This window comes from Pinus tabuliformis, chromosome 7 (assembly GCF_031772625.1).
Source record: "Pinus tabuliformis cultivar Carrire ecotype Pingquan chromosome 7, CPIR1, whole genome shotgun sequence".
Lineage (NCBI taxonomy): Eukaryota > Viridiplantae > Streptophyta > Pinopsida > Pinales > Pinaceae > Pinus > Pinus tabuliformis.
In genome coordinates, this window is record NC_142293.1 from 209363213 (window position 1) to 209939928 (window position 576716).

At 39.2% G+C, this 576716-nt stretch overlaps 1 long non-coding RNA gene across 1 annotated transcript; it reads right to left on the bottom strand.

Moving 5' to 3' along the window:
* Positions 1-54513: 54513 nt before the first annotated feature.
* Positions 54514-352307, bottom strand: LOC149246596 (uncharacterized). The gene is made up of 3 exons (XR_016265575.1): positions 352253-352307; positions 352059-352106; positions 54514-54722 (listed from the first exon to the last, which is right to left on the bottom strand). It is a non-coding gene; the product is annotated as an uncharacterized LOC149246596 (long non-coding RNA).
* Between the last annotated feature and the right edge of the window lie 224409 nt (positions 352308-576716).

Here is a 576716-nt window from a genome sequence, read left to right on the forward strand (position 1 = left end):
AGGTAGAGGAAATTGGACCCTCAAACTGGTCGAAATCACCACACACAATGGAAAAGGGCCTAATTGGGGCCCTCACCAGGTGATTTCCTTAATGTTGGAGATGGTCAATTTTGTCCATCAATGGTTTTGGCACTAGAAGAAGGGAAAATTGATGAGTTAACCCTTCGGAGTTTTTTTTTTAATTCTTTCATTTCTTTTTAAATGGATCCTTCCAAACTCCCTATTTCAAGTTGCATTTCCATACGAGTATCTTGCACGAATCCAATGAAAATAGTAAAACTCGTCGACGAGGAAATTTGATGTGATGGTAAAATTACTACATAGGAACATATTGGTCAATTTGTTCCAAATTTTCTCTCATAATGTGTTTCACAAATATGTTATGTGCGGGATTTTTATGCTTACTTTCAAGGGTTGCATGACGAAATGGTGTGAAACATTGTTGGCCACATCTATTCATTCTTGGGATTAATTTATAGGTGAGTTTTAATTGGATTTTGAACATTATGATTTTGATAGTTATGTGTTGAAATTAATAATATAGGATAAAACATGATGAATCATTAGAAAAGTTTTCAATCAGATTTATTCATCTTGGCTATAGATTTCCTTTAGTGGATTTTCTTTCTATTACTAAATACTTTGAATATCTTATTTCTCTTCTTGATAATCAATAGAAAATAATTTATAATAAATTTAAATGATATATTAATTCTCATCCACCTAATGATTTAAATTTATGTAATAATTCTAAAATGATGGAAATTATAAATGAACAACATTGTATAAACAACGTGGTTTCATGTAATCAAGAAATTCTGAAAAGTAATGAAGAAAGTTGTCAAATTCCAGAAATTTAACATTCAACTGAGTCATGGAAAATTTTGATTCGGAAATTCATATTCATAACATAGAACAACTTTCTCATAATTATACTAAATAAATTCAATATCAAATTCTAGAAAATGTTATCGTTAATTATACTCCACTAGAAACAACTCTCGAATCTCTTCCTTTTGATTGATATAATGATGTGAGTTTTGCTTCCATATTTCGATTATGAACATGATAATGTTTTAAATAATGTTTCATGTTCAAATTTAATAGTAGAGTATATGGCAGAAGTTGATTAATTAACTATTAGAGAGGAGGAATTGAAATCAAATTTGAAGGTTAATGATTCACGAGATATATTTCATTTTGCACCCATTATTCATTATATCTTGATTTATTTAACATCTATAATTCTCAGGAAAACATCACAAATCCAAAATTTGGTGAAGTACAAGATGACATTAGTGACATATTCTCTTCCCACAAATTTAAGGCTTCTCAACCTTCTATATTGGAAGAAGGGATTTCTATAACAAATACATTTTTCAAAGAACTTTCTAATTATTCATCTTCTTTTACAATTTATGAAGAGTCTTGTGATTTAAATAATCATCTTGGTGAAATAGAATTTTTTAGCTAATCAAATAATGTTAATGGTTGCCATTCTACTAGTACTAATTTACCTTATATGTTAAAGGATGAAAATCCATATGTAATATTTGATTCTACTAATTCATCACAATTTGATTGTTTAGAATTTGAGTTTTTGGAGATGTGACAAGATGATGAGGCACTTCAAGCTCAACCAATGTCTATGTCAATATCTCATGATTTTTCTAAAATCTCTAAAAGTAATTATACCGTGATTTTTCAAGAAAATTTTCCACATGATCTTCACTAATGTGTGAATTGTTTCCAACCTTATCACACCAATCTCTATACATTATTTGTGAATACTAACTCACTTTTCTTACGTTTTTTTAATTCAATTTTAGATGTCTTAGATATATTTTTTATTGAGTATCTTTTTCTTTTTATAATGTACATATGACTATATTTTTCCATTCTTCTAATAATCTACACTAATATTTCCTACTAACAATTTAGTGGGGGGAAATGCATCTATTGATTTAACCAATTTACTCAAATTGATGAAAAAGTTTTACAATTTCAACATACAGTGGTGCTTCATCATCTTGTTTTTTCTCTAAGAATCAATTTTCATGATCTCATAGAAACTTCAGTGCTTGATTCCTACCAATCAAGCTATTCAACTATAAGTTCTTTCCAATCACTAGTATTTTTCCAACCTAATTTTAACCATTCAACTAAATTTCGAACTAAGGAACTACTAATGAAGGAGAGCTTGCGACATGATGGTTTTCATGATAGAATAGAAGCTTTGTTGGAGGAATCCTTTCAAGTAAAGTTCCCTATAAACAACAACGCTATTATATTACATAGTGTGCGTGGAATTGTAAATTGTTCACTTCTTTTATTTTGTCTTATTAGGTTAACTCCTCTTCCGACTAATTTCAAATGTACATATCTGTGTAGGGTTAAAACAACTTGAATGGCTTCATTGGAAGTTTCAATTTCAATAGTTCTGATTGTTCTTATAGAGTAGAGTAGAATAGGTTTGGGAGTTATTTTATTTTTTCTTCTTTTACTTCCTGAATAATGTAGTGATGGTAATAAGAAAGTGACCAGACCTTTAGAAATTCCACCTTAATTTTTTTTGGTTATTCACTCCACTTCTTATAGGAAGATTGAAATGGTTCAAAACATTATTAGGAAAATCAATTTATGCATGGATCCTTACAAGGGAGTATTCCTCTACTTCTCAAAATTTTAGTTTTAACAAGTTGTACTTTGATTAATATTGAACAATGAATCTATACACTCTCTTCACTCTGGATTTGTCTTGCTTGAAAATTTAATCCTAAGAATTTGCCCTTTGTATAGAATTTGATAAGATCACTTTATGCTAAAGTGTGTCTTGTTCGTCATTCAATATTCTTATCCAAATATTAATCACATAATCATGAACATAGTTAATATTGGTATCATAATTTTATATCAAACTCTATTGAATCTATTTTACAACCACATACATTAGGGGCATGTTTTGCATATTTTTAAAATTTAGAAAATAGTTGTATAAACTCAAATCTTTTATTTGAAATGTCATTTAAACTTCTTCTAATGCTTCTAGAAAAGATAAAAGGTCCATGATATTCAAGATTTAGTACACATGGTGGAATCCTTCCTTTTTAGAGGTTAATTTAGAACTAGTTTCAACTATTTCGACTCAAGATTTATTTCAATATTATACATGAAAGATGCTTCAATTCTTGGTAATAAAAGTCATATGGAAGAACCTAATTTTTATATTTTGGAAATCACTACAATATTGATGTTAAATTTATATTTGAAATAGTTTACATTTTGGTTAAAAAAAATAAAAATTGTAAAATTAGATAGTCATATGGTTCCTTTTCACCTAGTTCAGGATGATAATATCAACATAATATGCTCATTTATATCAAATCTTAATCTCTTGATTAGTCGATCATATTGAAAATGCATACCTTATTTATGATTTGAAAAAGAGAAAGGAGTTTATGGTATTGATGACATTGGTTTTCACTCATAGCAAAGTAAGACACATCCACATCTAGTCACAACAGATTCTATTACAAACACAAATATGAAATTTTGTATGCTTTGATGATGTTTTATTCTCTAGAATTAATTTCAAGTATCCACAAATGTTCTTATTAATATTATTTTGGTTGTTTTCTATGATTAAATCTTTGTAAAACCATTTCCTTTCAATTTCAGGTGGTACATTCCATTGACTCAATAGTTGCCTTAGCACTTAGTGTAGATTTAATAACTTAGATGACCATGAGCATATGTAAATTTTTTAGGAGAATGCAACTTCTTTCCTATTTTATACTTTTCAATATCCTCCATGAGAATAAGTTACTTATTTAAAACACTAGCTTTGGAGACTGTCAATTCCTCTAAGTTAAACTACAAATAAATTCAAGGTATGCATACATATGTTTATTTTCATAGACTGATAATTTTCATTATAATTCCAATTTTCTTAGTTTAGTTACATTTTTGTTTCTAATCTTTATTGTTTATATTCTTGCAAGTCTTCAATGGAGATTCAAATTTGCTAATAAATTGAATTAGATTTAGGAATAATTAGATTTTATGTGCTTGAATAAAGAAGTTATGATGACATTCGAGCTAGAAGTATCATCAGGGAAATAACCTTATCTCTTTTCTAGTTTTAGTTTTTCATCTTGCTCATCTTTACTTAATTAAATTCTTATCATAAGTCCTATCTTTAATAACTCATCCTTAAGGATTATTTGGTTAACAATTATTGTTACTATTAATGCAAGATATCTTAAAGGGAATATACTTCCTGATAAGATTATTATACATGAATTTTTACTCATAATAATGCCTTAGGTTCAAGGTTTCACTTTTGAAAAAACCCTAATTAATAACCTGTCATACCAGACAAAGTTATTATGCTCCTATCATAAAACAAATAATATATTGACCAAGAAGATATTTAATAATCTACTTTCTACTTCTTATGTTAAGATATTTCTTCTTATCTTGTCTAGTTAGAGTCTTATTTACTTCATGTCTTCTTCTTTTTTTATCTTTTCTTTCTTTTGAGCTTGCAAGATTTCTTATAGCTTAAGTTTTTGGTATCATACAATTATTTGGTTTTTCTTCTGATCTTGGTTTTGATCTAAATTTTGTGATGTTTTCAAAATCTGTATGGGGAACCATTCTCAAAGAAACACCAACTAATGGAATTAAGGAAATCCATACTTTGTCATTAAAATAGGTTTTCATTTATCCAAAAGATAATTCTTATAAAAAAAATTCCTCCTACATTGGCCCAAAGAATATGGAAGAGCGCTTAGATGTGTTCTAGGTCATATCGCTCATCTTTATAAAGTAAAGAGTTTACTCTAGTATTTTTCTTTGAATCCCTCTATTTTCCCACCACATTTAAATAAACCCTCTACATTGGTAGATGCAAGGAAGGCTAAAGGGGTCAAATTTAACAAGTATTACATCATTTTTCTTTAAATAAAAATGTAAGTCTTGTACCACCCTGCTCTCTTCACCCAATTTCCAAAATGTAATTCTCGAAATAAGAAAATAAAAAAGGTGGAAACACAAGAGAGTTGAAAGCACTTATGTATGGGAAGTACAAGTAAACTCGTTGGGGCTATGGACACTCACCAGTAGTGGGGCCATGCTTGTATGATATCGCGACATCTTCTTTGGGGCTATGGATGTTCACAGGAAACAAAGCAATGTCAAGAACAAAATTACTCTACATTCAATAGATGTATACTAATCTAAAAACTTTTTGGCCCTACCATTTCTATCTGATAGTATAAAGAAAGTATAAAATTGAAATTCCGTTCAAATTAGATTCATTACTTGAAGTTTGGGTAGATATCTAGTACTTTCATCTTTAGAACTTGGATTATTTTGATCCATCTTATGTGGGACCCATAGAAAGTGGTGCAATGAGTGGCAATATTAGGGAACTTATCATTTGATTTTTGATCAATTTAACCCTATTATTTATACACCATAGATAATTGTTTCGTCCTAATGTGTCGCCAATTGTTAAGGCCTCAACACCTTCTCTTAATTTTCGAGAAAACTAAGTGGGCCCCATTTAAATTTTGATAATATCGCTTTGTGATTGCTTTAGCTTGTTTTGCTTTTAGTGATTTTGGTTTTCCTTGGTATTTATTTTTTATTGTGCCAATGCATCCACCTCTCTGAGAGCTTTCCAACGATTTAATTTTTTTTATTATGACACATGTTTTGAAAGTTATGATCATTTGAAGTTTGGGATATTTTCATTGCCTTATTAACTTGGTTCATCTTAAAAACTCCACCTCCATCTTCGATTGAAATCATGTATATACATATATATTAAAGTAAAATAAACTTTATATTGATAAATAGAATTACTAAATACACACAAATATTAATAAACTTTATTATTAATAAATTATATATATATATATATATATATATATATATATATATATATATATATATATATATATATATATATATATATATATATCACATAATTTGCTATTATAAACTATGTATTACATATGAAACTTTACGTGAATTATTACCATGTATTTAAAAGCTTGAAAATTGTTTTAAACCTCATTGTGCTATAATATATGAATTCACTTTCCATGTAATTCTAGGAACCAACGTTGAAGTCATAAGTATTTAAATAGCACAACATCACATCCATAATTGTTTGAATCGACGTTTCAAACCATCCACCGTGGTTCATCATTAAGATAGATCACTAAGTGTATAAGACAGATCTCGATGGAATGTATAAATGAAGGTATGAGACAATGATGGAACGGGAATGATGGTAGCCGACCATTTCTTAGGGAAGGAGAGAGAAAGTTAGGTTCAAGAAATATGATATTTTTTTATTATTATTAAATAATAATTGTACAAACTTTCTTATAATGCTTGTTATAATTAAAAATATACTATAGATAATATAACATTATGGTTGTTTAATTAATACCAATTAAAATTTTATTTGTTTAAAGATTTAAATACTTATTAAAATGTAAGGTTATTAGTTTAAAGATTTAATAATGCTTTATTAATTAGTTTTAATAATACTTATAAGTAATTAATAATAATTAATAATAATACTTAATAATTATCACAATTAATAATTTTATTTTTATTAGAATTAATTTAATTTTAGATTAAGATTAAAATAAAGATAATTTTAATTTAGAATTTTATTAAGAATATTATTGAAATTTTATTAAAATTTTTAATAATATATAAAAATCTTAAATTTTTTAAGTTAAAGTCATAATTAATTATTATTATTATTATTATTATTATTATTATTATTATTATTATTATTATTAATTAAAATCACGGTTGGTGATTAATTCAAAAAAGTGAGGTATGGAGAGAGAAGAAAGCTTAGAAATGGGGTGAAAGATCAAGTGAAAAGAGGGAAGGGAGATATCAGGAGAGGGCAGTTTAAAAGGTTAAAGTAGGAATCCAATTGTCACTTATTTTCCATCCTTCATCTCGATTGAGGTTGTTAGGGTGTTTACCTATTTCTATGGCTTCTCTAAATTTTCTATGGTGATAATTGTTATATACCTAGGGGGGATAATATGGATAATATGGGGTGCCAAGGGAGGTACCCAAGGTAATAATGTAATAATGGGATGGGCCATAGTAATAAATAAGGTGGTTAACCCATGTCATGTAAGGGACCACAAGTAGTTAATAATAATGTAAGGGGCCCATGGTATTAGTTGATGGTATGAGGAAACCATGGTAATGATACATGGTATTGTATCAATGAGGCCTATATAGAGGCTAGAGACTCCACATGGAGAGATAGGAAGATGAAGAGAAGTATTCTTGTATGAACAGGCATATGGCTTGTGGAGTATTCTCCTTCCTTAAGGAGTGAATATATGGTGTTGCCCTACCTTAAGGGTTTGATCTATAAAGAATCATTTCATATCATTTCTAGGTTTCTTTTCATTATCTTATACTTTTATATCTGATCTATAATATTCTGGGTTAGATCTACAACAAGTGGTATCAGAGCTACAACAATTGGTATAGGAGCCTAGATCCACCTACTACACATCAACACAGAAGAGCTACCATGGTCAACTTCCATCTCAAGTGAGCGAGGCACCAACGAGATCGAGGGTTCACCTTTCTCTTGGATGGCTAGATGCGCGTGCATGGTATCAGTGGACTACTATTTTGAGTAGATCTTATTATTTGTGTTCTTCCCATGTTTCGGGGACGAAACATGCTTAGGGGGGTGGAATGTTATATACCTAGGGGGGATAATATGGATAATATGGGGTACCAAGGGAGGTACCCAAGGTAATAATGTAATAATGGGATGGGCCATAGTAATAAATAAGGTGGTTAACCCATGTCATGTAAGGGACCACAAGTAGTTAATAATAATGTAAGGGGCCCATGGTATTAGTTGATGGTATGAGGAAACCATGGTAATGATACATGGTATTGTATCTATGAGGCCTATATAGAGGCTAGAGACTCCACATGGAGAGATAGGAAGATGAAGAGAAGTATTCTTGTATGAACAAGCATATGGCTTGTGGAGTATTCTCCTTCCTTAAGGAGTGAATATATGGTGTTGCCCTACCTTAAGGGTTTGATCTATAAAGAATCATTTCATATCATTTCTAGGTTTCTTTGCATTATCTTATACTTTTATATCTAATCTATAATATTCTGGGTTAGATCTACAACAAGTGGTATAATGTTATATACCTAGGGGATAATATGGATAATATGGGGTACCAAGGGAGGTACCCAAGGTAATAATGTAATAATGGGATGGGCCATAGTAATAAATAAGGTGGTTAACCCATGTCATGTAAGGGACCACAAGTAGTTAATAATAATGTAAGGGGCCCATGGTATTAGTTGATGGTATGAGGAAACCATGGTAATGATACATGGTATTGTATCTATGAGGCCTATATAGAGGTTAGAGACTCCACATGGAGAGATAGGAAGATGAAGAGAAGTATTCTTGTATGAACAGGCATATGGCTTGTGGAGTATTCTCCTTCCTTAAGGAGTGAATATATGGTGTTGCCCTACCTTAAGGGTTTGATCTATAAAGAATCATTTCATATCATTTCTAGGTTTCTTTGCATTATCTTATACTTTTATATCTGATCTACAATATTCTGGGTTAGATCTACAACAATTGGTATCAGAGCTACAACAATAATAATCGATTTTGGCCACCACACTAGAGTTTTCAATACAGTGTGGTGGTCAAAATCGATCATTATTGCCATAGAAGATTTAGAGAAGCCATAGAAATAGGTAAACACCCCAACAACCTCAATCGAGATGAAGGATGGAAAATAAGTGACAATTAGATTCGTACTTTAACCTTCTAAACTGCCCCCTCTTGATATCTCCCTTCCCTCTTTTCACTTGATCTTTCACCCCATTTCTAACCTTTCTTCTCTATACCTCACTTTTTTTAATTAATCACCAACCCTAATTTTAATTAAAAAAAATATGACTTTAACTTACAAATTTTAAGATTTTTATATATTTGTAAAATTTTTAATAAAATTTTTAATGATATTCTTAATAAAATTCTAAATTAAATTAATTAAAATTATCTTTATTTTAATCTTAATATGAAATTAAATTAATTCTAATCAAAATAAAATTATTAATTGTGATAATTATTAAGTATTATTATTAATTATTATTAATTACTTATAAGTATTATTAAAACTAATTAATAAATGATTATTAAATCTGTAAACTAATAACCTTACATTTTAATAAGTATTTAAATCTTTAAACAAATAAAATTTTAATTAGTATTAATTAAACAACCATAATGTTATATTATCTATAGTATATTTTTAACTATAAAAAACATTATAAGAAATTCCATACAGTTATTATTTAATAAAAATAATATACAAATAATTTATCGTATTTCTTGAACCTAACTTTCTCTCTCCTTCCCTAAGACATGGTCATCTACCATCATTCCCATTCCATCATTGTCGCATACCTTAATTTACACATTCCATCGAGATCTGTCTTATACACTTAGTGATCTATCCTTATGATGAGCCATGGTGGCTGGTTCGAAACGTTGATTCAAACAATTATGGATGTGATGATTCCAGAAGAAAACTCTACACAAAACAAAAATAGCAGAAGCCTCAAAACAATAATAACACAACATGTTGACTATTCAACTTGGTCTCTCACCAGCTTAACCACTGCGAAGATGTTTTTCAAGTCCCAAGGCACGATGTCTATCATTTGACGGGCCCGGGAGACAAATTTTTTTACAACTAAGGGATGGGAACTTTCATAGCCCCATGATCTCACCTCAACTCATTCTTATTTCATGTTTTAGGGCGGCGTGGTTCGAGGGTCCCCGTTGACCTTGGTCGATGAAATTAAGGGGTGCTAAGGTTTTAAGTTAAGGTTTTATTCACATTCGCGAAAAGAGGCTCATGAAGTGGCTATTTTAATAAATTTAATTCCACTTAAGTATTCTTATTTCATGTTTTGGGAGGGCGCGATCCGAGGGTCTAAGGTGACCATGGTCAAAGGAGTTAAGGGGCATGAAGGTTTTAATTTAAGTTTGTATTTTCATTCATGAAAAGTAGGTCATGAAGTGGTTATTTTAATCAATTCAATTCCACCTAGGCATTCTTATTTCATGTTTTGAGACGGCACGGTCTGAGGGTCTAGGCTGACTTTGGTCAACGGAGTTAAGAGGCAAGAAGGTTTTAAGTTAAGGTTTTATTTGAAGTGGTTATTTTAATCAATTCAATTCCACCTAGGCATTCTTATTTCATGTTTCGGGAGGGCGCGATCTGAGGGTCTAGGCTAACTTTGGTCAATGGAGTTAAGGGGCGAGAAGGTTTTAAGTTAAGGTTTTATTTACATTCGTTAAAAGCGGGTCATGAAGTGCTTATTTTAATTAATTTAATTCCACCTAAGCATGGGGTGGGGTCGACCTCACATGAACCTCCATTCATCTCATGAGCTTTTGGTTTTAATTTATTCATATTTTATTTTATGATTTTCAGGGAACAAAGTTTTACCACAAGCTTCTTCCTCCATCCTTTCTCCATCGTCTCCTCACAACACTCACATACCATGATGCATACAAAAAATATCATAAACACTTGCTATTACAATCCATCCCATGCATATGGGACTAAAATTTTGGATTCTTAACTACTAAACAAAATGCAAAAACCATTCTACAAAATGCACTTGGACAGTTACAAGACCCCATCTTCCGGAGGTCGTATCTCAAGATTCAAGGCACAAAATTGGGCTCATAAGGGCTCATTGGAAAGTTTAAACAGAGAATAACAACCTGGAACAATTTATTTTGGGAAATCTATAACATAAACACCTCACAATTTCAGCAGAAAATGAGGATGTGAAATTACAATTAACTGAGTTCCCTGAGTGAGTTTTTAGAAAAATATTAACTACCAAGACATTTTGTTGGGATCTCATCTCCAAATTATCTATTTGTGAATAATACAATAGCAGAAAAAGGACTGGGGGTTTAGATTTAGATTTTATTAATTAATTAAATTGTCCTTTTATTAGAATGTTTGTTTTGAATGTTTTTAGATATGGGTTTCGCTCTCAATTTTAATATGCTTTTAATGATAATTTTTTGATATTTTGTAGAGATTTTTGTAAGGTTGTTACGACATGAGAGACCTAGAATTCATGAATGGAATTTGAAAGGAAAAGAGAGATTCTTCAGCTCCCAAAGATATTAGAGAAGAAATCCTCATGAACTATTTTGAAATAACCCTCTATTTTGAAATGATATTGTATGATTATAAATAATAGGTCTGTAAATGAGATAGGGGTTTCAATTTATGAAAAGGAGAGACTATTTGCACTATTGTAAGGGATATTTTCCTATGTAATTAGTTTTAGGATTAGATCTAAGTTTGGGTATGTTTTCTAAACTCTTAATTTTTGTAACAAAGAGGGGAGATTGTATACTACTATAGATCAATCCTTTGGAGGTAGAGTTTCGAATTTCAGAAAGGTTGTTTAGAGGATTTTGCAGTGAGAGGATTCATTCAAGGGCTTGAGGTTTTGTTTGTATTTTAATTTAAATATTGTTACTTTATTTTAATACAATAAACTTTTAGTGTTGATTTCATATTTGCTTGTCGATTTGTGTAAATGTGTGTTGTTTTCATTTCATGCAAACATTAGACTTGGTCTGAATGTTTTTATCAATCTCAAAATTTGATGTTTATAAAGGAATGCCTAGTAGCTATTTGCTCAAAGTTTTTTTAGTATACATTGGCTTAACAGTCACATAAGCTTGAGAACTATTTCCATTCTATAGAGACTTATTCTTGATCATTTTTTAATCTCTAATAATTCTCCAAATAGAGCATGAACGAGATTTATTAATATTAGTTATCAAAATACTTATGTACCATGATATTAATCACATATTTCATGTTAAATCCCCATTTATGAAACTATTTCACCTGGTATGTAGAAACTACCTTTTATTTCCTAGGTTAAGGCAATTTTATTTGTATCTACATTAATAGTTAAGACTGCATTTAGACTTAATTTTAATTTATTTTAGACAAAAGTATCCCTATGTAGGAGCAAGTTTCCCTGTGGCTTGGTTGAGCCCACATTTTAGCCAATCCAAAGACTACCCTTTTCAAGCAGCTACAAGAGGGTGGGTCTTTTCTTCCTACATGTTGTTAACTGCACACACAATCACACATCAATAATAGGAGGTTAGATTTGGCGATAATTTAGTTTAGATGGTTTATTCATTTAGATTAACTTCAGGGAAAATTTTAAGAAGCGCCCCTAAATTTACATGTATAATAAATGGGCGAATCTCCATGGTATATAGGAAAAATGGAAGGCGATTTTATCAATAATATGATATGTATATATAATTTTTTGGCGAATCTCTCACCAGGCATGGCGAATATTTTACTCAATTATAAAATCTTGTGTTTATTGAATACACAAATGAAATCATTGCATTTCTTTAAAATATCTTTTGAAATCAAAATTACCGATATTTGATACATTCGGGGGTTAGTAGATCTAGAGTAAAGATGGATCTATGCTGGTTTAATTCCCCCATTTAAATAGGCTACATTCCAGGTGAATACCATGGGATACCATGGGTCAATACCATGTGCCATTTTGGTGAATACCATGGGTCAATACCATGTGCCATTTTTATTTTTATTCATACTAATATTAGGGTTAATAATGTTTTTTTGCATGGTATTAATAACAATCTAGTCCATGGCATTTGTCCCATAGTATTTTGCCCATAGGTTTCACCTAAATATAACACATTTTTTGAGTGTTCGTAAATATAAGGTGACTTATGGAGTAAATATAAAAAAATGTTTTATTTGTTTACCATACCTCTCCTTTATTTATATTTTTATTAATTTACCATACCTCTTTTACAAATATGGTATTTGGCCCATAGGATTCACTTAAATAAAACCTCTTTCTTGAGCCTTCATAAATAGAACGAGGGTTATGGACTAAATATATAAAGAGGTTTTATTTATTTACCATGCATCTAGTTTATTTATATTTTTATTTATTTACCATACCTTTTGAGTAAGTATAAAAATGTTAATAAATTTACTGCATAACATAAATAATTACTAAGAGAAATAAATATAAAAATAACCAGCAACAACCATAAACACATAAACACAAATATTTATCCAGGAAAACCCCAAATCCAGTGAAAAAGTCAACCTAATAAGATCTCATTAGCATTGGCCAAAACCCTGGCCAATCCGACCAAGTGAGCCTTCGCCGCTCACCTCCAGGTCTTGCATTACAATGAAGTCCTTCCAGTCTTTTATAAGCTCCATTACATATAATACCACGAGCATAATACTATGGGTGCACAATACCATGTGCCCCAAAACCATCACTGTTTAACCTCGTCAACTTTGACTCTATCTCGAGTCAAGTTTACCTAACAAAAAAACCGTTTTATTTATTTACCATACCTCCACTTTACTTATATTTTTATTTGTTTACACCCTTGCATGTATATAAGGTGATTTATGGAGTAAATATAATTTATTTATTTACCATACTTCTCATTTATTTATATTTTTATTAATTTACCATACCTCTTTTATAAATATGGTATTTGGGCCTTTGGCCCATAGGATTCACTTAAATAAAACCTATTCTTGAAAATGGGCGAATGGGTTCACTTAAATAAAACCTATTCTTGAAAATGGGCGAATGGAAGGTTGTAACTCCTAATTTCAAGGGCTAAATTTACCTTTTTTACCCTCTCCCTTAAAAGAAGGTGGGCTACTTGAGGTGATTTGTAAAAGCTTACTATGATACAAAATAATCGCCCACTAAAAATTTAAAACCCCTTAATTTCGCCAAAGGACGAACATTCGCCCCTAAAATCACCCCTAATTAACTTAGATTAGATTGGAAATTTAGTTTATGATAGTTTTAGGTAGAGGAAATTGGGCACTCAAACCAGTTGAAATCACCACATCGAACGGAAAAGGGTCTAATTGGGGCCCTGAGTAAGTGATTTCCTTAATGTTGGACATGGCCAATTTGGGCCATCAACATGACCGTACCCGTATGTAACAGTATCAAGGGATGAGATATTGAAGTGAAATGTATTTTCTATGATAAAATGATATTCATATCTCTATGGATGAAATTTATTGTAAATATACTATAGAAATTTATCATATTATGGTGTTATGAAGCAAAGGGGATGAGCAAGCACTCTTCATCCAATGTCAAGAAAGTTCTCCATTTTAGAGACTTCTTACCCTTAAGTTGTAAAGGAATTAATGGTTAAGTGAAAAGAGATAGAGTTCAATAAGAATATAGCATTGCACCATATGAATTGTATATTCCATTTATTATAAATTGTTAACTCATGTTGCTCAACAATTTTTCGATATGTAAATTGAGTAACACTCACTTAGCATTAACAGGTGGAAGGAGCAGTGCCAAATTCAAAATGCCTTTCAACCAAGCGATTTCATCTCAAAGGCATCTATGCCATCAAAAGCAACCCAAGACTAGTGCTTGGCCTCATTCCACTTCAATATGGAGCATGCCTAACAATGTTCAACTCAAGTCATCATCATGGTTTGCTACACTATGTTGCACAATTTTAACTCTAAAGGATTTTCAAATTTTATGTATTTAACTAGCCTCTCATAAGGGGAATTTTGAGGTCAAAAATGACCCTAAAATCAAAAAATGTACTAACAAAATTAACTTTAAAAGAACCAATACAGTTCAAGATGATGATTCCATCCCCAGGGGAAAATATTTTGGAGGGAAAATAAGAAAAATACTTCTTTTAATTGTATTTTGGCTTATCTCCTTCTAGGTTTACTCAAATGGTAAGTATAGGCACCAGTTGGATGCAAAAATAATTCCACATCCAATAAGTACCCACATTCATACTTCTGAGTAAACCCACATAAAAAAAATTGAAAATACATGAAAAAAATGTGTTGAACATGTTTTTTATTTTCATGTATTTTTTTTTCGATGTGGGTTTACTTGGAAGTATGAAGTGTGGGTACTCGTTGGATGTGGAATAAAATTTTGTATCCAATGGATGTCTACACTTTCCATTTGAGTAAATGTACAAGGAGATGAGGTGAAAATACAATAAAAAAGTAAATTCCTTTATTTTTCTTTAAAAAATTATAACTCATATTTTTTATTTCAACTATTATTATATTATTTTACTTAGGAAGCCCATTTTAGACCTCAAAATTCCCTGAATGGTGAAGAGATCAAGTCTATAGGAGCCACTCCTTTCAATAATGAGCACGCCCTTCATATAAAAAACATGGATGCAAATATGGTTTAGAAGCATGATAGTGCTTCCATTTTCAACAATGTTTATGCAACGACTATAAAGCAATGCCAACAAAGACGAATGAGAATTTGACAAACTACTTGTTATGGATGTGTGAGAGCAAAGTTGTTCACACTATACTATGGTTTCCATGTTAGAAATATTCAAAAGATTATGTCAACTTTAACAAGAAATTACAAAATGCACTTGGGTTAGGCATATTTGTCTCCTAGTGATTGAGTAGAGTTTCGTTGATTAGTTAGAAAAACATCAAAGAAATATGGTGCAAAATGGATGACTTTGGATGTGTTATCTAAGAAGAGGCTCTCAATGTTGTATTTGTTCTTTATGTGGAGACACGACTGAGTTTTGTCCTCATAAATTCTAAACTGGAGTATCACTCACAACAATGCATCAAACCTTTATAAGACATAAGCATATGCTTATAGGGATAATTAGGTTTGAATTTCTTCATATGGCCTCCTTGGCCCTTTTTTTTAAGTACATATTAAATAAATAATAAATTGAACATTCGTAATATTTTTTTAAGTTAATAAAATACTTCATTCATAAAGTTTCGAATGGGACCAATATCGTGATTTATCTCTATCAATATATAGCTACTCTAGAAGGCTAAAGTAGACTTTTAATCACTCTGGGTGACCATTTGATTCTATAGTGATCAAATTTATGAAGGAATGAAATGAAATACATATTTAAACAAAAACATAAAGATACAACAAAACAAAACTCCAATTACTAAATAGAAAATGTTGAAAAATGTTTACATGCAAGAAGCAAAACAAACTAGCTCGAGCGATGGTAGTTTACCTCTGACAAGAGATGTGATGGTTATGTGTCTTCTAAAATGCGTTACAATGAGGCTATTAGGCCTTTTTATCATCAAGAAACAATAGAAAACTCTAAACATCCAAAAACCCAACCCTAGGAGATGAAGACCCAAAAGCTTGTGGGCCCCACTAGGGTTAGTTGGAATTTCAACTTCTTGAGGTTGTAGCTTTAGCATATGATGTTTGTTTGGTGTGCACGATAGCCCAATAGAAAGGTATATCCGAGGAAAAAAACTTTCAAATGCAACTGTAGGCTCTCGTTTCCCCAAAAAAACATCGTTTAAGGTGTCAAAACAGCTCTGAAAGATCAAGACCTAAAAAACTACCAAAAAATGAAAATTACTGAAATAAGAAACTGTGGTGGAAATTAGAAAACTAAAATGAGAGAATGATGGGGTTCTAAGTGGAATAGGTGGGTGGCCACCAATATCTAGTTGGACTAGTCCTCCCCCTTAGGAAGCAATGATCCCCATTGTGCTGAGTGGCTCAATGAGATGGGGAAACTTCTGTTGAATTTGGTCCTTGGTCAGCTGCTTTCCTTGGTGCAGGAGATGGTCATATTTGACAGCCCAATACAATTGGATCCTCTCCTAGTGAGTGCTTCTAACCTGTGTGTCCAACATCTGATCAGTTGTGTCATGTTTGATGTAATTTGGATTGAGCTTTGTTGGTGCCAATTGCTCAACAATGTCTAGTGCGTCCAACAATGGTGGAAAGTGTTGAAATTTGATGACTAAAATGTATCCTGCAATCCCAACCCAGTTTTAATTTCACCTTATCACTCCCATTTAGTTAAATTCCCTTGCCCATAAACATACATTCAACATTTAGAATTTTGGAAATAAAATTTTCAGATTAGAACACATGTGACTGTCAACACATGCTGAAAATAAATATGGACATAAATTGGTCAACTTAGACCCAGGTAAAACCCCTTCAATCTTCTCCAGGGAAAATCTGTTAGAGAGCTCTTCAAATTTATTTATCTTTCAAGTTTAGGAAAAACACATTTGTATATTAAACGAAACAGCAAAATGCAACTTATCTCTTCAGCGCAAAACTCCTTGAAAATTGTGCCCACTTTACCTAGATTTCCATGCCCACTTGAAGCTGAAAATATGTATTATATGGATATGACTATATAGGCTATATTGTACGAATTCCGTACATACTGTACATATTTATATCCTAATTTACAGACTGTACTGATTTGTTTCTCAAAAACTTCTCTCAAACGACATGCAGCTCAGAACATTAAATGTTGTTCATATTGTACCTTCTGTTGTCATCAATTCCTCAATTTCCATGCCCAACTTTTCCCAGAAATCACTCCTTCAGCTTGCTGCAACAAATTTCTCCTTCAAAACTTTTCTCCATCTCTCAGCCTCCTTTCTCCAATCTGCTCATAACGAATGAATGTAGTCTCTCTTTTCTTTCCCCCTTTTGTTTCCATAAATGACTTTTGGGCAACCCTAAGATCAAATGGCTCAAATTCATTTAGATCAAGGGATGAGAATAAATGTGCATTTAATTCTCACTTTCTATTTTTTAACTCACTCATTAAATAAAGTACCCACATTTTACTTTATGTATAAAGTCACTTTTCACTTTATAATTTAACATCGACTTCACCACTTATAAATTCACTTTCACATTATAAAGTCACACTTAGGAAAATAATTATTTTGGACACTTTTCCCTAGGTAGAGATTAACCCATGGGAAACCACTTGTCCAAGGTACTTTAAAAAACAACACTCCTTGTTACCGACGAAATTTTTTCTCACCGCACCCATCTTGTCCGTAAAATGGACATGTTTTCCTCTTGGCAAGGACATCATGAGAACATCGGCCACCTACTCATCTGTTGATATATACTTCAGGTTCATTTCCCCCTTCTAAACATAGTCCCTGATGAAATGATATGTGATGTCAATGTGTTTTGACCTGCCATGAAACACTGGATTCTCCATGAGTTTATTGCTACTCTGATTATCACAGTGAGTAATCATCAGTCTCAACTCTTGATCAAATAGGTCATACAACAACTTGCGAAGCCAAATGGCCTCACAACTATCTTGGCTAGCAACCATATACTCAGCCTCAGAAGAGCTCAAAGAAACTAACTTTTTATTTTGACTGAACCACGACACAACTGCCAAAGCCAATCTGAAGCAACACCCTGAAGTGTTTTTCCAGTCAGAAGCATAGCCTGCCTAATTTGCATCTGTGTAACTTGCCAACCTCACTCCATCTCCCCGCCTATAGTCCAGACCATAATCAACAGTCCTTTTCATGTAGCAAAGAATGTGCTTTCTAGCTACGCAGTGCACCATCTTGGGCTCAACCATCAATTGGCTAAGTGTGTTCACTCTAAAGCATATATCTGGCCTAGTGCTGAACAGATACATCAAGGACCCAATAAGCTACCTATACAATGTGGGATCCACCAAATTAGAATCTGAAGCATGAAGCTTCTTCCAATTGGTGATTATAGGTGTAGACATGGGTCTATAGTCTGCCATATGAAATATTCTCAACACATTCACAACATACTGCCCCTGCCCCAAAGAGATATGCCCCTCCTCCTGCCACACCTCAAGCCCCAAAATGTAACACATTAGCCCAATGTCCTTCATCTCGGACTCCATAGCAAGATCCTCCTTGAAACCACTAATAAGTCTCTTTGCCCCAGTAATGAACAATTCATCAACATATAACACAAGAATGAGCGGATCATCCCCTACAACAATGTAGTATAGGTTCAGATCTGCATCACTCTTCGTGAAACCCATCTGCTGCAAGTAAGTATCAATCCTCGAATACCAAGCTCTCAGAGCTTGATTAAGTCTATAGAGTGCTCGCCTCAATTGGCATACATGGATCTCTTGCCCAAGTACCTCAAAGCCTTGTGGCTGCTCAACATACACGTCCTCATCTATAACTTCATTCAGAAATGTGGTCTTCACATCCATTTGATGGATCTGCAAACCCATTTTTGTAGCAATATAAATAAGGGATCAGACAGAATTGTACCAAGCTATGGGAGCGAAGATCTCATCATATTCAACTCCCTCTATCTATGAGAACCCTCTAGCCGCAAACCTCGCCTTGAACTTCTCAATGCTTCCATCTGCAGCATGCTTGATCTAGTAGAGCCACCTGGAAGGCACAACTGACTTGCCCTTAGGCCTAGGCAGCACTTCCTAGACATTGTTCTTAATGATAGAGGCATACTCCTCCACCATAGCCTCTCTCCATACCTCCTGGATGGCAGCCTCCTCATAGCTAGTAGGCTCAGAGTCAACAATGTTGGTAGCCTTGGCTACATAACTACAAAACCACTTAGGTGGCACAGTCTCCTTGTTCACCCTCTTTGGAGGACCAAAAAACTCCACTTCTTTCAAGGTGTCTTGAAGCCACTTCGGCCTCCTCCTCCCTGAAGAAGCTTCCCCATAGGGAACCTCATCCTCTACCCCCAGTCTGGTGAACCTGAAGGTCTGCCAATTGACCCCGGTGTGCCTGTACTAGCACCTGTACTCAAAGAACATGTACTGACACCTGTGTCTATGTCAATTGAAGTGCCATACGAACTATGTACTAGTGGACTCCCTAAATAAGTGCTCGGTGAACTTGCCACTGGTGCCCCAGATGTCACTGACACTAAAGTACCTCTTGTACCAGTCAATCTACAACCCTAAGGTCCTGCTCCTTGTACTTGACCTCCCTACTGAGGAGAAGTTTGTGACTCTCTCTCATCATACTACAATGATCTCCGATAGGCCCTCTCCTCCTCAGACTTCACATCCCTCCTATTCTCCACTCTTCATTTAGAAGGAATAAAGATCTGATAGGCCTTCGAAGTCTCGTTGTAACCCATAAAGATACCCTTCTCTGTCATGGGTTCCAGCTTCATCCTATGCTCCTTGGGGATATAAGAATATGTGAGACATCCAAAGTTACGAAGATGTCCCACATGGGGCTTCTCTCCAATGAAAGCCTCCTCTGGAGTCATATTCCCCAATACTCTATGAGGACTCTTGTTCTAAAGTAACAACAATATTGCATGCCTCAACCCACAAAAACAAAGGCAACCCTTGATCATGAATCATTTCTCTAGCAGCCCCAACAATAGATCTATTCTTCCTTTCAGACACCCCATTTTGCTAAGGGTTGTAAGGAACCAAGAAATATCTCTAAATGCCCTCTTGTACATAGAAGTCAGAAAACCCACCATCGGTGTACTCACCACCATTGTTTGACCTCAAGACCTGAATCTTCCTACCTGTTTACTTTTCCACAAGAGCTTTGAACTCTTTAAAGCGACTAGAGACCTCACTCTTGGTCTTCAGGAAATATATCCAAGTCCTCCTAGAGTAGTCATCAATGAATATAACATAATACTCATAACCACCCAAAGACACATGAGACATACGGCCACTAACATTATTATGAATCAAGTCTAGTATACCTGTAGATCTGTTTTCACTTGCTAGGAATGGTAACTCGGTGTACTTTCCCAAAGCACATCCTCTACAGATCTCATAATGCTCGACAGTAAAATCAAGAACTCCAATGGTGATCTCCCTCAGTACTTTCTAAGCTCCATGATGCATATGCACCATCCTCCGGTACCATAACTCGCACAAATCTCTATTGCTGGTGGTACTAGTGTGAGTGCTACCAGATGTGCTACTCACCAATGCTCCTGTCAATTGAAAGCTAAACCTGTATAGTTTCCCAGAGAGGACTCCAATCACTTTGGCCAAAGTGATGGAAGCTCCCCTGGGAGACATCAATACCTTCCCTCCTAAGAAAGTGATGTTAAACCCCTTCTCCTCCATAGCAGACACTGAAATCAAGTTCTTCCTCATCCCCAGAACATACAAAACATCCATGACCTTTAGAGGAGGCCAAGACTCCCTCTTAAAGGTTACAGTCCCCACACCAACAGCTCTCACAGTGTGGTTGTCTCCTAATACAATCTCAATATCAAGCGCCCTCTCTGCAAGCTCTGGAAAGAACTCTCATGCACCTATCATATGGCGGGAAGCCCCGCTGTCTATGTACCACACATTAGATGATGTACTCCTACTAGATGTAGAAGTAATAAATGCAAAGCCCTGGTCAAACTGTGAAGCAAACTTCTCCATCTCTGTTGAACCTGCAATACCATTCTTCCCCTTGTTCTTCCTCCTAGGACACGTAGTAGCATAGTGTCCCATCTTCTGACATGCCCAACATTTGACTTTGGACATGTTGACCACTACATGTCAACGACCCATAACAGTACACCCTTTTTTTTGCAAAAGGGATAGTGCCTGATCGATGTGTTCATGTCGTCAAGCTATCATCATCAGCTTGATCATCATCTTATAATGTAAACCCAGTCTACATGTGCATAATGTAAATAATCTCAGTAGATCTGTGTTGTGTATGTAATTACCTAGGTAAACCTACTTTTCTGGTGACGATCTACATTCCGGGATGTTTTTTGTCTCACAGATCCATTCTGGGATGGTCAGCAGAGTTTTCCTTCAACCTTACCCCAAAGTCGGAATGGATTTTGTCACTAGGATCTTAGGGTAGTCCTAGTGTTCTAGATCGAGCCTATGTAAAAGTGATTTGGAAATAATCCTAACTATTTGGTTAGGTTATTTTATTACAAATTGCTTGATCTGCTAGATTATATTTTGTGTCGCAGAACTGGGTAGTCTGTGAGGGTCTTTTGCAAATGGGTCTTCCCCCTTGAGATGTAAAAATGTAAAAATCGTGATGTAAAATGTCTTGGGGGTTAGAAAAATAATTTATCCCCTCATAGGTTAATTAATTAGATTTTCTGGCCAAAATTAATTAAAATCCAAAGCCAGAAATTTAATTAATTCTAGGTCCTAGGTAAATTTAAATTATCCGAAGGTAAAATTTGTTGGTCCTTAAAAATTAAATTTTAAGAGGTCTAGGGACTAAGATAAATTGATTATTTTGCTAAATTTTAAGCCTTTGGTCCCTGGGGTTATGTCAAAGTCAAAATTTTGAGGAAATTAATTCAAAAATTTATTTTTTGAATTATTAAAGTGCATTTAATTGAAAAATTCAAATTTCCTCAATAATTTAAATTTTCGATGGTTGAGATTAAAAGAAATTTTGATCCTCATCAACAGTCAATATTGCTTTGACAAGGATCACTCGAACTAGCCATTAGAGGATTTATCTTTAAATAGGAGGTCATTTGTCAGTCAAATCATCCAATCTCTAGATCGTGTACTAAGCTCTCAAGCTCTCTTGTATACTATTTTGAATTAATGCAAAATTCTTTGGGGTTTCAACGTGTTGTAGTGTTCCTCTTCGTTAATTTATGGTAACATTGTTTTAATTTCTGCTTAATATTATGTGAAAACTATCAATCAATAGATCTCTTAGAATAATCTGAATACATGTATCTTATTAAGTTTGTTGGATCTAGGGTGACATTTTTAATTTTGATTAAAGTAGCAGATATCTCTATTTTTTCAGAATTTTATTGTTGTTTTATTTCTCTACTTCATTTGATGGTTGATCTAGTGTTTGCAGAAGATCTCTCAGGTTCTCATTGAGTGTTTGGGGATAGTCTTTGGTTGGACCAACCAACTCTCAACACATATTTTCTGAAGAGCCTACTTCATATAAGCCTCAAGATTTATCTAATGATAATGTTTTTTCTGCAAGGTGTTTTTGGACTAGTACCTCTCTAAAATTTCAAAATATTTTAAATATTTTGTAGAAATTTTGGTAGATCTGGCTATTAAGAGCCTTAGATTATCAGATCTAGGAGTAGAGTTAGACTCATACTCCTCAGATCTAATAGATCTGTAAATTATTTGCATAGATTTATTGTTTACTTGTGTAGATTTGAAATTTTGTAACATCATTTTGAATTTTAACACTTGGGTTTTTGGGATTTTCTCTATTTTTGTACATATTGGGTATTGGATTTTTCTCTCTTCACTTCTCCAGAAATAAATCTAAGAAATTAGCTAAGAAAATCTTCAAATCTAAGCTAGATCTAAACCCTGGAGGGCAAGATCTGGGCTCAAAGATTGTTTGCAGGATTAGATCTGAGAAATCAACCAAGTAAATCTTCAGATCTGAGCTAGATATAGACCCTAAAGGATAAGATCTGGGCTCAAAGATTGTTTGCAGGAATAGATATGAGAAATCAGCCATGTAAATCTTCAGATCTGAGCTACATCTAGACCTTGGAGGGAAAACTCTAGGCACAAATATTGTTTGCAGCAATAGATCTGAGAAATTAGCCAAGTAAATCTTGAGACCTGAGATTTTTCAAGTAGATTTGGGGGTTTTGAGACAGATCTAAGCCTTGGAGGGTAATATCTTATCCAAAATCTTTTTACAACGCTAGACATTAAATATTTTGCGATAAATCTGAAGATTTGAAGCAAAATAAATTTTTTCAAAACAAGGGTTTCAAGTTTTTGGGCTCCTAAGCCCAGATCTACCTTCTCTCAGCCCAACACTAGTTCTATTGGGCCTAGTGCTAGATCTCATTGGCCCTATATTCCCTTTCCATTTCTAATTTGAATATTTAATTTTCTGAAGCTAATCATTGGTGGATTTTTGCAGAAAATTTGGTAAAAATTTGTGTTTCAGGTATTGATTTTTTTTTGGCAACTTGGACAAGTGATCTTTAAGGCCTAGGGCCTAATTGTTTGATCTCTAAACCATCTTTTTCCTCACTGTTTGCTACAACAGTCATATACCTTTCTAATAGTGGTGAAAAACATATTTCAGTAGTTTGAAATTAACTAAAAAATTGTTAAATACATTAATAAGTCATTTATGTTTGATGTGTATCAAGAATTTGGCCTAGATATACATTTTGGGTCATTGTTATCTCTAAATAATTCTGTTTCTGAAATCTGAAATATAATAGTGGAAAATTTTCATGTGGGTTAGCCTAAAATTAGTTCCTAAGTTGTCTAATACATTAAGGAATTAATTTCTTGAGTTGGGCATTCATCATTAGGCTTATTTCATGTTTTAATTGTTGGTTGTAATAAGTATATCAGATATGATATAATTCCAGAAATCACATCACAACAGCCTGAAATTTTTTAATAATTCACGTGGGTAAGTTTGGAAAATTTTCGGTAAATTTTTTGCATAAATTTATCATTGATAGCTTACTGTTTTCATTGTCATATTGTCACTATCATAAAGTTTTTCTTACTGTTGTCCTAAAAATTAATTTCTGAAAATTAAGTACTCTTTCATGGAATTTTGATAAAATGCATATCCTTTGTTTCATAAACTGAGTATTTATTTTTAGCATCTGTTGACATTGATATTGAATTGCAAAGTTGTTTATTCTCTTTGAGCTAAATTGTATCAAGAATATTTGAAATACGTTGGTTTTTTAACTATAGTACCTTCAAGAGTTTATTTTCTAAGTCTTCATCTAAAAAAGGCGAGCATTTCATTTGGGTAATTGAGGGCTTTTGCGGCATAAATGTTTTCCCATTCTCGAGTCTAACTTCATCTCATCTTCCAGTGCATTTGCATATAAGTTAACTTTGCATAAATAAAATTTACTTCCAAGCATAAGCTTGGTCGATAGAAAGATATATATATCCATTCGTCTTTTCTTGAGAAGCCTATTTTAATAGTACTTAAAACGATGACCTTGTAGTCGTCAGAGCCATAGTTCTCTATGTTGGAAATAATACTGAGAGGGGGGGGGGTGAATCAGTATTATATAATTCTTTTAATAAATCTTCTTCATTTGTTCTTTGAATTATTTTTGCATGTCAGTACCATAAAATAATGAGCATGAACAAAAGAAAACAGATAGTCACACCAAAGAACACAAGATGTAAGGTGGAAAGCCAATGTGGGGAAAAAACCACCTGCTGCAATATGTCTCTATCTTCTTTCAAATTAGAAAACTTCTTTTACAATGGATTTGTACTGGTGCAGTCCTTTACCAGTACGCGGGCTGCAACCTGCAGAGAGCTACAACTCTCTCTCGTTTTCCAGTTTCTCTTGGAAGGGAGCTACAATCCCCTACTTCTTTTAATACAAGGACCACTTTTCATAAATTTTCAAACTGGATCCATAAGCATCAATTGATCATCAAGTGTAAGAGAATTACCCAATCAACTGTAGTAACCAGATCAACAATAATAGGACCAAACCTAGAACACAACAGTGATAAACAAAGATTTTAAGAGAAGGAAGCACCCTGCTCAACTGCTAGCATGAGTCCGGACTCACCCTGCTCAACTGCTAGCCTGAGTCCCGGACTCACCCTGCTCAACTGCTAGCCTGAGTCCCTAGACGCACCCTGCTCAACTGCTAGCCTGCGTCCCGGACGCACCCTGCTCAACTGCTAGCCTGCGTCCCTCGCACTGAGTCTATTGAACTGCCTGCGTCCCGGCACACCTGAACCCTTCTGCGCCTGCGTCCCGGCGCACCTGAAACGCTTCGCTCCTGCGTCCCGGACGCACCTGAACTCTTACTGCACCTGCGTCCCTCCGGGCATAGATGATTTCAAGACTTCAGAAGTAACCCAGACAATCAGATCCACAGATCTGAACATGCGCCAAGAGATCTCGGTCCATAAATAGATTCGCCTTGATTAGATCTAGACCAGATCTCACCCAATAAGATATTCAACCAAAGACATGCTCAAACCAAATGATCTCCTTTGCTTTATATAGGCAAGCTCCTCCTCAAATCAAGGAACAATACCACGAGCCGACACCTTAAAAACACAATACCGTCGGCTAGATATCAGGAGTAAATCACAAGAAACCCCCACGTGTGCTTTTCTCTGCCTTAAAAAGTGTGCACTGGGTGGACGCACCTTCTGAACGGCTGGATTGCGTCCCTGGACGCGGTCTATGCATGGATTACCTGCGGGTACGCACTTTCTGAAAGGTGTACCTGCGTCCTTCTTAAATTTTTCAATAAATTAAGAGCTGATCATCAATCTTTGCTGCTGACATGAAGAACAGTGATCTACCACCTGAATGGGTTGCCATCAAGGACAACACCTGAACCATAATGCCAACAATCTCCCCCTTTGGACTTGATGGCAACCTCATAATCTTCAGCTTCATTCTCCCCCTTTGACATCAAGGGCAAAGGGTATGCTCCCCCTAAGATCATGCTCCTCTTGAATATGAACCAGATCTGCAGCGACGAACCATAATCCACCATGAAAGAGATAGAGACATATTGCAGCAATTTCCAAGATCTCCTTCTGACCATCCTCCATAATGCCAACAATGCATTATGTGCTCCCCCTGAGCCTGTATCACCAATAAGAAGAGGTTCAACAATAAGATGATGCATCAACAACCCCCAGCTTTTTCCTGAGGTATTCAAAAGTGTCCCTGGGCAATGGTTTGGTGAAGATATCAACAACTTGTTCCTTAGAAGGAACATACTCCAACTTGATCTTTTGTTCAAGTACTTGTTCCCGGAGAAAATGGTACTTGATTGGTATGTGCTTGGTTTTTGAATGCATAACAGGATTCTTTGAGATGTTGATTGCACTTGTGTTGTCACATAAGATAGGGATTGGTGGTGTACAAGTGATTTGAAAATCCTGCAAAGTCTGCATCATCCAAAGGAGTTGAGTGCAACAAGATGCAGCAGCAACATATTCCGCTTCAGCTGTAGACAAGGCAATTGAACTTTGTTTCTTGCTGAACCAAGATACCAGTCTGGAACCCATAAAGAATGCACCACCACTTGTGCTTTTCCTGTCATCCACGCTTCCGGCCCAATCTGCATCTGTATAAGCATGAAGTGTAAGATCTGTATCTCTAGGATACCATAAGCCATAATTTTGAGTCCCTTGAAGATATTTGAAAATTCTCTTCACTGCCTGAAGATGAGTCTCTTTCGGATTTGCTTGAAATCTTCCAACTATTCCAACTGCATGCGTGATATCTGGTCAGGTACCTGTCAAATAAAGTAAACATCCAATCATAGATCTGTAGGTTGGTTGATGTACTGCTGCAGATTCATCATTTGCACTGAGGCTACATCCTGTGACCATGGGTGTACATACTGGTTTTGCATCTTCCATACCATATTTCTTCAAAATCTGTTTGAGATACTTGGTTTGAGATAAAAAGATTCCTCCTTCTTTTTGTTGGATTTGCAAACCAAGGAAATATGTCAGTTCTCCTAGCAGGGACATTTCAAATTCTTTCTGCATGACAGAGGCAAAGTTTTGACTCATAGCTTCTTCATTGCTCCCAAAAATAATGTCATCTACATATACAACAAGTATTAGCAATTTGTCATTTTCAACTTTTATATAAAGATTGCTATCTGCTGATCCTTTTGAAAAACCTTGTTGATGAAGATATTTGTCCAAACGGTAGTACCAAGCCCTTGGAGCTTGTTTCAGACCATAGAGAGCCTTTTTCAATCTACATACAAGATTTGGATCATTTCCAAGAATGAACCCATCTGGTTGTTCAATGTACACTTCTTCTTCCAAGTCTCCATTCAGAAAGGCTAATTTCACGTCCATTTGAAATACTTTGAAGTTTTGAAAACTTGAGAGAGCAAGGAACATTCGGATGGCTTCAAGTCTTGCAACAGGAACAAAGGTTTCTTCAAAGTCTATTCCTTCTTGCTGTGCATACCCTTTACAAACAAGTCTGGCTTTGTTTCTAATTACTTCTCCATTTTCATTTAATTTGTTTTTGAAGACCCATTTTGTCCCGATAACATTCTTATCTTTTGGTCTAGGAACCAGCTCCCAAGTGTTGTTCTTTTCGATCTGCTCAAGTTCTTCATCCATTGCTTTCACCCAACATTCATCTTTGCATGCCTCTTTCACATTTTGTGGTTCAGTAGACGAGAGTAATGCCAAATAGCTTGAAGCTTCTGCAACTGTTCTTCTTGTTTGTACACCTGCTTCTTTCTGCCCCATAATCTGAGATTCTGGATGATTCTTCTGAACATATCTGGATGGAGTCTTTTCTTCTGTTCTTGTTTGCTCCTCTGGTTCTTCTTGAGGTTCTTCTTCTTCATCATTCTGTCATTGGGGGTAGCCTGCATCTTCTTCAATGTCTTCATGATGTACTTTCCTAGGAATGTATCCCTTCTCATCAACCACTACATCAATGCTGTCAACAATTCTGCCAAGTCTTTTATTGTAGCATTTGTATGCTTTGCTATGTGGAGAGTAACCAAGAAGAATGCCTTCATCTGCTCTAGGTTCAAGTTTTCCAAGCTGCTCATCAGTATTTTTGATATAGCATTTGCTCCCAAAGATTTTGAGGTGTTTTACCGAAGGAGTCTTACCACTCCAGAGCTCATGAGGAGTTTGAGTATTGTTCACCCGGACATTTGTTTTGTTGAGAATAATAACCGCAGCATGTGCAGCTTCACCCCAGAAAGTTGCGGGAGTTCCTGATTCATCAAGCATAGCACGAGCCATCTGTTGGATTGTTCTGTTCATTCCTTCCACAACTCCATTTTGCTGAGGAGTTCTTGCTGTAGAGAATTCTCTTCTTATCCCATGTTCTTCACAGAAATCGAAAAATTCATTTGAAGTAAATTCCCCACCTCTTTCGGATCTGAGGCACTTAATTTTGTGACCTGATTCATTTTCAACCAAGGCTTTGAAGGATTTGAATTTTTCGAATGCTTCATCTTTGTGCTTCATAAGTCCTAACCAAACAAACCTGGAGAAATCGTCAATGAATAATATCAAGTATTCTTCTCCTCGAGGTGTCCTTTTTCTGAAGGGACCACATGTATCTGTGTGTACTAGCTCAAGAGGCATGCTAGCTGATCCTTCTTTCTCTGGGAAGTTAGTTCTAGTTTGTTTTCCAAACTGACATGATTTGCATATGGTGTTGTCAGGAATTTTGATATCTGGAAGATCGCGAACTGCCTGATATTTGCATGCTTTCCTTATTTGTGAGAAGCTTAGATGTCCCAACCTTCGATGCCATAACCAGTGCTCTTCATCCTTGCTTAGATAGCATTGTTGTTGTCCTTCTTCAAATATGTACAGATTATTTGGAGTTCTTTTCCCTTTGAGAACTGTTTTACCAGTATCAAGATCACGAACAAGACATCCATTTGATCTGAATATAACCTCGGTTCTTTGATCACACATCTGGCTGACACTTAGTAGATTATGCTTCAATCCATCAACATACAAAACATTTCCAGCCTTGACCGTTTCTTTTAAAGGAGCAATACCTTTTCCTTTTATAGTTGCAGGAGTATCATTTCCAAAAGAGACTTTCTTTCCCTTTTCTAAAGTAGAATAAGACTCAAGTTTTTCTTTATCACCTGTCATATGCTTCGAACATCCACTGTCAATGTACCATAGATTTTCCTGTCCCTCTGCATAGAATGCTATCCCACATCTTTCTGTTTGAGGTTCCTTTATTCTCCATGTTTTGGTGCTTGAGGCTTGTTCCTTTTTCCGCTCTTGTTCCTTTCTCTCCTGAAACCTGCTCCTGCATTCAGAGTCTTCATGACCAAAATTATTGCAAATGGAACATTCAACTTCATTTTCAAGAGCCGAAAAGTTGTTATAGGTCCTTTTTGTAATCCCTGTCATGCTTCTTTGTTTTTGAGCTTCCCTAGTCATGATTGTTTTATATGCAACACATTGAGCTGCTTTGTGACCAAAATTATGGCAAGAAAAGCATTGTCCATTGAAGAAGCTTCTGCGGTTATTGAATCTACCTGCCAACTGATTGTAATTTCTATTTTCATCTATTCTTGAACCAAACTGAGAAGATTTTACCTGTGGCTGGTTGTAGCTTTTGTTCACCCTTAAGATGGATTGCCCTTGATAGTTTCTGTTTGTATTTCGTCCATGCTTCACTTGATTATCTTCATTGTTCTTCTGCTCATTTCTTCTTGCCGCATCAAGATAACTTTTTGAGGTGGATGCTTGAGAGGTTTCTCCATTATAACCCAAACCTGTCTTGTTTAGAGGAGACCGCTGCACATTGATAATCTCATCCAAAGTTTCAGATCCTTTGACAAACTTAAGATTAATAGCTTTTTTTTTCTCAATTTCTTTTCTGAGACCAACAATTTCACCTTCTAGTTTTTCAAGATGTTTTTCCTTTTCATCAATTTGAAATTGTAGAGTATCAATGATCACATTCTTTTCTTCTATACATCTCTTGAGTCTAGTAATTTCATCATAGAGGTTATTCAAATCTACAGCATCCTCATAATCATCATCTTCAAATGCCATTAACAACTTATATTTATTACCTTGTTCATCTTCATCACTGTTTGATAAACCATCACTGTCTTCATGGGTGTAGTAGCTTTTCTTATTTGTACTTTGTTTCTTGTTCCATCTAGCAGGTTCCTTACCTTTATCCTTATAGGGACATTTTGCAGCATAATGACCTACTCTTCCACAAGCAAAGCATTTGAAAGGTAGCTTACCTCTGAACCTTCTAGAACCCCTTTGAAGATTTCTGGCGAAATTTGATTCTTCTTCCTCTTCTTCTGGAACATGGCTTGCTTCATAGTAATCTTCTTTGCCTGATGCCTTGAAAGCAGCTTCCCTTCTGTCAGATGGACCTCCCTTTCTCATTTCATAAGCAGTTAGAATTCCATGTAGCTGAGACATAGTGAGAATTCGGAGATTTTCCTTTTCTTCTATTGCAGATACTTTAGATTCAAACTTGGGGGATAATTATCTTAGAATCTTTTCAACTACTATAGCCTCTTTTATTTCTTCACCCAAATTGTTCATACAATTAACAATCTCATCTACCCGAAGAAAATAATTAGCCACACTTTCATCATTATACATCTTGAGAGTCTCATACTGAATCCTGAGAGTTTGAAGTTTAGCTCGCTTTACCTGTTCATCTCCTTCATAGCTCGTGACCATTTTGTCCCGTATCTCTTTTGCTGATTTGAAGTGCATTACCTTCATGAATTCTGTTTGGGATATACTTCCTAATAGAGTACTGACTGCTTTTGCATTTGTTTCATATTTCTTCTTCTCAGCTGGATCTGTAGGAGTAGCTGAAGGAAAAGCGTAGCCTGTTTCTACAATGTCCCAAACTTCTGTACCAAGAGATTGAAGATATGCAGTAACTCTTACCTTCCAATAGTTGAAGTTTGTCCCATCAAAAACCGGTGGCCTGATTGATGCTTCTCTCTCGTAGTTGCTCATGATGAATGATCTACCTTCAAGCGATCAAGCTTCTCTGAAGGACCTGCTCTGATACCAATTGTTGGAAATAATACTGAGAGGGGGGGGGTGAATCAGTATTATATAATTCTTTTAATAAATCTTCTTCATTTGTTCTTTGAATTATTTTTGCATGTCAGTACCATAAAATAATGAGCATGAACAAAAGAAAACAGATAGTCACACCAAAGAACACAAGATGTAAGGTGGAAACCCAATGTGGGGAAAAAACCACCTGCTGCAATATGTCTCTATCTTCTTTCAAATTAGAAAACTTCTTTTACAATGGATTTGTACTGGTGCAGTCCTTTACCAGTACGCAGGTTGCAACCTGCAAAGAGCTACAACTCTCTCTCGTTTTCCAGTTTCTCTTGGAAGGGAGCTACAACCCCCTACTTCTTTTCATACAAGGACCACTTTTCATAAATTTTCAAACTGGATCCATAAGCATCAATTGATCATCAAGTGTAAGAGAATTACCCAATCAACTCTAGTAACCAGATCAACAATAATAGGACCAAACCTAGAACACAACAGTGATAAACAAAGATTTTAAGAGAAGGAAGCACCCTGCTCAACTGCTAGCCTGAGTCCGGACTCACCCTGCTCAACTGCTAGCCTGAGTCCCGGACTCACCCTGCTCAACTGCTGGCCTGAGTCCCTGGACGCACCCTGCTCAACTGCTAGCCTGCGTCCCTCGCACTGAGTCTATTGAACTGCCTGCGTCCCGGCGCACCTGAACCCTTCTGCGCCTGCGTCCCGGCGCACCTGAAACGCTTCGCTCCTGCGTCCCAGACGCACCTGAACTCTTACTACACCTACGTCCCTCCGGGCATAGATGATTTCAAGACTTCAGAAGTAACCCAGACAATCAGATCCACAGATCTGAACATGCGCCAAGAGATCTCGGTCCATAAATAGATTCGCCTTGATTAGATCTAGACCAGATCTCACCCAATAAGATATTCAACCAAAGACATGCTCAAACCAAATGATCTCCTTTGCTTTATATAGGCAAGCTCCTCCTCAAATCAAGGAACAATACCACGAGCCGACACCTTAAAAACACAATACCGTCGGCTAGATACCAGGAGTAAATCACAAGAAACCCCCACGTGTGCTTTTCTCTGCCTTAAAAAGTGTGCACTGGGTGGACGCACCTTCTGAACGGCTGGACTGCGTCCCTGGACGCGGTCTATGCATGGATTACCTGCGGGTACGCACTTTCTGAAAGGTGTACCTGCGTCCTTCTTAAATTTTTCAATAAATTAAGAGTTGATCATCAATCTTTGCTGCTGACATGAAGAACAGTGATCTACCACCTGAATGGGTTGCCATCAAGGACAACACCTGAACCATAATGCCAACACTCTACAGTGCCGAAGGCACCAGGTATGTTAGAATTTCAGGAGAGGTATCGTTAATCACACCTTAGTGTGCTTCTCCTGATCTTCTCTCTGCCAATTACTACGAAATCATGCTCAAAATAGAAAGGATTGAAGAGTTCACATTTAAATAGGCATTTAACTAAAATTAACCAAGATTCTTGCATCTCACATTAGCTTTAGGGTCTACATTTCATATAAGATAGTCATTCATCTAAGAAGTAATTTCTAATTGATTGCGTGGTCTTCATTTCCCTATCAAGATCGTTGACTCCATAAGGCATGTTAGCGCTTGAAATTTCACCTCAGGCTGAGAAAGGTAAACCTCAAGGCTATATCAAACCATTCATCCTCGTAGCTAGCCCTACGGGGCAGGAGAAGGCTCTCTCCAGTCAATCTCGGCAGATCTTCAATGGAATGAGATGAATAACAAGGTAACACTGATATTCGGCTAGTAAACTAATTAAAAAGGTTGATTTGGGGTTTTTTGGGTTTTTGGTGGCAAATTGAGGAATTGCAATTTTGGGTGCGGGGATTAGACACAGTTTCTGCAGGGGGTTCCTTGGGGAAAGGTAGGAAACAGCGTTGATGCCTTTAACTGAAATGAATGGTCAGGAATGAAAGATGAGGAGCTAAAGAGAGCAAACAATCACTTTGAATTCTCTTTAGACAGAAGAAAACATTGAAATTAAACAAATTTAAAAGCAGAGCATGGCTAGCATGAATTCATACTTTAACACTTCATTTGTTTAATGTGCAGCAGTAAAGAAAGGAAATGAATCACATAACAAAGCTTACAAGAACATTGAGAAACACACCATCAACACATGAGTCCACAAGAATCCCAAAGAGGACTGCAAAACCCCGGTCTTCGTTAGCCAAAAATTGCAGAGATACAGTGAAAATATACAATGATAGCTTCTCCCTCAAGAGTCCAACCTTCCAACCCTTGAAAATGATTAAGAAAATACATAATATAGGCAAGCCAACCTCTTCCCTTGCCTCTAGGGGTCGAGCTCATCCTTCTAGGAGCTGTTTCAACTAATTCTAAACTGAGCACTAAAATCTAGGCAGTCAAAACAACTTGCCTCTATAAGCTAGGAAACCAATCCATTCATTAAATATTTACCCTTGACATGAATGAATCTTCTAGAAGTGTTAAACAAGAGTAAAAGTGTCTTAGAGTTACAATAATTACATCAAAGATAATCATCTTCAACCCCAAAAAGTCAAACCAAGTCAAACTTTGCTTTTCCGAGCTGTACAGTGAAATCTGGCAAAGTCTGCTCAACGGGTCGCGCCCTCCTGCTCAACGGGTCGCGCCCCTTTGGAGCTCTATTTGAGGCACTTCCAGGTGTCAGAATTGGGTGAAGGATATCTCGTTGGAAAGGTCTTTGAGTCTACTTTCCAACCCAACTAGAATTTTTCAATTTGGAGTTCATTTTCCCTGTCAAAAATCAACTCTCACAAGACAGCTTTCTGCAGTTCAAAAAAGTGGCAGAAAGTCAAATTGTGCATGTATGTTGACCTTTTGGAGGCCCAAAACTCCATAAAAACTCAATTCCATCCATAGGCATATGTAACTTTGCATGAAAAATCTAGAAATGCTGAGTTTTTGCAAAAAGGAGCTGCCATGACAAAGGGTCTCATCGGGGGTGAGACCCGTTGAGGAGCCAAAACCTGTAAATTTCCAAAAACTGCCAAAATTACCCAAAATTCTCAAATTTTTTTGGGATTTGAGCTGTGGCTAGGCTATTGAGTGCCACGATCCTTGAGTGAAGCCTCAGCCAAGATACAGAGGGGATTTGGCTTCTTTCTCCGTTTTAGAGCCTCGGTCAACCGCCTTTGAAACATTTTTATTTTGGCCTTGCACACATGCATTCTTGCCCAGTAATGGTTTTTCATGTTCCTCAGCAACTTTTTATCTTGGTTGGCCTTAGCCAATAGCCTCTCCAAGTGTGCATTCTCCTGAATGAGCATGGACTCTCGGTCAACGGGCAATGGATCACCAGGTCTTCTTCAGTTCAAGACTCGGTCACTACAAATCCTCCATAACTCATCAAGTGCCTGCTCATCTTCCAACTGTTTGTTGCGCTGCTCAAGGTAGGTGATGTTCCATTGTGCACCCTCTAGTCTCCTCTGTACCTCAACCTCTGACACTGATGCTTGGTCATCACTCTTCTCGTATGTTTCGGTTTCTGACATGTTTGAGGAGCAGAGTGGACAAAATGTATTGTTGTTTCTGCTTGTAAAAGTGTTGAACTCTATGCTGTTTCAAGGGGACAATGACATGAGGGAAATGTTAGGGGAGGGACCTCTTGCACAAGGAATTGGGAATATATGAATAACAGGGAATTTAGGGAAAATGTTGCAAACCATTATGCATATAGAAGTACATATTTAAAATCAGGGATATTAGGAAATCATTTGCAAAGATCACTGCATATGGAAAAATATGTATGAAAGTGAACACATGGGGATATGAAAACATGTACCATTAATAGGGGAAAATAGGGAAACATATGCACAAAACTGCTGACATATTCACCAACATTTTCCATTATTTATACATGCATATGGTAGAGGGAGATTAGGGTTTTGAATGCTTTGGGAGAGGGGTAGGGTTTGCACTTTTAGTTATTAGGGAGAAGGGAGGGTTTGCATTTAATTTATAAAATAGCATGGGAGAAAAATAGGCATACATACAAGTGTGAATAGAATGGGGAAGGAGGGAAACAATTACAAAGGGAAAAACACCTTGAAACAACACAAACCCTAGCAAATTTTACCCATTAACCTTGCCATCATATGAAGAGGTTTCACTTGTACATTTCAATCATTAAACATGTTTTATGATATCCACCAATCATAACCACACCCATTTCAAGTTTAGAACACCTACCTCACACAAATTTGTGGCTTGGAGAGCGTTTGAGCAAATTTAAAATCATTTTGCAGGGAGACAGCTCGATGGGTCGTGCACCACTCCCAACGGGTCGCGCACCTCTGACGGGTCGTGCCCGTTGTATTTTTACACTGTGGAAGACCCTCTGACAGGTTGCGCGCACCTCACGGGTCGCGCACCAGGCTCAACGGGTCGCGTTTTGTAGGAGGATTTTGGAAGTCTTCCTGGTGTTCGAATAGGGTGTAGGATAGCTCGTTGGAAAGGGCTTTGAGTCTACGTTCTAACCCAGCTAGAATTTTTCAATTTGGAATTCATTTGACCTATCAAAAGTCAAATCTTCGAAGACTGGTCAAAAAGTGCCAAATGAGGCTGCCTCAAAGAAGAGTGTTGTTGCAGTCAACTTTTGAATGCCTTCCTCAACCCCAAATTGAGCTCATGATAGCTCATTGGAAAGATCTTTGTGTTTAGTTATCATTTTACCCATCAAGAAAATCATTTGGCCAACCAAGCTAGGATAAAACTTGATGTTCCTGAGGTCACTTCAGAGGTGTCTTTGATTCTCCTGAGGCAACAATATTCTTGACATTTCTCTCAAACCATGACACCTGTGAAAAAAGTGAAGGAGGTTTTTTTTCCTTGGCATGTTTTGGACAAAAAAGTTTCTCAGTTTCCAAAAATTCATATTTGATGGCTCTGAAACATCATTTTAGTGAAACTTGTCCCGATGTGTGAAACAAGGAATTTTGTCGAAATGAAGCGAAATGAAGGGGATAAGGGGCTTCTAAATTCTTGGGGAAATTTTGGGGTGTAGGGAGGGATGTTAGGAAGTAGGGGAAAGTGGAATCTCAGAGATTGAGTGAGGGGAAGGGGTCCAAAGGGCAAAACACAGGCCCAACCTAGAAAATTGCCAGTTGTAGCTAGAAACTAGGGTTTGTGAAAAAATGAGGAATTTGTGGGATCTGAGTGATGGGAAGTATTTTATAAGGTACTTTAAGGATAGGGGAAGGTGTATGAACATCAGGATACAAGTTTTGCCGATGATTTGACCGTCCAAGAGAAATTAGCTTTCAAAACCCTAGGAGAGGGAAATGACCTTACCTAGGCACAACTGAAGCATGAATAAGGTGTAAAATGACTCATTCGACACTGACATGATAATGAAAACCCTCTGGATGATGATAGGCTCAGCTGAATGATGACATGGACTGACATTTGGGCAAACCCTAGACCTAATGCCTAGTGACCAAATTTTGCTTGAAGACTTACTGAAATGACCAAATTTTACCTTGACACTTCAAAATCACTTTGTAAGAGCACATTTGATCACTGGAGGAAGGCTGGAAAGACTGACACTAACAAGGCACTGGTATCAATTGTTTAAAATCTAATCAAATCCTATACGTGTTGCTAAATCTAAATCAAGTACTTGATTTCTTCACTGTGTCTCTCGAACTGGTTGGTTCCCAACTAGTTCTTTTTCATTCCATTTTCCCATAGGGTCTATCCCCCTTAACCTGTTGTAGGGAGACAACTTAAACGGAGAGATTAGGGATCAGGGTGACAGCCCTCGACCTGAGTTGTTGTTGCGGTGCCTAGACATTATGTGTGACAACAGGACATATCTGTGTCTTTCATCTTCTTCTTCTCCTTTCCCTTAGCCCCATTTGATGAGGCCCATTTCTTGGCCCTCCCTTTATTCTTCCCCCTGGTTTTCAAGGCTAAATCCTCCTCATCTACTATCTTCACCCCACCACTACCAATCTTTTGTATCTCATGTCGCACACAATCATCTCAAAATATATCCCAATTGGGAAGATTCTCCCTAGAGATAACAACATCTCCAAAGACCTCCCAAGACTTAGGAAGTCCTGCTAAAGCTATCCTGACTAACTCTGCGGGTGCAACTGCCTCACCAATAGCAGTCAAATCATCACTTACATGTTTTACCCTGCCAAGATAATGAACTACACTATCAGCCTTTGTCACCCTAATGTTCTTCAATTGTTCTTTGACTACCATCCTCCTGCTCTCATTGGTACTTTGATAGAGAGTAGTTAGAGTTGTCCACATATGATATGCATGTGTTTCCTCTCACCTGAGGAACCACATGATCCTTTAGACTATCCATAAAAATATTTTTTTCCTTTGCATTATTTTTTTTGAATTCAGCAAGTTCACTTGCAGCAATAGGAGGTACAACCACTTGCTACAATATGTCCCAAATTGTTGCCTCCTCAAACATTGTCTAAATTTTGTCCTTCCAAACAGCATAGTTGGATATCCCATCCAATATATCCTCTATTATTAAGAACATGTCCATGACTGCTGTCCAAAATTTACAAAACTAAGAAAATGGAGAAATGAACTTCCCAGCACACCTTTCTATCCCAAAATTTCAGTCTATGTGAAATTTCACCTTGCTATCCCAAAATATCAGTATGTTGTTCAAACTGAATTTGTTGTCCAAAAATTCAGTTTATTGTCCAAACCACTATTTTTTGTTCCAAACTACTGTCTGTTGTTCAAACTATAATTTTCAGCCTGTACCTCTAATACCATGTTGACATTTGATGACTAAAATGTTTCTTGCAATCCCAACCCGGTTTTAATTTCACCTTATCACTCCCATTTAGTTAAATTTCCTTTCCCATAAACATACATTCAAAATATAGAATTCTGGAAATGAAATTTTCATATTAAAACACATGGGACTATCAACACATGCTGAAAATAAATATGGACATAAATAGACTAGCAACACACATAAAAATACACAAATTTTCTGTCAACTTAGACCCAAGAAAAACCCCTTCAATCTTCTCTAGGGAAACCCTGTTAGAGAGCTCTTCAAATTTATTTATCTTTCAAGTTCAGGAAAAATACATTTCTAGACAAAACAAAACAACAATATACAACTTATCTCTTCAGCCCAAAACTCGAAAGCCGTGCCCACTTTTCCTTGATTTTCATGCCCACTTGAAGCTGAAAATATGTATTGTATGGATATTTTTTTCTCAAAAACTTCTCTCGAACGACATACAACTCACAAAATTAAATGTTATTCATATTGTACCTTCTGTTGTCTCCTATGCCTCAATTTTCATGCCCATCTTTGCTCAGAAATCACTCCTTCAACTTGCTGCAACAAATTTATCCTTCATAACTTTTCTCCAGCTCTCAGCCTCCTTTCTCTAATATGCTCATAAAGAATGAATGGAATCTCTCTTTTCTTTTCCCCCTTTTGTTTCCCTAAATGACTTTTGCGCAACCCTAATCTAATGGCTCAAATTCATTTAGATGAAGGGATGAGAATAAATGTGCATTTAATTCTCACTTTCTATTTTTTAACTCACCCATTAAATAAAGTACCCACATTGTACTTTATGGATAAAGTCACTTTTCACTTTATAATTTAACATTGACTTCACCACTTATAAAGTCACACTTCGGAAAATAATTATTTTGGACACTTTCCCTAGGTAGAAACTAACCCATGAAAAACCAATTGGCCAAGGTACTTTAAAAATCAACAGAAAGTATGGCCAAAGGTGGTCCACATTGAATGCGGGGTGTAGGCCAAGGAATGAAGGGATACTTAGCTCGAAATCATTATCACCCATGGCCTTCGTTATGGTGTAAGGCCCATATCAAAGTGTCGAAGCTTTTGATGGGTTCTGGTAAGGTCTTCCTTCTATAGGTGAAACCACACCTTGTTTCCCACTTGAAATTTATATGCCACACACTGCTAATCATGACATTGTTTATACTTGACATTAACTTTACCTGAGATATCATGAACCTGTCGACGGATGTGCTGATGCTTTCAATAAACCTGGTGGCTTTATCAACTTCGAACTGTACATGTGCAGATTATGCCTATGCAATCACAAGAGGCATGACAACATCAATAAGACACAATGGTTAAAATCTCAGGCACACTTAAAAGGGGTTGTGTCCAGTAGAGCTATGGAGAGATCTATTATAGTTGTGTTGTACATAGCGAAGACTCTCAACTCATGTTTGTGTTAATTTTTACACCGCTTTATGTTGTTTCAATTACTTTAGCCCAATTCAATTTTTCAATTAGCAATCTTTTCAATAAAAATTAATTCTTTCATCAATCAATAGTAACTAAAGATAGAACAATAATGTAATGATAATAGGAGACAATCAACACATCAACAAGAGACACTGATTTGGTCAATGACTAGGGAAAAAAGCCCACAAGGGGGAAAGCCCTTTGAAATTCTTCTTCTATTAGTTTGTCATAAAATGTTTAATAGAGAGTACAATGAGCCAATACAAAACTATCCATCAAGAATTCCACCAAAAAATATCCAAAAATATGATCCCAACAACAATATTGATCATAATTAACTTTACCAATCCGTAGTCAACTGTGGTCGACTATAGTCACTTGTAAAAATGAAACCCTAAGTCCCAGCCGCACAAAGGGAGGGTCATGTGTGCGGTTGAAGATTTACAGCCTCACAAATACGCATGGATGTGTGTGGTTGTAGCTGAAAAATTATTGTGTCAACCCTGCGACTGGAACACAAAAAACCCTAATCACACGTGTGAGCTTCAGACCCTCCAATTTCGGTCTTATACAAACCAAATTCCACAAACGCACTTCAGACTTGTGAAAACCAATATAAAGAAAAGAGAAGAAGAAGATGTTTGATGATAATGTCCAAATGAGGGTCACTTGACTTGTATTTATAGGCTTCCAAAGGTGTCAAATTTCCTTTTAGGGTCGACCTGTCCTTTTATGCACATGTGGGCTTCACTTCAAAAATACAATTTCCTTGTCCAAATCAAGTGCTTCAAAGGTCAATTTTGGTCCTCTTGAAAGGAGGAGCCTAGTTCCATCATTGGAATTGTCACTAAGCTGCCAAATTAACACTCCCTCTCATCTAGGGAGAAATTCCAATTGCCTCATGTAGTCATCACAAGTATCTTGTCCTCATATCATGTCCCATCTCTGCTCGTCTCTATTTGTTGATAAATTCTTGAATCTAAAGGGGAAGAATCATACGGGAGCTTCAGCTAGCACATTCTATCCATCGGGGAGACACTACTACTAACTAGAATAACTACCAACAAGGAGTTAATGTTGCTACTTGGGAATCTCTTTCAGCGGGGAGCCAGTGCTACGACCTAGGAATCTCTGCTAGCAGGGAGCCAATGCTACAACCCGAGAAACCTCTGCTAGCAGGGAGCTAATGCTACGACTCGAGAAGCCTCTACCAGCAAGGAGCCAATGCTACGACCTGAGAAACCTACAAAGAATAGGAGTGATGCAACTTCCTTATAAGGTAAGGATTGCGCCTATCCCACTGCTAGGAAAATTATAATAGGAAGGATGCCACTTACCATAAATGGTAAGGATTGTGCTGAGATGCCAACTAGGGTATACTTTGTCAAATCATGAGGTCCCTCAATCCCAGGAGCTCTAAGGCTCAATTCTTCATTATGGGAGCTCAAAAAAGGGGGAAGAGCATAGCTCTGTGACCTTGATCAGCCCAAACCCTTACTCGAGATGGTCACATCCATCAAATCATGTTTCTCTATGTTTTAAATCTGTATCACTCGAAGTATGGTGAATTTTGTCAGTCAAATCATCATCAATGTATCCATATAGTCTCATATCTCTCAAAGTATATCTCAGAACACAATCCTTCTTACACTTGATCATTGGAGGCTCACTACCTGTCAAGATAGATCATCAATATATAGAATCAAAATCAAAGTCAAAGTCATACCTTGGACCAATTTGAAGTGGATGTTCAGATTAGTACTTCTACTTGTGAATCCAAGCTTCACTAGGTAACTGTCAATTCAGGCATACCAGGATCGAGGAGCTTGATTCAAACCACATAACTCTTTCAATATGAAAATGTAAGTCTTCTTGTCTTGTACATCAAACCCTTGAGGCTGCGCAACACATACCACTTCCTTGAACCTTTCAATGCTTTCATCTGCTTCATACTTCATCTTGTATAGCCATTTTGAAGTTGCACCATCCCATATATCATTCTTCGTACTTGATTCATCGACCTTATTATCCTTTCATACTTGTTTTCTCACAACAACTTCATTTTGTTCGAAATTATCATCGGTCTTAATACTGTTAGAGGGGAATGGTCCCCTATAATTTTCTTTATTTTGGTGCCATAACTCATTTTGATGATTGGTGTCATGGATTGTTGCTAGAAGTGGTCTTCTAGTGACTCTATATAGTCCTCCCACTCTAGACACCAAGATAAAGGCATCTTTCATCCTGGATCCATTCGGCTAGGTTAGCACTTTTCCATTAATAAAGACTATTCTCATTTTTTTGTCTTCCAAGGAATAAATATATATTAGTTTCTTCTTTAACTCCCCAAGAATAATCTTCAAACTTCTCTCCCTCTCAACTAGATTTGAGAGGACTTCCTTATACCTGGTGAGGTGTCTAGAATCCCTACTATCTACCATCTAGATATTGTACGAATCTAGAAGTAATGAGCTAGAGAAGGATGAAATAAGAATGTATTCAGATTGACCAGTAGCTATGTTACTTTCATACTTGGAGTTTCTTGACTTCATTTAAAGACGAGAACTTTCTTCACAATCATCTAGAGTAACTCTTCTTCTTCAATCATCTCTCTCTCTTCTATCATCTTGCCTTCTTGTATCATCACTTCTTCTTCTATCATGGTACATGTTGTTGTTGTAGCTTCAATCAAATCTTGGAGCATCTCTCTTTCTCAGACAATCTTGGGCATAGTGACCGTGCTTGTGACAATTGAAACATTCAATATCTCTTGATCTTCTATGAGAGTCCTTTGACTCGAGAGAGGAACTGTTCAAACCAAATGTTCTTCCTATTACCTTTTTCTTCTTATCTTGAGTAACAAATGCAGTCGACTCTTCTTCTCCATGCTTATGAATTCTACCTCTTAAAGTCATCCTGGATTCTTCTTGAGTGATCTTTCCAACAAGTTCATCAAATGACGAAAAATTATTGTTATTTCTTATGGCGTTAATGATTCAAGGCTTCCTAAATAGGAGAGAGATCTCTAAGAGTTACCAGTACCAGGTCCATGTTAGGCACAATTTTCCCAACTCTCTGCAATTGATCTTTAAGGCAAGATATCCTCATGATATATGATTGCATAGTCTCTACTTCATTCATCTTCATGTCTTTCAGTTGATCTTTCAAGGTGATGATTTCTTTCAAATTGTTGACTTCATACATGCCAACTAGCTTATCATACATATCCTTATACTTTTTGAAATTTCCAACATATGCAAGTAAATGATCTTGTAAACCATCAACTATAATTTTCCTTTCTTTGAACTCACCTTTCTTGTACTTGTTCTTGGCAGCAATGGAATCATTTTCTAGAGGCTCGGGTACTTTTCCTTGAATGTATTCAAAGACATCATTGTCATCAACTATGATTTCCAACCTGATCTTCCAAGCAACAAAGTTAGATGAGTCACCCAACCTCTCATTTTCCTTGAAGTAAGAGGTTGACATCTTGACTTGATTATATAAGCTCCTTCAACTCTTCCAAAGATGATTACTTCAACTCTTGTTTACTTTGGGCTTTCCCTTCACCTTAGCTCTGATTCCATGTTAATTTTTATACTACTCTATGTTGTTTCAATTACTTTAGCCCAATTCAATTCTTCAATTAGCAATATTTTCAATAGAAATTAATTTTGTCATCAATCAATAGTAACTGAAGATAGAACAATAATGCAATGACAATAGGAGGCAATCAACACTTCAACAAGAGACATTGATTTGGTCAATGACCAGGGGAAAAACCCCATAAGGGGAAAAAGATTTTGAAATTCTTCTTCTATTAGATTGTCATTAAATGTTCAACAGAGAGTACAATGAGCCAATACAAAACTATCCATCAAGAAGTCCACCAAAAAATATCCATAAATATGATCCCATCAACAATACTAGTCAAAATTAACTTTCCCAATATGTGGTCAATTATCGTCAACTGCGGTCACCTGCAAAAATGAAACTCTAAGTCCCAGTTGCATGGAGGGAGAGTCATGCATGTGGCTGAAGCTTTCTAGCTATACAGATAGGCTTGGATGTGTGGGTTGTAGAGGAAAAATTTATGTGTCAACCCTGCGATTGGAACCCAAAAACCCTAATCACACGAGCGAGCATCAACCTACAATTTTGAACCTATACAAACCAAATTACACAAACTGACTTTAGACCTGTGCGAACCAATCCAAACAAAAGATAAGAAGATGATGATTGATAATAATATCCAAATGGGGATCACTTGACTTGTATTTATAGGCTTTCAAGGGTGTCCAATTTCCTTTTAGGGTCGACCTGTCCTTTTGTGCACATGTGGGCTTCACTTAAAAAATACACTTTCCCTTGTTCAAATCAAGTGCTTCAAAGGTCAATTTTGGTCCTCTCAAAAAGAGGAGTCTAGTTCCATGATTGGAATTTGTCACTAAGCTACCAAATTAATAGTCTGTGGATGCTTGGAGTTGTACATGCGTAGTATGTGCACTATCATCCTCCTGACAACCTCTGTTTGGCCATCAGTTTGGGAATGGAATGCAGTCAACTTGGTGAGCTTGGTGTCCAACAACAACCAAAGGCTTGACCAAAATGCACTCAGGAACCTATTGTTTTGATATGAGATAATGATCTATGGGATCCCAAAATGCACCCACACTCGTTCGAAGAAGAGTTTGGAAATCTCTTCTACTATGATACTCTTTTTGCAAGAATGAAACATAGCCATCTTAGAAAATCTATCAACAATCACAAATAAAAAATCATTACCATGTTTGGTAGAAGGTGTTGGAAAATCCATATAGATGGCAGTTAAATTATTTTCCTCTTAATGAAATTAACTTGTGATATTTTCATTATTAGTATTCGTTCTCTTAATTATCTTTACTTATCATCAAGATTAATGCTAAGAAACAAATAGAAGAGAAAACAAGATATAGGCACACTGTCAAGGAAAAACCCCCCTCGAGGGGAAAACCCAGTCACAAATTATTCCCTCAGTAGATTCAAGATGAGATGACCAAGACCCTTAGAACTTAGTCTCAAGACTCCTCCATCAAGTCATCCTCATTTCACTAAGTTTGCATACCATGATCTATGTAACTATGTTAACTTCACTTTCTTGTCACTGTGTTGCACCAAGATTTCAACACTGTCATATAGACCTCATTGTGGTAATGTCGAATTGAAGTTGCATCAATAAGTGAGAGCATATTACCGAACTAAGAGAGAATGATAAAAAGTTGTGAGAGCACCAGTGTGGGAGTATCACTTGAATTGTGGTTATACCAAAATCATATAAACACATCCTTGTAATGCCACTGAAAATTTTGAAAAGTCTTGTCTGAACGTTTGTCTTGAGATAACCAAAAAATTCCACAGAGACCACAAAAAATTTCTCTGAAATGTTGGTTGTTCAAGATGCTGAAATGCGAAAATCTCACCTGGGTATATATAGTAGTTTGTCCATTTAAATATGCTGACATGATACTTTTGAAGAGAAATGTCATGGAATTGAGCTGACATGCTAATATATAATGTTGGGGCTGACTAGAAGAGAATTCTTTCAACAGTAAGGAGACTTGACTTGATGGAGGAGTCTTCAACTTGACTTTGACAATAACCTAAAGCCTACAAAGGAGGCTTGGCCTATGAATTTGACCCAAGCATGAAACCCATGCTTTAATAAGTCAATTCAAAAATAATAAAAATTCTTTTGCTTTTCTTTTGACAAATATATTAAAAGATGACTCAAATACATTAAATGAAGACCAAACATAGTTACATTTTCCAACACTCCCTGTTAACTAGGGAGGTATTGATATTTTCATATAACCAAAGAGGTACATGTAAGATCTCAAACCACATTATCTATGAAGAATTTTAGGCACCGCAATGCCATGGACTAAATTCCTGACCAGGGCAATCTATCCATTGGTCTCTCATCAATTTAGGCACCGCAATGCCACAGACTAGATTCCTGACTAGGGCAATCTATCTAGGTGGGACTAAGATGGACTCAAGATTTCAGCTTCTCTAGGTACCATCACACTTACTTGCTAACCATTAAACCAGAAATCTAGGTGTGTGTTAGAGCTCAATGACCAATGCCACCCTTCTAACTTTGGGACCTAAACATCAACACAAAGTGTTGGCCAGATGCTCTCCCAGGCAATGCTTCACTCACAAAGCCTCAACACTCCTTGATCCAATAGATCAAGGATAACCAATCTCTCCTAATCAAACTGATTGGTAAAAAACATGCTATCAAAACCTTTGAGAGATTCACCTATACAAACTCAACCCCAATCAATAATATACCTTCACATCTACATAATCAAATACAAACCTTCGGGGTCTTCCAGACAACTTGATGTTGCTTCTCAACTTTTCATAGTAGGACTATCAACCAAATATTTGACAGAAGATTCCTCAATCATTCACTTTCATTTCCTACTTCATATGCAACAACATATTCTTCAATCGGATCATGCTTTCCTTCTATTAGCAACACCTCAAAATGCATTCTCCAATTTCTTTTTCTTTCTCATGGCCTTCACTAAAACTTACTGGTTTTAGCCCTGGTCTAGTGCATGACACGTGAAGTAGAGAATCATATATGTCACTCCCTCTTAAACATAGAGGATCTAATTATTCTTGTACAAGGAATATTTTCAACCATCCTCTTATCATAGAGAGATTTCATCCAGGCTCCCTCTTATCCTAGGGAGTTCTATTTCTTCTTTACGATATCAGAGAATCTTTCATGACTTCCATCCTTCTTATCAGATTCATTCATATATCATGCTTATCAAATCAACTTTACTACGATCATGTTCACCAACTTCAAGATGATGCACCTGCACAACTTAGATATCAAGTACAACCAAAATTATAGAAGCACGAAGTTAGCCATATCAAAACTTACAATAGCAAAGCATTAGGAAAATTAGCAAGAGACTACATTTCAACTTATTGCTCAATTTTAGTTACAAACCTTAATTCATATTCATAGCTCATCAATCAAAATCATTATATCTAGGGTTTCAACGACAAATTCCTTCATATAGCAAACCCTAGAGTCAAATCAATGAATCTAACAACTTTCAAAATTCATATGTTAGACTCCTCACTAGGATTTTTATACATATCCTAGATTTCATATATGAGCTTCAACAATCAATCACAACTTAATCAGCATCATGACTAGTATCTACTAAGGTTTGATGTAAACCCTAGATTTCTTAATTTCACAGTCTCAACAACAGATTGCAAATTTTCATATCACACATACTAGAGAATTTAAATATTACTAGGGTTTAACTGCAAAACCCTATATTTTCAAAACATCATCCTAGACCATCAAACTTTGACTAGGGCTTGTTTCCAAACCCTAAGACTCATGACCATTAACGCTTAGGTCAACACATATATCTAAATATGTAGGGTTTCATAGCAAAGAAAACCCTACTATTCCAAAATTTGAAAGGTTCAGGATCTCAGACAAACATCGTTCAAACCTAACAAGTTAAGATTTTATGATCATATCGAAATCCCAAACATGACATCATCAACAAAAGCTTCAAATAGCATTTCCTAAGTAGACTAGGGTTTCACACATTTTCAACATACCCTTAGGTTAAGGTTTTCCAAAGAACCAATCCAAGGTTCTTGAAAGTCAATTAAGAATATAAGGGGGTAGATTTATCAAGTGATGAATTACCCAAAGTAAGAATCATTGTGATTCAATATAGCTAGACATAATGATGTCAGTAACATATTATCAAATGAATAAATATTTATTATAAGGAAATCAATGTTTTGTAGTTTAAGGCATACCTTTGTTCCTTGACAAACCTTGTAGGGACTCCTTGAAGTGTCATGATATTTTGTACATGTAACAAATACTTCTAGACAAAATATATGATACCTAGAATATGATGTTAGCTCTCAATCTATATTTTTCTAAGAATGGAGGATGGAATCCTTTATATAAAAATCAAACTTTTCTTTCATTCTAATTTTACTTGACATCCTAGATTTCTTTGTAAATCCTAGAAGATAAGGATTGAGATCCTAATATGAGATTTTAGTATGTTATCTAGGGAGTACAATCTTTGCCCTAGACTGGTTATAAATAAGAATAATAAGAAACTTATGAATATATGTACCTTGTGTTTTACGTACCTTTGATTTGATAGCGTATTAGACTTATTGAAAGTGTATCTTGTGGAGTACTTACCATTGTGGTAGCACCAAACTCTTTTTCTGTTGGAAGCACCAAAACTGTGTTATTGTAATAACACCAACACCTTCTTATCAAAGCCTACTCGATGTTGGGAGCACCGAACATAGCACCGAAGTCATCTCTTCACTAAAAATATTGAGACTTGTGCCATCATTGAAAATGTTAGGACTGTATCATCAAAAAATACCAGGACTGTATCATCACTGGAAATGCTAGGACTTTATTATGGAAAAGATTCAAACTGTGGAAGCATAGAGATTATCTTTACACCCTATCCAAGCTCAATGAAACATTTGTTTTATTAGAAGTTGATATCTTTTTTATTCTTCATGAGATCATATTATTATGGAAGCATCGAGACTGTGTTCATATCACCGAATATGTGGAAGCATCAAATTGTATAACACTAAACTTATAACAACACCAAGATCTTCTCTATTGTAATGTTGAGGCTTGTCACTGCAGTTATACCCTTAACTTAGACCAAACCATCATCACTGTAAATATACCCTTAACATTGACTCTCCTCACTGTTGTGGTACTGAAACAATGTTATAGTAGTAGCACTGAACATGAGATAATCTTCGCTTCATTTTATGAGATATTTGAACTTCATTTTAGAGATATACTGAACCTTCTTTCAGAGATGTCCAAACTTATTCTTCTGAGATAGATGTGAGCTTCTGTGTTGATACATATTGGAACCCTGCATTGTCATTGTAATTGTCTTCAAACTGCCTTTGACTTTGACCATAGCTCTGAAACCATGTTGGAAAATCCATATAGATGGAAGTTAAATGATTTTCCTCTTAATGACAGTAACTTGTGATATTTTCATTATTAGAATTCGTTTTCTTAATTATCTTTTCTTATCATCAAGATTTATGCCAAGCAACAAATAGAAGAGAACACAAGATATAGGCACGCTGCCAGGGAAAAACCCCCCTCGAGGGGAGAACCCAGTCACAAATTCTTCCTTCAGAAGATTCAAGATGAGACAACCAAGACCCTTACAACTTAGTCTCAAGACTCCTCCATCAAGTCATCCTCCTTTCACTAAGTTTGCATACCATGATCTATGTCACTATGTTAACTTCGCTTTCTTGTCACTTTATTACACTGAGACTTCATCACCGATATTTCAACACTGTCATAGAGACCTCACTGTGGTAATGTCGAGCTGAAGTGGCACCAATCTATGAGAGCATATTACTGAACTATGAGAGCATGATAACAAGTTGTGAGAGCACCGAACTATGGGAGTATCACTTGAACTATGGTTATACCAAAAACATCTAAACCCATCCCTGTAATGCCACCAAAAATTCTGAAAAGTCTTCTCTGAACTTCTATCTTGAGATCACCAAAAAGTTCCATAGAGACCACCGAAACTTTCTCTGAATTATGAGTTGTTCAGATGTTGAAATGTGAAAATCTCAACTAAGTATATATAGTAGTTTTTCCATTTAAATGAGCCGACATGATACTTTTGAAGAGAAACGTCACTGAATTGAGCCGACATGTTGATATATGATTATGAGGCTGACTAGAAGAGAATTCTTTCAACAGTAAGGAGTCTTGACTTGATGGAGGAGTCTTCAACTTGACTTTGACAATAACCTAAAGCCTACAATGGAGGCTTGACCTATACATTTGACCCAAGCATGAAACCCATGCTTTAATAAGCCAATTCAAAAATAATAATATTTTGTTTTCTCTTCTTTTGACAAATATATTACAAGATGACTCAAATACATTAAATGAAGACCGAACCTAGTTACATTTTCCAATAGAAGGAAGGCCAGACATATAATCCATGGAGATGGATTCCCAAGGCTAGCTAGGAATACACAAAGGAGTGTACAAACCTTACTTATTAATGGTTGGCTTGGTGATGGCACATGCAATATAGGATCTAATATATCTTCCAACATCATGTCGGAGTTTTGGCCAGTAAAAATACTTCTACAATACTCCCACTATTTTCTCTAGACCAAAATGCCCTATGACCCAATTGTAGTTGCCTCCCAAATAAACTTGGTGCACTCACTTGAAGGAACACAAAGGTGCCCCAGGTAGCATAACAATGCATCCTAGAGTTTGAAGTTTTTACTTTCTTTCCATCCATCAGGATCTGGTATGTGGTGGTGAATTCTAGAACATTTTTGCACAACTACAACCATCCAAAAGTCTTGTTCCCACAAGAGTTTAGAACAATGGTTAGTGCCAAAATTGGGGCTCAACTAAGGTAATCAACAACATTATGGTGTTTCCCTTCTTGTATTTAATGTTCAAATGAAATTTTTGTAGGTATGTGGACCATTTCTGATGGTGATCATTTTACAACTTCTCTTGTGTCTATATAAACTGAAGAGGTCCTTGATCTGTGTGGATGATCGTATCCTTCCCTAGAATGTAATGTTTCCACTGTTGGCAAGTCTGCACGATGGAATACATCTCCTTATCGTAGGTGGGGTATTTCCAAATTGTATCGGAGATTGTTTCACTATGATAGGCCATAGGATGCCCTTACTGGGTGAGAAATGCACCAATAGCATAGTTAGAGCCATCTGTCTCAATTTCAAATGGATGTTGTAGGTCTGGCAATGTGAGTATTGGCATAGAGAAAAGGTGGTGTTTCAGCTCAATGAATGCCTTTTGTTGGGACTTAGACCAAAAAAGCTTTGCTTTCACTCTACCTTTGGTAACTTGACTCAAAGGTCAAGTGATAAGAGAGAATCCCAACATGAAACTTCGATAGAAATTGGCAATGCCCAAAAAGTTGTGAAACTCTGTTAGAGTTGTCAAGGTTGGCCAATCCAGAATGACTTGGATCTTAGTTGGATCCACATGCATGCCTTTTTCATCAATGATGTAACCCAGATGTTGGACTCGATTCATGCCAAAGGATCATTTCTCCAAGTTGGCACATAGTTTGTGTTACTGCAGGGTTTGAATGACCTGTTGAATATGTTACAAGTGCTTTTCCCAACTCTTGTTGAAGATGAGGATGTCATTCATATATACAACCACAGACGAGTTGGTGAAAGGCCACAATATGTCATTCATCAACCTCATAAAAGTTGCAGGGGCATTTGTCAACCCAAAGGGCATGATCAACCACTCAAAAGGGCCCTCGATGGATTCAAAGGTGATCTTCCATACATTTCTGTGTTATATCAGAACTTGGTGATAGCCAGACTTCAAATCAACCTTGCTTAAGTAATTGGCCCCCTTGATTCAGTCAAGAAGTTCATCAATATGTGGTATCGGGTACTAGTTCCCGAAAATGATTTTATTTAGTGCCTAATAATCAACACAAAGTCCCCAGGTTCCATCCTTGTTCTGTACAAGTACAATTGGGCTCCCACAAGGTGAGGAACTTGTTCAAATGTGCCCTTTTTGTAGAAACTCTTAGATTTGTTGCTTGATTTCCTCATTTTCCAAAAGAGAATCACAGTATATTGGCCCATTAGGTAGAGGTGCTTCGAGAGTTAGATCCATCGAATGTTTGACCTAACAGTGCAAAGGTACCACTATGGGTGAGGAGAAGATGACCCTGTACTCCTCCACGACCTTATCAACTTGGTTCTGTTGCACAGAGGAACCCTTTCTAGGGGCCATGGACATGGCCATGATCTTCCCCTTACTTTGAGAGTGAATCAGAAAGGAAGAAAAAAATATTCATCTAGGAGATGATCTTACTACATTGATTAGTAGAGATCAAAGAAATTGCAGTAGGTGAGGCTACCTCCAGTATCCTGTAGAGTTTTCTGCCCAAAGTAATACTAACATTGTGAGGTTTAGACTTATACACAACATGGTGCCTCCACAAGCATGGTTGACCTAATAACACATCACAAAATTCAAGATGAGCAACATCACACAGTACATTGATTTTGTAGGGAAGGTGACACTACTAGCTAACATAGAGATCTCGTCCTTGATGGAGCCACCTAATGTTGTATCGCAACGAGTGTGGTCTGGTCGGAAAACCTAATCGCTTAACGACATTTGCTGAGATGAGGTTCTTTTCGCTCCCACAGTCAACAATGAAATGCAATTGAGAACCCTTCACTCACATCTGTGAGTGGAAGAGATGCTCCCCCTCCTCTGGATCTTTGGGCTCAATCTTCTAGACCTTGATGGTGGCAACAATGGCACAGGCTTCCGCATCAATAATTTTCTTCCCCTTGTCATTCCCCTTGTTTGGTTCTAGGTTAGAGTTGGAACATGCATCTAACTCTGAAGCTTTTAGCTAGACCACCAGTGACTGCTTGACACGACACTCATTTGTGTTGTGCATGGGGCTCCTGTGGAACTCACACCACTTTCTTGCTTCCTTTGTCTTCGTGGCATTATTCTTTGCTTGTGGCTTCGATGGGTTGTCTTGGGTCACTCCACCTTGGCTCTGTCTTTTTTTATGCGGTTTGGAGGTGCCTTTTCCCTACTTCGAATTCGCAGATCTAAAGTCTCGCTTCTTCTGTTTAAGTTTTTGCTCAATCTTGACAGCACATCGATATGCTACGTCAAGTGAGGAGATGTTCAGGAACTCCATTTCTACCTAGATGATTTTGTGCAGACAATCATGGTACTTGAATGCCATATGCCACTCTGAATCCTTGACACCCAACTTCATGTGTATGGTATGAAAAATATTTGTGAACTCCGACACGTCTTGGTCCCTTTCCTTTTGTATTGTGGTCCATTTTATATACTTATCTTCATATCTCCCAACAAGGTAATATTTATCCTTGATGACATCTCGAAAAGAATTCCAAGATGGTGCAACTAAAAGTAGTGAGGGTTTCTCCTTGTCCCTTTGCTCACAGTAAATTTCCCACCAATCCTTGACATGGAGGGCGACTTTGAGGAGTGCAAAAGTAATCTTTTCCATATTGGAAAAATTATGGACCAAAAAATATCCTTCCAAAAAATTTAACTATCTATCTAGAGAATTTTCCTCTATCGTACCTTCAAATATAGGAATGTCAAAGTTAACTTGTACCATAAAGGGCACGGTACCTCTGAAGTGATTGTTGGATGAAGATGCTTCGCCCGCTGATACTCGTTGAAGGATCTAGGAAAAATTATCCATCATCTAGTTCCTTTGTCGCTTTAGGGCCTCTTCAAGCAAAAATTTGAAAGGATCTCTTGTTCCCTCATCTTTCTTTTCTTCTGCCATTGGAGGTCATCAGGGTTAGTGAGGCCAGTCTTGCAAGGGTTCAACCAACTCAAGTCCTAACTCCTTATACCCAAACCTTGTTGGGGACATGCACAAAAAGACAAAGAAAGATCAGATTGCTTTTATACAACTGATCCAAATTTATGAAGGAACGAAATGAAATATAGATTTAAACAAAAACATAGAGAGACAACAAAACATAATTTCAATTAATAAATAGAAATTGCTGAAAATTATTTACATGCAAGAAGGAAATAAACAAGCTTGAGTGATGGTAGCTTATCTTTGAGAAGATATGTGAAGGCTATATGCCTTCAAAATTGAGTTACAAAGATGCTCTCGGGCATTTTTATCATCAAGAAATAATGGAAAACCCTAAACATCCAAAAACCTAACCCTAGCACCAAAAGCTTATGGGCCTCATTGGGGTTGCTTGGAACGTCAACTTCTCAGGGTCATAACTTTAGCATACAATCTCCATTTGGTGCGCACGATAGCTCGTTAGAAAGGTTTATTTCATGACAACAACTTTTGACTGCAAACGCCAGGTCATTGCCCTTGTGTTTGCCCTTTTACCTCAAAAAAATTCGTTTAGGACCTCAAAATGGCTCTGGAAGTCCAGAACCCGAAAAAATGCCAAATATAGAAAACTACTGAAAGAAAATAATGTTGGGGGTCCAAGTGGAACAGGTAGGTGGCCACCAATATCCACCTAGATCATCTATACCTTTTAGGGAATCATATCTTATTCCAATCATAGGATTTTTACCGTCCAAAAAACTAAACATCAACCATTTCTAACAATCAATAGAGAAAAAAATACATGTACCTATGTTTTGATGCTCACAAACCAAGGCACTAGAATTGTGTTATTAAAGTAATTAATAAAATTGAACTATTGCATACCAAAAAAATGTTGAAGGTAAGGTGCACATATTTGGATAGTGTAAGCAATAAGTAAAATTGTACTGAAATGAATTCTTTGCATGGAAATGAGTATTTTCTAATTTAAGTTTGAACCCATTTGTACATCTTTTCAATAATTAATCGAGAATTTAACAAAACGTAAAGATTATGCTCCATTGGTTTGTAGTCTTAAAAGTTTATTTTTTTAGGCTGTGTTAGGAATATAATAATTTAGGTTCTAGTTGATTGATTTTCATTAGTGTTTTCATTGCAAAATTATGATGCAAGCAAATTATGATTTCTTAAGCCTCTGGTCTAACATTTTTAATATGAAAACAATCAATCCCAAGTATTGTTTGATATTAGATAGCTTATGATACAATTACAAAATGAAGACAACAATTTTCAAGTAGAAAATCATTCAAATACATGCATCATTAGCATAAATCAATATTTTGAACAATATTACTTATTGAACATTAAAGCACTTATTTAGCCGAAGACTTCAATTGATAATCTTTTGCGAATAATGCAAAGCGCTCCAAATCATTTCGAAGAACACTTTCAACCACAGGAGAGAGTCCCTAGAAAAAAAATGTACATAGTGAGTTACAAACATTCCAAACGACAACAAATGTACACATTACTACAAGAAATTAAGTTTGAAAACCAATTTGGCTACATTCAAATTCCAGTTACTCAAGGATTTCATTTTGTTAATTACATCATTGGCAGAAGTCTAAGAAAATCAAATTGGTTTGCAAATATAAACACCAACTCAAACTTAAACAAACTCAAAATCCTAACATACAACACATTTTTAGATCATTAGATAAGAAATTGGAATAAGCTTTTAAAAGTTGTCAATAAAAACTTTTGTGTTAACATATATATATATATATATATATATATATATATATATATATATATATATATATATATATATATATATATATATATATATATATATATATATATATATATATATATATATATATATATATATATATATATAACAATTAACACCTTCCACCCATAAAATCTAGGAGCATAGAACACCCATTCATTGGTTGTTAGCTTAAAATATCGAAAAAGGTGCATGCACAACTAAGGTTGTCAGTTGTAGAGGAAAATGCGTATTTTAGTATGAAGTAGTGCCCATTCTTTGCCACAAGAACTTTAAAGCAGTTACAAACAATAAAAAAGACAAGATTGTTTAGTTTTTATAAGAAATGTTCACAAGCCTAGTGAGGACTCAATGGTAATTTCATACTTGTTAATAACTTACATGATTTACCCAAAGGTATATGACATTTATACTTTGACCTTATATGGTCTAAATATCAGTATCATTGAGTAAAAATACAAAGACTATTAAGATATCAAGTCAAAGATAACACCCACTTGATTTCTACATTTCATACTAGCTTTAAATGGCTCTCATGGCACCCTTAGAGAAATGTCCAAGTCTAAAGTTTATTATAGGCCTAGATTGGGTTTTGTCAATCATCTCTTTTCTAGGGTTAAACTCAATCATATATTTTTTTGGGTGTGCTAGTGTTTTTCCTAAGGTTTAAACCCTCCTTCAAGCAAGCACATGGTTTCTACTATTTCCTAGGGTTTCAACCCTCCTCCAAGGTTGATGCATTTTTTCTAGGGGTTTTAGGGGTTTTTTTTAGGGTTTAGATCCTTATTTAAGGCTAGCATTCTCTTCTTTCCTATGTTTTGAAACAAAAGGTGGCACAATGTAGATTTATTTTTTAAGACATTAGTGCCCTTCTTTCTCTTTGGCCTATAAGGGTGAACTTCAAAGGAATTTACGAAGACTTCCTTTTGTTGTTGTTGAACCTAATATACTCATCTTAAAATGTACATCTGGTTGTGCACTCCACATATGGTACCTTTCTCTCCATTTATTGGCAATCACATAGTGAAGAAAAAGTGATTATTTGGTCAAATCAATGGATTATAAAGGACATAGATGATGGTTTTAAGTGGTTGCCTCAAATATTATGATATGAGGTGTCATTTGCGGCGTTTTGAATTGGTTCATTCCATAGAGTGATTGGGCACTATTCACCCACTAACTTTATTTTAACACCTTTATGGATAAGCTTTATGAACCTAACATTAACCAATTCCCCCATACCCCCTTTTTTTCTAGCTTCTTGGCACATTTTCAAGTAAGGAGGGCCCACCACATGCCACCATTGCTTGTAAAGACTACTAGAATTATGTTAGGTGCTAGGATTTTCTCATTCTTGAGTTACTTCATGGTTACCTCCAATCCATCCCTCTCAAGGTCTTTGAAGAGATAGTTCTTCTCAAGAGCATCAAATCTATAGGAAAAAATCTAATGGGAAAGCTCCATGGAAAGATTTGTTGGATTCACAATTATACTTGGGGGGGGGGGGCGTGGGGGGTGAATTAGTATAATACAATTTTCTACTTATTTAAACAATTAAAACACTATGAAGGATCAATCTTATAAATTGAACATGTAACACAAGATATGCATGGAAACCCTTATGGGAAAAAACCAAAAAGCATATTTATATGAAAGATATTATAGGCCCAACCTATTGTTACATCAATTTGTAGGCACCAACCTACAAGCGATACCAATCTATTAGAAAATCAGAAAGGCAAAAGATTTTTATTATATTGATAATTACTTGTGATATTCTTGTAGTTTTATTATCTTCTTTTATATTATTCTTTTATGTTAGTTTCATCAAGAAATCATCAAAACAAAACACGAATATCAGTGACACCATATGTAGGCACTCAGCCAGGACTAAAACCCTTCTATAGGGGAAAACCCAGTCCAACTCTTCCACTAGTAAATCAAATTGAGATAGACCAAGACCCTAGACCCAAAATACCTTCCTCTCCACCCATTCAGCCTTTCAAGATGATTCAACAAACTCCAGAAGTCTCTTCTTGTCTAGCAGCTTTAGCCCAACAACAATCCAGAATTTTGACCCCCAACAACTTCAGAATTTTGGTCGAGCTACAATCCAAAATTTCCACCCTCAACAACCTCAAAATTTTGGTCCTTCTAGCAACCCATTGCACCTATTTTGTCACAAGTCCAAGCATGCAGTTGTACAAAATTTTTCAAAGTTCAGAATCATCAGCCAACCAGTTTGTATATCATTGTAAACCAAATTTATGCAAATTGTAAATGTAAATGATGTTAGTACGACAATTTAATTTTGTAACAACCTAGGTAAGCCTATGGTTTTGGCAACGAATTTCATCCTAGGAGATTTTTTGTCTCACTGCATTATGTGTGTTTCTAAACACAGATAATCGGCAAAGTTTTTCCCTCCATCTTAAACCCCAAAGCTAGGGTGGAATTCATTGGCAAGGTCTTAGGTGAGTCCTAGTGTTATATCTAGTCTTTGTAAAAGTGGTTTGGGAATAATTTAAGTTATTTGTCTACATTATTTTATTACAGATCACTTGGTCTACTAGATCATATTGTATTGTAGAATTTGGTAAATATTACGAGGTTCTATAACGAATCGGTATTCCCCTTTTGAGGTTTGAATTTGTAATATCTAATGTAAATAATATTTTAGTGCATGGTCCCTCACAATCAGCACCATGGCTAAAGGGTGGAAAAAATAATTAATCCCCTCTTGTGTCAATTAATTAATTTTTCTAGCAAAAATAAAATTAAATCCTAAGCCAGAAAATTAATTAATTTAGAGTCAAAAAAAAAATTTTAGAAAAAATAATTTCTCTAAGTGGAAAATGACCAAACAATTTGTGGGTCAAAAAATGTTAATTTTTCGAGGTCCCCCACCAAGGAAAAAATGGATTTTTTTAAGAAATATTGAGCCCTTGGACCTTGGTGGTTAAGTCAAAGTCAAATTTTTGAGGAAATTAATCCAAAATATTAATTTTTGGATTAATAAAAAATGGTTTTTAAGAGAAAAAAAAAAATTCCTCAAAAATAAATATTTTCAAAGGAGGAGATTAAAAGATGATCAAACATTTATCAACGGTTGAGATTATTTTGATGGGGAACAAGCCAACTAGCTGTCATTTTGCTTCTATTTGGATATCTTTGGTCAGTGTAAATTTTGTAATGCTGGTATTGATCAATTGATCTGTTGGAAACGTCTGAATATCATAATAAAAGACTTAGGGGTTCATTTCATGGTGTCCTTGTCTCATTGATTTGTGGTACATGCTAGTTATCTCTTAATCCTATGTTGTGCTTAATTTGTATATAAGCTTGTTATTCATTTGTCAATGATAAGAAAATTCTACTGGTAGATTTTGGGTCTATGTTAGGTGATGTGATTCACTATGTCTAACAAATTTGTTTGAAGAAATATTATAGAGATCTACAGGTACACTAGCCCTTGGGTTCCAAGTTTACAGACTATGGGCATGGGCTAACCATGTTTGGGCTCCGGGAAATTTATGTGATTTTCTTACTTCACTAAGACTTTGGTTGATAACCTAACTTTTGAAAATACATTGATCCATTGTCATTATTTGAAAAAATAATTTTCTCAAAAGATTTTATTTACAAACATTGTATACTTGTATATATCTTGTAAATAATTTTTTGCATATAATTTTGTAGAATTGATTTTTTTCTAACCGTTGTTTTGCAATAACTAGAGTTTGGGATTTTATTTTAGATTTTGTATATATTGCTTTTTTTGGGAAATTTTATTTTCATTTGTGAAGGTGAGATTCAAACTATTCAAGAAGAGATGATGGAGCTTTTAGCTAGATTTAGGCCCTTGAGGGTAAGATCTAGTCTCCTTTTAATTTGCAAGGCCAACATTTAGCAAATTCATAGTTATTTGGGCGATTATTGAAGATCTAAAGCAATCGTTCATTTTTTACAAGGTTTTGATATTTTTCTAGGCCTCCTAAGCCCATCGTGATCCCTTCCAGCCCTAGTTGATGCCTCTTCTTCCTCCTTTAGTGAGCCACTGGCCTATTTCTACCTCTAACTCCTTGTTGTCAAGCCCTAAGGGCATTTGAGCCTTGATCGCAGACATAATTTGGCTTCCTAGGCCTCGTCGTGAGCCGTTTATCCCCTGTCGTAGGCATTTCCAGGCCTCTTAGGCCTGGCCACGGGCCTTAGCGACCTCCTCCCCTCCTCAATCAGCCCTACTCCTCCCATGTTTCCCTCCTCTGTTGTAGCCTCCTATCCCCTTTTACTCCTTCAATTTCCCTTATCCCTCCTCCCTCACCTTGTCACAGTCCCCAAGGGACTTTCTTCCCTTGGCTGCGACCCTTTAGGGATTGTGCAGGCCTCTAAGGCCTCCTTACCCTTGACGACAAGCCCTAGTGGCCTCTGTTCTGTTAGCTGTAGGACTAATAGGCTTTTCTGCCCTAGTCCTTTCCTTCTCCTTGTCTCATTTTCCCTCCTTTCATTTTTGATTTGGATGTCATTGAAATTTCTGAGCTAAAACTTGTTGTTTCCAAAGATATTGATCATATTTTTGTGGTTGTAGGTAGCCTCTCAATTGGATAAATTTTGGACAAGGCTTCTAGTCATCAAGCTAGCCAAAACATCAATTGGTTTTCCTCTCAAAACCCTTATTCTCCTCACTGTTTAACTTACAACTATTTGAACATTGCATTAACAATGGTATAAGATTCATTTAAGTTCCCTAAAATCATTTATAAGTTGTCTAGCACATTGATAAGTCATTGTCAATAATTGGATAATAACCTATTTGGCTTATTTCATGATTTATTGATGATTCTCATACTCGTTTCAGACAGCATGCTAAGGTATGATCCTAACAGTGACATAAGAATTTGTTGTAAATACTTGGGGGGAGGTGAATCAGTATTTCTTTTCAATTGTTATTTTTACTAGTTAGATCACTTATGATTAGAACACCAAATGAACAATAAAAATAAATACTTTTATCAATCTCAATAAATCAAGTACAATTTCTGTGTAGGGCTCCAACCCTAGATGAAGAGAACTATCTTCAATCTCCTAGGCTCCAACCTATATTTTGTGAAGCACCAACTTGGACTTCCCAAGGCTCCAACCTTCTCAATTTGAGGCACCAACCTCTAGGTCTCCAACCCTATCTCTGGTACAGACACCAACCTTGTCTCATTGAGGCTCCAACCCTTAGCTTTACTTCATCAAGATATGTTTGGCTATACTTCATGGCTCTCAATCGTCTTCTTCACCGAGCCCTATCAATCTTCAGCTTCACTATAGTCTTCACTTTATGTCATTAATGGAAACCTTGCTCTCTTCACATGAAGGTGTCTTCGTTGTCCTTCATGGTACCCAACCAATGATCTCCAAGATACCTCATGATGGCTAACGCATCATGGTCTTCAACATTATCTTCAAGATCTTCAAGGTGTCTGCAAAAGGCAGTCCAAGTTCTATACCTTCTCTAAGCCTCTTTAAGGGAATCTTAGAGAACTTTTCGAGGGAGTCTTCACAGTGTTTTTCCCAACAAGAGATTTCTCCACAAGCTCTTCAATGGGTGCTTCAATATTTCTTCAAGATCTCTTCACTATGCTACATTAAGCTTGCTCCACTACACCATTCTTCATCACCCAATCTAGACCATCAACTTTGCACCATACTCCACCATCTATTTTGCAACAATATTCTTGCACCATGCTGCACCAGTACTTCACCAACACTTATTCACCACAACTCACCAATTCTATACCATCTATTCAGCAACAATATTCTTACACCACACTGCACTAGTACTTCACCAACACTTCTTCAACACATCTCCCCAATTATGCACCATATATTAAACAACAATATTCTTGCACCATGTTACATCAGTGCTTCACCAACACTTCTTCACCATAGTTTCACCAATATTTCAATACCCACAATTTTGGGCTACACCGAGACTATAATGCCTACTGATCTAGGCTCCACCAAGATCACAACACCCAATTTTATGTTTTCTATGCATAGTATCATTAGGTTACTTCATTAGATCATCATCTCCACTCAAGCACTAAATTGTACAATGTCTTCACCATACTATCTTCACAGTAAGAGAGGCACAGTACTTATGTCTACATGTAGGGAGAGGCACCGTTGCTCAGACCACCATACGAACTCTGTCCCAAGATAATAACTCTGTCTGTAGTCAAGTATGTAGCAGACTTATAGATACACCATAGCAAAAAAAGGTTAAGACTTCAGTTCACAACAGATGTACCAGTCCGAGGGTTAATTACTTAGCCTGCAGTCAAGTTTGGGGACCCTTTCCATAGCTTGGAGATGAGGACTGGAACAGTCTACAAAACAGTCTTCAACCACCCTAAAACAATCTATAATCCACCATAAAAACAGTCTGCAATTCACCATAAAACAGTCTGCAATATGTGCTTTAAGGTGGCTGGTTATGTTCTTTAGTTCACGAGATGTGAACTAATCTTTGTCTCTAAGATCTGTATTCTTCACCACAATTCTGAACTGAATTTATACTTATCCAAATGCACATAGGTTCATATATATAGTTGTTTTCCATAATTGAAGGGACACATCTATTGAATGGGTATGTTATGTCTTAGTGAGCCTACATGAGTCGGCTAGCAGACTTTGGTCAATTTTGACATATGTTATTTTCAAAAATTAATATCTCCATAATGGAAGGGAGTTAGGGGCTGAGTGAGGGCTCGTTGGAAAGAGGAAATAGTCCTCTTCAAGATGGTGAAGGAGCCAATGTGATAGGATGCATCCAAGGTGACAAAAAATAATTTTTTTTGTGACTGTTCTTGAAATTTTTTTAGTGCAGACCATGGGATGACTGTTTTGGAATTTTTAATGTGCATGTTACACAAAAATATCGTCACTGTGATTATTTGTAGTCAGTATGGGTCTATCATCACTTGTACTGTCCTCCTAAGAAAGTCTAGGACCTCAACTCTTCAAATCAAGCTTTGGAAGTGGGAGAAAGACATTAAAAATCAATGTAACTTTGGTTCTGCACTTTCTCTCATGGTCACCTGCGGTCCCGCACCTTCTGTGTACAAAAGTTGCGTACCTACCCACTCTGTTCCTAACGGTGCAGGTGCAGACCCCTGTGAAAGTCAAAAGGCACAATTTTTATCTTAAAAAACTCACTTTGGGTTAATTCTAGAGTTTTCTAGAAGGAATTTTGATGTGGATTGTTTGCTCTGAGGTGGTTCATGCATCCCAAAAGAGAAGGAGCTAATCCCTTGACTAAAGGAGATATCCCTTTGAAGGAGGGCTTTATCCCTTTGAAGGAGGACCTAGTAACTTCCCTCCATTGCACTATAAATACAGGCATTGGGGTGAGGACTAGAGAGGTTAGAAGCTGAACACTTTGAGGGTAAATGCTGGTGAAATTGAGACTCTTTGGTTGAGCTTGAGAGGAGAGATCACATACCTCTTGGTTCCATTGGAGAGTGAGTGAAACTTGTCAAAGGAGAGGAAACATCTTGTTGGACCCTGGGAGGAGCTTGTACAACATCAAGGCAAAGGTTGTAAGGTTCTTCTTCTTTCGAATTAATACAATCAAACTCATTTTTCTCAACAAGTATCTTATGTTATATGTTTCATGGACTCCTCGACTTTCATGTTAAATATGTTTTATGCAATTGGTTTTTCATGTGCTATTTAATGTGTTTACAGATTCGCGAAAAGGAGCTCATTTGGATCAAAGGAGCGAGGGCATCCACAAGCTTGTGTTGGACGAAAGGTAGACCCTAAAAAATTTGTTTGCTATTGTTAATTAAAGCATATTTAGAGAAAGATAGTGTCTGGTTGGTCTGCTTGTCGTTAGTTCTTCTTTGGATTCTAGGAAGGTCTATCTTGTCCGCAAGATCGACTCATTCCATGCGACAAAATGGCGACTCCACTGGGGATTTGATTGTTTTCTTTGTCTATACTTTGACCTGAGAAACTGTTTTTCCTATTTCTTTTTTTGACTTGATGATTGTGGGATTGGATGAATTTAGTTAATTTTGAGTTAGTTTTCATTTTTCATAGTTTTGGGAGAGGTACGCACCCTCTGAGTTAGGCACAGTGCGTACCTGTACGCACTTTTCCTTTGTGCACAGAGCATAGACGCACCTGTGTAAACAGGTTGCCTGCATACCCTGTCAAAAACTTGAAAAATTTTAAATTTTCCTCTTTTTATCAGTTTAGAATTTGTTTATAGGTTTTAGCCATTGCCCAGACCTGCTTGTTCCCTATCAAAAACTTTGCTTGGTTTGATTTCATTAGCATTAGGGTTTTAGGTGGAATTCCTAGGAATTTTGCTTGTTGGGTTTGTTTTTCGTTTTTGGTTGTGTAGTGGATCTGAGGTTAGAAGCCCTAGGGACCTCAGATTACCTTGGTGTCTATTGGTCTTCTTGTGAGTCTGACCATTTATGAAATCTCCCTTTGTTGAGGAATTCGCTTTGAGTTTTCTCATTTCAAAATTTCGAGAAGCTTGTAGTTGAAAGTTTGGAATTTTCATTTTTACAAAAAGAAAATGAAAGATTGGTTGTTTTTTGACTAATTGTGATTCTGCATAAATTAGTCCTTAGCTCACATTTAGCTAAGTAAAACATCCTCAAAAAGAGTTTTAGTAGGCTTTGACTTCACGTAGCTTTTTATAGTTTGTAGCTCTCAAAGTTAGTCATTTTCATTAGTTTTGAGTGTTTTATTTACAAAAAAAAAAAAAAAAAATCTCTTTTTGAAAAGTTTGTTTTGTAGTGATTGAGTGCTCTGAAAAGAAAAGGGAAATTTGTGTGAAATAGCCAGTTGTCTCGTTTTTGAGTGCTTTGGAAAAGGATAAGCTCTTCTTTTAATTTGTTTAATTGAGAAAGATTTGTGTTAACAAAGTATTTTCATTCTCAAACTCTTTCTTAGTTTAGAAGTTCATCGAAGAGAAAAGATTGTTTAAATCATCTTAGGTGCATCTTTTTAGTGATTTCGAGTCGAGTCTTTACACCACGAGTTTCATCTCCACCACCTCTTGACTTAAACAACAACCACTAAAATTAACTCTTAAAGTAAAATTCACTTAGTAACATTTTATTTCTAGGGCTCTGATACACCAACTTAGCTTAGGCTAGTGTCTTGGAGTAGGAGAGTAATTAACTCTCCAAGACAGTAAAAACAAACAAGTAGCTGTATCTTGTGGTAGGAACAAATCCAATTTTTGCATTTATGCTCTAGGAAAGCTCCTCTTAAAGTAGAAGCACGAGATCGTGTCCGAACCAGTGTGGGAATCAATCCTTCCTCATTGGGAACGACGCCAGATATTCACGTATTAAAAATGGTAAACCTCGGATTAACCATTGTCGAGGAGCCTGGGGTCACTTGTTGGTAAACCTTGGATTATGTCAAGGAGCCTTCATGGGGATTGAGCTTGCTACTCTGCCCTTGCGTGCGTATTGGATCGTAGACTGTTCCCCCAGGTGTATTTGTCTCAGTTGGTAGCCTTAGTGACCATATTCTTTAGGATTCTTCCTAAGGTGACAGTGGTGGGAAGAACCCACTGTACCTTGAGCAGACGTCGGCTAGACTCACTTGGATTTTCTGGGGGGTTCACTTCACTCGAGACGGTTAAGTGGAGGAACTTGGTCCAGTCTATTCATTAAGTAGGTTGCCGGGGTAACTGTTCCAACCGCCATTTCTGTACTGAATTCTGTGATGTTGGATTTCATCACCAACTAGTGTTTTCGGTCCGGAAAGTTACTGTTTGTGTATGTTTGATCTCTAGATTCTTTAGGCGTGTGGTTCAAATTTGTTTGTTTCTTTAGAGGCTTTAGGTGTTTTTCATTGAGATTTTACTTTGTTTGCGTTTGAAGTAGTTAAAAAATTTTAACTGTGGCTGAATTACCAAGACAGTCCTGTAGACTTCGGGGCCAGTCTCCTGAGTTTGTAACCGTGGCTGATTTACTGAGGAAGTCCCGTAGACTTCGAGGCCAACCTCCTGAAGAAGTCCCGAGCCATCTTGAAGGCTTGAAAGTCCTTGTAACTCCTAGTGGCAGTAAAGTTGGGTCACCTGAAGAAGGAGAGTCTTCGTTGGTTGTTCATCCTGATTACCAAACTATAGAAACAGGTTATAATCCTGAAGCTATTTCGGTTTCCGAACTTGCTGGTAGCTTTTCATCTACTAGTGATATAGGCGAAGAACCGGAAATATTTGAACCTGTTACTCCAACATCAGGGTTTGTCTCTCCAACTTCTAGTGCTCCTAATTCACCTAGGGTAGAAAGAGTAATCACCGAAAATCTTCCTTCTGGTTTGATAGCTATTGAAGAACTTGCTCCAGAAGAAGAAGTAGGCATCCCTATCCCTGAAAATAAAGCTGTTATTGATCTAAGGGAGCGTGAATCATTTTTTTACAGTCCACCTAGAAGTACTACTTGGTATCTTTCTTTAACTAATTATTTGGAAAACCCAGTGTTAAGCTTTTCACCACCTCGTGCTCCTTATCAACCTAGGGGATTTTATACTCCCGTAAATATGTCAGGTCAGTCGTCCATGTTTACTCAATTTCCTGAATCTTTTTTGTACGACGGTCCTTCTGTTCCCTCTAGGTATCAGTCACTTTCTGGTACTTTCTCGGGATCATCTCCTCAACCCATTGAACAAGGGTTATTCAGTGGAAGCAATGGTGCAAAGCCATTGAGTGTAGAAGACATTATTATGATGTCAGGTTCTATTCCCAATTCTCAACCTCAAGGTGGCCAATTACCACCTAGGGGGCAGCCTCAATTAACGCCTGGGGGGCAACCTCAAGGTACACAATTTGCATCTGGGGGGCAACCTCAAGGAGAGTACGTGCCTACGGTACAATACGTTCCTCAAGGTCAACCCCAGACTCAATATGTACCCCAAGGTCAACCCCAATATCAATTTATACCTCAAGGTCAACCTCAGTATCAGTACGTGCCTCAGGGGTATCTACCCCAAGGTCAGTACTCGAACCAAGGTTTCCAACCACCCCAAGGTCAATATTATGTTCAAGGGACGGGAAATGTACCTTTCAATTATCAAACCTACCCTCAACCCGGTTATGGTCCTCAATATTCTCAACCGGTTATGGGTCAGTACCCCGGAATGAACATAGTGTGAGATCCATCGCAAACTCAACAGGTGTTGCAGCCAAATGTACAATTTTCATCTCAAACTGGACAACCCTTAGTTTCTGGTTCACCCCAGCAACCAGTCCAGTCTAGTATTCAAACTTATGTACCTTCGGTAGTTTCTCAGTCTGGGCCTACTACGCCTCGTAATCCATCTCAAATGACTGCTGCAACGGCCGCAACATCTGTTCAATCTACCCCACCTACTTCTGGAGTATCGACAGCTCCGGTTTCTACTGTTCTTGTATCTACTCCTCAGACATCTTTACCACCGTCTGGATCCACGATTCAAACTATGGTTCAGATGCTTGTAGGACAACCTGGTTTAAGTACGGTTGTCACAAGTCAACCACAATTCACTTATCAACCGTACCAGGGACAGTACCAATTCGGTCCTATTGTCCAGCAGCCAGTTTATCAGTATCAACCGTATCCTGGGTACACTTATCAACAACCACAACAACCCCAGTACGGTCCAGTTAATCCTGGTTTTCCAGGAGGATACAATATCCCGAACGCGATTCCTATTCCTAGTTATCCTGGATATCCTCCTCCTGGGGTTGGTCTCATGACCTAGAGTTTTAGGGATCCTAATCGGCAGCTACCGTTTATCGCAACTTTGGACTTACTAGACTTATCGCGCCTAATGAACGATCCAATTAATTTAGAGAAAGATTTCGGCGAAAATCATTTTTTATGTTATCGTCATTATTTCGCCTCTTCTAATTTTATCTATGGACCTCAGTGTAGCTTTTTCTACTTATATTGCTTTTCTATTTTACTATTTAACTCGCTATTTTTATTGTATTTAACTGTATACATTACTCTATACACCTATTTTTTCCCTTTTATTTTCTTACTTTATTTGTTATTATTATTATTATTATTATTATTAATTTTTATTAATTTAGTTATTTTAATTTATTTTTATTATTATTTTTATTTTATTTATTTATTTATTTATACTATTATTTTTATTTTTTCTTTCAGTTTTGTTTTATCCTCATTTGGTTATTCAATTTAATTTTATTCTTTTTATTTTTTATTTTTCGTATTATTTGGTTATTATTTTAACTCACTTATTAATTTTTAGTTTTAATTAATTAATTTATTATTATTATTACTATTATTAATATTATTATTACTTTTTATTAATTAATTTATTTTTATTTCTATTCTTATTATTTATTTTCATTTAGGTATTTATTCTTTACCTTTGGTCATTCAGTTAGGTTTTATTCCCCCTTTATTTATTACTTGATTACTTGATTTGTTTTTATTATTATTATTAGTAATTATTATTAATTTAGTTATTTTAATTTATTTTTTATTTTTTATTTTTATTTATTTATTCATTTATACTATTATTTTTATTTTGTCTTTCAGTTTTGTCTTATCTTCATTTGGTTATTCAATTTAATTTAATTTTTATTATTTTTCGTATTATTATGGTTATTATTTTAATTCACTTATTATTTTATTATTAATTTTTAGTTTTAATTAATTAATTTATTATTATTATTATTAATATTATTATTACTTTTTATTAATTATTTTATTTTATTTCTATTCTTATTATTTATTTTCATTTAGGTATTTATTCTTTACCTTTGGTCATTCAGTTAGGTTTTATTCCCCCTTTATTTATTATTTGATTTCATTATTCTTAGAGCTTTATTATTATTTTTCATTACTAAGTTTTAATTTTTATAAATTAATTAATTAATTTATTTGTTTTATTTTTATTTTTACTATTGGTATGCGTTTTATTCCATTGATCCATGCGCGTTTTAACTCTTATTTATCTGTTCTCATTTGTTTTATTTTATTTGATTGTGGATTTATTTTATTTTTATTTCGTGAGTTTTTTATATATATTTATTTGTTTAATTTGTTATTTTTATTATTTCATTCTCCCTTAATTTAGTCTTAGAAGTAGTCTGTTGCAACTAATTTTCTTACTGTATTTTGATCCTGGTCCCTTGGTCAATATTAGCGGCTGGTCAAACTAGCCGTTGGAGGCTTCGCTCGGTCTATATAACATGCTACGCTAGATCTGTTCTTCAACTTGTCCTGACGATGAACCACACTGGTTGGTTCGAAACGCGTCGACAAATGACTTTCCATGTGATTTTCGCCGAAATCTTTCTCTAACTTAATATGGATCACAGAAGCCTAAACTCTATTATTGATCCAATTAATTATCTTCCGTTTTGGCTGCCAATGCCGAATAAGTTGCCCAGTGACATTCCCAAGTTCGAAGGTAAATTTGGAGAGGACCCGTCGAACCATGTGATGACTTACCACCTCTGGTGTGCATCTAACTCCATCACAGATGATTCGATCCGTCTTAGACTTTTCCAGCGCACTCTAATTGGTCTCGCGGCCAAGTGGTACATTGAGTTACCGCGAGACACTTTTTATAATTTTAGTCAGTTAGCTACCTCGTTTTTAACTCATTTCCAGTTGCCAGTCCGATATGACAACGGCACAGAATTTTTAACTTTGCTAAAACAATCGACATCCACGTACATTTCAGATCATATTCATGAGTGGAGACGTCGACGACGTTTAGTGAAGGTATTTATTCCGGATCAAATCTTGGCTGAGTAGTTTGTAAAATATTTGTTGCCAAGGATCACTGAAGATGTTGCTAAAGCCGGAGTTGTTACTGAGGAGCAAGTGATTGCTCAAGCACAGTACCTTGACTTGGTCTATACTCAGTTAGGTACGTTACACGAAAAGATCCCCGATCTTCCCAAGTCAAATCAAATCACCGCAGCTCCTTCGGGATCTCATGCCGCTGACGGTATGATTGGTACGGTTAACACTAAAAGTAAGAAGAATTCTTCCAAGAATTATTCTCCTATCATAACCTTGCCTGATTCCCCGATAGGAGATTCTTCTGCAGATGTTTCCGCCGATATTCACGTTGTAGAATCATCTACGACTAAATCAAAATCCGGTGGAAAGAAGAAAGGAAAGAAGAACAATAATACAGACAAAAGTTCAAAAGAGAAATCTGAAAAGGCGGAATCCAATGATGAAAAGCGCAAACCTTGTTATCCATGTCTCATTTGTGACGAAGAAGATTTTACAAGAGACTGCCCTCATCGAGCAGAGGTTGTGAAGATCGTCAAAGGTTCCCAAACTCCTGCTGTTTTGAAGGATCCATTTCCAAATCAAGATAGCAAGATGATAGGTTCTTCCTCGAGTGCCAATGAAGAACCCATATTGATGATGTCCCATGTAAGGATTGCGACTCGATCTCAAGATTATGGTAGTAAAAGTCCTGTTGATGGCAAAGAAGCATAATCTTCTCATATTAATCCATCAACCTCAGCTCCCGGTTCTGATCCACTACAGATCGAGAAACCTAATCCAGACTTAGTAATCAAACCGCCCGCCAAGGGTATACTTCGAAAGTCAGCTTTCAATCTGAATGCGAGAGCGGCTCAGAATTATAGCATTGTTGAGGATTTAGCTGTTTCACCCTCAACGATGTCGGCTTTGGAAGTGCTGCAATCATGCCCAGCACAGCGTAAATTACTTTTGTCAGCTATAGGAGTTGTTGACGTTCAGGACCCGAACCTAATAATCTTTGATCTAGAAAATAGTACACCACGTTTGCCTCATCAAATGGCTTTCCAGATCCCAGTGATAGTCAAAAACATGCCTATTCATCGGACTATAATTGATGAGGGAGCCTCAACGTGTATTATGTCGGTACAATGTTGGAGATCGCTTGGTTCTCCTTCACTAAATCAATCCCCGACAATTCTTAAGGCCTTTGATGGCCGTGGGTTTCATCCTTCTGGCATTCTACAGGATTTGCCTATAGGGGTTGAAGGAAAAACCGTTAGTCTAGATGTGGAGGTGGTTGATGCCCCTCTAGACTACAACCTTCTCTTGGGTAGAAGTTGGTCTTGCGCTATGACAGCGGTCGTTTCATCGGTCTTTAGAGTCATAAAGTTTCCACATAATGGAAAGATCATAACAATAGACCAACTGCTTACTTTTCATCCGACCCAGCCTCTTCGGAGAGTATTCAGCATGTCGGTAAAACGACTATCCCATATAAGGATGTTGGAGTAGGATTAGTTAAAGATGCCGGTTTACTGGGAACTTTTCATTTTCCTCCAATCAACGCATCATCTTCATTTGCAACCATTCATATGATTACATCAGACACTATTTTTTATGACGATCCTTGGATCGTTCCTTTTGAATCTAAAATAGACTCATTTGGTAATTCTATGCCTTTGAGTCCATATGAAATTGCCTATGAAGCTGTGTAGTCTTTTGCCGACCTGTGTTCAACCGAAAATGACTTAATGAATGTGGTCGATGAGGAATCACTTTTCACATCAACCTCGGATTTAACTACGTTTTCTGAACTTGTTCACTCTGATGAGCAAATTCGTGAAATCCTATGTGTAGATGATTTACCATGGGAAGATCTCCATCACAGATCTTCGTTTTTACCTGAGGATGATCGTTTTGAAAATGATTTCTCATCAATATTTACAACTGAATATGTCAAGGAACCTCAGAATCCAATGAAACATCCCGATTCAGAGTTAAATTTGGGAAACATCTCTTGAACTATTCCCATTGACATTTCGGTTAAGCCCGGAATTGTTGAGAACATTCATATAGGTGCCTCGTGTACAGATGACGAAATCCAGTTATATAAGGCCCCATTTCAAGAATTCTGCGACGTGTTTGCCTGGTCCTATGAGGAAATTCCAGGAATTGATCCCGCGATTGTTGTTCATGAGATAAAGACTTACTCGGACGCTAAACCCGTCCGGCAACGTTTGCGTCAGATTCACCCACGAAAAGCTGCTGCAATTAAAGCAGAAGTTGAGAAACTGTTGAAAGCAGGTTTCATTTATCCGATCCCGTTAACGGATTGGGTATTGAATATTGTTCCGGTTAACAAAAAATAGGGAACAATAAGAATATGCATCGACTATAGGGACATTAATCGAGCTTGTCCAAAGGACAACTACCCAACTCCCTATATCGATCAAATCATTGATGATTGTGCCGACAGCGAAATATTTTGCTTTATGGATGATTTTTCCGGATACAATCAAATCAATATTCTACCTGCCGATCAACCAAAAACGGCTTTCATTTGTCCATGGGGGAGATTTTCTTATTGCAAATTACCTTTTTGGCTCAAGAATGTCGGAGCAACTTTTCAAAGGGCGATGTCTTATGCGTTTCATGACATCAAACACATTGTGCAAACGTATCTCGATGATTTGCCTGCTCATTCATTACATCGAGCTGATCACCTCATCCACTTACGTGCAATATTTATGAGGTGTAGGCATTATCGTATTCGGTTGAACCCACACAAATGTGTCTTCTATATAGAAACGGGTCGATTGCTGCGATTTGTAGTTTCGAAAGCCGGCATTCATGTTGGTCCCTCGAAGGTCGAAGCTATTATCAATTTTCCTCCTCCTTCGAGTCTTCGCCAACTCCAAAGTTTGCAGGGGAAAGAAAACTTTTTACGACAATTCATTCCTAACTACGCTGAGGTTACAAAGGGTTTTACACGGTTCTTGAAACAAAATACTCAATTTTCTTGGGAGGAGATAGCCCAGAAATCTTTTGATGCACTCAAACACGCATTGACCCATGCACCATTGTTGCATCCTCCCAACTACAACCAAGATTACTTTTTGTATCTTGCCGCCTCCCATTCCACCATTGGAATGGTCTTAGTTCAGGAAGATGAATTCGGAATGGAACATGTGATATATTACCTTAGTCGAACGTTAAATCCAACTGAGCTAAAATACTCACATGTGGAGAAATTGGCATTGGCAGCTGTTCAAGCTGTCCAACGTTTTCGTCACTACATTTTACTATGCAAAACTACAGTCATTTCGGATTGCAACCCTATGATCTACATTTTGACTAAACAATTGCTAGGGGGCTAGTACTCTAAATGGATCGTTATCTTGTAGGAGTTCGACTTGGAGTTTGAGAAATCTAAATCTAAGAAATCTTTAGTTTTTGCAGAGTTAATGTGTGACTTCCCGCGTGCTGACACACAAACTGTGGCAGAGGAGCCCATTGCAGACGAATCTTTGTTTCTAATCAGCACTTTAGATCCGTGGTATGGGGATATCATCATCTATCTCCAGACCCAATCCTTTCGGTCAGAAATTTCAAAGTCGGAACGTCGGAAAATTCGCTTCCAGTCCCAACAATTCAAAATTATTGGAGATACTCTTTATCGCCGTGGGGCGGATTCTATTTTTCGACGTTGCCTAACTCACAAAGAAGCTGAAAGGGTTCTAAATGACTGTCACTCTGGAGCATGTGGCGGTCATATGTCTGGGTATGCCACAGCCCAAAAGATATTGCGGGTTGGCTACTTCTAGCCATCTTTATTTAAAGATTGTATTACGGCGGTCCGAAAATGCCACAACTGCCAGATTTTTGATCGTAAGATGCGTGCTCCACCCGCTCCTCTCCACCCTATAATTTCCGTTGGTCCTTTTGCCAAATGGGGTATCGATTTTATTACATGTAACCCTCACTCAGCCGGGGGGCATGCGTATATCATCCTTGCGGTAGATTATTTTACTAAGTGGGCCGAGGCGATGCCTACATTCGAGGCAGATGACAAGACAGCTGCAATTTTCGTGTTCAATCATATAATTGCTAGGTTTGGTGTCCCACAAGCAATAATCACTGATCATGGGCATCATTTTCGAAACGTTATGATGACCGAACTTACAGGCCAGCTTGGTTTACGTCACGATAGTTCAACTCCTTATTATCCACAAGCGAATGGTCTGGTTGAGTCCATCAACAAAGTTTTAGTTATCATGATCCGACGAATCATTGGGATTCATCGGTCGAATTGGCACAACATGCTATTTTCAGCGCTTTGGGTGTATCGAACTTTAGTAAAAACATCAACAGGGTTCACTCCTTTCCAACTAGTTTATGGTTTGGAAGCCGTGGTACCCATTGAGTGCGAAATCCCGTCACTGCAAATGGCCATCGAGTTACTTCCAGCTACTTCCGAAGAGGAAAATCGTTTGTTATACTTAGCTCAATTAGATGAGAATCGACGTGATGTTGCATTGGCGATCGAGACTCACACAAAACGTATGAAAGCTCAGTATGATTGGAATGTGACCCCTCGAAATTTTTCAGAAGGAGACCTAGTGTTATTGTATGATCAAGCTAATGATAAATTAGGTGCTGGAAAATTCATTCCTATGTGGCATGGGCCCTATATTGTCAAGCGAAAGCTCGCAAAAGGGGCCTATGAGTTGGTAGAATTTGACGGGGACTCTTTAGGTAAACCCAGAAATGGTCTTTACTTGAAGAGGTATTATGATTAAAAGAATGGGTATGGAGATTTTTAGTTAGGTTAGTTTTTCTTTCTAGCAAGTGTGTTTTAGTTGAAAAGTGTGCTTAGCTTAGAGAGTGTTTTTCGTCATTATTCCTGCTTATCTTGGTTTTACTCTTGATATTGCAGATGTCGATGCCTCTCCAAACATACATTGGATTTGCAGATGGTGCTTGTCATAGTACATGGAACATATCTTCCGCAACTTGGGTTATCTATTCACCCTCTGAAGAGTTAGTTTCTATGCATGGGGTAAGCCTCGGTCAAACAAAAAACAACATTGCAGAGTACAGTGCAGTGATTGAATTATTGTCTGAATCTATTTCATTTGGGATTCGGAGTCTGATAGTGAGGTTAGATTATGAACTCGTTGTATTACAACTTAATAGAGTGTATGCCATTAGAAATCCAGTGTTATTAAGATTATTTTTGAGAGTGCATCTCTTGGAACGTGAGTTTGATTACATTGAATATCAGCATATTCCAAGGTCTTTAAATACATTAGCAGATGCAATTGCTTCTCGAATGTTAAATAGACATTTGCAATAATCATACATGTGAATTTAAAATCATTCCATAACATGATTTACAAGATAAGATGGTAAGAGTGATATATATATATATATATATAGGAGTGTGTCAAAAAATACATCGTCTTTGATCATAGGTTGAAAAACACCTTATGATTGGCAAAAATGATAAGTACAAAAAACAAAAATGTCACATGTGCCCACAATAGGCGATCATCCTATCACTGGTGATGGTATCTATAAGAAACCACTGCCCGGGCCACCTTGCAAAGGAACCTCCTAAAAGGTCCCGGGACTCTAATCACATAGCGCTGAAGTCGACGAGGAATGTCGTCTATAGTGGTCTCAGGAATATCCCCTGTCAAGCGCTCAAGATGGCCCTTCAACTCGGCCAAAACCTCTGCTGATTCGTCCTGTGGGGCTGGCAAGGGTGAAACTGGTTGTTTCCTCTCGAAAGGCTAGAGAGCGGCTGGTCGTTGTGGACCCACATCTGCATTTTAAATTTTTACTATCAGTTTTGAGACGATGCAAGGAAAAAATAAAATAAAATTTAAATAGAAAAGTTGAAAAGGATTTTACCTGACTCGTCCCACTGCTCTCCTGCTGGAAGAGCCATGTCTGGGTCACCACGGAAATCTACCCCAGCGTAAGGGAAGTCCTGAATGGCAAAAACCTAGTTTTCCAACCATTGGAAATACTCAGGTTTGAACCGAGCAACCTCTGTCCTCTCGTCCAGGTGACGGGCCATGACTGCAACCCATCGCATCAGTTCGGGCTCTCGAGGAAGTCCAACTCCAACAGTAAGATGTTGTGGGATCAGCATAGGAACCCTCTCCAGGCCAAAACTCACGACCAAAGCCCCATAACCAAAGGTCTTTAGTCGTCCGCTCTTGGTCCTGGTCAGTTTGCCTTTCACATTGGCCAGCACAGCATTGCACCAGTTGAAGATGGTGCCTTGAAAACAATCAACTGCCATACGCATCTGGGATCCGGTGGAAACATGTAATGTAGCAGCTCCGCAAAGTCTGGTGACATTAAACGCAATCACCATGAGCTCAGGACGGGATATGGTTTTTATGTCTATCCCTTTGTCTTTAGCCTGGCTGTTGCAGTACTCTAGCCGGAGGCTATCGACAGACTGGCCACCTGGCCTAGTCCCGTACAGAGTCAAGTCCTCGCCTCTCTTAGGCAAACCAGTCAAGAAATAAATGTCCTCCAGCTCGATTTCGAGCCGGTGCCCGCCAATGAAGAAACACTAGTCCTGTATGCTCCACCTGTCAACCAGCCAATGTAAGAAATCTACCTGAGCCCTCATGCCAGGAATGGTCTAGAACTTGTACAGTCCACATGCCCTCAAAGCATCAAGTGAAGGCTGGTGATTCCATGCGGCGGTATCCACGTCCTCATGCTCCCGTTCGCGCCAATCTAGCATGATATATTCTCTGCATCAAGAATAAAGATTAATTAGATTGCTAGAAAAACTTTTGGTTGGTCCATTTTTGAGAAATTTTGGGTTCAAAACCCTTGCAGCGGGGTACGCACCCTCCACGTTAGACACAGTGCGTGGGTACGCACTTTGTCTACACGGAAGGTGCGGACCCCGAGCGTTTTCCCAATGGAGAAAAAGTCGGGGTCCGCGGGTCCGCAATGGTAAACCTGCGGACCCCCGTGCGCGGGTTTTGCGCCTAAAAACTCTCCCAAAAAACAAAATGAGGGGCTAAATCAAAAAACTAAACGGTTGAAAATGAAGAGTAATATGATGTGGATTACCTAGAGAAGACGACGCTCGATTCTGACGGTTGGATTTTCCACAATCTTCACGGGAAGTTTTCTAAGCAAAAGCACTATTTTCTCACCCAAACTCGAATGGTAAAAATGAATTGTCAAAACCCCTTTTTATAAGTTTTTTGAGTAAATGAATTGCAAATTTGCTTATGTTTCACTTTGAAAAGGTATTTTACGACATTTTTATCCATTTCAAACAGGTATGAGTAATGTTTGTGTCTTTGTGCAAAATACAGGATTCTTCAGGCGAAATCTATTATTTTCAAAGAAAAAACAAGTAGAGTCATCTTTAAGCCCTTTTCTGACTCCTAAAACATGAAAAGATTGCCGAGCGTTTCTTTTACACTCGTTAAAACAGAATTAAAAGACGGTCTACTTACAGCTCTTTTCCGATCGTAAAAATCATGAAAAGATTGCAGGATTTTTGTCGTTTCAAATTCGATATTGGTTATAAAACGACGTGTCGTTGATCACTTTTTTACTTTTTTGTATCAGTGACACTAATAACGAAAAGTACTCCTTGGTCGTAAAAGATCAAGCGATTCCCTCAAGTATTATTTTATACTTTTTCGGGCTTCGGAGACACAAATTTACGAAAAAGGTCAACCCTGGAGTCTTCTTAAGTTTTTTCAAACTCTCTAAAATTGAAAAACACCGAGTTTCTCCTATACTGGACTCGTTAAAATTTCACAGTAAAGGACCTATTCAATTAAAAACAAGAACGAACCACTCCTTCTTAGGGTTCGAATCTAAACTAAGTTGGACTCATCCGAAGGATGAGCTTATAATCAAGCAAATGTTATCTTCCTCCAGCTTGTAAAAAATAAAGAGGTACTTGCCAGAAAAGGTGGGGGAAAAGAGAGGAAAATGAGTCTGTTTGTCATACTTTGTAACCACTCTTGAACACGACACTTTTATTCACCTGGGTTGGGAAATCCTTTGCCTAACAGTTGATCAAACCACATTGAAAGTCTTCAACCGGTTTCTGGGTATTAACTTTGGGTCAATTGTCACCAAGCCATCTGTTGTGTCGTTATGTGTTCAAGAGGTCATTGCCAATAAGCCATTCATCTGTAAAATATCTGTCATCCATCTTCACCATCCTTGAGTCAGTCCTTGCAACTAAATTTCTTCAACTTGATCTATGATTTCGTGTTGTGGGCTTGCCTACGACGGATCACTTTCTATCGACATCAGCACATTATCTAGAAAGATGATCTAGGAATCATCAGTACCTTGAAATATGCATGCCTTAATGGCAGGTTTCTCGCCTTTGATGACAGTTTACATCATTGACTTTTGATCGAAGGATTCCCTGACATGTTTGACATCAACAAATCTACTCACATCTCATGGATTGTCTGACAATAGATAGGTTTTCTAGTTAGTTTTGATCTGAGTATGGGAATGCCTACCTCAGCGATGATATGATCTCATATATATATCTTGCATTGAATGTTTTTACAGGTTCCGACCAGGCTCTCCACAAGATAATCCTCGAAATGATAAAGTACTTCACTCTTCCTATATGATAAATGAAATCCTCATCTACTACAGACTCCGCACTTTAGGGGGCAATCTGTTACACAAAAATATCGTCACCATGATTATCTGCAGTCAGTATGGGTCTATCATCACTTGTACTGTCCTCCTAAGAAAGTCTAGGACCTCAGCTCTTCAAATCCAGCTTTGGAAGTGGGAGAAAGACATCAAAAATTAATGTAACTCTGGTTCCGCACTTTCTCTCATGGTCACCTGCGGTCCCGCACCTTCTGTGTACAAAAGTTGCGTACCTACCCACTCTGTTCCTAACGGTGCAGGTGCAGACCCCTGTGAAAGTCAAAAGGCACAATTTTTATCTTAAAAAACTCACTTTGGGTTAATTCTAGAGTTTTCTAGAAGGAATTTTGATGTGGATTGTTTGCTCTGAAGTGGTTCATGCATCCCAAAAGAGAAGGAGCTAATCCCTTGACTAAAGGAGATATCCCTTTGAAGGAGGGCTTTATCCCTTTGAAGGAGGACCTAGTAACTTCCCTCCATTGCACTATAAATACAGGCATTGGGGTGAGGACTAGAGAGGTTAGAAGCTGAACATTTTGAGGGTAAATGCTGGTAAAATTGAGACTCTTTGGTTGAGCTTGAGAGGAGAGATCACATACCTCTTGGTTCCATTGGAGAGTGAGTGAAACTTGTCAAAGTAGAGGAAACATCTTGTTGGACCCTTGGAGGAGCTTGTACAGCATCAAGGCGAAGGTTGTAAGGTTCTTCTTTTGAATTAATACAATCAAACTCATTTTTATCAACAAGTATCTTATGTTATTTGTTTCATGGAGTCCTCGACTTTCATGTTAAATATGTTTTATGCAATTGGTTTTTTAGGTGCTATTTAATGTGTTTGCCTTGTTTGTGTTTGCAGATTCGCGAAAAGGAGCTCATTTGGATCAAAGGAGCGAGGGCATCCACAAGCTTGCGTTGGACCAAAGGTAGGCCTTAAAAACCTTTGTTTGCTATTGTTAATTAAAGCATATTTAGAGAAACATAGTGTCTGGTTGGTCTGCTTGTCGTTAGGTCTTCTTTAGATTCTAGGAAGGTCTATCTTGTCCGCAAGATCGACTCATTTCGCGCGACAGGACCTGGTCATTTATTAGTGCAGAATTTGAGGTAGGGTAGTTAGGCTTCTTCATGTTTTTGCTTCTTCATCATAAGCTTATAATGTCATCAAAATAGACTTCATCCATGTCATCTTGATATGTCATAGTGTCATCATGTACTAGTGTAGTGATATGACATAGGAAACTTCATCATTAGGAATGTTTCAAGATAGTAAGATAGTCTTCCAACCATCATACGGGAACTTCCATGTCATCATCTAGTCAAGATTATGACATCATCAAAAGTATGGCTTCGTCAAGTATAATCCTTCACATCACGAAGTTGTATATTGGCACTTAGGATCTATATCATCAATCGAGGCACATGATTTGCACTTGGAAACATCATAGTTAATTCAAGTACTTCTTAGGGCTTCCTTCATTAGTGGTTTGATTTCTTCGTGACTTGACATATTAATTGATGTTATCCTAGTCAACCAACTACCAAGAGTCATGGCATCATCGTCTTGGAACCAAGCATCTCAAGAATATTGACATCTCAGTCAACACCATATTGACATGAATGAAAACCTTTCAACATTCTGTCCCCATTTGACGTCAATGGAAAACGGGGTTCCCAAAGTACTCTCCTTGTCATGTTACTTCTTTTCTAGTAGTTCTTCATAGGTATCTTACTCCCCCTGTCAAGGTTCTCTTCTTTCTGGCAATGTGGTTCATGATAGATGTGCTTACATTCCTTTATGTGATGAACCAAATCCCCTTGTTTGCAAAACCTCATCTAGCTCAGGAAAGATTACCTGCTTAGTGATCAAGTGGAAGACATCTTCAACAACAGTCCATTGGATAGATAAGAGATCATGTTCTTCAATGGAGTGTTCCTGAGAAATGATCTATCAAAGAATGATTGTCAATATAGCTCATCAAGGATTTCATAAGGCCCATTCATAGATAGCTTCTGCAAGAATGCTTAATCATCATAAGCTCCCCCTAACTGTATGCATGGTCTTCCTTTTGGCATAGTCTCCCCATCACATACTTGGAATATCAAGGGTAACTTCATCAAGTACAATATTTCTGTAGGGCTCCAACCTTAGATGAAGACACCTATATCCAATCTCCTAGGCTCCAACCTATATTTTGCCAAGCACCGACATGGACTTCCCAAGGCACCAACCTCTAGGGCTCCAACCCTATCTCAGGTACAGGCACCAACCTGTTCTCTTGAGGACTCCTATCCTCTAGGGCTCCAATTCTATCTTCCAAGGCACCAACCTTGTATCTTTGAGGCTCCAACCCTATCTTCCAAGGAACCAACCTTGTCTCGTTGAGGCTCCAACCTCTTGGGCTCCAACCCTTAGCTTTACTTCATCAAGATATGTTTGCTTATACTTCACAACTCTCAATGGTCTTCTTCACCGAGCCCTGTCAATCTTCAACTTCACTATATTCTTCACGTTATGTCACTAATGATAACCTTGCTCTCTTCACATGAAGTTGTCTCCGATGTCCTTCATGGGACCCAACCAATGATCTCCAAGCTACCTCATGATGGATAATGCATCATGGTCTTCAACATTATCTTCAAGATCTTCAAGGTGTCTACAAAAGGTAGTCGAAGTTTTGCACCTACTCTAAGCCTCTTCAATGGCTTCTTAAAGAACATTTCAAGGGAGTCTTCACAGTTTTTTTCCCAACAATATATTTCTCCACAAGCTCTTCAATGGGTGTTTCAAGATGTCTCCAAGGTCTCTTCACTATGTTGCACTAAGCCTGCTCCACTGTACCATTCTTCGTCACCCAATCTGTACCATACTGCACCATCTATTTTGAAACAATATTCTTGCACCATGTTGCACCAGTACTTCACCAACACTTCTTCACCACAGCTCACCAATTCTGCACCATCTATTCAGAAACAATATTCTTGCACCATGCTGCACCAGTACTTCACCAACACTTCTTCACCACAGCTCACCAATTTTGCACCATCTATTTAGCAACAATATTCTTGCACCATGCTGCACCAGTACTTCACCAACACTTCTTCACCACAACTTCACCAATATTGCAATACCCATAATTCTGGGCTACACTGAGACTGTAATGCCTATTGATCTAGGCTCCACCGAGATCACAACACCCACTATTATGTTTTCCAAGCATAGTATCATCAGGTTACTTCATTAGATCATCATCTCCACTCAAGCACTGAACTGTACAATGTCTTCATCGCACTATCTGCACTGTAAGAGGGGCACAATACTTCTATCTACATGTAGGGAGAGGCACCACTTCTCAGACTAGCATACAAAATTTGTCCCAAGATAATAACTTTGTCTATAGTCAAGTACATAGTAGACTTATAGATACACCGCAACAAAAAAAAGTTAAGACTTCAATTCACAACAGATGTACCAGTCTGAGGGTTAATTACTTAGCCCACAATCAAGTTTGGGGACCCTTTCTACAACTTGGAGATGAGGACTGGAAAAGTATGCAACACAGTGTTCAACCACCCTAAAACATTCTGTAATCCACCATAAAAATAGTTTGTAATTCACCATAAAACAGTCTGCAATCTGTGATTTAAGGTGGCTGGTTTTGTTCTTTAGTTCACGAGATGTGAACTAATCTTCATCTCTAAGATTTGTATTCTTCACCACAATTTTGAACTGAATTTTATACTTATCCGAATGCACATAGGTTCATATATATAGTTGTTTTCCATAATTGAAGGTACATGTCTATTGAATGCATATGTTATGTTTTAGTGAGCCTACATAAGTCGGCTAGCAGACTTTGGTTAATTTTGAGATATGTTATTTTCAAAAATTAGTATCTCCATAATGGGAGGGAGTTAAGGGCTGAGTGAGGGCTCGTTGGAAAGAGGAAATAGTCCTCTTCAAGATGGTGAAGGAGCCAATCTGACAGGATGCGTCTAGGTGAAAAAATAATTTTTTTCACCTCTTCTTGAATTTTTTTTAGTGCGGACCATGGGATGACTGTTTTGGAATTTTTAATGTGCCTGGTCATTTATTAGTGCAGAATTTGAGGTAGGGTAGTTAGGCTTCTTCATGTTTTGGCTTCTTCATCATAGGCTTATAATGTCATCAAGATAGACTTCATCCATGTCATCTTGATATGTCATAGTGTCATCATGTACTAGTGTAGTGATATGACATAGGCAACTTCATCATTAGGAAAGTTTCAAGATAGTAAGATAGTCTTCCAACCATCAAATGAGATATTCCATCTCATCATCTAATCAAGATTATGACATCATCAAAAGTATGGCTTCATCAAGTATAGCCCTTCACATCACAAGGTTGTATATTGGCACTTAGAATCTAGATCATCAATCAAGGCACATTATTGTCACTTGGCAACATCATAGTTAATTCAAGTACTTCGTAGGGCTTCCTTCATTAGTGGTTTGACTTCTTCGTGACTTGAAATACTAATTGAAGTTATCCTAGTCAACCAACTACCAAGAGTCATGGCATCATCGTCTTGGAACCAGGGATCTCAAGAATATTGATATCTGAGTCAATACCATATTGACATCAATGAAAACCTAGATTAACGACATTTACTAGCTGTTTGCATTTGAATAAAGAGAAAGAGAGAATTAATTAGAACTATTTACCACATTTGGCATAAGAATTTCTCATTGTTAGCATGCTACTATTATAAATGTTTTCTATTACTCATTCTAACGACCTTTGAAGCCTATGTTGCTAAAGAGATTTGTGACTATTCGAGGTTTTTTTTTTTAATAAGAACACTAACACATTGTTGTCTCTTGTGAGTTGCATAAGCTTCATAAGTTAAAATTTGCACCAATAAGCCCACTCACTTGACACATTAATTTCAAATATCTAATATCATCTTGAATGGTTAGCATTGTCACTTTGAAGATCTAATTGTTTTGGCATTTAATTGACATTGTGATAATTGGTTAATTACTGATTGTGCTCAAGAGAATATCTAAATTGTGAGAAAATTCATGTTGACATATTTCTTAGCCCGTGCTGAAATATATGGCAACTCATGCAGTTTGCTGTGAAGCATTTTGGCTTTGGAAATTGCTTGCTGGAATGTTTGAGCAGGTGTTGGAATCAACCATGATATTTTATGATAGTCAAAGTTGCAAGCCAGGTTGAAGGAAATTGGTATCAAGTACCACCACATTCGTGGCATGGTGTGGAAAGGAGCAGGGAAGCTTCAACACATCTGCACTGATGAAAAATAGTTGATGTTTTGACTACGGCTCTTTCTAGAGGGAGATTTTTGTTTTTTAGAGATAAGTTGGGACTTTAAAAAGGATTTTTCGGCGAAGATCACATGAGACATCATTTTTCGACGCGTTTCGAACCATCCAGTGTGGTTCATCGTCAGGACAAGTTGAAGAAACAGATCCAGCTTAGCAGGTTAAATAGACAGAGCAAAGCCTCCAATGGCTAAAAAGACAATAGCTACTTTTGACTAGGTCTAGGGATCAAAAACCCTATTATTAACCTGGGGGGGCTAGACCATTAAATAAAATAATAATATGATAAAAAATATTAATAAACAATAAAAATAATAAAAATAATAAACAGTTATGTACGATTAGTACCTAAAAATAATTCCTAATAATAGTTAGTTAAAGATAAAAATTATATCTAGGAAAAATAAATAAATAAATAATAATAAAATATAAATTAATTAATTAAATGCCTACCTCTGGTTCAGAGGGAGCAGTGAGTTTTCCTGCATCATGATATTCTTCATGTGTCACTTGATCAGAATTGGGGATATCATCCTTGTGTCAAGTTGACTAGAATTACAAAGAATGGTTGGACAGATGATGTTCTTCATGTGTCACATGACCATAATTAGGGATATTATCCCTATGTCAAGTAGACTAGAATTAAGAAGAACAGTTTGATAGATTAGACAACATTTATATTCTTCCTTTGTCACTTGACCAAAATTAGGGAGATTATCCCCATGTTAATTTGACCATAATTAGGAAGAATAGTTTCATGGAAAGAGACTCATTTTGTGTCTTATGTTGTGACCAAAATTAGGGATGTTATCCTTGTGTCAGGCACATTGACCAAAATCAGGAAGAATGGTCCAATGGACAGACATTGTTGAATGTCATAAACTATGACAAAAATTAGGGATGTTGTCATTGTGTGAAGTACATTGACCAGAATTAGGAAAATGGTTCTAGAGGCTAAGTTGTATCCTCCTAGCAACATGCTTAGATCTCTTTCTAGAGAGAGCTTATTTGATTTATGTCTCCTTGGTAAACTATGTATATGAGTACCATGATTGTGAGGTATTGGTTGTTTGATGGTGTTGGTAATGTTGATATTGATTTGATAATGATGTTAATCTAGTCTTGATCTTTCCTTAGAAATACTGATATAAATTTTGAATTGAAGAGTTTTCTAAGGAAAGATCAAGACTAGATTAACATCATTATCAAATCAATATCAAAATTACAAACACCATCAAACAACCAATACCCCACAATCATGGTATTCATATACATAGTTTACCAAGGAGACATAAATCAAATAAGCTCTCTCTAGAAAGAAATGTGAGCATTTTGTTAGGAGGCTAGAACTTAGCCTCTAGAACCATTTTCATAATTCTGGTCACAGATTCAAAATATATTTAAATATATTTTTGATTAAAGAGAAATATATTTAAATATTATTTTGAGCAAAATATGAATTGATGATTTCCTCCAAATTAAGAAGTTTGCTTGACTCCTTTGGCACCCATTTGATCTTGAGAAAGGCTATAAATAAGAACATTAATCCTCATTCCAAAATGTAATTCTAATCTCTCATATGTATATTATGATTTTGGTGTGGATGGGTTATGGGATGAATATTTGAGGCTTGACTCGAATTCTTTGTTGTCGAATTATTTATCTGTGGATACTCGTATTAAATTCTAGTGGTTCACATTTGTGGCCTGCACTGCAATTCTCTTCACAGTGGCTTGAATTTCGATTCTATTGTGGTTCACATATAATCTATGGCTCACGTATATTTTGTATACTCTCTATGATGGTTTTCATACATTCACAGTGGCTCGTATATCATTGTGGCTCACGTATATTCTGTATACTCTCTATGATGGTTCGCATACATTCACATTGGCTCGTATGTCACTATGTGTTATAGACATTTTTGTGCCTTACAGCTATAAGCATGAAATGTCCATAATCCAAGGGATCCAAAGTCCCTAAAGATGTTGTTACAGCTCCTAAAGGAACAAGGTCAACCAATGACAGCTTCTCCCAGAAGTTCTCCACCAAAAACCACTCAGAACTAGTCAAATCAGGATCAATCCAGAAGCTCCACTAGCTGCCTGCTTTGCAAAGCACCCAAATACACTGGCTAGGTGCGTTGCAACGCACTTGAATGAACTACCCAAGTGCGTTGAGCAGGAAATGACAAGTGGCAGAATCATCCAACGAGGTGGAAAGACCATGGAAGCTTCCAGAATCTTCTCCAATGACACTTGCCTCACTGAATTCGACCAAGTGATGGGTAAGAGGCTCTCAGTCTCCAAGTGGAAGCAAGAACTGACAGAGAGAAGCCACAAGTCAAAACATAAGCTGACTCATCCTCTCTACTTACATCTATATTTGGATCCCTCATCCCAGAGATCCGGAGGCTGGAATTTTGTACTTTGCAGAGAATTGCTATTGGTTTGAGATTGAGATTAGTACATTGGGTGATTTATGCTTTGTTGGAGGAGAGGAAGGGATTCCTTTGCTGGGAGGTAGATGCTGGATCGAGACTCACTTGGTTGTATCTCCTCTTGGACTTTCTTATCATATCAACAAAATTATTTGAGTTTCTCCTACATGCTTGTATATCAGTGATGTTTTGTTATATTTGCATGTTTAGCTTAATCTGATCCTGAGCTTTTTATGAATGTATATCTATATCTTCATGTAGTTTCTCTCTCTTGTGATCTTGCAGGAATTCGGTGAAGCTAGGCTGGTAAGGGAGCAGGGAGCTGGGAGCTATCGAAGAGACGAGCGATTGGATCAACAAACTAGCGAAAGACACAGGTTAGTTACATCCTTTCTCCTCATTTACATTTCATAAAGAAGAATACTCAAGTAGTTTTCCTTGTTTGTTGCTAAGGCACTATCACACCTTAGAGTGGGATAGGGGCGTTCTGAATAGATACTTTTCCCAACAACACTATGGCTCACTATTCTTTGTGTCTCATTGTTATAATGACTCACATATCTTCATGGCTCATACTCTGACGCTCGCTTTATACTCTGACATGGATCTCACTTAATACTTTGACATGGATCTCACACTACACTCTGTAACATCACTCTTACTCTGACATCACTCCTATGCTATGTGGCATCTCTCTTATACTTTGTACAGTGGCATTTCTCGTATACTATACTTCTGTGACATCAAATTATATTACATTGTAGTGGCCTCGTTTGACTCTTGTGATAACACACCATAATCTCCTGTACTCTGTACGTGAATTGTACTGCAGTACCTTGAGAGTCATTATCATTATCAGTGATTCCTCTCACGCTTGTTAATAGTTTACATCATTGACTGGTAATCAAGCGATGTCTTTCCATTTTCAACTTCAAAACATTTCTCACATGGATCGACTTGTACTTAGAGTGAAGATCGGATGAGATTGAAGACCCCGGATCTAGTTTCATCCATCCGAGCTGCGATATATATTCAAGAAAAATAAAGACATTGACATGTACAACACTGCAGAACAGATAATCATCCTACCAAAAGGATGATGATTTCATCAGAATAATCAGTCTACCATCAGACGATTGTCTATCCTATGTACATAAAAATGAATTTATAAAGCTGAGCATGGGAATGCCCGCCTCAGCTAGATCATGAAAACAGTATGAAAAATAATGTATTGTACTGTATATTATTACAGGTCTCCTCCCAGCATTGAAAGAACTTCAGATCCTCCTAATAAAGTGTTTCACCCAATAAACGACCTCATACTTTAGGGGGCAACTGTTATAGACATTTTTGTGCCTTACAGCTATAAGCATGAAATGTCCATAATCAGAGGGATCCAAAGTCCCTAAAGATGTTGTTACAGCTCGCAAAGGAACAAGGTCAACCAATGACAGCTTCTCCCAGAAGTTCTCCACCAAAAACCACTCAGAACTAGTCAAATCAGGATCAATTCAGAAGCTCCACTAGCTGCCTGCTTTGCAAAGCACCCAAATACACTGGCTAGGTGCATTGCAACACACTTGAATGCACTACCCAGGTGCGTTGAGCGGGAAATGACAAGTGGCAGAGTCATCCAACGAGGTGGAAAGACCATGGAAGCTTTCAGAATCTTCTCCAATGACACTTGCCTCACTGAATTCGACCAAGTGATGGGTAAGAGGCTCTCAGTCTCCAAGTGGAAGCAAGAACTGACAGAGAGAAGCCACAAGTCAAAACATAAGCTGACTCATCCTCTCTGCTTACATCTATATATGGATCCCTCATCCCAGAGATTCGGAGGCTGGAATTTTGTACTTTGCAGAGAATTGTTGTTGGTTTGAGATTGAGATTAGTACATTGGGTGATTTATGCTTTGTTGGAGGAGAGGAAGGGATTCCTTTGCTGGGAGGTAGATGCTGGATCGGGATTCACTTGGTTGTATCTCCTCTTGGACTTTCTTATCATATCAATAAAATTATTTGAGTTTCTCCGACATGCTTGTATATCAGTGATGTTTTGTTATATTTGCATGTTTAGCTTAATTTTATCCTGAGCTTTTTATGAATGTATATCTATATCTTCGTGTAGTTTCTCTCTCTTGTGATCTTGCGGGAATTTGGTGAAGCTGGGCCGGTAAGGGAGCAGGGAGCTGGGAGCTATCGAAGAGAGGAGCGAGTGGATCAACAAACTAGCGAAAGACGCAGGTTAGTTACATCCTTTCTCCTCATTTACATTTCATAAAGAAGAATATTCAAGTAGTTTTCCTTGTTTGTTGCTAAGGCACTATCACACCTTAGAGTGGGATAGGGGTGTTCTGAATAGATACTTTTCCCAACAAAAAATTGGCGACTCCACTGGGGAGCGTATCTAGTTAGTTTATTTGTGTTTCTATTGTTGTTCTTCTCATAAACTTAGGAGTGGCGAATCGAACTGCATTTTCCATTAACAAATGCAAAGTAGAGATCTGCCACTCTAGTCCACTCAATGGGTCTGTTTATGATCTAAACAAGCTGATCCACAAATGCTCTAACTGCCCTTTGTGATAGCTCTTAGTCCTCCTTTAAAGCATCCTTCTAATTGTACCTTATTGATAGCTTTTATCCAGCCAAAAACCTTAGATCAAACTGCAAACCGTGACCCAGAACCCGGAGACAATTCTCGTTTCTGCTTCAGCGCAGGCTTTGTGAAGAGACTCTGCATTTCAACGCAGGTCCCGAGAGGGCTACCTGCGTTGCAATTCAGTTTCTCTGTGCAACAGGTGCGCTGATCAGCCTTTGCCCTGTGCAACTGTGGTTCTTTGCATCCTTGTGTTCAATTTTATCTCTGTTTTTTGCAGCCTGTTATCAGTGTGTGTACCTATCTGAAAACCCCTTTTCTTTGCCTTAATTCCACCTCAGTTGCATAAAAGAAATTGTATTTGTTTTTGTGTATTTGTTACATCATTTGCAGTTTCCCATTACAAAAGTAAACTAGTCATACTGTCGCTCTTAGATCTTGACCTGTCGTAAGTGTCGTTTTGATCTTAGGAGAAAGTTTGTTGTTGTTGGTAGTTGGTTGCGCTTTTACTTTTGTCTTTTGGTTTGAATTTATGAATTTCTAGTGTCGAAACAAGTGTTTACCTCAAAATCATAAAGTGTCGTAATCGTCTTTTTGATTTCAAAAAGAAACTTGTTTGTGTTTTCACTTGAAATCGAATTCAAATTTGTACAACAGCTTTCTTTTTAGGCATCAATATTAAGAAAGTGAAAACAAATACATGCATTTGTGCATTTGCATATTAATAGTTTGTATGGTTTGATTTAGGAAAAGTGCATTTACAGTGTGCTCTATGCTCTTTGAGAAAAGATTTTGTCTTTCTTTTCCCCTTGTAGCGAGGATTTTCATTGTTGAAAAGAGATAAAAGCTTGCTTATCATCTTTAGACTGCATTTAGGAATTGTATCTACATCTCGTGGTGATCCAAAAAGGCAAACTTCTAAGAAAGATCAACCTAAAATAAATTGAATGAACTTAACAACGCATTGGAACTTAACGCACAACATAGAGGTCTAGGCTAGAGACGTGTTCCGGCGTCGTAAAACTTGGTGACTGTCGGCCTCACTGATGGTTGGGTGATTCCTCTTGAGAGACGATAAGCGCCAGTACGGATTGTGCTCCCACGTACCGTCGAGTATATATTGGGAGACCCCTATAGGCATAAAACCTTTATCCATAGGAAGCCGTGTCGGCTGCCCTACTGATCGCAATGCACTGAACACATCATTCGGGAAGATTGACCGCCCGTACCTCAAAAAGTATTCTGCGGTTTTGCGATTGGTGTGGCACACCCTCTACCTAGAACTCCAGAGCAGTCCCTTTCGTTCCTTTTCAGACTCCTTAACGTAAAAGGTCCATCTGAGCACTTGTCACTTCAGGCTCATTAAAAATCGAAGGATACTAGAGTCATCTTTTGCTTTTTCTCGACTCTTTAAAATTGAAAAAGCAAGTTGTGTCCAAGCGTCGTTAAAATTTATTTTAAACGGAATATTCATACCATTTTTCCTGCGTTGATCTTTAGGTTGAGAAAATGGAACCTACCAACCAAGGAATTCCCCTTGGTGGAGATCCTAGTCCCTTCTCCTCTTGGGGAGATGTTGGTACTGTTGTAGATCTAACCCAAAGATATTATAGATCTGATATGAAATAGCTCTGATACCAATTGTTGTAGCTCTGATTCCACTTGTTGTAGATCTGACCTAGCTCTGATACCACTTGTTGTATATCTGATCCAAAAGATATATGATAATAGAAATAAACCCAGAAACAATAAGATAGAAATAGAGATCCAAAAGATATATGATAATAGAAATAAACCCAGAAACAATAAGATAGAAATAGAGAGAAATGCTTCTTTATTATCAAGACCCTTAAGGTAGGGCAACACCATACATTCACTCCTTAAGGAAGGAGAGCACTCCACAAGCCATATGCCTGTTCATACAATAATACTTCTCTTCATCTTCATCCATGTGGAGTCTCTAGCCTTTATATATGCCTCATACATACAATACCATGCATCATTACCATGGTTCCCTCATACCATCAACTAATACCATGGGCCCATTACATTATTATTAACTACGTGTGGTCCCTTACATGACATGGGTTAACCACCTTATTTATTACTATGGCCCATCCCATTATTACATTATTACCTTGGGTACCTCCCTTGGTACCCCATATTATCCCCCCTAGGTATATAACAGGTGCGCCCCATATGGCCACATTGTCTCTTCCAGGACTGACAATTGGCGTGCCGGTCTGGCTCTTCTCAACCAATGTCGTTCAGAACACCACTATTCCTGAACAGTCGAATCAGTAGTTAGACCAGTCTAGAGTTACCCACCAACCCTCTACTTCCTCTAATTCTTCCTCTCCTCCTTCCTCTTCGCTTGATGGGGCTGGCAAAGCCAAAAGTCAAGTTCCTAAGGAGAAGAAGGAAAAGAAGAAGAAAGAGAAGAAGAATAAGGAGCCAAAAGCGATTAGGGGCAAACGAGTGTCGTCTAACGAAAATCCACACGCTGCACTGACCAGGCCTAAATCGCCATGTGTCATTTGCAAGGGAGACCACTTTCACAGAGATTGTCCCTACATCCCTCGGATACTAAAGGACTGGTCTCCCCATTTGCACAATCCGGTGGCGTCAACCTCTGATAGCCATGTTGAAAGCACACCGTCAACTAGCGAAAATGAAGTCCTAGGACAAAAAGGGAGAGCTAGATCTCCTTGTAAATTGTGCGAAGGCAACCACGCCATCCACCGTTGTCCCTTCTTAGACGAAGCTAAAATAATTTTGGATGACCGTCCGGTTTCACCGTTACGACTCCCTCCTGGATATAAAAAACTCTTGCCGAGTCCTTCGTTAGTTGAGAATCCAGCTGGCCCGCTCAAGTGGTCAGCTGAAGCGCCGGTCATTGAAGATGAACTAGCTGAATCCATACCCGACGAAAGTCAAAAGGTCGAGGTGGCAGTTGACCCGGTCTTGCCTTCAGAGGTTTTATCTTCGAATGATACAGTCACTGAGGAGAATAAGGATGACACCGTCCAAATTCTCTTCATCAACACAGGCTCCGACAAACACGGGGGCAATCCACCCATTCCTTTATCGCAGGAAGGATGTTCGTCAGAGCGATACCCGACCATTTACTCGGTCCCACAACCAAGCAACCTAGTTGTATCCTTCGACTGGAACCAACTAGGCAGACCCCATTTGCCAGCAAGCATACCATTCCGAATTATCGTCCAAATATACAGAATGGTCATGGCCAGCACCATCATTGATGAGGGGGCATCTGTGAGTATCCTTTCCTCTACTGCTTGGAAAGCGCTTGGTTCGCCATCACTTTTACCTGAAATGAGAAATCTGACAGGCTTTGATAAAGGAACTAGTCGACCTTCAGGGATCCTCCCCAATGTGCCCATAACATTGAAAGGGAAGACCGTTCAAATGAACGTGATGGTCGTTCAAGGACCCTTGGATTATAACCTACTCCTTGGACGAGACTATATATATTGCATGGGAGCCATCGTCTCCTCACTCTTTAGAGTAATGTGTTTTCCGCACGAAGGAAGAGTGGTCAAGCTCGTGGACCAGCTTTCATTTCCCAGATCACACATCGCAAATAGTCATATACCATACCTAAATGGTCTCTTCACGCAAGAAATGTCTCAACCCACGGTCCGTCCTCCCGATGAGCGCGAGTAATTCGAAGGGATATGACTGGAACCCAGGGGGCATGCGTCCTGGTCTGCTTCGGCAGGAAAACTTTGGGTATAGGGTAGGTTTCCGCGGGAGAATATGACTAGTCCGTACCCCGTCCGTGATTGGAAGAGGGATTGTTCTAGAATAAGATTATTTTGTCAAAGTTATGTGTTTGGCGCTCGTTGTCACTCACCTTTGTCTATCTCGGTAGACATCGCCGAAGAAGTGTTTTGTTTGCTGCACAAATGAGACATCTTTGGTAACCTGAAAGAGGTAGGCCTTTCCTGGTAGAACAAATGTTTTATCTACAAATTTAGGGGTAACCTTGAAATCGTACTTTATACCTGGGGGCATGAAAACCTTTTGGAGTGCAAGCAAGGGGCGGCTATTTATTTTTTAAATTTTTAGGACCTCTAACCCTTTAAACTCGTAGGATTAGTCGTTTCCGAACTTGCATAAAGAAAGGATTCCGGGGCAAAGCTTTGTAAGGCACAAGCTCCATAAAAAAGGCATCTTATATGAGACATTCTTATCATATGACTGGATAATCGAGCAGTTTTAGCACATAGTTCATGCTCGTTAAAAAATAAACATAAGATCGAGCAAGTGTTTCAAACCGCGTTTAAGCTCATTAAAAAATGAACTATCCTCCGATAAATAACCACCGTGAATGTAACATTATCAGCCATTAAAACCTTGGTCGTGTTTGCACCGTCACCTCCACTTTTCCATTGGCTGATCATTCACCTCCATTTGATTGTTTACCCATTTTGAGGAACAACTCCGAAGAGTGATTTCACTAGCCATCCTTGTGACACTGCCGTGCTTGGAAAATTCCAACCCTTACCTAGAATTAGCTGCTACCCATTTTATCACTCGTTCCTCAAAAGACGAGTCTTATTTAAGCTCTTTTCATCTAACTCATAAAATATGAAAAGATTGCCGAGTTTTGGCCTTCCAGCTCGTTAAAGCGACCGGAAGAGCTATCCCTCCTCTAGATTTTAATCTTTTTGGACCTGAGGGATTATTGCACAAAAATATCGAGCGCTTGTTTTGTTCGACTCGTTAAAACTATCAAAAATTCATCCCTTCTGTATTGTTTTATACATTTTCAGACTTAAGGGATTAGATGACGAAAAAGGAACTCCGGAGTTAAATTTACGTACCTTTTCAGAATCTCTAAAAATGAAAAGGACCGAGTTATCTTTGTCGTTAGACTCGTTAAAAACATTAATAGCGACAAACTTGTCTTTAGACGAGAACGAGTTTCACTATCACTAGGCTCGTTAAAACATAGCGATGGGTTTGCCCGAAGGGAAAATTATAGAACAAGCATATGTTATCCTCCTCAAGCTTGACAAAAATAAAGAGGTACTAGTCAGCAATGACTGGGGAAAAATTGGGAAGAAACTCAAAGAACCTTTATTGGTAGCAAGTCGCTCTTGAACATGACACTTCCACTCCATGCCTAAGTCGGGTTGGGTTGTTTCATTCACCGGTCACATCACCATGGTCTCACCATACCATCCACCTTTGGGGTAAATGCTACCAATCCATCACATAAGTGTCGCCGATATGTTTGAGAGAAGTCATCCAGAGAAGTCAACCGTGTCCCATCCACTACCATACATTATACTTCATTCTTTCATGACCGCCACCCTGAACCATATATCATCAGATCGTTTTCACCTCCATCAAAATCATTTGCTTCGTTCCGTGTCACTGATGTGGGATACATCAAGGCCCTCCTTTGACGGATCGCTTCTTGTCGACATCAGCTCATTATCCAAGAAGTTGATCTAGGAACACCCCCTTCAGTACTTTGAAGCTTGCATGCCTCAATGGCAAGTTTCTCACTTCCGGCGACAGGTATACATCAATGACCTTCGACCGAAAGATTTTTCGTGGTGTTCGACGCCAAGTCCTTTATTCACACCACGTGAATTGTAATGCAGTACCTTGAGGGTCATTATCATTATCGGTGATTCCTCTCGCGCTTGTTAACAGTTTACATCATTGACTGGTAATCAAGCGATGTCTTTCCATGTTCAACTTCAAAACATTTCTCACATGGATCGACTTGTACTTAGAGCGAATATCGGACGAGATTGAAGACCTCGGATCAAGTTTCATCCATCCGAGCTGCGATATATATTCAAGAAAAGTAAAGACATTGACATGTACAGCACTGCAGAACAGATAATCATCCTACCAAAAGGATGATGATTTCATCAGAATAATCAGTCTACCATCAGACGATTGTCTATCCTATGTACATAAAAATGAATTTATAAAGCTGAGCATGGGAATGCCCGCCTCAGCTAGATCATGAAAACAGTATGAAAAATAATGTATTGTACTGTATCTTATTACAGGTCTCCTCCTAGCATTGAAAGAACTTCAGATCCTCCTAATAAATCGTTTCACCCAATAAACGGCCTCATACTTTAGGGGGCAACTGTTATAGACATTTTTGTGCCTTATAGATATAAGCATGAAATGTCCATAATCCAAGGGATCCAAAGTCCCTAAAGATGTTGTTACAGCTCGTAAAGGAACAAGGTCAACCAATGATAGCTTCTCCCAGAAGTTCTCCACCAAAAACCACTCATAACTAGTCAAATCAGGATCAATTCAGAAGCTCCACTAGTTGCCTGCGTTGCAAAGCACCCAAATACACTGGCTAGGTGCATTGCAACACACTTGAATGCACTACCCAGGTGCGTTGAGCGGGAAATGACAAGTGGCAGAGTCATCCAACGAGGTGGAAAGACCATGGAAGCTTTCAGAATCTTCTCCAATGACACTTGCCTCACTGAATTCGACCAAGTGATGGGTAAGAGGCTCTCAGTCTCCAAGTGGAGTCAAGAACTGACAGAGAGAAGCCACAAGTCAAAACATAAGCTGACTCATCCTCTCTGCTTACATCTATATATGGATCCCTCATCCTAGAGATTCGGAGGCTGGAATTTTGTACTTTGCAGAGAATTGTTGTTGGTTTGAGATTGAGATTAGTACATTGGGTGATTTATGCTTTGTTGGAGGAGAGGAAGGGATTCCTTTGCTGGGAGGTAGATGCTGGATCGGGATTCACTTGGTTGTATCTCCTCTTGGAATTTCTTATCATAACAATAAAATTATTTGAGTTTCTCCGACATGTTTGTATATCAGTGATGTTTTGTTATATTTGCATGTTTAGCTTAATTTTATCCTAATCTTTTTATGAATGTATATCTATATCTTCGTGTAGTTTCTCTATCTTGTGATCTTGTAGGAATTTGGTGAAGCTGGGCCAGTAAGGGAGTAGGGAGCTGGGAGCTATCGAAGAGAGGAGCGATTGGATCAACAAACTAGTGAAAGACACAGGTTAGTTACATCCTTTCTCCTCATTTACATTTCATAAAGAAGAATACTCAAGTAGTTTTCCTTGTTTGTTGCTAAGGCACTATCACACCTTAGAGTGGGATAGGGGCGTTCTGAATAGATACTTTTCCCAACAACACTATGGCTCACTATTCTTTGAGTCTCATTGTTATAATGACTCACATATCTTCATGGCTCATACTCTGACGCTCGCTTTATACTCTGCCATGGATCTCACTTAATACTTTGACATGGATCTCACACTACACTCTGTAACATCACTCTTACTCTGGCATCACTCCTATGCTATGTGGCATCTCTCTTATACTTTGTACAGTGGCATTTCTCGTATACTATACTTCTGTGACATCAAATTATATTACATTGTAGTGGCCTCGTTTGACTCTTGTGACAACACACCATAATCTCCTGTACCTCACAATGGTTAATTTTTGTGGCTCACATGTATTATCTTTTAGGCTCACTAACCTCGCATTTACTATGGTTCACAGTGTCTCGCTATATTTGTCGGTCGCTACATTGTAGTAGCTTGCTCTGAATTCATTACAGTGTCTCGATACATCACTTTGGCTCACTAGGTTCAATTTATCACAATGACTTTATACATTGTAGTAATCTCGCTACATTCAGTATCTATATTCTTGTAGCAGTGAGATTGTGATCTATGTGATAGTGGCTTGGTATAACTTAGTGGCCTGCATCTTACACTTTGTGTGATTTGTGACAATGAGACCATAATCTATGTGACGACAGTATTTATATAAAAGTGAACTCAATATATATATGACAGCGGTGACCTTCATGATAGTGATGACATTCCTTTGATGATAGCAGTGACCTTGATCATAGTGATGACATTCTTTTGATGGTAGTAACCTTTGATGTATGGTAATGATATGGCAATGACCTTGACATGATAGTGACTTTGATATAGATGACAGTGATATAAATATGTCTACAATACTCTTGTGACAGTGACATGGAGACCTCTGTATACTTGTCTGCTACCAAGTTTAGCCTAGGAGGCCTAATGTGTTTGGTGATACAAGACTCATGTTTCATTCTTATTGTACATTGTATCAGCTGAAGATTTGATGAATATCTAAGAAGAAGAATATGGTTCGGTTTTCCCCCTTGTGGGGTTTTTCCCTGGTCTCTGACCTAAACGTCGGTGTGTCTATTGTGTATGTTTTTCTTATGTTGTTTCCTTATTGTTTCGTTGCGTTATTGATGTTATTGTTCTCTCTACATAATTTCTAATAATGAAATGATGTTATGGGGTGAATGTTATATGAAAATTTTGAAAATTTTGAAATTGAAATTACCTATAGCAGAGAACAAGGTAGCCTGAAAAATTAACATGGAATTATAGTTAGGCTGAAGAAAATTCATTGAAGATCACCTAGTGAAGACACCTATGATGAAGTTCATGATCAAAGGAAAGTGAAAGGGATGAAGATGGTGGAGACCTAAAAGAATGCTAGGGTTTGAAGGAAACCCTAAGGAAGTCCTTTGTTCTTGCAAATAGAAGCTATGGTTTGGGAGAAACCCTAAGAGTGGCCTTGTTATGGAAAGGGCCTGGTATAATTCATATTTTTTCATGATATGATGTGATCAGTAAGAATTCATTCAATTATTCAAGTACTTATGATAGATTCAGAGAAGCCCTAGATGGACTTGTCTCCTACTCAATAGGAGATGATATGATACAGATCTAATGATCATCTTGTATATTGATAGTTGGGCTTGGTTGCCGATGAAAGATATCAAGGATATAGAGGAAGAATTTCTTCTTTTGTAGAAGACAAATTTGGCATATGGTTGATGGACAATGGTGACTCATGTAGGCAGGATCAAGAGGGAGCTGATAACTTCCTACCATCCTCATTAAAGTTAAGTATTTTCATGTCTTATGTTATCTCTTTTTTACATTTCTCTTGTTTAGACTTATCATTTTAGACTATTTTTTATTCTTCCTGCATGAATATTTGAATGCTTCTTTCACTAACCTCTTGGACGAGATCAAGGAAAGTAGATCTTGAGGATCATAATGACGCAGAATAGTGCAAGAAGAGTAAGCTCCAAGAGGGAGTTGGTGCAAGAAGAGTAAACTCCAAGAGGAAGTTGGTGTAGGAAAAATGAAGGAGCCACTCTCATATCTAGAGAAGAAAGACAAACCTTCCTCATCATCAGGTATGCCTTCATTATGTTTATTTAATTTGTTATTATTGCTCTTGCTCTAGTTTTGGGGTCTACAGGTACATGAGATGAATGTAAGGACCTAATCCTCAATATCGAGATTGAGGAAGATGCAGAGTCATCCCATGATCAAATTGACACTTGATAAATGGACAAGAGCTCACACTTTGAAGAAGGATCCCAATCTCCCAATTTGACATATATGACTAAAAGAGACTTCCTATTTAGAGGGAGCAGTTTGTCATGTAACGATGAGATATTTTGAGATAAGGAGAAGATGAGAAGCAACATGTCCCTCATGCAAGGACCATTTAAAATGACAAAATGTAATAGTGTTAAATGTTTCCACGATATCAAGCTCAAGGAAGATACTCTCATAGGATTGTGATAAGATCCTAGCACCTATTGTCAGATGCACTATTATAAGATGTATGTGAAGATGGCTTCCTCTGTGACATTTAATGAACTAGCATACTTGAGGTTATCTCAGGACTTGAGGTACATAAGATGAGACTCATGATTACAGATTGAAGAAAGTCCCATATCGACTCAAGCAAGTTCCCTATGGCTTGGCATGCTTGAATTAATGACCATCTAATGCAGACTCCAACCTCTCCCCAAGGTTGAAGGTATGCCTTTGATATTTGATTTTACATGCTAACAATTTATTTATGATAGGATCATATCATCTTCCTACTCAATATCAGAGGGAGTTGACCTTTGAGCCCTAATTATAAGTGTAACAAGATAGATGATGGGGGCTTCCTTAATTCGTGAAGTATGTTGTCAGAGACTTGGCATGATGGATTACACTAAAGTAGTTGAGAGAGACTCCTCTTCATATTCAGATTTGATGGATCATATGATGAGCTAGAAAATAGATGGATATTTTATTTACATTGCATACTTTGAGCTAGATAGAGCTTGGATATGTATATTAGGTTGCTACTAAACATGTGGTAAGATACCTACATGAAACTATTAATCATGGACTAAGATACATTGTCAGACTTCTTGATGCACTAATATTGTCTGGAATGAAAATGTTGTTGAGAGGAATAGCACGTCTAGGTGTTGCTTTAGCTTGGGGTCTGCCATGGTTTCCTGGATGAGATAGAAGCAAAAGTCTATTTCTTTGAGTACAACAGTGGTAAAGTACATTGTTGCCATCATGGCTAGATGTGAGGCAGTGTGGTTGAGAAATCTCTTTGATGAGTTGTTTGAGCATGTGTAGGACACGACTGTGATATATTGCGATATTAAGAGTAGGATTTGACTTTCAAAAAATCCCATGTTCCATGACAGGTCCAAGCATATTGAGATTATATATCACTATATGTGGGATATGGTGCAGAGAGGAGTTGTAAGACTCCATCACATTTCAACTGATAAACAAATAGTTGACATACTTACCAAGCCTTTGTTGAAAGCGAAGTTCTTAGTCTTCAGAGAGTAGCTTGGACTGTGTAATGCTCCTAATTAGGAAAAAAAGTGATATGCAAAGAAAAATAACACATGCAACACAAACATTTAAACATTCAGTGAAAACCCATGTAAACTCAAAAAATGACAACTAGTGGAGCCATTTTATTAAGTAATTGGATAAATAGTACAATAGTGTGGAAGGAGTGCACCTGGGCTTGCCTTAATGGAAAACTTGACAAAACCTAGGTGATAAAATAGCAAGCCTAGATGATAGAATAAGTTGCTCCAATGATGCTTTGCATTGCCCCAGAAAACTACATTGTTTGCTAGAAAAAAAATTGTTGAAAACCCCACTTCTGGTGCTTAGAAAATTCTATAAAATTAACCTCGAGCTCCTCACATATAACCCACCAAAACCCCGAAAGGGTTTGTTCTATTTGTGACCCCAAAAATTTGACCCCAAAATACCACGTCCTCCTCCAATGGTTGGGAAATACGACCTTCCTAAAAACTCATAGAGAATTCCCTCCAATCATTCCCAAAATGATGAGTTATTCTGCCCCATGGTTCTCCTTATTTTTCCTGGCAAAACCTAGCTCCAAAAATCATCCCACAAACTCCCACATGTGCCTAGTGTGTAGCTTCTGCGTTGCTCGAAATCGTGTTTCCTTCGAGCTGAAATCTCCTGCATCTAAACTCCTACAAAAGGTTGGTGTCCCACTGAAGCTCCTATTCCAAAAATCTCCTGCCAATTGCTACCCAGAAGACCACCAAAATGACCCAAGCATATCCTCTCTAGTGTCCTCCTGGAATACGCGCTAGCTAAGTGAGCGGCTAAGTATTTTTCTCTGGATCCCTCCAACTCCTCTCCAAATTTGTACGATTTGACCTCCCTAGGGTGGTACTTGGTGTTGAACAACAAAGTGACCCGACTAAGCAGCTCGAGCAACAAGAGTAAGTTCAATTGGCAAAAGACCCAAAATGAGGTTGAGCTTCTCCTATTTATGATTTGTGTGCTTCTCTTTCCCATGTGGGCCCCTCAATCAAGCTCTTTGACCTCCCTTCCTTGGTTATTCAAATTCCTCCCTTGGGAAGTGTGTTTTTCCTTGTGTGTGGCCCCCACACTCCACCAACAAAATATTTCAGCCTCCCTTTTTCTCCTAAGTTTTTCTCCCAAATTTTTTTGGTTCCCATAGTCACCAAAATGTCAAAATTGTGGAAAAATAAACTTAAGAGAAATTAATTTAGGAAGGGACATTACAGTCCCCAAGCAACTTCAATGATGGATGCTCAAGTATGTGTTCACCCTCCCAAGTGGCATCCTCATCCAATAAGCTCCTCTAGCGTACTAAGTACTCCCTGATAGTTCTGCTCCTCAACTTCCTCTCCCTAGTCTCCAAAATGGCCTCTGGTTCTAGAACCAGATGTCCCTCATCATCAAGTGGAGGTAACTTCGTAGTTGTTGTCACCTGCTACCCCAACACCTTCTTGAGGCATGAGACATTAAAGACGTTGTGAATATTTCTCCCTGGGGAACGCTCCAGCTCATAGGCCACCTCCCCAACTCTCTTAGTCACCTTATATAGCCAATAGAAACGTAGTTGTAGCTTCTCAGCCCCCTTTTGCTTCAATGTAGACTAGGGATGTGATTGTAGCCACAGAAAGACCAAATCCCCCTCCTCAAACTACCTCTTGATTTTGTGCATATCCTGTTGATTTGGTGTAGCATCAGATGTGCTCTAGCATTGAAAATTGGTGGAGAGGCTAAAGCACATGAGATCTCCAAGACCCAGAAATGGTTTGGGCAGAATCTAGCCAATTTGGGAGATATTAAAATAATTAATATTTTTAATTGAGTTCCAATTCTAAACTTAGGGAAAATAAAATATTGATGTGGATTAATATAAAATTGAGTCAGAATGGTCCAAAAGCCATGGATCAAGCCATATCTAATCATTTCCATTGATTAGGGACTTAATCTCAGCCATTGAATTGTCAATGAGAAATGTATAAGAAGAGGCTTGAGGGTCAGTTGGAGAACACAATAAGTTGATCAAGAATTCGATTTTTTGGCGCAGGGCTTGCTGAGGAAATCGAAGGAGTGATCAGAGTTGTAGCTGAGGGGCAGTGAATATAGTAGCAGATAGGTAGAGATAGTACTAGGAGCATCAACACAAAATTCGGGAGAGGGCTAACGTAGAGCCAGTAATAGGCCACACAAAGGTAGCCAAGAGCTGCGCAGTGCCTAAGGAGGGCTAGCGTAGGAGACACAGAGGCTCCAGAGGCTGACGCAACACCCCAAGAGGCTGACGCAAATCCTCAAGAGGCTGAAGCTGGGCCAAATAGGCTGAAACTGGGCCAGAGAGTCTGACACAGACCCTAGAGGCTGGCACTGGGAGATTTCGTGGGGCAGATTGGAGCTGGAGAGCTAGATAGGGTGACATAGTCTCTATCAGGGCGACAGAGAGTAGCAAAAGTGCTATAGTGTTGTTGCAGGATCATTCTTCTGGTGATTTATCCACAATATCTATCTCTGACTGAGAAGTACTACTACTGAGGGCATTCTCTGTTGGGTGAGCCATTTCTGGCTCCCAGATTGTATTCTAAAACTGCTTAATAACCCTATGATAGTTGCATCAGTTTTCCCACATTAGGTTTTTCCGGGACATTAGTCCAAAAAAAACGGTGTCACTTGTGCTTGTTTTCTTTCAGTTGGTGATATGTATGTGTTGATACTGTACTTGTATTTATTTTCAGTATTTACATGGTAAATAACTTGTTAAGTAATTGAAGAAGTAGGAAGAATTAAATCAGATAGTACAGGAAGAATTTCTAACGGATAGACTTAGAAATTCCAACATGGTATCAGAGCATGGTTGCAGGTCACAGGATAATTGAAGGCATCAGCCGAGCAAAGCAGCAGCAACGGAAACAACTGTCCTAAGTGACAGAAGTTTTTCCTATCAGAAACCAGCAAGAAAGGGGCGACATAAAGAGCCAGCGTCATGAGTTTGAGCCGGGAGGAGGAACAACACTAAGGCAAAGAGGAGCAGACTTGACCTACGCAGTGCCTGGTCATCTTTCTCAGCTAGGAAGGATCGATGTTGTGGCTAGGAGGTGCAGATTATGTAGGTGTCGAGATTGCATGGAGCCTATAGGCTTTAACCTTCAGACTGCTAGGACATTTGAGGTTGTGGGTAAGGTGCGGAGCGAAGCTGGTGCGGTATTGTGGTCAGAACAATGCCTAATAGGGCAGGACCAAGGAGGAGGGAGTTGCTGCCAAGGAATGGTAGAGGGATTTCTGGAAGGGAATTCGAGGCTCAGACGGAGTGAAACCGAGAGCTTCCAGATAGGAAGTAGAGAGACTTGAAAGAGTCGAAAGAGGAGCAGGGAAATGGCAAAGAATTGGCTAAGAGATCAAGACAAACTAGAAGGAGCTTCAAATTTCGTAGTCTGGAAGGTCAGGATCTTGTCCATTCTAGACAGGTATCGCATCAAACACTTCCCCTTGAAAATGATAGTGATCCTGATTGACCAAGCTAGAAATGACAGGTACGAGGAGGTAATGGCTAGGGCAAAGTGCATCATCCTTGACGGTATCAAGGATCATGTGGTGCCACACATTACCTAGAAGGAGATGACAAATGAGATGCGGGAGGCCCTGGGAAAATTGTACCAGCATATTTTTGTGCAGAGGAGGATATTACTTGAAAACCAGTTGCGGTCATACCAAATGTAGAAGGGAGAGTAGATATATGTCTTCCTTGATGGATTGAAGGAGATCCATGATCAGCTAACTTCCATAGGGGCCACAACGGATCAAGAACTGATGGTGAGGACCACATTGAACATAGTCTTGGAGGATTGGGAGGTATTTGTTCAGAGCATATTGGGCAGGATGAGCCTTCTAGATTGGGAGGAACTGTGGGGGCCTCTTCACCAAGAAGAGATTAGACGGGTGTCCAAGATGGGGAGTAGTAGAAAAGGGGTCAGAATCAAGAAGGAGGAAGAAGAAGATGCGGCTCCCACATCTGCGAGAAAGTAGGAGAAAAGAAAAAATAAGGACCTCTCTAAGGTCAAGTGCTTCCATTGTGGGGAACTAAGTCACTATGTGAACCAATGTCCTAGGAAGAAGAGCAAGGGAGAGGCTTCTGAGACCAAGGCTGTGCCAGCTAAGGTGGAGAAGGAAGTGGAGACTGATGACGATTGTGCCATGAGTGCTCATGCACCTCGAGAGAAGAGGTGGGGAGACATCGAGCTGTAGTCAGATAGACTAGATGAGGGGCAGAATCCTCAAGGTACCCAACCTCTTGGATTATACCTTACTACGGGTGCACCAAAGAGGGGTAGCCGGACTGGCAGATGTCAGTAGAGATGGATGCAGATGGAGCGATAAAGAGGGCTATAGTGCAGGAGTCCCAGAATAGTGTGAGGTAGTAGTGCAAGAGACATAGAGTTGTTGCAGCAATACAGAGGTCAGAGAGGGAGCACTTGTTAGCGACAGAGGGAGATTCAACATCAGGAGTGTTTCTAGCTTGACAGAGATGTCCATGTTGGGAGATCAGTTACTTACTTCTCAGTAACTGAGTTGTAGTGAAATAGTTAATAGTGGTAGTGCTATGAGCAGCACAATGTATCATGATGAGAGGGGATGCAGTGCAGATGTAGCAGTGGTAGTGGCAGGGCCATGGGCAGCAGCAGCATAGATGTAGAGGGAGTTGACATATGGATGCAGCAGTGGCAGTGGTAGGGCCATGGGTAGTAGTACATGATGCAACAGTGCAGAGGATGTTGGGCAATAGGCCTAACATCAGCACAGGGACCGATGCCGGATGATCAGGGTGATGCTCAATGAGGAGTATTACTAGAGCACAATCCTCACTAAGAGGGAGTGTTGATTTTGGTTAGCGTCGGATGTTCTCTAGCCTTGAAAATTGGTGGAGAGGCTAAAACACATGAGATCTCCAAGACGCAGAAATGGTTTGGGCAGATCTAACCAGTTTGGGAGATATTAAAATAATTAATATTTTTAATGGAGTCCATAAGTCTAAATTTAGGGAAAATAAGATATTAATGTGAATTAATATAAAACTGAGTTAGAATGGTCCAAAAGTCATGGATCAAGTCAGATCTAAACTTAGTCATTGATTAGGGACTTAATCTCAGTCGTTGAATTGTCAACGAGAAAAGTATAAGAAGAGGCTTGAGAGTTAGTTTTAAAACAACACTTAGTCGATCAAGAATTAAATTTTCTGGGGCAGGGATTGCTAAGGAAATCGAAGGAGTGATCAGAGTCGTAGCTAAGGGGCAATGAATACAGTAGCAGAGAGGCAGAGATAGTACCGGGAGCATCAACACAGAAGCTAGGAGAGGGTTGATGCAGAGCCAACCAGAGGCCACGCAGAGGTAGCCAAGGGCTACGAAGAGCCTGAGTAGGGCCAGCGTAGGAGACCAAGAGGCTCCAGAGGCTGATCCAGAGCCCCGAGAGGCTGATGCTAGGCCAAATAGGCTGAAGCTAGGCTAGAGAGGCTGATGTAGACCCTAGAGGCTGACACTGGGAGATGTCGTGGGGAAGATTAGAGTTGGAGAGTTGGATAAGGTGATGCAATCCCTATTAGGGTGACAGAGAGCAGAAAAAGTACTGCAATGTCGCTGTGGGATAGTTCCTCCGTGATTTAGCCAAAATATCTATCTTTGACTAAGAGGTACTAATACCAAGGGCATTCTTTGTTGGGTGAGACATTTTTGGCACCCATATTGTATTATGAAACTACTTAATAATAAAACCCTCTCATAGCTGCACTGGTTTTCCCACATTGGGTTTTTCCGGGGACATTAGTCCAAAAACAATAATGTCACTTGTGCTTGTTTTATTTCAGTTGATGATCTATATGTGTTGATATTGTACTTGTATTCATTTACACTATTTACATGGAAAATAACTTGTTAGGTAACTGAACAAGTAGGAAGAATTAAATGAGATAGTACATGAATAATTTCTAACGGATAGACTTAGAAATTCCAACATATCCACACACATCTTACGTTGATTCTAGGTTGTCAATGAGTTATCCTTGAGAGCCTTGAGGATATCTTGGCTCCCTTGGATCTAATCTTTGGCCTTTGGGGCCCGATTTTCTTTAAAAGCAATGTCAGTAAAAGACAAAGCATCATAACCATACAAGGCATGGAAAGGTGACATAACAATTGACATGTGATGGGTGGTGTTGTAGCACTACTTGCCCAAATGTAACCACCGTATCCATGGTCTTTGTTGCCTGGTCACATAGTTTCAGAGATAACCCTCTAACCATTTGATGACCCTCTTAGTTTCATTGTCGATCTGTGAATGGTAACTAGTGTTGAGGGTGAGTTCAGTACCCACTAATCTGGAAAGCTCCTGCCAAAATGCCCCCATGAACCAACTATCTTTGTCACTGACTATGGTCTTAGGAAGTCCATGCAAGTGAAATACTTCCCTGAATAACAACTCAACCACCTATGATGTTGAATATCGTTTCGGAATGGCGAAGTAGTGGGCATATTTGGTCATCCGATCCACCACCACATATATACAATCTCTGCCCTGCCCTGTGATAAAATCCACGGAGATACTCTCTCATTTCCCCTCAGGGATGGGAAGTGGCTGCAACAACCTAGCTGAAAGGGTTAACTCCCCCTTGTTCCTCTATCAAGCCTCACACTCCTACACATATCTCAATACGTCCCCCTTAAGGCCTTTCCATGTGAAACACTCTCTAACCATCATATATGTCTTCCGGAACCCCTGGTGCCCTGATAGTGGGGAGTCATGAGCTGCATGGAGAATCATCTCCTTCAACTGTGAACTCGACACCAAGAATGCGTGCCCCTTTTAGTAAATGACCTCAGCCATAACCCTATAATTCTCATCAGTGTGAATACCCTCCAAAAAATCACATGCCCACCGGTCCTTGGAGTACTCCACCAACAACTTTGTCTTCCAATCATGGAAAATGCTCATGAGTGAAAGTGTTGCGGGCCTCATGGATAATGCATCTACTACCACATTGTACTTGCCCTCGACATACTCAATATCGAAGTTGTAGGCTTGCACCTTGCTGACCCACCTCTGTTGCATGTCACTGAGGCTCTATTGCCCCATAAAGTGACAAAGAATATTGTGATCAGTCTTCTCTCGAAATATGTTGCCCACCAGATATTGCCGAAATTTGGTCAATGCATGCTTGATGGCTGGCATCTCCTTATCGTAAATAGAGTACAACCTCTCATGCAAAAGGAATTTTTGGCTCTCAAAAGTGATGGGGTGTCCATCCTGAGACCATATTGCACCAACCCCCTCTCTTGATGCATCGCACTCTAATGTGAACAGTTGTGTGAAATCCAGGAGTGCCAAAAATGGGCAACTACTCATCACCTCCTTGAGGTGATCAAAGGTCGACTATGCTATGTCCGTTCATGCCAGTGTTACTTGGGAGCAGGAGCTAAAGCGGGGAGCGGGAGCAAAAACGGGTGTGGGAGTGACATTTTCATGATCTCCCGGTTTGGGAGCGAATCCCGGAGTGTTTTTTATATAATATATATATTATATATTTTTATATTTTGATACATATATGTCAACAAAAACATGTAGAATCATGAATTAGATATGAAAAAACATAAAAAAAACATAGATTGAACCATATAACAACAATCATCTAGAAGTTATAATCTTCATCAACCATGTCCACAAATTAGTAACATAGTAACATACAACATATTGAGTCTCATGATTCATCAATCTTAAAGTTTCAAGCTTTCAAAATTCAATATATAAGATTTATCATCATTCATCACTGAAGTTGTACTTTTAAGCTAAGTGTAACCATTACAACATATAATATCTAGCATGAAATGAAATGTTATAAAATGAAATGAAACAACTTTCAACTTTCATGAAGCATCATATTCATAATTAATTGTTAATGAGTTATAATTGCCAACTTGAAACTTAAATTGTCATATATTGTTTAAAAGAATATCATAATAAATATGAAAGAGTCAATAGTTATAAAAACTACTAGAAACTAGAAAAGACAAGTAAATCTATTATCTATTGCTTATGCTTGGGCCTCTTGCCACCACGAGAAATGTCTAATTTTTTAGTCTTGTTGGAAAATCAGGATCTTTGTCATTAATATCACCCTCTAATCATTAATATCTAGAGGTATCTTTGTCATTAACTTTGTATCTATATAGGGATATTTGTCATTAATATCACCCTCTAAGCATTAAAATAAGATAGAAAAAGCATAGCATGTCAAGTCAAGATTTTGTTTGAGTGATGCGTACATTTTTAGGAGGGTCATGATAGAGGAGGTCAACAACCAATGTCAATAACATCAAGGTTCATAGAGGGATTGGTGCTCTTGATTAAATACGAGTTCCATACCATAATACATGACAAAATTCAATGGAAACATTGCAATCCTGAAATTCTGAAAAACTGATAAGTCTCTTGGATTTTGAATGAAATCTAAAATTCTTCTTTCTACTTTAAGAATTTAACATTACCATGAATCGCATATCAATACTAGGGCCATAGACTTGATCATTAATTTTCCCCACTCAAAACTTATTTGTTTCTTTGAAAACAAATTGCATTTGGAACATCATTGCAAAAAACAAATTGCAAAAAAGGCAAAACGCTCTCGAGTCGCTCCCGCCTGGAGCGCGAATTGGGAGTGGGATCGAGGGGGGGGGAGGCACTTCCCCACAACACTGGTACATGAAAAGGTGCCCTTCTTTGCCAGGTTTGTGAGGGGAGCCTCTAGCCGTGAGAAGCCCTTTACAAACTTCCTATAATAGGTGCATATGCCTACAAATCCCCTCAACTTGGTCACATTTCAGGGCTTAAGCGAATCGCGGATGGCCCTGATCTTCTCCTCATGCACCCTCACTCCGTTTGTGCCAATGATATGCCCCAAGTAGAGCATCTATCTCAACCCAAAGTCACACTTGGATAACTTGGCATAAAATTGTTGCTCCTCTAAGATGTGCAACACCATCTCCAAGTGTTGAAAATGCTCCTCCCATGTTCAGTTGTAAATCAATATATCATCGAAGAACACCAATACAAAATTCTGAAACTTCCCATGGAATACATGATTCATGCATGAATAAAAGGTGACAAGTGTGTTGGTCAACCCAAAGGGCATGACCAAAAACTCAAAATTCCCATAGTGGCACCTGAAAGTCATCTTGGGGATGTCCTAATCCCTCACCTTGATCTGGTGCTACCCCGAGTGCAAATATATCTTAGAGAAGTACTTGGCTCCTCTAAGCTCATCCATCAACTCATCAATGCACAAGATGGGGTAGCAGTTCTTCAAGGTCTTCTTGTTGAGTGCCCTGTAATCAATGCAAATGCGCAAAGTCCCATCCTTCTTCTTCACCAGAACAACTGATGAAGCGAAGGGACTAGAACTCGACCTAATGTGCCCCAACGCCAAAAAATCCTTAATGGCATGCTCAATCTTGTCCTTGTAGGCCCTAGGATGCCTATAAGGAGCGGTGATAAATGCCTGCATCCCAGGCTCCATCTCGATGGTGTGCTCAAATCCCCTGCCAAGTGGTTTCCTTAGTGGTATGTCCCCAAAAACTATTGAGTATCTGTCCAAGATGACCTGTATGTATTGATGAGGTGGCTTGGGTTGTCCCCCAACCTATGAAATCCTCAGCTCCATTGCCCATGGCATGTCCCCATGCCTCAATTCAGCCTCCATCCTATGCGCTGAAACTGTCTGTGGAGGATATGAATGCATGCCCCGAAGAACTATCAACTTTCCATCCAACTTTATGAACTCCATCTCCAGTTTCCTCCAATTAGTGGTGACCTGACCAGGGGAGTAGAGTCATTGGACAACCATCACCACATTGGTGTTTAGCACATCCACAACAAAGAAATGATCTGTCACCGAGTAGTTTCCCATGGTCACCGTCAAAGTAGGGACATATCAGGTGCGTTGCATAGTCCTCTCCCCCAGCACTAGAACTGAGAACCCCTCGAATTCCTCTATAGTGATTCCCTGCCTCTAAACCATCTAGGTATCAATGAAATTGTGGGTGGCCCCAATGTCTAGCAAAACTGAGACACAATGTCCTTGCACTGTGCCCCAAATCCTCAAAATAAAAAATTTGGGAATTCCACGCAAAGAAGCGAGGACTCTCCCAGATGATGTGAAAGGTCCTCCCCTAGGTGTTGGTGGTGGTGTTGATGCCCTCTCTTCCTGACCCTCATTTTCTTACCCGCCAAAATCCAACTCCACATCATCCTCCTTATCACTATCCGAGAAGACATCGATGTAGTGGACCTTGTCCGCTATTCATCGGTGGCCTAGTGCCCATGGATCCCGACAAGTAAAACATAGTTTCCTCCTCTAGAGGTCTCTCCTGGTCTCATCATCTAACTTACCTTGACCTTGGGTTTCTCGTTGTTGGGGGTAGGGAGTCCATGACGGAATGGGTGCTCTAGTCTTGGGGATTGCCCGATGTAAATCTCTGGCACAAGTCACAGCCTCCTGCAAGGTAGAGGGTCTTCGAGACTTCACCAATCAACGCAATGGCTCAAGTAATCCCTCTATGAATGTGTACACTCTCCTGGCATCTGACAAGTTTGGTACCATAATTGAAACCCTCAAAAACTCTGATATGTAATGCTCAAGGTGGCCAGTCTGTCTAAGTTGGGTCAACTCCCTAAAGTGAACCTTCAGGTCCCTCCTATCAAAATGCTCAACCACTCTTCATGTGAAGTCATCATAAGAGGTCATGTTGGCATGCCCTAACGTGGACAAGCCATGAAACTACCACTTGTCTGCTTCTCCCTCCAAGTGCAAAGTAGCCATTTTGATGGCTTCCACCTCCGTCATCTGATTAAGCTAGGAATAATTATCCAACTTCTCTACCCAAGCTCGAGTTGTGCACTTGGCAGAGCCATCATATATGGCGAAGTACATCCTCCCAATAGTATGTTGCAACTTTAAGTTATGTGTGCTCTGTCCTCCACTATACCTACCCTTGTCATTATATTTGAGCTGGAAACAATCTCTAAATGACAAGGCTACTTTGAAATCTTTCCCCATGGATTGCCACTCGATAAAGAAATCTCCCATGGGCATCTGGTCATTCGTCCCTCCTTGTTCACTGGGTGTTGATGGTAAAAAGGTAGGTAGCATGGTTTTGGTTGGCCCACTAAAAGATGATGGGTAAGTGGTTGGTGAAGGGTTGTCATACTGTTGTGAGGCCACTTAAGTCTCTCCAAATAGGAAATCACGATGAATGCTCTTGTCCCTATTCTATTGTTTGATCTTCTCCAACATCTCCTTCAACCCCTTAGCTAAATCATTTAGGGCCTTCAAGAGGCTATCAAATACTGCTTCCTTCTTACTCTTTGGCTCCCCCATATTTGCTACTACTATTGCCTTCCCACATGCCTTTGTATCAGGTGTAATCTCCAACTCCCTTTCCCTGCTCATGTACCTCTGTCTCTAGTAAGTCACATTCTACCCATCCTCCTCATTCATAGGAAAGTTCCCCCACAGCTAAGCCAAGATCAGAACTCTGATACCACTATAATGTTCCTAATTAGGAAAAATTGTGATATGCAAAGCAAAACAACACATGCAACACAATTTTAAACATTTAGTGAACACCCATGTATACTCCAAAAATGACAACCAATTGAGCCATTTTATTAAGTAATTGAAGCAATAGTACAATAGTGTGGAAGGAGTACACTTGGGCTTGCCTCAATGGCAAGCTTCCCAAAGCCTAGGTGATAAAACAGCAAGCCTAGATGATAGAATAAGATGCTCCACTGATGCTCTACACTTCCCCAGAAAATTGTGTTGTCTATTGGAAAGAAACTACTAAAAACACCTCTTCAAGTGCTCAAAAAATTCTATAAAATTAACCCTGAGTTCCTCACAAATAACCCACCAAGACCCATAAAGGGTTTGGTCTAGTTTTGACCCCCAAAATTCGACCCCAAATACCATGTCCTCCTCCAATAGCGGGGAAATATAGCCTACCTGCAAACTCCCAAAGAAATCCCTCCAATCACTCCCAAAATGCTGAGTTATACTGCCACAAGGTTCTCCTTATTTCTCCCAACAAAACCCAGCTCCAAAACTCATCCCACAAACACCCACGTGTGTCTAGTGAGTAGCTTCTGCGTTGGCCCTGGATATTGCAAATCATGTTGCCTTCGAGCAATAATATCCTGCTCCCAAACTCCTCCAAAAGGCTGATGTCTCATTGAATCTCCTATGCCAAAATTCTCCTGGCAATTGCTACCCGGAAGACCACCGAAATGACCCAAGTGTATCCTCTCCTGCGCCCTCCTGGAATACACACTAGCTGAGTGAGTGGTTGAGTGTTTTTCTCTTAATCCATCCAACTCCTCTCCAAATTCATACGATTTGACCTCCCCAGGGTGGCACTCGAAGTCCCTCGAAGAAAGGGTGAGTTCTCTGCTTGGAAAACTCAGTGTTGAACAACAAAGTGACCCAGCTAAGCAGCTCGAGCAACAAGAGTAAGTTCAATTGGAAAAAGACCCAAAACGATGTTGAGCTTCTCCTATTTATAATTTATCTACTTCTCTTTCCCACGTGGGCCCCTCCATCAAGCTCTTCGACCTCCCTTCCATGGCTATTCGAATTTCTCCCTTGGAAAGTGTGTTTTTCCTTGTGCATGTGGCCCCCACACTCCACTAACAAAATATTTTGGCCTCCCTTTTTCTCCTAAGTCTTTCTCCCAAACGTTTTTGGCTCCCATGGTCACCAAAAATGTCAAAATTGTGGAAAAATAAACTTGAGACAAATTAATTTAGGAAGGGACATTATAGACTGGTGGACGTGACCCTTCTGAAAAGTGGCCACGGTTAATCAAGAACATTGAGCTATGCTCTTCCCCCATGTTTGAGCTCCTAGGGAGAGGAATAGAGCCAAAGAGCTCCTAAGGTTGAGGGAACTCTGGATATTAGGTGTGTGTGATCCCTACCCTTTGTGGTAGGTTGGGTATCTCCCATATTGTAAAATTAGGGTGAGTGCGATCCTTTTCACTTGTGGGCCTGTGGCAAGTTGGGTATCTCCCCCTACTATCAAGTCTAGGACTTGACAGAGTATACCCGAAGCGTGCATCCTACCCACAAACTAAGCTTGTAGGGATTTCCACCCATTTGTCCAATGGATGAGGAGACTTGGGTGTGTGTGATCCTTACCAATAGTAAGTTAAGTATCCCCCCCAAGGTAGAGGATGTACGCATTCTACCACTTGATGCTTGAGGATCAAGGTGGGAAGATTAGTAGACAATAGGATGGTTGTGATCCTTACCTCTCATGGTAAGTGGCATCTCACCTATTGTCATCAGACAATAAGATGGTTGTGTTCCTTACCTCTTATGGTAAGTGGCATCTCACCTATTGTCAAAGGATATAGGGTGGAAGATTTATCTCCCCTATGATGATTCTTCTTCTTTAGATAGAGACATCATTGTTCAATTAAGATGAAGGTCATGGAACTCGACCTCGAGACTTGTAGGGTTTGGAGGATCTCTACCCTTGTGGTAAATTGATGTCCCCTACAGTCGATTGTGGATAATTCTTCTTTTATGAGATGAGATGAGATAAGATGACATAAGATGAGATGAGACATCATGTAGTGATGATGAGACATCTGAGATGAGATCTATGATGCAGATGAAAATTCGTCCCTAGCTAAGAGGGAGTTTTGAAATTTGGGGTAGATATGGAATGAATTTCCCATGAGAAACCCTCCGACCCCAATGAAATCCCACCGTGCCCCAAAGTGAATTTATATTGGTATTAATGTGTTTGGGGTACTCCTCTTATTATTTAATATGACACAAAATTTGTGCAAGCAACCATTATAGAGGAATATATTTAAATATTGTTTTGATTAAAGATAAATATATTTAAATATTATTTCGATTAAAGATATTTAAATATTATTTCGAGAAAAATTTCAATTGATGATTCCCTCCAAATTAAGAAGTCGGCTTGACTCCTTTCGCAACCATTTGATCTTGAGAAATGTTATAAAGAAGACGATTAATCCTCATCCCAAAGTGTAATTCGAATCTCTCATATGTATATTTTGATTTTGGTGTGAAGAGGTTACAAGACGAATATCTAAGGCTCGACTTGAATTCCTTGTTGCAATCCAAATTATTTATCTGTGGAGGCTTGTATTAAATTCCAGTGGCTCGCATATGTTGATGGAGGGAAATGTTCCCCTAGGGCTTTTTGGGTTGAAACCTTAACAGACTGAAAGTTGTCTATTCAAAGAAGCACGCATTCACACAGCCATTATGCTATTATAAGCAAATTCTATTGTAAAGGGTATGTACCTTAGGTCCTACGTTCAAGAAGGCCCTTAGGGTCCAAACCCTTCTTGGAGTTCCCTTCTTCTGTTTTTTCCTGCAAAACGACCAATTCCAAAGAACACAACAGTATATGGAAAAAACCTTATAAAGAAACCATCGTCATGTTATAAATAAAGGTAGTTAGTTATGAAATCCAAACAACCATTCACATATGAATTCTAAACATGAATATCATTAACATAAAGAGGATTCATTTCGGGAACCATGCCACGTGTTTCTTTTATTATAGACAAATAAAGTACATAAAAAGGAATGATTTCACCTGAGTCACCTTCAGCAAGCTCCAAGCAAAGCTTCCTTCCGGATATGTTCCAGCCTCAAGCCTTTAACAAACTCCTTCCATGACTCTCTCCATGATGTCACAAGTAATGGATGAACATCAACACACAAGGAAACAAGAGTTTCCTGTGTAAATGCGGGAAGTGCAGAAGGCACAAGGGACTTCAGACCTAGTCAGGGGAGAAACCTCAGCATAATAACCTTTCTCTCTCTTCTCTCCTCCTTTAGGCCTTCCCTTTGAGGTATTTTTATACCTCTCCCAAAGTAGTTTTTTAGTTGGGAGTTGGTTGGGAACAGTTGGGCCATGGGCACTAACAGGTGATCAGTAGGTAAAACCCGCGATCTCCACCCGAAAATAAGGAATTTTATATATTTTTAAGTGTTTTAATACATATACGCGGGTTGGATATACACAGACCCATGTATACACGCGTTTAACTCAGGGCAATGTCGCGTATAAGGGATAAAACACTGTTTTTTAAATTTTAGGAGCAGGTCTGGAAGGAGGGGTTGCCCTAGGCCATGAGTGCAGCATCACAAACCATAAGAGTGAGTTTTGGAGCTATAATAGATGCCCCCTAATATATGAGGTCAGAAGGGGTACATGATGGCCGAAATATATTATGCGAGTACATGGAAAGGAAGTCTGTTAAAAACCGAGGAGGACTTCACCAGAATTCAGCCTGCCAAGCCACTAAAGGAGATAAGAAAGAAACACTGTCTGAGGCAGGCATACCCATGCTTAGAAAAAGTAAAGCATGTCCGCATAGCAAGTACAAGCGGATCCACTAAGTATACAAGTATAAATGACTGAAAGATACATAATGGATCATCTGATCATAATGAACAAGTACATGTCCGAATATCACATATAAGATTGTCAATGATGCTGAAAGATGCATCGGATCACTGATATCAAAGACTGATCCAAAAAGGTACCAACTGAACATGATGGAATAGGATGGTACTACACTGCAAACTCAGGTGCCAGCATATAGAATGTCGCCATGACTGACTGCAACATATAAGGTGGAGTGGTATCAACTAGCAGCAACAGGAGCAACTATCAAGTGAACCATTGAATGCTGATACAACCTAAGGTCTTCACCGACCGCCGTGGTACATTTCTACACCATGGGAATAAATGATTTGAAGTTGACCATGTGAGAAATCGTTTTATTACCGGTCATTGATGTATACCGTTAACAAACGCGAGACTACTCACCGATAATGATAATGAGCGTCAAGGTACCCAGTACAATCTAACAAGTGTGAATAGATGGGCTGGAGTCAAACACCTGTGAGAATCTATCAATCAGGAGACAATGATGGTTTCCCACTGTCGATAGCGAAGGATTTGCCACTAATGACTGCAAACCCCAAGGTACTGCCAAATGGACTCTAGATCCTTGCCCCAGAGTAATGAGTCAAAGTCGATAGGGAAAGGTCTGCTAGAAGGAAGGCATTAAGGCATCCTTCATCAATCTAGAGCGAGTGTAACCTGTAGGCCAATAATGTGGAAGGAATCAGACAAAAAAGATGTAGTAACCCAACTGAAGTACGTTTCCAGTGTACACAAGATGTGGCTAGTGCACGACAGAAACCCTCTGAACCAACCAATAATGAAAGCTGACACAGAGGAGAGGTATCCGCCAATAGGGTCAAATGGAAACCAAGTTACTGCATGAATCCCAATGTGTGATAATGTAAGCTGATGTCGAACACAAGGGAAACCACTCAGTCGAAGACCCATGATACTGATCGATGTTGAGCACAAGGTGACCTATCAATAATGAAAATAGGACCAGGGTGTGGCTCTAGGCCTGTCCTCAGAGCAAGATGTCATCGTCGGTAAGGACAAGACCCGCCAGCAAGAAGTCAATGGGGACCTTCTCAAACTGGCAGGAGTAAAGGACCAATATAGCTGCTGTGATGATAGACATGACACTGACAACCAGGGATGGCCGACTGAAAAATGAGTCAAGAGACACCGCAGAGAGGTTCACTCAAGCTAACTTCCCTTGAACAAAAGCACGACTCAATGTGACTATGTGGCAGCATATGATGACTCTGTATAAGTTCACCATGCAGGAGGCACGAACGAACCCTCCATATGATTGGAAGAGATAACCAATCGGGGGAGAACTAACTCAATAACAAGGTTATGGTGTACCTAACTCAAACTAAATCCCACCCATCTGGAGGAGACATTGTTTCGAGTGCTTTTTTCAAGGGCGAAACGACTGACTCTAGCTGCCAACAATAAATAGAAATATTGTCCCGTTCCCGCTCTTTTTTGGAATATTTTTTTTTTTTTTTTTGTCTTTTTCTGTTAAGCTGGAAAAAGAATAAAAGAATGCTATGGTACAGTTGAAAGAACGAGTGTGGGTGAAACAGATGATCTAGTTCTTGGGAATGGAACGTTCCTATGCTCAATGCAGGGAGGTGAAAACTGGTCAGTGACACTCAAAGGTGTGTTCCTTCCACGGGTCAAGGTGTGTCAAGCTACAGAAGTCAAAGGTATGCAAGGTTGATTTGCAGTCGTCATGGTCAGAAGTTGGCTTAAACACGAGTCCAAGTGAAGCCGGCTCTAGGCCAAAAGGTGCAAGTGGTCAACATCCAATGTAGTAGTACAACTCAACACAAAGGAGCCTCTAGGGTATAAGGCTAGAACAAAACGGAGAAGCTAAGAGGAATGAGTCTTCAATGCATAAGACATGGCGGGACTATAGAGGACTCCCGAGCCTACTCAATGGAGTAGCATGGGCAAAAAATGTCAGTGAGGTGCTAACTACAATGCCCATGTAAAGGATGGCTCTACCATCGTGTGATGATTTAAAGAATCGGCGAGTGAAGATGTCTTACGAACCATAACACAATGGCATCGACCCTATGGCATATGTATCGGAAAATGGAGGCTAGTATCCATAATGCAATGGAAAAATGGTGTCCCTAACCTATATGCCAGTGAGAAAACGGTACCTGCCATGACGGGTCTGCAGTCATGGAACCGTTTCGAAACTGAAAAATGTCGAAAATGTCATGAAAAACAAACCATTCTCGACATTCCAAGCTCCCAAGTTAAAAGTCACATGAGGCCAAACAAAATAAAATTTTGAAAACTTTTTGCATTTTCAAAACTTACGAAAATCATTTTGGACTCGCCATTTTTACCATTTGAGTTTGAGAGCAAACGATTTGGAGCAAAAGGAGCAAACTTCCCACAGCCAGATTCAACCGTTCAAATTCGTCAAAGACCTCCAGGTAACTCTTATACTTAGTTTGCAATTGATTGTGACAGGTTTTAAGATTTTTGATTGATGTTTCACCGTTGAACTTTTGTCAAAAATTTCCCCGCGGCATATACGCGGGTTGGTAATATTGAACCCGCATACACGTGGGCCCTATATGCAACTGTGTGCACAGGACCCGCATATATGCCGCGAACCATTTTTACACAAAAAATAACGGTTATAAATCAATTTTTTCTCAAGATGCCTATCACGTGGCATGAAAGAGAGCACGCAGCGGTAGATAATGAAGTTATGAACAGTCCAGAAGCATTAGATGCCCTACGAGGATGTGGTTTGCTTTAATTTTTCAAACTACCAAATATTAAAGCGAGCACGCGTTTGCTTGAGATGCTTATTGGTTATTGGGACGTCGAGGAGGAAGCCTTTATGAGAGATCAGATGCCGCTCGGGGTAGAAGTGGAGGATATCTATTTTATCACGGGCCTTTCCCGAAGGGGAGAGGTAGTACATTCCCGAGGCAGGACACGGAGTAGCCTCACGATAGAGGACTATGTATAGATATACTGCCCAAGACATCCTAAGAAGGTTGGGAGCCAAATTTCCATCACACATGTGGCGAGTTTGTCACTTAGGATAATCTTGTTCACCATAGCTCGAGTGAACGAATCATCTTGTCTGCATCAGGTGTCACGGGTCACCATGAATGTGGCAGTTGACTGTCTCACTATTGTGTTCAATTGGTGTACTCCTCTCCTGGCCAACATGAAGAGCCAGCTCACTTCTATCAGGAGGGGACAGACCAAGAACTTTGGATATGGGACTATCCTGTGTACTTTCTTTTTCGAGAAGGTTCCCGCACTTTGCCTGGGGGTAGCAGTTTCCATCAGCACCCCATGCGATCCACACATGGGCCGGTGGGCCGATCTGATGAAACGTCTAGGGGGGGGGAGGTCCCAAGGACTGCCTTCGACGATGATTTCTTCACCTGGTGGGATCAACAGATCATGGCCGTGGATGACTACCCCTATGCTGGGCTGGATTTCTGAGGAGATCCTGATCTAGTGTTACCACCGAACGCAGCATGGGGCGAGATTGGTAAGGATTTTTTGATTTGATGACTTTTGGATTTTTCAAATATAATGATGCATTTTGAAAAATATTTTTGATGAGATTCAAATGACTGATATGATGATCATGTTCTAGACATTGGGTCGGTACGACCAGATGGGTTCCCACGGCATGGACAGTGCGACCGAGGAGCCGAAGAGGTGGCTGCTAACACAGAACGGACTCTAAACAATGTCCAGCGACACTTGGCGAGACTGAGCTGCCGAGTACCGATGGCCGCCATAGAGGACCTTCCTGAGGATATGCAACGTCATGTGGTTGGCATGCCACGTGACTGGGTTCGCACTTTTCGGCGTGTGGCCAATGCGATAGTTACATACTTAGTCGCTCATCCTGAGTCTGGGCATTAGATATGTCGGACATGATTATGGGTGTTTGAGTCCCAATTTTGTATATTTTTGGACACACATATGTACACTCGAGACACTTTATGATATATATATATATATATATATATATACAGTTTGACTTTTTGATGCTTGATTTTATTGTGATGAATGATTGATGTGCTAGTCTAATGCCTGATTAGTGATAGAATCAGCTAACCAATTATGAGATCTTGGAATATGCAAATAATTAATATAAGTAAATGATCTTTGCAACAACCTCACGCTTAAATATTGGCGATATAAAGATGGATCCCGTACCCAATAAATGTTATTTAATTGAGACACTATCAATTGAGAATCAAGATACACTACCAACGAGTCGATCCCATGAGAGATTGCCTCGGATAATAAATTAATAACGACAGTATACTCGGCCATATTGTTTGAAGCAGGACAGATACACACGCCTCTTGATGCCATCAATTGACCAGTTGGATAATAGAGTACCCAAGCTGCGGAAGCGAGATTCCGAGTGTGCCGACTAGCACCATCGGCGAACCCAAAATAGACCAAATAATCCATCAACAACTGCCATAGCAGACCAAAAAGTGCTGATATCAAAAAACTCTCGATGATATATGTACAAATATACATAAAGTACAAAGAAGCCATTGCCTGGCCAAAACTAAGCAAAGTACTTCTTTAAGTAGAGCCCGTTTTGGGGCTCCGCCAGCTTGTTTCCCTCAAAATCGATTAACTCATATGACCCTTGTTCTAAAACTCGTTTAATAATGAAAGTACCGTACCACATAGGCTTAAATTTTCCTTCCCCCAAGGTGTCTTTATCTTGGTCATAGACTAGGACAAGGTCACCTTCAGAAAAGACTCGAGGACGGACAGATTTATCATACTGCGTTTTAACCCTTTTCTTATGAGCCTCATTCATTGTGGCGGCATCTCGACATTGCTCATCGAGATGTTCCAAGTGAAGTAGGTGCTCTTTGAGACTCGGAGTCTATGGAAGGAGCTCAATAGCCAATTTAAGAGATGGAATTTCACATTCAACCAGAAAGATAGATTCCATCCCATAAACCAACTGAAAAGTTGTAAAACTAGTAGCCGCCTTGACGGAGGTTCGGTATGCCCAAAGAGCCGAATACAACATAACGTGCCAATTGGACCGATTTTTATTGATTGTCCGTTGGAGTATCGTCTTAGGAGTTTTATTAACTACCTCGACCTGTCCATTGGCCTGAGGATAGTAAGGAGACGAATGCTCTTGGCGGAAACCCAATTTGAGAGCTAATTCAGACATCAGTTGATTCTGAAAATGACTGCCATGGTCAGTGACAATCTCTCTCGAGATATCGAATCTTGAGATAACCTGATTGAAAAGAAACAAAGCTGTCGTGTCACTATCATTCTGATCCAGGTGGATGTTGGTGGCCACCCACCAACCCATTTGGACCCCCACAACTATCTCTTTCAGTCTTTTCAGTTTCCTAAATTGTAGCACAGTTTACTATTTTTAGCAGTTTTTCGGGTCCTGAACTTCCGGAGCCGTTTTGAGGCCCTAAACGACGTTTTTTGGGAAATCTGGGGGCAACATGGGTCCATGGACCGATGTTGCCCTTCCCAAAGTGGTAGTGCTCGGATAGATCTTTCTAATGAGCTATTGTACGCGTCAAACGGAGATCGTATGCCAAAGTTACGACCCCGGGAAATTGATGTACCAATTTACCCAAACGGGGCCCACAATTTGGCGTTTCATCTTCTAGGGTTAGGTTTCGGGATATGAAGGGTTTTCCATTGTTTCTCAACAATAAATAGGCCTTCGAGCCTCATTGTAATACAGTTCGGAACAGTTCAGAGGCATGTAGCCGCACATCTCTTCTCAGAGATAGCTACCATCGCCCTAGCTGGTTTATTTCCATTTCTGGTGGTATTCAGTATTTTCCATTAATGAAATGAATCATTATTTCCGCTGCATCTATGTGTTTATGGTTATTGCACCTCTGTATTTATGGTTATCTCTGTAATCTATTGCGTTCCTGTTTAAATCCGGATCAGTGGTATCAGAGCGGTCTGCTTTTTCTCTGTTTTTCTTTGCATGTCCCCAACGAGGTCGGGATATAAGGAGTTAGGGCTTGAACTGGTCGAACCTTTGCAAGACCAGCCTCGCAAATCCCGACGGCCTCCGATGGCGGATGAAAAGAAAGACGAGGGGGCAGGAGATCCTATCAAAATCTTGCTCGAAGAAGCGCTCGAGCGGCAAAGGAACGCGATGATGGATAGCTTTGCGCAGATCCTTCAGCGGCTACCCAGAGGCGACGCATTGGCTTCCAACAGTGACTCTGGAAATGCCACACCGTTTAAGGTACAAGTTAATTTTGAAATCCCCATCTTCGAGGGTCAAATAGACGCAGATGCCGTAGATAAATGGTTAAATCTACTAGATGGGTATTTTTCTGTTCATGAATTTTCAAGTCGGGAAAAGATTGTTTTCGCTCTTCTCAAAGCAGCCCCCCACGTCAAGGACTGGTGGGAAACCTACTGCGAGTAGAAGGATGAAAGTACAGGCTCACTATTTTCGGCCGCACCCACTTGGAATGACTTTCGGGATGCCATCAAGGAGCAGTATTACCCTGTCGGAAGCTATGAGGACAAATACATCAAATGGACCACACTGCGGCAGGGACGAGACCAAGATGTGCCGGAGTTCACAAACATTTTTCATACCCTTCGCACACAGTTGGGTATCAAAGATTCTGAGCTGCATCTGGTACTCAAATACCGTGGCTGCCTGCACAAGTACATCCAAGAAGAGATGGGGTTCTTGAACATCCCCTCACTCGGCACAGCATACCGATACGCTGTCAAAATCGAGCAAAAGTTCAAACAGAAGAAGCGAGACTTTGGATTTGCAAATCCGAAGCCCAAAGGACAAACCCAAGGCGGGGTGACCCAAGACAACCCGTCGAAGCCGCAAGAAAAGAACAACACCACAAAGCTGAAGAAGGACACAGGAAAGTGGTGTGAGTTCCACAAGAGTCCCACTCATAACACAAGTGAGTGTCGGACCAAGCAGTCGCTGGTGGCCGAGTTGAAGGCTTCTGAATCAGATGCATGTTCCGACCCTGAGCTAGAACTCGACAAGGGGAATGACAAAGGGAAGCAGATCATTGATGCAGATCCCAGTGCCACAGTTGCCACCGCCAAGATCAAGAAAAATGAGCCCGAAGATCCAGAGGAGGGGGAGCGTCTTTTCCACTCACAGATGTGGGTGAAGGGTTCGCCGCTACAATTCATTGTTGACAGTGGCAGCAAAAAGAACCTCGTTTCAGCAGAGGTCGTGAAGCGGTTGGGCCTATCGACTACACCACACCCACAACCGTACAGTATCGGGTGGCTTCATGAAGGACGAGATCTCAAAGCTCGCCAGCAGTGCCGCCTTCCCTACAGCATCAAGCCCTTCATAGACGAGGTATTGTGTGATGTTACACCTCTGGATGTTTGTGATGTACTATTAGGCCAGCCATACTTATGGAGGCGACATGCTGTGTATGAGTCAAGGCCTCGTGCTGTCATTATTTCTTTGAATAATTCATTATACAGGATACCAGAGGTAGCTCCACCTACTGCCACATCCTTGATCACTACCAAGAAAGGCAGCAAGCTCATATCACAGACCAGGAAATTCATTTGTCTGGTTCACTCCCAAAATAAGGGGAAGATCGTTGCTACATCCATGACCCCTGCAAAGGGTTCCTACACGCAGCAGCAGCAACAAAGGGATACGGTCATGACAGAACACAGGAACAACTTCTCCTCACCCACATGGGTACCACACAAGTTTCAGGTGGGCAACAAAGTCTGGTTGCATCGACAGAAAGAACGTCTTACCAGAACCCATCAGAAGCTCAGACCACTCCGACATGGTCCTTACAGCAGTACCAAGGCTATGGGGAATAATGCTTTGGAGCACAGCATTCCTCCATTCTTTCGCCTGCACCAAATGTTCAACGTGGACCATTGGCAACCATGCTTCCCACCATCACTGGACACATCAGAGATTGCAGGACAAGTTCAGCAGATGGAGGAACTCAACGCAATGGGGACCATTGCTTCCTAAGGGGGGAGGAATGATCCAGGTGGATGTTGGTGGCCACCCACCAACCCATTTGGACCCCCACAACTGTCTCTTTCAGTCTTTTCAGTTTCCTAAATTGTAGCACAGTTTACTATTTTTAGCAGTTTTTCGGGTCCTGAACTTCCGGAGCCGTTTTGAGGCCCTAAACGACGTTTTTTGGGAAATCTGGGGGCAACATGGGTCCATGGACCGATGTTTCCCTTCCCAAAGTGGTAGTGCTCGGATAGATCTTTCTAACGAGCTATTGTACGCGTCAAACGGAGATCGTATGCCAAAGTTACGACCCCGGGAAATTGATGTACCAATTTACCCAAACGGGGCCCACAATTTGGCGTTTCATCTTCTAGGGTTAGGTTTCGGGATATGAAGGGTTTTCCATTGTTTCTCAACAATAAATAGGCCTTTGAGCCTCATTGTAATACAGTTCGGAACAGTTCAGAGGCATGTAGCCGCACATCTCTTCTCAGAGATAGCTACCATCGCCCTAGCTGGTTTATTTCCATTTCTGGTGGTATTCAGTATTTTCCATTAATGAAATGAATCATTATTTCCGCTGCATCTATGTGTTTATGGTTATTGCACCTCTGTATTTATGGTTATCTCTGTAATCTATTGCGTTCCTGTTTAAATCCGGATCACATTCTTATAAGTAGGCATGGCCTCAGCCCACTTCGTAAACTAGTCTACAACCACGATAATGTACTTGTGATTCGCCACTGAAGGCGGATTACAAGTCGTAAAATCAATACCCCACTTAGTAAAGGGATCAACGGTGACAACGGGAAAAAGAGGAGCTAGATGGGCATGCATTTTCCGAGTAAAAATTTGACACGGGTGACAGCTTTTGACTGCTTCCACACAGTATTTAAAGAGTGAAGGCCAAAAATAGCCGGCACGTAAGATGCACTGGGCTGTAGCAAGCCCTGATAGATGACCACCATAAGCTCCACTGTGGCAATCATTGAGCACTGACTCTGCTTCCTCTAAGGTTAAATAGCGCTGAAGGATTGAATCAACCCCTCGACGGTATAATGTGTCACCGATGATAACATATTTTTTAGCCACGTGACGTAATTTTCGACGTTCATCCTTGGAGAAAGTAGAGGGAAACTTCGAAGTCTAGAGATAGACAATGATATCTCCATACCAAGGGTCGAGTGAAGAGATGAGGAATAAATGTTCGTCGGAAAAACTTTCCTCAATAACAATATCCTCTCCACAAGGTAGCTCAGAAATTAGCTCTGCGAAAACCATGGATTTCTTAGACTTGGCAGACAAGAACTCGAGATCAAATTCTTGTAAAATGACTATCCATCGATTATATTTGCCCCCAATCACTTGCCTACTGAGGACAAATTGAAATGGATTGACTGCCGCTAAGACAAAATTTTTGCGTAGCAGGATATAATGACGGAGCCGCTGGACAGCATGGACAACTGCCAAGGCCAACTTCTCAGGGCCTATTAAGCCTCGGCTCAAATAATAAATCACATGCTCGGCGAGAGCATCATCTTCCTGAACGAGAACCATACCAATGGTTGATTCTATTGCAGCGAGATATAAAAGTAAGTCTCTACCATAATCCGGTGGACTCAAAAGTGGGGCAGAGACTAATGCCTTTTTCAAAGCATCAAACAACCACTATGAAAAGTCATCCCACACAAATGGAAATCCTTTTCATAGCAAACGCATGAACCCTTTAGTGATCTTGGCATAGTTTGCTATAAACCGTCTTAAGAAATTAGCCTTCCCTTGAAGACTTTGAAATTGTCGAATTGAGGACGAGGGAGGCAACTGAACTATCGCCTCAACCTTGAAGGGATCAACCTGAATCCCTTCATTAGACACGATGAACCCTAACAACCGACCGAACGTAACCGCGAAAACGCACTTGTTGTGATTCAACCGGATTTTATAAAAATGACATCGCTCGAAAACCAATCGAAGATGACTAGGGTGATCAGTTCTCTTTCGAGAACGAGCAGTGAGATCACCCAAGTATGCCTCGATGACATGTTTGATGTCGTGGAAAGCATATGACATGGCCCGCTTTAAAGTGGCTCCAACATTTTTAAGACCGAAAGGCATCTTTCTATATGCAAAGGTACCCCAGGGACATATAAAGGCTGTCTTATGTTGATCTTTAGGATGGATAAAGATTTCATTATAACCCGAAAAACCATCCATGAAGGAAAAAATCTCATTACCCGCACACTCATCGATAATCTGATCAATGAATGGCGTGGGGTAATCATCTTTCAGACAGGCCTTGTTTAAATCCCTAAAATCGATGCATACTCGGATTGTTCCTTGCTTTTTATCCACAGGGATTGGATTAGAAACCCAATCAGTAAGAGGAACAAGGTATATGAAACCCGCCTTTAGCAGCCTCTCAACTTCAGCTTTGATAGCTGCTGCTTTCCTAGGGTTAACCGGCTGAAGCCTTTGACGAACTGGTTTGGCGTTCTCATACGTCTTGATCTCATGTTGAACTATAAAAGGATCAATGTCAGGTATTTCCTCATAAGACCAAGCAAATACATCTCGAAATTACTTAAATAGGTCAGTGTAAATTTGAATTTCTTCAGGGGAAAAATTAATTCCGATGAAGAGATTCTTGATGATGTTAGGGTCCCTAGAGATGTTTATAGGTATCGTTTTTGAAATTACCGACATATTACCTTCGGCACAAATGTGTGCTCGAGCCAAAGGATTTGACATCGTAAGAACATCACTAGTAAAGAGCTCGGAGAATCTAGATTCTACTTCCTGCAATGGAGGAAGAAAGTACGAACGATGGTGTAAGTCTTCCCAAGGTCGATCTATGCCCATCATTGCTTTGAGGATTGCTTCTTCAGAAGGTAAAACTGTATCTAAGCAGTACAAGGCAGAGGTAGAATCAAGGCTCCAAGTCAGGGCCACATCACCATCTAACTCCTCTTCGGAAAAAGGAGCAGGGTGGTTGTCTGCAGAGTCTACGATAGACTTATATCTAAGCTCAGCTGCAGATATAGGGAATGCCATTCCATTTACTTTTCCTTCAACTAATGTGGTCGTAGGTGAAGGCAAGGTCCAAGGGTTTGAAAAATAATGAGTTCGAAAGAACTCTTCTCGAGGGGACTCCTTAGATGATGAAATGGCATTGATTTTAGCGAAAGGGGAGGGAAGATCAAAGGTACCCATTAATGAGGAATACATTCCCACTCCTAAATTCTTAGTAGGCAGGCGAGGGTTATCCACTAAAGGAACAATAGAGTCAGAGCTTGCTTGAGGATCAACTGGACAATAATCCATTTGATCAACCTTAACGATTTTCCCCTCATGAGGAAAGAAAATGACACGAAACAGGGTTGAAACAACGGTGTCCATTTCGTGTACCCATTTCCTTCCTAATAGGAGATTATAGTCTAGGTTAGCATCTATGACTTCTACTTCAATATTGACGACCTTCTCCCCAACACATATAGGAAAGGCTAGGATAATCCCATGCGGCTTATGAGAATGACCATCAAATGCAGTCAAGATGGTGGGTGAAGGAACAGCCGAAGGTGATCCAACAACCTTCCAGCATGACATCGACATGACGCATGTGGAAGCTCCTTCATCGATAATGGTACGAAAAATGTTGATTTTCCGATATGTAGACTTTATTTGAAAAGACATACGATGAGGGAGTCACTTTTTGACATTTAACATGTCAAAAGTGAGCACTAAATAATTAGCTGGATCGACTGCTCCAATCGTGGAAAGTAAAGCACTTCACTGAGCCGGACACGATTGGAGAACCTCTAAAGCGGACATGGCGCACAGACTCTGAGCTAGATCCTCCAAAATGGAGTAATTCTGGACAGCCCTGGCATTAGGATTAATAGTCGCGCATTTAGCAGAACCTTTCGGCATCCGTGGTATAGTCTCAACAGGGGGTCGCTCAATATGAAGGTTGGTATTTCCGAGAACAGTCTTGTCCTTGGAAGTTTCGGCTTCACCATAATCACATGACAGAGTAGTCACATGGACGTTAGAACCCATCATGAAAACATTCGATGATTTTTCCCCTTCCTGGTTGCCCCCTGCGGAGGTATTAGGATTTGAACTCACGCCAGCAAGAAGTTGTTGCCCATGGGGAAAAGGGTTAGTTAACACAACTTGAGAACTAGAAGTCCCTTGTTGTCCTAACAAGCGCGGAGCATCTTCAATCTTAGGGAAGAGATGAGTTAAATGGTCTCCACTGCACAACTTGCATGGAAACTTAACTTTCTTTCTAGACTCATTTCTACCACCACCAGTGTTGTTGCCGGACTTATTTGCATTAGGCTTCCCATCCTGGTTCTTTTTCTTACCTCGTCCTTTCTTTTTCCCATTGGAATTTTGATTTCCTTTGGGGTTATCGGATTGGACGACATTAATTGAAGAAGTTTTGGAAGCCGGGGGATTAGACGATGTCACTTGGTTTCTAGAAGCAGTTTGTAAGGACAACTGCTGCAATTGGTTCAACAAGTTCACAGTAGTTGTGTCTACCGACCCAATGATACCATCTACATGGGGACCTGGCTTCGACTTAGCTATGTCAACCTTAGACCCAAGAGCATCTGGCAAGTATTTTTGTAGGATCCCAAACTGAGAGTAGATCAATTCTAATTGCAGGGCCCTAAAAATAGCTTGCTCCTTAGAATAGACCCCAAACATGGAGACATCCTTGGAGATCTCGGGTTGTAAAGATTTCAAAAGCCACTCGAGACGGTACTCCGAAGGGATTTTGGCTTTAATGAGCCTCTTTCTCCATCTGCATTCCTGAATATGGTCAGAAATGTGAGTTGCCTTATCCTGACGAAAAGTGGCTAGAAGTTTAGTTTCGGCATCATAATGGACAGGCAACTGGAAATGATTTAGGAAAATATTGGCTAAGTCAGCGAAAGATGTAAAACTGCCCCCTGGATACTCTATATACCATTTGGCCGCATTACCAGTCAAGGTGCGATGAAAGAGTCTCAACCTAATCGAGTCATCGATAAGGGAGTTAGATGAGCACCACAAATGGAATGTGGTTACATGGTTGCCTGGGTCCTCACCACTCTTTCCTTCGAATTTTGGAATGTCCGAAGGGAGTTTGGTTGGGACCGGAGGCCAGGCCGGATTTTATTTGATTGGGTCATTTTTTAACTTAGTGAGATCTAGAAAGTTCAATGTTGCCAGAAACGGAAGCCTAGGAGGACCTTGGGGATTCCACCCAGACTGGGCAGAACTCCCAAATTTCTGAAAAGATTGTCCTGGATTTTGGGAGGCACCAGGCTGCCCGAAGTAACCAGTAGAACCGACTGAACCAAAAGGCAAGCCTTGTGATCCAGCAAAATTCAGAGTTTGACCAACTCCAGCCGCAAAACCTCCATAACCAGCAAAATTTCCTCCTAAAGGATTATAAGGAGTTGATAACCCCTGATAAGGATTCCAAGCCGAAGCAAGTGGAGGAATACTTTGAAATGAACTAACCATGGAGTACGGCCTATTCCCTTGTTGGCCGAAAAATGGATTCCCGGTTCCCGTGCTACTGACCCCAAGGATAGTTCAACCTTGGAAAGGATTGCTGCTTTGTCCTATAGAAGAAAAAGGCATGGATCCTACCATCGAGTTGGAATGTGGTATATGACCACTTCCGAAAGGAAAACCCTGGAATGAAGCCGATCCGCCCATCATGGACGTAGCGACACTAAATGGAACTGATGGAATACCCTGTGAGTGGGTGCCAAATGGGAAGAATCCAGTACCAAAAGCATTGGTTTGGGTATTTCCACTTGTGGACGAAATGGAGGTAGACCCAACTAAAGATGTGCTGGCAAAATATCCAAGCAAGGAAGTAGAGGAGATGGAAATCGTTCCTCCCCCTTGCACCGATGTTGGAGTTTGCATAGTCGTAGCACTTGTAGAAGCCATGCTTCCAGTAGTGGTCATCGATGGTAAGTGCATAACGTAACCTGGACTTGACGGTCTATGCGTTGGAGTCCCAACGTATTGTAATACGTTTGGATGACTAGATGGTAGTGGAGAATTTGGATCCGCTAACGACTCTCAGAGTTCTTCTACCTCTATGTTATTCTCCTCTTGAAATCGAACTTGAGAAAGGACTGGAGTGTCCCTCTCTTGTTCAGAAGTGTCAGGCCTTGCTTGAACAGTAATGCCCCCAAGAGGAGGATCAATCCCCGATGCGTCAACCGGCGTGGGACGGAACCCACTGGTAGTATTACCTCTGCGCCTTCTAGGAGAAGGCTCTAAACTTGGTGGTGAAAGACCAAATAGTCTTCGAGACCGTCTAGGAGATTGGTCAGCCACTTTGAATTTTGTGTTATGATCTAACTAAAGACTCAAAAAATTGAAAGCTAGGCCAACTAAGAGCACAGAGCACACACTATAAAGTCCCTAGAGATAACAACCAGTCAAACAACTTCCAAGTATTTCCACTCCGGGTGATTAGGACCGGACACCAAAATACAAGAAAGTGAAATAAGGGGCCTTCAGAAGATAGTCTGGGATGATGAGGGCCCAGTCATATCAGCGAAGGTATCAGAGGAAGTTACGTTGACCTCTTAACAACAGCCTACGCCGGTGCAAGCCCCCAAGCTTCGCAAGGGTGCCCTCCAGTAGTACTGTCGAGAGTGATGCAATGTTGACCTTAGGTGCCACAGGAATCCCCTCCGTAGCCACCTGTGTAGATCCCTAGGAGTAGCAACTATGGATACCAACTCGTTGCAGAAGCCAGGCGGAACAGTCGTGAGGTATGTTCAGACAAGTAGGAGAGGGGGTATCTCTCTTCCCTGTCTTCACAGACCCTCGTGATTAACTCCAAGATCTGGAGCTTTCCTGGTCTTCCTAACGCTATTGGATTTTCTCTCATTATTCAGACTCCTATGTTTGACGTTTATATGGCCTTGGAGAGTTAACTCTCCACTCGCCTAATCCAAGGGCCTAAAATACTAAACTTGTTGGTGTAACTGTCTTAAACAAAAAGTTCTAGTGAATTTTAGTTAGCGCTTGATTTTAAAATAGGTTGTTCTTTAAGTCACAAGGTAACAGAAGTGAAACTAGTGGTGTTTTTTGACGCAAAAGAAATTAATAAAAACTTAACTACATGCACATGCACTTTTTCATTTTTCGATGAAGAGCAATTTCTATAGGGTTCAGAGGAACTTCTAATATAACAAATTTTTCTTTTCTTTTCGTTAATTCACGCTTCACACTCACAAAAGTCAACAACTCTATGTATGCCTAAAAAGGTATGCAAATCTATCCTAATGCAACAAATATATGCGGATGCAAGACTTAAAACTACTCTAAAAACAAAAAAATGAAAGTTGCTTGCTTATCAATCTTTATCTTGCCACTTAAAATGTCTAGATGGAATATGAGATGCTACTATTCATTTCGTCTAAACACTAAAAACAAGTTCTAAGACAAACATAAAGCACTTTCACTCGCTAAAAGGAAACCAAATGAAAACCAAGTTCAAGAAAGCAAAACTAAGTTTTTCAAAAATATTTTCTTCAAAAGTAACAACAAAAGAGTCTTTTCAAAAATGCTCTCAACAACACTGAAACTTGTGATTGAAGAATAGGAAATCAAACACTTTTGTAAGTTGACACCACACAACAGATGAAAACTCAACAAAAATAAATGTGCTTAAAAGTGATCTTAACAATCAAAAGCAGCAATGAAAGCTTTGGCAATGAAAACCAAAAAGATCAAAAAGACAAATTCCAAGAAAGTGTCGATCAACAACTTTAATGAAACAAAGTGGATGGTCAAAAAAGGCGGTTTTTTCCAAGCAAGCAAAAAGTCACCAAAAGCAAGGTTAACACAAAGATTGAGATCAATCTTCCTACCCTGATAAATCAGAGCAGCCAAGATTCCTAGCAAGAAATCTTGCGTGCTTTAGCAAAAAATGATGACTCTTGCAATCAACAAAAAACAAGACCAATACTTCTTATACTCAGAGAGAATTCAGAACAAGATGCTCGCTGTAAAACAAATAACTGATACTGGAAAATGACTATTTCAGACTAACTCAAACTACCAGACAGACCTTCAGAGACAAAAAGATTTCCAAATCCTGAAAATTGCAAGATATACACGACTGTACTTATGTACAGAATGCGTGTATACGCTACTGTAACTAAGGAAACCTGCATATACGCGGGTTCACTTGAAGTAACATGTGTACATACGCCTCTGTAACTGAGAAAAACAACGTATATAAAAGGTTTCAAGAAAAATAATAAACAAACTGAAGAAACTAGCAAAACTTAAAGTTCAAGAACAGACCAGACATCAACAACAAACAAACAGGCAGCTGAGCCTTGAATGGCTTGAAAAACACCCAAACTAGGAACAACAAGAGTGTTGTCCCCAGTGGAGTCTCCAATTCTGATGGAGGGAAATGTTCCCCTAGGGCTTTTTGGGTTGAAACCCTAGCAGACTGAAAGTTGTTTATTCAAAGAAGCACACATTCACACAGTCATTATGCTATTATAAGCAAATTCTATTGTAAAGGGTACGTACCTTAGGTCCTATGTTCGAAAAGGCCCTTAGGGTCCAAACCCTTATTGGAGTTCCCTTCTTCTCTTTTGTCCTACAAAACGACCAATTCCAAAGAACACAGCAGTATATGGACAAAACCTTATAAAGAAACCATCTTCATGTTATAAATAAAGGTAGTTAGTTATGAAATCCGAACAACCATTTACATATGAATTCTAAACATGAATATCATTAACATAAAGAGGATTCATTTCAGGAACCAAGACATGTGTTTCTTTTATTATATACAAATAAAGTACATAAAAAGGAATGGTTTCACCTGAGTCACCTTCAGCAGGCTCCAAGCAAAGCTTCCTTCCGGATCTGTTCCAGCCTCAAGCCTTTAACAAACTCCTTCCATGACTCTCTCCATGATGTCACAAGTAATGGATGCACATCAACACACAAGGAAACAAGAGTTTCCTATGCAAATGGGGGTAGTGCAGAAGGCACAAGGGACTCCAGACCTGGTCAGGGGAAAAATCTCAGCATAATAACCTTTCTCTCTCTTCTCTCCTCCTTTAGGACTTCCCTTTGAGGTCTTTTTATACCTCTCCCAAAGTAGTTTTTTAGTTGGGAGTTGGTTGGGAACAGTTGGGCCACGGGCACTAACAGGTGATCAGCAGGTAAAACCCGCGATCTCTGCCCGAAAATAAGGAATTTTATATTTTTTTAAAGTGTTTTAATACATATACATGGGTTGGATATACATAGACCTGCGTATACACGCGTTTAACTCAGGGCAATGTCACGTATAAGGGATAAAACACTGTTTTTTAAATTTCAGGACTAGGTCTGGAAGGAGGGGTTGCCCTAGGCCATGAGTGTAGCATCACAAACCATAAGAGTGAGATTTGGAGCTATAACATATGTGGCCCACACTATAATTCTCTTCAAAATGGCTTAGATTTCAATTATATTATGGCTCATATATCTTCGTGGCTCACATATAATCTGTGGATCACATATATTCTATATAATCTCTATGATGGTTTGCATACATTCACATTGGCTCATATGAAACTATGGCTCGCTATTCTTTGTGTCTCGTTGTTGTAATGACTCACTTATCTCCATGGCTCATACTCTAAGGCTTGGTCTTACTATGTGATGGATCTCACTCTATACTCTTACATGGATCTCACACTACACTTTGTGACATCACTCCTATACTTTGTATCGCTCCTATGCTCTGTAGCATTGCTCCTATACTATACTTATATTGTTGAGAAATTAAGGTCAATCTTAATTATTCAATTTCTCTTAAATATGATTGCTGCTTGAGATATTACTTCTTTAGATTCTGCTTCTTATCTATTATTATCTTCAAAAGTTACCAAAATCAAGAAGATCAAAATACATAAGTACACAAGATATTAGCACCAAGCCACGGCAAAAACCTCTCCTAAATTCTGAGAGGAAAAACCCTTTGAACTCTTTCTTATAGATTCTTTATTGAGAAGTTACATGACCTAAATATTGACTCATAAATTCCTTCAACCTCAAATGGAAATACCTCCAAACGTGTACCCAAACATATTGTACATTTCTGCAGTGAATGAGCATGACATTCTGCATCAACAATCTCGAATAGGCTCTTCCAGCCTCTTTCTACCCTTGCATTTCATGAAGATCCTCCATACTTTGTGAGGACGGTGATTAGGGCTTGATTATAGGGCTTCGTGATGCAACAATAGTGACTGTCCAAAATAGCGAGAGCAGAACCCTTTGATTTCAGAGTGAAGTCATATATGAGAATAGAGTTAGGGCTCTTCTAGCCCTACAATACCTTAAATCCTTTCAACAGTAATCTTCTCCTCGCATCTACGACTAGAACAACGCTTCAACCTAACCATATAGTTATGAAAATGTGAATCCCTAGTCCAGATCAAAATGTCGTGAGGGAGAGCAAACTTAATGGTATCTTCGCATGAGGGAACAAGCTTCCTCACTTGTTCTGGCTACCCTTCCTTCCTTCGACCTTGTTACTATTTCTCCTCTTCGTGGGTGAGTGTGAGTGAACGCATTTTGAGGAGGATGCAAACATAGCCTATATATAGGCTTACCCTTTCATCTATTGAGCCAACATGAGCCTAGATTAGGCTGACATGTTCTCTTAATCAAATAATTAGGCTGACGTGAGTCTAGAAGGCTTCCATAATTTTCTTTGAGTGGTATCCTTGCAATAATTTTGTGGGTACATGTTGGAGTATTTCATTGATGATCTAGAAGGACTTACATTCATTACATTTACATGAATAATAATACATGATTGTCTTCATTTTACATGACTTGTCTAAGGCTCACAATTGGAGCAAAAATAATTCTTTGATACGAAAATACATCATTACAATATTTGACATAATGAAGACCGAATCTAGTTAGACTATTTTCAACACTCCCTCTTAACTAGGGAGGTATTCATACATACATGGTACATGGATATTCTCAATACAAGAGTTATCATAACCAAAGAGTCGGATTAGTTATCCATTTGTTCCAGCATCATTTTAACCAACATTGTTTCCATATAGCAAGGCCTTGACTAGTCACTCTATCTCTCAAATAGATCAGGGCACAATGTTGGCAAGACCAATAACTTATAGACACACTCGTCATTGTCTCTCTTAGGGTCATACCCACCCGGGTGTTCTTTGAGTATGCCGTACTAGGACTATTCTCATCTTGGATTCCCAACCCTCAAGAATATCAGTCCTCTTGCCCATTCTTCTCTTAGATGCCCTACAACATCCTCAAAGAGTGTCGGATGCCAGATGATAACTCAATCCTCCATTTCTTCTTCATTCTTTGAAGACAGAAATGTAGTGTCTGTCTTTCCCGCTCAAATAGGGATGACATATCAACTAGGCCAAGCTTGTCTTGAAAGTACACAAGATTCTTGTTCGGATGTGATTTCGTTAATATGTCGCAGTCTGCTCATCTGTGGGAATATGCTCCAGCTTCATCACTCCATCCTGCACTAGCTTCCACATATAATGATACTTGTTATTTATGTGCCTTGTCTTCCCATGAAACACTGGGTCCTTAGACAATCTTATACGGCTGGAATTATCACAATGAATAGTTGTGAGGCCAATGATCGTGCAAATAAGTCGGATAATAATTTCCTTAACCAGACTGCTTCCCAGTTGACATCACATGCTTGGCTGCCACCCAATGGTCATGATGAGGCTCCGTCTAGAACTGACTGAGAACATTCACTGTAAAACATATTTTTGGTCGAGTATTTACTAAATACATCAGGGATCCAATTAATTGCATGTACCTTGTGGAATCCACCAAAATGGATTCAGAGTTTCTCAACAGTCTCAAGTTCGTGATCATCGGAGTCATCATAGGCTTGCACTCCATCATATTAAACCTTTTGAGAATTTAAATTACATACTTCCCTTGACCCAAATAAATCACATTGGGTTCTTTCCATTCTTCCAATCCCAGTTAATAATGCATGGATCCTGGATCTTTCATATCAAACTTTGTAGTCAGTTGTTTCTTACATTCCTGAACATGTTCTTCTACATCAGTCAGTAAAATATCATCTACATATAGTAAGATGATAACAAGTTCATCTTTTACCACTTTGATGTAGAGGTTGGGATCAGTCAAAATTTTGGTAAAGCCCAGTCTTTGCAGATAAGCGTCCATCCTGGCGTACCATGCTCTAGGTGCTTGCTTGAGGCCATATAGAGCCTTTTTCAACTTGCAAACATATCCTTCTTTACCTTTGACTTCGAATCCCAAAGGTTGCTCAATATAGACTTCTTCATCTATGGTGCCATTTAGGAATGCAGTCTTTATGTCCATTTGATGAACTTTCCACTTCATGGATCCAGCCAGAGAGATCAGTGACCGAATGGTTGTATATCTTGTTGTAGGAGCAAAGGTTTCTTCATAGTCAATTCCTTCTTCTTGTGAGAAATCCCTAGCCACAAATATGGCTTTGTATTTGTCTATGCTAACATTTGCAGCATGCTTAATCTTGTAAATCCATTTCAAAGTTACCATAGATTTGTTTTCTAGTCTAGGAACAATTTCCCAAACCCCATTCTTCATTATAGATTGGTATTCCTCATTCATGGCAGACTTCCACTAAGGGTGCTTGTAAGCTTCTTCAAACATGGATGGCTCATCTTCTATCAATTTTGACATGTAGGCTTCATACCCAGAGTACCTTTTGGGTTTCTTACTTTCTCTAAATTTTCCACTTGCCTGATGTCCTTCAGCTTCTTGAAGTGTGGAGGTCAACTAATTAGGTCTCTTCCTCTTTTAAGGGATAGTGATAGGTTCGCTTGGACCTTCATCTTCTTGATGAGCATTTTCTTCTTCTTTGTTGACTTCTTCCTCAAATATAGGAATATCTTCTTCATCGGAATCGAATGAAATGTCTTTTGACCTTTTGAATGCAATATTTTCATCAAAGATTACATCTCAGCTTACCTCTATATGATGTCCTTCCTTGATGTAGATTCTATAAGCTTTGGATGAATTACTATATCCCACAAATATTCCCTTCTTGCTTGTTGGATCCAGCTTCTTCCTTTTATCCTTGCAAATGTGGATATATACCGGACATCCAAATATTCAGAGATGATCCATAGTAGGCTTCTTCCCAGTGAAGACTTCTTCGAGTGTTCGATTATTCAGAGACTTATGGGGACTTCTATTTTGAACATAGACAACAGTCATTGTTGCTTCCCCCCATAGGAATTTCGGTAGATCTTGGTCATGAATCATTGCTTTGACACTTTCTTCTATGGCTCTGTTCTTTCGTTCTGCTACTCCATTCTGCTTAGGATTATATGGAACTATGAGCTCCCTCTTAATCCAAACCTCGTTGCATAAGGCTATAATTTCCTTAGAAGTGTATTCTCCACCATTATCAGATCTCAAAATTTTGACCTTCCTTTCTGTGAGATTTTCTGCTTCATCTTTAAATTCTTGAATTTTTGAAAATACTTCATCTTTGGATTTATGAAGGTAAATACAAGTTTTCCTGGAGTGGTCATCTATAATGGTGACATAGTATAGATGACCTCCAAGAGATTAGGTCATGGGACCACAGACATCAGAGTGTATGAGATCAAGTATTTCTTGAGCATGTGATGTGCTATGTCCAAATGGTTTCTTTGCAATCTTGCCCAATGCACAACCCTTGCATACACCTTCATGTTCTTCCTTAAGATTTGGGATTCCATTCACTATGGAGTTTAGGGTTGGAAGAATTTTGAAGTGTAAGTGACCCAACCTTCTATGCCATAATTCACATGGGATGATTTCAATATGAACGAGTGCTTGATTTATAGGAGAGGCTAATCTGTATAATTTGCCTTCTTAGACACCAATGGTTCTAGCTTTTTCCAGACTTGAATATTTAGCCCAAACAACTACTTTTCCATTTATAAAAGCTACTCTATCACCCTTTTCTTCTAAAGATTGAATAGAAATTAGATTTTTGCATAGACCTGGAACATAGAGGATGTTGTTGAGATGAATGCTACTTCCATCATCAAGCTTAATGAAGGTAGATCTGATGCCTTTCATTGGATAGTTTTTGTTGTCACCAAGCTCCACAGAATAGGAGGACTTTCCCTTGGAGAGTGTCTTGAGTTGATGATGGTGATTGATCATATGCCTTGAAGCTCCACTTTCTATTACCCAAATGTTCTCATCTTGGAATGTGCCCGAGAGTGTGAAGAATAAGCCATCAGCTTTTGTAGATCTATCAGTTTTGGAGATTAGATAAACCAATACTTGCTTGATCTTTTGATTGATGAGGCTTCACAACCATAGCCCAATACTTGCCAATTGCTGCATCAAGGTGTTGATCTTCTTTACACCCTTTGTTGAGCCACCCTCTAATATCATGTTGAGAAATTAAGGACATTCTTAATTATTCAATGTCTCTTAACTATGATAGCTGCTTGAGATATTACTTCTTTAGATTCTGCTTCTTATCTATTACTATCTTCAAATAGTTACCAAAACCAAGAATATCAAAATACACAAGTACACAAGCTATTGGCACCAAGATAGGGAAAAAACCGCTCCTAAATTCTTAGAGGAAAATCCCTTTGAACTCTTTCTTATAGAATATTTATTGAGAAGTTACATGACCCAAACATTGACTCAGAAATGCCTTCAACATCAAATGACAATACCTCCAAATGTGTACCCAAACATACTATACATTTCTACAATGAATGAGCATGACATTCTGCACCAACAATCTCGGATAGGCTCTTCTAGCCTCTTTCTACCCTTTCATTTCATGAAGATCCTCCATACTTTGTTAGGATGGTGATTAGGGCTTGATTATAGGGCTTTGTGATGCAACAACAGTGACTTTCCAAAACAGCGAGAGCAGAACCCTTTGATTTCAGAGCGAAGTCATATATGAGAATAGAGTTAGGGCTCTTCTAGCCCTACGATACCTTTGATCCTTTCAACAATAATCTTCTCCTTGCATCTACGGCTAGAAAAACCCTTCAACCCAACCATATAGTTATGAAAACGTGAAGCTCTAGTCCAGATCAAAATGTTGTGAGGGAGAGCACACTTGATGGTATCTTCGCATGAGGGAACAAACCTCCTCACTTGCTGCGGCTACCCTTCCTTCCTTCGACCTTGTTACTGTTGCTCCTCTTCATGAGTGAGTGTGAGTGAATGCATTTTGAGGAGGAGCCAAACGTAGCCTATATATAGGCTTACCCTTTCATTTATTGAGCTAACATGAGCCTAGATTAGGCTGACATGTTCCTTTAATCAAATAATTAGGTCGACGTGAGTTTAGAAGGCTTCCATAATTTTTCTTTAAGAGGTTTCCTTGCAATAATTCTATGGGTACACATTGGAGTATTTTATTGATGATCTAGAAGGACTTACATTCATTACATTTACATGAATAATATGTTGGCATTATGATTCAAGTGTTGTCCTTGATGGCAACTCACTTAGAGGTTGGTACAGGTGCTCAGAGGTTGGTACAAGTAATTAGAGGACAGATCTTAGTACAACATGCCAAGAAAGTTCATATACGCAGGTTCTCTATATATCAAGTCGCGTGTACACGCTGGTTGGCTTCAGTAAAAGCGCGTGTATGTGGAAAACTTCTCTTTGGTCCATAGCGGTTATTCCTTGGAAGTTGTGCCTATGATTTTGGACCTTGATGTTTCGACGAACGTGTTGATCCCTAGTTTTGAAGATGATGGTATTGGATTTCTATGGTTTTGGCTCTTGGTATTGAACAAGGCCTAAGGCTATATAAGGAGAAGGAAATCATTAGGCAAGGGCATCTGAAAAAGTCTTGAATATCTGATGAAGTATTAGATCTAGTATGCAGGTTATTGGTTGATGAGGTATTGCTTGATCTGAGCTAAGGAGAGATCTCACTGGTTAATGGAGAACTAGATCTAAGGAGAGATCGGGATCAAATGGTTTGAAATGAAATATCTTTATATGGTTGGTTATGCGTATTTCTAGATCTGCATACTGACGCAATGTTATGTTCTGGGTATAACTGAAATCTGGAACAACTGCAAGTTATGAAAAATTATTTTTAGATCTGTACGCAGGTTGTCTTTGGTAAAACCGCGTGTATATGCGGGTTGCCTTCATTATAGTAGAGTATATCTTTTGGAGCTTGATTTTTGGGTTGCAGCTGGATCTGACTGTTAGTGCAGAGTTCTGTAGTCTGCTCCGTGTTCTGGTGACTGGGTTTGATAGGGTTTCAGTGGTTCAGTAATTCAAAGATTGATGATGCTAGTATTGGTTGTTTCATGATTTGTGAATGAATCATGGTCTTCAGATTGTAATGTTGTGCTTCAGGAGTATCCAATCTGAAAATTGACGAAAAGTGGTACCTGAAGGAAAGAAGATTGTAGGCCAGCACCTACGTACTAGTATCTTAGCTAGTACAAGAGCAAAGGGGGTTGGAGCTCCCTTCCAAGGAAGTTTGGAGAACGAGAGAAGGTTGAAGCTTTCTGCAGGTTGTAGCCTGCGTACTGGTATAAGGCTGCACCAGTACAAAATATTGTAAACTGAAGTTCTTATTAAAGAAAGATAGAGACGACTTGCAGCAGGTGGTTTTCACCCACATTGGGTTTCCACCTTATATCATGGTGTTCATGTGTGTGCCTTTTGTGTGATGATCTGTTCTGCTATACTGCATCTGTTTACTCTTAATATGATGAATAATGTCCTGATGCATTTAACTGGAGATAAACTAACTGAATTATAAGATTTATGGTTATACGCTGGTTTCTTTAGACACAGTAGCGTGTACACGCTGGTTCACTTAACTGAAGTAGCGTATATGTTTCTGAGCATTGAAAAAGTTTTATTGATCTGATAATATTGATTCACCCCCCCCCCTCTCAGTATTATTTCCAACAATTGGTATCAGAGCAGGTCCTTCAGAGAAGCTTGATCGCTTGAAGGTAGATCGTTCATCATGAGCAAGTACGAGAGAGAAGCATCAATCAGGCCATCGGTTTTTGATGGGACAAACTTCAATTATTGGAAGGTAAGAGTTACTGCCTATCTTCAATCTCTTGGTACAGAAGTCTGGGACATCGTAGAGACCGGCTACACTTTTCCTTCAGCTACTCCTACAGATGCAGCCAAGAAAAAGAAATATGAAACAAATGCGAAAGCAGTCAATACTCTATTAGGATGTATATCTCAATCAGAATTCATGAAGGTAATGCACTATAAATCTGCAAAAGAAATATGGGACAAAATTGTCACGAGCTATGAAGGAGACGAACAGGTAAAGCGTGCTAAACTTCTAACTCTCAGGATTAAGTATGAGACTCTCAGAATGTATAATGATGAAAGTGTGGATAACTATTTCCTTAGGGTTGATGAGATTGTTAATTGCATGAAAAACTTGGGTGAAGAAATAAAAGAGGCTATTGTGGTTGAAAAGGTTCTAAGATCTTTGTCCCCCAAGTTTGAATCTAAAGTGTCTGCCATAGAAGAAAAGGAAAATCTGCAAATTCTTACTATGTCTCAGCTTCACGGGATTCTAACCGCTTATGAAACGAGAAAGGGAGGTCCATCAGACAGAAGAGAAGCTGCCTCCAAGGCTTTAGGCAAAGGAGAGTATTATGAAGCAAGTCACGTGCCAGAAGATGAAGAAGAGGAATCAAATTTTGTCAGAAATCTTCAAAGGGGTTCTGGAAGGTTCAGAGGTAAGTTACCTTTTAAATGCTTTACTTGTGGAAGAGTAGGTCATTATGCTGCCAGATGTCCTCACAAAAACAAGAATGACAAGGGAAAGGAACCTATTAAATGGAACAAGAAACAAAATGAAAAGAAGAAAAGCTATTACACTCATGAAGATAGTGCTGGTCTTTCAAATAGTGATGAAGATGAACAAGGTAATAGATATAAATTGTTAATGGCTTTTGAAGATGATGACTATATGGATGCTATAGATGTAGAAGGATTTTATGAAGAGATGAAAGATCTCAAAGTTTGCTTAGAAGAGAAGAGTGTTATTATTGATTCTCTACAATGTCAACTAGCTGAAAAGGAAAAACATCTTGAAAAATTGGAATGTGAGATTGTCTGTCTTAGAAAGGAGATTGAGAAAACAAAAGCGATTAATCTTAAATTTGTTAAAGGATCTGAAACCTTGGATGAGATTATCAATGTGCAGCGATATCCTCTGATCAAGACAGGTCTTGGATATAATGGAGAAACATCTCAAGCCTCTACCTCTAAAAGCTATCTCGATGCAGCAAGGAGAAGCGAGCAAAGGCCAAATAAAAGTCATCAGGTGAATCAGGGACAGTTTACCTCAAGAACAAATAAAGACCATCAAGAAATTCGGGGACAAACTGCCTTAAGGACAAACAAAAGCTACAATCAGCCCTAGGTAAAATCTTCCCAATTTGCTCCAAGAATGAATGTGAATAGAAGCTACAATCGGTTGGATGATAGATCTGATTATCGCAAAATTTTCTTTAATGGCCAATGCTTTTCTTGCCATAACTTCGGTCACAAAGCAGCTCAATGTGTTGCCTACAAGACAATCATGACCAGAGAAGCTCAAAAGCAAGGCAGAATGACTGGAACCATGAAAAGGTCTTATAACAACTTTTCGGTTCTTGAAAATGAAGTTGAATGCTCTATTTGTAATAACTTTGGTCATGAAGACTCTGAATGCAGGAGTAGGTTCCGGAAGACAACTCAGAAGGAACAAACCTCAAATGTCAGAACATGGAGAATAAAGGAACCACAACCAGAAAGATGTGGGATAGCCTTTTATGCAGAAGGTCAAGAAAGTCTATGGTACATTGACAGCGGATGTTCGAAGCATATGACAGGGGACAAAGAAAAGCTTGAGTCATATACCGCATTAGAAAAGGGGAAGAAAGTTTCTTTTGGAAACGAAATCTCTACAGCTATAAAAGGAAAAGGTGTTGCTCCATTGAAAGAGAAGGTCAAAGCTGGAAATGTTTTGTATGTTGATGGATTGAAGCATAATCTTCTGAGTGTCAGTCAGATGTGCGATCAAGGAACAGAAGTAATATTTAGATCAAACGGATGTTGTGTTCGTGATCTTGATACAGGTAAAACAGTGATCAAAGGAAGAAGGACTCCAAATAATCTATACATATTTGAAGAAGGACCACAACAATGCTATTTGAGCAAGGATGATGAACACTGGCTATGGCATCGAAGGTTGGGGCATCTAAGCTTTTCACAAATAACAAAAGCATGCAAATATCAGGCTGTTCGTGGTCTTCCAGATATCAAAATTCCAGACAACACTATATGCAAATCTTGTCAGTTTGGAAAGAAAACCAGAACTAACTTTCCAGAGAAGGAAGGATCAGCCAGCATACCTCTTGAGCTAGTCCATACAGATGTATGTGGTCCATTTAGGAAAAGGACACCTCGAGGAGAAGAATATTTGATATTATTCATTAACGATTTCTCCAGGTTTGTCTGGTTAGGGCTTATGAAGCACAAGGATGAAGCATTCGAAAAATTCAAATCCTTCAAAGCCTTGGTTGAAAATGAATCAGGACACAAAATTAAGTGCCTCAGATCTGACAGAGGTGGGGAGTTTACCTCAAACGAATTTTTCGATTTCTATGAAGAACATGGGATAAGAAGAGAATTCTCTACAGCTAGAACTCCTCAGCAAAATGGGGTTGTGGAAAGAATGAACAGAACAATACAACAAATGGCTTGTGCTATGCTTGATGAATCAGGTACTCCCGCAACCTTTTGGGGTGAGGTTGCACATGCTGCGGTTATTATTCTTAACAAAACAAATGTTCGAGTAAACAGCACTCAAACACCTCATGAGCTCTGGAGTGGTGAGACTCCTTCGGTGAGGCATTTCAAAATCTTTGGGAGCAAGTGTTATATTAAGAATACTGATGAGCAACTTGGAAAACTTGAACCAAGAGCAGATGAAGGCATTCTTCTTGGTTATTCTCCACATAGCAAAGCATACAAGTGCTACAACAAAAGACTTGGCAGAATTGTTGACAGCATTGATGTAGTGGTTGATGAGAAGGGATATATTCCTAGGCAAGTTCATCATGAAGACATTGAAGAAGATGAAGGTTACCCTCAAAGGCAGAATGATGAAGAAGAAGAATCTCAAGAAGAAGAAGAACCTCAAGAAGAACCAGAGGAGCAGACAAGAATAGAAGAGAAGACTCCATCCAGATATGTTCAAAAGAATCATCCAGAATCTCAGATTGTGGGGCAGAAAGAAGCAGGAATACAAACAAGAATAAGAATTGCAGAAGCTTCAAGCTATTTGACATTACTCTCTTCTACTGAACCACAAAATGTGAAAGAGGCATGCAAAGATGAATGTTGGGTCAAAGCAGTGGATGAAGAACTTGAGCAGATCGAAAAGAACAATACTTGGGAATTGGTTCCTAGACCAAAAGATAAAAATGTCATAGGGACTAAATGGGTCTTCAAAAATAAATTGAATGAAAATGGAGAAGTAATTAGAAACAAGGCTAGACTTGTTTGTAAAGGGTATGCGCAGCAAGAAGGAATAGATTTTGAAGAGACCTTTGCTCCTGTTGCAAGACTTGAGGCCATCCGAATGTTCCTTGCTCTCTCAAGCTTTCAAAACTTCAAGGTATTTCAAATGGACGTGAAATCAACCTTTCTGAATGGAGACTTAGAAGAAGAAGTATATATTGAATAGCCAGATGGTTTCATTCTTGGGAATGATCCAAACCTGGTATGCAGATTGGAAAAGGCTCTCTATGGTCTCAAACAAGCTCCAAGGGCTTGGTAATATCGGTTGGACAAATATCTTCACCAACAAGGCTTTTCAAAAGGATCAGCAGATAGCAACCTCTATATAAAAGTTGAAAATAACAAATTGCTAATACTTGTTGTTTATGTAGATGATATTATCTTTGGCAGCAATGAAGAGACTATGAGTCAAAACTTTGCCTTGGTTATGCAGAAAGAATTCGAAATGTCATTACTTGGAGAATTGACATACTGCCTTGGATTGCAAATCCAACAAAATGAAGGAGGCATCTTCTTGTCTCAAACCAAGTACCTCAAGCAGATCTTGAAGAAGTATGGCATGGAAGAGTCAAAGCCAGTATGTACACCCATGGTTACAGGATGCAGCCTCAGTGCAAATGATGAATCAGCAGCAGTTCATCAACCAACTTCTAGATCCATGATTGGGAGTTTGCTTTATTTGACAGGTACCCGACCAGATATTATGCATGCAGTAGGAATTGTTGGAAGATTTCAAGCCAACCCAAAGGAAACTCATCTTCAGGCAATCAAAATAATCTGCAAGTATCTTCAAGGGACCCAAAACTATGGCTTATGGTATCCTAGAGATACAGATCTCACTCTTCATGCTTACACAGATGCAGATTGGGCCGGAAGTGTGGATGATAGGAAAAGCACAAGTGGTGGTGCTTTCTTCATGGGTTCCAGATTAGTATCTTGGTTCAGCAAGAAACAGAGTTCGATTTCCTTATCTACAGCTGAAGCAGAATATGTGGCTGCGACATCTTGTTGCACAAAACTTCTTTGGATGATGCAGACCTTGCAGGATTTTCAAATCACTTGCACTCCACCAATCTCTATCTTATGTGATAATACAAGTGCAATCAGCATTTCAAAGAATCCAGTCATGCACTCAAAGACCAAGCACATACCAATCAAGTACCATTTTCTTCGGGAACAAGTGCTTGAGCAGAAGATCAAACTGGAGTATGTTCCTTCTAAGGAACAAGTTGCTGATATTCTCACAAAACCACTGCCCAGGGAAACTTTTGAATATCTCAGACAAAAGCTGGGAGTATTTGATGCTTCATCCTGCTGTTGAAGCTTATCTGTTCTGCAAAAAAGTTGGTATACGCAAGTTACGTAAGGGATATACGCGTATATACGCCGAATTATGTTGGGAAAGTCGCGTATATGGTGTACGCGTGTTGCAGAAATCATATCCACGTGTGTACGCAGTTTTCTGCAGAGGAAGTCGCATATATGGAGTTCTGAACAGCAAGGGCAGACTCCGGTCGGAGAAGGTCTGAGATGGGTATGCCAGAAATCTTCAGGCACAGGCTCAGGGGGAGTAACAAGCACAGGTTCAGGGGGAGCAAATTAAAGTCTCATAAAGAATTGTTGGCGTTTAGATGCTTTTGGTTCTAGTACACAACTGTTGTTGGTTTCAGGAGAAGGAGTTTAGAAGAAAATCTCGGTTGCTGATCTAAAAGATGTGTATCAGATGTTGCTTGTGACTTTCATAAGTCTTGGTCTAGATTTGTTGTCTCTATGTCATGTATCTCTTCTGTGATATCTCTTTTATGGTGTCAAGGTCATGTAATGGCCTATGTTGGTTTCCCCACTATGCCTGGGATAAATGATGTAATATAATTGGTTGTTTCTGATGTATCCCTTCTTAGTTGGGAGTATGGATGTCACTATTGAGTCTTTTGGTAATAGGAAGGTCCCTTATGGTGTATAAGTCTTGGTTCCTTTGAAGAACATCTTTTGCATATCTTGCCTACAGTCAGAGGAAGCATGTTTCAGCACAGCCAAGCAAAGATATCAACATGTACTCAGGGGGAGCATAGCCCTTTGCCCTTGATGTCAAAGGGGGAGAGTGACTTGGTGTGGTGGTTTCCATCAAGTCCAAAGGGGGAGATTGTTGGCATTATGATTCAAGTGTTGTCCTTAATGGCAACTCACTCAGAGGTTGGTACAGGTGCTCAGAGGTTGGTACAAGTAATCAGAGGACAGATCTTAGTACAGCATGCCAAGAAAGTTCATATACGCAGGTTCTCTATATATCAAGTCGCGTGTACATGCTGGTTGGCTTCAGTAAAAGCGCGTGTATGTGGAAAACTTCTCTTTTGTCCATAGTGGTTATTCCTTGGAAGTTGTGCCTATGATTTTGGACCTTGATGTTTCGACGAACGTGTTGATCCCTAGTTTTGAAGATGATGGTATTGGATTTCTATGGTTTTGGCTCTTGGTATTGAACAAGGCCTAAGGCTATATAAGGAGAAGGAAATCATTAGGCAAGGGCATCTGAAAAAGTCTTGAATATCTGATCAAGTATTAGATCCAGTATGCAGGTTATTGGTTGATGAGGTATTGCTTGATCTGAGCTAAGGAGAGATCTCACCGGTTAATGGAGAACTAGATCTAAGGAGAGATCGGGATCAAATGGTTTGAAATGAACTATCTTTATATGGTTGGTTATGCATATTTCTAGATCTGCATACTGACGCAATGTTATGTTCTGGGTATAACTGAAATCTGGAACAGCTGCAAGTTATGAAAAATTATTTTTAGATCTGTACGCAGGTTGTCTTTGGTAAAACCGCGTGTATACACGGGTTGCCTTCATTATAGTAGCGTATATCTTTTGGAGCTTGATTTTTGGGTTGCAGCTGGATCTGACTGTTAGTGCAGAGTTCTGTAGTCTGCTCTGTGCTCTGGTGACTGGGTTTGACAGGGTTTCAGTGGTTCAGTAATTCAAAGATTGATGATGCCAGTATTGGTTGTTTCATGATTTGTGAATGAATCATGGTCTTCAGATTGTAATGTTGTGCTTCAGGAGTATCCAGTCTAAAAATTGATGAAAAGTGGTACCTGAAGGAAAGAAGATTGTAGGCCAGCACCTACGTACTAGTATCTTAGCTAGTACAAGAGTAAAGGGGGTTGGAGCTCCCTTCCAAGGAAGTTTGGAGAACGAGAGAAGGTTGAAGCTTTCTGCAGGTTGTAGCCTGCGTACTGGTATAAGGCTGCACCAGTACAAAATATTGTAAACTGAAGTTCTTATTAAAGAAAGATAGAGATGACTTGCAGCAGGTGGTTTTCACCCACATTGGGTTTCCACCTTATATCATGGTGTTCATGTGTGTGGCTTTTGTGTGATTATCTGTTCTGCTATACTGCATCTGTTTACTCTTAATATGATGAATAATGTCCTGATGCATTTAACTGGAGATAAACTAACTGAATTATAAGATTTATGGTTATACGCTGGTTTCTTTAGACACAGTAGCGTGTACACACTGGTTCACTTAACTGAAGTAGCGTATATGTTTCTGAGCATTGAAAAAGTTTTATTGATCTGATAATACTGATTCACCCCCCCCCCCCCCCCTCTCAGTATTATTTCCAACATAATAATACATGATTTTCTTCATTTTACATGACTTGTGTAGGGCTCAAAATTGGAGCAAAAATAATTCTTTGATACAAAAATACATTGTTACAATATTTGACGTAATGAAGACCGAACCTAGTTACACTATTTTCAACATCTATGACATTGAATTATGTTGACATCGAATTATATTACAGTGAAGTGGCCTCACTTGACTCATGTGACAACACAATATACTCTCGTGTAGCTTGCAATGGTTATTTTATGTGGCTCACACATATTATCTATGAGGCTCACTAAGCTCGCGTTTACTGCAACTCATTGTGGCTCGCAATCACAGTGGCTTACTATCTCTGTGGGTCACTACAATGCAGTAACTCACTCTGAATTCATTAAAGTGGCTCGATACATCATTGTGGCTCACTAGGTTCGATTTATCATAGTGACTCTATACATTGTAGTGGTCTTGCTACATTCAGCATATATATTCCTATAGCAGTGAGACTGTGACCTGTGTGACAGTGTCTTGGTATACCTTAGTGGCTCGCATCTTACACTCTATGATGTGTGAAAGTGAGACCATGATCTATGTGATGGCAGTATTTATATAACAGTGAACTCAATATATATATATATATATATACAGTGACCTTGATAACAGTGATGACATTCCCCTGATGACAGCACTAACCTTGATGACAGTGATGACATTCTCTTGATGGCAGTAAGCTTTGATGTATGGTAGTTGATCTAAACCTTGGGGAGAGGACCCCAATATTTGAAAAATTGAAATGCCAAAAAAAGAGGAGAACACACAGTAAACAAAATCACAAAGAATTTTTTTATTAAAACAAAGGATAACTATAAAAGATACATTGTGGTGGACACTTTGTCCTTTTACAAAATGTGACGTTTTACTTATAGCCTTTTTTAGTTACAATACCACGGGTAAATTCCATGGGTGGGTAAATACCATGGATGAAAGAATACCATGGGTGGATGTCACTTACAATACCATGAGTAAATTATGGGTGGATAAATACCATGGGTGGATGAATACCATGGGTGGATACCACTTTCCATTCAGATCATTCCTCCCCCCTTAAGAAGAAATGGTCACCATTGCGTGAAGTTCCCTTTGGAGAAGCCTTTGTTGAATATGAAGAGCCACTGAAGAGAAGGGCTTTGCGTGGTTAACCCATAATTGTTATGAACTAATATCCGAGGATTGAGATATCATGTATTTCTTGTGACCCATTGTGATACTAACAGTGTGCGGCCTAGAAAATGGACTTCGATGAAGCATGGGTTTTTGGATGACCCATAACCATGACAAACAAATATTTGAGCATAGAGATACCCTATAATGCTTGTGACCAATTTTGATATTAACAGTGTGCAACATAGCAAATGGACTTCGATGACAAGGATTTTGTGCAGTTGACCCATAACCTTCGGTTTGTGGGTGACCCATAACTATGATTTTTGTCAGTTTGTTTGGTAAAAGTATGGTGGCTTGTCTAGTAAATTCTCCTATCCAATGAGACGTTGTAAAGACTTCTTTCACATTTTTTTTCCTTTCTTTTGATTTTTTCTAGAAAATAGACCTCTTGTTTCAACTTTGTTTATAACTTCTGCTACAGGTGATGAAATCAAATTCCATCAAAGGCGCATTTGATGTATTGAAGAGATATTTCCATTGTTATAAGACATTTGAACTTTGATGCCCTGTGGAGTGAGAAAATGATTCATAGAACTCATGGTATGCGTCACCGCACAACATTCCATAAATGTGTAACTTCAATTGCTCATATCTCTCAAGCCTGGAAATTAAATCAAATTCCATAAAAAACCCATTTGAGATAACAGAAAATCCTATCAAATGAACTATTTTGCACCTTCTGAAATGCTTTGTGGAGGTTGTAGGACTTGCATGAAATTTTCTGAAGATTGTTGCTTTGTGTTTCATCCATCATTGTGCTTCTATGGTGGCCATACCACCATGTGCAAGCTGAGAAATGCTTGCAATGAGGTCGTACAAGCTTCTATGTGTTGCATACAAATTTTTTAAGCTATGGCATGGTTGTGTAAATGTACAATAACAACGAATGTAAGAATACTAAGTGTAGAGGACCACAAAGGATGTCAAGGTTTTGTAGAGTGACATGGGTTGTTGTAGAGGTTATGGAACCTCGATTTTGAAAACCAATGGATGTAGTGAATCCATGCAAAAATTCTCCTGTAATGGCATGCCCATGCTTCAAACCCTCATGCCCATGGAGTTGTAAATTGCTTTGATACCATTGATCCGGATCTTGGGGGGAGGCCCCCAAGATCTGGAAAATTGAAATGTCAGAAAAAGAGGAGAACACACAGTAAAAAACCACAAAGACACTTTTTATTAAAATAGAGAATAATTGTAAAAGCTACAGAGTAGTGGACAATCTATCCTTTTAAAAAATGTGACTTGTTACTTATAGCCTATTCTAGTTACAATACCACGGGTAAATTCCATGGGTGGATGCCACATACAATAACATGGGTGGATGCCACTTTCCATTTGGATCAGTATTGACCTTGACATGGCAGTGATATGGTAGTTACCTTGACATAGCAGTGATATGGTAGTCACCTTGACATGATAGTGACCTTGATATAGATGACAGTGATATCAAAACATCTACGGTACTCTCGTGACAGTGAAATCTATACCTATGTATACTTTTCTACTGTCAGGTTTGTCCTAGGAGGCCTAATGTGTTGGATGATACAAGATTTATGTCTCATTGTTATTGTACATTGTATCTCAACTGAACATTTGATGAATATCTAAGAAGAAGAATCTGGTTGGGTTTTCCCCCTTGTGGGTTTTTTCCCTAGTCTTTGACCTAAATCCTGGTGTCTCTATTATGCATGTTTTTCTTCTGTTGTTTCCTTATTTTTCCACTGCATTGTTGATGTTATTTTTCTCTCTACATAATTGCTGATAATGAAATGATGTTATGGGGTGAATGTCATATGAAAATGTTGAAATTTTTAAAATTGCAATTATCTATAGCAAAGAACAATCTAGCCCTAAAAATTAAAATCAGATTGGGTTGATATTGTTGAAGACGAGAAGAGCACATCAGGATGATGATTGGGTTTGGAGTTTTGTTGGGAAAAAAGCAAACATTTGTCACACTTAGGACTATAGAGGCCAAGTATATTACAGCTAGTTTGGCAAGTTGTGAAGCAATGTGACTTCAAAAGCTACACATAGGATTTTTTGATTAGACGTTGGAGGTGACCAAGATGACAGATCAAAGCACATTGATATAAATTACCAAGATATCATACAGGCAGGAGCAGGGAGGCTCTAACACATTTCTACAAACAAGCAATATTGTTGACATTCTCACAAATCCTATGTCTCAAGCTGAAGTTTGTATACTTCAAGGACAATCTTGGAGTGCTTGAGCATGCTTCCCTTGGTTAAAGGGAGTGTTGATGGTGTAGCATCACGATGAAAAGATTATCCCTAGGTCAAGATATTGACAGGTCATGGGTATTCAGTAGGGACCATGTAATGTGGCTAGGGAGATTGGTCTAGATAGCATCAAGACCCAAAGTGCTTTCTCGGTCAAGGGTTTCTTGACCATATTTCTAATGGTTATTTGGCTAATGGGTTGAGTGAGTGCCTATAGCATTAGGCAATTGATTCTCCATTCAATAGCATGTCACGACATGTGGGATTGGTAAATAGGCCTAGGGTTTCACCATGTGTCATGGGGTTCTTGATTCCAAATGACAACTCGGTGGATTAGTGAAACACAAACTATTCTTGTGTTAGGGGGTACTTGACCAACCAATGGGTAATTGGCTTACAAGTGACTAGATCCTTTGCAAAGGTGGTATATCTAGTGGGTGACTAGATTCCTTTACATGATGTTGACGTGGGATGCTTTCCACGTGATTTTGGTTTAAAACATGAGGTGGATGGATTCATCAACATAGCTAAACTCATTCAACCTTTTCTTGGGATAAAGATTTTTTTTCAAGAGAACATCTGAAGAAGTCAAGATGAATATATCCCTATCTAAGAGTGTTGATTTTTGGGGTAATTTTTGTCAGTATTCCCAGCTACTCCAAATCAACCCATAAAAGAAACATAAAAGAAGAATTTTAGAATTTAAATTTTGAATTTACACTGCCTCCAATAGTCAATTCAATCCAACATAAATTCAAGTTGGACCTAACCAAGAGACACACCTATTTGGGCTCATCAATCAACTCTCTCACTTCAAGAGAAATTTGGATCAATCAATTCTTTTATCTTCTGTCCACACTTGTGGAGGGGGGAGAGAGAGAGAGAAGACCAACAATGTTTGACCTAAATTTTTAATTACGTTGACCAGCGTTGATTGAGGCTTTTCTGGGCAGGTTGACCGAATTTCTGAGCTAGTTGGAGAAGCTGAAATTTGGCTTGTTTGACCAAACTTTGACCAAGTTACAAGAGGAAAAAAATGTGGTTTTTTCTTACTAGGTTTGACTCATTGGATATTGAGGTCAGTTTGACCTAGTTTAACTGTAAAAAATAGATTGGATCTCTTGTTGAATTCGACAATTTCTCTAAGAAACAGTTGTTGGGTTTTACCTAGTTAGGGTTTTCTTGGGGTAAAATTAGTGTCTTGTGTTTGGTTGTCTCATCATGATCCTACTATAATTATTGTTTTACTATTGAATATTTTCTATTTATAATTGCTTAATGATGTATGTGACATAAGATGCATTATTGAAGAAGTCATTGAAAGTAATTATCAAATTAAGGAAGTCTTGAAAAATCAGCAAGACTTGCCCTTAACTTTCAAGTTTGGTTTACTTAGAGACACCATTGATCTTAGTCTTTGATTGATGGTTGATTTCACTAAAGCCCATGTTGTTTTTTATGTTGTTTTTGTTAAATGGTTCAACAACCCAAGTCTTGGGCACCCACTACACAGGTCACAAGCCCTTCAAAGGAGTACATGTTAATTTGGCAGCTCAGTGACATATTCCAATCATTGGACTAAATTCCTCTTTCCGAGAGGACCAAAATTGGCCTTTGAAGCACTAGATTTGGATGAGGGAAAGTGTATTTTTGAAGATAAGCCCACACTAGATTTGGATGAGGGAAAGTGTACTTTTGAAGAGAACAAAATTCCCCTCCTACAACTAGTATAAATACAAGTCAAGGAGCCTCATTTGGGGACATTATCATCACACATCTCTCTTCTATTCTTAGGTTCGATAAATCTAAAAATTGTAGGGGTTTTCTCACATGTGCAAAGGAGAAGGAGGACAAAATTACAAGTCGCCAAAAATCTAAAGTGTTCTGTAACTTTCACCAACGTTGACCAGAATTGATTTCGATTTTTCTAGGGTATTTCTGTCTCTTTGGGCCGCATCTTTTGCCAAAAAAAAATGAGGCATTTGGTGTTGTTTGACTTGGGTTGACCAAGGGAAAAATTCCAGATTTGACCGCAAAAGTTTCTCTCTCATTTGACAGAGTTTGATTAGATGGTTTTTGACTATTTTTGGCTCTATTTGGCCAACACTTCAGGATGCACTATTTGACCTTTGACCAAGTTTGAATGGAGCACTCTGACCACAAGATTGTGGATTGGTTAGGGAACGTTGACTATTGTTGGTCATTGGACAGAATTGCAGATTATGACAGTTGACCAGATTTGACCTTTTCATCATTGGTACATTGAAATTTGGTTGGTCGATTTATTGATAAATTAAGGCTTTAACTTTGATTCTTTTTTATGGATTTGGGCTCATTGTACTCTCTATTGAACATTTTATGACAATCTAATAGAAGAATAATTTCAAAGGTTTTCCCCCTTGTGGGGTTTTTCCCTGGTCTTTTACCAAATCGATGTCTCTTGTTGATGTTTTGATTGTCTCCTATTCTCATTGCATTTACTATTCTATCTTCAGTTACCATTGATTATTGGAAGAATTAATGATTGCTGAAAATATTGCTTATTGAAGAAGTGAATTGGGATAAAGTAATTGACATAGCATAGACCAGAGGAAAACTAACATGGTATTAGAGCTAAGGTGAAGGACAAGCATAAAGGAGACAAGAGCTAAAGAAATTATTTGTGGAAAAGTTGGAGTCTATCTAATTAAGTAAATATGTCTACCTCATTCTTCAAGGAAGCTGAGATGCAGGGAGACTCATCAAATTTTGTTGCTTGGAAGATTAGGTTGGAAATCTTATCAGATGCCAATGATGTCTTGGAGTGCATACAAGGAAAAGTTATTAAGCCTCCAGAAAAGTCTCCCGCTACTACCAAGACAAGTACAAGAATGGTGAGTTAAAAGAAAAGAAAATTATAGCTAATGATTTACAAGATCATTTACTTGCCTATGTTGGGAATTTGAAAAAGTCTAAGGATATGTATAATAAGTTGGTCGACATGTACGAAGTCAAAAATTTGAGTGAAATCATCTCCTTGAAAGATCAACTCAAAGATATGAAAATGAATAAAAGAGAGTCTGAGTAATCCCATATCATGAGGATATCTCGTCTTAAAGATAAATTGTAGAGAGTTGGGGAAACTATACCTGAAATGGAATTGGTGTTGGTAACTCTTATAGGTCTCCCGCCTATTTGTGAAACCTTCAGTACCACCATAAGCAATAACAACAGTTACCCATCATTTGATGAGCTTGTTGCAAAACTAACTCAAGAATAATCTAGGATGATTTCAAGAGGAGGGATACAAAAACATGAAGAAGGAGAGCTCATTGCTTTTGTTCCTCATAATAAGAAAAATAAAGGAAAAGGAGGTTCATCAAGTTCAAGGAAGTATGTTCCATGAAATTCAAATAGAAGGAATGGAAGAGAAAAGGAATCATTGCAAATTGAATGCTACAATTTTCTCAAGAGAGGTCATTATGCTTGAGATTGCTCGAAGAAGAACAATGCTCCAAGATACAACATTAGAAACAAAAATAGCATATTCAATAATCAGAGAGAAACAGATGGTTGAAGGAATGATTGCAATGGAAGATATGGAAAAAGAAGAATATATTCTCCAAATGATCATGAAGAAGACCATCGTCTTCAAAAGAAGTCAAGAAATTCTAGGTATGAAAGTAAGGATTCTACTGGTCAATCTGAATATATCCTTATTTCTTCTCTTTCTAGTTCCTCTCCCATAGATACTTGGGATAGTTGGTTTGTTTATGGTGGGGCATCTCATCATTTCTCTGGTTATAAAGAGGTTCTCTCTAATTTGGTAGAAAGGGAGTCCAATTTGAAGATTATTCTTGGAGACAAGTCCAATCGTCCTATTAAGGGCTTTGGTTTTGTTAAATTTCATTTGGACTCTAGGGAATTGTTTTTCTCCATGATGTGATGTATGTGTTAGGGTTGAAGAAGAATTTAGTATCTATATCTTCCTCGGACGACAAAGGAATGAGGGTTTCCTTTATTAAAGGAAAAGTTCGTACCTGGCCTGTTGGATCTCCTATGAGAGATGCTTTCACATTGGGATCTAGATTTCAAGGACTCTACGAAGTCAATGGAAGACCTCTTCTAGCAAAGGTCCATGACACTAATCATCAAAGTGAGTTGTGGCATCGAAGATAGGCACATTAACATTATGAAGCTCTTCCGAAATTGAAGAAGTTGGTCTCTGGTATTCTTGATGTTCAAGCTCAACGTGATGGAGTATATCTAGGATGTGCCAGTGAGAAGAATACAAGGGAGGCATTTCCCTCTAGCAAGAATAAGACTAATGACATCCTCTCACTCATTCATTCTGACATATGTGGACCTATGCCCATACGTTCTCTTGGTGGTCAACTCTACTCCATAACCTTCATCGATGATTTCTCAAGGAAGGCATGGATATATTACTTGAAGCACAAGGATAAGATCTTTGATATGTTCAAGGACTTCAAGGCTTTAGTCGAAAATCAAAAAGGGAAGAAGGTAAATATCTTTAGGTCTGACATTGGAGGAGAGTACATTTCAAATGAATTCATAGATTTTTGAAAGAAGGAAGGTATCAAGAAGGAGACGAATGTGCCATATAATCCCAAAAATAATGGAGTGGTTGAGAGAAAGAATAGGTCTATTGTGGAAGCTGCCTAAGCCATGCTTCATGATCAAAAGTTATCGAAGTTCCTTTGGGGTAAAGCAACAAATACAATAGTATATGTTCAAAACAGGGTTCCTCATCAATCATTGGAAAACAAGAAACCCCTAGAAGTATTCACAGTTGTCAAACCTGACAATGGTCATCTCCAGATATTTGGCTACCCTGTATATTTCCATGTGCTGAAAGACAAAAGAAACAAGTTGGAAGCCACTAGAAGAAAAGGAACGCTTTTTGGGTATTGTGAAGATTCCAAAGCAATTATAATATATATTTATGGTAAAAGGAAGGTTGAAATTAGGAGGGATGTAACATTCGACGAAGATGTTTCCCTTAGAAAAGCAAGGGACCTTCCTCTGCCTGTTCGTCTTGAGAACGAAAGTGATGATATGGATATTCTAAAAGGTCCTTTCATACCATAATTCGAGAGAGATATTGTTGATTATCCCATGGAGCCCATTGACCGCTTGGATCCTCCTCCATGTGATCCCCCTGTCAGGAAGAGGCCACTTTGGCTCCACAACACATCCAAGGATGTCGAGAGACATTCCCACCAAAGGAACTTTTAGAGAAAGCAATAAGTCGTGCGGTATCAGGGATATGTTGTAGTTATGAGTAATATGATTTAAGTTGAACCTCACACCTTTGAATAAATCGTGAAAGAACAAGTCAGGAATGATTTTATGGCCAAAGAATATGAATCCATTTTGAAGAATGACATATGGGATGTTGTGCTGAGACCAGAAGAAAAATCTGTCGTAACTTTGAAATGGATATTCAAGATCAAGCATGGAGCTAATGGAATCATTGAGAAATATAAGGCAAGGTTTGTGGCAAGAGGATTCTCTTAAAAGGAGGGAGAATATTATGATGATATCTTTGCTCTTGTGGCCCGATATACCATCATTCGTTCAATAGTTGTCCTTGCTGGAAGTCAAGGATGGACCCTTCATTAGATGGATGTGAAGATGACATTACTTCATAGCATGTTATAGGACGAAGTTTATGTTGAGCAACCATAGGGATTTGAAGTGAAGGATTGAAAGAGAAATGTTTATAGGTTGAAGAATAAATTGTATGGGTTGAAGCAAGCCCCTAGAGCATGGTACACCCATACAAATTGTTACTTGGTGAAGCTTGCATTCATAAGATGCAATGTTGATCCCAACCTCTACTTCAAGGTGGTCCAAGGTATGCCCTTGATTTTGGTTTTATATGTTTATGATCTATTTTTGACAAGTAATGATCCCTTGATGATCGAGTGTAAGAGGGAGTTGGCCTCTAAATTTGAGATGAAAGACGTTGGATTGATGCACTTGGCAAAGGCTCAGTGATATTTTCCTTTCAGGGGGGAATATGTTATGAGGTTGTTGGATAGATTTGGAATGATAGCATGTAAGTCCCTAACCACACCGATGGACATAAATTTCAAGAAGCTATGTGGAGAAGCTGTAGGAACCGATTTGGTGAATACATCCAAGTATAGACAGTTGATTGGGGATTTAATGTTCCTAGTGAACACTAGTCTTGACATGTGCTATGTAGTGAACACTCATCCAGACATATGTTATGCAGTGAACACTTAGACTCAATTCATGACCGAGCCCCTCCATGCACATTGGGTTTCTACCAAACATATTCTGAGATATTTGCATGGAACGATTACCCTTGTTTTGAGATACACTACCGGAGATGTGAGACTTCATGGATATACCAATGTTGACTAGGCAGGAAACCTTGTTGATGGGAAAAGTAGTTTAGAATGTTATTTTAGCCTTGCATCCGCCATGATATCTTAGATGAGTAGGAAAAAAAATTTCGTAGCATTGAGTACCACCGAGGCTGAGTATATTGCCGCTAACATGGATAGTTGTGAGGAAGTTTGGTTGAGGAAGCTCTTTGGAGAGTTGTTTGAGCAGGTTTTGGACACTAATGTCATATATTGCAACAACAAACGTGGGATTAGATTGGTAGAGAATCTTGTACTTCATGATAAGTCCAAGCATATAGAGATCAAGTATCATTATATTCGAGACATGGTGCAGAGAGGAGTCATTAGACACCATCACATATTGACAAATGAGCAGATAAAAAATATTCTCACCAAGGCTTTCCCAAAAGGGAAGTTCTTGGTCTTCAGAGAGCAGCTTCGACTTATGGATGCTACCCCTCCTAATAAGGGCTATCATTGACCGAGAACATTGAGCATAGCTCCTCCCCCTTGGTTGAGCTCTCAAGGTGAGAATGGAGCATTGAGAACTCCCAGGGTTGAGGGATCTCTAGACAATAGGTGTATGTGATCCCTACTCTTCCAGTGGGTCGAGTATCTCCCCTATTGTCACCCATAGGGTGTGTGTGATCCTTGTCCGTTATGACAAGTCGAGTATCTCTCCCTGTCTTGGCTTAGCAGAGTATACCCTAGTTGGCATCATACCCACAAGTTGGGCTTGTTGGGATTGCCCCTCCCTATCTGGCTAATGGGTTGAGGAGGCTTGGGCATGTATGATCCTTACCTTTGGTAAGTCGGGTATCTCACCCAAGATCGGATTATGATGCAGGTGTTCTACCACATGAACTTGAGGGTCATTACTAGGAAAATCTATAGGAAATGGGATAGACGTGATCCTTACCTCTTATAGCAAGTGGTATCTCACTCATTGATTGCATAATTGAATGGTTGTGATCCTTGCTTGGTAAGTTGTATCTCACCTATTGCTCGGTATATAGCGCAGTAGCTAAAGTTCTCCTATTATTCTTCTTCTTTAGATTCGAGAGTGATTTAGCAAATAGAGTCTAGTAGAGATGAGACATGATTTGATGACAAGATACTTGTGACAATCACATGATACAGTTGGAATTTCTCCCTAGTTGAGAGGGAGTGTTAATTTGGTAGCTTAGTAACAAATTCCAATCATTTGACTAAATTTTTCTTTTTGAGAGGACCAAATCTGACCTTTGAAGCACTAGATTTGAATAAGGGAAAGTGTAATTTAGAAGACAAGCCCACAAGTTCACATTCGTTCAAGTCGACCTAGAGGAAAAATTTCCCCTCCTCCAATGCCTATAAATACAAGTAAAGGAGCCTCATTTGGAGACATCATCATCACACATCTCTCTTTTATTCTTGGGTTTGATACATCTAAAAATTGCAGGGGTTTTATGTTGGAAATAATACTGAGAGGGGGGCGGTGAATCAGTATTATCACATTAATAAAACTTTTTCATTTCCATAATCAGATTCATATATGCTACTTCCACAACTTCTTATGATTAAGTTAATTGATCTTCAATGAGTGCATTAGAATATTATCAACCATATTATCAGTTAACAGATGCAGTAACATAGAGTAGATCATCACACATAAGGCACACACATGAACACCATGATATAAGGTGGAAACCCAATGCGGGAGAAAACCACCTGCTGCAAGTCATCTCAATCCTCTTCTTAATAAGAAAATCCTTTTACAATATTTTGTATTGGTGCAGTCTTATACCAGTACGAGAGCTACAACCCCCTTTGCTCTTGTACTAGCCGATCCATTTACTAGTACGCAGGCTACTACCTGCTACAATGCTCCAAAGATTTCCTTTAGCTCTTGTACTAGCTTAGATACTAGTACGTAGGTGCTGACCTACAATCTTCTTTCCTCCGGATACCACGTTTCATCAATTTTCAGACTAGATACACTGAAGCACAACACATAATCTGAAAGGCCACATTTCATCCAATTTCCATACTGGACCCAACAACATTGAAGCTCATAATCAAACAACCTTCTGAATTACCCAAGCACTAGATCAATACATATACAAGTGAGTCATCAATCAGATCTAGTCCATCAGATCACATAAAAGAGTCAATAAGAACCTGATCCATTCATCCATCAATGTATAAACATTTAATTAACCACTGATGTTATCAGAACTTAATACCAGAAACCAGACATCACTTCAAAACCCAGATCACAACAATAAACAGAGGCAGCTAAATAGATTTCATGAGAAGTACGCAGCTTCACCCATATAACACCTGTGTAGAAGTACGCACTATTTCAACTGCATTCCTGCGTACCCACGCACTGTGCCCTACAGACTTCCTGCGTACCTGCGCTCTGTGTCCAATGAACTGCCTGCGCTCCTCGACATCTGCAGCGCTTTTGGGCCTGCGTATCTGCACACCTGCAGCACTTCTGTGCCTGCGTATCTCCGCACTTTTCTTTCATTGTACCTGTGTACCTATGGGTATAGATAATTTCAAGACTTCAAGAATAACCCAGACTGTCAGATCTACAGATCTGAACATGCGCCGAGGAGATATCAACCCATTAGTAGATCCGACTTGTAATTCTCATGTTTCTCCTTGGTATTGATTCGATTCTCTCTCACAAACTGATTACAAGAATTTCAGATCTAGCTTCTCTTAAGATCTTCTAATTTCACAAGTGTCTAGCCAAATGATCTCCTTTGCTTTATATAGGCAAGCTCTTCCTAAAATCATGGATCAATACCATAGATAACAAAAACATGGGGCTCAATAATAATAATAATAATAATAATATAAAACAATACCACGGGCCAAAACCATAGAATCAAGATCAGCGGGCTAAATACCACGGGCCAAACATAAGAAACCCCACGTGAGCGCACTTATCTGCCTTGAAGTAAGTGAACTGTGGGTACGCACCTCATGAATGGGATAACTGTGGGTATGTACGCACTTCATGTAAGACCGGCCTGCGTGTATGCACCTTCTGTACGGTGTACCTGCGTACCCCTTATTTTCTTCAATATTTGAGAGCTGATCATCTATCTCTGCTACTGACCTGAAGTACTCTGATCTATCACCTGTATGGGTTGCCATCAAGGACAATATTTTAGCCATAATGCCAACAATCTCCCCCTTTGGAATTGATGGCAAAGCTTACTAAGAACTTGCCATTTGATTCCTTTGAGCTGTCCTGCATCTATGTATTATGTCACATCTGATATCTCTTCTGTAGATTCATCTGAATGTATATAAGTGAGATGATCTTCTATGAGAGGGTTGCCATCAAGTACAACACATGCATCATAATGCCAACAATCTCCCCCTTTGGACTTGATGGCAACAACACCAAATCACTCTCCCCCTTTGGCATCAAGGGAAAAGGGTTTTGCTCCCCCTTTGTATATGCCATGGTGCATCAATCTGATATTGCTCTTTCTGAGAACAAGCTGAAATATCTGCTCTACTATATAGTGTTGTTCATGCTCAAGCTCCCCCTGACTGTAAGCAAGGTCTGCAAAAAGATGTTCTACAAGAAGAACATAACTCTATATATCATAAATGACCTTCCTATCACCAAAAGACTCAATACATAAATCCATCACCCAACCAAGTGAGGATCATCCACCCAACCAAGTGGGGATACATCAGAAATATTACGTCTTCATCCCAGGCATAGTGGGGAAACCAACATAGGTCGTTACATGACCTGAAGTGATGACTACAATAGATACATTATTACATCATGAGACTTGATATGACTTTTACATCGAATGACAAACATCATGATAAACATCAGCAACAACATTAAATGATCTACTCCATAGCATTTGTCACCAGCAACTTGTATTAGTGCAAGAATCATCAAGGTATGTCCGCATCAACTCATTCATAGCCAAGTATCATCAATCATTGATGCAACTTTGAATAGTCATCCATGTATCCAGCTAACAATCCTCATCCATATATGTGCCAAGAACAATCATAACTGTAATAGATGATCTTTATGCATATGACGACAACAGCATATGAGTGATTCATCATCAAGTAAAGAAGATGTGAATTCGAGCTATGTACTTCTCCTTATCCTTATGAGGATCGCCATGTGAGCACCACATATGTAGCATCTTAAACCCCAAGAATCATATGAGATGGACAACTCATAACCACTTCATAGCAAGATATATCATTTAGCCATATAATCTTCATCACCAAGGACTATTAACCATATTGCCAACAATGCATTAAAAACATATGCTCCCCCTAAACAGGTGCCATCTGTCAGATCTTATCAGTAAGAAAAGTCAGCCAATAAATGCCTCAAGACAGGTCCGCAGTTTCTCATTATATGGCCTGCGTGGCTCCGCACTTCATCTTCAGCTTCCTCTGCGTATCCCCGCACTTGACTTTCCGTGTTTTTGCGTACACGCAGACATCCTTCTACTACAGTGCGTACCCACGCACCTGTGCTATCAGTTGCGCCGCGTACCTCACGCATCCTTTGCTTCTATCACGCCACGTACTTCTATGTACCTCCGCAGGTTATCCTTCTATCGTGCCACGTACCTCCGATCTTGCTACGCGCCTCTTCTTCTGTCTTGCCGCGTCCATCCGCATGTGCTCTTTTGTTACCCCGCATACTTACGCACCAGGACCATTGCTGCGCTGCGTACCCTCACACTTTCACTGTGTATCACCTGCGTACCTCTGATTAGAGCCCAATTAAATAGTCCTCCTCTATGCTACTGACAGTCAGATTCCCAGATCTGATCTTGTGCTCGAGAGATCATACTTCACAGATTCACTTCCAACTTCACTTTCCCTACTGCCTTTCTTCAAACAATCATATATGCGATTGTGCAGTATCCAACTCACGTATATACGCGACTTCCCTTTATGGAGTTTGCATATGAGATTCAGGGCACTGAATTTTTCTACTTTTAGCTCCCTTTGATTCTGGTATGTCTGTACGTTGTGTTGTGCCGCCTTTTTCTGACTGTACTTCCTTTTTCCTCCATATCTTCAAGCATGATGATGTTTTCTCCTTTTGGTGTGATGTCCAAGCTTTGTTCCTGTATCCCTTTGCTATATGTCCAAGCTTGTTACATGCATAACATCTTACATGTTTCATATTCCTTTTGTAGCAATCAGCAGCTTTGTGACCATACATATTGCAAGCAAAGCAATATCCATTAAAGTACCTTGAATGTGATGATCTTTCTGCATAATGGTCTTGAACCCTTCTTCTTCTACATCTAGCTGCAACATGTCCAAGATTATGACATACATAACATTCAACATTATTCATAGGAGGAGTAAAGGATTTTCTTTGAGGAATCTCTTTCCTTGTTTGATGATGAGATTGACCTTTCATTTCTTCTTTGATCATTTTAGATTTCTCTTTAGAGTTCCTTGCCTCACCTTGTGAACTAGATTCACCTTCAACAGATTCATGGAAACGAAGACCAGTCTTTATAGCAGGAGACATTTGACTACTAAGAATATCATCCAAGACTTTAGAACTATCTTGAAATCGTAAAAGCTTATCCTTTTCTTCTAATTTACCTTTCAAGATATTCACCTCAACCTGAAGCTATTCTTCCTTTTCAAGAGATTGCTTTTTCAAATCTTCTTCAGCTTTCCTTCCTTCCTCCATTTGTTCCCTTAGTTTGAGAATCTCCTTTTCTTGTTCTTCATTCATATCCTGCTGCATTTGATGAATTCTAAATGCACATTCCAGCTGAGATTTTAAGCTGATGACTTCGTTGTCTTTTTTTTCAATTGCTTGATGTAGATATTCATTCTGCTTCTTTGATTCTTCAAGATCTCCCTTTAGTGAGAGGATTGTAGCTTCAAGATTTTCATAGTAGCTGGATCTATCTTTGAGTTTCTTGATGGTTTTGCTTCTTTCATTGACTTCTTTTCTTAATGATGTCACTTCATGCTATAATTTTTGACATTGGTCTTCCTTGTCCTTGAGTAGTTTTCTTACCTTGTTTCCTTCTCCTAGTTGGGCCTTTAGTTTGGTAGCTTCTTCTTTGAAGTCACATTCCCTTTTGTTCAATAGATATTGTTGATATCTAATTTTGTCTGCCAGCCTTTTAAATTCTGCCTCTATTTGATATCTTTCTTGTTCACCCATAAGAGCAAATTCAGTAGTTTCGCTATCACTTTCATCTCTTCCAAAAGGAAAGATAGTTGGAACATCAGAGGATAATATATTCATACTTGATAGTTCATCTTCATTCTGAAATGATTCTGAATCTGAAGAGCTTCTTATACCTAATCCCCAATCGATTCTCCCACTGTCATAGTTCTTCTGAGATGTCTTCTTCTTCTTAGTTGCTTTCTTCTTAAGCTTCTTTCCCATTGTTCCACGGATCTCCTTCAAGCGATCAAGCTTCTATCAAAGGACCTGCTCTGATACCAATTGTTGGAAATAATACTGAGAGGGGGGGGGTGAATCAGTATTATCACATTGATAAAACTTTTTCATTTCCATAATCAGATTCATATATGCTACTTCCACAACTTCTTATGATTAAGTTAATTGATCTTCAATGAGTGCATTAGAATATTATCAACCATATTATCAGTTAACAGATGCAGTAACATAGAGTAGATCATCACACATAAGGCACACACATGAAAACCATGATATAAGGTGGAAACCCAATGCGGGAGAAAACCACCTGCTGCAAGTCATCTCAATCTTCTTCTTAATAAGAAAATCCTTTTACAATATTTTGTACTGGTGCAGTCTTATACTAGTACGAGAGCTACAACCCCCTTTGCTCTTGTACTAGCCGATCCATTTACTAGTACGCAGGCTACTACCTGCTACAATGCTCCAAATATTTCCTTTAGCTCTTGTACTAGCTTAGATACTAGTACGTAGGTGCTGACCTACAATCTTCTTTCCTCCGGGTACCACGTTTCATCAATTTTCAGACTGGATACACTGAAGCACAACACATAATCTGAAAGGCCACATTTCATCCAATTTCCATACTGGACCCAACAACATTGAAGCTCATAATCAAACAACCTTCTGAATTACCCAAGCATTAGATCAATACATATACAAGCGAGTCATCAATCAGATCTAGTCCATCAAATCACATAAAAGAGTCAATAAGAACCTGATTCATTCATCCATCAATGTATAAACATTTAATCAATCACTGCTGTTATCAGAAATTAATACCAGAAACCAGACATCACTTCAAAACCCAGATCACAACAATAAATAGGGGCAGCTAAATAGATTTCATGAGAAGTACGCAGCTTCACCCATATAACACCTATGTAGAAGTACGCACTGTTTCAACTGCGTTCCTGCGTACCCACGCACTGTGCCCTACAGACTTCCTGCGTACCTACGCTCTGTGTCCAATGAACTGCCTGCGCTCCTCCGCATCTACATCGCTTCTGGGGCTGCGTATCTGCGCACCTGTAGCACTTCTGCGCCTGCATATCTCCGCACTTTTCTTTCACTGTACCTGCGTACCTGTGGGTATATATGATTTCAAGACTTCAAGAATAACCCAGACTATCAGATCTACAGATTTGAACATGCGCCTAGGAGATATCAACCCATTAGTAGATCCGACTTGTAATTCTCATGTTTATCCTTGGTATTGATTCAATTCTCTCTCACAAACCGATTACAAGAATTTCAGATCTAGCTTCTCTTAAGATCTTCTAATTTCACAAGTGTCTAGCCAAATGATCTCCTTTGCTTTATATAGGCAAGCTCTTCCTAAAATCATGGATCAATACCATAGATAACCAAAACATGGGGCTCAATAATAATAATAATAATATAAAACAATACCACGGGCCAAAACCATAGAATCAAGATCGGCGAGCTAAATACCACGGGCCAAACATAAGAAACCCCACGTGAGCGCGCTTCTCTGCCTTGAAGTAAGTGAACTGTGGGTACGCACCTCATGAACAGGATAACTACGGGTATGTACGCAATTTATGTAAGACAGGCCTGCGTGTACGCACCTTCTTTACGGTGTACCTGCGTATCCCTTATTTTCTTCAATATTTGAGAGATGATCATCAATCTCTGCCACTGACCTGAAGTACTGTTATCTATCACCCGTTATGGGTTGCCATCAAGGACAATAATTTAGCCATAATGCCAACAATCTCCCCCTTTGGACTTGATGGCAAGCTTACTAAGAACTTGCCATTTGATTCCTTTGAGCTGTGCTGCATCTATGTATTATGTCACATCTCATATCTCTTCTGTAGATTCATATGAATGTATATAAGTGAGATGATCTTCTATGAGAGGGTTTCCATCAAGTACAACACATGTATCATAACGCCAACATTTTAACACACATGCGAAGGAGAAGGAGGACGATATTATAGGATGCTGAAAATCTGAAGTGTTCTGCAAATTTGACCAGTGTTGACTTTGACCTTTGGGGGAGAGTTTGATTTTGATTCTTCTAGGGTGTTTCTATCTATCTAGGCCACATCTTTTGGCACAAAACCAAGGAATTTGGAGTTGCTTGACTTGGGTTGACTGCAAGAAAAATTGCAAACTTGACCGCAAAAGTTTCTCTCTCATTTGAATGATTTTGACGGGATGGTTTTGGATTGTTTTTGGCTCTGTTTGACCAGCACTTCAAGCCGCAGTATTTGACCTTTGGCCAAGTTTGATAGGATAACTTTGACTACAAGATTGTGGACTAGTTAGGGAACATTGTGTTGAAATTTTGACATTCTATGTTGCAACAATTACTTATTCCAAAACCTCTTTCTTCTACAATATTAATTAAAAAATTGTAGATAGAACATACACCATATTAACCATATGAAAAAAAAAATACAACCAAGAACATAGGTAGACACAGATAATTTAGGTCCAATGACCAAGGGAAAACCCAACCAGATCCTTATTCTACTAGAAATCAATTGTTCAACAAAGGTACATAATACAATGAGAGAAAGAAAAAGTTCACCCAAGTCTAAAGAAGATATTTGATAGTTGTAGCTGATGCAAACACTGAATTAGTTTGGCTCACCAAGACCTACTCTTAATCTCCAAGATTGTCTCTCTCTCTCTCTCACAATTATTCTCTAGTCTCTCTAACTCTCTCTTTCTCAAGTTTGTACTCCCCTTTCACAATGCACAAGTGAGGGACAGAGAGGATGAGAGGAAAAATATATAGGAAGAGTAAGAAGGTTGAATTCATAAAGGAGTGACTCCCATGCCTTGAGGAGGAGTTACATATGGAAAAATAGGAGTGTAACTTATGGCATAAAGGAGGTATGGTTTGCTTTAGTAACTCATGCAATCAAGAGGGAGAACATGTGCCTTAGTAAATTATGCCATTAAGGAGAAGTGTAAAATATGCATTCAAGAGGTGTAAGAGGAATCTTTTATGATGAGTCATTAAAGTGTGTAAGAGATGTGTAAGAGAATAAATGAGAGAAAGGAAAAGAGAGCAATGTATCATTGAATGAGAGAGTTTGATTTGCCATCAAGGAGAGAGAGATGTTGTTAACACCAAAAAAATCGATCATCTAGCCTGATTTACTAGATGGATCGAAGTACATCATGTAAAGCCAATTTTACCATAGTAAAATTTCTTTCACTGTGAGAAATTACTTAATAAACCACCTTTGTTAAGTAATTTATAGTTAAACCCATGAAGAATAATTAAATAAATCACTATTTACTTGATTTTCTTCTAGGAATAATTAATTAGACCATTGTTCAATTATTATTCCTTGTCTTATTTGACCCAATCATGAAAAATAAATAGATATATCATTAGTTATATTATTTTTCTCTAAGAATAATTAATTAATCACTAATAAACAAATCATTATTTGTTTATTATTCCTTAACCAATTCCTTGAGATGGTAAATAAATCATTTATTTATTTATATTTCTAAATAAAAGGGTAAATATTTTTTCCCTCCTAACCAAATATAATAAAATATTCCAAGTTGTTATTCCAAGAATGGAGTTAATAATATTTTATTATTGCTCGTTATTCGAGGATAACTCAATATTTTGTTATAAATAAAAGGGTGTTCCAATCATTATTCACTTTTGATTATTTTCTTTGTTGCACTCTGTGTTGTAACTTAGATTATTTTCATTGTCGCACACCATATTTTTGCTGAGTTTACACATTATAGAGGAGAGAGACTCTACATAAGATGAATATGTTTGAGGATAGCCAAGAACCCAACCCATAGAGGGGTACATGTAACATTTATTTGTTCCCTTCACAAGTGTTATAATAAAACTATTTTTTGTATATTTGGTTTCCATTAAACGGTTGGAGTTATTACTATTTATTTTTGTTGTTTAACAATGATTGTGGTATAGATAAGAATTTTGGCAGATTTTGTTTCTATCAGTTGTTGCAGATCTACAATGTCTAGCAACCATTTATATTATTGATATTGTTTGTCATCCACAATCTTAAGTGGGTTGTTTTCGTACATCTTTGAGAAGAAAACACTATAACAAAATTGGCGACTCCACTAGTTTTATACTTCAGATCTAGAAGCTTTGGTTACTTTCAGTTTTCAGCTTAGGTTTCCTCTTTTTTCAAGTCTCTTGATGTTTCCTAGCTTTTTAACCCTAGATCTGTTAAATTTTTTACTTCCACAAGATTTCTGGTCTTTTCCGTAGGTCACAGGAACCAGTCGCGACAAAGGTGATTTTTTTTCTTCTGAGATTTGCTGACAGAGAATCAAGGAGCAGAAATCGCACCTTTTAGCCCAAAAAGTGTGATCTGGAGTCTAGAGCGCACCTTTCATCCCAAAAAGTGTGATCTCACGTGAAAACAACTCAATACCTGTTATTTTAGGGTTGTTGGGTTCTTATCAGATCTGTTTCTGAGTTTTGCTGAGAGTTGTCTGTTGGGTTATTTGACCTCTGTCTCATCCCACTTAGGCCTTGATCTACTCTGATTTACTCGTTTAAGAGGAATTTAGCCCCCCTAGGGCTTCTAGTACGCTTCCACCTTTATAGGAGGAGTTTAGCTGAGGGAGTAGTCTAAAAGTTTCTACAGTACTTTTAGCCACATTTTCCAGATCTCTACCCTTTTGTTTCAAATCTATAACAATAGGTTTTCACTATCCATAGTTTCATATTTAAACTTTTTTCATCATTGGCCTTAGGGTCCCTTTGATTTCCCTAGGTGTTTCACCCATCTCCCTATCTTTTTGCAACAATCTACCTCTATGGTGTTTTGTTGTTGCTGCACCACTTTCCAACAGCGTAGTGTCACTTGATCCTAGTCATGTCGACAATTAGATCTCTTGACCTTTTTAGTGTGTTTTCCATCGATTTAGCCACCGACAAGGAGAGTGTTTGCAAACCCAGTTTGGGTGGGGTTTAGTTAATTGTTTTATTGTTCATTTTCTGTTGTCAATTTTAGTTTATTTTCAGAAAGATTTTTTCTTTTTTACAAACACGATCTGGGCTTAATCAATAAATACACATGTACACACAAGTACACCTTAAGTGAAGGGTGCTTCGTTTACACCACCAAGACAAGACTTAACATAATAAATATATCTCCCCTCATTGAGACAAAGGCATATTGTTGATCTCCCTTCACCATTTTCGTGTCGTGTGTGCCTTACCACCATTGTGCCCCAGTTTCCGCTTGGGCATATTACCCCCCCCCCCCCCCACCCATTCAATTCAACTTCATAGCTGTCAGAGTCCCCATACTGACTCTTCTCCTGGTTCATCTGAATCCTCATCTGATTCTGAGCCTCCTTCACCATATATCATCACCATGTCTAGACCCACAACTGGTGCACGAACCCAACTTGGTTTTGGCTCCGGTTCTACCCCGGTGGTCACATCAAGTGAAATAGTCTCTAGAACCATTCCAACAGTGCCCATACTCCCTTTTATGGCTGGGTTAAGTCTATTGGATTTTAGCCAATTGATAAACAACCCCATACACCATGATGCTGGTTGGCCTGCTATGCCAACTAAGCTTCCCTCAGACATCCTAAAGTTGGAGGGTAATGATAGAGATGATCCTACCAACTACGTCCACTCCTTCCACATGTGGTGTTTGTCCAACTCCATTACTGATGACTCCATTTGTCTTCGGCTCTTCCAACACACACTCACTGGAGATGCTGCAAAATGGTATGTAGACCAGTGTGCTGCATCTCATTCCATTTTTGTGACGCTTGCTAAAATGTTCCTCTCATATTTCCAGTTACCTCTCCGGTATGACACTAGTATGGAGCTATTGACCTCATTCCGTCAGTCCTCTACCACTCGCCTTTTCGACCATGTTCAAGAGTGGCGTAGAAGGAGGAGCACATGCCATGCCCCACCCCTCGAAGACCGTGTCTATCTAGATTGGTTTCTTACGAGCCTTTTAGCACCCATTGGAAAAGATGTTGCTTCCTGTTATCACTCTGGTTGTTCCCAAAATTTGTAAGAAAGGGAATACGACCGAGGTAACCACATACCAATCTGCATCCAGAGAGGGCTCTCTCTTTATGATTTAGCTTTGTTTTGAAAGGTGTTAGGCTAGTTATGAAGTTAAAGGGTTTTGTTTTGAGTTTGGATGGTGGAAAAAGTCAATAGAACAGTGATGAAAAGCATGAAGAGTTCAGTCCATTGGGCATGATGGAGTCAAAGAAAGATAGCTTCCTGGATTCAGTATCTAACTGAGGATGGCATCACAGAGCAAGGTACTCAAATATGGAACAATTTAAAGGCTGGAATCAGATGGAATGGAGTCAGACGGATGAAGGGCAATTAAGAATCCTTCATCATATTGACAGAGGGAAAATGGCTGACTATGGTTAAGGAGCAATTAAGAATTCCTTAGCATATAGTCAGAATGCAAGAACTAGGAAGCAGGAGAAATTAAGAATTCACTGCTTATACTAATTCTGAAGAAAACATAGAGAATAATAAAGACTGAAAACAGAGTGCAGTCAAGCAAATTCTGAGTTATTCTTTTTCTTTATTATTAAGATCATGAAACATAGATGATATAATAAACATAGAAACTGTAAAACACAAGTTAGAAAGGACTTATTGATCCATAAGTTGATTCAAGAATTCTGTAACAGGTCCTCAACATTAATTCCTCATCCAGTAGGCCAGGCAAAAATGGTTCCAACAACCTTTTTATTCCAAAATTCAGAGTTACAGCAAAGTCTGAGAATACTCTCCACCAACCAACCCCAAATACTTCGTTTTGGGGGGTATTTATACAAAAATATCAAAATATCTTACAAAATATCTACTAGAGATAATATTTAACAATGACTAATGCCCTCATTTACAAAAGATAGAGACAAACAGCCTCAAAAACACGGAAACACGAAATTGATGATGTGTTGGCCATTCCTTCTTTATTGGATGTACTAGAGATAAGTTCTGCGAGTCAGTTTACAGCTATCTTCTACTGATATTCTGTGCTGGCTACTCCGTCCTTGCCGGAAATCCTTTGACCCTTGATCAAATATATTTTGACATGCTTAAGCTTCATTTATCTCTATTTATCTCTATCACGGAAAAATAGACCAAAATGTATGCTCTATCCAAGAGAAATTTACAAAATCCACAACATGTCTTCCCACCATTGTTGATTTGGCAACTTATGCCTCTGAAGTTTCTTCAAGGTTTCATCAGCTTCTATGTATCTGATAAAATTAGGCTGGAGCTGAAACAGATGTTTTACTTCATGTTCAATATAAAATAAGCTCTCCAAATTATCATAGAGACTTTGGGCTGAGGGGAATGCTTTTACTCCTGAAGCACTTGTTGATGAATTAACTTGATCAACAACATATGTGTTCAACTTATGTACATAATCTGCGTGTTTCATAAGCCGGTCATTATTTCCTAAAAGACTTGGTAGCCCTTTTTTCTGCAAAACTATAAACCTTTCCATGAAAGAATTAATTTCCACTTGCATATCCTGGCATATTTTTTCCAAATTCTGCATTAAAGTTCTCTTGGTTAGAACCTTTTTGATTTCCAAAATGGTGCTTGTTCTATCTGGGATGCCAAGCTATTCCAGCTGTTCTCTATTTCTGTAATTCAAAAAATGTATGAGCCGGTTGGCTTGATCAGGCATTTGTCCTAATAAAGCTCTTGCTTTTTGAATTTCTCCATGTGCTACACTCACTAAATCAACCTGCTCATAAATAGTTTGGATAGATGGCCAAACATTACTAAGGGATTGATTGATGTTGGTCCAAAGAATTCCTCTGATTTCTGCCAGAGGCTTATCCAAAGTGAGATCCTTCTCTAGTGTTCTCACTTTATTCTCTAATGTTTTAACCTCTCTTATTTTCTCTGCCACACTTAATTTGGATTTATCATAACTCTTTTCTACTTTTGCCAATTTTTCCTTCACTTGTTTCAACTATGACACTTGGAGTCTCAACTCTTCCATGGCCTTTATCAATTCTTCTGTGCTCATACTTATACTGCTGCCTGGTGCTGGTGTTATTGTTTCCGTACCTGTAATTCCTTCTGCTGTGGGTGCTGGAAAATTTGGAGATGATGTTGATGCAATTGTTGAGGGGACTGCAGTTGTGACTGTAGGAATTACCTCAGGTCGCTGGGAGGTCAACTCCCCCTACTTCTCTCTTAATGATTTTTCTAGTATGTGCTCTCTATCAGTTAATCTTTCATTGAGCTTCATGATCAGGTCCATCATGTCTTCCTCTAATTTCTGCTGCACAACTTCTGTGGTCTAGGGATGCATGGAAGGAGGTAGTTTCAGCTGCTTCCTCAGGGCATCAATGTCCTCTACTTTCTTCTTTATAAGTGCCTTGATGCCTTTAGCATCTTTGGGGTCATGCCCCAGTTCCATGATGATCTCTTCTAAGAATTTGATCCTGTTGTCCCTGGCCAGAGAGGAGGCTTTCTCCAACTGTAATTGGGCAGAGGTATTGTCTAAGGAGCTTTGCAACTAATGGGCCAACATTGCTTTCTCAGTCAGTGTAGAATAAACCATTTCTCCAGTCTACTTGTGGAGTTCAATCTGGTCCATTGGATGAATGTCTTTGGCTAGAACCTCCAAGTTTTTTCTGATGAAATCTACTGTTGACTGGGGTTACTGTACCTTTGGCTTAAAATAACTCATTATCATTTTACCCTCTTTGATTTCATACATAGACATTAATCTTTGTTGGTTTGAAGGTGCCATCTTTAAGTATTGATTTTACATTTTAATCCTTACAGGCTCATTTTTAGCCTTAATTTCTATGAAAGTCCATTTGATGTCTGAGGATTGTACACTGTGCTACCTTTCTAGCTCTTGTCTATGTGAGCTAGTTGATGTATCCACCACTGGGGAAGTATGCTGGTTGACTACCCTCTCACCTCTTAGATATTCTGTTGTTTCTTCAATAATTTCCTCTTCTGACAGAGGATTCAGCCTTTGTCTCTTTGTTCTCGGTTGTTTAGCAGGTCCACTGATAGGTGTGGCTTCTTCTCTGTCTCTTTTCTTTCCCTTTTCCTCATTTAAAGGAGTTTGTAAAGATGGGATTTCAACTGCCTTAGATTGGGCAGGAGGAATTTATACTTGTTCCTATTCTCTAGACCCCCCTAGCTGGTCCGTCATGATTGCCTATACTATTGTTTCCACCTCTTTGCCCTTTGAAGTCCCTGTGACTGATGCATTGGTTCTCTGTGTAGGTTGCTGAGAAGTTCCAGCAGAGGATGTCCCAATTCCTAATTGTTGAGGCCACTTGAAGGATACCTGTCCAAAAGAATCCAAGTCAAGGGTTTTTTCAAGATCTTTCATAGCTTTTTCCATCTTTTCTTGTTCACTAATTTCTTCTATTAATGTACCTTTTACCCACTCTTCTTGATTTGCATATTGTTCAATTTCTAGAATCCTATGATGTATGTATACTGATAGCCTGTTTCTTACCCTTCTGTCACTTATGAAACTATATGGGTCATATGGTACCCACTGAAAAATCTTCTTGAATTTAAGGTGGTCTTGTAAGATCTGTTCAGCATCTTTCCAGGCATCCCTAGAATTTATGACATAAGGGCCTAACTGATTTCTGATTCTTAGTTGAGCCTTCTTCTTTACATTACAAAAGTGGTTTAAATCTACATAGATGAGCTGCCTAAAATATTCTAATGCAAATAACCTCATAGGCACATATCTAGGCAACTTGAATGGGCATAATTCACATCCATATATTCTGATTTCAGTGTGATTCTGGTAGAGGTACCAGTCACCTATCCTGTATTGTTTTGAAAGCTGCAAAATATTATTCATATCACCAGTGATCCTGGGAGGAGGAGCCCCTATCAATGGAGTGGAGACTGGGTGTACAAATAAGTTAATGAATTCACTATATGTATAAAGGGAGTCACAGTCATGGAAAATTGAACTCCAAAAGATCACAAACCTCTGATTTCCCTTTGAGTATGGTTTCCTGATGGGAAATGGAAAGATGTCTGGCTAATAATATAACAATAGATGGTATATATAAGAGGTGTATTTTAAACCCCTTCTCTATCCAAATTCAGGAGTTTTTCATGGATTTTGTTGGCTATAAAAGTGGCATAGTCATACTTGACAGCAGGGGGTTGTCCTGGAGTAAAGATAGATAATAGAACCAGGGTGATATCATCCACGAATTCACTGGACCTAAATCCCAAGATCAAGGATATCATATCAAGAATGAGTTTTCCAGTCTCAGTGAACCAAACATGCAAATAGGGAGGTGGGCCTTGGGGCTGGCAGTTTGGTTTCATGAACATCTGAGCAATACGAGTTATCTCTGAGTTGGGCAATTGAGAGGCCTTTTCAAGCAAAAATCCCATGGACAGATGAGCAAGGGGCTCTATGGAATGGAAATGGATCATTTCATTGATAGATTCAGCAGTTATGGAGAAAAGGACAGTCTGTGAAGGTGACATAACTGCTCTATGGATAGGGTCATAATTTGCACAACATTGGTGAATGATATCTGGAAAAACATGGACTGTGGGAAGAAAGTACATGGGAAGGTTTGATTCCCATAGTCCAAAAATGTAAGAGTTGCTTAGATGACTATCTCTGATTTGGTAGAAGGTCTGAAGATGATTGTTATCACCAGTTGAGTCTTTTATTTGGAAATCTTTGTCGGCCAAGGGTAGATAATTCAAGTCTTTATGAGGTGCATTCAGGGGTGCGACATTGAAGGCTACGGGGGCTTCCATGTTTGGTTCTTGTGTATTCAAACAGGAATTTGGGCTTTGTGTGGAGAATTGGATTAAACAACAATTTTAGGAGTCCTTTTACGGATTAAACAGACTGATTTGAACTCGAAGTTGGCTTTTTTCAGGTATAATTATCTGTGGAAAAGTGAAATTGCAGGGTTACCGGAAAAATCGATAAATACCTAGATTGCAGCAGTTTAACTATGAATTTGCAGGTCAAATGGCAGAGTGCTGAGCGTGATGCTAGAGTTTCTCGGCAAGGTGACGGGATAACTGCTCGAACAGTGGTTGGACTTACTTTGCGTGGAGCACAGTTTGCAGAAAATCAGGGTGAAAATGACATTTTATTGTCAATTGAACGAAAATGGATTTCGGCGGGTATTTTTTGGCATTTATTGGCAGATGATGTCAGCATGACGGAACATGTTGTCGCATAGCGGAGGGTATGGAATGGTGACATGGCAGCGATGTGGCGGATGGTCAACAGGAGGGAGGTAAGTGGTTTACCCCGGACTACTTATGGGCTAAAGCAGTTTTGGACGGGAGGGCTGCGAGCAGCGCGGGAGAATGACACGCGTACGGGTACGGGCAGGGATACCACCAATCTTCCGAGTGGTAAAGTTTAGTGGATGGAGGGCTAGCAATATGATCTGTAGCCATCGGATGCGAGGGCCGAGATCGGACGATGGCTGCTACATGGAGATGACAGGTGGTTAATGCGTGGGGGCCCGATCACATTTAATGTTTTTTAATGGTTTCGGGACTTGTTTGATTGGTTGGTGGGGTGATTTGTTAATTAATTAACGTGGGGTTAATTAATTTCAAAACTGTGCGGGGAGGTTATTAACCGGTTCTGAATGAACTATTAATCCCTCATTTTGTTATGACTATGGTCATATTTCGACTAGGGCAGGATATTAAATATTGCGGGGTTTTTATGTTATATATACATAATATGGGTAGGGAAACATTTACAAGGGATTTAATATAATAATGTTAACATTTAATATGAGAAATTATATAAAACAAGCACTAAGTTATAAAGTTTAACAACTTATGCTTAAAAAAAAGGTTTCTATGTGATTTTGTACAACTTCCTAAGTAAGAAGGTTTTTCTTAGGCATTTTATGAAATGAGATGGAGTGAGTTAGGGATATTGAGCAGATCTCAATATCTCTGGGGGGAGATTAGTAAGTGATTTGGGAAAGGAATGAAAGGGAGTTAGTCATTTTTTACTTGGTGTGTGTCCAAATATCTGCCATGGTACTTGTGATAATAGTAAGATGAAAGATTTGAGAAACAAAATCAACCACAACTATGCTTCTGCAACACCAAAACTGCCTACCCAGCCTACTGTACCTACCAATTTTTCTTCTTTTTCTTTGGGTGCACTTGGACTGGCAAACCCTCATCCATTTTCTTTTGTTTACATGATAAGCCTGTCTAGATCTGCACTTATTTCTTCCAAGGGCTCAGATTAAACTATTGAGCTCCTTTGCTTCTCTACCTATCTATTTATCTGCCAAGTTTAAATAGTTTGGACAGATTTCTATTCTCTATTTCTAAAACAGGAAATTCAAGCAAGAACTGGCCAAGATTAAGCTGTTTGGCCAGTCATCAATTGTGGTAAAAGTTTAACAAGCTGTATATGATGCTTTATTTACTGAGAATTGAAATAGTAGTGGCATTTGGACTTGCACACTTTCCTGGTCCTTTTTATTTGGGGTTCCTTTCTTTTCATTTTTTATTTTGACCATTTATCTTTTCACCCTTTGATTTTTCTTTTAGGGTATACCCTCTTTACATTTTTTAATTTTTTTTGAATCTTTAGAATATGGAAGACCTTTGCAACAAGAAAAGGTATGTATATATTGCAGAGCTAATCAAGTCAATCATGAAATATGACACCTATTGATATAGGAGCATAACACTGGCTCCACTTGGGGATGGCTTTTCCTGGTGAAAAGTCAAGAACAGTAGGTCAGATGGCCTTATGAACAACTCTTGCTGTGCTGTGAAATCTTGCTTTGCTGAAAGTAGAAAACTGTACAAAGGATCATGTAAAATATACATAGTATTCTTGAGCTGATTCAAACAACTATACATCTGTTTTGGATAATTTTCTTGGATAGTTTGTTTTTATGTCTTCTTCTCCCAAGTTTTTTTCTGTAATTCCTGATAAACAGAAATGAGGGAAAAAATGGTAAAGTTCCTACACTGTTTTTCAAAATTTTCTACACTTTCTTCTTCATTCTTATTGTTGTAATAAACAAGTCAATCACTATTTTCAAGCTACAGAAATTGAACTTCCTTATGTACATGTTGGAGTCAGGATATATCAATAGACTAGATTAGAATAGTGTTTCAGCATTTGACCATTCACTGGTCCATCTTTAACTTCTGTGCTATCTTAGAATAGTATTGTTGCTTTTTGAAGCCTGGATAATAAAAGGTCCCTTCCATAGGAAGTCAAACTTCCCATGTTTTCCTTTGTCTTCTCTCATGGAATCCCATTTTAAAACTTTTTCTCTTATGTGAAAATCCTCTGCCTTAGTCCTCTTATCAAAAATTTTCTTGAGTTTGTCTTGTAATACTTGGGATCTTTGGTATACTTCTTCTCTAGTCTGTTGCAAGTGGATGGTTTGATTTATCCTTCTTTGAATGCCATTGGGTTGTACCTAAGATTCTTGTAGTAATTTCATTACAGGAACTCCTAAGGATGTAGGAAATACAACCTCCATACCATAGACTAGTTCATAGGGACTAGTCCCAATGGATTTCTTAGTAGTTAATCTGTCTGCCCATAGTGCATTGATAAGTTTCTTATGCCAATTTTTCTTGTTTTCTTCCGACAATTTCTTGATAATATTAATCATGATTTTATTGGAGGACTCAACTAGACCACTACCTTGAGGGTAATAAGCTATGGAGTGGCCTAAGATGATGTGATATTTGTGACAGAAACTTATCATTCTCTTGTATTTGAAAGCAACATCATTGTTAGTTATGATCTTTTCAGGACACCCAAATCTAGACAAGATGTTGGCTTCTAAGAATTGTATGATCACTGTATCATTGGCTTGTCTACAAGGGATGGCTTCTATCCATTTGGTGAAATAATATGTGGCAGTGAGGATCCATTTATGTTGGCCAGAAGATGGAGGATGGATTTCCCCAATGAAGTCCAAACCCCATTGCTGAAATGGTCTTTCAGTGGAAACTAGTCTAAGGGGTAGAGGTAAAAGTTTCCTCTTGCCTTCAAAAATTTGGCATTTATGGCAAGCAGTGAGAAACTTCTTGACATCAGCAAACAAGGTTGGCCATTAAAATCCAGCCCTTAGGATTTTGTCTGTAGTTGATTTCCAGTAAAGATGTCCACCACAGTCCCCTACATGAAATTCTTTGAGCACCTTGTCAGCTTCATCTTTTATTAAGCAGTTTAATAGAATACCTTCATGATTTTTCCAAAAATAGCACCATCTAAAGTACAAAACTTTGAAGCTTTCATTTTCAAAAACCTTTTCTTTATTCTGGATAACCCTGGAGGAGCCTGCAGGTTTAGTAATACATGAGTTATATCAGGATACCAAGGTGATTCTAGGAAGGCCTGGCTGATTTGTGGAGTCGCCATCTCTTGTTCATTATCTAGCTCATTAATATCCAGGGCTTGGCAATTGGTTTTAGTCATGAGTTTAGCCAATCCATGTCCTTTTATAAGCTTTGTAGGTTTTATTTCAATGTCATACTCCAATATAGCAGCGATCCATTTACCTCTCTTGCCTTCAATCCCCTCTTGGGTAAAGATGTCTTTGACAACAGTATTTGTTACATAGGCTATTATATGGGAGTATAATATGTAGACGCTGAAGTCTTTTATGGCTTTCACAAGCGCATAAGCCTGTTTTTCCATGATTGGGTATTTTAGCGGTGCATCTCTAAGTGCTTTAGTAAAGAAGGCTATGGGTTTTTCACATCCTTGATCATCTTTTTGTAGTAAAATAGTAGAAATGGTGTGTTTTGATGCAAATGAAAATATTATGAAGTCTCTGTCAAATTTTTGGCTTGTAAGGATTGTTGTTTTGGTCAAGGCCATTTTAATTTCCTCAAATGCTTGTTTAGCTTCTAATGTTCGTTTAACCTTGGAATCTTTTTTCAACATATTGTTTAGCAATTTGATTAATTCAACCAAATTAGGAAAGAATCTTCTTAAAAAGTTAATTTTTCCTAAGAAAGCTTGGAGTTATTTGACATTTCTGGGATGGGGTATTTGTAAAATGGCTTCTATTCTATCAATATCAATTTTGATGCCATCTTTGGAGATTGTGTGGCCCAACAGTTTTCCTTCCTCTAAACCGAATAAGGACTTCTTAGGATTCAAGGAAATGCCATACTTTCTGTAGGTTAAAAACACTTGTCTCAAATGGCCTAGATGTTGTTGATCTGATTTAGAAAACACAGTAAGATCATCTAGATATATGACCAGAAAATCATGAATTTCTTTTGCAAAAATGATGTCCATTGCTCGTTGGAAATTTGCGCCTGCATTCTTTAGTCCAAATGCCATTTTGACATATTTGAAAGTTCCCCATGGTGTTGTAAAATCAGTCTTTTCCTGGTCATTAGGATGGACTAGAATCTGGTTAAAGCCTGAAAACCCATCCAAAAGTGAAATCCTAGAGGCACCTACTACCCTTTGTAAAATGTGGTCCATCTTAGGTAACGGGTAGTGGTATTTCAAAGAAACTTTATTCACATTCCTTAAATCGACACACAATCTGATTTCTCCTATTTTCTTCCTAGTGGGCACTAAATTAGACACCCATTCTGAAAACCTGATAGGAGCAATTATCCTAGCCTCATACATTCTTTTGATTTCTTTTTCAATTAAAGGGAGTAGTACAGGGTCTTCTGAGTTTTTCCTTGAATGGTTTTTGATTTTCTTTGAGGGGTATTGTATGTTGAATCATAGAGGTATCATAAGATTTGAGATCTTCATAGCTCCAAGCAAAAACATCCTCGAATTCTTTTAGCAGTTTAACATATTTAAGCTTTTGGTTAGGGGGTAGAGTTTTGGATAGTTTTATCATTTTAGGATTTTCATCAGTTCCTATGTTACAGTCCTCAATGTCTGCGTTTAGAGGCTGCATTTTGGGTTTCTTTGGGATATCATTAGAATCAAAGAAATCTTCCAAAGGAGTTAATCCTGTGGGCAAATAATTGTCTTTTAAATTAATAACTTCAGCTTCTCCTCCAATAATCTCATCAATGTCTACTTCTTTAAGCTCTTGCAACTCTTTCTTGGTAAATTTCGTTGGGTGAAGTATTTGAGTTGTAGCTTCTGCTGAAATGTTTGTTTCAATTTTGTCTATTTGATCAACCTCACTAACAGTGTCTGTGTCTATATTAGTGCTGGAAAATTCTTCCTTTACGGTTAAGAAATTTCTAATCTGAGTATCATTGTTAAACACTCACCAATTCTTTACATTGTTTGGTGTTAGCACCCAGGTTGTTCCCTATGACTCCCAAGGGAATACGGCCGGGGTAACCACTAACCAATCTTTGGATCACAATTCCTAGCCAAACTGTAATCAGAGAGGGCTCTCTCTTTGTGATTTGCCTCTATTTTGATAGTGTTTTAGGCTAGCTATTATGCTCAGGTTTTTGTTTTATGTTTTGGTTGAAGGACTTCTTTCAGTGCTTAAGATGTAGTGTTCAGAGAGTAGTTTATCATTGGGCAATGGAGACTAGAGTTGTAAAATGTTTTGAAATGCTGGAGTGATGATGTTCAGACTGCAGGGCCTATTTGGTAGCTCAACAAACAAAATTTAAACTTAAATGGTGATGTATGGTCAGCCAACAGAAAGCATTTAAGAATTTTCCATTAAACTGGTGATGTGAAAGTGAAAGATGTGGCTCAGGAGCAAAATTGAATTCCTGAAACAGAGGTCACTGTGAAAGATATATTCTGAAAGTGCAGCAATTAAGAATTACACTTATCAAGATTATAGCTGAAGAAAACATTCATTAACAACATAGATTGAACTCAGGGTATTGCATGAATAAGTCCTGAAGGTTATTCTTTTTCTTTGTTGCTCCACAGTTAGAAATTAGAAACATATATGGATTGTAAGAGATTGAAACACATAACAGAGAGAGATACAGAAAAACTTATTGTATTATGAGGTACACAGGAATCCTGCAGTTCTTCAACAGACACCAGAACGCATTCAACACTTTAGAACTCCGAGAAATTCCATCACTTTCTTTATTAAACTTTGAAAGGGTTACAACATAAGAACTTCTTCAAGAGAAATCAACAACAACCCCTCAAGCTTGTGCGAGGGGCAAATATATACCATCGGTTATACAAAATATCTGAGTGCTAAGTTATCTCAGAAATGAATACGTTCACCAACTTTTCAAGATATTTGATAAGAAAGTTATTACATCATTGAATACAAAGTAAATGCATCTTTATGCTTGTCAGAAGATATTTTGGCCTAAAGAGGCCACTGAGTCGGTTGGAGTGATCTGCATTAACGCTGAGAAATGCGCTTTTGGAGCTGCTCTGCTGTAGCTTCTCGGCCTGGACACCTGTAGCTTCTCACTTTGCTTTGTTGGCCGTTAGCTCTGCTGAGGTGGCTCAGCCTTTATCTTTAATGCATGCTGATTCTTTTAAACTGTCCTGTGTATGAAAATTTGCATTTTCCATGAACAAAATTTATAGAATGGCCTCCTGTTTATAAAATCATCTGTATGGCCTTAGTCCACCATTCTAGTGTAGGTAGTTGATGCCTTAGAATTGCATCCATAGTCTCCTCTGCCTCTGTATATTTGAAAAAATTAGGAGGCACCTCAAACAGGTGTTTGATTTCATTCATTATAAAAAATAAACTTTCTACTCTATTGTAGAGAGTTTGTCCTGTGGCTGGCCCTGTTTCCTCTGATGTGCTGGGCTTCTCATTGATCTGCCTTGTGGCAAAGGCATTAACCCTTTTGGCATACTGCTCATGAGTGAACAGTCTCCCTGCGCTGTTCAGTAAGCTAGGGAGCCCTTTGTTTTCCAATACCTGAAACTTCTCCAAAAACCTGTTTACCTCAGTCTGCATGTCCTGGGTTCTTCTCTCTAATGTCTGGACCAAGTTTCTCAGTGTAAGAACCCTCTTTATTAACTGAATGTGCTCAGTTCTGATTGAAATTCCCATGGCAGCCAACTGGGTACTTGTTCTATTGTTAAGCACATTAATCATCCTGGTGGCTATTTCAGGCATGTTGCTTAGAGCAGCCCTTGATATCTGAATTTCTGCTTGTGCTTTTGGAATGAGCTCTAGCTGCTCATGGATTGTTTCAATATACTGCCATTGGTCATTAATAGATTGGCCAATGTTAGCCCACAGCACTATTTTAAGCTCAGCCACAACCTTATCTAATTTGAGCTCATTTTCTAGCTCTTTGATCTTGTCTTTGAGGGCTTTTATCTCCCTGCCCTTTTCTGCCACAGACTGCTTGGACTTGTCATATCTATCATTTACTTTGGCCAATTTCTCCCTGGTCTCATTCAATTCTGTCATTTGAGCTTCCAGGGCCTGAATCTCATTTCTTAGCTTTTGCATATCCAAGCTAGGGGCCTGCTCTGTTGTTGGTGGTGCTGAAGTAGATGCTGCTGCTTTTTCAGTCTGTTGAGGAGGTGGAATAGTAGTTGGAGGAGCTTCCTCAAGGTTAATGACTAGAGGAGGAGGCTGGGAGGTCTGACCTTCTTCTCTTTGTTTCAGAGTTGCTTGTAATGCTGCCTGTGCAGCCTCTGATTCCCCCAGCTTTTCTTGTGTCTGGATGAGCTGCTTGTAGAGAGACACCAGCAAAGCTGTGGCATCTTGATCATGCCTTTCTTTAGCTACTTCATCTGTTTGAGGGTGAATTGTGGCTGGGAGTTTGATATTTCTCCTCAAAGCTGCCATATCTGCATCTCTCAATTTTAATATTTCTTGTATGCCCTTGATATCTTTGGGATCATGCCCAATCTCAATAATTATGTCTTCTAAGGACCTTATTCTATTGTCCTTTGCTTGAGAGGATGCCCTTTCCAACTCAAGTTGGGCAGCTGTATTATTAAGGCTATTTTCTAGCCTGTAGTTGTCCAATGTCTTATCAGCCAAGGAAGCATAGACCATCTCACCTGTTTGTTTGTGCAACTCAATTTTATCCATTGGGTGGATGTCCTTGGCCAGGACCTCAAGATTGGTCCTCAAGTAATCTGAAGGGGACTTTGGCTGCAATGTAGTTGGTATGAGGTGACTCATGATCATCTTGCCCTCTTGGACATCATATGCAGACATTAGTCGCTGTTGGTTGGTGGGAGCCATTTTCAACAAATGGTTATACAGCTATATCTTTATGGGCTCATTCCTTTTCTTTATTTCGATGAACTGCTGTTTAATGCTCAGTTCACCCTCTCTCTGCTGGCTAGAGGAGCTGACTTCTCCTCCCACTGTCCTCTCTTGTTCCTGTTGGAAGGAACTTGCAGATGCCTCCAAACTGGGCGGGCCCATACCCAAAGATTGCCCTATAGGCATCTCTTCCTCTGAAAGAGGATTCATCCTATGCCTCTTCTCACCATGACTTACTGATGTAGTCAAGGGAGTTTCTCTATCCCTTTTCCTGCTTACATTCTCCTTTTGTGGAGTTTGGAGGACTGAGGTTTCATTAACTGCTTCTTGACTAGGAGGTACTATGTTTTGAGCCTGCTGCTCAGTGAGAATTGGGGCTTCAACTGCCCCTTCTTGATGTGTGGGCTGCTCTATGTCATGGTGCCCTTCTGTTTGTTGTGATCCCTGTTGTTGCTATGGCTCTACCTACTGCTGCACTTCTTCTTGCTATCCCATTTCTTTATCTGTTTGGTCTTCAGTTATGGGAGATAGTTGCTCTTGTTCCACCTACTTTCCTTTGCCCTTGCTTCCTGTCTGTTGAGTGTCCATGGCAACTTGCTAATGTGTTGTTGAAGAAGAGGCAGCTGCTCCAAGTTGCCTTTGATATGATAAGGAAACCTGTCCACAAGTTTCCAAGTCAGCCTCCTTTTGCATATTCCTAGCCTCTCTCTCTAGTATCTGCTCTCTAGAGATTGGCTCTTCTAAAGTGCCCTCTTTCCAGCTTAAATAATTTGCATACTTTTCAATGTGAGGCAGCTTAACATGTGAATAGTTACCCAATTTGTGTTTTATCCTCCTGAGGGAGATAAAATGATTACGGTCATAAGGTATCCATTTAAAGCTGGTTTGCAATTTGAGACCCTCTAAGATCATATCTGCCTCCTTCCATCCCTCCTCTCTTTTGTTGTACAAAAAGGGGCCTAGCTGGCTCCTTACCTTCAGTTGTACCTTCTTGTTTTTGCTTTGGAAATGGAAGCAATCTGAACTTCCAAACTGCCTAAAGTATTCTAGGGCAAACAGTCTCATGGGGACATACCTTGGCAGCCTGTAGGGGTCCAATTCACAGCCATATACTCTGATTACTGTGTGGTGTTGGTAAAGATACCAATCACCAATGCTGTAGGATTTGGAGAGATGGAGAATTCTCTGCATGTCATCGGTTAACCTTGGAGGAGGGACACCATACAGCAATGTCATAGCTGGGTGAATGAACAGGTCTATAAATTCACAGTATGTGTATGGTGATTGAGAAACATAATGGAAAACTGAAGTCCAAAACACCACTGACCTTGGATTTCCCTGGGCATTAAGTTTCTTGAGGGGAATGGAGAAACTGTCTGGCTGATAAAACAAGAACAGGTGGTAGATGTATGAGGTGTATCTGAACACGCTTTCCCTTGGTAGATTCATCAGTTGTTCAAGGATCTTCTCTGCAATGTAGGTGGCAGAGTCATAGTGTACAGCTGGAGGCTTTCGAGGAGAAAACATGGACAACATTGCCATTATAGTGCCATCAACATCCTCAATCCCCTTGTATCCCAGGACATAACTGATCAAATCCACTAGCATTCTGCCCAGGTCATTCAGGTAGTGATATCCAATAGGGGGAGTCCTTATAGTCTCAGAGCTTGGCTGTACAAATAACTGGTTAATTTTGGTAATCTGGGAACTTGACAGATTATTTCCCTTCTTTATTAAATCCAACATGGAAAGAGGGGCCAATGGCCTTGCAGCATGGAAATGCAGCATCTCATTTATGGTTTCTGGGGTGATGAAAAACAAAATTGAGCCTGTAGGACTGAGAACAGCTCTCTGGCAAGGATCATAGCATTCCTGGCACTTGTGGATCAAGTCTGGGAGGGCATTGACTTGAGGGTGGTTGTAAATGGGCAAATTTGAGTCCCAAATCCCTAAAATATCAGCTCCATTAAGGTGCTGAGCTTTCAATTCATTTAACATGTGAATATTGAACTTGGAACCCAATGGAAACCAATCTAACATCTGATAATCTAGATCTCCCAGGGCTTTCCATGTTATCTCCCTTTGAGGGGCATTCAGAGGGTGGATATTTAGGGCTATTGGTGTCTCCATGGCTAGTGAAGTTTCTGAATTGTATGTAGACTGCTCTGAATGAGAAGAAAACGCAGAGGAGTGTTTTCTTGCATTGGAAGTGAATTGTAAGAAACAGAAGGAAACTTGAATAAACAGCAGTTGAAATACTGTCTAAAGGATTGATAAAACAGTAGCAGGACTGACCAGGAGTATTTTCTGTGGTGAATCTGGTCAATTGAAATTTCTAGTTCACGACTGCGCGAACTAGCTGTGAATTCAACTTAATTTGTCAAATGCGGCTCTTCAGGAGGTTTATGGCTTCACTAGTTGAAAATGGGTGCAAGTCACTATGTATTTGATGGTGAAAAATAGCGTTTTACAGTCTCTTAACAGTTTGCTTGAGGAAATACGGATAAAACTAGGCCCATGGAATGATTTGGAGGAATACCTGGTAATTTCGCCAGTAAGAGTTGCAAATGTAGGTGCAATGAAGGCGTCGGCGGTCTTGGAATCAGCTTTAGCAGGTTGGCGCTGGTTTGAACGTGAGCAGTATGCAGAAATAGTTAGAGTTTCTTTTGCCAAAAGTGGAAAAAACATGACATTTTGGCCTAAATATGGATTTTTGACGATATTGGCGCGTTTTTGGGATGACGTCACCGAGTGGGGTCGGAGTCGGATGACGTCAGCATGACGTTATCGGGTGATGTGGCAGGCTGCGATTGGTCCACGGGGATAGTAAGGTGGCGGCCATATCAACGCGGGGGCGGACGAAGGAGTTGATGCGACGGCGAGGTGGCAGTGACGTGGCTCTGACGTGGGGATGACGCAAGCCCGGCAAAGCAGCTGGTAAGCGGAACAGTGGTAATGGTTTTCTCGAACTGCTTATAATACGGCGACGGTTTTGTCAGAGGCCGACCCGAGAAGCTGTGAGGGTGACGCGTGGCAGAGGCCTGACGTCACCCTCTGACAGTTTCTTGGGTGCTAAACGTCGGACCTCGGGCCCAACCTGATATTCATAATAGCCGTCCGATCAAAAGTGCCCGATCGGACGGTTGACGGGTTGATGATTTGATCGGATGATACGGGCGCGGGGGAAGGATTAAAATAACATATTTTTTGGAGTTTGCGCCCGGCGGAAAAACTTAGGGATATGGTATTTTATAATGTTTTTCAATGTATTTTGTCAGAATGAAATAATGCGGGCAGAGACTTTGGATAAATGGCAAAAAGTGGGTTTTTGTGTTATTTCATAATACAAAGTGGGTTATGGGTAAAACAAGGTCTTTTATAAGGTTTTCTTTAGCAAATGAAGGTTCTAAGGGGCCAAATGGATTCAGAAGATGGGAGGGGGTTTGGCTTAGGTTTATCAAAGTGACCAGATGTCATTTTGATCCCTGACCGAGAACATATGGCTATAATGCCAAGGGGAGGGGTATTTATACAATGCTTGGGGTTTATACACCATGGTGTTATAATACTAGGGGAAAGGGTAACATAGGGGAATTATATAGTAGAGTTAGGGTTAATATGGATGAAAAGGGTGGATGAAGGGAAATATCACTAAGTTTATTTGAAAATAACTTAGCTTAGGGAGTAGATCAAAATAAAAAGAGTTTTAGACAAGAAATGTGGCTTCTAATAGGACTAAGAACCACCATAGAATCACCAATTCTTCCATGAATCTCAAGTGATGATGGGATGTTAGTAATGAATAGGAAGAGGGGAGGAAGGGAGGTTAGACATGCTTCTTTGCTTGCTGCAACCTGCTGGAGAAGAGCACCTTCTCAATTCATTGATTTTGCTTTATGAACAAGGCTACCACACATGCAATTTGTAAGAAATGATATTTCTGCAACCCCAACTGCCTACCCATCTATTTGTCTAGCATTTTTTGTTTCTTCTTGGAGGGTGCACTTAGGCTTGCAGACCCTTATTTTCCTTTTCTTTTCTTTGGCTTTTTCTTTTGTTTTTCTATCTACTTCTACCCTTATTTCTTCCAAGGTCCCAGATTAAGCAGTTGGGAGCCTTTCTTCTCTACCTAAACTACTTGTCTGCCAAGATTAAACAGTTTGGACAGACTTCTTTCTCTATTCTACAACTGAAAATTTAAAACATGGCATGATCCAGATTAGGCTGTTGGACCATCCATCAAAATTGAGTTCACATCAAGCTATATACACAGATTATATTCTCTTGGAAATATGGGATCTTTGCATCATCAAAGCAGAGCATATTTGGACCTTTCCTTGTCAATCATGAAATATGAAACCTATTGGTATAGGTAGCTAACAGTGGCTCCACATGGGGATGGTTTTTCATTTGAAAGACCAAGAACAGCAGGTCAGATTGCCTTTGCCCTTGATTGCCTTTATCAAAACTTGAAGTATGCTGCTCTGAGATGCCAAAATTGTGACCTTCCCTTCTTGGTAGATATCTGAACTTATTTTACCTTTTGCTGATAGTCAATAAAATTTTGAGAAATTGCATTTTTACATCATAACAGAAAATAATATATACATCTGGATATGTACAAGGGAAAACTCAGGCTGCCCTTATGGGTGGTAGTCAAAATAGTGCTTGAGCATCCTGCCATTCACAGGACCCTCATCCAAATCAGTTTCATTAAGACTTTTAAGGAAATAAGTGTTGTTTCCTTGTACTGCTTGGACAGCAAATGGTCCTCTCCAAAGGGAATCAAATTTTCCATGTTTTCCCTTATCCTCTCTTCTTGAATCCCACTTGAGGACTTTGTCACCAATGTTGAAATCTTCTGCCTTAGTTCTTCTGTCAAAGGCCTTCTTTAGCTTTTCTTGCAGAACTTGAACTCTGCTGAAAACCTGGTCTCTAATTTGCTGTAAACATATTATTTGATTGATCCTTCTTTACATATCATTTGGTTCAGCTTGGCTTTCATGAAGAAGTTTCATAACATGTACCCCTAGTCATGAAGGGAATTTGGCTTCTAATCCATAAACCAACTCATATGGGCTGGTCCCAATTGATCTCTTGGTTGTTAGTCTATCTGCCCATAGAGCATTCACAAGCTTCTTATGCCAATTCTTTTTGTTCTCTTCCATCACTTTCTTTATGATGTTTACCAGGCTTTTATTTGATGACTCAGCAAGGCCATTTCCTTGGGGATAGTATGCAGTAGAATGGCCCAAGGTAATGTGAAATTTATGGCAGAAATTCACCATCTTCTTGGATCTGAAAGCAGCAGCATTGTCTGTTATTATTTTGTCAGGACAACCAAATCTAGCCAATATGTTATTCTCCAAAAACTGAATGATTGTTGAATCATTTGCTTGTCTGCATGGAGCAGCTTCAATCCACTTGGTAAAGTAGTCTGTGGCTGTTAAGATCCATCTATGTTGGCCTGAAGATGAGGGATGAATTTCCCCAATGAAATCCAAGCCCCATTGTTGAAAAGGTCTCTCTATTGCAATGGGCTTTAAGGGAAGTGGCAGTAACTGTCTCTTTCCCTCAAACTCTTGACATTTGTGACATGAGGTGGTGAATTTCTTCACATCAGAGAACATGGTGGGCCAGTAGTAACCAGCCCTTAGTATTTTATCCACAGTGGACTTCCAATACAAGTGTCCACCACAGTCACCTGCATGAAATTCTTTTGTGATATTGTCAGTTTCATTCTCAATTAGGTAGTTTAGCAATATTCCTTCATGGTTTTTCCAAAATAAATTCCCATCCATAACACAAAATTTAGAAGCTTTCATTTTCAAGAACCTACATTTAGTTCTGGACAATCCTGGGGGAGCACACAGGTTTTGCAATACATAACATATGTCAGAGTACCAAGGGGATTGTTCAAAGGCTACATTGATCTTTGGAGTCGCCAGCTCCGGTTCACTGTCCAGCTGGTTTATGTCTAAGGCTTGAAAATTTGCTTCTGTCATTAGTTTGGCCAAACCTTGCCCTTTTATTAGTTTTGTAGGTTTTATCTCAATATCAAATTCCAAGATGTTGGAAATCCATTTTCCTCTTCTGCCCTCTAGGTTTTCTTGAGTGAGAATGTCTTTGACAATAGGACTTGGCACATAATCTATAACATGGGAATAAAGGATGTAGATCCTAAAGTCTTTGATGGCTTTGACCAAGGCATAAGCTTGCTTTTCCATGATTTGATATTTTAAAGGTGCATCTCTAAGAGCTCTGCTAAAGAAAGCAATTGGCTTCTCATTTCCTTGGTCATCTTTCTGTAACAAAACGACAGCAATAGTATGCTGGGAGGCAAAAAAAAAATGATAAATTCCCTGTCAAATTGGGGATTGGTCAAGACCGGGGTTTGGGTAAGAGCCAGCTTTATACCTTCAAAGGCTTGATTTGCTTCAACTGTCCACTTTACCTTTGAATCTTTCTTTAGCATGTTATTTAGTAATCTGATTAGTTCTGCTAAGTTTGGGATAAACCTTCTCAAGAAATTGATTTTTCCCAAAAATCCCTGCAATTCTTTGATATTTCTTGGGTGGGGCATTTGTAGGATAGCTTGTATCCTGTCTGGATCAATTCTAATGCCATCTTTTGAAATGATATGTCCTAGTAGCTTACCTTCTTCCAAACCAAATAGAGACTTCTTGGGATTCAAGGAAATTCCATATTTCCTACATGTTAAGAAAATCTGCCTCAAGTGTTTTAAATGTTCTTGGTCAGATTTTGAAAAAGGTGTGAGGTCATCTAAGTAAATGACTAAAAAGTCATGAATCTCTTTGGCAAAAGCAATATCCATTGCTCTTTGAAAAGTTGCCCCTGCATTTTTCAATCCAAAAGGCATTTTTACATATTTGAAAGTTCCCCATGGGGTTGTGAATGCAGTTTTGTCTTGATCATCAGGGTGTACTAAGATTTGATTGAAACCTGAGAATCCATCAAGTAATGAGATCCTTGAGGCCCCTACTACTCTTTGGAGAATGTGATCCATCTTGGGTAAGGGATAGTTGTCTTTGAGGGATACTTGGTTCAGATTTCTTAGATCCACACACAGCCTTATTTCACCAGTTTTCTTTCTTGTAGGGACTAAGTTTGAGATCCACTTAGAGAATCTGATAGGTGCTATGATGCCTGCCTTGAACATTTTCTGTACCTCTTGTTCCATTGCTAGGAGAAGCATAGGATTGATTCTCCTCAATTTTTGTTTAAAGGGTTTTTGATCAGGCTTGAGAGGGATAGTATGCTGGATAACAGAGGTATCATAGGACTTTAGGTCCTCATAACTCCATGGAAAAACATCCTGGAACTCTTTGAAGAGGTCAATGTACTTAGGCTTTTGATCAGGAGGTAAAGATGCAGACAATTTTATTATCTTGGGCTCTGCAACAGTCCCAATGTTGCATTCTTCAATGGCAGAGTTAAGAGGCTGCATTTTCGGTTTTCTAGGGATGTCATTTGAGTCAAAGATATCCTCTAATGGAGTTAGGCCTGTTGGAAGAAAATTATCCTTCAGCTCAATGATTTCAGCTTCAGCATTAGGCACTTCTTCACAACTGATTTGATGAATTTGCTGAATGCTTTCCTTGTTGAAAATGGTTGGATGTAGTATTTGTTTTGCTGTTCTAGGTGATATTGGGTGGTTGATCTGTTCAAACTGTATTTGTGATGGACTTTCTCTTTCAAGTATTTGTGATTGACTTGCTTTGTCAAGTATTTGTGATTGACTTTCTTTGTCAAGTATTTGTGATTGACTTGCTCTATGAGTGTCAATATTTAATCCTGCAAACTCTTGTTGCAGCGTTAAAAAATTGTTTATTTGCATATCATCCTCAAATACTTGCCAATCATTGACATTGTTTGGAATGGAGGGTCTGTGTTTTACCTCAGCTGTAAAGCAATGATGGGGCTCAAAAGGCAGCTTGCAGGTACTTGCAAATGTGGCCAAACTGTGAGCATGCAGATTGTGGGTTCTAGGAATTTTAGTGATCTGGAATTCAGAGAAAAAATTTAGTACTTCAGCAAAAACAAACCTATAAGACCTTAGTCTTTTGTCATTGGTGACAAAGTTTCCATTCACTTGTTGGATAACTAAATCTGAATCACGCATGATTGAAACCCTGGCAGCTTGCAAGCACTTTACTAACTTGAGTCCTAGTAGAAGAGCTTCATATTCTGCCATGTTATTTGTACATCTGAAGTTTAATCTATAGGCTCTGCCTTCTGCATGACTATTTTCTTTATTTTGTACCCAAACTCCAGCTCCTGCCCCTAATTTGTTGACTGAGCCATCAAATTCAAGGAACCATAGAATGTCTTGTTGTGAAGGAGATTTAATGATCTGCTGATGGACTGGCAATGTAAGTTGAAGTTCTGGTTTTTTATCTGGCTTGTCTTCTAGGACAGAGTCATTATTTGATTCAATATGCTTAACAACTAGAGCAGCAGTAGTGTCTAGTGATTGATTGACTGTTGTTTCATGGGTGCTAATTCTTTCATTAGAGTTTTCCTCTTGTATGAGTATTTTGGTTTCAACATCATTTTTTGGGAGAGTTGTGCTGTCATTGAATAGAATGTATGAGTCTATGTCTGAATGGACAGCATATCTGGGAAAGTTTTGAGGCTTTTCTTCACTGCTGACCATGTATTTCATGAGTGTTTCTCTGTATAGTCTTTTTGGTTGCCCAAAAACAGAGATGGTGGCATATGACATGTCTAATTGTAGGGAACCTTGGAGTTTAGCTCCCCATGATCTTGATAACAACATCCCATACTTAGGTGGGATATCAGCAACTACAACATCCATTAGAATTGTTTTGTTTGGGTATTGAACCAGAGACACACATAAATCTTTTATGAGACCTAAACACTTGACTTGGCTGGAGTCAAAGGAAAACAGGTCCTTGTATGGTCTTGTTATATCTAGATTCAGTCTCTCCATGACTGCTTTTGGCATGAGATTGTGAGAGGCACCTGAGTCAAACATTGCATTATGCAATATTTTATCATGTATATGTAAGCTGACATAAAAAGGTAATATTCCTGTGACTACTGTCTTTCCATCCACTTCTGGGCCAAACAGTAGTTCTGGAGTGTCATCCAACACATTAACATCGTCTTTGTCGCTAGTGAGTTGAAGGGACTTCTTGATCTGTTGTTTATAGATGTCATGCTTGGCTAGTTCTGAGAGAGGAATTGCTATCTTTAGTTTGCCAATTTCAGTTTCTAGGTCAAATGGTTTTTCATATTGGGCCTTAGAATTATGGATAACAGTCCTTTCCTTGTTCACTAGATCTTCTTCTTGATTCTTATCTTGATTTTGGGGCTTGTCTTTTTTACTCATCTCTTGAGGAGTAATACTTAAATTAGGTTGAGTGGACAAAGTAGCCATAGGCTGATGTTTTAAAGACAATGGTTCAGTGACCTCTTCAATGATTACTTCTTCTGCAGGTGAATTTGTTTTGTCATTAGGTTCTGTGACTATGGTTTTTTAGGCTGCTGATTATCCTTTATCTTTTCAGGCTGATTTACATTCACAGTTCTGCTCCTTAGCTTGTATTGTTTATGGACTTCATAAACAGCAGTGTCATAGCCTTGTTTAAAGTCAAAGGATTCACCTAACTTGGTTTGAAACAGTTTGATTTCATCCTCCTCATGATCTTCTTGTGTTAAGAAAACTTGACTTTCACCATCTAGACCCATTAAATTTATCTGAGAATCTTCATTGGGTTCAGTTGATGTGGAAGTCTCTGCATAATTTTCTTGGAAAGGGGGTCTTATGTCTTGATCAGCACTGGGCTTGCCAATGCCTGGGTTTTGAGTTCTCCTAAAATTTGGATTCCTAGGAGGGTTGTTTTGTGGTGCTTCCCATGATGATTTTCTCTCAACTGATTCCACTCTATCACCCAATCTTTTCATTCCATTGAGTATTGCATCCAACTTTTGATCAAAAGCAGAGGGTTCCTCTTTGAAAGCGGTCCTCTTTTCCAACCTTGCTCTGTTTCTTTTAGCAATCAGGTTGGCTTCCACTATGACAGCAACCTTTTGGGCCTCTGCAAGGGTTTGAGGGTCTCTCTCCTTTAACTGATAGGCCATGTCAGGGTCAAAACCATCAGGGAATTTGTACAAGGCTAAATTAGGAGGGGGTCTTAAATTTTGTGGGATTGCATTATATACATTGTTGAATCTTGCACAATACTCCAAAACAGTCTCTTGGGGACCTCTTTTGATAGTGTCATATTCACCAAGTATGTGCAGAGGATCCTTCTTCTTTTCCCATCTGCTAGTAAAGGTTTGATAAAGCTCATCAGGGGTTGTGATGGAATTTGCATTCAGAGATCTAAACCAAGTCCTTACATCCCCAGTTAGACTTTGAACAAACATCCTCATTCTCACACTGTCATCATCTATTTCATAGGTCTCAAAATGGTCTTTCATCCTTTTGGCATGCTGAACAGCTGTCAAAGGGCCAGTGGAGTCAAAATATGAGATTTTGGTTTGGTAATCCTAGGGTAAAGCTGCAGCATTAGCTGGTATTTGCAGGGGTGCATATCTGTTAGCCATATTCACAAGGTTTGGGGGATTTACAGGGGCAACTGGGATAAAAGGAACAGTGTGTATTACAGGGGTAACAGGTGTTGCAGCACCTGGAGTATTGTTCAAGGGGATATGTGCAGTGGGTGAAGATGTACCAGGAGGGCTTTGAGATGTAGATGGTGAACTGGGGGAGACAGGGGTAGAGAGAAAAAGAACCTTAATAGGGGTTGGAACAGGTTCAGGGTGAACTGTCTTAGGACTTAAATCACTAGGCTCTTCCTGCCTTTGCTGCTTTCTAATTATTCTAGGGATTATATTAGGATTTTCAAAAAAAACTTGTGGATTTGGGTCAGGGTTTGACCTAGTGTGTCTGGTTTCCCTTTTAGGAGCCAGTTTCTAAACTTCTTTTTGGTATTTTGCAGAATATTTTTGTGTCTACAGAGACAAGACAAGATTTTGAACTTACTGTATATTTTCCAAAGCTAGCAGCAAAGGGAATGAGCAGCTTTCAAGAGATAAACAAAAATTAGAAAATCTTGAGGAACTCCCCAGTGGAGTCGCCAATTATGTTAGCACCCAGGTTGTTACCTATGACTCCCAAGGGAATACGGCCGGGGTAACCACTAACCAATCTTTGGATCATAGTTCCTAGCCAAACTGTAATCAGAGAGGGCTCTCTCTTTGTGATTTGCCTCTATTTTGATAGTGTTTTAGGCTAGCTATTATGCTCAGGTTTTTGTTTTATGTTTTGGTTGAAGGACTTCTTTCAGTGCTTAAGATGTAGTGTTCAGAGAGTAGTTTATCATTGGGCAATGGAGTCTAGAGTTGTGAAATGTTTTGAAATGCTGGAGTGATGATGTTCAGACTGCAGGGCCTATTGGGTAGCTCAACAAACAAAATTTAAACTTAAATGGTGATGTATGGTCAGCCAACAGAAATCATTTAAGAATTTTCCATTAAACTGGTGATGTGAAAGTGAAAGATGTGGCTCAGGAGCAAAATTGAATTCCTGAAACAGAGGTCACTGTGAAAGATATATTCTGAAAGTGCAGCAATTAAGAATTACACTTATCAAGATTATAGCTGAAGAAAACATTCATTAACAACATAGATTGAACTCAGGGTATTGCATGAATAAGTCCTGAAGGTTATTCTTTTTCTTTGTTGCTCCACAGTTAGAAATTATAAACATATATGGATTGTAAGAGATTGAAATACATAACAGAGAGAGATACAGAAAAACTTATTGTATTATGAGGTACACAGGAATCCTGCAGTTCTTCAACAGACACCAGAACGCATTCAACACTTCAGAACTCCAAGAAATTCCATCACTTTCTTTATTAAACTTTGAAAGGGTTACAACATAAGAACTTCTTCAAGAGAAATCAACAACAACCCCTCAAGCTTGTGCGAGGGGCAAATATATACCATCGGTTATACAAAATATCTGAGTGCTAAGTTATCTCAGAAATGAATACGTTCACCAACTTTTCAAGATATTTGATAAGAAAGTTATTACATCATTGAATACAAAGTAAATGCATCTTTATGCTTGTCAGAAGATATTTTGGCCTAAAGAGGCCACTGAGTCGGTTGGAGTGATCTGCATTTAACGCTGAGAAATGCGCTTTTGGAGCTGCTCTGTTGTAGCTTCTCGGCCTGGACACCTGTAGTTTCTCACTTTGCTTTGTTGGCCATTAGCTCTGCTGAGGTGGCTCAGCCTTTATCTTTAATGCATGTTGATTCTTTTAAACTGTCCTGTGTATGAAAATTTGCATTTTCCATGAACAAAATTTATAGAATGGCCTCCTGTTTATAAAATCATCTGTATGGCCTTAGTCCACCATTCTAGTGTAGGTAGTTGATGCCTGAGAATTGCATCCATAGTCTCCTCTGCCTCTGTATATTTGAAAAAATTAGGAGGCACCTCAAACAGGTGTTTGATTTCATTCATTATAAAAAATAAACTTTCTACTCTATTGTAGAGAGTCTGTCCTGTGGCTGGCCCTGTTTCCTCTGATGTGCTGGGCTTCTCATTGATCTGACTTGTGGCAAAGGCATTAACCCTTTTGGCATACTGCTCATGAGTGAACAGTCTCCCTGCGCTGTTCAGTAAGCTAGGGAGCCCTCTGTTTTCCAATACCTGAAACTTCTCCAAAAACCTGTTTACCTCAGTCTGCATGTCCTGGGTTCTTCTCTCTAATGTCTGGACCAAGTTTCTCAGTGTAAGAACCCTCTTGATTAACTGAATGTGCTCAGTTCTGTTTGAAATTCCCATGGCAGCCAACTGGGTACTTGTTCTATTGTTAAGCACATTAATCATCCTGGTGGCTATTTCAGGCATGTTGCTTAGAGCAGCCCTTGATCTCTGAATTTCAGCCTGTGCTTTTGGAATGAGCTCTAGCTGCTCATGGATTGTTTCAATATACTGCCATTGGTCATTAATAGAATGGCCAATGTTAGCCCACAACACTATTTTAAGCTTAGCCACAACCTTATCTAATTTGAGCTCATTTTCTAGCTCTTTGATGTTGTCTTTGAGGGCTTTTATCTCCCTGCCCTTTTCTGCCACAGACTGCTTGGACTTGTCATATCTATCATTTACTTTGGCCAATTTCTCCCTGGTCTCATTCAATTCTATCATTTGAGCTTCCAGGGCCTGAATCTCATTTCTTAGCTTTTGCATATCCAAGCTAGGGGCCTGCTCTGTTGTTGGTGGTGCTGAAGTAGATGCTGCTGCTCTTTCAGTCTGTTGAGGAGGTGGAATAGTAGTTGGAGGAGCCTCCTCAAGGTTAATGACTAGAGGAGGAGGCTGGGAGGTCTGACCTTCTTCTCTTTGTTTCAGAGTTGCTTGTAATGCTGCCTGTGCAGCCTCTGATTCCCCCAGCTTTTCTTGTGTCTGGATGAGCTGCTTGTAGAGAAACACCAGCAAAGCTGTGGCATCTTGATCATGCCTTTGTTGAGCTACTTCATTTGTTTGAGGGTGAATTATGGCTGGGAGTTTGATCTTTCTCCTCAAAGCTACCATATCTGCATCCCTCAATTTTAATATTTCTTGTATGCCCTTGATATCTTTGGGATCATGCCCAATCTCAATAATTATGTCTTCTAAGGACCTTATTCTGTTGTCCTTTGCTTGAGAGGATGCCCTTTCCAACTCAAGTTGGGCAGCTGTATTATTAAGGCTATTTTCTAGCCTGTAGTTGTCCAATGTCTTATCATCCAAGGAAGCATAGACCATCTCACCTGTTTGTTTGTGTAACTCAATTTTATCCATTGGGTGGATGTCCTTGGCCAGGACCTCAAGATTGGTCCTCAAGTAATCTAAAGGGGACTTTGGCTGCAATGTAGTTGGTATGAGGTGACTCATGATCATCTTGCCCTCCTGGACATCATATGCAGACATTAGTCGCTGTTGGTTGGTGGGAGCCATTTTCAACAAATGGTTATACAGTTGTATCTTTATGGGCTCATTCCTTTTCTTTATTTCGATGAACTGTTGTTTAATGCTCAGTTCACCCTCTCTCTGCTGGCTAGAGGAGCTGACTTCTCCTCCCACTATCCTCTCTTGTTCCTGTTGGAAGGAACTTGCAGATGCCTCCAAACTGGGCGGGCCCATACCCAAAGATTGCCCTATAGGCATCTCTTCCTCTGAAAGAGGGTTCATCCTGTGCCTCTTCTCACCATGACTTACTGATGTAGTCAAGGGAGTTTCTCTATCCCTTTTCCTGCTTACATCCTCCTTTTGTGGAGTTTGGAGGACTGAGGTTTCATTAACTGCTTCTTGACTAGGAGGTACTATGTTTTGAGCCTGCTGCTCAGTGAGAATTGGGGCCTCAACTGCCCCTTCTTGATGTGTGGGCTACTCTATGTCATGCTGCCCTTCTGTTTGCTGTGATCCCTGTTGTTGCTATGGCTCTACCTACTGTTGCACTTCTTCTTGCTGTCCCATCTCTTTATCTGTTTGGTCTTCAGTTATGGGAGGTGGTTGCTCTTGTTCCACCTGCTTTCCTTTGCCCTTGCTGCCTGTCTGTTGAGTGTCCATGGCAGCTTGCTGATGTGTTTTTGAAGAAGAGGGAGTTGCTCCAAGTTGCCTTTGATATGATAAGGAAACCTGTCCACAAGTTTCCAAGTCAGCCTCCTTTTGCATATTCCTAGCCTCTCTCTCTAGTATCTGCTCTCTAGAGATTGGCTCTTCTAAAGTGCCCTCTTTCCAGCTTAAAGAATTTGCATACTTTTCAATGTGAGGCAGCTTAACATGTGAATAGTTACCCAATTTGTGTTTTATCCTCCTGAGGGAGATAAAATGATTACGGTCATAAGGTATCCATTTAAAGCTGGTTTGCAATTTGAGACCCTCTAAGATCATATCTGCCTCCTTCCATCCCTCCTCTCTTTCGTTGTACAAAAAGGGGCCTAGCTGGCTCCTTACCTTCAGTTGTACCTTCTTGTTTTTGCTTTGGAAATGGAAGCAATCTGAACTTCCAAACTGCCTAAAGTATTCTAGGGCAAACAGTCTCATGGGGACATACCTTGGCAGCCTGTAGGGGTCCAATTCACAGCCATATACTCTGATTACTGTGTGGTGTTGGTAAAGATACCAATCACCAATGCTGTAGGATTTGGAGAGATGGAGAATTCTTTGCATGTCATCTATTAACCTTGGAGGAGGGACACCATACAACAATGTCATAGCTGGGTGAATGAACAGGTCTATAAATTCACAGTATGTGTATGGTGATTGAGAAACATAATGGAAAACTGAAGTCCAAAACACCACTGACCTTGGATTTCCCTGGGCATTAAGTTTCTTGAGGGGAATGGAGAAACTGTCTGGCTGATAAAACAAGAACAGGTGGTAGATGTATGAGGTGTATCTGAACACCCTTTCCCTTGGTAGATTCATCAGCTGTTCATGGATCTTCTCTGCAATGTAGGTGGCATAGTCATAGTGTACAGCTGGAGGCTTTCCAGGAGAAAACATGGACAACATTGCCATTATAGTGCCATCAACATCCTCAATCCCCTTGTATCCCAGGACATAACTGATCAAATCCACTAGCATTCTGCCCAGGTCATTCAGGTAGTGATATCCAATAGGGGGAGTCCTTATAGTCTCAGAGCTTGGCTGTACAAATAACTGGTTAATTTTGGTAATCTGGGCACTTGACAGATTATTTCCCTTCTTTATTAAATCCAACATGGAAAGAGGGGCCAATGGCCTTGCAGTATGGAAATGCAGCATCTCATTTATGGTTTCTGGGGTGATGAAAAACAAAACTGAGCCTGTAGGACTGAGAACAGCTCTCTGGCAAGGATCATAGCATTCCTGGCACTTGTGGATCAAGTCTGGGAGGGCATTGACTTGAGGGAGGTTGTAAATGGGCAAATTTGAGTCCCAAATCCCTAAAATATCAGCTCCATTAAGGTGCTGAGCTTTCAATTCATTTAACATGTGAATATTGAACTTGGAACCCAATGGAAACCAATCTAACATCTGATAATCTAGATCTCCCAGGGCTTTCCATGTTATCTCCCTTTGAGGGGCATTCAGAGGCTGGATATTCAGGGCTATTGGTGTCTCCATGGCTAGTGAAGTTTCTGAATTGTATGTAGACTGCTCTGAATGAGCAGAAAACGCAGAGGAGTGTTTTCTTGCAATGGAAGTGAATTGTAAGAAACAGAAGGCAAATTGAATAAACAGCAGTTGAAATACTGTCTAAAGGATTGATAAAACAGTAGCAGGACTGACCAGGAGTATTTTCTGTGGTGAATCTGGTCAATTGAAATTTCTAGTTCACGACTGCGCGAACTAGCTGTGAATTCAACTTAATTTGTCAAATGCAGCTCTGCAGTTGGTTTATGGCTTCACAGTTTGAAAATGGGTGCAAGTCACTGTGTATTTGATGGTGAAAAACAATGTTTTACAGTCTCTTAACAGTTTGCTTGAGGAAATACGGATAAAACCAGGCTCATGGAATGATTTGGAGGAATACCTGGTAATTTCACCGGTAAGAGTTGCAAATGTAGGTGCAATGAAGGCGCCGGCGGTCTTGGAATCAGATTTAGCAGGTTGGCGCTGGTTTGAACGTGAGCAGTATGCAAAAATAGTTAGAGTTTCTTTTGCCAAAAGTGGAAAAAACATGACATTTTGGCCTAAATATGGATTTTTGACGATATTGGCGCGCTTTTGGGATGACGTCAGCATGACGTCACCGGGTGGGGTCGGAGTCGGATGACGTCAGCATGACGTCACCGGGTGATGTGGCAGGCTGCGATTGGTCCACGGGGATAGTGAGGTGGCGGCCATATCAGCGCGGGGGCAGACGAAGGAGTTGATGCGACGGCGAGGTGGCAGTGACGTGGCTCTGACGTGGGGATGATGCAAGCCCAGCAAAACAGGTGGTAAGCGGAACAACGATAATGGTTTTCTCGGACCGCTTATAATACGGCGACGGTTTTGTCAGAGGCCGACCCGAGAAGCTGTGAGGGCGACGCATGGCAGAGGCCTGACGTCACCCTCTGACAGTTTCTCGGGTGCTAAACGTCAGACCTCGGGCCCAACCCGATATTCATAATAGCCGTCCGATCAAAAGTGCCCGATCGGACGGTTGACGGGTTGATGATTTGATCGAATGATACGGGCACGGGGGAAGGATTAAAAGAACATATTTTTTGGAGTTTGCGCCCGGCGGAAAAACTTAGGGATATGGTATTTTATAATGTTTTTCAATGTATTTTGTCGGAATGAAATAATGCGGGCGGAGACTTTGGATAAATGGCAAAAAGTGGGTTTTTGTGTTATTTCATAATACAAAGTGGGTTATGGGTAAAACAAGGTCTTTTATAAGGTTTTCTTTAGCAAATGAAGGTTCTAAGGGGCCAAATGGATTCAGAAGATGGGAGGGGGTTTGGCTTAGGTTTATCAAAGTGACCAGATGTCATTTTGATCCTTGACCGAGAACATATGGCTATAATGCCAAGGGGAGGGGTATTTATACAATGCTTGGGGTTTATACACCATGGTGTTATAATACTAGGGGAAAGGGTAACATAGGGGAATTATATAATAGAGTTAGGGTTAATATGGATGAAAAGGGTGGATGAAGGGAAATATCACTAAGTTTATTTGAAAATAACTTAGCTTAGGGAGTAGATCAAAATAAAAAGAGTTTTAGACAAGAAATGTGGCTTCTAATAGGACTAAGAACCACCATAAAACCACCAATTCTTCCATGAATCTCAACTGATGATGGGATGTTAGTAATGAATAGGAAGAGGGGAGGAAGGGAGGTTAGACATGCTTCTTTGCTTGCTGCAACCTGCTGGAGAAGAACACCTTCTCAATTCATTGATTTTGCTTTATGAACAAGGCTACCACACATGCAATTTGTAAGAAATGATATTTCTGCAACCCCAACTGCCTACCCATCTATTTGTCTAGCATTTTTTGTTTCTTCTTGGAGGGTGCACTTAGGCTTGCAGACCCTTATTTGCCTTTTCTTTTCTTTGGCTTTTTCTTTTGTTTTTCTATCTACTTCTACCCTTATTTCTTCCAAGGTCCCAGATTAAGCAGTTGGGAGCCTTTCTTCTCTACCTAAACTACTTGTCTGCCAAGATTAAACAGTTTGGATAGACTTCTTTCTCTATTCTACAACTGAAAATTTAAAACATGGCATGATCCAGATTAGACTGTTGTACCATCCATCAAAATTGAGTTCACATCAAGCTATACACACAGATTATATTCTCTTGGAAATATGGGATATTTGCATCATCAAAGCAGAGCATATTTGGACCTTTCCTTGTCAATCATGAAATATGAAACCTATTGGTATAGGTAGCTAACATTTGGTATGGTTCGCCTATGTCTAATCTCAGCTGTAAACTGATGATTGGGTTCAAATGGTAGTTTGCAAGTGCTGGCAAATGTTGCCAAACTGTGAGCATGCAAATTATTTTTTCTTGAAATTTTGGCCAACCATGTTTCTACAAATGTATTGAGGATCTCAATTGCTGCTCCTCTGTAAGATCTTAATCTGGGATCATCTGTGAGGAAGTTTCCTTTTATCTATTGTATGACTAAATCAGAGTCTCCCAAAACTGATATCCTGACTGCCCCTAAACTCTTGAGCAATTTAAGTCCTAACAAGAGGGCTTCATACTCAGCCATATTATTGGTACATTTGAAGTTTAATTCGTATGCATGCCCTTGAGCATGATTATTTTCTAGATTGTGTACCCAAATTCCTTCTCCTGCCCCTAGTTTATTTACTGAACCATATAATTCCAAGTACTAAAGGATCTCATGTTCATATTTAGTATCAGGAGTCTGAGAAATTCGTTTTCTAGGGAAATATGGATTTTTAGTTTCATCCGGTTTCTCTTGAGTGTCTGATATATCATTGTTCACAGAAATTTCTTAAATTTGAACACTAGAGTTTTGGTGTATAATTTCTTCTTGTCCAATCGCTAAAACCTTGACATTAGTTGAAGGATTATTTTCAGCATTGTATAGAATGAAGGAATCCATGTCAGAGTGCATGGAGTAGATGGGAAAATTCTGGGGTTTTTCCTGGCTACTTACCACATATTTCATTAAAGTTTCTCGGTACAATCTCTTTGGTTGACCAAATACTAATACAGTAGCATAGGACATGTCCAACTGTAAAGATCCTTGGAGTTTTTCACCCCAAGATCTAGACAACAACATGCCATATTTTGGTGGAATATAAGCTACCACTACGTCCATTAAAATGGTCTTGGTAGGGTATTGAACTAATGATACACATAAATTTTTGATCAAACCTAGACATTTGACTTGGCTTGAGTCAAGAGAGAACAAGTCTTTGTATGGCCTGGTAATATCTAGGTCCAACTTCTCCATTACATATTTAGGCATTAAGTTATGAGAAGCTCCAGAATCAAACATCGCATTGTGAAGTATTTTATCGTGTATGTTCAGACTTACATAGAAAGGAGGAACCCCTCCCCATCCAAGACATTTACTGTGTCTTTTTTCTCTAAAATTTGGAGTGATCTATAGAGTTTACCTCTGTAGGCATCATGCTTAGCCAATTCTGACAATGGGATAGCTATCTTTAATTTTCCAATTTCAGTCTCAAGATTGAAAGGTTTTTCAGTTTGAGTTTTTGTATTTGGGACCGTGAGATTGTCCTTTTCTGCTGTATTTTCAGTGCTTTTTTCTTTTTCAGGAGTGGTGTTATGAGCTGAAGTTGCTTCCAACTCAATTTCTGGAGGTTCTTCCACATTTCCCTTGGGAGGAGTGGAAGTTGAAGGTTGTTGATTGTCTGATACATCTTCAACTGTTGGATTATTTGGGTTAGGACCTATTCTAGGAAGGGTTTGTACAGAGGGGTTCTCGATCTTAGCTTTGTTAGGTTGCTTGGTTTCTTTCTGTTTATTGGTTTTAGGGACGTCTATTATTCTACTCCTCAGATTGTACTACTTGTGAAATTCATAAATGGTTGTATCATATCCCTCCCTAAAATCAAATGATTCACCTGATTGAATTTGGAATTGATTAAGAGTGTGAGCCTCTTGGCCTTCTGGGTCAAGAAAATTTGTTGCTCACTATTGAGACCCATTAAGTTAATTTGAGTATCTTCTGTTGGTTCACTAGAAGTTGAAGCTTTAGCATAATTTTCCTGGGATGGGGGCCTAATTTTTTGGTCAGGCCTAGCCTTTCCAGTATTGGAATTCTGGTTTTTTCTAAAATTTGGATTTCTCCCAGTGTTGCTTGGTTGACCATCCTAAGGGGATTTCCTCTCAATTGTTTCTACTCTATCACTCAGTCTATCCATTCCTTTAATAATAGCATCTAATTTTTGTTGAAATGCAGAAGGTTCTTCTTTGAAAGGTGTTCTTCTTTCAGCTCTAGCTCGAGCTCGTTTAGAAATCAGGTTGGCTTCAATGCTGATAGCTATGCTCTGCATTTCCTCTAAATTACAAGGAGCTCTTTCCCTAAGCTGGTATGCCATATCAGAGTCAAATGCATCAGGGAATTTTATCAAGGCCAAGTCTGGAGGAGGTCTGAGATTTTGAGGAATAGCATTGTATACATTATTAACTCTGTTACAGTAATCTTGAAGAGTTTCTTGAGGGCCTGTTTTTAAGTTTTTGTATTCTGATAAAATGTGTAGAGGATCTTTATTCTTCTCCCATCTGTTCAAGAAGGTCTGATAAAGAGCTTATGGGTCATTGATAGTGTTTGTAGGAAGCGCTCTAAACCAGGCTCTGACATCTCCAGTTAAACTTTGAACAAATACTTTCATTCTGATATCATCATCATCAATCTCATAGTTTTCAAAGTAATCAGTCATTTTATCAGTGTGCTGTTTAGTTGTGTAAGTGCTAGTACCGTCAAAATAGGTGATTTTAATTTGATAATCCTGAGGTATAGCCCCTAGATTTGCAGGTAATTGTAGGGGAGCATATCGGTTAGCCATGTTTGTAGATATAAGAGTGACGATTGGAAGGGCAGCGATAACAATGGAAATGTGTGGTGTAGATGGAGGAGTGGAAAGGAGGGTTTGAAGTGCTGATGGTGAACTTGAAGAAGGTGCAGTAATGACAGAAAGGATTGGTGTTTTTCCAGAGGTAAGCTCAGATTGGATAAGGTTCTGCGGATGCTGATCAAGGTGTGAACTAGCAGAATGTTCTTGGCTCTCTTGGCTTCTAAGGATCCTAGAAATCAGATTAGGATTTTCAAAGATAGGTGGGGGATTTGGATCCGGGTGGATCTTTTTCTTTGGAGCCAGTTTTTTAGTATGTTTTTGGTTTTTCTTGGAATATTTATAGCAATACAACTTTAACAGTATCTTGTAGAAATTTTTAGATATGGGAGTTTTGAATTTTCCTAAAGATCTATTGAAACAAGGAACTAATCAAGTATTTGAAACAACTATTCAAAGCATAAACTACACTGGAGATAAAATGAAGTAGCATTTATTTACTCCTGAAATTGCAAAGCAAAAGTAGTTTCAAAGGCTACCTGGCTAACTTCAGGCCCCATCTATAGCTCATGAAATAAACAATAGTAAGAAAAAATTATTCAAGTCCCCAGTGGAGTCGCCAATGATGCTATCACTCAGGTTGTTCCAAAAAGTTGTAAGAAAGGGGATACGGTCGAGGTAACCACACACCAATCTTTTAGATACAAATTCTAGCTAATCTGCATCCAGAGTGGGATCTCTCTTTATAATTTAGCTTTGTTTTGAAAGGTGTTAGGCTAGTTATGAAGTTCAAGGGTTTTGTTTTGAGTTTGGATGGTGGAAAAACTCAATAGAACAGTGAGGCAAAACATGAAGAGTTCAGTCCATTGGGCATGATGGAGTCAAAGAAAGATAGCTTCCTCGATTCAGTATCTAACTGAGGATGGCATCACAGAGCAAGGTACTCAAATATGGAATAATTTTAAAAGGCTGGAACCAGATGGAATGGAGTCAAACGAATGAAGGGCAATTAAGAATCCTTCATCATATTGATAGAGGGAAAATTGCTAACTATGGTTAAGGAGCAATTAAGAATTCCTTAGCAAATGGTCAGAATGTAAGAAATAGGAAGCAGGAGCAATTAATAATTCACTGCTTATACTGAGTCTGAAGAAAACATAGAGAATAATAAACACTAAAAACAGAGTGCAGTCAAGCAAGTTCTGAGTTATTCTTTTTCTTTATTATTAAGATCATGAAACATAGATGATATAATAAACATAGAAACTGTAAAACACAAGTTAGAAGGACTTATTGATCCATAAGTTGATTCAAGAATTCTGTAACAGGTCCTCATCATTGATTCCTCATCTAATAGGACAGGAAAAAATGGTTCCAACAGCCTTTTTATTCCAAAATTCAGAGTTACAGCAAAGTTTGAGATTACTCTCCACCAGCCAACCCCAAATACTTCGTTTTGTGGGGTTATTTATACAAAAATATCAAAATACCTTACAAAATATCTGTTAGAGATAATATCTAATGATGACTAATCCCCTCTTTTACAAAAGATAGAGACAAATAGTCTCGAAAGCAGGGAAACAATAAATTGCTGCTGTGATGGTCGTTCCTTCTTTATTGGATGTACCAAAGATAAGTTCTGCGAGTTGGTTTACAATTGTCTTCTACTGATATTCCGCGCTAGCTGCTTCATCGTTACCGGACATCCTTTGACCCTTGATCAAATATATTTTGACATGCTTAAGCTTCATTTATCTCTGTTTATCTCTATCATGGAAAAATAGAGAAAAATGTATGCTTTATCCGAGAGAAATTTACAAAATCCCCAATATGTCTTCCCACCATTGTTGATCTAGCAACTTATGCCTCTGAAATTTCCTCAAGGTTTCATCAGCTTCTTTCTATCTGATAAAATTAGGCTGGAGCTAAAACATATGTTTTACTTCATGTTCAATATAAAATAAGCTCTCCAAATTATCATAGAGACTTTGGCTTGAGGGGAGTGCTGTTACTCCTGAAGCACTTGTTGATCAATTAACTTGATCAACAACATATGTGTTCAACTTATGTACATAATCTGCGTGTTTCATAAGCTGGTCATTATTTCCTACAAGACTTGGTAGCCCTTTTTTCTGCAAATCTGTAAACCTTTCCATGAAAGAATTAATTTCCACTTGCATATCCTGGCATCTTTTTTCCAAATTCTGCATTAAAGTTATCTTGTTTAGAATCTTTTCGATTTCCAAAATGGTGCCTGTTCTATCTGGAATGCCAAGTTGTTCCAGTTGTTCTCTATTTCTGTAATTTAAAAAATGTACGAGCCAGTTGGCTTAATCAGGCATTTGTCCTAATAAAGCTCTTTCTTTTTGAATTTCTCCATGTGCTACACTCACTAAATCAACCTGCTCATAAATAGTTTGGATTGATGGCCAAACAATACTAAGGGATTGATTGATGTTGGTCCAAAGAATTCCTCCGATTTCTGCTAGAGGCTTATCTAAAGTGAAATCCTTCTCTAGTGTTCTCACTTTATTCTCTAATGTTTTAACCTCTCTTATTTTCTCTGCCACACTTAATTTGGATTTATAATAACTCTTTTCTACTTTTGCCAATTTTTCCTTCACTTGTTTCAACTCTGACACTTGGAGTCTATTTTCTTCCATGGCCTTTATCAATTCTTCTGTGCTCATATTTGTACTGCTGCCTGGTGCTGGTGCTATTGTTCCTATACCTATAATTCCTTTTGTTATGGGTGTTGGGACATTTGGAGCTGATTTTGTTGTAATTGTTGGGGGGATTGTAGTTGTGGCTGTAGGAATTATCTCAGGTGGCTGGGAGGTCGACTCTCCCTACTTCTCTCTTAATGATTTTTCCAGTGCCTGCTCTGTATCAGTTAATCTTTCATTGAGCTTCATGAGCAGTGCTATCACTCAGGTTTTTCCTAAAGCTCCTTAAAGGGATACGGCCGAGGTAACCACAAACCAATCTTTGGACTGCAGGTCCTAGCCTACCTGCAGTCAAAGAGGGCTCTCTCTTTATGATTTAGCTTTGTTGAAGATGATATTAGGCTAGTTATTGAGTTCAAGGGGTTTTGTTTATGTTTGGTTGGAAGGAGGATGTTTTCAAGTAGAGAGGCAATGCATAGTATGTTAAGTTCAAACCATTGGGCATGGAGTTATGGAGTGAGACTGCTGGTGCATTTTCTTGGTCACAAGAGGAATGAGGAGCAAGGTAGCTGCTCATGAAACAACACTTAAGTTCTAAAAGGATAGAATGAGGGCTAAGGAATGAGAGGCAACAAAGAATCTCTCACTCAACTTAACAGAGGGAAGATAAATGAGCTCTATCTAGGAGCAGCTAAGAATTCTTAAACAACAGCCATTCATATGTGAAATAGATCAAACATGAGCCATAAAGGAATTCACATTTATGCCTAAATCAAGAGGAAAACATTAAGAAGCCACAGAAACTGAGCATAGAGTGCAGTCAAGCAAATTCTAAGCCAATCTTTTGTTCTGTGACTTAAGCATGTATGAAATTGAAATAACAGAGGTGAGAAATAATTATTGATCCATATAGCAGCACATGAATTCCATCATTCACCCTTCAACCATTAAAAACACTTCAAACAGTCCATCCTCCAAGCTTTAAGCAATCTTTGATTAAAGAAATCATATCAGATACATAGCAAGTCTCTAGAGGAGTCATACAACCAACCAACACTTAAAACAATGCAGAGGGTGGTATATATAGAGGAAATGTCTACAAAATATCTATCAAAATAGATCAAAAAATATCTGTGCAATAATTGCTTCTAATGCTAAGTTCTGCTGGTAATGAATGCATAAAATAACTTAAAACAGCTGCGCATGAGGGAGCAGCCTCATCAAAATGGCTCTTTAGGGCTGCAGAGGGTCCTGTAGCTTCAAAAATGGACTGAAAGAGTGCCTTGAGCCACGCGCTGTCCTCTGTGTGATAACTGCACAATTAAGGAAGCAACGCTGCTCCAAAATGTGACTGGGACCATTGCACTTGTCATAAATCTGCATTGAAAATCCTTTAATCTACCTTCAAGTGGTCTTGTTGCCTTAAATGGCAAAAATATGTGAGTTGGTGAGCTATACGGCTCAATGATGGCTTGCTAGATCTGCTGGGGCCATTTTGAATTCATCTGCTTTGAACCGCAATACTGATACTCTTTGGCATGCACCTGGTCCTTTCTTGACCTCCAAATGCCTTTGAACTATCCAATCACCCATTTATGGCCACTGCTCGGCCTTCTGCCGCCTTTGGAGTCGTTATCAGTCTTTGCTGCTCAGAAAATATTCTTTAAAATGATAAAATGTTGCAAAGTGATGAAAAAGGGATCGCCCACAGACCACCGAAGAGCAACCCTTCATTTGGATGTATTATGGGCCTCACATGATTTCAAAATAGCAAAGGAACGCATCGTTCCTTTGCAACTAGGCGGGCACGGGCACCGCATATAAAAATGGCCCTTTTTCTTCAAAGTAGGCAAAAATGCCTTTAAACGTAGGAAATCCTCGAAATTGGGCGCAGGCGGAAAACTATTCATCTAATTAAATTGTGGTCATTGGATCCGGCGCGGGCCGATCCAACGGCCCAAATTTCATCGCTATATCGCATCGGAGCAGACCAGGGGGTGGCACATAAACAATCACCGAAACTACGCGGACCTGATATGCTATAGGCCCTTCCTTTTATTTGGAATCACGTTCGGCCCATCGACGATGTCATATCGGCAGATTTACAAGAATTTGGTTTGCGGACCCGAAATGATAATATACCATGCTTTATTGTTATTTCGGCTCCGCCAGTCAGAGCAATACATGGGGAGTGCTGCGATTAAATCAGAGCCATTGATCTGGGGGCCCGATCCGACGGCTGGTGCTAAATCGCATATCGGCAGTCGGAGGGACCAGGGGGTAGCATTTGTGTGACCGCCGAAAAATGGCAGACCCGAAATCCTTTATAGACCCACTTTATCTCTTTTTGGATCCGACCCATCAGGACCCTCATATCGGCATATTTACAATTGAAATGGGTCCGCGGACCCGAAACCCTTAACACTTTATTTACATACCATTTCGGCTCCGGCTCATGGGGAGCCTTCCTTTCGCTGCGCAAGGGACCCTTACAGACCCGAAAACCTCATAAGCTGCGCCTTTATAATATTTCGGCTCCGCTGGTCGAAGCCATATACAAGGGGTGATCGCTGATTAAATATGGGCCATTGATCAGGGCAGGGCGATGGACGGCTGAGATTGAGTCGGCATTTCACGTCGGCGGGGAGCATGGGGATGGCCACATAAAATCGCTGAAACGCCACCGGACCCGGAATACTTTATTGGCCCTTTCTTTATTTGAAATCGGGTCTGGCCCGGGGACATATGTGATATGTAATACACGAGGCCCGATCGCCGATCATCGACATGCGATCGGCGATAAACAATAAAAGGCCTATATTTATGATGTTTAACATGTGACTGCCCCCTCTCGACAACGATATCGCATCGGAGGGGGACCAAAAGGTAGTTTTTTGCATCGGAGCAAGGTTTTTTGATAAAAGAGAAGCTTTGGTGAAATCAGAGGGGTCTCCTTTGGCATTTCAAATGGTTTGTGAGCCATCGGAAGGGGTCCGACGGCCCAAAAAGGAAGAATTTTATGCCATTTGAGGGATTTTCATGGTTTTTTGCATGTTAAATGGCCCAAAAAAGGGGTTTATGCCTTTGAAAAGGAAAAACAAGGCAAAAAGATGGTTTTATATACATATGAATGGAATTTTATGCTTTGTGAAGGAGTCAAAAAGCATTTGGGAGGTTTTATGGAGTGATGAAGGGCTTTATGCATTGGAGGGAGTCCAAAATGCATGAGAAGATCGTTTGAGGGGGGTAATGAGGGTTCTTGCTAAGTTTCAGATAAACTTAGCAATTCCAGAGGATGTATATGGTTATCTTTCAACTAGAGGGAGGGGATAAGTATATAGGGGAGTTATATACATAGTTTAGTAGGGGAAAGGAAAATAGATAGGGAGCTACATAGTAAAGTTAGTAGTTAACATGAAAAGTGATAAGAAAGCGCTAAGTATGTGAATCTTAGGCTATTAAGAGGGGAAATGACTCATAGAAGCAGTATGGACCTTCCTTGAGTGAAGTAGACCTTCACCAAGGCAAATGATATGGAGAATGATGAAACTAAGAGGTATCAAGTAGATCTTGACCTCTTTGGGGGAAGTTAGTGAGTGATTTGGGGGAGAGGAAGAAGGGGGAAGTTAGACATGCATTTCTTGAAGTCCTCCAACTGAAAAACCCCCTTCAACTTGTGATATGATAGATATAACACTTGACAATATGAAATGGATCACAAGCCATGATTCTGCAACCACAAAGCTACCTACCGAACCTACTCACCTAGCATTTTCTCTTCTTTTTTGGTTTGGGTGCACTTGAACTATCATACCCAGCTTTTCACTCTTTCTTCTTGCTGTGCTCCTATCTACTTCTACATTTATTTCAGCTAGGGGCTCAGATTAAACTGTTGAGCACCCTTGTTTCTCTACCTATCTACAAATCTGCCAAGATTAAGCTGTTTGGACAGATATTTATTCTCTATATTCTACAACAAGAAATTGAAACCTAGGGAGGCCAAGATTAAGCTGTTTGGCCTACCCTTAACTGAAAACTGATCAAAATGGATTACTTATCAAAACTGGAACAAAGCAGTAGCATTAAAACTGGCACACCTTCATGGATACTTCTCTGGTCATCTGTAGAAAATATGGAGCATTCCAGCAAGCAAAGTATGACATATTTGGCATGTAAAAATGTCGATCATGAAAGATGATTAACTTGCCGCAGTAGGAGGCTAACAGTGGCTCCACTTGGGGATGGCTTTTCCTTGTTGCAAGCCAAGAACAGTAGGTTAGAATGCCTTGATCCTCTGTAGTTGTTGTTAATTGAAAATTTCTTCTGTGCTAACTGCTGAATGACTAGAACTTTAACTTCTGAATGCAGCACTCCTCCTTAACTGAAACACTGTGAAAAATAAAGCATCGCCTGCTTTCTTCTGCGTGCTTGATATTGCATACACTTTTGCTTGAGAACTGCCTTGTAAAATAAACACAAAAAGGGAACAAAACTGGAGCTCTTCTTTTCTTGTCTTTGAACAGGCTGTAGATGTAACGCTAACAAAAACTCCTCTATTTTGATACTACTGACTGAAGAACTGGAAGCCTGAATGCAGCATTTTTAATAGAACTTGCTTTTATAAATAACAATGATACCCTTTTGACACCGAATGTTCAGAACAGCGTTGAACTCTGCTTTGGGAAGCCATCTATCTCTTATTTGCGCACAAGTATCAAAACTGAATATTTTCTTTGAAATATTTCAAAGAACAGAGAACTGTAATGCCGCACTTTTTTGTTTCTTTTCCCTCAAAATTGCGCTGCGCTTCTTGCTGAGACTAACATGAAGACAAAGCTTTGAAATGGATGACTTATGTGGGCTTGTGCCTTCAAACTTTGTTGCGCTCTTCTAACAACCAAACTGCTATAAAAATTAAAAACCAATCGCTGATATCTACAAACATGTATCTACATATATATACAGAGCTGCGTTATCTCACAAATACATGGATCAAGGTAATGTTTAAGCATGCGGCCATTCACAGGGCCCTCTTAAACTGCGCAACCATCTAGAGTTCTGAGAAAATATGTGTTATTGCCTTGAATAGCGCTGATGACAAATGGGCCTTTCCACAGAAAGTCAAACTTTGCATGCTTGCCCTTGTCTTCTCTTCGTGAGTCCCACTTTAGAACCTTGTCGCCAATAAAGAAATCCTCAGCTTTAGCCCTCTGGTCAAATGCCTTCTTTAGCCTTTCTTGTAACATTTGAGCTCTGTCATACACCTGCTCTCTGGTTTGCTGAAGATGAATGGTCTGATTGATCCTTCGTTGAATATCATTTGGTTCAGCTTGAACCTCCTGCAACAGCTTGATAATAGGAATGCCTAAAGAAGATGGAAATTTGGCTTCCATGCCATATACTAGATCATAAGGGCTCATTCCAATGGATCTCTTTGTTGAAAGTCTGTCTGCCCATAGGGCATTGGTGAGCTTTTTATGCCAGTTCTTCTTGTTTTCTTCTAAGGTCTTCTTGATAATACTGATTAGGCTTTTGTTGGATGACTCGGCTAAGCCATTACCTTGAGGGTAATAGGCTATGGAATGGCCTAAAGTGATATGGAATTTATGGAAAACATTGATCATCTTTTTGGATTTGAAATCAGTGGAATTGTCAGTGATGATCTTCTCAGGGCAGCCAAATCTAGAAAGGATATTGCACTCAAGGAATTGGATAATGGTGGTATCATTGGCTTGCCTACATGGGATGGCCTCAATCCATTTAGTGAAATGGTCGGTAGCTGTTAAGATCCACTTATGCTGGCCTGAGGAAGAGGGATGGATTTCTCCAATGAAGTCAAGACCCCATTGTTGAAAAGGCTTCTCGGTTGAGATGGGTTAAAGAGGCAAAGGGAGCAGCTTTCTCTTGCCCTCAAAGATTTGGCAATTTTGGCATGACCTGGCAAACTTCTTTAGATCTGCAAACAAAGTGGGCCAATAGAAACCGGCCCTTAGAATTTTATCAGCAGTGGACTTCCAGTATAGATGTCCTCCACAGTCCCCTTCATGGAACTCTTTCATGACATTGTTAGTTTCATTCACAATAAAGCAGTTAAGCAATATACCTTCGTGATTTTTCCAAAATAATGCACCATCTAAGACACAAAATTTCAAAGCCTTCATTCTTAAAAATCTCTTCTTGGTCCTGGAAAATCCCGTGGGAGCACACAGGTTTAACAATACAAAGCAAATATTAGCATACCATGGGGATTGCAAAAAGGTGTCACTGATCTGTGGAGTCGCCAGCTCCTGTTCATTGTCCAGTTGGTTGATGTCTAAGGCTTGAAAGTTTGTTTCGGACATCAGTTTAGCTTAACCTTGTCCCTTTATTAGCTTGGTTGGTTTTATCTCTATGTCATACTCAAGAATGTTAGCAATCCACTTGCCTCTTTTGCCTTCTAACCCCTCTTGGGTTAATATGTCTTTTACAATAGCATTTGGCACATAAGCAATCACATGTGAATATAAAATATAAATTCGGAATTCCTTGATTTCTTTAACAAGGGCATAGGCTTGCTTCTCCATGATTGGGTATTTCAGGGGTGCATCTCTTAAGGCTTAGCTAAAAAATGCAATTGGCTTTTCAGTTCCTTGATCATCCTTTTGCAAAAGGACAACAACTATAGTATTATCAGATGCAAATGAAAATATGATAAAGTCCCTATCAAATTTTGGACTTGTGAGGACTGGGGCTTGAGTTAAGGCTGATTTAATATCCTCAAATGCTTGCTTGGCCTCTAGAGACCACTTTACCTTGGCGTCTTTCTTGAGCATGTTGTTTAGCATTCTTATTAGCTCAGCCAAGTTTGGAATAAACCTCCTTAGGAAATTGATTTGCCCAAGGAATGCTTGCAATTCTTTTATATTTCTAGGATATGGGATTTGCAATATGGCTTGGATCCTTTTCGGATCAACTCTAATACCATCCTTTGAGATGATATGTCCAAGTAATTTGCCTTCTTCAAGGCCAAAGAGAGACTTCTTAGGATTCAAGGAAATGCCATATTTCCTACATGTGATGAATATTTGCCTTAGGTGTTTGAGGTGCTCTTTATCAGATTTGGAGAAAGGGGTTAAGTCATCAAGGTAGACAACTAGGAAATCATGGACTTCCTTGGAGAATGCAATGTCCATTGCCCTTTGAAAGGTGGCACCAGCGTTCTTTAGGCCGAAAGGCATTTTAACATACTTGAATGTTCCCCACGATGTGGTAAATGTTGTCTTGTCTTGGTCATCCGAGTGAACAAGTATTTGGTTGAAACCTGAGAAGCCATCGAGCAGGGAAATTCGTGATGACCCCACTACTCTCTGTAGAATGTGATCCATTTTGGGCAAAGGATAGTGGTCCTTTAGGGAGACTTGATTTAGATTTCTGAGATCTACACAAAGTTTGATCTCATTTGTTTTCTTTCTTGTGGGAACAAAGTTTGACACCTATTCGGAAAATCTGATTGGTGCTATGATTCCTGCCTCATACATCCTCTTTACCTCCTTCTCAACCAAGGGAAGGAGCACGGGGTTGATTCTTCTAAGTTTTTGTTTGAAAGGCTTTTGATTTGGTTTTAAGGGAATTGTGTGTTGGATTACTGAGGTATCATAGGACTTGAAGTCCTCATAACACCAAACAAAGACATCTTGGAATTCTTTGAACAAATCCACATACTTTGCTTTTTGATCAGGAGGCAAAGATTTAGACAGTTTGATCATTTTGGGCTTCTTTGTTGTTCCAATGTTGTATTCTTCTATGGCAGTGTTTATAGGCTGAATTTTTGGCTTTTTGGGCACATCATTTGCATCAAACATGTCTTCTACTAGAGTGAGGCCAACCGGGAGAAAATTGTCTTTTAGATCAATAATCTCGACCTCTGTTTTATCTATTTCCTCCAAATGCATTTGTTTCAGCTCTTCAATGTTTGCATTGTCAGAAATTGTTGGGCTTAGGATCTGTCTGGCTGTTACATCTATTACAACTTGCTGATTTTCGTTTAATGCTTGTTGTTGTGGGTCCTCCATGGTATCCTCATCAATGTTTAGGCCTGCAAATTCATGCTGTAAGGTAAGAAAATTGTTTATTTGAGCATCATCCTCGAACACTTGCCAGTCTTTAATGTTATTTGGGACAGCAGGCCTATGTTTTATTTCAGCAGTGAAATGGTGATTTGGCTCAAAGGGAAGCTTGCATGTACTAGCGAAAGTGGCTAGGCTGTGAGCATGAATGTTATGATTTCTTGAAATCTTTGCAAGCTTGGATTCAGTGAATGTATCAAGTATTGTAGTGGCAACAGTCCTATAAACTCTTAGCCTTCTATCATTGGTAACAAAGTTGCCTTTCATTTGTTGGATTACTAGGTCTGAGTCACCTAGAATGGAAACTTTGGCAGCTCCTAAAGCTTTGAGCAGCTTAAGGCCTAAGAGGAGTGCCTCATACTCAGCCATGTTGTTGGTGCATTTGAAATTTAGTCTATAAGCATGACCCTCTGCATGGTTGTTATGTGTATTGTGAATCCATATTCCTGCCCCTGCTCCTAACTTGTTAACAGAGCCGTCAAACTCTAAATACCATGTGATTTCTTGCTTGTGGTTAGTATTAAGAGTTTCAGTCATTTTAGGATTGGGCAGACCCGAGTCTTGTGTTTTGGGAGGTTTTTCTTTTGTGTTGGTTGCATTGGCTGTTGTGACAGTCTCATGGGTATGTGCAACCGATTCTTCATTGATGTGTGCTTGTTGTACTAAATCCATAGGCTTATCATCAGTTGGAGGACTTGTTTCATCATTAAACAAAATAAAAGAATCCATATTAGAATGGATTGAATATATAGGGAAATTCTGGGGCTTTTCCTCACTACTTACCACATACTTCATCAGTGTTTCTCTATACAGTCTCTTTGGTTGCCCAAAGACTGAAATAGTGGCATAGGAGAGGTCTAATTGGAGAGATCCTTAGAGTTTTGCCCGCTAAAATCTTGATAAGAGCATGCCATACTTTGGTGGGATGTCAGCAACCACCACGTCCATTAGGATTGTGTTGTTGGGAAATTGGACTAAGGAGACACATAAGTCTTTGATTAAGCCTAAACACTTGACCTGACTTGAGCCAAAGGAGAATAGATCTTTGTAGGGTCTTGTGACATCAAGGTTTAGTTTCTCCATTACAGCTTTGGGCATAAGATTGTGTGAGGCACCTGAGTCAAACATAGCATTGTGCAAGACTTTGTCATGAATGTGCAAACTGACATAAAAGGGTGGAACAGATCCATATGTTGATTTTCCATTAACTTCAAGTGGAAACAGCAGCTCAGGGGTATCATCTAAAATATTTACATCATCCTTGACCTCTGGCATTTGAAGTGATCTTTGAATTTGTTGCCTATACACATCATGTTTGGCAAGTTCTGAGAGGGGGATGGATATTTTAAGTTTTCCAATCTCTCCCTCTAAATTAAATGGCTTTTCCAATGGAGTCTTGGTGTTGATGACGGCAGTTTTTTCTTTTTCATTTGAATTATCAGCGATTTTATCTTGTATATCAACGTTATGGTGATTGATTGCTTGCAATTTTTCAGTTTTAAGAGGGATTTTTGGAACGCTGTTCAAGTTCTCTTTCAAGGAAGAAGGTGGCATAGGCTGATCAACAAAAGGCTGTATGTCTGTTATGTTCTCTACAGTCACTTGGTGTGGGTTTGGGACAATTATATCAGCTGTTTCTGTTATAATAGCCTTGCCTCTAATCTGGTTGGGCTATTTTCCCTCCTTTGGTTTAACTTTTTCGGGCACATCTATGGTTCTTGTCCTCAGCTTATACTTTTTGTGGACTTCATAAATAGCTGAATCATAACCTTGTTTAAAGTCAAAAGACTCACCATAGTTAGTCTGAAATTGATTTATCTCATGGTCATCTTGGTCTTCTTGGGTTAGAAAAATTTGTTGCTCACCCTTCCAATCCATTAAGTTCATGTGAGTGTCTTCTATGGGTTCATTAGAAGTGGATACCTCTGCATAGTTTTCTTGAAAAGGAGGTCTTATATCATGGTCTGGGCTAGACCTACCAGCGTTTGGATTTTGATTTTTCCTGAAATTCGGGTTCCTGACAGTGTTAGCTTGCTGCCCGTCCCATGATGATTTCCTCTCAACACTCTCTACTTTGTCTCCCAGCCTGTGCATGCCATTGATAATAGCATCTAGCTTTTGATCTAAGGCTGAGGGATCTTCCTTGAAGGTGGTTCTTCTCTCAGTTCTAGATCTGTTTCTTTTGGCAATTAAATTTGCCTCCATAGTGACAGCCATGTTTTGCATGTCTGCAAGGTTGTTAGGGGCTCTTTCTTTTAACTGGTAGGCCATATCTGGGTCGAATCCATCAGGGAATTTATACAAGGCAAGGTCAGGTGGAGGCCTTAAGTTTTGTGGGATAGCATTATAAACGCTATTGAATCTTGCAAAGTAGTCCAAAACAGTCTCTTGAGGGCCTCTTTTAATTGTATCGTATTCAGTTAGTATGTGCAAGGGGTCTTTCTTTTTCTCCCATCTGTTGATAAATGACTAGTATAAGGCTTCTGGGTCTGCTATGGAATTAGCTGGAAGTGCTCTAAACCAAGTCCTGACATCACCTGTCAAACTTTGGACAAAAATCTTCATTCTCACACCGTCATCGTCAATCTCATAGCTTTCAAAGTAATCTTGCATTTTCTTTGTATGCTGAAGGGTTGTGCAGGCACTTGTGCCATCAAAATATGTGATTTTAGTTTGGTAATCCTGAGGTATAGCTCCAGGATTAGCAGGTAATTGCAAAGGTGCATATCTGTTAGCCATATTCACAGGGATAAGAGGGACAATAGGAACAACTGGGATAATAGGAGTAGTAGTGGTAGTATGTGCAGTGAATGGAGGTGTGGAAGGAGTGGATGAAGAACAAGGGGAAATAGGGGTTGAACGAAATAAAACTTTGGCAGGAGTCGGGCCATAATTTGGCTGAACTATCACAGGAGTAGAATCAGCAAAATCCTCCTTTAGCTCTAATTTCCTGAGGTTTCTTCGGATCAAATTCAGATTTTCAAAGGAAGCTGTAGGATTTGGGTCTGGATTTGACCTTGTATAACGTGAATTCTTCTTGGGAGCCAGCTTCTGGCTTGTTTTTCGGGGATTTTCTAAGAATATATGGGTTAGAAAGAAACTTTTGAAGGTCTGGTTCTTTCCCAGTGGAGCTTTCCAACTTGATTTGTGAAATGATCTGAGGATGTCCCCGACGGAGTCGCCATTATGTTATCACTCAGGTTGTCCCTAAAGCTCCTTAAAGGGATACGGCCGAGGTAACCACAAACCAACCTTTGGACTGCAGGTCCTAGCCTACCTGCAGTCAGAGAGGGCTCTCTCTTTATGATTTAGCTTTGTTGAAGATGATATTAGGCTAGTTGTTGAGTTCAAGGTGTTTTGTTTATGTTTGGTGGGAAGGAGGATGTTTTCAAGTAGAGAGGCAATGCATAGTATGATAAGTTCAAACCATTGGGCATGGAGTTATGGAGTGAGACTGCTGGTGTGTTTTCTTGGTCACAAGAGGAATGAGGAGCAAGCTAGCTGGTCATGAAACAACACTTAAGTTCTAAAAGGATAGAATGAGGGCTAAGGAATGAGAGGCAACAAAGAATCTCTCACTCAGCTTAACATAGGGAAGATGAATGAGCTCTATCTAGGAGCAGCTAAGAATTCTTAAACAACAGTCATTCATATGTGAAATAGATCAAACATGATACATAAAGGAATTCATATTTATGCCTAAATCAAGAGGAAAACATTAAGAAGCCACAGAAACTGAGCATAGAGTGTAGTCAAGAAAATTCTAAGCCAATATTTTGTTCTGTGACTTAAGCATGTATGAAATTGAAATAACAGAGGTGAGAAACACTTATTGATCCATATAGCAGCACATGAATTCCACCATTCACTCTTCATCCATTAAAAACACTTCAAACAGTCCATCCTCCAAGCTTTAAGTAATATTTGATTAAAGGAATCATATCAGATACAGAGCGAGTCTCTAGAGGAGTCATACAACCAACCAACACTTAAAACAGTGCAGAGGGTGGTATATATAGAGTAAATGTCTACAAAATATCTATCAAAATAGGTCAAAAAAGATCTGTGCAATAACTGCTTCTAATGCTAAGTTCTGCTGGAAATGAATGCATAAAATAACTTAAAACAGTTGCGCATGAGGGAGCAGCCTCATCAAAACGGCTCTTTAGGGCTGCACAGGGTCCTGCAGCTTCAAAAATGGACTGAAAGAGTGCCTTGAGCCACGCGCTGTCCTCTGTGTGATAACTGCACAATTAAAGAAGCAGCGCTGCTCCAAAATTTGACTGGGACCATTGCACTTGTCATAAATCTGCATTGAAAATCCTTTAATCTACCTTCAAGTGGTCATGTTGCCTTAAATGGAGAAAATCTGTGAGTTGGTGAGCTATATGGCTCAATGACAGCATGCTAGATCTGCTGGGGCCATTTTGAATTCATCTGCTTTGAACCGCAATACTGATACTCTTTGGCATGCAACTGGTCCTTTCTTGACCTCCGAATGCCTTTGAACTGTCCAATCACCCATTTATGGCCGCTGCTCGGCCTTCTACCGCCTTTGGAGTCGTTATCAGTCTTTGCTGCTCAGAAAATATTCTTTAAAATGATAAAATGTTGCAAAGTGATGAAAAATGGATCGCCCACAGACCACCGAAGAGCAACCCTTCATTTGGATGTATTATGGGCCTCACGTGATTTCAAAATAGCAAAGGAATGCATCGTTCCTTTGCAACTCGGTGGGCACGGGCACCGCATATAAAAATGGCCCTTTTTCTTCAAAGTAGGCAAAACTTCCTTTAAACGTAAGAAATCCTCGAAATTGGGCGCAGGTGGAAAACTGTTCATCTCTTTAAATTGTGGTCGTTGGATCCGGTGCGGGCCGATCCAACGGCCCAAATTTCATCACTATATCGCATCGGGGCGGACCAGGGGGTGGCACATAAACAATCGCCGAAACTGCGCGGACCCGATATGCTATAGGCCCTTCCTTTTATTTGGGATCGCGTCCGGCCCATCGATGATTTCATATCGGCGGATTTACAAGAATTTGGTTTGCGGACCCGAAATCCTAATATACCATGCTTTATTGTTATTTCGGCTCCGCCAATCGGAGCGATACATAGGGAGTGCTGCGATTAAATCAGGGTTATTGATCTGGGGGCCCGATCCGACGGCTGGCGCTAAATCGCATATCGATAGTCGGAGGGACCGAGGGGTAGCATCTGTGTGATCGCCAAAAAATGGCGGACCCGAAATCCTTTACAGACCCACTTTATCTCTTTTCGGGTCCGACCCATCGGGACCCTCATATCGGTGGATTTACAATTGAAACGGGTCCATGGACCCGAAACCCTTAACACTGTATTTACATACCATTTCGGCTTCGGCTCGTCGGGAGCCTTCCTTTCACTGCACAAGGGGCCCTTACGGACCCGAAAACCTCATAAGTTGCGACTTTATAATATTTCGGCTCCACTGGTCGGAGCCATATACAAGGGGTGATCGCCGATTAAATATGGGTTGTTTATCAAGGCAGGGCGATGGACGGCTGAGATTGAGTCGGCATTTCGCCTCGGCGGGAAGCAAGGGGATGGCCACATAAAATCGTCGAAACGCCACTGGACCTGAAATGCTTTATTGGCCCATTCTTTATTTGAAATCGGGTCCGGTCTGGGGCCATATGTGATATGTAATGCACGAGGCCCGATCGTCGATCGCCAACATGCGATCGGCGATAAACAATCGGAGGCCTATATTTATTATGTTTAACATGTGACTGCCCCCTCCCGACAGCTATATCGCATCAGAGGGGGACCAAAAGGGAGATTTTTGCATCGGAGCAAGGCTTTTTGATAAAAGAGTAGCTTTGGTGAAATCAGAGGGGTCTCCTTTGGCATTTCAAATGGTTTGTGAGCCATCGGAAGGGGTCCGATGGCCCAAAAAGGAAGAATTTTATGCCATTTAAGGGATTTTCATGGTTTTTTGCATGTTAAATGGCCCAAAAAAGGGGTTTATGCCTCTGAAAAGGCAAAATAAGACAAAAAGATGGTTTTATATACATATGAATGGAATTTTATGCTTTGTGAAGGAGTCAAAAAGCATTTGGGAGGTTTTATGGAGTGATGAAGGGCTTTATGCATTGGAGGGAGTCCAAAATGCATGAGAAGATGGTTTGAGGGGGGTAATGAGGGTTCTTGCTAAGTTTCAGATAAACTTAGCAATTCCCGAGGATGTATATGGTTATCTTTCAACCAGAGGGAGGGGATAAGTATATAGGGGAGTAATATACATAGTTTAGTAGGGGAAACGGAAATAGATAGGGAGCTACATAGTAAAGTTAGTAGTTAACATGAAAAGTGATAAGAAAGCGCTAAGTATGTGAACCTTAGGCTATTAAGAGGGAAAATGACTCATAAAAGCAGTATGGACCTTCCTTGAGTTAAGCAGACCTTCACCAAGGCAAATGATATGGAGAATGATGAAACTAAGAGGTATCAAGAAGATCTTGACCTCTTTGGGGGAAGTTAGTAAGTGATTTGGGGGAGAGGAAGAACGGGGAAGTTAGACATGCATTTCTTGAAGTCCTCCAACTGAAAAACCCCCTTCAACTTGTGATATGATAGATATAACACTTGACAATATGAAATGGATCACAAGCCATGATTCTGCAAACACAAAGCTACCTACCCGACCTACGCTCCTAGAATTTTCTCTTCTTTTTTGGTTTGGGTGCACTTGAACTAGCATACCCAGCTTTTCACTCTTTCTTCTTGCTGTGCTCCTATCTACTTCTACACTTATTTCAGCCAGGGGCTCAGATTAAACTGTTGAGCACCCTAGTTTCTCTACCTATCTACAAATATGCCAAGATTAAGCTATTTGGACAAATATTTATTCGTTATATTCTACAACAAGAAATTGAAACCTAGGGAGGCCAAGATTAAGCTGTTTGGCCTACCCTTAATTGAAAACTGATCAAAATGGATTACTTATCAAAACTGGAACAAAGCAGTAGCATTAAAACTGGCACACCTTCATGGATACTTCTCTGGTCATCTGTAGCAAATATGGAGCATTGCAGCAAGCAAAGTATGACATATTTGGCATGTAAAAATGTCGATCATGAAAGATGATTAACTTGCCGCAGTAGGAGGCTAACAGTGGCTCCACTTGGGGATGGCTTTTCCTTGTGACAAGCCAAGAACAGCAGGTCAGAATGCCTTGATCCTATGTAGTTGTTGTTAATTGAAAATTTCTTCTGTGCTAACTGCTGAATTACTAGAACTTTAACTTCTGAATGCAGCACTCCTCCTTAACTGAAACACTGTGAAAAATAAAGCATCGCCTGCTTTCTTCCGCGTGCTTGATATTGCATACACTTTTGCTTGAGAACTGCCTTGTAAAATAAACACAAAAAGGGAACAAAACTGGAGCTCTTCTTTTCTTGTCTTTGAACAGGCTATAGATGTAACGCTAACAAAAACTCCTCTATTTTGATACTACTGACTGAGGAACTGGAAGCCTGAATGCAGCATTTTTAATAGAACTTGCTGTTATAAATAACATCGATATCCTTTTGACACCGAATGTTCAGAACAACGTTGAACCCTGCTTTGGGAAGCCATCTATCTCTTATTTACGCACAGGTATCAAAACTGAATATTTTCTTTGAAATATTTCAAATAACAGAGAACTGTAATGCTGCACTTTTTTGTTTCTTTTCCATCAAAATTGCGCTCCGCTTCTTGTTGAGACTAACATGAAGACAGACCTTTGAAATGGATGACTTATGTGGGCTTGTGCCTTCAAACTTTGCTGCGCTCTTCTAACAACCAAACTGCTATAAAAATTAAAAACCAATCGTTGATATCTACAAACATGTATGTACATATATATACAGAGCTGCGTTATCTCACAAATACATGGATCAAGGTAATGTTTAAGCATGCGGCCATTCACAGGGCCCTCTTCAACTGCGCAACCATCTAGAGTTTTGAGTAAATATGTGTTATTGCCTTGCATAGCGCTAATGACAAATGGGCCTTTCCATAGAAAGTCAAACTTTGCATGCTTTCCCTTGTCTTCTCTTCGTGAGTCCCACTTTAGAACCTTGTTGCCAATAAAGAAATCCTCAGCTTTAGCCCTCTGGTCAAATGCCTTCTTTAGCCTTTCTTGTAACATTTGAGCTCTGTCATACACCTGCTCTCTGGTTTGCTGAAGATGAATGGTATGATTGATCCTTCGTTGAATATCATTTGGTTCAGCTTGAACCTCCTGCAGCAGCTTGATAACAGGAATGCCTAAAGAAGACGGAAATCTGGCTTCCATGCCATATACTAGATCATAAGGGCTCATTCCAATGGATATCTTTGTTGAAAGTCTGTCTGCCCATAGGGAATTGGTGAGCTTTTTATGCCAGTTCTTCTTGTTTTCTTCTAAGGTCTTCTTGATAATACTGATCAGGATTTTGTTGGATGACTCGGCTAAGCCATTACCTTGAGGGTAATAGGCTGTGGAATGGCCTAAAGTGATATGGAATTTATGGAAAAAATTGATCATATTTTTGGATTTGAAAGCAGCGGCATTGTCAGTGATGATCTTCTCAGGGCAGCCAAATTAAGAAAGGATATTGCACTCAAGGAATTGGATAATGGTAGTGTCATTGGCTTGCCTACATGGGATGGCCTCAATCCATTTAGTGAAATAGTCGGTAGCTGTTAAGATCCACTTATGCTGGCCTGAGGAAGAGGGATGTATTTCTCCAATGAAGTCAAGACCCCATTGTTGAAAAGGCTTCTCGGTTGAGATGGGTTTAAGAGGCAAAGGGAGTAGCTTTCTCTTGCCCTCAAAGATTTGGCAATTGTGGCATGACGTGGCAAACTTCTTTACATATGCAAACAAAATGGGCCAATAGAAACCAGCCCTTAGAATTTTATCAACAGAGGACTTCCAGTATAGATGTCCTCCACAGTCCCCTGCATGGAATTCTTTCATGACATTATTAGTTTCATTCACAATCAAGCAGTTAAGCAATATACCTTTGCGATTTTTCCAAAATAATGCACCATCTAAGACACAAAATTTCAAAGCCTTCATTCTTAAAAATCTCTTCTTGGTCCTGGAAAATCCTGTGGGAGCACACAGGTTTAACAATACAAAGCAAATATCAGCATACCATGGGGATTGCAAAAAGGTGTCATTGATCTGTTGAGTCGCCAGCTCCTGTTCATTGTCCAGTTGGTTGATGTCTAAGGCTTGAAAGTTTGTTTCGGACATCAGTTTAGCTAAACCTTGTTCCTTTATCAGCTTTGTTGGTTTTATCTCTATGTCATACTCAAGAATGTTAGCAATCCACTTGCCTCTTTTGCCTTCTAACCCCTCTTGGATTAATATGTCTTTTACAATAGCATTTGGCACATAAGCAATCACATGTGAATATAAAATATAAATTCGGAATTCCTTGATTGCTTTAACAAGGGCATAGGCTTGCTTCTCCATGATTGGGTATTTCAGGGGTGCATCTCTTAAGGCTCGGCTGAAAAATGCAATTGGCTTTTCAGTTCCTTGATCATCCTTTTGCAAAAGGATAGTAGCTATAGTATTATCAGATGCAAATGAAAATATGATAAAGTCCCTATCAAATTTTGGACTTGTGAGGACTGGGGCTTGAGTTAAGGCTGATTTAGTATCCTCAAATGCTTGCTTGGCCTCTAGAGACCACTTTACCTTGGCGTCTTTCTTGAGCATGTTGTTTAGCATTCTTATTAGCTCAGCCAAGTTTGGAATAAACCTCCTTAGGAAATTGATTTTCCCAAGGAATGCTTGCAATTCTTTTATATTTCTAGGATATGGGATTTGCAATATGGCTTGGATCCTTTCCGGATCAACTCTAATACCATCCTTTGAGATGATATGTCCAAGTAATTTTCCTTCTTCAAGGCCAAAGAGAGACTTCTTAGGATTCAAGGAAATGCCATATTTCCTACATGTGATGAATATTTTCCTTAGGTGTTTGAGGTGCTCTTTATCAGATTTGGAGAAAGGGGTTAAGTCATCAAGGTAGACAACTAGGAAATCATGGATTTCCTTGGCGAATGCAATGTCCATTTCCCTTTGAAAGGTGGCACCAGCGTTCTTTAGGCCGAAAGGCATTTTAACATACTTGAATGTTCCCCACGGTGTGGTAAATGTTGTCTTGCCTTATTCATCCGGGTGAACAAGTATTTGGTTGAAACCTGAAAATCCATCGAGCAAGGAAATTCGTGATGACCCGACTACTCTCTGTAGAATGTGATCCATTTTGGGCAATGGATAGTGGTCCTTTAGGGAGGCTTGATTTAGATTTCTGAGATCTACACAAAGTCTGATCTCATTTGTTTTCTTTCTTGTGGGAACTAAGTTTGACACCCATTCGGAAAATCTGATTGGTGCTATGATTCCTGCCTCAGACATACTCTTTACCTCCTTCTCAACCAAGGGAAGGAGCACGGGGTTGATTCTTCTAAGTTTTTGTTTGAAAGGCTTTTGATTTGGTTTTAAGGGAATGGTGTGTTGGATTACTGAGGTATCATAGGACTTCAAGTCCTCATAACACCAAGCAAAGACATCTTGGAATTCTTTGAACAAATACACATACTTTGGTTTTTGATCAGGAGGCAAAGATTTAGACAGTTTGATCATTTTGGGCTTCTCTGCTGTTCCAATGCTGTATTCTTCTATGGCAGTGTTTATAGGCTGCATTTTTGGCTTTTTGGGCACATCATTTGCATCAAACATGTATTCTAGCGGAGTGAGGCCAACTATGAGAAAATTGTCTTTTAGATCAATAATCTCGGCCTATGTTTTATCTATTTCCTCCAAATGCATTTTTTTCATCTCTTCAATGTTTGCATTGTCAAAGACTGTTGGGCTTAGGATCTGTCTGGCTGTTACAACTTGCAGATTTTCGTTTAATGCTTGTTGTTGTGGGTCCTCCATGGTATCTTCATTAATGTTTAGGCCTGCAAATTCATGCTGTAAGGTAAGAAAATTGTTTGTTTGAGCATCATCCTCGAACACTTGCCAGTATTTAATGTTATTTGGGACAACAGACCTATGTTTTATTTCAGCAGTGAAATGGTGATTTGGCTCAAAGGGAAGCTTGCATGTACTAGCGAAAGTGGCTAGGCTGTGAGCATGAATGTTATGATTTCTTGAACTCTTGGCAAGCTTGGATTCAGTGAATGTATCAAGTATTGCAGTGGCAGCAGTCCTATAAGCTCTTAGCCTTCTATCATTGGTAACAAATTTGCCTTTCATTTGTTGGATTACTAGGTCTGAGTCACCTAGAATGGAAACTTTGGCAGCTCCTAAAGCTTTGAGCAGCTTAAGGCCTAAGAGGAGTGCCTCATACTCAGCCATGTTGTTGGTGCATTTGAAATTCAGTCTATAAGCATGACCCTCTGCATGGTTGTTATGTGTATTGTGAATCCATATTCCTGCCCCTGCTCCTAACTTGTTAACGGAGCCGTCAAACTCTAAATACCATGTGATTTCTTGCTTGTGGTTAGTATTAAGAGTTTTAGTCATTTTAGGATTGGGCAGACCCGAGTCTTTTGTTTCGGGAGGTTTTTCTTGTGTGCTAGTTGCATTGGTTGTTGTGACAGTCTCATGGGTATGTGCAACCGATTCTTCATTGATGTGTGCTTGTTGTACTAAAGCCATAGGCTTATCATCAGTTGGAGGACTTGTTTCATCATTAAACAAAATAAAAGAATCCATATCAGAATGGATTGAATATATAGGGAAATTCTGGGGCTTTTCCTCACTACTTACCACATACTTCATCAGTTTTTCTCTATACAGTCTCTTTGGTTGCCCAAAGACTGAAATAGTGGCATAGGAGAGGTCTAATTGGAGATATCCTTGGAGTTTTGCCCCCCAAGATCTTGACAAGAGAATGACATACTTTGGTGGGATGTCAGCAACCACCACGTCCATTAGGATTGTCTTGTTGGGAAATTGGACTAAGGAGACACATAAGTCTTTGATTAAGCCTAAACACTTGACCTGACTTGAGTCAAAGGAGAATAGATATAGGAGCATAACATTTCCCATTTTCCTTAGACCGAGGAAGAAGCTCTCTAAACCGCTCTGAGATACGACCTGATTTATGCACAATTTGGTTATGTCTATACCGTCATTCTAGACTTTCCCCATCCTAGAGGTGCCAATGCACTGGGGGTATCTCATGCCACCAACGGTATCGTTGGAATCCTTTCACACCCTTTTCCATATACTCGTCAAAGTTATGGCTATCCACACAGAGGCACCAGTTCTTCTAAGACTCATGCCCCTCCTACTAGCAACATGTTTTCAAGACCCCAACCTGTCTACCAAACTGTTTCTCCTCCTTATGGACAGCTGAGCGCTCCAGCCCCTCAAGCATTAGCGCCACAACCTCCCATGCATCCTTAGTCTCAGCAGCCACCGCCCCCTCAAGATCAATTGTTTGCATAGTAGAGTGTGACCAATCCCCAAAATTTGAAGAAAAATAATAAGGGGAAGGGTAATCAAGGTAATCAACCTAGTGAACCCCAGGGGAACCAACCTAACACTAATAACCAGCAACAGGGTAGCCATCCCAAGCAAAACAAGGTTATTTTTACAAACAAGCCTTGCGCATGTTGTGGTGTACATGGCCATTATACACATGAGTGTCCTCTCTTACCCCAGATGCGCCAAATGTGAGAAGCTCAAGCAGCTTCTAGAGGTCAACAATCACCTCAAAATCTTGGTCCATCTCAACCGACAGTGCTTACAAATCCTTTCCCTCAGCAAGGATTTTTTGTTACTCAATCTCAACCAGGTCAAGCAGCCCATGCCCCCAACCTTCAAATCCTTATGATGAATTCTAACTACCAGATCCTTATGAAGAATTTTGATGAGGTTAACCCCTCTGACATCTACCCACAAACTCAGTCGCGTCAATATGACAAGCCATCGACTTCGTCCGCCACTGAGTCCAAAACCAAAGCATCTATAGAGTCTCTTATGACACCAAATGGTCTGTTATAGATCCCACAACCTAAAGTTGAGGCCATTCCGAAGATCCCAAGGGACCATTATAACGTAATGCGACTTCTAACCGAGCTACCCATACATATGGTATAGTAGACAGCTTGGCGCAATCACCTATTGCCATGTCCACGCTGGACGTACTCCAGTCATGCCCATCTCAAAAGACAACTCTACTAACTGCTTTGGGTGCAATAGATCCTTCTGATGATCATTTTATTGTCTTCCCAGTGGATATATTAGAACATTCCCCATTACCTTCATTTGTTGCTTTCCAGATGCCAATTCGAGTCCGTAATGCTGTCATCTCCTGGTGCATTATTGATGAAGGTGCATCCACATGGGTGATGTTTGTTACCGTCTAGAAACAACTTAAGTCACCTGAGTTGTCCCCCCTCCACCATCACTTTGCATGCTTGGGATGGACACTCCTCCCAACCCCTTGGCATGTACCGCAACTGTCCAATGACCCTTGTGGGCAAGATTGTCCATGTCGACGTCGAGGTTATTGATGCCCCTTTAGATTACAACATTCTCTTAGGTCAAAATTAGACATATGCCATGTCAGCCATCACATCTACACTGTTCCGTAAGATGTGCTTCTCTCATGAAGGGAAGATCGTTACCATCGATCAATTGACTTACTATGAGCCGAAATCCGTGACCTCCCCCGAGTCCATTATCTTGTCCGTGTCAGATAAGCAGTCTCCCATCCCTCTTACAAGTGTTTCACCTAGAGTTTATAAAGATTCCTCATTGTTGGGTGCTTTCCCTGGTCCTCCCCCTCTCATCTCAAAGCGTAACTCTGTGAGTGTTTGCATGTTACAAGCATCATGGGTTGTTCTCAAGCAGTCTTGTACATTCTATCAACAGTCAGCTCCTCTGCACCCTATTGTTTCCATTCCAACCGAGCCCTCCAGATCCACCCCCGCAAGACCTCCCCCATTGGTGGGTGCCTCCCCTATGTTTCCAACGGGGGTTGTTCCTCCAGGTCTCAATCATCCTGGAGCTATTCCATCAGGACATTACCCTGCAAGCCAGACACCTTTCTTATTTCCCCCTCTAGGAGTATTTTCTGGTCCTTTATAACATGACTTTGGTGATCCCAGTATGGTACATTGATCCCTTTGCAAGCATTCTTCCTGGTTGCTCAGACCTTATCATGCTTTGACCTCCATTCAATCGATCCCTACCTCCCCTGGCACTGCTTCAACTCCATCAAAACCTCAACAAGAACCCACTCCTATTGTGAAAGTAGCCAGACAGGGGGGCAAAGCTAAGAGGAAAGAACCTAAGGACAAAGCTCCCCAAGCTCCTCTAGCCCTGAAGGCCCCAAATGCGTCACCTCCATGCGCTTTGTGTAAAGTTGTTGGGCACGCCACGAATTATTGTCCTGAGCTTCCTCATCTCAAACCTTTGGTTCATGAAACATTACTTGAGTCAAATATCCCTGAAGTCCATGTTAACTTACCGGGTCCACCCAAGAAACTCAGAACATTATGCACAAATCACCCTTGTGCCTTGTGTGATCATCATGGTCACTACCATGGTTTCCCTCTTCTCGACGAATTTTATGATTACCTTGAGGCACCTCATGAATATGAGACCACTTGTAGTGGAACATATACTCCTCTACCCATGGATTCTGGTACCACTAGTAAACTAGAACACGGGAACTCTGGTCCCACCATCATGATCCCTCAACTCGATGTCGAGATGATGGACTCCACGGGCAATATCCTTTACTTGTCATCATCCTTGAGTTCCTCACAGGAAAACCTTTTTAAGGTTTCTGTGTGCACTTCTATCGAACCTCTTTCAATAGAATCCCAAGTGTCAACATTCATAGATCCTCCAGCTACTAGCTCGTCGTCTACCATTCCAGATGATGCGTATGTGAACCTTCTTTCTCAGGTTGATGCACCAGGTACAACAGCTGCATCATGTAGTCAGTCTTCCTCTTGTCTGCCCATCTTCCATTCTGATGAGGACATCATGGAAGCTATGTCTATTCATGATTACCCTTGCACTTAAGCAAAGGGCATATCTTTTGGAGGGTTCTAAAGGCCATCACATATGTTTGCAAGAAATATCCCATGCTTGGGGGCATGATAGTTTTCTCCTAGCCATCTTCTCAATTGATTAACATAAGTCTCGGCCTAAATCCCACTGGATCTAGGTATGGTCGATTATCCTCCCATTCCTTGGATATTTTGCCCTCCTAGCCTCTCCTGCGAGCCATATGCACATCGCATATCATAGACACTTGATACCATATCTTAAAATATTCTACTCTATGTCCACATAGTCTCAATAGGGGAAATTTGAGTTTTAAAATGGGCCTCCTAAGAAAAATGTACAACCAAAATAAACTTTGTAAGAACCAATAGGATTGAATATGATGATGTCAACCATGGGGGATGATTCACCATTTTTGGAGTAAAAAAGTAAAAAGATTAAAAACTAATAAAATAATAAAACTACTTTTTCAACTCGTATTTTCAACATATCTCCCTAAGGTTTTACTAAAATTTTGAGTAGGAGTACTCATTCGATGCAAAATTTAATTCCCCATCCAAGGAGTACCCATGTTGCATACTTTTGATGGACCTTGCTACACGAAAAATGAGAAATACATGAAAAAACGTGATTGCAATCATGTTTTTCATGTGTTTCTATTTTTTTATGTAGCAGGGTCCATCAAAAGTATGCAATACAGGTACTCCTTGGATGAGGAATCAAATTCTGCATCCAACAAGTGTTGCCGCTCGAAATTTGAGTAAGCCCATGGGGAGATAAGCTGAAAATATGAGTTGAAAAAATAGTCTTTTTTTTTTTTTTTTCCTTCTAAAATTTGATGGTGTAATCTAATATTATTTTATTATTTCCATTATTATTTTATAATTTCCTTAGGAGGCCCATTTTAGACCTCAAAACTCCCCTAATCCCATGTTTGACTTAGTGGGTGAGAATGATTCTAGACCTCCTCTAGTAGTTCATTCTTGGTTTCCTCTTCCCTTAAATTTTCACCAGGAACCATCGTTCCTAGAAGCATTAAGGCCATCTTTAGACAAATAAGACCACTTGCTTTAAATTCATTGATCTCGATTCTAATGATTGGTTTTTCCACTACGATCTCCACAAGATTTAGGACCTTCTCCTCCTCTCAAATTGGAGGGAAAAATCTTTTTTTTTAGGAAACTCCACTGTCTTTCTGTCGTACATTACAACCAGACCATAGCTCAATTTGACGAACTGTTAACACAGTCAGAAAGCTCTCATTGAGTACTATAATGGGTATTTCTTATTTTTTTAATGATTTGACTCTTCACCCGGAAGCCATTTTTCCAAGAAGGGTCACTTCATCGCCTCTCAAAATCGAATTTCTTCATATGCGACGCTTGTACTTTTGGGACCACCTTCCCTTGGCGCTTGTTGTCTCACATGTCGATTTTCTTCATGAGTAACCATTATTTATTCATGCTTTCTTGGTCCCCACCAGGCCTATTCTATGTGGAAGCGTTATCAAGTCACCCCTGTTCAAAGCATCTGTAATAAGTCACCTTTGCATCCATGGAGTTTGTTTCACGTTTCATTATATCATGTCACAGTATTCCATCCATCTTTGCATACCGTTCATCTTGTGTTGCCCATTTTGGCCTCCAGTCATACTATCCCCATCCCCTCCGGAGTTGAGTCAGTTGTTGCCAAGTCAACCATACACTTTATGCTCTAACAAAGGAAGTCGTTTGTTTGTCTCTCAATACCACTTTCCCCATTATCCCTGGTTTCAGTCCATCAATCACATTACTATTTTCCCTCATGCCATAGTTGAGGATCCTCATTGCCTCACCTATCACGAGCCCTATTCTATCGACATCAACTCATTTATTCTAGAAGAACGGCCTAGAGGGCATCGTATCTTGGTTCCAGCGTCCTTTCTTGTTTGGTGCTTCAGATCGAGAAGAGGGTCTCGTTATTTCCCTTTGACTTGGTTGTTTCATGTTCGTGATTCATACACTTGATGGTCCAGTGATGCAGCAGATTGTACCAGTGATTCCCGAGTGTGTGTGAGATGTTTCAGACCTCATGAGGGGGTGGCCCTCCAGGTAGCCCCCCACATGTCTAAATGCATTCCTATTATACAGCCTCAGATGCAGTTCCACAGATTTGATGGGTTCGGTTCCTACGAACCGCAGTGTTCATAGCATGCACATCTCCTTCAGATGATCCATTCAGTTTTGCAAAACCCTTCCCTGTTCAACAGGGCTTCTTCGGTTGTTTTATCCTCCCTCCCACCCATTTTTTGAGGGAAGGGTCATTATATTGTATTCAGTCCTGGCTCATGTTTTTCCAGGTGCATTATGTATATGGGGCACATTGTACTATTTTCTGGCTCTGTTCTACCAACATGTCATGTACCATTCAGCATGTACTTCATTGCTCAGTTTTATGTTTCTCGGCACATCATTATTTTTGTACTAAGTTATCTCGACAAGTATGGGTATGCCTCCCCCACCTCATTGAGGTTTGGTTCCACAACATAAAAGGAGACTTGCATTAGTCTTGCCCCCTCTCTCCCTATGCTCTTTCACTTCACCTTTATTGGTCTCTCTCTCTCTCTCTCTCTCTCTCTCTCTCTCTCTCTCTCTCCCCACTGTGTTGTCTAGTGATTGTGTCTTTACAACATACTTTGCTCACACATTTTTCTCCTAACACTCATATGTTGGAGGCAATTTGTTATCACCAAAAAATCGATCATCTAGCCTAATTTACTAGATGGATCGAAATACACCCTGTAAAGCCAATTTTACCATAGTAAAATTTCTTTCACTGTGAGAAATTACTTAATAAACCACCTTTGTTAAGTAATTTATAGTTAAACCCATGAAGAATAATTAAATAAATCACTATTTATTTGATTTTCTTATAGGAATAATTAATTAAACCATTGTTCAATTATTATTCCTTGTAATGTTTGACCCAATCATGAAAAATAAACAGATAAATCATTAATTATCTTATTTTTCTCTAAGAATAATTAATTAATCACTAATTAATTATTATTCTTTGTCAAATTTGACTAAATCCCTAAGAATAATTAAATAAATCATTATTTGTTTATTATTCCTTAACCAATTCCTTGAGATGATAAATATATCATTTATTTATTTATTATTTCTAAATAAAAGTGTAAATACTTTTTCCCTCCTAACGAAATATAATAAAATATTCTAAGTGGTTATTCCAAGAATGGGGTTAATAATATTTTATTATTGCTCATTATTCGAGGATAACTCGATATTTTGTTATAAATAGAAGGGTTTTCCACTCATTATTCACTTCTGACTATTTTCATTGTTGCACTCACTATTGTAACTCTGAATATTTTCATTGTTACACATCATATTTTTGTTGCATTTACACATTATAGAGGAGAGAGACTCTACACATGCTAAAGATGTTTGAGGATAGCCAAGAACCCATCCCATAGAGGGGGACTGGTAAGATTTATCTGTTCCCTTCACAGGTGTTATAATAAAATTATTCTTTGTATATCTGGTTTCCATTGGATGATTGGAGTTATTAATATTTTTTTATTTTTTCTTATGTTTAACTATGATTGTAGCATAGATCGGAATTTTGGTAGGTTTTTTTTCTATCAGTTTCTGTAGATCTACAACGTTTAGCAACCATTTATATTGTTGAGATTGTTTGTCATCCACAATGCTAAGTGGGTTCTTTTCGTACATCTTTGAGAAGAAAACACTACAAAAGATGTGAAGTGGAAAGATTTAGTGCCAAGTAAGAGAGGTGACACAAAATTTCATTTAATAATAATATTATAGTATCATAAAGATAATATTAATAATATTAAATATATATTAATGATTAAAGTAAAAATTAAACAATTGAGATTGATTAAGGATAAGTTAAGTGATTTTCCATCATATATATATATATGTGTGTGTGTGTGTGTGTGTGTGTTGATTTTTGGTAGCATCTGATGTGCTCTAACCATGAATTTGGTGGAGAGGGTGGGGCACATGAGATTTCCAATACCTAGAAAGGGTTTGGGCAGATTCTAAACAATTTAGGAGATATTAAAATAATTAATATTTAAATTAAAATATTAATGTGAATTAATATGCAACTGTGTTAGAATGGTCCAAATGACATGGATCAAGCTAGGTCTAATTTTAGCCATTGATTAGGGACTTAATCTCGATCATTGATATGTCAATGAGAAAAGTATAAGAGGAGGCTTGAGGGTCAATTGAAGAGGACACCAGATGATCAATCATTCTATTCTCTAGAGCGGGGTTTGCTAAGAGAGATAGAAATAGTGATCGGAGTTTGCAACTGAGGGGCATTGAGTACAAAGAGAGAGAGAGAGGCAAAGATATTGTTGGAAGATCAGCACAGGAGTCAGAGAGAGCGACGTAGTAGTAGTCAGGGCTCACGTAAGGCCATGTAGAGGCAGTCGGGAGCTGCGTAGAGCTTCAAAGAGGCCAACATTGCTGACACAGAGGGCCAAAAGGCTGACACAGGGCCTGCTAAGGCTAACGTAGGCCCATTCAAGGGGATGCAGGACTAGCACTGGGCAAAGAGGCGTTGACGCAATCCAGAAAGGCAGACGTTGGGGTTTCTAGGGCAGATTGGAGTTGAGGAGTTACCCGAAGGTTTATCCGAGGTTTCAGTCGGGACATTTGTCTCAAATTGAGAGGTATTACTGACAAGGAAATTCTTTGTTGGGTAAGCCAGATTTGGCACCCAGATTGTACTCTAATATTGCTTAATAAGAAAATCCTTAGATAGCTGCACCGATTTTCCCACATTGGGTTTTTCCGGGGACATTGGTCCAAAAATAATGGTGTCATTTGGTGTGATTGTTTTTGTTTCCTTCAATTGTTGATATGTAATATGTTGAGCATGCACTAGTGTTTATTTTTAGTATTTACATTGTAAATAACTTGTTAAGTAACAGAACAAGTAGGTAGGAATAAATCAGATAAAGTGCATGGAGGGTTTCTAACTAGTAGACTTAGAAACTTCAGCATGGTATCAGAGTGTGATTACAGATCACAGGAGAACTGAGGACATCAGTTGAGCAGAGCAATAGCAGCAAAAAACAATTGTCTCAAGGTGACAGAAGTTGTTTCTAGCAGAGCAAAAACAAGGGATGCATGATGTAGTGTCTGCGTCATCAAGGGTGAGCCAGGAAGAGGTAGTACAGAGGCTAAGGAAGACAAAGGGAGCCTCATGCAGAGCCACACAGAAGCTAGGAGGGTTGTCCCAGTTGGTTGAGGAGGTTGGATTGTTGGTGCCGGGATTGCGCAAAGCCTAGGAGCTCTCACCTTCAAGTTGTTGGGGTTTAGAAGGCTGTGGGAACATTGTAGAGTGGAGTTGGTGAGCTATTGTAGTCAGAACAATACCTGACAGGGAAAGGCCAAAGAGGAGGGAGTTACTATTGAGGGTTTTTAGTTGAGAAACCCAAATTAGTGGTTTAGCTTCACATACGATTAGAGTAGGGGGCATCTCGACATTGGCAGAAGGATTTCCAGGAGGGAAATTAGGACTTAGAGGGAGTCAGATGAAGAACTTCCAGGAGGGGAGTAGAAGAGCATCATGGCACTACATGGAGTAAGAGACCGAGACAGGCTAGACGGAGTGTAAAACTTCGAAGTCTAGAAGGCTAGAATCTTATCCGTGCTTGACAAAAATCATGTCAAGCACTTCGCCTTGAAGATGATAGTTATCCCAGTTGACCTAGTTGAGAATGACAGGTATGAGGAGGCAATGGCGAGGGCCAAGAGCATCATCCTTGATAGTGTCAAGGACCATGTAGTACCACACATTTCCGAGAAGGAAACAACATATGAGATGTGGGAGGCCCTAAAGAAATTGTACCAACATACTTCTGTGCAGAGAAAGGTGTTACTAGAGAATCAGCTGAGGTCATATCAGATGAAGAAGGGAGAACCAATTGACACCTTCCTCGGAGGACTGAATGAGATCCGAGATCAGTTGACTACTATAGAAGCGACACTGGATCAAGAATCGATGGTGAGGACAGCCCGAAATTTTGTCTCAGAAGACTAGGAGGTATTTGTCCAGAGTATACTAAGCAAAGGGACACTTCCACCTTGGGACGAGATGTGGGAAAATCTTCACCAGGAATAGATCAGATGGCAGTTAAAGGTGGGAAGCAGCAGTAAGGGGATCAAAGTCAAGCAGGATGAGGAAGATGTTTCCCTAGCGTCTGAGGGAAAGTAAGAAAAATGGAAGAAGAAGGATCTCTCCAAGATCAAGTGCTTCCATTGTGGGGAGTTGGGTCATTATGCGGCCTAGTGTCCAAGGAAGAAGAGTAAGGAAGAGTCTTCCGAGACTAAGGCAGCGCTAGTAAGGGCAGAGAAGGAATTGGAGACTAACAAAGACTATGCCACTTGAGCGTAAGTGGGGATACATCGAGTTGTAGTCAGATGGACTATAGGTGAGGAGGGGCAGGATCCTCGAGGTACCCAGCCTCTTGGATTAGACCTTGCTATGGGAGCCTGAAAAAGGAGTAGCAAGATTGCCTGATGTGGGTAGAGACGGATGCAGATGGAGCAGTAGAGAGAGCTACAGTGCAGGAGTCTCGAGATAGTGTGAGGCTAGCCGGGTGCAGCAGTGTGAGAGGCATGTGAGTGTTGCACCAGTGTAGGATGGCATAGAGAGGTGTGCAACAGTGCGAGATGCAGGGAGTTGTTGTAGCAGTGCAGAGGTAAGAGAGGGAGCACTTGTTAGCAGTAAAGGGAGCTTCAGCATCCGGAGGGTCTCTAACCCAATGGAGAGGTCAGATTTGGGAGATTAGTTACTTACTTCTCAGTAACTGAGTTGTAATGCATCAGTGGGCAGCATTATGCAGCATGATGAGAGGAGGTGCAGTGCAGATGCAGTGCTAGGAGAAAGGACCAGCAGTAGCATGGATGCAGAGGGAGTTGTCGTACAGATGCAACAGTGGCAGTGGCAGAACCATGGGTAGCAGTACAGGATACAACAATGTAGAGGATGGTGGGCATTAGGCCTAGCATCAACACAGGGACCAATGCTGGATGATCTGGGTAATACTCAGTGAGGAGTATTGCTAGAGCAAAGTCCTTGCTAAGAGAGATTGTTGATTTGTGGTAGCATCAGATATGATCTAACCACGAAATTTGGTGGAGAGGTTAGGGTACATGAGATCTCCAATACCCAAAAAGGGTTTGGGCAGATTCTAAACAACTAAGGAGATATTAAAAAAAAAAATATTTTTAATGGAGTCACTAAGTCTAAACTTAGGGAAATTAAAATATTAATGTGGATTAATATGAAACTGTGTTAGAATGGTCCAAAAGACATGGATTGACCTAGATCTAATCTTAATTTTTGATTAGGGACTTAATCTTGGCGGTTGATATGTTAATGAGAAAAGTATAAGAGGAGGCTTGAGGGTAACTTGGAGAGGACACCAGATGTTCAGTCATTCTATTCTCTAAAGCGGGGTTTGCTAAGAGAGATAGAATGAGTGATCGGAGTTGCAGCTGAGGGGCATTAAGTATAAAGAGACAGAGAGGCAGAGATAGTTTTGGAAGAGCAACGAAGGAGCCAGATAGAGTGACGCAGTAGCAGCGAGGGCTCACACAAAGGCAGCCGGGAGTTGTGCAGAGCTTCAAAGAGGCCAGAATTGCTGACACAGAGGGCTAGAAGGCTGACACAGGGCATCCTAAGGGTAAAGCAGGCCCATTCAGGGTGACGTAGGGCTAGCGCTGGGCAGAGAGGTGCTGACGCAGTCTAGAAAGGCAGACGCTGGGGTTTCTGGGGCAGATTGGCGCTGAGGAGCTGCCAGAAGGTTTATCCGGGGTTTTAGCCGGGGTTAAAGGCGGGAAGCAGCAGTAAGGGGATAAAAGTCAAGCAGGAGGAGGAAGATGTTGCCCTAGCATCTGAGGGAAAGTAAGAAAAACAGAAGAAGAAGGATCTCTCCAAGATCAAGTTCTTCCATTGTGTGGAGTTGGGTCATTATGCGACCCAGTGTCCAAGGAAGAAGAGTAAGGAAGAGTCTTCTGAGACTAAGGCAGCGCCATCAAGGGCAGAGAAGGAATTGGAGACTAACAAAGACTATGCCACTTGAGCGGGAGTGGGGAGACATCGAGTTGTAGTCAGATGGACTATAGGTGATGAGGGGCAGGATCCTCGAGGTACCCAGCCTCTTGGATTAGACCTTGCTATGGGATCCTGGAAGATGAGTAGTAGGACTCCCTGATGTGGGTAGAGATGGATGCGGATGGAGTAGTAGAGAGAGCTACAGTGCAGGAGTCCCGAGATAGTGTGAGGCTAGCCGGGTGCAGCAGTGTGAGAGGCATGGGAGTGTTGCAACAGTTCAGGATGGCACAGAGAGGTTTGCAACAGTGCGAGATGCAGGGAGTTGTTGTAGCAGTGCAGAGGCCAGAGAGGGAGCACTTGTTAGCAGTAGAGGGAGCTTCAGCATCAGGAGGGTCTCTAACCCAACGGAGAGGTCAGATTTGGGAGATTAGTTACTTACTTCTCAGTAACTGAGTTGCAATGCATCAGTGGGTAGCATTATGCAGCATGATGAGAGGAGGTGCAGTGCAGATGCAGTGCTAGGAGAAAGGACAAGCAGCAGCATGGATGTAGAGGGAGCTGTTGTACAGATGCAACAGTGGCAGTGGCAGAACCATGGGTAGCAGTACAGGATACAACAATGTAGAGGATGGTGGGCAGTAGGCCTAGCATCAGCACAGGGACCAATGCTGGATGATCTGGGTAATACTCAGTGAGGAGTATTGCTAGAGCACAGTCCTCGCTAAGAGGGAGTGTTGATTTGTGGTAGCATTAGATATGCTCTAACCACGAAATTTGGTGGAGTGGTTAGGGTACATGAGATCTCCAATACCCAGAAAGGGTTTGAGCAGATTCTAAACAACTAAGGAGATATTAAAAAAAATAATATTTTTAATGGAGTCACTAAGTCTAAACTTAGGGAAATTAAAATATTAATGTGGATTAATATGAAACTATGTTAGAATGGTCCAAAAGACATGGATTGACCCAGATCTAATCTTAGTTTTTGATTAGGGACTTAATGTTGGTGGTTGATATGTTAATGAGAAAAGTATAAGAGGAGGCTTTAGGGTAACTTGGAGAGGACACCAGATGATCAGTCATTCTATTCTCTAAAGCGGGGTTTGCTAAGAGAGATAGAATTAGTGATCGGAGTTAAAGGTGAGGGGCATTAAGTATAGAGAGATATAGGCAGAGATAGTTTCGGAAGAGCAATGAAGGAGCGAGAGAGAGTGACGCAGTAACAGCGAAGGCTCACGCAGGGGCAGCCGGGAGCTGTGCAGAGCTTCAAAGAGGCCAGAATTGCTGACACAGAGGGCCAGAAGGCTGACATAGGGCCTCCTAAGGCTAAAGCAGGCCCATTCAGGGTGACGCAGGGCTAGCGCTCGGCAGAGAGGTGCTGGCGCAGTCCAGAAAGGCAGACACTGGCGTTTCTGGCACAGATTGGTGCTGAGGAGCTGCTAGAAGGTTTATTCGGGGTTTTAGTTGGGGTTAAAGGTAGGAAGCAGCAGTAAGGGGATCAAAGTCAAGTAGGAGGAGGAAGATGTTGCCCTAGTATCTGAGGGAAAGTAAGAAAAATGGAAGAAGAAGGATCTCTCCAAGATCAAGTGCTTCCATTGTGGGGAGTTGGGTCATTATGCGACCTAGTGTCCAAGGAAGAAGAGTAAGGAAGAGTCTTCTGAGACTAAGGCAGTGCTATCAAGGGCAAAGAAGGAATTGGAGACTGACAAAGACTATGCCACTTGAGCGGAAGTGGGGAGACATCGAGTTGTAGTCAGATGGACTATAGGTGATGAGGGGCAGGATCCTTGAGGTACCCAGCCTCTTGGATTAGTCCTTGCTATGGGAGCCTGGAAGAGGAGTAGCAGGACTGCCTGATGTGGGTAGAGACAGATGCGGATGGAGTAGTGTAGAGAGCTATAGTGTAGGAGTCCCGAGATAGTGTGAGGCTAGCCGAGTGCAGTAGTGTGAGAGGCATGGGAGTGTTGCACCAGTGCAGGATGGCACAGAGAGGTGTACAACAGTGCGAGATGCAGGGAGTTGTTGTAGCAGTGCAGAGGTCAGAGAGGGAGCACTTGTTAGTAGTAGAGGGAGCTTCAGCATCAGGAGGGTCTCTAACCCAACGGAGAGGTCAGATTTGGGAGACTAGTTACTTACTTCTCAGTAACTGAGTTGCAATGCACCAGTATGCAGCATTATGCACCATGATGAGAGGAGGTGCAGTGCAGATGCAGTGCTAGGAGAAAGGATAAACAACAGCATGGATACAGAGGGAGATGTTGTACAGATGCAACAGTGGCAGTGGCAGAACCGTGGGTAGCAGTACAGGATGCAACAGTTTAGAGGATGGTGGGCAGTAGGCCTAGCATCAGCACAGGGACCAATTCAAGATGATCTGGGTAATACTCAGTGAGGAGTATTGCTAGAGCGCAGTCCTTACTAAGAGGGAGTGTTGATTTGTGGTAGCATTAGATATGCTCTAACCACGAAATTTGGTGGAGAGGTTAGGGTACATGAGATCTCCAATACCCAGAAATGGTTTGGGCAGATTCTAAACAACTAAGGAGATATTAAAAACTTTAATATTTTTAAAGGAGTCACTAAGTCTAAACTTAGGGAAATTAAAATATTAATGTGGATTAATATGAAACTATGTTAGAATGGTCCAAAAGACATGGATCGACCCAGATCTAATCTTAGGTTTTGATTAGGGACTTCATCTCGGCGGTTGATATGTTAATGAGAAAAGTATAAGAGGAGGCTTGAGGGTAACTTGGAGAGGACACCAGATATCAGTCATTCTATTCTCTAAAGCGGGGTTTGCTAAGAGAGATAGAATGAGTGATCAGAGTTGCAGCTGAGGGGCATTAAGTATAGAGAGACAAAGAGGCAGAGATAGGTTCGGAAGAGCAATGAAGGAGCCAGAGAGAGTGATGCAGTAGCAGCGAGGGCTCACACAAAGGCAGCCGGGAGCTGTGCAGAGCTTCAAAGAGGCCAACATTGCTGACACAGAGGGCCAGAAGGCTGATGCAGGGCCTCCTAATGGTAAAGCAGGACCATTTAGGCTGACGCAGGACTAGCACTGGGCAGAGAGGTGCTGACGTAGTCCAGAAAGTTAGACGCTGGGGTTTCTAGGTCAGATTGGCGCTGAGGAGCTGCTAGAAGTTTTATCCAGGGTTTTAGCCGGGGTTAAAGGCGGGAAGCAGTAGTAAGGGGATCAAAGTCAAGTAAGAGGAAGAAGATGTTGCCCTAGCATCTGAGGGAAAGTAAGAGAAATGGAAGAAGAAGGATCTCTCCAAGATCAAGTGCTTCCATTGTGGGGAGTTGGGTCATTATGCGACCTAGTGTCCAAGGAAGAAGAGTAAGGAAGAGTCTTCTGAGACTAAGGCAGCGCCATCAAGGGCAGAGAAGGAATTGGAGACTAACAAAGACTACGCTACTTGAGCGGGAGTGGGAAGACATCGAGTTGTATTCAGATGGACTATAGTTGATGAGGGGCAGGATCCTCGAGGTACCCAACCTCTTGGATTAGACCTTGCTATGGGATCCTGGAAGAGGAGTAGCAGGAATCCCTGATGTGGGTAGAGACGGATGCGGATGGAGTAGTAGAGAGAGCTACAGTGTAGGAGTCCTGAGATAGTGTGAGGCTAGCCGAGTGCAGTAGTATGAGAGGCATGGGAGTGTTGCACCAGTGCAGGATGGAACAGAGAGGTGTGCAACAGTGCAAGATGCAAGGAGTTGTTGTAGCAGTGCAGAGGTCAGAGAGGGAGCATTTGTTAGCAGTAGAGGGAGCTTCAACATCAGGAGGGTCTCTAACCCAACAGAGATGTCAGATTTGGGAGATTAGTTACTTACTTCTCAGTAACTGAGTTGCAATGCATCAGTGGGCAGCATTATGCAGCATGATGAGAGGAGGTGCAGTGCAGATGTAGTGTTAGGAGAAAGGACCAGCATCAGCATGGATGCAGAGGGAGTTGTCATACAAATGCAACAGTGGCAGTGGCAGAACCATGGGTAGCAGTAGAGGATACAACAGTGTAGAGGATGGTGGGCAGTAGGCCTAGCATCAGCACAGGGACCAATGCCGGATGATTTGGGTAATACTCAGTGAGGAGTATTGCTAGAGCACAGTCCTCGCTAAGAGGGAGTGTTGATTTGTGGTAGCATCAAATATGCTTTAACCATGAAATTTGGTGGAGAGGTTAGGGTACATGAGATCTCCAATACCCTGAAAGGGTTTGGGCAGATTCTAAACAGCTAAGGAGATATTAAAAAAAATAATATTTTTAATGGAGTCACTAAGTCTAAACTTAGGGAAATTAAAATATTAATGTGGATTAATATGAAACTATGTTAGAATGGTCCAAAAGACATGGATTGACCTTGATCTAATCTTAGTTTTTGATTAGGGACTTAATCTCGGCGGTTGATATGTTAATGAGAAAAGTATAAGAAGAGGCTTGAGGGTAACTTGGAGAGGACACCAGATGATCAGTCATTCTATTCTCTAAAGCGGGGTTTGCTAAGAGAGATAGAATTAGTGATCAGAGTTGTAGCTAAGGGGCATTAAGTATAGAGAGACAGAGAAGCAGAGATAGTTTCGGAAAAGCAATGAAGGAGCGAGAGAGAGTGACGCAGTAGTAGCGAAGGCTCACGCAGAGGTAGCCGGGAGCTGTGCAGAGCTTCAAAGATGCTAGCATTGCTGACACAGAGGGCCAGAAGCCTGACGCAGGGCCCCCTAAGGCTAAATCAGGCCCATCTAGGGTGACGCAGGGCTAGCGCTGGGTAGAGAGGTGTTGACGTAGTCCAGAAAGGCAGACGCTGTGGTTTCTGGGGCATATTGGCACTGAGGAGCTGCTAGAAGGTTTATCCGAGGTTTTAGTCAGGGTTAAAGTCGGGAAGCAGCAGTAAGGGGATCAAAGTCAAGTAGGAGGAGGAAGATGTTGCCCTAGCATCTGAGGGAAAGTAAGAAAAATGGAAGAAGAAGGATCTCTCCAAGATCAAGTGCCTCCATTGTGGGGAGTTGGGTCATTATGCGACCTAGTGTCCAAGGAAGAAGAGTAAGGAAGAGTCTTCTGAGACTAAGGCAGCGCCATCAAGGGCAAAGAAGGAATTGGAGACTGACAAAGACTATGCCACTTGAGCAGAAGTGGGGAGACATCGAGTTGTAGTCAGATGGACTATAGGTGATGAGGGGCAGGATCCTCGAGGTACCTGGCCTCTTGGATTAGACCTTGCTATGGGAGCCTGAAAGAGGAGTAGCAAGACTGCCTGATGTGGGTAGAGACGGATGCGGATGGAGCAGTAGAGAGAGCTACAGTGCAGGAGTCCCGAGATAGTGTGAGGCTAGCTGGGTGCAGTAGTGTGAGAGGCATGGGAGTGTTGCACCAGTGTAGGATGGCATAGAGAGGTGTGCAACAGTGCGAGATGCAGGGAGTTGTTGTAGCAGTGCAGAGGTAAGAGAGGGAGCACTTGTTAGCAGTAAAGGGAGCTTTAGTATCAGGAGGGTCTCTAACCCAACGGAGAGGTCATATTTGGGAGATTAGTTACTTACTTCTCAGTAACTGAGTTGCAATGCATCAGTGGGCAGCATTATGCAGCATGATGAGAGGAGGTGCAGTGCAGATGCAGTGCTAGGAGAAAGGACTAGCAACAACATGGATGTAGAGGGAGCTGTCATATAGATGCAATAGTGGCAGTGGCAGAACCATTGGTAGCAGTATAGGATACAACAGTGTAGAAGATGGTGGGCAGTAGGCCTAGCATCAGCACAGGGACCAATGCCGGATGATCTGGGTAATACTCAGTGAGGAGTATTGCTAGAGCACAATCCTCGCTAAGAGGGAGTGTTGGATATTCCGACACATAGGAAATAGTTAAGTTCAACTTCGTCTAGTATAGAGTTAGGTATAGATTTAGGTAAAGTGTGTTTCTTTACCATTGTACATTTTGTAACTTACAATCTGACGGTCACGATATGTAGTGATCCGACGGTTCACTCTCTCCTCGGTATTACCGACACTTGATCCGTGGCTTGACACCCGATTGGTCCATGAGTTCTATTTAAAGTGCATGGAGGGTCATTGTTCGGGTAATCCGTGCATGAGAGAAGCTTATGTAAATTTTCATTCTTTGATTAATAAATTGCCTGTAGTAGCCACGTTGGCGCAGGCCGTGGACTGTTTCCCTCTTTGAGGGTTTTAAGCACGTCAAAAATACTGGTGTATTGATCTGTGATCTGGTTGTGAGCGGTGTCCTTTTGGTGTTCTTTCTGAGGAACTTACCCTGTAAATTCCTACATGGTATAAGAGCTATTTGAGGGCCACGTCCGTTGGTGATCCAAATTTGAAGCCGGTAGAACTGCATCCGATTGCCGTTTCCTAGATCTGTTGTTTCTGACTGCTTTCGGGCCGAGAGGACTGCTCTGTTGTGTTTGGAGCATCTGTTCCAGTGAGGAACCCCTTTCGTTTCACGCGAAAAGGTTTCCGGTAGCCCTAGCTGCGTCATTTTTAAGATCTGGAGGTATACAGTCTTTATTTGCAGTTTACTGTTATTTTCTCTCTACTTATTTCGGTTTCGGTTTATTTAGCTTTTTTTTAACCGGATCTATACCTTTCATTTCTGCGTATGCTCTTTTCCCTGCGACTCTGTGCGATCTGGGCAAATCAGAAACAGAAAGGAAGGATTTTTCTCATGCGTATGCTCTTTTCCCTGCACCTTAGTGTGAGCTCGGAAAATCAGAAACATTGAGAAAAATATTTAGTTTCTCAGCTAAAGCTAACTTTGAGCCGCAAGGTTCATTTTTGAAAATATCTAGTTTTTTGGCTAAAGCTAACTTCGAGCCATAAGGTTCGTTTTCTTTGCATGTCCGTGTTGGGTTTTGTGTTTTGTGTTTTGTAGGGAAAAAGAGGTTTCTCAAGGCAAGCACGCAAACCAAGGCCCCCCCCCTCTCTCTCTCTCAATTTTTTTGTATAGATCAATTGGTTCAAAGCTATTTTAAGAGAGTAGAGGTCTTGGGTTCAAGTCTCTATTTTGTGGGGGTGGATTATTTCATTCCCGCACATTCGTGCACTTTGCCGGCAATTTCAACAAATGTTTTTCAAAAAGCCATAACTTCTTCATCCAGAAGCCTTTTTCAGAGCCGTTTTTTTTAAAACAGCCTAATTTTTCGAGATCTATCCATTGGAACACTTACTTTCATCATCTTCAGCTTCAGTTGTTTTTAAAAATGGAAAGTCCATGCCAAGTCATTCTTGACAGCACTAACTACTTCCAATGGATATCCTACATGGAAGATTTACTTAGAAGTAAAAGTCTCTACAGAATAGCCACAGGCCAAGAGAAGAAACCAAAAGATGAAGATAAGGCTGCAAAATGGGAAAATAGACAAGATTAAGCACGTGGTTTGATAGGGATGTCTATTTCTCCTGATCTTAGATTCGATATTGCAGAACTTGAAACTCCTCATGAAGCATTGGAACAAATCACTAAAGTTTTTGGGATTAAAAATGAAATTAGAGCCCATCAACTTGAAAATGAGTTGCTTACATTGGATCCTAATAATTTTTCTTGCATTGAAGATTTCTTTTCCAAATTCAAGACCCTTAGATATCTCTTGGAAGGTGTTAAGGTTAAGAAAGAAGATAGTAACCTTATTTATTCCATCCTTACTAAGTTGGGACCAGCCTACTCTGTATTTGTTTCCACCTTCCATTCTACAAGGGAAGCTTTCATTTGTCAAGGAAAAGACTACAAGGCCCCTTCCTTTGACTCTTTTTGTGATTCTTTAATAAGAGAACAAGAAAAACTCTTACACCTTGGTCTTCTTAATCTTGGAAACTCTTCCAAGAAAGCGTTAGCCGCCCAGCAGCAACCAAATTCAAAGAATCCTAAGAAGTCATATCCTAAAAAGAATGGTCCTAAACCAAACAAGGGTCCTAAGCAAACTCATCCTCAAAATGAAAGATCATTTCAGCAAAATGATAAGACCAATAGAAACAAATGGAAGAAGACTGATAGACATTGTAACTTTTGTAATCGAGATGGCCACTTAGAATCTAAATGCTTTAAGAAGATGGAAGCCTTGGAAGCCGCAATGAAGAAACATAACATCCATGTGGAGCATTCTACAACTTCAACTTCATCTTCAGGAATGGCACTTTCTGCATGTTGTTGTCAATCATCTCAGTCTGGTTATGCATTAAATGTATCTTCTTCTTCTCATTCTCATGAGTGGCTCATTGATTCTGGAGCCTCTTATCACATGGCCAAAAACCAAGCTATGTTTTCTTCTTTAAATGATTGTAACACCAAAAATATATATGTTGGTGATGATAGATCTCTTAATGTTGTAGGGACTGGAACTGTTCATCTAGACAATGGTCAGTTTAATGATGTATTATGTGTTCCAACCTTATCCTGCAACCTTCTATCTGTATATCAGATAACTCATTCAGGTGAAGGTAAAATTGTTGAATTTTCACCTCATGATGTTGTAATCAAGGATCTGAGAGATCCTAAACAGATTCTAGCTACTGGTATTGCTGATGATTCCACAAGGTTGTATAAGTTTCACAACTTTGGGTCATCAAATCTTCCCTCAGTATTTGTTGCTCATAATGATGAAGTGAGCAAACTTTGGCATGAGCGATTTGGTCACTTAAACTATCGCTCCCTTCAGCATCTATGTAAAGAAAATATGGTGACAGGTCTTCCTATGGTATCTTGCAGAGATGGTGTTTGTTCCGGATGTGTACTTGGAAAACATCATCGAGACAGTTTTGAAAAACGTGCCTCTTGGCACGCCTCAGCCCCTTTACAGCTTGTGCACAGTGATTTATGTGGTCCACTTCCTGTTGCTTCATTCTCTGGCTGCAAGTATTTCTTAACTTTCATTGATGATTTCTCCAGACGCACTTGGGTATACTTCTTAAAACTCAAGAGTGAAGTATTTAACACTTTTTTGGCCTTCAAAGCCTTTGTTGAAAAACAATCTGGACATCAAATTCTTAAGCTAAGAACTGATAATGGTGGAGAATATGTTAAAAACACATTCATCAACTTTTGCACCGAAAATGGAATTCAAATGCAACATACTGTTCCATACACTCCACAACAAAATGGTGTAGCTGAAAGGAAAAATCGCACCTTAAAGGAAATGGCTAATTTTATGCTGCAATCTAAAGGACTCAGTCTTAGTTTTTGGGCCGAAGCAATTAATTGTGCAAATTATATAATCAATCGCACTCCTACTAAGGTTCTAAAGAATATCACTCCAGAAGAAGCTTGGAGTTCCATTAAACCAGATGTAAGTCACTTTCGTGTTTTTGGAAGTGAAGCATGGGCCCATATTCCAGATGAAAATCATAAAGCTTTAGAACCTAAGAGTGAGAAATGTACTTTTGTTGGATATTCTGAAGATGTAAAAGGTTATAGACTTATTCCATTTAAGTCCAAAAATGTTATCATTAGAAGAGATGTAAAATTTGATGAAAATAAATCGGCCTGCGAGCTTAGTCGGGCGAATGTGCCACCTCTTCCTATCTCTTCTACTTTTGAAAAAATTTCTTCTTCAGATGATGAAAGTGAGGATGACAATCCTCCCCCACCTTCTTAGGATCCTCAACTTCCAAGATGGGTCCGTGCTACTCGGGATGCAGCAGGTGATCTTGCCGGTGATCCTACAGATCAGCGACGTACACGTTCTCAGTTTGAAAGAGCCTCTTCTTTACTGGCTCAAGCTCCAGTAAATCATGATCCTGACACTTTTGCAGAAGCTTCAGGCCATCCACATTGGGAAGCAGCTATGAATGAAGAATATCATTCATTGTTGGCAAATGATACATGGGATCTTGTTCCTCTACCAAAGGGACGCAAACTTGTTAGATGTAAATGGGTTTACAGAACCAAGTATGGACCAGATGGGAAAGTTGATAAACATAAAGCTCGTCTTGTTGCTAAGGGCTTTTCACAGGTTGAAGGCATTGACTACACTGAAACCTTCTCCCCTGTTGCCAAAATGAACTCTATCCGCCTTGTTCTTTCCCTTGCTGCCTCTTTAAAATGGGAAGTCCATCAGATGGATGTTAAATCTGCCTTCTTGCATGGGGACTTGCATGAAGAAATCTATATGGAACAACCCATTGGCTTCATCCAAACAGACTCCAGCCTTGTATGTTGACTTAAGAAATCTCTTTATGGTCTCAAGCAAGCTCCTCGGGCTTGGTATGCCAAAATGGATAGCTTTCTTTTAGAATCTGGCTTTTCTAGGTGTTATTCTGACAATACTGTCTACACCAAGAAAGTGGGCAACTCTCTTATCATCCTTGTTCTTTATGTTGATGATCTTATTCTTACTGGTAGTGATCCCAACCTTATAAACCATGTGAAGTCCAGCCTTAAAAAGAAATTTGAAATGACAGACTTAGGACACTTTCATTATTTTCTCAGTCTTCAAGTCTTGCAATCCAAGGAGGGTATTTCCCTTTCCCAGTCCAAGTATGCTTGTGATATTCTTCGTCATTTTCACATGGAAGACTGTAAGCCAGCCCCTTCTCCCTTTTAGTCTGGAGTCAAACTTTCAGTCTCCTATACTTCTCCTGAAGTTGATGCTACCTTATACCGTCAACTTGTAGGAAAACTCTTGTATTTAACCCATACTCGTCATGACCTTTCCTTTGCTGTTGGCCTTGTTGCTCGTTTTATGCAAAACCCCCGTGAAAGTCATTGGAAAGCAGCCAAAAGAATACTTCGTTATGTTCGAGGTACAGTACAGTTTGGGATTCATTACAGTGCCAAAGCAACTCCTCTATTAGTTGGTTTCACTAATTCTGATTGGGCTGGTGACCCTGATGATCGGAAGTCTACTGCCGGTTATGTCTTCACTCTTGGTTCAGGACCTATTACATGGGCTTGTAAGAAACAGGCTGCCATTTCTCTTTCGTCAGTTGAAGCAGAGTATCGTGGTGCCGTGGAAGCTAGTAAGGAAGCCTTGTGGCTTCGTCGGATCCTATCAGAGTTTGGCTTTGAGCAGCAGCATCCAACCACACTTTGGTGTGATAATGAAAGTGCCATTCAGCTATGTAAAGATCCAATCCAGCACCAGCGCAGCAAACACATTGAACTACACATGCACTTCATCAGAAAGCTCATTCATGACCATGTTCTTGAAGTGCAATAGTGTTCAACAGATGATCAGGTTGCAGACATCTTCACAAATGCTCTCACAGAGGCGAAGTTCACTAAACTTCGATATATGCTTGGAGTTCAGGAAGTTGTCACTAAGGGGGGATAGGCTCTAGTGCCTCCTTCCTTCTCCTATTGTGTCATATTTGTAAATCCTTCAATCCTATCCCAAGTTGTTCTTAAGGGGGGATGTTAGGATATTCCGACACATAGGAAATAGTTAAGTTCAACTTGGTCTAGTATAGAGTTAGGTAAAGTGTGTTTCTTTACCGTTGTACATTTTGTAACTTACAATCCGACAGTCACGATATGTAGTGATCCGACAGTTCACTCTCTCCTCGGTATTACCGACACTTGATCCGTGGCTTGACACCCGATTGGTCCATGAGTTCTATGTAAAGCGCATGGAGGGTCATTGTTCGGGTAATCCGTGCATGAGAGAAGCTTATGTAAATTTTCATTCTTTGATTAATGAATTGCCTGTAGTAGCCATGTTGGCGTAGGCCATGGACTGTTTCCCTCTTTCAGGGTTTTAACCACGTCAAAAATACTGGTGTATTGATCTGTGATCTGGTTGTGAGTGGTGTCCTTTTGGTGTTCTTTCTGAGGAACTTACCCTGTAAATTCCTACAGATTTGTGGTAGCATCAGATATGATCTAAACACGAAATTTGGTGGAGAGGTTAGGGTACATGAGATCTTCAATACCCAGAAAGGGTTTGGGCAGATTCTAAACAGCTAAGGAGATATTAAAAAAAAAAATATTTTTAATGGAGTCACTAAGTCTAAACTTAGGGAAATTAAAATATTAATGTGGATTAATATGAAACTGTGTTAGAATGGACCAAAAGATATGGATCGACCCAGATCTAATCTTAGTTTTTGATTAGGGACTTAATCTCGGCGGTTGATATGTTAATGAGAAAAGTATAAGAGGAGGCTTGAGGGTAACTTGGAGAGGACACCAGATGATCAGTCATTCTATTCTCTAAAGTGGGGTTTGCTAAGAGAGATAGAATGAGTGATCGGAGTTGCAGCTGAGGGGCATTAAGTATAGAGAGACAGAGAGGCAGAGATAGTTTCGGAAGGGCAATGAAGGAGCTAGAGAGAGTGACACAGTAGTAGCGAGGGCTCACGCCGAGGTAGGTGGGAGTTGTGCAGAGCTTCAAAGGGGCCAACATTGCTGACACATAGGGCCAAAAGGCTGACGCAGGGCATCCTACGGCTAAAGCAGGCCTATTTAGGTGATGCAGGGCTAGCGCTGGGCAGAGAGGTGCTGACGCAGTCCAGAAAGGCAGATGATGGGGTTTCTGGGGTAGATTGGCGCTGAGGAGCTGCTAGAAGTTTTATCCGGGGTTAAAGGTGGGAAGCAGTAGTAAGGGGATCAAAGTCAAGCAGGAGGAGGAAGATGTTTCCCTAGCATCTAAGGGAAAGTAAGAAAAACGGAAGAAGAAGGATCTCTCCAGATCAAGTGCTTCCATTGTGGGGAGTTGGGTCATTATGCGACCCAGTGTCCAAGGAAGAAGAGTAAGGAAGAGTCTTCCAAGACTAAGGCAGCGCCATCAAGGGCAGAGAAGGAATTGGAGACTGACAAAGACTATGCCACTTGAGCAGAAGTGGGGAGACATTGAGTTGTAGTCAGATGGACTATAGGTGATGAGGGGCAGGATCCTCGAGGTACCGAGCCTCTTGGATTAGACCTTGCTATGGGAGCCTGGAAGAGGAGTAGCAGGACTACCTGATGTGGGTAGCGACGGATGCGGATGGAGCTGTAGAGAGAGCTACAGTGCAGGAGTGCCGAGATAGTGTGAGGCTAGCCGGGTGCAGTAGTGTGAGAGGCATGGGAGTGTTGCACCAGTGCAAGATGGCACAAAGAGGTGTGCAACAATGCGAGATGCAGGGAGTTGTTGTAGCAGTGCAGAGGTCAAAGGGGGAGCACTTGTTAGCAGTAGAGGGAGCTTCAGCATTAGGAGGGTCTCTAACCCAACGAAGAGGTCAGATTTGGGAGATTAGTTACTTACTTCTCAGTAACTGAGTTGCAATGCATCAATGGGCAGCATTATGCAGCATGATGAGAGGAGGTGCAGTGCAGATGCAATGCTAGGAGAAAGGACCAGCAGCAGCATGGATGCAGAGGGAGCTGTCGTACAGATGCAATAGTGGCAATGGCAAAACCATGGGTAGCAGTAGAGGATACAACAGTGTAGAGGATGGTGGGAAGTAGGCCTAGCATCAGCACAGGGACCAATGCTGGATGATCTAGGTAATACTCAGTGAGGAGTATTGCTAGAGCACAGTCCTCGCTAAGAGGGAGTGTTGATTTGTGGTAGCATCAGATATGCTCTAACCATGAAATTTGGTGAAGAGGTTAGGGTACATGAGATCTCCAATACCCAGAAAGGGTTCGGGCAGATTCTAAACAGCTAAGGAGATATTAAAAAAATTAATATTTTTAACGGAGTCACTAAGTCTAAACTTAGGGAAATTAAAATATTAATGTGGATTAATATGGAACTATGTTAGAATGGTCCAAAAGACATGGATCGAGCCAGATCTAATCTTAGTTTTTGATTAGGGACTTAATCTCAGCGGTTGATATGTTAATGAGAAAAGTATAAGAGGAGGCTTGAGGGTAACTTGGAGGGGACACCAGATGATCAATCATTCTATTCTCTAAAGTGGGGTTTGCTAAGAGAGATAGAATTAGTGATCGGGGTTGCAGCTAAGGGGCATTAAGTATAGAGAGATAGAGAGGCAGAGATAGTTTTGGAAGAGCAATGAAGGAGCCAGAGAGAGTGACGCAGTAGCAGCGAGGGCTCACGCAAAGGCAGCCGAGAGCTGTGCAGAGCTTCAAAGAGGCCAGCATTGCTAACACAGAGGGCCAGAAGGCTGACACAGGGCCTCCTAAGGCTAAAGCTGGCCCATTCAGGGTGACGCAGGGCTAGCGCTGGGTAGAGAGGTGCTGACGCAGTCCAGAAAGGCAGAAGTTGGGGTTTCTAGGGCAGATTGGCGCTGAGGAGCTGTTAGAAGGTTTATCCGGGGTTTTAGCCGCGACATTGTTCTCAAATATAGAGGTATTACTGCCAAGGAAATTCTCTGTTGGGTAAGCTGGATTTGGCACCCAGATTGTACTCTCATATTGCTTAATAAGAAAGCCCTCAGATAGTTGCACTGGTTTTCCCACATTGGGTTTTTCCAAGGAAATTGGTCCAAAAATAACGGTGTCATTTGGTGTGATTGTTTCGGTTTCCTTTAGTTGTTGATTTGTAATATTTTGAGCATTCACTAGTGTTTATTTTCAGTATTTACATTGTAAATAACTTGTTAAGTAATAGAACAAGTAGGTAGGAATAAATCAGATAAAGTGCATGGAGAGTTTCTAACTAGTAGACTTAGAAACTTCAACAATATATATATATATATATATATATATATATGTATGTATCTATATATATATATATATATATATATATGTATATATATATGTGTGTGTGTGTGTGTGTGTGTGTGTGTGTGTGTGTGTGACTATCAATTGATACAAGGTGACTTACTAATTTTGGAAAGTCATGGTTGCAATGATAGACATGACTTTCTATTTTTAGAAAGCCGCTATAGAATAGTTAGAAATGAAATTTTATTCGAACAAATTCATCCCTTAGCTACCAATTTTTAACATTCCCTCTTAGCGAGGGAGGAATTTCTTTCTTGCACATGGATCTCTTCTTTAGAAAAACAATGTTACAATCTAATGAAGAATAATCATCATACAAAATATTCATTCATCAGCCTATATTCACTTGGGGAGATAACCCACTTGTCGATGATCTCGCACAACCAAGTCTCATCTCTGCTTAGGGGGGTAACCCACTTGAAAAATATCTCGCACAACCAAGTTACATCTTTGCTTTGGGCATCCACTTGTCAACACATGACAAGGATCCCGCATAACCAAGACTCATTTCTGCTTGCGGGGATCCACTTGTCAACACATGACAAGGATCTCGCACATCCAATGCTCATCACTGCTTGGGGGGATCCACTTGTCAACACATGACAAGGATCTCCCACATCCAAGGCTCATCAATGTTTGGGGGGTCCACTTGTCAACCCATGACAAGGATCTTGCACATCCAAGGCTTATCATCCATGCCTCTCTAGGAAAATTCACATCTATCAGTCCAATCTTCTCTTTGAAAACCAAGAACTTCCCTTTGGGAAAAGGCTTAATAAAAATGTCGGTGATCTGGTCATCAGTCGCTATATGATGGAGCCTTACTGGTCCTCTCTCCACCATAACCTAGATATAGTGATATTTGATCTCAATATCCATGGGCTTGTCATGGAATATAGGATTTTCCACAAGTTGAATCCCACTCTTATTGTCATAGTAAATTATTGTTGTGTCTAGAACATGTTCAAACAACTCTCCAAAGAGCTTCCTCAACCACATTGCCTCAAATCTAGCCATGCTAGCAGCAATGTACTCAGCTTCAGCTACACTGAGGGCTACAGATTTTTGCTTCCTCCTCATCCAAGATATCATGGCAGATCCAAATTTGAAGCAGCACCTAGATGTGCTTCCTTTATCAATAGAGTTACCAGCCCAATCAACATCTGAGTATCCATGTAGCATTATATCACTGACAATATATTTCAACCTTATATTGATGGTCCCATATAGGTATCTCAGCACATGCTTTGCATCAATCCAGTGGATACGATATGGTTTAATCATATATTGGCTCAGAGTATTGACCACAAAACATATGTTTGGTTTGGTGTTCACTAAGAACATTAGTGCCCTAATCAATTGACGATAGTAAGAAGGATTTGCCAAATTAGTACCTGCAACTTCAACACATAGCTTCTTGAAGTTCATCTCCACTGGAGTATTCATGGATTTACATTTTTTCATACCAAATCTTTCAAGTAGCTTGACAACATATTTTCCTTGAGAAAGGAAAATATCACCAGGTTTCTACCATACTTCAAGACCCAGAAAGCAGTGCATGAATTGAAGATCTTTCTTTTCAAATTCGGGAGCTAACTCCCTCTTACACTGGACAATAAGAGGTTCACTCTTGGCCATAAATAAATCATCAACATATAATAAAATCAAAGGCATACCTTGGACTGTCTTGAAGTAAATATTTGGGTCAGCATTACTTCTAGTAAAACCAAGCTTCATCAAGAATTTATTAATGCAGGCATACCAAGCTCTTTGAGCTTGCTTGAAACCATAGAGGGCTTTCTTCAGTCTATACACATGAGTTTTCTAGTCATGTAATTCAATGCCTTGTGGTTGCTCCACAAATACTTATTCCTTGAGGCAACCACACAAAAAAGCAGTCGTCACATCCATTTGGTGAAGAGACCATCCTTGGCTCGTAGCTAGAGCCACAATGGATCAGATGGTTGTATAAAACTGGTGCAAAGATTTCATCATAGTTTATTCCCTCTTTCTGAGAGAAACCTCTCGCCAAATCTAGCTTTATATTTTTCAATATTTCCATCAGCACCATGCTTAATTTTATACAACTATTTAGAAGACACAATAGATTTACCTTGGGGTCTTGGAACCACTTCCCATATATCATTATGAATGATGGACTCATATTCTTTAGCCATTGCATCTTTCCACAGTTGAGCCTTCACAACTTCTTCAAAAGTGCATGGTTCAACTTTAATAATGTTGCTCATGGCTACAAGATGTCCTTGGAACCGACATGGTTTCTTGCTTTCTCTTAACGTTCCTCTGGGAGCAACATATTTATCAGCATCTTGAAGGGTGTCATGAAGCCATAAAGATCTCCTTTTAGTAGGATGATCACATGAAGGAGGATCCAAAGCATCCATGGGCTCCATGGGTTCATTAACGGATCAACTTCAGGTTCATGATTTCCTTGTATCTCAAAAGCATCATCAACATTAGCAAGAGGAAGAGGAATATCTCTTGCCTTTCCAAGAGTTTCATCTGTAGGAATTTACAGGGTAAGTTCCACAGAAAGAATACCAAAAGGACACCGCTCACAACCAGATCTCAAATCAATACACCAGTATTTTTGACGTGGTTAAAACCCTCAGAGTGCAAGGAGGGAAACAGTCCATGGCCTGTCCCAACGTGGGTACTACAGGCAATTTATTAATCAAAGAAAGAAAATTTACATAAGCTTCTCTCATGCACGGATTACCCGAACAATGACCCTCCATGCACTTTAAATAGAACTCATGGACCAATCGGGTGTCAAGCCACGGATCAAGTGTCGGTAATACCGAGGTGAGAGTGAACCGTCGGATTGTAAGTTACAAAATGTACAACGGTAAAGAAACACACTTTACCTAACTCTAACCTAACTCTATACTAGACCAAGTTGAACTTAACTATATCCTATGTGTCGGAATATCCTAACATCCCCCCTTAAGAACAACTTGGGATAGGATTGAAGGATTTACAAATATGACACAATAGGAGAAGGAAGGAGGCACTAGAGCCTATCCCCCCTTAGTGACAACTTCCTGAACTCCAATCATATATCGAAGTTTAGTGAACTTCGCCTCTGTGAGAGCCTTTGTGAAGATGTCTGCAACTTGATCATCTTTTGGACAATATTGCACTTCAAGAACATGGTCATGAATGAGCTTTCTGATGAAGTGCATGTGTAGTTCAATGTGTTTGCTGCACTGATGCTGGACTAGATCTTTGCATAGCTGAATGGCACTTTGATTATCACACCAAAGTGTGGTTGGATGCTACTGCTCAAAGCCAAACTCAGATAGGATTTGACGAAGCCATAAGGCTTTTTTACTAGCTTCCACGGCACCACGATACTCTGCTTCTGCTGACGAAAGAGAAATGGAAACCTCTTTCTTACAAGCCCATGTAATAGGTCCTGAACCAAGAGTGAAGACATAGCCGGCAGTAGACTTCCGATCATCAGGGTCACCAGCCCAATCAGAATCAGTGAAACCAACTAACAGAGGAGCTGCTTTGGCACTGTAATGAATCCCAAACTGTATTGTACCTCGAACATAAAGTATTCTTTTAGCTGCTTTCCAATGACTTTCACGGGGGTTTTGCATAAAACGAGCAACAAGGCCAACAGCAAAGGAAAGATCAGGACGAGTATGGGTTAAATACAAGAGTTTTCCGACAAGTTGACGGTATAAGGTAGCATCAACTTCAGGAGAAGTACAAGAGACTGAAAGTTTGACTCCAGACTGAAAGGGAGAAGGGGCTGGCTTACAGTCTTCCATGTGAAAATGACGAAGAATATCACAAGCATACTTGGACTGGGAAAGGAAAATACCCTCTTGGGATTGCAAGACTTGAAGACCGAGAAAATAGTGTAAGTGTCCTAAGTCTGTCATTTCAAATTTCTTTTTAAGGCTGGACTTCACATGGTTTATAAGGTTGGGATCACTACCAGTAAGAATAAGATCATCAACATAAAGAACAAGGATGATAAGAGAGTTGCCCACTTTCTTGGTGTAGACAGTATTGTCAGAATGACACCTAGAAAAGCCAGATTCTAAAAGAAAGCTATCCATTTTGGCATACCAAGCCCGAGGAGCTTGCTTGAGGCCATAAAGGGATTTCTTAAGTCGACAAACAAGGCTGGAGTCTGTTTGTATGAAGCCAATGGGTTGTTCCATATAGATTTCTTCCTGCAAGTCCCCATGCAAGAAGGCAGATTTAACATCCATTTGATGGACTTCCCATTTTAAAGAGGCAGCAAGGGAAAGAACAAGGCGGATAGAGTTCATTTTGGCAACAGGGGAGAAGGTTTCAGTGTAGTCAATGCCTTCAACCTGTGAAAAGCCCTTAGCAATGAGACGAGCTTTATGTTTATCAACTTTCCCATCTGGTCCATACTTGGTTTTGTAAACCCATTTACATCTAACAAGTTTGCGTCCCTTTGGTAGAGGAACAAGATCCCATGTATCATTTGTCATTAATGAATGATATTCTTCATTCATAGCTGCTTCCCAATGTGGATGGCCTGAAGCTTCTGCAAAAGTGTCAGGATCATGATTTACTGGAGCTTGAGCCAGTAAAGAAGAGGCTCTTTCAAACTGAGAACGTGTACGTCGCTGATCTGTAGGATCACCGGCAAGATCACCTGCTGCATCCCGAGTAGCACGGACCCATCTTGGAAGTTGAGGATCCTGAGAAGGTGGGGGAGGATTATCATCCTCGCTTTCATCATCTGAAGAAGAAATGTTTTCAAAAGTAGAAGAGATAGGAAGAGGTGGCACATCCGCCGGACTAGGCTCGCAGGCCGATTTATTTTCATCAAATTTTACATCTCTTCTAATGATAACATTTTTGGACTTAAATGGAATAAGTCTATAACCTTTTACATCTTCAGAATATCCAACAAAAGTACATTTCTCACTCTTAGGTTCTAAAGCTTTATGCTTTTCATCTGGAATATGGGCCCATGCTTCACTTCCAAACACACGAAAGTGACTTACATCTGGTTTAATGGAACTCCAAGCTTCTTCTGGAGTGATATTCTCTAGAACCTTAGTAGGAGTGCGATTGATTATATAATTTGCACAATTAATTGCTTCGGCCCAAAAACTAAGACTGAGTCCTTTAGATTGCAGCATACAATTAGCCATTTCCTTTAAGGTGCGATTTTTCCTTTCAGCTACACCATTTTGTTGTGGAGTGTATGGAACAGTATGTTGCATTTGAATTCCATTTTCGGTGCAAAAGTTGATGAATGTGTTTTAACATATTCTCCACCATTATCAGTTCTTAGCTTAAGAATTTGATGTCCAGATTGTTTTTCAACAAATGCTTTGAAGGCCAAAAAAGTGGTAAATACTTCGCTCTTGAGTTTTAAGAAGTATACCCAAGTGCGTCTGGAGAAATCATCAATGAAAGTTAAGAAGTACTTGCAGCCAGAGAATGAAGCAACAGGAAGAGGACCACATAAATCACTGTGCACAAGCTGTAAAGGGGCTGAGGCGTGCCAAGAGGCACGTTTGTCAAAACTGTCCCGATGATGTTTTCCGAGTACACATCCGGAACAAACACCATCTCTGCAAGATACCATAGGAAGACCTGTCACCATATTTTCTTTACATAGATGCTGAAGGGAGCGATAGTTTAAGTGACCAAATCGCTCATGCCAAAGTTTGCTCACTTCATCATTATGAGCAACAAATACTGAGGGAAGATTGGATGACCCAAAGTTGTGAAACTTATACAACCTTTTGGAATCATCAGCAAGACCAGTAGCTAGAATCTGTTTAGGATCTTTTAGATCCTTGATTACAACATCATGAGGTGAAAATTCAACAATTTTACCTTCACCTGAATGAGTTATCTGATAGACAGATAGAAGGTTGCAGGATAAGGTTGGAACACATAATACATCATTAAACTGACCATTGTCTAGATGAACAGTTCCAGTCCCTACAACATTAAGAGATCTATCATCACCAATATATATATTTTTGGTGTTACAATCATTTAAAGAAGAAAACATGGCTTGGTTTTTGGCCATGTGACAAGAGGCTCCAGAATCAATGAGCCACTCATGAGAATGAGAAGAAGAAGAAGATACATTTAATGCATAACCAGACTGAGATGATTGATAATGAGATGCAGAAAGTGCCATTCCGGAAGTTGAAGTTGAAGTAGGCTCCACATGGATGTTATGTTTCTTCATTGCGGCTTCCAAGGCTTCCATCTTCTTAAAGCATTTAGATTCTAAGTGGCCATCTCGATTACAAAAGTTACAATGTCTATCAGTCTTCTTCCATTTGTTTTTATTGGTCTTATCATTTTGCTGAAATGATCTTTCATTTTGAGGCTGAAATGGTTTAGGACCATTCTTTTGAGGATATGACTTCTTAGGATTCTTTGAATTTGGTTGCTGCTGGGCGGCTAACGCTTTCGTGGAAGAGTTTCCAAGATTAAGAAGACCAAGGTGTAAGAGTTTTTCTTGTTCTCTTATTAAGGAATCACAAAAGGAGTCAAAGGAAGGGGCTTGTAGTCTTGTCCTTGACAAATAAAAGCTTCTCTTGTAGAATGGAAAGTGGAAACAAATACAGAGTAGGCTGGTCCCAACTTAGTAAGGATGGAATAAATAAGGTTACCATCGTCTTTCTTAACTTTAACACCTTCCAGGAGATATCTAAGGTTCTTGAATTTGGACAAGAAATCTTCAATGCAAGAAAAATTATTAGGATCCAAAGTAAGCAGCTCATTTTCAAGTTGATGGGCTCTAATTTCATTTTTAATCCCAAAAACTTTAGCAAGTTTTTCTAATGCTTCATGAGGAGTCTCAAGTTCTGCAATGTGGAATCTAAGATCAGGAGAAATAGACATCCCTATCAAACCACGTGCTTGATCTTGTCTATTTTCCCATTTTGCCGCCTTGTCTTCATCTTGTGGTTTCTTCTCTTGGTCTGTGGCTATTCTGAAGAGACCTTTACTTCTAAGTAAATCTTCGATGTAGGCTACCCATTGGAAGTAGTTAGTGCTGTCAAGAATGACTTGGCATGGACTTTCCATTTAAAAAAAAAAAAAAACTGAAGCTGAAGATGCTGAAAGTAAGTGTTCCAATGGATAGATCTCAAAAAAATAGGTGGTTTTAAAAAAAACGGCTCTGAAAAAGGCTTCCGGATGAAGAAGTTATGGCTTTTTGAAAAATAATTGTTGAAGTTGCCGGCAAAGTGCGCGAATGTGCGGGAATGAAAAAATCCGCCCCCACAAAATGGAGACTTGAACCCAACACCTCTACTCTCTTAAAATAGCTTTGAACCAATTGATCTATACAAAAAATTTGAGAGAGAGAGAGAGAGAGAGAGAGAGAGGGGGGGGGGGCCTCGGTTTGCGTGCTTGCCTTGAGAAAGCTCTTTTTCCCTACAAAACACAAAACACAAAACCCAACACGAATATGCAAGAAAAACGAACCTTGCGGCTCGAAGTTAGCTTTAGCCAAAAAACTAGAAATTAAAAAAAAAAATCTCAAAGTTAGCTTTAGCCGAAAAACTAAATATTTTTCTCAATGTTTCTGATTTTCCGAGATCACACTAAGGTGCAGGGAAAAGAGCATACGCATGAGAAAAATCCTTCCTTTCTGTTTCTGATTTGCCCAGATCGCACAGAGTCGCAGGGCAAAGAGCATACGCAGAAATGAAAGGTATAGATCCGGTTAAAAAAAAAGGCTAAATAAACTGAGACCGAAATAAGCAGAGAGAAAATAACAGTAAACTGCAAAAAAAAACACTGTATACCTCCCGATCTGAAAAATGACACAGCTAGGGCTACCGGAAACCTTTTCGCGTGAAACGAAAGGGGTTCCTCACTGGAACAGATGCTCTGAACGCAACAGAGCAGTCCTCTCGGCCCGAAAGCAGTCAGAAACAGCAGATCTAGGAAACGACAGCCGCATGCAGTTCTACCGGCTTCAGATTTGGATCACCAATGGACGCGGCCCTCAAATAGCTCTGATACCATGTAGGAATTTACAGGGTAAGTTCCACAGAAAGAATACCAAAAGGACACCGCTCACAACCAGATCTCAAATCTATACACCAGTATTTTTGACGTGGTTAAAACCCTCAGAGTGCAAGGAGGGAAACAGTCCACGGCCTGTCCCAACGTGGGTACTACAGGCAATTTATTAATCAAAGAATGAAAATTTACATAAGCTTCTCTCATGCACGGATTACCCGAACAATGACCCTCCATGCGATTTAAATAGAACTCATGGACCAATCGGGTGTCAAGCCACGGATCAAGTGTCGGTAATACCGAGGTGAGAGTGAACCGTCGGATCACTACATATCGTGACCGTCGGATTGTAAGTTACAAAATGTACAACGGTAAAGAAACACACTTTACCTAACTCTAACCTAACTCTATACTAGACCAAGTTGAACTTAACTATATCCTATGTGTCAGAATATCCTAACATCATCTTCATCAAATGTTACATCTCTGCTAAACTCTATATTTCTTTGTTCTGGTACATATATTTTGTAACCTTTAAAAATCTCACAATAACCAACAAACATACATTGCCTACTTGAAGCTTCCAACTTGTTCCTCTTCACTTTTGGGATATGGAAGTAGATAGAGATGTTGATTTTGTAGGTTGGGAGGTTCTCCAAGCCTTGTAGATTGATGATTTGGAGGAAGGAACTCCATAAGTGGCCTTGTGGGCTTGAAACCCAAGCTTAGGGTTTTGCACCCATCGTGATTTGGGCCAAAACCATGAGCACATTTCAACATGTGATGGATGAGGATGATATCTCTCGTCGAGATGAATCTGATGCAATGAAAATCATCTGATTCTGAGTTGTAGAAATGGAGTTATGAATTTTTAAAGTTAATATTTGTGGTTGTGGATTAATTTGGGAGAAACGAGCAGGTCGACTTGTGCCCAAATTAGACTTGTTGACACCACATTTAGCCCTCATGTTTGTGTATAAATATGAGGTGAGTGAGGATCATTTGGATATATCCAAAAGTGTGTTTATCTCTTGAGAAAATACATTCGAGTAGCAGTAGTGGATGAGTAGCAGCAACGGCTGAGTAGCGACAGTGGTCGAGTAATAGAAACGGAGCAGCGGTCGAGTAGCAGCAGTGGTCGAGTAACAAAACCAACCAAGTAGCAGCAGCGGCCAAATAATAGTAGTTGAGCGATGGCCAAGTAGCAGCACTGGTCGAGTTACAGCAACTGAGTGACAGCCAAGTAGTAGCAGTTGAGCAACAACCATGCAAAGGAAGCCATCAGCCCTTAAGGACTTACAGAGGTATGTGTTTTGATAGAGTTGATTGCTAGTTGGATGGGTGTCCAAGGGTTGGATAATTGATGGAGTTTGTTGGAAGCCAAGACGAGGGTTTCCTAGGCATGAGGATGCCCTAACCAGAGGCAGATGTTGAAGTTTCTAAGTCTACTTAGTTAGAAACCCTCCATGCACATTATCTAATTTATTCCTACCTACTCTTTATTTTACTTAATAAGTTATTTAAAATGTAAATACTGAAAATAAACACTAGTGCATGCTCAACATATTATAGATCAAAAACTAAAGGAAATAGAAACAATCACACCATAGAAACCATTATTTTTGGACCAATGTCCCTGGAAAAACCTAATGTGGGAAAACCGATGCAGCTACTTGAGGGTTTTCTTATTAAAATATCATAGTACAGTCTGGGTGTTGAAACTGGCCTACCCAACAAATAATTTCCTTGGTAGTAATACCTCTCAGTTTCTGACAAATGTCCTGGCTAAAACCCCAGATAATCCTTCCAGCATCTCCTTAGCACCAATCTGACCCAGAAACCCCAGCATCAGCCTCTCTCTGGACTGCGTCAACCCCTCTTTACCCAGCGCTGACCCTGCGTCACCTTGAATGGGTCCCCATCAACGTTAGGAGGCCCTGCATCAACCCTTTGGCCCTCTATGTCAGCCCTCTGGACCTATGCGTCAGCAACGCTGGCCTCTCTGAGGCTCTGCGTAGCTCTCGACTGCCTCTGTGTGGCCCTGTGTGAGCCCTTGCTGGCTCTGCGTCACTCCCCCCGGCTTCTGCGCTGCTCTCCCGACACTATCTCTACCTCTCTATCTCTCTGTACTTAATACCCCTCAGCTGCAACTCCTGATCACTAATTTTATCTCTCTTAGCAAACCCCGCTCTAGAGAATAGAATGACTGACCACTCTGGTGTACTCTCTAAGTGACCCTCAAGTCTCCTCTTATATGTTTCCTGTTTTCATATCAACGGCCAAGATTAAGTCCCTAATCAATGGCTAAGATTAGATATGGCTTGATCCATGTATTTTGGACCATTCTAACACAATTTCATATTAATACACATTAATATTTTATTTTCCCTAAGTTTAGACTTAGGGACTCCATTAAAAATATTAATTATTTTAATATCTCCTGAACTATTTAGAATCTTTCCAAACCCTTTTTGGGTATTGGAGATCTCATGTACCCCAACCTCTCCACCAAATTTCATGGCTAGATCACATTTGATGCTACCCCAAATCAACAGCAGGTGCTACAGCGAGGATTGGTCACTCATGGTCTGTTGGAGGGCAGCATGAGAGTGGACCAAGTGTGGAAATGGATTGGGTATTTATGGTCTGATAGAGGATAGTGTGATAGTGCCCAATTTGAAACCCGATGTGCAATACTTTGATCGAAAAAATTACTTGCTAGAGTGGCAATTGTTGAGCTCAAGAGTCTGATCAACCAAGAGCAGTTTGTTTATCGCTAGACTTGTGTGTGGAAAAGGACTTCTACAACAGATGATGGGCAGTCCTCTAAGCCCGTGTTCATTGTGAGAGATGTACATCTTGCAGTGATAGGTGGAAGCCCTTCGTGCGTTGTGTTGGTCTTCATTGGAGCAGCGCATGAAGACTATAGTGGGTTGAAGTCCTTGAGTAGCTAAGGAGAAGAAATGGGTAGTTGAGAGTAGTTCACAAGTGGAGTTTTGAACAACTCGATAGGAGTCTCGATGTGTTGTGCCCTTGATGGACTAAGGCACAACTAGTGAGCAGATTGGATAGCCAAGGTTCAGTGGTCAGATGGACTTGGATCAGGAACTGAAGGACCGGGCAGGTACAGGGTATGACCGAGGGGAGCTGAGAGAATCAACTACATGAACGAGATGGTTAGAGTATATTGTTGAGGGTAGATTGGTTGTAGATGGACTGAAACCAAGCCCCAGTTTGTATTCTTGTACTAGCAGATGTATGAGGGCCATTATCCATGGTACGACAGCCCTAGATTATTGTATTATGTTACTTAATATAACGAAGTTGGGTTGAAAATTGTAAAAAATTGATAATATTTTGGGTATGTGTGATTTACTATTGTTTATATTCTAGTTATACAAAGTAGTTCTCTTGAGATTATTGGTTTCGTGGCGTCAGAGATTTTAAGACTTTATCCTAGACTTAAGGTTGTGGAAATTCAACATGGATTTAGAGTGTATCTAAGCTACTTTGAGGGATAGTGAATCAGAGTGTGCACAATGAAGAAACTCAGAGGGAGTTGTGGGTGTCTAGATCAATGAGCAGAGGGTTCAACTGAAGACATGGATATGTGGTCTTGACTGGCTTGGCAGTGAGACTGGATGGGAGTTTTGGTGGATTGGTGGTGAGCTTGGTGAACAACAGTGTGTTGTAGGGCAAATTATTGATCATGGAATTTCGTTGATTTCTCATGGATAGTTGGGACATATTGAGGGCTTATTTAGCTTGGTCAGGATTAGGTTGATCGAGATGGCTTCATGTGATGGACTACATATTGGCAGGCTAGAGTTTTCATCGGATCGTGATGTTGATTATTTGAGAATGGAGGGATTTGCATGATTGGTATTTAATCCAGGAGATGAGTGCTTGCAGGACTGAGCCAGTGGATATCATGTAGGCTCAGAGGGAGTAGCCCTATGGAGGTTTGGGATCTTCAGGTTTAGATGTGATGAGGCAGAGGCACTACCGAGATTGTCGGATTCATTCTATGTATACTGCAGTGATGGATGTCAGATGGGCTAGTGTCGTTGAATGATGATGGTTACTTCCTAATCTTGGAAGTACCTCCCTCGCCAAGTGGGAGTGTTGATTTTTGTTCATAGCGTCTCCCCATATAAACATTCGCAGTTTCTAATCATGCAAAATAGCTTTGATTGCTTCCATGGTAGTTATATTCTGTCTCTCGGCCACACCATTTAGTTTTTGTAGCAACAAATGTGTTCTAGTCACAAAACTTGGTGGACAGGCTAGAATACATGAGATCTCCATAAACTACAAATAGTTTCTGGAAATTCCACCTAAAGATGGCTTAATTAGATTATTAACCTATTTTTTAATGTTTCCTAAGTGTAAACTTAGGGAAACTAGTTAATTAATTAGAATTAATTAAATCAAGGTGAGAATCCTTTGGAAACTCACATGAATTGACAAAAGATTAATTTGGGCGCTTGATTAAGATCTAATCTTCATTGTTATTCCTCCAACAGAGGATTATAAGAAGAAGTCGATGGGCACTTGGAGAATACACTTGAGCAATTGATTTCCTTGGTAGATTGATTTCCAGAGAGTAGCAACAGTTGTTGGAGAGCCAAATATCAAAGCAAAGACAATGACGGGTAGGGACAATGATCTGGAGGAATTTTTCTACATTCAGAGACGCAACAACAAGTGACAAAAGTGATCCACGTAGAAGCAAAGTAGGGACTGTGCAATAGCTGAAGTAGAGAAGTTCGATTTAGTTGCGGAGGAAGTCGATTCAAATTATAGAAGCTGAGAAAGTCTTCAAGAGGGTCGGAGAGTCACTTCTAGCAGTAGAGACATGCTAGACGTCTTGCTCAGAGGCAGATTTGAGCAACATGTGTGAAGGGCAGCTCAAGGATTGCGTAGAGAGCTTACACTGGGGGTTTGGACGACCAGGTTTTCCAAAAATAACTATGTAAAATTTGTGTGTGTGAGTGTGTGCTATATTTTCTTAGTTCCCAACGTTGTTTTTCTTCCATAGTACTTATTTGTGAAAATCACAGTATGACTTATTTGGTATTTGTCGTAGCAAGATGCAAATAAATTAATAATTAGGAAAATAAGTTACATTTGTTGTGATAGATGAAATTTTCACATGGTATTAGAGCGTGAGTGATCATTAGAGAAGCTCAGAAGTAGAGGAGATAATTTCACTTCTCAGAGGGAGCAGCAGGCCAAAATTCTTAGAGGTTGCACAATTCATTGACAGGAAGGTTGAATTGCTGGGGTAGAAATTCAATTTTCAGTTGCAGGTTGAATTGCTAGGTCAAAAATTCAATTTTTCAGAAGAGCAAGATTTGAAAGTTAAAGGAATTGCTAATCCAACCCTCATTAGGGAATCTATTTTCAGAAGATCTAAGGTTGCAGTTCTATGAATTTCCTTGTTCTAAAAGATCTAGGGTTTAGGGCACTGTTTTTGAAGCTCAATAAGATAAGCGAAGTGCTAGAAGATTAAGGGTTGTGACACACAAAATATATGAAGTTGTTTGGCCTTATTTAAAGAGCCGCATGTGAATTTGACTTGTTACAATAATGAAAAATACTATTTAAGTTCTATTGGAGTTTTAGAGCTACTCCACATTACAATTATCATTAAGGTATGTAGAAGTCTTGCCGCATTTTTGGGAATCTTGAATCTTTGACTACAGTGGCACTCTTTTGCATCATTTATCCAATGGTAAAGATCATTGTTGTGATATTTTATCAAATCTTGGCTACCAACAATGGTATCATCAATCAACAAGGCCTTTTGCTATTGCGTCAAGAACATTGCACTGACAATGACATTGGAACCTCAACATCAAACCATCATGTAGCTAGAGAAGGTTATCTTTGTGGTGGCTCTCCAATATGTTGAAGGTATGATTCAACCCTTAAATTTGTCTAACATACATACATGCTCTATGGTGACATGGCAGACATACATAGATGATATGCATGACAAAAATATATACTTGATCTTCTATGATGATACTTATCTGAGGCTCTTAAACCCCCTTGTTATCACTCCTTCAGATCTCCAAGGCTGACGAAGAGTCCAACTGAGGTAACCACAGACCAATCTTTTGACTTGGTAGCTAGCCCTACCAAGCTGAAGAGGGCTCTATCCAAATAATCATAGCCAAGAGGGTTGAATGGATTAGGGTTTTAAGCTAGTTATGATGTGCAGAGGTTGTTTTGATTTGATTTGATTGGGGTAATCACTGGATGAGTGAATTAGGTCAGAGAGTGAACCAGGTTAGGGAAAAAGAAAGTCAGAATTGTGGACATCTGATGGAGCAAGGTAGGAAAGTACTTTAACACTTTGTGGTATCTTGATGGACTGGTTTAGACTGATGAGGTGCTAAAAAGAGCATGGAAAGCATAAATTCTTTTTAAACTAAAGAAATGAAACAAATTATGATGATTTTCCCAAAACAGAGCATAGGAGATGAATTCTGCTTATCATAATTGAAAATAAAAAATATTTAGAAGTGAAATGGATCATGGAAAATACAAAATATTCACGCACATGTAACTGAAGAAAAACAATGTCAAGATACCATGTCACAGCAATCCCACGAAAATAGCTACAACTCATCCAATATATTCCATGCCAAAGTTTGAATACAAGAATGTCTCTCATCACTAATACAACATCCAACTGAGTCCAACCTCTGAAAAGAGTAAATAAAGGTAATATATATACATAAAATAAAAATCCTCTCAACCTCAGGTGTCGAATCCATGAGATGAGGAGTAGTTCCACCAAAATTTGGATTGATAGCTAGAGTGTAGGGTGGTCAAAGTGACTCATCCCTAATTACATTGAAACTGATTCATCTGACTTAATGAAGACTATTAAACTAATGTATTTACCCCTAGGTAATAGTAAAATACCATAGTTACATTTATCATATCAGTTACATCAGTAAAAATTGATTCCCAAGGATGAAAAACAAATCTGGAGCAAAACAGTGAAAAAATCAAGCAATTTGTTCCATGGGCAGTGCCTTCCTCTAGCTGACTTTTGAAGGGGTTTCTGAAGTCCAAATTGAGCTCAAGATATCTCATTGGAAATATTATCCTGTCTAATTTACATAAATTCACTTGGTTCCAAAAAATGACAAGATTTGACCCTCCAAAAGGTCAATCTCCCAATACTGCTTCTCTGTGCAACGCCTAGCTGAAAAAGAGGGCAAAAAGGTGATTTTTGAGGTGTTTTTGGCCATTTCTCCCTATCAAATTGTCCAATTTTGGTGTGCCAATAGTCAAAATTGTATGTTCATGGCCTTATGAATCCAATGGTGGTCTTGGTTTTCCATTTGGAGGCCTCTAGAAGATGCGCAACACCCTACTGTGCCACAACTGTCCAATGTTGCATAAAAAACCCAAAAATGCCAAAAAGTGCCCAGAATCCTATCAAAAATGGTGTATGAGTTGTTTATGATGTGTGTTAAGCATGGAAAGAGGCCTCAGCAAGGATTTCCAGTTTTCCTTTCTCCTCTTGCACATTTAGGTTTTCAAGCTTTGACTTCACTTTCTTGAGTTTTGACCTTGCTATTTGGCTTCTTTGGCAATAATACTTTGCCATCCTCCTCTATATGTCATTGTCTCTTTTAGCCTTGTCTATGAGCTTTTCAAGATGGTTGTTCACCCTCTCAAGCCAATTCTCCCTGTTTTCATTGATCATTATGGCCAATTTCTCATTTAGGGTAAGCTCATTTGCTAGTTCAGCTTCTTTTTGTTTCTCTAATTCCAATGCTCTCTTTAGGCCTTTGGTTCTTGGCCTTTTCCTTGGCACTTGTTCTTCCAGCTCATCAGGATCACCATATTTTCCATATGCTTCATCAAGTAAGGCCTTAGCCTTGTTCTCTTCTCTTTTGGCTTTGAGAAGGTCCACCTCCATGATCAGTTGTTTTGTTTCCAATTGTTGGTTTTCTTGCTCAAGAAATGAAATGACATATTTAGCTCTTTCCAATTGAGTTTGCAATTGTTTGATTTGGGCTTATTTCTCTTTGATGATCAAGCTTGTGCTTTCATGATCATCATCCTGATCCAAGTCAACAAGGTCAAACTCTGTTTCTGTCTCATGGAAGTCTTCATCCTCATGTTTTCTCTCTGCCTGAACCTCTGCCTCTGTCATCTTTTTCTTGCCCTTCTATACCTTCTTTGTTGATGAAGAAGGTAGGGCCCCTCCCACAATTTGTGGGGAAAACACCTACCTATGACCTCTTTGATAAATACATGACAATGTGCCCAAATCTTCCCTCTTAGGCTTGATGACCTCAACTCTACTAGGTGACCCTACATGATCATACAATGGTGATGATGATGGTGAAATAGGCTAAGATGATGGAGGGATAGATGTAGTGGGCTGAGATGGAGGGGGTATGTCTTTAGCATGATGATCAGTGGGATGAGATGAAGAAGGCATATCTTTAGCATGTGGAGGTTTTGGAGCAGTGAAAATATCATTGCCAATGAAAGTGCCCCATGTGTTATAGACATTGTTGTGCCTTACAGCATAGAGCATGAAATGTCAATAATCTAAGGGATCCAAAGTCCCTAAACATGTTGTTCTTACCCTTAGAGGAACAAGGTCAGCAAACCACAGCACTGCAAATCAGTTCTCCACTGAAAAACACTCAAAAACAGGTCAATTTTGGATCAAAGCAGCTGCTCCAAAGGCTACCTGCGCTGCATAGCAAGTGCAACAAAGGCTACCTGCGTTGGGCGTACTTGGACATGTGGAGGAATCTTTTTCTCAATGTGCCAGTGCCCAGGAAGCTTCCAAAAAGACACTTGATCATAAGATTCGCCTAATGATGAGTTAAGAGCTTCTAAAACTCCAAGTGGAAGACAGAAACTCCGAGTGAAGAACTGAAGAACAACTGGGGTTGAAAAGGACAACAAGTCACACATCAAGCTGGCTTATCTTCACTCCAAAACTCTATATAAGGATATCATCCCATGGGATCTGGGGGCCGGAATTTAGTGCAAAGAATCGTTGTTGGTTTACAGCTGAGAGTATTGGGTGATTGCTTGAGGGAGGTGAAGAAGAGATTTCTCTCCGTCGGGAAGGTGATGCTGGATTGCACCTCTCATGGTTGTATCACCGCCTGAACCTTACTTCCATATATTAATAAAGCATTTGAGGTTCTTCTATTCACATGTGTTTCAATGGTGTATTGTCTTACTTGCATCTTTGATTTATGCTAATCCTTGAATCATTTATGAATGCATGCTTCTTGTAGTTTCCTTTCTTTGTCTTGTTTGCAGGATCTCGTGTAGCTGGGCCCGTGAAAAGACTTGGAGCTGGGAGCAAGCGGCGAACAAAGGAGATTGGATCGACCATTTGCGCAAGACATCGGTAAGTGGATCTCTCCCTTTTATCTCTTGCATGTCATAAAGAAGAAACTTTAGATAGCTTTGCTTTCAGCTGTTGCTAAGGAACTGTCACCCTTAGAGTGGGTTAGGGTCATTCTGAGTTGGATACTTTCCCCCACAACAGACTGGCGACTCCGCTGGGGAACGTGTCTTGTTGGTAGCTTGCGTTTCTTGCTATTCATTTCTTAAACAAAGAGAGTACCGAATCGAACTGCATTCGAGTCCTTCGAATGCAAAGTAGAGGGCAGCTACTCTAGCCCAGTGCTGGGCATGTTTATGACTTGAAGAGCTGATCCACAAGGACTCTTTTTAGCTCTTTGTGATAGTGTTCATCTTCCTTTAATCATCCTCTAGAGTATACTTGACTGATAGCCTCTGATTTGGCCAAAAACCATTGATTTTTGAGCAAACTGTGAGCCGGAATCTGAGAGAGACAAGAGTTGTCTCATCAGTGCAGCTGCAACAAAGGCTACCTGCACTGCAACGCAGATCCCGAAGGGGCTACCTGTGCTGCATCTCAGATTGACAGTGCAGCACCTGCGCTGATCCAGTTTTGCCTTGTGCAGCTGGAATTCCCCACTGTCTGTTGCCCAGTTTTCAGTATTGTTTTTGCAGCCTGTTGTCAACCTGTATACCCAGCTGAAACCACTTCTCTTTGCCTTCATTCTGCCTCAGTTGTATGAAGAAACCGTGATTGTTCTTATTGTATTTCTTGCTGTCATTCACAGTTTCCCATAGCGAAAGTGAACTAGTCTTGCTATGACCTCTTGGATCTAGACCTATGAGAAAGTGTCGTTGTGATTCTAAGAGCTAGTTTATTGCTGTTCATAGCTGCTTGAGCATTTGCTTTCGTTATATGGTTCGAATTTCAGTATTTCTTGTGTTGAAACGAGTGAATCTTAAGGTGTTCTTTTGATTATTGGACAAAACTTGTTTGCTTTCGCTGGAAATTGAGTTCGAAATTATACAGCAGCTTTCTTTTTGTAATACACCAACATTAAGGAAGAAGACAAGAAATACTTGCATTGTGCATGTGCATTTTGACAGTTTGCATGTCGATTTAGGAAAAGTGCATCAGTGTGTGCTCTATGATCTGTTTGAAAAGATGATGTCTTTCTTTTCCTTCAGTAGTTAAGGTTTTCATAAGTTGAAAGAATTGAAAAAAGCTTGCTTATCATTCTTAGACTGCATTTAGGAGTTGTATCATACATCACGTGGTGATCCATAAAGGCAAACTGCTAAGCAAGATCAACCTAAAAAGAACTGAATTTATCTAACAACGCTTTGAAACATAACGAAACACAGTAGAGGTCTAGGTAGAGACGTGAACCGACGTCGTTAAACATAGTGACTGTTGATCTCTACGAAGGTGGGTGATTCCTCCTGAGGGACGATAGCACTAATACAGACTTGTGCCCCCGCGTACCGTCGCGTATATTGGGGGACCCCTATAGGAACAAAGCCTTTATCCATAGGAAGCCGTGTCGGCCGCCCTACTGATCGCGATGCAGTGAACACAACATTCACGAAGACCGACCACTCGTACCGTAAAACGTATTCTGTGGTTTCGCGAAAGGTTTGGCACACCCTTGCCTAGAACTCCAGAGTAGTTTCTTTTGGCCTTTTTCAAACTCTATAACTCAAAAAGTCCATCCGAGCATTTGTAACTTCGGGCTCGTTAATACATCGAAGGAGACTAGAGTCATCTTTAGCTTTTTCTCGACTCTTAAAAAGTGAAAAAGCAAGTTGTGTCTAAAGCGTCATCATATAAAATTCATCTTAAACGGAACATAATTACCCCTGATTCCTACATTGATCTTAAGGTTGAGAACATGGAACACACCAACAAAGGGATTCCGCATGATGGGACCCCTAGCCCGTTCTCCTCTTGGGGAGAAGTTGGTGCGCCCCACCTGGCCACATTGTCGCTTCCAGGGCTGACAATCAGCCTGCCAGTTTGGCTATTCTCAACCCCTGTAGTTCAGACCACCACGGTTCCTGAATAGTCGAGTCAACAGTTAGACCCGTCTAGAGCTACCCTCCAGCCTTCCACTTCTTATACGCCTTCCTCCGATCCTTCTTCTTCGAAAGGTCAAGCCGCCAAAAGTGCGGCTCCCATAGAAAAGAAGAAGGAAAAGAAGAAGAAAGAAAAGAAGCAGAAGGAGCCAAAGGCACCTGGGGGCAAGCAAAAGGTATCTAACGAGAACCCACACACAGCACGGACCGGGCCCAAATCGCCATGTGTCATATGTAGAGGAGACCACCTCCACCGTGATTGTCCCAATATTCCCCGGATACTAAGGGACTGGTTCCCTCGTTTGCACAGTTCGGAAGCATCAACCTCTGACAACCAGGTTGAATGCTTACCGTCGACCAGCGAAAGTGAAGGTCCCAGACGACGAAGGGGAATGAGATTCCCCTGCGAACTGTGTGAAGGCAATCACACCCTTCTCCATTGTCCCTTTTTAGATGAAGCAAAGAGAGTTTTGGAAGATCAACCGGTTGCACCGTTGCTACTTCCTCCTGGATACCAAAAACTCGTGCCAAGTCCTTCGTTGGTCGAAAATACAGCTGCCCCACTCATAGGGCCAGCTGAAGTGTCAGTCACTGAAAGTGAACCTACTGAATCCGGACTGGACGAAAGTCCAAAGGTCGAAACGGCAGTTGACCCAGTTCTCCCTTCAGAAGTTTCATCTTCAAATACCACAGTCACTGAGGATTCATCTTCAGTTGACACACTCACCGAAGAGAGTAAGGATGACACCGTCCAGGTTCTCTTCATCAACACCGATTCTGATGAACATCAGGGCAATATGCCCACTCCTTTATCGCAGGAAGGAGCGTCGTCAGGATCATATCCGGCCGTATATTCAGTCCCACAACCAAGCAACCTAGTTGTGTCCTTTGATTGGAACCAACTAGGCAGACCCTGGTTACCAGCCAGTATACCATTTAGAATTATAGTCCAAATATACAAAATGGTGATGGCTGGAACTATCATTGATGAAGGGGCATCTGTGAGTATCCTGTCCTCTATTGCTTGGAAAGCACTGGGTTTCCCGACGCTTTTGCCCGAGACAAGGCGTCTCTCGGGTTTTGACAAAGGAACCAGTCGACCATTAGGGATTCTACCTAATGTTCCTATTACCTTGAAAGGGAAGGCTGTCAAGATGAATTTGATGGTCATCCAAGGACCCTTGGATTATAACCTACTCCTTGGATGAGACTACATATATTGCATGGAAGCAATAGTCTCCTCACTCTTTCGAATAATGTGTTTTCCATACGAAGGAAGAATGGTCAAGCTCGTAGACCAACTTTCATTTCCGGGATCACGCATCGCAAATAGTCACATACCTATCCTCAATGGTCTATTTGTTCAAGAAAGGTCTCTACCTCCGGTTCTTCTTCCTGATGAATGCGAGTAATTCGGGAAAGGAAGGCCGGAACCCAGGGGGCATGCATCCTGGTCTGCTCTGGAGGCAGAAAAAACCTTGGGTGTAAAGTAGAATTTCCGCGGGAGAATATGAAGAGTCCGTACTCAGTCCCCTCCTTCTTCTTCGTAAAACAGAAGAGCCGGCAAGAGCTCTCATGCGGAAGAAGGGGCTGTTAGGAATGGGGTTGTTCTGGAAAAAGATTCTTTTGTTAAAGTTAAGTGTGTGGCGGAGCGTCGTCATTCACCGTCGCCTAGTCGGCGTCGCCGAAGAAAGTTTTGTTTGAAAGAATTAGCGGAACGATCTTTGGGTAACCTGAAAGAGGTAAGCCTCACCTGTTGAAAACAAAGGTTTTTAACAGAAAAGTAGGGGCAGCCTTGAAATTAGACTTACACCTGGGGGCATGCAAACCTCTTGGAATGCAAGCACGGGCGGCTTTTTAGTTTTAGGTAGGACTAACCCCCGCTAACCCGTAGGATGGGCCGATACCCAGCTTGCATAAAGAGAGGATATGGAGCAATACGTAGGGAGATGAAGCTCTTTAAAAAATAGCGATCTTCCATGAGACCTTACTACTTTATGACTGGTAAAAACGAGCAGTTTTGGCAAAGTTCATGCTCGTTAAAAAATAAACGCAAGATCCGAGCAGTTTTAACGCGAAAATTCATGCTCGTTAAAAAATAAACATAAGCTTGTGAGCAAGCTTCCCCCAGTGTTCAAGCTCATTCAGAAAAAATGAATCGGTAAATAACCATTTGAGACCGTAAATTCATCAGCCATAAAAGCCTTGGTCGTGTTTTTGCACCGTCACCTCCATTTTTCATTTGGCCGATCATTCACATCCATTTGATTGTTTACCTATTTTGAGGAACAGCTGCGAAGAGTGATCCCACCTAGCCATCCTTGTAATACTGCCGTGATTGGAGAATTCCAACCTGTACCTGGAATCTGCTGCTATCCCTGTTTATCACTCGTTCCTCAAAATACGAGTCTTCTTTGAGCTCTTTTCACTGACTCGTAAAAAATGAAAAGTTTGCCGAGTTTTGGCCTTCCAGCTCATTAAAAGGACCGGAAGAGCTATCCCTCCTCTAGATTTTAATCTTTTTGGACCTGAGGGATTATTGCACAAAAAGATCGATCGCTTGTCTAGTTCGTCTCGATAAAGATATCGAACATTCATCCCTTCTGTATTGTTTTATACTTTTTCGGACTTAAGGGATTAGATGACGAAAAAGGACCCCTGGAGTCTACTTTATGTACACTTTTCAGACTCTCTAAAAATGAAAAGGACCGAGTTGTCTTTGTCGCTGGGCTCGTTAAAAATATTAGATAGCGACAAACTTGTCTTCAGACAAGAACGAGTTTCCCTATCGCTAGGCTCGTTAAAACATAGCGATGGGCTTGCCCGAAGGGCAGGTTATAGAACAAGCATATGTTATCCTCCTCAAGCTTGACAAAAATAAAGAGGTACTGGTCAGAAATGACTGGGGAAAAATTGGGAAGAACCTCAAAGCTTAATGGTAGCAAGTCGCTCTTGAACATGACACTTTTGCCTCCGTAAATATCGGGTTGGATTATTATCATTCACCGGTCCCTTCACCATGGTCTCGCCATACCATCCATACATGGGGTAATGCTACCGATCCATCACATCAGTGTCGTTATATGTTCAAGAGATGTCATTAAGAAAGTGTCAACCGGGTCCCATCCACTACCGTACATCATCTTTCATCCTTCCATGACCGCCACCCTGAAGCATATTTCACAGATCGTTTTCACCGTCATCACTAGCTCTGTTCCGTGTCACTGATGTGGGATTCATTAAGGCCCTCCTTTGACGGATCACTTCTTGTCGACATCAGCTCATTATCCAAGAAGTTGATCTAGGAACATCCCCTCAGTACTTTGAAGCTTGCATGCCTCAATGGCAAGTTTCTCACTCCCGGCGATAGGTATACATTAATGACCTTCGACCAGGAGACTTTGCGTGGTGTTCAACGTCAGATCCTATATTCACACCACGTGAATTGTGCTGCAGTACCTTGAGGGTCATCATCATTATCGGTGATTCCTCCCGCGCTTGTTAACAGTTTACATTATTGACTGGTAATCAAGCGATGTCTTTCCATGTTCGACTTTAGGAAATTCTCACATGGATCGACTTGTACTAAAGTGAAGATCGGACAAGTTTGAAGACCCCGGATCTAGTTTCATCCATCCGGGCTGCGATATATATTCAGGAGATAAAAACATAGACATGTGCAGCAGATGATCATCCTACTAAAAGGATGATAATTAAAAGCAGAGAATTATCAGTCTATTATCAGACGGTCGTCTGTTTATGTACAACAAATGTATTTATAAAGCTGAGCATGGGAAATGCCCGCCTCAGCTAGATCATGAAAAGAAAGTATGAAAAGATAATGTATTGTATTGTATTTTGTTACAGGTCACCTCCCGACGATTGAATGAACTTCGGATCCTCCTAATAAAACATTTCACCCGATAAACGACCTCATACTTTAGGGGGCAACTGTTATAGACATTTTTGTGCCTTACAGCATAGAGCATGAAATGTCAATAATCTAAGGGATCCAAAGTCCCTAAACATGTTGTTCTTACCCTTAGAGGAACAAGGTTAGCAAACCACAGCACTACAAATCAGTTCTCCACTGAAAAACACTCAAAAACAGGTCAATTCTGGATCAAAGCAGCTGCTCCAAAGGCTACCTGCGCTGCATAGCAAGTGCAACAAAGGCTACCTGCGCTGCATAGCAAGTGCAACAAAGGCTACCTGCGTTAGGCGTACTTGGACATGTGGAGGAATCTTTTTCTCAATGTGCCAGTGCCCAAGAAGCTTCCAAAAAGACACTTGATCATAAGATTCGCCTAATGATGAGTTAAGAGCTTCTAAAAATCCAAGTGGAAGACAGAAACTCCGAGTGAAGAACTGAAGAACAACTGGGGTTGAAGAGGACAACAAGTCACACATCAAGCTGGCTTATCTTCACTCCAAAACTCTATATAAGGATCTCATCCCATGGGATCTGGGGGCCGGAATTTAGTGCAAAGAATCGCTGTTGGTTTACAGATGAGAGTATTGGGTGATTGCTTGAGGGAGGTGAAGAAGAGATTTCTCTCCGTCGGGAAGGTGATGCTAGATTGGACCTCTCATGGTTGTATCACTCCCTGAACCTTACTTCCATATATTAATAAAGCATTTGAGGTTCTTCTATTCGCATGTGTTTCAATGGTGTATTGTCTTACTTGCGTCTTTGATTTATGCTAATCCTTGAATCATTTATGAATGCATGCTTCTTGTAGTTTCCTTTCTTTGTCTTGTTTGCAGGATCTCGTGTAGCTGGGCCCGTGAAAAGACTTGGAGCTGGGAGCAAGCGGCGAACAAAGGAGATTGGATCGACCATTTGCGCAAGACATTGGTAAGTGGATCTCTCCCTTTTATCTCTTGCATGTCATAAAGAAGAAACTTTAGATAGCTTTGCTTTTAGCTATTGCTAAGGAACTGTCACCCTTAGAGTGGGTTAGGGTCATTCCGAGTTGGATACTTTCCCCCACAACACCATGAGATGTTCAACTGATTATGGTGATAGAGGACAATGATCTTGATCAGAGAGTGATGAAAAATATTGTTGATTTGCTGCTCATACCTTTTTCCCTGAGTTGTGTATGCCATTTTCTCAATTCTCCTGAACAAATAATAAGGGATATTTAGCATTCTGACTCTTGTGAAGTGCATGAGCAATCTGATATGGTATGTGTAGAGTTGGAAAATCTACCTTCACAAGTGTAGTAATTCATAATGGCTTTCATCATGGGAGCATATGTATCAAGAAGGTGGCTGAAAGGGAAGAATCTATTTCTCATTTCTGTACCGAGGCTTCAAGTATGGCTCATAATACTTATAATCTAGGTTTTGAGCTTTAAACCAACTTTCACCCACATTAGGCATTCCAATAGAAACAAAAATAATGGTTGAAGATATGGTGAAGGTTACACATGCAAGGGTCACTTGATTGTCCTTAAGATTTGAAATGAAAACTCTAGTCAAAACAGGATGAATTTGAACACTTTGTACCATTACAAAAAAATCAAAACATCCCATATGCTTGAAAGAAGTGACTGTCATACATGAGGCCATTAATTCTCTGGTGTTGGTAGGTTCAAACCTCAAGATTTTTCCTCCTTTTTGTGGTATCCTCTCTTTTGTTTCTTCCTCTTCTGAAAAATCTATGTTTTCTTCCTCCATGATATATTTTTGTTCTTTTTGCTTGAAACCCTAGGGATAAGTTAGGTGGGAATTAGAAATGGAAATAGGTCTAGGGAATAAGGATATGGCTATAAAAACTTGAGGAGATGAGGGGAGGGATTATGGAGTTGTGAGAGGTGATAGGAGGTGAAAATGTCAATGGAGTTGGGAATGATAATTAAATTATAAGTTTATGGTAGAGGTTGCCTAGGAATTTGCTGCCTACGACTTAGGGTTTAAGGGAGAATGAATTTGGGATAGGGATTTAGCAACACAAGGGTAGGGATGGGGTTTATTGTGATGTGGAAAGGGTAGTAGGGTCTTAGGAACAATTTTGGGGGTGTAGAAAAGAAGCTAGGGTTTGCAAGTCTTAAGAATTCCAAATTTCACACCATGAACTTCATAGCATGAGTTGATGACTTTGAGAGATGTAAAGAGGGATGGACAGGGCTTTAATTACATGATAACAAGTTTAGAAACCATGTGCTAAGGGCTTGGAACATTTTCTTGAAGTTTGAGAGCCTATGGACAAAGTTTGACTAGTGCGCAATGCCTTTTGTGTGTGCGCAATGTTAGTCTGCTCTATGTGCAACGCCTTCAGCCTGTGCGTACTGCCTTCAGCCTGTGTGCAGCGCCTTCAGCCTATGTGCAATGCCTTCAGCCCATGCGCAGCGCCTTCAGCCCGGCACCTGCAGCCCGTGCACAACGCCCACCTCTATTTTGTTGAATTCGCCAAAAATCACGAGGAACGCTGCTTTGGGGTTTTCTCAAGAAATGATAGGAGGAAAATGGAGTTGGGTTAGATGCTAGGAAGGCCTTTATACTTGAGTGAAATTGATCTTTAGCTTTAAAAACCCACTTTCTAATGTTTCACTTCTCCTTTTTGAAATGCTTGCTAATTTCCCTTTACACTCTGACTTTCTTTTTTGTAGGTGGATGATGTTGGAGTTTTGGCACTTTTCACATTTGAATTTGCTTGGATGAAGTTGGCACATATTTTTTTGAGTTGACAGCTTAGGAATAGTAACTTATTACATATAATGAACATAAAATTACATAAATTAGAAAAAATATTACATCTCTGTTTTTAGAATAAAATTACAATATGAACTAAAACTGATACTTGGAATGAAAATTAGAACTTGGGAAAGCATAATTACATGTTTTCCAATCCTCTTTAAATGACAAAAGGATATTATTTTTCTCACTCATACTTTTTTTTGGCTTTATGTAGTGAAATGGAGTATTATTGGACGTTGAAAGAATGAAACCTAGTGACCTAATGGGACCTTGAATGAGAAGACTCCATGTGGACTTGACTGACATGAAACATGATGAAATGAGCTTTTATGATCAATGTATGCTCAATAAGACACAAGAAGGTGGCCAAGAAAATATTGATTTTTGAGAGAGGGTAGGGCTTTTAACATAAGGCTAGCGTTATTGAGTAAATTTTTGAATGATGACCTAGGTGGAATGACAAAAATTTCATAATGGGACCCTAATATGATATAAAAAAGGAGTTTTGATCACTGATGGCAGTATGCAAATACTGACTCTAACACCCCTAACGCTCATTCAATTGATTGTGGCTAAAGAAAGTATTTGGAACTTACTTCTTGAGGTTAATTCAAGAATGTAAGTCTGATCAGTGATGTTCTAACAAGATTCTCAAACCAAGACACATTTGTGGATGATCTTTTGAAGCATAAATTCTGAGAACTTTGAGATACCATGAGGAACCTTGATTTAACAAGGCATGTTTCAAGTAATATTAATCCCTGTAGTTCATAAGGGTTTTATGTCCCAAATTTAGAGGTTATGTAAATCTCCATAAGATAATGGCAAGAAACAAGTGCTTAAGCTTTATGGTTGGATGGAGCCATTGTTATTTGGCTTGAATACTTTAATGGTTTAAGGATACCAGTTTGGTATCCGTGTTTTCGATCCTATATGAAGTCAACCTTGTAAATCAGTTAACTAATCAAGCATCTATACAAGTCTCTGATTGAATAAAGGTAAGAAGTCTTCAAGGTCAAGGATCCATTTTCAACAATTTAGGCAGAAGTATTAGTTTTTGAAAGTTAAATGCTCATCACTTTCATCTAAATAGAACAAGTTTCTAAGGAGGTCATCCTCAAGTATCTCTAGTCACAACAACACTTCAACTCACATAATGTATGACTTCTACATGAGGAAGGAATGACATCATATTTACAGGCAGACCTATATTGGCACCATCATACACACATACATACAGTCAGCATTCGAAAAAGGTATTTGGTATGTGTCTAGAATCCTTGCAAGTCATTGAAATTCTTACCTAAGTTGGATCAAGTCATGACCTTGGACATTTACCTCTCTGTTGAACTTCTAGCCCCTCTTCAAAATCCTCATCATACAAATAAAGTCTAGAAAAGAAGATGCACAGTTCTCTTATTATTCTAGGCATCTCTAAAGAAAAAGGTGTCGAATCTTCTATGTGTAAAGGAGACCTTGGACGTTAGTAAAAGCTTATCGCCCTACTTTTCAGTCTTTGGATAGTAGCTTGAAAGGGTTAAAACATTTTTTCATTCTACCTAGATAAATGATAATAATTTATGTTTATGTTTGAGATCAATGACTTACACAATTGACATAAGCAAGCTCAATATTAGTTGATCCATATTTTGGAAACCTTCAATTTTACGGTAGCTTTAGACACCAAGAAGTCAAATATTCTGAAAGCATCTGATTCTTGTTTTGGAAAGAAAATAAAAAAATTGAAAACATTTTTCCATTCGTAGGAATCTTCAACGGTAGAGAAGAAACATTGTTGAAGACAGTTCTCTAGGATAAGGTATTGAATCTTTAAAGGAGGAATAGTCTACCTGAAATGGAAACTTGAAGCTACCAGTCAAGGACAGAACCATGCCCAGTAAATATTCTTGATTTCTTCATCATATATAGCATCAGTCCTGCTATGTGTGGTTCTATCCTATGTATGACTACTCTACTTATATATCTCAGCATCTTCTATGGTCTCTTTTTTGTCTTGCATTATGTATAATATCATTACATTTCAATAGTCGTGATGATAAGATGTGACGATTGATGATCTTGTTCACAATCGAAGTTGTGAACAAGACAAATGTGAATTTTGAAGGCTTATCTTTTGAAAGGTCATTTACTATAAAGAAGCTACATGGATCTGCTAGTAAGATAATTTGCAGCATCTTTTGGCTTTGATAAAAGGTGCAGCTCACCTAAAGCTTTTATTATTGAAGAACAGTGAGACGAAGAAGTGCATGGCACTTTGGATCAAATTCTCTATTTCAGTCCTTATCAGCATGGAAAACAGAGGTACCCAGAAGAAAGTGTATATCATATTCTATGCCTCGACAAGCACGAGAACTAGAAGACCTTGAGTTTGATATCCTAGTTGAAATCTCATGGAGAATGATTCTATAGGTATGAATACCCGAATGAGATAGGCTCTCTTTATGGATTGAGTAAATTGATGCATTGGTAGTTGTCATCTAGCATGCAAGATCATATAATTTTGTTGAGATGATCTCATGAGAGGATTTATTCTTCTTGGTTGAAGAAGGACCATAATCCACCTACAACAGGACTTCAAAGGGAGGTATAAAATCCATGATAACTTTGCTTGTCCGATTTTTTTATGAAAGTAGGTCATGACAGTTGAGTTTAATGACTCTGATGAACTGCATATAAGTTGCATAATTATGATTAGATAATTCAAGCACATGGACCTGTTGTAGCGGCTACAACCACCCTCCAAAATTTTGGCCTGCACCAACTTTGAAGCCTCCCTTGAAGAGTTTCACTTGATGATTACACACACTCGAGTTCACTCTGTGAGCTCGTGCGAGTCTTTACATCCACCTTTCTTGTTCATTTCTTTCAAGTCTTTGCATGCTAATGTCTAATTCATACTCGCGACCATGTTCTAGTTATGCTCAAAGTCTTTACTTTGTATGTGCTTGTTGTGTTCACTATGAAAGCATCTTCCACACTCACACACGGAGTCACATTCACTGTCACACAAGCGTCGTCTCAATCATGAACGATCAATCACGAGTGTCGCGCTTGTCACTTACATTGTCAATCAATCATGTTGAACATGTGTGTCTGGATGGTTTGGGTCGTTTCATCGTCAAGTCATGTGAGTGTGTGTTTGTATGATCACCTATGCATCTTTCGATTGTTCACACACTTAGTCATTTTGCTGAAGTTCTGATGACCAAACTCCACTCTGACACTCGGACCATCACCCCATCATCGACTCGATCGACTATCAACCAGAACAGTGTAGAGGAACCAAGCTAGCATGTTCAAGTTCCACTGCCCGCAAGCAATGCAATCAACTCTCATGCTGGCCACCTGGAAAATTGGACCCAGTGGTCGCCCCGGACTCGCTCCCTTCAAAATTTTCACAGAGGCCACTGACCTCACTCACTCAACTGATTGAGGAAATTTCACATACAGGCTGGACAGACACCAGGTTCCTGTCCCTGTCTCCTTCAGAAAATTGCGCAGTTTTCTCAGTCAGTCATTCGAACAGTCCACTGGTTGTTCATATCAGAAATTGCGTAGTATCTATGAATAGGCCTTCCATTTCCCATCAGTCAGCACAACTCAAAAATTGTGCAGAGATGATCAGAAGGTCAGCCTCTCAGCCTTAGTGCACTTCCCGGCTAGCACCTCCTAGCAACAGACTGCCAGTTCCCTCTAGGAATTACGCAGTTTCTGTTGCCAATGAATAACCAGCCAACGGGCAGTTCCCTCTGGGAATTGCACAGTTCTGGATGCTAGTGACCCCAGCAGTTCCCTTGGGAATTGTGCAGTTCTAGCTACCAGTCTCCCAGGAAGTTCCCCAAGAAAATTGTGCAATCCCTGCCAAGTGACCCATCATGCAACTCGACCCACTCCTCTGGAAAATTGTACAAATATGGTTGTTTAGACCTCGCTGACTGTTTTTTCTGAAAAATGCACAAACCATGCTTGCCTTACCTTCCTGCAGCTCGAACTGTCTCTGCCAAAATTTGTGCAATTTTGCCTCCTAGCTGAGCCAAACCTCGCAGACAGTCACTGTCGACTCAAATTTCCTGTCTCCATCACTCAGTGACTCTTGTGCAGTTTTCATCAGCAATGCCTAGAGCCATCATCTCGCTTCACAACCTTGTTGCTTCTCCTGGTCACCTATATCTGAAATGATCATGTGTCATGGTAGACTAGGAGGTTTCTAGATTTGATCTCATCTCGTCATGAGTGACTACAGGTATAGGTACACCAACAAACATGGCAAGATGACGAACAAGATGAATGAAGGGAGCACATGTAGAAGGACAGGTTCACCAAAAAACGAATGAACAAAGCATGCGAAGGGGATGAACGCAATGAACATGCACCTTCGCAAACAGATGAGCCTGTCAAACCTTCCAGCATGCAAGCAAGGAACAACATGTTAGAGCTTCATCAAGCGAACTAAGGACCATCAAGGACTCTGCACACTTCGCCATGCGAAGGTGAAGCTGTGATACATCATGAAGACATCCATCACCCAGCAGCATTGTAGCTCGACATGCACTCCAATAGGAGTAATGTAGCAACATTGTCATGTCAAGTCATGTCGAGTCATGTCATGAGTCATGTCGCCCACATCTCCACTATGGGCTATGTTGTCAATCAATGTGATGTAATGTGGAAGTCCAAGAGACCCACTTGTGAAAAAAGAGTCATGTAAGTTGAACAATCATGAGGGTTGTTGAATAGCCATAAGGGTCAGTTCCACCCTTGGTTATAAATACCCCCTCGTTTGTACATAGAAATGACTTTTCACCTCAGCTTCTCCCACATAGCCAAGAGAATCTATAATCTTTTCTTTGAGGAGTAAGTAGTGGCTCCAATTCCCCATTGATGGGGTTAGTGATGTATGGTGTAACGATGTGTCTTGGAACTTTCACTTAATTCAAAAGCCTATCAACATGCTAGCACATTTTCACACATGTATTGTATCTTTTGTAAGACTGATCTTTAACACTTGTAATGCATGTTTCTTTAACCTGTGTTCTACATCTGAACTGTTTCATTTGTTGTAATGCATAATCAATTAAGGGAAATGTGTTGTATATGTTGTTAATTTTGTCCCACCCGTGTCGACTTCTCTGCCAGACATTAGAAAAAATTTTCACATGAACCTTGTTGTAACAACTGTTGCACTCGTTCAGACTGATCCATGAGTGTTGTATTTGTTATCTTACCTTGTATGTTGTGACTACCGCATCCAAGTGGACTACTCTATTGGCCGTTGTGTATGTCCTTTTGTGTTGTTTTTTCCTAGCCGAGTTGGGACTGATCCCTTTCAACCTGGAACTCACCTTCACCCTCTTCCCTCACAGTGAAAGAAGCATTGACACAAGTACACTTACACTCACTAGGCATGCAAACCTCACTTCCCGAAGACAAAGCAGACCACTCTCCTGTGCTGACAAGCAAGAGTTGAGGAAAATCCTTAAGAAAATAGAAATCAAACCATCATACCAGTTGGGACTCCCACACCAAATGGTGTGAGGTCTAGTTGGGACTTCATACTAGGGTGATCCCTTGAATGTTGGCGGGTCCAACACCGTCAACATTTCTGGCGCCAAAAGGAGGGTCAGATGACAAGCTATGTCATCTCATCCAGTTTTGAACCATTACATATCTTTCATGGAATCCTGCACTCTTCTTCCTTCGCAATGTTTTCCAAATCATGAAGATTTCTCCATCATGGGGGAGTTGTTCGATCTCTTGTCCACTTACATGTATGAAAGTTAAGCCGAAGTGGCCTGGCCTAAGTCTTTACATGACTTTATTTCCATGCTTCATGAGGAAGATGAGTTTTCTGACGAACAAGCCGGTTTGTTGCTTGCATACACACTTTTTGAATCCCCATTTCATTGGTTGCTCAGCCTACCACTGACAACGTGCACTAATTTGAACACTTGTTAGGTAGCAAATCCCTCACGTAATGGTTTTTGGGCTTAAAGCCCATAGTTTTGGGTAATGGTATTGTAAAGGCTCCATGAAGTGTGTGGAGCACGAATTGTAATAAGTCAAGTCAAAGGGTAGTCCACCCTAAAATATTATAATTTAATCTAGAAAGTGTCGGCCTACCCATGGTCTGCGGACCATGGGAATGTATAAATAGAGCAAGGCTCAAAGTGTACAAGGTAGCTTTGGCTTAGATCTTAAGTGTATGGGTTTCTGAAAGTGATTCACTCTGAGTTTGTAAGTCTGAGTCATGGGTCATAGTAGTAGAAGAGGCTCTATAGCTATGTGCGTAGAGGCCTGGTAGAGTCCGCAGCTGTGTGCACGAACCCCTCCCGCTAAGTGCGCAAGGTGGAATTAGATTGCATTGGAACAGAGGATTAATAAAAGATAAGTGTTTCTGAAATATTGTGCATCTGCTCATAGATCTGTGTGTTTATTCTTCTGTTATGGTTTTATGAATCTATTTAAGGTATATGTTTGTGCACACTTGTTACGAATATTGAATGATTGATACATAGTACTGAATTAAGTCAGATCTATAATAAAAACATACTAAGGGCAAGGGATCTAGACAGCGACTCTTCGCACTCGGTACAAGGGCTTCGCGAGGATCGGATAGCTGCGCCAAACAATACAAGTGCAAAAGATCAGTTTACGAACTCTCCAGACCTCATCAAGACATCCCAAGGGTGTAGAAACCTGGTTCCAGCACCCTCCCATACTACCTCAGGTGAGACCTCAGTCCGCGCTTTGCGGACTGTTGCCGAAAGGGCTAGTAATTTCAGGAGTTATTTGGCTAAAACACTTTTGAACCTAGGTAAGGCCCCAATAAGCCAACAAATGGTTCCATTGCTGGGACTGGGATTTTCCTAAGGGATGTCTGGTGTCAGAACACTGGAACACTATGAAAAAGGAAATTGAAGATTGGTTGGATCAAAAGCTTCACGAGTTCATGATACAGGAAAACAAAACTCTGTAGATATTTGAAAAGAGGTGGTTGGATCACTACATATATACATAAATCCACGAGATCTTCTTCGCGACCTTCTCTTCAGAGCCGTATGATTGGATCACGAGGATAGCTGACAACCAGGGAAGGTGCAAGCTCGATCGACTGATAGTGTTGACTCCAGAGTTAGTACACAGGCTAGAGGCATCAGAAGATAAGATCACACGGGTCGTGGACCATTGGCTCTACCAGATAATAGGAGGATTTATCACTGAGTTCGCGATAGACACAACTATGAGTTATAGCGAAGTAGAACAATGTTTTCTCAAGGGACCGCGAGGTAGGTACATCAAATCCCTAAATACTTGGATTAAGATGCTGTTGTGTGAAAAGTGGGTTACGCAAATACATTAATAAGTGGAGCAATGTGGAGTGGAAAGATCTACAAAGGGATCGAAGGGTTAGGGAATAGTCCTTTAATTTCACCTTCGCAAGAGAGCGAGGAAGAACGTGCTTGGGTTTCTCTGAGGAGTGCGGTCAATTTGATAAGGTAGCACATTCCACAGCTATCACCTCCACTTACGCCATCACCCACTTCACCTACTTCACCTCCATCTTCATCCACCCTACCTCCACCAAACCCGTAGTTCAGCATGGCAAGCGCGATCAAGCTACTTCTATTCAGAGGAGTAGGGAATGAAGATCTAGATCAGTTTTGGTTCGTAGTAAGAGCAGTGTGGGAAGCACACGGGGTTATGGATGACAACATTAAGAAGGCCACATTGGTAAGCGCGTTGCAGGATCACGTGCTGACATGGTATATCAAACACTCTAATGATCACCCAAATATAGGAATAGTGGAGATTCAGAATGTTCTGAACAGAGAGTTTAGCCTGCCGAAGTAAAAGACATAGTCAATCATTGGGTTTAAAGAGATTGTGATGCTTCTAGGCGAAACCCCCTAGGATCTGGATCAAAAGCTGAAAAGTATGATTCGCGAGGCTAATATGACACTAACAGATGCACAACACTGTGCGTGGATTGTGGCATCTTTGACACCACACCTGAGGATGGTTTTGTCACAAAAAAAGCTCTCAACCTAGGCAAAAGCATGGGAAATGGCGATGAGGTTGCATGAAACACCGATACAAGATCTGGGGTTGGGAGTCCAACAAATCAATGTGCAGCTACAAAACCTATGCTTGGAAATGAAAATTTTGAAGAAATATAGGGCACCCCGGCCAGAAGCACGCGAAGAAGTGTGGTGCATCAAATGTAACAGCCAGGGCCACGATAAGGATCATTTTCCGGTATTCAAAAACTAGTTGGCAGGATGGGGGCTAAAGCCATTGGGAACAGAGGCATAAGCAGGGCCAAGTGTGGCACCCACACTCTGGTGCACCATCTGTCAGGTTGGAGGAAAGCACACTACAAACAACTATCACCTGTTGCATAAGTATACATAGACTTCACAACAACTATTTTGTAATTTCTATAGATCGTTGGGCCACAATGAGCGTACTTGTCGTAGCTACGAGTTAATGATGGAATGGACACCAGCATATAAGATGTAGATGGAAATGCGAGGCCTTGACCCATCCGTAGGGATGGTGTGTGCTGGATTTCAAGGACGAGGGCGACGACGAGGAGGAATGGGGCCAGGAAGGGGTCGCGGACAACTAATCTATTACAATTGTGGAGGACCAGGGCACTACACTCGTGATTGTACCAACCCAATGAGAATATCTTGTCTGTACTATGAGCAGTTTGATCATGAAATGGTATATTGTCTAACGTTGATCACACAAATGCTTAAGAAAGGGGTACTACAGCCTACTCTGACTCAGAATATCCAGATGATGAGGTCCGAACCATGCGAAGAAGACCCCAATGTGAACATGATGCTCAGAAATGGTGTGACCACACAGGAAGATAAGGGGAAGAAGCCTAAGGAAGATACATGGGTTTGCAAGGCTCCTACAAAGGAACTTGAGTTTGACTTGGAATGCACAAATGAGACATTTATGGAAGCTAAGAAGAGCTTCATGGAGGCCTCTACTTCAGGTAGTAAGGATCAACCAGAGACAAGAATGGATCCTTCTATACTAACTACCTTGTTAGAGACATGCATGAAGCTATTGTGTGACAATAAGGCAGTTAAAGGACTACAAGAGCTGATCACTAGGTGCGCAGGGACAGGTGAACCGTGCGTAGTCCAAAGACTGGGAAGGCATGCACTGCGCACCAGGAGGGAAACGAGGTTGATGGCACAGATCGGTGAGTATGAAATGGATCAGGTAATCTTAGACATGGGTTCAGTCACGAATGTGTTACCAAAGCATACATGGGAATGCATGGGCTGGCCTGCGCCACAGTGGTCTCCTATTCAATTACGGATGGTGAACCAACAAAAGATCTTGCCCATGGGGAGATTGCAAGGGATAACAGTGGATATCGAAGGTGCGAGCAAGCAGACGAACTTTAAGGTAATAGAAATTTTGGATGACAATAACCCTTACCCCGCGTTGCTAGGAATAGACTGGGCCACGGATATGAATGGAGTCATCAACCTAAAAAAATGGAAGATGATATTCAAGAAAAAGTCCCTACGCGTAGTAGTTCTGCTAGATCCAGCTGAAGGAGAGTGCTACACTGAACCCGTACGTGAAGATGGAAGTAACGATGAGTTGGATTGTATCTACAAGATAACTATGCGAGACTAGGATTGGCTAAATCTGACTACAGATGGAAGGGTCTCGTGGGAGCACACAAGTTCCTGCCCTTCGGATTCAGATGAAGAAGATGAATGTTGGCACAATCGGTTGAGCAAAGTGACAATGCTAAATTGTAATATGATGACTAAATCACTGCGTTGCATAACAACCCAGGCTCGGTATCTACTGATGTATGATGGGTTAACAGCGGTGGATGAATTCTTGAACAAGTTTTAGAGTGCAGTACTAGAGCACCAATGGTTCAATGCATTGAAGTGGGCACTGCGTGTGACACCTGTGCGTTGGTGGGGAACACAATAATGAGACTTTGAAAATTCACGTGGCTACCGGAGGATGATGTGGCTATGGTTTGGGAAACCAGAACTATGAATAATCAAGAAATACGATGGATGCGATGACCCATGCATGCACCTCACAAAATGGACCAAAGCCTATGGAGAAGAACCTCAGCCTGAATCGATACACTTATTCTATCATACTTTGGATTTCATACCACAGAACTGTTATACTGAGACAAAACTTTGACATGGTACAGGCGAATGGGATGTCTTGCGCGAAGGATTTTTGTTAACATTCTCATTTGAAGACCTATGGGTGGATACTGTTGACGATGCGCTGCAAGCCATGAAAGCCACCATTTTCAAAATACCATAAGAACCACGGGAAATAGCTCAACTAGTATGGTCACCTCAGTTAAGCCATGCCCTAGAATGTTACAACGCACAAGTGGAGGATGATGATGACGACCCTCGAAGTATTAATATTTTGGAAACTGAAGGGAGTTGCGAAGTTCAAGGACCATCAATCGAGGACCCCGACATCACTGTGTCACTGAAAACAAAGCAGTTAAACATTGGTACAGATGTGGAGACGAAGTACGTGATGCTTGGGGATTATTGGGATGATGCCACGGTGGATAAGGTCATCGAGTTACTTCGTGAATATCAAGACTTGTTCCCAAGCAAAATCACAGAGTTAAAGGGGATCCTTGGCACCTTATGAATGATGAAGATTACTCTGAAATCAGACGCTAAGCTAGTTAAGAAGTGGCCTTACCATTTGAATCCAAAGTATAAGGAAAAGGTTCGTGAAGAGTTAGAAAAAATGCTTGTAGCAAGAATTATTGAGCCAGTGGAAGACTCTCACTATGTGAGTCCTATGATAGTGTAGGAGAAAAAACAGAAGGGAAAAATTCGAATCCACGTGGACCTCAGGAAGCTTAATGATGCTTATGTTCATGATCCATTTCCGACACCATTTACAGATGAAGTATTAGAGAATGTTCGCAGACAGGAAGCTTACTCATTCACGGATGGGTTCTCAGGGTACCATCAGATCAAGATCACACCCAAATATAGGAGCAAGATAACCTTCGCAACCGAATGGGGTTGTTTTTAGTACACTGTTATGCCTTTTGGAATGAAGAACGCACCAATGATATTTTCACGCGTAGTGGTGGCCGCGTTCAAGGAATTCATCCACAAGTTTTTGGAGGTCTATTTTGATGATTGGACTGTATTTGGGTTAGTTAAAAACCATATAACGAGCTTACGGTTGATGCTGGATACTTGCTGATAACACCAGATTGCATTGAATATTAAGAAGTGCACCTTCCTCGTCCCCGTTAGAAATTTGGTCGGCTATGTGGTCTGCAAATAATGCCTAATAGTGGACCCTGCAAAGATTGTTGTCATTCTCAATCTGGAAGCACTATGAAGTGTCAAACAACTACGCACCACGTTGGGGCACACTGGCTACTATCAAAAGTTTATTAAGAGCTATGCACAAATCATAGCACCAATGGAACTATTGTTGAAAATTGATGCTACATATTGTTGGAATGATGATTGTAAGAAAAGTCTGGAGGTTCTCAAGGAAAAAATGGCATCCGCTCCCATTTTGGTTTTCCCAAAATGGGACATCGAATTTCATGTACATGTTGATGTGTCATGTATCGCGCTAGGCATTGTACTCACGCAGGAAGGTGCGGAAGGCATCGATCACCCAATCACGTTCGTAAGTCAGCGGTTGTCCAAAGCCAAAAAAAACTACTCTACTACTGAGTGCGAGGGACCGGCGATGGTATACGCGCTCCAGAAATACTGCCACTATCTACTTGGTGAGCACTTCAAGATGTATACCGATCACTCCGCCTTGAAATACCTGGTGAACAAGCCTATGATGGGGGGCACATATACAAATGGTTGTTACTGTTTCAAGAGTACGACTTCAAGGTCATCGTAAGGCCGAGATGCTTAAATGCAGGACAAAATCACCTATCACGAATTGAGAATGGTGAGGAGCCAACAAATTTGGAGGATAGACTACCTGATGCATAGCTTTATGCAGTGCGTGTTGTGGATGGCCACTTCAAAAATATGATCCATTTCTTAACCACAGGGACCGCGCCGCAGGGATATTTAGTCCAACAGAAGAAAGAATTGGTGGTACGCGTAGCGGACTTTTTTGTTATCGTGGGGCATCTCTACAAAATGGGAAACGATGAGATATTATGAAAATATGTACCTAAATTTGAATGAGGGCAGATCCTCACAAAAACACATGGGGGGGCTGCAGGAGGCCACTATGCGGGATGGGCAATGGCACAGAAGATTCTTCACACTGGACTATGGTGGCCAACTCTACATCAAGATTTGAAAGCGTACTGTCAAGCCTGCAACGTATGTCAATGGACTGGGAAACCATCGTGAAGGGATGAGATGCCACTCAATCCACAGATGACGCTGCAACCATTCAAAAAATGGGTGATAGACTTTGTGGGGCCCATCCAACTTGAAGGGAAGATAGGTGCGTGCTATATCATCACCACGACAGAGTACTTGACTCAATGGGTGGAAGCACAGCTAGTTAAGGACTACACTGCCGCTACAACTACGGAATTTTTGTTCAACAACGTGTAGACATGGTTTGGATGCCCGAAAATTCTAATGAGTGACTACAGAATGCACTTCCTAAATGAAACTATCAGTGCACTCACCCGCAAACTATCAGTGTCATCAGCAAAGTATGCCGTACCACCTGCAAGCTAATGGGATAGTAGAAGCATTCAACAAGATTCTAGAGACTGTGTTGACCAAAGTATGTAACGTGTAGCGAAATTATTGGGACTTGTGCATACCTGCCCTCTTATGGGCATACAGAACCACATGCAAGAAATTGATGGGTCAGACACCTTTCAAGTTATTCTACGACACGGAAGCCATCATGCCAATGGAATACATTGTACCCAGTTTGCGAATAGTAGTGATGACATGCATGGTAGACCATGAAATCTTGGAAGAGAGGCTCGTGCAATTGGAAGAACTTGAGGAAGAATGATTTCTGGTGAGATTCCATCAGCAGGTACAAAAACAGCGTGAGAAAGCTTGGCACAATCACCATATCGAGTTGCACACATTCAAAGTAAATGATTTAGTATTGTTGTATGACAGCAAGTTCGAAAAATTCCTTTGAAAACTCTGAATGTATTGGTTGGGACCATATGTGGTGAAAGAGGTCACAGACGAAGGCGCAGTCCAGCTCATCAAGCTTAATGGAGAGCCCTTCCCGGGAAGAGTAAATGGCAGTCGCCTGAAGCCCTACACGCGTGGGCTGGCCGTCAAACTAACCGACCAAAGCACAATCTTAGCACTCCGAGCAGTTGAAAGAAGGCACGGGACTATAAACGAGTCTACAGGAGGGCTACGCAGAAAGAGGGTTCCGCGTAGGGCAAGTCTATTGCAGAAATCGTGGTCGCACATAAGCGGTTGCGCTACTACGCAAATAGGCTAGAAAGTGACCACTAAGGTCACTATTCATGACAAGATGGTCAATTCAAGACAACGAGGAGTGGACGATGGGAAATTAAGTCATGAAGCCAAAACTGGATTTGAAATGATCTACTACCCGTATCACATTAATGAGCCAGAAAGTGGGGGAACAGTTGAATTTGAATTTCAACAGGCCTATAAATCACGGCTGGTCATCCTCTGAACAAACCATGGCATCTTGATATTAAAGCTATTGTGCTATCTAATAGGTATGGACCCGTCGAACTTCGACACTTTGAGAGTATGCCCAGTGGTTGCGACATTGCCAAAGAGACGCAGGACCTTTGAGATAGTGTAATGTCGATAGCCAAGGCCACCGCGTCGAGCCCAATGTCATCAGTGGGAGATGTACCAAAAATTCCCTGATAGATAGCAGGACCGGTCCAGATGTTGCCATGAAAGACCCACGGCCTGGTAAGCGATCTATGAAAAATAATGGCAAGATGGTGAACCTTGGGATAAATTACAAAATTTCATTGACAAGTGCGTCCCTAGGCTGCGTGCCCATGATGAAACTTGAAGATTGGGACCTTGTGGACAACAAAAACTCTCTTGTAAAGATGAAACACAAGCTTCAACATACATTGAGTATACTGGACCAATGATCACAAGCTTGCTACTCTGGCACAAAAATTTCACGCATTTGACAACTCAGCTAGAGCTAAAATCCTATGAGGTGTCACTTTTCTTTAACCTAGCAGAGCAGAATGAGCATCATCAGTTAAGTGAATTAGTAGGGACAATGGAGTAAGATTTTGAAGAAGCATTACAGGAGGCAAGGATGGATCAACAGACTGTAGTGCGTCACTCATAGGGATGGTGGACTGCAACACATTGGCAGCACACCTCGCCACACCAATGAGTGACTCAAGACGAGTCACGACGATTGTGTTGGGGGCCTATTGGGTAGAAAATCCCCTGCATAATGGTTTTGGGGCTTAAAGACCACAATTTTGGGTAATAGTATTGTAAAGGCTCCGCGAAGTGCACGGAGTGCGAATTGTAATAATTCAAGTCAAAGGGTAGTCCACCCTAAAATATTGTAATTTAATCTAGAAGGTGTAGGGACCCTGGGAATGTATAAATAGAGCAAGGCTCAAAGTGTAGAAGGTAGCTTTGGTTTAGATCTTAATTGTATGGGTTTCTAAAAGTGATTGGATCTGAGTTTGTAATTCTAAGTCGTGGGTCATACTAGTAGAAGAGGCTCTACAGTTGTGCGTGCAGAGGCCTGGTAGAGTCCATAGCTATGTGCAAAAACCCCTGCAGTTGAGTGCGTAGGGTCGAATTAGATTTTACTGGAACAAAAGATTAATAAAAGATCATTATTTCTGAAATATTGTGCATTTGCTCGTAGATCTGCGTGTTTATTCTTCTATTATGGTTTTATGCATCTCTTTAAGGTACATGTTTGCGCGCACTTATTACAAATATTCAATGATTTCTAAAGACTACTAAATTAAGTCAGATCTATAATAAAAACATACTAAGGGTAAGGGATCTAGACAACACCTCTTCGCACTTGGTACAAGGGCTTCGCAAGGGTCGAATAGCTACGCGAAACAGGACTAGTGAAAAATATCGCTTCGTGAACTCTCCAAACCTCATCAAGACATCCCAAGGGTGTAGAAACCTGGTTCGAGCACCCTCCCATACTACCTTGAGTGAGACCTCAGTTCGCGCTCTGTGGACTATTGTCGAAAGGGTCGGTAGTTTCAAGATTTGTTTGGCTAAAACACTTCTGAACCTGGGTCAGGCCCCAATAAGCCAACAACACTTTTGTGATCTTGTTGAAGACACTTTCTATCATTTTTATCCAGAATATCTTGATCAGAAACTGTTACAAAAATGGAAGGCTCCGCATGAATCGGTTATTGATTTTTGGCAGTGCTTCTGCAACTTGCAGTTTCAAGCTCTGTGGAGCCAAATGAAATTTGCCTATCTTTGGGACCGGTTCGAGTATTGTCGTGGCGGAAAAAGTCGTTTGTGCGGACACAACTGACCTCCCTAGGAGTCTAAACTCTCTAGCGACAAACAAGACAAAATGGAGTGATCTTTCTCTAAATATACCTTTTAAAACATGAAAACTACAAGTGTTTAGGCTTACCTTATTCCAAAACGCTGTTGTTGTAGTCCGTCCTTGCCGATCCGGATGAGCTCCTCCTTCACATCCATTCCTGCAACCACAAACAATCAAACAATTACCAAGCACTTGCATTTCATATAATAAAACATATATTCAACATGCAGACCAAGGAACACATGAAATAACTCATTAACACAAGCTATTGAGAAAAATAAACCAGTTTGTATTAATAACGAAACAAAGAAACTCTTACAACCTGGCCTTGGTGTTGTGCAAGTTCCTCCCAGGGTCCATCAAGGGTTTTCCTCTACTTTGACAAAGCTCACCCACTTCCAAGTAGAATCAAGCAAAGACAATCTCTCCTCACAAGGTTCTAAATGGGAGTCCTAATTCCTGCAGCATTTACCCAAAGAAAATGTATAGCTCCAACCTCCCCTCCCTCTGGCTCAATGTCTTTATTTATAGTGTTGTAAAGAGGTTATTCAGGTCCACCATCAATGGGATAATCCCCCTCTTTGGGTGGGATAGCTCCCTTATTGATGGGATAAGTTCCTCCTTAATAGGGATACATGAACCAACTGGAGGCGCATCCATTTCATCAAACCGACCTCTAGAAAGTTCTAGAAGTAACCACAAGTAACTTTTTTAAGATGAAACTCGCGCATTTTGCCTTTTACAGAAGGACGCACCTGTCCCTTAACATACAGAGCGTCCAAGGACGCAACTTTTGTGAACATTGTGAGCGTCCCCGCAGGTAAGGCTAGAGAGAACCTGCGACCCCAGAGATAAACACATTTTTTACAAGACTTTCTCTCTTCTTTGAGTTTGAGATGGATAGCAGAGGCATAAGACTTGCCTAAGAGGGTAGCATGACTATTGATTTGAGCCATACTAACTGTAAGTAGTCATGGTGACATTTTTTAGTGTAACAGATTGCCCCCTAAAGTGCGAAGCCTGGAATAGATTAGGGTTTTGTAATTCTAGGAAGGGTGAAGCGCTTTATCATTTCAAGGATTGTCTTGTGGATGACCTGGTTGGAACCTACAATTTTCAACACAAAATACATGTATAAGATTATATCATCACTGAGGTAGGCATTCCCATACTCAGATTCAAAACTTTAACTAATGGACTAACTATTCTGATACAGGAATGATCTTGCAGTACATCATTTTTTATAGACTTTTGTAGACACAGTATGGACGCAGCCATCTGTTTATGATTAGTCTACATAGATAATGAATACAAAACTCCTCGCAGCCTGGATGGTAGAAACTAGATCCAGGGTCTTCACTTCTACTTCCCGAATTGGTACGATTCTAGCCATGTGATTAAATGATTTGATGTCGAACATGTTAGAAACCACTTGATTACCAGTCGATGATGTAAACTGTTAACAAGCGTGAGAGAGACCACCAGTAATGTCAATGGTTCTCAAAGTACCAAGCACAACCCGTGAAATGTGAATAGATGTTTTGATGTCGAACACTTCACGGAATCCTTTGATCGAAAGTCAATGATGTAAACTGACGTCAAAGGCGAGAAACCTGCCATTGATGCATGCAGACTTCAAGGTACTGTCGATTCCTAAGTCATCTTTCTAGATAATGTGTCGATGTCGATAGAAAGCGACCCGTTGCAGGCAAGCCCGCAACACGAAATCATTGTTCAAGTTGAAGAAATGTTGCTGTAAGGACTGACTCAGGGATGGTCAAATGGATGACAAGTATTTTGCAGATGAAAGTTTTGCTTGCAGACCTCTTGAACACATAACGACACGACAGATGGCTTGGTGACGAATAACTAAAAGTTAATCCCCGGAACCCGGTTAAAGACTTTCAAAGTGGTTTGATCAATTGTGAGGTAAAAGATTTCCCAACCCAGGTGAATGAAACAGTGTCGTGTTCAAGAGTGGTAATAAAGTTTCGTTTGAGACAATAGGTGACAAATAGGTTCATTCTTCTCTCTTTTCCCCCACCATTTCTGGCAAGTACCTCTTTATTTTTAACAAGCTTGAGGAGGATAACATATGCTTGATTATAAGCTCATCCTTCGGACGAGTCCAACCTAGTTTAAATTCGAACCCTAGGAAGGAGTGGTTCGTTCCTGTTTGTAATTGAACAGGTCCTCTACTGTAAAAGTTTAACGAGCCCAGTATAGGAGAAACTCGGCGTTTTTCAATTTTAGAGAGTCTAAAAAAACAAAAGGAGACTCCACGTTGAACTTTTTCGTATATTTGTGTCCCTCAAACCCGAAAAGGTATAAAATAAGACCTGGGGGAACCGCTTGATCTTGCGACCAAGGAGTACTTTCATAATAGTGTCGTTGACCTGAAAAGTAAAAAGCGATCAAGGACACGTCGTTTTATTTCCTTATCGAGTTTGAAACGACAAAAACCCGGCAATCTTTTCCTGATTTTGCGGTCAGAAAAGAGCTAAAAGGGGACCGTCTTTTAATTCCGTTTTAACGAGTGTAAAAGAAACGCTCGGCGATCTTTTCATGTTTTAGGAGTCAGAAAAGGGCTTAAAAGATGACTCTGATATTTTTGTTTGTGAAAAATTACAATTTCCCTCGAAATCCCTTTGTCCTGCACAAAAGCAACACATTACTCATACCTGTTTAAAATAGGCAAAAATACATCGAAAAATATCTTTTCATGGTAAAAAATGAACTAATTCATCCAAAAAACCTATAAAAGGACCTTTTACCATGTCATTTTTACCGTTTGACTGTTGAGGTTGAAAAAGGAGCTTTTGACAAGAAACTTCTCGTGGTTGCTGCGGAAAATCCGACCGTCGGAATCGAACGCCGTCTTATCCAGGTATTTTACACATCCTACTCTGCATTTCTATCCGTTTAGAATTAATTTTTAGGTCTTAGTTTCATTTTTTTGGGGGGTTTTGGTTTTGGAATGCGCCTCTCGGCGGACGCGGGTGCCCTTCGGGTGACCCGCGTCCCCCGACTTTTTCTCATACGGGAAAATGGTCGGAAGACGCGGCCCGCCTTCAGGCCAGCCGCGTCCGGGCACCCTGTGCTACAAAGCCGGGGTGCGTCTTCCGAGAAGTGCGCATTTCAAAACCCCAACTCCCTCAAAAAACTACCAAAAATTCCCAAATCAATTTCTAATTGCTATTTCTGATGTGCAGGGCATTAACCATGTTAGATTGGAGAGAAAGAGAGCATGTAGAGGAAGATGAAGCTGCAATAAATCATCAACCTTCCCTGGATGCCCTAAGAGCATGCAGATTATACAAATATTGGACCATACCGGGCATGAGGGGCCAGGTAAGATTCTTGGAATGGCTGGTTGAGCGATGGAACGTTCAAGAACAATGCTTTTACATAGGAGGGCACCAGCTCGAGATAGAGCCCTCGGATGTATACTTTCTCACTGGCTTGCCGAACAGAGGCGAGCAACTCAGTCTTGCGGGGACTAGGCCGGGTGGCCAATCCCTTGATAGTCTCCGCGACGAGTGGTGCACACCTGGGGCTCACCATTCGAAAGGCATAGAGATAAAACACATCACTCTGCCTGAACTCAAATTCATAGCGTTCACGGTTACCAGAATTTGCGGCGCGGCCGCTTTACACATTGCTTCCGGATCCCAAATGCGGATGGCAATTGACTGTTACCAAGGCACCATTTTCAACTGGTGTGAAGCTGTGTCGGCTCATATGAAGAGCCAACTGACCAAGGCAAAGAACGGACGACTAAAGACTTTTGGATATGGGCCTCTAGTCGTGAGCTTTGCCTTGGAGAGAGTTCCAATGCTGATCCCTCAGCAACTCACTGTTGATATCTTGGGTCCTCGGGAGCCAAAGCTGATACGATGGGTTGCGGTGATGGCCCGACATCCTGACGAGGGTGCGACAGTGGTTCGATTCTCAGATAGTTACTTTCACTGGTTAGAGGACCAGGTTTTTTCGATACAGGACTTTCCGTATGCCGGAGTGGATTTTAGAGGTGATCCGGACATGGTTCTTCCACCGGGAGAACAATGGGATGACAGAGGTACTTTTATTTTCACAAGTTCTCTAATTATGTATTTTTTTTTTTTTCATATATATCGTCTCAAAACTAACAGTAAAATTTTCAAAATGCAGATGTTGGTCCACAGCGTCCAGCCAACCTCCGGCCTTTTGATAGACTACATCCAGCTGCACCGGTACCGGCCCCACAGGACGCGGCTGCAGAAGTACTAGCTGAGTTGGAGCATGATCTAGAGCGTCTCACGGCAGATATACCTGAGACTACTATGGATGACATTCCTACCCGGCTTCAGCGCTTCGTAGTCGCGGTCCCTGGACCGTTTAGGAGATTTTTGCGTAAGGTAGCCCGCGCAGTGGTGTCATACAGAGAGCACCACCAGTGATTGACTAGTCACTTTTGTAGTCACATGTGACATTTTGACTTTTTGTACTATCATTTTGCCGATCATAAGGTGTTTTCAACCTATGATCGAAGACGATGTATATATTTTTTGACACACTTCTATCTATATATATCACTATTACCGGCTTATCTTGTTTAACATATGTGATGAAATGTTTTTTTTAATTTACTTGCATGATTATCGTAAATGTCTGTCCAACATTCGAGAAGCAATTGCATCTGCTAATGTATTCAAAGACCTTGGAATATGTTGATATTCAATGTAATCAAATTCACGTTCCAAGAGACGCACTCTCAAAAACAACCTTAATAACACAGGATTCCTAATGGCATAAACTCTATTAAGCTGTAATACAACAAGTTCAGAATCTAACCTCACTATCAAACGTCGAATTCCAAATGAAATAGATTCGGATAATAATTCAATCACTGCACTGTATTCTGCAATGTTGTTCGTTGTTTGACCGAGGCTTACCCCATGCATAGAAACTAACTCGTCAGAGGGCGAATAGATAACCCAAGCTGCGGAAGAGATGTTCCGTGTACTACGACAAGCACCATCAGCAAATCCAATGTATGTTTGGAGAGGCGTCGACATCTGCAATATCAAGAGTAAAACCAAGATAAGCCAGAATAACGACGAAAAACCACACTCTCTAAGCTAAGCACACTGACTAAACTAACACACTTGCTAGCTAGAAAGAAAATCTAACCTATCTAAAAATTTCTCCATACCCATCATTTAAGCATAATACCTCTTTAGGTAAAGTCCATTTCTGGGTTTACCCAAAGAGTCCCCATCAAAGTCAACTAGCTCATAAGCCCCTTTTGCTAGCTTTCGCTTTACAATGTAGGGCCCATGCCACATGGGAACGAATTTTCCGGCACCTAGCTTATCGTTAGCTTGATCATATAATAGTACTAGGTCTCCTTCCGAAAAACTTCGAGGGGTTACATTTCTATCATACTGAGCTTTCATTCGTTTCGCGTGAGTCTCGATTGCCAATGTAGCGTCACGTCGAGTCTCATCTAATTTAGCCAAGTACAATAAACGTTTCTCCTCTTCGGAAGTAGCTGGAAGTAATTCGACAGCCATTTGAAGTGATGGGATTTCGCATTCAATGGGTAACACAGCTTCTAAGCCATAAACTAGCTGGAAAGGAGTGAACCCTGTTGAATTTTTCACTGAGGTTCGGTATGCCCATAGCGCTGAAAATAACATGTTGTGCCAATTCGACCGATGAACACCAATGGTTCGTCGGATCATGATAACTAGAACTTTGTTGATAGACTCAACCAAACCGTTGGCTTGCGGATAATAAGGAGTAGAGCTATCGTGGCGCAAACCAAGCTGGCTTGTAAGCTCAGTCATCATGACGTTTCGAAAATGGCTCCCATGGTCAGTAATGATTGCTTGTGGGACACCAAACCTAGTTATGATATGATTGAATACGAAAACTGCAGCTGTTTTGCCGCTTGCGTCGAATGTAGGCATCGCCTCGGCCCACTTAGTAAAATAATCAACCGCAAGGATGATATACGCATGCCCCCCGGCCGAGTGAGGGTTACAAGTAATAAAGTCAATACCCCATTTGGCGAATGGACCAACGGCAATTATAGGGTGGAGAGGAGCAGGTGGAGCGCGCATCTTGCGATCAAACACTTGGCAGTTGTGGCACTTTCTGACTGCAATGATACAATCTTTAAACATAGACGGCCAGAAATAACCAGCGCGCAACACCTTCTGAGCTGTGGCATACCCAGACATATGACCGCCACATGCTCCAGAGTGACAATCATTCAAAACCCTCTCAGCCTCTTCGTGAGTTAAACAACGTCGAAAAACTAAGTCTGCCCCCCGGCGATAAAGTGTATCTCCAATAATTTTGTATGGCTGGGATTGAAACCGAATTTTTCGACGTTCCGCTTTGGAAGCTTCAGGCCGAAAGGTTTGGGTTTGGAGATAGATGATTATATCCCCGTACCACGGATCTACAGTACTGATAAGAAACAAAGATTCGTCCGCAATGGACTCCTCTGCCACAGTCTCTGTGTCAGCACTCGGGAAATCACACATCAATTCCGCAAAAACTAAGGATTTCTTAGACTTGGACTTCTCGAACTCCAAGTCGAACTCTTGCAGGATGACAATCCATTTAGAGTACTTGCCCCCTAGCAGTTGTTTTGTCAAAATATAAATCATAGGGTTGCAATCCGAAATAACTGTAGTTTTGCGGAGAAGAATGTAGTGACGAAAACGCTGGACAGCTTGAACGGCTGCCAGGGCCAATTTCTCCACATGCGAATATTTTAGCTCAGTGGGATTCAAGGTCCTACTAAGATAATATATCACATGCTCCGCTCCGAATTCATCTTCTTGAACTAACACCATTCCAATGGTGGAATGCGAAGCTGCGAGGTATAAGAAGTAGTCCTGGTTGTAGTTGGGAGGATGCAATAACGGTGCATGGGTCAACGCGTGTTTAAGTGCATCAAAAGATTGTTGGGCAATCTCGTCCCAAAAGAATTGTGCGTTCTGTTTCAACAACCGTGTAAAACCTTTAGTGACCTCGGCGTAGTTTGGGATGAATCGGCGTAAAAAGTTCGCTTTCCCTTGCAAACTTTGGAGTTGGCGCAAACTCGAAGGAGGAGGCAATTTGATGATAGCCTCGACTTTCGAGGGATCGACGCGAATGCCGGCTTTTGAAACAACAAATCCCAGCAATCGACCTGTTTCTATACAGAAAACACACTTGTGGGGATTCAACCGAATTCGATAATGCCTACACCTCATAAAGATTGCTCGTAGGTGGACAAGGTGATCAGCTCGATGTAAAGAATGAGCAGGCAAATCATCGAGATAGGGTTGCACAATGTGCTTGATGTCATGAAATGCATAAGACATCGCCCGTTGAAAAGTGGCCCCGGCATTCTTAAGCCCAAAAGGTAACTTGCAATAAGCAAATGTCCCCCATGGACAAATGAATGCCGTTTTTGGTTGGTCGGCAGGTAGAATATTGATTTGATTATAGCCCAAGAAACCATCCATGAAGGAAAACATTTCACTTCCGGCACAATCATCAATAATTTGATCGATATAAGGCGTAGGATAGTTGTCTTTTGGACAAGCTCGATTTATATCCCTATAGTCGATACAGATTCTTATTGTTCCTTGTTTCTTATTGAACGGAACAATATTCGATACCCAATCCGTTAACGGGATCGGATAAATGAAACCTGCTTTCAACAGCTTTTCGACTTCTGCTTTAATCGCAGCCGCTTTTCGAGGGTGAATTTGACGCAACCGTTGCCGGACGGGTTTAGCATCCGGGTAGGTCTTTATTTCATGAACAACAATGGCAGGATCAATTCCCGGCATTTCCTCGTAAGACCAGGCAAACACGTCGCGGAATTCTTGGAATAGGGCCTTGTAAGTTTGGATTTCATCTTCTGTACAAGCGGCACCTATATGAATGTTTTCCTCGATTCCGGGCTTCACTGAAATATCAATGGGAATAGTACGAGAAATATTCCCTAAATTCAACTCTGAATCAGAATGTTTCGTTGGATCCTGAGCGTCTTTGACATATTCAGCGGTAAAGATAGATGAAAAATCATTTTCAAATGCATCATCCTTAGGTAAAAACGAAGATCTGTGATGGAGATCCTCCCATGGTAGATCATCTACACTTAGGATTTCGCGAAGTTGTTCGTCAGATGACACGACTTCGGGAAACGTTATCCGTTCTAAGGGTGAGGTGAAAAGTGACTCTTCACTGACCACATTCATTTGGTCGACTTCGGTTGAATGAAAGTCGGTAAAAGACATGAGAGCTTCATAAGCAATTTCATATGGACTCAAAGGCATAGCATTACCGAGTGAGTCTATCTCAGAGTCAGATGGGACGAACCAAGGATCATCATAAATAATGTTTTCTGATGTAATCATATGAATTGTTGCAAACGAAGGATCTGCGCTGAGTGGAGGGAGAGGAAAAGTTCCCAGTAAACCGGAATCCTTAACTAAACCTACACCAACGTCCCTATAAGGGATTGTCGTCTTACCGACATGCTGGATACTCTCTGAAGAGGCTGGGTCGGATGAAAAGTATGTCAGCTGATCAATAGTCACGATCTTACCGTTATGTGGAAACTTAATTACTCTGAAGACCGATGAAACGACCGCTGTCATAGCATATGACCAACTTCGACCCAAAAGAAGGTTGTAGTCTAGAGGGGCATCAACCACTTCCACATCCAGACTAACGGTTTTACCTTCAACCCCTATAGGCAATTCTTGTAGAATACCAAACGGACGGAACCCACGGCCATCAAAGGCCTTAAGGATGGTGGGGGATTGGTTCAACGAAGGAGAACCAAGCGATCTCCAACATTGAATCGACATAATACACGTAGAAGCTCCCTCATCAATCACAGTCCGATGAATAGGCCTGTTTTTGACTATCACTGGAATTTGGAAAGCCATTTGATGGGGGAGACGTGGCGTACTATTTTCTAGATCAAAGATCATTAGGTTCGGGTCCTGAACATCGACAGCTCCGATAGCCGACAAAAGCAATTTCCGTTGTGCTGGGCATGATTGCAGCACTTCGAGTGCCGACATTGCTGAAGGTGAAACAGCTAAGTCCTCAACAATGTTGTAATTCTGGGCTGCTCTCGCATGTGGATTGAAAGCAGACCTTCGAAGTACACCCTTGGCGGGCGGCTTAATCACTAAGTCTGGGTTAGGTTTTTCGATCTGTAGTGGATCGGAACCAGGAGCTGAGGTTGATGGGTTAGAGTGAGAAGATTCTGCTTCCTTACCATCAACAGGAGCCTTACTACCATAATCTTGCGATCGAGTCGCAATCCTCACATGAGACATCATCAAAATGGGTTCTTCACTGGCATTCGAAGAAGAACCTATCATCTTATTCTCCTGCTCTGGAAATGGATTCTTTAACACAGCAGGAGTGGGAGAACCTTTGACTATTTTCACAACCTCGGCCCGATGAGGGCAATCTCTCGTAAAATGATCCTCTTCACAAATAAGACAAGGATATCGAGGTTTGCGTTTTTCGTCATTGGTTTCCGACTTTTCAGTTTTCTCCTTTGGAGCCTTGTCTGCTTTAGCCTTCTTCTTTCCTTTCTTCTTTCCACCGTTTTTTGATTTGGCCGTAGATGACTCTACAGCGTGAATGTCGGCGGTGAGTTCAGGAGAAGACTCTCCTGTCGGAGAATCAGGCAAAGTGATAATTGGAGTAGTTGAAGCCTTGGAAGACTTTTTCTTGCTTTTCGTAGTCACGATACCAATCATACCATCAGCGGCATGAGATCCCGAAGGAGCAGCAGCGATTTGATTCGACTTTGGAAGATCCGGAATCTTCTCGTGTAACGTACCCGACTGAGTGTAAACTAAGTCAAGGTATTGTGCCTGAGCAATGACTTGCTCCTCAGTAACTACTCCGGCCTTAGCTACATCTTCAGTAATCTTCGGTAATAATGATTTGACAAACCATTCAGCTAAGATTTGGTCCGGGATAAAAACTTTCACTAATCTCCTTCGACGTCTCCACTCATGGATGTGATCAGAAATATACGTGGACGTCGATTGTTTTAGCGAAGTTAATAACTCCGTGCCATTATCGTATCTGACCGGCAACTGAAAGTGAGTTAAGAACGAGGTAGCTAACTGGCTAAAGTTGTAAAAAGAGGCCCGTGGTAACTCAATGTACCACTTGGCCGCGAGACCAATGAGTGTACGCTGGAAAAGACGTAAGCGGATAGAATCATCTGAGATAGAATTCGAAGCACACCAGAGGTGGTAAGTCATCACATGATTGGACGGATCCTCTCCAGACTTACCTTCGAACTTGGGTATATCGCTGGGCAACTTATTTGGCATTGGCGGCCAGAACTGAAGATATTGAATTGGATCGTTCGTTAGGCGCGTCAAGTCGGGTAAATCCAAAGTTGCAATAAACGGTAACTGCCGGTTAGGATCTCTAAAACTCTGGGTCACAATACCAGCCCCAGGAGGAGGATATCCAGGATAACTAGGAACAGGAGTCGCATTTGGGATATTATATCCTCCTGGAAAACCAGGATTAACCGGACCGTACTGGGGTTGTTGAGGTTGTTGATAAGTGTACCCAGGATACGGTTGATACTGGTAAACCGGTTGTTGGACAGCTTGCCCAGGTTGGTACTGTCCCTGGTACGGAGGTTGAACAAATTGAGGTTGAGTAGTGACAACCGTACTTATACCAGGTTGACCTACAGGCATCTGGACCGTGGTTTGAATCGTAGATCCAGACAACGGTAAAGATGTCTGAGGTGTGGTAACAGGGACAGTAGAAACTGGAGCCGTCGATACTCCAGAAGTAAGTATGGTAGATGTAGCGATAGTTGCGGCAGCCGTTTGAGATGGAGTACTAGGTGCAATTGACGGCTGAGTAACTACCGAAGCTACAGAGGTTTGAACATTTGGCTGGACAGGTTGCGGTTGCTGGGTTGGACCAGAAACTACGGGTTGTCCAGCTTGAGGAACCATCTGTACACTTGGCTGCAACACCTGTTGACCCTGTGATGGATCCCACACTAACATTCCAGGGTACTGACCCGTAACAGGTTGAGGATACTGAGATCCATAACTAGATTGAGGGTAGGATTGATAATTGTAAGGTGCAGTTCCCATACTTGGAACATATGACTGACCTTGAGGCGGTTGATAACCTTGACTTGAGTATTGACCTTGAGGTTGATAACCTTGAGGTAAATACTGATACTGGGGTTGACCTTGACCTTGAGGTTGGTACCCTTGAGGTTGATAACCTTGGGGTTGATACCCTTGAGGTTGCCATCCTTGGGGTTGCCATCCTTGAGGTTGATATTGATACTGAGGTTGACCTTGGGGTACATATTGAGGCTGAGGTTGACCTTGAGGCAAGTATTGCACCATAGGTACATAGTGACTTTGAGGTTGCCCCCCAGACACGATTTGTGTACCTTGAGGTTGCCCCCCAGGCGTTAACTGCGGTTGCCCCCCAGGCGGTAATTGGCCACCTTGAGGTTGGGAAACGGGAACTGAACCTGACATCATGTAAATGTCTCCTACACCCAATGGTATATTACCACTGTTTCCAGCAAATAACCCATGATCAACGGGTTGAGGAGATGCCCTCGCAAAGGTACCAGAAAGTGACTGATACCCAGTGGGAACAGAAGGACCGCCGTGTAAAAAAGATTCAGGACTTTGAGTAAACACGGACGACTGACCAGACATATTTACAGGAGTATAAATACCTCGAGGTGGAAAAGGAGTACGAGGTGTAGAAAAACCTACTGAGTTGTCTAAAAAATTGGTTAACGCAAGGTACCAAGAAGTACTTCTAGGAGGACTGTAAAAGATGGATTCACGCTCCCTTAGATCAATAGTAAGTTGACCTTCAAGGTGAGAGACACCTATATCTTCTTCTGGAGCAAGTTCTTCTATAGCAATCAAACCAGAAGGTAGATTTTCGGTGATAATTCTTTCTATTCTCGGTGAATCAGGGACACTAGAAGTTGGAGTAACAGGTTTGGAAATTTCAGGTTCTTCGCCTGTTTCACTGGCAGATGAAAAACTACCAGCAAGCTCAGAAACTGTAACAGTTTCGGGATTGTAACCTGTTTCTAAACTTTGGTAATCTGGATGGACTACCAAGGAAGATTCTCCTTCTTCAGGTGAACCTACTCTACTGTCACTAGGAGGAGTTACAAGGACCTTTAACCCTTCGTACTGACTCGGAATGTCTTCAGGAGATTCACCCCGCGATTTACGGAGTTTTCTTAACAAATCTATTCCGGTAACAATCTCAGGAGACTTGCCCCGAAGTCGACGGGACTGTCTCGGTAATTCCGCCACAATTAAAGATTTTTAACTACAACACACGAAAACAAAGTAAAAATTTCAAATCAAACCACCTAAAGTCTTCTAAAGAAGCAAACAAATTTGAAGCACACGCCTAAATAATCTAGAGCGTCAAACCAAACACAAACAGTAGTCTTCCGGACCAAAAGCGCTAGTTGGTGATTAGGCCCAACCTCGCAGGATTCAGTACAGAAATGGCGGGTGGAACAGTTACCCCGGAAACCTGCTTAATGAATAGACCGGCACAAGTTCCTCCACTTTAACCGTCTCGAAGTGAAGTGAACCCCCCGGAAAATCCAAGTGAGTATAACCGACGTCTGCTCCAGGTACAGTGGGACCTTCCCTCCACCGTCACCTCGGTAGAACCCTAAAGATTATGGTCACTAAAGTTACCAATCACAACAATTACACCTGGGGGAACAGTCTAAACTCCGACAGCACGCAAGGGCAGAGTAACAAGCTCAATCCCCTTACCGGCTCCTTGACAATAATCCAAGGTTTACCGATAAGTGACCCCTGGCTCCTCGACAATGGTTAATCCGAGGTTTACCGTTTGTAATACGTACTGTCTGGCGTCGTTCCCAACGAGGGGGGAATGATCCCCTCACTGGTTCGGACACGAGCTCGTGCTTCTCCTTTAAGAGGAGCTTTCCCAGAATGCAACTGAAACAATTGGATTTAATCTACTCAAGATAAACTATCTGTTTGGTTTTGTAGTCTTGGAGAGTTAAGTACTCACCTACTCCAAGACCCTAGCCTAAGCTATGTTGGTGTTTCAGAGCCCTAGAAAAATAAAAATTACTAGATTGATTTTAATTTAAGCGTTACTTTTAAGGTTGTTTCTTAAGTCAAAAGGTGATGGAAGTGAAACCAGTGGTGTGTTGACTCGACTCGAAACCACTACAAAATGCACCTAGGATGATTTACCCACTACTTTACTTTTTCGATGAATTGCTTAACTAAAAAGTTGAGAGAATGCAATCTTTATAAAAGAAACTTCTTAATTGAAGACAATCAAAGAAACAATTCGTTTGTCTTTTCCAAGCATAAAAAACATGACCGCTCTTTACATGCACGAAAAAACTCTTTTTCTCTTTCAAAAACAAAAAGCTACTTGAAACAAGACTTTTAAAGAAGATGTTTTTGTATTTTTCTTTTAATAAAGCAAATAAATCTAATATAACCAAAAATCAATCTTAACAATTATTAAAATCTACGAAAATTCACTCATAAGCAAACTAAAAGGTAAATTTACTCTAAGCAATCTTAACGAGGCCAAAACCAACAATGTTTATTCTAAGGTGTTTTACTTGATCACAATCAAATCAAGGACTAGCTTATTGCAGAACCAAAAACTAGCCAAAACAAAACTCTAATCTTTTTGTTCTTTTGTAAAATGGAAATCAACACTTTATAAACAAGTAATTCGAAATTTGACCCAAAACAACTTAAATGGCAAGTTGCTCACACAAGGAGACTTTACGACAGGCCCGACTTCTAAGAAGGCTGACAAACCAGAGAGATCTAAGGCTGGACAACTTTCTACTGTCAAAGTCACTACAGGACCTATCCAAAAATCAAACCCTAGGCCTAAACTTCGTTGAAATCCACTAAAAGACTCAAAGCTCACAAAACAAGTTCAGGTGAAAATTTTTGACAGGGTACTAAAGGATCTGGGCAGAAAACACTAAGAAAAATCAAAATCTAAAAGCAATTAAAGCAAAAAATGGAATTTTCCTAAATTTTACAGGAAGACGCAGGCAACCCGTTATAACAGGCGCGGGCCCGCTCTGTGCAAACGGCAACAGTGCATCCAAAGACACACTGTGCAGTACTCAGAGAGTGCGTCCTTCTGGAAAAGTTAAGAAAAACCAAATCTAACTAAATCTAAAGCTAAGCCACCCAAATACTAATTCTCACAGTCAAAAACCAGAAAATAAAAATGATTTTCTCAGAGCAAAGTTCACACAAAGGAAAAGACTTTCTCATTAATGGATTCCCCAGTGGAGTCGCCAATTTGTCGTGGCGGAAAAAGTCGTTTGTGCGGACACAACTGACCTCCCTAGGAGTCTAAACTCTCTAGCGACAAACAAGACAAAATGGAGTGATCTTTCTCTAAATATACCTTTTAAAACATGAAAACTACAAGTGTTTAGGCTTACCTTATTCCAAAACGTTGTTGTTGTAGTCCGTCCTTGCCGATCTGGATGAGCTCCTCCTTCACATCAATTCCTGCAACCACAAACAATCAAACAATTACCAAGCACTTGCATTTCATATAATAAAACATATATTCAACATGCAGACCAAGGAACACATGAAATAACTCATTAACACAAGCTATTGAGAAAAATAAACCAGTTTGTATTAATAACGAAACAAAGAAACTCTTACAACCTGGCCTTGGTGTTGTGCAAGTTCCTCCCAGGGTCCATCAAGGGTTTTCCTCTACTTTGACAAAGCTCACCCACTTCCAAGTAGAATCAAGCAAAGACAATCTCTCCTCACAAGGTTCTAAATGGGAGTCCTAATTCCTGCAGCATTTACCCAAAGAAAATGTATAGCTCCAACCTCCCCTCCCTCTGGCTCAATGTCTTTATTTATAGTGCTGTAAAGAGGTTATTCAGGTCCACCATCAATGGGATAATCCCCCTCTTTGGGTGGGATAGCTCCCTTATTGATGGGATAAGTTCCTCCTTAATAGGGATACATGAACCAACTGGAGGCGCATCCATTTCATCAAACCGACCTCTAGAAAGTTCTAGAAGTAACCACAAGTAACTTTTTTAAGATGAAACTCGTGCATTTTGCCTTTTACAGAAGGACGCACCTGTCCCTTAACATACAGAGCGTCCAAGGACGCAGCTTTTGTGAACATTGTGAGCGTCCCCGCAGGTAAGGCTAGAGAGAACCTGCGACCCCAGAGATAAACACATTTTTTACAAGACTTTCTCTCTTCTTTGAGTTTGAGATGGATAGCAGAGGCATAAGACTTGCCTAAGAGGGTAGCATGACTGTTGATTTGAGCCATACTAACTGTAAGTAGTCATGGTGACATTTTTTAGTGTAACAAGTATTTCCTTAAGAAATCTGCCCATCCCAAGAAGAAGCTTAAGTTCAAGCCTCGCTCAACATTCTTCGCTGTTGGAGCTGCACAATTTAATGTTGATGTCATCACTATCTTGACTGACTGTCCACCATCCCTTCATCCAATAGCTTCGCCACTGCCGAGTGATTTAAGGATCATGCTCACTCACTTGTTCATCTTTCACAACCTCCCAGCATCACTTCACTTAATTTTCGAGTAGATTTGGTTGTGAGTCCTTCAAGTTCTCATATGCATTATGTTCTACGACCTTTGTCTTCACACCCGGGTGTTCCTCCAGATGATGTTGTCTTGTGTTCTTCTATTTCAGACTCTTCACTTGTTGTGAACTAGGAACAAGCCATTGATAGAGTCGGCGTTGCACAACCAACATGCATTATCATTCATGAAGAGTATGAGTGGGAGCTTGAGCATCAACACTTGGCGAAGGATGACTCCCTTCTGTCTGAGCCCCCTCCATTCTTTCCTAACATCTTTGGTGAGTCTGCCATCAATGATTTTGCATGTGTGTCTTCATCCACGAATGCACCCACTATTGATCACTTGCAGGACTCGCCAGATTTTGGCCCATCATACAACAATGGAGAGGACCAATCATTCATTGAAAATCCACTTGATATTTCATCTACTCTTTCTGGAAATGTAGAGGGTGAACATCCTTCCTTCTCATCTACCCCTCTGTGTGACTCATCAAACCATGACGATTCCAACCAACATCCCTAATTTTCTGATCTTGGTTGTCATGATCTCTTCACCTCATCATCCAATCATGATGTTGATTCACTCGTTGTTCATCCTTTTAAGCCACTGGTCTACGAAGATCCATCTGTCAACGAAGTTGAAACCCCACATACTGTCGAGGCACTTTAGCTCGAGCTGATGGTTATTTCAAACCCTTGCTTTCCTGAGGTTGGTTTCACTTTTTATTAGGAAATTGTTCAAACACTCAAGGCTCCTCATCGCTCATCTGTATGAACTCAAGATCAATCTCGCACTCAAATTTTACTCCCTCAGAGGTCTTACATGCTTCTCTGAGGGAACAACCTCTTCTACTCCCAATAAGTTGGGATCCCTCTTTCACCACAAAAATAAATAAGTGTCTATGCACAGTTCTCTTGAAAAATACAAAGGCAAAAGAAGAGAAAGGCTTCCTGCGCAAAGAGGTGAAGCATGCAACTCCATCGAGGTACTGACCAGGCTCATTGGTAGTGGAGCAATGTGTGTGTTCCTACATGACTCCGTCGGGGTACTGTCCAGGCCTGCTGGCAGTGGAGCAACACCAGAGATGAAAACTTATACTCTGAAAATATTCAACTCGCGAGCTAAACTACCCTTCCTAGATTTGAAACACTGATATCTAAGCTAAAATTTTGATTGTATTTGACTGAGTTGGCAAAGGGTGAACCATGTATGTCCATGGGGTAATTGGCGAAACTAAAGTAACTCGCACAACGATTCAATACTCCCTGAAAGACCAAGGCCCTGTGCTAGTAATGGACCAAAACAAAGAAGTTGGAGTTCTACCAGTGTGTCACTAAGTGTTGTAGCAGCTACAACCACGCTCCAAAATTTCGGCCTGCACCAATTTCGAAGCCTCCCTTGAAGAGTTTCATTTGATGACTACACGCACTCGGGTCCACTCTGTGAGCTTGTTTGAGTCTTTACATCTGCCTTGCTTGTTAATTGCATTCAAGTCTCTACATGCTGATGTCTAAGTCATGTTCATGAACATGTTCTAGTTATGCTCAAAGTCTTCACTTCGTATGTGCTTATTGTGTTCGCTATGAAAGAATATGTCAAACCCACATATGGAGTCACATTCACTGTTGCGCAAGTGTCGTCTCGATCATGAATGATCAATCACAAGTGGCACGCTTGTCACTTACACCATCAGTCAGTCATTTTGAACATGTGTGTCTGGATGGTTTGGGTCTTTTCATCATCAAGTCATGAGAGTGTTTGTTCGTATGATTGCCTATGCATCTTTCGATTGTTAACACACTTAGTCATTTAGCTAAAGTTCTGACGACCAAACTCCACTCTGACACCCGGACCATCACCCCGCCATCGACTCGATCGACCGTCAACCAGAATAGTGCAGAGGCACGAACCTCACTCACTAAACAGACTGAGGAAATTGCGCAAGCAGGCCAAATAGACACCAATTTCCCGTCCCTGTGTCCTTCAAAAAATTGCAAAATTTTCCTAGTCAGTCATCCAGACAGTCGACCGACTGTTCATCTCAGAAATTGTGCAGTATTTATGAACAAGCCTTCCACTACCCATCAGTTAGCTCAGCTCAAAAATTGTGTAGAGATGCTCAGCTAGCCAGCCTCAGTACATTTCCCTGCTAGCAGATCTTAGCAGCAGACTGCCAATTCCGTCTAGGAATTGTGTAGTTTCTGCTGCCAGTGACAGAGCAACCAACTGGAAGTTACCTCTAGGAATTGCGTAATTTTGGCTACCAGTGACCCCAGCAGCCAACTAGTAGTTCCCTCTGGGAGTTGCATAGTTCTGTCTGCCAGTCTCCCGGGCAGTTCCCCAAGAAAACTGCGTAATCCCTACCAAGTGTCCCATCATGCAACCTGGCCTGATCCTTTGGAAAATTGCGCAAATTTGGTTGTCCAGATCTTGCTGATTGTTTGTTCTGAAAAATGCACAAAGCGGGCCTTCCTTGCCTTCCTACAACCTGGACTGTCCCTCCCAAAATCTATGCAATTTTTCCTCCCAACCGAGCCACATGTCGCAGACAGTCAGTGTCAACTTAGATTGCCCATCTCCATCACTCAGTGACTCTTATGCAGTTTTCATCAGCAATGCTCGGAGCCATCATCCCGATTCACTAGTGGGTTTCTATATTTGATGTCATCTCATCATGAGTGACTACAAGTAAAGGTACACCAACAAACATGGTAAGATGACAAACAGGATGAATTAATGGAGCACATGAAAAAGGACAGGTTCACCAACAGATGAACAAATGAAGCATGTGAAGCAGATGAATGCGAAAAACATGCACCTTCACAAACATATGAGCCTATCAAACCTTCCAGCATGCAAGAAAGGAACAACATGCTAGAGCTTCATCAAGAGAACTGAGGACCATCAAGGACTCCATGCACTTCGCCATGTGGAGGTGAAGTTGTGATACATAATGAAGACATCCATCATCCAGCAGCACTGTAGCTCGACATGCACTCTAGTAGCAACAATGTATCGAGTCATGTCATGAGTCATGCCGCCCACATCTCCACTATGGGCTATGTTGTTAATCAATGTGATGTAACGTGGAAGTCCAAGAGACCCACTTGTGAACAAAGAGTCATGTAAGTAGAAAAGTCATGGAGGTCGAACAATCATAACGGTAGTTGAATAGCCACAAGGGTCAATTTCACCGTTGGTTGTAAATACCCCCTCATTTGTACATAGAAAGGAATTTTCACCTCAGCTCCTCCCACATAGCCAAGAGAGTCTGTAATCTTTTCTTTGAGGAGTGAGTAGTGGCTCCAAAGCCCCGTTGATGATGTTAGTGATGTATGGTGTAACGATGTGTCCTGGAACTTTTGATTAATTCAAAAGCCTTTCAATAGGCCAACACATTTTCACACATGTATTGTATATGTTGTAAGACTAATCTTTAACACTTGTAATGCATGTTGCTTTAACCTATGTTCTACATCTGAATTGTTTCATTTGTTGTAATGCATAATCTATTAAGGGAAATGTGTTTTATATGTTGTTAATGGTGTCCAGTCCATGTCGACTACTGTGCTGGACATTAGACAAACCTTCCACATGAACCTTGTTGTAACAACTATTGCACTCGTTTGGACTGATTCGTGAGTGTTGTACTTGTTATCTTACCTTGTATGTTGTGACTGTCGCATCCAAGTGGATTGGTCTGTCAGAAGCTATGTATGTACTTTTGTGTTGTGTGTTCCTAGCTGAGTTGGGAATGATCCCTTTCAACCTAGAACTCACTTCACCGTCTTCCTCTCATACTGAAAGAACCATTGAAACAAGTACACTTACACTCACTAGGCACGCGAACCTCACTTACCGAAGATAAAGAATATTACTCTCATGTGCTGACAGGCAAGAATTGAGGCAAATCCTTAAGACAATGGCAACTGAGCCATCATACCGGATGGGAATCCCACACCAAATGGTGTGAGGTCTAGTTGGGACTTCATACCGGGGTGATCCCTTGAGTGTTGGTGGGTCTAGCACCGTCAACAGGACCAAAGGATTTATAGCGGGTTGCAAATGAATTGATGGTTATGGGAAAACTTACTTTCCCAATATTCAGAGGGAGATATGATGTTTTAATGATTCTGATTCTCTCATTTATCATTGTAAGATCAAGATTATATTTCTTTGAAAAGAGGTTGGGAGTCATGGATAGACCCTACTATGAGGGTCCCAACTATACATTTAGCTTTGGTAGACCTAGGGTACTTATTGAGATATGAGTGACAATAGGGTGAGTGGTGCACCTTCCCCTATGGGTGCGCAATGTACAGGGTGAGTGGTTCTCCTTCCCCTGTGATACCCCATGGTGGTATACATGTGTGTAGGGTGAGTGGTTAACCCTCCCCTATGATTGCGGACACGTGTGTAGGGTGGGTAGTTCACCTTCCCCTACTGTTGATGACATATGCATAGGAGGAGTGGTTCACCTTCTCCTGTGGATACACCAGTGAGAGATGCATTTAGGCATTTGCTTTTGGACATGTCGGTGGGATTTGGTTCATCCTTTCCCCACCTATAGGATGCTTATTACCTATGATATGTGTTTGACATGTCAGTGGGATGTGGTTCGTCCTTTCCCCAAGTGTAGGATCCTTCTTACTATTGTTGGTTGGCATGCATGTAGGACGTGGTTCATCCTTTCCCTACTCCCGATGATTTGTATGCATGTAGGATGTGGTTCATCCTTTTCCTATGATGGTTGTGATGTGTTTGTATGATGTGATTCATCCTTTCCCTACATATGGTTATGACATGTGTTTGTAGGATGTGGTTTTTCCTTTCCCTACGTGTGATTGTGAGTAGGATGTGATATATTCTTTCCCTATTGATATTTTCACATCATCCTACCCATGTAGTCTAGGACACATGGGAAGTACCTCTCATCTAGCCAATGAGTTGGGAAAACTGGATAAGGACCATGGCACTACCGATGGACACATCACGTATTGTCGTACTCCCTATGTCTAGGATGAATGATGTTTTTTCAACTTGATCACTTGGGATCAAGTCTTATTGGAGTTCACCCTTTCGTTATATGGACTGACTTTTGTCAATGGAGAGTGGCAAGGACTTGTGAATCACTCCAAATCAATCCTTCTTCATTATTACATCATGGTTTAGTAGAGCAAAGAAGAGATGACATAGATCACATATGTCACCAAGATGGTATGATGGTTGATGATGGATTAGCAGGTGGAATTCTCCCTAGTTGAGAGGGAGTGTTAAAATTGGAAACTAAGGCCAAATTCCACTTTGAATAGATCCTTTGGGAAATATTATTACAACATTGAATTCCTCTTTTCAAGAGGACCAAAATCAATCTAAAGATCGTCAAATTTGGATAAGGAAAAGTGGGTTTTTGAATTTATGTTTCTCTCATGTAAATTAATAAGGTCGGCCTCACCTATATGTCAGCTTAAGAAGCTCAAGGGTCATGTCCCTTCATCTCCACTAAATTATATATATAGAGGAGTCTTCTCCCTCATTTGAGACACATCAAAAGGCAAGGATATCTCTGAGGCAGCGAGGCTTAAGGAGGATGAATTTGAGTGGGACCTTTTTTGTTAGATTTCTGGTCTCAACAGATTTGATTTCAGGAGTAGAACTACACTTTGGTCTCGAGGCATGTTTGTGAATGGGTTATGACTTGTTTTGCATGGGCTTCTCTCTTAGCAAGAAGGCCACAGCTAGGAGACCCTCTTACACTTGGGTCGTAGGTCTAGAAATACCTGCTCAGGAGGTCGAGCTGTTGTAGTAGCCGTAGACATAACATTCTTGTAATTTGGTCATTGTTAGAGGTGATTTGGATACCTTAAAGGAGGTCTGTATAGCAGCGAAGTATAGTGACCTTGTTTAGAGTGCAAGCCACATTGTTTGAAGGCCTTCAAGTACTAAAGAAAGGTTGTAGCAGCATAACACTGAAGCCCTATCCAAGATCCATTGAGATAAAGAAAACAATGGCTTTAATATGGTCATTGACCAGCTTCTAGAGCTTGCAAAGGATAACATCATGAAGAATAAGGAAGGCCACAGTTGAAAGAATGAATTTTGATCCTTGACTACAGTGATCAGCAGTTTCCCTAATCAAATCCACCTTCTTCTATGATCTGCAGTTGCCCTTACCACAGGATTGATTGGGTCTTAGAGCAGTGTTATCAAACCTTTATATTGGCAAGTCATTCTGACTCTAAATCATTGTACTCTCTCTCTCTGTGTTGAACATTTGATGATTTATAATAAGAAGAATTGATCAAAGGGTTTCCCCATCTTGGGGTTTTTTCCCTGGCTTGAGCCATATTCATGTGTACTCTTGTCATGGCTTGTCTTCTGCATCTTTTGTCTATGTTCTTTCTTCAGTTACTGTCAACATAATAATGGCTTATGTGATTGCAATAAAATGGTGAATTGGGCCTATATGACTCATTGAAGTAACTAACCTAAGAAAAGAACATGTTAACCTAAAAATTAATAGTCATGCAGGTGGGTAGTAATGGAATATAATTCTAATGAAGTTTTCTCCCGTTTATATGATGAAGAGGTGAAGCTTCATAAGATGAAATGTGAATATAAAAAAAACCCTACTAATGCTCTCCTCCTAGAAGCATATTACCAAAATCATGTAATAAATACCTTAGCCATTATTCTTCAAGAGAAGAGAGAAGAAAAGAGGTCCCTCTTGTCAACTAACCAAGATGAAGATGACCTTGAGGATCTCGGTGATGAGCATGAAGATGAGTCCTTGTTGGGGCAGCAAGATGGACAAGATGATTTTGAGAGCATATGTGTTGAGGAGAATGAGGCTATGGAAAGCAAGACCGAGATTGACCTTACCTTTCTCAAGGGTATCACTCCTGATGACTCTCCTTTTGAGATCCTTAAGGAAGGTGTTTGATAAGCTCCTTGGAAGATGACATTGGAGATTATTTCCACATCGAAAAGGAGAAATCGAAGATTTTTGGGCCTCAATTTGATTGTACTTCCATTTATGATACTGACAAAGAAGATGAGATTGAGATTTGTTTTTCCTTTATCCTGAGCATTACTTGCAATGAAATATCCATTGATTCCCTAGGGAAGGAGAAATTCTATTTTCTCTTGCATGAAGAAAGACAATTGGAAGTGGTTGATTCTCCTTTTAATGAAAGCCTAATCTTTGATACTTATAATGAAGAAAGTAATGAGGCTCCTACCTGCCCACCTTATGATTATGTATTCAAATCACTTGAACATTTAGATTATGGGGAAGGAAAACCCGTTGAATATGGCACTTCACCCTCCCCTTGGCCTTTCCCTCTTATTCATCATCTTGAGTATTCCTCAAGTAAGCCCCTTGTCCCTTTTGGTATGACCTCGAGTGACCATGCCCCTCTTCCCCATTATGAGTATAGTGTCAAGGAAGAGCCCCCCCTTGATTATACTTTACCTCCTTGGATGCGCCCTCAGGGTTTTGATCACTCCATGACCTCCTCTCTCCAAGGGATGTGTAGGTAACAGGTCTATGGTAACCAAGAGATTGTTGGAGTTCTCGTGACCTCACATTTGAGTAGCTTCATCAACTTCTTCAAGAGATCACGTCCCAGTTGGAGCTAGATGTTACCCACCATTTGTGTGGGTGATATCCCTAGGAGAAATGTTTTCTCCAAGATGGTCCTCAGTCGGCATCTAACCAAACCTTGCAGCCACCAACTAGCTCATTGTGCCATTTCTTTGCCACCAGAGCCAACCATGTGGTCCCTCACCAATCTCCCATGATCGTATGTTTGAAGGTGGGCCTCCAGAAACTAAAGGTCTCCCTTGTCATTTGGTAATTGATTATTGTAGTTTGCTTGTCATGGACAATTTTGGGCATGAATTAATGGGGGGATTCAATAGAAAGAATGGGATAGGTCTATGATATTTTTCCCTAGTCCCCTTTGGATGATTAACCTTGGATTCTAGTCCTGTTGAATCTCCTTTACTGACCATTTAGCTTTGGGGATGGTATTTCATGGGAAACCTTGATTTTGGTTGCATGGTCTTGCTCCCTCATCCACATATATTGCCCCCTTTACCACTCATTATTACCCCATTCATCATTTCTCCCACCTAGGTCCACATTCCTCCACTGGGTCCACTTAGGGTTAGCCTTCCCTTTCCCCTTGCCCACACCTTGGGTCAGGCCTAGAATGATGCCCCGGAGGTTGATGCAACTGAAAAGAAAAGTAAAAGCATAATTGGCCACATCCAATAGGAAAATCTACCACAAAATGCAAAAGATGGTCGAGATAAGTACATTTAGCACGTGGGAAAAATTCAATACATGATCTCTACCCCATCATCATGGCCATCACCCTGGTTCCTACAGGCCCTAGATGAGCCTCCTTTGTCATTTAGGAACCCATGATTGACACAACCCCTGTTTGGAAATGAATCGCCCTACCTTAAAGGGGGTATCCACTGTTATATCTCACACATCATGCTCTTACGCCTTAAGCCCCGAGCAATCAATTAATGAAAAATCATAAAAGGAAGTGTTAGTGTCAGTCTTTCCAGCCTTCCTCCAGTGATCAAATGTGCTCTTATAAAGTGATTTTGAAGTGTCAAGGTCAAATTTTGTCATTTCAGTGAGTCTTCAAGCAAAATTTGGTGACTAGGCATTAGGTCTAGGGTTTGCCCAAATGTTAGTCCATGTCATCATTCAGCTGAGCCTATCATCATTCAGAGGGTTTTCATTGTCATGTCAGTGTCTAATGAGTCATTTCACACCTTGTCCATGCTTCAGTTGCCACCCAGGCAAGGTCATTTCCCTCTCCTAGGGTTTTGAAGGCAATTTCTCTTGGATGGTCAAATCACCGGCAAAACTTGTTTCCTGATGTTCATACACCTTCCGCTATCCTTATAGTACCTTATCAAACACTTCCCATCCTTTAGATCCGCCAAATTCCTCATTTTTGCACAAACCCTAGTTTCTAGCTACAACTTGGCAATTTTCTAGGTTTGGCCTGTGTTTTTCCCTTTTCGACCCCTTCCCCTCACTCAATCTCTGATATTCCACTTTCCCCTACTTCCTAACATCCCTCCCCACTCCCAAAAATTTCCCCAAGAATTTAGAAGCCCCCTATCCCCTTCATCTCGCTCCATTTCGATAAAATTCCTTGCTTCACACATCGGGACACGTCGCACTCAAAAGCTGTTTCTGAGCAATCAAAGATGAATTTTGCAAAACTGAGAGAGGTTTTTGTCCACAACATGCCAAGGAAGAAAAACCTCATTCACGTTTTACACAGGTGTTATGGTTTGAGATAAATGTCAAAAATACCGGCGAGAATGAAGGTGCTCCAAGGACGGTTGGCCAAAGCAGAAAAACGAAAGAAAACGCCCGATCCACTCCAAACTTTGGCCAAAGCCTCTTTTACTGAGCATGGTACTTGATTGGGGACTCCCAGCCCAAATTTCAAGAAATTTGGAGAAAATTTTGTCATTTGTGAATTTTTTGTGCAATTTACAGGTTTTGGCCATTGGAGTGGTCTCACCCCAGGTGAGACCATTTTGGAGGACTGCTCGGAATTTTAAAAACTTGGCATTTTTGGAAAGGGAATGCAAAGAGAAAAATTATCAATACTTGGGAGAAGCCTGATTTTGAGATTTGAGCCTCCAAAAGCTCAAAATACATCAAAAAAATGACTTTCTGCCCACTTTTTGAGTTGCAGAAAGTGACCTTGGGAGAAATGGTTTTTGAGGGGGAAAAACAACTCCAAATTCAAAAATTCCACTTGGGATGGAAAGTAGACAAACCAAGCTTTCCAATGAGCCACCGTGCACCTAATTTGGACCAGTGAAACCCACTCAAAAGTTGCTGTAAAGGGGCGCGACCATTTGAACAGGGGGCGCGACCATTCGAGCCAGCTTTGCCAGAATTGACCTTTTTTGTCAAAAAACACTGTTTTGACTATGGTTTACCATTTTAACTTGTAGATGATGGATTAATGTAATATTTTCATGGCACTTTGATAGATTTTATCTCTCTTTACCCTTCTAGAAGCTTCCTTGATGTAAAAAGTGAATAATTAATGCATGAATCAGTTAGCTAAGTAATAGAGGCAAGTTGTTGGACTGCCTATTATCTAGTGCTTAGTTTAGAATCAGTTCAAACTGCTCCTAGGAAGCTGAGCTCGACCCCTAGAGGTGGGGAAAGGAGTTAGATGGTCTATATTATGCTCTCTCTTTCTCATTTTCATGGTTGGACTCTTGTGGGAGAAGTATTATTGCATATTGTACATCTATTACTGCAATTTAAGGAAAAGGAAGGCCAGGGTTTTGCAGACATCATTGTGGATTCCTGTGGATTGTTGTGTTGATGGTGTGTTCTCTACATGTTATTGTAAGTGTGTTTATGTGTTCCATCTCTTTCTTTGCTGCTAATTGGACAGATGAAGTGGTAAAGTTTGAATTCATGCTTTGACATGCTCAGCTTTTTAGTTTGTTCAATATTTATGTTTTCTACTGTCTAGAGAGGATTCAAAATGGTTGTTTGCCCTCTTTAGATCCTCCTCTATCATCCTTGATCATCCATCTCAGATTTAAGGCATCAGCGCTCACTCCTACCTTGCCCCAAAGATCCCCCTGCAAAAACTGTGCTCAATCCCCGCACCCTGAATTGCACTCCCTCCAAATTGCCACCAAAAACCCCAAAAATCTTTAAATCAACCTCCCTTATCAATTTACTAGCCTAAAATATTTATTCCTAATTGGTCAGCTTATCCTATTGAAAGATCTACTGAATCTGACCCGAGAGAGCCTTCTCATACCTCGTAGGGCTAGCTACGAGGTGAAATGGTTTGATGTAGCCTTGAGAGTTTGTCTATCTCAGCCTAGGTGAATTCCAAGTGCTAACATATTGGCGACAATACTGGGGAGAACATCTAATCGTTTTCTCATTGTCGTGTTATTTCATAAGTCTTAGACGGAGCCTGAAGTTACGCTAGAAGCCTTTGAAAATGCTCTTGTTTTACATCAGCGTTAGTAGATAAACGCTGCTTCAGTCAATCTCCGTGAGCTTGTGAATACAACACTTCATTTTCATTTTACCCCAGTACATGTATCAAGTTCAGATCTGATTGTTGATAGTGGACAACGATCAGACACTTGAAAGGCTGAATCATTCACTTGGCGACTCCTTTCACTGAAGAATCCAGCAACCAATGCTTCATGGTGACTTCACTGTAGAGAGATCAGTAGCTGTGAGATTTTCATGATGGACCTAATTGCAAGAAGATATGCTCCATTGAGTCGAGATCACATTCCAGGTTTTCCAAATAAAATTCCGAAGGTAGATTGGTCAAGGAATTTGCCTACATTTAATGATGATGGTAAGAAGGATGCTGCTTTACATCTAGTTAGATTTCATATGCATATTCGCAAGTTGAAGGTCGATTTTCCTGAAGATTGCTTGATGAAGATATTCTTGGCCACTCTGGAAGGTAAAGCCCAATCATGGTATGAAAGTTTGCCGCCTGCTTGTATTTATTGTTTAAAGGATTTTCATGCTATGTTCATTGAAAGATATAAGGACTCTTATCCATCATTGAATTTGGTTCAAGACTGTTGCAAGCATGCCTATAGTTTTATTGAAAGCCTTGAGAAGTTTTATGAAGATGATAATTTCATGGATGAAGAGATCATGGAAGCCCTGCATGAAAATCCATTTCAGCATACTTGTCAAGATGATCAGGAAATTTTGCAGCAGAATCAAGATCAGCAGGCTGAAGATGGTCATATGGCTGTAATTGATGAAAGAGAAAATCTTATTTCAGATCTTCCCACAGAAAAAGATAGCAGGCAGATTGAAGAAGACATGACAGCTACTTCAGAACTACATTCAGATTGTGATGACCAAGAATACCTTGTGCTGAATCTTGAAAGGGAGAATTTTGTTGTTGAGACCATAGACAAAGTTTTTGATCCAAATGTTCTCATGCCATTAGAACAGAGCCTGCATGAGGAGGTAATTCAGTCAGTTCATGAAAAGCAAGATGACATCTTCATTCAAGTAAGTGAAACAATTCCTTTGGATGAATTTATGGTAGAAAATAGAAATGTCATTGGTGCACTTCAAGAATCAGCTGAAGTTTCTTTCCTTATGATTGAAGAATGTAATAAGGAACTTGATAATTTGGTTGTGATATCATATGAAGATGACCTACAGCACATTCACACCATAGAAGATCATAGCATTCAGGATTTCCATTCAGATTCTTCATATGTTTCATGTGCTGAAATGTTTTTCCAAGAAGAGATCTGCTCATCCATTTGTTGGGAGTTTTTTAAAGCCCATGAACATACTTTCACCGAAGCACATGAGGTAGGCAGATCAGAATTTGAAACAAAGGTTACCTTGTTCTTTCAGCGGGAGGTGGCAATGTCAAGTCTTCATGTTTTCCAGGATCCAATGGCAGATTTGTTACGGTCAGCAGTGAAAATGATTATTGTTGTGTTCAGTGATGAAGGAGATCATGGTTAGCTATGTTTTTGGATGCCCGGTTACCAGTATCTATTGTTGATCATGAGGTCTGATAAGAAGAATCAATCAAGAAGGCATCTGCTTGATTGGTTGCATTGGCATTTTGATATAGTTTGATGTATATTGTCTTGTAAGAAATACAGGTGGTTGTCATCATGATTTCAAATCTTGATGGACTGCTGCCCTTCCAAAAGCTTTGTAAGTTCTTGTTTTAGTTAAGTCAGTCATGAGTCATTTGTGTTTGGTCTATTGAGTGAGTTTTTTCAAGTTATTTCAGTTTGCCATTGAGTCAAGTTTCAGTTAAGTTTCAGTCAGTTTTTAGTCAAGTTTCATTCAATAAATGTGTCAAAATTTTGTGTCAAAGGTGTAAATAATGACTCCATCGCCCAATGGTTGCAAGCACCGGTCTGCTCTCCTAGATGTCTAAGGTTCTTGGCACCTCCAAGGAGCTACCATCCCCATTGGAGCCAATGTTAGTGTCAGTCTTTCCAGCCTTCCTCCAGTGATCAAATGTGCTCTTACAAAGTGATTTTGAAGTGTAAAGGTCAAATTTTGTCATTTCAGTGAGTCTTCAAGCAAAATTTGGTGACTAGGCATTAGGTCTAGGGTTTGCCCAAATGTCAGTCCATGTCATCATTCAACTGAGCCTATCATCATTCAGAGGGTTTTCATTGTCATGTCAGTGTCTAATGAGTCATTTCACACCTTGTCCATGCTTCAGTTGCCACCCAGGCAAGGTCATTTCCCTCTCCTAGGGTTTTGAAGGAAATTTCTCTTGGATGGTCAAATCACCGGAAAAACTTGTTTCCTGATGTTCATACACCTTCCCCTATCCTTAAAGTACCTTATCAAACACTTCCCATCCCTTAGATCCGCCAAATTCCTCATTTTTGCACAAACCCTAGTTTCTAGCTACAACCTGGCAATTTTCTAGGTTTGGCCTGTGTTTTTCCCTTTTTGACCCCTTCCCCTCACTCAATCTCTGAGATTCCACTTTCCCCTGCTTCCTAACATCCCTCCCCACTCCCAAAAATTTCCCCAAGAATTTAGAAGCCCCCTATCCCCTTCATCTCGCTCCATTTCGATAAAATTCCTTGCTTCACACATCGGGACAAGTCACACTCAAAAGATGTTTCTGAGCAATCAAAGATGAATTTTGCAAAACGGAGAGACATTTTTGTCCACAACATGCCAAGGAACAAAAACCTCTTTCACTTTTTACACAGGTGTTATGGTTTGATAGAAATGTCAAAAATATCGGCGAGAATGAAGGTGCTCCAAGGACGGTTGGCCAAAGCACAAAAACGAAAGAAAACGCCCGATCCACTCCAAACTTTGGCCAAAGCCTCTTTGACTGAGCATGGTACTTGATTGGGGACTCCCAGCCCAAATTTCAAGAAATTTGGAGAAAATTTTGTCATTTGTGAATTTTTTGTGCAATTTACAGGTTTTGGCCATTGGAGTGGTCTCACCCCGGGTGAGACCATTTTGGAGGACTGCTCGGAATTTTGAAAACTTGGCATTTTTGGAAAGGGCATGCAAAGAGAAAAATTACCAATACTTGGGAGAAGCCTGATTTTGAGATTTGAGCCTCCAAAAGCTCAAAATACATCAAAAAAATGACTTTCTGCCCACTTTTTGAGTTGCAGAAAGTGACCTTGGGAGAAATGGTTTTTGAGGGGGAAAAACAACTCCAAATTCAGAAATTCCACTTGGGATGGAAAGTAGACAGACCAAGCTTTCCAATGAGCCATCTTGCACCTGATTGGGACCAGTGGAACCCACTCAAAAGTTGCTGCAAAGGGGCACGACCATTTGAACAGGGGGCGCGACCATTCGAGCCAGCTTTGCCAGAATTGACCTTTTTTGTCAAAAAACACTGTTTTGACTATGGTTGACCATTTTTACTTGTAGATGATGGATAAATGTAATATTTTCATGGCACTTTGATAGATTTTATCTCTCTTTACCCTTCTATAAGCTTCCTTTATGTAAAAAGTGAATAATTAATGCATGAATCAGTTAGCTAAGTAATAGAGGCAAGTTGTTGGACTACCTATTATCTAGTGCTTAGTTTAGAATCAGTTCAAATTGCTCCTAGGAAGCTGAGATCGACCCCTAGAGGTGGGGAAAGGAGTTATATGGTCTATATTATGCTCTCTCTTTCTCATTTTCATGGTTGGACTCTTGTGGGAGAAGTATTATTGCATATTGTACATCTATTACTGCAATTTAAGGAAAAGGAAGGCCAGGGTTTTGCAGACATCATTGTGGATTCTTGTGGATTGTTGTGTTGATGGTGTGTTCTCTACATGTTATTGTAAGTGTGTTTATGTGTTACATCTCTTTCTTTGCTGCTAATTGGACAGATGAAGTGGTAAAGTTTGAATTCATGCTTTGACATGCTCAGCTTTTTAGTTTGTTCAATATTTATGTTTTCTACTGTCTAGAGAGGATTCAAAATGGTTGTTTGCCCTCTTTAGCTCCTCCTCTATCATCCTTGATCATCCATCTCAGATTTAAGGCATCAGCGCTCACTCCTACCTTGCCCCAAAGATCCCCCTGCAAAAACTGTGCTCAATCCCCGCACCCTGAATTGCACTCCCTCCAAATTGCCACCAAAAACCCCAAAAATCTTTAAATCAACCTCCCTTATCAATTTACTAGCCTAAAATCTTTATTCCTAATTGGTCAGCTTATCCTATTGAAAGATCTACTGAATCTGACCCAAGAGAGCCTTCTCATACCTCGTAGGGCTAGCTACGAGGTGAAATGGTTTGATGTAGCCTTGAGAGTTTGTCTATCTCAGCCTAGGTGAATTCCAAGCGCTAACAGGAAGAAGGCATATAAAGAATGGTGGAAAAATCAAGTTTGGGGCACCTCATGTACCACGATTGCTTTCTACTATACATTATATACCCAAGTGTGGGCTTCCCTTGTATTAACTACCTTTGTACCCCAGTATGTGGCCCAAGGTCACCCCTTTTCATTCCCTACTGCATTCATTTATTTGTCACATGCCATCACCTTTTAAGGGATGTACCTTGGGCATACTATCCCCCTTAGAAGCAGAAACCACCTAATAGGATATTTGTTTAACCCCATTTGGAGCTTGGAGACATTAGCACATGCCATTATGAAGTCCTCACTTATTTTCCATTGTTTGTAAGCTCCTTGATTTCTTTGATTACTTGATGTACTGGAAGGCTAGGGGACACATTGGATCTTATGTAGGATAGCAGGTGGTCTCGATATTGGGTTTAGTCTCCCTATACGGGTTCTTAACCCTACAGAGAGCTACATTTGCACATGTAGGGTGTGTGTTGAGAGCCATGGGCCTCCACAATAGTAGACAACACTCCATGGATCCCTAGATATGTTCAAATATTGCTCGAGGTTCACCTATTGGACGAGGAAGATGCACTTGGTTCACCTTTGCCGAGACAACCCCACAGTTGTACCATGCACTTGACAAATGATCCAGGATTTGTATGCTGATATGGCATCACTTGCAACATCATCTGAGCCCTTACAGATGCTTTACATGCATCTTCGACTTACTTGGAGACCCATGAGGTCACTTGTGTGCCCTGACACCCATTGGGAGAACCAGGGGTTTATTATGTGGAGAACAAAGGGCCAACCCCTTATCCATTACTTTTGGAAGTCCTATTCATAGTTATGACACTTATGGACTTCATCGGGCTTCTTAGAGAGCCCAAAAATATGTATTATTGATCAGTCGACCTCTTGAGAGGCTTGTTATTTTGTTTATGAGATAGTTTTGTGGGCTTGTCACCAAAAGTTCGTTATTTGCACATTATTTTTACTTTAGGGGCTAACATGGGCTTAAATTAGGCAATTCAAACTCCTAATGAGTGTATAAATAGGAGAGACATGAATTCATTTTGTATCATCACTTGGATTGGATCTTTCTCTCTCTTGAGAATTTCGCATTTCCTTCTTAGTAGAAAAAATTGGAGGATGGATGAATTTTGATATTTGAATTGCATTTTTGTATCTTGGAGCTTCTTAATTTCCAAATGTATTGATGGTTGGATATTTTCTCTTACATGTAAGTACAACTTTGATGCTATTTTCTTTTACTTTGTCACATAAATTGATCATGTGATTTTCACTATTTTAGAGCTAATTGTTGCATGCATTTATTGCTTCACTCTGAAATTATGTTTCTATATAGCATATCTATATGTATGGGTCATGTTTGTTGAATGAATTTTCCTAGAGATCAAAGTTATCTTGATAAGCCATCTTTATTTGAAAACAAACTATAAACACTTTAAGTTCACTCCCTTTCTTTGCCCTATCGCTAAATGAAGTTGCCCTTAAACCCTCCTTGAACTAGAGACAAGATCCATTCTCATAATTCTTCTTGAATCCACATCCCCAAAGGAATTAGGCACTGATCCACCATAAGGTGATCACCTTAAAACCTATTTTCTTCACCTTTTCTCCTTTCCTAGGTCTAGTCCTCTAGGTCAGCTAGGGCATCAAATATCTTATGATCTAGCCATCCAAATACTTTAATTTTTGGTCCACAACTGAGTTGGTGTGTTCTCAAGACACCCTCCAAATTTCATGAGATACCAATGGTGGGATCTTGAGATATCGCAAGTCCTAGCTCGAAGACCAATTCTTGCCCTAGGTTTCCCTTAAGCAAGAAACCTCACTACAATCCTTGCATTTCCTTTCATTAAAAATTCATTCCTTGATCCCTTTCCCCTCCCTAATTAGGCCAAGAATATCATTGATTGTTAAACTCCCTCGTCTTCACCTAACCTGGGTCCACTTGGTCCCATGTGGTCCCGTATTATTATAGACATTTTTGTGCCTTACAGCATTGAGCATGAAATGTCCATAATCTAAGGGATCCAAAGTCCCTAAACATGTTGTTCCTACCACTAGAGGAACAAGGCTAACAAACCACAGCAATTAGCAGAAGTTCTCCACCAGAAACTGCTCAAAAGCAAGTCAATTCAGGATCATTTCAGTGGCTACACTAGCTGTTTGCGCTGAATGTCAAAGCCAACACTAGCTACCTGCGTTGAATGTCAACTGGAACACTGGCTACCTACGCTGAATGAGAATGGACAAGTGGCAGGCTCATTTCTCAAGGTGTCAAAACCCAGGAAGCTTCCAAAATGACACTTGCCTCAGGGAATTCGACTGGTGATGAGTAAGAGGTTCCAAATCTCCAAGTGGAAGCAAGAACCTCCAAGTGGACTCAACAACTGACAGAGGGAGAGGACACTAGTCAGATCTCAAGCTGACTCATCCTCTCTCCAAACATCTATATATGGATCTCTCCTCCATGAGATCTAACAGGCTGGAATTTTGTTATTGCAAAGAATTGTTGTTGGTTTGAGACTGGAATCATTGGGTGCTTAATGCTTTGAAAGGGGTGAAGATAGGAATTCCATTTTTTGGGAAGGAGATGCTGGATTGGAGCCCTCTGGGTTGTATCTCTTCCTGAACCTTGTTATTCATCAATAACGCTATCTTGGTTTCTCCTATATTCTGATGTATTCTTGATGTATGATTGCATTAGTGTATTTGGTTTATTTCTAATCCTAAACTAGTTATGAATGTGAATATCTATCTTTTTGTAGTGTTCTTCTCTTGTCACAAGTAGCTGTTCTCTTGTGATCTTGCAGGAAGTTGAAGCTGGATAAGCAAGAAGGCAAGTAGTTGTGAACTCCCAAAGAGAAGAGAGACCGGATCGAGGGACAAACGGAAGACACCGGTAAGTCTATTGATCTCTCTTCTTTCACATTTCATAAAGGAAGAAACCAGAATAACTGTACTCGTTTGTTGCTAAGGCACTGTCACACCTTAGGTGGATAGGATCGTCTTGCATAGGCATTTTTCCCCAAAAAAAATTGGCGACTCCACTGGGGAGATTTGTTTAGTAATTTTATTTGTGTTTCTATCATTGTTTCTTTCATAGACTTGACAACAACAATCAAACTGCATCTTTCCCGGATGCAAAGTAGACAGTTGCTGCTTTGATCCAATTGCTGGATTTGTCTATGACCTGAACAATGGACTCACAAATGATTTGATGATCCTTGTGATAGATCCTAGTAGCCCTTCAAAGCATCCCTTTGATTACACCTTGCTTGTTGCTTTTATTTGGCCTAAAACAGTGAATTAAAGAGCAATCTGTGACCCAGAACCTGAGGGAAACGAGAGTTTCTCCTTCAGTGCAGACCCAGTGAAGGGATTCTGCATTTCAACACAGGTCCCGTGAAGGCTACCTGTGCTGAATGTCAAAACCCCTGTGTTGAGGTTGCGCTGAACCAGTTTGTCCTTGTGCAGTTGGGGTTCTCTGCTCTGTTTTGCCTTGTTTTGATCTCTGTTTTTTGCAGCCTGTAACTAGCATAGGTACCAGTCTGATAACTCCTTTTCTCTGCTTAGATTCCACCTCCTTTTGTACAAAAAGACTGTGAGTGTTTTTATGTGTTTGTGGCGTCATTTACAGTTTTCTTTTGCATGAGTGAAATAGTCATCCTGTAGCCCTTGATTCAGATCTGTTGATTGTGATCATTAGAAGAGAGTTCATTCGCTGTTTGCAGATTGATTATACATTTACTTTTGCTTATTGGTTTGAATTTGTCTCTTTTAAGTGTCGAAACAAGTCTTTATTTCAAAAATCGTTAAGTGTTGTAATCTCTTCTACCCTCTCTCATTTCGAAAAAAGTAAACTTGTTTGTATTGATCATTTAAAAGCAAATTCAAAGTTGTACAAAAAGCTTTCTTTGTAGGCATTCATACTAAGAAAGCGGAAAACAAACACCTGCATTGTGCATTTACATTTGATAGTTTGCATGTTGGATTTAGGAAAAGTGCATTAGAGTGTGTTGATTGCTCTTTGAGAAAAGATGGTGCCTTTCTTTTCCCTTAGTAGCTAGGATTTTCAAAGTTGAAAAGATATAAAGCTTGCTTATCATCTTTAGACTCCATTTAGGAATTTGTATCATACATCTCGTGGTGAACCTTGAAAGTCAAACTTCTAAAAAGATCAACCTAAAATAAATTGAATGAACTTAACAACGCTTTGCAACATAACACACAACATAGAGGTCTAGGCTAGAGATGCGTTCCGGCGTCGTTAAGCCTGGTGACTGTCGATCTCGTGGATGGTGGGTGATTCCTCCTGAGGGACGATAGCGCTAGTACGGATTGTGCTCCCACGTACCGTCGCGTATATATTGGGAGACCCCTATAGGCATAAAACCTTTATCCTTGGGAAGCCATGTCGGCCGCCCTACTGATCGCAATGCACTAAACACAGCATTCAGGAAGATCGATCGCCCGTACCCTAAAAAGTATTCTGCGGTTTTGCGAAAAGTTTGGCACACCCTCTGCCCAGAACTCCAGAGCAGTTCCTTTTGGCCTTTTTTAGACTCTATAACGGAAAAAGTCCATCCGAGCATTTGTCACTTCGGGCTCGTTAAAACATCGAAGGAGACTAGAGTCATCTTTAGCTTTTTCTCAACTCTTTAAAATTGAAAAAGCAAGTTGTGTCTAAAAGCGTATAAAAAATTCATTTAATCGGAAACACTTTTTCCCCTTTGTATTTTGTTTGATCGAGTAATCCACAATCGTGGAAGAAAGTCAATTGAAACCCCGTCATTCGCGGAGGCTTACGAGTCAACCGTCTTTGTCTCCGGAATCGAAAACAGTACGGACAAAGCGAACTCGTTTAACCGGTTCGAAATCTCCTATCAAAGTTAGAACAAGTGTTCCAACCACATCTGAGATTCCGGTTACTCCAAACATTTCTGGAAACCCTGCCTCTATAGAAGAAGTTCAACAGCCACAGAGGGACAGTAACACTGATCCTAGTCTGGGAGCAAATACTTGCGTTACTGAACCAGTTCCATCTGTAACCGGTTTAGAGAGTCTTGCTCCTCAAACAACTGTCGTTGTCGATTCAACCCCTTCTTTGGCACCAGAAATATTTTACGGACCTGACGGTCTTCCTCTTCCACCGGGTCTGATTGTGATAGAGGAAATTGTAGAGGATCCGTAAGCAAGTACTCCAACCCATTTTGGAGTCAAGGTCACTCTATTTCCTTCATCAGAAGTTAGTCCACCGCAAGTGGAAGTTCCTGTAGAATCGCTAGGCAATCTATTGGATAGACTCAAAATGTCTGAACAACCGTCAACATCTAGGATTGTGTCGAACAACACAGCGACAGCAGAAGCCCCTGCCGTCACTCCGACAATGTTTGCCGGCATACCATCTGTCCCGACTAGCTCACAACCGCTAGAAGGAGTCCACCAAGGGATTATTTTGATAGTGTGGTATGTTCCAGTTTGTTCATCCGGAATAATATCCGGCAACGCTTATGTTGAGACTCACCAGATTGATCCATTTGGAGGTCAATTTGGGCAATCCAGTCCCCAAGGACAAACAATCCCCTTGAGTTCCGGATTGCTACCGTATGGGGGGCAGTATGCCCTTTCATTACCCCCTCCGGGAAGGTATCCATACGGGAGTTCACAACAGTATTCAGGTTATACTGGAATTACATCAAGTGGTTGGGTACCTATGCTACCTCAACAACCAAGGGTTGTATATTCTATGCAACAGTGTGTACCTATGTCGAACATCCCGACCACACCGGCTATTGTGACAGTGTCGCAAGTTCAAACGTTGCCTATTGTATGTCAACCTCAGATTTCTCAGGTTGTAATGCAACAGCCCCTTGACCCTGTGACACAACCACAATTGCTAACTGGTGGGGTGACACAGGTCCAAACGGGTACAATTACCCCACACCTTGGTCCAATGGTTAGCATAGCGCCACAAAACATGGCTTCACAACCGTGGCTGGTGCAATACCAACAACCACAATTCCAGCAAGTGTACCAAGGTTCTGAGCAGCAGATCTTTGCGAACAGTGGACAACCGTATATTCAAAATGGTCAAAACCAACCACTTTACAGTGGTCAAGTCCACCAACCGTATCAGTCATACCAACATCAATTACATTATGCTGGTATGCAAAGGCCCACTACTCAGGCGATCCCATCATACCCTGGGTATGCTTCACCTAACCTGAATCAACAGTTACCATTCGTGGCAACTTTAGAGTTACCCGATCTACACCAATTAACCAACGATCCGATTGCTTATGCCCCTTGGTGACCAGCGATTCCTCACAAACTTCCATCTGACATTCCTAAATTCAATGGAAATCCAGGTGAAGACCCATCGAATCACGTGATGACTTTTCATCTGTGGTGTTCATCAAACACCCTGAATGATGATTGGATAAGGCTTCGCCTTTTCCAGAGGACGTTAACGGGTCCAGCGGCAAAATGGTATATTGAATTACCTAGAGCCTCATTCGACAATTTTAGCTCCTTAGCCACGACTTTCTTAACCCATTTTCAATTACCGATAAGGTATGAAACGGAAACAGAAATATTAACCAACTTCAAGCAGACAACTGCCACTCATATATCCGATCATACACATGAGTGGCATCGTCGTCGTAGGATCGTGAAAACATACGTTCCCGATCAGCTGTTAGCTGAATGGTTTATAAAGTCGTTACTTCCTGCTATAACAGAAGATGTGGCAAAGGGGGGAGTCGTAACAGAGGAGCAAGTTATTGCTCGTGCACAATATCTAGACTTAGTTTATACTCAGTCTGGCATGCTCTACGACAAAATACCTGACGCCCCTAGATCGGAATTTTCAATTCCTCCTCCTCCTAAATCAAATAGTGACTCTCATGCTGGCGATGGCGTGATTGGCACGGAAAACGCGAAATCGACAAAGGTTTCATCTAAGAAAGCCCGTAAGAATTCGGATCAAAATGCAAAAGATGAAATTATTGCTTCAGAAGTAAATGCTGTATCAACTGATAAAGGCAAAGAAACCAATCAACCAGGAAGAAAGAAGAAGCAAAACAAAGGGAAGAAGAAGAAAGAGGGTGAGTCATCTCCCGGAAAAACTTCTTCAAACCCTCCTAGGAAAGGGAAACCAAAAATTCCATGCATGATATGTGACGAGGATCATTGGACAGCCGATTGTCCATACAAAGCTGAGCTTAGAAGGTTCTTCAAAAGTTCGCAAACCTCAGCTATGTTAACTGATCCGTTCCCAAACCCAGGTCAAAATCTGGTTGATAGTGGAAATGCTTCCCCGTCGCAAGTGCTCATATTGTCGGTTTCAAAACAGAAGAATGATGCTTTGATTTCGACAAGGAACAAAGATTACGGGAATCTGAAGCTATCGAATGACAAAGGTAAAGATCAACCAACTAGTTCGACAACAACTTCGACAAAAGTTGTACCGCCCATCATTCCTGAATTAACAATAAAACCGCCAAAGGGAGTAGTACACAAGTCGACATTTAACCCTTGCGCCAGAGCGACGCAGCATTATAACATAGTGGAAGATTTGGCCCAATCGCCATCCGCTATGTCGACTCTTGAAGTAATACAAAATTGCCCATCCCAAAGTCAAGCTTTGTTATCGGCTATTGGTGGGATTGATCCTAAGGATTCCAATCTTGTATCCTTCGATCACAAAGGATACGATCCTCGGTTACCAGCTCAACTAGCTTTCCTTATTCAAGTGAAAGCCCTCAACAAAATTGTTCACCCAACAATTATTGATGAGGGGGCATCTACATGTATTATGTTGATGAGTTACTGGAAAACTTTAGGATCTCCAACCTTGTCGCGATCTTCGACGACATTAAAATCATTCGACGGAAGGACATATACCCTGTGCGGTATCCTTAATAACTTGAAAGTTGAAATGGGAGGAAAAACAGTATAAATAGATGTTGAAGTCATCGATGGGAATCTGGACTACAACATCCTACTGGGAAGATCGTGGATATATGCCATGGCAGCTGTTGTGTCGACTTATTTTAGGAAGATCGCATTCCCTTTTCAAGGAGGGATTACGATCGTCGACCAGCAAGACTTCCTCCCTAATGGTTCACAAGTTACAGGAAGCATTCCCATGATCCATGGAAGCAACCAATCGCTTCAAGACATCGAAGTAGGCCTACTGAAAGACCCCACATTAATGGGAACTTTCGCACTTCCGCCTCCATTCTATATAGGAGAAGTAGCATTCGTGAGAGCCTGCAACATGATATCTTCCACGAAGATCTCAGAAGACGATGTCAAAATGGATCATGCAATGGTTTTGCCCCCAAGCCCCATTGAAATATTGTAGCAATCAATGTTTCGAGCATGGGAGGCGAAACCAAATCAATGCTCATCAAGCATTTGGGTAGATAGGTCTAGAGAATATGGTACCCCGTTAGATCCTTGGTCGAAAGTACATGGGGCTGACGAAGGAATCCTACAATCAATGTTGACTGAGGGGCACCATGGAATGATTGCCACCATCGTTCCCTTCTTCCGGAATATGAAGAAGATACTCATCATGACCTTTGCCACCCTTCAGTTTTTGAATTCCTATCAAATACTGTAAATACTGTGGATTCTGAGCGAAACTTATCCAATATTGAAGAGACTATAGCCATAAATATCTCGACTAAAACAAATGTTGTAGAGAATATTTATGTCGGCAAAGGATGTTCTTCTTCAGAACTGGAAATATATAACTCTCTTTTTCGCGAATTCAGAGATGTCTTTGCTTGGTCATATGATGAAATGCCAGGCATTGACTCGAGTATCATTGAACATGAAATTAAAATGTATCCTGATGTCAAACCAGTAAGACAACGGGTTCGGCAGGTGCACCCCAAGAAAGCCGCTGCCATTAAAACAGAAGTTGAAAAGCTCCTCCATGCTGGCTTCATCTACCCAGTTCCTCTAACCGATTGGGTATCGAATATTGTCCCTGTTATGAAGAAACAAGGGACAATTAGAGTGTGTGTCGATTATAGGGATGTAAACCAAGCTTGTCCGAAGGACAACTACCCTACACCCTTCATCAACCAGATAATTGACGAATGTGCCAGATGTGAAATCTTTTCATTTATGGATGGATTTTCCGGGTATAATCAAATAAATATCCGCCCACAGGACCAGTCAAAGACTGCATTCATCTGTCCGTGGGGCACATTCGCTTATCGAAAATTACCCTTTGGTTTAAAGAACGCAGGGGCGACGTTTCAGAGGGCAATGAATTATGCCTTCCATGACATCAAGAACATCGTTCAACCTTATCTCGATGACCTTCCGGCTCATTCGCGAAAGCGGACTGATCATCTGCAGCATTTAACAGCGATATTTCTACATTGCCGACACTACAAGATAAGACTCAATCCGCACAAATGTGTGTTTTGCGTCAGTTCTGGTCGCTTACTTGGCTTTGTAGTCTCTAAGGATGGGATTCATCTCGACCCTTGCAAGGTTCAGGCAATCATTAATTTTCCCCCACCTTCAAATTTGCTTCAGATTCAGAAACTCCAAGGGAAAGCAAACTTTCTGAGAAGGTTCATTCCAAATTACGCAGAATTTTCTAAACGTTATACTCATCTTTTGAAAAAGGATGTACCTTTCCTATGGGATCAGGTGGCGCAAGCTTCCTTTGATGCTCTGAAAGAATATCTAGTAAAAGCATCATTAATGTATGCCCCGGACTATCAAAGAGATTTTAACCTGTATCTGGCTGCAGCGGATACGACCATTGCGATGGTTTTAGTTCAAGAAGTCGATGGAATTCAACATCCTATATATTATTTAAGTAAAAACTTGAATGATACGGAAAGTAAATATTCTTATGTTGAAAAGCTAGCACTCGCTGCTGTTCAAGCGATACAAAGATTTCGACATTATGTCCTCTTTCGGAAAACTACCATTCTATCAGATTGCAACCCCATGACTTATATATTGTCGCGATAGTTGCCGGGGGGGAAATATTCAAAATGGATAGCGATCCTTCAAGAGTTTGATCTGGAATTTGTAAAATCCAAATCAAAGAAAGCTTTGGTTTTCGCAGAATTATTGTGCGATCTCCCATCGTCGTCCAACGATGAAACATCAGAAGAGTCAATCATGGACGAAAGTTTGTTTCTGATATCTGCAAGCAATGAGTGGTATGGGGATATAATAATTTATCTCCAAACCCAAAAATTCAGGCCTGACACCTCTCACTCAGAACAGAGACGTATACGATAGCAAGTGAAAGACTACATGATCGTCGGTGATACGCTTTACCATCATGGTATCGATACAGTTCTGAGGAGGTGCCTCACCCATGAAGAGGCCGAAAAAGCCCTGAATGAGTGTCATTCAGGCGCGTGTGGGGGGCATCAATCTGGATATGCTACAGCACAAAAAATCTTATGAGCAGGATACTTCTGGCCAACCATGTTCAAAGATTGCATAACCGCAGTTAGAAGTTGCCATGCTTGTCAAATTTTTGATAACAAAACCAGAAGACCGCCCGCACCTTTACAGCCAATAGTTGTTGTTGGGCCTTTCACCAAATGAGCCATCGATTTCATGACATGTAACCCCACCTCGACCGGGGGGCATGGTTATATTATAGTCGCTGTTGACTATTTTACCAAATGGGCCGAGGTGATGCCTACATTAGATAACACTGGTGAAACAGCTGCCCTTTTTCAATCATGTAGTCGCCAGGTTCGGCGTACCACAGGCCATAGTTACAGATCATGGGTTGCATTTTCGCAATCACATGATGGTTGAATTAGCTGCTAAGCTAGGGATATCTCACGACAGCTCTACCCCGTATTATCCGCAAGCCAACAGACAAGTTGAAGCAATCAACAAGGTCCTGAAGCGTATGTTGCAAAGGATGATCGGGGTTCACAAAAAAAGGTGGCACCTAATCCTGTACTCAGCCTTGTGGGCTTACCGAACATCGGTAAAGAACGCGACCGGGTTCACACCTTTCCAACTGGTGTATGGCCTGGAAGCAGTCTTGCGAATCCAGTGTGAAATCTCGTCTCTTAAACTCGCAATTGATCTCCTCCCTGGAACTTCGGAAGAAGAGGCTCGTTTCTTGGAATTAATCCAATTGGATGAAACCTGTCGTGATGCCGCTTTGGCTAACGAAGCCCATAAGGAACGAGTCAAGGCGCAGTTCGACAAAAATGTCAAACCCCGTGTCTTCTCAGAAGGTGACTTGGTCTTGCTTTATGACCAAGAATTCGATAAATTGGGAGCAGGTAAATTTAATTCTTTATAGATGGGCCCCTATATTGTTAAATGAGTGTTAGCAAAAGGAGCCTACGAGTTAATGGATTATGACGGAATTCCACTGGCGCAACCTCGTAATGGGTTGTACCTCAAGCGTTACTATGTTTGAATAGTAACCTGTATGCTTTTGTTGTATTTTGTTTTCGCTAAAGTGTTTGTTTTGGTCGAGTGATCCACCTTTTTACATTTATTGCAGATGTCAAACCTTCTTCAGACATGTGTTGGATATGCCGACGGAGCGAGTCGTAGTTCGCGGAACCTATCCTCCGCAGCCTGGGCCATTTTTGATCCAAGCGGTGAGTTAGTAAGTTTTAGAGGTGTATGTATTGGGCAATCAACGAATAACATCGCTGAGTATAGCGCGTTGATAGAACTACTCTCTGATGCCATCACCCATGGTATACGCCGACTAATCGTCAGGCTAGACTCACAACTCGTAATACTACAACTCAATGGTATATATTCCGTTCGCAATCCCGCTATTTATCGCATGTTCCTAAGGGTTAAGATTTTGGAAAGACAATTTGATTCAATTCAATACCAGCATATTTCCAGAAACTTAAACACATTAACCGTCTCATTAGAAAACTATGTGTTAGATAGACATTTGCGACATTTATAAAAAGAGACACATCATCATTGTTGTACATATGGGTCATGTAACTCAACCAGAATAAAACTCGAAAATCAAAATATATATATAAGCTGTTTATCGTTCATACATAATGTTCTGTAACCAAGACATAAATCGGTCATATGACCCAAAAACTCAAAAATGCTAGGGGGCACCCTAGCCTAGTGATGCTCATGATAGCACGTCACGACCTGTGCAATCATGTGCAAGAGACGAGTCCATCGTCTAGGCACGCCAGTAGTATGTCGCTGCAACTGTAAAGGTAACTCATCAATCCTCACATCGGGAATGCCGAGAGTAAGGCTCTCAACCTACTCCTGCACAGCTGTAAGGGTCTCGACTACATCAAGGTCGCGGAGGATAACTCTCCCAGCAGTCTCCCCTGCTGGGGCAACAACTAGCGCTCTCGGGCGAACTGCTGGATGAACAAGGCCAACATCTGCATGCACACATGAGTTTGATTAAAGTCTTGATAGAATAAAGCACAAGGAAATTATAAATAAGAACAGTAAACAGTAATATGGTCGAAGATTTTACCAATAGCGCCCCACTGTTCGCCATCCAGCAGTACCAAGTCCGGATCACCTCGGAAATCCATACCAACATATGGATACTCGGAATAGACCATCTCCTGACGCTCGAACCACCTGAAGAAGGTATTAGTGAAAGAAATCTGAGATTGACCAGCATGCCTAGACATGTGATCAACCCATCTCTGCACGCGTGGCTTGGTAGGAGAAGGCAAGTCGAGTGCAATATACTGAGGCTGCATCAGTGGTATTTTGTCCAAGGCAAAGGCAGTTAGAAGAGAACCAAATCCAAATTTCTTCAGCTTCCCGTCCTTTACCTTGTTCAACTGACTTTTCATCTGAAGAAGTACTGCATCACACCAGTTGAATACTTTCGGTTGGAGACACTCCAAGGCGTGCTGCACATAAGATCTGTTGGCAACATGTAGAGATGCGCTACCGGCCATCCTACCAATAGTATACAGAATGGACCTGAGAGACCTGTCAGTAATATCACGGATAACAACCTTGCCGTCTCTGCTCGGCTGGGATCCCTCCCTACAATACTGGCGGACATAATCTCTCACGGAGTCATTCCCTCGGGCCGAACCAGACAAATAAATGGGGGCACCCCACCTCGACAAACCAGTCAAGAAGTAAATTTCTACCACGGTCAAAGGGATGGATTTGCTCCTGATCTGAAATACTTGGTTAATAGGATCCCAAGCATCAAGCATATACTGCAGTAAAGAGATCTGTGCTCTCATACTAGAGATGCGGAAGAACTTCAGCAGGCCACAGTTCCGCAACGCGTTCACCGTGATAGGGTAATGGAGGGCAATCATGTCCTCTTCTTCATGTTCTTGTTCTTGCCATGTGAGGGTCATTTTGCTCAAAAGTACCTGCAAAACAAACAAGAGAAAGAGTAAGATCCTGGATTTGATGAAAAAATGGCAAAATTTCATCGAAAACTGTGCAATAGAACTGCTTTTCTATGATCAACGCAACTGGCTAGTGTCCCACCTGCATTGAAGGTCAAATTGCCTTCATGCAGCTTGACATTTAACGTAGGTTTCGAATGGACTGCCTGCGTTGATGGCAGAGTGCCCTAGAAAAACCCCAGGGGCTCATGGGAATAGGAAAACAGGCACAGAATGGAAAAAGGAAACCATGAACAGAAAGAGCTAGAGTTTAGCTCCTACCTGGTCCAGACGGCGCTGAAAATCGTCCGCAGAATCTCTCGGAATCAACTGGTGAAAATCAAGGGGGAAGAGGCACCTCCAAAGCTCCAACAAACCAAGTTCAAATGAAATGGTAGAATGAGAGGTAAAAACACTTTTTAATTGCTTTTTACGTAGTTGAAAGCGAAATATTAGGGTTCTATTCTCATTTCCATGCAAATGTTATTCATTTCTAACTAGTTTGATGCAGCAATTGAGGATACAGTACTATCTTTGAAAAGGGCAAAGCTAGTCATGTTAAAAATAAAAAATTTGACCATATAATGTCGAGAAGTTTTAGCACAAAGTTCATGATCGTTAAAAAATAAACACAAGATCCGAGCAGTTTTAGCACATAGTTCATGCTCGTTAAAAAATAAACATAAGTTCGAGCAAATGTTTCCACCCGCGTTTAAGCTCGTTAAAAAATGAACTATCCCGGTAAATAACCACTGTGAATGTAATATCATCAACCGTTAAAGCCTTGGTCTTATTTGCACCGTCACCTCCACTTTTCCATTGGCCGATCGTTCACCTCCATATGATTGTTTACCCATTTTTGAGGAACAGCTGCGAAGAGTGATTTCACCTAGCCATCCTTGTGACACTGCCGTGATTGGAAAATTCCAACCTGTACCTGGAATCAACTGCTAACCCTGTTTATCACTCGTTCCTCAAAAGATGAGTCTTCTTTAAGCTCTTTTCCACTGACTCGTAAAATATGAAAAGATTGCCGAGTCCTTGGCCTTCCAGCTCGTTAAAGGGACAGGAAGAGCTATCCCTCCTCTAGATTTTAATCTTTTTGGACCTGAGGGATTATTGCACAAAAAGATCGAGCGCTTGTTTTGTTCGGCTCGTTAAAAATATCGAAAACTCATCCCTTCTGTATTGTTTTATACTTTTTCGGACTTAAGGGATTAGATGATGAAAAAGGACTTTTGGAGTTAACTTTATGTACCTTAGGGAATTTAGACTTCTGTGATCCATAACATTGTTTAGTAATCTTCGGCAAAATCACATAATCAATCTTTTGTCGACGCGTTTCGAACCAACCAGTGTGGTTCATCGTCAGGACAAGTTGAAGAACTAATCTGGCTAAGCTTGATTAAATAGAGTGTGCAGAGACCCCAACGGTTATATTGCAACGACTAATTTTGGCTTAGTCAAACTAATAATTTTATTATTAACCGAAACCTACTATTATTAGTTAATTGAATATAATAAATACAATGTTTAAATATAATGGTCATTATATTTATTAAAAACCTATATTTATTATTATTCTTAAATTAATTAATTCCAAATAAATAGTATTAAAATACTATTAATCTTTAGAATTTAGTTACAATGGTAATTGCGTATTTATTTAATAATTTTTTTATTTTTTTTTATACCTAAGGATCCAAAGGTAAATATATAATGGTTAATAAATTATGGTAAATTAATAATGGTAAACTACATATAATGGTCATTAATAAATTATATTATTATTCCCAAATTATTTAACTCTAAATAAATGGTAATAAATTACTATTGTTTTTAGAATCAAGTTATAATAGGTAAAAGTTTAAATCCAAAAAATCATTTTAATTTAAAAATTTTTAATTGTAAAGGCCCATTCGAAATTAAAATAATAAGTACTAACCAATAATCTATATTTTCTTAATAATTTATAGTTCTAATATTATTAAAAAACAATAAATAGTATTCTAGTTAAATCATTAATATTCCTAGAATGTAGTTACCTAAGGTAAATGCCATAATTAACATACATGTTTATTAATAATAGTATATTCATTAACCTAATGTTATGGTATATCATATACTTTTCAAATAACTTCTTGTTTATCAATTAACCTTAAGGGTCATTAGTTAAAATTGGATTACCTCTTATCATTAATTTATATTCAATAATAATTATTTACTAAAATTTTTATTAAAAATTAATTATGTTACTAGTTAATAATCTTATCTCTTATAAGGTTTAGAAAGGAAGGCCTTTATTAACTCAATATAAGGAAATCAGTTAAAAGTAAAAATCAATGAAACAATCTAAAAAATACCCCTTGGAATAAGGTTAATACTAACATACTAAAACCTCAAGCACTCCAGATTAATAAGGCAACCCGCCAAAACCAGAACTTGAGGAGAGAGAAGACAGAAACCCTAAGAAGGAACAAAGAGGGAAGGGTGGAGGCTAGGAAGACAAGGCTGGGACCCAGCAACTGCTAATCTTCCAGCCATCATCCCTATTAAGATTGTTCGGCCTTTTCTCAATCTCCAGGGCCTCTCTAAATTTACGATGGTGAAACTGCGCAACTTTGGCAATGACATGAGCATCTTCTATACAAACATGATGCATAGTCTTCCCCGCATGCTCAGCCAGGGCTGAGGACTTGGTCCTACCATGTCTTAAGTCAGCCGAATGCTCACTGATCCGTTGATTGATAGAGCGACCAGTCTCACCAATATAAGGGGTCCCACAGGAACAGGGAATGACATAGATGCCTTTCATGTCCTTAGGGTCAATAGGGTCTTTTCAGACTCTCTAAAAATGAAAAGGACCGAGTTATCCTTGTCGTTAGACTCGTTAAAATCATTAAATAGCGACAAACTTGTCTTTAGACGAGAACGAGTTTCACTATCGCTAGGCTCCTTAAAACATAGTGGTGGGCTTGCCCGAAGGGCAGGTTATAGAACAAGCATATGTTATCCTCCTCAACCTTGACAAAAATAAAGAGGTACTAGTCAGCAATGACTGGGGAAAAATTGGGAGAAACTAAAGAAAACTTTGATGGTAGCAAGTCGCTCTTGAACATGACACTTTTCCTCCGTACTGCAATCGGGTTGGGTTGTTTCATTCACCGGTCACATCCATGGTCTCGCCATACCATCCATATTTGGGATAATGCTACCAATCCATCGCGTCAGTTTCGCCATATGTTCAAGAGAAGTCGTTCAAAAAGTCAACCGTGTCCCATCCACTGCCATAAATTATCCTTCATCCTTTCATGACCGCCACCCTGAATCATATGTCACATATCGTTTTCACCTCCATTAAAATCATTAGCTCCGTTCTGTGTCACTGATGTGGGATTCATTAAGGCCCTCCTGTGACGGATCGCTTCTTGTCAACATCAGCTCATTATCCAAGAAGTTGATCTAGGAACAACCCCTTCAGTACTTTGAAGCTTGCATGCCTCAATGGCAGGTTTCTCACTTCTGGTGACAGGTATACATCAATGACCTTCGACCGAAATATTTTGCGTGGTGTTCAACACCAAGTCCTTTATTCACACCACGTGAATTGTACTACAGTACCTTGAGGGTCATTATCACTATCGGTGATTCCTCTCGCGCTTGTTAACGGTTTACATCATTGACCGGTAATCAAGCGATGTCTTTCCATGTTCGACTTCAGAACATTTCTCACATGGATCGACTTGTACTTAGAGTGAAGATCGAACAAGTTTGAAGACCCCGGATCTAGTTTCATCCATCCGGGCTGCGATATATATTCAGGAAAGATAAAAACATTGACATGTACATCATTGCAGCAGATAATCATCCTACTCAAAGGATGATAATTTCATCAAAATTATCAGTCTACCACCAGACGATTGTATGTTCTTTGTACAGAAAAATGAATTTATAAAGCTGAGCATGGGAATGCCCACCTCAGCTAGATCATGAAAGCAGTATGAAAAATAATGTATTGTATTGTATCTTATTACAGGTCTCCTCTCAGCATTGGATGAACTTCGGATCCCCCTGATAAAGCATTTCGCCCGATAAACAAACTCATACTTTAGGGGGCAACTGTTATAGACATTTTTGTGCCTTACAACATTGAGCATGAAATGTCCATAATCTAAGGGATCCAAAGTCCCTAAACATGTTGTTCCTAACCCTAGAGGAACAAGGCTAACAAACCACAACAATTCACAGAAGTTCTCCAGCAGAAACTGCTCAAAAAAAGTCAATTCAGGATCATTTCAGTGGCTACATTAGCTGTTTGCGCTAAATGTCAAAGCCAACACTAGCTACCTGCGTTGAATGTCAACTAGAACACTGGCTACCTGCGCTGAACGAGAATGGACAAGTGGCAGGCTCATTTCTGAAGGTGTCAAAACCTAGGAAGCTTCCAAAATGACACTTGCCTTAGGGAATTCGACTGGTGATGAGTAAGAGGTTCGAAATCTCCAAGTGGAAGCAAGAACCTCCAAGTGGACTCAAGAACTGACAGAGGGAGAGGACACTAGTCAGATCTCAAGCTGACTCATGCTCTCTCCAAACATCTATATATGGATCTCTCCTCCATGAGATCTAACAGGCTGGAATTTTGTTATTGCAAAGAATTGTTGTTGGTTTGAGACTGGAATCATTGGGTGCTTAATGCTTTGAAAGGGGTGAAGATAGGAATTCCATTTGCTGGGAAGGAGATGCTGGATTGGAGCCCTCTGGGTTGTATCTCTTCCTGAACCTTGTTATTCATCAATAAAGCTATCTTGGTTTCTCCTATATTCTGATGTATTCTTGATGTATGATTGCATTAGTGTATTTGGTTTATTTCTAATCCTAAACTAGTTATGAATGTGAATATCTATCTTTTTGTAGTGTTCTTCTCTTGTCGCAAGTAGCTGTTCTCTTGTCACAAGAAGCTGTTCTCTTGTGATCTTGCAGGAAGTTGAAGCTGGATAAGCAAGAAGGCAAGTAGCTATGAACTCCCAAAGAGAAGAGAGACCGGATCGAGGGACAAACGGAAGACACCGGTAAGTCTATTGATCTCTCTTCTTTCACATTTCATAAAGGAAGAAACCAGAATAGTTGTACTCGTTTGCTGCTAAGGCACTGTCACACCTTAGCTGGATAGCATCGTCCAGCATAGGCATTTTTCCCCACAACACGTATCTTATCAAAGTTGACATTTCAAGAAAAATTTTGGAAACAAAGTTCCACAAGGATTTTAGGGTTTAGGAAGCTCCTTTACAAGTAAAATTCCCTAATCCCAACCTTCAAATGCCTATTCCACTATCTTAGAGAACTTCGTACCTTGCTTAAGAAGCAAGTCCCACTCTTGAGTCCCTCTTAGGAAAGGGTCACTAAGACACTTCACATCCATTTTAGTTGATCTATCCTTCATAATTGATTCTCTATATCCTCCCATTGGTGAAAGTTCATAAAGAGTAGGAAGCTTTAGTTGTGGTGACAATGGGCTTTAGCTTTCATTGTTTCCCCCTACCTAGAAAGTGCCCCTCTAGGGACCCTTGCTAGTTTGAGCAGTAATAGTCCCATGTGGTCCCATACCTTTGAAAAGTAAACTCTTCAAAAACCATTTGGGAAACCAGGTTCAACAAGGATTTTAGGGTTTTGGAAGCTCCTTTACAAATCACACTTCTTAAACCTAGCTCTTAAATCCTCATCCTTTTCTCCTAGAAAGCTTTGTACCTTGCTTAAGAAGCAAGCAAGTCTCATTCTTGAGCCTCCCTTAGGAAAGGGTACCCGAGATCACTTCGCACCCATTTTAGTTGATCTATCCTTTATAAGTGATTCTCTACATATCGGGTCTCCTCCCATCGGTGAAAGTTTGTAAAGAGTAGGAAGCTTTAGTTGTGGTGATAGTGGGCTTTAGCTTCATTGTTCCTCTTGACCTAGCAAGTGCCCCTCTAGGACCCTCTGCTAGTTTGAGTGGTAACAAGCCTATTTTTTCACCTTATCCCTTGTACTTGATAGATTCTTTAGGCGACCAACTAAATGGAAGCTACCCTAGTGGTAAAAGTCCACAAAAGAGCAGGATGTAGTGGTTATGGTGACAATGGGCCACACTTCATATTTTTGTCCCTTGGTCTAGCTCTTGTTTTGTGAGCTAGCCTCACAAAGCCTACTAGATTTTGAGGCAACACTGCCCAGTGAAACTCTCCAACAATGCTCTACTCCAAATAACCTCCTATCCATACATGAAATCTAGAAGATTCCAAAATCTATGCTCCAAAACCATGTTATATTTTCTAGAACATGGTATACAAATTCCACACTAAAAGAATTCCTAGGAATATCTAGATTGCTAAAAAATGTATGAGGGTAATTTTGAGGTCTAAAATGTGTCTCCTAAGGAAAATATAAAATAATAGTTAAAATAATCAAATAAGAGATGATTTTTTTAAAGGAAAATAACAAAACTATTTTTTATTGTATTTTGAGTTTATCTCCTTATAGTTACTCAAATGTCAAGTGTAGACAGTTGTTAGATGTGGAATTAACTTTTGCATCCAACGAGTACCCACTATGCATACTTTTGAATAAACCCACATCAAAAAATAAATAAAAATACATGAAAAAAGTGTGCATACTTCGAGTAGATCCACACAAAATTTTGAAAAAACATGTTTTTTCAAGTATTTTCAATTGTCTTTTCAATATATGTCTACTAAAAAGTATGCAATGTGGATACTCGTTGATGTGAAATTTAATTCCACATCCAAAGGTTACTTACACTTGGCATTTATGCAAATATTATAGATTAACGTATCTTGGATATTCTTCTATGGGGGTGGGCACATGTGTCATATATCTAGGTGTTTTAGTTAGTACAACTACACACTTAGAAAATCCATACAAGATCGATTTTCATGCATCATGATGGTTTGTAGATAAGGGCATAGTAATAGAGAAGACTAGAGGTTGCTCCACTACTTTTGTAAGTTCCCAACGTTGAGGATGCATGTGTAGCCATAAATAGGAAGGGATAATATTATCCTCAGTTATTTTCATTTTTTGATGATTTGCATATGATTTCTAAGTTAAGTAAAAAAGGCACGAGAAGTTTCATATGTTAGCTTCAATTTTATTAAACAATTTTCTTATTTTTTGCTTATTTAAGTAAGGCACATGCATGTATTTAAGGGCACACATTTCTAGGAAGATACATGCTTGCATGCCATAGATTATCTCTAGTTGAGGCATTGTTGTGCATGTGTCCATATCCATGTACCTACTCTTCATTCTAGTCTAAAAAGGAGAAGGTGGGCATATAGGTTAATTCATTCAATTCAACAATGAGTTGTAAATTAACCTTTTGCTTTTTCCCATTGAAGATTTCAATTCATAATTTAAAAGGAAGTGGTAATATATTTTGACAATCCACCAACTGATTTCCTATTATATTTTTTTTGCAATATGTATTAGAGTTGTAGTTTTGACTAGTTTTTTTTTCATTAGGTGAATTTTGACGTAAAAAATGGGTGTCAAAGCAAAAAATGTATTAACATAATCAACTTTATAAGAACCAGTAAGATTCAAGATGATGATGTCATCCTTAGGGGTATATAATTTTGGAGGGAAAAGAATAAAACTACTTTTTTCAATTGTATTTTCGACTTATTTCCTTACAGATTTACTCAAATGTCAAGTGTATGCACATGTTGGATGCAGAATTAAATTTTTCATCCAATGAGTAACCACAAAACATGCTTTTAAGTAGACCCACATCAGAAAAAGTTGAAAATACATGAAAAATGTGTTGAAAGAAAGGATTTTAAAAACAAATGTAGTCGCTATTGAGAAACACAACGATCAATTTTACTAGCATAAAGGTGGAAGAGACATTCAAGATGAGGATGTGGTCATGAGATCATTTGCCCTTTTCCTAGAAGACAATACTAAACTTGGCACTTATATTTTCCTTTATGGGGAGTTAAGAAATGGGACCTGTTGTCGCACAAAGTGTCTAGGCACCGTGACAACGCTTAGAGTAAGGGTTGTCACTCTAATCCTTACTCACTTTGTTTAGATTCTCTCCTAGACAAGTCAAAGGGGGTAGTCCCTAGGATGAATGAATGAACATAGCCTGTGGAACATAGGCTCTAGGAGACTTAAATATGAACAACTTGATGAACGTGAAACAAGTCTTGGTTAAGTGAGATGGATAGATCTAACAATTAAGTCAAGTAAGACACAACCACCAGATAGAAATTATTTTTAGACCAGTGCCTTAATGAACAATGTTGTGTATAGATTGTATCACTTGCATAAAAAGTTTTCAAGTAATAGATAAGCAATGTTGTAAGATGAAAATGAGATAATATTAAAATATGAGCAATGATATATAATTTTCAAGAGAAAAGGGAAAATTGTACTTGTTTCAAAGAGAAGTGCTCAATAAAGATGACAATATCAAAGACAAATGAGCGATATGATTAAAAGATAAGTACAAGAGAAATATTTTAACTTTGCAAGTGAAATAAATATGCTTACAATTTAACAATATGCCCAAGATAGATGCTTAGATGTTAGAGCAAATCCACAATACCTTTAGATAAAAGTGCGATAATTAGATGATCTTACTTATTTAGACAGGGGAATAAGCAAAGTTTTGTAGAAGTAGCACACTTACATGATAGCAGATGAGGTTGCTAAGGTAACTACTTAGATTTAGCAATGTAGACAACATTCACTCAACAACGTTTAGATGAAAGTAGAAATGTAAACCAAATTTAGATTGCAAATCTCAGTTGGTTAGTTAATTTAACAAGATGCAATCAAACACAATTTCAAAGTATCACTGATAATCTTATAATGCTTACTTATTCTTCTAAACAAGATGCAGAAAAGAGGGCAATCTTTGGATTAGAAACAATATGTGATTGAGATGAAATCAAGCTTTGAGTGATCCAATTACCAAATTTCCTCTTAAATGAAACAATGCCAAGGCCTAAATGACAATGATATTATTATAATGCTCCTTTTTTCTTGGATAGTTAGGACCAATAAAGGTTTTATAAGCAACACTTAAATGAGGTGGCTTACAAGGAGCAGAAATGAGAAACATCACTTTAGATTAGTAACAATCTTCGAATGAATTTTTCAAAGGAGATCAAGTATTATTATGAGCAAGGGACTAGTTTTCAGTGATCTGCCACAGATTACAAGGCCTTTCTTTAGAGAATGAGCTTTAACCTTTTTAAGTGCTTACAATTATGCTTTTTTTAGAATGTATTTGTTAGGCACAAATGCTTAAGACAGATCAGGTTGTTAACAAATGCTTCATGTAACTGTTGTGCAACAAGAACTAAACCACAAGGTTGGAACCTTGACAAGATGCCTCAAACTCAGTTAGTGCAATTCACTAAAAAATACTTCAGAATTTTCTCATGATTACTATGTAGTATTCTTAATGTTTTGAGGTTTAGTTTTTTTTTGGATTGAGATCTGAAAATGAAGCTCTCAATTTAGACTTACTTGTCAGTGTGCCTTTGATGATAGGTGTGCCAATGAAGGCACCAGATCAAGCTATTTCAGGCCACCAAAAAAGTTGGGAAAAAATCCTTTAAGAACCAAATATGCCTGGTGACTAGTATATTAAGTGGCCAAACAGAAATGAGAAAGACCAAGCCGCCAAATTAGTAGTGTAATCCTTCAGAAAAGCAACGCTGCCAAAATATTATGTGATTGCTTACTCCAATGATTTGGAAATAAATTCAAGCCACCAGATCACTGATTCTGAGGCTGGTGGCTTCCAGAACTTGTTACAGATCAGGTATGTGGATTCCTTGCAATGATGGCTTGGGAACCTGCAAAACAATCTTGATCAGACAGGCAACCTTATAAAAATATGCAAGGACCTTTATACCTCAAACCCTTCCAAATTTATATGTAATATCTGCAACACAAGCAAAGGGTTTTATGACAAATTTATGCAAACGAAATGAATCTCTTTAAGTCTGCAGTTCTGATTAAAATGCCTTCATAAGTTGCTTCAAATTATCAATTCTAAGCCCAGAAATGCGTGACCAAAACTCTAAATTAGATGACTGCAAAATCGCCCAGGATCGACATATAGATCAGAGACAAAAAATTTGATATCATTGAGAAGCTTGCGGCTAGGGTAAAAGAGCTCCAATAGACTACGACACCTTCAAAAGGTATGTAACTTTTGAGTAATGTTAATAGGGCTCGCCAACTGCAAAAGAAAAACTGGTCAAGTTTCAAAAAAAAAAAACTAACACCATAAATGTTAATTTTCAAATCCTCATGGTAACCCCTTCAAACATATTCAAATTTATTTTCAACATAAAATGTTCCTATTGAGGTTGCAAATCAATGATTTAATGCCCAAATGAGTTTGCGGCTTCACCAAAATTTCTTCCAAGCCTTCAAATTTGCAGAATTTAAAAAAACATTGAACCTGCAGTCCTAAGTTGCATGAAATAGAGAAATGGGTACGAGTTTCCAAAAAAGGCACGGGAACGAAATGTGACCCCCCCAAATTTTGGAAATGGGGAAATGCGAATATATATATATATATATATATATATATATATATATATATCTATATATATATATATATATATATATATATATATATATATATATATAGATATATGGACATTTAAGAAATATGTGCAATCATAAAGCATATATGATACATTCTAATTTATTACATTATAATAAAATTGTCAATTGTAAATGCATAAACTATGTCTCTAAATTTACATCACATTTACTCATGAATGATCTCATAATGAAAATAGAAATATCCAAAATCAGCCACAAGAAATTTCTAATTTCTTGTCGCATGCTTGATTGGAAAATTAAGCACAAAAAAATTAGAAGACAAAATAATAGAAAAAAATAATTAAAAAATTCAAAGTACATGTGGAAATGATGTCATACGGCCCAGAAATGTGTTTCCCACCATACTTGCCACGTTTTCACCTCGAGAAACGTCCCAGTATGACCAGAAACACATTTCTAGGCTGTACCGTACGTGTTTTTGAGATTCGTTTCCGTTTTCGTACGGAAACTCCTCCCCTGCCCACATTTCCTTCAACTTAGGTGTAGACCCCCCCAAAAATTGAAAATCTATCCACAACTTCACCATTCATAAAATTAATGTCGATATCCACGACTTCATCTAAAGAAGAAAACAATCACGAATATATGGAAAGTATTATTTACCAAATCAAAAAAAAAAAATCAAAATATTTACAATTATTAAAATTTGAAATAAAATATTTACAAAATAAAATAAAATAAAAGAAAGAGCAAGAAATTATATATACAAGAAAGAATTTTAAAATGCAATGGATTAGTGAAATAATACAAGGTGAAAGGTTAGTATATATAGATACAAATTAGAGAAACTATTTTTAAGTTTTGAATGTGAGATAAAAAATAATAATAATAATAAATAAATAAATAAAACTTAAAAAAAATAAAAGTTACATCTAAGTAAAAAAATTAAACTACAAAAAATTAAAACTTAAATCAAAACAATATTTACAATTTTGAAATCTAAAAATTATCTACAAAATAAATAAATAATTACGAGCATGCTTAAAACCCCAAATCATAAAAACAAAATCCAAATGTTAGAAATTCGAAAATAAATGTCAAATCTATAGAAATAAATTACAGATCTATCAGATTTGAGAAGTATGAGCCTGACTCCACTCTTAGATCTGTAGATCTAAGGGCTCTTTCTAGCGAGATCTATCAATTTTGCACAAATTATAAAAGATATTTAAATTTTTAGAAATGTACTAGCCCAAAAGCACCCCGCAGAAAAAGAATTTATCGTTAGATAAATCCTAGAGCTTATATGAGGTAGGCTCTTGAGAAAATATATGCTGAGAGTTGGTTGGTCCAACTGAGGACTATCCCCAAATGCTCAACGAAAACCTGAGAAATCTCCTACAAACACTAGATCAACCATCAAACCAAGTAGAGAAATAGAACAACAATAAAATTCAAAAGAAATCGAGATACCTTCTAGTTCAATCAAAATTAAAAATGTTACCCTAGATCCAACAAACTGAATAAGATACATGTATTCAAATTATTCTAAGAGAGTTATTGATTGATAGTTTTCACATAATATTAAGTAGAAATTAAAACATTGTTACCATAGATTCATGAAGGGGAATACTAGCGCAAGTTGAAACCCCAAAGACTTTTGCATTAATTCCAGAAAATAGTATACAAGAGAGCTTGAAAGCTTAGTACATGATTCAAAGATTGGATGGATCGACTAACAAATGACCTCATATTTAAAGATAAATCCTCCAACAGATAGTTCAAGTGATCCTCGTCAAAGCAATCTCGACCATTGATGAAGATTAAAAGTTATTTTAGTCTCATCCGTTGAGATATTTAAATATTGAGGAAATTTGAAATTTTTATTTAAATGTATTTTAATTCTATTTTTGAGTTTATTTCTCTAAAAAATTGACTTTGACTTAATCCCAGGGATCAAAGGTTTAAAATTTAGCAAAATAATTAATTTACCTTAGTCCCGGGAACTTTTAAAATTTATTTTTTTAGGACCGACAAATTTTGCCTTTGGAGAATTTAAATTTACCTAGGATCTAGAATTAATTAAATTTTTGAATGAGGATTTTAATTAATTTTTTGCAAAAAAATTACATTATGATTTTCATATTTTTTACATCATAAGGGGGAAAATGCATTTGTAATAAACCCTCACAGACTACCCATTTTTGTGTCACAAATATAATACAACATACCAAGCAATTTGTAATAAAATAACCTAACCAAATAGTTAGGATTATTCCCAAATTACTTTTACATAGACTCGATCTAGAACACTAGGACTCGCCTAAAATCCTAGTGACAAAATCCATTCCAGCTTTGGAGTAAGACTGGAGGGAAAAACTCTACCAATTATTCAAAAATGAATCAATGAGACGAGAACCCTCCTAGAGTGGGGATCATCACTAGAGAGGTAGGTTTACCTAGGTCGTTACATACATGACATGGGTCTGCTGAGATTATTTACATTATACACATGCAGAATGGGTTTACAAAACATGTTGGAAGTCAATCTGATGATGATATTTGGCCGACATGAACACATCGATCAAGCGTTATCCCTTTTGCGAAAAAGGGGGTGTATTGCTATGCGTCATTGACATGTATTGGTCAACAGGGCCAATTTCATGTAGCTTTACCAATTTCATGAAGCTTTTAACCAAGGTTCAGCAACCATCACGGATGAAATCCAATTGCTTGTCATAGTCAATCTTGTCATTGAATACTTTCTCCGTACAGGAATCCCTTCTAGTGGGGCCATGATTTCATGATATCTTCTCAATTAGCCAAGGGGTTAATTTAGCTATCGATTTCTAACCTCTTGTCCTAATCCACCAACACCAGATAGTCAATTTAAGAGGGTTTTCTTCTTGATCTCATCTTGCCATTTGATTCCTCCTAACTCTAAGCCCTAGAAGGATATTGGCATTGATCTTCATATCCCTTCACCACCCTTTATTCCCTTTTCCTGAAAAACCCAAAAAAATCCCCAAACATTATTTTACTTAGGCCACCATCAACCTCACCTTGTACTCATTTGATTAAGCCTTACTAATCCTATTAGGGAAGTCCCGCTTGAGTCTGAGGAGAGCCAACCTAAAGTAAGAGGACATGTTACCAAGGTAACAAGTGATAACCTTCCTACATGGTTCCCATCAAATTGTGCATTGTGGATTGGGGCTTTGATCACACACATTCAATTTGGGTAGTATCAATGCCCAAGTTTAATTCTTATAATACTTATCATAACATATTTTACATCATTTTTTCCCTTCATCAAAAGGCTTTTCAAATGATAGGATCATGGTGGAAACACAAATTAAAATATTAAATTCATTTTAGTTGTAAAAAAATAAATTGTAAATGATATGATAATTTAACCTTTACAAAGACTCTGTATCTACTTAAATAATAAGAATTAGGTATCCTTTATTATCAAACCCAAGAATTTAGATAAGCTACATGCCCATGAGGATATATGTTGTACTACAGAGACAACTACTAACATTCCAAGAAGGTCTTATAAGCTAAAAATATTGAAGTCATAACATGAAAATAAACATGTTGATTACTAGGAAATAGGTGGTCTATGCAAAAATCTAGTAATCAGTAGAACTAACAAAAAGAAACCATTGGATACATGCCCTACAATTTGTTCTGTTGTTACCAAAATATATCAAAAACTAATTGACATATGTCCCAAGGTCATAATTGTAAAAAGCCAAATGATGGGAAAGAGTTGTACTTACTGAAGCAACACCTGCAAGGATTTGAGGAACTTCATAAGATATAGTAAGCTGCAAGATAATTGAAGTCAGCTACACTGGTCTTTATTATAGCTTGGGTGGTAGAATATCATAACAGGAAAATTTTAAAACAATGAGAGAAAAAGTCCATTAACATGATGAATTAAAGTTTTAGCAATTTATTTAATTTAACTTACTTCAACACCACATGAGGTTGAACCTCTGGGATAAAAGCACACAACCCCTCTGTGTTCAGAGAATGACATGAAAAAGTTTTAGAAATCCTCTTTATATTCATTTATTTCTAGTCCTCACATCTACAGTTATCCTCATGGTGCTATACATGCATAACAAAATGAATAATTTATTCAAAGACCCACAATAAATGTCTTTATCTTAACACATAACACTAGAACTAATAATGTTGCTACCTAAATACACAATTCTCTACCCCTTGTATAAGATACTTAAAAGTGGGCTTAGCTATAAAAACAGTACGAGATACTTAGAAGTGTTCTTAGCTCTACAAAGAGTACAAGACATGATATTGAATATTTATGTTTGGCAATGAATATATCTGAAAAAATACAAAGATTAGTCAAATTCAGATTGTGATACACTCGAGGATATTTTATGTTGGATTTGATAAGAATTTTTTATGGTACATTTTATCTAAACTATGTCCACACTCCAATTAGTTTTTTCCAATCTTCTCTCACACTCCAATTAGTTTTTTCCAAACTTCTCTCATTCTTTACTCAGTCAAGGACATTTGGTAGGTTTCTGATCTATCATGGCCACACTCATCTCATCGATTTTGTCTATTTCTGAATGACGAGTATATCTGACCATTCCTTCTGGATTCCAAGAAGAGAGGTGCCTGACACTGTTTATCAGAGAAGTAATTATTCTCAAGTATCACTTAGGAGCACTATTTATTAGATCATCTTTCTCATGACAGGTTTGAGTGCTAGCTTAAAACACCCATTAGTAGCATCAAGCCTACAGGAGGGCGCCCATATAGTTAAATTAATTCATGATAACAAATCCACATTCAAAAATTTTACCCTGCAGATGAAACAAAATAAATTAAGAGACACCATTCAAAACATCACATTTTTAAAAACTAAAGTGTGAGTATAGATCAGAAGTGTAAACACTGCATATCAAAATATCATATCAATCCAACAAGCAATGGGTTGTAGATCTAAGAAATTCTAATTCTGTAAATCAAAACCAGAAAGCGAGAAATTTATAGAAGCAATCATGTAACTTCTCATTAACATTAAAATACTAAATACAATGACTACCTTGTTTGATAATGTGTCCACCAAAAATTCGGTAACACCTAGGAGAAATTTTTTCTCCTCTTTGGATAGCCAACCAGCCAGCAGCCCTATGATAATCAACACATAGCATTATGCCAGAATTCTCCACCTATTGCTCTGGTCAGATCTCTCTTCCATCTAGCATTTCTTCTTGGAGGAAGGTGGGTCACCTATTGGCAAGTACTTTAACCATTCTTGCAATCATGTGCTTTCATTTAATGTTATGGGCATACTAATATGGATAACAGGGAAAACTAGATGAATGACCAATCTCGATTGTATTCTTGTTCACACACTTCACCTAGGATGTTAATCTTTGACTATAGTCCTTCATCTCTTCCTATTTTCATCTCCATTCTTCAAGCTAGTGGTCATTGGTCATTGGGATTGGCACCCTTCATCCACATCCTTGAGTCAGGGTCCAAAAACATGTTCCCAAGAATTTGATGCAATGAAAAGAAAGTTAAAAGCATATAAAGCCACAATAAAAGAAAATGTAAAAAGAAAAAGATGGTTGGGATATTATTTAGCATGTGTGCAAAAGTCTAGCATGAGCTATACCCCCGTCATTAGCCATCATCTAGTTCTTCAAGCATTTAATGCTTCATCTAAAGAAAGGAACTCTTGAAACTTGAAAGAGTTAGTTTTTGTAGCATCACATGTGTTCTAGCCACGAAATTTGGTGGAGAGGCTAGAATACATGAGATCTCCAAAACCGAGAAATTGTTTTTAAAAATTCCACCTAGAAGTATCTGAACTAGATTACTGCTGATTTTTTAATATTTCTTATGTCTAGACTTAGAGAATATGGTTAATTAATCAACATTAATTGAGATAAGGTGAGAATTCTCTAGAAACTCACACAGATCAACAAGGAATTAATTTGGGCCCTTGATTAAGTTCTAATCTTGGCCATTGGCACTGCAATAGAATATTATAAGAATTAGTCGATGGGTAAATGGAGAACACACCAGTGTAGATACTCAATTGCCCAGGCAGTCGATTTTCTCAGTAGCAGAGATTCAACAAAGAAAAGTGAGTCACAGGGTGGGTAGCAGGTGGCAGAGAAGGTTAGCAGCATTTTCGGAGGAAGCCTTCCAGTTCCAGAAGAGGCAATGAGAGGGAGTGCAAAATTCTCATAGGGTTTGCACAAGGATTGTGTAGTCACAGCAGCAATGAGTTCGATCTAGCTAGAGGAGCTAGTGATTCAACACTTGGAGGCCATGATTTTGGTTAGATGAGGCAGTGAGTCAGTTCTAGAGCTAGACAAAGATAGAGCTTAGGATTTCAGAGGTTTCTGGAGGTAGTTGCAGCAGGATCTGCGCAAAATTTGACACAAAAGGGATTGCGTGTGGCTAGGGAGGAAATTTTGGGGACAGAAACTAGTTGTGGGGTGAGGGAAAATTCTCACAATAATTTTGTCAGTATTTTTCCCATATTAGATTGCCAATAGAGCATCCAAATTATCGTACTCAAATTTTTTGTTGAAGAATAATAATAAAACCCTCATATGTTGCACCGGTTTTCCCAAGTTGGGTTTTTACAAGGACAATTGTCCAAAAACAACTGTATTAAATTTTTGAGTGTATGATAGAATTTCTCAATTTCCAGTATTTCATTTTCCGCAGTCCTTTTATGGTAAAAATTGCAGTAGTGATTTATTCATTGTTTGTCGTAGCAAATAAACTGCATAATTATATTTACAATTAGGAGAATAATTTTCAGTTACTGCAATACATGAAATTTTCACATGGTAGCAGAGCTTAAGTGATCATCCGAGAAGCTCAGTAGAGGAGAAAGGGATTTCATTGTTCAAAGGGAGAAACTGATCGAAATTCCCAAAGAGACTCCGCAGAGCCTAGGACAAGAAGTTTGAATTGCTAGGGTAGGAGTTCGATTTTCATTGCAGGATTGGCAGAAAAATTCGATTTTCCTAGGACGGTGATTCCATCAGTCAGAGGGAGCAACAACATCTTAGATTTTTGCTGAGTAGATTTCTGGTTGGACGCAAAGGGTTTTGTTGCAGTTTTGAATTGAAAAATTAGCATCGGGTGGAAAGAGGAATAACACACTATAAATTCCTCAGTATAACCATGGACAGAATTGATGTTCAAGAGGCTTCAGATTTGTCTTCAATGTTGGAGGACAAATTTTCTTGCTTGTTAGGTTCAGCTTCACAGGGTATCTAGTATATAGACAGTGGAGCATCAACTCATATGATAGGGGTTAGAGAATATTTCTCTAGCTCCAAGGAGGAGCATATGGACTTCCAGATTACGATGGGAAACAGAACAAAGTGTACTTCTGTAGGGGGACGTACCGTCGATTTTCAAAGGGAGTTAGGAGCAAGCACCAACACTACAGATGTAATTCATGTGCTATGATTGGGTATGAACCTAATTTCAGTATCCTAGTTACAGTATAAGGGATATGATATCCACTTCGTAAGGAAGAAAGTGTTTGTCAAACACTCAAGCTGGAAGAGGGTAAGATAGATTGGAGTTTGAAGCAATAGACTGTACAGGTTGTAGCTCAACTCTCCAATGGCACTAATAGGCAGTGACAATAGCAATGGGAAGGAACTCAATGAGTTATGGCATAGAAGAATGAGACATATACACCATGGGGCACTCAAGATGCTTAGAGAAATAGTCACAAGGGTTCCAGAACTTAGCACGGAACACGATGATGTGTGCAGAGGATGCATACTTGGGAAATATGTTAAGGTAGCATTCCCAAGAAGTGACAATAGAGCAAATGGCGTGCTAGGGCTTATACATTTAGATATTTGTGGTTTGATGTCCACTAGAGCTCTCAGTGGTGCCAAATACTTCATCACCTTTATTGATGACCATAAAACCTAGATCTACTTCTTGAAGACCAAAGATGAGGTCTTCGATCATTTTCGAGAGTTCAAGGCTCTCCTGGAGAATGCGTGTTATGCAACTAGCTCACAAATAGATAGATCATCGACTTAAAAGTATCATCTTTGAGGGGGAAACCTCCTTTACATTACATAAATGAATAATTCTTGGATGATACAAATGACAAGACCTCCTTTTTATATATAGGAGTTTAAGGAGTCACAATATAATTAGAGCCTACATAAAAATAATAATGTAAGGGCACAACAATAACAATAGTAGGCTTCTAAGGGGCACAATAATAACAATATGGGGACTACAATGGCACAACAATAAGAATAAGGGGGCTACACTAACAATAAAAATAACAATAAAGGACTACACTAGTATTATAGGGACCTAACAATGCCACAGGGAAGAAGATCAAGGTGTTTCACTCAGATAATGGTGGAGAATATATTGATAAAGACTTCAAATATTTTAGCGCGAAGGAAGGCATTAGAAGAGAATGGAAAACTCCATATAATCCACAGTAGAATGGGGTAGCAAAGCGAAAAAACATAACCATAGTTGGTGTTGCAAAAGATATGTTGTATGACTAGGATTTGCCCAGGTTTTTATGGGAAGAGACATGTAATAAGCCAGTGTATATTCAGAACAGGACTCCTCATAGAGCATTGAGGAAAAAACACTAGGAGTCTTCATAGGAAAGAAGCCAGAAGTTAGTCACTTCAGAATCTTTGGGAGTGTTGCTTATTGCCATGTGCCAAATGAAAGGTGTACCAAATTGGATCATAATACAGAGAATGGGTTTCTCGTTGGGTATAGTGGAATCTCAAAGGCATACGGGATCTACATTCCTAGTAGTAAGAAGATTGTGGTGAGATGAGATGTGAAGTTCATGGAAGATCGAGCCTTCAGGAGATCTCGTGAGATGCCTGCAAGTGATCAGAATAAGTTAGCAGAACCTCCTTTTGTCTAGCAGCAATAGTAGCCACAGGCGCATCTAGTGGGACCAGTAGTAGGACAGTCACAGGGATCGAGTACAATGACTAGTAATAGTATTTTATAAGTTATGGGAGATCCAGGGAGTTCAGAACAAACTGAGCAGCAGAGGAAGGATGAGGAGGAGCTGGTTGAACCTCCTGCCACTAGTGGTCAAGCAAACAAAGAGGTTTGTCATACATTGAGAGATGCAGAGGAGTTTATTAGAACTCCTAGGATGAACAAAAGACAACACAAACAACCTGACAGGTACCAAGCATTGGTAGCTCAGGTTGTAGAATCTTCCAGCTTTCAAGAGGCCGCACGACATTAGTTGTGGATAGATGCCATGGTATAAGAGTATAGCTCTATCATGACGAATGATGTTTCGAAGGTTGTACCAAGGCCCGAAGACAAGTCAATTGTAGGTTCTAGATGGATCTAAAAGATCAAGTATCTTGCAGATGGTAGTGTGGAAAAGGACAAGGCTAGGTTCATGGCAAAGGGGTATGCACAGAAAGAAGGGATAGGTTATGAGGAGACCTTTTCCCTAGTTGTCAAATACACTTCTATCCAATCAGTTATATTCCTATCAGCTCAGATGGGATGGTAGATTCACCAGATGTATGTCACAACAACATTCTTGAATAGGGTGATAGAGGAAGAGGTGTACATAGAAAAACTAGAGGTATTCGAAACTCATGAGAGGCGCACTCATGTGTGCAGACTGAAGAAATATCTATACAGACTCAAGCAGGCTCCCAGGGCATGGTATGGTCAGATTGAATACTACTTGTAGTAGATGGGATTCGTCAAGAGTGATGCAAATCCCAACCTTTACTATTTGATGGTAGAGGGTGAGCCACTCATCCTAGTATTGTATGTGGATGATCTTTTCTTGATAAGATCATTAGGGCTCATAGAAGACTGCAAGAGGAACCTAGCAGTAGAGTTTGATATGAAGGATTTGGGGTTGATACACTATTTCCTAGGATTGGAAGTGTGGCAGAAAGATGGGGAGATCTTCCTTGGGCAGGGAAGATACATTATAGATATTCTGAAGAGGTCCAAAATGCAGGATTATAGACCCATGTCTACACCCATGATCACCAACTAGAAGAAGATAAATAAATTAAATGACAAGGATGTCGACCCCACCTTGTATAAGTAGCTTATTGGGTCTCTCATGTATCTAGTCAACACTAGGATAGATATTTGCTTCGCAGTCAATACCCTAAGTCAGTTTATGGTAGAGCCGAAGGGGGTACATTGGGCAGCAGAGAAGCATATTCTGACTTATGTGCACGACACAGTAGAGTATGGGTTGAGATATCCCTGAGGTGATGATGTCAAACTATGTGGGTTCATAAATGCAGACTGGGTAGGCAACTCAGTTACCAGTAGATAGGAAAAGTACCTCCAAGTATTGCTTCAGCATTGGATCATGGATGGTTTGGGGGTGTAGCAGGAAGCAAAATTTAGTTGCACTGAGCTTTGCAGAGGCAACAAGCACAGTGATGTGTGAAGATATATGGCTTTGGACGCTACTAATAAGCTTGTTCAAGCATAGGATGGAGGCGACCAGTATCTACTATGATGATCAAAGTTGCATCAAGCTCTCTGAGAATCCAGTGTTTCACGATAGGTCAAAATGTATAGATATTCAATGTCATTTCATCAAAGATTGTGTACAGCTTGCTGCGGTCCAGCTACAGTATGTTCCCACAGAAGAGCAGGTTCCGTATATACTCACAAAATCTCTAGGGAGAGCTAAGTTCATATATTTCAAAGAACATATGGGTATGGTGGAGAACCCATTTAAGTATCAGGGACATATTATTTTGGATACTTCTTAGTTGCAGTAGTTGCAATTGCAGTAGCAACAATTGAGAGAGAGTTGTAGTGCATATGCAGAGTTGGAAATAATACAAAAATGTCAGAAACAACACAGATGCAACATCAGAGTTGTGTAGTAGTTGGTGGGCAGTGGCAGCCAAACATCAACAACATAATAAAGGTGATACATGTTGATTTTGGGTAGCATCAGATGTGCTCTTGCTCTAAAATTTTGGGGAGGGACTAGAACGCATCAGATCTCCAGAACCCAAAAATCGTTTGGAGAAATTCCACTCGGATGATGCGATATTAAAATAATTAATATTTTTAATGGGTTCCTAAGTCTAAACTTAGGAAAATAAAAATATTAATGTGTATTAATAGGAATATAGGTGAGAAACTTCTAAGTGACAAGGATCAAGTTTGTTTTAATCTTAGCCATTGATTGGGGACTTAATCTCGGTCGTTGATTCATCAACAAGAAAAGTATAAGAGGAGGCTTGAGGGTTAGTGGGAGATACACCAAAAGATCAAAGAGTTCGATTTTTATGGGGCAAGGTTTGCTAAGAAAATCGAACTAGTGATCTGAGTTGCAGGGAGAGGGGCAGTTCGGTAGAGGGAATCTCATCCAAGGTTGAGAATACATAGCAGAGAGGCAGAGCAGCACTAGGAGAGACAGCACAAGTCGAGAGACAGTGATGCAGAAGCTAGTGGGGCTGACGCAGTCCCTTAGAGGCAGTGATGGGGTTTTTCTATGTGGCAGAGAAAGCAAAAATTTAGCATATCAACTTCTAAGCAAGGGAGGCTCATTGAGAGGATGACACATCTCCTATAGGAGGTGACGCAGTTCCAATGCAGAGCCTCGAGTAGCCATCGGTACCAAGCACCGGGGACAGCGTTGTCATCTGTGGGCTTTGATCATCCATTTGCTGGATTCGCCAAATTGTCTGTCTCCAGAGAGAGGTACTTCTGCCAGGTTTATTCTCTATTGGGTGAGCTGGATTTGGCACCCTAGTTGTGTTTAGAAATTTGCTTAATAATACAAACCCTCTATATGTTGCACTGGTTTTCCCGAATTGGGTTTTTCTGGAGACAATTGTCCAAAAATAACGGTGTCCCTTGTGTGGTTGCCTCGTTTTATATCATTTCATGATCTATATGTATGTGTAGTCTGCAATAGTGTTTTCATAATTGTTTAAATAATTAAATAACTTGTTGAATGTAAAGAACTAGTAGGAGATGATAAACCAGTGATTGCAGTAGGATTTATGATTTGTAGATTTAGAAATTCTCACAATACAGAGACAGGGTGTTGTGGCAGGATGTGTAGCACTAGAGAAAGAACACAGTCCTTGCTAAGAGCGAGTGTTATTTTATGTAGCATTGGATGTGTTCTAGCCGCAAAATTTCGTGGAGACGCTAGAATACATGAGATCTCCAAAACCCAAAAATCCTTTCTGAAAATTCCACCTAGAAGTATCTCAATTAGATTATTAGTCGATTTGTAAATATTTCCTAAGTCTAAACTTAGGTAATATGGTTAATTAATCAGTATTAATTGAATAAGGTGAGAATTATCTAGAAACTCACAAAAATCGACAACGAATTAATTTGGGCCCTTGATTAAGAACTAATCTTGGTCGTTGGTGCTCCAACAGAAGATTATAAGAAGTCGATGGGTAGATGGAGAACACACAAGTGTAGATAGTCAGTGAACCAAGCAGTTAGATTTTCTCAATAGCATATATTCAGAATAGAAAATTGAGTCATAGAGTGAGTAGCAGGTGGTAGGGGAGGTCAGCAGCATTTCTAGAGGAAGTCTTCCAATTCTGGCAGAGGCAATGAGAGGGAGCGCAAAATTCCTAGAGGATCTGCGTAAGGATTGCGCAGGCAGCTTGGCACAACAGCAATCAGTTCGATCTAGCTGGAGGAGCTAGTGATTCAGCAATTGGAGGCCATGATTTTGGTCAGATGAGGTAGTGAGTTAGTTCCAAAGCTAGACAAAGATAGAGCTAAGGGTTTTAGAGGTTTACGGAGGCAATTGCAGCAGGATCTGTGTAAAATCTGCATAGAAGTTGATGCAAAAGGGATTGCGTGTGGCTGGGGAGGCAATTTCGGGGACAGAAATCAGCTATGGGGTGAGGGAAAATTTCTCACAATAATTTGGCCAGTATTTTTCCCAAATTGGATTACCAATAGAGCATCCAAATTATTGTACTTAGATTTGTTATTGAACAATAATAATAAAACCCTCATTTGTTGCATTGGTTTTCCCAAGTTAGGTTTTTCTAGGGACAATTTTCCAAAAATAACTGTGTTAAATTTTTGTGTGTGTTCTAGAATTTCTCAGTTTCCAGTATTTTATTTTCTGCACTATTTCTATGGTGAACATTGTAGTACTGATTTATTCATTGTTTGTTGTAGGAAATAAACTGCACAATTAAATTTACAACAAGGATAATAATTTCTAGTTACTGTAATAGATGAAATTTTCATAGAAAGTCCCAACCTTGATAAGCAAGTGTGAAAATTCCAAAACAGAATCCTATTGCAGTGAATAGAATTTATTTTTCTAATTGTTAATTATTTTGTCAATTTATTTGCTATGAAAAAAATCAAAAAAATCACTGCAATCTTCACAATAAAATATTGCAGAAATAAAATAGCACTGGAACTGAGAAGTGCTAGCACACATAAAAATTAACACCATTATATTTAGACAAAAGTCCTCGGAAAAACCAAATGCGAGAAAACTGGTGTAGCAGATGAGGGTTTTACTTTATTATGCAATAGTGAAATCAAAGTACAATCTATGGATGCCCAACTGGCAATGCATACACCAAGTTAATCTCGCCAAAATTGTTTAAGGGAAATTACCCTTCTTCCACAAGCAACGATACCACAAATTCTCTTCAGAAACTCATTCTCCTAGACCCTTGCACAGACCCTATGGCGTCTAGCCTTTGAACTACCTCTCATTAAGTCATTCTACCTATATCTTCTAAGGAAATCGCTTCTCAATCACTCTGGACCGTCTTCCCAGCCTCTGGAACTGAAAACAAATTTCTCTCCAGCAAAATCAAATTGCTTTTGAAGCAACTATGCACTCCTTTGTGCTACCTCACTGGGAATAACGAGGTCATTTGCTTCTACCTCTCCGGATCTAGAAAAATTCCTTCAAATCATTGTCTTTGCCCCCCACTGGCCCTGCTTCGATCTATAGCTCTTCGACAACTGTTGCTGCTCTCTGGAGATCGATCCACCAAGAAAATTGAACTACAAAAGTGTATTCTGTAAGTGCCCATGAACTTCTTATAATCCACTGTTGGAGCACCAATGACCAAGATTAAAACTTAATCAATGGTTAGGATCATCTTGGAATCGATCCTTGTGAGTTTCTATATGATTCTCACCTTATCTCAATTAATATTGATTAATTACCATATTCCCTAAGTTTAGAATTACGAAATATTTAATATTGCTAATAAAAAAATTCAGACGCTTCTAGATGGACTTTCCATAAACGATATCTGGGTTTTGGACATCTCATGTATTCTAGCCTCTCCACCAAATTTCGTGGCTAGAACACATCCAATGCTACAAAACTAACACTCCCTCTTAGCAAAGAATGCGTTATAGTGCTACACACCCTGCCACAACACTCTGTCTCTATACCATCCTCTGTCACGCTGTTGATGTCCAACTGTTGCTACCCACCAACCACTGCGCAACTCTGATATTACATCTATGCTACTGTTGACATTGTTGTACTACTGCCAACTCTGCATTTTCACTACAACTCTCTCTCATCTGTTGTTGCAACTACAACTACTGTTGATTTGGGGTAGCATCAGATGTGCTCTAGCCATGAAAATTGGTAGAGAGGCTAAAGCACATGAGATCTCCAAGATCCATATATGGTTTGGACAGATTGTACCCGATTTGGGAGATATTAAAATAATTATACTTTTTAATGGAGTTCATAAGTCTAAACTTAGGAAAAATAAAATATTAATAGGTATTAATGCAAATCTAGGTTAGAAGGGTCCAAAAGTCATGGATCAAGCCAAATCTAATCTTAGTCATTGATTAGAGATTTAATCTCGATTGTTGATGGACCAACGAGAAAAGTATAAGAATAGGCTTAAGGGTCAGTTAGAGAAAACACCAGAGTGATCAATCATTCATTTTGCTAGTGTAGGGTTGCTAAGAAAATTTGAATTAGTGATTAGCAGCGAGGGGTAGTGAGTACGAGGTAGAGAGGCAGGGACAATACTGAGAGACCAATGCAAAAGCAGAGAGACCGAGACCACCATCCAGCCCAAGCTACGCAGAGCCTAGCAGGAGCAACACAAAGCCCAGAGGCACTACATCATCCACACAGAGGGCAAAGGGAGTGACACCGAGGGTCCCAGTGGTTGCGCAGTGCCTCAGAGGGCTGATGCAGAGGCTCTTGGGGCTGACACAGTGCCCAGAAGGGCCAGCGCTGAGCTTTAGTTGTGCCGGAGAGGTTTTCGTGGGACGGGTTTTTTAAATACCTGTTTCCGAATATGTAGGTATTGTTGTTGTGTATTTTTCTTTGTCGGGTGAGCCGATTAGGCACCTAGTTGTACTCAGAAAGACTGCATAATAATATAACCCTTAAAATAGATACACAAGGTTTCCTGCATTGGGTTTTTTCGGGGACATTGGTCCAAAATTAACGGCATCACTTGTGTGCTTGTTTTCTTTCAGTTGATGACTGTAGATGTTGATATTGTACTTGTGTTTATTTTCAATATTTTCATGGTAAATAACTTGTTAAGTAAATAAACAAATAGGAAGAAATAAACCAAATAGTATAAGAAGAATTTCTAATGAGTTAAACTTATAAATTCCAACATGGTATCTGAGGGTGGTTACAAATCACATGATAACTAAAGGCATCGGCTAGCAGAGCAGTTGCAGCAAATTCAGCTGTCTTGAGTGATAGAGTTGATCCTTACAGAAGGTGACAGAGGAAGGAGTGATGCAGAGTGACTGTGTTATCATTCTGGGCCAGAGAAAGGCAACACAGAGGCTAAGGGAGGTAGAATTAGGCTCACACAGAGCCACACAGAGGCTAGGAGGGCTAACACAGTTGGCTAGGGGAGCTGATTTGTTGGTGTCGAGATTGTGTAGAGACAAGTGGCTTCCTTAAGTTGCTGGGGTATAAGAGGTTGCAGGTAATTTTTGGAGCGAAGCTAGTCAGGTACTATTGTTAGAACAATACCTAACAGGACAAGACCAAGGAGGAGGGATTCCTAGAAGGGAAATTGAGATTCAGAGGGAGTCAAACCGAGAACTTCTAGATGGGAAGTTGAGAGACTCGGCAGGAGTTGAACAGAGGACTTCCAGGAGGGAAGTAGAGAGACTCAGAGGAGTCAGAAGAAGAGCAGCATAATGGTCATGAATGGAAAAAGAAATCAGGATATGTTGGACGAAGCATCCAACTTCACAGTCTGGAAGGGCATGATCGTGTCCATTCTAGACTGATATCACATCAAGGACTTCGCCTTGAAAATAATAGTGATCCCAGTTGACCCAACTGAAAATGAGAATTACGAGGAGGCAATGGCCAGGGAAAAGTGCAGCATCCTTGATGGGGTCAAGGATCATGTGGTGTTTCATATTGCCGAGAAGGACATGGAAAATGAGATGGGGAATGCCCTGAAGAAATTGTACCAGCATACTTCCATGCAGAGGAAGATGTTACTTGCAAATCAGTTGCGGTCATACCAGATGCAAAAGGGAGAGAAGATAGATGTCTTCCTCGGTCAATTGAAGGAGGTCCGTGACCAGCTAACTTCCACAAGGGCCATGCCAGATTAGGAACTGATGGTGAGGACCGCATTGAACGGTAGAAAAGATAGATCCACTCCTTAGAATTGAACATCTTCGAGGGGGCAACTTCCTTTACATTACATAAATGAACAATTCTTCGATGATACAAATGACAAAACCTCCTTTCTATATATAGGAGTCTAAGGAGTCACAATATAATCCAGCCGACCTAACAATAATAATATAAAGCCACAAAAATAACAATAGAGGGATTCTATGGGGCACAGAAATAACAATATGGGGGTAATAGGGGCACAAAAATATAAATAAGGGGTATAACTACAATAGTAATGGGGTAATCACTAGTATTATAGGGACCCAACATGCCCCTCTCCTTCAAAAAAGTGTTGTCCTCAACGCTTGAGTAGTTCTGGATACTTTTGCATAAAATTCTCATCCTCCCATGTGGAATCTTCAGCGGATAAGTTCTTCCACTTGATAAGATACTCTGAAATTGATCGATTTCGTAGCTGTCGAGTTCTTGTTTCTGTGACTGCTTCTGGTTCCAATATAATTTTTCCTTCCTCGTCAAGTTCTGGCAATATTGTTTGAATTGGGAGCTTGTCACCTATAACCTTCTTTAAACATGAAACATGGAAAACTGGGTGCAATCGAGAAGCTGCAGGAAGCTCCAATTTGTATGCCATAGTACCAATCTTTTGCAACACCTTGTATGGACCATAATACTTTGGTGATAATTTATTATCCTTCTTAGCTTGCTTTAGGGACATTTGCTTATATGGTTGTAGCCGTAGGAATACCCAATCACCTACATCAAAACTTCTTTCACTGCGATGTTGATCTGCCTGTTGTTTCATTCTATTTTGTGCCAACACGAGGTTATCCTTTAAGAGTTGGAGGACTTGTTGTTGATGTTCGATGTGATGTTCCACTGCCTGAACCTTAGAATTTTCTCTTAAATATGATGTGATGGATGGTGGTTGATACCCATAAAGTGCCATAAATGGGGTCATTTTTGTTGTTGTATGGAAGGAAGTGTTATACCACCATTCAGCCAGAGGCAACCATTTGACCCATTGTGTCTGTTTATCAGATACAAAGCAACGAAGATATCCTTCCAAACATTTGTTTACTATCTCAGTTTGCCCATCAGATTGAGGATGATAAGATGAGCTATGAGCTAACTGAGTACCAAGACAAGAAAATAATTCTGTCCAAAAATTTCCAGTGAAAATGGGATCTCTGTCACTTACAATAATCTTTGGGTTTCCATGTAGCTTTTGAACTGTTTCCATAAATGCAGTAGAAACTGTACTGGCTTTAAATGGATGTGATAATGCACAAAAGTGTGCATACTTGGTAAGTCTGTCAACTACCACCATGATGACACTCTTTCCCTCAGACTTGGGTAAACCTGTGATAAAATCCATTGAAACCTCCTCCCAACGTTGGCTTGGAATGGATAAAGGTTGTAATAGACCTGGTGTCTTAATTGTTTCAACTTTATTTTGCTGGCAAACCAAACATTCCGCCACAAACTTTTGAATATCTGATTTAAGGCCATCCCAAAAAAATTCCTTCTTAACCCTGTGGTAAGTTTTTAAAAATCCTGAGTGCCCTCCTAAGGGAGAAGTGTGCAATTCCATAAGAATCTTTTGTTTTAGCTGGGAATTCTTACAGAGGTATAAGCGATCTTTGTACCATAACGAATCATTTTGCCAGCTAAATGTATCAGAAGTACTGGAATCTTGTTGTAGCTTTCGAATAAGTGCCCACACTTCTTCGTCATTCTTCCATTCCTCCCTTGCTTCGTTTATCCAATCTGGTTGGATAATAGAAATGGCACACAACAATGCTTCCACATCCTCATCCTTTCTTGAGAGTGCATCTGCCACCACATTTTGCTTCCCTTTTTTGTAGATGATTTCAAAGTCATAACCCAACATCTTTGTGACCCACTTTTGTTGCTCTTCAGAGGATAATCTTTGTTCTAAAAAGTATTTAAGGCTATCATGATCCGTTTTTACCTTGAAGTGTCTTCCCATTAGGTAGGGTCGCCATTTCTTAAGTGCATGGAGTATTGCCAACATTTCCTTCTCATAAATAGCTTTGCTTAAAAACTTTCCCTTGATTGGACGACTTTCAAAAGCAATGGGTCTTTCATCTTGCATTAGAACAACACCAATTCCATTTCCTGAAGCATCACATTCCACAATAAAGGTTTTTGTGAAGTCCGGTGTAGCTAAGACCGGTGCTTGGCACATTGCCTCTTTAAGATGTTCAAAGGCCTTTGTTGCTTCCGGAGTCCATGAAAATGAATCTTTCTTCAATAATGTTGTTAGAGGTGCTGCTATTCTCCCATAATTCTTAACAAACTTGCGATAATACCCTGTCAACCCAAGAAATCCTCGCAGATGCTTTATGGATGTGGGGATTTTCCATTCCTTAATGGCTTTAATTTTGCTAGGGTCTACCTTAACTCCTTCATGAGATACAATATGACCCAAATATTCCACCTCCTGGACTCCAAAGAAACATTTGGATCTTTTTGCATATAATTGTTTCTCCTCCAATAGTTGTAGCACCCTGTCAACATGTTCAACATGATCCTTCCAAGACTTGTTGTAGATTAGTATATCATCAAAAAATACTAACACAAATTTTCTAAGGAATGGTTTGAAAATTGAATTCATCAAACCTTGAAATGTTGAAGGTGCATTGGTAAGGCCAAAAGGCATGACCAAAAATTCATAATGACCCTCATGAGTTCTAAATGCCATTTTCGGAATGTCTTCAATCTTCATTCTGATTTGATGATATCCCGAACGAAGATCCAACTTGGTGAAGTAAATTGATCCATGCAATTCATCCAGTAATTCATCAATAACAGGAATGGGGAACTTATCTTTAATAGTGAGCTTGTTGAGCTCCCTATAATCTGGACACATGCGCCATGATCCATCCTTCTTGTGCACCAATACTACTGGAGCTGAGAAAGAACTTTGACTTGGTTGAATTATACCAGCCTCTAGCATTTCTGCAACCATACGTTCAATTTCACTTTTTTGGACATAGGGATATCTGTACGGCCTGATGTTTGGAGGAACACTTCCTGGAATCAGATGAATAGCATGATCATGATCACGCATAGGTGGGAGACCTTTGGGAGTCTCAAATACCTTGGAATGATTGTCCAGGACTTTTTGGAGATCTGGAGAAATAGATGATTCCAATGTGGAAACATCTAGCGAACATAATTGTGCAATTACACCTCTTTGCTCTTTTTTAGAAGCTTTGTCATGCCATTAGAGCTGATTATCTTTCCTGGTTTCCCTGCAATACCCCTTAATTCAACTTCCTTTCCTTCCGTAGAAAATTTGATGAAAAGTTCTTGAAAATTAAAAGCTATTGTACCCAAGGATTGTAGCCATTGGACTCCTAGTACAACATCAGCACCTCCCATTGGAATGGAAAGCATTGGGCTAGTCAATACATATTCTCCCATGGATAGCTTGATATTATGGCACTTTCCAGAGCAATTTATTGTTCCTCCATTTGCAATCATCACTTGACACTCTGGTGCTGGATATAGGAAGCAATTCAATTCTTTTGCTACCCTACAATGAATAAAATTGTGGGTGCTTCCTGAATCAATCAACACTATTACCTTTTTCTTCTTGATTTGTCCTTCTATCTTGATGGTTTGAGGAGTGGTAATTCCCGCCAATGCATTACAAGATATGGTCGGATTTATTTGTTCTTCATCTAGGCTTTGTTCCTGGAGTATATCTTCTTCTTTTGACCTTTCTTGCTCCTTTTCTTCTTCCTCTTCACAATCTATGTAGAATAATTTCTTCTCAGCACACTTATGACCTTTAGTGTATTTGCTATCACAACTGTAACAAAGCCCTTTTGCTCTTTTTTCTTCCAATTGTTGTGGTGTCAACCTTATAGGTTGTGGAAGACTAGGGGCAACAACACTTCCGTCTTTATAGTTGTGAGTGGTATGCTTCCTGGTTGCCATAATTTTGCTTTCCATTTTTCTTGCTAACCTGAATGCCTTCTCTAATGAATCAGGTTCCCAAAGGCGAACATCATGTTGGATATTATCCTTTAAAGACCCTATGAACACATCAATCCTATGCTCCTCTGGAATATCTTTTACCCTTATGTTCAATTTTTGGAACTCCTCAATGTGCTCCATTACTGAACCCTTTTGTTTGAGACTTATCAATTGGCTAAAAAAAGTGTTGCTTTTTGTATCTTCATAATGTGCTATCAATTCTTCCGTAAAAATTGCCCAAGTGATAAATTGTTTACGAGAGCAAAGCCATTGATACCATACAAACTGATTTGGTTCCAAATATACAGTTGCCATACGTACCTTTTGTGCGTTTTGCACATTATTGAGATCGAAGAATTGCTCCATCTGTAATATCCATGTGGCGGGATCCTTGCCATCAAACTTCCTCATATCGATTTTTGGAATATGGTGATTCTTCGATCCAACATTAGCGTCTATGGAATCATGATTAACATTTCTTTTGTTCTCATCATGAGTTTCCTTTACTACCTTTTCACCATTAGTGACCCTTTCTTGTAGCAACTTCTTCAATTCTTCCATGTCTGTCTTCAAATCTATCTTCAAATCTGCCATCGAATCCTCCATATTAGCTTCCATGCCCTTTATCTTAGATTCCACGCCATTTATCCTAGATTCCACGCCACTTATCTTAGCTTCTGTTAGCTTTTGTGAGCGTGACATTTGTTGCACTTGTTCTTGTAATTTTGATATATCATGTAGCATTTCTTCCTCTTCTTCATGAGTCATGCTAGAGCTTTCAGGTTCCTTACTAGGTGTTTGCATTTTCTTTCCTTGGGGCATCAGTTACTGATAATAATGCTTTACTATGCCCTTTGAATTCCGTTAAACCAAGCTTACACAAAAATTTAAAAAAAAAATACACACCTTTTTTCACTTTATAGAAGCCTGATATTGAATCTGATGTATCTCTGCAATTTCGGATCATCCAATTCTGAAAATGCTACCTGTTGTAGCCTTCTGTGTCCTCTTTTCAATGCCACAATTCTTGGCCAAATTGGATTCTCCAAGGAAGAGTTATGTGAAATCTCCCACAGTGACTTGCTTTTAGACTAGTTCAGTAGATCAAAATTGTATGACGTGCCACGGGTCACTGTTTCAACCTTTGAATCTGAAACACATACAAAGGAAACTATATTCCGTTCTCTTTCTGTAAATTCTTACGAAATTTCAATCCGATCCCCAGAGAAAAAGTTATGACGATTTTCCCCAGGTCACCTGTTTTGAATGTAATTCAGGAGTCTGCAAAAAGACCAACTTCCTTAGATCATATCTCCGCAAATTGCGCGCTAAAAGCTCTGAAATTCGGACCCAAGGTTCAGCGTGATTTCTTCTCAAATGGGTTTTTTTTTGTGACTTCTGAAATGTCACATAAAAAAAGTTATAGCGAAAATGCCACGATGACCTGTTTGGAGCAGCGAAACCCTAGAATCCAAAGCTCTGATACCAAATGTTATGAAACCAGCTCACAAAAAGATAGAAAAGAGAGATCCACGCCTTAGAATTCAGCCTCTTCGAGGGGGCAACCTCCTTTACATTACATAAATGAACAATTCTTCGATGATACAAATGACAAAACCTCCTTTCTATATATAGGAGTCTAAGGAGTCACAATATAATCCAGCCGACCTAACAATAATAATATAAAGCCACAAAAATAACAATAGAGGGATTCTATGGGGCACAGAAATAACAATATGGGGGTAATAGGGGCACAACAATATAAATAAGGGGTATAACTACAATAGTAATGGGGTAATCACTAGTATTATAGGGACCCAACATAGTCTCAGAGGATTGGGAGGTATTTGTCCAGAGCATATTAGGTAGTCGAGCCTTCCAGATTTGGAGGAACTGTGGATGGCTCTTTGTCAAGAAGAGATCAGATGGGTGACCAAGGAAGGAATTAGTGTAAAAGGGGTCAGAATCAAGAAGGAGGAAGAAGAGGATGCAGCTCTAGTATCTACGGGAAAGCAGGAGAACAAAAAGAAGAAGGACCTCTCCAAGGTCAAGTGCTTCCACTTTGGGGAACTAGGTCATTTTGTGAACTAGTGTCCTAGGAAGAAGAGTAAGGGAGACGCTTCTGAGACCAAGGCAGTGCAAGCGAGGGTAGAGAAAGAAGTCAAGGAGGATGAATATTGTGCCATGAGTGCTCATGTGCCACTTGAGAAGAAGTGGGGAGACATCGAGTTGTAGTCAAATAGACTATAGGTGATGAGGGGTAGGATCCTTGAGGTACCCAACCTCTTGGATTATACCTTGCTACGAGAGCCCCAAAGAGGGGTAGCAGGACTGAAGGATGCAGATGGAGCGGCAGAGAGTGCCACAGTGCAAGTGTCCCAGGACAGTGCGAGGCTAGCAGGATACAATAGTGCGAGAGGCACAAGAGTGTTGCACTAATGCATGATCTCACAAAGAGGTGTGTAACGGTGTGAGATGCAGGGAGTTGTTGCAGCAGCACAGAGGTTAGTAGAGGGAGCACTTGTTAGTAGCAGAGGGAGATTGAGCATCGAGAGTGTCTCTAGACTGACAGGGATGTTAGAGTTGGGTGGATCAATTACTTACTTCTCAGTAACTAAGTTGTAGTGCAGTAGCAATATGTAGTGGCACAATATAGCATGATGAGAGGGGGATGTAGTGCTGGGAGAAGGGACCAGCAACAACATGAATGCAGAGCGAGTTTCCATTCAGATGCAGCAGTGGCAGTGGTAGGGCCATGGGAAACATTACAAGATGCAACAGTGCAAAGGATGTTGGGCAGGGAGGCCTAGCATCAGCATAGGTACTAGTGCCAAATAATCAGAGTGATGCTCAGTGAGGAGTATTACTAGAGCATAGTCCTCACTAAGGGGGAGTGTTGATTTGGGGTAGCATAGGATGTGCTCTAGCCATGAAAATTGGTGGAGAGGCTAAAGAACATGAGATCTCCAAGACCCAGAAATGGTTTGGACAGATTATGCCCGCTTTTGGAGATATTAAAATAATTAATATTTTTTAATGGAGTTCCTAAGTCTAAACTTACGAAAAATAAAATATTAATGGTCATTAATATAAAACTAGGTTAGAAGGGTCCAAAAGCCATGGATCAAGCCAAATCTAATCTTAGCCATTGATTAGAGATTTAATCTCGTTTGTTGATGGACCAACGAGAAAAGTATAAGAAGAGGCTTGAGGGTCAGTTGGAGAAAACACCAGAGTGATCAGTCATTCATATTTCTAGAGCAGGGTTGCTAAGCAAAGTTGAATCAATGATTATCAGCAAGGGGTAGTAAGTACGAGGCAGAGAGGCAGGGACAATACTAGAAGACCAATGTAGAAGTAGAGAGAGGGAGAGCAGCAGTCAGTCCAGGCTACGCAGAGCCCATTAGAGGTAGCACAGAGCCCAGAGGGACTGCGTCATCCACATAGAGGGTAGAGGGAGTGACACTGAGGGTGCCAGAGGCTGCACAGTGCCTCAGAGGGTTGACGTAGAGGGTCCTGGGGCTGACGCAGGTCAGTAAGAGGCTGACACAGTGGCCAGAAGGGCCAATGCTGAGATTTGGCTGCGCTGGAGAGGTTTTCTTAGGACAGGTTTTCTGAATACCCATTTCTGAATATAGAGGTATTGTTGCTGTGTATTTTTCTCTCTCGGGTGAGCCAGTTAGGAACGTAGTTGTACTCAAAAAGACTGCATAAAACCCTCAGAATAACTGCACTAGTTTTCCCACATTGAGGTTTTTCAGGGGATTTTGGTCCAAAAAATCGGTGTCACTTGTGTGCTTGTTTTCTTTCTGTTGACGATCTGTAGATGTTGATACTGTAATTGTGTTTATTTTCAATATTTATATGGTAAATAACTTGTTAAGTAATTAAACAAGTAGGAAGAAATAAACTAGATAGTACATGAAGCATTTCTAACAAGTTAAACTTAGAAATTCAAACAACTACTCCAACTGAGAAGCATCCTAAATACTAAATCAACTATGTTCAGTATGATGCATCTGTCTCCCGAGTCCGAGCTGCTACTAGCCTATGCATTGTCACTGAAGTATTTGCATTGTTGCTGACTTTACATTATACCGCTCTGCATTATTGCCAACTCTGACTACGCTCCTTGTTATCTGATTGCTACTAGTCTGCAACTATCACTCTGGTTCTTACTGCATCCACTGCCATTGATCCATCCTGCTACTGAATATTTTGGGCCCCGTAGCAAGGTAACGATCCATGTGGTGGACTCCTCAAGGATCCTGCCCAAATTTTTAGCTCTTTAAGGCTACAACTCCATGTCACCTCACTTCAATCCTAAAGGTATGGCTACCAACATCGGAAAGTCTTCCTCCAACGTGGAGAAAAACTTGTTGATCTCAGCTGACACTGCTTGCTGGTCTTGCTTTTATTTTTCCTTCTTCCTAAGAGGACACTACATGCTATAGTGACTGAGCTCACCACACCTGAAACACTTGACCTTTGACAGGTCATTTTTCTTCATTCTTTACTCCCCTTGCCCCTAACTGGGACCCTTAGATGTTAGGGCCACATTGTCCTACTCCTTCAACACCTTCTATCTGCCACTACTAGTCCCACTAATGGAGATCTTCAATAGAACTCGTCTCAATTCCTCCTACTACAAATCGTCCCAAATTCAATCCCATCTTGCTAGCATGTCTCTGCCTAATATGCTTTGGATGAAGACCTGCCAATCCTCTAAGACACTGTTGAGTGTCAATGTCACTAGCTCTGAAGGTTGAGGCATTTCCCTAGCAACTGAAAGTTGGTCTCGAACCTCCTGAATCCTGGTGAGGAAGGGATCTATGTATTCCCCATTCTACATCCTAATGCATCTCAACTTCTCCTACAGGAACATCTCCTGCTACTCAGAAGTACCCTGGTATAGTTTGTAGAGAACATCCCACATCTCTTTGGTAGATCCCTTAGCTGCTATATGTGAGACTATATAATCCTAGATTCCATCCAAGATCAACTGCTTCGCTCTCGCCATTTCTTTCTTGTATTCTTTATGCTAATTTGCATCATGGGGAACTTCCACTACATTATCAATGTAGGCATTCAGGCCATATTCATCTAGAAGGAAGGACATCCTAGTATTCTAGATGACGTATTTGAATGATCCATCCAACCTATCTTGATCTCTAAGCCTTTCAGTGGCCATCTCAAAATCTATCGAAAATCCCCTCTTTCCTTCTACTTGGTTGTTGCTCTGCTATTTGCACTCCCTTCTGGAGTGAGAAGAGTTGCTCACAACTACTGCCAATCTGCAAGGAAAAATCAAACTTCTAAGACACGAAGTTCCTTGACATAAGTTTTCCCTTTGCTATGTGTGTTTTTCTCTTCCACCCAACATTGATTCTACTGTTGCAAAACCCTCTGCATCCAACCAAGCAATATGCTCAGCGAAAATCTGAGCTACAGCTACTCCCTCTGACAGGTGGAATCACTTTCCTGGGTAAATTTAATTTTCTACACCCTTGCAACTGAAAATTGAACTTTTGGCCCAACAATTTGGCCTGCCTGTCTCTGAGCACTGTATTGCCTCAAGAATTTTGGGCTGTTGTTCCCTTTGAGAAGTGAAATTCTCCCCTCTTCTTCTAAGCTTCTTGGTTGATCGCTCATGCTTTGATACCACGTGAGAATTCCAAAACTAGAATCCTATTGCAGCAACTGAAATTTAATTTTCTAATTGTTAATTATTTTAACAATTTATCTACCACGATAAATATCAAATAAATCACACTACAAGCTTCACAATAAAATACTATGGAAATAAAATAGCGTTGGAACTAAGAAATTCTAGCACACACATAAAAAGTAGCACCGTTATTTTTGGTGAAAGTCCCCAAAAAAACCCAATGTGAAAAAATCGTTGTAGCAGATTGGGGTTTGTTAGATGCACATGGAATGCAAAAAACTATGCGAAATATTAGCATTAGATTGCCTTTACTATTCACAAGATTTTAATTTATAATACATTGTACATTACTGTTGGATTCAATTTCCAATGTCTCTTGGACTCCAGTGGTTGTTCACATTCCACACCAATTCATAGAGGATTAGGTGTCCAACGTTCCCCCCTTAATCCGAAGGGGTATGTATGAGTCCAAGAAGAGAGTTGTAAAAATGTACAAAATGCATGGAAACACTAGGTCGAATGTGTTCTCTAAAATGTTGGTAAAAAAGGAGGTAGTTTAAGGATGACCACCAACATTGGAATGCTTAGTGCAGTTCCCAGAACTCTTCCAAAACTGGCATGAAGTTGAAGTCTTCTGCTAGAGGAAATTCTCATCATGTCTTGAAGAGGGAAACCTTCAACATTGAATGGGAGGTCTCACCCCGCATAAAAATGGAGAACCTCAACCTGTGATGGTTTAAGGATGACCAACAACTCGGAAATGCTTAATGCAATTCCTCAAAATCTTCCAAAACTAGCAAGAAGTTGAAGTCTTCTGCTAGAGGAAGTGCCCCCAATTCTTTGAAGAGGCATCACCAACTGAAGGCATTCTTAGGGGCATCTTTGTCTCTGGCTACAACTTTGAATCTAGTATGGCAGGTTGTGGCTCAGGCTCGCTTGATGTGGCTTTGAACCTTGTAGATGACCATCGCTTCCCCCCTGTCAGATACAAGGCGAAATGAAGGAGAGAAATCAACTGCAATATTTTTCAATACTCTTGAAGAAATTCTGATATATGACTAAAATATCTTCTTGGCGGTTGAAGCCCATTGCCAATAAGCAATCCATCCAAGATGAATCTTTGTTCTTGTAGGAGGCTTGTTTTTGAAGCATCTGTTTGAAGAATGAGTGGTTTTATGACAGTGCTCACATGGATGAAGATCAAAACAATGATATTTCATATGGCCAACTAGGTCACAGTGTTGAAATTTAACAATCGATTGTTGTTTCTATAGAAAAGGAACAAAATATGAAACAGTTGAAGGTGAATTGTCATGAAGGAATCCAACACTTTGAAACTGAATGGAATTTGAGTAATCTAGAATATGAAAGAAAACCTCCTTATCATATCCAAGACCTATTTTGTGCTTGTTATGGACAAACTCTTCCCAAGGTTTGATGATTGGGTTGGGAAGTGTATGTTGAATTTCTACTTCTATATTCAAATCTGCTCTTGTATTGGGCTCAATGATCTAAACAATTTATGGTTGTTGATTACAGTCAACTTTGGACTCAAAAATGGGATTATTCAGAACAAAAACAAGTTCAGAATAATGACTACATTGTTGTAGATCCTCTTGCTGTAGCAGAGATTCAAGCTGCAAAAAATCAATTTTGTCATGTGCATTTTGTAGACAAGTCTGGATTTCTGAGAGAGAGTCTTTGCTGATTCGGATGGTGTCATCAGTAGTAGATTGTATCAAAGTTTTCAGGAACTTTAATACTTCATAAATTTGAGTCATTTTTCAGACAAATCAAACTTAAAATTAAAGTGTGTCAATTTCTATTGAAAATACACCAACAATAAGAGAATTAATTAGTTTCTATTGTCTGTATGAATTAAAGCTCTCTTCCCTACGTTGAGAAAAGGTAGCCCAATGAATCTACCAAAATGGTCTGTAAACCCCAACTAATAAAAAATTCCCAACCAGATTAGAGAGAATCTAGGTGGAAATCACCAAATTTTACAGTCTTAAAGTGGTGAAGAGAGAAGAAATGCAAGTAGTTGATGATGAATTTCACAACAGTTGCCTCGTATCTGGTGGATTGAGGAAATGAGAGGGCCAACGAAGGCGCTTTTAATAACTAATGGACATCAACTCTTTATCACTGGAAATTTGGAACTTTGAATGAGTCAACATCACCATTGACCAAGATAATTCTAGATTTGGAAATAGAACATCACCATCGACCAAGATAATTCTAGATTTGGAAATAGAACATCACCATCGACCAAGATAATTCTAGGTTTGGAAACAAAACATCACCATCTATGAAGTTGTCATATGCAAGGGGATCGAGGGAATGCTCCTGAAATCCAGTTCCTTTAATGAAAATACCATAGAAACATAACATATATTTTACACCAGAGAGCACCTGTGATAAAGAGATCTTTTCATAGAAAAAAATGGCAGATGAAAGTTGGATATTAAAATCCCATGAAAATCCCTCGGTTGCAACAACCACATCCGAAGAGAGCCTCTCTCAATGTCGAATTTTTCTCCTAAATTTGTCTTCAGCCGCCAGCCAGTAACCCCTGACAACCACTAGTGTAGCCGATATTTTTTGCGATTCGATTTCTACTCCCTGAGCCAATCATGTCTCCCCTCACCCATCTGTCAAGAGCATATGTTTTAAGGTAGGCCATCCAAAACCTAAAGGTATGTTTTTCATTGTGCAATCAAGTGCTTATGCTTTTTTTTCCTTGAACAAATTGGGCATGGATTATTGGGTGGCTTGGAAGGAGGAAGGATTTCGACTCTTGTTTTTTCCCTCACCTTAATGGGGGGTTAATCCACAATCCTAGTCTAGTGGGATCTCCCCTTTTGGATCATATTTTTAGGAAGGGAACTACTTGGGGAACCCCGATTTTGGTAGTGTCCTCATGTTTTCTCATTTCACATTTTTCACTCCTCTCTACACATTACAAGCCCCATTTCATCATTTCCCCTATCTGGGTCCACAAGGCTCTAGTACATCCCCTCCCTTTGTCCACATGTTTGGGTTGGACCTAGAAATGTTGCATCAGAGGGTGATGCGGCTAAAACACCTTTGAAAGCATATCATCGCCACAAGCAAGAAACAAAAGAAAAGAATACATAAAATGCAAAAGATGGTGAAGACATTGTATTAGCACATGAGCAAAAGCCAAAAATGAGTCTACCCCTTCATTATGGCCATCACCTTGGTTCCTAGGGCCCCATGAGTGCCCCCACATCATTAAGGAACCCATGCATGTACCAACCACTGGTGGGCAATGAATTGACGCATGTTAAGGTGGTAACAACTACTTATATCATACATAGCATGCTCTCATCTCCTGGAGCCCTAATTAGTGATGACAAAGAAAAATCAAGAAAAGGAAAAAGGAATATGAAGAAGGGTGGAGAAACAAAGGTCAAGGTAACTCATTTACCAATATTACTCCCTCCTACATTGATACACCTAAGTATGTGGACATCCCTCAATATTACCACCCTTGAACCCATGGAATTTGGCCTTGAGACCCCTGGGTCCCTATCTACCTCATCATTATCCACATGACAGTTATCACTTTAAGGATGTACCTTGGACTTTTCTTTCCCCTTAGGGGTTGGGAACACCTAATAGGGTTGCTTATTAGCCACTCCTACTTAGGGAGATAACACTTTAACATGCTCAAAGCCCCAAATTTGGAAAGGAAGCCCATTATGAATTCTCATTTGTGCCCTTGATCAACAAGCTTGATTCACTTAGATGCACTAATGAATTATTGTACTTGAAGGTGACGAAGCACATTGGACCTTATATATAATTCGTAGGTGGATTCATCATGGGTTTGGAAAATTAATTGGGGCTCAAGCCCACCAGAGGATCATATTGACATTTGTAGGGGATTCGTTGAGAGGCATGGGACTCCATCATGTGTATTAGCATCATTTCATGCCATGGGCACTCTCAGCACCTTCAACAGTTTTTTCATTTCCCCACATTATTCGTGAGGTGATCCACTTGGACCAATGTGACCCAGCTGGCTTAGCATGGTTAGGGCAGTTGATCCAAGCCATGAAGGGGGTTTGTCACATCCTTGAGACATGGGAGGGTAGGCATAATCATCAGAGGCCTAATTTGGAGCAATGTACATGCTTATCTTTCATTTGGAGACATATGAGACCAACAAATGTGCCCCAAACCCATTTGGGGACCCACATGATGACTTACATGGAAAATTATTGTCCATCCCCTAATTCTTCTTTATTGGAGCCCTCTCTCTCATCATGGCACTTAGATGACTCAACAAGGTGCTCTAACGGCCCTTCTTCATCATGATGTCCTCATTTCAGCTCACTGATTGATGTCTTCATCATATGAGTTGTCCAAAGTGGAATTTGACCACAGTTGCAAAAATTAACACTATCTCGCCTTTCAAATCTATTACCCACCACTTTGTGGGCGATATCCCCAAGAGAAATTTTTCTCCATGATGAACCTCAACCAGCAGCCAGCAATCCCTTGCAGCCTCCTACTAGTTCATTCTGCCATTTCTCTGCCACCTGAGCCAGCCATGTGGTCCCTCACCCACCTGTATTGATCATATGTTTGAAGGTGGGCCTCCTAAATATAAATGTATGTCTTGTCATTTGGTAATTTAGTATTGGATTTACTTCTCATGGATACTTTTGGGTATGGATTGAAGGGGGGGTTTGGCATAAACGGTGGGTTTAGTTTGTGCTCTTGTCCCCTTGACTATTTTGGATGCTACCCTTAGATCTTTGTCTCATGGGATCTCCTTTATTAACCATTTGGCTCGAGGGTGGTACTACTTGGGAACCCTCGACTTTGGGTGCGTGGTCCCGCTCCTTTATCCACATATATTACTCCCTTTCCACTCACTACACCACTTTCATAATTTCTCCCACCTAGGTCCACATTTCCATTTTGAGTCCACATAGGGCGAGCCTCCCTATCCCCTTTCCCCCACCTTGGGTCAGGCCTAAAATAAAGCCCTGGAGGTTGAAGCATCTAAAATAAAAATAAAAAAGCATGATTGGCCACATTTAATAGGAAATTGTACCACAAAATTAAAAAGATGGTCGAGACAAAAATAATTAGCACATGGGTAAAAGCTAATACATGAGATCTATCTCAATCCATGGTCATCACCCTGGTTCTATAGGCCCTAGATGAGCCTCTTTATCATTTAGGAACCCATGATTGTCTCAAACCCTGGAGAGCAATGAACAACCCTATCTAAAAGGGGGTAATCTACTATATCTTACACATCATGCACTTTCCCTTTGAGCCCCAAGTAGTTATTGAAAGAAAATTCATAAAAGGAAAAAGGCATATAAAGAAGGGTGGAAAAATCAAGGTCGGCGCACCTCGTGTACCACGATTTCTCCCTCCTACACATTACATACCCAGGTGTGATCCAATTACCCCTATGCCCCAATATGTGGCCCAAGGTTTCCCCTCTCATTCCCTATTCCATTCCACTTATTTATCACTTGCCACCCCCATTAGAGGGATGTACCTTGCACATAATATCCCCTTTAAGGGCTAAAACAACCTAATAAGGTACCTGGTTAGCCCCTTTAGAGCTTGGAGAAACTAACACATGCAAAAGCCCACTACAGAAGGGCATGCCATTATGAAGTGCCCACTTTGTTATCCATGATTTGTAAACTCTTTTGCTCGATTATTTTAATGACTGGTTCTACTAGAAGCCTAGGGGATGCATTGGATCTTATGCAGGAATACAGGTGGTTTCCATTTGGGTTTGGTCTTCCTATACTGAATCCTAACCCCTAAAGGTCTACATTGGCACATATAGGGTGTGCATAGAAAACCATTGGCCTCCACAATAGCAGGCAACACTCCACAGATCTTCATCGATCCTCGGAGACTACTAGCAATCCACTTTTGGGATGATGGGGATATGCTTGGTACATTATGCCCATCTGGCCCCCACAGGAGCCCCACACTCTTGGCAGGTGTCTAAAAACTTGTACAATGTCATGGCAGCATTCATTCCACCACTCAGAACCTTATAGAGGATCTACAGGCATCTCCAATTCATATGGAGACCCATGGGTTCATTTATGTGCCCTCAGACCCACTGGGAGCACCACAAGTCTACTACTTGGAGAACAAGGGGCTACCCCTTGTCCATCATATTCCGAGGAATTTATTCCTTAGTATGGCACTTCAGCACATTATTAGGCCTTTGGAGGACCCCACAAAATGTACATATTATTATTTGACCCCTTGTGAGATTTATTTCTACACTTGTGAGCTAGTTTGGTGGGCTTGCCACCAATAGGGGTTTTATTTGCACTTTATTTTATCATTAGGGGATAAGTAGGCCCATAAGATAATTTGAACTCCTTAGGAGGCTATATATTGATGTTAGATACATTCATTTGGATCATCACTTGACTTGGAATCTCTCTAATCATAGAAAACTTCGCATTTTTCCTTGGAGAATATTTTTGGGAGATGGATGAATTTTGACATATGGATTTGCGATATTTTTCTTGCCTTGGAGCTTTGTCTTGCAAACGAAATTCTGGTTGGATATATTCTATAATGTTGTAAATAAATTTTTGCATTTTTATTCTTGTTGCCGCATACTGCTAAAATTAGGTCTAGTTGCTGCATAATTGAAATGTGGAATTAAGCATGTTTTAGCTAATTTAATGTATCGGCCAATGTTATATGAATGAAATGCTCTAGAGATTGTTTGTCTTGATAAGCTTGCATCCTTTTATCTGAAGTATAAATGCTTGAAGGTCACTTTTCGTTTCTTTCTCTCAATATTGGATGAAGCTGATGTTTCGGGCCTCCTTGATCAAGAAACCAAGTTCTTACTCATCATCATCCTTGACTCCATATCCCTAGTGAAATAGGCATTGATCCCTAAAATAGGTGGCCATCTCCTTCACCTTTTTCACCTTTTACCACTTTTTCCAGGTCTAGCTCTCAAAGGTCACCTAAGGCATCAATTTCCTGGGAATTGACCCAAGGAAAAAATTCGATCTCCTACAAGCTACTACGTTAGTGGGTCCCCTCCCTCTCCTCGAAATTCCAGGCAATTCTAATGGTGGAATCTTCATAAATCCCAAGCCCTAGCTCTAGGATTGAATTTTGCCTAGGCATCCTCAAGGCTAGACCTCAACCGGATCAATTCAACCTTTCGAAGTAAATATTCTTTTTTGGTCCTTTCCTTTCACCTTGTCTAGGATAGGAACATCACTGGTTGCTACATTCCATCCTCGAGCCTAGGTTGGGTCCACTTGGACCCATGTGGTCCCACTTCTCAATAAAGGTTATTTTTCAAGGACCATTTTGGAATCCAATTTTCCCAAGGATTATAGGGATTGAGAACCTCGTCTATAAGCCTATTCCTTCTCCCTCAAGCCTCCAACCCTCACCCCTTACGCCTGGAGGATCAAGTCCTTTACTTAAAGAGCAAGCAAGTTCCATTCTTCACTCCATCCTTGGGAAAGGGTTTCCAGGGTCAATTTCCACCCATCCATTGACATATACCTTACAAGTGCTCCCTACACTACCAGGACTCCTCCCATCAGTGAAATTTCGTAAAACCATGGAGACTTAGCTTTGGTGACAGTGGGCTAAGCCTCCATCGTTGCCCTAAACCTAGCAATTGCCCTCTTAGGAACCCTTTTTAGGTCCCCTACTAGTTTGAGTGGTAATAGGGTCTTGATCTTAGGCATACTTATTCTCATTACAAATCTCAAACCCTAATCTCCATTCTACGTCTTTCTTGGAGAGCTTTTAGCTTCCTTAAAGCATTTAACCATCATTGTGCCTCCCCTTGAATGAACCTTTGAAATCACTTCATACCTTTTCATTGACATTATCATTGTAAGTGATTTCCCTCCTACTAGGAGTCCTCCCATCGTTGAAAGTCTATAAAGATCAAGGGACATAGACTAACGTGATAATAGGTTTTTGTCCCATTGTTGTCACTTGGTCTAGTAGTTGTTCCATGGGTTCTGATGAGCCCTAGAAATGGGTAACTTATTAGGCTCATTTTGCCTATTTTTCTCCATTAAACCACCATTCTTCATAGTTTATGCATGCTTTTGAGTATATTTATGTTAATTGAATGAATGAGAATAGTCACTTGACCATGAAGTCTAATACGTGCTTATTGCAGATTTTTGGACATCTTTTCGTCCAACGTCAAGCATTTATGAGCCAGTTGATAGCCAAATACGAGGGAACAAGGCTAAGGATTTGTAGGAAGGGTGTGTCCTACACTAAATGGCCCCTTCCTCAAGTTCTCCACCATCAGCTCGGAGTTCAGCAGCCCACTGAAAATGATCCCCAAGGGCAGCCGAGCAGCTTTTGTGAAGTGGCCGATGAATTGCAATTTTGAGCAGCCAAGCCCCTTGAGTTAAGGAGGGATGTTGGAGGTCCTCGTAGTGCATAAATAGGAAGGCTTCCAGCCTTCATAGGTTAGCTTTTGAATAGTTGTATTTTCGCACTTTAGTGCTGCTCTGCCTTCCAACCCATTTTGAAGCTTTTGCTGTAAACATTTTTGTGACATGGTTATTTTTTGAGTAATGGAGATCAGTTTCATTTTGCATCAGCTTTGAGCTTTTTCTTAGGAGGCTATAGCTCTTGGGGTTGGGCCCAACCCAAGTTCCATTCCCTCCTTTTGTGTACTTGTATATGTTTTTGCTGCATTCCTAGAATAATTTCTTCTACTTAGATTAACATATTGCTTTGTTACTTAGGTAATTTTTTATGATTGAAATAGCTTTTCATGTTCAGATTGATTTGATAGGTTGGTAATAGAAAAGATCTTGAAAAAAGGCCATCAAGAAATCCTTGATCTCACCTCTCCCTCCTCGGGACCATGAGCTGAGACCAAGGTGTCCTTGCTGCCACAAAAACGTTGTTCTTGCTTCTTCATGCAATTGCTAGTGTTAGATTCTCAGTTGCAAAAGTTGATACCAGTTGTGATTACATGTGTAGATCTATTCTTGTTTAGTTTTCATAGCTATCTTACATGATTTTCTACCAATAAAGTTCTGTTCATCATGATTGTTGGGTTTCTAGGTCAAATTAGGTCAAGATAGCTAGATCTTTGGTTTGCATAGTCTTTGTTTGATTAGTTTTGAGAAATAGTGTGCAGATCACCTGTAATACATCCCTGCCTATCCTTCCTTCATCATACAACCTTCTCCAACCCCAACTTCCAAATTCCTTCTCTTCATTTGCCACACTTCTCCAATTTGACCTAATTTTTACAATTTTGTGCAACATTGCTCCCTCCATCCTTGAACAAATCCAACCATCTTCATCACTCCGTAGCCTCATTTACTAGGTCCTAGACCTCTTCATAGCCTCATCCAACCTCCATTTCCACTTTCCCACCTGTTTTCCTCCATCAACCCTCAAAAATCCTCTCTCGACTCTTCTTGTAGAACATCCTGTAGAACCCCTGCAGACTTCCTGTAGAAGATCACGTGGGCAGTTTCTCGAGATCTGATCATTGAAAAACTCTCTAGAAGAGTGCTAGGGACCCCTTAGGCCCTCTTCTCACCTTCCCAACCACCTGCAAGTGCCTACGCCATCTCCTTTCGTCAATCAAACTCTGCACAGTCAAAAACAATTAAAGCACATGCAAAATAATTCTGCAAAATTACTCAAAAATAAAAAATAAAAAAAACGATGTTTTTTTTTTAGATTTTACTTCAGAAGTAGCTTAGACACATGCATTTTACCTTTCCAAGAGCCAATGGCATCCATTTCAGCAGCGTTCATCTCTTTTCTTGCACCAGTAGGGTTAGTCGGTAAAACTAGGGTTTGCATTTCCTTTCAACTTTTAGTTTCTTTCTGCAAATAGATTAGCCTCCTTAGAGTTAGCTTTCATCCATCATAGTTAAAAGCTTCTTCTGAGAGCTCATAGAAGTTTGCTTATGCTCCTAACGGACTTGTGCCCGCTGATCAAGTGATAGCCTGTGGTAAGAGCTAGTACTTGTGCATATAGCGCCGTGGCTTCCAAGTTTGTTACGAACTACCAGGTTGATAAAAGTAAAGAAGGGTGTCCCAGGAGTTGCAGCATTATTGTTGTAATAATGGAGCCCACCATATTTTTGGTGGCGTTGCCGAGGAAGTGTCAGAGTATTTGTGATTACTGTTTTTCTTCTATTTTCTACTACAATCTTCTGCTCAATAGTTTATTTCAGCAAGCGTAGAGTAGTTGTTTCATTTCCATTCTGAAATTTCATTTCAGCAAAAGTAGATTAGACATTTCCTTCTTTTCTAGACTATCATTTCAATTATACAAGCATAGATTAGCATTTCCATTCTACAATTTCAATTCCGCAAGCATAAATTAGCATCTCAATTCAGCAATTTCAATTCTGCAATCGTAGCTTAGCATTTCCTTTCTGCAATTTCATTTCAGAAACATAGATTAGTCCTTTCCTACTTTCATTTCAATTTAGCATTTTCATTTCAGCAAGATAGATTTTAGTTAGTTGCAGTTCAATCCATTTCAATTTTGCAGGTACAAGCAGAAAAAGCAAAAATCAACCAAAAATATTTCATTTTCATGCCTCGTAGGAATAGAGACCATACAGGAAAATTCTTACCCAACACCCCCACCACATCACTGAGTCACCCTTCTCTCTTCTTCGGTGGCAGTGATATAGAAGAACCTATAGGTGAACCTCCAGAGATATATGAAGACCCTATAACAGAAGAAGAGCAAGAAAATGTTCCTCTTGAGACCATGGCTGAACACAGGAATGGTATAGGGAATGAGGAAAGAATAGAAGGTGCCTTTCCCATCCGAGAGATAAATGGGGACACAAAAATGAAAAACATAAGTCCCTCAGCCTTACCTCACTTCCATGGATTGACCACTGAAGACCCTAACACCTTCTTGTTTGAGCTTACTGTCCTTTTTCGAACTTATGACTATGCAGAAGATGAGGAAAAGTTGAAACTCTTTCCTTCGACCCTCAAGGATGCAGCACTATGCTAGTTCATGGGGTTATCTGGAAACAGTATCACAACTTGGGCTCAAATGTAACAAGCCTTAACAACAAATGTCGGGACTACTGTAGGTCAAAGGAAACGAAGGGAGAAATCTTTAGAATGACTATGGGAAGTGATGAGTCTTTGGAAGACTATGAAGAAAGGTTCCAACTCAGTTATAAAAGGGCCAGGTGCACACTTTACCCCGAATCTCTGAAGTGGGTTTTGCTCCGAGGAGTCCCTGAAGACCTTCTAGATACCCTCCATTTGCTAGTTGGAGGAGACATCTACCAACTACCTTATGAGGACATAAAGACTGTGTTTAGAAACCATTCTAGGGCAGCCCGGAAAAGAGGTAGGGGGAATCCACTTTTAGCTAGTGCAACCTTCTCCAAACATGAGTTTACAAATTAGATGGAAGACCTTAAAAGCGAGGTGAGATAGACCATTGCCATGCAACTGGATACTTTCTGAATCCAACAGAAGAAAGAGGAAGTTGAGAGGGCTTTGGCCATCTTTTGTCCTAGATGCACAAGGAAGCATCCTAAGAACGAGTGCCCATTGCACTCTGTAGAGGTATGTTTCATTTGTGAGGAAGACCACCGTACAAACTAGTGCCCAACCTTACCTAGACTTAAAGCTGTGTACCAAGGGGATGAATGAGCCACTGGACCACTCTACTTCCTCAACCAAAGGAGGCCACATGGATCCAGACCTTACCAGCAGGGGTTGCAAGGGACATCCCAAACATATTACAACCCCAACCAAGGAAAATTTTAAGGATGGAAAATTTTCTTGAAGTTTAAAACATTGGCGAATCTCACTAATCCCTAATATGCAAATTATAAATGTTTATTGATATATTTGTAAAATTAATCAAATTTATAATTATTTTATATATAGTCTCTATATAATTTTGGCGATTTTTAAGGTAAAATAATTTTATATTCTAAAATTTGGGCGAATCGTCTGTTATAAAATTGGAAATTGGCGAATCTTTTTTGTGGACAAATCATGGAAAATTAGCCCACTGGGCGAACATTAGCCCCTAAAATTTTCCATGACCCCAACCAATCCACTCACATACCTTCTTGGGGTCTCCCAGCTCATCCTTCCTGGTCTGCACCCTCTCCTTGGTCATATCCACCTCAATACCATACTCAAACTGCTGTTCATTCGTTTCATTCTCATGTTTAGCCACAACCTTAGTGGAATGCACCGAAATAGGGGTGGAGGCCCCAGTACAACTCTCCTCTCGCTATTCTGCCCCCACCACCTACTCAACCACAATCATTACCTCCTACTCCTCCAAGACAACCCTAGATGCCTACTCAACCGAACCCGAACCCCAATAACAGACAGGCCCAATAGGTGTATATTGGAGAGACAACATGCCCTACATATGCTATGGAGATTCAGAAGATCAACCTATGATCTGGGAAGGTCCTCCCAGGTCATCAACCTCCTCCTCCAGAGGATGAAGAAGAGAAACAGGAAAGTGAGCCCAAAGCCATTCCACCCTTTCCTGAGAGACTAACTAGAAACATGCAACCAAACCCAAAAGAGACTGAACTTCTGGGACAACTTAAACAGCTGTGTGTAAGAATACCACTTCTCTAGGCCATCAAAGATGTACCGATATACAACAAATTGATCAAAAAGAATTGTTTTAGGCACCCAGGTAGGCGCAAGAGAGATGACCCAACTATCAATGTCACAGCACAACTGTCCGACCTAATGTTGGGACAAGTAATCTGTCCAAAATATTTGGACCCTGGGAGTCCTGTAGTGGATGTCCACATCAATGGCACCATAATCCCCCACACCTTGATCGATCTAGGGGCTACCATTAATGTGATGACCAGGGACACTATGCTCAAACTTGACCTTCAGGATTCCATGAGAAAGACCTCGACAGTACTGCAGTTAGCAGACCGCTCCACTGTGACTCCTAAAGGGATTGTGGAAGATGTCCCGGTCTCTGTTGATTCTTGGGAGTACCCTTCAGACTTCTTGGTCCTTCAACCAATGGTAAAACTCATAGGGTACCCCCTCATTTTGGGAAGGCCTTGGTTAGCTACTGCGGATGCTTACATCAATTGTCGAGCTGGGAGCATGACCATCAAGAATGGGCCTATGTCCAAACAGCTAGTCCTATACCCTCCTGCCCAACCTCTTCTAGAACATGAATTACCTCTCTAGTTGGAGGAGGAAGATGAGGATGAAGTCTACTTTGCACTAGTGTGCACAGTGGAAGCCACTCGGGGAGGTCCTCAAACCAAGGATGACCTGATTGAGAATTTGATTCAAAATCCACCTCTCAGTGTGCTGCCATTAGAGGAGTTGGTGGAAGGTACCCAAACCAGCACTTTAGTGGACCTCTGCGTGGATGATCCAACCTCTCCCAGAGTTAAGAATGTGGAATTTGGCCCTGAAAGAACCTTGAAGATCAACTCGTCCCTATCTCCCTCTCAAGAGAAGGAACTGTGTAGCTTGTTGAACCGCCATTTGGATGCTTTTTCTTGAAGCTACAAGGAGATGAAGGGAGTCCACCCTTCAGTCTATACCCATCACATTTACATTCAAGAGGATTGTAAACTAGTCAGGCAACCTCAGAGGAGAATGAATCTTGCCCTTAAAGACATTGTCAAAGAAGAACTGCAAAAGTTGTTGGATGCAGGATTCATCTACACCATCTCTGACAGCGAGTGGGTTTCTCCTTTGGTGCTTGTGCCCAAGAAAAATGGGAAGTGGAGAATCTATGTAGATTATCAGGAACTTAAAAAAGCCACCAAGAAGGACCATTTCCCTTTTCCATTCATAGATCAAGTGTTAGATGGGCTGGCAGGGAAGAAGTTCTTTTCTTTCCTTGATGGGTTCAATGGGTATAATCAGATCCAAATCAGCCCGGAAGACCAAGATAAGACCACTTTCACTTTTCCATGGGGTACCTTTGCCTACCGGGACCTTCCCTTTGGGTTATGAAACACTCCTGCCACTTTCTAGAGAGCAGTACTGAGCATATTTGTTGAGCTGGTTCATGATTCGGTGGAAATCTATATGGATGACTTTACCCTTTATGGGTCCAACTTCCAAGAAGCATTGACTAACCTGGGAAAAGTTTTAAACAAGTGTATTGAGATGAACCTGTCCCTCACTCCTGAAAAATGTGAGTTCCTGATGACCAAAGGGACCGTGCTAGGTCATGCAATTTCTCAGCAAGGCTTACAGGTGGATCCCAGCAAGATTGCTATCATCCAAAGGGTTCCACCTCCTCAAAAGTTAAGGGATGTTTAGAGTTTTTTAGGCTTAGGGGGATATTATAGAAGGTTCATTAAAGATTTTAGTAAGCTAGCCTCTCCATTTTTTAGCCTTTTTGGGAAAGATGTTGAGTTTATATGGACTGGCAGCTATCAAGAGGCTCTAGATGTGTTGAAGGATAAGCTGGTAACTACCCCAATCTTGAGAGGTCCAAACTGGGCCCTACCTTTCCACATTCACACAGATGCCTCGAACAAAGCCATAGGAGCAACCTTAGGACAAGTTGAAGAGAAGCTACCATATGCCATATACTTTGTTAGCAAAAACCTGTCCAAGGCAGAATTAAACTATACTGTAACCGAGAAAGAGCTCCTAGCTGTAGTCCATTCCCTAAACAAGTTCAGACACTACAGCACTGGTTATCAAACATTCGTACACACTGATCATGCTAAAATTAGGTATTTGATGAATAAACCTGATGTAAATGCTCGTATCATTAGATGGTTACTTTTATTGTAGCAATTTGATTTGACCACTGCTGACAAGCCAAGTAAGGAAAATGTTGTTGCTGATTTTCTGTCTAGACTAGATTTGCCTGTAGGAGAAGAAGGGGTGGTGGATGATCAACTGTCAGATGAACACCTGTTTACTATTTTAGTACTCTCGCCATGGTTTGCTAATATAGAAAATTACTTGGTTTCAACACAATTATCGCCACACCTATCCTCAAAAGAGAAGAGCAAGATCGTGAGAAAAAGTGCCCCATTCACTTGGATTAGGGGCAACCTATTCAAACTTGGCCCGGATCAGATTCTGAGGCGTTGTGTCAGGGAGGAGGAATTTTTTGACATCCTCCTGACCCATCATGATGGACCCTACGGAGGCCACTTTGTAGCAAAGAGAACCACTTTCAAAATTCTACAAGCAGGCTACTATTGGCCCACTCTTCATCAAGATGTCAGAAGATACATCAGGCAATGTGACCGATGTCAAAGGATGGGGGAAATCGACTCCAAGGGATGAAATGCCCCTCCAACCTCAGGTGATTTTCGAGCCATTTGAGAAGTGGGGCATGGACTTTGTGGGTCCTATCAACCCTCCTTCAAGACAAAATTATTACATCATTGTGTGCACAGACTACTTGACAAAGTGGGTAGAAACGAAGGCAATCAAGGCAACAATAGAATAAAAGGTGGTTGAGTTTTTGAGGGAAAATATATTCTATAACTTTGGCTACCAAAGAGAATTAGTCACAGATCAAGGGAGCCAGTTTACCTCTAATTTGATTGAAGACCTGCTTGCTCATCACAAGACTAAGCATAGAACTTCCACCCCTTATCATCCGTAAGCAAATGCACAGGTGGAAGTCACTAACAGAGCTTTGGAGGAGATTTTGACTAAAGTGGTGAGCAGCAGCAAAAAAGATTGGGAAAATCACTTGGTTGAGGCCATCTGGGCCTACAACACCACTTGGAAAACTACAACAGGTTTCACACCTTATGAGCTGGTCTACATGAAGAAGGTTTTGTTGTCCATAGAATTTGAATACAACACATTGAGGTTGGAAGCTCAGCTAGACCTAGATCTCATCCATGAACAACGGGAAAGATTACTTCAGCTAAATGGACTAGATGAACAAAGAATGCAGGCCCTCCTCCACTCAGAGGTAGTCCAACTTCAAAGAAAAGTATGGCATGACCGACACCTTAAAGAGAAGCAATTTCAGCCAGGAGATAGGGCACTGTTATATGATTCAAGATACAAGGATTTCAAAGGGAAGTTGAGGACAAGATGGCTGGGACCATATATAGTGGAGAAATGTAATGACAATGGTTTAGTCCTTATCAGGACCATTGATGAAGAAGCCATCCCCATGCTCGTCAATGGGCATCATTGAAGATCTATAGGAATCCCCATTCTAAGCAGGTGTTCATTGAAATGCTAGATAAATCAATGCTGGTAGTAGAGTAGGGCCCCTGTCTCTACTCCACCCACACCTTGATCATAAAAAAAAAAAAAGAGAAAAAAACAGAAAAAGAATGAAAAGGTCCTTGGGTGAAAACCTCTTAGAGGCGCCCAGGGCAGACAGTAAGGGTGAAAACCTCCTGGAGGTGCCCCAACTATCTCTCTCTCTCAAGAAAAAAAAAAAAGAAAATAAAAAAACAAGAAATAGACAAAATTTCTATTGAATAATTGCAGGTTGTAGGGAAAACATCGCAGGTTAGGAGGGTCGCACGAAACAAGGGTAGAGTTCAGCACCAGGCTGCGAGCATCCCTCACAAACACTTCCTCCATGACCACTCCCCTTTCCTAATATTTGATCACATTCGGGTTAAGATTTCACCTTCTACAGGAAGTTCTGGGCCTTCTACAGGAAGTTCTATGTCTTCTACAGGAAGATCTTGTAGAACCTTCAGACAGGCCAGAATTGATCTTGGGAGGGAATCCGAAGGTTGGAATCTGCCTGTTAGGCTTGCAAACACCCCTGTTTCCATCCATCACCATATGTCACCCTGTTTCATCTCTTTACACCTCCGTTGCACCCATCCTATTATTTGTTCCTGCACAGTCACACAAAAAACCCTGTTTTCCTCATACTGCCAGCAAGAACTTTTAGTGACAAATCAAGTAGTAGTGTCTTGCTCACCATACCTATCAATCTCCATCTGGACTCCTCATCAGTAGTATATCCCTGTTTGTTTTAGCTTGCATTCCAGGAGGAGAAGTAGCTACAGGACATCCTACAGGAATCCTGTAGCAGCTGATCCCTCTGGAAGACATACTCTGGAGACAGGGGCAGCCGAAAATGACAAAGGAGAAATGCAAAGGGCTCATCTTGAACGCGAGAATATCATTAGCAGCCGAAGCCAAGCAAAACCTAGGTATGTAGCGACAACAAATAAGGAATAGGTTCCAAACCCGTGCATGCAACATCAATGAATGAAGGAATGGGTTCCAAAACCCGTGCATGAAGCAACAACAAACGAAGGAGTGGTTCCAAGACCCGAAGTCTGCATAACGCGGCCATGACCACATAGGTAAGTGCCTAAACTCATTCGTCAATTGCATAAACTATATTTTAAAAGCTGCATGCCTATGGAAATGGTTCGGATTGAGTGGAATCGGTGGCCAGTCAACTGGCCACCCTCGGCCAGTTACATAGCCTCGTGGGATCTGAACGAGCCCAGTTACATTCAAAATTGCTGATGAGATGTGTAGCCAGCATGTGTGGAGTGTCCATTCAAGGAGAAATCATCGGGACTGGTAGTGGTGGCGGCAGTTAAAGACAGAGGGGAGGTGATGGCGGTTAGAAAAACGTAGAGAAATTAAGGCCGTGACGTCGGATCAACAGTTCAATCTGGCCACCTCATTCCCTCACCACGAATCATGGCGTAGTTAAAAGATGCTTGGCTGGAACTCACACCGCCTTCTATTCATTTTGCACTTGCAACGTCCTCGACTGGAGTACCCGTCCTCCGCTTCCAAAAACTGTTAACTAGTCGTCCTCTACCGTTTTTTCTACCTATTGTCGAAAATATTCGGAGTATCGGGCTTGCTTAGAGGCACAGTGACATTCTATAGGAACTAGGGGTGTATTCTAGAGGAAGAGTCCTACAGGAAAGACTGCACAACTTTTCAGAGTAGGGAAGCCTCGGATTTTTGTTCATCGAATTTGGAGCTCCAAACGAGGTAGGCTCGAAAAAACTCCTCTATGCATGGTATGTTTTGCAAAGGTGGTGAATTGAATGACATCAGGTTTGGAAATTAGAGGAAAAATCTACCTGTGAATTGGAAGTAAAACGTTTGCCTGTGTATTGCACTGGGTTTCCTAGTTGTTTCTGCATCAAGATTCTCCTCCACGTTTCCTTTTTTTTTTAAATTCTCTTGTAGGGAAGATATATGCAGTTGTGGGGACTAGCTTGTGTATGAAAAATTTTGGATTTGCATATCTGTATGTGTGCTGAGAAGAAAACTTGATCTCTATACTCTATCTGTAGAAACAAAATTCTTCCTTTCATAAACAGACAGCCGAGTTCTGGGTAACAGCAGTCTTAAAACCAGGGAATTGTTGCTAATTGATATTGGACACCCGAGAAATTCCTTCTTGAGTTCAGGGGGAAACCATAAACAACATTCCCTTTTCTAATCAAAGCATAAAAAGAGCACTCTCACCATGCCAGGGGGATTCATAAGGAAAGAACCCTTGGACTCCAGCAAACTACACGAGCATCCTGAGGTGGTGGACCTTTTCACCCAAGCCAATTGGATGTCCTTCTTTGACAAAATTTAGGGTCATGACGAGGAGATAACTGAGGAATTTTTAATGTCCCTGAGACCTCAATCAAAGACACATGCCACAGTTAGTTTTAGGGGTTTGACCCTAGAACTTACCCCTGAGCTCATCAGTCGAGTTACTGGTCTACCATTAGGGCTCCCTTGGAGCAAAGAAGAGAGGTCATTGGGCCAAGCTGCCAAGAAAACATTCTTTCTGCCCGAGGAACATCCTGTAGAAGACAAAAATGGGGTTAGGAGAACCAGCTTGCCTCCTCTCTGGAGTGAATTCAGTTTCCAAATCATGAAGTACATTACATGTGAAGGAAGATTTAGCATCATCTATGGTTATCATTTCAGGTTACTGTGTGAACTAAGACATGGAATTGACTCGCCTCCAGACAAGAAACTGAGCATCCCCTATTTTCTTCTTCAGTCACTAATTGAATGTGGAACAAAGTTAAATGAAGGGATCCCAGATCAATTGGCCCATCATGGGCTCATCAAACTATTGGTGGAATATGCCTTGCACACCTACACTATCCCCATATATTGGGAAATTTTCCGAAACATGTCTAGGGATGAAAATATTAGAATTTTGGCCGAAAACATCACCTCATCCAACAGTGAGGAGGGAGAACACACTGAAGAAGGTGAGAAAACCAATGGTGAAGGAACACAAGACATTCAAGCACAACAATAAAAAAAAAGAAAAAGGGGAAATGGCCCAGATTACTGAGCCTAAAATAGAGGAAGAAATAATAGCACAAACACCAAGGGAAAAGAGAATGCAGAGTAGAGCAGAGAGGGCTGAAAAACCCCAAATGAAGGTTGTCACAACCAAAGTAGGCACATAGAAACAAAAGGAAAAGACGCATCTTGAAATAGCAGCAACATAGACAGAAACAGTTGACACAGGGATTTCTACAGGAAGCAGGGAAAAAGAACAGCAAGAGGAGAAATCGCCTGAGATATTGGCCAGGGAGGCAGCAACTGTGCTTGCTGCCTTAAGCACACCTCCAAAACAAAAAGGGAAGAGAAAGAGGAAAAAATCCATGTACTTTAAGGCAAGGAGGAGCACATGGATAAAAGTAGGCCAACCCCAGCCACAGTCAAAAGAGCCAATCGTCATTCAAGACACAACAACTAAACCAAAAGAAGAGTCTCCTTCAAAGATGTTTAGCACCTATGAATGAGGAAGCCCAAAAACCTCCACCTAGAGAGAGAGAATTAAGATGATGGACTTAAAGACAACTCTACAGGAAGCCGAGATGTCTCTACAGGAAACTCTGGCTAAGTTAACAAAGACCGAGAAATTGGAGGAAGAGACAGCCAAATCATCACATGGAGAGGGAGAGATTGAGAAGATGTTGGAACTAAGCCCTCATCCTAGCTTGGGCTCATACTACAACCTGTTAGAGGGTGGGAAAATCATCCCACACAAATTTGTTGTGCCACTCTTCCTTGCATTGGAACAAGAGAGGATCAGAACACACACATGGATGAAAATTGCCAAATCTAAGGGAATTGAGGACATAGGCCACATGGAGGAGAAGTTAAAAGAGTTAAGGGGAGAACTGGCCATGGTTAGACATGTAGAAAGTTGCAAAAGAGTCAGCTGTAGGAAGAGAATGAGCTTCTGAAACAACAACTACAACTACGGGGAAGTCATAGGGAAGATATGCCCTCCATTTTGGGAGAACAACAGTAATGAGAAGAGCCTCTAGCAGACAAGGAAACATTTGATGAACAATAGAAAGATGACAAGTTGTAGGTTGAGATTGAGGGGCTAACAAAACTGCTACAAGAAAAGGAGTCACAATCAACAGAGGAAATACAATTTCTAAAGAAATAGGTGCAAGAGAAAGAAGCCCAACTGGTCTGCATGGCTAGCTGGGCAGTAGAAGCCTTGCAATGTAGGCAACCTGCCAAGTCATATGCCTTATATCTTAAAGATCAATGGTTATAGTTCCATATTAACACCATGGCCCAAAGGGGCACCATTCCATTCAGAATTACCATCAATTCATGCCTTTGTGTGATAGTAGCTTAGTGGAAGATAAGGCCAAGTTATCAAAATTCTATTTACACAACTTGGCCCTTCCAAACATGAATCTGTGGGACCCCAATGCTTCATTGGGGGATGTGCAAATCATGGCCATGGCCTCTTGGTTAAACCATGAGGAAAAGAGGGCAACAGAAATTCAGAATGTTATGGATAGGGAGCTATGGGAGACACTCATGATTAGAGCAAAACCAAAAGATCCCTTAGCTTTAGTGTATGTCCATCAACAACTTGCCAACAACTCCTAGGTTCACCAAGATTACATTGAAAGATAAGCTCAGGCCATTGCTCACTTTGAGGACATGGAAACACTGTTGGGGGATAACTGCATTCATGCTTGCACAAGGAGATGGAACACACTATCCCATAGTCTGAAAATTAGATAATACCACTCCCCAACAAGGATGAGGGAGGCCTTGGCAAGAGTACCACTCTATAAATAGTTAATGCAAAATCTACAGGCCAACTGGATCGGCCTAAAGTTTAGTCCTCCATTTCTTTTAGGACTACTGGAAGGGGTCAAAGAAGAAGAAGAGCATAGGTAATGGGAGGAAGTAGAGAGAAAATTAGGGTTTCATGACCGAGAAGAGGACATCACCTCAGAAGCCTGGGATGTTAGAGAGGTAGTCAAGGCAATCAAAGATGACGAGCTGGATTAGTTTCTCAAAGGATGAGCAACCCATTTAGCAGGGGGGTGATGATGAGCCCCAGAAATGGGTAACTTATTCGTCTCATTTCCTATTATTCTCCATTAATCCACCATTCTTCATATTTTATGCATGCTTTTGAGTATATTTATGTTAATTGAATGAATGAGAATAATCACTTGACCATGAAGTCTAATACGTGCTTATTGCAGATTTTTTGACATCTTTTGGGCCAAGGTCAATCATTTATGAGCCAGTTAATAGCCAAATATGAGGGAACAAGGTTGAGGATTTGTAGGAAGGGTGTCTCTTACACTAAATGGCCCCTTCCTCGAGTTCTCCACCATTAGCTCGAAGTTCAACAGCCCACCGAAGATGATCCCCAAGGGCAGCCGAGCAGCTTTTGTGAAGTGGCTGATGACTTGCAGTTTTGAGCAACCAAGCCCCTTGAGTTAAAGAGGGATGTTGGAGGTCCTCGTAGTGCATAAATAGGAAGGCTTCTAGCCTTCGTAGGTTAGCTTTTGAATAGTTTTATTTTCGCACTTAGTGTTGCTCCGCCTTTCCACCCATTTTGGATCTTTTGTTGTAAACATTTTTGTGACATGGTTCTTTTTTGAGTAATGGAGATTAGTTTCATTTTGCATCAGATTTGAGCTTTTTCTTAGGAGGCTGTAGCTCTTGGGGTTGGTCCCAACCCAAGTGCCAATACCTCCTTTTGTGTACTTTTATATGTTTTTGCTGCATTCCTACAATAATATCTGCTACTTATATTAACATATTGCTTTGTTACTTAGGTCATTTTTGATGATTGAAATAGATTTTCATGCTCAGATTGATTTGATAGTTTGGTAACAGAAAAGGTCTTCAAAAAAGGCCATCAAGTAGCCCTTGATCTCACTTCTCCCTCCTCGGGACCATGAGTTGAGTCCAAGGTGTCCTTGCTGCCACAAAACGTTGTTCTTGCTTCTTCATGCAATTGCTAGTATTAGATTCCCAATTGCAAAAGTTGATACCAGTTGTGATTACGTGCGTAGATCTGTCCTTGTTTAGTTTTCATATCTATCTTACATGATTTTCTACCAATAAAGTTCCGTTCATCATGATTGCTGGGTTTCTAGGTCAAATTAGGTCAAGATAGCTAGATCTTTGGTTTGGATAGTCTTTGTTTGATTAGTTTTGAGAAATAGTGTGTAGATCACCTGTAATACATCCCTACATATCCTTCCTTCATCATACAACCTGCTCCAACCCCAACTTCCAGATTCCTTCTCTTTATTTTCCACACTTCTCCAGTTTGACCTAATTTCTACTTTTTTGTGCAACATAGCTCCCTCCATCCTTGAACAAATCCAACCACCTTCATCACTCCGTGGCCTCATTTACTAGGTCCTTGATCTCTTCATAGACTCATCGAACCTCCATTTCCACTTTCCCACCTGTTTTCCTCCATCAACCCTCAAAAATCCTCTCTCGGCTCTTCCTGTAGAACATCTTGTAAAACCCATGCAGACTTCCTATAGAAGATCACGTGGGTAGTTTCTCGAGATCTGATCACTATGAAACTCTCTGGAAGGGTGCTAGGGACCCCTTAGGCCCTCTTCTCACCTTCCCAACCACCTGCAAGTGCCTACCCCATCTCCTTTCATCAATCAAACTCTGCACAGTAAAAAATAGTTAAAGCACATGCATAATAATTCTGCAAAATTACTCAAAAATAAAAAAAGAAGTTTTTTTTTTTTTTTTTGCTTCATAAGTAGCTTAGACACATGCATTTTACCTTTCCAAGAGTCAATGGCATCCATTTCAACAACTTTCATCTCTTTTCTTACACTAGTAGGGTTAGTCGGTAAACCTAGGGTTTGCTAGTGTTTGCATTTTCTTTCAGCTTTTAGTTTCTTTTTGCAAATAGATTAGCCTCCTTAGAGTTAGTTTTCATCCATCATAGTTAAAAGCTTCTTCTAAGAGCTCATAAAATTTGGCTTAAGCTCCTAGCAGACTTGTGCCAGCTGATCAAGTGACAGCCTGTGGCAAGAGCTAGTACTTGTGCATATAGCACCGTCACTTCCAAGTTTGTTACAAACTACCGGGTTGATAAAAGTAAAGAAGGGAGTCCCAGGAGTTGCATAATTATTGCTGCAATACTGGAGCCCGCCAGGTTCCCCACTAGGGCCCTGCTAGATTGTGTGGTAACATTTATGGTGTCGTTGTCAGTGAGGAAGCCGCTTTAGCTCCTTGGTCACATATTTGAAGAGGTGAATCTCCCAAGGACATCATAGATCCTCTTCTAGTGACCCCTAAATTGCTTGGTTACGGAGATCACGAAGAAAAAATAGCTCCTATTACTGGAGTTGCTGCTAGGAAAGTTGTTGAGCTTGGTAAATCTCCCACAAGTAGTCCAATACCCCTTGCAAAGCAACTTTTTCCTAACAACATGAATACCAACACTCATCAAAACCAAAATCAAACCCAAACCCTTAGGTTTAAAAGGTGGAATGAGGCAGCTTTCAAACCTTTAAACTTTAGTGGAATTCCTGATGCTCCTCACCCATTACTTGAGAAGTATCATGAATGGGCTACCAAATTTCAAAGGAAGTGTTGATCAAACTACCGAAAGACGTGGAGAACTTATTTTGGGCATTGGGCCCTTGAATGATTGAAGATGAAGATGTAGTGATGATGTTATTTTCTTTGACATTCGAGGGAGATGTTGGGGATTGGTACATTATCCTTCCTGTAGCTAGCATTGGTGATTTCAACCAATTTGAAGAACTCTTCAAGAAAGGGTGGGCTATCGACGCTGATGGAAACATTATCATTGAAAAATTCTATTGTGTACAAAACAAACTAGATGAAGCTATTAGAACTTCTATTTAAGTATTCAATCGAATTGTTACGGATATCCTCGATCACCTCAAACTTACTGATGCCCAAATCCTTGAAAATTTTATCAAAGCAGTCCAAGGTCACCTGACATATCAACTTAGGGATAAGAAGCCTAAAACTCTTGCTAAGTCTAAGGAAATGGTTGCTAAAATTGAAACAAATCTAAATGTTTCTCATATTGAAATGTTCAATCTTCTGGGGCCAAGGTTGAAACTAAAAAGAATGAGGCCAATGAACAAATTGAAGAAACATTGGTCACCATGTGCAAGAAAGTAGATAAACTATTTGATGACATGAATGTTAGGGATAGAATGTATATGAACAAGTTCACTTATCTTGAAAAGGGGCAAAGATCCACTTTCCTTTCAAAGAAAAAACCATTTTTCAAAGAAATGTAATGAGGAAGGTAAGCAAGCTCAGCCAAATGTCCCTAATAATCTAGCCCCAACTAAATCAGTGGGGCAAGATGACTCATCTTTCGAGGAATATAAAAGTGAGAACTCTGGTGAAAAAAGTGAAGATGAGGAGGGTGGTGAGCAATTGAATGTGGTCAATGAATCCCAAGCTTTCAACATTATATTAGGTGGCACATATACTCATCCTCAAATCAATGAAGTAAAACTTAAAGAAGAACAAGATGAACCTATATTGAATGCTAAGGATAGTGGAAGGTTCAAAGGGTTGCAATACTCTAGGAAGAATGACAAAGAATCCTCCTCAAGATCTAAAACATCAAAGGGCAAGGATCTTCCTCCTAAGGAATGTCGAAATAAGGACCCCCCTTAAAAGAATAACACCAAAAATGATCCTCCTAAAGGGGAGCCTAAGCATAAGACCAAAGGTAAAGAAGTTGAATTAGACATCGATGTGGGTCCTGCTATAAGTAAAATGAGTATGCAGGTTTCCATAAAGGAGATTGTGAAGATCCCATCCCAAAGATGGCAAGTGAAGAAATCTTTAGGGCTTGACAAAGAGGACCCGCCTATTATGTTGGAAAACATCCACTTCACTAAAACCAACCTTGGCCATGAACCATTCTAGTTGAACTTAAACATAAATAACCTTCTTCTCCACAATTTCATGTTGGATTCAAGGGCCTTTGCAAACATTATGTTGCTTAAGGTCATGAAACAGCTCAAGTTAAGTATCACTCGACATTACAAGAACGTATGTGGCTTTGATTCTAGATCCATTCTCGTTGAGGGCCTTCTCAAAGACCTAAAAGTAGCATTAGCTATGAATGAAGACGTCTCCTTGCTTATGGACAATGTGGTTATCGATGTACCTGATGTATGGGAAATGTTGTTGTCTAGAAAATGAGTTGCCACTGTGGGTGGTCCACTTCAAATGGACTTATCCTACACCACCATCCAACTGCTTGATGGGACAGCGTTCATTCTTTATAGGGAGCACTAGTTTCCAACTCATGTTGAGGACCTTGGACTTCTTCCATATCCCAATAAGCTTCCCAAGCTTAAGGAATCAAACACCCTTGCCACTCATCCTCCCCAAGAAGTCCATATCCTTAAAAGACCTAACCCTAAAGAAAATAAGCCTAAAAAGAAGTGGGTGCAGAAACCTAAGAAAGAGTCTAAGGTTGGGGAAGTAGTGTTGGTAAACAAAAACCTAGTGCCTGTCAGGATCATGGGAAGGTTGGTGAGGGATACTATTACATAGAAAGACTTGATGACTACCTTTGGCCTAATCTTGTCAAGGTTAGTCGTATCACCCCTTTATTGGATACTATTATATGAGGGATACTATTATGTGCATGTTAGACGTAGCATGAATTCCATATTCATTTTTGCATAGCTACTATCATCATTTCATGTTCTCATGCTAAGTAGGTGCATTTAGATTAGACTTGCATGATAGAAGAGATTTTTTTTTTTTTTTTTTTTTTTTTTTTTTTTTTTTTTTTTTCTGTATGATTTTATTATTTGATGAAACATGGGCGATAAAAGTATGCTCAGGACAAACGTTTCCAACAATTGTCTATGATGTGTAGGATACAAGTCAACAGTCCTAGAGGATTGTTGGTGTTCTCATGACTTCCCCTTTTAGTACATGCGTGCACACTGCAGTGAGTTCATGTCCCAAGCGGAGCTAAATGTTACGCATTAAAAAGTGTGTGACCCCATGGGATAATATTTCAAATAGATTTGTTTTTAGCCACCAACCCCTGATAGCTACCAATGTAGTTGATATCGTCTACCACTCGATCTTCACTCCCTGAGCCAATCATGTGTCTTCTCGCCCATCCGTTGAGAGGATATGTTTGAAGGTGGACCATCCAAATCCTAAAGGTATGTTTTTCACTGTGTAATCGGTTTCTTATGCTTATTTTTCCATTGGCACATTGGGCATGGATTATTAGGTGACTTGGAAGGAGGAAGGGTTTTCACTGTAATTTTTTTCCCTCGCCTTAAATGCAAGGTTAATCTTCAATCCTAGTCTTGTATCTCCCCTATTGGCTTATAGCTTTAGGAAGGGCAATACTTGGGAAACCTCGATTTTCATAGCACAGTCCCATTTTCCTATTTCACATTTTTCACTCCCCTTCGCACATTACAAGCCCCATTTCATCATTTTCCCTCTCTATGTTTACATGACCATTAAGTCCACAAGGATCTTGTACACTGCCTCCCCCTTGTTCACATGTTTGGTTCAGGCCTGGAAATGTTTCCCCAGAGGTTGATGCCCCAAAAAGAACGTTACAAGCATATCATGGCCACAAGCAAGAAACAAAAGACAAGAATTTTATAAAATGCAAAAGATGGTTGAGACATTGTATTAGCACTTGAAACAAAGCGAAACATGAGCTCTAGCCCTTCATTATGGCCATCACCATAGTTCCTAGGGACCCATGCCCCCACATCATTAAGGAACCCATGCATATCCCAACCCCTGGTGGGCGATGAACTGTCCCACCTCAAGGGGGTAATAATTGCTTTTTTGATACACAACATGTTCTCATCTCATAGAGCCCTAAATAGTAATGACAAAGAAAATTCAAGAAAAGGTAAAAGGCAAATAAAGAAGGGAAAAAAAGCAAAGGTTGGGGTAACTCATGTACCACGATTGCTCCCTCCCACATCTATACACCCATGTATGTGGACATCCCTCATCATTACCACCCTTGAACCCATGGCATTTGGCCTTGAGACCCCTATGTTCTTGTCCACCTCATAATTATCCACATGACCCCTATCACTTGAAGGATGTGCCTTGGACTTGTCTTTCCCCTTAGGAGCTAGGAACACCTAATAGTGTTGGAATTTCTAAGTATAACTCTTAGAAATCCTTCTGGTACTTTCTGATTTATTTATTCCTACTTGTTTTGTTAATTAACAAGTTATTTACCATGCAAAAACTAAAAATAAATACAAGTACAGTCTCAACACATACAGATCATCAATGTTGGAAATAATACTGAGAGGGGGGGTGAATCAGTATTATCAGATCAATCAAACTTTTTCAATGCTCAGAAACATATACGCTACTTCAGTTAGGTGAACCAGCGTGTACACACTACTGTGACTAAATAAAACAGCGTATAAGAAGAAAACTCATAATTTAGTTAGCTTATTCTTCAGTTAAGTTCATCAGGACATTATTCACCACATTAACAGTAAACAGGTGCAGTATAACAGAACAGATCAAAAGCCACACACATGAACACCAAGATGTAAGGTGGAAACCCAATGTGGGTGAAAACCACCTGCTGCAAGTTGTCTCTATCTTTCTTTAATATGAAACTTCAGTTTACAATCTTTTGTACTGGTGCAGCCTTATACCAGTACGCAGGCTACAACCTGCAGAAGGCTACAACCTTCTCTCGTTCTCCAAACTTCCTTGGAAGGGAGCTCCAACCCCCTTTGCTCTTGTACTAGCCAAGATACTATTACGTAGGTGCTGACCTACAATCTTCTTTCCTTCAGGTACCACCTTTCATACATTTTCAGACTGGATATTCCTGAAGCACAACATTACAATCTGTAGACCCCAATTCATTCAATTTACACAACAGATCATTGAAGCATAAAACAACCAAACTTTGAATCACTGAACCACTGAACCCTGTCAATCACCAGTTACCAGAACACAGAGCAGACTACAGAACTCTGCAATGACAGTCAGACCCCACTGTAAACCCAAAATCAAGCTTCAAAAGATATACGCTACTTCAATGAACAAAACCCGCGTATACACGCGTTTTTACCGAAGCCAACCTGCGTACAGATCTAAAAATAAACTTTCTCAATTTGCAGCTGTACCAGACATCAGTTAGACCCAGAACATAACATTGCGACAATATGCAGATCTAGAAATACGCAAAATCAACCATATCATGATAGTGCATTTCAAACCATTAGATCCCGATCTATCCTTAGATCTAGTCTTCCATCAACCGATGTGATCTCTCCTTGGCTTAGATCAAGCAACCCAGCACCTGCATATCAGATCTCTTTCACTCTTAGATATTCAAGCCTTGTCGAAAGATATCTTTGCCTAATGATCTTCTTCTCCTTATATAGCCTTAGGCCTTGCTCAATACCAAGAGCCAAAACCATAGTAACACAATACCATCAACTTCAAAACTAGGGATCGACACGCCCGTCGAGACACAATGGTCCGAAATCATAGGCACAACTTCCAAGGACTAACCACCATGGACCAAAAGGTACTTTTCCACATACACGCGCTTTTTCTGAATCCAACTAGCGTGTACACGCGACTTGGGCTTAACGAACCTGCGTATATTAACTTCCTTGGCATGCTGTACTAAGATCTGTCTTCTGATTAAGTTGCCATCACCTGTACCAACCTCTGAGTGAGTTGCCATCAAGGACAACACTTGAATCATAATGCCAACAATCAACTAAAGGAAAAACAACCACACAAGTGATACCGTTATTTTTAGACCAATGTCCCCAGAAAAACCCAATGTGGAAAAACTGGTGCAGCTATCTGAGGGTTTTATTATTAAGTAGTTTCAGAAAACGATCTTGGTGCCAAACTAGCTCACCCAACAGAGAATGATCTCGGCAGTAGTACCTCTCAGTCGAAGACAGATATTCTAGCTAAAACCCCAGATGAACAATCCCACATCTCTCAGCTCCAATCTACCCCATGAAATCTCCAGTGTCTGCCTCTAGGGATTGCGTTAGCCTATTTGGCCCAGTGTTAGCATAGCTTCACGCCAACTTGCTCGGCATCAGCCTCTAGAGGCATTGCGTCAGCCCTTGGCTGCTTTTGCATGGGCCCTCACTGACTCTACGTGGCCTGTAGCTAGCTCTGCGTCCCTCTCTCCCAGATTTTGCGTTGACGCTCCCAATACCCTCTCTACTTCTATATTCACTGCCCCTTAGCTGCAGCTCTAATCACTTCTTCGATTTCCTTAGCAAGCCCTACCCTAGAAAATTGAATTCTTTATCAACCCAGTGTGTTCTCCAAGCGACCCTCAAGTCTCCTCTCATACTTTTCTTGTTGACAATTCAACGACCGAGATTAAGTCCCTAATCAATGGCTAAGATTAACGCTAGCTTGATACATGAATTTTGGACCCTTCTAACATAGTTTTATATTAATTCACATTAATATTTTATTTTCCCTAAGTTTATACTTAGGGACTCCATTAAAATTATTAATTACTTTAGTATCTCCCAAACTATTTAGAATCTGCCCAAACCATTTCTGGGTATTGGAGATCTGATGTGCTTTAGCCTCTCCACCAATTTTTGTGGCTAGAAAATATCTGATGCTACCCCAAACCAACACTCCATCTTAGCAAGAATTGTGTTCTAGTGATACTCCTTACTGAGCATCACCCTGATCATCCAGCATCGGTCTTGGTGCTGATGCTAGCCCTACTGCCCAACATCACTAATGCATCAATACGACAACCCCTCTCATCATGTTGCATTGTGCTACCCATAGCACTTCCACTGTTAACTATTGCACTGCAACTCAGTTACTGAGAAGTAAATAACTGATCTCCCAACTCTGACATCTCTGTCAAGCTCGAGACACCCTTGATGCTGAAACTCCCTCTGTTGCTGACAAGTGCCCCTTCTCTGACCTCTGCGCTGCTGCAAAAACTCCATGCATCTCGCACTGTTACCTTACGCTATCCTAGGAATCCTGCACTATAACTCCCTCTGTCGCTCCGTACGCATCCGTCTCTACTAACATCTGCCAGTACTACTACTCCTCTTCAGGGCTCCTGTAGCAAGGTATAATCCAAGAGACTAGGTACCTCGAGGATCCTGCCCCTCATCGCTTGTAGTCCATTTGACTACAGCTCAATGTCTCCCCACTTCCTCTCAAGTGGCGTGTGATCACTCATGGCATAGCCATCATCTGTCTCCAATTCCTTCTCCACCCTTACTGGTGCAGCCTTGGTCTCAGAAGCCTCTCCCTTGCTCTTCGTCCTCAAACACTAGCTAGCATAGTGACCCAGTTCCCCACAATGGAAGAATTTGACCTTGGAGAGGTCCTTCATCTTCAGTTTCTCCTGCTTTCCCTCAGATGCTAAGGCAGCATCCTCCTCTTCATCCTTTTTTATTCTTAAACCCTTGCCACTACTTGCCACCTTGGTCAGCCTTTTGATCTCTTCTTGGAGAAGAGTCGCCCACAGTTCTCCAAATCTGGAAGGGTCAACGTGCCCAGCATGCTCTGGACAAACACCTCCCAGTCTTCTGAGACTGCGCTTAGGCTTGTCCTCACCATCAATTCTTGATCTAGCATGGTCCCTATGGAAGTCAGCTTATCCTGGATCTCCTTCAATCGACCGAAGGTGACGATCTGTTGTCCCTTCTGCATCTGGTATAACCGCAACTAATTTTCTAGTAGCATCTTCCTCTACACGGAAGTATGCTGATACAATTTCATCCGGGGCTCCCACATCGCATTTGTCGTTTCCTTTTTGACAATATGTGGTACTACATGGTCCTTGACCCTGTCAAGGATGATGCTCTTGGCCCTCACCATTGCCTCCTCGTAACTGTCGTTCTCAACCGAGTCAACTGGGATCACTATCATCTTCAAGGCGAAGTCCTTGAGACGATTGCTATCTAGAATAGACAATATTCTAGCCTTCCAGACTATGAAGTTTGAGGCTCTGTCTAGTCTATCCGGGCCTCTTACCCCGTTCACTACCATTTCACTACTCCTCTACTTCCCTCCTGGAAGTTCTCGGTGTGACTCCCCCTGAGCCTCAATTTCCCTCCTAGAAAACCCTCTGCCAATGTCAAGATGCCCCACTCCAATCGTTAGTGTAGCTACACCACTGACCCGGGTTTCTTGGCTAGAAATCCTCAGCAGCAACTCCCTCCTCCTTGGTCTTACCCTGTTAGGTACTATTTTGACCATAGTACCCCACCAACTTCACTCCACAACTTACCCACAACCTCCTATGCCTCAGTAAGCTGAAGGTTAGAGCTTCCAGGCTCTGCGCAATCTCGGCACCAGCAAAATCTGCACCTCCTGGCCACGGGCATCAATCCTTCTTGACTGATAAAGATGACTGGGCACTGCGTAGGTCAGGTCTACTTCCTTTTGCCATTGTGTTGATTATCGTCCTGGCTCAAACTTGATGACATAGCCACTGCGTCACCCCTCCCTTGCTGCTTCTCTACTAAGAAAAAATTTTGTCAATTAGGAAATTTGTTTCTATTGTAGCTGCTTTGCTTGATTAATGCCCTCAGTTCTCTTGTGATCTGCAACCATGCTCTGATACCATGTTGGAATTTCTAAGTCTAATTGTTAGAAATCCTTTTTGTACTTTCTGATTTGATTCTTGTTAACTTTTCTGTTAATTAATAAGTTATTTACCATGTAAATACTGAAAATAAATACAAGTACAATCTCAACACATATACACCATCAACTAAAGGAAAAACAAGCACATAAGTGACACCGTTATTTTTGAACCAATGTCCCCAGAAAAACCCAATGTGGGAAAACCGATGCAGCTATCTGAGGGTTTTATTATTAAGCAATTTTAGAATACAATCTAGGTGCCAAACCATCACACCCAATAGAGAATGATCTCGGTAGTAGTACCTCTTAGTCGAAGACAGATATTCCAGCTAAAACCCTGGATGAACAATCCCACAGCTCTCAACTCCAATCTGCCCCACGAAATCTCTAGCTTCTGCCTCTAGGGACTGCATTAGCCTCTCTAGCCTAGCAACACCCCAACTTTCCCTGCATCAACCTCTGGAGGCACTGCGTCAGCCCCTAGCTGCCTTTGCATGGGCCCTGACTAGCTCTACGTGGCCTCTAGCTAGCTCTGCGTCCCTCTCTCCTGGCTTCTGTGCTGATACTCTCGGTACCCTCTCTACCTCTCTGCTTTTTTATTCACTGCTCCTTAGCCGCAGCTCTTATCACTCCTTTGATTTCCTCAGCAAACCCTACCCTAGAAAATTGAATTCTTGATCAACTCAGTGTGTTCTCCAAGTGACCCTCAAGCCTTCTCTTATACTTTTCTCGTTGACAATTCATCGGCCAAGATTAAGTCCCTAATCAATGGCTAAGATTAAACCTGGCTTGATCCATGAATTTTGGACCCTTCTAGCACAGTTCTATATTAATTCACATTAATATTTTATTTTCCCTAAGTTTAGACTTAGGGACTCCATTAAAAATATTAATTACTTCAATATCTCCCAAACTATTTAGAATCTACCCAAACCATTTCTGGGTATTGGGGATCTCATGTGCTTTAGCCTCTCCACCAATTTTCGTGGATAGAGCACATCCGGTGCTACCCCAAATCAACAAATAGGTTGATTTATTAGCCACTTCTATGTAAGGAGGTAATACCACTACATGCTCAAAGCCTCAAATTTGGATGGAAAGCCAATTACAAAGTCTCATTTGTGCCCTTGATCAACAAGCTTGATTCACTTAGATGCGCTAATGAATTATTGTACCTCAAGGTGAGGAAGCGCATTGGAGCTTATATGTAATTGACAAGTGGTTTCATCAAAGGCTTAGCAACTTCACTGGGGGTTGTTGTCACTCAGATTTTACAGGCACTGTGACAACGACTCAGATCGGGGGTTATCACTCTGATCCCTGACCTCTCTATTCTAGTTGTCTCCTAATAGCAAGCTATGGGGAGTAGTCCTTATGGAATGAGGTGAAGGAAAACGAGTTGGGAACCAACTCGCTTGGGAGACATGGATGAGTGGCCTAGCTACTTGATATAATTTATCAAGATTAATCATTAGATTATATTTTACGATGAGACCAGTGCCTTATGGAGTCACAATTATTTCTTATTATAAATTGAAACCAAGTAACCAAATGGACATTCGTTGCTTAAATTATTGAGTAACCTATATGATGTGAAAATCCTAGGATCTATGTGTGATGCAAATATCTTGGTTTTTTTAATTATATTCCAAGTCTGAGTAGAGCATATCCCTTAACCGTTTTGAGAAACAATATTCAAAGTAGATTGTGAAATGGAAGCCAATGGAAAGTAGGCAGTGGCTTGATTAACGATACCTCCCCCATGCGTTCCACCCACCAGTGCCTCCAGCGCTATATAAACTAGGGCTCTGACGACTGTAAGTTCACTGTGTTAACCACTAAGAAGAGTTGAATCCCTCAAGCTGATTGGAAAATGGTTTCCCTAGGAGTCTACCAACCTATCTTATCCTAGGAGGTAAGTTCTTAATGCAGGCTAAATTCTAGTATGCTTATGCAAGATAGATTGAGTGAACTTATCTTCAGTTAAGATTGGTTTATGTTACTTAAATAATTAATGTGAGTTATCGTTTAACCAAAGTACTTGACAATGATAAGATAACAATATTAAGACAAGGCAAGTGCTTAAATATACAAGTGTCAATATTCCACAAGATGCTTACAAACTACCAAATGACCAATGAAAGTTAAGATGCCCAGTGCTTAAGATAAATAGCCAAGATATCAAAGCCTCTTAAGATTATGATATTTACTTAGAGCAATTATCCAATGATTTATTAACAATGCCTCAATTAGATATCAAACACAATGATGCCGATTAGATCTCAAGTATTAAAGCAATTTATACCAATCACAAGATTAGAGATTTAGAGCTTAAGTGTAGAAGTGTTCTTAGTGCAAAATTCAGCAATTTTTCTAAACTTAAAATAAGACAAGCACATGTTAGATCTCAAAAATCAAATCAGCAGTAATACTTCAGAAAAATCTAACACTTTATTAGGCTTATGACAGCAGCGAGAAAGTCACTTTAGATCATAGAATTTCCCCAACATATGAAGCATAAAATATTCCAATAACCAGCAAATGTAAGTTTATGTGTTTAGCCCACTTTATGATGCTGTATCAGTGATATATTAGATCTGAAACAAGTTATTAGAGTAGTAAATAAACTAATAGGTCGGCAAGCTAATGATGCTACAACCAATGCCCTAAATACCCAAAAATAGGAAAAATTTAACAAACTTGAAAAAATCAATTCTTGAGCCTTCTTTAGATGTGTGATTTTGGAAGATTGCAGATCTGATCCAGTGAATTACGTAGGAAATTCCAGCAAGCAAAAATCTAGATCTAGGCTAGATCTAAGATCTCAAGTGACCAAAATTTAGAAAAATTAAAATTTTGTAGTTTTAAGTAATTTTGACCAAGTTATATGTGATTTTAGGGCCTAATTATCATTTTTATCACTACTGTAATAAAATAGAGGCAAAATGAGGGTATAGAGATCAAACACTAGGCCGAAGGCCTTGTAGATGAACTTGCCCAAGTAGCCCAAATTTCTCCATTGATCTTGTACCTAAAAACAGAAGTTTTTTGAGAAAATTTCTCTTGCAAACCGACCAAGGAATTAGTCTTGAAAAATTCATATATGGAACTAGGGAAAACTAGGGAAAAATAGGCCAAGGAGGGTCAATGCTAGGCCTACAAAGGCTAGCGTTGAGGGCTAAGGAGCTTAGCATGATAGATCATGAGCCAAAGAGGAAGGAAAATGCGAAAAAGAGGGAATGTTGGATGGAGAGAGGCACGAAAGGCTGGATGTTGGGGTTTTTAGGGAAATTTAGTGCCTAAAAGGGCTCGACTAGCCCAAAGGGCAATCGTTAGGGTCATGAAATGGCAGCCATGTCGACTAGGGCCCACGATTAGGCCTACTAAGGCCTTAAAGCCCTCACATTAGGCCGAGAAGTGGAGGTTGGGGCCCTTGGAGGCTTTATGGCATGCCCTAAAAGGGCAGAAAAGGATGATGTTGGCCAAGAGGAGGAGGATGATGGCCCTCTAGGCACTGGATCTAAGCCTGGGAGGCCTAAAAAGTGAAACCCACATTTCAAACAAATTTTTATCCTCTAGATCTGAATTTTGTTGCAAAATATTTAGTGGGATCCCTAGTAAATTTTCTCGAGACTAGATCTTACTCTCAAGGGCCTAGATCTAGCTCTACTTCATCTTGATCTTTTGATTCAACCTGCAAAAATGAAAATGAAACACCCAACCCCCAAGTATATACAAAAATTATTAAAACACCAAAATCCAAGTTAGAAAAGGTAATTTACAAATTATAGTTACAAAATTATTTACAAAAAAGCCCCAAGGGTTAGTTCAGTTGGTCAAAATCAATGCCTCACCATCAGGAGGTCACAGGGTCCAATCTCCTCGAAGCCCTTGGGGTCAAGCCTTGCTAGTGGGTTGTGGGGCTAGATTCCCTTCGAGGTTGATCAGCCCAGATTTTTCTATGGATGTAGCGCCACCCGTTAACTAGGGTATCCATGAACCACAACCTAAAAAAAAAAAAATATTTACAAAATCTACAAACATACAAGGTTTTGAAAATTTAAATTTTTGAGAAAAATATTTTTATGCCTATTTTCTTTAATAAATGGCTAAAGATGCTTTAGAAACCTCATGCACAATATAGCCTTAGCGAACCTTTAATCCATCACATAAATATTCAGGATCCAAGGAAAATGATCCTTGCCCATAGTTTGTGAACTTGGAGACTAAGGACTTGTTGTCACCTGAATTGTACAAGCACCGTGACAACTACTCAAGGCATGTTGGCCAATTAACATTGTTGTATTATGGCATTCGGTATGTTGGCATTGATGTCAATTGGACTAGAATTGAGGCAGATATCTTTGCATCCATTTCTGAGGTAGCAGATGAGCCCCAAGCCTACATCAGACCCTCTCATTTGGAAAGTGCTTTGAAAGAGATTTCCAATGGTGTGTAAAAGCCTGAAATCGGCCTTCTTCATCAAAGGTTATGGACTGCTGAAGTTAGGGTCATAAGGTCCTTTGAAGAAAGTCAAATATCAAGAGCTGGATTTCGAAAGGCCGAAATATTGGGGAAAGTCACAATATGGAAGATCGGATCCTCAAATATTCAAAGTAGGAGAACATAGGGAGCCGATTTTTGGAAGGTTGATGCCATCGGAACCTCGGAACTTTGGAATATCGGAGGTCGAAACCTCGTAAGTCCTTATTGATGGAATATGTTTAAAAGCATCAAGGAATGCAGGAAAACAAAATTACAAAGGAACTCATTGAGAAATGAAGGGCCAAGAGGACCCTTTCTCTCTACTCTGCAAGACACATGGCAACAGTTGATTGGCCGCTCAAGAGATGACGAGGCAAATGATGTCAACCTGACATGGTAGTTCATAGGACATGTGGCAGCTAGATTCAGAAAAATTGGGTGGCCTAAAGGGGAAAATCTTGGTGACAAGTGTCACCACTAAGAAGATGTCACGTGGCAAAGACGACGACAACTTGATGTCATTTCGGAGGTCGACATATCGAAGATTGAAGTTTTCGTAACTCCCGTCTAATTGTTTTAAATAAATGTTCTGATCCGATGAAAGGGGTTCCGATGTGGATTGTCACTTGGTCATGAAAGTTCAGAGAACCGAGGGCACAGAACAGGTTCAGCACACCTGATACCCAAATGCTATGAGTATTTCAGGGGTCATAATTTCAAGACCTCTTCGAAACTAAATTAAGAGGAAGTCTTGATACATGGTGCTATAATGTGGTAGTGCTTGGTCATAGAAGCTAGAGAACCAAGGGCGCAATGCTAAAATACAAGGAGATAGGCCCCTAACAAGTCCTAAAGGGCTTAGCACATAAAGTTATGTTGTTGGTCATAGCTCCAGGTCCTATGGTTAAAATGTGATAGGGGGATAAGAAAAAGGGGCCAAAGTCTAATCGAAACCCCGCAACTTCGTAACGTCTCTTTTAATAAAAGTTACGAAATGTTGAATCCCATTAATTACAGCACAGTGGAGATAGGCCCCTAACAAGTCCTAAAGGGCTTAGCACATAAACTTATGTTGTTGGTCATAGCTCCCGATCCTATGGTTAAAATGTGATAGGGGGATAAGCAAAAGTGGCCAAAGTCTAATCGAAACCCTGCAACTTCGTAACGTCTCTTTTAATAAAAGTTACGAAATGTTGAATCCCATTAATTACAGCACAGTGGAAGCCACTGGTCATAGGAAACAGTCCTATGGAGAGGAAACATGAAAGGGCCAAGAAAAAGGATCTCAGAACCTCGTGACCTCGTAACATCATTTTAATAAAAGTTACGAGATATTATGACTCCGATATTGTTGCACCCAAGGGCCATACCAGTGGTCACAGACAACGATCATATGAATTAAAATGATAATGAGGCTAAGCACTAACAGGCTAAATGCATCGACATTGTCAGATATCGTAACTTTCTTTTAATAAAAGTTACATGAGTGGAGCTCCGATATAGCAATAAAGAGAGTTAAAGGATGAATGGGTCGACAACTAGAGATTAAATGCAAGTTAGAGGAGTTGTTTAATGGATTTAATAGCATATGCAGAGATCGTTGTGTCAAGGCAATGAGGACAATGATTCATAGAAAAGAATTGTTGGGCTTGTCCTAATGTTGAAAGAAAACTACCTTTGATTTTCCCGTGCATGCCTCAGTGTATTAAATATAGAGAAGACATGTTGAAGTACATGTCAAGCTCTGTGTATGCCATGAATCATAGATGAAAAGACTTGTTGGAGTGTGTAGGTGGATAGAGATTGAATTCTCAGCATGGAGAATCACACAGAGAATCAATAGAGCAGTCAGGAGCCCATCCTTGTATTTAAAAGTAGTAGTAGAATTGCAGCATCAGATGCAATAGCAACATGGAGGAGCCATACGGAAGTACACTCGGGAAGTGTGGCCACGGGCAGCAAAGGTAGCATTGAGTAGTGTGCAACAAATGAACAAAACTAGTGATTTCCATTGAGCAAAGAGGGGAAGAGAGTATTGTTGTGTGTGTTGAAGAGTGTGGAGCTGAGATTCAGTTGTGTAACTGGGCCAACTGTTGAACTGAAGCAAGTGCTACAGAGAACTTGTGCGAGAGAAGGATGAGGGTAGAGTATATGCAGTTATGAGTAGAGGATATTACATTGCTATGTGAGGCCAACAGAACCTGTGGAGTAGTAGATAACAGACAGCAAAAGTTTCTGTAGTTAACCAAATTGGTATTTCTCTATATATGTATTGGCCTCTATTTTCAGTTTGAAAATTGTATGAAAAGTAGAACAGTGACAAGAGAAGGTGGTGACCTGAATTCATAAGAGGTTGATGCATCTTGGCAAGTAGGTGCTTTTTATCCTAATGGGGTCGGTGCCTCCTATGAGAAAATGATCTAATTAAGTAGGTGCTTTTTATCCTAATGGGGTCGGTGCCTCCTATGAGAAAATGATCTAATTAAGTAGGTGCTTATTTTACATCATAACAACAAACAGATTGGTGGTTTTTCCCTTTGGGTTTCTAGGTGAAAATACTAGTGTCAATATGTGTATGTTGCTCATGTGATGGATTATATGTACATATGAATGTCTCATTTTGTTGCTCATTTTATTTATGTATGAATGCTCTCATAGGTAATAGATAGTAGAGTAAAGTACTGCAAACATATTCAGAGAAAGTTTTAAGAACCTCACTATTACTGATTCACCCCCCACTCTTAGTAATTCCTTATTTCAACAGGGCGGGGGTTGTCACTCTGATCTCCGCCCACTCCATTCTAGCTGTCTCCCAACAGGCTATGGGGTGTAGTCCCGATAGAATGAGGTGAAGGAAAAGAAGTTGGGAACCAACTTGTTTGGGAGACACAGATGAGTGGCCTAGCTACTCGGTGGAATTTAAGCAAGATTAATGACTAGATTAGATTTCAAGTATGAGACCAGTGCCTTATGGAGTCACAATTCTTGATTATTTTAAATTGAAACCATGTAACTGGCTGGACAATTGTTGCTTTGTATAATAGACTATCCTATATGATGTACAAATCCTAGAATATATGTGTGATGCAATGATCTTGGTTATTTTTAATTATATGCCAACTTTAAGTAGAAAATATCCCTTAATTGTTTTGAGAAACAATATTTAGAGTAATTTGTGAAATGGAAGCAAAATGGAAGTAGGTAGTGACGTAATTACTGATACCTCCCCCTGTGTTTCACCCACCCTGTGCCTCTGGTGCTAGTGTGAAAAATTATGAATCTAAACATCATAAATCCTACTGCAATCATTGGTTTATCATCTCCTACTTGTTATTACATTCAACAAGTTATTTAATTTATAAACAGTGATGAAAAACACTACTGCAAACTACACTAACATACACATTGTAAACTGAAACAAATATGAGACAAACACACAAGGGACACCATTATTTTTGGAAAACATGTCTCAGGTATAACCCAATGCAGGAAAACTGGTGCAACAGATAGAGGGTTTTTATTATTAGGCAAGTAGAATCTGAGTACAACAAGTTTTTTCTCACACAGGCTAACCTTTCAAATAAATATCAGTAGCAAGAAATACATACGACGGTTTACCCCATCCTCTAAGTCACAACTGATCCACTGAGTGGCCTGACTCCAGGAAACACTGTGAAATCCATGTGGGGTCCCTACTAGGGCTAGCATCTTGCCTCTAGGAGGTTGTGTCACCCCTTCTGCTGGATTGATTTTCTGGAGGGAAATTGTTGTTTAGCGTTCCCGGCTCGGAACCTCACTTCTCGAGGGAAATCTCGAACTTCTAATGAATATCTTCAACTTCCACTAAAAGAGACCCTCTTGGCCCGCGTCAGCACTACGTGAGCCCCTTCCTTGGCTGTGTAGGCCTCCGCACTGCCTCTCTTCCTAGTACTCTTTGGCTTAGAACTCCTTTCCTATCCAAATCTATGCTTCTGCCCCTCTCACTACAACTCAAATCACTAGTTCAGTTTTCTCAGCAAACCTAGGCTGCGTAGGCCTCTGCGCTACCTCTTTGTTGCTACTTTTTCCTCTCTGTCTGGTTCTCTTTGGCTTAGAACTCCTTTCCAATCCAAATCTATACCTTTTCCCATATCACTACAACTCAAATCACTAGTTCGATTTTCTCAGCAAACCATGCCCCAGAAAAATCAGATTAATTTGATCAACTTGGTGTATCTCCAACTGACCCTCAAGCCTCCTCTTATACTTTTCCTATTGATGAAACAATGGCCGAGATTAAGTCCCTAATGAATGGCTAAGATTAAAACAGACTTGGTACTCATCTCTTAGAAGCTTCTCACCCATATTTTTATTAATCCCATTAATATATTTATTTTCCTAAGTTTAGACATAGGAACCCCATCAAAAATATTAATTATTTTAAATAACTCACAATCCAGGTGGAATTTCTCCAAACAATTTTCCTTGGAGATCTTATATATTCTATCCCCTCCACTAAATTTTGGAGCTAGAGCACATCTGATGCTACCCCAAATCAACACTCCCTCTTAGCGAGGGATATGCTCTAGAAATACTTCCAATAGAAGCATCACACTGATCCATGGCACCAATCCTCTATGTTGCTAATGCTTGGCCTACTGCCGTTCATCCACTACACTATTTCACCCTATACTATTGCCCATGACACTACCACTTCCATTGTTGCATCTGTACTAGAGCTCCCTCTCAAAATGTTGCATCATGCTACCCATAGCACTGCCACTACTAATTGCTGCACTGCAACTCAGTTGCTCAGAAGTAAGCAACTAAAAATCCACCCAAAAGTTGACATACTGGTCAATCTGGATACCTTGTGATGTTGAAGCTACCTCTTCTACTGATATGTGTTGACCCTAGGATGCTACTGCGTTACTGTTGTATCTGCTTTGTGCCTCCTCCACTGCTCAACACTCTACTGCGCTACTTCAGACTTTGGCACTTTAGCTCTTCCACTATCGCTCCATCATCCCTCACACCAACTGACTCCCGTCATTCTGCTACTATCATTAAGGGCTCCTGTAGATGTATGTGATCCAAGAGTTTGGGCACCTCAACGATCTTTCCCCCTGTGTAGTCCTCCCGACTATAGCTCAATATCACCCCACCTCTTCTCTATAGGTGCATGAGAATTCATGGCACAATACTCGTCATCATCCTCCTTGAAAGATTACACAGGAACAACCTTCGAGTTAGACTTCTCTTCCTTGCCCTTCTTCCGAGGGCACTAAGTGGAAAAATGTCCCAGTTTTCCACACCTGAGGCATCTGACTTTGGTTATGTCTTTCTTTTTCCTCTTCTACTGTCCTAATTGTCTTGATGATGCGAGAGTTGCATCCTCCTCCTCCTCCTCCTTGGATCTGACTCCTTTGCCACTACTCCCTGTTGGAATTTCTAAGTATAACTCATTAGAAACCCTCCATGCACTTTACTAATTTATTCCTACCTACTTTTTCTATTTATTAACAAGTTATTTACACTGTAATACTGAAAATAAATACAAGTGCATGCTAAACACATTACAGAGCATCAATTGAAGGAAATAGAAACAAGCACACAAATGACACCATTATTTTTGGACTAATGTCCCTGGAAAAACCCAATGTTGGAAAACCGATGCAGCTATTTGAGGGTTTTATTATTAAGCAGCTCTTTTTTTAGTACACTGGGTGCCAAACTGGCTAACCTGATAGAGATAAAAAAATATGGCAGAATTACCTCTCTTCAGAAACAGGTATTCAGAAAGCATACTCCATGAAATCCCTCTCCAGCACAATTTGAAGCTAAGCGTCAGCCCTGCTAGCCCCTGTGTCAGTCTACTGAGGCTCTGCACAGCTCTCTGGCTCTCTACGTCTCTCCTACAGCCTCTACGTGGATGATGCATGCCCTTCTAGCTCTACATAGACTCTATTGCTTCAACGTGGCTCCCTTTGGTTTTTCATCTGTCTCTCTTTGCTTATGCACTAGTCTCTTGGCATCCCTACCTCTCTGCCTCATACTCACTACCCGTTGCTACAACTGATCACTAATTCTATCTCTGTTAGCAAATCCTGCTCTAGAGAATAGAATCATTGATCACTTTGGTGTGTTCTCCAAGTGACCCTCAAGCCTCTTATTATACTTTTCTCATTAACAAATCAACAACCGAGATTAACTCCCTAATCAACGACTAAGAATAGATCTGGCTTGATCCATGTCTTTTGGAGAATTCTAACATAGTTTTATATTAATTCACATTAATATTTTAATTTCCCTTAGTTTAAACTTAGGGACTCTATTAAAAATATTAATTATTTTAATATCTCCCTAACTATTTAGAATTTTCCCAAACCCTTTTAGGATATTGGAGATCTCATGTGCCCTAACCTCTCCACCAAATTTCGTGGCTAGAGCACATCCGATGCTAGCCTAAATCAACACTCCCTACCTTGGTCAGCCTCTTGATCTCTTCCTATCAAAGAGTTGCCCACATCTCTTCCCAACAGGGGAGAGAAGCTCTACCTAAGATACTCTGGATAAATGTTTCCTAGACTTCGGTGACTGCATTCAGGGCAATCCTGACCATGAGCTCAGGATCTGGTGTAGACCCCATCGAAGTCAGCTGGTCTTGAATCCCATGCAACCTGAGGAGGAAGGGATCGATCTCTTCTCCCTTCTGCATCTGGTACTGTCTCAACTGATTCTCCAATAGCATTTTCCATTGAATGGAAGTCGCTTGGTACAAGGTGGTCAATGTCTCCCACATCTACCTTGTTGTTTCCTTCTTAGCAATGTGTGGCACCACATGATCTTTGACCCATGTCTAGAATCTGTTGATTTGGGGTAGCATCAAATGTGCTCTAGCCATGAAAATTAGTGGAGAGGCTAAAGCACATGAGATCACCAAGACCAAGAAATGGTTTGGGGAAATTCTTGGAGAGATATTAAAATAATTAATATTTTTAATGGAGTTCCTAAGTCTAAACTTAGGAAAATTAAAATATTAATGGGTATTAATATAAAATTGGGTGAGAATGTTCTAAAAGACGTGGATCAACCCAAGGCTAACATTAACTGTTGATTAGAGACTTAATCTTGGTCATTGAAGAATCAATAGGAGAAGTATAAGAGGAGGCTTGAGGGTCAGTTGGAGATACACCAAGATTGATCAATCAATTCGATTTTCTAGAGTGGGGTTTGCTGAGAAAATTCGAACAAGTGATCTGAGTTGTAGCGAGGGGTAGTGAGTACATAGCAGAGACACAGAGATAGTGTCAGAGGGCCAGTGCAGTGATTGAGGAGGCTCACAGAGCTAGCAAGATCCATGCAGAAGGCCAAAGAGACTGCACAGAGGCTAGTAGGGCCTGCGTGGGTGACACAGAGGGCCAGAGAGCTGATGCAGAGAGGCAGAGGGCTGACACAAGGGGTTCCAGAGCTACGCAAAGGCTAGCAGGGTTGACGCAGAGCCTTCGAGAAGCACGGGAAGGATTTTTGTGGGGCAAACTTGCTGAATATCTGCTTCGGAAGAGGGGCATTACTGCCAAATATAAATCTCTATTGGGTGAGCTAGTTTGGCACCCTAGTTGTACTCAAGAGAGATGCTTAATAATAAAACCCTTAGAACTATTGCACCGGTTTTCCCAAGTTGGGTTTTTCTAGGGACGATTGTCCAAAAATAACGGTGTCCCTTGTGTGTTCGTCTGTTATTTTAGTTGATGATCTATAGATGAGTTGAGACTGCAATTGTGTTTATCTTCAATATTTACATGGTTAAATAACTTGTTAAGAAATAAACAAGTAAGTGAAATAAACTAGATAATGCAGAAAGAATTTTTTACGTGTTAGACTTAGAAATTTCAGCATGGTGTCAGAGCATTGCAGATCATAGGATAACTAAAGGCACTAGCTGAAATCAGAAAATTTGCAGCAGAAATAGTTGTCCCGAGAGACAAAGTTGTTCCTAAGCAAAAGATAGTAGAGGAATAACAAAGAGGGCCTGCGTCATCATTTCAAGCCAAAGAGAGGGCCAACGTAGAGGCAGAAGAGGCTCACGAAGAGCCATGTCATCCTACTTAACCAGGTAGGAGTGACGCAGTTGGCCAGAGGAGCGATTCATCCTTGCCAGGATTGCGGAGAGCTAAGGGGCTCAGTTTCTTCAATACTAAGGCTTAGGGAGCTATGGGAAGATTATGGATTGGGAAGCTAGTGGGGTGTTGTTACTATCCAAGTAGAACAGTGCCTAACGGGACAAAACCAAGGTAGATGGAGCCACTACCTTGAGGGACTTCTAGCCAAGAAATCTAGACCCGAGTTGCAGTTGCAAAGAGGATCAGAGGGGAGTAGATCAACAGTCGATAAGAAGATTTCCAGTAGGGAAATTGAGACTCAAAGGGAGTCTAGGACAGAATTTCTAGGAGGGAAGTCGAGACTCAGAGGGAGTCCATGAGAAGAGCAAAGATGGCAATGAACGAACTGAGGGATTAGGACAGGTTGGACGGGGCCTCCAACTTTTTCATCTGGAAGTCCAGGATCTTGTCTGTTCTAGATAGACATCGCATTAAGGGCTTCTCTTTGAGAACCGTGGCTATCCCAGTCGACCCAGTTGATAATGAAAGGTATGAGGATGCAATGGCCATGGCAAAGTGCATAATCCTTGATGGGGTCAAGGATCATGTAGTACAACATATTTCCGATAAGAACACGGCAAAGGAGATGTGGGATACCTTGACAACATTGTATCAAGGCACTTTTGTGCAGAGGAAGATGCTACTAGAGAATCAGTTGTGGTTGTACCAAATGCAGAAGGGGGAGCAAATAGATCTATACCTTAGCAGGTTGTAAGAGATTCGAGACCAACTTACTTCCATAGGTGCCATGCCGGATCTAGAGTTCATGGTGAGGACCGCTTTGAATGCAGTCTCCGAGGATTGGGGGACATTTATCCAAGCATTTTGGGTAGAGCTACTCTTCCAGGATGGGAAGAGATGTGGGCATCTCTTCGCCAAGAAGAGACTAGATAGTTGACCAAGGCGGGAAGTAGTAGAAAAGGAGGTCAAATCAAGAAAGAGGAGGAGGAGGATGTGGCTCTAGCATCTTTGAGACAGCAAGGATAGAGGAAGAAGAAGGAAATCCTCTAGGTGAAATTCTTCCATTGTGAGGAGCTGGGTCATTATTCAACCTAGTGTCCCAGGAAGAGGAATAAGGGAGAGGCTTCTGACTCCAAGGAAGCTCTGATTAAGGTAGAGAAAGAAGTCGAGAGAGATGACGACTATGCCATGAGTGCTCATGCACCTCTAGAGAAGAGGTGGGGAGACATCGAGATGTAGTCAGGATGACTACAGAATATGTGGGGCAAGATCCTTAAGGCACCCAAACTCTTGGATCATATCCAGCTACGGGAACCCTAAGAGATAGTAGCAGGATGACGGATGTCGGTAGAAGCAAAATGCGAATGGAGCGACAAGGTAGTGCTAGAGTGTATTGGTCTATGGTATTGTAGTGGGGTTTGATATAGTGTGAGAGGCACAGAGATAGTTGCAGCAGTGCAGTAAGGCACAGAGGTGGTTGCACCAATGCGAGAGGCACAGAGGTGTTGCAGCAGTGCAGAGGTAACAGAGGGAGCACAAGATAGCAGCAGAGGGAGCTTTAGCATTAGGAGGCTTCTAGCTTGACAAGGGTGTTAGTAGTTGGGTAGACCAGTTACTTACTTCTCAGTAACTGATTTGCGGTGCAACAATTAGAAATGGTAGTGCTATGGGTAGCACGACGCATCATGATGAGAGAGAGTTGCAGTGAAGATGCAGTTTTGGAGGAAGGACCAGCAGCAACACGGATGCAGAGGGCGCTGCACTATAGATGTAGTAGTGGCACTGGCAGAGCCATGGGCAACAGTACAGGAGGCAGTAGTGCAGAGGATGTCGGGCAGTAGGCCAATCATCAGCACAAGTACCAATGCTTGATGATCAGGGTGATGTTCAGTAGTGGAGCATTACTAGAGCACATTCCTTACAAAGAGGGAGTGTTGATTTAGGGTAGCATCGGATGTGCTCTAGCCATGAAAATTGGTGGAGAGGCTAAAGCAGATGAGATCTCCAAGACAAAAAAATGGTTTGGGGAAATTCCACTTAGTTAGAGATATATTAAAATAATTAATATTTTTAATGGAGTTCCTAAGTCTAAACTTAGGAAAATTAAAATATTAATGGGTATTGATATAAAACTGGGTGAGAATGTTCTAAAAGACATGGATCAAGCCAAATCTAATCGTAGTTGTTGATTAGAGACTTAATATTGGTTGTTGAAGACTCAACAAGAAAAGTATAAGAGGAAGGCTTGAAGGTCAGTCGGAGATACACCAAGATTGATTAGTCAATTCGATTTTCTGAAGCGGAGTTTGCTGTAAAAATTTCAACAAGTGACCTGAGTTGCAGCGAGGGGTAGTGAGTACATAGCAGAGAGGCACAGATAGTGCCAAGGGCCAGTGCAGTGATTGAGGAGGCTACACAAATCTATCAGGAGCCACACAAAAGGCTAGAGAGACTATGCAGAGGCTAGCAGCACCTGTGTCGGTGACAGAGAAGGCCAGAGAGCTGACACAGAGAGGCAGAGGGTTGACGTAGGGCATTCCAGAGCTTCAAAGAAGCTAGCAAGGCTGATGCAGAGGCTTGGAGAAGCACTGGAAGGATTTTCATGGGGCAGATTTACTAAATATCTTCTTCTGAAGAGGGCTATTACTACCATATAGAAATCTCTATTGGGTGAGCCAGTTTGGTACCCTAGTTGTACTCAAGAAAGTTTCTTAATAATAAAACCCTCAAAACTGTTGCACCGATTTTCCCTAGTTGGGTTTTTCTGGGCACGATTGTCCAAAAATAACGGTGTCCCTTCTGTGTTTCTCTGTTATTTCAATTGATGATCTGTAGATGAGTTGAGACTGCATTTGTGTTTATTTTCAGTATTTATATGGTTAAATAACTTCTTAAGAAATAAATAAGTAGGTGAAATAAACTAGATAATGCAAGAAGAATTTATAACATGTTAGACTTAGAAAGTTCAACAGAATCATGCATTTAGCCTTCGCTTGAGCCTCCTCATATTTCTTGAGAGGATCAACATTGACTGGTACAACCACCACTTTCAAGGCATAATTCTTAATGCAATTCTTGTCCAAGACTACCACCTTCCAGATGACAAAGTTGGATGCTCCATCCAATCTATCCTGATCCCTCAGTCCAGTGACTACCATCTCTACTGAAACAAGTGTAGAACAGGTTATCTTACCCCTCTCTTACTGCTGCCCCAGTAAGACTTGGATTTGGATTTCTTTGATGCTAGAAATCCTCCAAGGAACAAGTTCTTTCTAGAATCCCTTTGAGTCCTGATTTCCTTCATGGAAATCCTCCCGCCAAATGTCGAATCACTCCTCTCTAATCCTCCTTTGTTGCTGCTCAACAACCCCGATCTAGATTTATTTGGCTAGAAATCTTTTAAGGCAGTGACTTCCTCTACCTCGACTTCATCTCCACAAACACTATTATGTACCAACAACAACAACATCCTACCAACTCCTCAGATTGAATCTACACTTCTCCTCCACCCCCACTAGCTAACCGATTTGAGCCTCTCAGGCTCTGTGCCAGCCCACAGAGTTGACGTAGTCACTGTGTGAGCTCCTCTCAGGTATTGTGTCACCCTCTACAAGCTCGAAATACTAATGTAGGCACTGCATGAGCCTCTGTGTCACTTCTTTGGCTCTGCGTCACTCCTTCAGTTGCTCCTTCGCCATTGAAACAACACTGTCGCTCAGGACAGTTGCTCCAGTGTCCTATGATCTGCAATGCTCTGATACCATGTGAAAATTTATGAATCTACAAATCAGAAATCCTACTACAATCACTGGTTTATCATCTCCTACTTGTTATTACATTCAACAAGTTATTTAATTTCTAAATAGTGATAAAAAACACTACTACAGACTACACTGACATACAGATCATAAAATGAAACAAATATGAGACAAACACATAAGGGACACCGTTATTTTTGGACAACACGACCCCGAAAAAACCCAATGTAGGAAAACCGATGTAGCAGATAGAGGGTTTGTATTATTAAGCAAGCAGAATCTGGGTACAACAGGTTACCTCTCACAACATCTAACCTTTCAAAGAAACCTCGACAGTAAGAAATACATACAAGAGTTTACCTCATTCTCCAAGTCACAATTGATCCACTAAGTGGCCTAACTCCAGCAAACACTACGAAATCCCAACCCAATCCCTGCTAAGGCCAGTGTTGTGCCTCTAGGATACTGTGTCACCCCTTTTGCTGGATCAATTTGTTGGAGGACGACTGTTGTGCAACCCTCCCATCTCAGAATCTCGCTTATCCAGCAAAATCTCAAACTTTTGATGAATATCCTACACCTCCACTGCAAGAGACCCCCTTGGCCTGTGTGAGCCCATTCCTGGGCTGCGTAGGCCTCTGTGCCATCTCTTTGATGCTACTGCTTCCTCTGTACCTGGTACTCTTTGGCTCGAAACACCTTTCTGATCCAAATCTCTACCTCTGCCCCTCTCGCTTGCAACTGAAATCAGTAGTTCAATTTTCTTAGCAAACCACACCCCAGAAAAATCGAACTAATTTGATCAACTTGGTGTATCTCCAACTAACCCTCAAGCCTCCTCTTATACTTTTCCTGTTGATGAATCAACAACCGAGATTAATTCCATAATCAATGGCTAATATTAAAACAGACCTGATCCTTGTCTCTTAGAAGCTTCTCACCCATATTTTTACTAATCCCATTAACATTTTTATTTTCCCAAGTTTAGACTTAGGAACCCCATTAAAAATATTAATTATTTTAATAACTCATAATCCAGGTGGAATTTATCCAAATGATTTCTGGGTCTTGGAGATCTTATGTATCTAGCCCCTCCACAAAATTTCAAAGCTAGAGCACATTCGATGCTTCCCCAAAATCAATACTGCAAAGACTATGGATCTAACAACTACAAGGTCACTATGTTAACCACTAAGAATAGTTGAATTCCTCAAGCTAATTGGAAAAGGGCTGCCCTAAAAGTCTATCAATCAAGCTTATGCTAGGAGGTATGTTTTTAATGTAGGCTAGATCCTAAAATACTTATGCAAGATAGATTGAGTCAACTTATCTTCAGTTAAGATTGGCTTATGTTATTTAAGTACTTAGTGTGAATTATCCTATAGCAAGAGTACTTAACAATGATTAATTAACAATCTTAAGACAAGGCAAGTGTTTAAAGATACAAGTGCCAATATTCAACAATATTCCACAAAATGCTTAGAAAATTGCCAAATGACCAATGAAACTTAAGATGCCAAATGCTTAAGATAAACAACCAAGATATCAAAGCCTCTTAAGATTATGATATTTTAGAGCAATTATCCAATGATTTCTTAACAATGCCACAATTAAATGTCAAATACAATAATGCCAATTAGATTCCAAGTGTTAAAACAACTTATACCAATCACAAGATCAGAGATTTAGAGCTTAAGTGTAGGAGTGCTTTTAGTGCAAAATTCAGAAATTTTTGTAAACTTAGAATGAGACAAGCAAGTGTTAGATCTCAATAATAAAATCAGCAGTAACTTCAGAAAATTTCAGCACTTTATTAGACTTGTGAAGAAAATCACTTGAACTCAAGAGACAACAAGCCTATAGTAATTAGATTTGATTACTGAAGAGTCCAACGATTTCCAAAGTGAAAATTTGAATTTTAGCTCACTTTAAGATGCAGTATTCAGCAATATATCATATCTGAAGTAAGTTATTATAGAAACAAAGAAACTAACAAATCAGCGAGCTAATGACGCTACAACCAATGCCCAAGATGCCCAAAAATAGGAAAAATTTACCGAAAATGAAAAATCAATTTTTTTAACCTTCTTTAGATGTGTGATTCAGAAATTGAAGATCTGATTCAATGAATTATGCAAAAAGTTCCATGAAACAAATATTTGGATCTAGACTAGATCTTAGATGCCCAAGTGGCAAAAATTTAGGAAAATTAGAATTTTGCAATTTTGAGTGATTTTAACCAATTCAAATGTGTTTTTAGGGCTATTATATCATTGTTGTAATAAAACAGAGGCAAAATGATGGTTTCAAGAGAAACCCTTGGGCCTAAGGCTTTGAAAATGAACTTGCCCAAGTTTAGTGAAAATAGTTTACAAATTATATTTACAAAATCTACAAATATACAAGGGTTTTAAAAATTAAAATTTTTGAGAAATATATCTTTTATGATTATTTTCTTTGATAAATGGTGAAAAATGCTTTAAAAATCCCATGCACATTATAGCATTAGTGAAGATTTAATCCACCGTATAAATATTCACGATCCAAGCGAAATTAATCCTTGCCCATAGTCTGTAAACTTGGAGACCAAAGACTGAAGTACCTACAAACACTATGTATATATCTCAAAATAATCATATATTAACACAACATAGGAAAGCCTATGGTAAGTACATACCACAAATCAATGAACATGGACACCTCGAGTTGCACCACAAAGTCTTTATTATGATAGAAAAAATAGTTCTGAATGGGGCAATAGTTTACACAAATGCTTCAGTAGCAATTTCTTAGCCAAAAATCAGATGGCTAAAGACTCAAATAAATCTAATTTATAAATAAATCCTCCAAGTGAAAAATAATGGCTAGTTTCCTTGATCCTTGTCAAAATAATCTTGGTCTTCAAAAAATACCATATCATCTTTTAATCTTAGCCTTTGAATTTTTATTCCATCATTTAATACCACTTTAATTAGCTCAAAATTAATTATTTTGAGCTAATTTCCTCAAAATTTTGACTTTGACTTAACCACCAAGGCCCAAGGCTCCACTTTTCTTGAAATATCCAATATTCCCTTGGTGGAGGACCTCCAAAAATTAATTATTTTAAAACCCACGAATTTTTCACTTGGAAAATTTAATTTTCCTAAGACATCTTAATTTGACTCTAATTAATTAAATTTTTGGCTTATGATTTTAATTTAACTTGCCAGACTATTTAATTAATTGACACTTGAGGGGATTAATTATTTTTTCCACCCTCTAATATTTTAACCATGGTTTCTAAGCATGAGGGACCATGCATTAAAATATTTTTTACATAAGATTTACAATTTCAACTCTCAAAACGGTCATACTCATTCAGCTTAGACCCTCAAAAAACATACCAATCTGTGACATAATATGCGCTAGTAGACCAAGTGATTTGTAATAAAATAATTTAGTCAATTAGCTTAAATTATTCCCAAATCACTTTTACATAAGACCGACTAGAGCACTAGGACTCACCTAAGACTTTGACGAAGAATTACACCCTCGCTTTGGGGTGAGGTTTGGAGAAAAAAACTTTGCCAACCACCCGTGTTTAAAAACACAAATAAATTAGTGAGACGAAAAACCTCCTACGATGAAACTCTCGCCAAAATAATAGGCTTACCTAGGTTGTTATAGACATTTAGAGTCTTAATAACATCATTTACATTACATAACTTGCAAAATGGGTTTACAATGACATATGAATTGTTGATAGATGATCTAATTTTGTCGAAAAAAAGGTTCTTCCGCTTCCTGTCCACCATTTATCCTTTGCCACATTTAGCCTATCCACTACCAATCTACCGCAAGTTGTAACTTTCGATACCATCGCAATAAAAGCAGAACTAAAAATGAGATTAAGATGGAGAAATTTTGAACTAGTTATGTGATGGGTTGGGTTCCTAGCCTAACTGTTTAATTATTTTTCTTGAACTTCTAATAGTTTTTCCACAACAGGATTCAAGCTATAAAGCAACATCCCATCCAGAGAAATGTCTTCAATTTCAAAAGGAGTTTGTAGAACCTTTCGATAAAGATGCCCATAAAGACAATGGACTAGCACCGATTATTATAATGTTTTGTCCATAGAATCATCCAATGATTTGGCATGTTCTAGCTTCGCAAGCTATTCGGGTAAGGAAAGAAAAGCTTTCAAGCATATTTCCTAGAGATAACTAGTGATGTGAACGAAATGTTGGATGCATACTAACACCCTCTACATTTTAGCTATTCTACAAGGTAGTTCAATTCGGCAGAATATCCACTATTTTTACAATTACCCTGTGTAATTCATTTTATCCCAGTGGTAGATGTTCTTAGAGAAGTCTTGTAGGTTTGAAAGTATGATTCATACGGAGATTATTATTTTCAAGTCGAATACAATGCATAATGATATGTTATATGACAGCTAGTGAATAGTGGCAAAGTTGGCAAGATTTGAAGGAAAGTTGACAGATTTCACGGGATAGTTTTACCAAATTGTAGATTTCCAACAGTCTGTGAAATAATTCAAAATTTCGAGGAAAATTAGAAATCAATTAACCAATTCCTAGATTTAAAGGTAGATGATTTACTGCAATTTCCAAATATTCTACAACAAATTAAAACTTTTATTTATTTTTAGTTTATTTTGTAGGATTTATTTCCTATAGATTAATAACAATTTGAGGAATATGTTTCCTATATATTGTTTCATTTGTAATGTAAAAGGGTTGGCTTTTGATGTCAAAACCCTGCCATTTTTGTAAATATTTCTATTGCAAAATTTTGAATCAAAGTTTATGGCTTCAATTTTATGACAGAAATTGTTCACATGTTTGTGCTTCCAATATTACATATCTTGTTTTTGCATATGTTTGAGGTTGTATAGGACACTAGGCAAGGCTAGGTTGAGTATCAACCTCCCTGACAACCTACCGCAGTGTTATGTTCTTTACTGAGTAGATCATGGTGACAATATGTCACTGTTGATCCCTCTAAATCAATAGATTGTTGCTTCTATACAAATTCTTAGATGTATTGTTGTTTGTTGTAGAGATCCTTCTACATGATTTTGTTCTTGATTAGATAATTATGTATTCAGGGAGGATATCTAATTCTTTAATCTCTCTTCCATTCCTCCTTCATCAACCTTTCAAGCTATGTGTTTCTTCCATAACTAAATGTTGGCACTTTAATAAGGCCTCTGCAAGAGAGAGCTTTGTTTGTGAGCAGGGATTAGTGACTCATCAGCAACCACCTATACAAAAAATCCTAGATTTAGACGTTGTGCTTCATAGGTTGTTGTATAGTGACAGTGAACAACATTAAAAAGCCTCATAACACTTGAGGGAGCCCCCTCTAGTTCAAGGGCCAACTTGAACCTAAAGATTGGTCGAGTTGGTTTCTCGGTGCAGTTTCACAGCCATGAACTACCTTGTAGAAATAGATACAACATTTGTGTCATTGTTGGGGATCGAAGTAACAAAGAAATTTTTCCCTGGGGGAACAATGATTGATTTGATCTATTCCTTGCCGGTGAACAAGGAGTAGATATTAAATATTGGATACATTTCATTCACCTGGTGACTCCACTTTGTTTATTTGGCAATTCCACTAGGTTACTGATTCCACTAATTCAAGATGTCAGACACCTTTCTTGTTGTGTTTGTGTTATGAAACAAACTCAAGAAAAGATAGAAAAGATAGATCAACGCCTTAGAATTCAACCTCTTCGAGGGGGCAACCTCCTTTACATTACATAAATGAACAATTCTTGGATGATACAAATGACAAAACCTCCTTTCTATATATAGGAGTCTAAGGAGTCACAATATAATTCAGCTGACCTAACAATAATAATATAAAGCCACAAAAATAATAATAGAGGGATTCTATGGGGCACAGAAATAACAATATGGGAGTAATAGGGGCACAACAATATAAATAAGGGGTATAACTACAATAGTAATGGGGTAATCACTAGTATTATAGGGACCCAACATGGCCCTCTCCTTCAAAAAAGTGTTGTCCTCAATGCTTGAGTAGTTCTAGATACTTCTGCATAAAATTCTCATCCTCCCATGTGGAATCTTCAGCGGATAAGTTCTTCCACTTGATAAGATACTCTGAAATTGATCGATTTCGTAGCTGTCGAGTTCTTGTTTCTGTGACTGCTTCCTGTTCCAATATAATTTTTCCTTCCTCGTCAAGTTCTGGCAATATTGTTTGAATTGGGAGCTTGTCACCTATAACCTTCTTTAAACATGAAACATGGAAAACTGGGTGCAATCGAGAAGCTGCAGGAAGCTCCAATTTGTATGCCATAGTACCAATCTTTTGCAACACCTTGTACGGACCATAATACTTTGGTGATAATTTATTATCCTTCTTAGCTTGCTTTAGGGACATTTTCTTATATGGTTGTAGCCATAGGAATACCCAATCACCTACATCAAAACTTCTTTCACTGCGATGTTGATCTGCCTGTTGTTTCATTCTATTTTGTGCCAACACGAGGTTATCCTTTAAGAGTTGGAGGACTTGTTGTTGATGTTCGATGTGATGTTCCACTGCCTGAACCTTAGAATTTTCTCTTAAATATGATGTGATGGATGGTGGTTGATACCCATAAAGTGCCATAAATGGGGTCATTTTTGTTGCTGTATGGAAGGAAGTGTTATACCACCATTCAGCCAGAGGCAACCATTTGACCCATTGTGTCTGTTTATCAGATACAAAGCAACGAAGATATCCTTCCAAACATTTGTTTACTATCTCAGTTTTCCCATCAGATTGAGGATGATAAGATGAGCTATGAGCTAACTGAGTACCAAGACAAGAAAATAATTCTGTCCAAAAATTTCCAGTGAAAATGGGATCTCTGTCACTTACAATAATCTTTGGGTTTCCATGTAGCTTTTGAACTGTTTCCATAAATGCAGTAGAAACTGTACTGGCTTTAAATGGATGTGATAATGCACAAAAGTGTGCATACTTGGTAAGTCTGTCAACTACCACCATGATGACACTCTTTCCCTCAGACTTGGGTAAACCTGTGATAAAATCCATTGAAACCTCCTCCCAACGTTGGCTTGGAATGGATAAAGGTTGTAATAGACCCGGTGTCTTAATTGTTTCAACTTTATTTTGCTGGCAAACCAAACATTCCGCCACAAACTTTTGAATATCTGATTTAAGGCCATCCCAAAAAAATTCCTTCTTAACCCTGTGGTAAGTTTTTAAAAATCCTGAGTGCCCTCCTAAGGGAGAAGTGTGCAATTCCATAAGAATCTTTTGTTTTAGCTGGGAATTCTTACAGAGGTATAAGCGATCTTTGTACCATAACGAATCATTTTGCCAGCTAAATGTATCAGAAGTACTGGAATCTTGTTGTAGCTTTCGAATAAGTGCCCACACTTCTTCGTCATTCTTCCATTCCTCCCTTGCTTCGTTTATCCAATCTGGTTGGATAATAGAAATGGCACACAACAATGCTTCCACATCCTCATCCTTTCTTGAGAGTGCATCTGCCACCACATTTTGCTTCCCTTTTTTGTAGATGATTTCAAAGTCATAACCCAACATCTTTGTGACCCACTTTTGTTGCTCTTCAGAGGATAATCTTTGTTCTAAAAAGTATTTAAGGCTATCATGATCCGTTTTTACCTTGAAGTGTCTTCCCATTAGGTAGGGTCGCCATTTCTTAAGTGCATGGAGTATTGCCAACATTTCCTTCTCATAAATAGCTTTGCTTAAAAACTTTCCCTTGATTGGACGACTTTCAAAAGCAATGGGTCTTTCATCTTGCATTAGAACAACACCAATTCCATTTCCTGAAGCATCACATTCCACAATAAAGGTTTTTGTGAAGTCCGGTGTAGCTAAGACCGGTGCTTGGCACATTGCCTCTTTAAGATGTTCAAAGGCCTTTGTTGCTTCTGGAGTCCATGAAAATGAATCTTTCTTCAATAATGTTGTTAGAGGTGCTGCTATTCTCCCATAATTCTTAACAAACTTGCGATAATACCCTGTCAACCCAAGAAATCCTCGCAGATGCTTTATGGATGTGGGGATTTTCCATTCCTTAATGGCTTTAATTTTGCTAGGGTCTACCTTAACTCCTTCATGAGATACAATATGACCCAAATATTCCACCTCCTGGACTCCAAAGAAACATTTGGATCTTTTTGCATATAATTGTTTCTCCTCCAATAGTTGTAGCACCCTGTCAACATGTTCAACATGATCCTTCCAAGACTTGCTGTAGATTAGTATATCATCAAAAAATACTAACACAAATTTTCTAAGGAATGGTTTGAAAATTGAATTCATCAAACCTTGAAATGTTGAAGGTGCATTGGTAAGGCCAAAAGGCATGACCAAAAATTCATAATGACCCTCATGAGTTCTAAATGTCGTTTTCGGAATGTCTTCAATCTTCATTCTGATTTGATGATATCCTGAACGAAGATCCAACTTGGTGAAGTAAATTGATCCATGCAATTCATCCAGTAATTCATCAATAACAGGAATGGGGAACTTATCTTTAATAGTGAGCTTGTTGAGCTCCCTATAATCCAGACACATGCGCCATGATCCATCCTTCTTGTGCACCAATACTACTGGAGCTGAGAAAGAACTTTGACTCGGTTGAATTATACCAGCCTCTAGCATTTCTGCAACCATACGTTCAATTTCACTTTTTTGGACATAGGGATATCTGTACGGCCTGATGTTTGGAGGAACACTTCCTGGAATCAGATGAATAGCATGATCATGATCACGCATAGGTGGGAGACCTTTGGAGTCTCAAATACCTTGGAATGATTGTCCAGGACTTTTTGGAGATCTGGAGAAATAGATGATTCCAATGTGGAAACATCTAGCGAACATAATTGTGCAATTACACCTCTTTGCTCCTTTTTTAGAAGCTTTGTCATGCCATTAGAGCTGATTATCTTTCCTGGTTTCCCTGCAATACCCCTTAATTCAACTTCCTTTCCTTCCGTAGAAAATTTGATGAAAAGTTCTTGAAAATTAAAAGCTATTGTACCCAAGGATTGTAGCCATTGGACTCCTAGTACAACATCAGCACCTCCCATTGGAATGGAAAGCATTGGGCTAGTCAATACATATTCTCCCATGGATAGCTTGATATTATGGCACTTTCCAGAGAAATTTATTGTTCCTCCATTTGCAATCATCACTTGACACTCTGGTGCTGGATATAGGAAGCAATTCAATTCTTTTGCTACCCTACAATGAATAAAATTGTGGGTGCTTCCTGAATCAATCAACACTATTACCTTTTTCTTCTTGATTTGTCCTTCTATCTTGATGGTTTGAGGAGTGGTAATTCCCGCCAATGCATTACAAGATATGGTCGATTTATTTGTTCTTCATCTAGGCTTTGTTCCTAGGTATATCTTCTTCTTTTGACCTTTCTTGCTCCTTTTCTTCTTCCTCTTCACAATCTATGTAGAATAATTTCTTCTCAGCACACTTATGACCTTTAGTGTATTTGCTATCACAAATGTAACAAAGCCCTTTTGCTCTTTTTTCTTCCAATTGTTGTGGTGTCAACCTTATAGGTTGTGGAAGACTAGGGGCAACAACACTTCCGTCTTTATAGTTGTGAGTGGTATGCTTCCTGGTTGCCATAATTTTGCTTTCCATTTTTCTTGCTAACCTGAATGCCTTCTCTAATGAATCAGGTTCCCAAAGGCGAACATCATGTTGGATATTATCCTTTAAAGACCCTATGAACACATCAATCCTATGCTCCTCTGGAATATCTTTTACCCTTATGTTCAATTTTTGGAACTCCTCAATGTGCTCCATTACTGAACCCTTTTGTTTGAGACTTATCAATTGGCTAAAAAAAGTGTTGCTTTTTGTATCTTCATAATGTGCTATCAATTCTTCCGTAAAAATTGCCCAAGTGATAAATTGTTTACGAGAGCAAAGCCATTGATACCATACAAACTGATTTGGTTCCAAATATACAGTTGCCATACGTACCTTTTGTGCGTTTTTCACATTATTGAGATCGAAGAATTGCTCCATCTGTAATATCCATGTGGCGGGATCCTTGCCATCAAACTTCCTCATATCGATTTTTGGAATATGGTGATTCTTCGATCCAACATTAGCGTCTATGGAATCATGATTAACATTTCTTTTGTTCTCATCATGAGTTTCCTTTACTACCTTTTCACCATTAGTGACCCTTTCTTGTAGCAACTTCTTCAATTCTTCCATGTCTGCCTTCAAATCTATCTTCAAATCTGCCATGTCTCTCTTCAAATCTGTCTTCGAATCATCCATCTTAGCTTCCATGCCCTTTATCTTAGATTCCACGCCATTTATCTTAGATTCCACGCCACTTATCTTAGCTTCTGTTAGCTTTTGTGAGCATGACATTTGTTGCACTTGTTCTTGTAATTTTGATATATCATGTAGCATTTCTTCCTCTTCTTCATGAGTCATGCTAGAGCTTTCAGGTTCCTTACTAGGTGTTTGCATTTTCTTTCCTCAGGGCATCAGTTACCGATAACAATGCTTTACTATGCCCTTTGAATTTAGTTAAACCAAGCTTACACAAAAATTTAAAAAAAAACTACACACCTTTTTTCACGTTTTAGAATCTTGATATTGAATCTGATGTATCTCTGTAATTTTGGATCATCCAGTTCTGAAATTTCTACCTGTAGTATCCTTCTACGTCCTCTTTCCAATGCCACAAGTCTGAGCCAAATTGGATTCTCCAAGGAAGAGTTATGTGAAATCTCCCACAGTGACTTTCTTTTAGACTGGTTCAGTAGAGCAGACTTGTACGACGTCCCATGAGTCACGATTTCAACCTTTGAATCTAAAACACACAAACAAGAAACTACAATCTGTCCTCTTTCTGTACCTTCTTACGAAATTTCAATCCGATCCCCAGGGAAAAAGTTATGATGATTTTCCCCAGGTCACCTATTTTGAATGTAATTCAGAAGTCAACAAAAAGACCAACTTCCTCAGATCATATCTCCGCAAATATCGCCCAAAGAGCTCTGAAATTTGGACCCAAGGTTTAGCGTGATTTTTTATCAAATGGGTTTTTTTTGCAACTTCTGAAACATCAAAGAAAAAAAGTTATAGCGAAAATGCCACGATGACCTGTTTGGAGCAGCGAAACCCTAGAATCCAAAGCTCTGATACTAAATTTTATGAAACCAACTCAAGAAAAGATAGAAAAGATAGGTCAACGCCTTAGAATTCAGCCTCTTCGAGGGGGAAACCTCCATTACATTACATAAATTAACAATTATTGGATGATACAAATGACAAAACCTCCTTTCTATATATAGGACTCTAAGGAGTCACAATATAATCCAGCCGACCTAACAATAATAATATAAAGCCACAAAAATAATAATAGAGGGATTCTATGGGGCACAGAAATAACAATATGGGGGTAATAGAGGCACAACAATATAAATAAGGGGTATAACTACAATAGTAATGGGGTAATCACTAGTATTATAGGGACCCAATAGTTTGTGAAAGGTTCAATGATGGTTGCAGTTAACATGATATTTTTCTCTCTTAATAGTGATAAAAAAATTCACAAATTTGCAGAGCATGCATTCTTTAGAGTTCTTCAATATTTCATGCCTCATTAGCTTACTGATCTTCTTCGGTAAGTATCAATAGCTCATGGAATTTAATGTTTATAGTGTATATTCTTGTCAAATTTTCAGCTGCATCCAAGGTGGTCTTTCAGTTAATCCAATTCTCACATGGTTGCACTAGAAGCATGACTACACCTAACAGTGTACAAGTTCAGCTCAGATAAGTAGTGGTGTGTGAATATATGAGTTTCTTTTTAGAACAATTAGTGTATAGTTTTGTATCAACATTTGTTTCAGTTTGGTTTTTAGATTGAGTGTGCATATCTCAGTTTGTGACAGCAGTAATTTTCAAAATTTAGTGTGCAGTGTGTGGCTTCATTTCATTAAATGCAATAAGTTGCAGCAGTTGGAAAGGAGAAAATTTACTGTTGTTGACTAATTGACTCCATAATCTAATGGATTAGGCACTGTTGTGCTTATCTCCACTTGCAATACCTATTTTTTTGTTGTATGGCTTGATGATGAACATAAATTATTTCAGATCACAACAGGTTACAAGTATATAGATTGTAGCTTCAGATCACAAGTTTTTATGGCATGACTCTATTAACCCAACAACAAGGCAATTGGTCTACTAGTTATCTGCATCCCGCAGGGGGGAGCAATCCCCAGTTGGAGCAGATTTTGTAACTTTTTCTTGTCCAAGAAAAGTCACAAAATTTTGAAATTTCTTTCCTGGCCAGACTCCTAGATATATACAAATTTTTAGCTAAATGGTTTAATACATGATGCTAGATTATTATTTCTTTTAAAAATAATAATTTTAATTTCAAATAATTTTAATTTATTAAAATATATCATTATATATATTTTTATAAAGTTATTATTATTGCTTTAAAATTAAAATTGTTGGACCAAGCCCAATCTCCAAGTTCAATGACGATTAAAGTCCACAAGGCAAGACAATGCTCATACAAGGCACCAATCAACAAATAATTATCAATGCACAACATCAAACCAAGGGACAAGGGAGAGTATAACATGCTCTACATGTCAAAATGTTATCCAACCATGGCATATATAAACATCAATAGATTACTTTACTTGCTCGATGTGGTATAATTCCCACCAAAAGAAAAATAAAATACTCAGACTAAGAGCCTAGTCTCCAGGTCATCCGCCAAGTGTGTTCATTGAGACAAGCCAACAAAATTAATAACTCCAGGTCTTTCCTGGCAAATATTACTGTTATTTTTGGGCAATGGCATGAGAAAAGGCAATAATAGAAAAGTGCAACAAATGGGCAGTGGATAGTAAAGAAACAAAGTTATATCATGCAACTTTTGCAGTAGGGAAGGCAAAGGAGGTTACATCCGAGGAAATTTTAATGGGAAAATTGGTGCCAAATACATTACCATAGAGGGTGATTAGAGACTTGACCTTCGTTACTAGAAGAAAAGCAACGACCACCATTTATAATTGAGTTACAAGATGGACAGGCATTTAAACAATGGAGACTTTGTCTTTTTCAATCGACGGTCCATATTGCTTCTACCCAGATCCAATGGGGTTCGGATGGCACAAACTGCACGAAGGTTAAGATTTGGAGTGGTTGGGAAAGCGATTTAGCCAAAACTACTCATCAATAAATTAATGGTCACAATTAACCTCGTGGGAACCTCTTCTCCAATACAAAAACTACAAAGGGTGTCCCCAAGGGCGGTTATGGTTCCCAAGAAACCACACAGATTATGGTGATGTATATAGGCAACAAAGCCTAAGACTAGTGCATTGTCAACTACTCATAGGCTCACGTCGTCCCAATGCATCGAGCGATCCACCAAGTCACATGCCAAGTCAAAGCTCGATATATAATATACCAAGTCAAGGGTGGATCTACAAATGACAATTATTCACAACATGTCAAACAATGTATGGATAGTCAACAATGCAAAAAGCATTATATACATTTCCTTGTAGTGTGTGGGATATACCATGACTTCAAACAAAAAGACACACAGTTAAAATGTTTGTAGTTTTCAATGGCAAATATGAGCACTCATAAATCAATGGCTCCAATTCAATTGTGGGATTCCTTGCCCATTTGAAATTTAACCAAAGGCTGGGGGGGCGGTCTGAAATATTTGTTTTTCCAAAACCACTTCTTCTATGTGGTAGTGTTTCATGAATTGCAGCACCCCCCAACATTATACCACCTACCAACTACTACCCCTCGTGCAAATTACCTTTAGTTTCCACTCTCCCTCTGCCATATTTAGCACTCCACTATCCTATCCGCCATATTTAGCCTTAACCTCATTTAGCCTATCTACCACCAATCTCCCACAGCTGTAACTTTCGATACCATTGCAATAGAAGCAGAACTAAAAATGAGATTAAGATGGAGAAATTCCTAACTGGTTATGTGATGGGTTGGGATCCTAGCCTGACTATATAATTAGTTTTCTTGAGCTGCTAATAGTCTTTCCACAAGAGGATTCAATCTATAAAGCAACAACCCATCCAGAGAAACGTCATCGATTTCAGAAGGATCTTATGGAACCTTTTGTAGGAATTTATAGGGTAAGTTCCTTAGATAAAACACCAAAAGACACTGCTCACAAACAGATCACAGATCAATACACCAATATTATTGACATGGTTAAAACCCTCAAAGAGGGAAACAATCCACAACCTGAGCCAACGTGGCCACTTCAGGAAATTTATTAATGTAAAAAAAAAGAAAATTTACATAAGCTTCTCTCATGAACGGTCACCTAAAAAATGACCCTCCACACTCTTTAAAAAGAGATCATGGACAAATCGGGTGTTAAGCCACAGATCAAGTGTAGGTAATACCAAGGAGAGAATGAACCATTGGATCACTTCATGTCTAGAACATATCGTGATGGTCAGATTGTAAGTTACAAATGTCAAAAAGTAGATACTAAAGAAACACACTTTACCTAACTATATACTAGACCAAGTTGTACTTAATTATTTCCTACGTGTTGGAATATCCTAGCATCACCCCTTAAAAACAACTTCGGATAGCATTGAAGGATGTACAAAGATGACGCAATAGGAGAAGGAAGGAGGCATTAGAGCCTATCCCCCCTTAGTGACAACTTCCTGAACTCCAACAATAAATCGAAGCTTACTAAACTTTGCCTCTGTGAGAGCCTTTGTAAAGATGGTTGCAACTTGATCATTGGTTGAACAAGATTGCACTTCAAGAACATGGTCATGAGTGAGCTTTCTGATAAAGTGCACGTGTAGTTCAATGTGTTTGTTGTGCTGATGTTGGACTGAATATTTTCATAGTTGAATGGCACTTTGATTATCACACCCATCAAAGTGTAGTCGGACGCTGCTACTGAAAACCAAACTCTGACAAGATTTGATGAAGCCACAAGGCTTACTCACTAGCTTCAATGGCACCACGATACTCTATTTCTACTAAAGAAATAGAAATGGCACTTTGTTTCTTGCAAGCCCATGTAGTAGGTGTGAAAATTCTATTACTGCAACAACTGATTTACTTTTCCTACTTATTTTACCATAAGTTATTCACGAAATTACTTCAATAAACATTAAAATAAATATCACTTCAGATATCACAACGTAATACAGAAACAAACATATGCACACGAATCAACACATTGACACAGTTATTTTGGACCAATGTCCCCGGAAAATCCCAATGTGGGAAAACCAGTGCAGCAAGCGAGGATTTTATTATTCAGCAATTTTCTAGTACAACAAGGTGCCAAACTAGCTTACCCACAGATAAACAAATTTTCCAGCACTTCTTCTAAACCCAACGTCAGCCCTACTGACCTCTGCATGACCTAAGACCCTCTGCGTCAACTTGTTGAGACCCTGCGCAACCTCTCTAGCCTTCTATGTCACTCCTACAGCCCCTACATGGATGACGCAAGCCCTGCTAGCTCTGCACAGTCTCTGCTACCTCTTTGTGGCTTCCTCTGGCCTTGTGTCTGCCTTTTATGCCTCTATGTTGATCTCCCATCTCTCTGTTCCATACTTTCTACCTCCTAACTGCTCTCCAAACCACTGGCTCAATTTCTCAGCTAACCCCGCTCCAGAAATTGAACTTACTAATCTCCATCAGTGTGTTCTCCAAGTTACCCTCAAGCCTCCTTTTATACTTTTCTCATTGACAAATCAACGGCCGAGATTAAGTCCCTAATCAATGGCTAATATTAGATCTAGATTGATCCATTCTAACACATTTTTATATTAATACACATTAATATTTTATTTTCTCTAAGTTTAGACTTAGGGACTCCATTAAAAATATTAATTATTTTAATATCTTCCAAACTATTTGGAATCTTCCCAAACCCTTTCTGGGTATTGGAGATATCATGTGCTTTAGCCTCTCCACAAATTTTCGTGGCTAGAGCACATCTGATGCTACCCCAAATCAACACTCCCTCTTAGCGAGGACTGTGCTCAAGTGATGCTCCTCATTGAGTATCACCCTGATCATCCAGGATCGGTCCCTGTGCTGATGTTAAGCCTCCCTACCCAACATCCTCTACATTGTTGTAGCCTATACTACTACCCATGACTCTGCTACTGCCACTGCTGCATCTGTACGACAATTCCCTCTACATCCGTGTTGTTGTTGGTCCTTTCTCCCAACACTGCATCCACACTGCAACTCCATCTGCATCTATGTTGTTGTTGGTCCTTTCTCCCAACACTGCATCTGCACTACAACTCCCTATTCATTCATGCTACGAACACATTCATTTCTACTTCTAAAATGGGTTCTTTACCATCCCCATATTTTCCCTAAAGTAGCCAAATTTTGACTTTCCAAGGGCCTTGGTGAGGATATCTTCCACCTGTTCTCCTATAGGAGTGTAGCTCAAATGTTCAACTCCTTGTTGGGCACAGTCTCTGAAAAAGTGACACTGAATATCAATATTCTTTGACCTATCATGAAACACTGTATTCTTAGAGAGATTGATGCAACTTTGATTATCACATATGATCCTAGTCGCCTCCATATTTCTTCTGAATAGGTTCACCAACTGTTTTCTAAGCCATATGGCCTCACACAAAGTTGTGCTTGCTGCCTTATATTCTGCCTCAAATGAGATCAGAGCCACAAACTTTTGTTTCCTACTGCACTAGGAGGTCATTCCTGATCCAATGTTGAAATAGTACCCAGAGGTACTTTTCTGATCCACTCAACTTCCTACCCAATCTGCATCAATAAATCCACTCAACCTGATATCCTTCCCCTTGGTGTATAAGAGCCCATAATCAACTGTTCCCTGTAAATACCTGAGAACATGATTGGCTACTACCCAGTGTGCCGTCTTTGGTTCCACCATGAACTGAGTGAGGGTGTTGACAGCGTAGCAAATATCTGGCCTGGTGTTGACGAGATACATCAAAGACCCTATGAGCTACCGGTATAAGGTGGGATCGACATCCTTGTCTTTTGATGCATCAATCATCTTCTAGGTGGTGATCATTGGCATAGCCATAGGTCTATAGTCTCCCATCCCGAACCTTTTCAGGATTTCTATAGCATACCTCCCTTGCCCAAGGAAGATTTATCCTTTTTGCTACCAAACTTCCAACCCTAGGAAGTAGTGCATTCGTCCGAGATCCTTGATATCGAATTCTGTGACTAGATTCTTCGCGCAGTCCTCAATGAGTCTGGATGATCCTGTCAGAAAGAGATCATCCACATATAATACTAAGATAAGTAGCTCGTTCTCTACAACCAAATAGTAGAGATTCAGATCCACGTCACTTTTAACAAACCTCATCTTCTGTAAGTAGCCATATATTTGACCATACCACGCTCTTGGTGCCTGCTTCAGCCCATACAGGGCTTTCTTCAGTCTGCATACATGAGACTTCTTCTCATGAGTTGCAAAGCCCTCTGGTTATTTAATGTATACGTCTTCTTCTATTACCCTGTTCAGAAATGTGGTCTTGACATTCATTTGATGGATCTCCCATCCCATCTAGGCTGCAAGAGATATCACGGTCATAATATATGTATACCTAGCTACCAAGGGAAATGTTTCCTCATAGCCAATCCCTTCCTTTTGAGCATACCCCTTAGCCACAAACCTGGCCTTGTATTTCTCAACACTGTTGTTCGCAACATATTTGATCTTGTAGATCCATCTTGAACCTACCATAGATCTGTCTTGAGGCCTTGACACCACATCCTAGACATCGTTCACCATTATGGAGTTATACTCCTCTACCATTGCATCTAGCCAGACCTGATGTTGAGCTTCCTCCTTGAAACATTGGGGCTCTCCATACTGAGCTACTAATGCCTGATATCTATCTAGCTGTTTTCGCTCCCTCTTATTGTTCCTTGGCTCACCGATGAGTTCTCTGCATCACGTAGAATCTGACAAGGTTCCCTGCTAGTTCTTCCTCTGCTAGTAGGTGCTTCTGTTTACTCCTCCTCCTCATTCTGAGAATATTCCTGACCTGAGGAAGAATTCTTCACTTCCATTGGTTGAAGAGGCATGACCAACAAATCCTCTTTCGACTGCTCCTCGGAAGGCATTTCACGAGATCATTTGAAAGCTATGTCCTCCATGAACTTTACATCTCATCATACTACTACCTTCCTACTCTCTAGAAGATAGATTGTATATGCCTTGGCGTTCTTGCTATATCCCACCAGATATCCCTTTTCTGCAGTCTAATCCAGCTTGTTTCTCTTTTCTTTAGGTATGCGGCAATATGCTAAACTCCCAAATATCCTGAAATGACTGACTTTAGGTGTCTTCCCAGTGAAGACTTTCTTTGGAGTAATCTTGTCCAATGCCCGATGAGGAGTCCTATTCTAAACGTAGATAGTTGTGTTGCATGCTTCTTCCCATAGGAATTTTGGCATATCCTGATCATATAGCATGGCCCTATCTGCTTCTACAATACTCCTATTTTTCCTTTCTTCTACCCCATTCTTCTCCAGATTGTAAGGAGTTTTCCACTCTCTTATAATGCCCTCCTTAGAACAATAATCAGTGAAGTCCTTATCGACATAATATCCACCATTATCTAAGCGCAATACTTTTAGTTTCTTCCCAGTTAGATTCTCCACCAAAGCCTTGAACTCCTTGAATCAACAAAAAACCTCATCCTTGATTTCCGTAAAATAAATCCAAGTTTTCCTCGAGTGGTCATCAATGAAGGTAAGGAAATACTTAACACCACTGAGATCTTTGATGGACATAGGTCCACAGACATCTGAGTGTACCAATCCTAGTACACTCTTGGCCCTGTGTTTGCTCCTAGGAAATGTCGCTTTGGCATACTTTCCTCGAGTGCATCCCCTACATACATCATCTCGTTTCGTACTCAGATCCAAAACTCTTATTACAATGCTCCTGAGAATTCTCAGAGCTCCATGGTGCAAGTGACCCATCCTTTTGTGCCATAATTCGTTCAAGTCCTTGTCCCCATGTCTGCCTATTAGTGCCATTGGTGATTCTAGTTGTAATCTATACAACCGATTACTTTTGATCCCGATCTGTACTTTCTTTTTCCAACTTGGGTGTTTGATGTATACATTTTCCTTAATGAAGTAGACATCATGGCCCTTGCCTTGTAGTTGTGACACAGAAAGTAAGTTCATCCCTAATGCTGGTACATGTTGCACATTTGTGGCACAGAACCGCTCTCCTGATTCTGTATAAAAAACTATGGTAACTTTTCCTTCTGGAGTACAGTTTGCCTTGTTCCCCATGGTGATCTGAAAGTTCATCCTCTCTTCTCGATATTCTAAGAAACACTCCCTAATTCTCGTCATATGCCACGAGGATCCACTGTCTATATACCATACTTCTGATGATGCAGCACTAGTCATGCACACCACTCCTTCTTCCAGCCTAGAAGCCAACATAGAGAAATCAAAATCTCTTTCTCTTGTGCAATCTTCTGAAAATCTGCGTGAGTCCCCTGAGGTGGATTCCTTTGCATCATGGTCTCAACCCATAACTAATTTTTCCTTTCTGTCTATAATTGCTTGCTCTGATACCATGTGAAAAAACTATCACTACACCAACTGATTTACTTTTCCTACTTATTTCACCATAAGTTATGCATAAAATTACTCCAGTAAACATTAAAATAAATATTGCTGCAGATATCACACCATAATATAGAAAAAAACATATGCATAAGAATCAACACATTGACACAGTTATTTTGGACTAATGTCCTCGAAAAAACCCAATGTGGGAAAACCGGTGCAACAAGGGAAGATTTTATTATTCAACAATTTTCTAGTACAACAGGGTGCCACACTAGCTTAGCCACAAATAGACAAATTTTCCAGCACTTTTTCTGAACCCAACATCAGCCCTACTGACCTCTGCATGACCTGAAACCCTCTGCATCAGTCTGTTGAGACTCTACGCAGCTTCTCTAGCCTTTTGCATCACTCCTATGACCTCTACGTGGATGACGCAGGCCCTGTTGGCTCTGCGCAGTCTCTGCTACCTCTGCATGGCTTCCTCTGGCCCTGCGTATGCCTTTTCTGCCTCTATGTTGATCTCTCGTCTCTCTTTTCTGTACTTGCTGCCTCCTGACTACTCTCCAAACCACTGGTTCAATTTCTCAGCTAACCTCGCTCCAGAAATTGAACTGACTAGTCTCCCTCAGTGTGTTCTTCAAGTGACCCTCAAGCCTCCTCTTATACTTTTCTCGTTGACAATTATTTTCCCAAGTTTAGACTTAGGGACTCCATTAAAACTATTAATTATTTTAATATCTCCCAAACTGTTTAGAATCTGCCCAAACCCTTTCTGGATATTGAAGATCTCATGTGCTTTAGCCTCTCCACCAATTTTTGTGACTAGAGCATATCCGATGATACCCCAAATCAACAATAGGTCCAAAACCAAGAGTGAAGACATAACCTGCAGTAGACTTCTGATCATCAGGGTCATCAGCCCAATCAAAATCAGTGAAACCAACCAATAGAGGAGAGCTTTTGCACTATAATGAATCCCAAACTGAATTGTACCCCAAACATAACGAATTATTCTTTTAGCTATTTTCCAATGACTTTCATCTGGGTTTTGCATAAACCGAGCAACAATGCCAACAACAAAGGAAAGGTCAGGACAGGTATGGGTCAGATACAAACGTTTCCCAATAAGCTGATGGTATAAGGTAGCATCAACTTCAGGGAAGTAAAAGTGACTGAAAGTTTGGCTGCAGACTGAAAGGGAGAAGGAGCTATCTTACTGTGTTCCATGTGAAAGTGGCGTAGAAGATCACATGCATACTTGGACTGGGAAAGGGAAATACCTTCTTTAGATTGCAAGACATGAAGACCAAGAAAATAATGCAAGTGTCCTAAGTCTATTATTTCAAACTGATTTTTAAGGTTGGACTTCACATGGTTTATAAAGTTGGGAACACTACCAGTAAGGATAAGATCATCAACATAAAGAACAAGAATGATAAGAGACTTACCCACTTTCTTGGTGTAGACAGTATTCTCAAAATGACACCTAGAAAAGACAATATCTAAAATAAAGCTATCCATTTTGGCATACCAAGCTCGAGGGGCTTGCTTGAGACCATAAATGGATTTCTCAAGCTGACATACAAGGCTGGAGTCTATTTTTATAAAGATAAGAGGTTGTTCCATATAGATTTCTTCATGCAAGTCCCAATGCAAGAAGGCGGATTTAACATCCATCTGATGGACTTCCCATTTGAAAGAGGCAGCAAGGGAAAGAACAAGGTAGATAGAGATAATTTTCGAAACAAGGGAGAAGGTTTCAATATAGTCAATGCCTTCAACTTGTGAAAAACCTTTAGCAACAAGACAAGCTTTATGTTTATCAAATTTTCCATCTGGTGCAAACTTGGTTCTATAAACCTATTTGCATCTAACAAGTTTTCGTCCCTTTGGAAGAGGAACGAGGTCCCATGTATCATTTGCCAATAATGAACGATATTCTTCATTCATAGCTGCATCCCAATATGGATGGCCTGAAGCTTCTGCAAAGGTTTCAAGATCATAATTTGTTGAAGCTTGAGCCATTAAAGAAGAGGCTCTATCAAACTGAGAACATGTATGATGCTGATTTGTAGGATCACCTGCAAGAGCACCTGTTGCATCCTGAGTAGTGTGGACCCATTTTGGAAGCTGAGGAGCTGAAGGAGGATCCCGAGAAGGTGGGGGAGGATTTTCATCCTCGCTGTCATCATTTGAAGAAGAAATATTTTCATAAGTAGAAGGGATAGAGAGAGGTGGCACATTCGCCAAACTAGGCTCATAGGCTGATATATTTTCAGCAAATTTTACATCTCTTCTAATGATAACATTTTTGGATTTAGGTTGAAGAAGTCTATATCCTTTGACATCTTCAGAATATCCAACAAAAATACATTTTTCACTCTTAGGTTCTAAGGCTTTATGTTTCTCATCTGGAATATGGGCCCATGCTTCACTTCTAAAAAAACAAAACTAACTTACATCTGGTCTAATTTAGCTCCATGCTTCTTATAGAGTGATATTCTTTAAAACCCTAGTAGGAGTGTGATTTACTATGTGATTTGCACAGTTAATTTCTTCTTCCCAAAAAATAAGACTAAGTCCTTTAGATTGAAGAATACAATTAGCCATTTCCTTTAAGGTGTGATTCTTCCTTTCAGCTAGACCATTTTGTTGTGCAGTATATGGAACAGTATGTTGCAATTGAATTCCATGCTCAGTGCAATAGTTGATGAATTTGTTGTTAACATATTCTTCGCCATTATCAGATATTAGCTTAAGAATTTATTGTCAAGATTGTTTCTCAACAAAGGCCTTAAAGGCCAAGAACACGTTAAAGACTTCACTCTTGAGTTTTAAGAAGTATACCTAAGTGCATCTGGAGAAATCATCAATGAAAGTTAAGAAATACTTGTAGCTAGAGAATGAAACAACTGGAAGTGAACCACATAAATCACTATGGACAAGTTGTAAAGGGGTTGAGGCATGCCAAGAGGCATGTTTTTCAAAACTATCTCAATGTTGTTTTCCGAGTACACATCCGAAACAAACACCATCTCTGCAAGATACCATAGGAAGACCCGTCACCATATTTTATTTACATGGATTTTGAAGGGAGCATAGTTTAAGTGACCAAATCCCTCATGCCAACGTTTGCTCACTTCGTCATTATGAGAAACAAATACCAAGGAAAGAGTTCATGACAAAAATTTGTTAAACTTATACAACCCTGTAGAACCATTAACAACCCCAGTAGCTAAAATTTGTCTAGGATCTCTTAGGTCCTTAATTACAACATCATGAGGTGAAAATTCAACGGTTTTACCTTCACTTGAATGAATTATCTAATATACAAATAGAAGGTTGTAGGATAAGGTAGGAACACATCATACATCATTAAATTGACCATTGTCTAGATGAATAGTTCCAGTCCCTACAACACTAAGAGATCTATCATTATCAACATATATATTTTTGGTGTTACAATCATTTAAAGAAGAAAACATGGCTTTTTTTGTCATGTGATAAGAAGCTCCAGAATCAATGAGCCACTCATGAGAATGAAAAGAAGAAGATACATTTAGTGCATAACCAAACCGAGATGCTTGACAACCACATGCAGAAAGTGATATTCCTGAAATGAAGTTGAAGTTAAAGAGTGCTCCAAATGGATGTTATGCTTCTTCATTGTTTCTTCCAAGGATTCCATTTTCTTAAAGCATTTGGATTCTATGTGGCCATCACGATTACAAAAGTTTCAATTTCTATCAGTCTTCTTCCCTTTGTTTTTAGTTGCCTTATCATTTTGTTGAGTTGATTTTTCATTGTGAGACTGAAATCGCTTAGGACCCTTGTTTCGTTAAGGACCATTCTTTTTAGGATGTTGCTTCTTAGGATTCTTTGAACTTGGTTGTTGTTGGGCTGCTAAGACTTTATTAGAAGAGTTTCCAGTATTAAGAACACCAAGATGTAAGAGTTTTTCTTGCTCTCTTATTAAAGAATCACAAAAGGCATCAAAAGCGGTGGACTTGTAGTCTTGTCCTTGAGAAATAAAGGCTTCTCTAGTGGAATAGAAAGTGGAAACAAACACAAAGTAGGTTGGTCCTAACTTAGTAAGAATGGAATAAATAAGGCTACCTTCTTGCTTAACCTTAACACTTTCCAAGAGAAATCTAAGGGTCTTGAACTTGGACTAAAAATCTTGAATGGAAGAAAAATTATTAGGGTCCAATGTAAGCAACTCATTTTCGAGTTGATGGCTCTAATTTCATTTTTAATTCCAAAAACTTTATTGAGTTGCTTCTTTATCGGGGCTATAAATTTTTGCAATATGGAATCTAAGGTCTGGAGAATAAGACATCCCTATCAACCCATGTGCTTCATCTTGCTTATTTTCCCATTTGGCTTGCTTATCTTCATCTTTCGATTTAGACTCTTGGCTTGAGGCTATTCTATAACGACCCTCACTTCTAAGTAAATCCACAATGTAAGATAACCATTGAAACTAGTTGGTAATGTCAAGAATAATTAGGCATGGATTTTCCATTTTAAAAGAAATTGAAGTTATAGATACTGCAACTAAGTGTTTCAATAAAAATATCTCGAAAAATTAGGCCGATTAAAAAAAACGGCTCTAAAAATGGCTTCTAAATGAAGAAGTTATGGCTTTTTGAAGAAAAGTTGTTGAAGATGCTGACGAACGACGTGAATGTTGGGAAGTGAATTATAATATTATATTTAAAAAAAATCATCCCCACCCCTCCTTCCAAACTTAATTTAATTAGTTCACTTTTTAAACTTTATGTGACCCACTTTTATAAATAAGTGAAAGACATTTTTACAATGGTACTTTATGAACTATCCACTAAATTGTAACTTAAATAAAAGATAAAGTGACTTTAGAATTATAAGTGAGTCACTTGTTATAATGGGTGAGAACACTTTTACATAAAGTAACTTTAAAACATAAGTTACATGTGCTTTTTGAAAAAGTAACTCAACAAAAAGAAAGACTTGAACCCAAGACCTCTATTCTCATAAAGTAACTTTAGACCAAGTGAGCTAGTTTAAAAGGTTAGTAATTTTTGAAAAAGAGGGAGGTTTTCTTTTTTTGTTTGCTCACTAAAGCTTTGGGGTGCGTGCTTACTTCAAAAACCACTTTTTCCTTACAAAATAAAAAAACATCCACACAAACCAAACAAACAAGCAAAAGTATCCAAGCCTTACGGGTTAAAGTTAGATTTTGCATAAAACTATACATTTTCCTCAATGTTTCTAATTTTCCTAGATCACACTGGAGTGCAGTGGAAAAGAGCATACGCATGAGAAAAATCATTTCTTTTTGTTTCTAATTTGTCTAGATCACACAGAGTCGCAAGGCAAAGAGCATATGCAAAAATGAAAGGTATAGATTCGGTAATAAAAAAATATAGAAGACTATAAATCAAAATAACTAGAGAGATAAATAACTATAACTGCAAATAAAAATTGTATACCTCCAGATCTTAAAAATGGGGTAGCTAGGGCTATCGGAAACCTTTTCGCATGAAACGAAAGGGGTTCCTCACTAGAACAGATGATCCAAACACAATAGAGGAGTCCTCTTGCCCCAAAAGTGGTCACAGTAGATCTACGAAACGACAGTTGGATGCAGTTGTATCAGTTTGGATTTGGATCACCAACAGATGTGGCCCTTGAATTCTCTGATACCATGTAGGAATTTACAACGTAAGTTCTTAGATAGAACACCAAAGGACACCGCTCACAAACAGATCACAGATCAGTACACCAATATTTTTGGCGTGGTTAAAACCCTCAAAGAAGGAAACAGTGCACGACCTGAGCCAATGCAGCCACTTCAGGCAATTTATTAATGTAAAAGAAAAAATTTACATAAGCTCCTCTCGTGAACAGTCACCTAACAAATGATCCTCCATGCTCTTTAAATAGAGATCATGGACCAATCGGGTGTTAAGCCAAGGATCAAGTGTCGGTAATACTGAGGAGAGAATGAACCGTCGGATCACTTCATGTCTAGAACATATCGTGATCGTTGAATTGTAAGTTACAAAGAGTACATACTAAAGAAACACACTTTACCTAACTATACACTAGACCAAGTTGTACTTAATTATTTCCTAGATGTCAGAATATCCAAACACCTTTCGACAGAGATGCTCATAAAGACAATGGACTAGCACCAATTATTATAATGTTTTGTCCATAGAATCATCTAATGATTTGGCATGTTCCAGCTTCGCAAGCTATTCGGGCAAGGAAATAAAAGATCTCAAACATATTTTCCAGTGATAATTGGTTATGTGAACCAAATGTTGGATGCATAATAACACCCTGTACATTTTATCTATTCTACAAGGCCATTCAATTCGGCAGAATATCCATTATTTTTACAATTATCCTATGTAATTCATTTTATCCCAAAGGTAGATGTTTTTAGTGAAGTCTGAAAGTATGCCTCATAAGGAGATTCTTATTTTCAAGTTGAATACAATACATAATGATATGTTATATGACAACTAATGAAAAATGGCAAAGTTGGCAAGATTTGAAGGAAAGTTGATAGATTTCAGGGGATAGTTTTACCAAATTGTAGATTTCCAATAGTTAGTGGACTAATTCAAGGTTTCAAGGAGGAAAATCATAACTCAGTTAACCAATTCCCAACTTTAAAGGCAGAAAAATTTCTGCAATTTCCAAATATTCTGCAACAGATTAAATCTTTTATTTATTTTTAGTTTATTTCATAGGATTTATTTCCTATAGATTAGTAACAATTTGAGGAAGATGTTTTCATATATATTGTTTCATTTGTAATGTAAAAAGGTTGGATTTTAATTCGAATCCGACGAACAGGGGGAGATAGAGCGATGGAAATGACTAGGGTTTTCTCCTGCAGAGTTATGGTTGCTGGCGTTTCGGTCCTAAAGCCCGCTGCAGGGGCCGAAGGCGATTCAGGGCCTGGGATAACAGAGAACGCTGCTGGTAGACTGCCTTTATCGCGATCGCCTACAGTGAAATGGTCTGTCTTTCGCAGTCAAACGCCTCAAATCTACCCAGATTTGCACGGCTACGTATCTGTGGGGGCTGCAGTCAAAAGGAATCAAGCGATTCTGGATCGGGGACGAGATAAAAGCCTTCAGCGAGACCGTGAGGCGAGGGAAACAACGGAAGCCCTTTTCTCTGCGTGGATATATGAGGAGGGTTTTCTCCCGCGAAAGAACGAGATCCTGAACTGCGCATTCGAACAAAGAAGATCTTGTGGCGTATGGTGTTTAGAGGAAAGGCCCTGTCAAATCAAGAATGCTAAGAGAAATGGCAGGGGGGGACTGCTCGATGCAGATCCGCTCTCTCTTTCATCGCATGGACCCAGACACTGCAGTATTGGCTTAGATCTACTCGATCAAGCCTTTACCCGAGTACAGTTTGTCCCCAGGCCTCAGATCGAGGGCAACAATCATAGATCGTGCAGAGTTTCTGCAGATCCGGGCATGCACAAGGAGGAACGAACAAAAACAGGGCCAGATCTGGAGTATAGCTCGCATCCAGAGCAGGTAAAAACAAATTGTTTTCAGATTCTGATAAAACCCCCTCAGGGGAAATCTCGTCTAGTGTGGGTTCATGCAGGAATCACCTCCATGCAGCTGAAATATCAAATATGGGCAGAAATGGGATACCCTGTTCAGATCCAACATCTGGTCAGTGGTAGGCGGTCTCTCCAGGACTGCAGATCGATGGAAAGCTATGAGATCAGACCAGGATCGATCATTATCTTAAATCTCAGACTAAGAGGAGGGGCTCTGCCTCAGGGACAGACAAGCTCCTCAGGGGGAGACAAAGGGAAAAAAGCTGCAGCCCAGCACCAACCAAAGGGATCATACAAAAACATCTTACAGGGCAGCAGGAATTCAGGTTTCTCTCCAGATCAAGGCGGACACATGCCCAGGCCATACATAGTAGATCAGTCAGAGCAAACCCCAGCATTAAACCTAGATTCTTCAGGGCTTGATGATTTCGTCAAGTCCTATGAAACGAAAGCCCTAATCTGCCGTTTCAACAGCTTTTGGCCTAAACCTATGGATCTGTTCCATTGGATCTTCAACAACTGGACCATGGAATGTGACATTCATTTATGTGCAAAGGGTTTCTTCATAGTAAGATTTACATCCAAGGAGGTCAGAGATACAGTCATCAGTGTCGGACCATGGTTTTGGGGAACATCGGGGCTGTTTGTGACCCCATGGTTCCCAGATTTCGACCCAAATAAAATGACTGTAACCAAAATGCCAGTATGGGTTAGACTACACAATCTTCCTTTGCACTTTTGGGATGAACGAGTGCTGGAAGGCATTGGGAACAGCATAGGGAAATACATCAAAACGGACCTGGAAAGGATCGATGAAAGGATCTACACCTTCACACGAATCTGTGTGGAAGTAGATTTAAGTAAAGGGCTACCTGAAAGTATAAGGTTGATCTACCAACAACAGAACTGGTTGCAGGTACTAGATTATGAAAACACGGCTTTCAGATGTAGGATCTGTAGGCAGACAGGACACTTACAAAGTTCATGCCCAGAAGCCAAGAATAAAAAGAAGCAGCAAGAGAAGCAGAGGAAAGGATGGCACTTTTCTCCTCTAGATTCAGATGATGAAGAATCAGAAGTAGCAGAGGAAGAACTCCCAACAAAGAAAGCTGAGGCAGCTCAAGAAATGGGGAATCAGAAAGAAATCTCATCATACAACAAGGCAGTGGAGACAAGTATGCAACCTAGTACGGGCGGCATAAAACGGCACCACCACTCAGATACTTCAGATTCAGACAAAGAACCTGGCCCACAGAATACAGAGACACAGTTAGTCATTGCTTCGATCGAGCCCTCTCAAGGAGAGTGGCGTAAGGTCGAAAAGAAAAAGGGGCGAAAAACTTGATGCGTGAGTTCTACTCACTGCCGGATTTCAGTTTTTGCCTCACATTCTCTCTCCTCTCTTCTCTTTTCTTATTCTTTGTGCACGTTAGTTCTCTAACGATGCGTGGGGTGCGAAAGCACTCGGGCCCTTGCGGCAGCATACGGATTGCTTCAATGCATCTGCTAGTGTAACTTTTCATTATCTTTTTAATAAAAAGTTACCATTTTTTTCCTTGGAAAAAAAAAAGGTTGGATTTTGATGCCAAAACCCTGCCATTTTTGTAAAGACTTCTATTGCAGAATTTTGAATCAAAGTTTATTGCTTCAGCTTTATGACAGAAATTGTTCACATGTTTGTGCTTTCTAGTATTACATATCTTGTTTCTGCATGTGTTTGAGGCTGTATAGGACATTGGGCAAGGCTAGGTTGAATATTAACCTTCCTCACAACCTACCGTAGTGTTATGTTCTTTACTGAGTAGATCATGGTGATAGTATGTCACTGTTGATCCCTCTAAATCAATAGATTGTTGCTTCTATACAAATCCTTAAATGTATTGTTGTTTGTTGTAGAAATCCTTCTACACACTTCTGCTCTGTATTAGATAATTAGGTATTCAAGGAGGATATCTAATTCTCTAATCTCCCCTCAATTCCTCCATAATCAACCTTTCAAGCTGTGTTTCTACCATAACTGAATGTTGGCACTTTAATAAGGCCTCTGCAATAGAGGGCTTTGTTTGTGAGCAGGGATTTGTGACTCATCAACAACCACCTATACAAAAATCCTAGATCTGGTCTTTTTGCTTCATATGTTGTTGCCCGGTGACAATGAACAACATTAAAGCTTCATAACACTTGAGGGAGCTCCCTTTGGTTCAATGGCCAACTTAAACCCAAAGATTGGTCGAGTTGATTTCTCGACACAGTTTCGTAGCCAAGAGCTGCCTTTGAGAAACAGGTACAATAGTGACCTTGATTAATAAGTTTGATTCACTTAGATGCACTAATGAATTATTGTACCTATTGGCCAAGAAGCACATTGGAACTTATATGTAATTGGCAGGTGGTTTCATCATGGGTTGGGAACTTAATTAGGGCCCAAGCCCACCAGATGATCATATTGACACTCCTGGGGGATGCATTGAGAGCCATGGGACTCCATCATGTGTTAGAGCATCATTTCATGCCATGGGCACCTTTAGCATCCTCAACATTCTGCTCATTTCAACATATTATTTGCAAGATGATGCACTTGTACTAGTGTGCCCCGGCCAACTTAGCATATTATGGCAGCTAATCCAAGGGACAAAGGATGTTTGTCTCACCGTTGAGACATGAGAGGGCAAGCACCATTGTCAAAGCCCCCAATCATTGGAGCTATACATGCTTTTCTATCATCAGAAAACCCATGAGACCATCCCACATGATCACTTACATGGAGACTAAGGAGTCATCCCCTTGTTCAAGATTTATAGAACCCTCTCTTGCATTTTGGCACAAAGAGAACTCAATGTGGCCTCCAACAACCCTACATCAGCATGACATCATTAATTCAACTAAAATTTGGATGGCTAATTTATAATTTGTCAAAGATACTTGGTCAACTTGTGACCAAGTCTTGTTTCTTGCCTATTATTTTAATGTTTTGGGGGCTAATTAGGCTAATTCGACTTAGAGAGACTCATATCAAAAGAACTCACTCTATTTGTGAGAGGTCATCATCACACTTGGAATGGTTCTCTTGTAAAAGGACTTGCAATTTTTCTTTGGAGCTATTGGAGACTCTTTTGATGCATTTCAATATGTGGAAGATGATTCACTTTTCTTCTTTGAGGCTTCTTCTTGAATGATGGATGGATATATTGCATGTCTCTATGGAAGTGCCTAATGTTGGTTGAATTTTTCTTTGAAAGTCATTTAATGATGGAATTTTTGCTCTAGAATATGCGAGTTTGTGCCCTAATTGCTAAATATTAAATTTGGAAAGCTTTTATAGTAGAGTATTCCATATGGTATCCAATGCAAGGCATGTAATGAATGTTCCTAGTGAATGAATGTCTTTGAATTCTTCATGAAACTCCATTATATCTTAAAAAGGGCAAATGTTTGAAATTGGTACCTAGGGCATTGATTTCGAGCCTCCTTGGAAGACGTTTTATCTTATCTTAAGCATCTAAAGACTCCATTGCCCAAAGGACTAGGCACTAGTCCAAGGATTTTGGTGATCAAACTCATTTTTCTCCATATTTTCTTCTCCTAAATTTCAGTCCCCTAAAGGTACGGTGGAAATATACGGTTTACAACGAAATTTTAGGAAGGTGATTTTTCAAGAATCCGAGGGTCCAAGTTTGGTGGGCATCCACCTAGGTTTCATCCATAAAATCTCTTGACCTAGACGTTGCTCAAAGAGAGAAAACCTAGGCCTTTCTCACTCACCTTGGGGAATTCTTTGAGGGTTGTATGAGATTAGTATTCATTGGAATAAATCATAAGATGCCATTTCTTCCTTCGAGCCTTGACCTTGTGAATACCTATTACCATCGAGAAACCTCAATACCATAGGCCTTGTGCCTTCTTTTCTAAGGTTTTTCTTAGAGAGTAGTTTGCTTCTTTGAAGCCTGGTACCTTTAATGAGCCTCTATTCGAATGAGCTCTAGCTCCATCACCTTAAACCTTGAAACCTACAATATCTATCATAGGTGATCACAATCATACCGGGACTCCTCCCATCTGTCAAAGTTAATAAAGAGCAAGGGACATTGGTTGTCGTGACAATGGGTGATTGTCACGTTATTGTCAATTAGTCTAGTAGTTGTCACATAGGTTTTCTCCCCTTAGGGCCCTACTAGATTTTGTGGTAACAGGCCCCACCAAGGAAAATTGACCCTCTAAGACCACATAAATAGACATTATGTCGGAGCTCATTTGGACATAATATCACATCACAAACTAGTTTGATCATCTTTAAAATTGTAGGCGAGACTTCACACATGTGGAGGAGATAGAGAATTCGAACTTGTGCTTGACTTTTTTGTTTTTGGATTGCGTTGACTAGCATTGACTCTCTTTGACTTGGTTTGATTTAATCTTATTTGACCGAATTTCTTATATGTCTTGGAGGCTGAATTGGAAGAGACTTTGACCAGACTGTTACGGGCACTTTGACTAGGTTCGACCGTAGGTTGTGTTAAAGAATCTAGGGCAATAAAATTAATGAGATTTTTCTTTAGCATGATAACAATTTGTGAAGTTCTTTTTCAATTTTATCTTAGCTTGATCTTCATATTATTATTAGTATGTGTTTGCTTCATCAAACTACTATCAAAACAAAAGAGACAAGAACACAAAGTATTTGGCTTTCTTCCAAGGCCAAAACCTCTCCCTCTTGGAGAGGAAACCCCGCACAAAAATTATTCTTATAGAGATTCCAATTTCCAAATCCCAAGACCATGACCCTTGACCTATTCTGCCACTCCAAGACCAAGACATCAATCCTCTTCTTCATCACTGCTAAGATCATCACCTTTGCTGCACTGCTGAGATCTTCATTACTACTACCATCATTGAGAGCATCATTGCTACACCATGACTGCTCCTTAGGATCTTCACTGAAATGATCTTTGCACCATGATTGTTACCTTGAAATCACCACTGAGATGATCTATGTACCTTCATCGAGATCATGATCTTCAAGAATGAGATCATGACTAATATGTATGCAATGATGTGTATTTCACCAAGATCCTCTTTAGACCACCATCAAGATCATGGTTACAATTGGGATCATGACTATCCTAGAAGGTATGCTAGGACAGGTTGATCACAGGAATCCTCTTCATCAAAACTGTGAGATAGTGATGATTATGTCGAAACAAAGTATCATTGAGATCCTTCTTACTTGAGACTAGGACTATGTCTGCACTTTCACCAAAGTCTGTTGTAGCTATGCTAAGATTGTATCAATATGGCCCTTCTCCTCACAGTGATGTCTAGACTGTGACTGTGTTTGAGGTAGTGATCATCAAGTAGGTGATTGCGTATGGAATGAATGTCGACACTGTGACAGTCATAGTCATTAATGCTTGTTCCCATTATACCTAGACTATAGAGATATATATATGTGGGGGCTTCACTGTCATTATCACCAAGACTGCAGCTCACTATGCCATCCAAAGTCTTGGCTGCCTACACCCATACAAAATATTGGACCTGCACCTTGTCACCGAGATCCTGTACCCATCTGAGATCTGTACCACACCTTCCTGTAGTGCGGATCTGCTCCTATACCCATACGAAATTTCAGAGAGGAAAAATGCGAGATTTGATCTGCCTTTTGTGGATACCTTGATGGGGTATTTATAGTGGTTACATCCATATGCAAGCTGACTTGAAGAGTGAAACGTTGTGTCTATTAATTCTGAGCCAACATGACATTTAAATATATATTTAATTCAATTTTGAAGCCGACATGATGATCTCCTTCTCATTTTTCTTGCAGTCTTCTTGTGCTTGCTAATGGAGGATTGATCTTGGTCTTTAGAAGGCTGCTACATACTTTTGTAGACTTGTATACATTTACATAGACTCATGAAGAGCTTCTTTTATACATGACATGACTCTTTGACATATTAATAAATCTTAAAGACATCAAGAAGAAGTCTTTGACCTAATGACACATCTTGCTCATGAAACCCATGCAGCAAGGTACACAAAATACATTTATTCTCTTTTATTACATCATTTACAAAGATCATGTCATTATGAAGACCAAACCAAGTGACACTTTCTTCAATAGGTTGGATCTAGGGTTTGATTGTAGGTTACTGTGGAAGTTTGACTGAATTGCAGGAAGGAATCTTGTCACTATTTTCACTGAATTTGACTGAGCAAGAAAGGTTGAATTTAATGCTGAGTTCACTGAACTTTTCTGGGTAGTTTTACCATTAACTGTTGCTGACTATACCACCATAGCATGAAAATTGCACACTAGTATCTTTGACTAGATTTGACTATTTCTCTCTCATTGGATTGGTTTTGGATTGGTCGATTTAGGATGGTCAAAGATTTGACTTTGACTGGTTATTGGATGTGCTACTGGACTCATGTATCTCATGTCAAACATTGATTAACTAATAGAAGAAAAATAATTGATTAAAGGTTATCCCCCTTGTGAGGTTTTTCCCTGTCCTTTGACCAAATCTCTATGTCTCATTGTGCTTGGCTATCATCTAATGTTCATTTACTATTTATTGTTCTATCTATAATTTCTTATATGTTATTGGGGTGATTGATGTTGAAAGAAATTGTTTAAAGTGATTATATCAACATAGAACACTGTGAAAAATTAACATGGTATCAGAGTTGAGGTGAAGGTTAGCCTAAGGAGACTAGAGAACACCCCTTGGAGATACTCTTTTTGCTGATTGGTGATAAACTTTCTTGGGAAAGATAACTTCGTCCTACTTCAAGATTGAAGAGAAGCTAAATGATGCCTCCAACTTTTCTGCATGGAGGGCTAGATTGGATCTTACACTTAAAGAGAATGATGTGATGGAATATGTGCAGGGTCAAGTAGCAGAACCTTTGGAGAATGCCAATGCCAGTGCCAAATTCAAATATAAGAAGGGTGCGATCTGATGGAAAATCAATTGCAATGAAGATGATACTTGATTCTCCTTCTTGATTATTACTTGTGAATGTTAATCTTCTTCTTATTACTTATTATTTCCTCTTCATCAAGCAATTATACAATATTCAGTCTTCCAAGATCAAAAAGAAGCAAGAGACGTAAAAATTTAGGCACTGAGCCAAGGCAAAACCCCACAAGGGGGAAATCCAACAATCTTCTTCTTATAGAATCAAGTTAAAATGAGATATCCAAAACCTAGACCAATATTGTCAAAGATTCTAAGTCAGCCCTCCTCCAAGTCTTCTTCAATAGGTCAAAGTCAACATAAATAAAAAATGGTCAAACCTTCTGCAAACTAGTCAAAATATCAAAACTTTTGACCCTGCTACAGAGGTTGAATTTTGGCCCTATGGATACTTTAGAAATGTCATAGATTTCGCACGTGTGAACAGGGGTGAGGTAGAAAAATTTGGTTCTTCTTTTCTCCTTTGAATTTCTCATTCTTCTCCTTAATTTCAGCTTGCTTTCTTCTCTTTTTAGGTGCAGAACGCGATGATGACGTGTTGAACTTGATTCCCTCCCAAGAGGTCGAATTGACTCCTTTGTATAGTTGTCCAGGACGGTCACAAATTTCCACATAGGCTGACTTGATAGGGAGGGATTACTTGAACCTTATTTTGACTCTTTTGACTAAAAAATAAAAATTATTTTTCTTTTCTTTCGATTGCCCAAATGGACATGACACAAATACAAATTCTCTTCACTCTTTTTGACTCCATTGAGCATGAAGAACATGCTTGAAAAAAACTAAAATAATAATAATAAATACATGAATGATTATATTACATTATGAAGACCAACACTAGTTACATTTTCAACAAGATCAAGGCCAAGAAGATCATTATTGATTCTCTTTGGGATCATCTCATCACTTATGTGTCCAAGATGAAGAAGTCAAAGGAGACATATGACAAATTGATTAGGATGTATGAGGTCAACAATCTAAGCCAAGTCATCTCCTTGAAGAGTCAACTTTGTGACATCAAGATGAACAAGTCTAAATCTATTACAACATACTTCATGAGTATCTCTAAATAAGAGATCAACTTCTTTCCATTGGAGAAGTCATATCTGATAGATAGCTTGTATAGATCACTCTTGGTGGGCTCCCCATGTCTTGGGAGACATTCATCACAAGAATTAGTTGCAGGAAAGAGCTCCCTATATTTTATGAACTTTTGGGAAATTGCACTCAAGAAGAATCCAAGCTCATTTCTAGAGGAAGAATCCAAAGATAGGAAGAAGGGCAGCCCACAACATTTGCAGCCAATGTGAATAAAGGAAAATGGAATTGAAGACCTTCGAAATGGAAGCCTAAGTAGCCATCCCCACCATTCAACAACAATAGAAGGGAATTTCCAAAAGTCCAATGCTACAGGTGTGACAAATTTGGCCATGTTGCTTGAGATTGACTTGATAGAAAAAATGCTCAAAGACCAAGCAGCAACAACAACAATGGCAACAATAGCAAGAACATCAACAATAGGAGGAGAAGAGTTCTTGATGCCCATGCAAGTGTTGAAGGGGCCCAAAACCATCAAAAGAGTTCCAAGAACAAAAGGTATGATAATAATGTTGCTAACACTCAATCTGAATATTTTCTTGTTGTTTCTCTTTCCAGCTCGTCTTCCAATAGCATGGATAGTTGGTTGGTGGATAGTGGGGCCTCTAGACATTTTACTGGGTAACATGAAGTCCTCTCAAATTTGATTGAGAGGGATACTAATTTGAAAATTATACTTGGGGATAATTCTTATCATCCTGTCAAAGGGTCTGGTTATGTTTCTTTTCATTTGGATTCTGGGGAAACCATTCATCTACAAGATGTGTTGTATGTGCCAAGCCTAAAGAAGAATCTTGTCTCCATTTTTTCTTTGGAAGACAAAGGGTTTAGAGTTGCATTCATCAATGGAAAGGTCCTTGCTTGGCCTAGGAGATCTAACCTGAGAGAAACCTTCAAACTTGGTGTCTGAAATGAAGGCCTATACAGAGTTTGTGGATGACCAATTCAAGCATTTCTCAATGACACCACTAATCAGTGTAAGCATCGGCACCAAATATTTGCACACCTTCATTACAAGGCTTTGCCTAACTTGAGAAAGATGGTCACAGGGATTCCTAGGATTCAGGTTGATCATCAAGGTGTAGGTCAGGGATAAGCTAGTGGAAAGAATATCAAGGGACCATTCCCTTCTAGCAGTAGCAAATCTAAGGAGATCCTTCAACTCATTGATTTTGACCTTTGTGGGCCCATTGCGGTGACATCTCTTAGAGGATACTTATACTATATTATCTTTGTTGATGACTTCTCCCATAAAACTTGGATCTTCTACTTGAAGACCAAGGATGAGGCTTTCAATGTGTTCAGGGATATCAAGGATCTTATGGGAAATCAAAGAGGAAAGAAGATCAAGATCTTGAGGAATGATAATGGAGGTGAATACGCTTCAAATGATTTCAAAGACTTTTGCAGAGATGTCGATATTAAGAGGGAGATGATTGTTCCATACAACCCTCAACAAAATGGACTTATTGAAAGGAAGAACAAGTCGATCTTGGAAGCAACCAAAGCCATGATTCATGATAAAAACTCGTGATGTTTCAATGGAGAGAAGCTATGAATACTATTGTGTATGACTAAAATAGGAGTCTTCATCAAGCCTTAGGGAACAAGACTCCTGAAGAAGTTTTTACAAGTGTGAAACTGGAATTGGAACAATTGAGAATACTTAGATGCCTTGTCTACTTTCATTTTCCAAAGGAGAAGAGGTCCAAGTTAGATGCTTCAGGAAAGAAAGGTAAGTTTGTTGGCTATTGTGAAAATTCTAAAGCTTACAGGATATATGTGCCAAGTCAAAGGAACATTGAGTTCAGCCAAGATGTGACTTTTGATGAAGATGTTGCCCTTAGGTTAAAAAGGGACCATCTTGTTCGTGCCATCTCTAAGAGGAGGGATGAAACAATGGGTAAAGATGTTGACCCATCCATGCCTAAGCATGACATTGTAGATGAGCTATGGCACCCATGGATCCTTTGGATCCTCCTCCATGTGATCCTCCTATGAGGAAGATACCTTTTTGGCTTCTTGATACATTACAGGATGCAAAGAGACACTTAACCCCGAGAGACACTTTGAGAGAAAGAAATAAGCCTAGCAGATATTAGGTATATCTTGCATTGATGAGTGGCATCATACAATCTGAACCTTTTAGTTATGAAGAGACAGTTAAGGAATAGGTTTGGAGAGATGCCATGGCCAATGAATATGAGAACATCATGAAAATGATGTATGGGAGGTGGTTGCGAGACATGAGGGGAATATTTTTGTGATCTCCAAGTGGTTATACAAAATAAAACATGTAGCAGATGGTAGCATTAAGAAGTTTAAAGCGAGATTCATGGCTAGAGGATTCTCCCAGAAAGAGGGAGAAGACTATGATGAGATAGTTGCACCTGTTGCCTGATACACTACCATCCAGTCCATCATTGCTCTTGTTGCTAACCAGAGTTGGAGTCTTCATCAGATGGATGTAAAGAAAGTCTTTATTCATTGCATACTTAAGGAAGAGGTGTATGTGGAACAACCATAGGGTTTTGAAGAACATGACAGAGAAACCTATGTATGCAAATTGAAGAAAACCCTATATGGATTGAAGAAAGCCTCTAGGGCTTGGTATGCTTGGATCAATGGATACCTAATGAAGTCAGGATTCACTAGAAGTAATGTCGATCCGAGCCTCTACTTCAAGGTTATCCAAGGTATGCCTTTGAATTTGGTTTTATATGTTAATGACTTATTTTTAACAGGAGCAAAGCCTCCAATCATCCAGTGTAAGAGGGAGCTTATCTCCTAGTTTGAGATGAAAGATCTTGGGTTGATGCATTACCTCCTAAGCTTAGAGGAGTGGCAGAGACTTAAAGAGATTTTTCTTTGCCAATGGAAATATGTTGTCAAAATATTGGAGAGATTTTGGATGGTGGATTGCAAATCCATGGCCACACCGATAGAGACTAACTTCAAAAAGCTATGTAGTGAAGCTACGGGCCCAGATCTAGTGTATCCTTCTTTGTACTGGCAGGTGATTAGGGCTCTGATCTATCTGGTCAACTCAAGACCAGACATATGTGTAGTTATTAACACCTTGAACCAGTTCATGGTGGAACCTTTGCATGCTCACTGGGTGGCCGCAAAACATGTGTTGAGATATCTACATGGGACGATCAACTATGGATTGAGATACACTTTCGGCAATGCATTGAGATTGTATGGCTATACAGAAGTAGATTGGGCTATAAGAGTTACTCATAGAAAGAGCACAGCAGGGTGTTGTTTTAGCTTGGGATCTGTCGTGATTTCTTGAATGAGCAAGAAGCAAAAATCTGTCACTCTCAGTACAATAGAAGCAAAGTACATTGCAGCTAGTATGTGTAGCTGTGAGGCAGTGTGGATGCGAAAGCTCTATGCAGAGTTGTTTGAGCAGGTGCTTGATATGACTGTGATATACTATGACAATCATAGTAGGATTCAACTTTCAAAGAATCTAGTATTCCATGACAGATCAAAGCACATCAAGATCAAGTACCACTTTATTAGAGATATGGTATTGCAAGTAGTAGTGAGGCTCTGACACATCTTGACTAATAAGCAAGTTGCACGCATTCTCACCAAGCCTTTGTCGAAATTGAAATTCATATTCTTCAAAGAGTAGCTTGGAGTGCATGAGAATGTATCCCACCCCGAGAGGGAACACTGCAAATAGAGAACATTGGGTTATGCTCAGGCCTCTAGTATTTTGACTAGCCATGGCCTTGGTGAGGGGGGCAAGAGCAAGAGAGCTCTTGGGTGAGGGTACTCCTTAAAGCCTTGGACTTGGTTGAGTACATACCCCAGTTTGTATACTACCCACAAGTCACCCTTATATAAGGATCGTGGACTCGAATAATGTTGATGGGATTACCTCCCATCTTGGCCACATGGGAGAGGAAACTTAGGTGTGTTTGATCTTTACCAAGGGCGGACACACCTACCAAGAACTTGGTTGTGGTAAATTGATCTCCTCTAAGTATTAGATGCAGGTGTTATACCACTTGATTACTGAGGATCAATTTAGGTGACGGTCAGTCAATGGATATAGGGTGAGTGATTTTTACCAAGGTCATTTATGACTACCATGGACTTGGTTGTGGTAAATCCATCTACCCTATTGTCATGTGATCATTATTTTTCTTTTATGGATCAAATCATCAATTGTTCAACTAAGATGAGATGAGATGAGATGAGACAAGATGAGCTTCTCATATGTTGAGATATGTATATTCGAGCTAAGACTTATGGTACAGTGGGAAATTCCTCCCTACAAGGACTATTAAAATTGGCAGCTACAAGATAAATTTTCCCAAGGAGAAGCCCAACTACCCCATGGAGGAACCATTCTTCAAATAAAATTTCAAATTGGTTAAAGGAGAATTATTATTTCATGTTTGACAAGTCGGCCTAGTGAAGACTTCAAATTGGTCCCACCAAGGGAAATTGACCCTCCAAGACCACATATAAATAGACCTTATGTTGGAGCTCATTTGGACATCATCACACGTCACAAACAAGTTCTATCATCTCTTAAATCGCAGGAGACACTTCACATGTTTTAAAAAAGAGAGAGAGAATTTAGACCTATGTTTGACTTTTCTATTTTGGGATTGTGTTGACCAGTGTTGACTCTCTTTGACTTGGGCTGATTTAATCTAATTTGACCAAATTTCTTATTTGTCTTGGAGGCCAAATTAGAGACTTTGACCAAACTGTTCTAGGCACTTTTACTACAGGTTGGATCTAGGGTTTGACCTCAGGTTGACTATGGAAGTTTGACTTAATTGCAATAAGGAATCTTGTCATTGTTTTGACTGAGTTTGACTGAGAAAGGAAGGTTGAATTTAATGCTAGGTTGACTGAACTTTTCTAGGTAGTTTGACCATTGACTTTTGCAGACCGTTGATTGTTATTGACTGTACCACTACACATTGAAAATTGAAAACTGGTATCTTTGACCAAATTTGACTATTTCTCGCTCATTGGATTAGTTTTGGATTGGTTGCTTTGGGATAGTCAAAGATTTGAATTTGAATGGCTTTTAGATGTATTATTGGACTGATGTATCTCATGTTGAACATTGATTGACTAATAGAAGAAGAATTTATTAAGGGTTTTCCCCCTTGTGTGGTTTTCCCTGGTCTTTGACCAAATCTCTGTGTCTCATTGTGCTTGGCTATCTTCTATTGTGCATTTATTGTTTATTGTTCTATCTATAATTGCTTATTTGTTATTAGGGTGATTGAAGTTGAAAGAAATTGTTTAAAGTGATTATATTAGCATAGAACACTGTGAAAAATTAACAAAAAAAACAATTTAAATGCAAGTAGCAAAAAGAAAGAAAGAAAAGCGATGTGGTATGGTGATCATTGGGGTTGCACACAAAGCCCTTGCTCTTAAGTTATAACCTTCTCGGGACACCTTTGGAAAAGTCCTCAAGTGACAAGGTTACAATGTAAGTGGGATCCCTTCAGTGAGCAACATACTAAGCAACCAATTTAAATAAAAGACGTAACTAAAGCGATCACTAGGTGTTGATACAGAGCCCTTTCTTCTTATTACAATCTTTCACAACATGAGCAGTGCGTTCATATAACCTTAAAAAGTTGCAATCTAGTGTAGCTATTCTTCAATGATTGACCTCACCTCTGCAACTAAACAACAATTGCAAGTAGTAAAACATTTGATAATTAAAGTGAATAATGCAGTCAAACCAACTACCATCTATCTATTAAAGTGAAATAAATGCAACTAAACTATACTACATCAAAGAAAGGAAAAGAATGGGGCAATGTGGGCTGAGTTGGTGGGCCCTCCCAACCTGTACCACATTGCCTAAGAGGCTACAGAATCAAGATTAGCTTATTGCACCAATGATCTTTAAACACCAACAATCAACATTTGCATTGATCCAACAATAATTTGAGAGCTACATAGTTGTCATCAGAAATTTTCCAAAATACAAGGATTTGGCAGCCTCCCTTCTGCAATCCACTCTATTATAGATCTATAGCTTATCCTCTAACAGCAATCATGGTTAATGAACTCCTCCAAAACTCCAAACTTCTCTCTACCCATACATTTATACAAGAAAAGAGTAGGCGGTGAATTGGAACCAATTCCCCCAAATATGGACTGGCAAATTATGACTAGTTTACAAAATATTGTCTTTTATGTATTCTTGGTTGAAGATCTGATTATTCATATGAGAATAACTAGATTTGGTTTGTTTTGCTAACAAGTTGCTCAAATTGGGGCGTAGCTTGTCAATGTCCGCAACAAAAAATATACCCTTGAAAAAACCCTATGTATCTCCCAATACACACATTTTGGAGAATCCCCTCGTCTGTAACCTAATTGGGGACATTTTGAACAAACCACACATCTCATATTTTCCATATTCTTCTTCGTTTTCTTGAAAATCATGCCTGAAGTTAGTCATTTAATTATGCCTAGCACAAGTTGTCCAATTTTTTCATCATGAGTTAGAGCTTCGTAAAGTTGTCTCAGGTACAATCTAGATAACATAAAACCATGTCATCAACTCTCGAAACAAAACCCATGTTCTGAAATTCCACCTGGAGCTTTGTAGGTATACTAACAACGAACGCTGGTTACCAGAATTATATAGGAGCTACAGGAACTAAGCATAACTGTCATTACTAAAATTAAACGTAATCCTCTCAAATTCATTAAAAATAAATGAAAATGATGACAATTACCTACTTTAGCATTTGTAGGCTTATTATGGCATATTCATAAAGAAATGTGTTAAAACTAGCAATGGATGGGTGAAGGCGTGAGGCTATGGGTATTTCAAATGGTGAAAAGGATGCCAATTTGGCAACTTGACAAGCAAGCCAAAGTGACCATTGAATTATGCACAACTTTCAACAAGGGAAGGTGATTATAAGTCGTTTTTTTATTTTTTGGTTACATCCTAAATCTACTTGAGGAATTTTTGATGTCATAGAATACAAAGCTCCCTACATGATCTTAATATTACATCTTTCTTCCTCAGGTGAAAAATTGAAAATTAAGAATGTATGAGATATGGGTTGTCAAAATCAAGCTTTGTAACTAGTTTTCCATTATTATATGAAACATTGAATGATGGGAGTGGCCTCCACCCATGATAAAATTGGAGTCGTGGTCATCAAATTGGCTTCTAGGTTTTTGATGCATTGATTAGATGAGTAAAGAGGAAGAATTAAATTTCAATAAACAAAAGTTTAGGTATAGGATATTGATTGAAACTACCATAGAAAGAGACTCCCCAAATAACTTATAAGCAGTAGATTTTCAGATAAAACATTTATGCTCATTGTAGAGTTATAAAAGGGTGGGTCCATAAACTCACTTATTTGGAAGGCCATCTAAAGAATGCCAATGTATTTCCCGATTGCAGATTGGCTGCAGGACATGAAAGTCTATTGTGTAATGAACATAAGAAAAAAATGAAGACACAACTTGCCAAAAGCAACCAGAAGCAACACGTTACGAAGAAAATTACAAATTTAGGAAAGGAAAACATGTGTTCAAATTTTGGTCATATTTTCATTTAATTTTAAATGAATCATCAAAGAAATATGAAAAATAGCTTAATCTTGTTACCTGCATATTGCGAGCAAGCCAAGAAAATTCAAGATCCCTGCCAAATGCGTTATATTTCAAAGTCCATTCTGACAGCTCTGGCCAATCCTTTAAGATTTGTTCCATAGTTGAACTTGATTAGATATAAAATTGCATCGAAACTTCAAATGGCATGCAGGCCATCCTCTTGGAAATTTTGAAACCAACTCCAATACATACAAGGAAAAAAGGAAAAGTAAAAAAGAGTGACACTTCAATTCATCTACATTAATTGTACAAGTAACAGAAAATAGCTATTTTAGGTGGATATTATGAGATATTTTGACAATTGTAAGCCAAAGATGACAAATACACTCAAAGCTGTGCAGAACTATCAGATGCAACATTTGATTGCCAACTGAGAAGGCTAGATTGTTGAACATTAATTTCCCAAAATTGCAACTTTAAATCCATAACAATGAAAAGGAATATGTTGAAATGTGTGTCACTAAAATAATAAGGGAGTAGAATAGCAATGATAATAAGAAGTAGAACACAAAGAATTGCATTATAATCTTATTCAACACAACATTCTATCTATATATGTACACATGGTCAATAGACTGGAGCTATGAACACAACATGCAATCTTCCAGGGATTAGCAAAGTAACTTCTCTAGAATAGGCACTTTGATCGTGGTGAAAAGATTCCTTATATTAAAGATCTTATCCAGCCACTCAAGGTGGGGAGAAGGTGCCAATTTAACTACTCACATTGGATTCAATTCTTTTATTAGAAATATTGACCAAAAATAAGAATGTTGCTTTCCTGAAGCACATAAGGTTGTCACTTACCTTCATTAGACAGTAAGGACTTCACCTAAATAAGTAGGACTTCCTCATAAAAACTTCCTAATGATGTCAGGATATAAACATTAGCATACAATAATGACGAGGACATAAGAAAACACAAGGTGATGCCAAAAGAACTCTATTATCCACCCTATTCAAGACAAAGTAACTTTCCTAGCCACTTTGAGGGGGTAGGCTCCAAATATTGCCAAAGACACAAGATACAATACACAATGCCTTGACTATGAGCTGCCCTCCTTGTGAACAGGCCTACAACTTACCTTAATAATAACAACTAATGGCCCTTAATTAATGGCTTGTCCATATTACATTAGTTAGCATAGTGGGCCACATTCATTAGCCACCTTACACCTACTACCCTAAACTACCATATCACTTAATTAAATATAGCAATGGATTGGAGACACAGTATCAAAACTCACCAAATGGCTACAGATTGGGCAAGTGGTAATTCCTAGGGCTAGATGACTTTGACGACATAGATACGCTCCTAGTAGTGCAGTAGCTTAGCCAAAGAGATTCTATAAGATTTATATATATCTCCCATATATATATATATATATATATATATATATATATATATATATATATACTGCACTACTAGGAGTGTATCTATGTCGTCAAAGTCATCCTGCCCTAGGAATTACCACTAGCCCAATCTGTACCCATTTGGTGAGTTTTGAACCTGTGTCTCCAATCCATTGCTATATTTAATTAAGTGATATGGTAGTTTAGGGTAGTAGGTGTAAGGTGGCTACTGAATGTGGCCCACTATGCTAACTAATGTAATATGGACAAGCGATTAAATAAGGGCCATTAGTCGTTATTATTAATATATATATATATAGACATGGACACACATAATATAGCCATGGATGTACATAATATGCATGGAGGTACATAACATTACTATAGAGGATCATAAAATACCACACCACTTTCAAAAGAATTTCGCTTAAGAGGAATTCCACCATGTACATCCATAAGCTAGGTGTGAAAGTTCTATTGCAGTTATTGGTAATTATTCTTGTATCTTCATAGATTATTTGTTAATAAATAGTTTATAATAAATATTAAATAAAATATTTCACCAAAAAATTAATCACAGGAATGGAGAAAATATCACACATAAAAATTTGACATTGATATTTTTGGACAACATAATCCCTATAAAATCCCCAGTGTGGGTGTTGTCACCCAAATTGTACACCCAACATGAAAATGATCAGGGCGGGGGTTGTCACTCTAATCCCTGCCCTCTTCATTTAAGCTATCTCCTAAATGCAGGCTAAGGGGGGTAGTCCCTATAGATGAAATGATGAGAAACTTGTTGGAAACCAAAAATTTCAAGAGATACAACTGAATGGCCTAGCAACTTGACTTAAAATTATGTGATAAATAAGATTATTAAGTACAACGAGGTTAGGTTTCTTAAGATATAAACGATAGACCAGTGCCATCAAGATTAATTACTTGCACAATAGAGATTAATATATCAAGTTACCAGATGAAAAATTGTTGCAAGATGCAAAATCTATCCTAAATGAAGTGTGAGACCAAATCTAAGGTGACATGCAAGATCTTGGTCAATTTTAATTAAATTCCTAGTCAAGGTGAATCCTTCTTTTCAATTGTTTTGAAGCTAGTCACGAACGCAAGTTGTAGAGAAAAGTGTTGGGGAAGTATGCTAAGGCCTTGTTAATGAGACCTACCCAAGACTTCTGACAACCCAAATGCCTTCATTCCTACAAGGGATTTCCCATAGGAGAACTACAAAGTCACCTATGTTAACTGTGAATGAGGGTCTAGACTCCTAGAATTGGATGAAGAAGGTGGTCCTATCTCTCTTACAACCAAGCTTATGCTTGGAGGTAAATTTTAAATATGCAATTCTAGCTTAGGATGAAGATGCAAGTGATGTTAAATTGCTTCAATGAGATCACAAATATAAATGACTTGAAATTAGGGTGCTCACAATGCTACTCCTTAACACAGGATTACAAGATGACAATAGTGAATAAATGAAGCACTTTAGAGAACACTTTATCTCAATGAAACAAGAATAGCAATATTTATTACTTAATGATCCAATATGCTTATTAACATTTGAATCAAAATACTTCTCTTATACTTATGTTATGAGACAATTAGGAACAAGAGGAACTTCAATGCTCTTTAAGCACAATAGCAACAAGAACCAATAGAGATAAGCACAAGGAGAAATGAGATTGCTAGCAGTGATATGCAATGTATGAAGAGACTAACAAATGCAACTAACTAACATGAGAAGCTATGCAAAGATGCAACAATGAAACAATGCAGGAGTTAGATTGCAAAGTGCTATCCTCAAGGTCCAAAGAGAGACCAATCCACCAATGTTCTTATCACTCAATGATCATTAAGAAATGCACCAGACTTTAGTGATACCAATCAAATCAGCCCACTTATTATTGTGAAGACAAACCCAAAATCACTTGCAAACAAGGTAACAATGATGAATAAGCCTTTACTTTACAATGTCAATTAATATTTTCCCTCGATGGGGGTTCTCATGCCGAAGTACAAGTGTCTCGTGCAAGGCCATTGGGGCCCGCTCCTCCTCCAAGCGAGTATTAACTCCCACAACATGAATTGTCCCGACATTAATTCCTCCTATGCAATGCTCTCCCCCACAAACTATGTAGATAAATTCGAAGCCTGGCAAGTGATTCGCCTTAGTTTGGCAGTCTAGGAAATGAATTTGGATTGGAAGGTGAGTGAAAGTGTTTGGGTCTGGGTCTATGGTGCCTCACTAGGGTTTCAGCCTTGGGTGAGGAGTTTAAAAGACGTTTGCAAGTTTCGGGTGCGGGTTGGGATATGTCTCCTGGACTGCCCTTGGGATCCAGGTACGTGAACAACTGCGGTTTGGTGTTGTCTCCAAGCCTTCGCTGGCTACAAGCCCTCTTCACTCCTGTGACAGCTTCTGGTTCCACTCCCGCTTGTGAGGACTCTCTTGGTCTTCACAAGTGCATGGGTAGCATTCTGGTCTCTAGTAAATTGTTCTCTAGATTTGGGCCTCTTCTCTGGCCCGAAGATAACAATAGTCTCTTTGTCTATACTCTGGGTTGTGCATTTTTTCTATGTCAAGATTCAGGGTTGCATTCGGGACCTACTCCTCTTCGTTACCCAGTCTAGGTAAACGCTTGCCCGTCTCACCCCTTTGATAGTGGTGTTGGTTTGGTGATTCATTCTTGTTCAGGTCAGTAGTTTTGTGGAATTGGGTCAGTTGGTACTTTGTGCAGGTTCACTCAAGGTATTTCCGTGGGCTCCCCCTGCAGTGGGTCATCATCCACCGTTACCTGCAGGTTGACACAACAATAGGATCATCCTCATCACGGAAGGGGTTAGCATGGCCAAGTTAGGTGCCCCGAGCCAGGTCACCATTCATCCTCTACTAATTCAACCAACCAGGAAACAAGAGACACTGAGGAAATTTGTCCAGCTAGTTCGCCAGGCTACCTAGTAACCCCCGCCTACATAAAATCTATTACCAGTAGCTACGAAACATGCAGCTTGACATTGACATCCTCCAGGATCACAAGTACGAAGATCACAATGAGATTTTAGGCTATCTTGTTTATATTCAATACAGTCAAAATGCCATTTTGGAGAAATTGGACAACCTACAGCGCAACCAACGACACACTAATGACCACCTTCACAGCTTGGAAGCATGAGTGGAACATATTGACTTCCACATTCATGATCGTGTTGGTTACTTTGTAGCTCCCCGTGTAATGCCCCCTCATCCCCTTCCTTGATATGTTGCTATCAGTTCAGGTCTCTTTTTGTGTCACTCCTAGTATGCTAAGGTCACAACGCCCTCAGGAAATAATGTATGCAAATTGTCTTTCTTGGTATTCTCCTGCCCCCAATCTCAAAAAGTCTAGACGGAATGAGAGAGTGCAGGTTGTTGAGATCATTGTTGTATGCTATGCTATTTTGAAAATCTAATGAAAGCCATTTTGAACAACAACAAAAAAAATGTTAGTTAATCTTTTAGGTTCTTAGGCTTATTAGGGAGTGCTTTTAGGCCTTTTCAAAGTGATTATTATGAAATTATGCCACTATTATGATTAGCTTCATATCTGAATACTTATGACAGTCAAGGGAAGAGTGAAGATAAGGAGAGAGAGAGAGAGAGACCAAACCCTAAAGCCTTGTGGCCTAATCTCAAAGTATGCCAAGTTGAGGCACCAAAGATGATTGGATAAGCTTCAAATATGCAATTAATGCATTCTAACACCTGCAACCACAAGATGTTAGCTTGAAAACAAAGGAGCAACCCCTCAATCCCATATGACTAGGGAAAATGATGCCCCTTAGGCCTGCAACTAGGCTTAGGAGGCTGATTTGTCAAGTGTAAGCCCTTCAAGATCAATCTTGAGAACCAAACAAGTGATAAAACCCTTCAAGGACACCTGCAAACAAAATTTGTTAGCCCTAGAATCAGTTTTGATGATAAATCAAGCTAGCAGCTAGGGTCTAGAGGCCATTTAGGGCTATGGCTAGGGCTAATAGCCTTAAACCCCCTACAACTAAGTGAGAAAAGGCCTTCTAGGCCTATGACTAGGCATAAAGGCTAAATTTAGCCCACAAAACTTCTTCAACGTGGATTGTGGCCCTGCAAAACCAATGATTAGCTAAGAAAACTCAAACCCCTATGGATCAATGGAAAATATTCAATGAGAAACCACTTCAAACCCTTAGAAAATTATGATTAAGCCTACAAACACCAATTGTTAATGCCAAAAATGAGTAATGAAGTGATTTTCAAGCGAACAAAGGTTGCGGCTAGGGTTATTAGGCCCTCCCAAGGTTATAGCTGGGCTTCTTGGCCTAGATGGTGTTGCGGCTCCCTTTAGTCAAGCAAACAGTTGAAGTATGAGCCACAATAATTGAGTTGAACCACAAAATTTACTTGCCAAACCTTCAGATGGAAAATATTTATGAAAAACCCTAGTGTCTACTGCAAATAAGCCCTCTAGGACTAGCAGCTCCCTCAAAGAGGTTAGGCGTTGAGTTTTTCTGACCTAGGTATTATAGATAAAGGCCTTTAAGGCCTAGATCAACCTTCCTTGGTTGAACGCTATCTTCCAAAAGGGTGGACGACTCCTCCTAAGGATGAATATTTCCCAAACCCTAGTTGTCTAGGCTAGGTGAGGCTTAGACCCTCTGAATTCAGATTTGCCTTTGAATCCTCAAGCTATGGTAGTTACAAGTTAGATAAATAGAGCCAATCCACAAGATCTAAAATAAATTTGAAAATAAAATCCCAAAAACCCCAAATAATTATAATGGTTAGTAAAAAAATATTTACAAATTAATTTACAAATTATTTGCACTATTCACAATTAAATTCAAGCTCTAATTAGCAAATAAATCATTTTAGCTCAAGTAGGAATTCGATAATAATTGATATAAATATTTTTTATTTAATGTACTAGCCAAAACCTCACACCACAAATCATTAGATGAGCTCAAAGTCCAAACAAAGTGTGGTCACCTCAAAGTCCATGTACTTGGGGCTTACCCAAGGGTTGAATCCCCTGAAGATCTCTACACACTCAAAAGATAGATTATTAGTTCCAAAGGGGTTTGATTCACACAAGAAAACTAGAGATCTAGAGATACCTACTAGATCTATTAGGTTCAATGTGTTTACTCTAGCCCAATACCTAAAGCAAGATACCTGTGCTAATAGATAATCCAACCACTGGCTATGGAACAATAATCTTCAATAATGAACACAATTAGAGCATTAAAATTATTCAACACATACCATGAATCATCAAGAGAGAGACACCTTGAATTGAAACCCCAAAGACATTTTATTAATCCAGAAAATATTCCAACAAACCTTAGCCCAATACATCATATCATCATCAGGTAAGTTACAATGAGGAGCTAGAAAGCTTCCTTATATAGAAAATGAGAGGGATCAACCCCTCCAAGTGGAAAATAACAACTAGTAGCTTGATCCATGGCTTGATCCTTGTGAAAAAAATTCGAACCCTTGATTAGCTAGCACAAATCTCCAAAAGAATTTGATTTTCCTTGTTTACTATGCTAGAGGAATCAAACTTTGACTTTTGGAACACTAGAGAATCTTCAAAAATAGAATTATTGTTACTTATGCAAAATAATTCACTGCTTGGCCCAAAAAATTCGATCTATTGGGAAAATAGTCTTCTCAGGCCCAATGAATTTCTGGACTAGTCCATCCTGACTTGGAAATGGGGTGTTTATTTTTTACTCAAATTATTCTCTTTGAAAATAGCCTCAATAATTTTTCGAATAATTTTTCCACTTGGAGGGTAATTAATTTTTCCCTTCATTTTTTTTGACATTTTTTGGCTAATTTATTTTTTATTTTTGCCAGAAAATAGAATTATAGACTCAAGAGGGGATTACAAATATTTTTCCACCCTCTAAATGTATCTAAAAAATATTTTGCTAATGGTGTTCTAATTATGAGGAACCATTCACCAAAAATATTTATAATCAAACTTTACATCAAGATAATACAATAATCAACTCTTGGAAGGGAAAATCTATACACAGACACAACCCCTTAAGATTCAACCAAATTTTGCGGCACAAGACACATGATCTAGTGTGATAAAAATACATCGACTCGCTAACAGTAGCACTCATCTAAGACATTTTCAATGAGTTCCACCCTAGCTTTGGTGTATACTTGACAAAAAATCTCTACCAATTAATCGATTTTAGAAACACAAGTAATTCGAGAGGTTAAAAACTCCCTAGAGTGGAACCATTTGAGAAGACTCATAGACATAGATATGTTGATTTGGGGTAGCATCGGATGTGCTCTAGCCACGAAATTTGGTCGAGAAATTGGGGCACATGAGATATCCAATACCCAGAAAGGGTTTGGGCAAATTCTAAACAATTTAGGAGATATTAAAATAATTAATATTTTTAATGGAGTCCCTAAGTCTAAACTTAGGGAGATTAAAATATTAATGTGGATTAATATAAAACTGTGTTAGAATGGTCCAAAAGACATGGATCAAACTAGATCTAATCTTAGACGTTGATTAGGGACTTAATCTCAGCCATTTATTAGGGACTTATTCTCGACCTTTGATATGTCAACGAGAAAAGTATAAGGGAGGCTTGAGGGTCACTTGGAGAGTACACCAGATGATCAATCATTCTATTCTCTAGAGCAGGGTTTGCTAAGAGAAATAGAATCAGTGATCGGAGTTGTAGCTGAGGGGCATTGAGTACAAAGAGATAGAGAGGCAGAGATAATGCCGAGAGATCAGCACAAGAGCCAGAGAGAGTGACACAGTAGTAGCCAGGGCTCATGCAGGGCCACACAAAGGCAACCAGGAGCTACGCAATGCTTCATAGAGGCCAGCGTTATTGACGCAGGCCCATTTAGGGTGACATAGGGCCAACGTTGGTAGAGAGAGGCTAATACAGTCCAAAAAGGCAGACGATGTGGTTTCTCAGGCAGATTGGAGCTGAGGAGCTGTCGGAAGGTTTATCTGCGGTTTCATCCGGGACATTGTCTTAGACTGAGAGGTAATATTTCCAAGGAAATTCTCTATTTGGTATGTCGGATTTGGCACCCAGATTGTACTCTGAAATTGCTTAATAAGAAAACCCTCAGATAGTTGCATCGATTTTCCTACATTGGGTTTTTCCGAGGACATTGGTCCAAAAATAATCGTGTCATTTTATGTACTTGATTTTGTTTCCTTCAGTTCGTGATTTGTAATATGTTGAGCATGCACTAGTGTTTATTTTCAGTATTTACATTGTAAATAACTTGTTAAGTAACAGAACAAGTAGGTAGGAATAAATCAGTAAAGTGAATGGAGGGTTTCTAATAGGTAGACTTAGAAACTTCAACAACCTAGGTGTTGTTACATGGCTTAATAGTCATACTAGAATCATTTTTACAATACAAAAGTAGAATTTGGAATTACAATAATGACAATGACTAAAACAAATTACCACACTTTTTTACTCTACTTATTGGAACTGTTGACATGTACATGCTCAACATGGGGAAAACCAGTTCTACAAATGAGGGATTATTCATTTCCTCGGAAAATCTGTAATCAAAATTTACATACACAGTTTGTCGTAAAATGGAAAACCTCTAGCAAAATTAATTTCTTCACTTTTGCAAGTTAATTTGACCTCCTGGAAGCAACCCGACCACTCTAAATCTATTCAATCCCTCTATGACCCTAAATCAATCCAACTAAACTCACAATTTTTGGGAAAATAACTCTGCCTCCACTAGAATTTTGAACCTCACTAGCAAACTCTGCTTCTCTTGTGCAAATTGATCACACTGGCAAATTTGCACTTGCTCTAGCAACTTAGCCTCATCGAATCAATTCGCACTAGCTAGAGAAACTCAATCTCTGCAGATAAATCACTCTCCCTCTATCACTGAGAATATGGAAATCACCGTGAAGAATCCCTCTCCGGCAAAACGATATCAATCAATGCTGATCCCTACTACTAGTGTTTCCCACACCATCATTGTGCCCTTGCTATCACTACAATCTGCTTGTTCAAATGATCTCCAAAGGCCCCATCGATCTCCTCTTATAATCTCTCGTTGATGAATCAATGGCCATGATCTAACTCCAATCAATGGCTAATATCATCTTGACTTCTAAAATTCACTTTTCTAGAAGTCTTTAGAGAAAACTCGATTTGTCTCAATTAATCCTGATTAATTAACTCATTTTCCTATATTAGACAGGAAAATAATTAAAACTAGTTAATTAAATATAATTAAGACATTTCACTTAGAAAATATTTCTAAGTATTGGAGACAATTAATCTACCTATGCTACTAGCCTCATAGACACCATCTAAGACTAGAACACCTGTCCAAGCTACAAAAACTAACACTCCCTCTTAGCGAGGAAGGCGTTATCCACGACTCCCAAGAGATCCCTTATAACATCCCTCGTTAAAAATCCATGTAATAATGTTAATAAAGGAAAAATAAGACCAAGGTCATGGGACACATATTCCAAGTTGAATGGCAGGAAGAACATCCTAGTGGGTGTTCATTTTGTTTATTATGGCTAAAGGAAATTGACAAAGGTAGTAGCAAAGGATTTGAAAAGGCAAGAGGCATTAATTGGCATTTTATTTATGAAAATATAGGAAATTCGGAGAAAACGAAGGTGAAAGTTCACAAGTTGCATGTGAGGAGGAAAATGAAGGAAAAAATAATGGAAATTGAAGAAAATAGAGGCATCATTAATAAAAAGGCTTCTGACGATTAGTTGATGACCTTGTTCAATTAAATTTTGGAGCTCTCTCTCTATTCTCTCTCTCTCTTATAATTTTGGACACTTAGAGTATTCTAGAATCATTCTAGCATTGAGGAAGAAGGCAAAGGAAGGACAAGAAAGCCAGAGGAAGCAAGAATCAAGTAAGGAAAAGTGGGATTCAAGCAGCTACAGTGGGATTACTTGTGGTATCGAGTTGCATGTATGATTCCTTGCTAGTTTTGGCATGCATGGTACATGCATGTGCATTTTTGGTTCTCTCGTTTCCTTTGGCTTGGGTTTTGCCAGGTATGACAACGGTTTTCAACATTGCCTTGCCATTTCTGGATAGCCATGGTGTGATGGGGTTCTCCTGTTTGTCTAAGTTGGATTGTCAAATGGTTTCAAAATTGAGTGGGGTTGTCTTAGGGGAGAAACACGAGGCCTAGAAATCCGTGGACAAGTGAAGGTGGGATTGTGATAAATCCTGATTTTGTATGTCTGTATTAGGTCTAGGAATCCTCGACTAGTAAATGGTGGGATGTATAGTAAAGCCTAGAGGGTGAAGCCTTGTTAGGGCTAGGAATCCTCAACCAATGAATGGTGGGATATACGATAAAGCCTAAAGTTGGAGATGGACATATTCCTCAGGGTTTAGGTGGAGAGATCTAAAGGCATCCATGCTTGTGTAGAGTCTAGTGATCCGGTGGGATTGCGTTAAAGCCTGGTTGTATTGATGAGGGTTTCGGGCCTAGGAATCCCTTGGTGGATATACAGTAAATTCCGAGGAAGCCTTGATCAGTTTTTTTGTGAGTCTTGTTGACCCTGCCACCTACACCTACCTACAAGTCAGTGAGAAAAGACTTCAACCCCACAATGTGTGGTTGGTGGCAGGGAACTCAAAGAAGGGGTTGTCACACTAATCCCGACTCTCTCTGTTTGATCTATCTCCTAGGTTAGCTAAGGGGGTGGTCCCTAATGAAAAGTTAAGTTAAAAGATGTGAGTTTCTAGGAGAGTATTATAGTGAAAATGGATTAATTTTAAGTATTTATGGGCAAATATGAAGTGAAAAAATTGAAATAACAATGCCAATCATTAATACGATTAAAAACCATAAAACCAGTGCCTTATAAGGAATTTTCTCAACAATTTAAAGATATTTTTGCTCAAAGTAAAATGCAATAATATCAAAAGAGAAAACAAAGTAACCCTGAAATGTAAATAAGAATTGTTAGCACGAGATATGTAAGATACAAAATTCTTTTGAGATAATCAACTTTATAAATCAAAACATTTGAAACATATCTTGCCAAAACTCAAAAATTAGTAATTAACTCGGAAATGTAAAAGAAAGGAAGTATTAAACCAAGACATCAATATACAATTAGACTTGAAACAAGAAAAGAAAACACTTGTTGTAAATGATTACAATACTTGCTTTTGGAATAGACTTTGCATATGAGAACTCAAACCATCAAGAGACAAGTAAAGTAAATGTAATGGAAAGTTCTCTTGGTTAATTTTATTAATTAGCTCTACAACAATATTACAATTTAACTCTTCAATCCTCAGACCTCACCCTCGCCCAATGATATGGATCTCACAATGAGTAGTCAATAGAGGAGTAGAGGATCCCTAAGATGTCTACTTCAACCAACTTATGTTGGAGGTAAAATTTTAATGAGGCTTGGGGCCTTCCTACACTAAAATGCCTAGATGAAATGCAAATTGTGTTAATTCCTCAAATTAAAATAATGATACATGCAAATGCTTCAAAGAGATTAATTTGCAATGCTTGAAAATGAAATAGTGTTCAACATAAGTTGCAATTATAACTTCAATTGGAGGAATAAAATTAGGTTACAAGTGTTGCATGTGTTTCATCAATAAATTAAAATGATACAAGTAATTTGCTTGAAAGTAAAAAAAAATTCAAATAGACAATAACAATAAATTGCTCCAATATTCAAGATAAGAATGTAGCATAAAATTCAAGCATGTATTCAAGTGCTCATGAAACAATTTACCAAGGTAAATGGAAACTAATCAAAGTTTGTTAAGAATATAAAATGCTTGCACGTAAAGGATGAATTGCCCAAAGAAAAGTGTAACCTTGTAGCTCCAAGCAACATTGAGAAAGAAAATGCAAAGCTCAAATGAAATTGTAACAAACTTTAACTTAATGAAATGTGATAGTGAGGTTGTGTTAGTTCCCAATTAAAGCATGCATAAGAGTGAATGAAGTATGAAAGCTTAAACCATGCAAATGTCAATCCACCCAAGAGAAGTTTTCCTCTAAATGGGGAGATAGGATACCATGGGATAAATCCCAAGCTCGCACAAGCAAGTTAAATCTTTTCTTAATTTTACAATGAGAAGAGGGCCCTTCAAATTTCTCAACTATACTTCAAGGAGAGTCCTCACAATAATTGCTTGAAACTTGGACACTAGACCTCTTTTCTTGAGAAAGTAGTGACAAGATGTCACAAAACTTATGAAAGGGAAAGAAGGTGTGAGTTTCCTCCAAATGCCCATGACTTAAAGAGGAAAATGGGCAGCCGTCTAGTGAACTCGACTTGGCCAAAATAAGCCTCAAAAGGGCTCACAACATCATTGGAAATTGAACCCCCAACACTTGCCAAAGGTCCTGCAAACACTTGTTAGATTTTGCAGGGAGTTTCTCTTCAAAATATTCCACAAATGAGTTAGCAAACAATCCAAAAAATGACTGCAAAATAAGTTAAGTATTAATGAGAAAATCAACAAGATAAAATGTATATGTACAATTATGATTTACAAAAAGCTAAGCTAAAGAGTGAGAGTAAACTCTCGTCTTTGCGTAGCCATCTTCAAGCTCTTAGATAGCAAATGAAAAAAATGAAGTACAATGTTTTTTAAAATATATTTAAATTTAGAAGTTCTCGGCTTGCGTATAAGCTATGTGCCAAAATCCCTGCAAAACCACTTTGTAAGATAAGACTATTAAGATTCAAAGAACAAATGAGAGCTCCTTTAAGAATGTATCAAGAGTGGGTTGGTCTCTGCAAAGACTTCCCCAAATGCTAGATTTTGTAATCCCAACAAGATGTGCCCTCTACAAAACTTCAATCAAGAATTAATTCCATATAGATTTAGCAATAAACAATGATAAGAAACTCTAGAGATTTATTTAAAACCAGCTAGAGCATTCTATACTTAGAGCATACTTCTAAATCAAATGTCAATGCAAGATAGCTCTACATTAACAAATCTACAAGAGCATATGGAAGCAAATTAGATCAAAGCATGAGTAAAAGGAATTATACCAATGCTCAACAATTCATCACACTCGAAAAGGAGGAACACCTCATAAATGAAACTACAAATGTCTTTATTGATATTTCTGAAATGTACAAGGCAGCAACGAATGTTGCATTAATCGTTATCGGGATAATATTGGCACAAGGAAAAAATCGTAATAATCGGGAAATAATCAGAAAAAATCGGGAAAAAATCATTTGGTACAAAAATATTAATTTTTTTTCATTTTTTTCAATTTTTTTAATATCTAAACCATCTACAACATAAAATAAATACATTGACACATAATCATGATAAAAGAACTAATATATAAGATGTTTAATATCATTTCTAGTGCTAAAATCACACATAATAGTGAATCATGTCCTCAATAGTAAGTCCTGACTCCTAAGTCCCAACTCAGCCTCAAAATATCAACAAAAAATATAATAATTTATCTCATGAGTCATAATGTCATATACAATAAAATGAACAAAATAACTAAAGTCTAATACTATTGATTTCCTCTGCCTCCTTTGCGATAAAATGCCATAGCTTTCCCTTTCCCTCTAGATGTAGATGCTATTGCTGGTGGAGTTGGCAGTGGAGTCTGTTGTGCTCTAGAAGCTGAAGAACTAGAAGTAGGATCTATAGGAGGTAGACCATGTCCTCTAATAGTGGCAGGGGTAGCTCAGGTAGGAGGTGTCACCTCCTCCTCCTTCCCCTCCACTACATCTTGCGTTAACCAATCATCAGCAGACTCCATGAGAGGCCTCTTGGCCTCAACCCTCCATGCAGCAGTGGTGTCAATCCCATCCAATTGGATGGCCTCCATATCAGGTGTCCTCTCAAGTTTCCTCACCCAGAATCGAAGATTGTAGTAGACGTAGGCCATGTCATTAAGTCTCTGGGACTCCAACCTATACAAAGTTCATGAAGTAATAACTAATAATTATAAAAAAATATTGTTTAATGAATTCAAAAATTTATTTGGAAATTTGCAATATTTTAAATGTTTAAGTGTTAACCTGTTGCGCTTCTTGTTGTGTATTTTTTCAAATACACTCTAGTTGTGCTCACATTCTGAGGAGCTACATGTTTGGCTGAGGATTCGAATGGCAAGCTTTTGCAGAAGGGGTACCCTAGCACCATACATTCTCCACCATGCATCTACAACAAAATTACAAATAAAATTTTAAATAAACATAAGAAAAAAATGGAATTTGAAGAGACAATGAAATTTGAAACAAAGTTAAAAACTAAAAAGTACCTGGCATTTTAATCGTCCTATCAGTCACAGCCACGTCAAAGCCAAATGTGCCACCTGCCATCCTATATGTCTCAATTTCTTTAGAGATCTATGTATGTTCTACTGGACATCGCACCATCTTCTGGACACAGGATAAGAATCCATCCATGATCTCAGCATCAAATACAAACCCACATGCATAAGAAAATGTGGGGTTCAGGAAAAGTCCATCAGCATGAATGGGACAATGGAGTGTGTTGTTCCATCACTCATCAATCACTCCCCATAGGAGGAGTTGTCTCTGAAACCCGTCATCCCCTTATCATCATAGTAGGCTCGAATGGCTTCTTTGGTGCTGTGCATGGCCTCATACAAATAGCTCATTGTGGGCTTCTCACCATCAATTAACTGAAGAACCTTTAACAAAGGTTCGGTAATAGTGCACACCTCCTACACTCCTACCGAGAAGTCTTCCTGGTATGAAACTAGTCTGCATACGGCCTCTCCCTATGGTTTGTGGCTCATTGGCAAAGCACGCCACTCCTCTGAAAGAAACATTCTCTTCACATCCCACATAGAATTCAAGAGGGATTGAAGAGATATGAAACTGGTGGAAAATCATGTAATGGCGGGGCGCACTAACTCTTTATTGTTGGTGAATATTCTCATCAAGCTAGGCACAGATGTATGATTATATATAAATTTTGTAATGCTTTTGGATGACTCAACAATATATTTGACAAAGTTCCCTAGGTCCTCCAACATCAAATCAATACAGTGTGTAGTACAAGGTGTCCAAAATAAAGTAGGATGCCTGTCCATAAGCATCCTGCCAGCAACAACATAATTTGCAACATTACCCGTTATGACTTGGACAACATTTTCTACACCCACCTCCAAAATAAACACATCTAGCAAATCACATAAAGTTCTTGCATTTTTGATTTGTGCAGATGCATCAACAGATTTGATAAACATAGTCCCCTTGGGACAACTAACCAAGAAGTTTATAAGGGTTCTCCCCTTTTGGTTAGTCCAACCATCTGACATAATAGTGCATCCTGTTTGTGCCCATGATGCCCTAAAATCCTCCAATCTTTAGGTGTAGTCAATCTTTTCATTTTGAAGAATCTCACCTTTGAAATCATGATAAGAAGGGATTTTGTACCCTGGGCCAATAGTTGCAATAGCATCAATAGCAGGTTGGAAAAATGGATTATTCCTTACAATGCTGAAAGGAATATCACTCCAACGGAAAAATTTTGCCAACAACTTGTCAGCTTGTTCTTTCTCAGTTCTTTTTAGCATTGAACTGATAGATGGCTGTGAACCACGTGTGGTTTGACGAACAAAAAATGATGAGGCAGCTACCGGATTGGTTGATGTTGTAGTAGAACCAGTGCCACTTTCTTGTTCAATTGACTTTTTTAGTTGCCTCTTCACTTCTTCTTTGGCTTTTTTATTCTGGTCTAAAGTTTCCAATGATTTCATGGCTCTTTGGATGAGTTCAGGATTTGTATTTTTGCAAGGCCCTACATCAAATCCATGGATTTTTGTAAGGTGATACTTCAATCTATACACACCCCCAAACATATGGTGCCCGCACAACTTGCAAGTCAAGTTTAGTCTATCATTTGAAGCATTAGGTTCACCATATTCCCAGAAAGGATCCAATTTCCTTGGCATGTTTGATTTTGAACTTTGAAGTTGAAAACTTGAATGGTGTTTCGGTGAAGTTGTGAACCTATGGGAAAATAAGGATTACAATTTAATATTTACAAGTTACAAACTTATAATTTAGTATTTTAATTTTTACATTGTACAAAAACTAAAAAAAAATTACATACAATTTACGAAACCCCATTCCAAACCCAACCAAAAAAACTAAAAACACAATACATTGGACAAATGTCAAAACCCCCATTCCAAACCCAACCAAAAACATTGAAAAAACAAAAACAAAGTTTCAAAACAATGAAAACAAAAAAAAAATTGGTGCCCGTACCGTTTTTATGGAGATAATTGGTCTCCTCCTTAGCACACTCTTTGATTTTCTCCTCCACGCAGTTGATTTAGCTCCAAAATGGAAAAATATCCAAGCCTCTCCAACACTCCAAGTCTCCACAGGCCTCCGCGTGCTCTGCTGTCCAAATGAAATAAAACAAATTTGTTTTTTTTTCCTTATAAAATCGCGTTGCCTCCACCCTCCGCTATTTTTACCGAAAAAATCATGTATAAAAAAAAGTGCAAGTACTACTCGCAATTTTCACGTTTTGATGAAAAACTTGTGATTAAATGATAAAATCGTGATAATATCGCGATTTTAACAACACTGGAAGCAACGCTTCTGCAAGCACAATAGCTAGTAACAATATGATACAATGTGACAGCCCATGGCTCTATTATATAGAGAGTTGGGAGCAAATCCCAATGAAGAATGACAATGACAAATGGCATTGGAGCTGATCCCAATGTAGAAGTGATTAAACAAGTGGTAGGAAGTGATAATCCCAAAGAGAAATTCGAATTTGTTCAATGGAGCTCCAATGCCAAGTGTAAAAATTGAATTCTGGCAAGTGGACATCATTTTTTTTCCCTTATGTGCCGAATTCAAATTTTATGGTGGAATTACAAGTGTATATGGGCGGTAACAATGTGGGAACAATTTCCCACAAAAATCTCCACCAAATATTCTCCCAAATCCTCCCAAATGTGCACTAACTTCACAAATTCGAATTTCCAAGCAACGTTTTCATTTAATGCCAGAAATTCTATTTTATTTCAGCACATGTCCTTTCCTTGATTTTAGGAGTCCACATCACCTTAGGACTTCACTTGCACTCCCGCATAATTTTCCACCTCGTTTCCACAACATTTAGCATATGTGGATATTTATTTTTCCCCATTTATTTAATTTCTAGCTTAATTAATTGCCAAATTTCCCACTAAACTTAGGAAAAGTGGGTTTTGAGGGTCCAAAACACATTATTAACTCCTCAAAGTGTGTCATAGTGGAAATTTGAGGGTGAGAAATGTAATTTTGATTACTCATACCCCATATAACTTCTCTAGACTACACTTATTACAATTTAAATATAATTTTATTTGCAATTTTTTACTTGTGAGAAATCTAAAAAATTAAAAAATGACTATCTAGACCTAACCAAATTCCACGAAACTTTTTGTGTGATCTAGTACGGTAATATATATCAACTCTAGACACTAATATGTGTTAGGGGCTCAACCTTCAAACTGTCACCCTCGCTTTGGGGTAAAACGTGAGTGAAAGAACCTAGAAAATTATCCACCTCTGAAAAAGAAAGAATAATTAACCACATAAAAAAACACTCCAAGGTGTACTCGTTTGCTAATCGAGTTCCAACATCCTAGGTCTATTATAGACTCAAAACTCATCATTACTAGTATCACTTATTACAATTTCTCGTAGGGTGTGGAATCTGGGTACAAGAAAGATAATGAGAAAATAAAAGTAGAGTTTAAAAACTTTGTTGGCTAACGATATCTGGTGGTACAAGTGTCCTCTGGATCATCCTTGGGCATGGAGTCTTCATATAATCATCAGGTGCCACTCTTGTTGTCAACATTTGGCTCCATATGGGGATGCATGATAGATATGAGGTTGTAGTGTGAACGAACTTGGAATATGCATCCACCGACAAAAGACATATATCAGCAGTATCCATTCAAAATATCATGAAAAGAAATCAAGCATAGAAACAAAGAAATGAAATTTTTTTCTAAGAGCATAAATGAAAATTTATTCATGAAATAAAACTATTTAAATGAAAATGACACGAGATAAGGTTAGAAATATGATACAAAAAGATGTCCCATGGCATCAGACGTCTATAGTGAAATCCATCTTGAGAACCTACCTACTCATAGGCAAGTCCATAGGTTCTTTCTTTGATGTGCCTTGACCAATTCTAACTATCTTGGGATTATGACTTGCCCCAATTTTAACATGTTTGTGGCCATCCGATATACCAAACCTCTTCCTTTTCCTTTTCCAACTATTGATGTGTTGAGGCTTGATCCTGCTCAAAACTGGTGGTTCATTTTTTATATCTTTTTTCCTTTTTCTCTTTTTTCTTTTCTTCTTAGTTAGTTGCGAAGGTGATGATGATGCATTTATTTCCAATCCTACTGCTTTGTCTTAAAAATGCTCTAATGGAAAATATGAAGTACCCAATCTTTTTGAGCTATTCCTAATCTCTTCGTTTTGAATCTGTTTTGTTAAGGGGGGAAGGAAATTTGTCAACACTACATCACTCCCTATCTGGCATGATCTATAGATAATCTCATTGTTGGGTTTCCTTGGATCTTCAACATGATATATTTTCTCTAAAAATCGATCAAGTCTGACAAAGGTATTATCAAGCATGGGGATGGTGGCATATGATAAGTGCATTTGAAGGCTTCCACCTAGATCTGATGCCCATTTTCTTGATAGGAGAATTCCCCATGAATCTGGAACATCTATCACAACAATATCCATTGTCAATATTCTCTCTGTGTATGTAGCTAGCAAAACCTATAAATCTTTAATTATCCCACACACTACAATTCTTTTAAATCCATTGAACATATGTTGTGATAGGACCTAAAAACCCTTTAATTCAGTTTCTCCACGACTTTCTTGGTCATGACATTTGATGAAGCCCCTAAATCAAGCATGCAGTTGTGTAAAAGATGATCATTCACTATCAAAGAAACATAAAATGGTAGATGATGTTCATTCCCCACATAACAGTTCCAACTTTTCAATACAATTTCCTCATCTTCTAGTTCGTCACTAGGATTTTCTTCCCATTAAGTAACTTCAATGGCACTTAGTAACTTGGCCCTTTTAGATGGTATCTTTAAAAGTCTTGTCACTGGAATAGAAACCTTTGCATTATTCACCCAATTGCCCAAGTCAAAATTCAATTTTGAAGTAGAAGGAGAAATTTTTTTGTGATTATTCCGGTCTTGGATATCCCTTCTCTAATAAGTCATGCCTTTGTGTTTTTCCTAGCAAGAATCTGTTTAGATGTAGGTTTTTCCCCAAAAATCTTAGTGACCTCGTCAAAATCTGCAATCATATTGTAAACCCCAAGATTATTAGGCCTATGGTCAATCTCTTGATTTATCTCAAAGGTGTATATCTGATCTTCCATGGAGAACAAATTGATTTGACCACTTGTCCCTCCTGACATGCCACTTTCCATGATTCTCTTCAAATATGGGCATGTGGCTTCTTCATGGAACTCATTACATGGCCTACAAAAAGGGGAATTTGATTTACCATGTGGGTGGATTACAATGGATTTGGAGGCATATGCTCCTATTGAGGGCCTTTATTATTTTGTCATCTATCATTTGGCCTAGTTTGGAATCTTTGCACTTGTGATCTCTCCATGGCCACCAACCTGTTTTGCATGGTTTACATTTCTTTGATGTGATTTTCTTCCATGCTCTTGATGAGTTGAGTTAATTCTTTAATAATATCATGTGTAGTCTCTTCCTTGGCATTGCCTTTGTAATCATTTGATTTTGATGGCCCTCTATTGAAACCAAGAATTTCAAATTTTCATGACTGCTTTCTAGCCCTTTCTATCTTCAAGGCTTAAGATTGAGCTACACTTAGATTAGTAGGCTCCTTCCTCTTCAACTCATAGGCAGTGTCAACCCCAAAAGCATCTAGATATGAGCATAAAAGAAATTCATCAGGAGGTTTAATAGTAGCAGGCATGCTTTTTACTAATTCATTGAATCTCTTGTTAAACTCCTCCATGGTCTCATTCTCATTTTTCTTCATGTTGCTAATGGCATTGATCAAATGCCTATTTTCCTTCTTCTCTCCAAACTTATCTAAAAATGCAGTCAGAATGGCTTGTAAAGAGTTATATGAGTTAGTAGGTTGCTCAGTGAGCCAATCAAGAGAATCATCTTCTAAAGATAAAAAAAAAAGCCTCATCTTCACATCCTCATAATTAGCAGCGTTACACCATTTAAAGATGAAATATTAAAGTTTTTCACATGTGATGTAGCACTAATGGCATTATTACCTTGAAAGGAAGGAAACTTTTCAATAGCCTTGTCAAGGATATTGTGAGGCTAGCCACTTATGTTAGTGAAGTCACAAGGAGCAAAAAAATCATTCATGATGTTAGGATCTACTTTTTCTTGAAAAAGAAAATGAATATCAGAAATAGCCTCTTGCCCAAGATTAGCAAGAGCTCTACTATGAGAAATTCTATTCAACCTCTCTCTAGAAATCGTTTCATGATCAAGAGAGGGGCTAACTAGACCACTTGAATTTTTCCTAGTAGAGACTCTTGCAAAATTTGGATTGAGTGGAGTCACCACTTGAGCAAGGATCTAAATCTAATGTTCAAAATGTTAAAACCAAAAGGTTAGTCAATTTTACCCAGGTATAAGAAGACCAGTCCCCGACAACGATGTCAAAGATGTTGACCCTACTGCCTACACCTACCTATAAGTCAGTGAGAAAAGCCTTCAACCCCACAAGGTGTGGTTGGTGGCAAGGAACTGAAAGAAGGGTCTATCACACTAATTCTGACTCTCTCTGTTTGAGCTATCTCCTAGGTTAGCTAAAAGGGGTGGTCCCTAATGAAAAGTTAAGTTAAAATATGTGAGTTTCTAGGAGGGTTTATAATGAAAATAGATTACTTTTAAGGATTTATGGGCAAATATGAAGTGAGCAACTTGAAATAACAATGCCAATCATTAATATGATTAAAAACCATAAAACCAGTGCCTTATAAGGAATTTCTCAACAATTTAAAGATATATTTTCTCAAAGTAAAATGCAATGCTCTCAAAAGAGAAAACAAAGTAACCCTGAAATGTAAATAAGAATTGTTAGCAAAAGATATGTAAGATACAAAATGCTTTTGAGATAATCAACTTTATAAATCAAAACATGTGAAAATATCTTGCCAAAACCCAAAAATTAGTAATTAACTTGGAAATGTAAAAGAAAGGAAGTGCTAAACCAAGACATCAATATGCAATTAGACTTGAAATATGAAAATAAAACACTTGTTTGAAATGATTACAATACTTGCTTTTGGAATAGACTTTGCATATGAAAACTCAAACCATCAAGAGACAAGTAAAGTAAATGTAATGGAAAATTCTCTTGGTTAATTTTATTAATTAGCTCTACAACAATATTACAATTTAACTCTTCAATCCTCAGACCTCACCCTCACCCAATGATATGGATCTCATAGTGAGGAGTCAATGGAGGAGTAGAGGATCCCTAAGATGTCTACTTCAACCAACTTATGTTGGAGGTAAATTTTTAATGAGGCTTGGGGCCTTCCTACACTAAACTGCCTAGATGAAATACAAATTGTGCTAATTCCCCAAATTAAAATAATGATACATGCAAATGCTTCAAGGAGATTGCAATGCTTGAAAATGAAATAGTGTTCAACATAAGTTGCAATTATAACTTCAATTGGAGGAATAAAATTAGCTTACAAGTGTTGCATGTGTTTCATCAATGAATTAAAATGATACAAGTAATTTTCTTGAAAGTAAAATTTGTTTCAAATAGACAATTACAATAAATTGCTCCAATATTGAAGATAACAATGCAGCATAAAATTGAAGCATGTTTTCAAGTGCTCATGAAACAATTTACCAAGGTAAATGGAAATGAATCAAAGTTTCTTAAGAATATAAAATGCTTACATGTAAAGGATGAATTGCCCAAAGTAAAGTGTAAGCTTGTAACTCCAAGCAACAATGAGAAAGAAAATGGAAATCTCAAATGAAATTGTAACAAACTTTAACTTAATGAAATGTGATAGTGAGGTTGTGTTAGTTCCCAATTAAAGCATGCATGTAAGTGAATGAAGAATGAAAGCTTAAACCATGCAAATGTCAATCCATCCAAAAGAAGTCTCCCTCTAAATGGGGAGATAGGATACCATGGGAGAAATCCCAAGCTCCCACAAGCAAGTTAGATCTGTTATTAATATTACAATGAGAAGAGGACCCTTCAAAGTTCTCAACTATACTTCGAGGAGAGTTCTCACAATAATTGCTTGAAATTTGCACACTAGACCTGGCTCCTTTGTTGAGAAAGTAGTAACAAGATCTGACAACAATTATGCAAGGGAAAAAGATGTAAGATTCCTCCAAATTCCCACGGCTTAAAGAGGAAAATGGGTAGCCCTCTAGTGAACTTGACTTGGCCAAAATAAGCTCAAAATGGCTCACAACATCCTTGGAAATCGAACCCCGACACTTACCAAAGGTCTTGCAAACACTTGTTAGATGTTGGGAGAAGTTGATCTTCAAAATATTCCACACAAGAGTTAGCAAACAATCCTAACAATGACTGCAAAATAAGTTAAGAATTAATGGAAAAATCAGCAAGATAAAATGTATATGTATAATTATAATTTACAAAAGGCTAAGCTAAAGAGTGAGAGTAAAATCTCGTCTTTTCTTAGCCATCTTCAAGCTCTTAGATAGCAAATGAAAGAAATGAAGTACAATTTTTTTAAATCCTTGCAAAACCACTTTGGAAGATAAGGCTATGAAGGTTCAAAGAACAAATGAGAGCTCCTTTAAGAATGTATCAAGAGTGGGTTGATCTCTCCAAAGACTTCCCGACACCCTTGATTCTGTAATCCCAACAAAATGTTCCCTCTACAAAACTTCAATCAAGAATTAGTTCCATATACATTTAGCAATAAAAAATGATAAGAAACTCTAGAGATTTATTTAAAACGAACTAGAGAATTCTATACCTAGAGCATACTTCTAAATCAAATGTCAATGCAAGATAGCTCTACATTAACAAATCTACAAGAGCATATGGAAGCAAATTAGATCAAAGCATGAGTAGAAAGAATTATACCAATGCTCAACAATTCATCACACTTGAAAAGAAGAAGCACCCCATGAATGAAACCCCAAAGTCTTTATTGATATTTTTGAAAGTGTACAAGCAGCAATGCTTCCGCAAGCACAAAAGCTAGTAACAATATGATACAATTTGAGAGCTCATGGCTCTATTATATAGAGATTTTGGTGCAAATACCAATAAAGAATGACAATGAAAAATGGCATTGGAGCCAATCCCAATGTAGAAGTGATTAAATAAGTGGCATGAGGTGATAATCCCAAAGAGAAATTCGAATTTGTTGAATGTAGCTCCAATGCCAAGTGTAAAAATCGAATTCTGGCAAATGGACATCATTTTCTTTTTTCCTTATGTGCCAAATTCGAATTTTATGGTGGAATAACAAGTGTATATGGGTGGTAACCCATGTGGGGACAATTTCCCACAAAAATCTCCACAAAATATTCTCCCAAATCCTCCCAAATGTGCATTAACTTCACAAATTCGAATTTCCATGCAGCTTTTTCATTTAATGCCTGAAATTCAATTTTATTTGAGCACATGTCCTTTCCTTGATTTTAGGAGTCCAAATCACCTTAGGACTTCACTTTAACTCCCCCATAATTTTACACCTCATTTCCACAACATTTAGCTTCTGTGGATATTTACTTTTCTCCATTTGTTTAATTTCTGGCTTAATTAATTGCTAGATTTTCCACTAAACTTAGGAAAAGTGAGTTTTGAGGGTCCAAAACACATTATTAACCGTTCAAAGTATGTGATAGTAGAAAGTTGAGGATGAGAGGTGTAATTTTGATTACTCATACCCGATACAACTTCTCTAGACTACACTTATTACAATTTAAATACAATTTTATTTGCAATTTTTTATCTACAGGAAATCTAAAAAGTTAAAAAATGACTACCTAGACCTAACCAAATTCCATGAAACTTTTTGTGTGATATAGTATGGTAATATACATCGACTCTAGACACTAAGATGTGTTAGGGGTTTAACCTTCAAACCGTCACCCCGACTTTGGGGTAAAACGTAAGTGAAAAAACCTAGAAAATTATCTACCTCTGAAAAAGAAGAGCTAATTAACCACATAAAAAAGCACTCCAAAGTGTACTCATTTGATGATCGAGTCCCAAAATCCTAGGCCTATTATAGACTCAAAACTTAGCATTACTAGTATCACTTATTACAATTCCCCGTAGGGTGTGGATTCTGGGTACAAGAAAGATGATGAGAAGATAGAAGTACAGTTAAAAAACTTCGTTGATTGATTATATCTGATGGTACAAGTGTCTTTTGGATCATCCTTGGGCATGGAGTCTTCATATAATCATTAGGTGCCACTCCAGTGTTCAACGAGTTCCACATTCATGCTTGGAATATGACACGGGGGTGATTGGCTAAAAGAAAGATTTGGTTCATCACAATTTATGGTCGGGTCATTCGTAGACGTCCCTGACTTGGTTGGCTTATGCATACATTAATAAGAACTCCTTTTCCTTTGGTATTTCATGTGTAAATGTACTTGTTAATAAGTGGTTTTTATGGTTTTTCTACTCTCGTTATTTTGTTGGTTATATGTTGGTTATAAGCATGGTTCATGACAAACTTTGATTATGGCTCTTATCGTGATTTGATTAGTACAAGAAATGTGAATGAAAATATGACCTAATAGATGATAATGCAACTATTGTGATAAGGCATCAATTCTTCTTGACGATTCTCAAATAAGTATGAGACCCCTATGCTCATATTTGTGGTTATGAGCTATGGATTGCATGTTTGTGATATGTTTAACGAAATGCTTGTCATGGATACTAGGGATCAGGCCAAGTCCTTGTACCAATGTTTGCATTAGTAGCTTTAATTCATTTCTATTTATAATTTCTAGAAGTTTCATTGAAGTTTTGGGCAGAGGCTTAAGAACTAACCCTAAAAAACTAACACATAATTTTAGGTTGTTGGCTTAGAACTGCCTGAAAAAGGCCACAGTCGTATGCATGCCTTGAAGCAACTGGAGGGCCTCAGTCACATGCATGGCTTGTCATGGGAGCAATTATTATTAGGGATCTATTTCAGCAAAATGACAAGTTGTCTCAAGGGTTGGGCACTTGGAAGGATTGGTTTTCTCTTGAATTTTCTATAGCTGCTGAGAAAGGTTAGATTGGTTTTGTTTTATCAGTTCCACTTCCTTAACTGTATATGGGGAGTTGAATCAGATCATAGTAACTCTTTGTCACATGTTTACCCCAGTGGACCGATTAGCTTGGGTAAATGTGGGAGGAGGGTGTTACAGAGTGGTATGAGAGAATGGTTCAACCCTTGGAATGGATGGGCGGAATGTGTTTGTCATGCATGCATGTAGGTTGTATATGTGTTTGATGTGTATGCATGGTGGTAGTCATTACTACAGTTGGGTTGATGTGTAGAAGTTGATGATGTTATTGTTGGGATGTGTTGTCATGAATGCATGTTGGTTGTGTAACCACTCAAACTAGCAGGTGGGTCCTATAAGGGCACTTGCTAGGTGAAGAGCAACAATGAAGCTATAACCCAATGTCACCAGAGCTAAAGCTTCCTACTCTTTATGAACTTTTACCAATGGGAGGAGACCCAATATATAGAGAATCACTTATGAAGGATAGATCAGCTAAAATGATTGTGAAGTGATCTCGGGGACCCTTTCCTAGGGGAGGCTCAAGAATGGGACTTGCTTGCCTTTTAAGCAAGGCACAAGGCTTTCTAGGAGAAGGGGATGAGGATTTAAGGGCTAGGTTTGAGGAGTGTGAATTGTAAAGGAGCTTCCAAAACCCTAAAATCCTTGTTGAACTTGGTTTCCCAAGTGGTTTTTGAAGACTTGACTTTCCAAAGGTATGGGACCACACGGGACCAAGTGGACCCACATTACGTCAAGAGGAAGGAGTTTATCAACCAATGATAGACTTGACCTAAACAAGGAGGAGAAGGGGATCAAAGAATTGATTTACAGTTGAAGGTGAAAAATAATCCCTATGAGGAACTATCCTAGGGAAACGTAGGGCAAAAACCAATCTCGATGCTAGGGCTTGGGATATCTCACAACCCCACCATCGGAGTTTTCATCACATATGAAATATGTTACTTGCAAGTATTCTTACTGAAGTTTCTTGATCTTGCGCCTCCTTGCTTGATATTTTCTTTCATTTCCTTTCCTTTTCCTTACTTTTCTTGCTTTTTCCTTCCTTGCTCCAAAGCTAGAATGCTCCAAGAAAGCTCAAGTGTCCAAGAGTGTTTGAGAGAGAGAATAATGAGAGAGATCCAAAATTGATCTAACAAAAGGTTACAAATTGATCCTCAGAAACCTTTTTCTCAATGAGGCCTCTATTTTCTTCATTTCCATTATTTTCGTTCAATTTCCTCCTCACATGCAACCTGCGACCTTTCACCTTCCTTTTTTCATATTTTCCCTTATTTTCATAAATAAATGTGCCAAAACTACCACTTTTCCTTTGTAAAGCCTTGGCCATTTCCTTTGCCAATTTCCCTTAGCCATAAACACATCCAATGATGCCCACTAGGATATCTTTGCCCAACATTCAACTTGGAGTACATGTCCCTTAACCGTGGTCTTATTTTTTCTTTATTAACCTTTATTACATGAAATTTTAAGTAGGGGCTGTTACAAAGAACTAGTACTCCCTTCACTATAAAGGGTACTATTGCTGCGAAGTGTATAAGAGCTGATCCATATCAATTATGTCTTAAAGTTGTTGTCATGAATGCGAGTAAATAATCAATTTTGGTACCGAGGTTGATCTCTAGTGTTATGAAGACAATGGACTAGCTTGAACAAATGAAGTGAACTTCAAAACTCAACTGGGTTATAGTAACACGGGGATGCTACATATCCTTAAAGCATTTAGTTAATGCCGGGGTGGGAAAAAGATAAAAAATAGTGACATAACATAAATATCCTGACAAGTGACTAGTTTATAGAAGCATGGCGACCCTTTCATCAATGTTGGGGTGGGAAAATTATAAAAACAATGATGTATTATATCATTGAGATAGAGGTTATATACATATCATATAAGAGTTTATTTAAATCTAAAATATCATTAGATATTATATACATAGTTACCGGCATTGGCTACACTGAGAACAAAAGTTTGAAACTTTATTGATTTATTTGTTTTGGTTATAATTGATTTGTGTGGTTGGGTAGAAGAGTCAAAATCATGCGATTAAAGCACTGGTGTGATGCCTTAAGTGGGTTAGCCTCACAATTAACTACATTTTTTCCTTATGCTATTACTTTCTCTTATGCTATTATGAGTTGAGGGTTGGCATATGTATGATATTATAGTTGGTATGGACTAGCTTATTTTTAACCTAAAATAGGTGGTGATGGTTGTTGCTAATATGAGTTGAGGGTTGGTATATGTAGCATTTATGTGGCTCCAATGATATTGTAGCTGGTATGGACTAGATTATTTTTAACTTAAAATGGTGGTGATGGTTGCATGTTGATGAAGAGAAAAATGGTTTAATTCTATAATTATTTTTTATAACCATAATGGAAATTGAGACACAAATATAGTTTATAAAGGGCTTGGTCCACCAATAGTTCTCTTAAATAGAAATATGTGGTCCTCCTTTGATGATACATGATCCTATAATGTGTCTATAACCATGGTTTTTCTTATAAATTCACAAAGACATATGTAGCATTCTCGAAAGTATAGGGAAGCCAATATCCAATATAATTTTTCTAGAGTGTATAATTCCAAATACATATAATTTCGAAAGGATATGGTTATATTGGAAAGTTTCAATTAAATATATTATCAAAAAGTTTCAATTGATTTTCGAATTGAAAAAATTTCAATTGTTTTTTCTTATTTGGTATCAAATTCAAATACAAGTTCACATTATAACTTGCAAACTATGCTTATGATATGCTAAATAGACTTGTGCATGTTTATGATATTTGGCCATGGTAACAACTTGGGTTGTAATGGTCACTTTGTTACTTTATCTACAAAAGCCTAATACCTGATGAAATAGTGGAAACCTTGCTAGTAAATTGTTGATATCTAAGCAGTATAGATACAAATTTGGATTATTCTATGAGTTCAGATTCTTACTTGCATGGAAAATGTATTATTTCTCCCTCACCTACACATCATCATATTTCACAATGGAAAAGCTAGACTGGAGATCACATGTTTCATTCATGAGGCTTGTGAAATCCTCCCATTCAAGCCATGTAAAATAGGATTCTTTGTAAACAATAGTTAAGTGGTTGTCATAGTTGATGTTACCTGAAAATCAAAACACGGTATTTCATGGAAAATTATTTTCTACACACTTATTCTACCTACAAATGATGGATTGCATGTATCAAAAGATGGTGTGGCCCTAAGTGGTTTAGATGGGGTGGTTGGCGATGTTGGTATTGAACTACATCCTCTACTTACAAATCTACCCCAAGAATCTACTTATATGTACATGCATCCAAAACTATTTTAATATAAATTAATTATGCATCTAAAGAATGAGTGCAACTATTATGAAATATGATTGTGACAACTATAGTTTAGGTAGAAACCCACAATATTGATGCGCAGGTTCATCTTATCACTGCCCTTAAATGAAAAGGAACTATAGATTAAAAGTAGACACCTATGTATACTCCCCAACAAGGATGCCAAAAATGTTGGGTAATTTAATTTTTAGTTAAATTACTTACATTAAATTATAAATCCAGGATTCGGGAACTTGCTATTTATAGTTGCATTATATATGCTAGGCTATCAACTTTAATTGAAAATAAGATTAGTTTAGTTGCAAGACTAAAATTAAATCTAATGATTAGATCCTAGTAAGCACACATACATATTCTTTCTAGGAGACCAAAATTTAACAACTTGCAAAATTCAAGACTTGAAATTTAAATGAATTATATACTAATGTGAAAGCTTCAAAATCCTATTCTATTAAACAAGAAAATGAAATCTTATTGTATTGAATTCTTGAAATACAAACTTGCTCTATTGTGCTTGGAAAATAAACCTAAGCTATTTGACTTGAAATGAAAATATCTTAAGCAAATATATTCTATAAATCTCTTCTAAGTTTGATCTATAAATCTAGAAGTAAATTTAATCTATGAGACTTGAAAGGAAATCTAAGCTATGAAACTGTGAAATTAAAACTAATCTAAGAATTTGGAATTGAAATTATTCTAGAAAGAAGAAACCCAAGAGAAATTAAAGTGCGAGAAGCTTTGAAAGATTACTAGTGTGCCTATACAAAACTAGGATTGAACGATACTAAGCTAAAAGACAATAAAAGTAAATGTTCTTGGTGTTTTTGGTATTTTTATCGAGAGCTTGACATGTAAAGAAACAAAGGTGAATGAGTGTATTTATAACTAAAAATAGAGCACTGAAATGAAACAGAGCATGTAAATGAACTGAACAACTAAGTTAAACACACTTTAATCTAGTTATAAATCATAAGGAAATTAAATCAAAGAAGCAAATGAAATCTATACTATCCCTCATAGGTCCTATAAGGGCCATCTTAATGAATACGAGTTCTTAAAAACTCAGATCACAAGACTTGAATTGCCAACACAATCATGGATATGCTATGAACATATCTCATATTAGTTCAAGTGTAAAATCAAATTTTACAATAGGAAATCGTAATAACAATAATCCTAAACTTAATTGACTATCCTTCGCTTTCAAAACAAATAGTTTTTATAATGTGTTCAAGATTAACAACTTAAGGAATTATTTCCTAGAAACAAGAACTACAATTGACATCTAGGTTTCTAAATCAAAATAGGAATTTCGCTTCTCATGATTCACTACTGAAGGAGAGAACCGCGAGAAGACATTTATTAACACATCGTTATCTTAAATCATGGCCTTCAAATCTTGCTGCTTGTTATTTTCCATGCTTTCTTGATTGTAGAGTAGGTCTCTTGATACTCTATGCAGAACAAGTAATCCATAGCCACATTAACCAAAAGATTGACGAATGAGATGTGGTTATCGTGTGAGCTTCCATCTATCACCAATATTGATGACATTTGACAACTTCTCATGTGATTTGGCTATTCTTTAACACATGTGAACCTATAGAACTTTGGATTTGGATGTAGAAATTCAAGCTAGCTACAAAAATTGCACATTTAGGTAGCTATAGTTTAAACCAATTTCATAAACAAAACATAGAACTTGATTTGTTGATGGATGATTACCTTTTCATTATAACTTGCATGACCTGGATGACTTTTAATTCATAAATGAGATGGAATGAAGTGAAAATGTGTAATAAAGTGGGTGGAAAAAGGAAAAATGGATTGTTAAAAGGAAGACAATTTAGAGGTTCAAAACTTGTTCACACGAAATATATTTTAGTAGTGTTTAAATCAAAGGACGAGTTTGTATCACAATTCACAATCAACTATAAAAGTGTCTCTATCTGATGAAGAACTCAAATCTAAAATTCTTCATACAGAGTATGGTGCAAAGTATGGGAGAGTACTTTTCATGTAAGCCCTAACTTTGTATTAATTCTAAGGCAGGAAACATTTCAAGTAATCATAATTTGATGAGCAAGGTTGTTAACCATGACATCGTTTATTATTAATATGAAGAAAATCTATCCGATAGTAAAACACTCTTCATATATCATACTATATTTATATGGATGAGAACAATTCTATGGATAATAATATTTCTTTTGAAATATTATTAAGACTATATTCAAAATAACACTATAAACAATGTTGGTTCAACATAATGTAACAAATGATATGATTAAGGAATAAGGTTGTGCATGTATAAACTTATTCTCCTCATACAATTACTCTGCATACGTTAGGTCCCTATACTACTAGTGTAACCCCTTATTGTTATTAGTACAACCCCCTTATTATATTTTTTTGCCCATGTAGTATCTATATTGTTATTATTGTGCCCCATAGAAACCCACTATTGTTATTATTGTGCCCTTACATTATTATTGTTATGTCAGCTATGATTATATTATGCCTTAGACTCCTATATATAGAAAGGAGATATTGTCAATTGTATCATCCAAGAATTTTTCATTTGTGTAATGTATAGGAGGTTCCCCCTCGAAGAGGATGATTTCTAAGGTGTTCATCTATATTTTCTATCTTTTTGTGAGCTAGTTTCATAACATTTGGTATTAGAGCTTTGGATTCTAAGGTTTCACTGCTCCAAATAGGGCATCGTGGAATTTTTGCTATAACTTTTTTTTGCGACGTTTCAAAAGCTAAAAAAAAACCCATTTGATACTAAACCTCGGGTCAAAATTTCAAATCTTCTCTTGATATATTTTAGGATATATGATCTCAGGAAGTTAGGGTTTTTGCAAGCTCCAGAATTTCATCTGAAACAGGTCATTGTGGAATTTTCGCTATAACTTTTTCGATACCAAGTTTTAGAACCTACAAAGAAAACCCATTTGATAAGAAATCAATCTGAACCTTGGGTCCGAATTTCAGATCTGGTCTCGCTATATTTTTAGATATATGACCTGAGCGATTCGGGGTTTTTGCAGACTCCCAAATTACATCCTAAACAGGTGACCTTGGGAAAAGCATCATAACTTTCTCTATGAGCATCAGATTAAAATTTCGTAAGAAGTTATAGAAAGAGGACAAACTGTATTTTTTTTGGGTATATATTTCAGAACCTAAGGTTGAAACAGGGACATGTGGCACGTTGTACAAGTTCACTCTACATAACTCGTCTATAATTAGGTCATCATGAGAGATTGGGAATAAATATTTCTTCAGGAATCCAATTGCGATCAGAATTACGAATTTATAAAGAGGACTTAGAGGGCTATTATAGAATGAAATTTCGGAACTTAAAGATCCAAAAGTATAGAGTTATAGTTTTTGCAAGATTGAGCTCCTAAAATCAAGAAAAAATGAGATGAGGAAGTTTGATGGCAAGGATTCGGTAAATTGGATACTACAGATGGAGAAATATTTTGATCTACATGGTGTACCACTGTTACAAAAGGTACATATTGCATCTAATTATTTAGAACCGAATCAATTTTTATGGTATAAAGGGATTTGTTCTCGTAAACCACTTGTCATGTGGTCAATTTTCACGGAGGAAATGATAGCACATTATGAGGATACAAAGAGCAACACCTTCTTTAGCCAATTGATAAATCTCAAACAAAAGGGTTCAATGGAAGAGCACATTGAGGACTTCTAAAAATTGAATATAAGGGTAAATGATATTCTAGAGAAGAAAATGGTTGATGTCTTCATAGGGACTTTAAAGGATAACATTCTACATGAGGTTCGTCTTTGGGAACCTGATTCATTGGAGAAGGCATTCGGGTTGGCAAGAAAAATTGAAAGCGAAATTATGGAAACAAGGAATTCCACCACTCATGACTATAATTATGGAAGTGTTTTTTCTCCTAGCCTTCCACAACCTACAAGGTTTACACCACAACAATTGGAAGAAAAAAGAGAAAAAGGGTTTTGTTACAATTGTGATAGCAAATACACTAATGGTCATAAGTGTGCTGAGAAGAAATTATTTTACATAGATTATGAAGAGAGAAGAAAAGGATCACGAAACATCAAAAGAAGAGGATATACACCAGGAACCCACCCCAGAGAAAGAAGAAATGAATCCGACCATATCTTGTAAATCATTGGAAAGAATTACCACTCCTCTAACTCTCAAGAGAGAAGGGCATATCAAGAAGAAAAAGGTTCAAGAAGTGAAAGATCACGTCGAGAAAAAAGAAATGAATTTGACCATATCTTGTAATGCATTGGCCGGAATTACCACTCCTCAAATTATCAATATAGAAGGACATATTGAGAAGAAAAATGTTCAAGAAGTGAAAGATCACATCGAGCATCAAGAAATGAATCCGACCATATCTTGTAATGCATTGAAAGGATATACCACTCCTCAAACTATCAAGATAGAAGGACATATCAAGAAGAAAAAGGTAATAGTGTTGATTGATTCGGGCAGTATCCATAATTTTATTCATTGTAAGATAGCCAAGGAATTGCATTTCTTCCTATATCCAAGACCCGAGTGTCAAGTGATGGTTGCAAATGGAGGAACCATAAATTGCTCTGGAAAGTGCCATAATATCAAGATATCCGTGGGACAATATGTATTGAATAGCCAAATGCTTTCCATTCCACTTTGTGGTGCTGATGTTTTACTAGGAGTCCAATGGATACAATCTTTGGGTACGATAGCTTTTAATTTTCAAGAGTTTTTCTTGAAATTTTTTTGGGAAGGAAAGGAAGTTGAATTGAGGGGTATCGAAGGGAAACTGGGAAAGATAATCAAATCTAATAGCATGACAAAACTTCTAATTAAAGAACAACGGGGCATAATTGCATAATTATGTTCACTAGAGGATCCCACATCAAAATCATGTATTTCTCTAGATCTCCAAAACGTTTTGGACAATCATTCCAAGTTATTTGATACTCCCAAAGGCCTCCCACCTATTCGCGATCATGATCATGCTATTCATTTGATTCTAGGAAGTGTTCCTCCAAACAACAAGCCTTACATATATCCATATGCCTAAAGGAGTGGGAACTCATTCAAAAGTTGCAAAAGATCCCAGTTCAAACAGTGTTGCGAGAGATTGACAAAGAAGGAAAAATAATATTGGAACTTGAAGCAGTCACAAAACCAAGAAATCAATAGCTACTAAATAGATCAATTTCATAGTATCTCATCAAGTGGAAGAACTTACCTGCTTAAGATTCCACATGGGAGGACAAGAATTATACAAAAGCATCAAGAACTACTCAAGCATTGAGGACAACACTTTTTTAAGGAGAGGATATTGTTATGTCCCTATACTATTAGTGTAACCCCTTATTGTTATTAGTACAACCCCCTTATTATATTGTTGTGCCGATGTAGTACCCATATTGTTATTATTGTGCCCCATAGAAGCCCACTATTGTTATTATTGTGCCCTTACATGATTATTGTTATGTCGGCTATGATTATATTATGACCCCTTAGACTCATATATATATAAATGAGGTATTGTCATTTGTATCATCCAAGAATTGTTCATTTGTGTAATGTAATGGAGGTTTCCCCCTCGAAGAGGCTGGTTTCTAAGGTGTTCATCTATCTTTTCTATCTTTTTGTGAGATGGTTTCATAACAGCATATGATCCATGCACAATAGAGATGTCAATAAACATAATGTTGTTATCGAAATTCACATTTTTTATTGTAACACATATAAGCAATAGTAAAACTAAAACAATACAGTCACAAATAGAAAGGGAAAATACTTTACAGTATAAATTCTTTTGTGAGGGAATTTTCCCATAACAATGCCTAGCTATGCTATAGTCTCAGATATTTAAGAGTCACCACAAAGCGATAGACCAAAAATCAGATTTCATATTAATCAAAGTCAAGGTTACGTAAGGTTTGTTGCTATAAAACTAATGCACAAAGTTATAATATTTTGAGAGTGTGATAACTGCAGATTACACTCACTAGCTAGCTCAACATTGATATACATGAGCATATTTATAATGATTAAATTCTCATACTAATTTGAGTAATTTCATTTGTGCCCTTATAAGGATGTTGGTTCAAATACGAGGTTCAATACCTAGATATAAGGATGAAACTTCTCACAGTAGACAAAATGTGAACCGATAGATCTTTCCCATCTCTGTAAACTTTTCCAGATCTCCTCCAAGCATGGTGTGGCTAAAAAAATCCCAAATATGATGTAACAATAGTCGAGAATAGGGTTTGGTTATATTTGACATGCCATCGAACCTTTGAAGCCTTAATTGACCTTGAAACTGCTAAGAAAGGATATAGATATGTGCTAAAAGGGTAGTTTCCATGCTTCAGATGCTTGGTGTACTTGTAGACTGCTTCTACCGCATGGGTAGCCATGAATGCGTTGAAATTGACCCATGGTTCAATTGGTACCAAAACCCTCCTGTTGTTCATGAAAGAAAACTAAGATTCTATCATTAGCAAAAGCAAACCATAAAAGAGCTTCAATCTAATTAAAAACATAATTTTGAGAGATTAAGCATTGATACATCACACTATTATAGGAATGAAGGGTTAATACTATAGGTTTAGGAGGAAAAAAGAGTGTGATAGCTAGGGAAATAGTTCCTAAAAGGGGTAGGTAAGAATGACAAATTTTGGATTCAAAATCTACCTCATGGTGATCTTTTTGCATGTATTCATGCAAGCCAAACACAAAATCACAAAATTTTGGTTTCCATCCTGAAGGCTACTCAAGAAATATCTACAACATTGTTGAGGATACTAAGTCCTTATGTTCTAGTGAATTTGTTCACTGATCTCCCCTAGGTTGAAAGTATAGTTTGTAATGTTTTATTCTCAATTTGCAACACTTTAATTTCTTCTTGGAATCTAGGACTTCGAGCCTTCAACTGATCATTCTCTTTCTAAATATACTAATTGAGGACTATGAGCTCCATAACTTCTTCTTTCACACTTTCAATATTCATGTTTATCCTCTTTAATTTTTCAGTCAATGGGGTCTACAAGATTATGGTGAAACATAGATTCATTGGGCAAGGGGTGAGGATCATGATGATCAACATACTCACTATAAAAATACTGAGTGGGAACATCACATTTAGATTCCTCTTGAACAATATTCTGAGTAGGCAATTCAAGAAGGGTTTCATTGATTTGACTAGTAAACTAGTTCCGCTATTTCCTTTTTATTCCAGAAAGCTCATCCAAGGTTTTTTCATCATCAGTCTCAAAACCAACAAGATTTTTTGTGGTAACCTATGGCATAAGGATGGGTGGTGGCTCAATAGGCCTCTGTCACCCTTGTTGTCTAGACATATTCTCAATGAGCTTGCGAGTCAACATTGAGGGATTTGTTTTGTTGGATTTCCCTTATTCACTTTTGTTATATATTGATGGGGTTAAACTATCCCTACTCCCACTTGATTCAAGATTTCCTCACAACTGACATTATCAAGCCCCTACTCTAAAATGTGGCTCTTTACCATTCTCTTGTGATTGAAACACAAGGCTATTATGAACCATGAAAATTTTCCAAGTTTCATTTCTATCTTTGATCTCCTCCAAAATTAGCATTTTAACAAGTTCGTAATGGTGCAAACTAGTAGAAGGGATTTTCTTGTTTTTTCACACTAATCTTCCATTTTACCAAGACTTTTCTAGAGGTAGTAGGGAAAATTCAGCTTCTGAACTGACTGGAAATGAAACGAGATACGAATGTGGTATTGAAGAGTAAAACCATACCTCTTTTCACAAATTAAAAACTTTTGTAAAATTAGCACCAACTTGGACCATTCATCCTTAAGCCATGTTCTAGGTATACCTCTGATATAGTCTACATCCTTGTTCTCAAGAATTTTGAAGAAAATGTTACAGAAATCCTTATCTAGTGGTCTATTTTCGAACCACTTCTCTCTAGTCCTAGGAATATTAGTGGCTTAGGCCATGGTTTCGTTTGTCACTTGCATGACCAAATTATTAATTTGAGTGATTCAACCATCAAATTTTTGTGCAAATCACAGGGTAACTAGGTCATCATGTCCTTGAGATCATGCCAAGAATCCTTTCCATTCAAACTCATCAAACCATTATTAACATGCATTGTATTTAGGTCGATTTCCAAAACTTGAGCAGTTGGCTCATGCTAATTGACCACCATGTTTGTTGTAGCTTTGTTGTTTCAACACTCTATTTCCTCAAGGCTGATATGAATATCGACTATGCCGATGCTCTAAATATTAAAAACTTGGTGCATTTTTTCTTGTAAATGGCTTAATTTTCAATCTAGTTGATGTGCTATGGGAGATGTTGTAACAATGGAACAATTAAGTTATTTCATGTAAGAGTTTCAAGGGTTTAGAGAAATTTAGTGGCATGGTCTATCATAATTTCCAATTACAAAAGGAAAACAACATGTGAGGTGGTGTGATACTGATTATATCCATGTTGCGATTATCTAATTATATCAGTCTAAGGGTGGATAAATGAGTGTTTGTGATGCCAGGGTTACCCTACTTACACCAGAAGTATGCATAAACAAATCTGTCCCATGTATTTAACTCTCTAAGGAGTCAAATCTTCAACCAACAATGGTTAAGGCCCTTTTCATCAGTTTCTTTTTGCTAGAACTCAATCACCCCAATTAAACCTCCTATCGGGTCAATTTTCCTCCTCACAACCTTCATTGTCCCTTTTATTAAAGCCTTCTTCAAATCTCTATTATCGGGACTGTTAAAACCCTTTAGAACCTTTATAATCCTTTGCTAACCCCTTAAGCCCACATATATCCAAACCCACTTTATAACTTTGGGTTATAATTGGAAAAACCCTTCTATTGGCACTTTAATCCATTGTAATACCCTTATAAGCAAACACACAAAAAAAGGTGCACAAACATACCTTTTTCTGACTTTTGTATGGGTTGGCTCTTTTCTCGATGCACTCTTTATCATTGATCGCAATCGGCATCCCCACGGGTCTCTTTACATATGACTTCTTTGCATTCGATAAGCGATAATGCAATATTGGACTTCAAATAACATTAACTGTGCCCATGTAACCCCATAAGGTCCGTCCCATCACTCCTTACTTTGTTCATTGGACGATAAGCCCAAACTTCAATTGTTGATTTATCACTATTGGTGATATCACAACATTGCTGAATCACCATCATTGTCTCTTGGCACCTCAGACTTCTGATTGCGATTTAAATCGTGAGTGTTGATATGGTCTCGATCCAACGATCCACGATCAATCAACCATCGCTCATCACAGTTCTTTAAGGCTCAGTTCCAATAACTTTTAAAATGGACTCCGTCGATGCGATTTAATCTGTACCGTTGATCTTCTGGATCCAATGACTGTTGAGCGTTAACACTTTGTTTCTTCGCTCAACTATTTACTTTGGTTTTATGCCATTTTCTTTAGGTTTATGTGGTTTTCGAGGTTTCTTTAATGGTTTTTGTTCTTTATTGTTTTCTTTGCGCGACTCCTTTTGGACTACACTCTCATGCTCCTTTTGGTTGATCTCTTCCTAGATCATTTCTTGATCCCTTAATGGATTCAAAGGTCCATTAAGAACTTACGCTTCGTTCCTCTCCTCTGTGCGTATTCCGCCAAGTACTGCTTGCATATATTTATTATGACAATCTCTTATTAACACACAATTTATGATTCAATACTCAAAACATACATTTCACACAATCTTGAATTAATCTCTGAATATGTAAGCACACAACAATACAATTCCCCTATCTTGGCCTCATATTCTGATTACAATGGCCCCTGTTTCATACTCTGCCCATAGGCTTACAAATCACACTCTCACAGGCTTGCTGGCTAGCTAACTGACTAACTAACTCCTCCAACCTCTCACTTTTTTTCATTTAAATACATTATTAGCAGTTTCTTTACAGTTGCTCAATTGTTTCTTCAAACTAATTCCTAACTAATCCCAATCCTCTCATGTTCTCCTACATTCTAAAGCATTTACAAATTTGTCTCACAATATCTAATTAATTCCTATTCTCATTAAAATCACTCAAAGGCCTAAATATTTACGTTATTGCCTACTCAGGAACCTATTTTCTTGAAAGCACAAGACCCCCTATGTCTACTAAATTACATTAATTTTCTTGGGTTGAATGCTCCTACATCAAACTCCCAAGCTTGAAACGTTCATGATCTCCTGATCATGTGTTCCCATATGGTAACAAGACACCTCCAGGGTCCCAAACCTTAGTTTGTAGAAGTCCAAATGCTCTGCTCTTTTTCTACTGCCATAAGTCTGTTGCCTTATGTTTCATTCTCCTTTATTTTCTTCCTTTCTCAATCAGCTTCACCTTCTGATTGATCACTCCTTCTATGATCAACTTCCTCCATCTGAGCTGCGTCATCATTAACTGCCACAATTATTCTATCTCCAAGTCCAGCACATCTTTGGTCTGGTACATGTCTTCTCTTTCTCTGATCTTCAGATTATTGTTGCTTTCTTCCAACTTCTTCATCTTCATGCATTTCTCTTCTGTGCCTTTTGCTTCTTGCATCAAATCTTCCTCAACATCTGCAACAAAATCTACATTCACAAACCAATTATGCAAGTCCAAAACATAAGGCGTTAGTGCCTCTTCTCTCCTTGGCAACAATTCAGCTTGTTGCTCAGTTCTCTCCTCCTCTATCAACACATCAGTATGTTGTTTTGAATTCTCAACAAAATTCATGAGACTATCACTAGTCTCTCTTCCACATCAGCTGCTCCAATGATGTCTTCATGTCTTTGTTCACTATAGTGAACTTCTTCATCCTTAGCCTATTGCTGGCTAACTATGCTTTGAGATTGTTTGATTCTTACTGCCTCCCTTTCATCCTTACCTCTTGTTCTTTAAGAACCTCCATCTCATCTTCAAACAATCTCTATCCTTGCCCATCATGGTAAACTTCTCCACCCTCATTTAGTGCTAATTTTACAACCTGAATGCTTGCTTCTTGGTTTTCTAGAATTTTCTCCAAAAGTCTTAATTCTCGCCACAACATTATCATTTCACTTCAAAGCTCTCCCAAAAGTCATGCACAATCCTCACTATATTCTTCTTTGTCACAAGCACAACTTAATGGTGACACTATTTCTTCATTCGAAAGACAGTCATCATCATACTTGGCTTGGCATCTTTTAGCTTCATTTAAGATAATACCATAGGATGGGTTGTCTTCTGTAATACCTGCATTCACACACAATTTGTCAATTTTACACCCATGAGATTTCATGATCTCATTTCATGATTCAATCATCAAATCCTCGTCATCTTCATCCTTTGTTGATCCATCATCAAATGGACCTTCTTCTTCTACGAGATCATCATGATCAGATTTATTGAACATAGCAAGATCATCTCCTTCATTATGTCTTCCAAGTGCATACTTGGTGTAAAATTCACTTCTTCTAACATCCTTCAGTGGATGTTCTTCCTCCTCTATGACATCTTTAACATGTTGTTGCCTACTTCGATGTGACTCTTTTGTCTCCTTCTGGTTTTGAGATCTTGCCATCTCAGTCTTGATCTGAACAGATTTCTGATTCTGCTTCTTCTCTTTGACAAAATCTAACATCCACAAACCATTAACTTCAAAATCACAAGACCTAGTGGTCTCACTTTTTCCTTCAGTTATCAATCTTCTTTGCTCCTCTAAATCTTCTACATTATTCAGTTTCTCAGGTTCAACTTCATCTCCTGTCAGCATCTCCTCATGCTATCTTGAACTATCACAATAGTCCACGAGATCTTTGCTTGATCTCCACTCTTCATCTGTCTCTTCAGTGCAGACTTCACCTTCTCCCAGAATTTCACCCTATTCTGGTTCACACATGGACACTTCCATTACCAACTCAACTTCTCTAAGTTTTTTTATTCCAATTGAACAATCATCTACTCAATCTTTCTCAACTCTTCTCTAGATCCAAATTCACCTGCTGATCTTTCTTATCTTGTAGCTTCTATCTCTTCACTCTTCTTCTCATGGTCCAACCATGCTTCTGGCCTTCATCATTTCTCTACAACATCTCCATCAATACTTCCATATTGAAACCTATCTTAGCTTTCTCTCTGTCAAACTCATTTTGACCCATCTTCTTGCCATTTTCCTTGGAAACCTCTTTCTTCATCTTTCTTCTACTGTGGTATTCCTCATAACCTCTGCTATGACTATCAGTAGCCATATTCTTCTCGATATTGTATAAGTTCCTCACACTCACTATGAGCTACGCTAAAGATTCTTCAACAACAAGTCCTCCTTGTTGCAACTTAGCTCACCAAGATTTCCTCTGTACTTGGTATTTTGGCAAGTACTTGGTTCTCTACCTCTGGAACCTCCTTTGAGCACTTCTTTGCTCCTTCTAGGCTTCAACTCACTTGCACCCTTTAAGAACACAATTGTCCTTTTGTATTTCAATCACAATTGAAATACTAGGTTCTGACCACTTTCTCTTACAAACCCTTGCTGGCTTCCTTCATCACTACTCTTAAAGCTATCATATTCTTGTTGAGATGCTTCACTAATTGTTGTTACCTGCATATCGATGATATTTAAAACAAAACCATTCCCAAGCTTTCAAAATCTTGCTTCTCAGTTCCCTTTTGAGAATACACTTATCCTCCCTATCCAACCTTCAATTGGATTCTTCAGGTTCACAGCTACTTCTCCTTCAGAGTGTTTTCCTTACTCTGCCTTCAAGAACACATCTGGTTCTCCTCTCACATCTTCTCTTGTTGTCCTTTGCTGAGATACTTCATCTGCAACCACAATCTTCAATTTCAACTTGAAACAAAACATGTTATCTCACATTCAAGATCTTTGCATGATATTGTTCCACCATTCTCCCAATTGGCCTCGTTCGTCTTGCATCTACAAGTTTTGCTACACTTTTTATCCCCGTGTGCCTGTTATTTATCATATTAAAATCCGATCTCCTCTTGCCTGCATAAACAACTTAAAACATAACTTTGTTCTAAGTTTCCTCAAAGAGCTTTAACTTGCTCTGATACCAAATGATGCCAGGGTTACTCGATTTACACCCACAGTATGCATATACAATGCATAAACACATCTGTCCTAGGTATTTAACTCTCTAATGAGTCAAATCCTCAACCAACAATGGCTAAGGCCATTTCCATCAGTTCCTTTTCACTGGAACTCAATCACCCTGCTTAAACCTCCTATTCAATCAATTTTCCTACTCACAACTTTCATTGTCCCTTTTATTAAAGCCTTCTTCAAATCTCTGTTATCGGGACTATTAAAACCCTTCAGAACCTTTATAATCCTTCGCTTACCCCTTAAGCTGGCATATATCCAAACCCACTTTATAACTTTGGGTTATAATTGGAAAAACCCTTCTATCAGTGCTTTAGTCCATTATGATACCCTTAAAGAAAATACACATATAAACGTGCACAAGCATACCTTTTTCCGACTTTTGTATAGGTTGGCTGTTTTCCTGATGCACCCTTTATCGCTGATCACAATCGATGTCCCCACAAGTCTCCTTACATGTGACGTCTTCGCATCTAATAAGCAATAATGCAATATCAGATTTCAAATAACATTAACTTCGCCCATATAACCTTATCGGGTCCGTCCGTTCGCTCCTTACTTTGTTCATCGGCCGATAAGCTCGAACTCCGATTGTCGATTTATCGCTCTCGGTGATATCGCAACATCACTAAATCACCGTTGTTGTCTCTTGACACCTCCGACTTTCGATTACGATTTAAATCATGATCGTTAATTTGGTCCCAATCCAATGGTCCACGATCAATCACTCATTGCTCATCGCAATTCTTTAAGGCTTGGTTTTGATAACTTTTAAAAGGACTCTGCCGATGCAATTTAATCTCTACCACTGATCTTCCAAATCCACCGGCTGCTAAGCGTTAACACTTCATTTCTCCGCTCACCTATTTACTTTGGTTTTACACCATTTACTTTAGGTTGTTGTGGTTTCCGGGGTTTCTTTAATGGTTTCGATTCTTTGTTTTTTTCATTGCGCGATTCCTTTTGGAATACCCCTCATGCTCCTTTTGTTTGATCTTGTCCTAGATCATTTCTTGATCCCTTAATGGATTCAAAGGTCCATTACGAACTTATGGTTCATTCCTCTCCTCTATGTGTATTTGCTAAGTACCATCTGCATATATTTATTATGCCAACCTCTGATTAACACACAATTTATGATTCAATACTCAAAACACACATTTCATATAGTCTTGAATTAATCTTAAATATGTAATCACACAACAATACAATTCCTCTATCTTGGCCTCATATTCCGATTACAGTGGCCCTTGTTTCATACTCTACCCGTAGGCTTACAAATCACACTCTCACAGGCTTGCTAGCTAGCTATCTGGCTAACTAACACCTCCAACCTCTCACTTTTTTTCTTTTCAATACATTATTAGCAGTTTCTTTATAGTTTCTCAACTATTTCTTCAAACTAATTCCTAACCAATCCCAATCCTCTCATGTTCTCTTACATTCAAGAACATTTACAAATATGTCTCACACTATCTAATTAATTCCTATTCTCATTAAAATCACTCAAAGGCCTAAATATTTACATTATTGCCTACTTTGGAACCTATTTTCTTGGAAACATAAGACCCCCTATGTCTACTAAATTACATTAATTTTCTTGAGCTGAATGCTCCTGTATCAGACTCCCAAGCTTGAAAACATTCATGATCTCCTAATCATGTGTTCCCATATGGTAATAGGAAGCCTCCAAGGTCCCAAACTTTAGTTTGTAGAAGTCAAAATGCTCTACTACTTTGTTGTTGTTGCATGTCTGCTATCTTCTGTTTTATTCTCCTTTCTCTTTTTCCATTCTCAATCAGCTTCACCTTCTGTCATCAAATTCCTCCATCTGAGCTGCGTCATCTTTAACTGCCACAATTCTTCTACCTCCAAGTCCAACACATATTTGGTCTGGTACACGTCTTCTCTTTCTCTGACCTTCAGATTATTGTCACTTTCTTCCAACTTTTTCATCTTCATGCTTTTCACTTCCGTGGCCTCTTCTTCTTGCATCAAATCTTCCTCAACATCTGCAACAAAATCTACATTCACAAACTAATTACGAAAGTCCAAAACATAAGGCCTTGGTGCCTCTTCTCTCATTGGCGATAGTTCATCTTGCTTCTCTGTTCTCTCCTCCTCTATCAGCACATCGGTATGCTGTTTTGAATTCTCAACAAAATTCATGAGACTGTCACCTAGTCTCTCTTCCACATCATCTACTCCAATGATGTCTTCGTGTCTTTGTTCACTATAGTGAACTTATTCATCCTTAGCCCGCTACTAGTTAACTCTTCTTTGACATTGTTTGATTCTTACTGCCTCCCTTTCATCCTTACCCTCTTGTTCTTTAAGAACCTCCATCTCATCTTCAAACAATCTCTGTCCTTGCCAATTGTGGCAAACTTCTCCGCCCTCCTTCAGTTCTGATTTTACAACCTGAATGCTTGCTTCCTAGTTTTCTATCCTTTTCTCCAAAAGTCTTAAATCTCGCCACAACATTATCATTTCACTTCAAAGCTCTCCCAAAAGTCCTGTACAATCCTCACTAGCTTCTTCTTTGACAGAAGCACAGCTTATTGCTGACACTATTTCTTCATTCAAAATACAAACATCATCATACTTGGCTTGGCATCTTTCAGCTTCATTCAAGACAATTCCATAGGATGGTTTGTCTTCTGAAATACCTGCATTCACACACAATTTGTTAATTTTAAACCCATGAGATTTCATGATCACATTTCATGATTCAATCATCAAATCCTCCTCATCTTCATCCTTTGTTGATCCATCATCAAATGGACCTTCTTCTTCTACCAGATCATCATGATCAGATTTATTGAACATAGCAAACTCATCTCCTTCATTATGTCTTCCAAGTGCATCCTTGGTGTAAACTTCACCTCTTCTAACATCCTTCAGCAGATGTTCTTCCTGCTATATGACATCTTTAACATTTTACTGCCTACTTTCAGGTGACTCTTATGTCTCCTTCTGGCTCCAAGATCTTGCGATCTCAGTCTTGATCTGAACAGATTTCTGATTCGCTCCTTCTCTTTGACAAACTCTAAAGTTTGTTCATCCTCCTATGATGTACCTGCAATCATCCACAAACCATTAACCTCAAAATCACAAGACCTGGTGGTCTCACTCGCTCCTTCAATTATCAATCTTCTTTGCTGCTCTGAATCTTCTACATGATTCAGTTTCTCAGGGTCAACTTCATCTCCTGTCAGCATCTCCTCAAACTGTCTTGAACTATCACAATAGTCCATGAGATCTCTGCTTGATATCCACTCTTCATCTCTCTCTTCAGTGCAGACTTCACCTTCTCCCAGAATTTCACCCTCCTCTGTTTCACACATGGAAACTTCCATTACCAACTCAGCTTCTCTGAGTTTTTCTGATTCCAATTGAAAATCATTTGCTCAATCTTTCTCAACTCCTCTGCCAGCTCCAAATTCACCTACTGATCTCTTTCCTATTATATCTTCTGCCACTTCACTCTTCTTCTCATGGTCCAACCATGCTTCTAGCCTTCATCATTTCTCTACAACATCTCCATTAATACTTCCATCTGGAAACTTATCTCAACTTTCTCTCTGTCAAAGTCTTTTTGACCCATCTTCTTGCCATTTTCCTTGGCAACCTCTTTCTTCATCTTTCTTCTACTATGGTCTTCCTCAAAACCTCTGCTATGACTATCAGTAGCCATATTCTTCTCTATCTTGTATGAGTTCCTCACACTCACTATGAGTTGCGATAAAGCCTCTGCAACAACAAGTCGTCCTTGTTGCAACTTAACTCACCAAGCTTTCCTCTATACTTGGTCTTTTGGCAAGTACTTGGTTCTCTACCTCTGGAACCTCCTTTGAGCACTTCTCTGCTCCTTCTAGGCTTCAACTCACCTACACCCTTTAAGAACACAACTGTCTTTTTGTATTTCAATCACAATTGAAATACTAGGCTCTGACGACATTCTCTTACAAACCCTTGCTAGCTTCCTTCATCACTTCTCTTAAGCTAGTGATCTTCTTGCTAAGATGCTTCACTAATTGTTGTTACCTGCATATCAATGATATTTAAAACAAAACCATTCCCAAGCTTTCAAAAGCTTGCTTCTCAGTTCCCTTTTGAGAATACTCTTACCCTCTCTGTCCAACCTTCAATTGGATTCTTCATGTTCACTGCTACTTCTCCTTCAGAGTGTTTTCCTTAGTCTACCTTCAAGAATACATCTAGTTCTACTCTCACAACTTCTCTTGCTGGCCTTTGCTGAGATACTTCAGCTGCAACCAAAATCTTCAATTTCAACTTGAAACAAAACATGTCATCTCACCTTCAAGATCTCTGCATGATCTTGTTCCACCATTCTCCTAATTGGCCTCAGTCTTCTTGCATCTGCAAGTTCTGCTACACTTTTTATCCCTGTGTGCTTGCTATTTATTAGATTAAAATCTGATCTCCTCTTTCCTGCATAAACAACTTAAAACATAACTTTGTTCTAAGTTTCCTCAAAGAGCTTTAACTTGCTCTGATACCAAATGATGCCAGGGTTACCCGCTTACACCCACAGTATGCATATACAATGCATAAACACATATGTCTGAGGTATTTAACTCTCTAAGGAGTCAAATCTTCAACCAACAATGGTTAAGGCCCTTTTCACCAGTTCTCTTTTACTTTAACTCAATCACCCCACTTAAACCTCCTATCAGGTCAATTTTCCTCCTCACAACCTTCATTATCCCTTTTATTAAACTCTTCTTCAAATCCCTCTTATTGGGACTGTTAAAACCCTTAAGAACCTTTATAATCCTCCGCTTACCCCTTAAGCCCACATATATCCAAACCCACATTATAACTTTGGGTTATAATTGGAAAAACCCTTGTATCAGTGCTTTAATCCATTGTGATACCCTTATAAGCAAATACATGTACAAACATGCACAAGCAAACCTTTTTCCTACTTTTGTACCGGTTGGCTCTTTTTCCGATGCACCCTTTATCGTTGATCGCAATTAGTGTCCCCACGCATCTCTTTACATATGGTCCCGATCCAACGATCCACGATCAATCAACCATCGCTCATCACAATTATTTAAGGCTCAGTTCCAATAACTTTTAAAAGGACTCCGCCGATGCAATTTAATCTGTACCGTTGATCTTCTGGATCCAATGAATGTTGAGCGTTAACACTTCATTTCCCCGCTCACCTATTTAGTTTGGTTTTACGCCATTTTCTTTAGGTTTCTGTGGTTTTCGGGGTTTCTTTAATGGTTTCTATTCTTTACTGTTTTCTTTGCGCGAATCCTTTTGGACTACCCTCTCATGCTCCTTTTGGTTGATCTCTTCCTAGATCATTTCTTGATCCCTTAATGGATTCAAAGGTCCATTAAGAACTTACGGTTCGTTCCTCTCCTTTGTGAGTATTCCGCCAAGTACTGCATGCATATATTTATTATGCCAATCTCTTATTAACACACAATTTGTGATTGAATACTCAAAACATACATTTCACACAATCTTGAATTAATCTCTGAATATGTAATCACACATCAATATAATTCCCCTATCTTGGCCTCATATTCTGATTACAATGGCCCCTGTTTCATACTCTGTCCATAGGCTTACAAATCACACTCTCACAGGCTTTCTGGCTAGCTAACTGAGTAACTAACTCCTCCAACCTCTCACTTTTTTTCATTTCAATACATTATTAGCAATTTCTTTACAGTTGCTCAATTGTTTCTTCAAACTAATTCCTAACTAATCCCAATCCTCTCATGTTCTCCTACATTCTAAAGCATTTACAAATTTGTCTCACAATATCTAAGTAATTCCTATTCTCATTAAAATCACTCAAAGGCCTAAATACTCACATTATTGCCTACTCAGGAACCTATTTTCTTGAAAACACAAGACTCCTATGTCTACTAAATTACATTAATTTTCTTGGGCTGAATGCTCTTGCCTCAGACTCCCAAGCTTGAAAACATTCATGATCTCCTGATCATGTGTTCCCGTATGATAATAGGAAACCTCCAGGGTCCCAAACTTTAGTTTGTAGAAGTCCAAATGCTCTGCTCCTTTGGTTCTGCCGCATGTCTATTGTGTTTTGTTTCATTCTCATTTATTTTCTTCCTTTCTCAATTAGCTTCACCTTCTGATTGATCACTCCTTCTATCATCAGCTTCCTCCATCTGAGCTACGTCATCAATAACTGTCACAATTCTTCTATCTCCAAGTCTAACACATCTTTGGTCTAGTACATGTCTTCTCTTTCTCTGATCTTCAGATATTTTTTGCTTTCTTCCAACTTCTACATCTTCATGCTTTTCCCTTTTGTGGCTTCTGCTTCTTGTATCAAATCTTCCTCAACATCTGCAACAAAATCTACATTCACTAACGAATTATGAAAGTCCAAAACATAAGGCCTTAGTGCCTCTTCTCTCCTTGGCAACAATTCAACTTGTTTCTTTGTTCTCTCCTCCTCTATCAGCACATCAGTATGCTGTTTTGAATTCTCAACAAAATTCATTAGATTGTCACCTAGTCTCTCTTCCACATCATCTGCTCCAATGATGTCTTCCTGTCTTTGTTCACTATAGTGAACTTTTTCATCCTTAGCCTACTGCTGGCTAACTCTTCTTTGAGATTGTTTGATTCTTACTGCCTCCCTTTCATCCTTACCCTCTTGTTCTTTAAGAACCTCCATCTCATCTTCAAACAATCTCTATCCTTGCCCATCGTGGAAAACTTCTCCATCCTCATTCAGTTTTGATTTTACAACCTGAATGCTTGCTTCCTAGTTTTCTAGCCTTTTCTCCAAAAGTCTTAACTCTCACCACAACATTATCATTTCACTTGGAAGCTCTCCCAAAAGTCCTGTACAATCCTCACTATCTTCTTCTTTGTCACAAGCACAACTTACTAGTGACACTATTTCTTCATTCGAAAGATAGTCATCATCATACTTGGCTTGGCATCTTTCAGCATGATTCAAGACAATTCCATAGGATGGTTTGTCTTCTGCAATACCTGCATTCACACATAATTTGTCAATTTTAAGCCCATGAGATTTCATGATGTCATTTGATGATTCAATCATCAAATCCTCCTCATCTTCATTCTTTGTTGATCCATCATCAAATAGACCTTCTTCTTCTACCAGATCATCATGATCAGATTTATTGAAAATAGCAAACTCATCTCCTTCATTATGTCTTTTAGGTGCATCCTTGGTGTAAACTTCATCTCTTCTAACGTCCTTCAGTAGATGTTCTTCCTCCTCTATGACATCTTTAACATTTTGCTGCCTACTTCCAAGTGACTCTTCTATCTCCTTTCTTGCTCCGAGATCTTGCCATCTCAGTCTTGATCTGAATAGATTTTTGATTTTGCTCCTTCTCTTTGACAAAATCTAAAGTTTGTTCATCCTGCGGTGATGTACCTGCAATCATCCACAAACCATTAACTTCAAAATCAGAAGACCTGGTGGTCTCACTTACTCCTTTAGTTATCAATCTTCTTTGCTGCTCTAAATCTTCTACATGATTCAGTTTCTCAGGATCAACTTCATCTCCTATCACCATCTCCTCAGGTTGTCTTGAACTATCACAGTAGTCCATGAGATCTTCACTTGAACTCCACTCTTCATCTGTCTCTCCAGTGTAGACTTCACCTTCTCAATGAATTTCACCCTCTTCTGGTTCACAGATGGACACTTCCATTACCAACTCAACTTCTCTAAGTTTTTCTGATTCCAATTGAACAATCATTTGCTCAATCTTTCTCAACTCTTCTGCTAGCTCCAAATTCACCTGCTAATCTTTTTTCTCTTGTAGCTTTTGCCACTTCACTCTTCATCTCATGGTCCAACCATGCTTCTTGCCTTCATCATTTCTCTATAGAATCTCCATCAATACTTCCATATTGAAACCTATCTCAGCTTTCTCTCTGTCAAACTCTTTTTGACTCATCTTCTTTCCATTTGCCTTGGCAACCTCTTTCTTCATCTTTCTTCTATTGTGGTCTTCCTCAAAACCTCTGTTATGACTATCAGCCATCTTCTTCTCTATCTTGAATGAGTTCCTCACACTCACTATGAGCTGCGCTAAAACCTCTGCAACAATAAGTCCTCCTTGTTGCAACTTACCTCACCAAGATTTCCTCTGTACTTGGTCTTTTGGCAAGTACTTGGTTCTCTACCTCTAGAACCTCCTTTGAGCACTTCTCTGCTCCTTCTAGGCTTCAACTTACCTGCACCCTTTAAGAACACAACTGTCCCTTTGTATTTCAATCACAATAGAAATACTAGGTTCTGACCACATTCTCTTACAAACCCTTGCTGGCTTACTTCATCACTACACTTAAGGCTGTGATCTTCTTGCTGAGATGCTTCACTAATTGTTGTTACCTGCATATCAATGATATTTAAATCAAAACCATTCCCAAGCTTTCAGAAGCTTGCTTCTCAGTTCCCTTTTGAGAATACTCTTATCCTCTCTATCCAACCTTCAATTGGATTCTTCAGGTTCACTACTACTTCTCCTTGAGAGTGTTTTCCTTACTCTGCCTTCAAGAACACATCTCGTACTCCTCACACAACTTCTCTTGTTGTCCTTTTTTGAGATACTTCATCTGCAACCATAATATTCAATTTCAACTTGAAACAAAACATGTTATCTCACCTTCAAGATCTCTGCATGATCTTGTTCCACCATTCTCCTGATTGGCCTCGGTCTTCTTGCATCTGCAAGTTCTTCTACACTTTTCATCCCTGTGTGCCTGCTATTTATCAGATTAAAATCTGATCTCCTCTTGCCTGCATAAACAACTTAAAACATAACTTTGTTCTAAGTTTCCTCAAAGAGCTTTAACTTTCTCTGACCCCAAATGATGCTAGGGTTACCCGGCTTACACCCAAAATATGCATATACAATGCATAAACATATCTGTCCCAAGTATTTAACTCTCTAAGGAGTCAAATCTTCAACCAACAATGGTTAAGGCCCTTTTCATCAGTTCCTTTTTACTGTAACACAATCACCCCGCTTAAACCTCCTATTGGGTCAATTTTCCTCCTCACAACCTTCATTGTCCCTATTATTAAAGCCTTCTTCAAAACTTTCTTATCGAGACCATTAAAACCCTTCAAAACCTTTATAATCCTTTTCTTACCCCTTAAGCCCGCATATATGGAAACCCACTTTATAACTTTGGGTTATAATTGGAAAAACCCTTCTATTGATGCTTTAATCCATTGTGATACCATTATAATCAAATACACGTAAAAATGTGCACAAACATACCTTTTTCTGACTTTTGTACGGGTTGGCTCTTTTCCCGATGCACCCTTTATCGTTGATCGCAATCGGCGTCCCCACGGGTCTTTTTACATATGACTTCTTCGCATTCGATAAGCGATAACTAAATATCGGACTTCAAATAACATTAACTGTGCCCATATAACCCTATCGGGTCCGTCTCATCGCTCCTTACTTTGTTCATCAGCCGATAATCTTGAACTCCGATCGTCGATTTATCGCTATCGGCGATATCGCAACATCGCTGAATCATCATCGCTATCTCTTGGCACCTCTGACTTCCGATTATGATTTAAATCGTGACCATTGATCTGGTCCCGATCCAGCGGTCCATGATCAATCGACCATTGCTCATCACAATTCTTTAAGGCTCGGTTCTGATCACTTTTAAAAGGACTCTGTTGATGTGATTTAATCTCTACCGTTGATATTCCGGATCCAACGCCTGCTGAGCGTTAACACTTCATTTCTCCACTCACCTATTTACTTTGGTTTTACGTCATTTTCTTCAGGTTTCTGTGGTTTCCGAGGTTTCTTTAATGGTTTATGTTCTTTGCTGTTTTCACTGCACGACTTCTTTTGGACTACCCTCTCATGATCCTTTTGGTTGATCTCATCCTAGATCATTTCTTTATCCCTTAATGCTTTCAAATGTCATTACGAACTTATGGTTCATTCCTCTCCTCTGTGTGTATTCTGCCAAGTACCGCTTGCATATAATTATTATGCCAATCTCTAATTAACACACAAATTATGATTCAATACTCAAAACACACATTTCACAGAGTCTTGAATTAATCTCTAAATATGTAAGCACATAGCAATACAATTCCTCTATCTTGGCCTCATCTTCTGATTACAATGGCCCTTGTTTCATACTCTTCCCGTAGGCTTACAAATCACACTCTCACGGGCTTGCTGGCTAGCTAACTGGCTAACTAACTCCTCCAACCTCTTTCTTTTGTTCTTTTCAATACATTATTAGCAGTTTCTCTACAGTTTCTCAACTGTTTCTTCAAACTAATTCCTAACTAATCTCAATCCTCTCATGTTCTCCTACATTCAAAAACATTTACAAATATGTCTCACAATATCTAATTAATTCTTATTCTCATTAAAATCACTCAAAGGCCTAAATATTTACATTATTGCCTATTGAGGAACCTATTTTCTTGAAAATACAAGACCCCCTATGTCTACTAAATTACATTAATTTTCTTGGACCGAATGCTCCTGCATTAGTTTGAATAGTAATCAAGACAAAATCAGGAAATCATTACAAAGAATGGGAAATATTACAAGTGTTGCACTTGAGTATTAGTTAAATAGGACATAGTACTTGACAAAAGAACACTTGTGGATTATAGAAAATGGGTTTGTACAATGATAGGAAGTGGAATTAGAGTGAGGAAATATGTACGGGCATGAGGGTAAAGACTGGAAATATAAACAAGGTTTGAAAACAAAATCTGAGATAAAAAAAGATGTGAAAGGTCCCTTGCTTATATATATATAGAAGTTCTTTTGTTTCTAATAGACAAAGTGAATTTGAAATAAGTTTTTACCTCAACTATAATTCTCTTACCAATGTCATTTCATGAAATTTGGTTCATCACGGTTGATCATGGGTAATCATGGTTGACCATGGCTAATGATGGTTGACTTTTATTGACAATGGTTGACCATGTTCGACCATTCTAACGATTTTGATCTTGGTTAAACTTAGTTGACCATGGTTGAGCATTATAACTGTATTGATCTTGGATAGACTTGGTTGACCATGGTTGACCTTGGTTGACGATTGTTGATCATGGTTTACCATCGTTGACATTGGTTAACCATGGTTGCTCATAGTTGGCCATGGTTGATAATGGTGGACCATAGAGACCTTTATTGACCATTATGGTTGAATATGTTTGAGGAATGGTTGACTTAGTCTCACAATGTTTATATTTGTTTAACTAATATTGTTGACTAAATTTGATTATTAATATTAATCAATAATATTAAAAGGCAATTATGTTTGACTAAAGTTGAAGAGTGTTGATTGTCAACCATAGTGGAACATAGATAACAACATTAGTAAATGTGATTGACAACATTATTAAACCTAATATTATTAATTATTATTATATTAATATAATCATAATAATATTATAATACTAATTCTATTGATAATAATAATAATATTATTATTATTATAATAACATTATTATTATTCGTTGGATCCAGGTGCTCACAGGCCTAGAATGAAGACAATTAGTCCAGGGCATTTATGGAGGATGGATGGTGGCTCGTCACACTTGCCATCACTCCTTGCTACATTCCATGCTCGCTTAAGGGTAGCAGGACGTTAATGTAACGATAATTCGGGCGAGAATCCTTCACCTGCTCATTTTCGATGTTGATAAAATCGAGCGACTGCGTAGAGGTGATTACGGTAGCTCAAGTCCAATTACCATGGTCAAAGACAAAGGTTGGCCCAGGCATGGAGTTAGGCGAATAGTTAGGCCCAGGCGTGGCATGGCCAGGTGCTAACAGATCACTTGTCTCAGCTACCATGGCATGGCCAGGTGCTAACAGATTTGATGAGGACCTCCCACTTCCCATCATACGATTGGTAATAAAATTCAGAATAACAACGATGGGCACTAGGCTCTACGTAATTTACTTGGTCAACATTCCCATGACCACGAGGACGTGGTGAGGGTGGTGGAGAACCATTTTGTCATCACACTGCGAATGTATTTCTTTAGTAAGATATATCTCTGTGAGGAAAATTTTCAAACTTAAACAGTGTGATGATGATTAGAAGTTAATAATCCAAAATCTAATTAAGTGGTTTAACTGTGGAAACTAAAGAAGCCAAATATATCAAATAGCAGATGATAATGATGGATTGTATGCATCATGCACATTTAGTTAATGACCTATTCAAAACCAATCTCTTCATCTCAAAACTAATCCATTTCAAATTATTTGAAATAATTATAATTCTATAGAAATTGGACCTCCGTTTCAAGCAAAGATCGGCACGAACAATTGCTCATAGCATGGGAAAAGATATCTTAAAATCCTGACTACCTCAAAACCCTGAAATTGGCGCAGTGAATGGATAACCAAGAAAAATTCAACTGGTCACAAAGATATAACAAACATAAAATTAATCGAAACCTCAGATCCATCCTGCCAAGCTCTATGGAATTTGCTTGCAATAATAGTAAACATGCTCAACATTGTGGAAGTAAACAATTTGATAAAGAGAAACCGAACCTTAAACCTAGGTGTAAAAGCGATTACAGACTGCAGTATTCCCCTTTTAATTCTCTGGCTCTTTTTCACACTTGCAAGATCTCTCTTAGTAGGAAACGAAGCAAAAAGAGATACTAACAAATGAACGAATTGAGCAATGTAATAGAAAAGCAACAAGAATGAAACGGAGGCATGGAAGAGTCGAGGGCTTTATAAATTTTTTTATTTATTAAGTATTGATAATATAATTTTGATATTTTTTTATTATTAGAATAATAATAATCTCAAATAAAATATTTTTAATATTAAAAAATAGTATTATTATTATTAGTATCAATTATTAATGATAATAATATAATTTATTATTAATTTATATTATTAATTAGTAATAACAATGTTTGTTTTTATAATTAATATAATATTTTTTTTTGTAAGCTTAGTAAGAACTTTCATTTATTCATCCAAAAGTAGGGTACATCCATGAAAGTCGTTTTGTGGCTTCAACATGCCTAGTGGGAAACCAAGTCTGTTGGCCATCAGAACGCATTATAAACCATCCAAAATCTAAGGTTTTTAAGTGTGTCATACCTAGCCTTATAGCCATGAATGTCTATAAACCATTTCACCCTTAACATGCTAACATACATGTTACTAGGCGATATATACATCATCAAAATAAATAAAAAGGAAACTTCTTACTACTATTCATGAGAGGACTCCACCGGAGTTGGGTCCTTAACGTTGGAACATGGTAATTCTGATTGAGCAAGTCACAAAATGTGCTTCTCAATATTACCAAGATGAACATTCTGCTGCTGAATTTGAAATTGGACAAGTTGGAATTCTTTCTAAATTTCCTGGAACCCGGGGTCAGATTTAATGGAACCTGTAGAGTTCATAATAGCTCGAGCTACTATACTCTTCATCAGCCAATAAAGATGCACTGTCTGCTTATACTGAGTGAGCCTGCCTCGGGTATGACCTAGGTCCGAGACTAGTAAAAACCAATCCTCCATCTGCACTTCATGCTCAACTCGCTGGTTGAGGTCTACCTCCCAAGCTGCAATCAACTACCTCACCTACACAGGAGTACCAGTAGTATACACTTAGCCATCACATGTATATGTTGTGCGTCTGTTTTTCACCACTCTGCCTCGGTGGTTTCCACGAGGAGGAGCCTCGCCTACCTCGGTGCCCAAGCTTTCTACTACACCCCTGACCCCTAGTTCTTGATGGACCGACACTCGAAGATGGCCAAGCCATGCCTGTGAACCACCACTTCACCACATTATACTTGTCTGCCCAAACCAACCAAACCACCGATCTAACAAAGACCAGTGGCGTGCAGATTGACCAGGATCCCAAATTAATTAGACCTCGCCCAAATACATATGAAAAGAACAGGAAGAAAATGACATTAGGCTCAAGCCATGTAAGAACATAACAGGTCAATAGGGACAACCAATAGGGTCACTTTTTTCCAATAAACAACACCTTGTGCTTAGAAATTTCTCGTGACAGAAAGACACCAAGGATAGTCTATCTCCACAGACAGGAGGAGCTATAAACTAGCTCCTTGAGCCAACTTCCATATATAAAAATACCATAACTATACAAAACTAGAAACGATGAGATAAGGAGATTTTCAGCAGCCATTCTATCCAATCACATAAACAACCATTCCCATCGGGTGGGTATTCCTTCCAGAAAAGACAAGTAACCCAAATTGTTCCATACATTCCCATTCGAAGCAGTAAAATACCATATAAGACGGACACCGACATAGAAACAATAGATGCAAGATAAAATTTAGCCACACAAACATGCTCGCCTGTTGAACAAGAAATTTGAGGTCGCACAATAAACCAACTGCAAGAAGGGCCAACTACCTTGCATGCAGCATTTGCAAATACAGTATGTCGCACGTGAGAAGGGGAGAAAATAAACAAAGCATACCCGGTTACCAACGCCATGAACTCAAATTCATTTCCCTCCCACAGAGGGAGCCTCACTGCCGAGCTGGCCACCAAAAAATAAAGACCCAGATACCGATGCTTGATGCTTGAAGCCACACTACACCATAGGGCGAATGCATGGAGTGGATGGCATACCTTCACCAAATGGAGGTTAAGCGTGTGACAGTGAATTACTCCCACCTTAAGCTCTCCCATGTGACCTACCTCCTCACCAACCTATTCACACATATATTATACTAGCAGGAGTCGCCCTTCTGCACTGCCTCCCATCTTGTCACCTTTAAGGAGAGTGACAAGAGGGACTGTGAGGTGGCACACACCTCGATCGGGGATCTTGAATATTTTATTTAGCATGGTCTTGGTGATGGTAGCCATCTTGAGCCAGAATCGGAAGTAGCGGTTCCAAGTCTTCAAGATGGTTGTCTATCCAAGGGGCATCGAGGGTTGTACCCATATGTAACCATCCCCAATTAGCCCAAAAATCAGCAATCTTATTACCCTTCCTGAGCACATGAAAGGGAATAATATAATCAAAACATGGGAGGAGAGAACTTACATCCTAAACCAGTCGGGCCGTCCTCCAACTCTTACTAGTATTCTCCTAATTGGTACCATGATTTAGATTTTTGAGTACCTCAATTACCAAATTAGACTCTCCTTCCACCACTAGTTTTCTGAATCCTTCTGGTCTTGCAATGAGAAGTCCATTCTTTAAAACATTGAATTTGGCCTCATTATTACATGAATAGCCACAATTGGATGCATAGATGTGGATAACCCCACACTTGGAGTCTCGAAAAAGGCCACCAAAAAGCTGCATCGCCAAGGTTACCTTTCATGGCCCCATCAAAATTAAGCTTGAGGAAACCTGTAGGAGGGGATGAAAATTTTGATGGAGAGGATCTGGGGGATACTAACAACTTCCAAGATGAGGGAGCAAGCATCTAAGGTACAAGCTTCATAGGTGTGAGGATTCGAGCTTTGTGAGGTGCAACCCACCAATCATATGGATGTCATTTGTCAACTATAATTGTTTCTCTTATGTTTTGGATAACCCTGACCCATACTTCCAACCGAGAGAGGCGATGGTTTTTGAAAACATTCGCCCTTTCTTTCCAAAGTGCCCATAGAAGGAAACCTTGGCCAATGTTGTAAGCTCTATTCAAGATTGCGCGAGAAAAGATGTCAATCTGCCACATTTCAAAAGAGGATTTTATACTAGTAATATCACAATCCAAATGTCCAAACAATTGCTCCATACTTCGCCATATATATTCTGTAAAGGGGCATAAGTTTAGAAGGTGTTCCATATCCTCATTATTAGATCCACACATAATACATAATGAAGGTCCCAGAACCCCTATTTTTTGGAGTTAATCCCAAGTGAGAATCCATTGTCGACACACAAACCAAAGGAAGTATGCTGCTTTCGTCCAGAACTATCCCGTTCAAATTTTCCTCCATATGGGGTTGTTATCACCCCAAGAAACTCTCCTAGGTTGTATCTTAGAGATGCTCGGGAACATTACAAACTCAACAAAATTTTTGGAAATGGGTGGATGAATGGAAGGAACTATGCATATTCAAGCTAGATAACCACTTCTACTATGCTTAACCCCAGACATGGGTGAACACCCCCAGACTACAAGGCTTTAGACTACCAATTACTCAGAGTTTGAGGAATAAGTGAACATGGAAAATACTGACCACACTAGTAGATGCACGATACCATGTGATGGACGACTGCAACCAGTAAAGAGGTCTGCAAATTTACTTCTTAATGCACAGACATGATGACAACTCTCTGGCATTAAAACAACAGAAAGCTACATACACATTCAATAATACTTACTAGATTCTAACACAGAGGTGGGATGACAGCGCCTCTAATGCTAAACATCAAGATCACATGAACAATGCATAACAGGCATAGCCTGGAACAAAGAAGAAGTGGAAAGTGAGAAATTAACAACAAAAGAAGCTTGTATTAGCTGAAAATGAAGACCAGATGCTGCAGGTATCACAGTAGTTACAGTCTCCAGTAGTTGAATTTTACATCAAAACATTATCCATCAACCCTCATTACATCTTGTTTCTAGGTATATATAGAGTTTGTTTACAAAAATATCCTCCTGTTCTATCCGTGGAGGGGTCATCATGGACCACCAACCACCTTAACTATCTAATATGGGTCTCTGCTACAAATTGTGTGCTTTAATGAACAAATTGACCTTTTCTGGTACTCTGTTGTACTCCTTGAGCAGGTGAAGTGTTGACTGAAAGGAGCTCCATAACTATTTAACGCTTTGATCTGCTCGAGGTCGTCCTTTTTCTTCTCATCCATCCTCTCTTATTAAATGCAGTTGTTGAGGATTTATTGCGCAAAGAGCTGAAAAACTGGCCACCTTCCTCCCTCGGGTACACTGGACAGGCTATGGACACAAGCAGCATGGCGGAAGGCAAATACCAGTCGTTGGATCACGCAGATGAATGGCTGAGATCGATTTATAGGGGGTATCAGGAGAAAATGCGAATGGAGAAATGTGGGCCGTCGGATCACAGTTGGACAGATCCGATGGCTATGGGGCGGTAGAGATGCAAGAATGTTAACGAGCGGGGGATGTATGAGTAGGCAGTTAGCAGTTTCCCCGCACCGCTTATGGGAGGTAGTGGTATTCGTACAGAGGGGTCACGATACCACTTAGGCCTTGACGCATGGTGGATTTGACTTGCGGGAAACTGCTTTCCCCGCTGGCTAACAAGTGTGCAGGTTACAAGAGCGGGAGCTACGAATGTTGTCCGATCGCGACAAGGGTTGATCAAACGGTGGGGAGATGAACGTGGTTTAGTGAGATTGATGTGACATGGGCAGACACAGGTGGCGCTTTTTGCGAAGGCGCAATCATATGGGTTTAATGCCATTAGCACCTGAGGGCCTAGGAAAATGGGTTTATAAAGGGTTTTGGGAGGAAAAACATTGATAATGGGGTTATGGGAACATAGAAAAATGAAGGAGGAGGAGGAAACAGAGGTAGCAGGAGTCATAGAGTTATAAAGAAAATGAAGGAGGGAAGGAAAAGCAACTGCTGCGACCCCCTTTTTGATCATCGACAACCCAATCAGGCCTGCATTTGTCCTTAAAATGTTGAAAGTAATAGCAGAGTTAACATTGGCTCCTTCTGGGGATGAGATCCTCCCCGTGAGGTCTCAAGAACCTACAGATCATTGCCTTCCTTATGATAAAAAATTAGCAAAATTCCTATTGTTCCATTGGGCATGGAGTCTATTTTGCTTACAATAAACTGAAAAAATAAAATAGTTACAACTTTAAGGCCAAAAGACCTTAAAACACATAAATTTTTAGAAAACGCCCATTAACTGGGCCATCAAAAATTGCTTCTCCTCCCATACTTTTCAGTATGAAGGTATTTTTCCCTTGAATCTGTGAAATAATAAAAGGGCCTGTCTAGAAGGCATCAAATTTCCCATGGTTGCCTTTCTTTTCTTTCAATACATCCCATTTCAGAACCAACTCTCCAACCTGAAAATTATCTGATTTTGTCCCTTTGTCAAAAGCCTGCTTGCTCTTATTCTGATGTGTTGCAGCCCTTTCAACCAGCTATTCTCTGATTTGATGTACCTCTACCAAATTAGTGATCCTTTTTGCCATGTCTTCTTCCTCGTTCTGCTCTTCTCGAAGGAATTTTGCCACAAGGAGAGTTAACTGAATTGGGAATACAGCTTCAGTGCCATATACCAGCTTGAAAGGAGAATTCCCTGTGGATTTTTTAATAGTCACCGTGTCAGCCCACAATGCATACTTGAGCTTCGAATCCCAATTCTTCTTATTGTCCTCTAGCATCTTCTTAATTATCTTTATCAGGCCTTTATTTGAAGATTCGGCTAGACCATTGCATTGAGGATAGTATGAGGTGGAATGAACAAGTTTAATACCCATTGAATGAAACATTTCCACCAATTCCTTTGCCCTGAAGTTTGTTGCATTGTTTGTGACTAATTTATGTGGACAACCAAATCTTGTAAAGATATTTTTAATCAAAAACTTCATGACCACATTATGATCAACCTTTCTGGTAGGGATTGCTTCAATCCACTTGGTAAAATAATCAGTGGCTACAAATATCCATCTATGCTGGCCACTGCAATGTGGATTGATCTCTCCAATAAAATCCATGCCCCACTGCTGAAAAGGTCCTTTTGCATGTATTGGTTTTAAGGGCAGGGACTTCAACTGTTGTTTTCCTTCAAATCTTTGGCACCTGTCACAAGATTTAACAAATGAAAATACATCAGAAAATAAAGAGGGCCAGTAATATCCAGCTCTGAGAATTTTATGGGCTGTAGTCTTCCAATAATGGTGCCCTCCACACATGCTGGAATGCAACTATTGCATAACTTCTATTGATTGTTCTTTGTCCAGACACCTCAAAAGCACTTCAAATGGATCCCTCCAGTACAACAGATTTTCATTAATGCAATATTTAGCTGCCCTAAGCTTAATAGTTCTGGCTTGACTTTCAGTAAATCCTAAAGGGATTTCTAGCTTTAGCAAGAATTTAACTATTGCAGAATACCAATCACAAAAAGCTAGATTTTCGGCCACTGACTGCTTTCTGTCTGGTTCAGCTGCTTCCTCTTCTTCATCTGTCTGACTGATTTCTGCAATTGTGCATAGGAAATCTATATCCAATGATCTGCAATTTTCTTCAGCTAACAACCTGGCAAGACCCTGATCTCTGACCAGCTTGGTGGGCTTCAGTTATATATTAAATTTAATTAGCTTTGCGATCCATTTAGCCCTTCTTCCATTAGCATCAGGTTGTGTCATGACATCTTTTATTGCAACAGAGGGTACATATGCAATTATCTTGGAATGCAGAATATACACTCTGAAAGCTTTCAAGGATTTGATAAGAGCATATGCATGTTTTTCAATAATGTCATACCTCAGTACAACATCCCTCAAATTCTTACCGAAAAATGCCACTAGATGCTCTGAACCTTCTTCATTTGCTTTCAATAAAACTACTACAATGGTGTCTTCGGAGGCGAATGAAAATATATGGAACTCCTTGCTGTAATCTGGGCTGCTTAGAGTAGGAGCTTCCATAATGGCCTTTTTAATAGACTCAAATGATTTTCTTGTTGCATCAGTCCATCTAATCTTTGATCCCTTCTTCAACATGGAGGTAATATGTTTCATCAGCTCTGCAAAATTTGGTATAAACCTCCTCACAAAATTAATCTTACCTAGAAAGGACTGAATATCCTTCTTTGATCTTGGGACAGACAAGTCCTGTATTGCTTTTATTATTTCTGGGTCAATTCGGACACCTGCAGCAGAAACAACATGTCCTAACAGTTGGCCTTCTCCTAAAGAAAATTGTGATTTTTTAGGATTGATTGAAATCCCAAACCTTCTGCACTTCAAGAACACCTTTTTCAAATGCTGCAAATAGTCTTGATGGCTACTAAAGTATATTGTTATGTCATCAAGGTAGATAAGAACAAATTTATCCTTCTCTCCCACAAATGCTATGTCCATAGCTCTCTGAAAGGTGGCTCCAACATTCATCAACCAAAAAGGCATCTTGGCATACATAAAAGTGCCCCAAGGAGTTGTGAATGCAGTCTTCTCTTGATCATCTGGATGCACAGTAATCTGATTAAACCCTGAAAATCCATCCAGGAAAGACATCACTTTGGATCCTCAGACCTTCTGCAGCAAATGCCCCATCTTGGGTAGAGGATAGTTGTCTTTCTTAGAGCATTTGTTTAAGTTTCTGAAATCAACGCACAATTTTATTTCTCCACTTTTCTTCCTCACCACTACTAGGTTGGCTACCCATTTGGAATATCTAAGAGGAATTATAATCTTGGCAGCTAGTAATTTTTTAATTTCCTTTTCAATTAGAGGAAGAGGCATATGATTTATTGGTCTCAGCTTCTATTTGAAAGGAATGGTGTCTTTCTCTAAAGGGATTTTATGCTGAACAATCTTTTTATCATAAGTTTTCAGGTCTCTATACTCCCAGGCGAACACATCAGCAAATTGCTTCATTAATTTGCAGTATTCAGAACTTTGGTCAGCAGACAGATGAATGGAAAAATCTATGTATCTACGCTGACCTCGACTCCCTATGTCATGCTTACATACTGTAGATTGGTCTTCTTTTTGGGAAACTTTGTAAGGCACATCATTTTGGTCAAACAGTCTTTCTAGAGGAATTAAACCCTTAGGAATATGATTGCTGGGAAGTTGGACAATGCTATTGTTACCAATTTTATTTCTGAGCTGGGATTGGGAGGTTTCTTGCAAGGCTTAATTTTCTTGGTCAATTTGCATTTCGGAAAATTCATCAATGACTTGCAGAAACCTATTTATGTCATCATCATCATCAAAAAATTTCCAATGCTGGACATTATCAAGCAAGGATGGTTTGTATTTCATTTTCACTTCATAAACTAGTCTAGGAGGCATGGGAGGGACAAACATGCTAGCAGACACAACAAGGGAATCACCAAGCTGAGTTTTGGCTCTAGGAATATATGAAATACGAAAGTTTTCAAAGGAATATTTGAGTCTCCATACCTCATCTCTGTATGCTTTTAGCCTTGGGTGCTTTGCCTGAAATGTTTTATTTACTTACTGAATGATCAAATCTGCATCTCCAAATTGTTCCTCCTCCATGACTACATTTTGGAAAGGAGCTTTAACTTTCTATTCTTCTTTTGATTCTTCACCACTCTGAATAATTTGCAACAGTTCATTTGCTCTTCTGAAAGGATTTGGGTTTCTTTGAGCAAATGTGTTATGCTACCTTGTTTTTCCTTAATTTTTCTCAACCTTTAGCTTAGAAATTTCAGCAGCCAATGAATCTATCATCTTAGTCATTTTGTCTAATTTAGGCTCTAAAGATGATGCAGAGGATGTAGAAGCCTGACCTCTCTACCTCCTTCTGTCAGCTTGACTTTTGAGATTTTCTATAGCCATGATATTAGACTCTACTTCTAGAGCTACATCTTACATGTCTGCCAGAGTAGCACATCTCCTTTCTCTCAAAATAGGCAGAAATCAGAGTCAAAAGCATTGGCATAAGTGTGTTTGGCAAAGGTGGGGGTAGGATTTACCTCAACTGTTATCTTACTATACATACGATTGAATCTTTTATTAAAATCAGGCAATGATTCCCCATTTTCTCTCTTCAGGTTACCAAACTCAGTACGGTAATATAGCAAATCTTTCTTATCTCCCCTGTGCTTCAAAAATGCATCATCTAAGGCTTCAATATCAGCAATAGATCTAGGGGCTAGTTCTATGAACCACTTTCTGGCCTCTCCATCAAGGCTCTGGACAAAAACTCTCATCCACACATTAATTTCACTGATATCTAAGTTATAAGCATAACTGTAGAAGGCTTCAAGGTGTTCTTCTACTGTTAGTCCCTCTGTGCCAGTGAACTTAGGCATATATTTTTGATATTCTCCCATAGGCATAGGATTCAAAGGAACAGGCAAGACCAAAGGTCCATATCTGGTAGCAACAATTCTTTCTATCTTCGTAGGTGCTCGCTGGCCTACCATGATTGGGATATGTGGAATGATACTAGCAGATTGAGCAGTTTGAAACAATGAAATAGATGACAAAGACAAAGGGATGTTTTGGACTGTATGGGAATCTTTCTTTGGACTGAGATTCAAAGGGGAACTAGATGGACAAGGGGTTGTATTAATCTCTGAAGGAATTTCCTTATTAAAAGTTCCGGGCTCTAAATCATCAAACTGTATATCTTCAGCTATGACTTTATCTTTCACAGATGCATGATATTTCTTAGGCTTACCTGATCCTGATGCCCCTTTTTTGATGCTTTCTTTGATTTTCTAGTCCTCTCAGGGTCAGGCACTACTTCAGCTAGTGATTTATGAGGATTTCTTTAAGTATCTCTCACAAACTAAGCCAAAAATTCAATTTGGAGTCGCCAAATGTTGATCTTCCCCCAGTGGAGTCGCCAGATAGATGGTTACAACTAGAAATGTGCCTAGACCTTTTCTATCATCAAAATTTGGAACTGTGTCATTCTCCCAAGGAAGCTGAGCTTCAATCTCCTCTCCTCGGCAATGAAGCCAATTAATGTTATCACCCCAAGAAACTCTCCTAGGTTGTATCTCAGAGATGCTTGGGAACATTACAAACTCAACAAAATTGTTGGAAATAGGTGGATGAATGGAAGGAATGATGCATATTCAAGCCAAATAACCACTTCTACTATGCTTAACCCCAGATATGGGTGAACACCCCCAGACTACAACGCTTTAGACCACCAATTACTCACAGTTTGTAGGAATAAGTGAACATGACAAATACTGACCACACCAGCAGATGCACAATACCATATAATGGCCAGTTGCAACCAGTAAAGAGGTTTGCAAATCTATTTCCTAATGCACAGACAGGATGATAGCTCTCTGGCATTGAAACAACAGAAACTTGCATACACATTCAATAATACTTACTATATTCTAACACATAGGTGGGATGACAGCCCCTCTAATGCTAAACATCAAGAGCACATGAACAATGCATAACAGGCACAACCTGGAATAAAGAAGAAGTGGAAAGTGAGAAATTAACAGTGAAAGAAGCTTGTATTAGCTGAAAATGAAGACCAGATGCTCCAAGTATCGCAGTAGTTACAGTCTCCAGAAGTTGAACTTTACATCAAAACAATATCCATCAACCCTCATTGCATCTTATTTCTGGGTATATATAGAGTTTGTTTACAAAAATATCCGGTTGTTCTATGCGTGGAGGGGTCATCATGGACCACCAACCACCCTAACTATATAATATGGGTCTCTGCTACAAACTGTGTGCTTTAATGAACAAATTGACCTTTTCTGGTACTCTATTATACTCCTTGAGCAGGTGAAGTGTTGACTAAAAGGAGCTCCATAATTATTTAACGCTTTGATATGCTCAAGGCCGTCCTTTTTCTTCTCAGCCATCCTCTCTTGTTAAATGGAGTTGTTGAGGATTCATTGTGCAGAGAGCTGAAAAACTAGCCACCTTCCTCCCTCAAGTACATTAGAGAGGCTATGGACACAGGAAACATGGCGAAAGGCAAATACCAGCTGTTGGATCATGTGGATGAATGGCTGAGATTGATTTACAGGGGGTATCGAGAGAAAACACGAATGGAGAAACGTGGGTTGTCAGATCGTGGTCGGGCAGATCCGACGGCTATTGGGCAGCAGAGATGGAAGAATGTTAACGAGACGGGGACGTACGAGTAGGCGGTTAGCAGTTTTCCCATACTGCTTATGGGAGGTAGTGGTATTCATTTAGAGGGGTCGTGATACCACTCAGGCGTTGACATGTGGTGGATTTGACTTGTGGGAAACTGCTTTCCCCGTTGGCTAACAAGCGTGTAGGTTATGGGAGCGAGAGCTGTGGATGCTGTCTCATTGCAGTAGTGGTTGATCGGATAGTGGGGAGATGAATGTGGTTTAGCGGGATTGATGTTACAGGGGTAGCCGCGGGTGGCGCTTTTTGCAAAGGCGAAGTCATATGGGTTTAACGCCATTAGCACCTAGGGGCCTGGGAAAATGGGTTTATAAAGGGATTTGGGAGGAAAAACAGGGATAACAGGGTTAGGGGAACATAAAAAAATGAAGGAGGAGGAGGAAACGAAGGTAGCGGGAATTATAGAGTTATAAAGAAAATGAAGGAGGGAAGGAAAACCAACTGCGGCGACCCCCTTTTTGATCATCGACAACCCAATCAGGCTTGCATTTGTCCTTAAAATGTTGAAAGTAATAATAGAGCTAACAGGGGTTTCCATGATCTTGAGGCTCTTAAGTGGCTAATCTATAGAATTTTTTAATAAAAAACATTCCTTTGGTTGTGTAGGCCCACCTAAGAATATCAGTGTGTTCAAGAATGGCCAACTTTCTGGATCACAACTCTCTTTCCAACAAAGTCCATTGATCAGAATTTAGAGGGTGAGGCCAAGCCTGTTTCTCTTTCCATTTTCGCCAAGATGTGTTCATAGAGGGTTTCAAGTATTTCTCCACTATTATGTAGTTTTGACTATTTGTATAAAGAAAGAGGTTCACTAGATCTCGTCAGTTGAAGAGTTTTGCTCTTTGTTGCAAGGAGTCTTACCAAAAAAGAGCTTGTCTTCCATCCTAAATTTTCCAAAAAGTATGCGATCATATGATATATCTATTGGCGAAGGCTAAGTTCCAGATCAAGGACCCTTTCGAGATATTTTAGATTCTTAACAATTCTTCAATAGGGGTAGGCATCTAATATTTTTGTGTCCATATAGCTTTCCATAGATCCTGCCCATCCTGTATCCATCTCTACTAGATTTTCACCCTCATAACTTAATTCAGAATATATGGTTATGGGAGCCCAAGATCCCATGCCATCTTGGGTTAAGTGATGTTTTCCAAGGAGATGAGAGCCTAATTTTTTGCCTCTTTGGCCCCTTGCCACAAAACTATCCACCATGTTGGTGCATGAGGATTTTGGGGCAACCAAACTAGACAAATGATAGATCGGAAATGATTGAAGCACTGCCTTAAGAAGAACCACACGGCCAACTATATTCAGAGCCTAGAATGACCAAGACTGAAGTCGAGATTAGATGCGTCCAAAAGGTCTTTCCAACATGAAGTTCTAAGAGAGTTCAACACAAGGGGGATACCTAAGTATTTGGAGGGTAAGGATCCTATAAAAAACCCCAAGATCCGAGCTAGAAAATAATGAGTAGGGGAAGAGGTATGAAAGAGGAAGATATTAGATTTGTCATTATTAATCAAGGTGCCAAAGGCCTACATGAAATCATGGAGAATGTCTTTGATTATTCTGGCTTTGCGAGATATACTTGGCAGAAAAGAATAATATCATCAACAAATTTTTTATGAGTGAAAGGAAGGTCATTATGCCAAAGATGGATGTCGCGGAGAGAGACCAAATGGACAATCTATTTAATATAATGACCCAAACCTTCCACAACAGGGATGAATAGGAAGGGAGAGAGAGGATCACCTTTCCACAAACCATTGGAGGGGTTAAATGTTCATGATGGCAAACCATTGATTAAGATAGAAAACACGGGGGACGAGATAAGGGAGAAACCCAAGATATCCACGGAGATTCAAAACCAAAGGCTTTAGAAACATTTAAAAGGAAGGGCCAAATAATACGGTCAAAATCTTTGGAGAGATCCAATTTGATAAGCATGCCTTTAGATTTGAGATGTTTTATAGAATGAATCGCTTACTAAGAAGTGATGATTCCATCTAAGATTTGGCTACTTTGAACAATTCCAGTTTGCTCCGGGGAGATCAGAGATAGCAAAAGAGGCTTCAGTCTATTGACCATGATCGTGAAGATAATTTTATAGATGATATTCTATAATGAAATCAACTTGAAGCTCTGAAACTCCTCAAACTAATCATATTTGGGGATTAAAGCAATAAAGGTGGAGTTAAGAGACAAATTTATCTGTTTAGAATGTTGAGATTCCTTCACTACCTCTAGGATATCCTATCTCATGAAATGCCAGATTTCCTGAAATAAATCTGCTATGAAGCCATCTGGTCCATGAAATTTATTCCTAGCCATCCTCTTGACCACTTCTTCTACTTCTTCCATAATGATAACCCACATGAGTGCCATGTTTTGGTCCCTGCTCACCAAATGAGGGATATGTCTCATAATTATATGGATAGCTTCAGATCTAGTTTAGTCGGTTCAAAAAGGAGAGTATGGAAATGATCCACTAAGAGATTTTCCTTGTTCTCATGCTGAACCAACCGATTCCCTGTGGGGTCTTTGAATGAGAAGATCCTGTTTTGTTGGTGATGTTGAATCATGGGTTTATGAAAGAAACAAGTGTTTCTTTTTCCTTTAAGAAGTCATTGGATCCAAGATTTTTGTCTCTAGAGTATTTCCTGCTACTTTCTTTGTTATTCTAGCTAAGTTAGGGTATGACCCTCCTCTATTTCTAGAGCTCTATATCTACCTTCCATGATCATTCGCTTCTGAATGTGATGCATGCCTTGCTGGAGTTAGTGTTTCTCTTTCATGACATTACTGAACTCCATTTTATTCCAACCTTTTATCTGATGCTTAAGTTCTTTCAGCCTGAGTTAGAAAGTATGCACGTGGTTTTTGTCTTCCACCGAGCAGGATTTCCACCAACTTTCGAGCTTTCCCAAGAAGGAGGGATCCCAAAGCCAAAAGGACTCAAACTAGAATGGATGATTTCTAGGAGCTAACTTGAGATCCATTTCTAATCGAATTGGCCAATGATTTGACCTTTCCTCAATAGGATTGAAGCTTTGAAGAAGATATCTCTGCTTATAAGTCCTTATGACATCAAGAAACTGTCCACGCATGAGGCAACGTGATGTTGACCTCCTCATCGACTATTCCATGTAAACATGCCATTATTGGTGGGGACACTTACCAATTTCAAATTAAAGTTCATATCCCGGAAGGCCTCCATCTCTGGATCTTGGCGTCTACTCCCACCCATTTTTCCTCCAATGAGGTGATGAGATTAAGATCTCCCTCTATTATCCATAAATCATGAGGTGTTGCTGCAAAAAAGGTATTTTTGTGATCTGAAATCACCCGTAGATGACCTCAGAGAAATAATGAAGGTATTACAGACTCAAGTGATGGGGTGTGTCTATGTTATTTTATGTAATGGATTGATAAGATTGCGAAATACATAGACACTAAAATAGTAAGAGAACACAGTCAACAAACACATAAACACAACAAATTTAATAAGGATTTCACCCAATCCTCCTGGGTTACATCTCTTGGTCCAACCTTTAGTGGTGGTCTTTCCATTATGTCTTAAAGCAAATCTTTTACAATAAGGAGCTCAATTTGAGTCTCACTTAATAGATGATGATCAGTAGGATTGTACTTGGATTCCCCAAGTCTCTAGAGTACACAAAGTCCCCTTACTGAATCTTGACCTCAACTAGTCTTAGTGGTATGAGTCCAATTTGGTACTCAATACCTGATAGGTATACACAGAAGAGTTGCTTGAACCTCTCAAGCCTTCTCTGGAGTTCACAGACTCTCAAACTCTCTCTGTCTCTGTTTGCTCGATGTTGTCTTTGCTCTATAGGTCAGCTCAGCTTCTCCATTCTCTGCAATTCACTTCTTTCTTGCCTCTCAACTTTTTGCTTCGCTTTCTCTGCCTACATTTACTCTTTGTCTGTTCGTGGCTTAAAGCCAATCGGCTCCCTGACTGTTCGTTTCCGCTTCCTGGCTCTCTGGATCTCCTGCCTCTGCCCTCTGGAATTCCCCTACTCTGCGTCGTCATCACTGTGTAACGCTTCACAGAGAGGTGGCCACTTATTTCCTCACGAACTGAGTGTCAGTTCTCTTTGAAAGGTCATTATTTCCGTTGCTCCAAGACTGCCTGTGAAATTGATTCCTTTGCTAGCTCTGCAGTCATGCCGGACCTCAAATATTATATGACTCAACCTATTTCCTCGTTAAATTCAGTCATCCATCAGATCATTTCTCCGTTGTTGATCTGTAGCCTATAGATCCTACGGTCTCCGTCCATATCGGGCAGGTAAGTAGCATGACCTTTACCCATGCAATGTGAGTAGTTTTCTCTCTCGTCCATTGGATGCGTGTCGCCCAGTGTATGGCATCGGGCAGGACTCGGTCGAACCCGCTAACCGCTTGAAGACCTTCAGATATCCTGCTGGTTTTAGCGCATGGCCCACCTTCTGACGGAATCAACGATTTCCATATGGTTTTATGCTTTTCCTCGTGACTAAGCACTTGGGGGCTTTCCTTGACTGAGGGGGATGCCCTACGATACGTGATTCACGTATCAGAAACTACCTTTGTTTTTGGATTTGACCTCCCATTTGTCAATTTTTGCCAATGCGTGGTCACCATGGGCCAGCGGTCTGCGCGCTTTGACCGAGGGTCCTTGTTGTTCGGCGCTGACCAAAAATTGCCACTGTTCAGAGGTTATTTATGATAAGCTCGATATCCATAAGATTTTGAAGCTCGACATAATTTGAAACAGTCATGAAAACTTAGAAAATGTTTAAGGATCCTAATTCATATCATGGCCTTCCCACTGAAAAAGCTTTTGTACCACCAAAAGTTGGTATTCAAGCATCGACTAAGTGAGGGTATAGCTGTCTCACTTGTGTCCAATCTCTATCCACTTTGCACTGCTTGGCTTTGAACCTTGGAGTCAAATCCTGAGGTACTCAACATCTCCCCTGTGTGTCATCCTTACCTTTCTATCCAGAACCATATCTTCGTACAATTCATTGCGATATTCAGGTAACATATCATCAACAGAAGGTAATTGACCCTGCTCTTTGGGATCTCCAATTAATGAAGGTTCGAATAGTCTCAAGCTGTCTGCATTAACGATTGAGTAGATGTCCATGTAAGCTAGTAAATCAAGGCGGAAAGCATTCTCACCAATTTTCTCAAGTATCTTGAAAGGTCCATACCTTATTGGCTTTAGCTTTTTACCTTCACCTTGCATTTTGTCTTTTCTGATATACAACCAGACTTGATCACCAACTTAGAAACTATGCTCCATCCAATGCTTGTCATGCCTTGCCTTGTATTTGGCTTGGCTCTTTTCCAGCTGTTCCTATACCACCTGGTGAATCTCATGGATTTGTTCAATGCACTTGGTTGCCTTGTCCACATCACTATGTCCATCAACTGCTATGTCTTTACCAAAGACAAAATCCAAGGGAGACCTTGGTGTGAAACCAAAACAGGTCTCAAAAGGAGATCTCCATGTAGAAGAATGTTTTTCTTAGTTGTAAGCATGTTGCACATAACACAAATGTTCATCCCAAAGTTTGGGATGCTTGCTGCAATAGCCTCTGAGCAACTGGATCACTATCCTGTTGACCACTTTTGTCTGGCCATCTATTTGTGGATGAAAGGTTGTGCTTTTCTTCAGTTTGGTGTCCATCAATTCCCACAGGCTTGACCAAAGCTTGCCAACAAATCGGGTGTCTCGATCAGATACAATGGAAGTGGGTAATCCAAAATGAACCCATACATGCTGAAAGAAAAACTTTGCAGTTTGTTCACTTGTAATCTATTTTTTAGAAGGTATCAAAATACACATTTTGCTAAACCTATCCACAACAACATATAAATAGTCATGACCTTTCCTAGATTTAGGCAGTCCTCCAACAAAGTCCATGGAAATTCTTTCCCAAGGATGAGAAGGAACTGGTAGTCAAGTGTACACGCGTAGTTTTCTATTGTTGGGCTTGCTTTTAGCACACATGGTACACCCTCTTACATATCTAGAAACTGTCTCATTCATTTTTGGCCAATAACAAAGTCTTTGCAGCTGTGCAACCGTTTTACTTACCCCAAAGTGACTTGATATTAGAGAAGTGTGTGCTTCTCAAATTATATTTACTGTTTCAGTTTGTGGAATGCATAGCTTCCCACAATGATGCAAGAGTTGGTCCTTAATGTGATAATCCAATTCTTCTACTCATTTTCCTTGACTTAAAGTTTCATATACATCTTTAAAATCTATATCTTGAGCATATTGTTGAATGTAGCTCTCATGCAATACTGAGTTATACTTAAGTACATTAGATGCGTTTATAATTTGTGTAGATAACATATATGCAACTTTATTGTGTATGACCATTTTATATCTGATGACTAAATGAAACTGTTGTAGAAAACCCATCCATCTATAGTGTCTTAATTGTTGCAACTTAGTTTGGGAGTGTAGATATTGGAGTGGTTGATGATCAGTATATATAACTGTCTCTTTGCCCATTAATTAATGATTCCACTTTTCACACTCTGTACTAATACATACAATTCTTTATCATATGTGGAATAGTTAACTACTGCAGAATTAAATGTCTCAGAATGATAACATATGGGTTTACAATGTTGTATCAACACTGCTCCCATGGAATAGTCATTGACATCCGTTTGGATCTCAAATGGTCTTTGAAGATCGGGCAGTGCTAGTACTAGTGTTGTACTAATCTTTTCTTTCAAGCTGTCGAAGGCTTTCTGCTATTTGCCTTCCCACTGAAACACCTTGTTCAACCCTGTTAAAGCATGTAAGGGAGTTGCAATTAGGGAAAAGTTAGAAATGAACTTTCTCCAATATTGTGCTGCTCCTAAGAAGCTTCTAACTTTGGTAGTAGATTTGGGTTTAGGCTAGTTTACAATGACTGCCACCTTAGAGGGATCTATCTTCAATTCACCACCCCCTACTATAAGTCCCAAATAATTCAAACATGTTTTTCCAAATTCACATTTTGAGAGTTTAACATAAAGTTTTTCTCTTTTCAAAACATCCAGTGTCTCCTTAACATGCTTTAAATGTTCTTCCCATGTTTTGCTAAATATAAGAATGTCATCCGGATATACAATAACAAAAACATCCAGAAAAGGTCTGCGTACATCATTCATTATTCTCACGAAAGTAGTAGGAGCATTAGTTAAGCCAAAAGGCATAACCAGCCACTCATACACTCCTTGCTTTGTTTTGAAAGCAGTCTTCCATGCATCCTGTTTTGCAACTCTGACTTGATGATATCCACTATGCAAGTATAACTTGGAAAAATAAATAGCTTCCTTTAAGTAATCTAATAGGTCATCTATGCGAGGAAGGGGATAACGATTTTTTATTGTTATCTTATTCAGTGCTCGGTAATCAATGCACATTCTCCATGAGCCATCTTTCCTTTTCACCAAAACGATTGGAGACCCACATGGTGATGTCCTAGGTCTGATGAACCCCTTCTCGAGCAACTCCTGCACCTACTTCTTGATTCTACATTCTCTAAAGTGAAAAACCTTTTATACCTGTGGCTGCAATGGTTTTTTCATCTCCTAAGTCCGACCCCAAAAATTTTTGAATAGTTGTAGCAGTATTCTTCTTCTTGCCCTCAAACTTCTTAGGTCTCAGCTTTGAATGCAGGATCCAACAATGCTGATCATCATGCCCATCCTTCTTACAGTGAGTGCATGAAGACTTGCTTTTCTGTGTAGTGTTGGCCTTCCTCTCTTTCCATTTTTGTTTTCTTTTCTCCTTATTATTCCTTGCAATGGGCTTGGATGACCCCCCAACTTCTGGGTTCCCATTCTTTCCTCTAGCTTCTAGATGTGTAGCTTGAACAGATACCTCATCTATACAATAGAAAATTTTAGGGGCGAATGTTCGCCCTTTGGCGAAATTAAGGGGTTTTAAATTTTTAGTGGGTGAATATTTTGTAAGCACATTTTTAGAAATCACCTCAAACAGCCCACCTTATTTTAAGGGAGAGGGTAAAAAAGGTAAATTTATCCCTTGAAACTAGGAGTTACAACCTTGCATTGGCCCATTTTCAAGAATAGGTTTTATTTAAGTGAATCCTATGGGCCAAATACCATATTTATAAAAGAGGTATGGTAAATTAATAAAAATATAAATAAATGAGAGGTATGGTAAATAAATAAAACATTTTTTATATTTACTCCATAAGTCACCTTATATATATGCAAGGTGTAAACAAATAAAAATATAAGTAAAGTGGAGGTATGGTAAGTAAATAAAACGTCTTTTTATACTTAAAAGGTATGGTAAATAAACAAAAATATAAATAAACTAGACTTATGGTAAATAAATAAAACCTCTTTTTATATTTACTCCATAACCCTCATTCTATTTATGAAGGCTCAAGAAAGAGGTTTTATTTAAGTGAATCCTATGGCCAAATACCATATTGGTAAAAGGGGTATGGTAAATTAATAAAAATATAAATAAATGAGAGGTATGGTAAACAAATAAAACATTTTTTTATATTTACTCCATAAGTCACCTTATATTTACGAACACTCAAAAAATGCGTTATATTTAGGTGAAACCTATGGGCAAAATACTATGGGACAAATACCATGGACTAGATTGTTATTAATACCATGCAAAAAAACATTATTAACCCTAATATTAGTATTAATAAAAATAAAAATGGCACATGGTATTTACCCATGGTATTCACCAAAATGGAACATGGTATTGACCCATGGTATTCACCTGGAATGTAGCCTATCTAAGTGGGGTAATTAAAGCAGCATAGATTCATCTTTACTCTGGATCTACTAACCCTCGAGAGGTATCAAATATCGTGATATGCAAACTAGCATAGAGTGAAAAAATATTTGATCCCTCTTGAGGCTTGGTAGATCAAGAGTGAAAATGGATGTTGTAATTTAATGTATGTTAAACATTTTAGCTTGGTTAAAATAAAAAATAAAATAAAATTCAACTATTAATTTTGTTAATTTTTATAAATTACTAATAGTAATTTTTAAGCTCTAGGTTTATGATAACCCATGGTATTCACCCATGGTATTCATGTGAGCATAAACTATTTAAAGTGGAAATTTTATCATCTTAGATCCATCTTAATTTTGGGTCTACCAAGTGCTCAGAGGGATAAATAGATTTCATCCCCCTAAGAGTGGTAGATGTGGAGTTAAGATGGATATAGGTTGGTTTTTATGATAATGAAGATATTAAATAGACTTAGGAAATTATATTGTAAAAACATCTTAAGGTGAATGGTTAAAGCATAGACATTGGACAAGTATATTTGTATACTTCTGTTTTAAACTGAAACAAATCCAGGGCTAAAAGGAATGGATTGATTGCACTAGTCATCCTTCCATAACTTTCCAACATATGCTAGAGTAAACAGATTGTAATTTGGGTAATTTTTCTAACTACAAACAGGAACATACATGTGTATTGGCAGGGTGCTTACGAGGTCCCTAGAAGTGATGAATTTGAATTATTCTTAGTTTTATATATAGTATTAGGTTTTTCTCATGATTTTTGTGAATGACACGGGTGAATTTTATCCTACACTTGCAATTTTGATTTCAAAAGATATTTTAAAGAAATGCAATGATTTCATTTGTGTATTCAATAAACACAATATTATAATGGAATTCTGCATTTGTGGTTTACCTATATAGATTCCATGGAGAAGTGTTAGTCGTGTGACATCAATTGTCCTCAAGCAGAGGCTTTAGTTTTACTCTTTTTGGAAGCAAATACTTTCTTCCAACATTTTTGATTTCCATGAAAAATTTGAAAGTCCTAATAGTATTCAATTATGGGTTCAAGAGAGACATAGTATTCAATTATGGGTTAAAGAGATCCACACTGAATGATATATCGGCCTTATCTTCACTTAGTTTAAGACTATTCACTTGGAGAGCCTGCATGTGCCCCCACTTCAAGAGCATAGTAAAATCACGTAGAACTTAGAGAAGCTATCTTTAAGCTTTTAGTGAGGAATGGAAAAATGTCTGGGTTCAATAACAACTAGTCGAGCATTAAGCTTCCAATAATGCTAGATTTTAACCTGGAGCACTTTTGTGATTTGGAGGAGATGCCCCCTCGTATTTGTGACACATCTTCAGTTGTGAATTGAACTATTACTAACTGTCATTTCATTTGAAAGTTACTTGATGACTTGGGGAACCTCAACTCTTTAAGAATGTTAAGGAAGGAAAGAAAGTACATTATGCTAAGTTCTCTTATGTTTTTCAAGTTTTTCTTGGATATCTACAACGTGTCAGGTAGGAAAGTACATTTTATTAATGAAAATTTGCCTTGATAGAAAGGCCCAATTTCAAATTCTAATGCTTTCAAAAAACATTGTATAACTGTAATGTTTCTAAAAGGAAAGCATATTTTTTCAATTTAAGTATCATGATCCCATATTCCAACTTATTTTTCAATAACCCATTAGGCTTTGTAGCTTTGAATAAATCCATGTCTTTTGATAAGATCCTCTTCCAAATTAGAACACAGTTTCATTTTGGCAATAACCACATACAATGTCTCGATTTTGTTATTGAGAAAATAGAGGTTGTGAAACAAGCTTGTGCCATACAAGGACTTGATTCATTGATTATGTATCAATTATGGCTCTTGATGTAACAATGTCTTGATTTTGTTGCTTGAAAATAGAGGTTACGCTTTACTATTTCACAAAATTTCTTACAATCTTTCTATAAGTATTGATTTGTAATCTCAGTCACTGAGGGATGACAGTAATGAAAAAGGTAATATTCCATGGGTTGAAGTTACCCTCTTACTAAATATTTAAATATATCACCACAATTTAGCTGTTAGTTAAAGGAATTGTATTTGATTTGTAAACAATTCATTGCTTGATTTATAAATTTTGATTTTTTCCCTTTTCTATTTTTTTCTCAGATTTGGTATGAGATATCTTCCAATATTGGGTTCCCTAGTTTCCCCACCATAGCTATGAGGTTCAGATGTTATCATTAAATATTCTCAAAACATTAGAACTTTTCTAGTAAGTGTACTTTGAAACATTGTTGTTGATTTTCCATGGTGTTAATGCAAATAAGCACTACAACTAGTGCCATTATTTAGATTAAGTGCCGAAATCTAGGTGGTCTTGTAATGATGGAGTGATTTTTTTCTAGCTACTAAGGCCATATGCATTTTTATCTCTTATGTCGTCCTGAGATAAAATTCAGAATAATAATTGAGGTCTCGTTTCCACTGTAGATTACACTCAGTTTCTTGAACATAATATATAGTAGATTATATTTTACTAATAAACCGTGGATATGATCCTTTGCAGGAAAGGAAATTCAAAGTGACTTTGATTTCACATTGATTTGTCAAAACATCCACCAGGAAAGGAGATTCAAAGTGACACTGATTTCACATTGATTTGTCAAAATTGAGGCAAGAGAAAAGGAAACTTTGTATTCAGCAATGCTGTTAATTTCATATGTACATGCACAGACATATTAGTAGAAAATATTGAAGGGTTTCCTAAGTAATATTTTCCATTCCACCACATTCTTTATAGCTTATAAATAAATAACTCAGAACAATTCATTACACTACTTGTTATTCTTTATTAATCAGTGGTTAAGATTTTGATATTGAACTGGCTAAGATTTTTCTTCCTTCTCTAAAATTGTGTGTTCTATAATGCTTTTTTTCCATTCACTATGTATAGCATATAAAGTGTGTCTAATGGAGTAGGAAGATTGGAAAGTCTTGCAATCCTTGAACTATTTTACAAGGCAGAAACCCAAGGAGGTAGGGTAGGTGCATCCCCACAAAGGGGTCACAAATACCAAAGTTGGTATTGGCTAGTGCCTTGAGCTAGAAAATTTCCTTTACCCTTGTATTAACAATGAATCTGGAGAGGATTCTAATATTATCTTTATAAGATTTATATTAGTTAAGATTGATGAGTAAAATTCATGAGACATAAGCTAGGATGTCCTTGCCAGGTGGTTGTTGGTTATTGGAAGCTATGATGGCCATTATGTCAGGCTAGGTGGTCGCACTCCCTTGATTGTGAACACGATTGTGATCAAGATGGAAGAATTCATAGTCTGGATTGATTGTTTAGCAGTGATAATTAGTGGGCTCATTCACAAAAGCTTCTATTTCACTAATCCTTTTTGTAGAGTTGTAAGATTCAACTTCCAAAGGTTTTAATTACACTATAGAGTTGATTTCTGAGAGAGTTGTGATTCACAGTGTTAAGTATAGAAGCTATGACACTTGAATGAAGACAAGCATAGTAGATGTATCAGACTCTGTTATAAGCTTACCTGCATATTATAAGGGACTTGGTTGGCTTTTTTATAATTTATAAACAAGTTCCATTTCGTGGAAATGTGAAAAAAACAGTGATATTGCCACCATGTGGCTCTTGTTATATATGGTTTTATACTTTTTCAAAAGATTCTCTAAGAGTTCACAATGCTAAGATTCACTAGGACCTTACAAAGTTTTATTATTTAGTGAAAGACTCACCAAGATCTTACAAGATTTTATAATTGAGTAAAATATTCGCCATGCGTGGTGAGTGATTCGCCAAAAAATTATATATACATATTATATTATTGATAGAATCGCCTTCCATTTTTCCTATATACCATGGAGATTCACCCATCTATTATACATATAAATTTGGGGGGGTACTTAAAATTTTCCCTGATCTATACTAGTGTGATTAAACATGAGGATAGTGTGCCTCATGTAGCTGTGTAGAACACCTATGTACTTCAACAGAGTCTGAGGTGAGTCTAGTGAAATTCCTAGAATCAAAGCTCTTTTCCTAAATTCTTGGGTGTAACCTTGTACACTTTTTCCTTTCAATTGGCGAAGAGTTTGCCATCTCATCATGGCTTTCTGCATGTAAGCTAGTGGACAGAACTGCTTTTTGATTGCAGAAACAAATTCACTCCAGACAGAAAGAATCTTACCATGTTTCTTCATGTCAGCTTGTGTCCTACCTTCCCACCATACCAAGGCAGTGCCTCCGAGGTGTAGGTTGGCCAGCTGAATCTTACTCTTGTCTAAGTCGATACTCTGCACTCTGCAATAAAAATCAATTTGTCTTATCCAATTATCCAGCTTCTCTGCATTCAACTCTCCATCATATATTGGTAAATCAAATTTAACATCTAATTTAATCAAATATGTCTTCTTTTTATGTTAAGGGCTATTAAGAGGTGTGAGAAAGTTTTCTGCTTTCCCTTTTCATTTTGAGTGGTCATGGAGGAAAGACTTTTCTTCTCCTTTATCTTGTTTGGAGCCTGATGAATATTCATCTTTATGTTTCCTAAAGTCCCTATACATTTCCTCTACCATGGACCTCATGGCTAGGAAACTATCCATAAATTGGGGGTCTGGTCCCAAGGAACTTTCTTCTGTCATTTTTCTTCTGAGGATAGACTCTTCCAATTTCTGGGTTAGTTTCAACTAACTCTCCTTCTCCTAATTTAAGCTTTGATCTAGTTAGCATTCAACAACAAAATCTAGCACAAGCTTGTCTAACCTTAACAACCTAGAGCTCTAATACCACTTGATCTGAAATCACCTGTAGATGACCTTAGAGAAATAATGAAGGTATTACAGACTCAAGTGTTAGGGTGTGCCTATGTTATTTTATGTAACATATCGATAAGATTGTGAAATACACAGATACTTAAGTAGTAAGAGAACACGGTCAACAAACACATAAACACAACAAATTTAATAAGGAGTTCACCCAATCCTCCTGCGCTACGTCTCCTGGTCCAACCTTCAGTGGTGTCCTTTACATTATGTCTTAAAGCAGAGTTTTTACAATAAGGAGTTCAATTGGAGTCTCACTTAACAGATGATGATCAGTAGGATTGTACTTGGATTTCGCAAGTCTCTAGAGTACATAGACCCCCCTTACTGAATCTCGACCTCAACTGGTCTCAGTGGTATGAGTCCAATTTGGTACTCAATACCTGACATGTATACACACAAGAATTTCTTGAACCTCTCAAGCCTTCTTTGGATTTCACAGACTCTTTGACTCTCTTTGTCTCTATCTACTCGATGTTGCCTTTGCTCTGCAGGTCAGCTCAACTTCTCTGTTCTCTACAATTCACTTCTTTCTTGCCTCTCGGCTTTCTGCTTCTATTTCTATGTCTGCCTTTACTCTTTGTCTGTTCATGGCTTAAAGCCAATCTGCTCCTTGACTGTTAGTTTCCGCTTCCCGGCTCTCTCGATCTCCTGCCTCTGCCCGCTAGAATTACCTTGCTCTACGTCATCATCACTGTGTAATGCTTCACAGAGAGGTGGCCATTTGTTTCCTCACAAACTGAGTGTTAGTTCTCTTTGAACGGTCGTTATTTCCATTGCTCTAAGATTTCCCATGAAACTAATTCCTCTGCCAGCTCAGCGTCATGCAGGACCTCAAATCTTATATGACTCAGCCTATTTCCCTGTCGAATCTAGTCATCTATTAGTTCATTTCTCTGGTGTTGATCTGGAGCCTCCAGATCCTACAGTCTCCGTCCATATCGAGCGAGTAAGTAGCATGACCTTTACCCGCGCGATGTGAGTGGTTTTCTCTCTCATCCACTAGACGTGTGTCACCCAGTGTATGGCATCGGGTGGGACTCGGTCGAACCTGCTTACCGCTTGAAGCCCTTCCGATATCCTGCCAGTTTTACCGCGGGACCCACCTTTTGACGGAATCGGTGATTTCCGTACAGTTTTATGCTTTTCCTCATGACCGAGCACTTGGGGGCTTTCCTTCACTGAGGGGGACGCCCTACGATACGCGATTCACATATCAGAAACTGCCTCTATTTTTAGATTTGACCTCCTATTTGTCAATTTGTGCCAATGCGCAGTCACCATGGACCAACGGTCTGCACGCTTTGACCGAGGGTCCTCGTTGTTTCATGCTGACCACAAATTGCCATTATTCAGAGGTTATTTATGATAAGCTTGATATCCATAAGATTTTGAAGCTCGACATAATTTGAAAGAGTCATGAAAACTTAGAGAATGTTTAAGGATCCTAATTCGGATCATTTTGCCACTAGATTTTCCGGCAACGATGGGACGGTCGATCTGAAAATGGGGCACTTAGGCTTCTTGTCTAACTGACAATAACCTCTCCCACTTCCAAAGCTTTAAATATTCCCAAGATTTATTGATTAACTAATGCAAAATTGATAATATGCTTGAAAATATAGGTGTATGCTTATGTTTATTTTAAAACTATTACGTGTTCTAAGTTCACTTGCTTATGCTGATATGTAAATACATAAAACAGTAAATAGTGTAGCATTAAAAAAATGCATAGAACAACAATATTAATTTGGAGTTCACCCAAAACTCTTGGGCTATGTCTCCTTAAGCTCTAGTCAACTCAACTAGGCTCTCTGGGATTATGGAAATAATTCTTTTACAAGCTCCATGCTCAACTCCACTGGTTTACACAGGCTTTAGTGGGCTTAGAACACCATCTTATCTCTTTCTCTTGAAGCTCTTTGGCTTTCTGGCTCTCGGCTCTGGCTCTGGCTCTTGCTCTTGCTTTTTGTACTTACAACTCTTTGGCATTTCACTTAACCTCCAATTGACTCCCTCGGCTGCTCTGTGCATTCGTGTTTTTCCCTCTCTACCTCTTTTTGCTTCTCATCCTCCTAATTGAGCTCTCCCTTTGCCTCTTTTGAGGTACATTTCTGGCTTTCTAGCTTCCCCAACCATTTCTTTGTGGTTCATTATCCCTCTGCGACCCTGCAGCTTCTCTGCGCGTTGTCTGTTCGACTGGCCACCTCGCTCTGCAGCTATGTGGCTTCAAACGCATCATTATTTATCAAAAACTTCCACCTGTAGCATGCATCAATGATCAGGAGCTGTTACGAAGGGATCGGGGCAATTTCCTAAGCAAAAACCCAGAATTTGAGAAAATTCCCTTACACAAGGAATGTTTGCAAAATACACTATCGAGAGTGATTCTCGGACATGAAATTCCATTCAATCGCCCCTAAAATCCCTATCAGGTCCACCATTTGGCGGTATATCACACTGCATTGCAGATTAGGAAAAATCCCAATTACATGGGAAATACATGAAAACCCAACAAAATCCTTTCTATCGGACTTCAAAATTTACTGCATCTGCCCTATAATCACATCAGGTCCACCTATCGCTATCTCAAATCGTATTGGCCCTGTTATTGGGGACCACCGATGACCGATTTCCAATTTAATCCTGGTCGTCGATCTGATCTTGCGATCTAACGGTCCAGCTCGCATCGCATCGCTTCAGGGCATTTTCCTTTGTATTTCGGTTTTCATGTCGAAATGCACCAATACACAGAAACCCGACATATATCGGATCTCAAAATTTATATTTCCGCGCGTATAAAATCCATTGGATCTAGCATTATCCCCCTTTTTACATCACTGCGAGGCGACGTTGCGATGTGATATATCATAATCACAACTTGTGTTAGCCCGGGGGTCCTTCCTTTGCCTCGTGGCATCGCCGACGCCGATTCGCCGATATTGGCGATCGCAATATCGCTCGGCCCGAGACCCCGCAATTGAACACAAGCCTATCTCTAACTCGATATATCAAAGATTGGTGATCGGGGGGGGGGGTCTCTTCCACCTCTGTTTAAGTCCTCCGCTCACCCTTCTGATGCGATTTTCCTCTATAAGGTGCTTTTCTTGCCATTTTTTGAAGATTTTTCCTCTTTTTCCAAAGGATAAAGAGCAACTTTGTTTTGTGATAACTTCTGCATCTGAAGTTCATTTTTGCCCATTCAAGTTGTAGTAGATTCAGAATGAAAAGATATCTGCAATGGGTCTATTTACAAGAACTTCCTTGGACTTTCATTTTCCTCTTTGAGGAACAATTAGACTTAGGAGTCCCTCCAAAATCCATTTTGGATCATGCCTTCCCACTAAAAGAACTTTTGGTCTCCAAAAGACTGATATACTGATCTGAATAGTAAATGAGAGTAACAACATGCTCTTCTTTCAGCCTCCATACACTTGCCTTGCATAGTTCCTCTAAACCAAGGCCTTTGACCACTTTCCTTCCTGGATATGTTGGTCCTCCTGGGAAGAACTGCCTTCCTCCTTGCCTTCCTATAGAACTCCTACTGAGATGGTCATAGAACGTAGTTTGAACTTCTCTGCCTTGATCATTGATCCAAGGTGGATCAAACAAATGTGAAGTACATCTGCTCCACAAAATTCTTGTTTGCATTTGTTTGAAAAGCTGTCAACAACCACGGTTAACAACAACAGAAATACATATAACAACTAGATGGTCTAACAAAAGAAACATATTTCACATCTTATGAACACCTCCATGTCTTACATCTACATACAAATGATGGACTAGACAACAAGCCCATAAAACATGCCTTTAAAACAAATGACCCTTCAAGTCAAGCATGTAGAAAAAAAGACCATTAGAACTCTTTTTCAAAAGATGAAACCCCTCGTCATTATCTCCATCTTGAAGACCAAATCAACTTTTCCCAAGTCAATATTGCGTTACATGCATGTTTAAAAACAAAGCAATCAACCATTCAAGTTAATTACATATACATGTTTAAATACAAGGAAAACATCAACATCCCTGTGTTCATGTATCTCATGCTCATGCATTCAGTTCATCCTTCAACTTTCACCTAAGCACACTGTAATTTCGAAGCTGAAATGAAATATAATGTTGCAACAACAAAGTGAGCCTCCTACTCAACTTTTCCACTCGCCTTCTTGGTAAAATCCTACAACTTGCATCTCATCAACAAAGAAATGGAAATAGATGCATCAATAGGCATGAAATCTTAATTGGATAAGAACTCTAGCCATTTCTTACCAATCCATTTCAAAGGTCCCTCCTTTGTCTACACATCAGCATCAACATATGAATCATCGTGAGACACATCATTCATGGAATCTTCCTTTCCATTTCTGCCATTTTCTATTTCCACCTTCTTCAGCTTTTGTGGAAACGTTGTTGGATTCAGAGTCCAACATTTTGCAGCAACATGTCCTTTCTTATGCCAGTAAGTGCAACACATGTGCATCTTCTTAATAGCATGATTTTCCTTGTCCAATGGACCTTTGGCTTCTTTCTTCTTTTCCTTCAAAAGTTTCCTGTATGTGGCCATTCTCTTCCAACATCTAGAAACATGATGGTTATCCAAACCACAAAAGGAACATGCAATTCTTTTCCCATATCTATGTGGAAATCTATCATGCTTTGCAAAATCAAAAGGAATGTGATTAGAACCATATTTATACCTTTCTATTTCACCTTTATTTCCTTCATGAGGAGGTCAATTGAAAGAAGAAGTGGCTCCTTTTGGAACACCATCAATCTCTTCAAGACTATCAGAGCTTGCACAACTCTTTGGTTCAAGTGTGTGCTTCTGAACACCTGCATCCTGCAAATGATGTTTCAAGATATTGCATTCCTCCTAAATACAATCTTCACACTTCTAAGGTAGAGGACATGAAATGAAGCTCCTTCTTGGGACTGTTTCAATGGCCTTCATGGTAGCTTTGGAACTCTCTCCATAAGACTGTCTATAGCCAAGACCCAAATACTTAGGCCTTTCCTCAACCATTATTGGCTCAACAATACCTTGTGCACGCTTGCCCAAGCCTTTTCCTTCATATCCCATCTTAGACATTAGCTTGGAACTTATGTCTCTAGTATGTTTTTCAAAAGAACCAATATAATCATTTTTAGAAGAATTTGAAGACAAAGAAGAACTATTTACCTCTTATTCAAGCTGATACTTGACCAAGGGTTATTTGGCAACAAATAGCTGGGACTCCAACTCATGCATCCTCTTCGGGTTCATAATTGCAATATGAAGTTGCCTCTCCATTTCCTGCAATTTGTCATAAAGCATCTGCTTCTCTTCCTCCACGGAATTCAACTGCTCTTTAAGTATGTTGCTCTTCCATCCATCCTCATACATTTCTCTCACCTTGTCGATCATGATGAACAAGTCTTGCTTCATCCATCCATCAAAGAATCTTGTGATGAAGGATGAATTTGAGGATATACTTGTAGAAGTTTTCAATATGCAAATAAACAAAAGAACTTCAAACAAGGTTAATAAAGAGCTTATTCAACAACCTTTTGCAGCAAACCTCTTATGCTTCAAGGATTGCCTTGAGGTCCCTTGGGATAAAAGAATGCCTTCAACCCTTCTTCCTTCTTGTCCTTCCTAGACTGAGCTATCAATAGGTTTCCCTTCGCCTCTACAAACTCAGAAAATAGTCAGTCTACAACAAGCATACAGTCCATCAGACAATTAGTCCTTAGCTGCCCAAACACCTTTCAGATAAGCAATCTTTGCCCTATTAATCAAGCATTCTGATATAACCTTCTTTAAAGGTGGTTTTAATCAATCTCAAGCTTCGATACCACCTGATATGAAAATGGGGCACTTAGGCTTCTTGTCTAACTTACAAGAACCTCTCCTACTTCCAAAGCTTTAAATATTCCAAAGACTTATTGATTAACCAATGCGGAATTGATAATATGCTTGAAAATAAAGGTGTATGCTTATGTTTATTTTTAAAACTATTACGTGTTGTAAGTTCACTTGCTTATGCTGATATGTAAATACATAAAACAGTAAATAGTGCAACAATAAAACAAATGCACAGAACAACAATATTAATTTGGAGTTCACCCAAAACTCTTGGGCTACATCTCCTTGAGCTCTAGTCAACTCAGCTAGGCTCTCTGGGATTATGGAAATAATTCTTTTACAAGCTCCACGCTCAACTCCACTGGTTTACACAGAACTCAGTGGGATTAGAACACCATCTTATCCCTTGCTCTTGAAGCTCTTTGGATTTCTGGCTCTCGACTCTCACTTTGGCTCTGGCTCTTGCTTTTTGCACTTACAACTCTCTAGCTTTTCATTTAGCCTCCAAGTGACTCCCTCGGCTGCTCTGGGCATTCTCTTTTTTCTCTCTCTGCCTCTTTTTGCTTCTCCTCCTCCTAACTGAGCTCTCTCTCTGCCTCTTTTGAGGTACGTTCCAGCTTCCCCAACCATTTCTCTATGGTTCATTATCCCTTTGCAACCCTGTGGCTTCTCTGCGTGTTGTCTGTTCGACTAGCCACCTGGCTCTGTGGCTTTGTGGCTTCAAATGCATCATTGTTTGTAAAAAAATCCCACCTGTAGCACGCATCAACGATCAAGAGCTGTTATTAAGGGATCGGGGCTGTTTTCGAGGCAAAACCCCAAAATTTCAGAAAATTCCCTTACATAGGGAATGTCCAAAAAATACACTATGGGGTGTGATTTTCAGACGTGAAATTCCCTTCAATCACCCCTAAAATCCCTATCGGGTCCGCCATTTGGCGATATATCGCATCACATTGCAGATTAAGAAAAATCCCAATTACACGGGAAATATGTGAAAAACGCGACAAAATCCTTTCTATCAGACTTCAAAATTTATCGCATCCATCATATAATCACATCGGGTCTGCCTATCGCTATCACAAATCATATTGGCCCTATTATCAGGGACCGCCGAACGCCGATTTAATCCCGGCCGTCGATGTGATCCCACGATTCGATGGTCCAGATCGCATCACATCGCTTCCGGGCATTTTCCTTTGTATTTCGATTTTCATGCCAAAATGCGCCAATACGCAGAAACCCGACATATATTGGATCTCAAAATTTATATTGCCACGCGTATAAAATCCATCGGGTCCGACGTTATCCCCCCTTTTACATTGCTACGAGGCGACGTTGCGATGCAATATATCGCAATCGCAAGTCGCGTTTTCCTGGGGGTCTGTCCTTTGCCTCGTGGCATCGCCAACGCCGATCTGCCGATATCGGCAATCACATTATCACTCGGCCTAGGGTCCCGCCATTGAACACAAGCCTATCTCCGACCCGATATATGAGAGATTAGTGATCGAGGAGGTCTCTTCCGCCTCTGTTTATGTCCTCCGCTCACCCTTTCGATGCGATTTGCCTCTATAAGGTGATTTTTTTCTATTTTTTGAAGGTTTTGCCTCCTTTTCCAAAGGATAAAGGACAAATTCTTTTTGTGATAACTTCTACATCCAAAGTCTGTTTTTGCCCATTCAAGTTGCAGTAGATTCAGAATGAAAAGATCTCTGCAATGGGCTATTTCCAGGAACTTCCTTGGAACTTCAATTTCCTCTTTGAGGAACACTTAGACTTAGGAGTCCCTCTAAAATCCATTTTGGATCAACGGTAGGAGGGGATCTCTCTCCTCCCCGCGAGGATTCTCATGTGTTCTGTGAGTGTTAGGAGGTTCGATGGAGATGCCCAAAAGCCTTCCAATATGACACTATGTAGTATTAAAAAACAACCGTTTGAAACCTTAGCAAAACAAAATCCCATGAGAATGAAAAATCATTAATATAATATATTATTATCGATGCTAATAATTAATCTTATTATTTATTATTAATAATAATATACATTTATTATTATTATTATTATTATTATTATTATTATTATTGTTGTTGTTGTTGTTGTTGAAGAACAAAGACATTATCAATAATATTATTAATTTACTTTACTAATTATTTTCAGTTTATATTTTTATTTTAAAGAATTATTATTAAATTTATATTGCTCGGAATATTCAAACCATTATTGATTAATTAACATTATTAATTTATTTCTATTTGTGTAATTAGTTTATGATTTTTAATAATATACATTAATGAATTTTTATTTTTAATTATTATTATAAATAATCTATCCTTTATTTTTGTTAATATAATTATTATTTATTTAACTGTATTTAATTAATTTCTATTTAATTTCCATTATTAATTTACATTATTAATTAAATTTTAATTATTTTAAGATTATTTTACATATTAATTTTTTTCATAATGTTTGCTTTATTATTGTTAATATCATTATCATTTTCTTAATAATATTATTTTTCAAATATTGTTATCTATTATATAATTATTTTTTTATATATATGGGGATTTATCAACCATATTTATATTAATATAAATGTGGTTGTACTAGTTATATAATGGAATTGACATCAGTAACCTTTTAACAAGGACTTTGAAACTGAAAAATTATTGGAATTACTTTAAATTAATCCAACCAGTCGTGTATAAGACGAAAAATATTCAATCACAATTAAATCTCACATCTATAATTTTTTAATTTATAAAGAATTAAAATTCATGCACCAGAGTGCCAATATAAAACTACTCACAACTTAAATCCAATCATATATATTAATAATATTAAATGCTACTGACAAATAGTGTAAAAAAATGTGTCTTTAAACATTCTTTTCTTAATGTAATTTATCTTTCAAAAGTGAACCTACTTTTAAAATAAGGTATTGTAAGCTATTTATGTACCAGCCAAGTTTCAAATAAGGTATTGTAAGCTATTTATGTACCAGCCAAGTTTCATTGCAATTGAGTAATTTTTCAATCATGTTTTTTAAACTTTTATTTTAAACACTTTGCAAATACATGATTTAAGTATAAAAAAAAATTATCATTTCAAACTCCATTCATTTGGGAGAAGGACCAAAATATCCTAGCATCTTTCATTTTCACTCATTTAATTGAAATCGAAAAACACATCAAAGTGTCCACTTCCAACACAACATAATTAGGTTTCAATTTAATAAAGAGTACCTACTTCATTAGAGTTATTATAAACTATAGATTAATCCATTTGTATAGAGTTTAATTTTATCAATTAAATTTTAATTTCAATATTTTTCCAACACAACATAATTAGGTTTCAATTTTAAATTTCTAAATTCCTAATAAATAGTACCTACTTCATTATAGTTATTATAAACTATAGATTAATCCATTTGTATAGAGTTTAATTTTATCAATTAAATTTTAGTTTCAATATTTTTAAGAAAGATTGAGATTAAAATTCATAAAACAAAATATCCTAAAAATATCAAATTTAAGCAATTTGATAAATAAATAAGTCTTTTATTCAAAATTAAAATTAAAATCCTCTTTTAAATAAGATAACAAAAAAACCATCAACTAGTTCCCTATATCCTTATATTTGAAAGCGTGTCATACTCAACAAGGTAAGAATAACTTAATTTACACCATGAGCGTAATTGTTAGCATCCTCATCATTTATTTTAAGTAATGATAATTGGCCGTCCTTAATCCTACCTCTAGCTATAAATTGTTGGTGGAAAGCCAAAATCAGAGCATCCATGAACTATCTTGTGCCTAACAAAAGTCAGAATTAGCAATGCAGAAATTGAGCATCCCTCAAGAATCTTGTTTCTAACATCTAATTAAAGAGAAAAAAAGTAGAAATATGTTTTTTTAATAATTAATAATTAAATGAATTAACTTATTTATTGTTGAAGAGGACTTTGAAAATCATTTTTTTTAATGAAAATTCTTAAATCTTGTTTTTAACATTGAAGTAAAGAGACAAATAAGTTTATTTTTTTTTAATAATTAATAATTAAAAAACATTGAAGTAAAGAGACAAATAAGTTTATTTTTTTTTAATAATTAATAATTAAATAAATTAACTTATGGTTGAAAAAGATTTAACGGTAAATATTTTTATACCATCTTTTTTAAGAGATTTATTATTTTATACAGATTTCCAATATTTAATAATTATTAATTAAGCAGATTAGCTTGTTTATTTTAAACTAAGATTCTCATGATTTAACTATTTTTCTTATACAAATTATTTAACCATAAACTTTTTTTATACAAATTCATTAATAATAATAATAACAACCAAAAAAAGATTTATTTCAATTTAATTTAAATAAATATATATATAAAATTTAGTTTCTTTTATATCTTTATTTCTAATAGCTTTTATTTCTTATTATTGATTTAACAGTTTAATTCTATTTATAATTAACAAAAACTTCTTTCCTTTTGTATCATAAGGCATCTTAACTCCTTTAAATATGGTATTGGTTTTGACCTATGAAAATTGGCACATGCAAGTACTTGCAGTTGTTTATTAAATATTTTCATAACCTTGTCATACAAAACTCGGATATATATTTGAAATGGATACCCTAGTTCTCATATGTATGTATGATGACCATGATAGAAATTAATCAATTTTTTTTCCTTTTCATGTATGAGTATTACTATTGAGGATGGCTCAATTATAAATGAATATATTCATAATAGTCATTCATTTTAATAAAATCTAGGCACTTTGGGTTAAACTATATTCTCCTTGATTTTGATAGAGAAGCAAACCTGGGATTCATCCTGTCCATCTGCCACACATTAAAGAGGCATTTCACTTACATCATGTTCCTATTCATCCTTCCTCATGTTAGCACAAAATTAGTAAAGGATTTCAGATTTTAAGTGATATTATTGGAGGGTTTCTTTATTGTGAGGATGTAAAAAGTATAAACTAGAAATTGTACTAGAAGTTGCAAAGGAAATACTGTAAAGCAGTAGCATATGAAAGCGTAGCATATGAAAGCGTAGCATTAAATTGTTAGTTGTAGCATAGGAAAGAGTAGCATTAAAATGTTACTTGTAGCATTAAATTGTTAGTCTTCCATGATCACAGTGAAAGTGTCACCAAATGTTTGCAAAGGGTGTAAGTAGAATTTTGGATCTTAGTTAAAGAGGGGGGTCTCAAGAATTGCATCATTGACATGACAAGAGTATCTACAATACAAGGTTCTCTCTTTTTGGTTATTTAGTGTAGTTGCCAAAAAAATCATTGTAAAGATAACAAGTATCTCCATCCTTAGCAATTATTGAACACAAGGCCTTGGCCCCAGCTTTGGTCTTTTGGATAAACATCCATATGTATTTGCACTTGAAACACTTGTGTAATCCATATGTATTTACACTTGAAACACTTGTGTTTGAAGTACTTTCCTACTTGAATGGTTGGAATTTATCCACACCCTACTTGTATCGATATGTGGATTGGATCATAATGACCTTCATGGAATGATTTTGGATAAATTATAAGAAGATCAAGTTGAAGCCAAAATATGAATCTTTTGAACTCAAGGATGTTGAAAATTTGACTAAATTCTTTAGTTGTTTTCATTTTTTGAGGCTAATGCAACTAATGACTTAATTCAAAAATTGTTCCATGATACAATAGTTGGTTATACATGTCTATGTGAAGCTTCTGTAAATCAATATGAAGCTTGTAAATCAATATGAAGCTTCTGTAAATCAATATTACAAACAATATAAGAAAAATCCAAAGCATAGGAATCATTGTGCTCCAAGGTGGGTGCAATGCCATAATCTTGACTCATGCATTTGAAGTATCGAAGGCCCTCATCCACCAAACCTACACGACTGTATGTAGATAAGATACTAATGAAGGTGACGTGGTCTGGATTTTTTCCTACCTGTTGCATTTGGGTGAAAAGTTCAGTTTCATCCTCACCATGCCCGTGCATTCCATACGCTCCAATCATTGTACTCCATGAGAACTTGTCTTTTTTCGACATTCTGTCAAAACATTTGCCATGCAACTCCTAAATTTCCACATTTAGCAAACATGTCCACAAGATCATTTCCCACAGAAATACCAAACTCTATTCCACTTTTAATTGTGTAAACATGGATCCACATACCTTGTTTCCTAGCTGCTAGATAAGCACATGTTGGAAGCACACTCAACATAGTAACAAAATTGGGTTTAACTACAGTGATTTGCATTTCATGAAAGAGTACCAAAGCTTCATTGGCAAGTCCATTCTACATGTGCCTAAAAATCATGGCATTCCATGAGACCACATCTTTCAGACATTTTTTGGAAAATATTGCGCTCAACCTCAATTTTTCCAAACTTGGCATACACATCTACAAGGAAATTCCCCACAGAAAAATTTGATTCAAGTCCATTTCTGATAATATAATCATGGATCTTCATGCAGACAGGTTAAATGGCCACATGCAGGGAGTACACTCACAATGGTAGTTGAATTGGGCTTCAAATTGGCCATTTCCATTTGACGAAAGAGTCTCAATGCTTCAATAGCTTGTCCATTAAGGACATAACCCACAATCATTGCATTCCATGAAATCACATCTCTTAAACATTTTGTCAAGAAATTGTCAAGCAAGTTTTATTCTTCCACACTTAGCATACATGTCCATAAGCGCAGTCTCCACAGAAATATCTAATTCAAATTTTCTCATAATAATATAATCATGGATCCACTTACCCTATTGTAGATCTGCTAAATGGGCGCACGCTGATAACACACTAACCATGGTAATTGCGTTGGGTTTGATGTCTGCCAACTGCATTTGATGAAAAATGGTTAAAGCTTCATTGGAAAATCCATTCTGGGCTAACCCAGAAATCATTGCACTCCATGAAACTACATCCCTTTTAGATGTTTTGTCAGAGACTTGGCATGTTGCTTCTACATAGCTGCACTTGGAGTACATGTCAAGGATTGTGCACACATAAACATCAGACTCAAAGCCATTTCTAATAATGTGATGATGAATCTCTTTACCCTCTTGCAAAGTTGATAGCCCATCACATGCCTTGAGAACAATGGGAAAGGTGAAGTTGTTTGGCTTTATCCCTTCTTGTTGCATTTGATAATACAACCTTATGACCTCCTCACATAGCCCTTTCCTGGAATATTCTCTGATGATGGCACTCCATATAATCACACCTCGTTCGTATTTCGTCAAACACTTGGCGTGCATCCAAAATATTTTCAAATTGTGCATACATACAAGTTTGAATCCTAAAAACAAATTTTCCTCAAATCTGTTTATCACGATGTGGGCATGAACTTGTTTTCTCTCTAATAATGCATGGATATCTGCACAAGCTTTCGATAGAGAAGTGTAACCGAAAAATATTCCATACTATTCAATTTTTAGTTTATCACATTACCACACCACTCAAATTTCAATTTATTCTTGACATATCACACCCAACCACTTACAATTACATTATAGAACACTAGTCCCACAACTCAATTTTCAATTTATACTTGGGATATCATACTTAACCATATTTTTTAAATTTTTTAACCCTTACCATTAATTGATTACAATTACATTATAGAACATTCATTTCGTCACTTACCCAATCGAAAACGCTTTCCAATACCGATAACTAAGTCTTAATTTATATATATTAATTATAGTATAGAACGTCCATTCATTAATTACAGTATAGAACATTCATTCATTCTCTTTCCCAATAAAAAACACATGGAATATAGACAACTCATTGTTAATTTATATCACACTATGGCCAGAGCTGAATCCAAACACACTAATCCATAAATTCCATGTTTAAAAAACCATAGCCTACCAACATCCTTTTCACAATTATCAATGTTAAATTACAACATAAATTACAAGTATTTTCATCTCAAATAAAACCATTAATCAACTTATATAATAATATTACAACATATGTTTGGTAGAGGGTAGATAGAATCATTCAATTGGTCTTGACTAAGTGACGATTCATCTCCATTAAATATATAAACACAGTTCTACTTCTTGATATCAATTCTAATTGTAATTATTTTATTTTTACATTTTAGTCAATTCAAATATCAGATTTGTAGTTAGAAATACCACTGCATCATCTCATTTCTAGGCCTTCTTTGCGGCAAGTGCTGCCCTCTACAGTTTAGGAGAAGTCAACCTCTTTATAGCTAGAGAAGTCACCCTCTTTATAGCCTTGGCACAGGCCTGCCTCTTGGCAGGATTTGCTTTCTTTGTAGGTAGGGGAGAGTCTCCTAATGTTGTGCAGGGACGAGTAATTGATATGGTATTGGTCCCACCAAACCACTAGAAATTGAGACTTTTGCAACCAATATTTAAACAAAGATAAATAACTTTAAGTATAAATAAGTATTAATTAATGTCCAAAATTTCCCCATACATTGACTCGGCCCACAACTATCCATAAATAGTACTGTAATACTTAAGAGTGCAAACCATATTGGCCCAACTAGAAAACAGATAAAACCATAAATGCTTCCAAAATGGTCTATTCCAGAAGTACAAATTAGCAGTCACTTCAACCCCCACTCCTCAGAACTGAAGCTTTATATTCGAAATAAATATCCATGCCTTCACATAATAAAAGAGAATGTATATCAGCCATAACTGTTGTGTTGTTCAACAACTAAACCCCCTATGTTCAATAAATGACACCCAACCCAATAACATTTAAACCCACTTTGTTCAATAAATGACACCCAAACCCAATAACTGCAATAAATGACACCCAACTCACTCTATTTCTCATTAAAACAAATCAAAGCACATGGATCAACAAATAACAAATTCCCAACCATTAGATCACATCAAATTAAATCCAGACCACACATTCAAAATGAAGCCATTGCAATCCATGTCCATCCATGTCCACCAATTAAATTTAAGTGCCAAAAACTATAAAAGAAGTTCAACCACTGCTAAAGTTGCATCTTATGCTTTCAAACTATTCAACAAACTTGAAGACAAAACATCAAAAAACAGTTGCCAGTATATCCAGGTTAGTTATATCAATTACAACACATTTTTCTCAGAGTTCTGTTTTCATTTATCAGAGTTCTTACAGTTTCAGTTCTTACAGATTCAGTTTCACTTTCATGAAAATCAACACACAGGCTACAGTACTATTTCACAATTCACCTTCTTACACATTCAGTTTCACTTTCATGAAAATAAACACACAACCTACAATTCTATTTCACAATTCACCTATTTCTATTTCTATGTTCAGACTTATAGACGTATTGATGTTCCCGACAAGATTTTAATGAAAATCATAATCAAATGACTACTACTTAAGAAGAGCTAACATATAACGAGGAGGATGAGACGAAAACATACTGTAAGGAAAATACTGTTAAGGAGCATCGAGATATAATGACAAGGATATGACAAAAATAGACAGTAATGAAAAGACTATTAAGGGGAACCGAGTTATAAGATGAAAACATACAATAAGGAAAATATTTTTGTCCATTTATATGAAAACATACATTAAGGAAAATAGAGTCCCCAGAACAACATTTATAATGATGATCCATCCCGAGGCACTAGTCATCAGAATCTATGATTGGTATTATGAATTATCGTAATCAATAAGAATCGAGGCCCCTCACATCATCAGATGCATCTATCACCCCCTCTATCACTATGAAATGCATTCCTCGCATACGAATTAGTATCCCAACACACAGAGATGAACCTCCACTCATAGGAGTTGTGGCCACCAACAATGTATCCTCTCATTGTTGTTGTGGCCACCATAAAATAACCCCCACCCTAGTGTGAAATCATGCGAATGAGCTAGGGAACTACCTTAATAAGCTTTCAAGTGGTTAACATAGTGTCAAATCACCATAAAAATGCATGCAATAAGGCTAGTGCTCCATCAAGGGATGTTGGACACATCATAACAAAGTGGTTCATGTGTGCAATTCCCTCATATCTCCTAGGACATTCTAACTAGGAGACTTCAAACTCGAAATATCTAGACAATGTGAACAATGAGAAAGTAAGCTAGTGCCCTCAATAAGAATGATCTCCAAAATTGCAAACCATAAGAAATTCAGCATCCAAAGTGCTAGGGTGCTCCATCTTAATGAAGATTAATCACAACCAAACCATGGTGAAGCACCCTTAATTTAACCATCATACCAAGAAGCAAATTATTAACACTTGAAACTTAGGGAGACCCTAAGTTGATGGGTTCCCACTACATGAAATGCATGAAGTGTTTAATAGTTGCTAAGCTGAGACAACTCAAACATGCCAACACTGCTAAATAATGAGGGTGCACTAGAACATCAAGAGTTTAAATCATTAGGCACATGCTAACTCATCAATTAGGCCATCACTGACATGCTAGAACATCCCATCCGACACTCACCAGCAACCATCGTGGCAATAATTTCACCCCAAGATAGCACCATTTATAAGCCAAAACACAAATGCACGCCCTATCCATCAAAACATCTATCAATGTGATCTTGCAAGCTTGATCCTTGTGACAAAAATTCACTAGTGTTGTGATGAAAATCACAAGTGCAAACCTCATGTAACATGAGGGGTAACAACATGTACGAAAGGGGTTGGCCCTGTGGTTGTTTATTGTGCTGTGGTTTTAAGTTTTAATTGTTATAGCACCAAAAACCTTTCACACAGCAAGCCCTGTAATTTCAATTACCAAGATAAATTAATGCATAGGAAATCCTGGTGTGGTTTATTTATTTTTTCCTGTTTCTGTGCATGCTCGTCTGTGTATTTGAGCTTTTAGTGCAAGCTGTGCTAAAGTGACTGAGATTGTAACAGGCAGAGGTGTCCTCTAGTGTTGGCATCACCAAATCAAAGATGAAGACATATACAAGACAACATAGTAGCATACCGAACAAGATGCTACTATGAGCAACAAATGCCCCAACTACTTTTATCATTTATCTTCTGGATGGACACTATATTAGAAAATTGTTGAAATGTTTCTTACTTGTTTTTCCTTGATGATACTTTGACAAATTTTAAGTTCAGAGGATAACATAATGATCATATCAGGCTTTTATTGCAAGCACTTAGGGAACAATAGATTCATGTCAAACTCGGTAAATGTTGTTAGTAAAAATCTAAGTTTTCTTCCATTTCCATCCAGTTACATCACTATAGTAAAAACGTAGGGATATGGTCAAAGGACAGGTTTGGAGAAAGGGATGTTGAGGCAAGAACTCTATTTGTAATCTTTGACTTCTGTAATAATACATATTCTAATGTCAGCCAATCACTTACAGAAAACAACAAAACAACAAAAAACAATTAACAACAAAACAATATTTTAAGTAGTCAAACTGAACAAGAGCTCTATTGGGAAATGCAAAACAAAACCAATCAATACATTCATGGTATTTTAAGTGTAAAGACAAGTTATCAAAACAACAATCACTGATAATTTTGAAGACATACAACAAAATGATTCTGTATATTTGATTTTTCAAGGATACTAACATACATGTTGATAATTTCCTGTAATAAAGCAAAAGTGTTTTTGCCTTGTATGAAAGCATAATTTACAAATATTCTAATGTATAAATGCATGCAATAATTTTACATGTTGTTGCATCTATGGAGAAAGGAAGTTATGCTACTCGTAGAAGGAGAAGTGGCAGGAGAGTGACAAGGGGTGCGCAACTGCGATGCACATCGTTTGATGAGGACAGGACAGTTGATGTCAATGTCAACAATGCACTAGGAAACATTGTTGAGGATAACCATGTGATGAAAGTTAATGTTAACACACCATCAGTTATAGAACCACTATCAAGAACAGTCCAAGGGGCAAGTTCAACTAAAAATATCAGTGTTATAAGAGGATAAACAAAAGAGCAAATGTTAGTTGCAATTGACGACATAGAGTTTAATGGATACTCAGTTCGGGCATATTAAAAAAAACATGATATTCCTCCCTCATCTATACATTATTGGATAAATGGACTGACTCATACAAAACGTATAGGGCCTATTACAGTTATGACTGAGGAGGAGGAGGCAGAGTTGGTTGAGTAGTGTAAAGAGATAGCCCAATTGGGACATGAGCTAGAGTTGATACAACTGAAATCCACAGTTGCTCAAATCTATCAAGGGAGGCCAAATCCATTCAAAGATGGGTTTCCTCGTAACCCATGGTGGTTTGGGTTTAAAAAAAGGCATCTAGAAATTGTATTGCATACTGCTGAGGGACTTGACAGAGACAGAGCATTAAATTTGCACCCTACAGTTGTGCAAAAGTTCTATGACACACTTTCTAGTGCTTATGATAAACATTCTTATGGAGCAGACCATATATGGAATTGTGGCATGCGGGTAATTTCCAAGAGAGGGAGCCAAAATGTGCCAAAGATTTTGCCTAAGAGTAGGGAGTCGATAACTATTTAATCTTGTGTCAATGCAATTGGTACTTCAATCCCAGGATTTTATCTATTCAAAGGTAAAAATCAGCTGAAAAACTATATACGGAACTATGAACCAGGTGCATGCATGGCTTCACATCCCCATGCATGGATGACTAAAGAACTGTTTCTAGGTTGGCTTTTTCACTTTGCTACATCGGTACCAGGTGGCGTCTCGCCTAATAACAGACACCTATTGATATTTGTTGGCCATGGGAGCCACATGTCTGTACAAACGATTGAGGAAGCAAACAATTTAGGCATCGACCTGTTGACATTTCCCGCTCATACCACTCACAGACTGCAACCCCTTGATGTTAGTGTGTTTGGCCCTTTCAAGAACTATTTCAGGTTGGAGCACACTGCATGGATGGCAAAGAATCTAGGGGTTGAGGTGAAAAGGTTCGAGCTAGCAGAGCTTGCAAGTAAAGCTTTTGAAAGGGCTTTTACACCATAAAATATCAAGGCTGGATTTAGGAGGACAAGAATATGGTCATTGAACTATGATGCTCTTATGCATGATACTCGTTGTAACCAAGCATTTCATGTGGATGGTCAGGAAGAAGGGAATGCCCAAATAGGTGTTGAAGTGTAAGAAGTAGATGACCAAGATGATGTTGTTGCACCTGGTAATATGATTTCCCTATCTCAAGGACACTTATATGCTGAAGATGATGAAATTATATGTGAAACACAATATAACCATGAACAAATTCGCAGTAACATGGAGATCGTTCCACCAACTCAAAAACATGAAACTCCTATTGCTGATATTGCTAATGACATTGTTGAACATGCAGTTGAAAAAGACCAATTGACATTGCCAGCCCAAGTAACCCCACCTTCATGACTAGCAAAAGCAATGATTAATATGAATGCATAGTGTCTTAGCAACCAATGAAGAAAGCATGAACATGCCCTCACAACCAATAGAATTGAACAGTGAAATTGTTCATTTTTTTGTGGACAATAGACCAATGGAAGAAGATGAAGCACATAATGAAGCATCAAATGAAGATAATGATATAGTTCAATCAGTTCCATCAGATACTGAAAGGGAAGTACCAAGCAATGACATGCAAGTGGGAGGGGTGGAGAAGGCACTTGGTCAGTTCCTAAAGCTACCAGTAGAGAGAGCATCAACGAAAAAAAGCAAGGTGCACTAGATAATCTTCTTCTAGGCTGAAGCTCACAGTTACTCACCTCAGAGGACTATATAAACCTGTTAGTTGAGTCTGAAAAGAAGAAATTTGAAATGCAACAATTAAAACAAAAAAAGAAGGATCTAGTCAAGGAGAAGAAGGGAGCAAGGATCGTCGTAGTGCAACATCGAGTAGATGAAAGGATTGAAAGAGATAAAGCAAGGCAAGTTAAGGACCAACAAAAACAAATGGCAAGACAGGAAAAGGAAAAAGGAAAGGCACACCAACTGCTTGAAAAGGAACAAGGGTTGATCAATATGGTTGACAATGATACAAGAATAGCTGATGAAACTAGGATTATTTCGAACTCATTGGACTAGATTGCAGATAATACACCATTATTCCAAGATCTCATAAACATTCAAGTGCCTCACTATCAAACTGAGGGTTTACCCACTTGCCTTATTCCTACTAGAGTTGGTGTCAATTCTATGTATGCTCATTACACAACTCCACTTAATGCAGGGGTTAGTAGTGCAAATGTGAGGTATGGGTACTCAATACCTCCATGGTTGGAAGCTGCAAATTGGAGTCAATCATATGGCAACAATCAACCATTTCCTAATCAACCCTTGACACGTAGGCCAACCTACCTGGCTCAAGAAGGTAACTCGGGGAGTTTTGGCACTCAAGATTCTTAGATCCATAAATAATAGGGGTTTCATATGTTTTTGGTTGTAGCCACATTATGATGTGGATTTTGGATGGATTGTATCTTTTTCTTGTCACAGAAACATTTTGTCTTACAACTTAGGTTGTTTTATTTCATAATGTGTGCGACACTGTAGCCAAAATCCATTTTAGAAGGAACATATATAGTCTATTATAATGTAGAAATCTTACAAGATTCTCAAGGTCATAAAGAATAAGGGTGTCATATGTTTTTGGTTGTAACAACATTATGATGTGGATTTTGGATGGATTGTGTCTTTTTCTTGTGAAAGAAACATTTTGGCTTACAACCTAGGTTGTTTTATTGCTTTGAAACGCTAACAACATTATGGTTCTATCCACGTGTCATCTAAAGTACATAGAAATCAAAGTGCAAACATTGTTCTCAATCTTCATTTAATATTCTTGCACAATTTGAGACATGCAATAAATTTGAAACTTGCAAACTTCTCTCCTTGGATATATATATATATATATATATATATATATATAATCTGGAAAGAAAAAACATTTATATTTCAAAAAGAGAAATATACATGTTACATCCTCTGTAAGGAACTAGAAGTGGCTCACAATGCTTTTCTATAAACTTGAATCATACATCAATCATGTTGATATGTTTACTATACCGGCCCATTCATGGCCAATTAGAGCAAAAAGCCAAAAAGGAGAGGTCTAGTTTGTATATCCTAAATTCCACTTTGTAAAATGACTTTGAGAGAAAAAAACTAAAAAACTGAAAGGGACAATGGAATTTAAAACCTAAAAAGAGGGACATGTCCTGAATCAAATGACCATCCAGGAATTCATGAGAGAAAAGCTCTACCTTGGAGGGACAAAACTTCCTTAGACAACTTATATATCTTTGTGTTGATTCCCCTGAAAATATGAGAAGCAAATTCTGCCTTCATATCATATATGTGAACCAAAGCCTAGAGCATAATGGAGATAAAAGAAATGAGAGGAGTTTAAGTGAAGAACAATTCTTACTCCACACTGAGGAGGATAGCCTTGACTCGCCCCATCAAAAAACCCCCAAGGGATCTCGAAATCCATTCATGAGGAGTTTATGATGTTTGAAATTTATTTTTAATGCATCTGAAACTTAAGATATTCTAAAATTTCATAGAGTTTACAAATAAAATTATTCAAAAATCGTGTAAAGTTTACAAATAAAAATTACGATTGCGAGTAACAAGTTTCTTCTGGACAAATAAGTATGATACCATTCCAAAATTCTGTTTAATATTTGACTAAACATGTTTGAAAAACAATCTCCCAAAACATTTAACACTTAAACTACAACCTCCCAAAACATATTACAGTGAAACTACAACCTTCCAAAACATATAACAGTTAAACTACACCCTAAAATAAATCAGAAAGAAAAAATATCCTTACGGACTTGGAATTCTAAAATTATGAAAAATAACAAAAGTCTGGATTCGGATTCATTAAAAAAAGAACAAACCCCTAAAACTAAATAAATAAATCAACAGACCATTGTGCAGATTTCTTGAACTCATGTAGTTGTCCTTTTTATTCCTGAACTAATCGACATGCTTACTAAGTTCATTCACATCCACAAGCCTATCTATAAGTAGCTTTAAGGCGAGAAGGAGGCAGCATGGAGGGAATGAAGGTTGTTGCAAGGCTAAGACAAGGCTACGACAGGGTTGAAGGCAACAACAGGCAGAAGGAGGAAGGGACAACGACAAGGAGATGGAGGAAGAAGAAAAGTAGGGACTGAAGCACAGGGAAGGGAAGCTCCTACAGGCAGTGGAGAAGAGGAGGTAGGCCAGTGAAAAGAGGAGCATCAGAAACCCTAAACCCCTAACCAAGGCTTAAAAAATTTAGAATTTTGCCCAAAACCCTAAAACCTGCAAAAACCCTGATGGGAAACATGATGGGAAACCTGCAAAACCCTAAACCCTCAAAACCTGCCATGCAAAGTTAACAAAAATTCCAATAAGGTGTTTTGTGTTGAAAAATACATAAGAAATGGCTAGTAGGATTAAAGTCCTACTGGATGGAAGCCATCTCCAAGTCTAGAGCTCGCCACACCTTCGCCAAACCCTCTCCAGAGCTCACTACACCTGCAACAAGTCGGAAATTAGCAATTGGACAACAAAAAAACCAAACTAAAAAACACAAAAACTTGTAATTACCTGTAAATGCAACTTTCAACCTCGAACTCGCTGAAAATGCTATTGGCTTTTTACCAAACAACAAATAGCGCAAATTAAACCACCACCAAGGAATCCCTAAACCACCTGCGGTCCAGAATGACCAACAATTGCAGGCCTAAAACCACAAGAAAGACAGAAACCTTGTTCCAACCATGCTCGCATATCGGTAAACAATGGCAGACATGAGCGCAACCATGGCAGACGAAGTGTGCAGGTACTCGAGCCATCCCGCGCCATCATCAGTGAAGGGCTTCGTCCAACAACTCGACACGAACAGAAAAACAAGAGGGAAACAACACATCGCATAAATGAGGCAGAAACAAACCTTGAGATGGTGCGAAAGCGTGTTTTGAAACCTTGACACATGCCCAACATGTGGCAGTCCACGTCGGACACCTATGGTATGACGGCAACTGCGGTTCACCTGGCTGTAGGTGAGGTGGAGGGGAGGGCGCACACGTAATGGCGTCCCGCCTACCCACTTTTTATCAGGCATTAGCTACTTTGGTGAGTGTTTTAGCTTTCTTGGCCCAAGGGCGGGCCTTAGGCTTAACTGTGAGCTTCTTGGCCAGGGCTTTAGCCTTTACAAGTTTGGCCTCTTGCGCTTCATAGGCTTCTTCAGCTCCTCCGAAAGCTTGAAGGAGTTCTTGACCTTGATGAGCTTGCCAGATTTGGCAAGATTTCTCAGCTGAACTGCTAGCAGCTTCTTAAAATTGGCAGGGAGTTGGGATTGGTACTTGCTGCCAACATAGGTTGTTATGGCATACTGGCTAGACCCGGTTCTCTCCTTCAAAGATGTAATCGCCTCCGTGCTCATCTTCTAAAAAAAGGGGAAATGAGACTCGTGCGTTCAAAACCTAATGTGAGAAAAAAATTCAGAGGCCAAGAATTGAAACCTAAAAATATGTGGGATGAGAAGGTAGCAGTTTTGATCCCTTGGAACCCCTCGACTTATTTTCTTTGACCGCATTCCTGACTACAGGCTTTGCAGTTGCCTGAGCCGAAGACATTGTCCAGAAATCTCATTATTTATAAGGCGCAAGATCTCAAGGTTGTAAATAAAGTTGAGAGATGAAAGTTGTCGGGAGAGCCCGATTGTTGGTGATATCTAGAACCTTCAATTTTTCGAAAGGAATTGGCCGTTATAATCCAAGCTTCGGTTAAGCTTATTGCTACTGAGATTGAGATACTGAAGAGTATATAAGGCCGAACACAATCGGTCACATATAAAGCATGGGTCCAGAGAGCTCGTTTCTGCTAAAATCAATGTATTCCGTAGACTGCAACAACACGAGGCCACTGTCAATGGGACCGCTAAGCTTACTCAAATGCAAATCTAGCTGACACAACTCTCTAAGCTTTTGGAAACACTTGGGGATTATGTCGGTCAGATTTTTTGATGACAGGTTCAGGTAAATTAGGCGTTATTGAAATAGGAGGAAGCCCCCTGATGCCCACATATTCATGAAGATTATTGCATTTGGCAGTTATAAGTGGAGATTAATGCTACTGGAAATAGGAGGAAGCCCCCTGATGCCCACATATGCATGCGGATTATTTCATTTGGCAGTTATAAGTGAAGATTAATGTTACCGCTTTGATCATAGATTCATCTCTATTCAGATATATGTTTTCTCTGTGAATTTTTTTCAGCGTTAGGCACACCTGTAACCAGGCTGCGATCATGGCCGAAGCCCAGGTAAAAATAAATATTCTAGGTGCTGCAACAGTGGCTGTGGCCATCGCCACCGAGAATCATACCATGTTCCTCTCCAATATCGACTTGATTTGGATTCCCATTGTGAAGTATGAGTCCGTGATGTTCTATAAAACAAATCAAGATTTGGATTTTAATGCGGTCACAAATACGTTGAAGATGAGGATAACTGTGGAAGATATCACAAAACTTAATGGTCACAGATATGTTAAAGAGGAGGATAACTGTGGAAGATGTCACAAAACTTAATGGCATCAAGAAACTGTTCAACAAGAAGCAGTTATATGATTATTTTAGAAATATGCTTATTACACATTCTAATTCTTAGTTTTTAACTTTTCTTATAACTATTAATATGATGGCTTAAAATTTTTCACATTCTATTTAATGGTTCAAGTTGGTACACAGTAGAACTGTTTTAAAGAGAAACGCCTTACCACATAAATATGTAATACCCCATAATGTCAAAAAAACAAGAAATATGTAACGAGATAACGCCCCATAATGTAGAAAAAAAGAAAAATAATGCGAGACAAGTGAATGGGTGATAGAAACATGACGATGCTATATATCCTTCAAACGTTTGAGTAATCCTTCAACCGTCTGGGTAATGTCGGGTGGAAAGATGCAGGCCTCGAATTTGACGTCTCACAACAAGTATTTCATATTTTAAGATGTATTTGACTAAATTTTTACCCGTCAAATTTAACTTGCTTCATAAATCAAAAACTGTCATTTTGACGTTTAATTTAAGATTTGTCCGGTCAAAACTTATAGTACCCGAGTTAAAAACATCAAAATTAGGGTAATCCTTCAAGTGTCTGGGTAATGTCAGGTGGAAAGAATTAAAAACACCAAAGTCAGGGTAATCCTTCAAGCGTCTGGGTCAAAATTTATAGTACTCATCTTAAGTTAAAAACACCAAAGTCAAGGCAATCCTTCAACCGTCTGGGTCAAAATTTATAGTACTCATCTTAAGTTAAAAACACCAAGGTCAAGGCAATCCTTCAAGTGTCTCGGTAATGTCGGGTGGCAAGAATTAAAAGCACCAAAGTCAGGGTAATCCTTCAAGCGTCTGGGTAATGTCCGGTGGAAAGAAGCTGGCCTCGAATTTGATGTCCCACAAGAAGTGTTTCATATTTTAAGACTTGACTAAATTTAAGTTAAAAACACCAAAGTCAGGGTAATCCTTCAAGCGTCTCGGTAATGTTGGCGGGAAAGAATTAAAAACACCAAAGTTAAGGTAATCCTAAAACACCAAAGTCAGGGTAATCCTTCAAGCGTCTGGGTTATGTCGAGTGGAAAGAAGCAGATCTGGAATTTGACATCCCACAAGATGTATTTCATATTTTAAGACATATCTGACTAAATTTTTACCCGTCAAATTTAAAGTAGGCGCTTCATAAATCAAAAACCTTTGTCCCCATCTTTAAGTTTAAAACACCAAAGTCACACTAAGCCGAGAGTCATAACTCAAATGCATACAATACCTCTTGCTCACATGGGTTATAGTGAGACAAAAATAGTCAGAATAAGCATACCTCTTGTGTATTTTTAATATTTTTCAATCATGTACTAGCTTACTAGATTACAATGTGGTTGTTCTTAGTGGTCTAGGGCCAAATGTCCCTCCATAAGATTTAAATCTATGAAAGGATTATAGTGAGATAAACTTACCATTTTGAAAAGCCCATGCTTATTTTGACTATTTTTGTTTTTTTGAGTGCTGTGGCTTATTTTGACTAAAAATAGCTTGTGATTTATTGCATAATGAAGTGCTCAATTACCATTTTGAAAAGCCCACACTTATTTTGACTATTTTTGTTTTTTTGAGTGCCTTGATTATTTCAACTAATTTTGTATTTTGAGTTTTTTACTAAATGCTTTGAAATCAAATTCATTTTTACCGTAGTGAATTTATCTTTAAAAAAAATAATTATATAGTTATTAAGCTAAACTTCTCTTACAATAAAAATAATTATTGAAAATGTTACAAACTCCTATTTATTTAACATACCTATTTAGATTGTCAACCACTTCTAATATATTTTTATTTGGAGGATTCAACTAGTACTAAGTACATGAATAGAATAAGTGATGGTATTGTCTAGGGCAATGCTTAATAGGAAGGATTTCTTTGTGTAGTTAGTTGGGCTATATATTCCGTCTATGATGTGGACAATAATGTGAATCTAATTTTTTAAGATGAAGAAATCATAGGCTCATATGTAAGATATTATGAAAATTATTAGTTAACAATGTTCAAATGCAGATGATGAGTTGATTATTTCTTAGATAGATTGCAGAGTTTGCTTAGTCTTCACATTTTTGAGCTTCATGGTTTTAGGAATAATGAGTTCCAAATATGTGTAATGGATATCAAATTAGTTGAAAGGATATATAAATATTTTAAAAAATATTTAGCTACCATTATTGGAGTTGGTTGAAAGTGCACTTATATGGATTAAAGTTATCTTGGTATAAATAAAGAATTCAATAAATAAAATATGTAGTGAGTAAATAAAGATGTGTGTGCCAATCTCTAAATAAAATATTTGTTGAAAATAAGTTATTAAGAAATAGTCAAACATGTAATTATATGTTTAATAAATTTGACATATGTAGTAGATTATTCGATTTAAATAAATTATAAAAATGGATAGTAGTTAAATTCTTGATATTTAAAAAAAATAACTCTATCTCATTTACTTGTAGTTGAGAATCCTCATCATCTTAACTATAAGGCTTTCTTTAGTTTCTTTCACATGTCAAAATTTATGTACATAATCAAAATTATTAACTCCCGAAGGCTAAAAAGCTTTATAAAATCTTAAAAATATGGTTGTATACTAGGTGGAAACACATACGCTGAGAAAAAACAAGGCATTCTCATAGGGAGATTAAAGGAAGTTGAGATTAAGGAATAGTTGTTGTTGGGTTGTGTTATATTCTTTCCATGTAGTTAATAGGGGGTTTGAAGGGCACCTGTAACCCCACTTTATGGGGTCCAAGGCAGCGCCCTGGAAAATTTTGGTTTTGGACCCTATGTTAGGTTGGGCAGACCCACCTATGGTTTTGTGCATGATTTTCGCACATGTTTTTTGGATGCGATGCTTTGTGGTCCATGGTATTGGACGCGATGTTTTTTGGTCCATGGTATTGGATGCTTCGACATGTATAAATATGTACTGTAACATTGAAAGGAACATAATGAAAAATCAAGCTAGTAGTCCCGGTTTTGGGATCCAGGGGAAAATCTCTGTGTATATGTGTTTTATGTGTTATGATCTCGCATTATTTATTTTCTATGTTTTAGAATTCATATGTAGGTAATTTCTGTACGGGGTTAAAACCTACATTTGGTATCAGAGCTGTTTTGGCTTCAAGGGGACACTTTTGTTGCTGAGGGGTTTCGCTCGGGCCTGTGGTAGACCCTATTTAGTTGGAGATCTGCGAGATCGATTCTGGTGGTGAAAAAAGATGGCGAGTAGTGGAAAGATAGAGATCAAGAAATTTAATGGTCAGAGTTTTGAGTTGTAGAAACTCAAGATGGAGGATATATTGGTGGATAAAGACCAATGGATCGTAGTAGATTCAGGTACTAAACCAACGAGAGTGTCTGATGAAGAATGGAAGAAGTTGGATTGGAAGGCAAATAACATAATACAATTGTGTGTCTCAGATTCAGTATTGCTGAATGTATCAGGGGAAGCTACAACAAAGGCTTTGTGGGAAAAGTTAGGGACTTTGTACCAATTTAAGTCTTTGGTGAATAAACTATTGCTGCGGAAACAACTGTATAACCTGAGGATGAAAGATGGAGACTCGATAACAGAGCATCTGAATGCATTTAATACTGTGGTAAGTCAGTTAGCATCTGTTGATATTAAAATTTCAAATGAAGATAAGTGCAACAGTTTGTTTCATTCTCTACCAGATTCGTGGGATAGTCTGGTTATTGCAATAGGTAGCAATGTGATTACTTTGCATTTTAATGAAATAGTCTCATCCTTGCTGATGGAGGAGATGAAACAGAAAAATATGGAGAGCCAAAATGGTGATGCCTTATCTATACGAGGGCGAACTCAGAACAGAACAAAAATAAGTCATCGAGTGGGAAATATAGATCTCCAAGAAAACCTATAAAGGTGGTGTGCTGGAAATGTGGAAAGGAAGGGCACTACAAAAGGGACTGTAAATTTAAAGCTCTTGACAAAGGAAAGGGATCTGATGAGGCTTCTTTTGTAGAGGCGAAAACCACCTCTGATGAAGGTGGGGATGTGTACTGGCTTCTTCAAGTACACGTAGATCATGAGGCATGGTTGATTGACTCAGGTGCATCCTCTCACTTCACTCCCCATAGATAGTGGTTCTGCGAGTATGAGAAATATGATGGTGGTGATGTCTTCCTGGGGGATGACAGGAAGGCTAGAATCGTTGGTCGTGGAAAAGTAAAGTTGAAGTTGCAAGGTGGAAGGGTTAGAACGCTTCCAGGCATTCTACATATTCCTGCATTAACCATAAATCTGATTTTTGTTAGCAAGTTGGATGATGCAGGTGTAAAAACAGTGTTCGAGAAGGATACCTACAAGATGGTTCGAGGAGCATTGGTATTGATATAGGGAGTTCAGATTGGAACTCTGTACACGCTGCAAGGTAGCACTATTATTGATGGGTGCAATAGTTATGTGGTTCCTGAAAGTGGAGCAGAAAATCTAGTGGTCTCTGGAGAGAAAACCATGTTGTGGCATCAAAGGCTTGGACATATTGGAGAAAAGGGCCTTCGAATACATCATGGTAAAGGTATGGTAGAAGGTATGAGTAATAGCTCTCTGAATTTTGATTTCTATGAAAATTGTGTATATGGGAAGCAGAATCGGGTGAGTTTCCCCTCTGGTAGTAAGAGGGCGAAACAGATATTAGAACTTATGCACACTGATGTGTTTGGAACTGTGAAGATTCCATCACTGGGTAAGTCTGTGTACTATGTATCATTTAAGGCTCTGGTGGAAAACCAGACAGAGAAGAAGATAAAGGTGTTGAGGACAGATAACGGTGGACAGTTTTGTAGTAAGGAATTTGAAGAATTCTATAAGAAGTGTGGTATAACACGACAGAATACTGCTCCATATACACCTCAACAAAATGAAGTTGTAGAAAGAATGAATAAGACGTTTTTGGAAAGGGAAAGAAGAATGCTCAGTGGTGCCGGGTTAGGACAGGAATTCTGGGCAGAGGCAGTGGATACTGCATGTTATGTAGTCAACAGGTCACCTTCATTAGCGTTGGAGGATAAGACTCCACAAGAGGTATGGACTGGTAAGAAACCATCTCTTTCACATCTGTGGGTATTTGGATGTGTTGCATATGTACATGTTCCAAAGGAGAAACAAACCAAGTTCGATAGTAAATCTGAAAAGTGCATCTTTATTGGGTATAAGGATGGTTTAAAGGGTTATAAGCTTTGGAACCCAGTGACACGGAAAGTTGTGTACAGCTGAGATGTGGTGTTTAAAGAGGTGAAATATGTTATTAAATATGAATTCCAACGAAAGGAACCTGAGAAGATGGATTTTTAGCTAAAGGAGGAAGAATTAGGTTCTACAACAGAGGAGGAATCAAAATATGAAGAGCCACAAACTCCAGCAGTGAGAAGATCAGTTCGAGAAAGTAGGCAGCCTGAAAGATATAGTCCATCTACTTTCTGTTCAAAATTTTCTTAATCTATTATTGGCGATGATCCCAGAACTATGAAGGAAGCAGTAGATTCAGAGGATGGAAAACTCTGGAAAGAGGCCATGGTTTATGAAATGGCATCTTTTCACAAAAATGAGGCTTGGGATCTGGTGGAATTGCCGGCTAGAAGGAAACCCATTGGCAGCAAATGGGTGTTCAAAAAGAAGACAAATGCAGAAGGAAAAGTGGAGAAATACAAAGCTCGGTTAGTAGAAAAAGGTTATTCCCAGGTGTCGAGAATTGATTTTGGTGATATTTTTTCTCCTGTTGCTAAGGTAACTTCTATTAGATTACTTCTATCTGTTGTTGCTGCTTTTCATTTTGAGGTAGAATAGATGGATGTGAATACAACGTTTCTTCACGGGGATCTGGAAGAGGAAATATACATGAAGCAACCTGAAGGCTTTGCAGTGAAGGGTAAGAAAGAACTGGTATGCAAGTTAAAGAAGTCTTTGTATGGGTTCAAACAGTCACCAAGGATGTGGTATCAGAAATTTGATACATTTATATGGGGACTTGGCTTCACTAGAAGCAAAGCAGATCACTGTGTGTATTTTAAATTAATTGGTGACCGTGTTATTTATCTGGTTTTGTATGTGGATGATATGTTGCTGGTTGGAAATGACAAAGAAATTATCCAGGATTTGAAGACCCAATTGTCGTCCAAATTCTACATGAAAGATCTTGGTGCTACAAACTATATTTTGGGCATGGAAATTAAAAGAGATCGGGAAAAGAGAAAGTTTTGGTTAAACCAGAGGGAATATGTCAAGACAATACTGGAGGGGTTTAATATGTAGGATAGTAAACCAGTGAAGGTTCCTATTCCTGTAGGTGTGAGGTTATCTGCTGAACAATGTCCTAAGACACAAGAAGAGGAAGAGGACATGTCCCGTGTTTCATATGCAAGTGCAAATGGTAGCCTGATGTATGCAATGGTTTGTACTAGACTAGACAGTGCACATGGAGTGTGAGTATTGAGCAAGTTTATGTCAAAACCAGGAAAGGAGCATTGGACAGTAGTGAAGTGGGTTTTCGGATATTTGCATGGCACTAGTGATTATGGTATGTGCTACCAAGGAAGACCAGGATTAGACAGGGTGTTGGATATTCATGGCTTTGTTGATGTAG